At 41.6% G+C, this 518,188-nt stretch overlaps 7 protein-coding genes, 1 long non-coding RNA gene and 1 other non-coding gene across 18 annotated transcripts; 6 read left to right on the top strand and 3 right to left on the bottom strand.

Moving 5' to 3' along the window:
- Window positions 1-21,351: 21,351 nt before the first annotated feature.
- On the top strand, window positions 21,352-79,745 carry GNG4 (G protein subunit gamma 4). Its single transcript, XM_029201085.1, has 4 exons — window positions 21,352-21,433; window positions 45,423-45,533; window positions 51,617-51,725; window positions 79,617-79,745. The coding sequence occupies exons 3-4, from the start codon at window positions 51,627-51,629 to the stop codon at window positions 79,743-79,745; spliced, it is 228 nt and encodes a 75-aa protein (XP_029056918.1). The 5' UTR covers window positions 21,352-21,433; window positions 45,423-45,533; window positions 51,617-51,626.
- Window positions 79,746-113,004: 33,259 nt separating this feature from the next.
- Window positions 113,005-168,696, top strand: B3GALNT2 (beta-1,3-N-acetylgalactosaminyltransferase 2). Of its 2 annotated transcripts, XM_029244662.1 has the most exons (12): window positions 113,005-113,358; window positions 124,825-124,972; window positions 137,902-138,002; window positions 141,827-142,020; window positions 147,031-147,126; window positions 156,235-156,345; window positions 158,701-158,779; window positions 162,851-163,034; window positions 165,451-165,576; window positions 166,188-166,347; window positions 166,991-167,047; window positions 168,286-168,696. In XM_029244662.1, the coding sequence occupies exons 1-12, from the start codon at window positions 113,247-113,249 to the stop codon at window positions 168,424-168,426; spliced, it is 1,509 nt and encodes a 502-aa protein (XP_029100495.1). In that variant the 5' UTR covers window positions 113,005-113,246; the 3' UTR covers window positions 168,427-168,696. The 2 variants fall into 2 exon arrangements, with proteins under 2 accessions (XP_029100495.1, XP_029100496.1); XM_029244663.1 differs by lacking the exons at window positions 166,991-167,047; window positions 168,286-168,696 and having other exon boundaries at window positions 113,048-113,358; window positions 166,091-166,395.
- Window positions 168,697-169,727: 1,031 nt separating this feature from the next.
- TBCE (tubulin folding cofactor E) lies at window positions 169,728-279,480 on the bottom strand. 4 transcript variants are annotated; one of them, XM_029244661.1, is made up of 17 exons: window positions 279,406-279,480; window positions 246,039-246,172; window positions 205,714-205,798; window positions 190,338-190,523; window positions 185,683-185,771; window positions 180,863-180,962; window positions 179,583-179,685; window positions 178,125-178,201; window positions 176,712-176,807; window positions 176,109-176,173; window positions 175,954-176,018; window positions 175,435-175,587; window positions 174,735-174,888; window positions 173,217-173,285; window positions 172,608-172,667; window positions 170,081-170,172; window positions 169,728-169,912 (listed from the first exon to the last, which is right to left on the bottom strand). In XM_029244661.1, the coding sequence occupies exons 2-17, from the start codon at window positions 246,139-246,141 to the stop codon at window positions 169,820-169,822; spliced, it is 1,590 nt and encodes a 529-aa protein (XP_029100494.1). In that variant the 5' UTR covers window positions 246,142-246,172; window positions 279,406-279,480; the 3' UTR covers window positions 169,728-169,819. The 4 variants fall into 4 exon arrangements, with proteins under 4 accessions (XP_029100494.1, XP_029100493.1, XP_029100492.1 ...); XM_029244660.1 differs by lacking the exon at window positions 279,406-279,480 and adding an exon at window positions 260,924-261,190; XM_029244659.1 differs by lacking the exon at window positions 279,406-279,480 and having other exon boundaries at window positions 246,039-247,112.
- A 14,398-nt stretch (window positions 279,481-293,878) lies between these two features.
- On the bottom strand, window positions 293,879-303,967 carry GGPS1 (geranylgeranyl diphosphate synthase 1). The gene is made up of 4 exons (XM_029200933.1): window positions 303,753-303,967; window positions 299,946-300,038; window positions 295,197-295,267; window positions 293,879-294,949 (listed from the first exon to the last, which is right to left on the bottom strand). The coding sequence occupies exons 2-4, from the start codon at window positions 300,013-300,015 to the stop codon at window positions 294,188-294,190; spliced, it is 903 nt and encodes a 300-aa protein (XP_029056766.1). The 5' UTR covers window positions 300,016-300,038; window positions 303,753-303,967; the 3' UTR covers window positions 293,879-294,187.
- A 350-nt stretch (window positions 303,968-304,317) lies between these two features.
- ARID4B (AT-rich interaction domain 4B) lies at window positions 304,318-430,550 on the top strand. 4 transcript variants are annotated; one of them, XM_029244857.1, is made up of 24 exons: window positions 304,351-304,761; window positions 305,592-305,646; window positions 351,910-352,020; window positions 354,798-354,863; window positions 359,269-359,359; window positions 361,757-361,836; window positions 366,731-366,822; window positions 375,953-376,091; window positions 380,072-380,151; window positions 381,876-381,952; window positions 383,342-383,496; window positions 386,678-386,750; window positions 388,429-388,523; window positions 389,548-389,645; window positions 390,430-390,673; window positions 390,978-391,153; window positions 395,065-395,316; window positions 409,668-409,752; window positions 412,585-412,783; window positions 417,675-418,889; window positions 422,149-422,262; window positions 424,722-424,937; window positions 425,925-426,071; window positions 428,784-430,550. In XM_029244857.1, the coding sequence occupies exons 2-24, from the start codon at window positions 305,641-305,643 to the stop codon at window positions 428,909-428,911; spliced, it is 3,939 nt and encodes a 1,312-aa protein (XP_029100690.1). In that variant the 5' UTR covers window positions 304,351-304,761; window positions 305,592-305,640; the 3' UTR covers window positions 428,912-430,550. The 4 variants fall into 4 exon arrangements, with proteins under 4 accessions (XP_029100693.1, XP_029100690.1, XP_029100691.1 ...); XM_029244858.1 differs by having other exon boundaries at window positions 304,403-304,595; XM_029244859.1 differs by having other exon boundaries at window positions 304,650-304,761; window positions 395,065-395,208.
- A 3,131-nt stretch (window positions 430,551-433,681) lies between these two features.
- Window positions 433,682-446,855, top strand: RBM34 (RNA binding motif protein 34). 3 transcript variants are annotated; one of them, XM_029200972.1, is made up of 11 exons: window positions 433,682-433,789; window positions 433,900-434,074; window positions 434,294-434,430; window positions 437,311-437,539; window positions 438,817-438,876; window positions 442,031-442,074; window positions 443,158-443,241; window positions 443,392-443,455; window positions 444,727-444,766; window positions 444,994-445,112; window positions 446,520-446,855. In XM_029200972.1, exons 1-11 carry the CDS (start codon window positions 433,737-433,739, stop codon window positions 446,790-446,792), a joined length of 1,278 nt encoding a protein of 425 aa, XP_029056805.1. In that variant the 5' UTR covers window positions 433,682-433,736; the 3' UTR covers window positions 446,793-446,855. The 3 variants fall into 3 exon arrangements, 1 of the variants encoding a protein (XP_029056805.1); XR_003790530.1 differs by having other exon boundaries at window positions 433,685-433,789; window positions 444,940-445,112; window positions 446,520-446,649; XR_003790529.1 differs by having other exon boundaries at window positions 433,685-433,789; window positions 444,856-445,112; window positions 446,520-446,649.
- On the bottom strand, window positions 443,105-445,096 carry LOC114883307. Its single transcript, XR_003790531.1, has 2 exons — window positions 444,913-445,096; window positions 443,105-443,622 (listed from the first exon to the last, which is right to left on the bottom strand). It is a non-coding gene; the product is annotated as an uncharacterized LOC114883307 (long non-coding RNA).
- Window positions 446,856-451,511: 4,656 nt separating the features above from the next.
- Window positions 451,512-462,985, top strand: TOMM20 (translocase of outer mitochondrial membrane 20). Its single transcript, XM_029200966.1, has 5 exons — window positions 451,512-451,740; window positions 456,137-456,183; window positions 456,756-456,837; window positions 459,856-459,998; window positions 461,762-462,985. Exons 1-5 carry the CDS (start codon window positions 451,620-451,622, stop codon window positions 461,804-461,806), a joined length of 438 nt encoding a protein of 145 aa, XP_029056799.1. The 5' UTR covers window positions 451,512-451,619; the 3' UTR covers window positions 461,807-462,985.
- Window positions 452,184-452,315, top strand: LOC114883515. Its single transcript, XR_003790609.1, has one exon. It is a non-coding gene; the product is annotated as a small nucleolar RNA SNORA14 (small nucleolar RNA).
- Window positions 462,986-518,188: the final 55,203 nt, after the last annotated feature.

The raw sequence follows: 518,188 nt of genomic DNA, 5'->3' as shown, positions 1-518,188 counted from the left end.
ACCCACATCCCGCGGACACCCTGAATCTACAGCTACACACAGAACAATTTCCTCTGAAAGAAATCCAAGAACTAGCAAAGCGACTCTTAGAATCTGGTGAACAAAACCCGCATCGAAAGGGGTAGGAGAGGCCGAGACGCGCTCTCACCTTAAACCCCACTCCTGGCACAGCGACCCACAGTCAGGGGTGGGCTGGGGGGCTGACGGCTCCCAGCTTCTCCCTGAGGAGTGAGGCTTTGACCTCCACATCGGGCACCCCAACTTTTAAGGCCTACCCCTGAGAGATGAACCCCAAAAAACCATCTAACTTGGAAAGCCAGTGCGGCTGCATCCCCAAGACCCACGAGGCTAGAGCATCTGAGAAGCCAACCTTCAAGGGCTCTCCAGGACTCAGCAGGCTAACGCCCCAGGGCCCAGCGCCGAGGCCGGGACTGAACTGTGCCCAGTCTTCCTGTGTAAGAGGCCTGTTGCCTGTCTTGAGAGCTTCAGCCTGAGGGCCGGGCATTTAACACATTTCTGGAGGCCACTGAAATACGCCCCAAGGACGGCCAAAGCGGGAGGCACCATCTTTGTGCGCGCCCTCTCCTTTCCTGGGGTTGCGGGGATCTCCCAGAAAGGGGGGTGTGCACGTCTGGGACTCCGGATTTGGCGCTGCCTACCGGGGGGTGCCCCCTGACCATCTGGCTCTGGTGGCCAACCAGGCTTACATTCCCGGGTCCCACAGAACTGTAACAAGGGGAAAACAGTTCTTAACCAGCTACCACCCAGGCCAGAGCCCAGAGGCAGCAAACTCCCCTATCTTTCCGTGAAAGAGGCTGTGAGCTTATCTTGATGGCTGCGGTGGGGGGGGGGGGGGGGTGTGTGCCGGGGTGCTGCTAATTAAACACACATCCTGAGGCCGATGGCAGCCCTCTCCAGAGATGGGAGCCAGTGGGTGTCACATTCGTGCTCTCCCTCTGCCCCGCCAGGTTTCCAGTGTCTCCGAGAAAGGAGCCTGTGGCATCTCTAGCATTGCTACCCAGAGGCCATATCCCTTGAAAGCCTGGCTCTGGTGGCCAGCAGGGCTTGTGTTCACAGGTTCAATGGGATGGTAGCAAAGAAACAACTAACACCCCAGGGCTCAGTGCAGAGGGAGCAGACAGAAAGGCCCATCCTCCGGTCTTCCCCAAAGAGAGGTCTATTTGTGTACTTTAAAAGCTACTGCCTGAGGGTCCAGCTTCCAATCAGCCTTCAGAAAAAAGTCTTTAGTCTCCTAGGCCTTAGCTGACTTCCAAAGAGCAGACTCAAGCAGTTACTGCTCAGAACAATAGACTCGGGGGTAGCCTAGTTCCTCCTGAAGGGAAATGCACAACAATTTTGATGCAGACCTTTGAGCTGTTCTACAGAAACTACGGCCCCCAACCCGTAGACTCCAGGCTAGTTGGAACCGGAAGGTTGAGATTCCAGAAACATCACCCTATTACTTCACCACCAGTCAGTCCAAAGAAGGTCCACGAGCTGCTCACGCACCCTACGACCCTCTCCCCTAACACTGTCTTTAAAAACCCTGGCCTGAAAGCCATCGGGGAGTTTGGGTCTTCTGAGCCCAAGTTCCCCTTCTCTTTGCTTGGCCCTGCAATAAACCTTTCTCTGCTCGAAACTCTGACATTTTGGTTTGGTCTCCCTGTGCACAGGGCACACGACCTTGGGTTCAGCAGCAATTTCTGACAAGCCAGCCAGGAGCCTGTGCCCGTGGCAGGTCGACCCTGACGGGGGCAGCCCCTTCCCTGGGTCCCCAGGAGCTACTGGGGCTCATTCTGCTCCAGGGAACTCTGAGCCAGATGCATTCTGACCTACCATCAGCCTTCTGTTTCATTTGGGGGTAAGTCGCTTGTGCAGGCTGGGAATTACCCTCCTTCATCTAGGCTTATGCCCTTTTGAGAAATGAGCCAATCTGGGCTGTTCTCTTCTGGGAGCGGGGCCAATCTGGTCTTGAGGTCTGCATCTGGGAGGGGGGATGGAATTGTTTAGGCTACAATTCCATAGTCTGATCTTTTTGTCTGTGCGACTGTGTTTGTTGTTTCTATTTCTGTGTATCAGTACTTGCATTTTCAACAAAATGGGAAATACTAACTTCACCCCCGTCTGCCTGAGTCCTGGAGGCTGATCGGGACCCTGGTCACTAAAGGCTTCAGTGAAATAATCTGCGTCTCTCTTCCTGGTTTTGACCCTCGTTAGGGGGTCCTGGCTTTGACAACCCAAAGGGGCCCTGGTTATGACTTTTGTTAGAGGGTCCTGGTAACTTGAATTATTTGTAGAGGGGCGTCAGTTTGGTGTGCTTGAACAACCCGAGTGTGCACTTTTAAATTATCATTTGGAAGAACTTACTTACCAACTCTCTAGAGAAGGAAATTTTCAGTGGGCTGAGAACAGCCGAATCTGTGTCTCCACCAACACTTATTATAGACCTCTTGGTAGGTGAAGGCACATTCTCAACCCAGATCCAAAGATGTGAGCAACCAGACATCAGTCCCCTCAGACAGCCCATTAGGGTGCATTCTGAGTCATCAGAAACTCTACGGCTCTACTCCAAATGACAAAGATATCCACTTATTTTCTTTTGTAATACTGTCTGGCCGCAATAACAAGTAGGTGACCAGGGAAAATGGCCAGAGAATGGCTCATTAAATCATAGCACCATGCTCCAACTGGACTTACTCTGTGAGAAAAGAGAAATGAGGTAGGACTCCCTATGTACAGTGCTTTCTGGCCCTTTACCAGCGCAGAGGCTGCAGAAGAAATGTAGACTTAAGGCTGCTCAGCAATTTAACTCAGGGGGGAAGACCTCGCTCCCTGTTTTGAAAGGATCCCCTGAAGACCCCTTAGGTTTTCCTTTGCCCCTAGTGCTCCAAATACTCACTGCAAACTTCAAAAGATTGCTGTAGGGACCTATCACCCCCACCTACCAGCTGGTTTTCAATAACTAAGATGTGGCAGAAGAAGAAAAAGAAAATGAAGAAGCAAGGCGCCTTGCTTGCAGTAGCGCTGCAGACCACCCCAGGTACCCGGGAGGAGAGAATAAGAAGACTCCACAGATGAGCGCCCCTGCCCCCAACATGGGACTTGGGACACACAGGCCACCAGCAAAGCTGGTACCTAGTCAGTGCACTTACTGCAAGAAAGTGGGGAGGCCCCGACCAACCACAGAGGGGGAAGGCCTGAGGTAAATCCCCTTCCTTTCAGCTCCTGCTAACTGAAGAAGCAGCCTGGGGGCTCCCCAACTGGCCCTTGACAACACCCCCCCCAAATCCCCCAAGGAGCCCCAGTTACCCTAGAAGTCAGGGGAGAGCCAGGTGAGTTTTTGGTAGATACCAGAGCCACATTCTCAGTGCGGACAACCTGAAGGGGCTCCCTCTCCAAGACATCAAAGGGGTGTCAGGAAAGGAAGACAAAAGGAAATCTTGCCCTGAAAATTCCCCTGAAGAGCCTCATTTGACAAGATAAAACTGGCTTTGCACACAGGCATGCAAACAACAGGAGCTAGGGCAGGGTTGGACAAGGTTTATCTCCTACACATCTGCTCCTTCAGGACTGGGAGAAGTGGCTGTTTTATCTGATGCACAGAAACCAGCACAGGGAGTCCAGGAAAATGAAGAAACAGGAATACGCTCCAAACAAAAGAACAAGATAAAACCTCAGCAAAATACCTTGATGAAACGGAGGTAAGTGTCTTACCTGAAAATAGTCATAAAGACACCAAGGGCAGGAGAACAATGCACTGATGAAATAAAAATTCACATTTTAAGGCAAGACAAGAAAAATTTAAACATAAAACGATTTCTCTGCCCGTCGGGGCTTCCTCCCCGCCCCCCAGCCCCAGTGTGCATTGTACATCTGCATTACGTGTTACCCAGGCCTCCCCCATGGCCTCCTTCTGGCACCAGCCACGTAACTCCTTGGAAGATAACGTTCGTTTCTCTGTCCTGTAAGCGGTCACACCTTTCACGTGCAGACATCTTTGGTGAACTTTATGTATAATTTATCATTTCCCTTAAAGATAGTGACTGGTGCAGAGCAGACTGGTCAGGCGATGTGGAGAGATACTGGGCTGCACCTAACGGAAGTTCTTAGCTTAATTATTTACTTATCATCTCATTAATTGTCACTAGCTATATTACTTGTATTCTGCCTAGTTTACACGCTTGTTGTTTCTTGCATTACCAAATGTGTGACTGAGCCTCAGATAAAATTAATGATGATTAAGCAACTTGCAACAATTGACCAGATATATAGTTCTATAAGAGCAATGACTCTAACAGTGTCCTCTAGATATGGGAAGAAGCAACAAGAGGGAATGATTCCCTGGCTCATAACAGGATAGTGAGACAGCTGGTCCAGAGGCTTGTGGCTACTGTTAACAGAGCCTAGTCCAGTAATAGCACAGCAAGTGGCCTATCCACAGAATCCTTGCCTGACCTGGGAGTGAGCATCCCAAGCACCGTGGAACACATTGGTCATGAAATGCCTCCCAAACCTTGGCCAAAAGTAAGACCAAAAGGGAAGGGACTGTAAAATAAAGAATATTGCTCACCATCAATGTCTACGAGAATCAAGCCATTAGCCACTACAGTCATTGACCTGCAATACACTTTGAAAGGAGTTCAGGGTTAAGATCAGGATGAAGCACTCTGCGCTCTGGGAACACTGACAGAACTGGCCCTGTGATATTTTCGGGAGAAATTTTGTATGAACCTGGATTCCTGTATCTTTCCATACTTAGAAAAGTACTAAAACCATTAACTAAGATGTCTGTTCCTCATGGCTAGCAGCAAGCTTCTACTGAGGCATGTGCTTGGTTTCATGCACCCTTCACCAAAATCACGTATATACTGAAGCTCCCCAACCCTCCACCGCTTTGGAACAGTTCTCAGAGCTCTCTGAGAGACTGTCTCCCAGATTACGATCTGCAGTTTGGCTTGTAAAAAATTTTCCGTTTCTTTCTTAGATTGACTATTGATTTTTTGTTGTTGCTGACATTTACAAGAACGATGCATGAACAAAGTGAGAATTTCAGCAAAAAAAGAGAAAGAAAATATCAGAAAGTACCAAACAGTAATCACAGAGCTGAAGAATATAATAACTGAACTGAAAACTATAATAAAGGGGTTCAACAACAGACTAGATGAAGTACAAGAAAGGATCAGTGAATCAAAGACAGGAAGGGCAGTGGAACTCATCTAATCAGAGCAGCTAAAAGAAAAAACAGAATGAAAAAGAGTAAAGAGAGCTCAAGGGACTTGTGGGAAAGCATTAAGCAGACCAGTATTTGCATCATAGGGATCCCAGAAGGAGAAGAGAGACACAGGCGGGTAAAAGACTTATTTGGAGAAATAATGGCTGAAAACTTCTGTGACCTGGGGAAGAAAACAGAAGTCCAGATCCAGAAGGCCCAGAGAGTTCCAAATAAAATGAACCCAAAGGAACCCACACCAAGATACATTATAATAACATTGCCAAATGTTAAGGGAGGGTTACAAGGCAATATTTAGAAAAGTGAGTAGGGAGGAAAGAAATTCAATAGCTTAACATTTGGAGGTTGAAACTACTGGAGGTTTTGAATTATCCATGTTACCCTTACTTTGCTGATTATCCTTCAACTATTTCCAGTTTGTCCCAAATTGGGGGCAAAATATACCCATTTATTTCCAACCTGTCCAATCCTTGGACAGCTCTGTTATTTTTCAATATACTCCTCAGGATAACACTCCATATACTATGAAGCCAAAGCATTTCAAATGTTAACAGGCTTAAAACCGTGCAGGAGCAGTTGGGGTGGGGAGGGAAGATGGGGGATAAAACAAAGCAAAGAATTGCCGTTTGAAATAACAATTCCAGATTGAGGTCAAAGGGAAACAAAAGAGGTTTTAGGTTCAGCACAAACTGGTAACTTGGAGTATCACACAAAAAGTAGCAACACACACGGTATTTATCAGCTTTTCCCCCCAGGTTATGTCCAATTTTAAAGTCCACAATTTAAAAAGCAGCTACAAAAAAATAAAAATAAAAAGCAGCTACATTTGTTAATACAAAATATACACACTTGACTGTACACTGAGTTGGGAAGGAGGTACCACTAGTTTTACTGTCTTATATAAGCTGAACAGAAAAATACATCCTGCCACTTTGGGGATGCTGGGTTGCAACTCAGCTATTTGAGAGAAACTAAATAATACAATGTGTCCTTTGAGGCCAAAGTGACTAGAATATCATTTGAGTCTGGGCTGCAGTATAGCTCAAGTGCTGAGCTTGTTTTTTTCTCTCATGACCAAAGTTAATGAGAGATGAGTTTAGAAAAGCTGTTTTGTGGCAAAGTTTGGCTGATTTCCAAAGTAAGTTAAACTGGTCTTACCAAATTTTCTGAAGCCTGATCACAATAAGTCATTCGTTCATTCTCAGATCTTAATTTTATTAAAAGAGCTTTAAAAATCATTAGAATTCTGTTTCAAGCATTAAGATAAAAGACCATCTTTTCTGAGATTTTAGGAAAAACCTAAACTGTAATTTTCATACTTGTTGATATGACCTAAACACAAATGGTTACTTAGCTACCTTCATTATGTGCTTTCTACAGATAATATTATACATACAGTTTTATTACAACTAAGTAAAATCAACTTGTGTACTCCTAGTTGGATAAGAATTACACATCTGCTTTATATTTGATGGTGGTCTGGAGAACACTGTTGTGAGGTCTGATGCCTCTCAGCCTGTAGTTGAGACTGAAAGAACAGGTGTCTTCCACACCTTTCTAGCCTGTGCATCTTTATACACAAGCATCGTTCCCTGGTCCTCAGTACAGGCATCATTTTGCATCATTGCAACTTCAGTTCAGCTGCGTTAGATACATGTGCTTTATACCAGTACTCACTTAGTGAGCCATCCTCTTCTGCACTGCTTTATGTTAGACTGGTGGTCTCTTTCCTACTGTATTTTCCTGAATTTTAAATCTTTCAGTTATTACAATTGATTGTGTTGAATATACTCAGTGTTGAGAAATCTTTCTCCTATGAACATATATGAGTTTTGAAAACATCCAAAAGTCATTCCGAACTGAATCTGATAAATAAAATATTTGATAACTCTTTTAGTCAAAAACAAAGTACAATTACAAGGTATAAAAAAAAGCGTGTGATTCTGCAGGTAATTCTGAAAGAGGAATTTTTTAATGTTTTGAGCAATTTACAGTATCATTAGAATAGGGTAGATTAGGTATATACTGGGAAAGAAGGATGGATGGAGGGAGGGAGGGAGGGAGGGAGGGATGGAGGGATGGTGTGGTGGGTGAATGGGTAAGTGGATGGCTGGGTGGACATGTCTCATTTGTTTGTTTCTTTGCTTGTTTTTAAGAAAACGTTCTAACTCAAAAGAAACAACTAAGTCCTAGGTTACCTTTCCTTATCTTTGGATAATGTCTTTTTACAGAACCTGAAGTCCCCACTTGGGTTATCTTCACTTACACACTTTCCTAAGTTTCTTCTTTGCCAAGAAACTCCCTACCTTGCAGTGAACTTATTTGACTTCCCCCAAAGAGTCTCTTACCCTCTTTCTTGTCCTCTGTTTCAGTAGATCCATGTTTATCTCAGGATAATTATTACACAAGTATAAAAATAGGATAAGAATGACAGAGTCGTGTACACATGTCCATTCAGGGATCACAATAGCTCCTTATAGATCCACCAAAAAAGGCTCATTTAGACCCCTGTTTAAGACCAAAAAATTTGGTTATCACTCAGAGATGAATTGGGCCAGAAGCAATCAGTCTCTTTCAATCTGGTAATCCTTGTGTCTTCTTTGTGCAACAGATCACTCCACATAAGACAATATTTTGCAGTCTTTATTTATCACTATCACTGATCCTTGAAAACTTTTTATCCAGGAAAAATGTTCAAAAGGCAAGGCTTTTTGTAATTTTTCTCCTAAGTGGGGCCAGTCATACACCAAACCCCCTTTGCCAGATCCTTAAAAATATTTAAAATTAAGCAGATTAATAAGCACATGGTTTTTCTTGATGCCCCATTAAACATGGAGTCCCATTTAACATTTCTTAAGCCTCTACAACATACCAGACACAAATATTTATAAGATGGGCTCTTAAAGAACTCATAGTATAGTGGAAAGAGGTATGGTTTGGTTTTTTTTTATTTTGATACGATTTAGTACATTTTATAATAGAGGTTTTATAGATCAGACCGACCAAAATGGAAAGTGGGGAAGCAAACAGGTCAGGTTTCCCAAAGATATTAGTGATTTAGCCGAATCATGAAGAAAACAGAAATTTACTAATTTGGGCCAGGGTAGAAGGAAACCAGTGTTGCCCAGACTCAAAGGCGTAAGAAAGCAGGAAGTAGAAGCAGTCCGTGTGTCAGGGACAGAAGGTAAAAGTGAGGGGATGAGGGGAAATGAAACCAAAAAGATGGGCCAAAAACTCCTGCTCCTACCACTCTGGGGAAACTGGCAGCAGACTCACCCTTCCATGATAAACAACTGCAAACTGGAGATACTATGTGAAACAAGGATTTTCAAACAGTGAAAAACACGCAGCACAGGTGTGCGATCCCTGAGAAAAAGGCTGCAGACTAAGTGAACCCTGTCATTGCCTCAGCTTTCTGCCTGGGGGCACTTACCAACCAAGGTGCAAAAGGGGATCCTAAGAAGAATACATCTTGAGACGAGGCTCAGAGATTAGAGTTTGGGGAGGCTGAGAAACAGGAATTTGTGGCACGGAGTGCCACCAGAAGGTTGCTGCCCAGACAAAGAGAACTAGGTTCCTGGTTGTGGAGACCCTGGAGGCTCTGGCTGAATGCTGTCATCTGTACAGAAGATAAAATGCCCTAGGTCTGAGCAAAGAATGTCCAAGGAGCTGTAAGCTGAACAATTCCCAGAGCTCCCGGGGGGTTGGGATACATTTGAGTTCCAACCAATCAGAGAGGAAGAGTTCATTGAACATACAGGCACCCAGTTGAGACCTCAGAAGAGTCATACCATAGTAGGAAGGCTAAACTAGTCCTAGAATAAAGGCTAAAGTCCTTTAAAATAAGTATCCAAACTATCAAACCGATCCATAAGGAACTTAACTGCCTGCCAGGACAAAGTCCCTACTCTTTAAGTCAACAAAATCTAGGCACACAGCAACATATATTTACAATGTCTAGCATCTAATTTAAAAATTACTAGATAGGGGCTTCCCTGGTGGCGCAGTGGTTGGGAGTCCGCCTGCCGGTGCAGGGGACGCGGGTTCGTGCCCCGGTCCGGGAGGGTCCCACATGCTGCAGAGTGGCTGGGCCCGTGAGCCATGGCCGCTGAGCCTGCGCGTCCGGAGCCTGTGCTCCGCAACGGGAGAGGCCACAACAGTGAGAGGCCCGTGTACCAAAAAAAAAAAAAAAAAAAAAATATTACTAGATATAGGAAGAAATAAGAAAATGTGACCCAAAACAGTAGAAAACTTATCTAAAAGAAAGAGACCAAGAAAAGAAAGAATGGAATTCACAGAGAAGCATAATAAAATAGCTATTATAAGTATGCTCAAGGATTTAAAGAAAAACAAATCTAATGAGAAAAAATGGAAGATTAGAAAAACGAAATGCAACTTCTAGAGATAAGCATACAATATCTGAAATTTTAAGAATTTAGATTTTATGTGATTTATCTTTATTTTTTTCCAGTTTTATTGGAATAAAATTGACAACAAACAACCCAGTCAAAAAATGGGCAGAAGAACTAAATAGACGTTTCTCTAAAGAAGACATACAGATGGCCAACAAGCACATGAAAAGATGCTCAACATTGCCAATTATTAGAAGAATGAAAATCAAAACCACAATGAGGTATCATCTCACACCAGTCAGAATGGTCATCATCAAAAAGTCTACAAATAACAAATGCTGGAGAGGGTGAAGAGAAAAGGGAACCCTCCTACACCATTGGTGGGAATGTAAATTGGTGCAGCCACTATGGAGAACAGAATGGAGGCTCCTCAAAGAAATAAAAATAGAACTACCATGTGATCCAGCAATCCTACTCCTGGGCATATATCTGAAGAAAACAAAACCACTAATTTGAAAAGATACAAGCACCCCAGTGTTCACAGCAGCATTGTTTACAATAGCCAAGATATGGAAGCAACCTAAGTGTCAATCAACAGATAAATGGATAAAGAGGATGAGGTATATATATATATATATATATATATATATATACACAATGGAATACTACTCAACCATAAAACATATAACATTTTGCCATTTGTAACAACATGTATAGACCTGGAGGGTATTTAGTGAAGTAAATCAGATAGAGAAAAACAAATACTATGTGTTAACACTTATATGTGGAATCTAAAAAATAAAACGAATGAATATAACAAAACAAACAGACTCACAGATATAGAGAACAAACTAGCGGTTACCAGTGGGGAGAGAAAATGGGAGAGGGGCAAGATAAGGGTATGGGATTAAGAGATACAAACTACTACTTACAAAATAAATCAACTACAAGGATATATTGTACAGCACAGGGAATATAGCCAATATTTATAATAAATTTAAATGGAGTGTAACCTATAAAATTTTTTTTTTTTTTTTTTTTTTGCGGTACGCGGGCCCCTCACTGTTGTGGCCTCTCCCGTTGCAGAGCACAGGCTCCAGACGCGCAGGCTCAGTGGCCATGGCTCACAGGCCCAGCCGCTCCACGGCATGTGGGATCTTCCCAGACCGGGACATGAACCCATGTCCCCTGCATCGGCAGGCGGACTCTCAACCACTGCGCCACCAGGGAAGCCCCTATAAAAATTTTGAATCACTATGTTGTACACCTGAAACTAATATAATATTGTAAATTAACTATATCTCAATTAAAAAAAAAGACAGGATAAAAGGAATGCACAATAATAGGACAAATAAAAAACAAACAAATAGCAAGATTGTAGATTTAAACCCAACCACATGATAATTACATAAGAAGTAAATGACCCAAACACTCCAATTAAAAGGCCCAGTTTGGCAGGCTGAATAAAAAAGCAAGATCCAACTCTATGCTGTCTGCAAGAATAGAGAATCCCCAGTTTAAGAATAAAGATACAGATAAGTTAAATGTAAAAGGATGGAAAAAGATACATCATGCAAAGACCAATCTAAGAAATCTGCAGAGGCTATATCGGTATCAGACAAAGGTATCAGAATGGGGGGCAAAGGAAGGAAAATGGATGTCCAGGGTCTGCAGCCGGTGTCAGGTGATTGCAGCTAATGAAATAAAATTTACATTTTAAGGCAGGACAAGAAAATTTAAACACAAAATTGTCTTGTTCTGTCCCTTTATGCCTCCTTCCTCCCTCCCTAATGTGCAGTGTGCATTTTTGTTACACATTAACCAGACCTTCTCAAAGATGAGAGTGCCTGCTGGGCCACAGGTCATTTTTCCCCCCCTCTTTCTTCTAATTTTATCAATGTAAAAGAATAGCCTTCTTTCCCAACGCTAGGGGGTCATGGTGACTTGCTGCTTTGTATGGGCTTACCTGGACTGTATTATCCTTGGGGAACTTTACGTAAAATATCAATATGCCATTCTGATATACAATCTTTTGTCTCAAAAATGTGTATGACTGTGCCTCTGACTTCTAACAGGTGGAACAGTTCTCAGAGCCTTCTGAGAGTGTGTCTCCTGGGTTATAATCCTCAGTTTGGCTCGAATAAAATTCCCTTTTTTTCTCTTTAGTCTGTTAATTGAATTTTCGTCAACACAGCAGTCTTGGGTGATGGACAGAGATAGACAGAATCAGAATCACCTAGAGGGCTTAAAACACCAATTGCTGGGCCCCAGCCCCAGAGTTTCTGAATCAGTAGGGCTGGGATGGGTCCTGAGAATGTGCATTTCTAGCAAGTTCCCAGCTGATGCTGCTGGTCTAGGGATTCACTCTGGAGCCACGGGCTCAAACTGACCCTCTTCTTCCTCTTTAAAATGGACATAATTCTACTTTAAGGGGTATTGGAATGAATGAGAAAGATAAAGTAAGTGAGTGAGGAATCTGAAAGGGTGGAAACTGATTTCCCTTACAATTGCCTGATTGCGATTGATTGAGATGGGAGTTGGGATAATAAGAACACTGAGGATTCTGCCTCAGTCAACCAACTGGGCAGTGGTGCCTCTGAGTCAGGAAGTACAGGAGAAATAGATTTGGGGGGTGGAAATAATGAGCCCAGTTTTGGATTTGTTGAATTTTAAATGCAGTTCTCATATATCTTTCTCACTTTTTTAAAAAAGGTCAGTGTAGTGGGTATTTACTGGCTGAGCCACTTTACCATGGTTTAACTCTGTGTCTTAGATGGGCACTTCTAAGCTGTGACAAAAACCTGTGTGAGATGTTTGCTAGCCCCAGGTGAGGCTTTCTGAACTCCACATTTGCATTCTATCAGACACCTGGAGTCTCGGAAGATGCACATTTGTCTGGGGCAAATGTCAAGGTAACGGGGATCAGAGATCTCAGAAACAAGTGATCCTCGTACCCTTTACGGCAAGGAATGACTGCTGATGGTAGATGAGGACGGCGAACTCAGGTTTTCAAGAAATATTTCCTAATTGTCAACCACGATTTTCTGCTGTTACTATAAAGGAATTAACATTGGCCTCCTTTTCCTACCAATCTTGCTAACACTGCTGTAAGTGTAACGTAGCTTCCCTATTCCAAATGTTTTGTATTGTTTTACCAGGAGTTGTAACATGGACGGCGCTTAAGCTGTTTTTCCCTAAAGGAAAAGGATTATAATAACGGAGAGGTTTTTAGTATCTCCATCGCAAAACGCTTACAGTTCAGAAGGAATGAGGAGTCGCCAAGGATTTCCCCGTGTAAACAGCTTCTGCTCTCCACGAACACTAGGAATGTGCTCCCGCCTTCCCGGTCGCATCCCGGGAGGAGAGCTCGCGGCTCACTTCCACTCCCAACGACCTGGGCTGGTGTGGCTATCCTTACATTTCCCGTTACTTAGCAACGTCCCGATAAATGGAGACAATGGCCTGTGAATCTTTACGGGTATTAAGCATTTCTCCTTTCACTGCCCCCCTTGGGGGTGGGGTGGGGTGCTGTGCTGTGTATTCTTTGGTGATGGATGGCAACCGGCCGCGCCTAGCCGGGTTGGTCCACGGAGCTAACCCGCTGGCAAGGATGAAGTTGCCAGAGGCCGAGGTCCCCGAAGCCCGCGAGGACCACGGCCCCAACACCCCACCGTCCCCCTCATCTCCCCTCCTCCAGCCCCTGGGCGATGCGCATCCCAGGCGGAGAGCTGGGCCGGGCGGGGTCGCGGGGTCGGGAATGGGAGGCTAGAGGCGCTGGGAGTGCGCGGAGCCCGGGTGCGGGAGCCCTGGTGACGCACCAGTGACGTCGACGGCGGCGGGCGGGATTTCCTGGCCCCTCCCGGCCCTTCCCGGGCGCCGGGCGAGACCCTGCTGCGGAGTGAGCGCGACCAGAGTGGACGCCAGAAGGCGGGGTTCGGCGACACGCGCTCTGCACCCGCCGGACTCGGACGTACGCCTGGAGCCCGGCACGGGGGGTGCCGAGCAAACAAAGTACTCGGCAGCTGGGTGACCGCACTCGCTAGCGGGGCACGGGCTCGCCCACCTGCACCCAGCGCTCGGCCTCACGAGGTCTTTCCCTTGCCCGGGCCTGGAGGCACGGGGCGGGGCGGGGCTGGTGACGCGGCACGGAGACCCCGGGGGCGGCGCGCTGCGCGAGGCGCGCGTTTCCACCGACAGCCCGTCGGCGCCCAGGCGCGGGAGCCCGAGCCCCGAGCCGGAGGCCGCCCAGCCCTGCGCCCGGATTGAGGGGCGATGCCGTTCGGTCTGGCCATCCACTGCGAGCACGGCTCCGGAGACAAAGTCAGCGCGTGAGCGGCGCCCTCGGCCCGGGTAAGTGCCGGCCGGGGCGTGTCGGTGGGGAACGAAAGGCACCGTCCTTGCTCCAGTGAGCTCGGGGCGAGCCAGAGACAAAAGGGAAACTCGGGCGGGACGCTCTCTGGAAGTGGAGAGACGGTTCTGGTGCCTGCGTCTTCCTGCAGCTGTCAGCGGAAGCTCACGAAACGAATACCTGTGATCATCTTGGCCGTCCGCGGCGAACCCGGCCTGCGCGGCGCCCGCACAGGTGGGCATCGTCGGCGGCCCGGCGCCGGCGCGTGCGGGGGCTCCTCGAAGCCAGGATCCTCCGCCGAGCCCTTGGGAAACCCGAGCGCAGGTTTGGACAGAGAGCTCGGAACGTCTCAGGTGTCTCCTGGGGGTCGGGGTCGCCCCATCTTTCCGGCTCGAGGCGGGGGAGGCTTCTGGGGACCCGTTTTTCGTATGTAGGTCACGGCAGTTCGCTCTTGTCTCGGCAGGGGCGTCCCCCGTTGAGGAGCGCCGTAATGGGAGGGACGGAGTGGCTAGTTGGTCATTTTATTTGGAGAAATGCTTTGGGCCTGAAGAAGCCGTCTTGATTCCGCAGCACCCGGGACACCTTCCTCGGGCGGCGACAGTGGACGGAGGGGCGACGGTTTGTCCCCCCCCTTATGGCGTCTGTCCCCGAGTCTGGTGCTGAAATGAGCTGCGCTCGCAGCGCGCGCACCCAACGGCATTCGGGGAGCTTAGGTTTAATTTTTAAAATTACCTTAGAAATAAAAACAAGAGGATGGGATGGGGCGGTGGACAGAGGTGTGACTGGAGAAGACTTCTTAATTTAAAAACAAGGAGGACTTATTTCTGTGTATCTTGAGCTAGGGTGTTAGGAAATGCAGAAATGGTAAAGTTTGATCAAGTGATAAAGTGGATCCTGGACACAGGTTCTCCCGCCCTCTTCCCAGCTCCCCACCGGCGCCTGTTTTCTTCTCTCTCTGTTGCCTCCCAGGACTGTAAAAGGCTGGCGCAGGGCCGGCTGGGCTGCGCTGGTGTTTCCCATTAAACCGTGTCAGTCTCGTCATCTGCTCAGGAGTCCTCACTGTGGTGCTTCCTTCTCATGGTGCGACAGGAAAATTCAGTGGCAAATGCCTCAAAGAGGCAGGGAGGGGACCCGGGCCCCCTGGCTGGCTTCTTGATCCTTTGGGGAAATCCTTTTCTTGGTTTCTGCATGCTGGCGGGGGGGAGGGGGGGGGAAGGAGGCACCCACCATCAGATCTGGCCCAGTTCCCTACTGTGGGAACAAACGAGGTGATAAATGGAAAGCCCTTTTCAATCCTGAGAAACAAGACACGGTACACTGTAAACTGTGAATTATTTTTGAAGTGTGGGGTTGGCAGCATTATCAGTCGTGATGAGACACGGATATAGCTGGGCATAACTAGTAGGCGTTAAGGTAAGTTGTATTGTGATGCTAGTTAATGAGTAGCCACACCATGGGGTTATTAGGCTGAAATGACTATTTAGGACAATGGGCTTCCGGTTTTCTCCTCCGCCCACACGTGGCTCCTGTCCTTCAGCCTCCTTAACGTAAAATGGTTCAGAGGAAGCCTCTAGAAGATGTTTGGGCAGCTGAGAAAAAAAGCGGTGCAAAAGGGTCATTCCCAGTGGTGCTATGATTGGCCGGGCAATCGCCTTTGCCGTTTCTCATGCAAGTTGATGGTGGAGAAACGAGGAAAAAGCTTTTCCTGTATTCATCTTACAGTTTTTAAAGCCAAAATGACAGTCCCTGAAGCCCTCCAAATCTCAGTACGTTCTTCGAAATGGTGGAACATCAGGTGGGAACTGGACACTGTCCTCTTGTCCCCCTGGTTCCCAGGGAAGCTAGAGCCTGGCAGCTGTCTCAGGAGGATGGGGTTGAGCTTACGAGTGACTGAATAATGTCATCTCTCGCGCACACGCACACACTGACTCACCACGTAACTACTCCTTGCTGAGGAAAGCAGCCAAATGGCTGAGAAAAGACTGAAGTCTACTAGACGAATCCTTCTCATTTATTTATAGCCACATATCACTGTCACATTTTTCTTACCTTGTCTGCGGTTTTGTTCTAGTTGAGGAAGGGAGAATGCCTAATAATGCAATGCACGTTAGTAGATTGACCTTTTTTCTTCATGGAATTTTGAAACAGTGTCTTTAAGATATTACCTGATTTGTTCTCAGAACACCTTTATGAGAACTTACTATCAATATTATCTAATCTTGCAGATTATTCCTGTTCTTTTTTTTTTCACTCTAGACATATTCAGGCTTCCAGAGGACTATTATTCAGGTAGAGAAATTGTTCATCAGTTTTCTTAAGCCAGAAACTGAAATTTAACTTCCTTCATGCACCAAAAATACTACCAAAATATCCTTTCAACAGTAGTCAACAAAGGAATTTTAACTGAAAATCGGAGAAGCTGAATGAGTGTCAGAAAAGAAAAACAGGGAGATCAATTACACTATAGAAATTAATGTAATACTACTGAAAGGTTTTAAGTAGCTGGTTGAAGCCACATGAAGAATAAACCAAATATCTTTTAAAAAATGATCAGAAGTGAAAACAAGCAAATGAAATTTCCATTTAGGGAAGGAAGTAGAGGCAAGAAGTACTGCTGGAAGAAGAAAAATTACTGCAGAGAAAACAGTGGGTACTTAAAAAGAGCTCCATTCAACAAGCTAGCCGGAGCATTCCAAATCACTTTAATTGTCAAGGAGCTTTTGTGAGGTCAAATGGCAGCTGGTGTGCAATCAGTTTTTCTGGTGGAACTTGGCAAACAAAATGGCAGGTCCTGGGACTTCCCTGGTGACTCAGTGGTTAAGAATATGCCTGCCGATGCAGGGACACAGGTTCGAACACTGGTCCGGGAAGATCCCACGTGCCGCGGAGCAACTAAGCCTGTGCGCCACAGCTACTGAGCCTGCGCTCCAGAGCTCGTGAGCCACAACTACTGAAGCCTGCACACGTAGAGCCCGTGCTCCGCAACAAGAGAAGCCACCCAATGAGAAGCCCGCGCACCAGAACGAAGAGTAGCCCCCACTCTCCGCAACTAGAGAAAGACCGCACGCAGGAACAAAGACCCAACGCAGCCAAAAATAAAATGTAAATTAATTAATTAATTTAAAAAAAAGTCAGGTCCTGTGCAGATTGGGGAGTGCGGGGTGTGTTGAGGATATGGTGCTTCTGGAATGGGCCCTGGGTGTGGAGAAGCTACTCTGTCCCTGAAGCCCTGAGGTTCCCAGGTATCTGCAAGTGAGTCACCAGTGGCTCAGCCTAGGAGGACCAGACAGCAGAGGGAGCAGCGGGCAACGGCGTGGAGGGAGGACCAGGCTTCACCTGGATGCCCCTCGTAGATGAGCTCATTTAATCCTCCCGGCGTACCTGGAAGGTTTCTCTTCAGCAAAACAAAAAAAGACAACGGTGTCCGTAGTGTCCTTTTTATCCAGGGGTATATCTGGCAGGGTACTTGTGGTGGGTGGTGACTTTTTTAACTAACCAAGGAAACGCATATACCAGTGGGAGGCGAGCGATTGAGATGCGTGGAAGAGACCCACCCCCAGGGACTGCATTTGTGCTCCCTTCCCAAAGAAGATTTGTTCCTCTCACTTCTTAGACTTCTCAAACCATTTCTCCCTGGGCAGCTGGGTTGACTCTCTAGTGGGACATCTGCTGTGAGGCTGAGGAAGTAGATAGAGGAGACAGAAGATAGAAGAAATGGTGCTTTGTGACCACCTAGAGGGGTGGGGTAGGGATGGTGGGAGGGGGACGCAAGAGGGAGGAGATATGGGGATACATGTATATGTATAGCTGATTCACTTTGTTATAAAGCAGAAACTAACACACCATTGTAAAGCAATTATACTCCAATAAAGATGTTAAGAAAAACAAACACACACAAAAAAATAAATAATTTAAAGAAAAATTGAAAAAAATTAAAAAAAAAACATCCCTCTGGGGCCCAAGTCACCCCCTCTGCCCCATCAAACTCGTGCACGACGCGGAGCAGTAGCCCTTCCTCCACCCGGTAACTGGCGCGAGCTGCGCTTTCTGCTTTTCTCATTCGTCCCTGTGCTTCCTCCTGGTGCTCGTGTGTTAACTTGCAGCTCTGGGGCCTTCTCTGCCACGCCCTCCCCAAGGTCGCCACCAAAGGAAGAGGGGCAGGATGATAGCAATAGGAAGAAGGAAAACATTTAAAATTGTTTCCAAAATTCTTATTAGAACACCTTTGCAACTGCAGCTTAAAAGGGGTTACCGTGAAAAATACATGTGCCCCCATAGCCCCACCACCCGAATTCAAGTGTAATTACTCCTTCCGGTGTTGTATCACACAAATATGTAAAATTGAGAGATGTTCGCCAAAACAATACACGAGTATAAAGGTCCAAGTAGGAGAAACGGAATTAGAAAACAGGAAGGAAAGAGCAAGGGAATATTGAGAGGGGGTAGAAAGCAGAGCAAGGTGGGGGATTGCTGAGGACAGTCTGTTACAAGTAGGTTATCTTCCATGATGGCCCCTCGGACTCTGTGGCTCAGGTTCTGGATGCTGTTGGAGAGGCAAAGACAGGGATGGTAGACAGTGGGTGGTGTCAGGACCCTCACATCCTGGAGGGGACCCCCTTTTTATTGGTGGGACCCACTATCACAGTGGCCTCCACCTTCCCATCTTTCCTTACCTGTATGAGGGTCCAGGCACATCCAAGAATTGGAATCCTCCTCCGGCGTGTTTTTCCAGCCTAATTTGGGCAGGCATCTGTCCTGTTGCTCCGTAGTACCTGCTATGCATACCCTTTATGGAAACTGTAGGAGAGGAAGAAAATTTCTCCTCTACCTTCTTATATTCTGTGCCTGGGGCCTGGGAATTAAACTGAGGACAGGCAAGAATAACAAGAGAAAAGAGCCAGATTAACAGGGGAAAAGGTTTATTATGCATGTGCACAGGACCTTCACAGGATAGAAGAGCAAACCCAAAGAATCGGTTAGGCTTGAGAGCGTATGTACCATTTTAACAAAGGGGCGTGAGTTGTGGGAAAGTGACAAGACAAAGATACAGGGCTTTGAGCTTCCAGGGGTGGTAAATTTTGGGAAGGTAAGTATGTGGCGAAAACTAATGGCAGATAAGGGTTATTTTATTTGTGTAGGTTTATTTGTGCAGGCCCATCTTGGTGGTGTCTTTCTCCAGTGATACTGGTTGTTTTCCTCCTGGGCGATGGGAGGGGAAAACACCTTCACAGAGGGAGATTTATAATCCTGCTTTTAGGTAGAAAGGGGGAGGCCAGAGAATTTCTCCTGTGTCTGCTGTTTTCTAATTGCCTTCAGCTCAAAATAATCCTTATGCCAAGGTGGCATATTTTGGGGTGGTCTATTCTGATCCCCTTCAGAATTTCCAGCAAAGTCTAGAGCCCAAAACTGGTGGCCTGCTAAACCAGTGTGAGCTCTTTGCTCTTTGCTTTTAGTCTCTGTTCCTCAATCTTGGGAAAAATCTGTTTTCTCTGTGCCCCGGTTGACTTCACTTACAACCCAGGGTCTCCAACTGGTCTGTAGGTGCTTATTTAGCCCCTGACACCTGTGGGACCACACGGACAAGGGAGGGTCGCATCTTGGTTAAGGAGACAGATTACTTAAGCGTGTAAGTGTATGTTTGATGGTATATATGGGGCAAGCAAATGTTGCAGGGATGTAGAGACACAGTCAGGCTTCTGAAGTTTTAAGGGCTGTGTGGCCAGGAAGGGATGATGGAACTTGAGATTTCCAAAGCGTTGAACCTCGAGGGAAGTAACACAGGGAAGCAGTCACCAAATTCTTTCTGGAGCAAAAAGGTGAGGCGTAGTTACATAAATCGGCCTTCATCAGCATCCCGTATTCTCTTCTTCAGCTGAATTTTAACTAACAGGGACAGGGTCACCGGAGTCTTCTGCTGACTTAGACCTTTGGGTGCCCGGGTGACCCCACTACCCTGTCCCTGTCTCTGAGTGGCTTTGCCTCATCTCCCTTGCAAGCGGGGTTTGGTGTTTCAGCTCCACTCGGCCGGTCTTGTAGAATCGTGTCTTCTTTTGGCTGTTTCCCACAGACCTTTCTGTGCTCCGTCCGTCTGTCCACATTGCAGCGAGCGTGACCACTGCCACCACTCTGCCACGTCTCCATGTCCTCAGAACTGCTAAGAGGAGGTTAGAGAAAAGCACAGTGTGTCCTGCATGGGGCAGGGTGGAGGGGGACCAGCCCTGACATCCCCCGCCCATTACATACTCTAACGGGTCAAAGTCCTCTGAACTGCCCAGTTTCTCTCCAAACCCTCTCCTTGTGGTAGAATCTGTTTTAGTAAATAGCGTCTGAAATAAGCCGATCGTTGGCCTGGACCCAGGTGTGTTTTCTTTGTCATGGGATTTGTCACCACGGACTTCTGCCCATCCTCACCGTGACCAGCCTTCCCAGGGTGGTCAGCCTTTCTCTGCTTCTCCTGTGCGTTAACTGCTGCAAACCACGTTCAGCAAGTTCGGGTCTTCAGCAGGCCCTGGAAAGCCGAGTCCCATTTTTGAATCCAGACAAGCGAGAAAGGGCTCTCTCTAAGCCAGAGTGACCAGCCTGTGTGAAGGCCCAGAGTTAGGAAAGTGCAGTGAGGAGAGTGGAAAGGGCAGATCGGAGCCCGGTTATGAAGGCGCATGAGTGGCATATGGAAGAGTCTTTTTTTTTTTTGCGGCACGCGGGCCTCTCACTGTTGTGGCCTCTCCCGTTGCGGACCACAGGCTCCAGAGGCGCAGGCTCAGCGGCCATGGCTCATGGGCCCAGCCGCTCCGCGGCATGTGGGATCTTCCCAGACCGGGGCACGAACCCGCGTCCCCTGCACCAGCAGGTGGACTCTCAACCACTGCGCCACCAGGGAAGCCCTGGAAGAGTCTTTTGTAGGAGGAATGGGGATCCAGGGCAGGGGTTGAGCAGATCCAGGATTTAGCAGGTCCCAGCCTTGGCGCCCTGTGCCTGCTGTGCAGGGTGAGTCAGAGCGGCTAGCAGGAGATGGAGGGCAGGGGGAGCTGGGAGGTGCATCCAGGTGAGCAGAAATCCGGCTGGAGACGGAGCCAGAGCTGCTAGTACCCAGGTGAAGCCAGGGGGTGGGTGACACTGCCCACTTGCGGGGGGTCCGAGGGAAACCAAGTAGGGAGGCTTCAGAGAACAGATATGAAGTGTGGGCCAAACAAAAATGATTCTGTGGAATGCATACTCTTTCTGCTGCAAGGTCTCATGTTTTGAAGTCCCTTAAAAGGGACCCCCTGCCTAGCAGTCCCTGAGGCTGCTCAGGCCGCCAGTCTCTGCGAAGCAACAGCAAACCGCCACCACCCTGCTTCCCTGGATGACTCATTCTTTCTGCATTCAAGCAGTTGCAGCTCTGCTTCTTGTTTATGACTCCTTTGTCCCCCTAACGTTACGCACTTGATCCGATGCTCTCACCAGTCGCTGACGTCGGGGGTCACGGTTTCTTAGCCTTCCGTGAGAACGTGTCTCTATCCAAGGGTAAGTCTCTGTTTTATGTTTTTCCCGAACCTCCTGGTCCCCCTCTACCCACCCCCAAGGTCTGGTGGCCCGAGGCAGGAGCTCTGGGCCCTGGCCCAGCTTCACGGTAACCATGGCAACTCACCTAAACCACCCACAGATTGACCCAGGGCCCCAGGCTAGCTTGGGCTCCCTCTAGTTGTTAGGTGTTAGCTGTGAAACAGGCCCCGTGGTGGGGTTTGCTCTCTTTCTTTCTTCCTTTCTTTCTTTTTTTTTTTTTTAAACAGTCCTCACTCTATCCTGCTGTTTTTCCTCACTGCACCTTCTACGTGGGAGGGATACAGCAGTGGAAAAGGCAGGCAGTGGACGGGGAAACAAAAAAAAAATGCCTGCCCTCGTATATGTTTTAGTAGAGGCATCACACCATAATAATAAGTCAGAAAATCGAAAGTAATTTAAATAAGCAAATAAATGAGCATTTAACGGTATAATCGGTGCTTGGGAGAAAAATAAAACGAAGAAGGGAGATAGGGAATGCTAGGGAAGGGTGTTATGAATTTAAAATGCGCTGCTCATGGAAGGATTACTATGTTGATCCAAGATGAAGGTCAGGAGGTAAATGAACTTACCTGATCTGTGTGGTGCCAGTGAAAATGGAAGCAGCTGGAAACGTGGTAGACCCACAGGTTATTGATGCTCAGCGGCCTTCCTTGACAGAACAGGGCTTCGTTGCCCTCCTTCCACACTCCCACCGTACAAGGAAGGTGCATTTCCCAAAAGGAGTGTTTGGTAGTGTCGACTGAAAAAAAATGCACAACGTGAGAGTTGAGAATTATGTTTTATTCGATGGATTTACTGAGGACTTAAGCCGAGGACACAGCCTCTCAGATCGCTCTGAGGAACTGCTCTGAAAAGGTCAGGGAGGACCAAGGTTATACAGGAGTTTCTGCAACAAAGACCAGGTAGTCGGAACATCAAAAGCTTACTGAAATTAAAGAAAACCAGATATCTCAGGTTAATGAATTTAGCACTTTTCTTCGTATGGGCAGATGCAAGAGTCTGGGCTCATTGAAATGATTCCTTTGATATGCGCCGTAACTCTCTAGGGTCAGTATCCTGCTTTTCTCCATCCTGAAACCCTTCAGGGTGCACAGCTGGGGGTGACTGCAGTGGCTTCTGGTTTGATGGTCGCAACATCCTTTGTTTACTGATACTGGCAGGTGACATTCTTCATCCCCAGCAGTATAACTCGGGGCAAGAGGCAGAGACTCTCAGCAAAATAACACACAGCACAAAGATGTCTCTCACTCGAGAACAGCCTGTTTTGTGGACACCCCACCCATCCAGGGACCGGACCAATGGCCCAAGCAGCTCCTGATGTAGCAGGCTCCAGATAGAGCCTGGTACTGGGGAGTTTGACCCATCCCGGAGCCCTCCAGAGAGTGCCCTGAGAGGCTGGATCAGAGACCTGCACGTCTGGAAGATCTGGGGGCTCGCTAGAGTAGAGAGACCACCCGCAGGTCCACTCTTCTGCGGGCCTGGATGGGTTAGGGGACACAGCTCTGTAAGAAGGGTTTCATATGTTCTGGATGTGATGTGGGGCCTGCCTCGTTCACAGTAAGTTTGCTTAATGATGAGCTGCCCTGGCTGTTCCTTCCATTTTAACACACCTATTTAGGGAACCATTTATTTGTAGCACAGTCTGTCTGTGAAATTCAGGGTAGATCCATCCGTGGTTTCCAAACCTGGCTGCATAACACAATTGCTTTGGGTAGTTTTCAGAAATACTGCTTTCTTGCCTCACCCCTGGACGTTCTGATTCAGCAGGTCTGGGCTAGAGCCTGGGACTGTGTTTTGAGTTTTACAAACCACGAAACCAGGTGATTTCTGTGGGTCTTTCTTCCTTGTGTCTGATCGCCCCCAACCTGCCCAAGCGTCGTGGAGCCTGTTTCCCATGCTGGTCCCTCCCGCCCACCTGCAGCCCTGAGACGCGACTCCCAGCAAACGCCACCTGGCTGCCATGCGTGCTGGAGCCCAGGTCTCCCTCCCTTCCAGGATGAACGCATGCATCTGTCGTCCCTGCATTTCATGCGAGAGCCTCCTCGATGGGGAAACCAGCTACTCTCCCTGAATAACCGCCCCCGTGCAGAGCACGATGACCTCGGGACACAGACATGCCCTCCACAGCTCGCCTGCCGCAGGGAGCAGCACCCCGTGGTCTGGAGCACCCGGCAGGTTGCCCCCTTGTTTGCTGTGGAGTCAGGAGGGACCCTTGGTGGTTGATGAGACATGTGAAGGCTGCTGTGTGCCATGTGCTGGGGGTCGGGAGCAGAGATGAGAAGAAGGCCTCCCAGCTCTTGAGGAATTCACCATCTAGTGAGACCGGCAGGTGATTGTAACACCACAGGGAACTGAGAACGGGTTCCCCCAATCACAAATCTAGCCTAGGTCATGGAAGGCTTCCAGAAGGGTCTCAGGATTTGGCCCGGTGAAAGGGTTGGGGCAGAGCCAGTGAGTGGTGGAGGCTTTCCAGGCTGAGACTTTCTGCTTGAGCAAATAATAGTAATCATAGTAGCAAACATTTATTGAGTGCTTACTGTTATACGTGGCAGACTCTAAGTGCCTTCTATTATACTACATATTTATTCCTTGATGACTGTTGTGTTAGGAAAAATAATCCCCCCCCAAAGATGGCCACACTCAAATACCTAGAACCTAATGAATCTGTTAGCTTAAGGGTAGAAGAGATTTTGCAGATATGAGTAAGAATCTTGAGGTGGGGGAGTTAGCGTGGATTATTTGTTGGGCCCAATGTAATCACAAGTATCTTTATAAGAGGAGGGTAGGAGTGTCTGAGAGATTGAAGGTGTCATGGTGGCTTTGAAGGTAGAGGAAGGCCACAAGCAGGGAGTGGAGGTGGCCTCTGGAAGCTGGAAAAGGCCAGGAAGTGTTACCAAACTCAGTTCAGCTGTTCACCACTCAAAAACAAATAATCGAGAGGCAAGTGTTGGTGAAAAGGAAAGTTGTTTCAATCAGAAAAGCCAGCGATCTGGGGAGAAGGTGGACTCATGTCCGAGACCAACTCCGAAGATTCTGCTCAGCATGACAATTCTTGGAAAGGGAAAACAATCTCAGTTAATCATTAAGGTAGGAGGTCAGATTCTTCATCGTTTTTTTTTTTTTTTTGGTTTAATTTTATTTATATTTGGCTGTGTTGGGTCTTCGTTGCTGCGCGCAGGCTTTCTCTAGTTGCGGCGAGCGGGGGCTACTCTTCGTTGTGGTGCATGGGCTTCTCATTGCGGAGCACGGACTCTAAGCACGCGGGCTTCGGTAGTTGCGGCACGCGGGCTCAGTAGTTATGGCTCACGGGCTCTAGAGCACAGGCTCAGTAGTTGAGGCGCATGGGCTTAGTTGCTCCGCAGCATGTGGGATCTTCCCGGACCAGGGCTCGAACCCGTGTCCCCTGCATTGGCAGGCGGATTCTTATCCACTGCGCCACCAGGGAAGTTCCCTCGTCATTTTTCCATTGCTAGCAGACTGCTGACTTCTCCTGATCTTCCTTTGGATGCTGTCTTGCCTGCCTGGTTCACTTGCACATTTGCTAAGGGGGAAGCTGGGGGTACAGAGTCAGTCATTCTTTAACTACTTAATCCTTCATTCTCACACCTTTTAATCCAGGAAAGGAATCAACAGGTTAGGCAAGGCATTGTGTATGTTCAGTAGAGCAGAACTCAGGAGGCAGGTTAAATGTTACCGAGTGATCTCATTTCTGTAAGGTTTGAGGGGAACAGAAATGGGCAAACAGGAAAGGGACAAAAGAGCTGCTTATAGAAACTTTCTCCCCCAGAGCCTCCCCCTCCAGCCCTCCTGATGCTGTGGAGTTCCAAACTCCAGCACTATAAAATCATAAGTTTGTGTTGCTTTAAGCCATGAGTTTGTGGTAATTCATTGCAGCAGCGATAGGAAAGGAATACAGCCATTACTTTTTCCATCTTGCCACTGAAGAAACCAAGAGGTTAAGTAACCCGCCCAAAATTGCATAGCAAGTAAGAAGTAAATCCGGGATCCAAAATTCATCTGTCTGGCCTCAGATCCTGCGGTTACTTGTCCACTTTCATTTCTCTCCTGCCTGGCAGAGGTTAAAAAGCATCATGGCCCCTTGGGCTTCCCTGGTGGTGCAGTGGTTGGGAGTCCGCCTGCCGATGCAGGGGACACGGGTTCGTGCCCCGGTCCGGGAGGATCTCACATGCCGCGGAGCGGCTGGGCCCGTGAGCCATGGCCGCTGAGCCTGCGCGTCCGGAGCCTGTGCTCCGCAACGGGAAAGGCCACAGCAGTGAGAGGCCCGCGCACCGCAAAAAAAAAAAAAAAAAGGCATCATGGCCCCTGGAGGTTGTCAGGAAATAGCTTTTCTCCGCTATCTGATGATTTTTACTCCTCCTTGGCTGAGTGGTTAAGGACAGACTCGGGTTAAGCGCAGCATCCTCATGCATTTAAAATTCTCCTATCTTCAAACATCTGTTCCTACCTCATAATTCCTTTGTTCATTCATTCTAACTCATTTTCTCTCTCATAGAAAGCATCCCCTGTCCCTCTGTCTTTGACTGAAATAAGTGGTGAGAGGAATTTGAAGGCAGGGTTATAGGTTTTTGTTTTTTTTAATGTTAAGCACAGTAGGCATTACTTGAAGCCACACCTCCAGATACATCTGCTTCACTTGTACTCCAGGTCTTCTACGGGCTGTGCTTAGATTTCCAGAGGAGCAATGGCTCACGTTTCGGAATTTACTAAAAGCATTCATGTCCCCAGTCCACTTGATCATTTCACAAATGCTGGGGGGATGTTCATCCCCGTGTTTCAGTGAGGAAACTAAGGCTCAAAGAAGTTCAGTGTGGGGACTTCCCTGGCAGTCCAGTGGTTAGCACTCCACACTTCCACCGCTGAGGGTGCGGGTTCAATACCTGGTCAGGGAACTAAGATCCCACAAGCTGTGCGGTGCAACCAAACTAAAAAAAAAAAAAAAAAGTTCAGTGTGGCCGAGGCACACAGCAGAGCCAGGATGGAAGCTCTGGGCCTCCACGCTTTCTCTATTGTGTTCTTTTGCCTCTTAAAGGAAAAAAAAAAAGTTGACCCAAAACATCCTTACAAGGAAATAGGATGCCAGATTCCAGGTCAGATGTGCCTCTTTGAAGTGTAGAAGTAAGATGCTGGGGTATCCACACCATCCCCTCTCGGTGTTTCTGGGACCCCGCCCTGCTGGAGGGGTTGCATCAGATCTCTGGGCCTTTGCCATGAGAGTGTCATGTGGGATAGTTGAGTTGAGACTCACTGGTATCTCAGGGCACAGGCCAGAGTCCTGATAAGGACCCACAGTGACATGCAGGTTGCTGCAGGCCTGGGCTCCCAGTGGGACGAGGACAGAGGCCTCAGGTCTGCTTCTCAGTACTCAGTGCTCTCCTTACACATGGGCCCCCCAGGCCCCTCGGTGGTCCTGTCCTGATCACCGCCCCTCTGCCAACACAGGGGTCCCAGGGACAGGCCAGTCCTGGCCTTTCTCTCTTCTCTTTCTAGGTGCCTTTGGGGGCCTCCCATAGATGAGAGACCCCTTCATACAAATCAAGAGTTTGGCACCCAAAACTTCTTCCTGAGGAGGGCTCTCAGAACTTAACTTTGGAAGTGAAAAGCAGAATACCTGTCTTTCCCTTTCTGCTTTAACAATCCTAGTTCCCCTGGAGGCAACATGGATGCCTCTGGCCGGCTGAGAAGGGCTAGGTACAGGGAAGCGCGGAGAAAAAGCACAGACCAAAGTGGCAGGATATTCTCTCTCTGCACCGAAGTCTGGACTCACCTGTTCAGGGAAAGGAAGGACCCTCAGTGTCCCCCAGATGGAGGTGAAAGAAGAGGTCCCTGGCTTGCTACCTGGGCTGTGTGGTGATGCCGGATGCACACCACTAACTGGCTGGTTAAAGGAAGTTAAGGAGGTTAAGTTACTTGCCTTCTGCCATCCTTCAGCTTTCTCGAGGTGGTACCCAGAATTACTGCAAGAGGTCTCTGAATCCAGGTCTGCACCAGGAACCCTGTGTAGACTTGAATGTAGGGTGCTGTGCTTTTGTATAAAGCTAATTTGCAAGTGTACATAGACGCCTCTGGGATCAGTAAGACAAAAATGAATTTAAGTGTACTGCCGAGTTCTTTAGATCATTTTATATCTTCCGAGTCAATAGATATCAAAAGTCCTGCCATAAGGGAAGCTGCATTTTTATTATTATTATTATTTTAGAAGGGACCTTATGCTTGAAACCGTTGGAACCATGGTCTGCGATATCCCTTCCATTTCTAATACTCTGTGATTCATGAACAATGTCATGTTATGGTAAATTCTCTAAATACACCAGAAATGTAGTTGCTGTCGACTTCTCCCACGTTGCTCGCTGGCTCCAGAGCAGGAAGCCTCTGTAAGCGGCCGTAATCCTTCCACAGGGCATTGAGCGGAGACTTTCCAGGGGATGGGTCTTCCCTGTGAAGGTGTAGAGGGCCACTCTGAGACTGGCTGTTGGTCCTTCACCGTCCCTGGTAAAGTGGAGACTAGTTAGTGGCCAGTGAGACTAACTGTGCCATCATAGGACAACTCCGTCCCCGGCCGCCCTCTCAAGTTTGGCGTCTCCTTCCACCCCCAGGTGATCCTCTTCTTGGACCAGAGCTCCATTTTATCTGCTTCTCAGACGTGGATACTGGTCTTTGCATCCTTTTCTGTTTACTTACAGAGACTTCGGGTGTGAGCCGGACCACGTGTACCTTTTTCTTGCTTTTTATAGCCTTTTCTCATTCGACTTTTCCCATCTCAGGTGCCTCTTCACAACAGCTAGTTGACTGCTGGTTAAAAGGAGAAACAGCCAGAGCCAGCCTCCCTGGCAAGCTGTCTTGCTCAGAGATGGCTCGGAGCTTTCCCAGCGTGGTCCAGCCGTATGGCACAGGAGGAGCTCTTTCTCCACAGGGGTGCTGGCACAGGTCAGATCAGCCCAGCATCTCCTGTGGGCTGTGGCTTCTTTGGCTGCCAGCAAGGGGTGGACTCTATCCCTGCTTTGCTTCCAGCCCCAGCTCCGCCTATCACCACGGCCACCTCTCCTACTTAGGGACAATTCACCGTGAACAACTACTTTCCTGGGATCATCAGTGGGCTGTTGACATGTTAACGAAAAACTGGTGTCAGACGCTGCATCTTTTTTCTTGGAAAATACCCAGATTATTTTTAGGCTCATTTAATGAGTCCTGTTTCTCTGTGTTTGCTTGTTTTTTTCCTCCACTGCTGCTAACGTATGTTCCTCCACGCACAGTTCACGTGAGCCACACAAATCTTTCTGTCTGCAAAGTATGAATAACCACCTTGGAGAAATCCCGTTAATTCGCGTAACAAAGGATCAGCCATGTTAGTGGGTAGCAGCCTTCAACGTCAGTTCTTCCTTCTTCTTTTAAAGACAACTGCCTTTGAGTCATCATTTGGTCTTACGGATTCTTCTCCTCTAGAAGGAAAACTACATTACTGTGTTTTTCTTTCTTTTTTTTTTCCAAGATCAAGCCATTAAGTTGTTAACCTAATCTCAAAAAAATCTAACTAGACAAGGTCCAATATTCTACGAATGTGCTGAGTTGTCCTATGGGTTTTGTTCCCACCTGAGGCATTTTACTCGATTCTCATCTTTTGGGGGTAAGAGCATCATCTTACAAAGGGGAAGACAGATGCAGAGAGACAGAAACTTGCTTGAAGTCATACAAGTCACAAATAGCACGATGAGACTAGGATAGGCTACGCTTCCTGTCGGAAAAAACACTCTTTTTCTGATTGTTTAAGCTTCTCCAGAATAAGCATCGGGAGCATTCTAACTACTTCCCTTGAAGGGGGGATTCTCTAATTTGGTCGTGGCAGCTTGTTCTGCAGCCCAGGTGTTCACACAAAGATGCAAAGTGTATGAACTCGGCCCCGCCGCTGCACAAGATGCTCTCCATCAACACAGCCTGCCGACCCTCTTCATGTGGTCTTCTGCGCCGTCTCAGGGTTTATTTTAAATTCTTACATGATGTGTTCACAAGAAGGAAGTTTTCTTGTCAGTAAAGTGCCTTCTTGGGGTTAACTGAGAATTCATCCACACATCACCACTCTTAGAAGAATTAGAAAAAAGTAAATTACGCCGGATGTGTCAACAGTCATAAGTCAGAAGTCGCTTGGGAGCCCAGCAGCGCCTCCTGGGTGCGTGAACGTCTGTCCCCTCAGGAGTGTTGGTTCCTAGAGGCTTCCAGTGGACAGAGCAGTGGATAAGCGGCTGCCACACTGTTTCAGGATTCCTCTCCCCTAGTGTCCTGGGCCACGCTTCCTAAGTGGTTCTGAGCTACGCCCACACCCCACAGTGTGGTCATCACACAGCCCTTGTCTATGGCACGCAGACCTGCCCTTGAACTGCCGTCCCGGGCTGTGTTGACCCGCAATTTGCAAACCCCTGGCTCTTGCTCGAATTAACAAGGATGAACAAACACCCAGCTTTGGCTGCTCTGCCTTTGACGGGGCTGCCGCTGTGTGATTGCACTGCAGGGGTCGCTGCTGGTCTTGACTGACCATAGGCTGCCGTCCTCAACAGCGAAGCTAAGTACTTACGATACTTTGAAGGTGTGTTTCTGACAGCTTGAAGATGCCGATGATTCGAGGATGTTTCTGAAACAGCGTCGCAGGAGAATTCTTAAATGTCTTGAGTAAAGAGTAACAGTCTCTTTCATGAGCTTGTGTTTGGTGTATGTGAAGTTACAACACATGGAGGCTTCCAATATCTTAGTATTTTTGATAGTAATTAGATTGACGATATATTTGATAGTATGTTATTGTTGTCCTATTTAAAATGAAAGGGAAGAGGGAGTTCCCTGGCGGTCCAGTGGTTAAGACTCCATGCTTCCACTGCAGGGGGCATGGGTTCAATCCCTCATCAGGGAACTAAGATCCCACGTGCCGTGCCACGCGGCCAAAAAAAATTATTTTTAATAAAAATAAAAAAATAAAAAGAAAGAGTGAACATGAAGAATGTATATAATCTATACGACGTTTCTTCCTGGTATGTACCCTAGAGAAAGTCTCTCTCAAGAGATATATTTACGACATTATGGTACAAATATTACAATATTTGTACAGTATGGTACAAAAATAACAAAATATTGTAAATCACCAGCTCTACATCTACAGGAGGAAGGGTAAAGAGAAGGTAAATATACATATATATGTGTATATATATGTATATGTGTATATATATGTATATGTGTATATATATATATATGGCAGTAAACTGGATAAATCTCAGAAAAATAGTTCAAGAGGATACATAAATATTTTTAAATAGGAAAATAATTGTATCGTTTAGAGACACATACACATGTTCATTTTAAACTATAAAGACATGTGTAGGAATAAAAAACCAAATTCAGAAGAGGGGGCACACAATTAGGGAGAAGTACCCAGGGGATTTCGACCATATGTTTTTGATTTATTTCATAGGCTGGGTGGGAAATAGTCCAGGGGGTCCGTTGTATGATTCTCTAAATTGTATTATATGTCTGGAATATCCCATAATAAAAAGCAGGTGGGAAATCTACCCAACGCTTTGCTCAGGAGCAAAGGGGAAAAATAATGAACAGATTATTAGATCCTAGCAGATATTTATGTAAAGCATAGTGTGCGTATTTAGCTTTTGCCTGTTTCCATGCACAGTGGGCCTTAGCTGCTCAGGGACCGTCTCCTGGTCACACAGCCACGAGGAGAGCAGATCACAACTATGCCCTGGCAACCTGGGGACAGAACCCAGGAACCGGCGGCCAGACTGATGTCCATACAGATAGGTGGACGAGTGGAGATGAGTCCCTAATACAGCTGTCAAGCACCCAGTCCGTCCTAGTTTAAGAAAACTCTGGGTCTTTTCCAGACAACAGAAAGCAGCTCTGGAGTCCTAAGCTAAAGGAAGATTTATTGTAAAGTTATGGGCAAGTTCACAGAGTCAACAGGAATGAGCTGGCTCGGAGGCCGGGACTGGGGAACCATTGGCAAGTTCTCCACAACCTGTGAACAAGCCACTACTGCTGGCGGTCACCACCCCTGTGAAGAGCATCTCTGAGCATCCTTTTGTCCACAGGCCTTGTTAGGAGCGTGCTGGGGCCAGATGGTCATTTGGCCAAGCTGTTGCAGGGGCACTGAAACCTGCTCCAACACAGAGCTTTGGGATTCGTTCTGTCCTTAACGATTCCTTGGATTTTTGCAGATGTGGTTGCCACGATCTTAAAGAAGCTAAACAAATATTCCCATTATCTCGTTCCACTCTAGCCTTCTAACAGTCTAAAATTCCTCCACCAAATATTGATTTTTTTTTTTTTTTTTTTGGCCATGCCCTGTGGCTTGTGGGATCTTAGTTCCCCGACCAGGGGTTGAACCCGCACCCTCAGCAGTGGAAGCGCAGAGTCCCAACCGCTGGACTGCCAGGGAATTCCCTAAATACTGTTTTTTAAAGGAGTCATAATACTGGAGCAAATATATACATGTTTTTCATGGAATTAAGTCAAAGAATGTATCTTAATTATCTTACTGAAATAACTTAATTAACTTACAGGTGATTTTAACTTTATATTTTCCTGTGGAGTTTGGATATTTTTGTAATGAGCACATAATTAGGGAAAAAAATGGGTTCGTTCCATTTGGAAACGGATCTGCCCTTCAAAAGAATTATTGAGACCTGGAACCTTTGCAGCTGATGTTATTTCAACCTAGGCCACCATCATGTCGGCTCCCGTGGTATTGCCTCAGAAAAGAGCTGACGCTTGGTATTTTAGTTTGATTGATTTTTGGTTTTGCATTCGATTCAATTAAGTAAATAGCTACTCGGTGGTAATCCCTTTGCCCGGTGTCCTGAGGGTATAAAAATGAATCTAACACACTCCCTGCCCTCAAAAAAAGCTGGCAGTCTAGAAAGGAAAAAATTATTTGAATACAAGATTACACGGACTAATGTGGAAGGCTAGAAGTGTCACAGTAACAGAGGGGAGAGCTTGCTTGGCCCCAGGGGCCGAGATGACAAGCCAGCTCAAGGAGCTTTTTTTTTGAGAGGGTGGTAGCATCTGAATGGTACCTTAAAGATGGGTAGCAGCACCTTGTAACAGGAGGAGTTGGGACGGTGAATAAATAAAACCCCGGAGGCAAAAGCATGACTGGAAAATTTCTAGGCACCTAAGACTAAACTCAGCCAGCCGACTCTGAGGTTGGATTGGAATTATTTAATTTTGAATATTATATGGAGGAAGTTTGGTACCAATTTTTTTGAAGTCTCTCGTATTTGACAGTTCAGAAGACTCAACCCAGCCATGACGTTAAATGTGGTTAAAAAAATAAATGTGGGCTTCCCTGGTGGCGCAGTGGTTGAGAATCTGCCTGCCAGTGCAGGGGACACGGGTTCGATCCCTGGTCAGGGAAGATCCCACAGGCCGCAGAGCAACTAAGCCCGTGCCCCACAACTACGGAGCCTGCACTCTAGAGCCCGCGAGCCACAACTACTGAGCCCATGCGCCTAGAGCCCGTGCTCCGCAACAAGAGAAGCCACTGCAATGAGAAGCCTGTGCACCACAACGAAGAGTAGCCCCCGCTCACTGCAGCTAGAGAAAGCCCACGTGCAGCAGCAAGACCCACTGCAGCCAAAAATAAAAAAATAAGGTTAAAAAGAAATATATATATATAAACGTAATGGCTTTATCTGGGCCTCTGCTTTTTCTTGCCTCACATCAACATCTGCCTCACCTGGTTTCTAATTAACTCCCGGCTTGAAAAACCAAGCAGGTGTTTGACTTCATCACCTCTCCATAGAGCAAGTGCCGGTTGTGTTCAAAAAGGGATTGCACGGCAGCCTCTGGTCCTGCTCGGTTCTGTCGGTTCCATGGAGTCATTACCTCGAGGGACGTCTGGCACAAAGATTCCAAGGAAGTAAGAAGCCTTCAGAGAGGCAGCCTGGTAATAAATGGCTCGTGAGCTACAGAGAGCTGGCTGAAGTGCTGAGGCCAGGTGCCCTTAACCAGCTGGGGCTCGTGCAGAAGCCCCAGAATCAAAGGAGGCTGAGGATACAGAACACAAAAGTGAAGGGAAACAGCGGAAGGGGAGGCTGGGCTTGCAGTGGGGGAGCCATCATTAACCGGGGCCCCGTCTAGTGCCAGGAGTCAGGATGAAGGGGGCTGGGGTGACTCTCAATCCACAAACTCGGCTGTAGGGGGAAAAGGTGGTTCTTCTAATTTTCCTAGAACTCAACTTCCTCTGAAGTGTGTGTCGCATAGCCAGCAGGGAACTTTTGTCCCAGCCTGGACCCTGGGGTTGCCTCAGGGTTCCCCCAGAATTTATGTAGAGCCAGGGTGTTGGGAGAGGTGCCTCTCTGGTCCTCAAGGCATCTGTCCACCGGGTGACCAATGAGACACGGTAGCTGGGATGAGCCCTTGAGACCGGTGGCTTTTGGTGGTCTTGTGTCCCACACTCCTCAGGGCTGCCTGTGACCCTCTCTGCCGCAGGGCATCAGGTGGCCGTTCTGTGCTGGGGTCTTACCAACCCTTCATGCTCCCCCTAAGAAGGCTTTACAGCCCCCTTACCACCCAGCAACCCTGGTCCTGGGGGCAATTCCACTCTTCCTCCTGCTCTGGACAAGACATTTTGACCCCTGCGTGCTGAGTTCTTTATTTCCCACCTCCGAGGCGTAGGCTTTCGGAAGCAAAATCCAGAAGGACTTTCAGCAGCTGTGTCTGCTTTTTTTTTTTTTTGCGGTGCGCGGGCCTCTCACTGCTGTGGCCTCTCCCGTTGCGGAGCAACAGGCTCCGGACGCGCAGGCTCAGCGGCCATGGCTCACGGGCCCAGCCGCTCTGCAGCATGTGGGATCTTCCCGGACCGGGGCACGAACCCGCGTCCCCTGCATCGGCAGGTGGACTCTCAACCACTGTGTCACCAGGGAAGCCCTGTGTCTGCTTTTTAACCGATCATACCCATCCCTCCGTGAAAGGGCAGGTGTAGATTAATGTCTCAAAATGCCTTCCAGTTACATGTGTTTGAAGGTAAGAGATTTGGGTTTTCTTTCAGACTTCACTCTACTATGGGTGGTCTAGCTTTCCTCCCTAAGGATATTAACACATAGAAGGCTTGCAGTGAAAATTTAAGGTGACCCTGGATCTCAGGGTTGTATAAGTGCAGTGTCACTCTTGCAGGATCCTGAGATGGAGTGCCTCCTTAAATTCTGCACTCTGGGGTGCCTTACTAGTCTCCTGAGAGTCCAGGCCCTGCACACAAGCATCGGAAAGGGTGGGAAGGTCAAAAGAATGAGAAGACAAGCCACAGACTGGGAGAAAACATTTGCAAAATATATCTGATAAAGGACTGGTATCCAAAATACATGAAGAACTTTTAAAACTCAACAATAAGAAAACAAACAACCCTATTAAAAATGGGTAAGAGTTCTGACGAGGCATCTCACCAAAAAAAGATACACAGATGACAGATAAGCAGGTGAGAAGATGCTCCCCAACATATGTCTTCAGGGAAATGCAAATTAAAACAACGAGATAAGACGCAAGCGATATGGGAACATATGTATATGTATAACTGATTCACTTTGTTATAAAGCAGAAAAGAACACACCATTGTAAAGCAATTATACTCCCATAAAGATGTTAAAAAACAAAACAAAACAAAAACGAGATGCACACGCCTCTTGGAATGGCCAAAATCCAAAATACTGAAAACACCAAATGCTGGTGAGAATGTGGAACAGCAGGAGCTCTCATCACTGCTGGTGGGAGGGCAAAATGAAGAGACACTTCGGAAGACAGTTCAGCAGCTTCTGACCAAACTAAACTTACTCTTAGTGTACAATCTAGCAACAGTGCTCCTTGGTATTTACCCAAAGGAGTTAAAAACATGTAACCACACAAAAAACCTGCACAGTAATTTTTATAACAGCTTTATTCATAACTCCCAAAACTTGGGAGCAACCAATGTCCTTCAGCAGGTAAATGGATAATCTGGGGTACATCCATACAATGGTATATTATTCAGCACTAAAAAAAAATGAACTATCAAGCCATGAAAAGACATGGAAGAATCTTTTTTTAACTTATTTTATTCAAGTATAGTTGATTTACAATGTTGTGTTAATTTCTGCTCTACAGCAAAGTGATTCCGTTTTTTTATGTAAATATATACACACACACATTCTTTTTCATATTATTTTCTGTTATGGTTTATCACAGGATATTGAATATAGTTCCCTGTGCTATAGAGGAGGACCTTGTTGTTTATCCATCCTATAGATAACAGTTTGCATCTGCTAATCGCAAACTCCCAATCCATCCCTTCCCTACCCATCCCTTCCCTACCCTCCCCACCCCTTGGCAACAAGTCTGCTCTCTCTGTGAGTCAGACTCTGTTTTGTAGATAGGTTCATCTGTGTCATATTTTAGATTCCACATATAAGTGATATCATATGGTATCAATATTTGTTTTTCTCTCTCTGACTTAACTTCGATAATCTCTAGGTCCATCCATGTTGCTGCAAATGGCATTATTTCATTCTTTTTTTATGGCTGAGTAGTATTCCACTGTATATATGTATCACATCTTCTTTATCCATTCATCTGTCGATGGACACTTAGATTGTTTCCATGTCTTGGCTATTGTAAATAGTGCTGCTATGAACATAGGGATGCATGTATCTTTTCAAATTACAGTTTTGTCTGGGTATACGCCCAGAAGTGGGATTGCAGGATCATATGGCAACTCTATTTTTAGTTTTTTGAGGAAACTCCATACTGTTTTCCACAGTGGCTGCACCAGTTTACATTCCCACCAGCAGTGTAGGAGGGTTCCCTTTTCTCCACACCCTCTCCAGCCTTTGTTATTTGTAGACTTTAATGATGGCCATTTTGACTGACGTGAGGTGGTACTTCATTGTAGTTTTGATTTGCATTTCTCTAATAATTAGCAATCTTGAGCATCTTTCCGTGTGCCTGTTGGCCACCTGTAAGACGTGGAGGAATCTTAAATGCATTTTACTAAATAAAAGAAGCCAATGTGAAAGGTTCATATACTGTAGGATTCCAACTATATGACATTCTGAGAAAGGCAAAGTTATGGAGACAGTAAAAAGGTAAGTGGTTGCCAGGGATTAGGTAGAGCACTGAGGATTTTTTTAAATAGACTTTTTAGAGCAGTTTTAGGCTCACAGCAGAATTGGGCGCAAGGTACAGAATTCCCATGTACCCCAACATAACATACAGCCTCCCCACTAATGAGCATCCTCCACAAATGAGGCACAGTTGTTACAAGTGATGCACATACATGGACACATCATCATCACCCAAAGCCCACAGTTGACATTTGGGTTTATTCTTGGTGGTGTACCTTCTATGGGTTTGGACAAATCCTCAGAAGATTTTTAGGGCAGTGAGACTATTCTATATGATACTGTCATGGGGGCTACATGTCATTATACATTTGTCCAAACCCCTCCCGGGAGCTCCTTTCAAGGTCAGTTCTTTCCCAGGTTTAAGAAAGTCAGCAGGGCTTCCCTGGTGGCGCAGTGGTTGAGAGTCCGCTTGCCAATGCAGGGGACACGGGTTCGTGCCCCGGTCCGGGAAGATCCCACATGCCGCGGAGCAGCTGGGCCCGTGAGCCGTGGCCGCTGAGCCTGCGCGTCCGGAGCCTGTTGCTCCGCAACGGGAGAGGCCACGACAGTGAGAGACCCGCATACTGCAAAAAAAAAAAAAGAAAGTCAGCAATGTTTTACAGGTTTTTCCCAAGCGCTGCAATTGACTAACAGTCCTCCTCTTTTGGCGTTCAGGAGCCTGTTTGTAAATAGCACCCTTGACCAAGACAAATAACAAGTTGCTAAAGGTGAGAGGAAAACTGTGATGGAGCCAAAGACAACAAAGAAATCTTATTTGATCTGTTTTACTCCTAAAATCTCATAGGAAGTAAAAATCTGAGAAATAATTGACACACACACACACGCGCGCGTGCATGCCCACACAATGTAAAGTAAAATCCGGATGCTTTGTAACAAAATCATCTTATTTTTTTAAAAAAGATGAATTCTCCAGGAATGTGAAAATTAATGGTTTGCCCTAAGAATGCTAATAGAAAATTCGTTCTTGAATAATGCTAGGAGCGGACATATGACAGCAGTTATCCTTTTCTCGATAAGAAATTACATGGAAAACTCAAAAGTATCACCTTTTCTGTCAGTCACTTCCCACTTTGGAAAAGTAGCTTTTCTGTCGAAATAATGTCATGTCAAAATGAGATTCGACGTAGTCTGACGTATACCACGCTCTCTTTCAAAGGACTTGCCTGGGCCCCATGACCCCGCTCTTCTTTCTGATTTTTCCCTTTTAGAGTGGGAATGTCTACCCTATGCCTGTCCCTGTGGTATTCTGGAAGCAGGTAACTTGTCTGGTTTCACGGGTTCACAGCTGGAGATGAATTTTTGCCTCCAGATGAATCGTAAGTCTTACCCATACCTGATGTAGATGACATTTAGATGAGATTTTGGACTTCAAGTTGATGCTGGAATAGATTAAGACTTTTGGCCTGTTGAGATGGGGTGAATTTATCTTTCATGGAAGAAGGACATCAATTTTGGGCGATCCAGGGGGTGGAATGTTATGGGCTGAATTGTGTCTCCCACCAAATTCAGAATGACTTTATTTGGAGACAGACCTTTAAAGAGGTAATTAATCGGGTCATGTGGCGTTTTTATAAAAAGAAGAAATTAGGGCACTGTCACGCACAGAGGGAAGACCATTTGAGAACACAGCAAGAAGGCAGCCATCTGCAGGCCAAGGAGAGTCTCTTCAGAAGAAACCAGCCCTGCCAGGAGGCTCTAAGCGAAAACCCATTTTCTTGCCTTTTCCAGCCTCTAGAGGCTGCACGCATTCCTTGAGGCATGGCCCCCTCCCATATTCAAAGCCAGCAGTGTAGCATCTTCAGATCTCTGGCTGTGACACCAACTCTTCTGCATCAACTCAGCTTCCTTCAGCATCATGGTCCAGCTTGACTAACTGGAATATGTAAGCCAGCAAGCAGAAAAAAATTGGCTTCATACTCTGTGAGGGCTGATATGAAAGCAGCAGAGCACTATTGGGTGTTTTTTGTTTTTTGTTTTTTTTGAAGATGCTGGGGGTAGGAGTTTTTATTAATTAATTAATTTTTGCTGTGTTGGGCTTCTGTTTCTGTGCAAGGGCTTTCTCTAGTTGTGGCAAGGGGGGGCCACTCTTCATCGCGGTGCGCGGGCCTCTCACTATGGCGGCCTCCCTTGTTGCGGAGCACAGGCTCCAGACGTGCAGGCTCAGTAGTTGTGGCTCACGGGCCTAGTTGCTCCGCGGCATGTGGGATCCTCCCAGACCAGGGCTGGAACCCGTGTCCCCTGCATTAGCAGGCAGATTCTCAACCACTGCGCCACCAGGGGAGCCCCACTATTAGGTTTTTTAATGCTTGCTCCTCTCGATTAAGACTTCGGACTCCATTTGCAATGCCAAAGAAATACTTAGAGAGTGTCTGGAGTGGAGGATCCCAGGGAAGATGGACCTCTTTTTTATTCTGCACCAACTTGTCAAATGCCCTTTAATATCACAGCTGGTCTGCCAACCTTCTCTAATTTTCTTGACCTTAGTAGGGACCAGATAAGGGCAGTCACTGGGTGACTGGCGACCAGCAGAGGCTCCAGCATTGTTCAGACTCAGCGTGCTCTTCCTAAGGATCCTTTGTCTCTCAAGTCCACTCCAGTACCTGCCATGCTGAATGCTTCTTAGCCCCGTACCTGGTTAGCGTCTGTGTGATTAGATGTTATTAGTTCAGGCAGATGCTATCAGGCAATCAAGATGTAAACTGAGTCATTGAGACTCAGATTGTAAAATGCATCAAGCTTGACTGTCACTGTATTTAATTTGCGAAGTGGCTCAAACAGGAGCGGGGATGGCCGTGCCCCTGACCAGGGGACCAAGGGGACCGTGTTCCCACCACAGACACAGAGCCAGAGTGGTCTGTATGGGTGACAGCACGTGATTCTCTGCCACTCCCCTCAGGGGTTGGGACTTTCAGCTCCATCCCAGGATGACTGAGAAAGAGCAGAGTTTGTCAAGTGAGGTTAAGACACCACTTTGTGCTTCCATATGTACATAGAGGAAGTCGGCGCCCTTTGCTGCTGCAGAAGTTAGGACTCTGGGTGAATTAGTATCTCCCTCCCTTTTAGAGCCTTTGTTTCGAAGCGAGTGTGACCTGCATTACTGGGTGGGGTGGAGGGGGACACTCCAAAATGTGAACTCAGTGTGTGAAATCTTTGTCCTAAAGCTGGGGAGGAGGGACCCTAGATGACCACTCTGAATGCCAGGAGAACCTGTCCCCAGTTTTCCTGCCTGAAGCAGTGTCACTTGTGGGATTTTAGGGTGACAAAGTGGCTTCCTGACGTTCTCCGTGTAGCTCCTTTCACCTATGGGGATTGGACCGGAGAGGAAATCTATGTGAAGACACCATGCAGGACCAGAAATTGTGGCTTCAGCCCAAGGCATGGCTCTTAATTCAGGGTTATTGTTGGGCTCGCTCTCCAATGAGGTGATTTTTTCCTGGGGACACGTGGGGCTCAGCAGGCCCACCCCACCAGTCTGTGCCCAGAAATGTTAAACCCAAACGTGAACACAGCTTCCCAAGGTAGAATCCTTGCTATAATTGATGCAAGGATTGTATTGTATTGGGTTTTCCAAATAGAATTTACGTTAGTACTCTTTAAAAGAAATTTTTATCAAAGTATAGTTGATTTACAAGGTTGTGTTAACTTCCACTGTACAGAAAAGTGACTCAGTTATACAGATATATATTCTTTTTCATATTATTTTCCATTATGGTTTATCACAGGATATTGAATATAATTCCCTGTGCTCTACAGTAGGACCATGTTCTTTATCCATTCTATATATAACAGTTTGCACCTGCTAATCCCACACTCCCAATTCTTCCCTCCCCCTTCCCACTTGGCAACCACAAGTCTGTTTTCTATGTCTGTGAGTCTATTTCTGTTTTGTAGATAAGTTCATTTGTGTCATATTTTAGATTCCACATATAAGTGATGTCATATGGTATTTGTCTTTCTCTTTCTGACTTACTTCGCTTAGTATGATAATCTCTACGTTCATCCATGTTGTTGCAAATGGTATGTCATTCTTTTTTGTGGCTGAGTAATATTCCATTGTATATATGTACCACATCTTCTTTATCCATTCATCTGTCGATGGACATTTAGGTTGTTTCCATGTCTTGGCTATTGTGAATAGTGCTGCTATGAACATAGGGGTGCACGTATCTTTTTGAATTGTAGTTTTGTCTGGATATATTCCCAGGAGTGGGATTGCTGGATCATATGGCAACTCTATTTTTCGTTTTTTGAGGAACCTCCATACTGTTTTCCACAGTGGCTGCACCAGTTTACATTCCCACCAACAGTGCAAGAAGGTTCTCTTTTCTCCACACCCTCTCCGACATTTATCATTTGTAGACGTTTTAATGATGGCCATTCTGACTGGTGTGAGGTAGTACCTCATTGTAGTTTTGATTTGCATTTCTCTAATAATTAGTGATGTTGAGCAGCTTTTCACGTGCCTACTGGCCATCTGTATGTCTAGTTTAGAGAAGTGTCTGTTCAGGTCTTCTGCCCATTTTTCGATTAGGTTGTTTGGCTTTTTTGTTATTGAGTTGTATGAGCTGTTTGTGTATTTTGGAAACTAAGCCCTTGTCAGTTGCATCATTTGCAAATATTTTCTCTCATTCCGCAGGTTGTCTTTACATTTTGTTTATGGTTTCCTTTGCTATGCAAAAGCTTGTAAGTTTGATTAGGTCCCATTTGTTTGTTTTTGCTTTTATTTCTATTGCCTTGGGAGACTGACCTAAGAAACCATTGGTACGATTTATGTCAGACAATGTTTTGCCTATGTTCTCTTCTAGGAATTTTATGGTGTCATGTCTCATATTTAAGTCTTTAAGCCATTTTGAGTTTATTTCTGTGCATGGTGTGAGGGTGTGTTCTAACTTCATTAATTTACATGCAGCTGTCCAACTTTTCCAACACCACTTGCTGAAGAGACTGTCTTTTCCCTACTGTACATTCTTGCCTCCTTTGTTAAAGATTAATTGACTGTAGGTGTGTAAGTTCATTTCTGGTCTCTGTATTCTGTTCCGTTGATCCATATGTCTGTTTTTGTGCCAGCACCATGCTGTTTTGATTACTGTAGCTTTGTAGTATTGTCTGAAGTCTGGGAGGGTTATGCCTCCTGCCCCCTGCATTGGAAGTGCTGAGTCTTAACCACTTGACTGCCAGGGAAGTCCCATCCTGCTTTGTTCTTTTTCCTCAGTATTGCTTTGGCAATTCTGGGTCTTTTATGGTTACATATACATTTTAGGATTATTTATTTGTTCTAGTTCTGTGAAAAAATGTCATGGGTAATTTAATAGGGATAGCATTAAATCTGTAGATTGCTCTGGGTAGTATGGCCATGTTGGCAACATGAATTCTTCCGATCCAAGAGCATGGGATATCTTTCCATTTCTTTGAATCATCTTCACTTTCCTTTATTAAAGTTTTATAGTTCTCAGCATTAAGTTAGTACTTTTGTCTCAAGACTTAAAAGTATTTTCAAGGCCACAGTGTTTCCCTAGCAGTCTACAGACCTCTGTTGAAACACTGTATTGGTTAGGGAGATGCACAGCTGCTGTGACAGAGAGCCCCAGAAAGACAGTGACATAAAATGCACAGAAATATTTCTCTCCATCACCTCCGAGCCCAGAGGCAAGCAGTGCAGGTGGACAGGGCAGCTCAGCTGTAAGTGCATTTCAGAGATACAGGCTCCTTACACTTTGCTTCTCGGTCCTGCCCCAGGACTGTAGTTCTTAGTCTCTCCTGAGCATCCCGACCCCCTGAAGGGCTGATTAAGCCACCTCCCACTCCCAGCGTCTTTACTCAGCAGGTCCAAGTGGGGCTTGAGGATTTGCATTCCTGACAAGCTCCCAGGTGCTGCTGGTCCAGGGCCGGCGCTTGGGGAGTCACTGCCCGAGGCCCTGTGCTTGCCTGCCCTGGCTGATCGCAGACATGTCCACGGTCCAGATTATGGGGTGGGGAACGAGTGTGGAGGCATACACACACGGTTTGTTCAGGCCAGGCAGGAAGTGGCACTCTGCATTTCCACTCAGTTTCCACTGGTGAGAAGACTCACAAGGCCCCACCTACCTACAAGGGATGCTGGGGCAAGTCTAGTTCATTGGCCATGTCAATGAAAATAATCAACAGTCTATAATAGGAATAGAAAAGAGTGTGATTGGAGCCAAACTGAAGACTGTAGCCCGGAAGACAGCATCTTAGATAATTCTGAGGAGCTGCTCCAGAGAAACACGGTTTTCAGCACAGTTTTATATCTTGTCAGAACAAAGAACATTAAACAAGTCGGGGATACATTCCTTCAAGCTTTCAGAAAAAACAGACCAGCACATCACGCCAGTGAGTCAGCATGGCCTTGGCACCTGGGAAGGCAGTCTTATCATCGAAGGAGTCCCAGCTTTGGTGTCCCAGGAAGGGAGGCATTTAATCTTTATTTTTAACATGGGCATTCTTTACTTCTGGTCAATGTGCCCTTTTCTTTAAAGCAGATGTGCAGTGTAGGTTTAATAGGTCACAAACAGGCTGTTTCAGTTAATATAAAATTGAAGTGAAGGCATGGGGACTCCTGGTGGAGGACCTGCTGGACCCACCCTTGGCTTCTCCAGTTAGGACCCCAGTGGGCCCCCTCAGTGGGCTAAGACCAACCAGCAGTCGAGATCCTATGCCAGTTGGAAAACCAGATACTTGAAAACAGAGAATGAAGTGGGTTTTGAGAGCATTAATAGGAAAGTGAAAAACAAGGGAATAGGCCAAAAAGGGTTTTCTTTTTTTTTAATTTATTTTATTGAAGTATAGTTGATTTACAACGTTGTGTTAATTTCTGCTGTACAGCAAAGTGATTTACGTATACATATATATATTCTTTTCCGTTATGGTTTATCACAGAATATTGAACATAGTTCCCTGTGCTATACAGTAGGACCTTGTTGTTTATCCATCCTATATATAATAGTTTGTATCTGCTAATCCTAACCTCCCAGTCTATCCCTCCCCCAACCCTCCCCCTTGGCAACCACAGGTCTGTTCTGTATGTCTGTGAGTCTGTTTCTGCTTCATAGAAAAGTTCATTTGTGTCATATTTTAAATACCGCATGTAAGTGATCTCATGGGATTTGTCTTTCTCTTTCTGACTTATTTCACTTAGTATGGTAATCTCTAGGTCCATCCATGTTGCTGCACGTGGCATTATTTCATTCTTTTTTGTGGCTGAGAAGTATTCCATTGTATATGTACCACATCTTTTTTGTTTCGTTTTGGTTTTTTTGGCCACGCTGTGCAGCATGTGGGATCTTAGCTCCCCAACCAGGGATCGAACATGCACCCCCAGCATTGGAAGCTCGGAGTCTTAACCACTGGAAGGCCAGGCAAGCCCTACCAATCTTCTTTATCCATTCATCTGTCGATGGACATTTAGATTGTTTCCATATCTTGGCTGTTGTAAATAGTGCTGCGGTGAACATTGGGGTGTGTGTATCTTCTCAAATTATAGCCCAAAAAGGGTTTTCTAATGGCAGAGGATGAGAAAACAAAACAGGGAAGGAGATGAGAATAAAACTCCATAAAAGTCTAACAATTTGGGGGGATGGGAAGCACCCAGATGCAACAAATTACTGTGACAGGAAGAAACAATCACTTTGGAAACAGCAGGCATGGGTGTTTGTGAAGCCGTACAGCGGGCCCAAACGACCTCAAACCAAAGCGCATTTGGATGCCCCTCTAGCTGGGGGAATAAACAGCGCTGTCAGTCCATTCCTGTCTGGCCTTTGTTTTTGGTCCAAGTTCACTGGGATCCTGAGAGATGGATGCTCTAGGGCAGGATGCTGGGAGCCCTGGGGGAGGGAGCCCATTGTCCCAGAGTCAGCCTTTCTGGGGGAGGGAGTCGGCGGGGCTAATTGTCTCTCCATGGAGAGTCCCCTGCTTTAAAGCCATCTAATCAAATCATCTCTTCTAAATGTCCTCTGGTTGGAATCAGGTTATTCCTAGTATGTGTGAGAATAATAAGCATCAACATGTTAACCACAATTATCTCTGGCAAAATGCATTGTAGGGCTTCCCTAGTGGCGCAGTGGTTAAGAATCCGCCTGCCGATGCAGGGGACATGGGTTCGAGCCCTGGTCCGGGAAGATCCCACACGCCACGGAGCAGCTAAGCCCATGCGCCACAACTACTGAGCCTGCGCTCCAGAGCCCGCGAGCCACAACTCCTGAAGCCCGGGCGCCTAGAGCACGTGCTCCGCAACAAGAGAAGCCACTGCAATGAGAAGCCCGCGCACCACAATGAAGTAGCCCCCCCTCGCCGCAACTAGAGAAAGCCCGTGCGCAGCAGTGAAGACCCAAGCAGCCAAAAATAAATAAATAAAATAAATAAATTTTTAAAAAAATGCATTATAATCTGTCTTTATTTTCTTTGCTGTAATTTTCTCTATACTCACATTTTTCTACAATGGACATATCTTTTCATAAGAAGAAAGAAAACATCTAAACTGTTCCTGTTTGGCAGAGGTCTGGCTGGAGTGGGGAGGGTGAGTGGGGGTGGGGGAGGGCAGCGTGCAGGTACGGGAGTCCCCAGGTGGCCTGTGGCCCCCAGATGTTCCCCTGTGCTCTTTGTCGGATCGGGGCCTTCTCTTTCTGCCTTTAGCTCACTGTCTCCCCTGGGGTCTGATACAGGAGAGACAGCTGCTGAGCTCGAGGGCAGGGCACGGAGGGAGCTGGGGCTGTCTGGGAGACGCCTGGCTTCTGCTGCACCTGGTGACCCATCTCTGGTTGTGCTTCCAGGTGAGCCTCAAAGCAGGAGCCCTGACTCAGCCTCTCACCTGACGACTGTCAGCTGCCACTGCCGCCAGCCCATCCCCTGCCCAGGCCTGTCGCTGTGCCATCTCTCAGCAGGTGAGGAGGTAACGTACCCTGTCCAAGAGCAGGTTCTCTCTGGAGAGCAGGTGTCTCTGCCAGCAGTGCGTGTGTGGGCCTGGGATGAGGCTGGACTGGCAGGCTCCTTGATGGGTGGCCAGGTCCTCACACCATCACTTTCTTCTTCTAGCAGTTGTCATCATCCCAGATGTAGGGCCCTCATGAAGCCTGTTTTACCCCCCTCCTCACATTATCCCTCACGCTAGTGGATGTGCCCCCTCCTGGGGGAGCATCAGGAGGAGAACCAAGCCATGTCCATGGGTTGGTGGCCTGGGCTGGGAATCAAGCTGTGTGCTCTCCCCACTAGGAACAGAGATGTTACTCAGGCAAGCACCCTTGTTCAGCAACTCGCTGTGACAAAGGGGGTGAAGGTCAACCAACACTCCCACCCAGCCCACCTTGCAGTCTAAGCTGCTTGGTCCCTTTAGGCCTAGAGGGCTGTGCTCACTGGCAACAGCTGTTTTTCAGGCATTTCCCAGAGAGACAGACGGCAGCACTCTGCCAGCCGACACATATCAAGGGCTTGTGGAGATAAGTCACGTTAGGGAGGATGGCTGAGAAGGCACGATGACATCCACTCATCCAGAAATTCTACACACTGTATCCCGAGTCAGGTCAGATCGGCAGCACTGGGGATTGAACCACCTTGCACTGCCCTGCCCCTGACTCTGAGTTTACCCACTTATACACCACAGGATGCAGCCCGTTAGAACCTCCCTGGGAAAGCTGTCTGTGTGAGTGTATCCCATGTGCCGGAGGAGAAAGATGTCTGACCACCGAGGTGACAGAGCCAGTCTCCTGAGTAGTTGGCTCGTTTGCCCTTCCTTCTGCCTTGTCTTCTGAAAAGCCAAGGGTCAAGTTAGTGGTCCACCGGTGGCCAGTATTCATGTTCAGCTTCATTGCATCTCCATTCTTCCCTACTTCCACGTTTCTTCTTGGGTCAAGGTGGGTGTACATGCACACATACGTATATGGAGAGAGACATCCATCTGTTCACGTAGAGGTATGGTGTCTGGGTAGTCTTGTTACCAAACCAGACTTAGGTGCACTCTCCCACCCGCGGTAAAGCCAATCTGCTGACACCGGGTGGTGGTGAAGGAAAGTGCAGCGTTTTTTGCAGGGCGTCAACCAAGGAGTCCAGGGCGGCTAGCGCTCAAAACACCCGAACTCCCTGGTAGGTTTCAGGAAAGCATTTTGAAGGCCGAGTGAGAGAGGGGAGTCCCAGGGTCTGTGATCAGCTCGTGCACAATTCTCTGATTGACTGATGGTGAGGTCACAGGACGGTGTCACGTTATCAGTCCTCAGGCCCCAGTAGGTCTGGGGGCTTCATGCTCGTGGTCGTCAGGTAGTTAATTTCTTCCATTTGGTGGGGGTTTTAGGATACAAAACAACTCAGGAAATGTGCATCAGATACTGTTATCTAGGTGCTTCAGAGAGGAGCTAAAGTGGAGGATATGGGGGAGGGGTCTGTCCCGGGAAGGCCCCATAGGGTCCTTCTCAGTTACAGTCTTGAAAGGGCAGAGATGTGGAACCTAAGAGGTGCCTGACCAGGTAGGGGAGGGAGGCCCCTCAGAGACCTTCCCGTGGGGTCCTATCTTTAAAAGGCTCAGTTGCCTTTAGCTCCATTTGACAAAAGCCATTTCCTTCTCCAGGGCCAACTATGTCCCTGGGTTATCTTGACACCACAGCGGGTGGGGGAATCCTCCCTGCCATTGCATGCCCAAGTTAGGCTGGTTTAGGATCACTCGAGGGGTGAGCCTGTCCCGGGAGAGCAGGCTAGCCCAAGTGATGGGTAACGGCCTCTTAGTGCCCTGAAGGCCCCACCAGGCTGAGGAGGGGCGACCAGCCCGGGCAGCATCGGGGAAATGCTTCCTTCCACTTCCATTAAAGATCTCTGCAAAATTAAGTTCTTTAACCTCCTTGAAAATTTGAAAAATAAAGGGGTAGGACCTGGACCTCTGAGGTCCCTTCCAGTATTAATGTTTGGTGATTCAGAGCCTTGCTACTCAAAGTGTGGTCCCCGGACCAGCAGCAGCTGGGGGCTTGTTAGAAATGCAAAATCTTGGACCAAACCCCAACTCATTTAATCAAAACATCTGCATTTTATCCAGATCCCCAGGGATTCATATGCCCATTAAAATTTGTAAAGGACTGATTAAAGAGTCCTGAAGGTACAGGAACACCCACCTTCCAAGGTGATTTGATGGACATACAGGAACAAGGGAGTGGAAACGATTTACTGCCAGCCGTGGTTCTCCACCTCTGGGACGTGCCAGAATCACCTTGGGAGGTTGTGAAATACAGGTTCTGGTCTGTGGCGCCACAGTCTGGGTTCTGGGTATGCATGCTTGAGAAACCTCACTGGCCACTTGGAGACAACAGAAACGTGCACGTTTGAAATGGTTTATAAGTCACTGACAGCAACAAGAGTGACATCCTATAAATGGGGTCAGCGAGCCCAGGGGCAGCAGAGCAGGGGGGTGAGGTGGGCAGGCTTGTCATCCCTGTACTGGGGACAGGGCTTTGCATCCTTATTTTTAGCATCTCCACGTTTAGTTACTTAGGGGGCCCTTCTATGTGCATCTGTAGTTACCTCTCCACCTCCTTCCTGAGCAACAGTGGAAATGGGGGGAAGGGAGGGTTTTCTGTTGTGTTGTTGGTGCTTGTTTTGAGATGATGAAAAAGACATAAACATATTTTTATGTGCTGAGAAAGAAGACACCCAGAGACACTGACGTTACAGGAGAAAGTGGGGTGAGTGGCAGGGCAGAGCCCCAAGAAGGGGACAGATCCACTACAGGTGAGGTATCAGGCCTGGGTAAGGAGATGCTTTCAGCTGCAAGTGACAGATGACCCAAGAAATATGGCCTAGACTGTGAGGAATATAGTCTGTCAGTATCAAGGGTCCGAAGTAGAGTGTCCGCGATCCACGCATCTCAGGGCTCTGGATCTGTTTCTCCATGAGTCTCCTGCCTTTGCCCTGGGTCCATTCCCCAGTGTCACTATGGCAACTCTCAGTGAAGCCAGCCAAAGACTGGGGCTTCTCCTGGTGGGCCTTGACTCGGAAGGAAAACCTTTCCTACAAGTCCCCTGCAGATTTCCCTGCATGTCTCCTTGATTAGGACAGGTTCATGCGCTCTGGTCCTTCTGCAAGGGAGGTGGGAAATGGGCACGTGGCACCATGGGCCCCTGAAGCAGAAGGTGGGCTCTGCTCTCAGGGGCAGCAGGGAAGTGGGCAGCCATGGGGAGGGCCAGCAGCGGGTCCTGATGCAGAGGCACGGATGGAGGGCAGGATGCGTGTGGGCACCAAGCAACCGTAGGAGGTGGAGCTGGAGTCAAGGAGGTTCTGCCCTAACGGCTTTTCCTCTATTCCGTGGAAGCTGAGGTCGCCTTCCAAGGACGAGAGGACAGAGGTGGTGAGGAGGTGATGGAGATTGACATGGTCAGGAGGGCAGAGGGAGGGGTGATGGGAACGGGCTGAGGTCGCCAGGCTGCCTTGAGGACCCGCTCAGGCTGGCCTGTCAAGTCTGTGGGCACCAGTCCCCAGCTTTTGGGGGCGTTTCTCCAGCAGCCCTTCCGAGGGGGCTGGGAGGGGAAGGAGTTAGATTGAAAGTGCTGGGTTTGGAGGACAGAGGGAAGAAGGCAAGTCTTGGGAGAGTGATGACGATGCGGGGCTGTGGTCTGGCAGACACTGTGGAGGCCCCGGGGCTTTGAGGCTGAGGAGGAGGAAGGGGGTGAGGACACCGGGGCCTGGGAGCAGAGCCCTCCTGGCTGGGGGCGGACGCGGTCCGGAGGGGGACCCGGTGGGGAGAGCGGGGAGGCGGAGGGGCCCACGGAGGGGACACAGGAGGGAGAAGACACGCGGCGCCAGGTGCTGGGCCCACCCCACCTGCTTATTTTATCTCTCGGACACGAAACAGAAAAGGCCCTTTGTCCAATATTAAGCATTTGGCCAGACTTCTCGCTCTGTGTTGAGGAGAGGGTTGAAAATGTGCCCTTTCTCTGTGACCAGGGGAAGGATGAGAAAGCAGCAGAGCGGGGTCAGGGCCAGTCCTGGGGCAGCGGGGAAGGAGAGGGCGGTTCCAGGGGGACGGACGGGGATCCGGTTCTGCAGGTAACGTTTTCTATACGCTCACACCCACCCTCACTCACACACTCTCACACACTAACACCCACCCTCACACACACAAACACCCACCCTCACTCGCACACACACACACTAACACCCACCCTCACACACACACACACTCACGCCCACCCTGACTCACACATACACTCGCACACACCCACATGCAATTCAGATTCCTTCCCCCCGCTCCCTTCCCCCGGATCTTCCTTTCTTCACTTCTGCTAATCCCGGGCTCAGCTTCCTCTCACGAAGCCCCCCTGGTCCCTGCCACCCCTCCACTTCCTCAACTCCTGAACCCCCCAAGTCAGTGATGAGGGAAGAGAGGGGTGATTTCAGGAACGGGGCTGGACAATGGGAATCTGAGGACAGTCATCTCAGGGCCCTTTTTCACTTGTCGGTCAGGCTGAGGAGGCTTGGGAAGTAGACTGCATCTTCTCCTTCCTTTTGTGTGGACACAGGGACATGTAAACACACACGTGCACAGAGGGGCCGCCCTGCACACACAGGCTCGCAGAGGGCATGCCCTTCAGGCACGTGGGCACACAGGGACACAGCCCTGAACACACATGCAGAATTGCACGCGCATCTCTGTAGAGTGTGGGGGTAGGTGGCTGCTCCCCCGGGTTGCAAAATCCTCAACTACTCATGCTTCTCCTTCCCTTCCTGGGAAATAAAAGTTCCCAACCAAGACAGGAACACACCCCTGTTACACTGTGGTTTTGGTGGCTGCTCTGTCTTAGAAGAAGAAAGTTTTATTTTTCGAACGTTTCCTGTGGACAGATGAAGTTGCCATCTGGCCTCCTCTGGGCCAGAGGGTCAGTGTGAATGAGAAAAGCCAGAGTGTGGCCTGCCCACCACGGGACCGGCCTAGCCTCCTGCCGCCTCACTGTGCACTGCGGAAAACCGTTGGCGCCGGAAAACCTCCAGCTCTCGGGCTAGCCCGAGTAGACCTCCTCTGGGTACTTTCTCGTTAGATGCGGTAACGGTAACCTACGGCATGTGCTTTGCTGTGGAGCAGTTAGCATCACAGGGGTATTCTGGCAGAATGACATGTTGGGTCAGGAAGAATTTCTTCCCCCTTCTAGAAAAACAAATGTATGCCTGGGATAGGTGTGTATGTGTTTGTATGTGTTCTTGTTTAGAAACGAACTCCCCGCATAAAGTCTGTAAACGTTTTGGAATGACAGCAAATTAAAGCGAATAATAAAGCGGGACTTCCCTGGAGGTCCAGTGGTTAAGACTCCCTGCTTCCACTGCAGGGGGTGCGGGTCGGATCCCTGGTCAGGGAACTAAGATCCAACATGCTGCATGGCGTGGCCAAATAAATAAACTAATTTTAAAAAAAGAATAATGAGGCAGGCTCATTCAGGGGAAACTTGCACTTTGCAGTGTAGCCGGCTAGAGGACACCATGTGAGACAGTGGAAAGAACCCTCAGCTAGGCTTCAACGCTTTGCGTTTGCGTTCTGGGTCCACAGATTTTGGCTGTGGGACCTTTGACTCTTGGCTTCATTTCTCTGAGTTCTGCACTTTCTTTACTTGTAAAACAAAACTCAGTCTATTTTGCCAACTTTCAGCGCTGTTAGAGGAGTGAGTGAATAAATGTGTATGAAAATGATTTTTAACTAACAAAGCACCGTACAAATGTCAAGGTATTACTTATGGCCATGGGGGTGGTAATGTGACTCTGGGACCATCTGTTATCTTCTGTTTCCTCTCGCTGGGGCTGAGAAGGTCTGGCAAACAGGAGCCTGATGGCTTGCTCCCATCACTCGGATGAAGCACTCCTTCCTCTTATCCCAGGAGGGTCTGCTCCCATGGCTCCCTGGCCCGGAAAGGGAAGCTGCAGTGGGTAGGAGGCGAGAAAGCTGAGGGGGGTTCTGCCTTACTTTGGAAAAGCAGCTCTTTCAACCCCTTAACTTTGGTTGTTTCAGGGGCAGCAGAATGAAAGAAGGCATGTCCAGTAACAGCACTGCCAGCATCTCCCAAGCCAGGAAGGCTGTGGAGCAGCTGAAGATGGAGGCCTGCATGGACAGGGTGAAGGTAAGCACGCACAAGCCGGCCTGGCCCTCTGACCAGCGCTCAGCTCCAAACGGTGCCCCCCCATGCTCAAAGCAGCCTCATGAGAGCAAGTGCGTCGCCCCATAGCGCATCCAGCCAACAATGGCGGCTGTAACATTTACAAACGAGCGTTTGCTGCGGAGTTCAGAGCGTGCCTGAGCATCCAGTGGATGCAGAATACACAGTGTGTGGATTCCATGAGGAGTTGCCAAAAATAGACCCATATTCGTCTCAGCTCTCTTTAGCTCCGTTGTCATGCCAGTAAGCGAGAGAGAGTTGAACCGTGAGATCCATCATAGTTTTCCTGCCTGATCCAGTGACTCTGAGGTTAAACAACATCACGTATTTTGACAGGGGCGCTGTCGGGAGTGCAGCATCGAACCGTGCACCGCGTTTGTCATACGCTCCTTTGGGGAGGAAAGGGAAGAAAGGTGCCAGCCGCCTCCCGTCATGTTCATTTCTCTGAGGAGTGTAGTTGTCTTCACGCTGGGCGAGCTGAAGTGAGATGAAGCCAGCTCTTCTCCAGGTGCCACTTTGAAGCAAGCAGGGGGCCAGGCGGAGCAAGTGGCTCTGAGATGCCGCTTAGTTAGGTTCATGGACTGTAATACACCTGGAAGCCCATCGGGAATCTGACAGCAGGAAACACGAGTCCAGTGTGTCTGTGGCCTTTTGGGACACAACACAGGGCTCTCACCCAGACACTGGGATGCAAATAAGACAGAATCCATGGGGCACTGGGGGACTCCTAAAGCCTTCTGTTGGCAGAGCGAGCAGTCCCTTCCCCAGGCTCCCACCCCCGAGAGCCGTGGCCAGATAACACCAGCTTCTGCTTCCGTCAGGATAGTTATCCCCCTTCCCTGGGGACGTCCAGGTACGAGCTGTCCAAGGAGGCAGTAAGCAAGCACGGTAAGTGACACAGTGTACATACCACGCAAGAAGGGGATGCAGGACGACACACATCGGTCTAAGTGGACCAGCTATACCTGCACGTACTGATACCGACTGCAGATTAGACATCAGTCCTTGATCCCCAGGCTAGAAGAGGAAGCAAGAAGAGAAACAGTTCTTAAAGAGGGGGAACCCCAGTGGTGTAGAAATGGGTCTAAGGATGAGCACTGCAGACGGTCAGCAGGCTGCTGGTTCAAGGATAGAATAGACCTTGCTGAGAGGACGAGAATGCAGTGAGATTCGCTCTTTGGACAGAGATGCCTGAGCACGTGCTCTGGCCTCAGCGCAGTCCTGGGATATAAACACGAGTGGAATGTTCCGTCATGTTGCTCAGAGAAGACTCCCGGGAGTCGTGAGCTGGGAGTGGGTTGGGAGGTGACACGGGGGAGAAGGGAAGGCCAGTGTGAGCTGACTGTGGCTCATTGCGAGCACTTGGACTTGACGGAAGAGCTGGTAGTTAGTTGTGCTGGGAGGGCAGCTGGGGGATGCTGTGTGCACACGTACAGTTCATGAAAATGACTGGGTGTGCGCCGAGGCTACATACGGGATGACTAACAACAGTCGATAAAGTCGTCAGAGGCCGAGGGCAGCGGAAGCTGTAGAGGTAGCCGGGAGAGGCCTCGAGGGGAAGAGAGCGGAGGCAGGATGGAGAGGCCAGCGCGCAAGAAACTCAGCAGAACTTAGAGGGTAAGTGTGGGAGCCGCCAGGAAGAGAGAAGCTAGACCCCAACCGTCAAGCCCATGGCCTGAGGACTGGAAATATGGTGGGCACCGGTTTTGGCGATAGGACAATCACCATGCTGGGGAGTTTTACTTCGGCAAGGAAGATGCACTCGGTGATAACAGGTCCTCACCTGTGACCTTCACCACCCAGGAGTCATGGTGGGGACCACAGGTCCCCACGAGGAAGGGCCCTTCAGGAGTCACTAAAGGCACAGGCATAGTCTCCAAAAGAGGCGGGGGAGATCATAAGGCAACTCAGAGTCCAGTTTGTTACTCAGGTGGCATCAAGGGATGGGCAGTCCTGTTCTTGCGGTGAGTGGGTTATGGAAATGCGGCTCCTTGATCCCGGGAAAAGCCGCCTGGGGGGAATCTGCGGCCTCTCTGGTAATTCCAGGGCCAGTGACAGCCGTGTCAGATTTGGTTCAGAGCTGGCAGAGTCGTCACAGCAGAGATGATCCAGGGCTGCCTGAGGACAGAGGTGGCCCTGAGGAACCACATGCTGGCCATAGCTTCACAGTCACGTGTGGTTTTTTGGCTTGGGTTTTGCTCACACAACCTTGAACTTTTTCTTTGTTTGTTTTAAATTGTGGTAAGATACATATAACATGTAACTTACCAGTTTAGCCATTTTTAAGTGTACCGTTAACTAGCATTGCGTACATCCACAGTATTGTGTAGCCACCCATTTCCAGAGCTCTTCCTTATCCCCCAAAACAGAAACTCTACCCATTAAGCTCTAACTCTCCGTTGCCCCCGCCCCCCTTCCTTAGCCCCAGCAACCTCTCCTACTTTCTGTCTCTATGAATTTGACTCTTCAAGGTACCTCATTTGATGTACATGGAATCATGCAATATTTGTCTGAATTTTGTGTATGGCTTATTTCACTTGGCATATGCCTTCAGGGTTTGTCCAGTGTAGCATGTGTCAGGATTTCATTCCTTTGTAAGGCTGAATAGTATTTCATTATGTGCGTGGACCACGTTTTATTTACCCATTCATCTGTTGATGGACATTTGGATTGTTTCCACCTTTTGGCTATTGTGAAGAGCGCTGCTGTGAACATGAGTGTGCAAGTGTTTGGGTCCCTGCTTTCAGTTCTTTGGGGTATATGCCCAGAAGTGGAATTGCTGGATCATGTGGTAATTCTATGTTTAACTTTTTTGAGGAACCACCATACCGGTTTCCACGGTAGCCATACCTTTTTACATCCTCCCCACCCCCACGTCCTCGCCAATACTTGTTATTTTCCTTTTTTTAAAATAGTCGCCATCCTCATGGGTGTTACGCTCACACTTTATTTGATATTGTTGTTTTTAAGATTTTTTTTGTGTGTGTGTGTGTGTGGTATGCGGGCCTCTCACTGTTGTGGCCTCTCCCGTTGCGGAGCACAGGCTCCGGACGCACAGGCTCAGCGGCCATGGCTCACGGGCCCAGCCGCTCCGCGGCATGTGGGATCTTCCCGGACCGGGGCACGAACCCGTGTCCCCTGCATCGGCAGGCGGACTCTCAATCACTGCGCCACCAGGGAAGCCCGATTTTTTTTTTTTTGATGTGGACCATTTTTAAAGTCTTTATTGAAGTTGTTACAATATGGCTTCTGTTTTTTTGTTATTTTTTTATGGCTTCTGTTTTATGTTTTGGTTTTATGGCCGCAAGGCATGTGGGATCCTATTAGCTCCCCGGAATTCGCACCCCCTGGATTGGAAGGCAAAGTCGTAACCACAGGGAGTCCCTCCCACTTGATTTGAATCACTAGACGGATGCCCCTTGCTTCAGGGCACAGGATGGCTTTGGGGAAAAATCTACTTGATGCGACTCTTCGGCGGGGAAAAAAAAAAAAAGTGTGTATTGATATCAATTAAGCCAGACAATAAAAACAGAATATGGAAAGAAAGAGACTCCATCAAGGATACTCCAGATTGACCTTGATAAGGACCTTGAGGAGGGTGGAAATAGGAACGGCGTCACCAGGGAGAAGAAGTGGGCTTTCTAGGGTGGCTGAGAGTTTACTGCAGGAGGGGAAGAAGGAAAAAGGGAGCCTGGGGGTAAATGACCGAGGGAAGCTGTGTGGAAGGAGGAGAGGAACAGTACCTAGAATTCACTGACCTCATACAAACAGTGAGGGCAACGCCAGGTCCAGATGAAGGGGGAAAAGGGCAGTCTGACTGCATGGTGAGGATGTAGAAAAAGCGAGTGTGCCGTGCCTTCCACGGGGCCCGGAGAGAGGGAAGAACAAGGGAAACAGCTGGAGGCCCCATGGAAGAAATAATTGCAGTGACAGGTCCCACAGAGCTGGCTCCCAGGTGGAAGCATGACAGAGGGGGACCCAGAGGACAGCCTGGGCATGAAACCAGAGAGGAGCCCCATGGCTTGTATGGTGTGTCGCCGACTGCAGAGCCCACCTCTGGGCTTCGTAGTTTGCTCTGCTTGGAAGAGCATCTCATGGGGAAGGAAGGATGGAAACGATGGCGTTTGCAGCTCAGGGGAATAAAAGAGGTCTGTTAAGGGGAGAGAAGGGAAAAACTACCACATTAAGCGGTAGTTGTTTGGGTTGCAAATATAAGAAAAAGTATTTGTGTGAACTCAGAGCGGTATGAGGCAGGTCATGGAGGAAAAATGTAGAAATATCCACTACCTTCCTGTCTGTCCCCTGCAAACATCATTTGCATAAAAGCACTAGTGTCAACATAGACTTTGTTCCAGATTTTGCAGGACGTAGAAGAGAGGCTTCACCATATAGCCCACAGCCATCCCTCAAACCCACACACCACTGCGTTAAGGGACCCTCCCCCCACACACCCTCAGCATCCTTCTTGCCTCTCTTTACTGTTACCAAATCGGGTCCAGCTGCTTGCCGCTCATAAATTAATACTGGAGAGAGAGAGAGAGAGAGAGAGAGACAAACGTTGGTAGAAAGGAAAGTTGCTTTTAATCAGAATGCCGGCAGTCTGGGGACACAGTGGATTCAGTGTCCCCCCAAAACTACCTCCAAAGATTCTGCTCAGCCATGAAAGGTTTTAAAGGGAAATAATAATCTCAGTGATCTTTCTTTGGATGCTGTCTTGTTCACACCGTTCGTTGGCGAGATTACTGACGCGGAAGCTAGGGAAGCGATCTGGTCATCTGTTAATTACTTATTCTTCATTTCTACTTCTTTGATCTATGGAAAGAAGCAACGGATTAGGCAAGGTATTGTGTGGTCAAACGATGTGACAGGGGTGCTAGGGCCGGAGATGAGTAGAGCATGCGGGGCACCTGGTGTAAGGTTAGTGACAAGACAAAGGGGGCCGCTGTAGAGAGCTCTTTCCTGCCAGAAACTGCTTATCCTACCTTCATTCCTTTAATGTTTATTGACTGCCTTCCCCAGCTCAGCCCTCTCCCCCAGCATCCATGTGACTCTTCTCCATCTACCTCAAAGCTCACCGAGGCATTTCCCAACAAAGTTGGGTGTTCCTCTTTGTGAACCTGTATCAGCTGCTTAAAAAAAAAGGTAAACGTGTTCCATGCCTCGTAAGCACAGGGAAGATTCAGCATAGAACCTGTATGGCCTCCCCAAAAGCAGAAGTGCTGCCCTTGGGATGAAAGTAATCTTGTCACCACAAGCTTACAGATGAATGGATAAAGAAGATGCGGTACATATATACAATGGAATATTACTCAGCCATAAAAAAAGAATGACATAATGCCATTTGCAGCAACATGGATGGACCTAGAGATGATGATACTAAGTGAAGTAAGTCAGACAAAGGCAAATATCATATGATATCACTTATATGTGGCATCTAAAAAAATGATACAAATGAACAGAAACAGACTCACAGACTTTGAAAACAAACTTATAGTTACCAAAGGGGAAAGCTGCTGGTGGGGGGGGGGGGGGGCGGGATAAATTAGGAGTTTGGGATTAACATACACACACTATTATATGTAAAATAGATAATCAACAAGGACCTACTGTATAGCACAGGGAACTCAATATTCTGTAATAACCTAAATGGGAAAAGAATCTGAAAAAGAATAGATACATGTATATGTATAACTGAAACACTTTGTGGTGCACCTGAAACTAACACAACATTGTAGATCAACTATACTCCAATATAAAATAAAAATTAAAAACATACAGCACAAGCGTGATTTGCTGATTGTTGACAGACAGATGGCCCTGTTCTATGTCAGCCTCCCTTCTGTAGACTGCTGAAAAAATGAGGGCAGGAAAAGAAGAATGGCAGATGACAAATGTGCATAAAGTCACCCAAAGAGATGGCGGCAGTAGTGAAACTAGTGCTGAAAGAAGGAACTGCCATAAAAGAAGAGAGATTCTATCATGAGAAATAATGACAGTTGTTCACAATCCTTCTCCATAAAAGGTATGACAGATTTGGAGAAAACAGTTTGGAAAAGGGGAATAGCTTTAGAGAAAGGAATCTTCCTACTTACTTTTGGTCTTGCAGATTTTCTCATTTGATGCTTAAAAGAAAAGCGAATACATGATCAAAAAATATTTTAGTTAGGAAATACAAGGACACAAAAACTGAATTTACGAGTGTTCAAGATAGAGGTCACATATGCCCTACTTATTCCATTTAGAACTTTTTTTCAAACCATAAATATGTGAGAGTGAACTACACATATTCCAAAGCGTGTAGCATACTTAAGGCTCTTCAAAGAGAAAGGGAGACCTTAAAGTGAGAATGTGAGAAAGTAGTCATCTTTATCTGGGGGCTTTAAACCTCGTCTTGAAAATAGTGCAATTTTTCTGTTTATAAAAATAGTACTACTATATATAAAATAGGTAATGAATAAGGAAGGACCTACTGTATAGCACAGGGAACTCTACTCAGCACTCTGTAATAGCTTATATGGGAAAAGAATCTAAAAAAGAGTGGATACATGTATATGTATAACTGAATCATTTTGCTGTACACCTGAAACTAACATAACGTTGTAAATCAACTATACTCCAATAAAAGTTTTTTTAAAAAGAAACATATAAAATTTAAAATAAAAAAGTACTCATTTATTTTAGGAAGTTTTGGAAAATATAGAAAAGTATGAAGAAAAAATTTAACTAATCTATAAACACTACATTTTCATGTTTTTCCATCCAGCTGTTTATTTTTTTTTATAAAATTATGGTTGTAATATACATTTTGTTGATGAAACTTCAATTAAAAACCAAGTTAAGAAGGAAAAAAGGAGAATTTTATTTGAGCCAAACTGAGGGTTGTAACCAAGGAGACAGACTCTCAGAAGCTCTGAGAACTCTTTCACCTGTTAGAAGTTAAAGGCACAGTCATACATTTTCGAGACAAAGTATCATACGTTAAAATGACATACTGATATCTTACGTTAAGTTCACCAAGGAACATAGTCCAGGTAAACAGGTAGAAAGGGAGCAGCAAGTCACCATGACCCCCTACAGCCCTGGGAAAGAACTCTCTCCTTTTGAGAAGTTACATTGCGAACGTCAGAAGAAAAGGAAAAAAATTGATCTTTACGATTGAGCAGGCATTCCCACCTTTGAGGACCTTTGCTTAAACGTGTAATGAATATGCACACTGCACATTAGGGAGGGAGGGAGGAGGCATAAACGGACAGAGAGAGAGGATTTCATGTTTAATTTCTCTTGTCCTGCCTTAAAATAGAAATTTTATTTCATCAGTTTATTACTTTTTGCAATCTGTCTTCTCACTGAACGGTATATTGTGATTATATATCCAGATCAGTAAATACTCTCCTAAAATGTCATTTTAATATCTTCATCTGATGTGCAGTTATTTAACTGGTCTCCTATCCTTGGGTATTTCCATTCGTTCCAATTTTTTCAGTATAATTTCCTTTTTTTAATTGAAGTACAATTGAGTTATAATATTGTGTTAATTTCAGATGTACAGCAAAGTGATTCAGTTTATCTATATTTAAATATATATAATTATATTTATATATATTTCAGATTATTTTCCATTATAGGTTATTACAAGATATCTAATATAGTTCCCTGTGCTATACAGCAAATCCTTGTTGCTTATCTATTTTATGTACAGTAGTGTGTATTTGTTAATCCCATACTCCTAATTTATCCCTCCCTATCCCTTTACCCTTTGGTAACCATAAGCTTGTTTTCTATGTCTGTGAGTCTGTTTCTGTTTTGCACATAGAGTCATATGTGTTATTTTTTAGATTCCACATATAAGTGATATCATATAATATTTGTCTTTCTCTCTCTGACTTACTAGGTGTGATAATCTCTAAGTGCATCCATGTTGCTGCAAATGACATTATTTCATTCTTCTTAATGGCTGAATAACATTCCATTGTATATATATACCACATATTCTTAAACCAGTCATCTCTTCATGGGCACTTGGGTTGTTTCCATATCTTGGCTATTGTAAATAGTGCTGCTATGAATATTGGGGTGCATGTATCTTTTCTAATCAGAGTTTTCATCTTTTCTGGATACACGCCTAGGAGTGGGATTGCTAGATCATGTGGTAACTCTATTTTTAGTTTTTTAAGGAACCTCCATACTGTTTTCCATAGTGGCTGCACCAATTTACATTCCCACCAACAGTGTAGGGGGGTTCCCATTTATCCACACTCTCTCTAGCATTTATTGTTTGTGAACTTTTTGATGATGGCCATTCTGACTGGTGTGAGGTGATGCCTTATTGTGGTTTCGATTTGCATTTCTCTAATAATTAGCAATGTTGAGCATCTTTTCATGTGCCTCCTGGCCATCTGTATGTCTTCTTTGAAGAAATATCTATTTAGGTCTTCTGCCCATTTTTTGATTGGGTTGTTCATTTTTTTCCATATTGAGTTGTATGAGCTCTTTATATATTTTGGATATTGACCCCTAGTTGGTTGCATTGTTTGCAAATATTTTCTCCCATTCTGTAGGTTGTCTTTTCGTTTTCTTGATGGTTTCCTTTGCTGTGGGAAAGCTTTTAAGTTTTATTAGGTCGCATTTGTTTATTTCTGCTTTTATTTCTTTTGCCTTGGGAGATGTCTAAGAATGTTCTCTTCTAGGAGTTTTATGGTGTCATGTCTTATATTTAGGTCTTTAAACCATTTTGAGTTTATTTTTGTATATGGTGTGAGGGAGTGTTCTAATTTCATTGATTTACATGTAGCTGTCCAGCTTTCCCAACACCACTTGTTGAAGAGACTCTTTTCTCCACTGTATATTCTTGCCCCCTTTGTCATACATTAATTGACCATAGGTGTGTGAGCTTATTTCTGAGCTCTCTATTCTGTTCCATTAATCTGTATGTTTTTGCACCAGCACCATGCTGTTTTGATTACTGTAGCTTTGTAGTAGTTTCTGAAGTCTGGAAGGGTTATGACTCCAGCTTTCTTCTTTTTCCTGAGGATTGCTTTGGCATTTCTGGGTCTTTTGTGCTTGCATATAAATTTTAGAATTATTTGTTCTGGTTCTGCGAAAAATGTCTTGAGTATTTTGATAGGGATTGCATTAAATCTGTAGATTGCTTCAGATAGTATGGCCATTTTAACAATATTAATTCTTCCAATCCATGAGCATGGGGTATCTTTCCATTTCTTTAAATCATCTTCAATTTCCTTTATCAATGTTTTATAGTTTTCGGCATATAGATCTTTCACCTCCTCATTTAAGTTTATTCCTAGGTATTTTTTTATGTGATTTTAAATGGGACTGTTTTTTACTTTCTCTTTCTAATATTTCATTGCTAGTGTAAAGAAATGCAGCAGATTTCTGAATATTGATCTTGTATCGTGCTACCTTGCTGAATTCATTTACTAGTTCTAATTTGTGTGGGACTTTAAGGTTCTCTATATAGAGTATCATGTCATCTGCAAATAGTGGCAGCTTTACTTCTTCCCTTCCAATGTGGATACCTTTAATTTCTTTTTCTTGTCTGATTGCTGTGGCTAGGACTTCCAGTACTATGTTGAATAGAAGTGAGAATTTAATGGGAAGGCTTTCAGCTTTTTACTATTGAGTATTACACTGGTTGTGGGTTTGTCATAAACGGTTTTTATTATGTCGAGATATGTTCCCTCTGTACCCACTTTGGTGAAAGTTTTTATCATGAATGGATGTTGAATTTCATCAAATGCTTTTTCTGAGTCTGTTGAGATGATCATGTGTTTTTTGTCTTTCCTTTTGTTAATGTGGTATATCACATTGATTGCCTTGTTCCTACCCCTGGCCCAACTTTCTGTTGTACTTATCTTTTTTGTATTGATTAGTAAGAGTTTCTTGCATATTATATATTACAAATAGTTTTCCCAGTTTGTTGTTTGTGTTTTAATTTAGGCTTTGATTATTTTGGATGTACCAGTATTTAAAAATTTTACGATGAAAACTATCAGCATTTCCTGTGGACTCCTTTGCTTTATACATAAGCCTTTCCATGATGAAATTAGATCAACACTCACCTATATTTTTTCTATATCCTTTATTATTTCAGTTTTTACATTTAACTGTCTAATCCATCAAAATCTGTCATTTACTTAAGAATCAATGTAAGAATGTTCTCAAAGTTTTTAAAAAAGTTAAACCAGTTCATAATTAACAACCCATAATTCCCCCTCTTGATCTGAAATGTGGTAACTGATTCTGCTCTCCCACTTTTGAGCAGATACTGACTCTTCGGGGTATTTCTGTTCCTACTTCTGGTCGCTCATCTCTGTTTCCATTACTGGATCTCTATCTGCCATATTCATGCTAGTGGTCTCTAGTTTTATCCCTATGCTGCTTTGCTTTTAAGCCTTCAGGGTCTTCTTGGGTATACTCATCTACTCCTGTGACTTTTTAATATATGTGTCTCTAGCCCAACCCCCTGAACTTTTATTCTGTATATCTAGGTGCCTACTGGTCAATCCCCCAAAGCCTTAAAATCAGCACATCCCAAACTGACCTTTTCTTTATTTCATCCTGTTCTTTTTGTGTATTCTCTCCCTCATTTCTTTATACCACCATCTGCCTGGTCTCTCAAACAAGAAACTCTCTTTCATCCCATATAGCTAATATATTTCCATATCCCACCAGTTTAGCTCCCTGAACATTTCTGAGATCTCTCCCCTCACCTCCATCCTCATGGTCACATTTATTGTCTGACCAACTACAGAAGCTGTAGGTGGTTGATCTGCCTCTAGTCTTGCCCCTTCAGATCTATCCTTCCCCTTTCTCTAAATTAGTATAAAAATCTGACTTTGAATCCCTCTATTTAAAACTGGATAAAATAGGAGCTCCTTAGCATGACCTACGAGACTCTTGATTCAGTCCCCACTCACGGTGTCCGAGGAACTATTAATACCCCTCCAGGCTCATCTCTTTGTACTCCCTTCCCCATGTCTACACTCACACTTTCTCCGGCAACTTCTTAAATATGTCCTGCGGTAACAACGCTCTTTTGCCTTTTCACATGATAGTCTCTTCATCTGGAAGTTTTCTTTCACCTCTGCCTGGAAAACATCTATTCATTAATCATACGCCAGAGGGGAAAAACAGACACTGGCCTGTGAGCCGTGGCATCCCACCCGCCTGGCTTTTCACAAAGGTGGTCTGCTTGCCCTAAAGTGGGAATTAGCCAAAAACCGAAGATTTCCACCGTGGGGCTGGACAAACTGGGGAAAGTATGAAACATCTTTAGAGGGAAAGCTCTAAAGAATAACTTACCTGAACTAGGACTTTCCACAGCCTCCGGTGTCATCACCCACTCAAAGAACTGAATGAAGATGTTCCAGCCACACTATAAAGAGAATATTCAAATATTGCTTCAGCAAACAATGAAGGGGGTCAAAGGGAACCTCCCCATACTGTTCTTGCACAAATAGCAGACTTGGATTAGAACTGCCCTCTTTCTAAGTATAAAAGAAAAAAAAAATTGGACCTATGCAAATATTCTGCCAAGGTATCAAGGACCAGACTCTAGCGTATGAAAGGCTAACGGAGCACTCACTTAGGAAGAAGTCTTCTTCCAAAAAACCAAAGAACATTTTAGGTGACTGCTTTATAGTCTCCAAAAAATGTAAAGCAAACATAGAATCTATGAAACAAGAGCTCAAGGGAGAGATAAAATAATGAGTTGAAAGGGAGGTAGAAAAGCTAAGGAAAGAATTTGAGAGGGGGTGGGGAACACCATTAGAAGGAGCAAAGAGTCTTTTTTTGTCTGACTCACTTTACTTAGTGTGATAATCTCTCTAGGTCCGTCCATCTTGCTGCAAATGGCATTATTTCATTCTTTTTTATGGTTGAGTAGTAGTCCATTGTATATATGTGCCACATCTTTAGCCATTCATCTGTCGATGGACATTTAGGTTGCTTCCATTTCTTGGCTATTGTAAGCAGTGCTGCGATGAACATTGGGGTGCGTGTATCTTTTCAAATTATGATATCGCTTATTTGTGGAATCTTAAAAAAATGATACAGGGCTTCCCTGGTGGCGCCAGTGGTTGAGAGTCCGCCTGCCGATGCAGGGGACACGGGTTCATGCCCCACTCCGGGAAGATCCCACGTGCCACGGAGCGGCTGGGCCCGTGAGCCATGGCCGCCGAACCTGTGCGTCCGGAGCCTGTGCTCTGCAACGGGAGAGGCCACAACAGTGAGAGGCCTGCGTACCACAAAAAAAAAAAAAAAAAAAAAAAAAAAAAAGAGCACATCAAGTATACAGGAAGAGGAAGCGATCATTTAGGACAAGTACACCTGACTTAACACGTGCCAGATGCTTGAATCCTCACGCCAGACCTCAGATGTTGGTGCTACTGGTACCCCAGTCCTCAGACAGGAAAACCGAGGCCCACAGTTGTTATGTGATGAACTGAAGATACCAACCCAGATCCTTGATTATCATTACAATACATTGCCACCCCCTGACACACCAAAGGGCGGAAATATCAGTCTGGACAACATTGCACCTCAGTTCAGAAGATGCCAGCCTAAAATTCTGTAAAAATTCTAAAATCCTGCAAAGAATTTGCCACCCAACCAAGTGGTCACATGTGTCCTAGGAGCATAAATATATTCTCAATTAGGCAGAAAGTTAAATATAATGCAAACACATGCTTCTTTTCTTTAGCAAAATTATTTCATTTTGTACAGTTGCATTTCACAAAAGGAGATAACAGATGTGCATATTTTGTGATCATTTACATGTGGTGATATTTATTAGGACTGTAAGAAAGTTTCTGGTGAAGTTCCCACTAGATCAGGAATTCCTTCGAGTGGGGGCTGTCCTCTTGTCTTGGGGTCCCACACACTACTTGGGTCATAGCAGGTCACACTGAAGTGTGGACTGGCTTAGAATAGCCCAAATCAATAGCAGAGAATCAGGGTCAGGTGAGGCCATCTGTGTATCATAGGCTTCATTCCTACCAATAAGGGGTAGGAAATCTGCAACTACACTGGCTCAGACATCACAAAGAAACAACACAACACCCGCAGGCATACTTTTTGATCAGGGCTATGAAACAAAGGCCCTGCCTTGGGGCGGGTGTCCACTCTTGCCTTGTGAGGTCTCTAACTTTGTGCGGAGCTGCTAGGACCACTTCAGTGTCATCTGCCCTACAGATCTTCTGGACAAGGATCCTTCAACTGAAAGCTCAGCCTCTTAAAGGAACTGGCCTTGCAGGGTGAGCCCTCTGAAGAGCCTGTGCCCAGCCCAGTGAAGAGCTCTTCAGGACGTCAAAAGCCCCACGTTCGTTGGTGAGGCAACAGCTAAGGTCCACTCGGCCTCAGTATCCCTTTTGACTGCACTGGTCACTGCTACTGGACGCCCAAATGTCTGGTCATTTGTTTCTTCAAGATACAGAAGCCTTTTTCCACCAAGCTTCAGAGTCTCCTCCATGTAAGCCTTTGGTGGAGTCCTTCCAGCTGTATCTTTGGGCTCCCGCTTGCATTTTATGGGTTCTGACAGTAGCAACAAGCCCTACCACAGGAGAGATGGGACTAACATATCAGCATTTGGTGTTAAAAACCTTTTTCATCACCCCACACCCATCGGGATGGCTACTATCACCGAAACAGAAAAAAACAAGTGTTGATAAGGATATGGAGAAATTGGAACCTTTTGCCACTGTTGCCAGGAATGTAAATGGTGCAGCCACTGTGAAAAGCAGTATGGCAGTTCCTCAAAAAAATTTTTTTTAAAGAATTACTTACAGGATCTATCGACTCCACACTTCTGCGTATACATCCCAAATAACTGAAATCAGGCTCTTTGAGAGAGATTTGTACACCCAGTTCATAGCAGCATTATTCAGAAACGCTAAAAGGCAGAAGCAACCTAAGTATCCATCAGCAGATTAATGGATAAACAAACTGTATACAGGCGTACCTTGGAGACACTGCGGGTTTGATTCAGGTCACCGCAATAAAGCCAATATCACAACAAAGTGAGTCACACACATTTTTTGGTCTCCCAGTGCATATAAAAGCTATGGTTACACTATACTGTAGTCTATCAAGTGTGCAATAATACCACTATGTCTAAAAGAAATGTCACATATCTTAATTTAAAAATACTTTATTGCTAAAAATTGCTAACCATCATCTGACAATGCATGGTTGTCATAAATCTTCAATTTATAAAAAAAAATGCAGTATCTATGAAATGCAATAAAGGGAAGCACAATAAACCAGATATGTCTGTATATCCACACAGCAGAATATTATTCAGCTTGAAAAAGGGAGTAATTCTATCACTGTTTTTGAAGAAAGCAAACTTAAAATTATTGTAAATTTTAATTAGATAAATAAATGTAAGGGTATCCAGGAAGTTTTAAAAAAACAAGTGTATATATTTGAGGAGGAAGATATGTAGAATATTCCTACTAGGTATTAAAGTTTATTACAAAATCATAGTACTTAAAGATTTATGATACTCCTTTAGGAATAGACAAATCAATGGAAGAGAATAGGAAGCCCCTAAATAGACCCAAGTGTATTGGGAATTTGATACAACCCAGATGGCATCCTAAAGCGGTAGAGAACAGAGTATTAATACGTGTTGCTGGAAATGGCTAGCACTTTGGAAGACAAAGCTCTATACACCACTAATTTTATCCAGATAAATATCAGATGGGTTGTGTTCATCTGCTAGGGCTGCCATAACAGAATACCACAGACTGTGTGGCTTAAACGATAGAAATTTGTGTTCTCACAATTGTGGAGGCTCCAAGTCCAAGGTTAAGGTGCCGGCAGGGTTGTCTGGTGAGGCCTCTCTCCTTCGGTTGCAGACAGCTGCCTTCACACTGTGTCCTCACACGGCCTTTCCTCTGTGCTCATGTCAAGAGAGAGCCTTCTAGATTCCCTTCCTCTTCTTATAAACACAATCCTACTGGATTGGGGTCCCGCCCTTATGACCTCAGCTAGCCTGAATTACAGTCATCCCTTGGTATCCCCAGTAAGGAACTGGTTCCAGGACCCTCCTCAGATACCAAAATTCAAGGATGCTCAAGTCTCTTATATAAAATGGTTGTAGTATTTGCATATAACCTACACACCTCCTCCCATACACTTTAAATCATATCTAGATTACTTTTAATAATACAATGGAAATGCTATGTAAACAGTTGTAAATACAACATAAATGCTGTGTAAATAGTTGCTGGTGTGCAGCAAATTCAAGTTTTGCTTGTTGGAACTTTCTGGATTTTTTTTTGTGAACATTTTCCATCCGTGTTTGGTCGAATCCGCTGACACAGAACCCATGAATACATTGGACCGACTGTATCTCTGTGAAGGCCTTCCAAATACAGTTACATCGGGGGTGTTGTCCTTAAAAAGAAAAGTCAGCTATTTTACCAGCAAAGATGGGTTCATTTGGGAATAGTACTTAATAGACTTGAAATTCAGGACAAGCATGCTACAGCAAAAACTATAGGCAAGTACAACAGACAAAGGAGAGGAATGTTATTTTATAGAGAAGAAGGAAGACGCTGGGAGGGTTGTTTTGAATGGACGTCCTTTGGAGAAAAGTGAGAGTTCAGGGTGACAATAGTTTCTCGTTGGCCGAGTTTGCTGGGGTAGTTGATTTCTTGTAGGAGATGTCCTGTTGGGGCTTGAAATTGAGGAGTCTTCTCCTGTTGCTGGTTCTTCTGTTGGGGTTTGAAATTGACAATGCTTCCAGTCATTGACTTGAGTGGTACTTCCTGACTTCATGAGAGCTCCCCCTGCTGGCCTCCTCGCTCCATTTTTTTTTTTTTTTTTTTTTGGCCCCGCTCCATTTTAATGAGGCTTCCCTTTATTAATTTTTACGGGGGTATGGCTTCAACCTCTGAGTTTGGGGAAACACATTTCAGCTCATAACTTCAATCAGAGATTTAAATATAACAAATAGAACCATAAAAATACTAGGAAAATAGGAGCAAGTATTTTTATAATGTGAGTTTGCGAAGGCCAAGCATGTTACAAAATCCACAGTTCATTAAGTAAAAGTTTTGGCTGGATTTTTAAAAAAATTCTATATGGTAAAAATCTCCCAATTAACAAATTAAGAAAAATATTTGCTACCTGAATAACACAAGGTTAATTTCTTTAAATTTAATTTCTCTGAAAAATCAGTAAGATAAAAAAGAGCCCCCTTTTCTTAAAAAAAATGCACAAACAGCATGAATAGGCAATTTAAGAAGGAGAGATGTAAAGGGTCAAATATATGAAGAGACATTTACCTTCAAAAATAATATAAGAATTGTGCCTCCGAAAAACACTGAGATCCACTTGGGAAAAAAAAAAACCCAACAACTGAGATCCAGGCTATTGACGTTTTTAATTTTTGCTGAAATCCAATGTCATCCATCAACTGTTAAAGGACGTGAGCAGTTGTTTTGATAGCCAGAGTGGAAACTGGTACCATCTTCCCAAAGGGTAGTTTGGAATATGTGTCAAAATATTTATTGTTCACACTCTGACCCAGCATTCTCACTTCTAGGAATTTACCCAAAGGAGAATCTCATAAATAATAAAGGACAGTAAGAATTTCATCAGAGCACTGTTATAATGTCAAAAAATTGTATTTTTGTCGATCAATAGGGATTGGTTAAATAGTGTCGATGAAAAATTAATCAGTCGATCTAAGAAAGAAATGGAAATTTTTATTGGAACCAAATTGAGGATTATAACCTGGGAAGAGCATCTCAGAAAGCTCTGAGAACTGTTCCACCCTTTACAAGTCAAAGCAGAGTTATATGTTTTTTGAGACAGAGGGCTGTACCTCAAATGATGGATTATTGACAGTTTGCCTACTACGGATCTGCAGGTACAAAGTGGTGGGTCATGTGACCCCTTACAAGATCAAGAAGGTACGTAATCTTGTAAGGTGTTGTCTTGTTGATGCTAGGAGAATGTTGCAGTTTATGGTTGCGAGGTATTTCTGTGGAAGGGGAGGTTTGCGTGATGCATAATGCACATACACAGTGCACAGTGTGGGGAGAGAGGCGGCCAAATGGCAGAGAAGATTTTTTATGTCTAAGTTTTTCTTGTCTTGCCATAAAATATGAATTTTATTTCACATAAGTTATATATAGGCAGTGTTATAGCATCATTAAATGATGTACATCTGTGTGTACTGAGTGAAAAGCATATTGCAGAACAGCATGTGAGATTGTATGTACAAAGACGGAAAGTAAGATGTCTGCAAAGATGTTCACCAAAATGTTCCCTCCAATGGCAGGGTTTCCGTTGATTTTTATTTCCATCTTTCTACTTTTGGAGTAATTTTACAAACAAATAAGGATTTTTATTGTAATAAAGACAACAAAGTGTCACCACCACCACCACCACCGCCCCCGAGGACTCAATTATTCCCTCCTCTGAAGGGGGCGGGGGGGGTGCCACGTGAGGTGACCACATAGTGCAGGAAACAGAAACAGGGACTCCTGCTCTTTCCACGCAGGATCTCACCACCGCACCATCAGCCTAAGCCACTTGTATTTCAAACCCAGGAGTGGTTTTTTTTTTTTTTTTTTTTTACTACTGTCAGTCAAGTTAAACAGATTCAGTTATCTTCACGTGCATTGTTCATTTCGTGTACAGTCTCTGTCTTCCTCCCTATTCCTTAGGTATTAACAGCCAAATGCAAAATCTGACCATATTTTTAAGTAAACACACGGCACAGAAATCATAAATGATATTCCAAATTTTAGTGTGAGTTCGCTTGGGATTGTCTTTGTACTAATGGTTCTCTCCAACAGCCTGGATAACCCAGAGCTGTTTGGTGGAGCCAAACGGTAAGTGTCCGGAAACTTGCCGACACAGCCCTTTCGGCATCAATGTTGTGACTCTTGCTTCACATTTGGTTGTTTATTTTTAAAATAAATTTATTTATTTATTTATTTTTGGCTGCGTTGGGTCTTCATTGCTGCACGCGAGCTTTCTCTAGTTGCGACGACTACTCTTAGTTGTGGTGTGCGGGCTTCTCATTGCCGTGGTTTCTCTTGTTGCGGAGCACGGGCTCTAGGCACACGGGCTTCAGTAGTTGTGGCACGCAGGCTCAATAGTTGTGGCTCGCGGGCTCTAGAGCGCAGGCTCAGTAGTTGTGGCGCACGGGCTTAGTTGCTCCGCAGCATGTGGGATCTTCCCAGGCCAGGGCTTGAACCCGTGTTCCCTGTGTTGGCAGGTGGGTTCTTAACCACTGCGCCACCAGGGAAGTCCCTCACGCTAGTATTTGAGCCAGGGCTCTTTCCTCATAATTTTTCTAACAGCTGTGTCTTTAACGCATATTATTATTATGTTTTTCTAGCACTTCCTAAGAGGTGTGGCCGTGCTGCCAGTTTGTAAATTCTTTGGAAAGAGCAAAATGTGTTTTTATGGTTTTATTTTTCCAGAAGATAAAACACGCACTATTAAGTTTCTGAAGCCAAAGCACAAAATTCTGAAGCCAAAGCCAGTAGTTGTTCAAAAAAAAGAAGAGTGAGGCTCAAATATTATGGTATTCCCTGTGAACAAGTGAGAAAGAGCAGAATTGGGGAGATCATCATGTTCTGATAGGTCATAGGTGGACGATTGGAAGGGTCTGGCGAGGGCTGCCCTGGTGGCGCAGTGGTTGAGAGTTCGCTCTGCCGATGCAGCGCACGCGGGTTCGTGCCCCGGTCCGGGAAGATCCCACATGCCGCGGAGTGGCTGGGCCCGTGAGCCATGGCCGCTGAGCTTGCGCATCCGGAGCCTGTGCTCCGCAACGGGAGAGGCCGCGGCAGTGAGAGGCCCGCGTACCAAAAAAAAAAAAAAAAAAAAAAAAAGGGTCTGGCGAAATCCAGGAAAGGGATGTAATTAAGATGATAGATGATATTAAGGTGGGAAGAATGGCATTTCTAAAAGAAAATAAATATAAATTATGTCGCATGACCCGCCAAAAGTCTAGAGGCAGTGCTAATAGATTTTTCCTTTTCAATAGGTCTCATCTGAACTCTGTAGCAACCCTTTCTCAATCCAGCTTCTGCTAGTTTAACAATTTAGGTTTAACCCTTTTGTTCATTTTCCCTTCCTCTGCCAGAAGCATTTATAATCCTCACCCAGACCTTTAGAAATTAAATGATTCAGATGATAACTTTCTACAATCAAATTTAGAAATAAAATCCAAAAAGGGGGATACGAATGAGCACTTCTAGAACAGGTATCAGATAAAAGGAAAGGAATCTTTGAATTAAATCAGAGAGTAGAATGTGAGAGTAGAAAAAGGACATGAAGGATTTCCCTGGTGGCGCAGTGGTTAAGAATCCGCCTGCCAATGCAGGGGACACGGGTTCGAGCCCTGGTCCGGGAAGATCCCACATGCCGCGGAGCAGCTAAGCCCGTGTGCCACAACTACTGAGCCCACGTGCCACAGCTACTGAAGCCGGTGTGCCTAGAGCCCGTGCTCCGTAACAAGAGAAGCCACTGCAATGAGAAGCCCACGTGTAGCAACAAGAAGTAGCCCCTGCTCGACGCAACTAGAGAAAAGCCTGCGCGCAGCAATGAAGATGCAATGCAGCCAAAAATAAATTTATTTTTTTAAAAAAAAAGAACGTGAAGAGTGCCTCCCACTTCAAGAGGACGTTTTGGGTGGAGGCACCACAGGCATCAAATTGCCATGATCATTTCTGAGAAACGACTTCATGTCTATGGCTCAAACACCCTTCCCACCCTACCAGAAAGTAGCCAAGTGAGTAATGAAATAATAACACACTGTATGTATAATAGCATCTGTTATTATATCATTTAGCCACAAACCACCAGGTATTGCTATTCCCGTTTACAGGAGTGGAAACTGAGTGCCCAGATGACACAGCTCAGCAATGCTGAGTGCAGCTCTGTCAGGGACATTGCTTTTTGACTCACAACCCCATGCTTCCTCTCTAAGAGATGCTGTTGCTTTCTAGAATCCCTAGAGCTAGAACCCGCTTGTTATGTTCATCTTTCACCCCTACGTCAGCCCCAGAAACCTCTTCAGTGACTCACTAGTTTCTGTCACCAAATAAATTACTCTTTTGGCGAACTTGCAAAATGACTGAATTATGGCTTCCTTTGTGGTAAATTGAGATATATCAAAGCTAAGAGGTGGTCAGAGTCATACAGGACACATAGCAACCTGTTGGAAGTGTTTGGTTAAGTCAAGGTCCAGGGTAAACCTGGGTCAGTCATTCTACACAAGCTGAGAGCTTTGCGGTTCTGGTGGTGAAGACCATGTAATGACAAGCTCTTACACTTAGATTAACTTGGAGATACTAAAACTCTCTTTCAAGCATCTTAGAATTACCTCTTAATGTGCAATCAACTTTTGATGTGGAAAAAACCCTTTATGCTGGTGATAGGAAACAGCAGCTAATCCTCTCTATTCTGGACATTTGACTTTAGAATTCAGAGAGGAACTCTCTGTTATATTATTCATTTATTCACACGTATCTCCCAACCCCTCTGGTTTCCTCTGGGAATAACCTTACTCCCAACTAGATGCTATTTGTGGCCCAGCACCCAATGATTGAGAATTATCTGCATTGATCTGGGTCAATACAAAATAGTTGCTGGGAACCACTGGAAGCCAAATGTCTGCTATAACAGAATACCATAGACTAGGTAGCTTAAATAGCAGAAATTCATTTTGCACAGCTCTGTAGGCAGGGTGGCAGCATGGTCAGGTTCTGGTGAGGGCTCTCTTCCTGACTTACAGATGGCCACCTTCTTGCTATGACCTCACATGGAAGGGAGAGAGAGAGAGAGATTCTCTCTCATGTCTCTCATAAGGGCACTAATCCTGTTACCGACCAGGGTTCTTGGCCTCCTTAATCAATAGAAATTGATCAGAGGCCAGACAAGAAATTCAGGCAAGGCTTTATTGGGGGCCCTGCTGCAGCTGGGGGGGTGGGGGTGAGAGCAAGTAACAGGTTCCCTTGCTTGCTTGCTTGCTTGCTCGCTCCCTGAGGCAGGGGGCGAGCTTGTTACTTACATGGGGTGAGGGTACGGGCAGGTCCAGGGGTCGGGCTGGAGGGGCGGCTTAGGTGGTTTGCCCACCCCTTGGTGGTGCTGTGTGCAGGGGGCATGCGCAGTACCCTGCTTTTGCTCCTGACACCCTTTTTTCTGCTCCCGGCTCTGCAGAAGTGGCAGTTGGGTTTTGGGTCTTTTTGTATCTTTTAGTCCATAATTTTCCCCAACTGCACTTTGTATAGTTATTTTTAGTCCCTTATAGTTTCTCTGTTGCTTGGGGAGACGTTTGTCCAGGTGCAAACATTCAGCAAAGGGTCCCAGGTCCCAGGCCTGTCTCATTCCCATTCATGAGGGTTCAACCCTCATGACCTAATTACCTACCAAAAGCCCCACCTCCAAATATCATCACATTGGAGACTTAGGCTTCAACATGTGAATTTGGGGGGTGGTGGGAGGACAGACACATTCAGCCCATAGCATAATAATTTGGAAGTATCTTGAGAATGCCCTTAAAAACTGGTATGTTGATCTCAAATACTCTCCAGCATTAGAAGAAAGAAAAAATTCACAAGGATTCACCCTGTAGTGTTAGCTCAGGACTTAGAGGTGAGGCATAAACCTGTGATGTCCTCAGGATTCTACTAGGGATAAATGGCGTATGATTTCTTCTGTTGGAGTGTGTACCAAGTTTGACCTTGTGAAAGATACCATTGCACAATGCAGGCTGCAACCTGGCTGTGCTCTTGACTGTAATCCTGCTTTGTTTTCTTGGGGTGGAGGGAGGAACAGGCAGAGCCATCAAGGATGATTGTAATTGATTCCAAGTAGTATTGTTAAATGGAACAGAACTGCTGAGAAATAGGTGTGAGTCGCTCCACTTTAGATGCAAAGGGTAAATGCAGTGGGTGTCACAGCCAGAATAGTAATTATGTCATCTGCCTTGTCCAGGAATGTGATTTAGTAATTGCCACATTTTCTCCCCATCATTGAAGCTTGTAATTATAGTGCAACGAACGGGATTATGTGCTAACTTGGGCTGTTTCAATCACCTCTTTTATTCTACAGTGTAATGGTAAAATTCCACAGTTGTTCCCAGGCTGCTGATTCTTTTCAACATCTGTTATCTTGTAACTTCAGTACTAAGGAGAGGAGGCAAAAATTCTCTGGGCATTTCATAACAGAGGCCTTTAGGCAGAGCAGACTTCAGGCTTGATGAGAAAGCATAAACAGTAAGGGAGTTTCACATTTCCAACCATAATAAAATTTTCCCTTTGAAAGTGAATCGTCTATTTTATGTTTCAAAGATGGCAGATGTTTCTGGGATATGGTGAAGTCTGCAAGCCATATTTTATATGCACTGAAGGAAACTTTCAACCATAAAAATCAATCTAGGGCTGATTAAGGAAACCCTCTCTTTCAATCTAAGGAGCAGATTTAGGTTAATTAATGCCTGGATACTAAACTGTGTGTTAGGATGTCACCTTTCATGTGGAAGGCTCATTAAGATGTTCATTACGGGACTTCCCTGGTGGCTCAGTGGTTAAGAATCCGCCTGCCAATGCAGGGCATACGGGTTCGAACCCTGGTCCGGGAAGATCCCACATACAGCGGAGCGACTAACCCCATGAGCCACAACTACTGACCCTGCGCTCTAGGGACCGCGAGCCACAACTACTGAGCCCGCGAGCCACAACTACTGAAGCCCGTGAGCCTAGAGCCTGTGCTGCGCATCAGGAGAAGCCACTGCAAGGAGAAGCCTGCGCACCGCAATGAAGAGTAGCCCCCGCTCGCCGCAACTAGAGAAAGCCCACGCACAGCAACGAAGACCTAATGCACTCAAAAATAAATAAATAAATAATTTTTAAAAACCTATATATATAAATATAAAAAAAAAACTATAAAGGTGTTCATTACATGTGTGTATCTTTTCAGATCCCATTACAACAAACTTCAGGGGTTATCCAAGATATTTTGGCTATACAGGAATAAAGGGACCTTAGACACTGCATGAAATAAAGCTGATAGCGAAGGTGGAAAAAGGTGGAAGACTCCCTTTTGTTGTAAGATGACTTACACGCTCGTATACCATACTGTCCAGTGTTCCCAATAATCTGAGTGCATCTAGGAAGCTAAAATTGCGTGGAGCTAACCCAGACCCACACATTTGGTCTTAAACTGGGCGCCAATTACTGGGCGCTAATACTGACTTGATTCCAATTTCATTCCTGTTGTACAGGTGCACGGATAGGACTCTGCAATCCAGAGGCATGCAGTTATAACTAAGCAAACACATCTGTGATCCTAAAATAACAACAACAACAAAAGGAGGCAATCTAAGAACAGCTTGTTTTCTTGAAAGAAAAATTGTGGCATCTCAAGTGCAGTGTCACCTTTGGAGGTGACAGAAAAATCCCTAAATTAGACCTGCTTGGAGCTAGCGAGGCCAGACATTAACAACATGGTTTTCAGGGCGTCGTAGACACGGGGCTGGGAGGGGAGCAAATACACACCTGTGAGACCGGAAGGAGACCCAGCCCCATCTCGCCTCCGCGGGCGTCCCCCCACGCCCCATTTTTTTGAACCCTCTCCTCCCATGTCCTGGCCTGATGGTTGGCGATGCAGCGCCCCCTTGCGGTTGCTCCCGGGAAATTACACTCGTCAAATCCACCCACGATGGATGGATCTGAACATGTAAACTGATCAAGGGGAAGGAAGCTGTAATGTTGGGATTGGTTGTTAGCAAGCCAACTTCGGACCAGATGGATCGTGTTGTTAATAGGTAAACTGAGGCGCACTAAAATTTTTGAATAGTTTATTTAGGCATACGTGGAGTCGAATCCGGCAACGCCAAACCAAAGGTAGTTAGCCGTCCACCGACAGGCATAGGGCAAGGTGTTTATAGAGAAGATGCTGAAGCAAAGCAGCTATTAGGTATAGCTTAAGCGGTTGTCTCAGGTGGGAAGACCTACCTGGCTGTTTGTGATTGGTCTTAAGTTTCACTTTCTCAAATTCTAAGGCTTCTTGGTTTTGGTTAGTTTACGAAGGCTACTAAGGAATTAGAGCCAACTCAGTGTAATAGCGTCCTTGTTTAATTCTCTAACAGCGTGTAATGTAGGTCACAGCCTAGAGGGAGGAGTCTCAGGGTGACATTGGCAGCGTCCATCCAGTCACTCCCCAGAGCACCGGGAGAGAAGAAAGCCAGTCCCAGCTGAGGACACTCACCTGTTAGGGTTTCCTTGGCAAGACTGTCCCTGGATTAAACAAATGACCTAAGAAACTTTAGTTGAAAGACTCTTTTCCTACTGGTCACGTGAGTTCCCAGGTAGCTGGTCTACAAGGAGAGTGTGCTGGCCCAGCAGACGAGAACTTTCCAGGCCACCTTACAGTTAAAGTTTTCATAAGCAGTTGACCAGGCAGCTGCTGCAGCATTTAGCTTCTGGGGCCAGACTGCTTAGCTTCAAGTTCTGGTCCTCTCTCTTACTAGTTGTATGACCTTGGGCAAGTTTCTTAACTTTCCTGCATCAGTTTCCTCGTCTGTAAAGTGGCTTTAAGAATAGTACTTAGGGCTTCCCTGGTGGCGCAGTGGTTGAGAGTCCGCCTGCCGATGCAGGGGACACGGGTTCGTGCCCTGGTCCGGGAAGATCCCACATGCCGCGGAGCAGCTGGGCCCGTGAGCCATGGCCACTGAGCCTGTGCGTCTGGAGCCCGTGCTCCACAACAGGAGAGGCCACAACAGTGAGAGGCCCGCGTACCGCAAAAAAAAAAAAAAAAGAATAGTACTTAGAAGAATTAAATGAGGTCATACATAGGATGGTGCATTTAGCACAGGGCCTGGCACATAATAAGCACTCAGTAAATGTTAGCTATTGTTCTTATTAATGGTTTTATACAGCTGTCTCTTGAACTTGTTTAATATGGATCTGCCACACGAGATGAGCCATTCTTGGCATGCCAGAAAATCGTGTTTCTGGGTTCATGTGGCTGGGACCAGCCTCTGGATAAAGGAGGCAGGTTGACCAAGGTAACTGCCCCTGTGTGGAAGTGGATGGGGTATTCAGACACCCCTGTCTCCCTGCCCTTGTTCATGGCCCTGCAGTGGTGTGCAGCTATTCTCCTGTGACGTTTTAGCACATACTGATTATTCTAGTGACTTTATGATTTTTTAGCTCTTCTCAGTTAGATCTTTAGAGGACAAAAATCCTGCCTTATTTTTTCCCCTGTGCCCTCTCAATTAGCTAAAAGATGGACACTCAGTAAATACTCCCCAGATGAGATGATAAAGTTTATAGAGCATTCAGAACAAATGGAAGCATGTCCCAAAAAATGAAATTGATGGGGAAAATGAAAACTGGAGAGGGGATGTTAAGACATCCTTAAATGAACCATCTGGAAGAGCCCACTGAAGTCAGAGCTAAGAGGACAGGTGGCTGTTAGGGGAAGAAAGTCCCAAGACTGCCGCCCTCTTGTGTGTGTGGGCCTGGGCAGCAGTGTAGACCAGTTCGCAGTGGTTGCCAGAGAAGCCACTGGATGACTTCCGTGGTCACCCTAACAAGGTGGCCACGGAGAAGGCCCCATGCCTCTCTGGGCCCTGGGAGAAGCCTGGAATGGAGAGTAGGGGATCGTGACTAAGGCAGTCAGGGGAGAGCACTTGGCTTTGGATCAGAAGGTGGAAGTCAGCGTGCTGTGTGCCGAGCGCCGTCTCTCAGCTCCCTGCCCACGCGCTCACCCTGTGATTCTGCTTCTCTTGTGTGTCCATCACATCTTTGTGGGCTTCGGAGTCAGCTTCCCTGCTCATGTGCTCTAGTCCCTTGTGATGGCTTCACAGGCCCCCTGCAGGCCTATATTTGTGGCCTCACCTGGGAGATTCCTGTATGTTTGTCCTGTAAATCACTGCAAACTCCATTCTCATTCAACCCAACATCCATTTATTTAGGATCTAAAATATTGCCGTGGTGCTATTAGAGCTCAAATTATAGACTGTTTAGAGTAAACAGGATCTTGGAGATTTCTAACTCACCCAGTCTGACAAATGAAGAAACTAAAGCTCAGAGAGTTTGAGTTACTTACCCAAGGTCACAGGCATCTTGGGGGCAGAGATGAATGGGGAAGCCTGATGCTCCATTCCACACTTCCAACAAATGTAGACTTTGTCAGGATTTAGGTTGACTCATCGGCTCAACTTTTAGTTGTTTCATTCAAAGGAAAAATTCATTACATATCTCTACTGGAATTCTTTGTAGGATTCCAGGCACTGCTAAAATAGGTAGGTCTGGGCTGGAAATCAGAAGAAGAATTTCTGTAAAATTTTGGAAGATGGGCCAGTTTTTAAAACCTGATGGAAGGTGTATGGCTTGTACATACTGGGGCTTTCAAACATTTTTCATTCACTTGTGGAGTGTTTTTTCATTCTGGAGAAGATTTAGACATTGAATGTACAAAAAGGATTAACTTTGCCTGCTATATACTTCCCCTGGCCTGTAGCCTCTAATAAGCACAAGCTAATGGGGCAGGATGTTAATTCACAGACCACTCATTTGCCAGACACGTGACACAGACCACGGGCAAAATGAGCTTCCTGTTGGCGAATCCTTCTCGGCACCTGGCCTTCTCCCAGCGACTCCTCCCCTGGAACTCCTGGAGTTGAGCTGGGGGATAGTTTGATCCACAGTTGCCAGGTGTCAGGAGGCTTCAGATAAGCCTGGAAGGAAAATGGAAAGGGTGTTCTGGTCAGGAGCAACTGTCACCTCAGGGGAGTGGCCATTCCAAGTTCAACATGTGCTTATATGTGCATTCTATACAATGTGCTTATGATCTGTGTTCTGTCGAGGAGGAATAAGTGGCTGTGTTGGTCACGAGAGTGGATTGCAATAAAACAATGACAATAATAACTACAGTCACACTGGCTTGGCTTGAGCCAGCACTCGGCTTTATCCTGCTAGAAATGGTTTTGCAGAGTAATGGTGGGGCTCCTGGCCTGGAGCGTCCACTTACCCCTCAGTTGAGAGGAGGACGAGGCTGTCTGGACCTTTCCGCTGGCCCCTCATTCCTCTCTCGCTATTGATCTACTCTACCACCAGGCGACATCTCTTTGTGTTACCTAGCCTACGCTTGTACTGCTCGATGCACAGCGGGCCAATAGATAGAGAGATGAGGTGTTGGGACATGGAAGGTGACTTTATTCAGAAAGCCAGCAGACCAAGAAGATGGTGGACTACTGTCCCAAAGAACCATCTTCCCTGGAGTGAGAATTCAGGCTGCTTTTATACTAAAGGGGCAGGGGGTGTGGCTGGTTGTTGCAGACTTCTTCATGTAGGAATCTTTTGTTTTTGCACCTGTCCCCATAGGGCAGGTCACGGTGTTCCTTTAAACCTCCAACAAGACAACTGTTGTCCTCTGTTCTGCAACTTTTTATCTCTATATGAATGGAAAGGTGTTTTACCTTTAAAGGTCAGAGCTTTGAGAATAGGCTCTCCTCTATATTTCAGGCTACAGGCAACATTCTTTACAGAAGGTGCAGAGCCAGCATGACTAAGCACAGGAAACAGAGCACAAGGGTTAGGAGCTAAAGGAACAGATCCCATATGGAGTCATGTTTGTTCTTCTCTATCACATTTCCTTGGAAGCATGTTTCAAAACCTGTCTCCTCTGGGTTTGCACAAGTCCACTCTCCAGACCACGGAATGGCCTTGTCGTTGGTGGTGCACACGACACAGCCTGTCCTTGCGCTTGTCCACTCTCCAGATGGACACCTCTGCCTCAGACCCACCGTGAACCAGCCTCTAACCCTGCACCTGTGCTGTGTCCCCCTGCCCCCAGGTCTCCCAGGCAGCAGCGGACCTCCTGGCGTACTGTGAAGCTCACGTGCGGGAGGACCCTCTCCTCATTCCAGTGCCTGCGTCAGAAAACCCCTTCCGAGAGAAGAAGTTCTTTTGTACCATCCTCTGACTCCGTTTGCTATGAAAATGTCTCCTTTCCGGTCTGTAAAATCCCTTGTAGAGACCGCGCATGCTCATAGCTTTAGGGAGCTCTGCCCACACCCACCCCCGCCCAACCAGGATTGCCCAGGCCTGTCTCCTCTTTTCACTGGTTTTCTTCACTGCATTCTATTTCACTTTTTCTTTTCATTTTCATGTTATTTTCATTATTAGAAAATGAAATAGACATTTTTGTAGCCAAATAACAAATGTGCCAAGTAAAACTAAGTATGGGTTTAAGGGCTTAAATTTTTTTAACATCAATTCCCAAGGTTACATAGGTCAAGTGTATACATTTCAGTGGATAATTTATTGAGAAGAGATAATTTATTGAGAAGTGGATAGTTTATTGAGAAGAGAAAACAGTCCCCCATTCGTGATCATTCAGTGTCAAATCAGATCATTTTGACCAACTGAAGTATATGGGTAACGTTTCCATCTCTCTTCCTGAAGAGTGCAGTTCTGCAAGTTCTCTATTTCCTGCTTTTCTGTCATCCTATTTAAAGAAGAAATAACCTGCATCATCGGATGGTTTTCTAAACGTGGGTCATCCTGGGGCCTTGTGGCCCAGCCCCTGATGGAGGGTCCAGACCCCTGTTTCCCACTGATTGTCATTGATCCCTTTGGAGGTGGTCCTTCTACAAATGTAGGTGTTGGGTGGATATTGGAGTGAGCTTAACTGTAAATGTCACACCATTACATCTGTTTATGTGCGCCAGCCAGGCGGGCCAGGGGCACATGTCTTCTCTCCAAATGCCACCTTATCCTGCTCCCTCCTATTCTGCCTCCTGCTCTGCATGGGCTGCATTAATAAGGGCCTGTTCTGGGGACTTCCCTGGCAGTCCAGAGGTTAGGACCCTGTGTTTCCACTGCAGGGGGCCCGGGTTCAATCCCTGGTTGGGGGACTAAGATCCCACAAGTTGTGTGGCATGGCCAAAAAATAATAATAATAAAAATAAGGGCCTTTTCTGGGCACAGCACTGGGTCCTGTGGGGTTTCACCAGGGTGGCCCCTGCCCCAGAGGAGTGAGTGAGAGGCAGCAGCTCACCACGTAGCATCCACTGATCAGAGCATTCACACGTATCCACTTATTTAGTCCTCCAACAATAAATAAATGCCGTGAGAGTCTGTTCTAAAGAGGGGGAAACTGAGGCACAAAAAGACCATGTAGTTTCCCCGAGGTTGTAGATGGTGAGCCAGAAGACTGGGACCTGAGCCCCTGAGCTCCACTGCCTTCCAGGCCTACCTGTTTGCAGGCAGGTAGGTAGACCTGCAGACAACCCGAGCCACATGCCACAAAGCACCGTTGCTGGGGTCCACTCAGCAGCACACTTCTCTTCCCATCTTCGCCAGGAGCAGGCGTGTTGGGCCCGTATTCTGGCAGCTCATGGAAGATGAAACGTGGCTGCTGCCATGGAAGGCTAGGTGGCTCTCGATTTTTCTGAGACAAACTTGCAAGCCCCACCTGAAACAAACTCCTACCACCCTGGATGAAGGAAGGGAATAAACCACAGGGGCAGAGAGCATTCTGTCCAAGTATGTCCTGTTCCGTTTGTTTGGAAACTGTCTCCCTTCCTGGCCCTGGCAGTGGCTTCACTGTAGGGCAAGCCATTGTGTGCCTGGAACCTGCAAACTGGGGATAATGGTAGTTACTCCTCCTGCCTTTCTGTCTAGGACAGAGGGAGGTGCTACATAGATGAAAGCTCCGATTATCATTTAAAACAAATGTGCTAAATGCCAGGCTGTAGTATAGGGAAGAACGCATGACTTCAAAGATCCATGGTTCAGTTGGAGGAATCATGTAAAACCGCCTACAAAGAGGCAAATGTAATTTTCAGATCAATTAATGACTTGCTACCCTCATAAATGGTTTTAGTACATTTTTATTCTTTGTTTCTTTTGTTGAAACCCATTCTTTGTTTCATGAAAGCTCCCCGGTAATAACACTGTTGTTAGGAAGCTGTGTGCTTAAACTATAGCAGGATTGTATGCTGTCTGTGATAATAGGACTTCCAATCCTCCTCTGTTTTGGTTTATGACCAGGACCTGTTTATTCTGTGGTCCACAGTCTTCACCAAACTTTCTCCCCTTTGTTTTCATTTCCAACAGCCCTCCGTATTCTGCCTCCACTTTTTCCCTCTTTTTCCTTCTCCTCCTCTCTTCCTTGCATCCCTCCATGAGATGCCTTTTGTCCTTTTACTACACTTTTTCCTTCCAAACCTATGGCGTTTTGTGTGGCTTGCCCCTTGTAACGTATCCCTGAACTCATTGCTGCCCTTAAAGGCAAGTTCGTGAACATGCACTGTGAGACACGCAAACATGTGGATGAGCCCCTCGCCCCCAGCAATCGCCGGGAGCTGATGAAGCTGCCTGTAGCGGGCAGTCGTCATATGGTGTCTCTAGCTTGGCTGTCCAGCACCTGACCCCTTTCCTAAAGGGGGAAATCATGAAATCACCCCTATGTATAAATGTAGGGATGCAGTGCCCCCAGCACAGTGGATGCCAAAGTGGGGAGGTCTTCTCTGTCTCTCAGGTGCATCCCCTTTTCCAGCACCAGACCGGCCAGTGACCCAGGGTGAACTCCTTGGACTCCCATGCTTGGGATTGTGAGCTTGGTGCAAGTGACACAGAAATTAAGGGATGCTGAGATTCGTTTCATGGGAGCTGTGGTGGTCCAGGGGTGGCAGTGGTCCAGCAGGGGAAGTGTCTAGGATTGGCAGGCTGTAGGGGTGGCGTGTCCACTGGTAGTAGTGTCCAGGGATGGCAGAGTGCTGAGCAGACCGTTTCTGCTTCGTTTCTTGGTCCCCACCCATCTTCCCAGGTCTCCTTTCTAGCTTTCTGTCAATTCTGTGAGCCGCCAAGCTCTGTCCAATAAGTTCCTCATTCTTCTGTGAAATAGCTTGGGTTGAATGTACATATCATATGACCTAAAAACTCCACTCCTCTACCCAACAGAAATGTGTATGTATATTCACCAAAAGAAATGTACTAGAATGTTCACAGAAGCACTGTTCATAATAACCCCGAACTGGAAAGTACCCAGATGCCCATGTTGAATGGATAAATTATGGTATATTTGCACAGTGAAGTCCTACACAGCAAGGAGAAGGGGTGCTCCTGCAGCCACCCGCACGGCACCACGTAAGTCTCATGAGAGGAGCCAAGTTTGTACTGTATGGTTCCATTTATATCAAGTGTCAAAGCCGGCAAAGTTCACTTCTGCTGTTGCAAGTAGGGATATGAGTTACTCTTGGGGGGATGGTAACCAGACGGGCACAAGGGAGACTCTCGGATCTTCTGTTCCTTGATCGGGTTGCTGGTCACCTGGGCGTATCTAGTTTGTGAAAATTCTTCGAGCTGTACACTTGTGGTTTGTGCCCTTTTCTGTATGGATGTTGTACTTCAATAAAAAGTTGGTTTTGTGCCTAGCAATGGAGAATCCTATGGTTATTGTTTTTCCTTTTTTTGGGGGGGCACTTTGCTCAACTTTTTACTCCTGTTTAGGTATAACGTCATTAGAGGGGCATTTAAGTGTATTTAACAACATTCTGAAATACAAAATACTTGTAATCCACAGCTCTCTGGACAGAGAATAGCTCTCAGCACAACGCAGACGGTTGCCCGTGAATGGGGCATGTGAGTGCCGTGCGTGGGATCTGTATCTTTGGGGAGAACAGTGAGAAATCCTCCTGGGATTTCCCACTCGGCTCAGCCTCTGTCAGTGAGGCCGGTGACCTACCCTGAGCCTCTCCTGCCTTCCGACCACTGGAATGAATGGCCGGCCACAAAAACCTACTATCAGACACCGCCTCTGGGGGAAGGAGCTGCTACAGGCACCAGCTGGCTTTGTGATGATGCATCTTCTGAATGCAACCCGGTCTCCCAAATACACTGAAGCAAACATGGCTCCCTCAACTCTGCCCCCACCTGCGGGGGCACTGGGCCCCCTTCCAAACTTCTGACTGAGTCCGAGGTCCCCCAGGGCTGTCTCCTTGGCTCTCAGCTCCCAGGTGGCCTCAGCATTCTCCTTCTTGCAGTTCTGAAACGTTGAATCCCAGGGTGATCACAGAGTGGCTTCATGCTGGGACTCCTGCTACATGAATCCACAGGTCTTACCTTTGATTCTGAGCGCCAGGCCCACAGAACTCAACAGTGAGTCTGAATTGTCAGCAGCCTCCCTCCAAGGGAGCTGTGGGAGGGGAGCAAAGCAAAGGTCAGAAGGAATTTTGTTCTGATGACTGTTCCAATTTGACATGAAACTAATGATAACAACTAGTGTTTGGGGAATTGCCTGGAGGTCCAGTGGTTAGGACTCAGCACTGTCACTGGTGTGGCCCTGCTTCAATCCCTGGTCAGGGAACTAAGATCCCACAAGACGAGCAGCAAGGCCAAAACAACAACAACAACAAAAAAAACACAGAACAATTAGTGTTTTGACCTGAGAAGAACATGGTTGTCATAGATTAGACAGAACTGACCTACACCTCCATCTCCTTCACCTCTTCAGGGTGGCAAGAAGACACCAGGTTTTACGGAGGACCCAAGCGAAGCTCTCCACCCCGCCCCATGCTTCAGCTCCATCTCTCGGGGGCACGCCACTCTGCCCTCCCTGGGACACACAGCCAGAGCAGCAAGGGTGGAGGACAAGCTGGCTGTCTGCCCAGTTTCAGTGTTTCTGGAGGTACGTGTGGATGAGCTGGTGATAACTCCCACTGGTCAACACCTGACAACCCATCCAGTTTCTAATAAAACCCTTACACTTGATTCTGCATTAGCTGTAAATAAGTTACTGACTTGTAAGATGTTCAGGCCCGTGCATGGTAGTTAACCAAATGCTGGAGTTATTGTGACCACTTACCTTTAAAATGGATAAACAACAAGGTCCTACTGGATAGCACAGGGAACTGTACTTCAGTAGCCTATGATAAACCATAATGGAAAAGAATATTAAAGTGAATATATATATAGGTACATATATGTATAACTGAGTCACTTTGCTGTACAGCAGAAAGTAACACAACACTGCAAATCAAATATACTTCAGTAAAATAAATTTAAAGGAAAAAGAGATTTCCCCAGTGACACAGTGGCCTCCGAGGCCCCGCCAGCTCTGGCCCTACTTCTCACCAGAGTCACTTTCACACCTCGCTCCCCGCAAAACCCTGTGCTCCATCCACACTGGCCGTTATTCAAGCGTACCTCACTAGCCCTGTTCCCTGCTGCCACAGGATCTTTGCATCTGCTGCTTCCTTGGACTAGCACGTTCCTCATTCCTCTCTTGGCCAGGTCGACTTATTTTTCAGATCTCAACTCCGAAGGTGCAAGCCTTCCCTGAACTCTCTGACCAAGTCAAATCTGTTTATACGTCCTTCCTGTGCTGTGAAGCCATCTGTCATTGCTGCGGTTTTACATGTGTACAAGTGATCGCTCAGTGCCCATCTCCCTCCCTGACTATGCTGTCAACGCCATGAGGGCAGAGGTTTTTATCCCCGGCACCTAACATATCACCTGGCACATGACGGGCACCCGATAAGTATTATCCCAATGAATGAGTGCAAGTCACTACCAGTCCCCTTTGTGACCCTGAGCGCTTCTCCTTAGAGGTTCTCATAAGCTGCAAACCAGTGCAGATGAGCCCTCAGAAAACGCTGACATAGTAACTAAGGGAAGGAGTGAGGGAAACCGTTTATTTGTTGAGTGCTTACACGTGGATCATTTATTGCAAAGAAAAAAATGTACCCAGCCAAGGAGTTCACGTTCTAACCCTCACAACAATTGTGTTGTAAGATTAATTATCCTCATTCTGGAGACGTATATTCCTCAAATGTAAATCAGGAAGCTAAATTCAAATTAAGTAACTCGCCCAAGATCAGACAGGTACTAAGTGACTGGATTTGAATCCCAATCAGTCCTCCTGACTTACCACTGCTACAGCGCCTGTAGTTAAATCAAGGAGTCTAAGAGGCAAAAGGTTTTCATATCCTCCACCCCACATTTTTTTTTTAAAAAGCTACTTGGAAGCCAGGGAGAGTGCTCTTGAGTTTATAGTATGATTGTGCTCTCTGGCCATTTAAAAACCATAAAGTACCTGCATGCTATAAACCCACCTCACGCTGTGCAGCTGAACGCTGGTTTAATTGTAGTAATTCAGGCCAGGGGAGGGCAGCTCCTGGGTAAGTGATGAAAGAACAGCTTGAAGAGGAAAGAAACATTGTCCCCGTGAAGCATGAAGGGAACATTAGCTTAGTTCATGCCTAATGCCCATTGTTTGGAGTTACGGGGTATTGAAGTGTTCCTGTGACAAAAGTGACCTATTAATACCATGGCCAGGTGTGTGCATAAGTACTAGTTCTCTGACTTTTCCTTCCAAAGCATTTGGAAAATTCTTATCATTTACTTGGAGCTTTTACATTTGTTATATTCTGTCTTTTTGTTTTTAAGTTAAATTAAACTTCATTTAACTCAGTTTTACGTAGAAACCAATCCCCAGGCAGAATATAAGAAACCATTGCCCCTGATGAAGTCGGTGCCTTGTAGTTGATGCCACTTGTTTTCTGATCAAATAAGCTATTGTTTCATCTTAGCTCTGCCTGGTCTCTCATACTCAGAAGTACAGATCGGCATCGGCACATCTTGCTGCAGTGAAAATTACATGGGAACAAGAAAATGCAAGAAGAAAGGAGAGGCCCCACTTGGTCAACAAATAATGATTGAGCCAGGAGGTATTTGGGAGACAAACACACACACACACACACACACACACACACACACACACACACACTAAAACAGAGTGCCAAGGAGCCTGGGTCATGGAGTCAGAGGAACTCAGGTTCAAATCCTGGCTCTGCCACTAACTAGCTCTGCCACTGCTCTGAGCTTTCATTTCCTCATCTAGTAAAATGAGCGAGCAACACCTATTTCAGAGGAATTCAATGGAATAACGTTATACTTAACGTTATTGCCTGGGACATAACACATGCTCGATAAATAGGGACTGACTGTATGTATCTTTTATTATTGCGGAAACAAAACCGGCTTCAGAACTTAAAATAAGCCTTTTTCATTTATTGTAGAAACAAGACCAGTTTCAGTATTTAAAATAAGACTTTGTCATTTACCAAAAATGCACCAAAGGAAGGAGAGAAGGTAAAACTTACCAGCCAGTAGCTGAGCACTTAACATACTCCAGTACCTTGATACATCAAAATTCCAGGCTTATTTATACATAAATACAACGTAGGAGGCTCACATTCCAGGAACAGCCTTGTGGAGAAGGGGCCTCATGGCAGACAGGGAAGGTGGACCTTGTGATAATGACCAATGGAGCAGGTGGTCAAGCCTATAGCTGTAAGTTTGCAAACTTCAGAACTGGTATTTAAAAAGGCAATAATAATATTCATCTGAAGGAGGTCAAAATATTTGCTTGGTAAAACATTCAGGGTCTCTGAGGGACCACAGTATTCACCCAAGGAAGTAAACCATTAAGGGTCTCTCTGATGGCCAGAACTTTCTAACTACGACCAGGCAGTGCTGTCTTTGTGTGGTGAGCTGATTTTTCTGTGTTATCTTCTCCTGGTTTTTACCTCTGACAATTTTGAACAAATACACAATGGACCGAGATAGCAGAGGCTGGACTCCTGCTCTGTGATGCCAGGTCACACAGGGCATGGAGGAAGGGCTCTTGTAGGCCAGGCTGGGCTGGTGAGGAAGGTCCCCCTGCTGTCCCGGCCGGATGCTGGAGGAGAGATGGTTGGAGAAAGCAGCCAGGGGTTCTGCCAGGGAGAGTCAGGGGCTTGTCACTGTCCAGGCACAAATCATTTAATTATTGTTACAGACTGAATTGTGTCTCCCTAAAATTCATATGTTGATGTTCTAACCCCCAGTAACTCAGAATGTGACTATATTTGAAGACAGGGTCTTTATAGAGGTAAGTCAAATCAAAATGAGGCCTTTAGGGTGGGACCTGATACAGCATGAGTGGTGTCCTTATAAGAAGAGATTAGGACACAGACACACACAGAGGGAAGACCGTGTGAGGACACAAGGAGACAGCCACATGCAAGCCAAGCGGAGACACCTTAGAAGGAACCACTCCTGCCAACACCTTGATCCTGGACTTCTATCCTGCAGAACTGTGAGAAAATAAATGTCTGTTGTTTAAGCCATCCAATCTGTGGATGGATGCACCGGAACTCAAAGTCTTAACCACTGGATTGCCAGGGAAGTCCCATAACTAATACCATTTTCAATTTTTATTTTTCAGCTTACAAAATGTTTTATTTATTTAAAAATTTTTTTCCATTTTCAAATTTTTATATAGAGCTTACCAGGTGCCAATCCACCTTCTAAGCACTTTGCAAGTATCACTTTCTAGCTCCTCTTAACAAGCCTTAGAGTACTATGATTACGCCCATTTTAAAGATGGCAAAATGAGGTACAAAGAAGTGGAGTGACTGTCTTGTCACCTGAGTAGGAACAGGCAAAGCTGGAACCCAGGAAGTGTAGTGCCAGAGTACATGCTTTAACCACTTTGCTATACTGCCCTTTAGAGTAAGTGGGAAATATTGATAGTCGATAACCAAGGGTTCAAATGAAAATAGTGGGCAGCTGAACAGGGGTCACAGGATGCAAGTGATGCTGAAGAATCCCAGCAGGTGGTCAGTCATCATGGGGGACAGGAGACATGGGGGCAGGGGACACATATGCCTTCAGATAGCTGGGAGGAAGCCACAGGGCAGATCACAGGGCCAAGCCCCAGTTGTTACGGGCCTGGTTAGTGTAAGATCTGGATTCATGTAATGTCTGGAGAACTAAAATTTGCCAGAAAAGAATTCGGGGTAGAGACCACGGTAGAAGCCTAGTCCTGCAAACTGGGACACACCAGAGGCAAGAGAATTCAGGCCTGGGGACCCCAGGGCAGAAGCCTCATGAGCAGAAGAGGTGGTGGACATGTTCAGAAGAATGTCACAGATTTCAGCCAGGTGACAGGTACTATTTTCCAAGTCAGCTTCATCAGGACGGAATGGGGATAAAAGTCTACACATGAGGGCAAGGCTACTTGAGCACAGATTGGAACTGACTGTATGGGACTCAGGAAGCCCAACTCTGGGGACCAGAAAAAGCAGGAGGAGGGAAAAGTAGGAGAAAAACTTTTCCGGGGGCGGCCAACATCCTCTGGGAATGTCCTTTCCTGCCTATGGAGAAGGAGACACCTATTTATATTAATTATCCTGAAACTTATTGCTGAAGCCGGACTCAACTCCACTAACAGAGAAGGGCTTGGGAAAGGTTTACTGCTGCAAGAAAAAGGATTCCCAGAAGCAAGCAAGGTTGACATCAGAGTATCTTGAAAAGGAAACAGGATTCCATGTCCTCCAAATGCCGTTATCTTTCTCCATGTTGACAGCTGGCATTTTGTAAACATCATACAAGCAGGCTCTATATTTTTTTCTGAAGAGGGGCACTGTTTGAAGAGATGAACTTCTAAGCATCTTGGTTGAAGACGTTCTCCAATACAAAGTATCCTGGGTGCAGAATCTATAATGATCTTGTGATGATCGACTCTCCATTAATAACACTTTCTTCCTATGATGCAAATGCTGATAAAGTTAAATTAAAATAAACATATTCCACTAATCATGAAAACTAAGAGAAAATAAGTTCCCCCAAATCTACTGAGGATAAATGAAGGACTCATTTAAGAAAGCATTGAACTTAAGCTTTGCTAGTAGAATATTTATATTTAAATACACATATGTGATTAATTCAGTAGTGATCAGATAGTTATAAGATATATTTTTAGCCCTCAGATAACAGCAATACGTTACCAAGAGTTTATTTGCTCACCAAAGTCTTGACTAACTTGTATATAATTAACGTGAATTATCAGCAGTTTTACTTCAACACAGCTATTTCCATTTTTTAGAACACATTTGTTTACTGAACTACCAAATGCTGTAATAAACTATCTTTAGAGCCTTTGCTTTAATTGGGAGAAGAAGAATAGAAATTCCAAAGAAGAAATTCTTTCTAACAGCTAGCCAAAGGAAATGTATATAACAAAAGTAATCAATGCTAGACTTAGAAGAATTCTAATTTTATTATCATCAGTGTCTGCCTCATAAACATTAGACCACACATTTTCTATCAATTATGAGCTAGTTGTTTTAAGGCACTAATTAATCTAAGTGATTTTTTTTTTTTTTTTGCGGTACGTGGGCCTCTCACTGTTGTGGCCTCTCCCGTTGCGGAGCACAGGCTCCGGACGCGCAGGCTCAGTGGCCATGGCTCACGGGCCCAGCCGCTCTGCGGCATGCGGGATCTTCCCGGACCGGGGCACGAACCTGCGTCCCCTGCGTTGGCAGGCGGACTCCCAACCACTGTGCCACCAGGGAAGCCCTAAGTGATTTTCTTAAAATGTACCAATGTATGTGCTGGATCTGGCCGGTACAGTGTTTGAAGTAATGGCATAAAAGCTCTGGACCATGTAAGATGGGAGAAACACCCAGAGCAGCTCACAATTATTGAGTATTTGCCAGCACAAGTAAGCATATTTAACTCAACTCTCCCAGAATTCTCCATGATGTATTCACTGTTACTACTCCTATTTTATAGATGCAGAAACTGAGCAGGGGTGAGCTGGTAAATGGCGATAAGCAGGTTAGGGAAGGGGGCAGGTACCAATTTGCAGCATTTGCCAATTTCCATGGTGTAAATACTACCCTCAAGGCTGATGTCAAGTTACCAACATGACATCAACAGGTTTGCAATGTTCCTGAAAATTTCACAATTGGCTGTCATTAGCCAATCAAGTCACTTGCTCGAGTTCACGGGACACAATCAGTAAATGGAAGAACTGTGATTTGAACCCAGCAAGTCTGACTTCAGACAATGTTCTCAACCACTATGTTAGCTTTTTTTAGAAAGAATAACTCACAAGGGTAAAAAGAAGACAGGAAAAGGACCCCACTGTCCCCAGAGCTTCACCTGAGCCACGGGCACAATCAGGAGTAAATAAGTGTCTAACGGCTCTAACTGGAGACTTCAGTAAGGAAAAGATTGTATAATGTAATGAACTCTCAGAGGAAGAAAAATTGGCAAATTGGACAGCCCTTAAGTGTGAAGAGATGCTGTATCTTTTGTTTCTATTTTTTCATAAAAAATGCCCCATTCCAGAGAGATCCTTAGATGGTGGGGCAGACAATGAAGCTGCCTTTATTTGTGGAGTTGCCACAAATTCCTTTAACCTCTAAGAAATGGTACACAATCAGCAGCGCTCAGCAGACACCTCCCAGGGCAATGTTCTGGAGCTTTCTTCTTGCTAGTCCCCACTCTTCATTCCTGTCAGAGGTTTTATGGAATACCCTGGGAAGCAGAAAAGGCACTGTTTCCCCAAATCAGCTTATGAAGGGCATATACAGGCACACCTCAGGGATATTGTGGGTTGGGTCCCAGACCACTGCAATAAAGCGAGTCACACGATTTTTTTGGTTTCTCAGTACAAATAAAAGTTATGTTTACACTATACTGTAGTCTATTAAGTGTGCAATAGCATTATGTCTAAAAAAAGTGTACATACCTTAGTAAAAAAAATAATGCTGTTGGAAAAATAGCACGGATAGACTTGCTCGACGCAAGATTGCCCTAAACCTTCAATTTGTAAAAAACACACAAACAAACAAAAATAAGGCAATGCCTGCAAAGCGGAAGAACGCGAAACACAATGACTGAGGTATGCCTATATTCGCCACATTTTTATTTACTATCTACTATGCACTTTGTAGCTTGGCACTCAAACGGCAAAGACAGGTGAGATTCCTTTTCTTTACAGAGTTTCAGGCCAAAATGGTTTGTAGGCTGTCATGGGCAGGGCTGTTGATGGGGGAGGGGAGGGGAGGGGGGAGGGGAGGGGTGGGGTGGGATCAGTGGACTCATGTAGGAGATCAAGATCAAGATCCCCATTTTAAGGAGTTAGGAAGGTGGGATTGTATACCCTGAGATCCAGAAAGAGAGTCGTTTTGTGACGCCTAACTAAGGCTTATACACCTCGGCAGACCCACTTTAAGAAAAGTTATACCAGCTTACAAATTAGGTACAAGGGCTTGGCACAGACCTTGAAGCTTCATTGTCATTAGCTTCATGGTCAATGCTCCATTTCTGCTAAGACTTGAAAAATAAGTAGGAATTAGCCAGGCGAAAGAGCTGTAGGAACAGAGAGCTGGCCGAGGACCCGACAAACGCAGAAACAAAAGTCCGCGGTGGGAGGGCGGTCTGGGAGCTCCAGGCAGTTTGGGAGCCCTGGACGAGGAGTTAGAAGTGGCCAAGGGGGACATGAGAGAGGGTGGTGATGAGGGGTCAGGTAAACCGAGGCAGGGAGTGTGACCTTTTCGTGGGGAGCAACAGAGAGCCACAGAGAGTTTGGGGAAGGGGTGTGACAAAGTCTGATTTGCATTTTTGTTGTTGTTTTTCAGATTTGCATTTTGGACCCTCACGGCCACCACAGTAAGGGGAGAGGACTGAAAATCATGTGATTATTCCCCCCCCCCCCGACCTGACCTCCATTTTCTCTGTCCTCCTCCTAAGTTGATCTTTGTTAACACAGGAGCTGAGTACTCTCGGAGCCGGGAACATGGACCCATGCTGGACCACGTGACCCTCCAGGTGGCCGTGTGCTCACATGTCCTCAAGGAGCTGAGAATACTCTTACCTGGAGGAAGCAGGTGGATGGAAAGTGGAGAGAGAAAGAAGCAAAGTGCCCAGGACCTTCTCCAGGTGTTTCCCATGTTTGGGGAGGGGTGCGGGAGGAGGGCTGCAGCCTGGATACTCGGTAGGGGATGCGCATGCGCAGGGTCTCCGTAATGCCATTTCCTATCTGCCTGGCTTGCGACCTTCTTCCGGGCCTCAGAGGCCGAGGTGGTTTCCGGATGGAGTCGAATTCTTGCAAATCAAAGACAAACCCCGGAGCAAGATGGACAATGAGGGTTGTCTCAAGAGGCTCAGCGGAGATGCCAAAAAAGATCCAAAGGACCTTGAAAGCAGACAAGTGGGAGAAACTGGAAGGTAGGAACTAGTCGTACCCAACATGGGGAACTTTAGAGCCGAGACTCCGTGTGTGTGTGTGTGTGTGTGTGTGTGTGTGTGTGTGTTAAAAAACACATAACGTGGGCTTCCCTGGTGGTGCAGTGGTTAAGAATCCGCCTGCCATTGCAGGGGACACGGGTTCAATACCTGGACCGGGAAGATCCCACAAGCCTCGCGGAGCAACTAAGCCCATGCACCACAGTTACTGAGCCAGTGCTCTGGAGCCCGTGCTCCGCAACAAGAGAAGCCACCGCAATGAGAAGCCTGCGCACCGCAACAAAGAAGAGTAGCCCCCGCTCGCCGCAACTAGAGAAAGCCCACGCGCAGCAACAAAGACCCAACGCAGACAAAAATAAATTAACTTAAAAAAATGTAAATTTACTCTCTTCACAGTTTTTAAGTATTCACTGCAGTATGCTATATGCACATTGTTGTACAACAGATATCTAAAACTTTTTCATCTTGCAAGACTAAAATTCTATACTCCCGTTTTTCCCTGGCTCCAGCCCCTGGCAACCACCATTTTGCTTTGTTTCCATGACTTTGATTAGTTTAGATGCATCACAGAAGTGGAATCATAGAGTATTGTCCTATTGTGCCTGGATTATTTCACTTAGCATCATGTCCTCGAAGTTCATCCACGTTGTAGTATAAGACAGGATTTACTTGTTTTTTAAAATTTATTTTATTTTTGGCTGCGTTGAGTCTTCGTTGCTGCATGCGGACTTTCTCTAGTTGCGCGAGGGGGGCTACTCTTTCGTTGCGGTGCGCGGGCTTCTCATTGCGGTGGCTTCTCTTATTGCGGAGCACGGGCGCTAGGTGCACGGGCTTCAGTAGTTGTGGCTTGCGGGCTCTAGAGCGCAGGCTCAGTAGTTGTGGCGCACGGGCTTAGTTGGTCCGCGGCATGTGGGATCTTCCTGGACCAGAGTTCCAACCTGTGTCCCCTGCGTTGGCAGGCGGATTCTTAACCACTGCGCCACCAGGGAAGCCCTTTACTTCTGTTTTAAGGGTGGATAATATTCCATTATATGGACATATCTCAGTTTGTTTATCCATTCATCCCTCCGTGGACATGAGGTTACTTCTGTCCCCTGGCAATTGTGAATAGTGCTGCAATGACAAGGGTGTCAAGACTCCTCTTATAAAGACTCTAGGCATCTGTCAGTGGAGTGAGCTGTCAAGATTACTATTAGAATCAGAACATTATTCTGTGGGCACCAGTTCACCTACAAGTGCTGGGATCCTCCCTTCAGAAAGGGAATATCCAAGTATCCACCCAATAGGATTGTACCTCTTGTAACCTACTAAGAAATTAAGATTTCCTCTCTAGCATTACATGTACACAAGTACACACATTTATTTCCCTTACTGCGAGCAACTTGAGAATAGGAACTTTGGGAACTCAGTAATTGTTGAATTGATACATGAATTTACTAGTTAGTCAATAAAATGGTGGTATTATCCCCATTTTACAAATTAGGAAATGACAATTTGCAGAGATTAAGGGACTAGGATTGTTACCGACCTGGGTTCTTGGACTCTTTTTTTTTTTTGCGGTATGTGGGCCTCTCACAGTTGCGGCCTCTCCCGTTGCGGAGCACAGGCTCCGGACGCGCAGGCTCAGCGGCCATGGCTCACGGGCCCAGCCGCTCCGTGGCATGTGGGATCTTCCCGGACCGGGGCACGAGCCCGTGTCCCCTACATCGGCAGGCGGACTCTCAACCACTGCACCGCCAGGGAAGCCCTCTTGGACTGTTTAATCAACAGAAATTGATAAGAGGCCAGTCGAGGAATTCAGGCGAGGCCTTATGGGGACTTGCGCTGCAGCACAAGGGAGTGAAAACAAGTAACAGGTGCCTTTGCTTGTGCTCGGAGGGGGGCAGTCTGGTCCCTTATATGGGGTGAGGGTGGGAGCGGGTCCAGGGCTCGGGCCGGAGGGGTGGCTTAAGTGTTTTGCCCACTCCCTTGGTGGTGCTGTGTGCAGGGATCACGCCCAGTGCCCTGCTTTTGCTCCCAACTCCTTAGAAGTGGCAGTGGGTTTTTGGTCTTTTTGTATCTTGTTTTTCAAAATTTGCTCCAACTGCGCATGCATGCAGTTATTTTTAGTCCCTTATAGCGTCTCTGTATTTTGTTGCTCAAGGAGACGTTTGTCCAGGTGCAAGCACTGCAGCGAAGGGTCGCAGGTCCCAGGTTTTAGGTCCCAGCCTGTCTCAGGACCACTGTACTGGTGAGCTGAGAGCCAGCCTTCAAACACAAGCCCATGGAGGCAGGGTGTACCTGAATCAGACGCACGAATCAGTTCTTTCCCACATCCCCCCGAAGCGGCCCAGAAATGGACCAAAGAGGGAGAAAGGGCAAGCATGGACCTCACCGTTTCTGAGGTGCATGTTATGGGCTGTGTGTTTGCTATTTCAGGCTCAGCCAAAGCAAAAAGCCTTCAGAAAGGGTTAACAGAAAGCTCCCAATTCTATTTCCATTTGATGTCTAAGCTCACTGGCGACATCTCATCTGTAAGACAACTTTATTTGTTGAATTTAATGAGTGCCCTTGGTGACAACGGCAACACATGTGTCAGTCCTTTTCAAACAAGGGTGCTATAGTTTGTTCCAGGATGAGAAGAAGAAAATGGGAAGATAGTACCTACACAAATATTCTCAAAGATTTACACCAGTTGTACTGGGCATTTATAAAACCAAAAGCTATTCTGTTCTTACGGTAGCAATATTGCGAAAATGTGTTGAACGTTGTTGGTTTAGGCCAATGTATAGAGGGATATATAGAGTAATACAGAATCCCCTAAGTGGTTTAGCAGGCTAATAAGTGAAATTTACCAGCTGAAATTATACAGAGGAAATGTCCAATTCCTGGATAGAGTGCGCAGCAACATACAGTTGTGTGACAGTGCATTGTGATGAGAGGGAAGGAATTCAGAAGATTTGACGTGGGCCACTGATACGACGTGGGCCAGTCTGTCTTCTCTCAAAGTATTTTCGTAGTCTGTTAACCTCCTCTTGGATGATTACAGTGACAGAACAGAGCCTGTAGTTAAGAGCTGGATAAAACATTGCAGAACTATTTAACTGCTCTGAATTCTGTCAAAGCCTCAGAATTGTTCCTCTGATGCTTTATTCCCCAGTCTAGTTAACGCTGTAAAAACTCATCATGAGGAGAGATCTCATCTGGACCCAGCAATCTCAGTTCTAGCAAAGAACCTCCGCTCACGTGCATAAGACAGTAGGCATAACAGTAAGTACAATAAGACTTTAATAGGGAAACACCTTAAAGAGGCAGCACAGCTCAGCCGTTAGGATGAAGACCCTGATGTGACAGATAATCTGGGTTTGAATCCTAGTTCTACCACTTATCTGCTGTGTGACCTTGAATGGGTTACTTAGCCTCTCTGTGTCTCAGTTTCCTCATCTGTAAAATAAGAATGGTAATAATAGTACCTGCTATGAGGATACATGAACGAGAATTTGTAGAGCCCTTAGAACTGTGCCTAGCAGATTGTAAATATTGTACACATGTCCATCCCATGGGAAAATGCCGAAATAAACTGTGACATAGTCATCCAATATGCAATCTCATAGTAAACAGCAGCCAAAGTGAACAAATTAGGTCCACACATACCACATAAGACAGGTATTAAAAATAGAACGAGCACGTTATAGAACAATAATTAAAATATGCTGTTTTGGTAAGTTTGAAAAGCAAAACAATATTACATATTTTGATGGACACACACAGAGACATAAAGTGTAAAAACACGAGCCAGAGGCTATCCCCCAAATTCACTGTGTTGGATAACTCTGAGAAGGGAACAAAGCTTCAGCTCTACCTGCGACAAAGTTAGCATCCCCCGGGACAGAGGGTTTCAAACGTGTGCAGGTAGATGGGCTGCTTTGGAGGTGGTCCCGAATCAGAGTGGCTCTGCCTTTATCTGCTGTACGTATTTGCATGCCACCTAAGGTCCCCACCCCCAAGAGCGCTGCCTTAGCACCCTGCATTGTGTTTCTCTTTTCACCGTTAGACCCAGGGCCTGCCTCAGTGTCTGACTCTCAGCAGCTCCTTAATTACTTGTTGAATTCAATTTTAAAACAGGATATTTTAATTTTTTTTTGTGGCAAAGTAAGGATTTGTTTGCAGGGCATCAAGCAAGGGAGTGGGAGACAAATCTCAGAGCCACTCCAACTTGGTCTTTGTGCTAGGGGTTTTTTTTTTAAGGGGAGAAACAGGCTGGGACTAATCATCTAGTGACAATTCCTTTGATTAATTTATTTATTTTTATTATTTTTGGCTGTGTTGGGTCTTCGTTGCTGTGCGCAGGCTTTCTCTAGTTGCGGCGAGCGGGGGCTACTCTTCGTTGAGGTGCGCGGGCTTCTCATTGCGGTGGCTTCTCTTGTTGCAGAGCACGGGCTCTAGGCATGTGGGCTTCGCTCTAGGCATGTGGGCTTCAGCAGTTGTGGCACACGGGCCCAGTAGTTGTGGCACACGGGCTTAGTTGCTCTGCGGCATGTGGGATCTTCCCGGACCATGGCTTGAACCCATGTCCCCTGCATTGGCAGGCGTATTCTTAACCACTGCACCACCAGGGAAGCCCATCTAGTGACATTTCTTAGTCATAGTTTCATGAGTCAGGGTGTCTCTGGTTTACGATTCTCAGCCCAGGTGGTCCATGGCTCGGGCATCAAAGCAGGACATTGTATGTTTTTTCAAATTTTCTTTATTGAAGTATAGTTGATTTACAATGTTGTATTAATATCTGCTATACAAAGTGATTCAGTTTTACATATATATATACTCTTTATTTTAATATTCTTTTCCATCATGGTTTATCACAGGATATCGAGTATAATTCCCTGTGCTATACAGCAGGACCTTGTTGTTATCCATCCTCTTTCTCTCTGTTTCTCTGTCTCTGCCTCTCTCTCTCTCTCTCTCTCTCTCTCTCTCTATATATATATATATATATATATAAAACAGGACATTTTAGTAAAATGTTGAAACAGTTTGAATGTCAAGACATTTATAAATGTGTAGTATAATGAAGTAGAAAGATATGAAAACCCATGCTAAAAGCTGTGAGTTAGCTGTGTGATGGGTTAATCACAAAGGAGGGGGTGGTGGGTTCAAAACAATGAAGGATGTCTTAGCACAATGGATTTTCAGCCATTGTACAGACATGGAATGAAGTGCTGAGAACTAAGCGCCAAGATGATGGGCGTGCCGCTAAGGTGATTCTGAACCGCAAATGCGTCATCACTTCAAGGTTGCACAGTAAACAGAAGGCCCACGTTCCACTAGCTCATCCTTCTGGCTTGTCACTCCCTCACAGCCACATTCATCCCTCTTCTTCATCCCCTCGGAGGGGAGGCCTCCAGCACACAGATCCCTTACTTCCTCGCAGTCACACAATCCTTTCTTTTCCTCATTTCTCTGCCTCATCACATTAGGGTCTGCGATCCATCACTTCAACCTCCCTCTTGCCGATTTCCTAGATTCCCTGACCCTGCCTTCTTTGAGCCCACCTGGCAGAATCCCAACCCTGGATAAAGCCAACGATAATCTTTTCGGTGCCCTTCACCCTCAGGCTGCTGATCTGTGGAAGAAACTCACGAAGCACGATGTGATGCAGGAAATAACCGATGCAGTGGTGGCCTCCAGCTCACTGCCATGCAGACCCTCCCAGAGGCCACAGAACAGAAAGCCTCACATACCACGTGAAGGAGCTTGCGTGGGTTATCAGATCCACTTAAAAGACACAGGAAGAAGCAAGGGGAAAGACAGAGGGTAGGTTAGCACCCTGAGAATGGGTTGCAGGCAGGGCAGAAGGAGGACACCACCACAACCCTGTGTTCTGCACATTTGGTTGTCTTTTTTTTTTTTTAACCGTTTTTAAAGTCTTTATTGAATTTGTTACAGTATTGCTTCTGTTTTACGTTTTGGTCTTCTTGGCCTCGAGGCATGTGGGATCTTAGCTCCCTGACCAGGGATCGAACCCGAACCCCTTGCATTGGAAGGCGAAGCCTTAACCACTGGACCTCCAGGGACACCTCCCCACACACATTTGGTTGTCTTGTTTCTCCCTCTGCCACACGATCCTTCCTCGCTGATGATGTGGTTATGAGGGCCAGAGTAGGGGTTGGACAAGAGGAGTCAGCAGGTGAAAGGTGCCTGGAGCCAACATAACCTTCCCTATCAGAGAGACTCGGGACAGTACACCCAGCCAGTGGAGCTTCCCAATAGCTTGATCATCCTCCAGGCCTTTTACCTGCATCTGGGGGGCAGAGCATACATGGGGCAGGGTAGGTGACAACAGGTATGGCCAATGTAGGAATGGCATCACCGTCAACCTAGAGGTGGCAGGACTCATGCCTTATGAATATGTAAGGTCTGTTTTGGTGCTCCCAACCCTTCAGTGTATCATTGACGCTCTCAGTTGCTTCATCTTCTTTATCTATATTTAGCACCCATGTGCTTCATTTATTCTATCTTTAACATGTCTTACAGTTGAGTCCTTAAAACATTTTATACTTTCTGCGTCTGCCTCAAAAGCTAATTGCTTGTTATCTATCCCAGTTGCTTTTCTTGTTTGCTATACAGCAGAATTGAATTTTCTTTTTTTTTTTTACATCTTTATTGGAGTATAATTGCTTTACAGTGGTGTGTTAGTTTCTGCTTTATAACAAAGTGAATCAGTTATACATATACATATGTTCCCATATCTCTTCCCTCTTGCGTCTCCCTCCCTCCCACCCTCCCTAGAATTTTCTTATATAATACTTTAAGCATCTACATTTCTGGGATATTCTTCCCTTGCCCTTGCTTCACCGAGCTCGCTCCTTCTTCCTCTGCCAGCCTTTCCTCATGCTTTACACATGGTCATGCCCCCTTGCTGGAGGCTCACAAACACCTCGTCCTTCCTCCCTGGTGACACTGATCGTCATCTCGTGGACTGGCCGAGCTCCTTGAGGGCAGGAGCCATGTCTGTCTTACACTTTGCTGGATTCAGGCGCGTAATAATTGTTAAATGATTGAAAAGGAGTTAAACCTATGAGAAGTGGCCAGGCATATCAACAGGAGGTATTACAAGTAAGTCCCTGTTCTCTTTCCCTGTTAGAGTTTATATCCTATCACTTTCTCATTTCTGGTGTGCATGGGCTGTACTTGAAAACTCCTAAAACATTTCACCCTTTCTTATGACCTAGAACTTGTACTCAACTCTCATACTGACCCTAGGAGTCGCACCTCCTCTCCGAAGTCTTCCTTAACCTTCCCAAGCTTGGTGTAATTCCAACGGCACCGGGGTTTCCTTTTCCCTGTAGTGCTGATCACATTTTGTGATTGGGTATTAGCCCATCTATCTACTAGTCTTTGCCTCGCTAGCGTTTCCACTCAGTGCTTGCTACACGGCAGATGCTCGGCTCAGCATTTATGGAGGAGTGTGCAGAGGCAGGCCTAGGCATCAATCCTCCTTTCTCTTGGGCTTCCCCATGATCCTGTTTGCCTTCAGAGGTCCAAGCTCTCCTGAGCTGAAAACACCCTAGGCCGGGGACTTCCCTGGTGGTCCAGTGGGTAAAACTCCGCACTCCTGGTGCAGGGGGCCCGGGTTCGATCCCTGGTCGGGGGACTAGATCCCACATGCTGCAGTTAAGACCCGGCACAGCCTAAATAAATAAATATTTTTTTTAAAAAGTTATATTAAAAAAAAAAAAGACACCCCAGCCCAGCCTTGTCCCTCCAAACTTATGGGCGGCTCAAGAGAAGCCCAAGTTGAGGAGGAGAACAATGGCCCTTTCCCTCCTCCCGCCCAAGACTCCGCCACCCCCAAAAGCATCCTGGCACGTGTCCTCCAGAAACTCATGTTTTTCCTTGAATCATATCAGAGGTCCTCCTGGAGAGTAAAATGAGGGGTCAGAGGGAAGCCTTTATGTCCTCCCTGAGGCCAGATCAAAAAGAAGAGAATCTGTGTGTGTCCGTGAATTCAGGAAGTAGATATTCACAGTCAACCTCTTTGTGAATGTCATTCGATAAATGGGTGTTACAGCAGAGAAGTGATTTTCATCATCACCATTTGTCTATCTTTAGACCGAGGAGCTCATCTGACATTGCAGGGGCCCCTGTGCTGTGTCAATCTCACTGTCCCACTGTTCACAGCTTTGCAAATGTGGAGTGGCTGACACTTTCATGCCACCTTGTCCCTTTGGACCGCACGGACCTCCTTCCTGATCCCTTCACTCAGAGGGTACAAGGGCATTTCACTAGCCTGACCTTGACTGGCCCAGTCCCCTTCCCATGAGGTCTGGGGGCTGTTCTTGCTTCTCTAAGAGGTTGCTTGTTTTTCCCAGTTCTCACCCTCCCTGCATCCATGCCCTTAGCATGTGGCTTTCACAGCGCCCCCTGCTGGAGGTGGCATGTATTTCACTGCACACTGACTGGGCACGGCCTGTGGGAGGAAGTGACGTCACACTAGTTCTGAGCCTTGACCTTAAGAGAGCTCGCGTGTTTTTGCTCAACCCTCCTGTGCTTCTGACTCTGCCATAACAGGGACAGGTAGTGGCTGTCCCTTCAGCATGGGCCCCAGAGCAAGACAAGCAAGGCAGAGCTACCCCAACCAACTCACAATCTACAGCTGTCACCCCTGCTGACTTGCAGGTACATGAACAAGAGGGAACACTGAGCTTTGGTGTGGTTTCTTACGCAGCTGTTGCTAACTAATACAGCTCTCTACCCTCTGTGTTCCTCTAGCCTTGTAGAAGAAAGGAAACTAACATTTTCTAAGCACCTGCCAAGTGTTTTCACATACAGTATTATATTTAATTTTTCAAATGTCCTATGAGGTAGGCATTCTTTTTCACGTTCTACAGACAAGGCACCTGAGACTCAGAGAAATTAAGTAACTTATCCGAAGTTATCATTTTAGCAAGTGACAGAATTAGGATTCCAAACCAGGTTTTCACACTTCATGAGAAACACCACTTGCACTGCCGAATCCTTTATAGAAATCAGATGAGGTCAGTGGAGCATCTGATTGCCGTCTCCATGGCAGGTAATTATAGGTTTTGTACCCCAACATGAATTCATCAGGGGAAAGAGATAGTCACCTCATTGTGTATAAACCAGAAGGAAAAACTATTTTAGCATTGTGTAAGATGGGATCTGGCACCGCTGTCACAGAGGAAACTCACCCTAATACTTAGGTCAATACGAATAATGATCCCCATGCATAATTAGCTATTTGGAATTACCTTTTCTCTCTTTTTTTAGATTTTTAAAAATAAATTTACTTATTTAATTTATTTTTGGCTGCATTGGGCCTTTGTTGCTGTGCGCAGGCTTTCTCCAGTTGCGGCGAGTGGGGGCTACTCTTTGTTGTGGTGCGCGGGCTTCTCATTGCAGTGGCTTCTCTTGTTGCGGAGCATGGGCTCTAGGCACGTGGGCTTCAGTAGTTGTGGCTCGTGGGCTCAGTAGTTGTGGCTCGTGGGGTCTAGAATGCAGGCGCTGTAGTTGTGGCACACGGGCCTAGTTGCTCCGTGGCATGTGGGATTTTCCCGGACCAGGGCTCAAACCCATGTCCCCTGCATTGGCAGGCAGATTCTTAACCACTGTGCCACCAGGGAAACCCTGGAATTACCCTTTTACCTTTTAAAATCAACATATCATCCTGTCCTCTGACTCAGAATGGCTCTAAGATATGCTTGCTGGATTAATGTAGTGTCATTTTGGAAACCTAGTACCATCCTCCCTGCTAGCATTTGAAATTCATTTCTTATAAAATTATCACTCTGCAGTTCACCACAAGGCTTCTCTGTACCAATTTTGGTCAGAAAGCTTTGAAGTAATTTTAATGGTGTATCTTGGGCAAATATAAAAACAATGTTGATTTTTAACCTAAACGAAACACAGAAGTGTGGGAGAAAAACTTGTTTTTCTTTGATCTCCTAAAAGCAAGATTCCTAACATATCTCAAGGTACCAAATGAACAAGGAGAAACAAGGTGAGAAAATCAGTGCAGAGAAGAGTACAAATGAATCCCTTCCCGTGTGCATAAACCCAAGTCACTCTAAGAGTATTAAGTTATGGAATTTTGTAATTTGAGAAATGTGTACACTAGTCCCCCCTTATACGCAGGGGATTATGTTCCAAGACCCCCAATTTCAGCAGCCTGAAACCACAGCTAGTACCAAACCCTATATATACTATGTTTATCCCTATCCATACATACTTATGGTAAAGTTCAATTTATAAATTAGGTACAGTAAGAGAGATAGAAAATATAAAATAGAACAATTATACCAATATACTGTCTTAAAAGTTGTGGGAATGTGGTCTCTCCTCTCTCTCTCTCTCTTTCAATATCTTACTGTACTGTATTCACCATTCTTCTGCTTGTGATGATGTCAGATGATAAAATGCCTGCATCATGAGATGAATGAAGTGAGCCAGTAGAATTTCCTAGAATAAGGGCATTTTAGGGAGTCTTACAGAGACAACAGACACTTCCTGTTTGTTGTCAAAGCCATTAGTGACCCTAGCTTTGCCAATTCCAGGCTGGCCGAAGGATCCATCTCAACAACCGTGACCTCTGTAATGTAGCAGGGCATTGGTCTGGGGTAGATCCTCCAGGACTGAGACCACTAGCCATGAAATTTGCTATGGTTGATATTGTGGATGGCTTTTAGCATTTCCATTAAGCTGAAGAGGAAATGGAGGAAGTGACAGAGTAATGCAGCTCATTAAATTAAAAAAAGGCAGAAGACTCAGCCCTCGAAGTTTGAATTCTGGCCCTAGTCCAAACGTTGCAATTTTTTTGTCCCCAAATTCCCTTGTAGGGAAACTTGTCCCTGGGTCAAGATGTACCTGAATAATTGGGATCAAGTTGTAAAGTTGAAGAAATACTGAATTAATGTATGTCCAGTCCTTTTGGGGGTTTTGTTTATTTGCTTGTTTTAAAGCAACTGTTAGAATTAATTTCATTTTCTTAACTTTGTGATATATTTTCCAAGGGTTAAGTTTGCATTAGCCTCATTTTAGTCTAGCTGTCTTCATGTTTAGAGGAGAGCAGGAAACACATTTAACGACTTTATCCATATGTCTTCTTATTTAATGTTCAAAACAACTCACTGAAGTATGCCCTCTGAGTCTCATTTCACAGATTAGGAATTTGAGACAAAGAGGTTAAGTATTTTCCTTGCTTAAGGTCACATAATTCATAAATGCAAATCTGGGTTTTGAACTCAACTTTGTCTAATGGGCCTGCAAAGAATTATTCTAATTCTGTTTTGTTTTTTTTTTTCTTACGAAGTTTTCTGAATTTTAAGTCTTTTGGTAATTAGATTCTGCCAGGATGGCCTGAATAATGTGTGCTCTTTCACTTTACCATTCTCAACTTCTAAAAGTTTTTCTCTTTGGACATCTCTAGCCTTATCTTTGACAACAAGAATTTTGGTATCATATGTAATCATTTAAAAATATTTATAATCTCTCCATAGCAAAGTCCCCCAAGATCTATCAAAATTGGACTTGGCTAAAAATTTATGTATACACATAAGAAGTGTGTTCGTAGAGCAATGCACGTACTGAAACTGAACTGCTGACATTGATAGAAGTTATTCTGTATTAGGAGGAAGAGAGATGTTCATCTTTTAAAGGTAGAATGGCTCAGAAAATACAGCACAACTAACATATTTTATAATTGCTCAAATATTATTTCCTCTTTGAAAACTGATAGAGATGTTTCTTTTCCTAAAAAGGTACAAAATGAATTTTCCCAAAGTAAAATCTAAATTGAAATCTGTTTTCAGCATATGCCTGGGGCTAAACTAACCTTTATCAATACTTAGTTGCCTTTTCAAAAAAAAAAAAAAGGCAAAAAGAGGCAAGCTTTTTACTGCCACCTACCGGTAGAAAGTGCAATAGCCTGCCAAGTGCAAGGAAGGAAAGAGTTGGAGGGAGAACCTGAGCTTTGGATGGGGTGACCCTATGTCCACATTTACAGAAATTCCCCAGTGTCCTGGCATCTATCCAATTTAGCACTTGTTCTGTCCCCTTTTTCTCTCAAAACTCTGATGGGGATGATAAATTATATGGCTATTACTGGCTCTTTCCATACATCATATAAAATACTCAGGTTAGTCTTAGACTCCCACCTAAATGCACATACACTTCTTCATTCTGAGGCCTCCTCCCAGCTCTGATCTTCCTCTTTCCTGTCTTCACAACCAAGCTTCGTGAAAAAGTAATCCGTATACCATTTCCACTTCATTACTTATTATTCTTCCCTCAGCTCACAGTACCTTAACTAGCTTAAAACTGTGAGTTACCTAGCAACATCAAATTAGTACACACCTTTCTGTCTTTGTCTTAGTTAGTTCGGGCTGCTATAACAAAGTGCCATAGACGGGGTGGCTTATAAACAGCACAAATTCATTTCTCATGGTTCTGAAGGCTGGAAGTCTGAGATCAAGGTGCCAGCATGGTTGGGCTCTTGTGAGAACCGTCTTCCTGGTTGCAGATTGCAAACTTCTTGTTGTAGAAACTGGTAAAAGGGAATGACCTAGCTCTCTGGCCTCTTCTTATAAGGGCACTAATCTTGTCATGAGGGCTCCACCCTCATGGCCTTACTACCCCCCAAAAGCCCCACCTCCAAATACCATCACTGTTGGGGGTTAGATTTCAGTATATGGATGTGGGGGACACATTCAGTCTATAAGTGTTTACCTCACTTCATACAATGACAGCACTGTTCACATTCGCTTGTCCTCCCTCCCCACCTCACCCTTGTCTTCTGTGACACTTTCTCCCGTTCTCCTCCTGTGTTCTGACTTCCTCTCAGTGTCCTTTGTAATTTCCTCTTCCTCTGCTTGCACCTATAAGCTTGTGTCTCTGCTACACTATCCCTGGGTAACCACACGCCATGGATTACTACAATTAACTTGGTAAGGATTTCTACATTCATTCACTCAGTCATTCATTCAGAAATATTTATGCAACACCTACAAAGTGCCATGTTTTGGGATATGGCAGTGAACAAAATGGAGGGGGAAAAGCTCCTGCTCTATGTGGGACAATTAAAAAAAAATAAGTAGATCGGACAGTATGTTAGAGGGTGATAGTGATGTAGAATAGAATAATGGAGGTTAGGAGTGGTAGGGGGAGGTTGTAATTTTCAGTGGAAAGGATGGGGAAGGGTTCCTTGAGAAGGTAGCAATTTAGCTGACTTGAAGGAGGAGAAAGAGTGAGTCATGAAGATATCTGGAGAAAGAGCCAAAGGAGCAAACAGTGCAAAGGTCCTGAGGCAGGAATGTACCTGTCATATTCAGAGGGTGGCAAAGAGGCCAATATGGCTCTGGAACAAAGGCAGTGAGGTGGAGGGCAATAGGGGATGAGGTTACAGGACCTGTAGTCTACTTTGAGAACTTTGGTTTCCCTGTGAGTGAACGGATGACCCTTTGCAAGATTTTAGGTTGAGAAATGGGGTGGTCTTATTTACGTTTTAACAGAATCACGGTCTTAGGTCAGGTTTCCTGGGAAACAGACTCAAACTCAGGTAGTGTGCAGGAGGTTTACTGGCAACTGCTCTTGGAGACACGTATAAGGGAGTGAGGGAAGCAGGATTGGGCAGAGGAAGAAGTTGAACTGGGATGCAGTTGCAACAGAGGCCATGGTATGGTTCTTTAGTTACCCCGAATCTTTTCACCCCTATTTAACTCGTCATTGGATGCAGGTTGCCTCAGGGGAGAGAGCTGTACCCTTGGGCAAGGCAGCACCCTTCAGCTAAGAGCAGTTCCCAAAAGGAGATTCAACTGAGAGTCATCGGCAGTCCGCTCTCCGTCCAGAAAGGGGGATCTGGGTGGTACACCACTGCATCCCCTCAGTCTACCCTTTGCACCCCTCAGCTAGACCTGGTCCGTTTAGTTCCCGTCTGGACGCATTCTTCCACTTTCTGGTCGGCCCTTGCTTCCGTAGCTTGTCTCAGAGTGCAGATGGCACTCCTCTTCCTCTCCTGTTCCTGGTAGATACCCCTCCCCATCAGCCAGTCCGTTCTCCACACAGCACCCCGTCAGCCAGTCCGTTCTCCACACAGCAATGTGAGTGATCCTGCTAAAACGTAAGGCAGATCATGCTACTCCCCCACTCAAAGCCATCAAGTTGGTACTCTCCATTTCAGGGTGAAAGTGAGAATCCTTTTCATGATTTATATCATATTCTTGCTGGAGACTACATCTCTAACCTCATCCCCTATTCTTCTCCTCCTTATTCATTCTGCTTCCCTTACACCAGCCTCCATTTTGTAAGACAATTTGGTAGTATCTATTCTCCTATTCTTCTCGGAGAAGCCCTGAACAAGTAGGATAATCAAAATACAAGAGTCAAGATGCCTCAGACTGAGATGTTAAAAGAGTTCCATCTGGTGGTGGGAAAAAGGCTTTCTTCTGCAAAGATTATCTGCCACATCATTTATATTAATCTTAAATTAAAAGAATTCAACTATTGGCTGAAAAAGAAAGAGAAGTAATCATTTAAATAGTACACGTTACTTGGACAGTGTGTGCCCTAGGTCCTAAAACCCTTGAAAAGAATGTGATTGGTTTTAAAGGTTTCCTAACTATTGGCCCAGAGAAGTGAACTTTATTGTTTAAGTGACCGATGAGCCAGATGGTTTCCTTGGGGAAGAAAGTGAATGATTGAAGAGCTGCAGGGAAACATTAATGACAAAGAATTAGGAGAAAAAAATCCACAGAGTTTTGCATACACAAAATCACACATACTATGCTTTTTTGGCTATTTAAGAGATATTCAAGGGTAATTTTTCCTTCGCTGTTGGCAAATAAGAATTGGACCCTGTTTTAAAAAATGGGCAGAGGATCTGAATAGACATTTTTCCAAAGAAGGCATATAGATGGCCAACAGGTACATGGAAAGGTGATCAACATCACTAATCATAAGGGAAATGCAAATCAGAACCACAGTGGGATGTCACCTCACACCTGTTAGAATGGCTGTCATCGTGCAGGAGGGAGGAGATATGGGAACATATGTATATGTATAACTGATTCACTGTGGCATAAAGCAGAAACTAACACACCATTGTAAAGCAATTATACCCCAATAAAGATGTAAAAAAACAAAAGACAAGGAATAACAAGTGTTGGTTGGCAAGGACGTGGAGAAAAGGGAACCCTTTTGCACTGTTGGTGAGAATGTAAATTGATGCAGCCACTATGGAAAACGGTATAGAGGTTCCTCAAAAAATTAAAAATAGAACTATCATATGATCCGGCAATGCCACTTCTGGGTATTTATCCAAACCCTGAGTTGTCAGATGATGGTTAGCATTTTTTAGCAACAAAGTATTTTTTAATTAAGGAATGAATATTTTTTTTTAGAGATAACGCTGTTGCACACTTAACAGGCTACAGTATAGTGTAAACATAACTTTTTTATGCACTGGGAAACAAAAAAATTCGTAGGACTCGCTTTATTGCGATATTTGATTTGCTGCAGTCGTCTGTAACAGAAACCACAACATCTCTGAGATATGCCTGTATTGATCAGATCTCATGGTTAGAAATATCCTAAAATATGGGAAAAATGAAATATTGGTTATTTGAATTCATAAAGATTTTAAATGTTTTATGTCCAAAAAGTCATAAAATTAAAAGACAAGAAAAATGGGGAAAATATTTTCCACAAATATAATGGATTAATATCCTTAATATATAAAGGGCTCTTACAAATAGGTAAGAGGCAAAATACACAGGTAATTTACAGAAGAAGAAACAGAAGCACCTAAGAAACATAAAAATATTTAATTTCACTAATGAAAAAACGTTTCGCCCCTTGAATTAGAAAAGAATTTTTTTTAAGTGCTAAGGTAGGTAGGATGAGATAGAAATGTTAAAGGCAGACATACACATTGATACAATGCCAGTATGTACAAAGAGCCTTAGAAGAATATTTAAAAAGGAAATCAGGGCTTCCCTGGTGGCGCAGTGGCTGAGAGTCCGCCTGCCGATGCAGGGGACACGGGTTCGTGCCCCGGTCCGGGAAGATCCCACATGCCGTGGAGCGGCTGGGCCCGTGAGCCATGGCCGCTGAGCCTGCGCGTCCGGAGCCTGTGCTCCGCAACGGGGGAGGCCGCGGCAGTGAGAGGCCCGCGTACCGCAAAAAAAAAAAAAAAGGAAATCGTCTGAAATGGGAGTAAAGTATTATGCACAGAAGTGCCAGTATTATTTATTATAGTAGAAAAATGGAAACAACTTATACATCCAATAAGAGGAGAACAGGTAAGAAATTACAGTGTGAACAAATGATTGTACAGTTAAGTTATATTTTCTAAGACTACTAATTAAATGCGAAAATGCTTATTTCTATGTTAGGTGAAAATAAATGGATATAAATTTGTATTTACAGTATGATTGCCAATATTTTTAAATGGAAAAAAGCAATATATGATTGGTATTTGGTGTGGTTTAATTTCTTCTTTATATTCTTCTGAATTTTCCAAATTCCTGTTTATAATTATGTATTACTTTTGTAGTCAGAAAAAAAAAAAAATCCTCCTCAGAGCCTGCAGGATAAAATCTAAATTCCTTAGCAAAGCATATGATGATCACCTTCTCACCATTCCCCAGTCCTAACTTTCTTAAGGTCCTACCAGACTGCTTGCATTTCCCTAATTCCCATGTCATCACTGTCTCGGGGTTGTCTTTATTATTTATTTATTTTTGCCTAGGATGCTCTTGAATGCCCTTCCCACCCTCTGGTCCCTTTTATTTCAATCCCACAGCCACTCCGTGGGGTGGGTCAGATAACTCCTCATTTGTGCTGCCATCATTCTCTATGATTCCTTTCTCATAGCCCTTCCCACACTTAATTGCAATCAGAGTGACCAACCATCCTTGGTCTGCCTCTCCCGAATTCTAATTCTCTGTTAACTTGTTCACTCCACAGACTGTTTACATTGTCTCTGGGTTTTAAATTTTTTATTCTTTCCATTATACGGATTGTCTCTCTTACATCTTTACCCACTAAAGTTTTTCAGGTGGTAGGAGATAGCAAGTAGGTGGAATGATGACTGCTGATCCTATCAACAGTTGATACAGGCAGCTCCCACTGTGGTGAGAGATGAAGATGCTAAAAAGGCCTGTCAGGTGCCAGTGAAGTTTCCTTCACAGGTTAAATCATCTTGGTAACTGGAAGGAACATTGTGATTAGTTAATATATTAGGATGGTTTTGTTTATTCCTCCCTTTAGTGCTCCTTGTAATTCTGAACAGTTGTTTAAATACTACTATTTAATACTGTTACCTGCCCCATTTCAGTCCCACATTCCCAATTCCTGTACCCTGCTCTACTTTTCATATTTTCTGTAGCAATTACCATCTTCCGTGTGCCAGTAAAATGTATTTCTTTATTATATCTGTAGTCTACAGTCTGCCCCTGCTGCCACCGTCACAGGACAAGGACCTTTGTTTTGTTCATCAGTTTATCCCAAGCACCTACAAAAATGCCTGGCACATAATAGGAGCTCCATAAGTATCTGATGAATTAATAGATCTGCCTAAATTGGGGATTATTCCTCTTTTGGGGTTAACTCGTTATAAACCTTTAATCACAAAATGAAAATTTTAGGATTTCAAGAGAGGCATTTTAATACTCTTCTTGAGGATAAAAGCAGGACACCCTTAGTGACAACCAATTATTACTTTCTTGACAATTTCTTTACTTGAAATGTAGAAAGCAGGTTAGCATAGTTTCTAAACAAAGAAGAACTTCTAACAGGGAATTTGTAGACATTATGTATTCTCCTTCCTTATTGCAATATGTAAACATTCTGGGAAAAGGGTGCACGGATCTTGGGGACATTTGCTCAGGAGCCACAAAGATCACAGCCTACTAATTCCATGTTTCCCACAAGAAGGACAAATTGTTCTTTGTTGTCTTCAGGGTATTCAGGGGCCATGGAGAATACTAGGGGCCCTGAAGACTCCCAAAACTGTTTACAAACAGTATTGTTTCTCATATTTGTATACTATACTGCGACAGCCGCCAGCTGCCTATGAGATGACCCCCAATCACCCTTGCCTCCTGGTATTCACAACCTTCTGTGGTCCCTCCCACAGTGAATCAGGGCTAGTCTGTGTTGACTGCAGAAGTGACAGTGTGTGTCTTCCAAGCATTCATCATAAAAGGCATTGCACCATCTCCACCGGTCTCTTGGGTCTCCAACTCTCGGGGAAGCAAGTTGCTGTGGTGTGGGGACTCTAAAGCAGCTCATTGGAGGGACTTCCCTAGTGGTCCAGTGGGGAAGCTGCCAATGCAGGGGATCCCTGGTCGGGGAACTAGATCCTGCATGCATGTTGCATCTCAGAGTTCACATGCTGCAACTAAGAAGCCCGAATGCCACAACTAAAGATCCCACATGCTGCAACTAAGACCTGCATGCTGCAGCCAAAATAAATAAATAATATTTTTAAAAATAATAAAGCAGCTCACTGGAGAGAGCTACTTAGAGAGGAACTTAAAGAGGCGGAAAGGCAGTACCAACTTGCCGGCCATGGAAGTGAGCCACCTAGGAAGTGGATTCTCCAGCACCAGTCAAGACTTCAGATGACCACAGCCCCAGCTGACATCTGCCGGCAACTTTATGGGAGACCCTGAACAAAAATTTAGCCCTCCAGTTCCTGGCCCACAGAAATTGTGAGACATAATAAATGATTATTGTCGTTTTAAGAGTTTGGGAGTAATTTGTTAGGTAGCAATAGATAACCAATGAATATACAAATCCCTTTAAAGGGAAAAAATTACTTCTGACCCCATATTAATTAAATTATTTTTATTATTTTACTTGAACAGTACAAACATACAGTATAAACTCTTTAGGCTTATAGCTTTTATACAACTATTATAAGAAATTTTAAAATTAAATATAATACAGGCCATATTACAAAACATCAAATAAAAAGTAATTTTAATTTCTGCTGAAATTAAATTGCCACTCAAGGAGACTATGGTACTGACGGTGCCTAAGACGTCTCCTCCTGGACTGTTCAGTGACTTTGAATCAATTACCCTTTTTTCCTTAAGCCTGTTTGAAGTGGATTTTCTGTGGCTTTCAACCAAGACTTTCCCCAACAATATAGTTAACTTCTGTTTCCACAATTTGGGAAAACTTAAAAAACAAATAAACGGAACACCACAAGCCAGGCGCTCGTTTTCCTCCTCTCCTCCGTCGTCTTAACATCGGTACCTTGACCGTCTCGCCCCTTCACCCACACGGCCTCAACCAGGGCACTCGTGCGTTTGGCCGCGGGCGGGTCCGAGGGGTCAAGTCCTCGGGCCAGTGGGCAGTACTTTATCCTTAAGGAGCGCTGCAGGGGTCCTGCCCACAGGTGCTTCGGAGCCCGCGTCCTCTCGGCCCTCCCGACTCACGTCCTGTGGCAGGTGTGTGTGCGCCTCGTTCTACTCGCAACTTTCCAGCGCTAGTTGGACACCCGGGCACGTGAAATTTTACCCTAGATTGGACCGTCGCTGTCGTACTCCACAGCTTGATCCCCTGGGCGTGGTCTTACTCATCCTGAGTTCCTAGAGGATAGGACCGGGCAAAGAGCCGGGTACACACTGCACCAGAACTAATACTCGACGATTCACAGCTGAAGGCAACTAGGCTGCTTCGCCCCGATCTCCGGCGTCCGCAAGATCCTATCTCCCACACAAGGCTAGCATTCGGCATAAGGAAGCTCCTGCGTGATTTTAAAAAGCCTTCCCTTAGATCTCCCTTTCAATCTTGGGCAATCAGCACTTTCCACCTCAGCTGTGTTTCCCTCCCGGGTGGGGGCGGCCCCGAAGCGCGGGGTCGCCCGGCACTACCTCCCTTCGGCCGCCGGGGGGCGGTAGACGTCGAAAAGGGTTGCGCATGCTCCGTGTGGGGCCTCGCGCTCTGCCTCCGCAACCGCCGAGTGACGGAGGCGAGTGCGTGGGGTTATGGGAAGTGTGGTTTTCCAGTCACTGGATCACTGGGGCACTCCCGGCTTGATCCCAGAGCGGGACTTCAGCTCCCGGCTGGCCGACGAGAGCGGGCGGGGACGCGAGGGAAGGGGGCGGGGCGAACGAAAGAAAAGGTGGGCGGGGCCAGGGGGAGGCCAAGCGGAGGGGGCGGGGCTCCGCCCGGCTGAGCCGCTGCCGCTGGTGGTCTGAGGAAGCTGAGGCGCGGGGCTCGAAGCCGAGAGGAACCTGGACGGCGTCGGGCGCGAGGGCGGGCGTCCCCGGAGTCGTAGCGCGGGAGTCGGCCGTCGGCACTCGGCCTCCCTACTTGCAGGTTCCCTCCCGGGACGCGGGAGAACCCGGAGCGCGGCGGGGGTGCGCGGTGGAGCAGGCGGGGGCGGCCAATGCGAAACTGGCTGGTGCTGCTGTGCCCGTGTGTGCTCGGGGCCGCGCTGCACCTCTGGCTGCGGCTGCGCTCCCCGCCGCCCGCCCGCGCCTCGGGGGCCGGCCGGGCAGGTGAGGTCCTGGGGCCAGGCAGGGCGGGGCGGGCCGGGCGGCCGCTAGCCGGGGGGAAGCCGGCTCCGAACCTCCCGGCGGCTTCCTTCGCGGAGCTCCGCCGCGAGTCCCGGGCGGGGGGCGGCCCGACACGACGGTCCGCCGATGAAACAAACGGCCCTTTTCATCCTCGAGGCGTTAATATCGGGCAAACTTGAGGGCGCTTTTCTCGTTTCGCGTCTCGGCCGCTTCTCACCTCCTCGCGTTTCTTAATGGCCACAAAGCCGGTGCCCGCGACTGCAAGCCCTCCGGCTGTCCCCAGGCCTGGCCTGAGTCGCCCGGCGCCTGCCCGCCTGCCCGGGGAGCAAAGCCCCGCGTGTCCTTCAGCGCTTCAGCGGCAGCTGCTCACGCCCGGGGTCGGGCTACCAGGTTGCTTTCTTCCTCCCCAGGTGTTGGTTATTCGGTCAAGACTTTTGAGGTCTTCGGGCCGTGGATCACGTTTGTGCGTGTTTTAAAAGGTGGCTGTGTTTTGCTTTCAAGGAATAACTTTGCTTTGAGAGTATACTGTACTTTGTGAATCTTTTGAAAACTGTGATGTAAGTCGGTTGAGCAAATCGAGGCATGGCTGCGAGTGGAGTTGTTCCTGGGAACTTGGTTTGCAAAAGCCTGTGAATGAAATGTACACGAAAATATCAGGTTCTTTAATGGTCTTCCCCATTTGCTCTAAAAGTTATTCTCTCGTGGGAAAGAAACCTTTGTTCGTGTTCACTTCACAGCCTGAGAAATAGAATGCTGTGCCCACAGCCCAGGGGGTTTTCTGTTGTTAATGAATTCCACCGCTCTGAAGACGTCTTCAGGTTTCCCTTTTTTTCTTGTTTTCTTTTTTAAGGGCTTGCCCTAGGACATGTAAAGAAGCCTAGAAGGCTGTTTTAAAGATGAGGTAATAGTCGTTTTTGGTTTTTAACTACGTTGGGAGTTTTTTTCTTACCACTTCTCCCCAAAGACAGTTGCTTTCTTATGCAATATTTTAAAGAATAGTTGAATATTTGCAATTCTGAGATGGCTCTGTGCCTTAACTTAGAAGTAGAAAGTACAGAAACTTATTTGGCAGTCCTCAAAGCAATCTCACTGTTATAATTGGAGTTCTTTATTCTGGTAACTGTCTCTTAAAATCCTTTTCTATTAGAGAAGCCACAAGTTCTTTGAGAAGGCTGTTTGTGTGACCTGAATGGAATTAAGATACTATTTAAATGATTTAATGAGAGTGCAGTGTTACAGGGCATTTAACTTAACAGGTTAGGATTTTTTTTGTCTGTTTTGTTTTTTTAGGGTTTTGTAAATGGAGCTGAGGAAAGAGTGCTATAGATATATAGTGCTCTGTAACACCTTTTGGGTTTTGCATTTTACAAATTTCTTTTCTGTATGATGAGTGAGCTCTACTGGAATTTACTTGTAGAGCATACTTAGGATATTTATGACCTAAATATCTTTTAGGGTCCATAAACAAGCGAAAACCGTACGTTCAAGCTGAAAACTTAGTAGGCCTCCCTGACAATTTCTTATTTTTTTAAATTTATTTTTTATGTTTTTATACAATTTTAAAAGGTTACTTTCCATTTACAGTTATTACAAAATATTGGCTCTGTTCCCTGTGTTGTACAACACATCCTTGAGCCTATCTTACACCCAGTAGTTTGTCCCTCTCACTCCTCCACCCCTGTATTGCCCCTCCGCCCTCCACTGGTAACCACTAATTTGTTCTCCACATCTGTGAGCCTGCTGCTTTTTTGTTATGTTCACTGGTTTGTTATATCTTTTAGATTTCACGTGTAAGTGATACCTTGCAGGATTTGTCTTTCTCTGACTTATTTCACTTACCCTAATGCCCTCCAAATCCATCCGTGTTGCTGCAAATGGCAAAACTTTCTTTTTTTAAGGCTGAGTAGTATTTCATCGTGTGTATATATATCACATCTTCTTTATCCATTCATCTGTTGATGGACACTTAGGTTGTTTCCATATCTTGGTAATTGTAAATAATGCTGCTGTGAACATTAGGGTGCATGTATCTTTTTGAATTAGTGTTTCTGGGTTTTTTTCAGTTATATACCCGGGAGTGGAATTGCTGGGCCATATGGTAGTTTTTTGAGGAATCTCCATACTGTTTTCCACAGTGACTGCACCAGTTTACATTCTTACCAGCAGCGTACAAGGGTTCCCTTTTCTGCACATCCTCCCCAGTATTTGTGTTCTTTTTGATGATAGCCATTCTGACAGGTGTGAGGTGACGTCTCATTGTGGTTTTGATTTGCATTTCACTGATGACTAGGGATGTTGAGCATCTTTTCATGTGCCTGTTGGCCATCAGCATTTCCTCTTTGGAAAAGTGTTCATTTCTTCTGCGCATTTTTTAATTGGGTTGTTTGTTTTTCTGATGTTGAGTTGTATGAGCTGTTTATATATGTTGGATGTTAATCACTGATCAGTCATATCATTTGCAAATATTATATCTCATTTGGCAGGTTGTCTTCCTGTTTGTATCAATGGTTTGCTGTGCAAAAGCTTTTAAGTTTAATTAGGTCCCGTTTGTTTATTTCTGCTTTTATTTCCTTTATCTTAGGAGATGGATCCGAAAACGTATTGCTGCGATTTATGTCAAAGAGTGTTCTGCCAATTTTTTCCTCAAGGAGTTTTATAGTATCCAGTCTTACATTTACATCTTTAATCCATTTTGAGTTTATTTTTGTATATGGTGTTAGAGAATGTTCTAATTTTATTCTTTTACATGTAGCAGTGCAGTTTTCCCAGCAGCACTTATTGAAGAGACTGTCTTTTCCCCATTGTCTATTCTTGCTTCCTTTGTCATAGATTAATGGACCATAAGTGTGTGGGTTTATTCCTGGGCTCTCTGTTCTGTTCCATTGATGTATGTGTCTATTTTTGTGCCAGTACCATACCATTTCGATTACTGTAGCTTTGTAGTATAGTCTAAAGTCAGGGGGCCTGATTCCTCCAGCTCTGTTCTTCTTTCTCAAGATTGTTTTGTCTATTTGGGGTCTTTTGTGTTTCCATACACATTTTAAAATTATTTGTTCTAGTTCTGGAAGCTTTGTGGCTTCATATCCAACCCTTTTGCCCTTTGTCTGTGTGCCTGGAGCCAGTCCCACTGTGCTCACATTTTCTTCTGTAGTGATCACAGCTCCCAGCCCCAGTGACATTCCCTTTCCCTGTGTCTGCACTGGGTCTCTTCTGTGCTTCCTTCCCCTCAGGTAGCCAGTCTTCCCCTGGGCCACTCCTGGAGGTGAGGGGGTTACCTTTTCCCAGTGTTTTTTATTTCTGTGGGGCTCACCTAAAAGTATTAAAAGTAACTTTGTAAAAAAATGTTTTTTCTTTTTGAGATAAGTTTTTCCCCCTCTGTCAGTGTTTCAGTGATACCTTATCTGCTGTCCTGTGAGACCAGGCTAGATTAAGGAAACTAGGAAGTAGACCTTGGAAAGGGCAGGGCTGTTGGTGAGGAGATCAGTATTAGTTGTGTAAATTAACTTTGACTTTAGATGGATATTGTGCATCTAGTCAAATAATAAATAGAGTATTTAATCTAAGTGAAACCTTGCAGAGTCCTAACTTTCGTTTTGCACTTTTGGTACTTTCAAAACTAAAAACAGTAGAAGCATCTTGATTGCTGAAATTTCGTACAAATTCTTTTCTCTTTGTGTTGTCACCAGTTCAAACCAAAAAATTGGAGCATTTTTACATTTTAGTCCTTATCCCTTAAGCCTAGAGTGAGAGAGAAAACCCAAGACTTTGTTAAGTATTCTTCCCTTGAATTTACATTTTGAATTTTGTTTTTGTTCTCTTTTCTCTCCTGCCTCTTTGTCTGTCTTCAGTCTCATTAAGTCGTGGCAGGGAGATTTACCTCCCCTGAATGTTAAAAAAGGCCCTCGGCCCTCTGACTTGCAGTTGATTCTACAAATATTTGAGAGCCTCCTCTGTGCCAACTCCTGTTGTAGGTGTGGGATTACAGCAGTAATCAAGATAAAGTCCCTGCCCTTATGCAGTTTACAGTTCAGAAGGGAAAGCAGAATATAAGAAAATAGTTATTAAATATCATAGGGGAGAGTAATGTGTGGTGACAAAAATAAAGCAGTGTAAGAGGATAGAGAATGATGTGCTGCTGTTTTAAATAGAGAGGTCAGGGGCTTCCTTGGTGGTGCAGTGGTTAAGAATCCACCTGCCAGTCCAGGGGACACAGGTTTGAGCCCTGGTCCAGGAAGATCCCACATGCTGCGGAGCAACTAAGCCCGTGCGCCACGACTACTGAGCCTGCGGTCTAGAGTCCGCAAGCCACAGCTACTGAGCCCACACACGTAGAGCCCGAGCTCCGCAACAAGAGAAGCCACCGCAGTGAGAAGCCTGTACACCGCAATGAAAGAGTAGCCCCCCTCGCTGCAGCTGGAGAAAGCCCGCGTGCAGCAACAAAGACCCAACGGAGCCAAAAATAAATAAATTTATAAATAAATCAATAGAGAGGTCAGGGGAGGCCACTCTAAAGAGGTCACAGTTGGGCAGGAACCTGAATGCATGAATGAAGTGTGTCAGTCGTGTTAGTACGTGGTACTATTCTAATGTAGTAGCTCACCTTGAACAGGTGAAACCCAGTCAGGGGGAACAGCTGGTGAAGAGCCAGCAGATCTCCTGTTGTCAAATCCAGCACAACCAGGGGGTGAGGAGAGGAAAATGGAGGTGGAGACAGCCATTTGGGCTAGGGAATAAAGATACAGGATATCTTAATGATAACGTATTGGTTTGGGGTTATGCCTTAGCAGGAATTATTTAACAGTTAATTTAGAAAAATTATGTACCAAAAGAGGCTTCTCTTTCTAGGATATTTTGAAAGAAGGAAACTAAAGAGAAAGGAAAGAAACGGATCCATTCAACAAATGCTTAGAGCAGTCCCTGCTCTCAGGGTGCTCACAGTTAAACGGAAACCGACATGGGGCAAGCAGAAGGTCAAAGACAAATTGGGCTTGCTTTGCAGTTTCGCCTAGGGCTGCCTCGTCCAAAATGATCGCTATATGCTAATCTGGTCTCTGTGCTTCAGTTTCCTTATTTATGAAATGATGACCTCACAGGGTTATTGTGAAGATTCAGTTAATAAAACACCCAGAACAGTGCCTCATTCCTCGTGAGCACTCTGAATTTTAGAGAGGAATGGTAGTGTGGAGGTGGCTGATGTCCTTGCTAGTGAGGTGTTCGGGGAGGTATCTGAAATTGGTGAGAGCACGCTGGTAGTGTGTATAATGATTGTCCTTATCAGTAGATATGTGGTGAACTTGCATGTTTTCTTCATTTTTAAGATTCCTGCCTGTTTGTGGTTGGTGTCATGTGAGACATGCACATGAGAGTGGAAATTTTAGTCTAATTTTTAAGAATCTTTGGGCTTATTTTGAGCAGTCAGTTTTGGAGTCTTTAATAAACTTTTGGATGTCCACTTTCAGTGCAGAGTCTAGCAGGTTGCCAGACTCTCAGGATATACTACATATTAAAGAAGAGAAATGGTCATTGCCTTCAGGGAGCTTGTGTGGGGTTTTAATTATTCTTGACAGTATGAAGATTTGTTTATTGCTATATATTTGCCATCTAAAGCAGTGAACATAGGCAGTGCTCAGTTACTTGAAGGAATGAATCAAGAGGAGAAAACTGGGAAAGTATGAATGAGTTTGTCACCTATAGATTGTTCACATTCCACGATTTACATTTTTTCTTATAAAAGTAAAACAAAGTTTACTTTACAAAGTAAAGTAAAAATTTACAAATTTTACTTTACAAAGAAAAATTTACAAATTTTACTTTACAAAGAAAAATTTTGAAATTATTTTTAAAAAAGGAAAGAAAAATGATCTATACTGGGCAATGTTTGAATGTATCAATACATATAAAACATGGTCGGGGGAATTATTTAGTATTAAAAATTCTTTTTTGATATATAATGTACATTCAGAAAAGTGCACGTAAATGTGAGCTTGATGTAGTTTCACAAACTGAATCACCCAGCTAATCAGCACGCAAATTAAAAACAGGAAAACTACCAACACCTTAGAAGCTTCCTTTATGCTCCCTTCTTATCACTGCCAGGAGTGGTACCCATGATCCTGATCTTCAGTGGCAGAGATTTGCCTGCTTTGTACTTTATATAAGTGGAACCAAATAGTATGTACATAGTTCTTATAGCCTGCTTATCTAACTTAATAAGATGTAGAACAGCATTTAATGAAATGCTTAAAACAATTTTAATGTCTGCATAGTATTCTAGCATATAGATACACCATAATTTATGTAACTGATGCCTTATTTGTGCATTCATGTATTTTGCAGTTTTTCCCTATTAAGAAACGACACTGTGATGAATAGAGATCTTTTAGTGCATCACTGATGATTTCCTTAGCCTATATTCTTAGCCAAGGACAAAAGTTATACAATTCTGAGGTATTTGATGTATATTGGCAAAATTTACTGCAGAATACTATACCAACTTACATTCCTATTAGCAACATAGGAGAGTAGCCATTTCCTTGAAAAAACTACCTCTATCAAAACATCAGTCATTTGGGTATTATCATTTAAGAAAATATTTGTCAGTTTGAATGTAGGAGAAAACTGGTGTCTTATTATTGCTGTAATTCAAACTTGACTTCTAGTGAAGTTGAACCATTTTTTATAGGTTTGTTGGCTATTTGCATTTCTTTTTCTGTGAATTATCTTTATTCTTTGTCTCATGTTCACTTCTTAGTTGTTTTTGTTTTTGTTTTTGTTTCCTGTTTTCAGACACCAGAATCAAACTAGGTACCCTGTACTTGCAACATTGAGCAGAGGATGATGAAAGTTTAGTGGGGGAACTGGAAAGCTGGGCAGCATTCTTACACAGCCTCCACTTTGAGGAGTTTTTGCTTGTTTGTTGGTTGGTTGGTTTGTTTAATCTTGGCTGTGCCACGTGGCTTGCGGGATCATGGTTCCCCAACCAGGGATCGGACCTGGACCACAGCAGTGAAAGCGGTGAATCCTAACCACTAGACCACCAGGGAACTCTCCACTTTGAGTTTTATACTGTGTGACACACTACTCACAGGTCTGTTGGACTGATTCACATTGATGGTATGTGGCAGAAGAAACCAGTATTTAAAAAAATTAAGATATAATTGACAAATTACATTAGTTTCAGGTGTGCAGCATAATGATTTGATACATGTATATATTCTGTAATGATCACCACAGTATGTATAGTTAACATCTGTCACCACACACAGTTACAAATTTTTTTTCCTGTGATGAGAACTTTTAAGACCCACTCTCTTTAGCAACATTTAAATACAGTACAGTTGTTGTTGTTGTTGTTTTGGTGTGTGTGGGGGGTCATGCCGTGTGGCTTGCGGGATCTCAGTTCCCCAAACAGGGATTGAACTCGGGCCACGGCAGGGAAGGCCCAGAATCCTAACCACTGGACCGCCAGGGAATTCCCTGCAATACCGTCTTGTTAACTGTTGTCACCATGCTGTATGTTACATCCCCATGACCTATTTATTTTATAGCTGGAAGTTTGTACCTTTTCACCCCTTTTACCCATTATGCCTACCCTCTACACCCAGCCTCTGGCAAACACCACTCTGTTCTCTGTATTTATGAGTTTGGTGTTTTGTTTGTTTTAGATTCTACATATGAATGAGTTCATATGGTATCAGCCTGTCTTTGTCCAACTTATTTCGCTTGGCGTAATGCCCTCAGGGTCTGTCCACATGGTTGCAAATGGCAAGATTTCCTTCTTTTTTATGGCTGAATAATATTCCATTGTGTATAAGGAACACATTTTCTGTATCCCTTCATCCATCAGTGGACACTTAGGTTACTGCCATGTCTTGGCTATTGTAAATAGTGCTGCAGTGAACATCCCCATGTTCACTATCATGCATATCATCCCCATTCATATGTCTTTTCTAGTGAATGTTTTCATTTCCTTCAGGTAAATACCCAGAAGTGGTTTTGCTGGATCATATGGTAGTTCTGTTTTTAATTTTTTGAGGAACCTCCATACTGTTTTTCATTTTTTAGTGGCTGCATCAATTTACTTTCACACCAACAGTGCATGAGGGTTGCCTTTTCTCCACCTTCTCGCCAACACTTGTTATTTCTTATCTTTTTCATAATAGGCATTCTAAGAGGTGTGGTGATGTTTCATAGTGGTTTTGATTTGCATTTCCCTGATGATTAGTGATTTTGAGCACCTTTTCATGTACCTGATGGCAGTCTGCATGTCTTCTTTGGAAAAATGTCTATTCAGATCCTCTGCCGAATTTTAAATGGGATTCTTTGTTTTTTGGTATTGGGTTGTATGAGTTCTTTGTATATCTTGGTTATTAATCAGATATATGATTTGTAAATATCTTCTCCTATTTGGTAGGTTGTCTTTTCATTTTGCTGATAGTTTTCTTTGCTGTGCAGAAGCTTTTTAGTTTGATGTAGTCTCACTTACTTATTTTTGCTATTGTTGCCTTTGCTTTCAGTGTCAAATCTAAAAAAATTATTGCGAAGACCAATGTCAAGGAACTTACTGCCTATGTTTTCTTATAGGAGTTTTATGGTGTCAGGTCTTACATTCAAGTTTTTAATCCATTTTCAGTTGATTTTTGTGTATGGCATAAGTTAGTTGGTTCAGTTTCATGCTTTTGCACGTGGCTGTCCAGTTTTCCCAACGTCATTTATCTAAGAGATTGTCCTTTCCCCGCTGTATATTCTTGGTTCCTTTGTTGTAAATGGATTGACCATATACGCATGGGTTTACTTCTGGGCTCTCTATTCTGTTCTGTTGATCTGTGTGTCTGTTTTAATGCCAGTACTGTAGCTTCATAATATGGTTTGAAACCAGGAAGCATGGTATTTCCAGCTTTGTTCTTCTTTCTCTAGATTGATTTGGCTTTTCGAGGTCTTTGTGGTTCCATACAAATTTTAGGATTTTTTTTTTCTATTTCTGAAAAATGGCATTGGAATTTTGATAGAGGTTGCACTGTATCTGTAGATTGCTTTAGCTAGTATGGACATTTTAACAATATTATTATTATTAGCAAGCATGGAATATCTTTTGTTTCTGTATTCTTCAATTTATTTCATCAATGTCTTATACTTTTCAGTGTACAGGTCTTTTACCTCCTTGGTTAAATTTATTCCTAGGTATTTATTCTGTTTGATGTGATTGAAATTGGGAGTTTTCATAATTTCTCTTTCTGACAGTTTATTACTCTGTAGAAATACAGCTGATTTTTGTATATTGATTATGTATCCTGTAACTTTACTGAATTTGTTTATTAGTTCTAACAGTTTTTTGGTTGAGGCTTTAAAAACCTATTTTTCAGTATTTCTGGAAGTAGAAGTTCTCTAAAAGGCCAGAATCTGCCATGTACTTCTCTTCTGCAATAAAAAGAGAAGTGCATGTAAAAAGTAACACAGTTCAGTAGAGGCAGCTGAGATGTGGATGAGAAGCAGAGAGGATTGGCAGTGGCAGAGAGAGGTGGAATAAGATGAAAAAGTACTTTTCAGCGATAATCCATGAGGCTTTCGCATACCACATGGTTATCTTCGTGTCTATTGATTTATTTATTTTTAGAAAAATCTCATGGAGAAGTCTGGGAGGAACTATTAGGATAGCCTTGTAGGTCCAGGTGAAAGGTAAGAATTTGAACTGAAGCTGCGACTAGAATTAATGATAAAGAGAGAAATTTGAGAAAAATTTTAAAAAGATTTTGTCATTAAGAAAAGGTTAAATGATGTTTCATGTAATCCATCTCTAAAAGATTTATTTTGATTACCCGTCAAAAATAAGGCATTTAAAGGGATGTTTCAGTTATTTTGAAATTTTACTTTTGTGCAGCAACCTTGTTTTCTCATGAAGTCAGATAAATGAGGCATTTGGGATGCATATAATTTTTGCTCTTCTAATCTTTTAAAGCTTTTTAATCTTTTGAGAAGACATTTTGAAACAGATGAAATAGAGTATCTAAAAGACTGTTTTCGGTATCAACTTTCTCTGATTAGGAAACTGAGGCACAAGGATTTAAGTAACTTCTTACTGATACTGTGCAGCATGTTGGCTGTAGAATCAATGTCAGATATGTCTGGTTACTGCATTTTCCTCACTCCTGTCTATAAAATGGGCTTACTGCTAATATTTCTCTGTGAAAAAGTCGGGGGAGGGACTAGGTTTTCACTGCCAATTTTACATAAGCATTTAAATTATTCTCCCTTGAAGAAATATCAACATGTCTTTGTTGTCTTTTGAATACCTAGATTCTATGGCATATAAAAACATTTCATTTAATACAGTAAAGCTCTGTGGCCTGCAGTAATTTATTTTTGGAAACATTGTGGGATCAGCTTCCACTGCTGAAGAAAGAGATGAAATGGGATCCCTAATGAGAGCTATATATTAGCTTGTAGCTCTCAAGCTTTGAAACTGGTGATGAAAAACAGGGACAAAGTATCTTTCCCTCTATCTTTCTCTAAGGACAGTTTTTTGGGGTGGGGGTGGTGTGCATCTTGTGGGACCTCGGTTCCCTGACCAGGGATTGAACCGGGGCCACAGCAGTGAAAGCCTGGAATTCTAACCACTGGGCCACCAGGGAACTCCCTCTAAGGACATATTTTAAAAATGTAATCCTGTCCATTAAATATGATAGTAAAAAATGACTTGTTCCTTGATTTTTTTTTTTTTTTTTTAACTAGAAATGTTTCCCCTCCTTCATCCTTTGCACTATTCAAGTGATAAATATTTGCTGGCTGTAGAATTTATTGGCATGAATAAGAGTTCTGATTCTTTCCAGCATGGTAGTCCTTTAACTTCATCTCCCAAACTTAATAACTAATATTCATGTAGGACTTCACCTTTGACAGCACATTTGTTGTTGTTGTTGTTAGTTGCCATTGAATGCCCACTCTTTGCCTGCTACCAAACCAGAACCTTTATACACATTATATCATTTAATTTTTACAACTCTATGAGAAGTATTATTACACCCATTTCTACTTAAGGAAACTGAGGCTCAAGGAGTTAAATAACTTTTATAGCTAAAATAAAAAGCCAGCATTTTATAATTGGCTCTTACTGCCTACTATTGTATGGTTTATGCCACATTGACCTTCCAAACTGATTCTTATCAGAAAAGTCTTACTTGTTTTGAAGAATTTACATATGTACTTGGGTGAGCACGAATACATACATAGGTGTGGAAGCAAAAAGACTCTGCACCAAAATGTTAGTAGTGGTTATCTCTGGATGGTGAGTTTTATGAGTGCTTTAGGTTTTTTATTCTTTGTATTTATTTGTATTTTCTGCAAATATGAACATGTATTTATATTACCTTGTAATAAACATTTTTATGTTACATATTGAACTTAACAGTAATTGAGAAATGACATTTCTGATTTACTATTGCTTATTTCTAGATCAGTTGGCCTTACTTCCCCAGTGGAAATCTAGTCATTATGATGTGGTAGTTGGCGTGCTGTCAGCCCGCAATAACCATGAACTTCGCAATGTGATAAGAAGCACCTGGCTGAAGCATTTACTACAACACCCAGCATTAAGTCAACGGTACGTTCCTTTTTTTTTTTTTTTTTGGCTGCATTGGGTCTTTGTTGCTTCACGTGGGCTTTCTCCAGTTGCGGCGAGCGGGGGCTACTCTTCGTTGCAGTGCGCAGGCTTCTCATTGCAGTGGGTTCTCTTGTTGTGGAGCACAGGCTCCAGGTGTGCGGGCTTCAGTAGTTGCAGCGCATGGGCTCAGTAGTTGTGGCACACAGGCTCAGTAGTTGTGGCACACGGGCTTAGTTGCTCCGCGGCGTGTAGGATCTTCCCGGACCAGGGCTTGAACCCATGTCCCCTGCATTGGCAGGCAGATTCTTAACCACTGCGCCACCAGGGAAGCCCCAACGGTAGGTTTCTTGAGTTCACACCTTGCGTGACGTATTGAATAAGTGTTCTGAAAAATCTCCTCTTGGAGAGTCAGAGATGTTAATTCAGATATGTGACCTCTTTTCCTCAGAAATGACTATTTCATTTTGCTTTTCCTCCACGTAGTTGAGCCCAAAAAGTAAATTTAACCAAGATTTTAAGCCAAAAGAGATATACTTAATGTTTTTCAGCTCTGTATCATTTGGTTGTGTGTGATCTGCGGTTTGTATAGTTTGCCATACTCTTTTTGCCAACCACCCTTCCAGGCCTGAGCTTGGGTAGCATGTCACACGTTGACATTAGATGGCTCGGTTGTTGGTTAGGAATGCAAGGCCTTAGTCTTCTCAGGGAAAGCAGCCTCTGAAGATTATATAGTGAGGGACTAGTGGAAGTGAAGCATGGAAGTCTGGACTTCTAGTTATGTGACGATTCTTCTCTGCTTATGCGAAGTCACTGATAAGCAGAGAAGGCCCTCAGGATTGCATTCAGCTGGCATGCTTGTGACTGAGTAGCTATACGGGGGAATCACAATTGTGAATTTCCTTGTCACCAGTAGTGAACATTTATAGATTTCCTATCTTACTCATAGCAGCTTTTTTTTTTTAAACATCTTTATTGGAGTATAATTGCTTTACAATGGTATGTTAGTTTCTGCTTTATAACAAAATGAATCAGTTATACATATACATATATGTTCCCATATCTCTTCCCTCTTGCATCTCCCTCCCTATTCCACCCCTCTGGGTGGTCACAAAGCACCGAGCTGATCTCCCTGTGCTATGCGGCTACTTCCCACTAGCTATACATAGTGTATATATGTCCATGCCACTCTCTCACTTTGTCACAGTTTACCCTTCCCCCTCCCCATATCCTCAAGTCCATTCTCTAGTAGGTCTGTGTCTTTATTCCTGTCTTACCCCTAGGTTCTTCATGACATTTTTTTTTCTTAGATTCCATATATATGTGTTAGCATACGGTATTTGTCTTTCTTTTTCTGACTGACTTCACTCTGTATGACAGACTCTAGGTCCATCCACCTCACTACAAATAACTCAATTTCGTTTCTTTTTATGGCTGAGTAATATTCCATTGTATATATGTGCCACATCTTCTTTATGCATTCATCCGATGATGGACACTTAGGTTGTTTCCGTCTCCTGGCTATTGTAAATAGAGCTGCAATGAACATTTTGGTACATGACTCTTTTTGAGTTATGGTTTTCTCAGGGTGTATGCCCAGTAGTGGGATTGCTGGGTCATATGGTAGTTCTATTTGTAGTTTTTTAAGGAACCTCCATACTGTTCTTCATAGTGGCTGTACCAGTTCACATTCCCACCACCAGTGCAACAGTGTTCCCTTTTCTCCACACCCTCTCCAGCATTTATTGTTTCTAGATTTTTTGATGATGGCCATTCTGACTGGTGTGAGATGATATCTCATTGTAGTTTTGATTTGCATTTCTCTAATGATTAATGATGTTGAGCATTCTTTAATGTGTTTGTTGGCAATCTGTATATCTTCTTTGGAGAAATGTCTATTTAGGTCTTCTGCCCATTTTTGGATTGGGTTGTTTGTTTTTTTATTATTGAGCTGCATGAGCTGCTTGTAAATTTTGGAGATTAATCCTTTGTCAGTTGCTTCATTTGCAAATATTTTCTCCCATTCTGAGGGTTGTCTTTTGGTCTTGTTTATGGTTTCCTTTGCTGTGCAAAAGCTTTGAAGTTTCATTAGGTCCCATTTGTTTATTTTTGTTTTTATTTCCATCTCTCTAGGAGGTGGGTCAAAAAGGATCTTGCTGTGATTTATGACATAGAGTGTTCTGCCTATGTTTTCCTCTAAGAGTTTGATAGTTTCTGGCCTTACATTTAGGCCTTTAATCCATTTTGAGCTTATTTTCATGTACGGTGTTAGGGAGTGTTCTAATCTCATACTTTTACTTGTACCTGTCCAGTTTTCCCAGCACCATTTATTGAAGAGGCTGTCCTTTCTCCACTGTACATTCCTGCCTCCTTTTTCAAAGATAAGGTGACCATATGTGTGTGGGTTTATCTCTGGGCTTTCTATCCTGTTCCATTGATCTATATTTCTGTTTTTGTTCCAGTACCATGCTGTCTTGACTACTGTAGCTTTGTAGTATAGTCTGAAGTTAGGGAGCCTGATTCCTCTAGCTCCATTTTTCGTTCTCAAGATTGCTTTGGCTATTCGGGGTCTTTTGTGTTTCCATACAAATTGTGAAATTTTTTGTACTAGTTCTGTGAAAAATGCCAATGGTAGTTTGATAGGAATTGCATTGAATCTGTAGATTGCTTTGGGTAGTAGAGTCATTTTCACAATGTTGATTCTTCCAATCCAAGAACATGGTATATCTCTCCATCTATTTGTATCATCTTTAATTTCTTTCATCAGTGTCTTATAATTTCCTGCATACAGGTCTTTTGTCTCCTTAGGTAGGTTTATTCCTAGATATTTTATTGTTTTTGTTGCAATGGTAAATGGGAGTGTTTTTTTGATTTCACTTTCAGATTTTTCATCATTAGTGTATAGGAATGCAAGAGATTTCTGTGCATTAATTTTGTATCCTGCTACTTTACCAAATTCATTGATTAGTTCTAGAAGTTTTCTGGTAGCATCTTTAGGATTCTATATGTATAGTGTCATGTCATCTGCAAACAGTGACAGCTTTACTTCTTCTTTTCCCATTTGGATTCCTTTTATTTCCTTTTCTTCTCTGATTGCTGTGGCTAAAACTTCCAAAACTATGTTGGATAAGAGTGGTAAGAGTGGGCAACCTTTTCTTGTTCCTGATCTTAGTGGAAATGCTTTCAGTTTTTCACCATTGAGGACGATGTTAGCTGTGGGTTTGTCATATATGGCCTTTATTATGTTGAGGAAAGTTCCCTCTTTGCCTACTTTCTGGAGGGTTTTTACCATAAGTGGGTGTTGGATTTTGTCGAAAGCTTTCTCTGCATCTATTGAGATGACCATATGGTTTTTCTCCTTCAATTTGTTAATATGGTGTATCACATTGATTGATTTGCATATATTGAAGAATCCTTGCTTTCCTGGAATAAGCCCCACTTGATCATGGTGTATGATCCTTTTAATGTGCTCTTGGATTCTGTTTGCTAGTATTTTGTTGAGGATTTTTGCATCTATGTTCATCTGTGATATTGGCCTGTAGTTTTCTTTCTTTGTGACATCCTTGTCTGGTTTTGGTATCAGGGTGATGGTGCCTCGTAGAATGAGTTTGGGAGTGTTCCTCCATCTGCTGTATTTTGGAAGAGTTTGAGAAGGATAGGTGTTAGCTCTTCTCTAAGTGTTTGATAGAATTCGCCTGTGAAGCCATCTGGTCCTGGGCTTTTGTTTGTTGGAAGATTTTTAATCACAGTTTCAGTTTCAGTGCTTGTGATTGGTCTGTTCATATTTTCTATTTCTTCCTGATTCAGTCTTGGCAGGTTGTGCATTTCTAAGAATTTGTCCATTTCTTCCAGGTTGTTAATTTTATTGGCATAGAGTTGCCTGTAGTAATCTCTCATGATCTTTTGTATTTCTGCAGTGTCAGTTGTTCTCCTTTTTCATTTTTAATTCTATTGATTTGACTCTTCTCCCTTTTTTTCTTGATGAGTCTGGCTAATGGTTTATCAATTTTGTTTATCTTCTCAAAGAACCAGCTTTTAGTTTTACTGATCTTTGCTATCATTTCCTTCATTTCGTTTTCATTTATTTCTGATCTGCTCTTTATGATTTCTTTCCTTCTGCTAACTTTGGGGTTTTTTTGTTCTTCTTTCTCTTAATTGCTTTAGGTGCAAGATTAGGTTGTTTATTCGAGATGTTTTCCTGTTTCTTAAGGTAGGATTGTATTGCTATCAACTTTCTTCTTAGAACTGTTTTTGCTGCCTCCCATAGGTTTTTGGGTCATCGTGTCTCCATTGTCATTTGTTTCTAGGTATTTTTTGATTTCCTCTTTGATTTTTTCAGTGATCACTTGGTTATTAAGTAGTGTATTGTTTAGCCTCCATGTGTTTGTATTTTTTACAGATCTTTTCCTGTAATTGATATCTAGTCTCATAGCGTTGTGGTCGGAAAAGATACTTGACACAATTTCAATTTTCTTAAATTTACCAAGGCTTGATTTATGACCCAAGATATGATCTGTCCTGGAGAATGTTCCATGAGCATTTGAGAAAAATGTGTGTTCTGTTCTTTTTGGATGGAATGTCCTATAAATATCAATTGTTTAATTTATCATTTAAAGCTTGTGTTTCCTTATTTATTTTCATTTTGGATGATCTGTCCATTGGGGAAAGTGGGGTGTTAAAGTCCTCTACTATGAATGTGTTACTGTCGATTTCCCCTTTTATGGCTGTTAGTATTTGCCTTAGGTATTGAGGTGCTCCTATGTTGGGTGCGTAAATATTTACAATTGTTAAATCTTCTTCTTGGATCGATCCCTTGATCATTATGTAGTGGCCTTCTTTGTCTCTTGTAATAGCCTTTATTTTAAAGTCTATTTTGTCTGATATGAGAATTGCTACTCCAGCTTTCTTTTGGTTTCCATTTGCATGGAATATCTTTTTCCATACCCTCACTTTCAGTCTGTATGTGTCTCTAGGTCTGAAGTGGGTCTCTTGTAGACAGCGTATATATGGGTCTTGTTTTTGTATCCATTCAGCCAATCTGTGTCTTTTGTTGGGAGCATTTGATCCATTTACATTTAAGGTAATTATTGATATGTATGTGCCTATTCCCATTTTCTTAATTGTTTTGGGTTTGTTATTGTAGGTCTTTTCCTTCTCTTGTGTTTCTTGCCTAGAGAAGGTTCTTGAGCTTTTGTTGTAAAGCTGGTTTGGTGGTGTTGAACTCTGTCAGCTTTTGCTTGTCTGTAAAGGTTTTAATTTCCCCATCAAATCTGAATGAGATCCTTGCTGGGTAGAGTAATCTTGGTTGTATTTTTCTCCTTCATCACTTTAAATATGTCCTGCCAGTCCCTTCTGGCTTGCAGAGTTTCTGCTGAAAGATCAGCTGTTAACCTTATGGGGATTCCCTTGTGTGTTATTTGTTGTTTTTCTCTTGCTGCTTTTAATATGTTTTCTTTGTATTTAATTTTTGACAGTTTGATTAATATGTGTCTTGGCGTGTTTCTCCTTGGATTTATCCTGTATGCGACTCCCTGTGCTTCCTGGACTTGATTAACTATTTCCTTTCCCATATTAAGGAAGTTTTCAGCTATAATCTCTTCAAATATTTTCTCAGTCCCTTTCTTTTTCTCTTCTTCTTCTAGAACCCTTATAATTCGAATGTTGGTGCGTTTAATGTTGTCCCAGAGGTCTCTGAGACTGTCCTCAGTTCTTTTCATTCTTTTTTCTTTATTCTGCTCTGCAGTAGTTATTTCCACTATTTTATCTTCCAGGTCACTTATCCGTTCTTCTGCCTCAGTTATTCTGCTATTGATCCCTTCTAGAGTTTTTTTTTTTTTTTTTTTTTTTTTCTGTACACAGGCCTCTCACTGTTATGGCCTCTCCCGTTATGGAGCACAGGCTCCAGATGTGCAGGCTCAGCGGCCATGGCTCACAGGCCCAGCTGCTCCGCAGCATGTGGGATCCTCCCGGACCGGGGCACGAACCTGTGTCCCATGCATCGGCAGGCAGACTCTCAACTACTGCACCACCAGGGAAGCCCTAGAGTATTTTTAATTTCATTTATTGTGTTATTCATCGTTGCTTGTTTCATCTTTAGTTCTTCTAGGTCCTTGTTAAATGTTTCTTGCATTTTGTCTATTCTATTTCCAAGATTTTGGATCATCTTTACTATCATTATTCTGAATTCTTTTTCAGGTAGACTGCCTATTTCCTCTTCATTTGTTAGGTCTGGTGGGTTTTTATCTTGCTTCTTCATCTGTTGTGTGTTTTTCTGTCTTCTCATTTTGCTTATCTTACTGTGTTTGGGGTCTCCTTTTTGCAGGCTGCAGGTTCGTAGTTCCCGTTGTTTTTGGTGTCTGTCCCCAGTGGTTAAAGTTGGTTCAGTGGGTTGTGTAGGTTTCTTGGTGGAGGGGACTAGTGCCTGTGTTCTGGTGGATGAGGCTGGATCTTGTCTTTCTGGTGGGCAGGTCCATGTCTGGTGGTGTGTTTTGGGGTGTCGTGGCCTTATTATGATTTTAGGCAGCCTCTCTGCTAATGGGTGGGCTTGTGTTCCTGTCTTGCTAGTTGTTTGGCATAGGGTGTTGAGCACTGTAGTTTGCTGGTCGTTGAGTGAAGCTGGGTGTTGGTGTTGAGATGGAGATCTCTGGGAGATTTTCGCCGTTTGATATTACGTGGAGCTGGGAGGTCTCTTGTGGACCAGTGTCCTGAAGTTGGCTCTCCCACTTCAGAGGCATAGCACTGACTCCTGGCTGCAGCACCAAGAGCCTTTCATCCACACGCTCAGAATAAAAGGGAGAAAAAGTAGAAAGAAAGAAAGAAAGAAGGAAAGAAAGAAAGAAAGAAAGAAAAAAAGAAAGAGGATAAAAGAAAATAAAGTAAGATAAAATAAAGTTTTTAAAAAATAATTATTAAGAAAAAAAAATTTTTAAAGTAAAAAAAAAACAAAAACGGATGAATAGAACCCTAGAACAAATGGTGGAAGCAAAGCTATACAGACAAAATCTCACACAGAAGCATACACATACACACTCACAAAAAGGAAAAGGGGAAAAAATAATAAATCTTGCTCTCAAAGTCCACCTCCTCAATTTGGGATGATTCATTGTCTGTTTAGGTATTCCACAGATGCAGGCACATCAAGTTGATTGTGGAGCTTTAATCTGCTGCTTCTGAAGCTTCTGGGAGAGGTTTCCCTTTCTCTTCTTTGTTCGCACAGCTCCCGGGGCTCAGCTTTGGATTTGGCCCCGCCTCTGCGTGTAGGTCGCGGGAGGGCGTCTGTTCTTTGCTCAGACAGGACGGGTTAAAGGAGCAGCTGCTTTGGGGACTCTGGCTCACTCAGGCCAGGGGGAGGGAGGGGTACGGATGCGGGGCGGGCCTGCGGCGGCAGAGGCCAGCGTGATGTTGCACCAGCCTGAGGCGCGCTGTGCGTTCTCCCGGGGAAGTTGTCCCTGGATCCCGGGACCCTGGCAGTGGCGGGCTGCACAGGCTCCGGGGAGGGGAGGTGTGGACAGTGACCTGTGCGCGCACACAGGCTTCTTCGTGGCGGCAGCAGCAGCCTTAGCGTCTCATGCCCGTCTCTGGGGTGCGCGCTGTTAGCCGTGGCTCGCGCCCGTCTCTGGAGCTCCTTTAAGCAGCGCTCTGAATCCCCTCTCCTCGCACACCAGGAAACAAAGAGGGAAGAAAAAGTCTCTTGCCCCTTCGGCAGGTCCAGACTTTTCCCGGACTCCCTCCCGGCTAGCCGTGGTGCACTAACCCCGTGCAGGCTGTGTTCACAACGCCAACCCCAGTCCTCTCCCTGCGCTCCGACCGAAGCCCGAGCCTCAGCTCCCAGCCCCGCCCATCCCGGCGGGTGAGCAGACAAGCCTCTCGGGCAGGTGAGTGCTGGTCGGCCCAGATCCTCTGTGCGGGAATCTCTCCGCTTTGGCCTCCGCACCCCTGTGGCTGTGCTCTCCTCCGCGGCTCCGAAGCTTCCCCCCTACTCCACCCGCAGTCTCCGCCCGCGAAGGGGCTCCTAGTGTGTGGAAACCTTTCCTCCGTCACGGCTCCCTCCCACTGGTGCAGGTCCCGTCCCTATTCTTTTGTCTCTGTTTATTCTTTTTTCTTTTGCCCTACCCAGGTACGTGGGGAGTTTCTTGCCTTTTGGGAGGTCTGAGGTCTTCTGCCAGAGTCCAGTAGGTGTTCTGTAGGAGTCGTTCCACGTGTAGGTGTATTTCTGATGTATCTGTGGGGAGGAAGGTGATCTCCGCGTTTTACTCTTCCACCATCTTCCCCTTGAGCCACTCATAGCAGCTTTCATTCCTTTTCAAGACAGGTTTCTCTAGTTCAGGATCGCAATGATAATAGAACCTATTACCCAGCAAGTGAAAAAAAGGCCTCGGAGTCATCACTACCATCAGAACCACCTTGAAAACCTGCACTTCCTCTAGCCTTTCCCATCTCAGGAAGTAATGACCCATCTCTTGCAGTTGCTCAGATGAAAACTTTGGTGTCTGAGCTGTGAGTGGAGGAGTGAGTCCCCTTTATTGCATCTGTAAGGGTCGCTCCAGCACGGCAATGGGAATTACACTGGGAGAGGCATTGGAAGTGAAAGGATCTGTCATGCTCACAGGTCCTAGAGACGGAGGCCCGGCACACCACACAGGGGGCCAAATGGGAAGAGGGTCCAAGGAGCGGGCTCACCGAAGCAGGCGGGGAGCCGAGAGAGAGTGAGGACCCGTGGGCAGGGGTCTTTATTTGGGGTCAGGGTGGAGAGGACAAGGAGAAGGTGCGAGGTATTTCACTGTTGGGTTTGAATGTCACAGGGTCACTGTCAGGGGAGGGCAAGAAGGGGAACTTGTGGCAGGGACCAGCCTTGTCACCCGAGTAGACCTGGTCATCGGGGCGGGATGCTTCAGCCTGTTTGTGGGGATGTTGAGGTGTCAGGAAAATATGAGGTTTTTACAATTTACAGTACAGTGTTATCTTGATCTTTCTTTGTCTCATATGCCACATCGGATCCATTAGCATATCTTCTCGGCGCTACCTTAAGTTGTATCCAGAATCCAACTTCTCAACGCCTTCACCACAGCTATCAGAACCACCATCCTGGTCTAGGCCACCATTACCCCTCACCTAGATTATTGCAGAAGCCTCCGTATCTGAACTTCCTGCTTCCGCCTTTGATCCCCTGTGTTTTATTTTCCATACAGTGGCCAGAGTGATCCTTTTAAAATTAGTCAAATTATGTCAGTTTTCTGTTCATATTCCTCCACTGACTTCTCTTCTTGCTCAGAGTGAAATCCCAGGTCTTTACTGTGGTCTTTGACCTTATCTACATCTACTTTCCTGCCCTGGCCACCTCACTGTGCTTCAGTGCCCTAAATGTGCTCCTGCCTCAGGGCCTTTGCACTTGCTGTTCCCCCTGCCTGTACCATTCCTCCACTGCATGTCCTCATGGCTCACTTCCTCACTTTCTTCAGGTCTCTGTTTAGATATCATAGTGCTATTCCAACTCTGTCTTCCCTTACTTGACTTTATTTTTCTTTATAATACATATCACCAGCTAGCATGTTTATTATATTTAGTTGTATATTTATAAATTGTCTTTCCTCACTGGACTGTGTTTTATGATCATAGGGGCTTCAGCTTTTTTCATTGATGTATTTCCAGCACCTTGAACCTAACTTGGCACAGAGTAGGACACTCAAAAACTATTGAGGGAATGACTCAGAGCTAAATATAATGAGTAGAATTAACATTCAGGCATTCACCAGTAATTTATTTGTTATCATAGCATTCTTACTTTAAATTGAGTAAGCTTGTTGATTTGTTTTATAAAAATGATGGGATACCTATATAAAAGTAGATATTAGCCGGAAACTTCTTCCTGGGGCAGAGTAATTTTGTGGCTCTAGTAAAACTATTGAAGATAGCTTAAAAAAACAAATTTGGTAAATATCTGCAATAATTTAACACATTTATTCATTTCTGTTTATACTTTTATTCTAAATGCTAGTTGTTTATAAAAGGTATTCTGCCTTAATTGGCCGTTCGGAAAAGAAACCGTTTTCATTTCTGTGGTTATGGCTTACTTTCAGGTCTTGCATTTCACTGAAGGAGCCAGACTCCACATATATTTCAAGGATGCTATTTAATTAAAAGCCTTTGTAGTGAAGCTGTAAGTTGTCAATTTCACAAGTATTTATTAAGTATCCTCTGTATACAGGTAGTATACTATGTATAGTAGAATACATAGACAAATACCATATAGCCTGAGTCTTTATGGAGGCTTGGAGTTTAGTAGAAGGAAATAGATGTAATAGTGTAATAAAATGTTACATGTGCTGTGAATTAAATAGATACAAAATAGCTTGGAGTGTTTGGGAAATTCCATACAGTTCTGTGTATCTGGAGTGCAGAGATTATGGGGTAGGGAGTATATGTGTTTGTGGGTGAGTGTGAGAGAGAGCACTTAGGGAAGGAAAGAGAAGCAGAGAGAGATTATCATATAAAAAGGAAAGAAGGGAGGGCTTATAACTGTTACAACTGTTAGAGGTAGGCAGTGACCAGATTGTTCAGAGCAACGTGTTGAGAGTTCAGGGAGCCAGTGAGACCTTTTTAGCTCAGCCCCTTAGCAGTCCTTGTCTAAAGTGGTGACCTTTTAAGGAGATAAGGTAATTGAATGTAGAACGAGGAAGAGGACTCTAGGATGGTTGCTAGCTTTCTAACTTGGAGAATAATGAAATCATCAATCAAGACAAAATGTATTGATACTAGATGAGAAGAGCAGGTTTCTTGGGGAAGGAGCTTAGTTGTGATTTGTTGAGTTTGAGGTATCTGCATGTACCTGTGCTGGTAAATGTTTATTCACTGGCTCTCTGAAGAAAAGCATGCTTATACGTATGTATATGTTTATTATAAATTTTATTGATATGAAGAGTGGAGCACATAATTGACAGATAATAGGTATATAATGCTCTCTATTATAACTTCCATATTGATTCTCAGAATGCGTCATTGTTTGCCAGACTTCTGTGTCTATAACCGACCTGTGGCTGCGGTTGACGAGAGTGTAGTTCTGACATGAATATTTCCTTTAAAGATTAAGACTAAAGTGACAACTAAGGTATGTGACAGAACTCTACTCATAGTCAATGAAGTGACGTCTTTGCTGAATCAGATGATAGGTTTTGAACAATGGAAGAGTATTTCCTCAAATTTTTGTACTGTTCACAATGGAATGGCCACAAACATGTCACATTTTTAAGTTTGATCTGCAATACTAACATTTTCTCCATCACTTTAAGTCTAGACAATCAACAGAACAATAAATCAAACCCTTATTTATAGTGCTTGCCAGTTTCCATGCTTCAAGTGTTCCCACCATGGCCAGTTTCAAGCGACTAATGTGATGTCTCTGAACACAGAGTTGGGGAAGATAGGCAGTGGCACACCATTATAATATCCCCATCATACAGATACAGTGGATACATATAACATCAGAGATGATAGAGAAATAAATAAGAAATGATGAATTTGAGCATTTATTTCCTTTGTTTTTAATATAATGTATTTAATTGTAAGTTTATAAATTTAATTTTTAATAAAAGCTGTGCTTAATAACCAGCTCACAAAATTCTTGAAAATTTTGCAGTTGGCCCTCATGACCCAGTAGGAGCAGGCTGTAGTACACAGCTGTCTGTGGGCCGTCTAGGTGAAGATGTACGATGAATTCATGGATCTTTTCCTTAGAAGTTGGGTCTAAACTAGAGATGCTAATTCAGGAATCATTCCCAGGCTGGTTGAAGCTTTGGGGATAGCAATTGTCCAGGGAGAGCAAGTGGAAAGAGTGAGTCGAGTGAGAAGGATCCCAGGGCAAAGCCCTGGGGGAATATCCACTCTAATGGATGAGCTGGGCAGGAAGAGCCAGGGATCCCACTGAGCAGGGCCACGTGGATAAAGAGAGCTTTCTAAGGAGACCTGCATTGTCGAGCCCCAGAGAAGTCAAGTAGGGAAGGGTTGAAGAATGTCTGTTGACTGAACAGCAGATTGCTAGTTGTATTGGTGGTAGACATCTCAGTGGAAGTGGTGGGTACTGAAGCTAAAATTTCCATTTTATAAAATGAGTGGGAAATGAGAAACCAGAGGCTGCAGTTTTAGATGTTCCTTTGTAGGACTTCACTGTAAAGGAAGTGATGGGGACAAGGACGGATGGTAGGTGGATAGAAATTAATGTCAGACTTCATCGTATTTATAATGTGTAGGGAAGGAGCCATGGGTTACAGGTGGCTAGTGAAGCAAGGTCTACGAGAGGAGGGGTCCTCTTCTAGGGTAGAAAGACTGCTCAAGCAAAAGGAACACTTTGTGAAATAGAAGAAAGCGAGTGAAGGAGATTGCAGGTATAGATGTGTTTTTACGTGTGGGCATGAGAAGTTGTCTTTACCGTAGTTTGCTGTTAAATGGCATGAGCATTTGCTGGTGGCCAGGCCGAACGTACTCACTCTTGCTTTAATGTAGTCCTGCAGTAGAGGGCTTACACATAAGTCACTTGGTAGTTAGCAGCTCCTAGTTTGCCTGTTCCCCCTTTTTGCTAGACTAGAAGAATTAAGTTAGGGGATTCCCTGGTGGCGCAGTGGTTGAGAGTCCGCCTGCCGATGCAGGGGACACGGGTCCGTGCCCCGGTCCGGGAAGATCCCACATGCCGCGGGGCGGCTGGGCCCGTGAGCCATGGCCACTGAGCCTGTGCATCCGGAGCCTGTGCTCCGCAATGGGAGAGGCCACAACAGTGAGAGGCCCGCGTACCGCGCGCAAAAAAAAAAAAAAAAAAAATTAAGTTATTATTAATCCTAATAAATACTAGTGTCTCAAAGTAAAAGCTCTGAAATGGGCATGAGGAAACATGCATGTGCAAGGTGAAGATCAGTAACTGATGTTAATACCAACACATCTCTCAGTGTGCTTGTGAAGTTCATAATAGGTGCTCATGGCTGTGAGGTGCCTGTGGAAGACAGGGAAGATCCTTATTCCTGCAAACTACTCAACATCACGAATCCAGGTAAGTCTTCTTTTTCCTCAGCCTTACGACTGCTGTATACACTGGTCTTCCCTTACCCACTAGGGATACATTCCAAGACCCCCCGTGGATGCCTGAAATCCTGCTAGAACCAAGCCCTGTGTATACTGTGTTTTTTCCTGTTCATACATACTGATGATAAAGTTTAATTTATAAATTACGCACAGTAAGAGATTAATAACAGTAAGTAATAGTAAGATAGGACAATTACAACAACATACTATAATAAAATTTATGTGAATATGGTCTCTCTCTCTCAAAATATCTTATTATACAAATTTAATGCCTTTTCCATTTAACTAAGCACTTTTCCTGCACGTAGTCATAACTTTGGCCGTTTGAAGTGTGACAGCAAAATTAGCACAAATTTCTTTTTCCTTGTTTACAACTTCACAGAATATTCTTGTGGTAGATCTTAGCAATCTCAGCATATGATTTTTTTTTTCCTTATTAAGTGGAGAACTTTTACCCATTCACTTGAAGGAAGCACTTCATGGCTTCTCTTTAGCATATCCGAATTGCCAGCGTCACCACTCTTGCGCTTTGCGGCCTTAGTTAAGTAAAATAAGGGTGACGTGAACACAAGCACTGTGATGCCTCGAGGGTTGGTCTGACAACTGAGGTGGCTACTATGTGACTCACCGGTGGGATATGCTGGACAAAGGGATGGGTCACATCCCAGGCAGGGTGGAGATGGATGGCATGAAATTTCATCATGCTGCTCAGGACAGCATGCAGTTTAAAACTTATGAATTATTTCTGGAATTTTCCATTTAATATTTTTGGACCACAGTTAACTGTGGGCAACTGAAAAGCAAAACCACAGATGGCAGGTTGGGGAAGGGGGGATTACTGCACAGGTTTGATGTTGAGGAAGAGTTGTTGAGCTGAATAGTACCGTGGTCTGCTTTTAGCGGACTAAAATCAAACTTGCCTCAAAATGTAGCTTTCATCCTTCCTGACAGACTAACCACTCTGGGCATCTGTGAAGACTCTTCATAGATAGATATGTAATTTTAGGATCCAGGAGAGTTTATTTTTCAGTATGATTCAAACGCATCTGGAAATTCCTTAAGCATAGACAAATCCTGAGTTACTGAAGTTTAAACTTAAGGAAAACTGCTGATTTCACCAGCCTGCTGGTTTATAATAGCCTTGATACAAATATTGTGACTCAGCTTTCTCTAAGAATTATTGCCTAAGCTTCTGCAAGAGAAACAAATAGTAAAAAAAATTGAAAATACAAGTAATATTTTTTTATTCCTACAGTTAAAATTTTGTGATAGTTCTGATGAGGATGAAGAAAGGTGATCCTAATTAGGTTCTCCGTTTTACCAGGGAACCAATTTTAGAAAGTTGATAACTCTATACCTGTATATCTTTATTTATTAGCATTTCCCATTATGTTCAGCTGTGGTTCTAAGGGAGATGAAACTCTCCCAAATCTTAAATGTACTGATTATGACTTCAGGTGGTTTAAGATTTGTCACACCTCTATAATTATATGCACCTTGCCTTTGTAGGCAGCAGTAGTGTAATGGTTAAGAGCGTGGGTTCTGGAGTCAGGCCTCCTGGCTTTAAGTCTAGGCTGCATCATTTTCTAGCTGTATGACCTTCGAACAATTATTTACTACTCTGTGCCTCAGTTTAGTCATCTGTAAACTGGGGGTAAACAGTACTTACCTTATAGGGACTGACTTGAGGATGAAATACGTTGATACATATGAAATATTTAGAATAGTTCCTGGGACATGTTCAGTATTTAATATTGTTATTTTTAAAGGACCTGCCTTTTTATACAATTGGGTTGCAATCATTTTTTAATAAATTGGACCATATTTTCAGGTCTGCATTGTAAAGCAGAGGTTTCTTACTTAGGGTGTCTATGAATTTAGTTAACAGTGTAAGCAAAATTTTGTGTATGATTGTTTTTTTCTGGGGAGAGGGTGCTTTAGCTTTCACTGGGGTCCCAAAGGGACCATGAACCTAATAAAATATTGTATCACTGATGATGTAAGAGTAGCCTAGAACAAATTATGTTTGAAATCCAAAACCAAGCCAAACCAAATTTTAAGAAACCTTACCTTTAGATTAACCAGACTTTTACTATTTTAAGTGCTATTATTCATTAATGGTAAAAGAGTGGAGTTTTTCACTAATAGAAAATTTTCATATATATAATACCTAGGTTACCAGTTTTAAAAATAGATATAACTAAATTACCATTGAACCTAATTTTATCTCTTTGATAATTTAAATGGCATTTAGATTTATTTAAATACCTTAAGGTCGCCGTGAACATTAATCATCATGATACTCTTGGATGTATAGAAGTTTGATTAATAGCATTATCAAAGCAGCAGGCTATCTTGTGTCCAGGTAGCTTGAAGTTCAAGGTGCATTTGTTTTAGGTAGAAAATAGTTGTGTTATAATGTGCTTAACCTACTGCCTTTAACGGACATGCTTCACTTTGGATATCCTATTTACTGAGTATATTAAAGAGAAAACCTTTTGTTATTATCCACTATATTTGGAGTCTAGACTCTCTGGCCAGTGCTTGCCCCAGTCCATGACAAAATCTGTGTCCTCCTTTTTTCCCTCCTGCTCATGTGTGTAATTGGGAAGGAGCCATCAATTCCATTTAGTCACATTTTATTGAGCATCCACTAAGTGTAAAATAGCGTTCTAGGAACTCTAAAGTAGGGATCCAAATGATCTGCTGGAGTATGGGAAGAAAACAGGATTTCTTTTTATCTGAAAATAAAATGTAATCTTTATTAATATTGAATATATTAACTGACATTAATATGTGTATATTTTGTACATAAATATGACATTAATATGTGTACAAATGTTTTTAACTGGGTTGTGTGATCTGTAAAGTTGGAAAACCACAGCTCTAAAAAACACAAAGAACTTTGATAAAATAATCTTTTAAAATAAGTTTTTATGTTATTTCTCAAGGTGACACTGATATTCTCAGCCATATTAGCTGCTTCTTGTAATCTATCCTGATTCATTTATGGTAATTGAGAAATTTTTCCAAAAAGGACTGTTTTTGGCTTTGATAGACAGATCTCTGGGGGGATAGAAAAAGCACTGAGTTAGAAGTCAATAAATCTGGGTTTGATTCCTGGCTCTGCCACTTTCTGTGACCTTAATCAGATGTATCTCTGGGCCTCATTTTCTTAATCTGTAAACTGGAGATAATGTCACAACCACATAGAGTATTTGTAAAGATTAAATATGACGGGAGGTGGCACATAGTAGGTGGTCAGAAATGCTTACTGTGTTTGATGTGCTTGTCTTGTTATTTGAAGTGGTTTCAGTTACTTTCGTACTCTGATAATTGCCTGACATCACAAAAATTGCTCAACAAGACGTGGGATTTTTGGAATTTGCAGAGCAAGACTAAATTTACTCATTATTTATGACTACAATTAGTACTGTTTTTATTATCCCCATTTATCCAACCTTTCCTAATAGATGCCTTTAAATTTAATATTCCCCTGTAGCGTTTATACATACAGATGCACACGTGTATAAAAAAAGTTTATTAAAGTAGTTCTTAAATATTTTACTTAGATGTGGTTGAAAACTTCATTCTTAAATTTCAAAATGAGGTGTTTTTTTTTTCTGGAAGCAGCCATATGTCTGAAGCACTTTAAAAATTTATTGCCATTTGTGAAAGAATTATGTAACATATAATTATCTAGATTTTGCTATCAAGCCCACTTCATATTAGTAAAATAAACGTTTGTTTTCGTTTGATTATGTAAAACTCCTTTTCTCATTACTTCCTTAGTTTTGAATCAGGAAATTGAAGCATTCAGTCTTTTGGAAGACACTTCATCAGGGCTCTCTGAGGACCGAGTTGTCAGCGTGAGCTTCCGAGTTCTCTATCCAATCGTTATTACCAGCCTCGGGGTGTTTTATGATGCCAGTGATGTGGGTTTCCAGAGGAACATCACCGTCAAGCTTTATCAAGCAGAACAGGAGGTATGCACTGCTTCGTACATGCTTTTCCCCACTTTTCTCTTTCAAAATCATCAGCTTTTCCTCATGCCAATGAGTAGGTTGGGAGACTTCCACCTTTCTTCCCTTACTGATTAGACACATTATAGTGTAATGTATTACAGTGCTAGTTTGAGGAGAGAATTCTAATGAATAAATGTGTTATACCTAGGAAAGGAGGAGTTGGACCAGATTAGAAATTTCCAACCTAAAATCCCCTAAATCCTAAGGAATTTCAAAAGTTGATAACGAATATTTAAAGTTTGGGACTTACAGGTGTAAGCAAGTCTTATTGCCTCTTTCTTCCAACCCTAAAAGTCTATCACCATAATACAGGCTAACAGCTGCTTTAAATCTTTTTTGTAATAAGGGTGTAGAGGGAATAAAAGTTTAAAACAGCTAGGGTTACTGTTTCTGATATTTGAGAAAACCTAATTTGTTCACAGTGTATCTGAAGGAGTGTAGCAAGGAATTGTATTTGAAAAGATCTGTCCCTGGGTTTTAAACTGCAGAAATCTTGAAAGAATTATACAATGAGCACCCGTATATCCACCACCTAAATTCTACAATATTTTGCTGTATTTGCTTTATGACATCTATAGTCATTCATTGATCTATCTTTTTTTTAAAATGTATTTTAGATTAACTTACAGGCATCAGAACCCTTCAACCCTAAACATTTTAGTGTGCATATAATTAACTAGACTTTAATATTTGTTTATGGTTTAAAAAAATTTACAGAGTATAAGGTGCATTCAGTTGTTTAAACTGTGTAAACCTGTGTAATCCAAACTCCTATTACCCAACCCCATTACCTAGAGGCAACCACTGTTCTATTTTTTTTTTTTAACATGGACTAGTTTTGCCTGTTGTAGGATTTTATGTATAAATAGAATCATATACTAAGCACTCTCCTGTGTAAGGCTTCTTTCACCCAACATAATGGTTTTGAAACTCATCCATGTCATTGTGTGTATCAGTGAATTTTTCCTTTTCCTTCTTTTAATTGCGAAGTTGTATTCCAACAATATATGATGTTTATGTGTTCTGTTGATGGACATCTGGAATGTTTCCAGGGTTTTTCCTCCTTTATTCTGTTACTGTGATGAATTACATTTATTAACTTTGCAGTGTTAGATCAATTTCCTATTCCTCTTGATCACAACATATTATTCTTTATATATTGCTGGAAATTGTATTTCTTGTGCATGGCATGTAGTTGGGTCTTCCTTTTTATCCAGTCTGGGAGTCTCTGCTTTTTACATGGAGGGTTATTCCATTTATATTTAATGCATTTATTAAAGTGGTTGGATTTCAGTTTTTCATTTTGCTATTTGTTTTCTGTTCTACTTTTTTTATTTGTTTCTCTTTTCCTCTGTTTCATGCCTGCTTTCGGGTTAATAGAGTATTTTTTACAATTCCATTTTAACTTTTCTGTTGTTCTTTTAGCTACAGCTCTTTGTACTATTACTTTGTGGGAGCTTGGTTGACATAAGAATTACAATATATATCCTGAACTTTTCAGTCTTCTTTAAGTTAACGTACCCCTTCATGTAAAATATAAGAACCTTGCCACTATATAATTCCATTTACCATCCCCTGTCTTTGCTCTAATTGTCATATGCCTTATATCTATATGTGCTATAAATCCCACAACACAGTGTCACAATTTTTGCTTTAAACAGCTAACTGTATTAAAGTAATTTAGAGGAAAAAGCCTTTTATATTTGCCCACTTACTTACCATTTCTGGTGTTCTTCATTCCTCCTGAATGTCTCCTTTGGCCCAAATCAAATCCTTTACCAATTTTTGTAGTGCAGGTTGACTGGTGATGATTTTGCTTAGTTTTCATTTTTCTGAAAATGTTTTTAATTTGCATTTATTCTTCCCCTCCTTTATTTTTGTGGGATATTTTCTGGATATTGAAATTCTGGGTTGACTTTTTTATCTTTTCAATATTTTGAAGATGTCATTCCAGTGTTTTCTGGCCTCCATTTTTTCTGGTGAGAAGTCAACCTTCCTTCATGTTGTTCCTGTGTATGATGTATGTAATACGGGTTTTGTTTTTTTCCTGGCTAATTTTAAGATTTTTCTCTTTATATGTATTTGGTTTTAAGCAGTTTGGCTGTGTTGTACCTTGGTGTGGTTTTTCTTTGTTCTGCTCAAGGTTTGCCAAGTTTTTCAATCCATAAATTTATGTCTTTTACCAAATTTGGGAAACTTTCAGCTCTTATTTCTTCAAAAATTTTTTCCCAGCCCCATTTCTCTCTACGCATTCTGGGATTCCAGTTACATGTATGTTAGACCTTTTGGTACTGTCCTGAAGATCACAAAACTGTTTTTTCTTTTTTTCAGTTTTTTCTCTCTTTTTCAAATTTGATAATTTCTGTTAATCAGTATTCAAATTTATTGACTCTTCTGTCATATCAAATCTGTTAAGCCTAGCCAGTGAATTTTTTTTTTTAGATATTGTACTCTCTAGTTCTAGAATTTCCATTTAATTCTCTTTTGTAATTTATATTTCTCTAAAATTTACTATTTTTCTAAATTCATTTTGAGCATATTTTCTCTGTGGGCTTGACCTTACTTGTAATAAGAGTTTTAAAATCCTGTGTCTGCTACTCTAAATTGGAGTCATCTTGGCCTGTCTTCATTGATTATCATTGTTTCTCTTGCACATGGTAACATTTTCCTGTTTTATCTTACATCGAGTAACTTTGGATTATATCCTAGATATTGTGAATAATTCATTATAGAATCTCTGGATCCTATTATATTCTTTGAGGAGTATTGATTTTTTGTTTGTTTCTTTTAGCAGTCAGTTAAATTAGCTGGGCACAGACTCTAAACGCTGTCTTCCTTGTAGTGAGCAGCAGCTGAAATCTCTAGTCTATTCTTTTGGACTTAGATGGGCTGCTTGGATTCTGCTTTGAATATGTACTTCGTGAGTCAGCCACAGATTAGGACAGAATTTATGTGAAGAACTGAGGATTCTGTCTGTGACCCTTTCCTTTCTGGGGTTTTCTTCCTCACTTGTTAGCTGATGTGTTTGTCTCCACCCTGCCTTCTGATTTGCAAACAGAAAGACTGCAGTTTTTATTTCAGAATTTTAGTTGCCCCCTGAGGTATGCCTCAGACAAAGAGCCATTAAAAAACAAAAAGTGGGGGAAGCACACCCAGTGTCTTTCTCATCTCCTTGGTATTGCTTTTCCTCCAGTTTCTGCTGGCTTTGTGTGCATTCCAGTGCCTTCAGCTCTTTCTTTTTTTAAAATGTTTTGTGTACTGTTCATAATTGTTATCTATAGGAGAATTGGTCTTGATATCACTGGAAGCAGAACTCTGTTCGTTTTTTTTAGGCGTCTTTTAAAATGTTTTTATATTATTTCTTGGCTGTGTCGGGTCTTAGTTGTGGCACACGGGGTCTTAGTTGCGGCATGCGGGCTCTTTGTTGTGGCATGCTGGTTCCAGAGCCTGTGGGCTCAGTAGTTGCAGTGTGCGGGCTCCAGGGTGTGTGGGCTCTGTAGTTGTGAACAGGCTCCAGGGCACATGGGCTCTGTAGTTGTGGTGCACAGGCTGTCTACTTGTGGCGCACGGACTCAGTAGTTGCGCCACGTGGGCTTAGTTGCCCCGTGGCATATGGGATCTTAGTTCCCCGACCAGAGGTTGAACCGGCGTCCCCTGCATTACAAGTTGGATTCTTAACCACTGGACCACAGGGAAGTCCCCCTGTATTATTGTTAATGTTGGTTGTTACTAACAGGGTACAATGTTACAGTCAGCAATAAACACACAAATGAAGGTTAAATTTCTTGTTTGCAGTTTATCCTAGTCCTTTGTCCTCTAAAGAATTTATGTAGTTTGTAAATGTGCTTAATGACATAAATATAAATATAAAAGAGGGAACAAATCTTAGTGATGATTCCAGCCATTATGATTCCAGTGAGAAAAGCTTTGTCATGTTACTCAAGTATAGGAGTTCATATATTATTGTGGTTAAAGGTTTCATTGATATTGAAGCTCAAATAGGTAACTGGAATAGCAGTACTCTGAATTCCACTGTCAACCTTATCTAGAAATTAGGATCAGTCTTGAATGTTTTTTGATACTTAATTTTCTTAGTATATATAGTCTTTTTTTAAACTATTCATAATGTTTGAGTTGTCACTCAAGTAGTTTGGTTCAGATGTACAGTATTTTGGTCATGTTGATTTCACTTTTAGTTGCCATGTTTTTACCCAAGGAGAGGTTAATCTTTGTCCTCAAGGAAGGCCTAATCCCAGGTGGATCATAATGGGCTCACAGGGAGTCACGATGTAAAAAAATATTACCCTAGCGTTGCCAAGAGCTGATGTTAATGAAAGAACTACGCTAACTCATTAACCCCCTTCATTCTGAACTTCTGCATGGTCTTGGTGGCTTTAACAGCAGCATCCCCTGTGGCAAATCGGTGTCTAGAACAGGTGTGAGAACAAGGAAGTGTTCTTGCCCAAAACAAGAAGTAAGGGCCCAAAGCAAACAATAGACATAATGAGGATCACTTCTCTTTTATGTTCCCTTTTTTGTTTTTGTTGTTCTTCTAAAGGTTCTTTTTGAAGGGGGATTCCTGAGTACCTTTGTTCTATGTAGAAATCTGTGCTCTTTCAGTTTATTCTTAACCCTTTGCAGCTAAACCTAATAAGTCGGCTTAATTTAACACCTTACACTTCCCCTAATGCTCCTCATTTCAAGGTGTCTTTTTTTTTTTTTAAGGTTATCTGGATTATATTTAGTGTTTTAGAACTTCATGACAACTTGGGTTATCTTCAGTAGCTTTATTTAATAACCATGATTGCACTAGAAAACCCGAATGATGCCTAAACCGCAGTAGAACAATGTTAGTGACTGTGGTCGGGGCCACTGAGAATTTAGCTGACCAACATGTAACTTGAAAACTTGCTGCATGTGCCGTGTCTGACATAGGGTATTTCTTCTTGTCTTTTTCTCCCCGATCTGTAGGAGGCCCTCTTCATTGCTCGCTTCAGTCCTCCGAGCTGTGGGGTGCAGGTGAACAAGCTGTGGTACAAGCCTGTGGAGCAGTTCATCTTACCAGAGGTACAGGCTGTAGTAAAGAGACTCTGGTCCCAGTGCAGGCTGCTGTCGGCCTGAGGATGTGCTTCCAGAGGCAGACACTGCATGTTCTCCTGCCAGGACAGCTCTCCAGAGTGGTGGATGAGGCTACCAGCGGGGATGTACTAAGCTGTAGCACTCTGCATTCCTCCCTCCAGAGAGCTACTTCATACCCCAAAGGTTCCAAACCTCACTTTGAAAAGCGTTGCATGTTACCATGGTTTATTTAGTGGAGTAGAGGACTGCATGAGTGCTCTAGTGACAAAGGATAGTAATAGGTGTGGTTGATAGAAAGACCAGGCACAGGTACCATTTGAGTAAGTCAAATAGTTTGCTTATCTAAAGAATAGGGGGGTGGAGGGAAGTGCAGACAGGATAATGGCAAAGAGATCTGTCACATTTCCAAGATAAATAAAACTTCTCCAAGTAGTGGAAGATGTTTGAAAACATAACTCTTAGGTAGGGACCACCTCAGCTGCCAGGTGCCCTCATCAGCCCTGGAGTTAAGCCCACATGTGTTTGTATTACACAGCTGGACATGAACACATTGTTCATCCATCAGCCTCAGCCTTTCCAGGCTATTGCAGTCTTGTCTGAGTACATTTCTGAACAGCATGCTTTGGAACCACAGTGTAGGGGTCAGTTTCCCTGTCACCTCTGGTGGTCACTTTAGATGAGCTCTAGTTGACAAGTTCCCCCGGCGACATGAACGCTGAATTAAGATGTGGAAGCTGGATGATTGACCAGCCCTGCTGGCTAACCAGGAAACATCTTTCTACCACCAGGCATGTGGGTTGCTGTTCACATTTATGCAACAGCAAAGTCACACATTTTATAAGGTGCTGTGTATCTTTGGAGTTGAGTACAGGTAGTTAAACTTTGCATGTTAATTCTGTGACTGTTAAAGGGAGCTCCTTTGTTTCACCTATGGGTACCTCTGTTTAAAAGCATTTTACAGAAAAGCAAAACTAAAACATACTGGAAAAAATTTTCCAGTTTCTCAGTGTTATAAAAAAGACTGTAGTGAACATCCTTACACTCTGTTTTGTGTACATAACTGGTTATTTTCTTAGGATGAATTGTTGGTTCAAATTTGTGCACATTTTTGAGGCAGATAATTTCTTTCTGGAGGACAGTTTAGCAGTTTGTATCAATTTGAATAATCATCAACATTATATGAGAATGCCTATTTACCTATATATATGACTTTTTAAAATTTCATATATGAACTTTCTTCCTTGTTAAATGAAGTATGTACCATCAAAGGTATATCTTACTCTTAATTAAAAGTAGTGGCTCAACTAAGTAGTATTGGCCAAGTGTTGGATCTCAGTTTTTGAAGGAAGCTACTCTTTGGTTTGTTTACTCATTGACTCAGAAAATATTTATTGAGAACTTAGTATATGCCAAGCATGGGGGCTATTTGAGACGTAGTACAAAGATCCCTGCCCTTAAAGCAGTTTATGTCCAAGTGAGGATAGAAGAGCCAGCACTGATATTCTGCTTAGCTTGCTGTGTCCCAGGCACAGCTGTAAGCAGATTTCCTGCACTGATTGGTCCGCTCCTTTAGGATTGAAGCGAGTCATCAGTGAGAGTCCTGCCTTTCTACTCAGAACCAGCATGGGCAGAACCTCACTCAGACTCTGCGATTCCCAGGGGAGAGGAGTGTGACTCTGAGGGGACCAGGAGCACGAGCGCCGCGTTAGGTGCTCTCCAGAAAGGTCTGGAGCCTGCTGGAGGATTGATTTTCACAGACCACTCATGCGGGTTGGCACGAATAGGAAAGGAAAGGCTGCTGCGCCTGGAAGGCAGCGTGGGCGGCACGTTCGGGTGCAGGTGTCTGAGCAGCCGCCTGTGGGTGAGGTTGAGTCCCTCGCTGCCACTCGGTGGCTCTGTGACCTGGAGCAAGCTCCTTCGCCTCACTGCGTCTCTTCCCTCCTTTGTCAGAGGCACCCAGTTCAGAGGGTTACACTAGGGCATAAATGATTTCCTAGATGGAGAATGTTTAAAACATGCCGCCACATGGTGAGCATTCGGTAAAGAAATGTGCGCTGGCTTCTTCATTGCTGGTCCTCCTCTGGACTTGTGGTTCTTCAAAAGCGGTGTCTCTCCCCCGGGCCGTTTGGCCCTAGGGGACACTTAGCAGTGTCTGGAGACAACCCCGTGTGGAGCAGCGCTGGCATCTTGTGGGCAGAGGCCAGGGATGTTTCGAACATCCCACATCGTACAGGACATGTCCCCACAGCAGAGAATTATCTGGCCCCAGATGTCAGCGGTGTGCAGGTAGAGAAACTCCAAGAGGAAGGAGTCACAGTGTGGGGCAAGGAGAAAGAAGATAAGCTGTAATGTTAACTTCAGGCTAATCACAGTCTTATGGGGCCTGCTCCATTATCTTGGTCAGCCTCGTAGAAGGAATTACAGTGTTTGATGAGTCCACAAAAAAACATTACTTTCCCTTAGAATGTCCTTGTCCTTAGGAAATACATGCTGAAGTCAAGGTGAAATGTATTTTACTTTCAAGTGATTGAACAACAAAGAACAACAGAAAAGAATGTGTGTCTAGAGACAGAGATAAAGCACATATGGCCAGGGACTTCCCTGGCGCTCCAGTGGTTAAGGCGCCACGCTTCCACTGCAGGGGGTGCAGGTTTGATCCCTGGTCAGGGATCTAAGATCCCGCCTGTTGTGCGGTGCGGCCAAAAAGTTAAAAAAAAAAAAAAAAAAGGGCACATGTTGCCAAATGTTAACAGTTGGTGAGTCTAGGGGATTTGGGTGGTAATTTCAACTTCTGTAGGTTTGAAGCTTTTCAGAATAAAAATTAGGTTGGGGCAAGGAGCTGCCTTCCTTGCTAGTGTTCAGGATGGTATATATGGCAGTAGGTACTCAGGACGGGAAGGACTCAGCCAAGTCAGGTAGTGGCCGTTTTAGTTATTAAGACTTCTCCTGGCTAAAGCCTTGTGATCTTTATTTCCCTTGACGCTTTAAGCTAAACTAGCTTTTGGTTTTTCATTACATCTGAATAACGTTTTTTCCTTCTATAAACATGCAGTTATTTAATAGTGTCTGCATCTGGGGGAGTAGGATTATGGATGATTTTTATTTTCTTCTCTCTGTGTATCTATTTTCTAAATGTTCTGAGATAAATATATATTAGCTTTTATTAAAAGAAAAAAAACTTTTAAAGATAACATATTCTTTCCTTTTACACAAAATCCTATTTTTGTTGAAAACCTGTTTAATTTTATATAGATACTCATTTTTGCTGCCTCAAGCCTAATTGGGCTTATTTGCACAGAAAACATGGTAGTGATGAATGGGTTTGCCTGTCTGCCTATCATCAGCAGAGTATGCCCGAAGAAGAACAGACCGTTGATCCCAGTTGCGAGGGAGAAGTGGTTGATTTGTTCATCATCTTATTCCTTCCACACTTCACAGTCGGCTAGAGTAACGTCAGCAGTATGGCTTGTCAGCTAAGCAGGGCTCTTGCACTGTTTTCGTTGTGTGACTCACTAAAGCATAAATCTCACTGGGGGTCACAAATTTAAATGGAGACTGCTGTGTGTTTCTTTTAAAATATTTATTTCTCTAATTTCATATTTCTCTTAGTGCACCTGAAACTAATTTCAATATATTTTCATTCAACTCGAGTCACTAGAGACAGTATTGTTAGTATCACGGGTACTTATATACTTATTTTTTATGAAAGTTGAAATTCTTTAGAGGTAGTCATTTCTCCAGTCCACAAGAAATCGTTAACAGTTACAGGTACAAAAGTACTGTGTATGTTTAAGCTACTCTGTTGGTTTGGATGACGAGTTAGAAATAGGACACAGAAGAATGGACAGCATAGGTTGCACATAGCTCACTTACGTTATGGGTGAGAGGACTTATGAGAGCTCATTTTTCCAACCTATACCGTGCTGTTCTTTCCTGCCTTTTCCTTTGGTTTTATGATTTTAGCAGGGAATTGCCATAAAGAAGCTGTTTCGCATCTGCAGAGATTCCTAGCTTTGTGATTACTTTGTATCATGTGAGAGAAGTGGGGAACAGAAATTTAACTGTGCCATGGAGCAGCTACAGGGGAGGTGGAGAAGGTAGAACCCCTCCCTCCTCTCACAACAAAAACAACTGGTTATCAGTTGAGTGAATAAAAAAGCAGGATCACTTTTTGGGCTAATGGGTTTTTCTGGTAATTACTCAGTTTAGTCAACATTGTTGATGTTATATCACAACCCAGTCAAACAAAATGGAGTTGGGTGCCGGGCAGAGTCAGGTGCCAAGGGTCAGTTGACTGGACTGGACAGAGAATTACTTGATTTGTCATCATATTTGCCAGATTTGTAGTTTCAAGGTGAAGCTTTTCTGAGGTCACTATAGCTTTTACTTTGGTATGGTTCATTTGGAACTATAGTTGCAAAGATTCCCAGTGACCTAACTGCCACCTTCAGGGGACACTTACCTGGAGTCCTTACCCTAGCTGACTGCAGTTTTCTCTTAGCTTATATGATATGCATTCTTCTGGTTCAGCTTAATCTGGCCCAGTCCTTCTTCCCAGTACATAACTTCATTATCTCCTCTTTCGTTTTCCCCTTAAACGTTAATCATTAGGATGTGATACCCAGCCTTCTGTTTATTTTACTCATTCTTCCTAGACAGTTTCATCTATTACCACCTGTTTACTGCAGCCCAGATTTCTTATGAACTCCATACACACTTCAGCCACCTACTGAACTCCTCCACTTGAAATGTCCCCTGGGCGTTCTATGGTGATAGCATCTCCAGCCCACCCATTCTCATCTCCTCCTGTATTTTCAGTCTTGGGTCATAGTATCTCCTTTTTCTCAGGCACCCAAACCAGAATCGTGGGCTTTAATCCTCAATTCTCATATCCAAGCACTCACTAAGTCCTATCATTTCTTTCTCTGAAACTTATTTGGCATCAGTCCTTCCAAACTTTATCACTATTAAAGTTTTAGAAGAAAGTAAAGTATCCCAAGGGGAAGAGGTCGTTGTTGCCAGGAGAAAGACACATGATTAACCCAAAGCAGCCTCACACAGTCGAGGGTCTAGGACTTAGCTTTTGGGTCCTAATGCTGACCTTGCGGAGTGTATAAACCAGAATGTCTGTTGATTCATGTTCGATGGGTGTTAGCTCATTAGAGTGGTTTGAATTCTTGTGGCCACCAGCTAGGAACCTCCTTCCTGATATGTCAAGGCACCTAAAAAACAAACTGAACTGTACTTGGTTCGGGCATTGAATTTGATTACAGCAGTGGGAGGTGGTGGGTGTTTTTGAGAGCTGCCTCATTCAGGTAGGATGTGACCAGAGTGCTTTATATCTTCCAGTTATTCTATCTCTCCTTAGACATTGCTACTTGTTGCCAAAATTCTCTCTTAGGCCAGCTTTCCTATAGTGTTTTAAGGTATTGATTTTACTAATTAAGCTTCAACCTTAGAGCTCTTCCCAGTTATTGGAAACATTGTTTCTTTTACTTGAAGAATTTAATTAGTTCAACTCAGAGGGCAGTCTCTTTAAATTTATTTATTTATTTAATTGAGATATAATTGACATACAACATTATATTAGCTTCAGGTATACAATAAAATGATTCAATATATGTATTTGTTGCAAAATGATCAACACAAGTCTAGTTAATATCCATCACCAGACATAGTTACAAGTTTTTCTTATGATGAGAACTTTTAAGATCTACTCTCTTAGGGGCTTCCCTGATGGCGAAGTGGTTAAGAATCCGCCTGCCAGTGCAGGGACATGGGTTCGAGCCCTGGTCCGGGAAGATCCCACATGCCGCGGAGCAGCTGAGCCCGCGAGCCACAACTACTGATCCTACGTGCCACAACTACTGAAGCCCACGTGCCACAACTACTGAAGTCCGCGAGCCTAGAGCCCATGCTCCGCAACAAGAGAAGCCACTGCAGTGAGAAGCCTGTGCACCGCAAAGAGTAGCCCCAGCTCGCCACAACTAGAGAAAGCCCGCGTGCAGCAATGAAGACCCAATGCAGCCAAAAATATATATATAAATAAATAAATTTATTAAAAAAGAAAAATCTACTCTCTTAGCAACTTTCAAATATACAATACACTATTATTAACTACAGGCACCAGGTTGTACATTACATCCCCAAGACTTATTTTTTTGTAAGCAGAAGTTTGCACCTTTCGATCACCTTCACTCGTTTTAGCCACCTCCCACCACCCACCTCTAGCAACCACCCATCTGTTCTCTGTATCTATGAATTCAGTTCTTTTTGTTTATTTTAGATAAGTGAGATCCTTATGGTATTTGTCTTTTTCTGTCTGACTTATTTCACTTAGTGTAATGCCCTTGGGGTTCATTCGTGTTGTCACAAATGGCAAGATTTCATTCTTTTTAATGGCTAGTAATATTCCATTGTATATAGATACCATATTTTCTTTATCCATTCATTCATTGATGAACACTTAGGTTGCTTACATGTCTTGGCTATTGTAAATAATGCTGCAGGGAGCATGGGGGTGCATATATCTTTTCGAGTTAGTGTTTTCATTTCCTTTGGATGAGTACCCAGAAGTGGAATTGCTGGATCATATGCTAGTTCTATTTTTAATTTTTTGAGGAACCTCCAAACGTTTTTCTGTAGTGGCTGCCTCAGTTTACATGCTCATCAACAGTGCACAAGTGTTCCGTTTTCTACACATCCTTGCCAACACTTATTATTTCTTCTTTTCAGTACTAGCTGTTCTAACATATATGAGGCGATATCTCATTGTGGTTTTGATTTGCATTTCCCTTATGATTAGTGATGTTGAGCATCTTTGCATGTACCTGTTCACCACCCGTATGTCTTCTTTAGGGAAATGTCTATTCAGATACTCTGCCCATTTTTTAAAACTGGCTTCTTTGGCTTTTTGTTATTGAATTGTTTGAGTTCTTTATATATTTTGGATATTAACTCTTTATCAGATACATGATTTTGCAAATATTTTCTCCCTTTCAGTAGGTTGCCTTTTCCTTTTGTTGATAGTTTCCCCTGCTGTGCAGAGCTTTTTAGTTTGCTATAGTACTACTTGTTTATTTTTGTTTTTGTTGCCTTTGCTTTTGGTATCAAATCCAAAAAATCATACCCCGAGACGGATGTCAAGTAGCTTACTGCCTATGTTTTCTTACAGGAGTTTCCTGGTGTCAGGTCTTATGTTCAAGTTTTTTTAACACATTTGAGTTGATTTTTGTGTATGGCATAAGTTGGTGGTCCAGTTTCGTTCATGTTAAGCACGTGGCTGTCCAGTTTTCCCAACACCATTTGTGGAAGAGACTGTCCTTTCCCTGTTGTATATTCTTGGCCCCTTTGTTGTGAATTAATTGACCACATATGCATGGGTTTATTTCGGGGCTCTATTCTGTTCCACTGATCTATGTGTATGTTTTTTTGCCAACACCATATTGTTTTGATTACTGTAGCTTTGTAATATAGTTTGAAATCAGGAAGCATGATGCTTCCCACTTTGTTCTTCTCTCTCTAGATTGCTTTGGCTATTTGGGATCTTTGATTCTATACAAATTTTAGGATTGTTTGTTCTATTTCTGTAAGAAATGGCATTGGTATTTTGATAGGGATTGCACTGAATCTGTAGATTGCTTTGTGTAATATGGACATTTTAACAAGTTTTAATTTTTCCAATCTATGATCATGGAATATCTTTCCATTTATTTGTGAATGGATAAAGAAGATGTGGCACATATATATAATGGAATATTACTCAGCCATAAAAAGAAACAAAATTGAGTTATCTGTAGTGAGGTGGATGGACCTAGAATCTGTCATACAGAGTGAAGTAAGTCAGAAGGAAAAAAACAAATACTGTATGCTAACATATATATATATATATATATATATATAATCTAAAAAAAAAAAGGTTCTGAAGGACCTAGGGGCAGGACAGGAATAAAGATGTAGACGTAGAGAATGGACTTGAGGACACAGGGAGGGGGAAGGGTAAGCTGGGACGAAGTGAGAGAGTGGCATGGACTTATATATACTAACAAATGTAAAATAGATAGCTAGTGGGAAGCAGCCGCATAGCACAGGGAGATCAGCTCGGTGCTTTGTGTCCACCTAGAGGGTGGGATAGGGAGGGTGGGAGGGAGACGCAAGAGGGAGGAGATAGGGTGATACATATATATATGTATAGCTAATTCACTTCGTTATAAAGCAGAAACTAACACACCATTGTAAAGCAATTATACTCCAATAAAGATGTTTAAAAATAAATAATTCTGAAAGAACATTCTTAGTATATAAAATATACAGTATTAATTTATTAAAGCTTACACAGATTAATAAGAAAAATATAACTCAGTAGCTAAATGGCAAAGAAGCACGACAAGGCAATTCCCAGAAGAGACTACAATTCATAAACATCATTAGAAATCAAAAGAAACACCAATTAAATGAACCGTTTCTTTAAATCTACTAAATTAGCTTAACTTCTTTTATTAATATCCCATACTGGGAAGAGGACAATGCAACTGGTATTCTTATAAATTGCTAATGACCCTACAGGTAGAATTTGTTTTTGAAAAGCAGTTTGGCAGTGTGTACCAAAATCCAAAGTATCTCTATTCCTGTCCCAGTAATTTCACCTCTCGGAATTTATTTTAAATAAAAATCAAAGTACTGGGGAAAAATAAACATTTACACCAAAACACGCCTCACATTATTTTAGTAGCTATTTGGTAGTATCCAGATGTCCAACGGTAGGGAGATGTCTGAGTGAATCAGGATGCATTCACTCAGCAGTATTGCTACAAGTACTTGAAAAAGAGCAGTTGTAACAGCGGCAGTCGCATAAGGAAATGCCTTTGATGCAGTGGGAAATGACAGCAGCATGTAAAACTGTCTATAAGGTCTTTGTAACTATTGTTTTAGACGTGCTCTAAGATATACACCAAAATGTTAGCATTGGCGTCTTAGCGCGCAGTAAAAGTCTTAACCAATGTGTCTTAGAAAAAATAAACTCTTCTCTAGAAACTTACTTAAAACCTAAATGACAGCAATAAAGAAACCGACTCACTGTTCATCTTTCCACAAAAGAGCTTTGAAGGTACAATCGTGTGGGAGAGCCAAGACCTCCAAGGCCTTGTGTCAAGAAATCTCCACAAAGTGACAGTCAATGATGGGGGAGGAGTTCTCAGAGTCATCACAGTAAGTCATTCATTTTTAAAGGTTGTTTAGCACACCTTAGCATTTTTTAATATGTAAAAGTGTTTTTAAGTTTATTTTTACATCAACTCATATGGAACAATGAATCTTATGTATTTTAGAACATATACACTAGAAAATGTTGAGGCACCACATAGTAAAGATGAAAAACTCAAATGTTGTATGATTTTGTAACTTCAACCTTAGTAAATATATAGTTTTGCCTTAAGTCTAGTGCATTTTAGAGAGTGCGATGTTTTATTTCTCCATAGTTTTAAAGTTAATGTTCTTTTAAGTTCACTTACTCTATAGTATTCAGAATATTCACTATCTCACCTTGATAGTATGACGTCAGTTACAATACTGTAGATAAAAGTATTAGAAAGTAAGGTTGAGTATTCACTTTCGTTTATGTTGGGATTTGTGACTTTTACTTTTCATTTGCCAAATTTTTTAAAAATTTGAAACAGTTTGAGAATAAATTTCTCAAAGTGTAGGATGAAAAAGAAGGTGTAGGCAAACTTAAAATGGTGAACTTTAAGTAAACAAGTGGTATATGTGCTGATGTCAGACAGAATTGTTCTCCTTGATGCTCTAATCTAATTAGGAAAGCACTTGGCATTTAAGGTCACAAGCTTAGTACATTCCATTAAATATTAACCTTTTTCACGTAAATTAATACCTGAATTTGAAATGAAAATCATGTGGTTTGTTTTTACACATTCAGAAAACATCTACTGCACACTTGTGAGCCAGGCACAGTCATGGGCAAAACAGGCCCATTACTGGCCCACAGTGGAATTTATAGTCCAGTGAGGGGAAAAGACACTAGACAGATAGACCCCACAAATTCATGTGTAATTACAACCTTAGCCTTGTAGGCCATGTATCAGATTTCATTCTTGATTATGAAAAGTCCTTTATTTAAGACACAGTGTTTTACGGATTTATAGTTTTTTTTCTTTCCTTATTTTCAAAGCAAGTGCCTTTAATATCTTGCCTCCTTTTCTGTGTATGAAACTTAAAAATATCCAAAACATGCCAGAATTCTATACTGCTCAGTTCGTTGCACAAAAGGAAATCAGTTTACTTCTGAATTGAGGGCTAGATTTAAACGTAAAGACTCAAATGATCTGCTCTGGGGGTGAATATGGTTGTGGAGGGCAGTGATGGTGTAAACACTCAGCTAACCTAAAAAAAAGTCAGATAACTTAGTAGCCTATTCTAAGAAACCCATGTAGAGCTGAAGTTTTCCTAAGTCTCGCTGCCTTGCCAGCAAGTAATCATGTCAGAAAAAGTTTAAAGACAAAATAAAAGCCAAGCTGTGACCTTTTAGACAGAAGTTGATAAACATAAAGTACTGTTAAGTAAACAAGCCAAAACAGTATAGATTGTACAATTAAAAAAAAAGAGTGTGCAATCTTTTGTAGACGTACAAGGTTGGAATCTGTAGCGCTCACCTTTAGAGATTTCCTCCACATTCAGCTACAAACCATATTCTGAATTGAATGGCAATTTTCCCACAATCACTGCAGAACACTGTCTCTCTACTGGCCTTATTAAAACATTGCTTTGTACAGGGGACAGCTCTGCTAGAAGGATCTGTTCAAAGAGGACTACCCAGGCAGTAAGCCCTCTTGACCACCCGTCAAGAAGAAACGCTGTAAACATGCTGAGGCGTGGCTGTGACAATCCCATCCAGCCCGCAGCAGCTGGATCGCTGGTAGGGTGTTAAGTTGGGGTGGAACACATAGAGGTGAGGCCCCTCACTTTGAGTAAGGGCCTGGGGTAACCTGTGAGGTAAAAGAGGTAAATCTCGTAATAACCAAAGATGCTCCACACCTTAGCGGTAGAGGGGACTGTTGTTGGCTGTTGGTGCAGTGGGCACCTTCAGCATCAGTAATCAGTACGGCTCGGGCTGAACTGTTTGCTTAGAGGGCTTGTCTCTGCGTGGTAGCTGTCACTTTGAAATGTGCTTGGGTGTATTTGAACTCATGGGCATTTTCAATCTCCACGAAATCAGAGGTGGTAATAATTTTTTTTAAGTGGTGGAGTTCGGATGTAAAAGAAAATTGGTCTTGGTAATAGTGTTGGTAGCAAGTTCAAGAATACGTGATTCTGTGTAGGCTGGAATTCTGAACACTAATCCGTAGATTACTGTGTGTACCTGATCTTGGACTAGACGACAAAACTCGAATGCTGATGTCATCCTGACAGCGTAAGTCTAGTGCATCAGCATCTTAGACGGATTTATGTGCTGTGGCGTCACATTATGAATTATGCCAAATCAGTTTTCAAATATAAGAAATGTGCTCTTAGTAATAAAACACCAAGCACTTCTATTCTGGTTTCTTTCAGGCTGGGGAGGGTGCCTTGCCTCATGAATTCATGGAAGGTGTGGAGGGAGTTGCAGGTGGCTTTATTTATACTATTCAGGGTAAGTCAACTGGTTAAAAGTTGAAAAACATACTGAATCTCGCCCACCTCATCTTCATACTTTTGATATCAAAGGTAATCTTTTCTCTTTTTTTTGGTCATTAAAAATAGTAGCTCTATTGCCACATAATTCACATACCATATACTTTACCCTTTTAAAGTATTTGATTCAATGGCTTTCAATGTATTCAGAGCTCTGCAGCCCTCTCCACCACCCCAAAAAGAAGTGGCTGTGTTTGTCTTCTTGAGTAATGCTCCTGAAAATATCCACATCAATGAATTCCTGTATCAGTGATCTCTAAGAAAAGCTATTGTTGATGCGGTTGCTCTTGGTCACTTGTCCTGATCACCACTTACGGAACAAAGGTGCCTAGTAGCGCATCATCTGGCTTCTCAAAGCTCTGCAGATCATGGATTCCTATAAAAGAATTAGGACACAGCTTTCCTGAAGGCACACAGTGACTTGGGGAAAGCAGAGGCCGTATTCTGAGAGGCAGGTCTTCAGGGGTCTCCCTTAATAGTGCAGGGTTGAGGATGGGGCAGACCCTCTGTTTGAGGCCACTACAGGTAGTCTGAAGATGTGAATGGGCTGTGGCTTTTTTCAATTTCTAGCATCTTTATTTATACAGTATTTCCTCATAGAAGTATTTCTAACATCACCCCTAAGGGTAGGCTGGAATAGGTACAGGTTTTACCCACAAACCTGCCATTAAAAATAGAGATTTAAAATTTACGGATCCTTAATTTTAGTCCAGAGATTTTTCATAAAACTGTGAGACCACTCTGCTAGGGAAGGTATGGACTTAGCTCACAGGGGCTAATGGCTCAGCCCTGGGGAGGACTCAGATCGGGAGGTCAGGCCAGTTTCGTAAAACAGCTCACACTGGGGGGCCGGGTACAGATGTTACACACCATCCAACTGCATGTCTAGCGACTTCCTTTCTTTCGCCAGGTAACTCATGTATGTACCATCAAGAGCCTTTAAAAACTTGAGGGGCCCTTGAGACTTCTGGCACTAAACTGTTCTACAAGGAGCAACTACTGTACCCTAAACAACTGTTTGTCTTAAGTTTTCTCTCACTGAGGCTAAAGGATTAAGGTTTGGGTGAGGCAAATTCCTTTCAAACAAGAGAGAAATAACTCGTGTTAGGCTAAAGGAATTAAAATGAATAGATTTTTCTTCTCATGTACTGGATATATCTGAAAATCTGACTATAGTTTTTTAAAATCTGAGGATCTATGTGCTGTTCAGAAGAATCACATGGTACACAAATTCTCAAATTTTGTTGGGCATTAGCATCTCTGGCTGGGCCCTACCTCAAGCCTACAGAGTTAAAAATCTTCAGGATTGGAGCTCAGATACCTGTATTTTAATAAGCTCCCTAGATGGGTTTGATGCTTCCAAAGTTTGAGAGGCCATAAACCACATGATTCTTGTAAATGGCACCTAGACAGATGATCAGATTTAAAACACACACAGAGGGACTTCCCTGGTGGTGCAGTGGTTAAGAATTCGCCTGCCAGCAGAGGGGACATGGGTTCGAGCCCTGGTCTGGGAAGATCCCACATGCTGCAGAGCAACTAAGCCTGTGTGCCACAACTAGTGAGCCTGCGCTCTACAGCCCACGAGCCACAACTACTGAGCCCACGTGCCACAGGTACTGAAGCCCACGCGCCTAGAGCCCGTGCTCTGCAACGAGAGAGGCCACCACAGTGAGAAGCCCGCGCACTGCAACGAAGAGTAGCCCCTGCTCGCCGCAACTAGAGAAAGTCCATGTGCAGCAACAAAGACCCATCGCAGCCAAAAAACACCCAACACGCACACAGATATATTACTTTACTTTATACTCGTGTTTTTCAGATATATGCAGAATAAACCAACATGTACAATTTGTTAATGAAAAATCCTGTATTTCTGCTCGTATCTTATTATCATCCATTCCTATTGCTGCAATTTTATAACACTTTCACTTTCGTTCAAGTGTTAAATCGTGTATATTTATCCTTATCTTTACAGTGAAAGGACGTTAGAGGAGAGTGTAAAAGTTGAAAGGGACCCGAGGTTATTTAGGCCTGTGTTTTTTAAAGGGTTGTTTGTGGTCCACCTGCATCAAAGTTACAGGAAGTCACAGGTTAGAAATACAGATTCCTGGGCTCTACCCAAGACCTGCTGGATCTTTAGGCTTGGGGCCTAGGAATCTGTATTTCAGTAAGCAATCCTGAGAACCACAGACGTAGTCCAGCTCCTCCTTTTACAGATGAGAATGCTGAGGCCCAGAAACGTGTGACTCATCTATTACCTTACCAACAGTGGCAGAGGTAGAAATCAGACACAGGCCCTCAGCCCCCATGCCCAGTCTTGTTCGCAGTCACAGAGCAGAGGGCTGGATTACGTCTCGGTTTCTCTCCCCGACCCCTCAGCCACTCACTCGTTTAGTTTTCAGAAATTTTCTAATTTGAGACAGCTGAGAAAATCCTGCGCTAGTGATAGGATTGCTGCCTTATTTGAGGACAGTCCTGCACAGATGTGACAAACGATCCATTGGCTTGTAAGGTGGTAATTAAAATGTCTTTTAAGCACATTGGTCATAAGTTTTATTATAAAATATCATAAATAAACCAAAAATAGTGCTATAAGAAACACCCATGTACTTGTTGCTCAGAATTAACAGATGTTTGCATTTTGTCATATTTGCTTCCTTTCTTTGTTTTCAGAGAAATAAGGCATTATAGATAACAGTTGAAGCCTCTTCCCTCCCAGTACTTCCTACCCCGTTCCTCTCCCTTCCCCTTGGACAGGAGACCACTGTCCTGAAACTCATGTGTACCCTTCCCATTCTTATTTTTCTATTTTCTACTACATGCATGTGTATACAACTTTTAATAACACAGTTTTGATTAAAGTATTTTATAATTTATACCTGTGGTATCACATTGTATATATCAATTGGCAAGATACTTTTTCTCAGCATTATTTTTTAGTGCCATTCCTCTTAACATCCAAGATCAGGTTAATTTTTTTTAAATTTATTTTACTTAAGTATAGTTGATTTACAATGTTGTTACTTTCTACTGTACAGCAAACCAATTCAGATATATATATATCTGAATATATATATATATATATATATATATATGAATATATATATATATTCTTTTTCCCATTCCTTTCCATTATGGTTCATCACAGGATACTGAATATAGTTCCCTGTGCTCTACAGTAGGACCTTGTTATTTATCCATCCTATAGATAATAGTTCGCATCTGCTAATCCCAAACTCTCAATCCATCCCCTCTTCCCCACCCTGCCAGCCCTGGCAACCACAAGTCTGTTTGTTCTGTGTCTGTGATTCTGTTTCCGTTCTGTAGATGAGTTCATTTGTGTCGTATTTTAGATTCCACATATAAGTGATATCGTATCATATGATATTTGTCTTTCTCTTTCTGACTTACTTAGTATGATAATCTCTAGTTCCACCCATGTTGCTGCAAATGGCATTTCATTCTTTTTTATGGCTGAGTAATATTCCTGTGTGTGTGTGTGTGTGTGTGTGTGTGTGTGTGTATATACACACACACCCCACATCTTTATCCATTCATCTGTTGATGGACATTTAGGTCGTTTCCACGTCTTGGCTGTTGTAAATAGTGCTGCTATGCAGGTTAATTTTTTTAACTGCTGTATTCCATTATGTGAACATACCACAGTTTAACCATTCTCCTATTGGTGGGTATTTAGGCTGGTTCCATTTTTTTCACTGTCACAATGCTGCCATAAATACCCTTGTGAGTGTGTAAAATAATGTCTCTGGGGATATATCTACAAGTGGACTTAGCGAGTCAAACAGTGCACACATCTTCAGCCTAACTAGGTATTGCTGAATTGCTCCCCACAGTGAGTATAGCCCTTTATTCTCCCACCAGCAATGTGTGGGCATTCCCATTTCCCTACTTCAGAGTTCCTAACTGTGTTGTTAGGTTACCTTGGGAGGAGGGTTAATGCAATAACGTTACAAGTTCTGGGTCTTAACTTTGCAATAGTCTTTTTCTTCAGCTCTCTTTTCCTTTTTAGAAGGTGATGCTCTCTTAAAAAATCTTCATTCTCGCCCTCGAAGACTTCTTGATCATATAAGTAATCTCCACGAGGAGGATGCCTTACTGGAGGAGGAAAGCAGCCTCTATGATGATATTGTGTTTGTGGATGTTGTTGACACTTACCGAAACGTTCCTGCAAAATTACTGAACTTCTATAAGTGGTAGGTTATAAAAATGTTGGGTAGGTATTGTTTTATTTTTCTTTTGATGTAGAAACAATTTATCAACATCAAATCACTGAGATTTTTTAAAAAACACACAAACCTAAGAGCACTGTGCACCTGGGATGTGATCTGTTGTATCCTGGTTCTTCGTGAGGACTGATCTTCTAAAATGCTGCCGCTTTACTATTTCGATGAGCTGATCCATAATGTGAACACTATTAATGTATCAAAAACAAGGCAAAAGTTGATTCACTTTGAGTCATTCCTACTGGCATAGTTGTCTTGAGCCAACATTAGGTGAAAATCAGTGAGTTTGAAAATGGCCTATCTTCAGGCATTTTCATACCCACCCACCTATATCCCCCATTTACACCCAGGTTCCTGATCTGAATTCCATTCAGCTGAACATCCACATTATATTTCCGTTCTCTCCTCCAACCCATTTAAGAACTATCTGCCCTAATTCCAGAAGCTTTAATAAGATGAAATTCAGCAACCCTTATAGTCTACCGTATTAACTTCCCAGACCCTCCAGTACTTCTTGGATCTTGGTTGTAACTCCTACTTTTATTATAATAACACCACCAATAATAATATACTATAACAGTGACTCTTCTTAATTGAATACATGTAGTTGTTAATATTATTAAGTTACTCTAGGGTCCCATAATTTGCTGTGAGCCCCCTGATACTGTCTACCCTGACTCTAGAACTGAAACCTTCTCTCTCTCTCTGTCTAGACCAAACCCATAAAGTATATTCACGTCTTTGTCTTTTTCTTTTTTAAAATTTTATCAGGGAACTTGTTGCTCGGTGAGCCCCAGAGTCTGTCCCTTCTTTTCTTCTCTGTTTTGCCCTGAGCAGAATGGGAAATCATCAGTCCTTTATGGATATAGTTCCCTGGTCCTGAGGGGTAGACAGTTTAATTTATGGGTGGTAGTTTCATAGCTGGGGCAAGTCAGTGTAATTCTGGAGTCATCTTGTGGGTAGAGGTCAGATATAAATGCGAGCTGGAAATGTGGGTATGCCTAGAATACCAGGATTAAGTTTGACAGCTGTAGTAAGAGAAAGAGCCTTCTTTTAGCTCAAGGTCACCAGTGGGGTTCCTGTTATGGGTCGGCCAAGGCAAGGGCGAGGCTGTAAAGAGGTGGAGTGGGAATGGGGGTCCAGGCAGTGGGAGATCAGGACTGCTGAGTTCTAGGGCTTTCTATAGGGAGCTGACTCCCAGTTGTGGAAGTTCAATTTGGTCTAATTAATTACCTCCAGTTTAAGTTTTGTCTCTTCTACTACTTGTGTATCTCTGTGATCTTGGCCTCTCTCCGTAGTCTCTCTGCCACTGTCTGTTCTGGGCCATCATGTGCACCTGGAACACTGCGGTGACCTTCTGACAGGCTGTACGTCCGGACCCGCTTCCTAGTAGCCCATCCCCCCATCTACCCTCCACATCGTAAATGACATCTTTATTTTTCATTCATCTTTATTCAGGTGATCCATCAGTGACCTCAGTGTCCTTTATCACCAAAGTTTATTTCTAATTAGCAAATATTATGTATGGCCTATGCTATTAACTAGAAATGAACTTTAGAAACGTAGGGTTATGCTTTTTGTTGTGGACCCATTGTTAAATTCACCATTTTGTGGCCTAATGAAACTTTCTCCAGATTTCTTTAATTCAAATTTCTGTCTTCTGACTGGTTCCCTCGCAAGACTCTGGGTAAAAGAGGTACAGGGATTGGCAGTGTGACATCAAAGAGTCGATTTTGTTTCTAGTTGCCATTATATATTTTTTTAATGTCTAGATAGATGAAATCACCCTCTTGTGCCTTCCAGAAGGTCATTTGTAATAGCTGAATTACTGGCAATCGTTTCCAAGGGAAAATGTACTTCAGTGTTATAACTCAGCTTTTTAAACACTGTAAAATACCTGAGTGTACTATCAGTAGCAGCATGGAACACATTCTGTTGTATGACGGTGTTCTGTGTGAGAGGCCAGGGATGGCATCTATCCCCTCATCTGCGTGGCCCTCATTAAGAATGCCAGGGGCAAGGTTCAGATGCTTAACAGGTATGCTGGCCTGACCTGGGCAAGGCCTGAGAAGCATTTGTTTGCTTATATATTCTACTTAAGCCAGATCTTTTTTTCATTGTATTCTTTCTTCTTCCTTTATACCTTTTAAAATTGGCGTGGCACCTCTCTGTTATACCCCTTTGTTAATATGAAGTGAGGATTGTAGCTGGCAGCAGCGATGCGCTTAGAGCAGATGCTCCCGATATTGGACGGATAAAAGCTGGCCAAGCATACAGACAGTACAGGGCCAGTTTTCATTAAGATGTTAGCAGTGTCACCACACTGGTGTTGCTCTGTTTCCTCGTATGGACGCCCTGACTTCCATATCCCCCCTTCCGCCAACAGGACTGTGGAAACCACCAGCTTTGACCTGCTGCTAAAGACGGATGATGACTGTTACATAGACTTGGAAGCTGCATTTAACAGAATCGCCCTTAAGAATCTGGATGGGCCTAATTTTTGGTGGGGAAAGTAAGTTAAACATTGTTAGGCCATTGGTGTTCATTTCATGAGCATATGTTAATTTAGAATGAAATATACAAGTCACTTATCATAAGAAAAATGTGGTTGAGATAGGAAATTTCCCTCTTAGGCCCCTGGATCATTATATTTTATTAATCTACAATTAAAGGGGAAAAAACTCTTAAATGGAAAACCTCAGGCTAATGTAATGAAGGATGGAAAATGATGTGGCTTTTATCCTCATGCCCTGCATATTAAGTGCTACTCAAATTAGACGCTGCTGTACATTACAATAAATTTGTGACATTTCTGAAACCATTTTCTATGTGTCTTCAGGAATGCAATAGGGATTGGTGATTTATTTTTCATTTATTTTAATATATCTAAACAAGATGATTCAGAAACTCCATAAATACAACTTGGAGAGAATTTAACATATGTCTTTTATATAAAACACCACTAGATAAATCCTGTCCTTAGATGAAAACAATAATCTCTCATTCTTCTTTCCTTGCTTCTACAGCTTATTCCTTTGTAGTGATAATTAAGGACTCAAGCTTAACTAGTGGTAGGATACGTGTCAGAGCAACACAAAGAAGCCGACTCATGTTGCATGTCAGTTTCAGATTGAATTGGGCCGTTGACCGAACCGGGAAGTGGCAGGAACTGGAGTACCCCAGTCCTGCTTATCCCGCCTTTGCGTGCGGCTCAGGGTATGTCATCTCCAGGGACATCGTCCACTGGCTGGCTGGCAACTCGGGGAGATTAAAGACCTATCAGGTAATTAAGGATTTCTGACCTAAGAGTACACTGACCAAACAAGTTTTATCCCACTCAGTATTCCGTCATTAAAAGCACAGCCACCTGATCTTGGGGAAAGGCATCTTATTCATTCTAGATAGGAGTCAGCCCTCAAAGGTTAGGGATACACTCCTATCCCTCAAATCTAAATTTTATTCCCAAATCTTTGAGCCTTCTGTTATGTTTTCAGCCTATATTTAAAGGTATAGTCCCTAAAGGAATGTAGAGGTTTATAATTCATAAGAAGGAAAACTAAGCAAGCTTAAGACTAAGCTTGTTTTTCTGCTGATTCTGAGATGGCAAATCAATGAATCTCGGCCCGGTTCTAAATCCAGTGTATCTTTCATACCGTCAGTGCTGGAAGTTTAAGGTCCACGAGAAGAAGGGCTGGCTGCTTACTTTGTGTATAGTCATACTTCATTGTGGTGTGTGTGCTTCATGTTAATGGCAGGTAGCTTTTACTTCGTGTATCAGTGTTATAATACATCCTCAGCATTGCATGTTAGAATAATCACAAAACAAAGAAGTAGAAAGATTACTTACGGGAATGGGTGTGGCATTGTCTTTACAGACGAAATAGCATTTAAATTTTTACATTTTAAACTTTATGGGACCTGTGTAGGGTGAAGATGTAAGCATGGGCATTTGGATGGCAGCCATAGGACCTAAAAGATACCAGGTAAGCAAGCCTGAGCGGGGCTGGCCTCTCTGTCAAACCTTGGGCAGAACAGTGAACGGAGGTCTTCTGGCATCATAACTGTGCTCTTGATCTAGTTCACAGTAATGTGCCTAGAGCTCACACAATATTTGTCTGAGTCTAAACCAAAAGGAAATGTTTTGAATGGAAGTTCTCCTACTCACGATGAATTGAGTTTTTATACGTTTGATCAGAAATTCTTTGCAGCTTTAAAACACAAAAGAATCAGCTGACTTCAGATTCTGGCAGTGAGGTGGCCCCGCAGAATGTGACTCCAGCTGCACCCACCTAAGTGCGGGCTATGGTGCCAGGTGCTCAGGGGAGACTCTCCGTCCCACCCATCCAGGGCCAGGGCAGAGACAGACAGGCCTTCTGTGTTTCCTTTAATACCCCTGGAGGCTCTCGGCCCCCAGGGGCACAGGGCTCTGTAGGAAGGAGTGGTCAGTCTCCTGTCCCCAGGCGTGGCCTGTACAAGGCACACGCTGACTCCAGGCCCTTCTACTCTCCAGTTTCCTCTCCTTCGCCACCAGTTCAGCCATCCTTTAAAAAGACATTTTTTTATTATATCCCTCCTTTTTATGTTCTCAAGTTGAATGGGATCTGTATTCTGCTATATTGCTGGAAACAGAAGCCAGTCCACAGAGCTGGGAAGTAGGCTGGTGGGTGAAAACTCGGACTCTGAGTCTGACAAGACTCCATTTCGATCCTTCCTACTCAGCCTACCAGCATGAACTTCACCGTGACCTTGAGCAAGTTTCTTCACTCTTAGTTTGTTTCTCATTTGTAAAAAGGAAATAATTCCTACCTCACAGGGTTATTGTGAGAAGTAAATTGGATAATATTTATAAAGCACTTGGTATTGTCCCCCGAATATTGTAACCATTCCCTCAGTACTTGCTGTTGTTCATAATGCTATTTGGCCACCTCTTCTCCAGTAGCAAATACGAAACTCTGCATTTGTGGTTTCCACACCCTCTCTTCATAGAACTCCCTTCGCAAACTCTTAATGCACACACCGCACTGTTTCTTTATTCCACAGCCTCAGGGTCACCGGTGGGTGCTTTTCCTACGCCCCACAAGCTGAGTGGCTTCACACATGCACTTGTCTTTGAAATAACTTCAGCCTCACTGGGATCTGGAAGCTCCTGTATGCACGCTGTCTGTCTTCCAGCAAGGTATGTCACGGCTCCCAAATCAGCTTTTGTTTTGTTTTTCAACAGGACAGCCTGTGGCTGTGTGAGAAGACCTGTGAAACAGGAATGCTGTCTTCCCCTCAGTATTCTCCGCAAGAACTAACACAGCTGTGGAAACTGAAGGAGTTGTGCGGTGATCCTTGTCGGTGTGAAGCAAGAGGAGGATGAGGTCAATTCGCAGTGTTAAGGTCAGGGTGGGCGAAGGATGATCTGAGCGGAAGTCTGAGGAAAGCCCAAGGTTCGGCCGCAGATTATATGGTCTTTCAGGATAGTTCTTGGCTGGCACCTTCACGGGTCACCAATGTGGTATTTCTTAACATTTGCACAAAATTTCCATTTTAAAAATCAACAGATACTGTAGTGTAAGAAAAAAATTACTTATATATTGGAAGATGATTTGAAAAATACCTAATTGTTTATAAAAGAAAAAAGTATTTCCAAGTCCTAGTGCATCATTTCTGTTAGTCATTTATTACCTATCATTTTTGGTTAAAACTTGGCCTAGTTCAGAAATCTTGAGTAGTAACTGGAAGTTTGAATTTCAACCTGGATTGCAGAATAGCTCTGGATAGCATAAGCAGGATAATTAAGGGCCAAAAAGAACTCACAGAAATGCTGTGTGATCACGTATGAGCAGTGGTCACTGATACCAAAGTCAGGGGTTTCTGGAAATCATGTCAGATTTTGTGGATCTCTGAATGAAGTGGGCAACTTGAAAAGGAACCAATGTAACGCTGGGTTTTGGGCCTTGGTTTTAAAGTTCATTTATTAAGTGGACTAATTACACCCAAGTTTCCTTTTGCCCTTTTAACATAAATCCTGAAGATCACAGCTTAGTACTCCTATTTTTTTTAAGTGCTAAAATTTTGTGAATATAAGTAAAATCAAACACCTCTCAGGGTTTTAATGCCATAGGGATGGGTAGTTCTAAATCCTTGGCATTGAAAGCATCTTTTTCCTTTCATTGCCTAATGTTTACCTAATGTAACTGAATTTCAGTCAACGCTAGTAAGCTGCTAGAGAAGAATGTATTCTCAGTTTGGGTATAACTGTAGGGAAAAGCATGTTATTAATTTTTGTAAGTACTCAAAAAACAGTGCAACTGAGAAGAGAAATCATAGCATTTGTACTACATAGAGGACGTGCTTCCTTCAGTTTAAGGGACATTTCCCAAAATGACCAACCAAATCATTTTAGTAACCTTTTAAACCAGTAGTGTCAATAGAGGATTCCATTAAAACTGGTCTTATGAAGACATTAACTGTTCAGATTTTCTTAGGCTAGCGAGGTTCTATTTAGTATCTAAATCTTCTCATAATGAAAGAGTCAGGAACTATGAAATGAACTCTGAAAATCGTTACTAGGTGCAAAGCCTTTATTAGGGCTGTATATACAAGCCTGGAAACGGTCTCTTCCCTGTGAAAAATACAGCTGTTTTACACTTAGGGCAACTTGTAAAACCTCATTTGTTCTGGACCGAATTGTCCCAATAAGTCCCTTAATTTCCAGTGAACCCCAGTCACGATAAGCAGTCTAACCTCTGAATTTTATTAGTTGGCTGTTACCATCGCACTAATAGACAGTCTCCATTTTCCACAGAATAAAACTGTAATGACTGTTGATCATTTTCTAGTTCAATCTCTCTGCCCGGCATCTAAAATCAGACAAAGGGGTGGGGGTGATTAAGACAGATGTGGCAAAACCTCCCCCCAACAAAGATGAATGGTTTCCATTTAGAATCAGACCATGTTACGTAGAGACATAGCTTAGTAGCAAGTCATAGTGTGGGGAACTCGACTTTGTGTTTTGCTGGGCAACTTACTTTGGGACTTTCATAGGACAACAGAAGTTCTGACACAGGAACTCTGAGGAGACGTGACAGCAAGCCTTTCACCTTTTGAATTGTCATGGATTCTATCAAGGAAAAGAAAAACCATCAAGTTCTCTCAAAGGACAGTTACCTGTAAAATGAGCTCACGTGACAAGACGACAACTGTAATGACAGCTGTCACTGTCATTTCATACTATCAATTTACCCAGGTAAACGATCAGGGAACGGCTCACCCACCACGTGGGCCACCAGATCAGTGTCACCACTTAGGGGGTCGTTTGGGAGGCTGGGGGAAACGGGGCCGATGATTGACCTAAGTGCCCTTTGATGATGAGTTTTCATACCATTTCAGCGGTGTTTAATAGTTCCTCCTTAACCTGAATAAACCAGAAATCATATTCTCAGCACAGAAGAATAAACGTGAGTGAAATCATTAACTTTTTAAACCTTTGTGCTTACTTACTTACTTACGAGGTACTGAGAGAACGCTGGCATGGGGCTCGGGCGCCATGATCGGACGCGTCTCAGTCTCTCTGGCTTTAGTTTCCTCCTCTGTAAAGTGAGGTGTAGACTAATGATCCACAAGCCCCCTTCCAGCGCTCCCAGTCTGTAATCATTGTGGTTTATGTGTGTAATGTGATACACATACAGGGGACCACCAGGCATGGCAGTGTAACTTAATGAGGAAAAGCTTTGGTTTGTTCAGAAAACACTATGAACTTCTCTCCAAAGATGGGTGTGGTAAATACTGGATGTCTGATTAAGAGCAATACAGTTTCTTTGAAGCTTTAGCTGGAGGTACAGCAATAGTGTGGTGTTCCTACAACGATCACATGTATTCAAACAAATATTTTTCTATCAAAAATAATTTTTGTAAAAGCTGTTTTTATGCAACTTGTGATAATAAATGTTATCTTTATTTTAGAATAAAAACTGGCCCTTTTCTTGTTTATGTACTGAATATAGACAATAGACTACAGTGTTGATTAACATAATTTGCTCTTTTATTTGTGAATATATGATAATCTTGTCCTTTCAAAAGATTTAGGTGGACTGGCTTTCCTTGTGTAGAGGGTGGCTAGTGCTGGCTTAACTCTGACTGCTGAGTTCAGAGAATATAGGACTCAGATTTGGAATTACTTGAAGCATAATTACGACATATAATTTCTCTAGATTATTCTAATCTCTGCTAGTTCCACCTGAGGATGAATAAAACTCAGACCGTGAACACCGTGGGAGGTCGGGGAGGAGCCATCAGCCTGGGACAGCACTCATTTGCGCTCTCCACAGTGCCTGACCCAGAGGGTTCTGCGTCTTCCCAGGGGAAGCCCAGAAAAGGAAACTTAACACAGCCCTAGCGAGAACATTCTTGAGCACGTTCCCACAAGTTGATTTCACGTAAGAGAAGGAAAAGTGCAAACACGTCCAAAGCTAACTGCTTTTAACAGAAAGTCCTGGCCCTCTCCCACTCGTCTGTCCCCATGCATGCCCTTACTGACAGAAGTCAAGTCTGAAAACAGAATAATGAAGCGGGGACCACTCATTTTAATTCATCATTATGTAACAGTGGCAACATTACACTTCACAGGCATAGAAACTGGATTTCTAGTAAGTAAAAATGGAGCAATACTGGTAATTTGATACTAGATGATGGTTCTGGATCATAAAGGTACTTCTTTGGGCACAACCAAAGCCTTCCATAAGCAATACCATGATCAGCTTGTTTTATTTGATAAAAATGAATTAAAAAATCAATGTGAATTCACTGCACTGACAGGGAAACAGAAGGGTATTTCACTAGAGTCATTTACGGTAATAGACATTTTATTTCTTCTTCAAATCCTCACTGTGCTAAATTTAAGCTGTTTATATTTTAGTATTTAACTGTGAATCAAGTTTAATTTTGAGATTCAGACTGTAATTTTTCTTTTGACTGACAGTTCAAGGTAAGTTACATTGATCTAATTTTGTTGACATAAAAGTATTTTCCAAATAAAACAAAATCAGTTCCAACAGCATCAAGGTTTAAAGTTCTGAAGTAGTTTTTTTTTAAAGAAAACCATTTCAAGTGTGTCCATTAAAACAGCGTCCAAGAGCTGTCTCTGCAGGGGCTCCTGACTGGTAAGGAATAGAAAGCACCCAAGCCCAGTGCCAGAACATCTCTGGCCAAGGAAAGCCCCCGGAGCAGCAGTGTGAGAACTAACCAGCAGAGGGCCTGGGGGAGGCCCCGAAGGGCGAGCACTCCCATGCTACTGCCTCTGGCTGAAGAGGTAACCACGACAAGCAAAGCTGTTCTCTAGATGAGCTGAAAGTTATGCGAGACTTGAACTTTCAGGGGGGAGTGATGTTATTAGCATGGTGTTAGCATTTTAGAACGTAAAAGCTAGTGAAAACCTATAAGCTGTGAGAGCCCACAACTTCAGAAATGAATGAAATGTTTCACCTCCAGCCACCTCGAGTTGAGGGGCCAGCGATTCAGAAGCATAAGGAGGAGAGAGAGAGAGAGACTCATTCTTACCTGGCAGTTGTTTCTCTATGACTTTCTGATCAAGTTGATTAGGATGTTTTATCTTCAGTGCTTGAAAGGAAAAAGGAAAGAGACGAATTGAGCCCTGCTGTAGGAAGGATTTACATCACATGCACATTACCAGCCATGGCCAAAGGATGCAGCTCTTCATACAACTTGGCTCAAATCCCACTAAAGGAATAGGATGCTTACTGATGTTTAAAATTCCTTCTATTAATACTTCACTGAATTACTAACAACAACAAAAAAGAGCTGGACCAACATTCTATTATGGCTTTCCCGTTTCTCCTTAGTACTTCTTTCCTGACGTTTTATCTAGGTTTTCAAGTGTAAGAAAAGCCATGAATTTCCAAATCACAGTTCAGTTCACTACTCAGATACTTCCCACAGGTGTGAAACTGTTAAATGAGTTTAAAGAATGGGAATTGCTAACATGTTCAAAGTCAGAATTTAGAAATGTTTGAGAGTCATCATTTCCTTAAAAATTGAACTACTCCTCTAGGTACTTACTTAAAAGAAACAATCCCTATAAGGTCATCACTATTTCAGCATCTAAGGACTCAAACACAAATAAGCGGTCTTTGAATGTGGGGTTCTTACTTAGTAGCTGGTTTTTGAGCAAAAATGGTTGTTGCACTTTGAGTTCCCCATCTTCAGGTGCGCCATATTCTGTTTAAGGAGAAATGAAAAAGGATCAATGATAAACCAAAAGGCCACTGTAAGGGAAAAAAAAATGTACAGGTTAAGTGTCAGCCTAGCCTTTTCCTTTCCCAGGATGAACCCAGCAGCAGCTGGATGCGAACCTGGGATCTGCTTCCTTTTATTTGGTTACTGGTTTAGTGTATTTTTTGGAGGGATGGACAGACAGCAACGGCTGCCAAGCCTGGAACCCTCCAGTCTTCTGTGTATCCCATCACTGATCCCTAGAGACAAGAAGAGGCTGTGCCTGCAAATACTTAGAACGCTGACGCGAGTTTCACCTTTGGTCATAGTTCCCTTTCTTTCTGGGACCTGAGAGAAACTCGACTCACAAACACCTTCACCAGGTTTCAGCCAGGTCATGCAGTGCTGCTCTGGGCACCCAGAACCACCGCTGCAAACCAGGTCCCCTGCCAGGAAATGCAGCCTCTACGTAAGATGTAAGGAAAGCAGCCCCCTTCTCCTCCTCTCACTTCTGCCAGGGCCACCAGGGATGAAATGTCTATAAATACCCTCCACGCTCTGCTTTGTATTCTACATTCTTAGTGGGGAGATAGTGAGCCATACCTGGAGGGCTGCTTTAGAGCCTTCCCTGCCCTGCCCCCGAGTGATTTAGAATTCACCTCAAGTGGCCAGGAAATCGGGCCAGCTAGTGAAGTCATTTGACAGCAGTTCCCACGGGCAGCGTCTCTTCCTTAAAGATAATGTTCCAGCCTGAAGTGTTTATGCAGTGAGCTTCTCACATTATTAAATATATAAAAAAGAAAACTGCATAAGAGGGAAATTTGGAATAATAATGAAATCGAAATGGAAAGTACATCAGGGATAAAGAGTCCTGAAGTCGGAGCTTCAGTGTCCAAGGAGCCAGGCTGGAGGTCAGGAAGCGCCTTGCACACCAAGCGCCAGGGCTGGTGAGCCCTCCGAACAGAGCACTCAGGAAAGCTACACTCAGCTCTCAGGAACATTAAAATTACCTGAGGAGAGAGCTTAAAAAATACCAACGCCTAAGTTCCACATTAAATGTTCTTCATTTAAAAAATTCCCTAGGGTATAGCCAGGGTTGAGATAACCTGGAGGCCTTCCTGCCCTTCCTAAAGTAGGAAGTGGGACCCACCTCCTGGAATCGAAAGTTCATTGAGTAAATGCTAAGATGAGAAGAACTTCTGTTTAAGAGCTGCCTTCCCCTCCTCCTCCTGCTAAGAGATGCTGCAGATTTATCTCCTCTAAAGACAACTCTTTAATTGATTATCTGCTCCCAACTAGCTGCTGGAGCCCCTACTGCCCATTAGATGAGTGCAGCAAAGACCCAGTGGAGCAGAGCAACAACACTGGGGACCTCCTCTGACACCCAGAGGGAACTGTGTCCTAGTGGACAGTCCCCCCCGCAGCCCCGTGAGGGCCCTGGTGCCCAGGACGTACTGAGGCAGAGTGACTGGTATCTGGGATGGGCTGCAAGAAATTCCTCGTTTGGTCTGTTTTTGTCTGGATCTTGATGTCCACCAGCCTTTTTCCATTCATTTCCGAATGCTTTTCGGTAATCAAGCTCAGCCCCACGCCTTTCCTCTCGTTGAATCTATATGGATGTGAAATAAAAGCAGGTCTGTTAAAGCACTTTTCTAACGAGTGTGTCTGACACTCTCTCCTTTCTCCACCCCCTACCCGTAGAGAATAATTAAACTGAAAGGGACAAGACAATATATTTCTACCTTTCCTTTTTAATGTTAACAGGATCCAGGAGTTTCTTCAAAAAGAAAAGTGGATTTCAGTTTTATCCTTTTCTTCATGGAAGTATCTGGACTATGCCTGGGGCCCAAGGTCACAACATGAGGTCCTCAGCCTGGAGGAGCTGACTTACTGAGAGAGTACCCAGTATTCCTCCCCTGCCTCAAATGACAAAAACTGGGCCTGCCAGGGCAGCTGAGCAGCGGTTTTCCCTGCAGGCATCTGAGTGTAACACCACCTCCCGAGGAGCTGGAAAACACTGCCATTGAGAGGAAATAATACCATTTGGAGGAAACGACATCTGATACCCTTTACGGTCTTCCACTGTAACTTCTCTTTACACTGGACCGTTTGGTTTCTAGTTTAAGAAACACCTTGTCAGGACACCAGTACTCACCGCACACTTGTTCAGGGTCCTCAGCTGACCGATCCTGGCGATGATGAACTGCCGTGTGGTCTGTGCGTCTTTGCTGCTTTCAGTCAGGGGGTTTCTGGTGCAGGACAGCGCATGCAGACTCTGTAACTTATCCAGCTCGTTGATAGATGACCACTGAAACCCGGCAAAAGAAAACATATGAAAATAAACATGTTTCAGGTTAAGTTTTCAGATTATTCGGACTAGCAGCAGAAAAGCCAAGTCCCCAGTTCCATTGGAGGCATGGAATTTCACCATGCAGCGAGCACCCACGAGGAAGGCCACATATTTTACAACTGTGCCTTGTAAACTGACAGACGGGCTGGTTAAGTGTGAATTAATCTCCTTCTTAATATTTTTGGGTTTGTGTGAGGAGTTTCACTCCAAGGAAGCATTTCTCTTTCAATTTAAAATATTCTTTAACAGCAGGAACCTACAAACTGCATCATGAGAATGGAAATAAGTGATAATGTAAATACATACATTCTGAAAAGCTCTCACCTGTGATATGCGATTGTCATTTAGTACAAGGTATTGCAAGGAAGGAAACATTGATGTTTTGCACCCTAGAAGGAGAATTAAGTTACACAGTAGAAGGGAAACAAAGCTAAAGTATGGGGGAGCCGGGGGAGGGGTTACTGAATAATCTCATATACCAATTCCAGCGTCTGGAAAATGTATAGAAGCAAGTCCAATGTCAGAAAGGATTAGTTGTTCTAATCTGAAATGTAAAAATGTTAAGTTTGATTACATAGGACAATATGAAATGCTACGGGCTATATCAACCAGACTAGATTTGTAAATTTTTTCCTACACCCTAGGTTTTGATCCCATGAGAAACGCTTAGAAACCTTAAAGTCCAATTTAGGGCATGCAAAGCGGACTCTCTGTGCTACATTCTGATGCAGTCATCAAACAATTCCTGGGCCTCCTGCTGTGCTAGGTGCTAAATGGGTGTCAGAGAGCAAAGAGACACAGTCTTACTTCCCAAAGTTCAATGAATGAAGACTTTTGATATCAGCACCAGGGCCAAATTATTCATTCTTCAATGATCTAGTACAGACATAGACTACACTGTATGTGGTTCACAAGTCAATTCTCTAAATGAATTCAAATAAAAATTTCCCAAAGGGAACTACTCAATTTGGGAATTCCATCATCATTATCATATTTCCACTGAGAAAGTATATATAGCATAGGATCCATTCACTAAAAATTTACTAAGAACTATTGTAGTAGGCATTTTAGGAGCGGGTTACCTGGGCATATATGCTATGAGAAACAGCTGGTTTTCATCAATTAATTTATTAGAAGAAAGGTCTAACAACTTGACCGTCTGGAGAACATCAGTCGGCCTGTATGGAAGATAAAATTTTTTCAACATAAATTTCATTTCTTAATTGTTTTCAAAGATACAGCCCTCAAATACCTGCATCTGGTGTTAAGGAGAGGTCAGGGGGTGGGAGGCAAGTATATGATATGAGTATGAAAGGGCACCATAAAGGATCCTAGTGGTGATGGGAATGTTCTGTCTCTCGACTGGACCAGTGTCCTGGTTGTGATACTGACCATAGCTTTGAAAGACCCTACCAATGGGGAAACTGGGTGATGGGAACATGTGATCTCTGGGTACTATTTCTTACAACTGCACGTGAATCTAAAATTACCTCAAAATTAAAAGTTTAATTTTTAAAAAACTACATTTGCCTGTATAATAAAATCATTCTGAACAGTAAATTTTCATTAATTTGAATCCTTTGAGAATTTGCTGTAAATGTGTCCATGTTTAAGTTTGTTTTACATACTAATTTAATGACACCAACACAAGAGGAAGATTAGGCAACAACATATTTAATCTACTTAAGACAACAAGCTTTTTTACACACAGTCATCCCTCAGAATCCATGGGGGATTAGTTCCAGGACCCCCGTGGACACCAAAACCTGAGGATGCTCAAGTCCCTTATATAAAGTGACATAGCATCTGCATATAACCTACACACATCCTCCATATATTTTAAATCATCTGTAGAGTACTTGTAACACCTAATACAATGTAAACAGTTCCAGTGCCCGGCAAATTCAAGCTTTGCTTTTCGGAACTTTCTGGAATTTTTTTTTCCCCAAATATTTTCCATCTGTGGTTGGTTGGATCTGTGGATGCAGAACCTAGGGATATGGAGGGCTGTACTTTGGTACATTGACCTTGAAAAGATAATGCTAATTTAAAATCCATTATTTAATCCTTAGAGCATCTCCTACAGAACCCCCACTTAGAAACAGAAGTTAAATATACATTTATGTAAAACTAATACAATTCATGGCTTCAAAAATACTTAATTCAAGGCTTTCACTCTGATGGGGTTTCCTCAATTAGAACCTCTTAGTGAAGTTTGAGTTGACATTCTTATTTGTGAAGGCAATGAATAATAAGCATTTCTCTAATTCTTATTTGCACATCCTCCTAAAACTTAATGTTAGGTATAATTGAGATCATTTATTTATTCAGAGTGACTAAAGGATACGCAGCTACTTGTCAGAGAGAGAATGATTATACCTCTTTACCCTTGAAGTTTGGAAAAACTATAATACATAAAAATGCTTTTGAACTAATAAAAAAAAAAAAAGAATGACTAAATGGTGACCGATGCGTTGATGTAAAACCCTGGTTACCTTTCTGAAATGACGATACCGTTGGACTCAAGGTACAGTTTCTCAAGGACAGGACACCTGGAGGCGCAGTGGAGCACCTGGGGGGAAAGTCAAGGCAGGGTGACGCGGCCTCGCTGGTCATTCTCCCCACGTGCTTATCACTAGAACCTCCACACGGATGCAGTTTAGCTACTGTTGTAGAAATAAGTGCCTTGGGAACTTCGCTGGCAGTCCAGTGGTTAAGACTCCATGCTTACAGTGCCAGGGGCACAGGCTGGATCCCTATTGGGGGAAGTAAGATCCCGCATGCCGCGCGGGGCGGCCAAAACATAAAACAAGATAAGATTAAAAAGGAAAGAAAAATGCCTTTGGACATTTTGTTACAGACTCTATCTCAGGCCAGGAGTGCCAGTGGACGGCTGATAAAATTACGGTGTTAAAGGGCCGTGCTTTAATGACCCAGGAGCACACAACTTCGGGCACCTGGAACCAACCAGGACAGGTATCAGCCCATCATTCACGCATATCCTGACCTGTACAAAGTGGAACTGGAGATGGTGACCTAGCACGTTCTCATTATTGGATACAGTTTGTTTAACCAACGGAAGGAAACATGTGAAACACCTTTCCTTACTTCCCAATGCCAATCTGGGTTTATAAAGAATGTACTAATACGACAAACTTTATCAACAACTATTTCTACATTTTCTCACTGGACCTTTACTGCCATCTCCACCTCCAGAGTCTCTCCGTGCCCTTCCTTCCTGTTCTGGAGGGAGCTGCTCTCAAGGAAGGAGCCCTAGGAAGGAAGTCGGGCGGCTGTAGCCACGGACGGCCCAAGTGAAAGGCCCCTTATCTCTTGGGGAGGTGCCCAGGTGGCACTTCACAGATGAATAGCTTTGCTGGGATGTATTTATCTGCACTTGGTTTGAAAGTGGAGTGTTCTGGGTGTGTGAAGTCAGTTAACCTCTGACAGAACTGAGTAGTACCAGATCTAAGTCCCAAAGGCTGCAGGGCCCAGGACCCACGAGTCCACTTTCGAACCCAGCTGTGTACATGAACAGTGGCTTCTAGGAGCCAAACTGCAAACAAGAAAAGGGTGTGAGAACCTTTCTGAGGCTCGGCCTCGGCCCTAAGAACACTCGTGGGGAAAGTCAGGCAGCTAAAAGCTCAATCCAGAGCTAACTCTAAGGCTTCTCAAAGCTCAGCACGTACTTGGTGCAGACCACCAGGAGAGCCACTGCTCAGGAGACACCAGGACTAATCAGAGACACCAAGAGAAACAGGATGGATTCTGAGATGCCACATTCTACTAACCGTGAGAATTTTGTAACTCCTTTCTGTAAGGCTGTTGAAAGAACCCTGTTATCTGGATAATAGGAGGATTAAAATGAAGCCACCATTGAGCTTCAATCCCCCATTAAACCAAGAATTTAAAACTGTTTATTACTGGGTAACAAACCAAAGAAATATGTTTACCTCCGTCCATGTGATTCCTATCCGGTTAAGGACTAAAACCTTCAATGCAGAAAATGTTCCAGTTGGAGGTGGTGAACCGGAGGGAAATTTTAGTTTGTTTTCACTGTGTAGAAGAAGAGACACGATGAGCTTATGGCGATACAGGAGGCCCAACTGGGACAGTCACTGAAAGCAGTACTCTGGGATTTGATATGAGGAGTCTGGTTTGTTTCAACCTTAAAATGCGATTATACTAAAGACAAAGTGAGTCAAGACTGTCTAATTTTTAATAGTTACAAGATACAACTTGGTATCTAACAGGCAGAGGTGTGTTTATGGGGTTAGGGCCGCGGTGAGGCTGCAGGTTTCCTGAAACACAAGGCTCAGGCACTGATCTGTGAGGTCGGCTTCTGGCCGCACAAGCTGCGGCTGTGGACGCTGTAAAATTCAGTCCCGCTCTCAAGAGTCTTACTGACGTGCTAGGTTGTGGGCTAGAATTCTGCTTCTAAACAGAGCCTGCTAACAGGATGGAGGAAATAAATTACTGCCCTGAAGTTCTCTCTCAAGATCCTAATCTCAGAAGGTACCCCATATCTTTTTTTTTCTCAGAAGGTATCCCATCTTGACAGTCACTGTGAATGAAGATACCATTAAAGCCCTTATTTCCAGAAAAGGTGACGCCATGGGTCGAAGTACACTCTGTGCTCTTATTTGCAAGGATAACTAATTTAGGCCTGTCCAACTGCTCCACTGAACCTGCCTGAGCCAGGAACAACTCACCTGTACGTGTAAAGTTGGCTCAGGTGTGAAAGGGGGTTCCTGGCCGAGCCCTGGGAAAGTTAGGTTCTGAGATTAAAACTAATCAGATACTCAAGAAGGCCTGGAAAATTGTGACATTAGTTAAATACAGAGCTCAGTGAAAATTCCTTATCAGAACGGAATTAAGCAGCATCCCAATGAAATGACTCATTCCTAAAGCAATTAAGTGCTGGAAGGTTAATCACATCTCCTTCTGCCCACTTAAATATCCGAGTCCCCAGATGGGCCATCTTCTACGGTCAGGCCTGTAAGAAGCACAAAGACCTTCCAGCTCAGTGCAGTAGCCACCCTGCCCCGCTGCCCGCGTCAAAAGTAAAACACGTTACCTATTAATGAATCACCTCAGGTGACCATTTGAAAAACTAGAATCATCAAAGAATATTAAGGAATAAGTTAAACTTAGATAAATAAATTCAACTAAGCCGTCCTCCCCAGCTCTTTCCCACAGAGACGCCGACAATTAGGCAACCGCGCGTTCATACCTGAGATTAAGGACTTCCAGGTGCTTGAGCTGATCAGCAATATCTACGACTTCATCCCATGATGACAACAGGTTTTTTGACAAATCTATGCTTCTAACATCTAAATGCACATGTTAAGAAACAGCAATATGGAAAGATTCATAATAGACAGGATGGTAATTACCTCAATTCTAGAACATGGGATTGTTCCCTTTTCACTTTATACCTTCTATTCTGCTTGAAATTTTTTCATGAGCACATATTACTTTCACCCATTTTAATCATCCAGCTGTTCATCCAGAAACTACAAAGTTCATTGTCACATGCTACAAACTTGAGACAGACACAGACAGTCAAATGAGTGAGAAGCAAATGTCGTCAATGCTAAACCATTCTAGCATTATCCAACAAAAAAACCAACAGTGATGGTAACTGTGATCATCGAGCACCTCAGGTGCGCCCAGGGGCCTTGCCCTTGGCACTGAGGACCCCCTGCAGCCTCACATCAAGCAAACGCATCTCCTCCTGGAGGGCACCGCTGAGCTCTGTGCTGCAGGAATCCAAGTAAGGAGAGGCACCTCCGGGGGCCAACCAGGTTAGCTTGGACACATGTTCAAAAGTGCTAAGAAAGGCCTGCAATTCTGAGGGTCTCCTGTGGGTTGGACGGAGTGAGTGTGACACCCACCATCCCTGGTACAGGAATCCAGAGGGGGTAAACCAGTAGAACAGAAAGAGAAAGGCACCTGATGCCAGGGGGGAGTGGTGGCAGTGCCATCAAGAGGCCAACCCCCTGGGCAAGAGACAGAAAGAAGCTTGGAGCAGGACTGGCCCAGCTCAAGGAGAATCTCACACGCTACTCTGATACGTGCAGAAGCTGTGCAGTTCATTCCTCTATTCTGCAAATGATGACTGGGGGCCAGGTGTCTAGCAGTGAACACGCCGATCAGTAAGCACTGCATCTCTGGCGTGCCAGATACAGACACATATCAGAGTACCAGCGCCGGGCCTGCAGCAAAGGGGGTGTGTGAGGAATTTATACACGTTGCTCATGGAAGACCACCTTCTCTAAGGTGATGTGTGAGCAGAGAACTCAAGGAAATGAGGGAATGCCATCCCGGAGAAGAGCACCAGGGCAGAAGGGACAACATAGCAAAGGCCCAGAGGTCGGAACAGGTGTGGCCTACGGACGGCAAGCTCCTGTGTGCCCGGGCAGAGGGGCTGGGGGTCTGGAAGGGAGGTCCCCGAGGCCTCGGGGGCCAGGCCCTATCACAAAGGGCCTTGCGGGACTTTAGTTAGTCTCTGCCTGAAAGGGGAGCTACTGTTGTGAGCGGAGCTAGGCCTTTAAAAGGTCACTCTGCTGCTGTGCTAAGGCAGACTGCAGGGAAATGAAGACGGAGCAGAAAAAGGGGGCGCAGGTTCCTGAGCAATCTGGGCTCAGGCCCGCCTGGGCGCTAGAGGGGATGGGGATGTCAGGTTCGGTGTCCTAGCAGGAAAGCGGAGCTGCTGGGACTTGCCGCTGGATTCAGATGAGAGAGGTGAGAAAAAAGGAAGAGTTAAATTACCTCCAGGGTTTTTGGCCAGTGCCGCTGGAACTTCCCTTTACCGAGACAGGAAAGACTACAGATGAGCAAGTTTCAGGGACTTAATGTCCCAGCGTGTTCGAGATGACCATGAAACACCCAAACAGAGGTATCAGATACACAGCAGACAGACAAGTCTGAGTGGGGACAGGTCTGGGCTAGAGGCCGAAGTGCAGGAGCCCGGCATCTGCAGGCTGGACACATCTCCTCAGGAACAAGTGTGAACAGAGAGGCCAAGGGTCAGGGGTCTGAGCCTGGGGCGCAGCGACCTCTGCAGGAGAGGCTGAGGAGGAGAGCCAAAGCGGGAAAGAGAGCCAGGATCAAAGAACCACCACCGCCTGCATCCTGCGTGGTCCACTGGGTGCCGGAAGCGTTCTCCTTTATCATAGAAGGAAAAGAACGGAGGCGCAGAGCAGTCGGTAACCGTGCGCCTGGTGCAGACCAACAGGTGTGAATTTAAACCCAAATCAGCCTCAATCCAAAGCCCATTTCCTTAAAGCCCACTATGCCACAGGGCGTCTTTATGCATAAAACACGGAGAAAGTAGCTTTTAATAAAAATAGTGGCGTCAATCAACAGGGTTGGTTGAAGAAGAAAGCCTTTTAGGCAGGTACCAGTTAGGAAGCTCCACGAGGTGGCTGGAAGAGGGGAAAGAAGGCAGTGGAAATGCTCAGAAGGGGATGAACCCCACCCGGCCGGCAGAGGCACGCCAGACCCTGTGCCGGCTCCCGCTGGCTGAGGGTGAACTGGGGCCAGAGAGCTAAGCACCGTTCTGACGGTTTTAAATGCTTGTGTTTCAGGCGGTCCTGTAAGCATCCACACAGCCTCCTCCAGTTTGCTGGTGGGTCGCAGGCCTAAGCTATTTACTCTTTGGTTCTTTAGGGAACAGCTTGCCGCCTCCCGACCTAAGGAGACTCTAGAAGAACCCGGGGCGCAGCAGGGACTCGGAAATAACGCCCAGAACCCTGGGGGCGGGATTCTTATGCCCTAAAGATGAGACACAGAGCAGCACGACGCATCCAAGCTCTGGGTCTCACTGCAGACAGAGTGAAGCTCAGTGGCGGAAACGGCAAAGAAAAGCTGGGCTTTTTTTTCCTAGTAGAACAACTACCACCTATAGGTGCTGAATCAAGCAGAAGGAGAGTTGCAAGCACGCGCCTGCTAGACACCAGCTGGACAGAGCATCCTCGGCAGCCACCTGGCTGAAAGCTCCCTGAGGGTCTCAAAGCCGCCACAGGAGCAGAGGGGCTTGACCCCGACGTGGGCGTTCCCTCCGGTCCCCGAAGTGCGGCCCCTCGTGCCGCCTGTGTCCCACAGCCGCTCCACCCTAGCCGCGGGCCCTCATGCGATGGCTGAGCCGGGCACGTCTCAGGGCTGGCGGTCCAACTCCAGCCGCCCGTCATTTCCACCGCCTCTGCTAACTCTGGGCCATTAGGTTGGTGGGAAAGGGTTCGAGGCCAGTCATTCTCCACTCACTCATGCTTTCCATTGTGTAGCCAGAATTATACATATTTCTGCTAGTCTGTACAGATCACAGGCACCACCTGTATTCTGATATCAACTCCAGACAGGCCAACAGTTGTGAATGTCGTCCCCACACGCGTGTGCACACACACACATGCGCACACGCACGCACACACACGCGCGCAGTCCAGGGAGCTCCTGGTGCTCGTTCCTGTGGGCAGAGGATCTTCCCCACGTTCAGAGCCAGCTGGTGAGGCATCTCTTCCCCAGCGGAGCTCGCCAACCTGACACACTCCCACTGCCTTCAGCCCCAGCTGAGCGAATGACCTCAGAGAGGATTCAGCCTAAAAACGGTGACTGGATTAAACACACCAGGCAATCCTTCAACTTCGCGCAATAATTCAATCAGCAAGTGCAAGGCATTCATCACTGAGTCTGCAGATATCAGCGGTGACTTGGTTATCTCACCAAACCTCATTGCCTCACGTCTTAGGGGACGTTCTTCTCCAGCAGAGAGCGCGGTATAAACAAACGAGACGCTGATTCCCCAGCACACTGCTGACAACTCCAATCAACCAAACAATTCACACGCCCAAACCCCTCTGCGGACCAGATCTTTTCTGTGTTGAAGATGAGCCTAGAACCGCCCAATTCCCAGTCTTCCAAAACCACTTAGGAGGAGGCCAGGCAGAGTCCAGAATGCGCCGGGCACCTCTGTGGCACTTTGCTCCTTACAAGCTCCATTCCACACCCCGAAATGCCCTGACCCGGCTGCCTCACCTGCAGAGGGAACGACCTTTCCTGTCACCACAAAGCAGGTACCACCGGGTGGTTAGAAACATTTTGCTAAAGAAAGTTACTTTCATCTGCCATCTCTTCAGTCAAGAAGCCTGATTGTAAGCTGCTACCTTCTGCGTAAACTATTATGCACAGACTAGGCAGACTAAGGGATTGGGGGAAGACCTTTTAAAGTTAGAGAAAGTCTATTTCATTCGCTTCGAGAAAGTCTATTTCATTCGCCACTGGGTTTTTTTTTTTTTTTTTTAAAGGCCAAAAAAATGCGTTTATTTGGGGTTTGTTTAGACTGCAGCCCAGGAGACACAGATCCAAGCAGCACTTGAATTGTGTTCCACCAGACTACAAAATGGAGCAAGTTTACTGGGAATTCTTTTAAACTTACCTCCTGTATTTTTAGTTGTGGGAATAAGAGTAATACAGGGCAAAAAAACACACTCGTAAGAGAAGGTAGAGATAAGAGATGACAAACTTTGGAAAAGCCCGTTTTGAGGTATTATAACAAAACTGCATCCAGCTGCATGAACAGGAACCTTAATAAAGGAAAGAGTTTATCTTCCTCCCTCACAGGAAGGCAGCTGGGGCTGGCGCAGTGGCCCGGGTACCATCCAGGATGCCGGCCCCTCTCCATCCCTTCCCTCCCAGGTCGCCCTGGATAGCGTTCTTCCCACAGGTTGGCTGCTGAGCCCTGGGCGTTCTGTCTGCGCTCAAGGCAGGGGAGGACAGAGAGAAATGGACAGAAGCAGATCCAACCACGTCTGTCCCCCTTGAAGGAGCCCCAACCAGAAACTCCCATGTTACATCTCCCTGGTTGGGGCGAGTCACACTGCCTCACCTGAAAGCAAAGGGTCTAGGAAGGTAACAATTTACCTGGGCGGTGACAACCCCAGGTGAGACCGAGTTCCTGTTAGGAGAATGGACACTGGGTAGGCAACCAGGGTGTCTCACTCAAGTGTCAAAGCCAGTCAGACCCCAGTGACGACTTCTCATTGGGAAGGATACTAGGACAAGCTTTGGCAATTCCTCCTTTGTCACCAAGACCATTTACTGCGCAGTTCCTCAAAGAAACTTCCTGCAACTTGCTCAGCTGACTGCATGAAAAACACATAGTTCACATGTATGCATAAACACGTACGCTATCCATTGGCCCTTTAAAAAATTTAAAAGCATTTCAGACATATAAAAAGGCACCAGAAATAACAAATTCCAGTAGCCACCACCCAACTTAAGAAATAAAGCATTACTGTAAAAAAAAAAAAGAAAGAAAGAAAAAGAAACAAAGCGTTACAAACATGACACACATAAGTGAAGTCCTCTGCGTCCCTTTCCATCACCCCCTCCCCTCCTCCTCTGTTCCACGTAGGGAACCAGGGCACTGCGTTCGACGCTGACTTAATCTTAAGCATTTCTTAATAGCTTTACTACATATTTCTGTGTCCCTAAACAATTACAACATTTCTGTATATTATGAAATTTGACATAAATGGTAGAGTACTGCGTATATCCTCCTGCAACTGACTTTTTCCCTCAATAGTACGTTATTCAGCAGTGAGATGTAGCTATGTGGACACGTGCTCCAGAGCACACACCTTCACACCTTGTAGTTTACTATACGGAAAGACCACAGGTAATTTATTTCCTCCCCTGGGACAGGTAGATTAGTCCCAACAGTGCTGAAGGACACACCACTGTATAGTTTTTGCGCTCACGTGGGAAAGTCTCTCTAGGGATACAGCCTAGAGATCGTGAGTGCGTGTCTTCAGCTTTTCTAGATACTCTCAGAAGCCACTTTTTCAGTGTAGAGAAGCTGTGTTGTTCTATTCATTAGAAGAGCCCATGTGTTACAGTGCCGGAGAGTTAAGAACACAGGGCCTGGAGCCAGACTGCCTGGGTTCCAATCCCGATTCCACCGCTCCTCTGGTCTTGGGTGAGTTAACATCCGTGTGCCTCAGAATCCACATCTATACACCCACATCCACGGCAGCGTTACTCACAACCGTCCTATGTAAGCAAACCAAGTGTCCACTGACCGACGAATAAAGTGTGGTCAATCCTTACAATGGAATATTGTTCAGCCTTGAAAATGAAAGAAATTCTGACACATGCTGCAACATTTGTGAACCTGGAGGACATTATGCTGAGTGAAATAGGCCAGTCACAAAAGGACAAGCACTGTATGACTGCATTTATATGAGGCACCTAAGTGGGCATCGACTTCACAGAGACGTAAGTAGAACGGTGCTTGCCAGGGGCTGGGTGGGGAGAGATGCGCAGCTGTTACTGAAGGGTTACAGGGTTTCAGTTTGGGAAGATGAAAAGGTTCTGAAGATGGAAGGTGATGACGGTTGCACAACAGTGGGAATGTACCGAACGCCGCTGAACTATACGCTTAAAAATGGTTAACGTGGTAAATTACGCATTATGTATACTTTACAATTTTAAAATGCTATGATAATTTTTAAAAATTAATTTATTTTCGGCTGCGCTGGGTCTTCGTTGCTGCATGCGGTCTTTCTCTTGTTGTGGTGAGAGGGGGCTACTCTTTGCGGTGCGCGGGCTTCTCACAGTGGTGGCTTATCTTGTTGCGGAGCACGGACTCTAGGCCCGTGGGCTCAGTAATTGTGGCGCGTGGGCTTAGTTGCTCGGCGGCTTGTGGGATCTTCCCGGACCAGGGCTCGAACCCGTGTCCCCTGCACTGGCAGGAGGATGCTTAACCACTGCGCCACCAGGGAAGTCCATGCTATGATAATTTAGTGAGTCAGTATTTGTGAAACTCTCAGAATATTGTGTGACATACAGTAAGTCACTTTATAAGCATTTATAAAAATAAACGTAAAACTGAAAACCTTTGGGGGGAATACTAAGACCACCATGCAAGGCATCAGCTATTACAATCACCAGAAACTAGGGGGAAAAGACAGCAGCAATGTTCCAAGGCAGAGGCTCCCAAACTTTCTCAGTTCACAGGGCCCTTCACAGTGTTTCAGTAATTTTCCAAGGTGCCCCTAGGCCAAAAGAAACACCTCACAGTTCCATTTAGTAAGCAGTTAGGGCCAAACAACTTAATAATTATTTATGTCCTACCAAACTAGTGTCTGTCTAGTGGGCACTGCACAACTTCCCGAACCCTGGAATCAGACTGGACCCTCACCACCTCCTTTTCCCGTTCCATGATGATTTTCAGGAGATACTGCCTTTTCTTTCAGCACACGAACGGCCAAAAACCCAGCTCTGCAGGGAAATGACACCATGGAAAGGAACAGTAGGACTATCATGAAACTGAACTAGCTCCAACTAGTAGTTTGCACCGTGTCCGACAGATGTCACTGTTTCCCTCTAAAATTCAAAATATCCTGTTGTGCCCCAGTGAGTTTCCTGCAGGCCCGGGAAACCTTGGTACAAAGCTTAGGGATTCAGGTCTGAATTCAGACACCACTCCAGAGCCACAGCCATCTCCAAGGAGAAACCACACATAATGGTCTTTATTTGGTTTTGATTCCTTTATTATGTCTTTTCTCAGTGCTACAAACTCAAAGCTGGTCAGCTGGAATTAATCAGGAGACAATACAATGGCTGAAAGTAGAGGTTTCCATCCCCAGCAGTGATGCCTACAATTCATGGCAGGATCTCAACCGCTATTCCCAACAGCTCTAACAGCTTAGGTATTACTTTGGAAATGAGGAAACTAGGCTTAGAAGCCAGAATTAACTAACTGTAACTGCTGTCAGGGCTAGAAAGTGGCTTAGCTGACACCTGAACCCAGCCTGACTGGCTCCAACATTGGGTCCTTTCCAGGAAAGACACTGGCTAATTACTGAACACACTGATACTCAGGCAGTAGAGTCATTCACCAGAAAACTTCATGCGTTATGCAGCTGCTCATAAACTAGGGCAGGAAAAATCTGTTCGCATCTGTTGTTAATATTCACAGAGCCCATGGTGCTCTCTGAAAGAGATTAACCAATGGGGGGGGGAAGTGCCTCTTTTGGGTAAATGATACTTAAATCTTTGCATTTTAAATGGAAAAAATAGGGACTTCTCTGGTGGTCCAGTGGGTAAGACTCCGCACTCCCAATGCAGGGGGCCAGGGTTCAATCCCTGGTCAGTGAACTAGATCCCACGTGCATGCTGCAACTAAGAAGTCTGTGTGCCGCAACTGAAGGAGCCCGTATGCTGCAACTAAGACTCGAAGCAGCCAAAATTAATTAATTAATTAAAAAATAAATAAATGGAAAAAATAAAGCAAAGAACTCTAACCCTATGAAGCACATAGCTCTATAAATCAACAGCAAAAACCCTTCACGTTAGTAATCTCTCAGTGGTGCATTAGTCACGATTCTTTGTTCAATTTATATATTCTAAATCCTCAACAATGAATATATATTGTTTGTAATTAACTGTCAAGTTATTGCTTTTTCAAAAATCTTGATTTGAGTTTTTTCTTTTCTTTTTTTTTAATGCTGGTCATCTGTGCTAAAAAGCAGAGATATCAAGAAATGAATTTACTGGAAGTTCCTTGATGGTCTAGTGGTTAGGACTTGGCGCCTTCACTGCCATGGCCCGGATTCAATCCCTGGTTGGGAAACTGAGATCCCGCAAGCCGTGCAGTGTGGCCACAATTTCAAAACAAAATTAAAAATTTTTTTAAAAAGAAAGAAATGTATTTACTCTTCAACACTGTCCCCATGTGCACTTAAATTCTGTATCATGTTAAATCTTAATGACAATAATAATAACAAGAGCAACAAAAAGATAGCGAAGAATTTTACTTTGAACAAAACGACAGTTCAATACTTCAGAGACAAAGTAAAAGATCGCAGGCCTATGCCAAGTAGTGGCAAATCTACTCTCCAAAGTGGCCACCAGGGGTCATTACTCGGACGCCTCATCCAGGTCAGGGTCAAACACCACGCACTGACCATCGCTGCTAAACCAGCGTAACCTGGGAGGTTCGTGTGCAGTCGTGTGCGGTTCTGTGTGAATATCAGCTTCCACGCTTTCTGGTTCACGTGGTGCCTCAGAATGAGCAGTGAGCCTGTCTACAGAGCATCACTGCGTTCAGAGAGTTGGAGAGGACAGAGAAAGTTCAAATGCAGCAGTTTCAAAATGCATTATGTAGTGCCCCTCAGACTGCTACACAGTCACTTGTGGGTACTTCTTAAAAGCAAGAGCCCATGCATGGTATTCTGATCTAGTAGGTCTGGGATGGGGCCCAGGATTCTGCAATGTTTCAAAAGGAGTCTAGGTGATGAGGGTGTGCATCCAGAGATGGGAACCACTGGGTTCTAGAAGGTGCCATCATGCTACACGGCACAGGTAACAATGTAGACTTCTGTTTCCATTTTTGACTTATCATCCAGACATCAACCTTAGTTCCTTAATAATTAGTCAATACAATAGAGTATGGTATAAATATTCATAATGGGCAAATCAGTGTTTCATTTCCAATCTAGGAAAGTCCTGTGCTAAAATAAGGACTTTAATTTCCCTGAATACTCAATCCTTGGATTCCTCTGATCTCAATTTACTGTTTTGCAGAAAAGATAAGACCACTTTGGAAGCACAGTTCCGAGCACTGACATGCAGTCGGCTGACCTTAAATCCTGAACTTTGATGAAACTGTGAAAGTCGGCTCTACCATTATCAGTTCCACTTACCTTTGCTGTTTTACAACAGAGTCAAAACCAATGGTTTCCACAGGTTTATTTCCAATTGTAACAATTTGCTCTTTTCCCTCTTCCTCTGGTTCATCCTCTAAAGTATAGCGGTTCTTAATTGCAGTGAGAAAGTCTACTCCAAAATTTACTTTGTTTGGACGAATGAAGGAACCTCCCGTTGGGTGCCTGGGAAAGGAAAGAAACGGAACAGAGAAAATATCATCTATGGGGACCTTTAAATAAGATCACACACACAAAAATCCTTTATAAACTGTCACTCTGCCACAAATGTAAAATGCCTGCATTTACAAATATATTAGCAAATAAAAGCAATTAAACAATTTTTAAAAAGGAAAGTATCATCTACCATAAGGCAATGTTCTGAAGGTTTTCAAAGTTTTCTGTATGCTGAAAAAGTAGAATCAGCATAAAAGGGAGAGTAATATACTAAAAAAAAGGGTAATTCATACAATTGATCATAAAGGGTTGTGTGCTGATGCAAGCATGTAAAATCCCAATAGATAGACAGATGGAACAGATGATTCACAAAAGAGGAAAGAGGAGTATTAAATCCATGGGGGAAAAGTCTTACCTTGCTAATAATTAAGAAATGTAAATTGGGACTTCCCTGGTGGTCCAGTGGTAAAGAATCCACTTTCCAATGCAGGGGACGTGGGTTAGATCCCTGCTCGGGGAACTACATGCTGTGGGGCAACTAAGCCCACACGCCACAACTACTGAGCTCTCACACCTCAACAAGACAGCCTGCGTGCGGCAAACTACAGAGCCCATGCACCCTGGAGCCTGTGTGCCACAGCTAGAGAGAAGCCCGCGCACCACAACAAAGACCCGACGCAGCCAAAAAATTAAATAAATAAAATATTAAAAAAAAAGAAATGTAAATTCAAGCAATGAAACTATTGTCAACAAATCTAGCAAAACATAAAGTCCTAACACTCAAAGACTGAAAGGTTGGGTTCTTGATTGTATAATCATACTCCTGGGAATTTGTCAGTAGGCAATAATTTAAGAATAAAAACAAAATTGCTTTTACAAAGATTCTATATAATAGCATTTTTTCGGTAACTGAGAAACACTGGAAACCATAAAAATGCCAGCTGGACAGGAACTATTAAGTAAACCAGACAGATGCAGTCATTAAAATATTCTGCCTATAATACTTAATAAAATTACTTACAGAATAATGCTGAGATTTCTAAAAATTGAACCAAATTGTACATGACACAACTACAGAGGAATCATATCTATGGCTAGACAAAGATCAAATAAGAACACAAAGAAATGAAAACATCTGTGGGTAACAGGGTTATGTACAAAAATCTTTTAAATGATAACTTGAACTAAATGAGAGTTCAAATATGGGACTAAAATAGAGCATGTGGAAAGAATTGTATAGAAATATAGGATATTTTATCACAATTTATATTCAGGTTTTATAACAATTTTTAGTAATAATCTCTAGACGAATTTAAAAAAATATTAATCATATTGCTGTATGTAATGACTGCTGTCAAGGCTTTCCAAGAGATTCAAAACAGATCTTTAGACACATTAAATTTCAGCATTCAGCACTGCATCCTGGCAATGATACCTTACTTTCTGGGAAATCTAAGTATGCCTATAAAACAGCTGTAGAGCAGAAGCAATAAGAACTACAATCCTGCAGCCTGTGGAACAAAAACCGCATTCACAGAAAGACAGACAAGATGAAACGGCAGAGGGCTATGTACCAGATGAAGGAACAATAAAACACCAGAAAAACAACTAAATGAAGTGGAGATAGGAAACCTTCCAGAAAAAGAATTCAGAAAAATGATAGCGAAGATGATCCAGGACCTCAGAAACAGAAGGGAGGCAAAGATCGAGAAGATGCAAGAAATGTTTAACAAAGACCTAGAAGAATTAAAGAACAAACAAACAGAGATGGACAATACAATAACTGAAATGAAGAATACACTAGAAGGAATCAATGGCAGAAAAACTGAGGCAGAAGAACAGATAAGTGACCTGGAAGATAGAATAGTGGAATTCACTGCGGCTGAACAGAATGAAGAAAAAAGAATGAAAAGAAATGAAGACAGCCTAAGAGACTTCTGGGACAACATTAAATGCAACAACATTCGCATTATAGGGGTCCCAGAAGGAGAAGAGAGAGAGAAAGGACCTGAGAAAATATTTGAAGAGATTATAGTCGAAAACTTCCCTAACATGGGAAAGGAAATAGCCACCTAAGTCCAGGAAGCGCGGTGAGTCCCACACAGGATAAACCCAAGGAGAAACACGCCGAGACACACAGTAATCAAATTGGCAAAAATTAAAGACAAAGAAAAATTATTTAAAGCAGCAAGGGAAAAATGACAAACAACATACAAGGGAACTCCCATAAGGTTAACAGCAGATTTCTCAGCAGAAACTCAACAAGCCAAAAGGGAGTGGCATGATATACTTAAAGTGATGAAAGGGAAGAACCTACAACCAAGATTACTCTAGCCGGCAAGGATCTCGTTCAGAGTTGATGGAGAAGTCAAAAGCTTTATAGAAAAGCAAAAGCTAAGAGAATTCAGCACCACCAAACCAGCTCTACAACAAATGCTAAAGGAACTTCTCTAAGTGGGAAACACAAGAGAAGAAAAGGACCTACAAAAACAAACCCAAAACAATTAAGAAAAAGATTATGGGAACATACATATTGATAACTACCTTAAAAGTGAATGGATTAAATGCTCCAACCAAAAGACACAGGCTTGCTGAATGGATACAAAAACAAAACCCATATATATGCTGTCTACAAGAGACCCACTTCAGACCTAGGGACACATGCAGACTGAAAGTGAGGCGATGGAAAAAGATATTCCATGCAAATGGAAATCAAAAGAAAGCTGGAGTAGTCATACTCGTATCAGATAAAATATACTTTAAAATAAAGAATGTTACAAGAGACAAGGAAGGACACTACATAACGATCAAGGGATCAATCCAAAATGCAGATATAACAATTATAAATATATATGCACCCAACATAGGAGCACCTCAATACATAAGGCAACTGCTAACAGCTATAAAAGAGGAAATCGACAGTAACACAATGATAGTGGGAGACTTTAACACCTCACTCACACCAATGGACAGATCATCCAAAATGAAAATAAAGAAGGAAACAGAAGCTTTAAATGACACAATAGACCAGATAGATTTAATGGATATTTATAGGACATTCCATCCAAAAACAGCAGATTACACTTTCTTCTCAAGTGCGCATGGAACATTCTCCAGGATAGATCACATCTTGGGTCATAAATCAAGCCTCAGTAAATTTAAGAAAATCGAAATCATATCAAGCATCTTTTCGGACCACAACACTATGAGATTAGAAATGAATTACAGGGAAAAAAACGTAAAAAACACAAACACATGGAGGCAATACGCTACTAAATAACCAAGAGATCACAGAAGAAATCAAAGAGGAAATCAAAACATACCTAGAGACAAATGACAATGAAAACACGATGATCCAAAACCTATGGGATTGGGCTTCCCTGGTGGTGCAGTGGTTGAGAGTCCGCCTGCCGATGCAGGGGATGTGGGTTTGTACCCCAGTCCGGGAGGGTCCCACATGCTGCGGAGCGGCTGGGCCCGTGGGCCATGGCTGCTGGGCCTGCGCGTCTGGAGCCTGTGCTCCGCAGCGGGAGAGGCCGCAGAGGTGAGAGGCCCGCGTACCGCAAAAAAAAAAAAAACCTACGGGATGCAGCAAAAGCAGTTCTAAGAGGGAAGTTTGTAGCAATACAAGCCTACGTCAAGAAACAAGAAAAATCTCAAATAAACAATCTAACCTTACACCTAAAAGAACTAGAGAAAGAAGAACAAACAAAACCCAAAGTTAGCAGAAGGAAAGATATCATAAAGATCAGAGCAGAAATAAATGAAATAGAAACTAAGAAAACAATAGCAAAGATCAATAAAACTTAAAGCTGGTTCCTTGAGAAGATAAACAAAATTGATAAACCATTAGCCAGACTCATCAAGAAAAAGAGGGAGAGGACTCAAACCAATAAAATTAGAAATGAAAAAGGAGAAGCTACAGCACATACCACAGACATACAAAGCATCCTAAGAGACTACTACAGGCAACTCTATGCCAATAAAATGGACAACCTGGAAGAAATGGACAAATTCCTAGAAAGGTATAAACTTCCAAGCCTGAACCAGGAATAAATAGAAAATATGAATAGACTAATAATAACAAGTAATGAAATTGAAACTGTGATTTAAAATCTTGCAACAAACAAAAGTCTAGGACCAGATGGCTTCACAGGTGAATTCTATCAAACATTCAGAGAAGACCTAATACCCATCCTTCTCAAACTCTTCCAAAAAACTGCAGAGGAAGGAACACTCCCAAACTCATTCTATGAGGCCACCATCACCCTGATACCAAAACCAGACAAAAACCAGACAAAGATGCTACAAAAAAAGAATATTACAGACCAATATCATTGATGAATATAGATGCAAAAATCCTCAACAAAATACTAGCAAACAGAATCCAACAACATATTAAAAGGATCATACACCATGATAAAGTGGGATTTATCCCAGGGATGCAAGGATTCTTCAATATACATAAATCAATCATTGTGATACACCATATTAACAAACTGAAGAATAAAAACCATATGATCATCTCAATAGATGCAGAAAAAGCTTTTGACAAAATTCAACACCCATTTATGATAAAAACTCTCTAGAAGGTGGACAAAGAGGGAACCTACCTCAACATAATAAAGGCCATATATGACAAACCCACAGCAAACATCATTCTCAATGGTGAAAAACTGGAAGCATTTCCTCTAAGATCAGGAACAAGACAAGGATGTCCACTCTCACCACTACTATTCAACATAGTTTTGGAAGTCCTAGCCACGGCAATCAGAGAAGAAAAAGAAATCAAAGGAATACAAATTGGAAAAGAAGAAGTAAAACTGTCACTGTTTGCAGATGACATGATACTATACATAGAGAATCCTAAAAATGCCATCAGAAAACTACTGGAGCTAATCAATGAGTCTGGTAAAGGTGCAGAATACAAAATTAATACACAGAAATCTCTGGCATTCCTATACACTAATGATGAAAAATCTGAAAGAGAAATGAAGGAAACACTCCCATTTACCATTGAAACAAAAAGAATAAAATACCTAGGAATAAACCTACCTAGGGAGACAAAAGACCTGTATGCAGAAAACTATAAGACACTGATGAAAGAAATTAAAGATGATAGAAACAGATGGAGAGATATACCATGTTCTTGGATTGGAAGAATCAATATTGTGAAAATGACTACTACCCAAAGCAATCTACAGATTCAATGCAATCCCTATCAAATTACCAATGGCATTTTTTACAGAACTAGAACAAATCATCTTAAAATTTGTATTGGAGACACAAAAGACCCCGAATAGCCAAAGCAGTCTTGAGGGAAAAAAACGGAGGTGGAGGAATCAAACTCCCTGACTTCAGACTATATTACAAACCTACAGTAATCAAGACAATATGATACTGGCACAAAAGCAGAAACATAGATCAACGGAACAAGACAGAAAGCCCAGAGATAAACCCACACACCTATGGTCAAGTAATCTATGACAAAGGAGGCAAGGATATACAATGGAGAAGACAGTCTCTTCAATAAGTGGTGCTGGGAAAACTGGACAGCTACATGTAAAAGAATGAAATTAGAACATTCCCTAACACCATACACAAAAATAAACTCAAAATGGATTCGATACCTAAATGTAAGACTGGACACTATAAAACTCTTAGAGGAAAACATAGGAAGAACACTCTTTGGCATAAATCACAGCAAGATCTTTTTTGATCCACCTCCTAGAGTAATGGAAATAAAAACAAAAATAAACAAATGGGACCTAATGAAACTTCAAAGCTTTTGCACAGCAAAGGAAACCATAAACAAGATGAAAAGACAACTCAGAATAGAAAATATTTGCAAACAAATCAACGGATAAAGGATTAATCTCCAAAATATATAAACAGCTCATGCAGCTCAATATTAAAGAGACAAACAACCCAATCCAAAAATGGGCAGAAGACCTAAATAGATATTTCTCCAAAGAAGGCATACAGATGGCCAAGAAGCACATGAAAAGCTGCTCAACATCACTAATTATTAGAGAAATGCAAATCAAAACTACAATGAGGTATCACCTCACACCAGTTAGAACGGGCATCATCAGAAAATCTACAAACAACAAATGCTGGAGAGAGTGTGGAGAAAAGGGAACCCTCTTGCACTGTTGGTGGGAATGTAAATTGATACCACCACTATGGAGAACAGTATGGAGGTTCCTTAAAAAACTAAAAATAGAATTACCATATGATCCAGCAATCTCACTGCTGGGCATATACCCAGAGAAAACCATAATTCAAAAAGACACATGCACCCCAATGTTCACTGCAGCGCTACTTACAATAGCCAGGTCAGGGAAGTGACCTAAATGCCCAACGACAGACGAATGGAAAAAGAAGTTGTGGTACATATACACAATGGAATATTACTCAGCCATAAAAAAGAACGAAATTGAGTCATTTGTTGAGACGTGGGTGGATCTAGAGACTGTCATACAGAGTGAAGTCAGAAATAGAAGAACAAATATCGTATATTAACACATGTATGTGGAACCTAGAAAAATGGTACAGATGAACCAGTTTGCAGGGCAGAAGTTGAGACAGAGATGTAGAGGACAAATGTATGGACACCAAGGGGGGAAAGCCGTGTGGGGCTGGGGATGGTGGTGTGCTGAATTGGGCGATTGGGATTGACATGTATACATGATGTGTATAAAATAGATGACTAATAAGAACCTGCTGTATAAAAAAATAAATACAATAAAATTTTAAAAACCCACAAAAAAAACCAAAAAAAAAAAGCTGTAAATGTTAATATCATCATTTGATCATGTCAGAGAATAAATGATGAAATACATGAATTGCCAAAAATGTATGATAAACACTATTTTGGCTTACGCCCTTTAACTCTTCTAAACAAATGAAACTTTCGGAAAAGTCACCATAATTAAAGAGGATGAAAATAATACTGATGATAAATTTTGTCAATATAAACATATATACATTTTCTTCTGGGAGGTGGGTCTACAGAAATTACCAGATTGTAAAAGGAACTCGGAATCTCGCAAAGTCAGAAGTGATGTCAGGGCAAAAAGAAGGGGCCCGGAGGTCGTGAGAACCCCCCGAGAGGGTGGTGTCCTGGAAAGCAGTGGAGACAGTGGACAACCGTGTCCAGGGCTGTGAATGCCCTGAAGGCGACAGCTGAGTTTGGCCAGTGAATCTAGCAACCAGAAAGTGACCCTGCTAGAAGCAGCTGGGGCGGGGCCGTGGGACAAGCTCCAGAGAGTGAGAGGAGAGTGGGCTCAGACTCCTCTCGTCCACAGGAGATCCAGTGGAAAGGGGAGAGGAGGGATGGAAAGGGCAGATGTTTTAAGATGGGAGAAAGTACCAAACTTACAGGAGACAAAAATAACCTAAGGGAGAGGGGGAAATTGTCGATGCAGGAAGTTAAATTCTCTGTTGCAGCAGAATCAGGTCCTGAGTCTGCCTGCTGTGATATCAGAGGATCACTGACTACCAGAAGCTGCCTAGAAAATATTTCGTTTTCTTTTCACACAGAAAAGGCTCCTAGTGTGAAGAACACAGTTCTGTTTTAACAAACACATTTCTATCACTCAGCTAAAGAGATTAAATGTAGCTAGCCTCGTTTATATATATACATATATATATATATTTTTTTAATTTTTAATTTTCGCTGCATTGGGTCTTTGTTGCTGCGCACGGGCTTTCTCTAGTTGTGGCGAGCGGGGGCTACTCTTCATTGCGGTGCACGGGCTTCTGATTGTGGTGGCTTCTCTTGTTGCGGAGCACGGGCTCTAGGCACATGGGCTTCAGTAGTTGCGGCACACGGGCTCAGTAGTTGCAGTGTGTGGGCTTAGCTGCTCCGTGGCATGTGGGATCTTCCCCGACCAGGGCTCGAACCCGAGTCCCCTGCACTGGCAGGAGGATTCTTAACCACTGTGCCACCAAGGAATTCCCTAGCCTCTTTTTTCTTTTTTTTTTAAGAGTTCAAACGGATCTACCTAAGAGATTACCTAGTCTAGGACTTCTCAAACTCAACCTGAAAAGCAGTCAGTCACCTGGAAAGCTTACTGGAACCCACCCCAGGTTGTGCACGCAGTGGGACTGGGCTGGGGCCCAGGTTCTGCTGTTTAAAACAATGTGCCAGGGGATTCTGATGCAGGGGGGCCTCATGTCCCACTTTAAGAAACTCTGATCTAATCCAATCCCATTTCACTTGGGGATACTGGGGTCACAGTCACAGAGGTAGCACAGCCAAGACTTGGATTCCTGACTACCAGTGCACTACCCTTTCCTGCATTTCTATCTTTATTCTCCTCACTACCACAAATTTTAGTAGTTATTAGATCCATCAGTAGATATTATTATTTAATGTTATTTAGTAAAGAAATATATAGATCTAAAAAAGAGAAATATATATCTAACTAGATCATAATTTTAAAATATTTTTGATTACTTCAATGTGACTAAATTTCCTCTGTAATGCAATGTATTTTTTTTCCCTGCTTTTGAAAAGATTATGTTATGCCTCCAAGAAGGACACACAACATAAAAAAAGTCCTGGTCTAGTGTGTATTCCACAGTAGAAGTAGAATCTGAGTTGGACCTTGAAACCTGAGTAGGAGCTTGATGAAAAAGTGGTGGTACTTGTCCTACAATAAGCATCAAACAGGATCCTACATGAAAATCCCTCTGAGAATAGAGAAAGCACAGCAAAAGCAATACTACTGAAAATAAGACATTTCTAGAACCATAACATTTTAACTAAAATATGTTTTAAACAAAGGTGCTTCACCCACAATGTTCGCCGCAGCACTACATTACAAAAGCTAAGACGTGGAATCAACCTAAATGTCCATCAACAGATGAATGGATAAAGAAGATGTGGTGTGTGTGTGTGTGTGTGTGTGTGTGTACACACACACACAGACTGAAATATTACTCAGCCGTAAAAAAGAATGAAAATAATGCCATTTGCAGCAACATGGATGGACTTAGAGATTATCACACTAAGTGAAGTAAGCCAGACAGAGACAAATATCATATGAGATCACTTACACATAGAATCTAAAAAAAATGATACAATGAACTTATTTACAAAACAGAAATAGACCCACAGACATAGAAGACAAACTTATGGCTGGTTACCAAAGGGGAAAGTGGCGGGGGGGAGGGATAAATTAGGAGTGTGGAATTAACATATACACACTACTATATATAAATAGATAAACAACAAGGTCCTGCTGTATATGGCACAGGGAACTATACCCAATATTTTGAAATAACCTATAAGGGAAAAGAATCTCAAAAAGATTATATATATATATATATATATATATATATATATACACACACTGAATCGCTTTCTGTACGCCTGAAACTAACACGATATTGTAAATCAACTATACTTTAAAAAAAATAAAATAAAAATAAACAAACGTGTTTCTTACAAAGTAAATCACAAAGATGACTTGTAGGCTGTCTCGTTTAATTTTCCATTTTGACAGCACACAGTCCAATCTTGTGTTTACTGACAACGAAACGTTATGAATGTTAAACACTTTACATGTACAAGGCTGAACTAAATCCCAAGGTATGTTGTTAGGTGTCGGAAAAATAATTCCAGACAATTTAGAACACTCGTTTATGTACCTCAATCTATCTAAACGTATACAAACAAATGAGTTTTGCATCTAAGAGACTGTTCCTAGAGTCTCACATTTATGAAACAGCCTTTGGCTTACAAAACAGTGAAATTTGAAATTTTAGTGAAATGAAATTATGAAATTTATGAAATAGTATTAGTTTTCCTTAAAGGAGTAACACTGGGGGGTGGAAAATGTATTGTTCAAATATTATGTGACTGAAATGTAAAAATAAGTATGAGAGCACAACTTTTAAAACCAGCACATTTATAATAAATGAAAAAACAACAATGTAAAACAAATACCATGGTTTTCATTTCTGTCCTAAATTTATAACAGTGGTAATGAACAATTCAAGAAGAGACCTTTATTACTCTTTAGTTTCGCTGCAGGCAGAAGAAAGAAGTCAGAAATGGTGTTAGGGGGGTGCAAAGGAGATGCTGTGCCCTTTGCAGATCAAAGGAAAACATCAAACATCAGTCTCCTCTGCAACATTCCTGGCAGGTTTCTCGGAAAAACAAACAGCCCAGCAAATAAAAACTGCTAGCTGAAGGAGTGCCCATCAATAAACGTAAATCTTCAAAGACAAACTAATAATTCAAAGATTCCACTGAGATCTTAGATTATTATCAAGATGTTGCATCTGAACACTGAAATTCTGAACCCTGCCTAAAAGAGAAAAAACTGGGGGAGGGGAGGGAGTGAAGGGGGAGAGTCCAAAATGTTTTCTCTTGTAAGCATTCGGCTTGTTCAAGTTCCTGCCTCCTTCGGCCCACCAATTACATATGCAGCTAGGAAAGTCCACACATCCCAACCACGGCTCTTGCAGAAATGAAAGACTTTCACGAAGCACTATAATCAAGGTTCAGTCTGCCCAACAGAGTTGTAAGATAAAATTCAGGTGCCCAGTTAAATCTGGATTTCAGATAAACAATCTGAAATTTGTTATATACTTAAAATTTTTCATTATAAGTATATGTATGATGCATGTCCCATACTTATACCAATAAATGATTTACTGCTTATCTGAAATCCAAATTTCACCATGCATTTTGTATTTTTATTTGCCGAATCTGGCAATACTACTCAAAGGTAAAAGGGTCCCCAACAGATTCCAAAACTCCTATCTTTCTTATTGGGGCTTGTTTAGATGCTGGGAAAGACTGGGTCTCTGGGGAGTTTCTAATAAATGTCGTTGACCCTGATATCTTGTTTGTTACAGGCATGCATAGAGCCTTTTCAGCAACACTGCATACCTAACCATTCACCATGAGAGGAGACATATTCACTCTAATTTAATGTATATTGCTGTAATATCTAAAGAATTGACCTGGTGAACTCATTTTCCCAACAGAAAAAAAAAAAAAAAAGCTCAGTTGATAAGCATCTTTTTGCACACTGCTTCTGAATGTCACAATTTCTATTTTGCCCTGATTCATGGGAAGCTTCCCAAAATGAAATATCTCTCTTCACCTCTTACAGAGATCCACCCTGCCTGCATCCTATCAGCACATTTAGTGATTTCTTAAAAAATTATCCTATCACTTTATACCATACCAGAGTAGAGTTCCCTGTGCTATACAGTAGGTTCTCATTAGTTATCTCTTTTATACATAGTAGTGTATATATGTCAATCCCAATCTCCCAATCCATTACACCCCCCAGGAGAATATTTTATACTGATGCATTAATGCTCATTTAAGAACCTCAGAAAGGGTGAGCTGTGACAGAGCGAGAGAGAGGCATGGGCATATATACACTACCAAACGTAAGGTAGATAGCTAGTGGGAAACAGCCGCGTAGCACAGGGATATCAGCTCGGTGCTTTGTGACCGCCTGCAGGGGTGGGATGGGGAGGGTGGGAGGGAGGGAGACGCAAGAGGGAGGAGATATGGAAACATGTGTATATGTATGGCTGATTCACTTTGTTGTAAAGCAGAAACTAACACACCATTGTAAAGTAATTATACGCCAATAAAGATGTTAAAATAAATAATAATAAAATAAAATGAAAAATAAAGTGTATTTTGGATCTGTAAAAAAAAAAAAAAAAAGAACCTCAGAACACTTTCCAACAATCTTATGACGCACACAGGATAAGTAAATCGAGGAGCTTCCATTTGTTAAGTTAGCCAGTGTTGTGGACATGGTCTGGACACCATGTCCCCTCTGATGCCAAGTATTAAACTCCATTCATGGTGCTGAAGAAAAGTAAGATTTTAAGATTTCTTGCTCAAAAGAAAAGAGAAATCATGCAATTATTTAGAAAGGGAATATTTTCAATAAAAGCTGAGGGTAAAATACTGACCCGCACAGTTCAAAGAGTTTACGGTATACCCTTTAGTTTAGGTTGAAAGAAAAGCACTGGAAATCTAGGGATAAGGCAGGGAGAAACTCAAAGTTCATCACCTTAACTGAACCTCTCAACTCCCCAAAAGACAAGAGATGGAGAACAGAAGCACCTGAGAGAGACACATAACTGGTTCACAGGCATAAATTTGGGATAAACCTGTACACTACTACTGTAAATCGACAGTGTCACAAATATTAATTACAGGTAATTAATATATAACCAGGAGACTGCCATATTTACCTTAGGTTATTTAAGAGATCAGATTGAAACTAAAGAGTGACATGAAGTCCTCTGAACATGGGGGCCTTCCAAGGTAATCTGGTCCACTCCCTAAACTTCTGTCGGTGTCACACCAACTATTCAAGAAAAAATTTTACCTCATTTTTAGAGACCTACACTAAAGAGGAGTTCATTCATAGCCAGGATTTGAGCTTGACTCCAGTGTTTCGTGCTCTACTCATAACCCACTTGGTCACCAATACCTGTCATAGCCATCTCAAAGAGTCAGAGTAACGAACAAATGTGGTAACACAGAAACACTGAAAGCTAACTGTGAAGACAGTTCTTCTCTGGGTTAAAGCCCATCTTATATTCTTCTTGAAGGTCGCTGTTAAAACAGAGGTTAGACCTTTGCAAATGTTATTCTATTCTAAACTGAGAAGTCTTATGAGATCAACGTGAGCTGAACTGGTTGGGGGAAAATACACAGGGAAGAATGTATGCCCTGAGCCGGGCCTTGAAAACCACCCTGTCTGTCCCCAGGTTCTGACCTCAAGCGGCAGGACCTAACCCTGACCGGCAGGGTGTCACCCCAGCAACCTGGGACGCTGGGGAGACTCAAGAAAGCAGCTCACCAAACACCTCACTCAACACACCCTAATACCCTGCATACACAGCAGAGGCCAGCAGACTAGCCTTCATAAGACATGTGCGCCAGAGCGCGTAACTACCCTGTTATACTGTGTCTAACAGGCTCAGCCACTTGACAGTAACATGTGCTTCTGAAGAGGTGGGATCCGAATTTTGCTATCAATATGACAGCTTCTGACCCATTTTCCTCCTTTAAAATGGGTATACCACCTTTTTGCCATTTACCTATTTCACAAGTATAAGATGGGAACATTTATGATCTGACAACTTTAAATTGCTTTGGCTTCATGAAAACAGCATCTAAGCATTAAAAAAAATGTGTACTGTGGTAAAATATGTATCACTATTATGACTTTCCAAGTAAAATTTGAAATGTAAAAGAAGGCTCCAATGAAATTACTAAGAGATCTGAATTGGCTTAATAACAAGTACGTGTGGTATATTCTGTTTTGTCTGATTTAGAGATTCTAAGATATTGGTATAATCTTTACTAGTTGAAGCCAAGTCCGAACTAATACCAATATAAGCATTAACAACTATAAAGGATAAGGTAATTCCTTTAGTCTAGACTAGTGGTTCTCCACCACAACAGAGCCAATGCTCCCTTGTATATTGCCCCCAAAACAATGCGAAATGGAATTACTGACCCATACAGGATTTCAAAGTCAACAAAATGTCATTTCATTGAAACAAAAGTGATTTATACTAACATAATATGTATTTCAACATGTAAATGCTCAGGCATGACTGTACCAGGAAACACAACAAAGCAAGGAAATGCTTATTCCAAGGGTAAGAACCTGAACCCTAAGTCTGTGCCCATCAGCACTTCAGGGTAAATCCCAGCTCTGCCAGGACTGACACAAGTCTTCATTTTCCTACTCAGAGTAACCAAGACTGAAAATATCACCATATGCAGAGACCATGAAGGACACGTAACCATGGACGATTTGGGAGGTGCTGGGGCAGGCTCCACAGGGAACGTTCCCTCACTGGAAGTTTTGTGAGGTCATGGTCCAGGAAGGTAAGGGATCAACAGGCCAAGCTAAGAGATTTCTATTTCCACACCTCTCTAAACACATAAATTGCTCCCTTCATCCTCTATGACCTCTTGACAGATTCTGAGCTGGCCTCATGCCATGTCTGTCACCACCGCTGGCCTCTAGGAACATGCCAATTCTTCTTCTATCCTGACTTCCCAAAACTACAGAATGCTCGACTAGGAAACTTATTTTGCTATTATCTGATTTTGACCTTCATTTTAGAGGTTAGTAAATTTAGTCTGATTTAAGGTCATAAAGATTGTTAAAAGCAAAGCTAGAGGCCTCTTGATTACCAGGCCAAGAGTGTGTTCACTGTACCACATTTAAAGAATGATAAGCTTAATAATAACAGATTCTTCTGAGAAACTGAAACTTAGGGAAAACAAACAACAACAAAAATTTAAAAGACAGACTGCCTGAAATTCCCCTCCATCCTTTTCAGAGCTTCACATAGTTTCTCTGAAATCAAGCAGGTAAAAATATTAGTAGATATGCACTATAATGTGTAATTCTTTTCATGATAAGAGCTTTATTTTATTTTATTTTTTAAATAAATTTATTTATTTTATTTATTTATTTTTGGCTGCGTTGGGTCTTCGTTGCTGCGTGCGGGCTTTCTCTAGTTGTGGCAAGCGGGGGTTACTCTTTGTTGTGGTGTGTGGGCTCCTCATTGCGGTGGCTTCTCTTGTTGTGGAGCACGGGCTCTAGGAGCGTGGGCTTCAGTAGTTGTGGCACGCAAGCTCAGTAGTTGTGGCACACAGGCTTAGTTGCTCTACAGCATGTGGGCTCTTCCCAGACCAGGGCTTGAACCCGTGTCCCCTGCATTAGCAGGCAGATTCCTAACCACTGCACCACCCGGGAAGCCCAAGAGCTTTTTTTTAAATAGTGGCCTAGCATGCCACTGTTTGGATGTTCTGTATTTTGCTTAATCAACTGCTTTTATTGGATATCTAGGCTATTCCTCTTCTAGTATTCACTCAGTGGGTAGTAAATAGTTAATGAATCAATGAGAAATGTTTGGATCCATACAATTAAAAAAAAAACTGTCACAAAACAAAAACACAAAAAAGGACAAAGAAAGCAACCCCACCTGCAAGGTTAAGACTGAGAATTTTAAAAACAAGGAAAAAAGCTCTACAAATAGAATTGTCTTTTTAGAATACACCAAATTCTACATTATAACTACCCTAACAGTCAAACATGTCTTCTTCTCCATCCCCCCTTATTCAGCTATTTAACATTCTCCTAGATAACCATGCCAATTCGCAATGGAAAATTACCTGCATTTAAAATACACAGTCCCTTCGTGGCTTCCATCATGCTTTCCCCTCTCAGGATTGTCCCATTCTACTCCTAACCAGAGTCCTGGCAGAACAAGAAAAACAAAATGAGCATTAAATTAGGACACAGGTGATGCTCCATTTTTCTGCAAGGAAATACAGTTTGCAATGGAAACCACAGCACACAGACACCACTGGGGGAGAAAGAAATGTCTTTAGGAAAAGACAAGTCAACCTCAGACTCAGAACTTAATCAGCAAATGCAATAGCAAGTTTGGTTCAAAAAGCCAACAAAAAACACAACTGCAGAAAACAACAGTAGCTAAAATTTACAGACAGAAAGTAGAATGGTGGTTGCCAGGAGCTAAGGGGAGGGGAGAATGGAGAGTTCTTGTTTAATGGGTACAGAGTTTCAGTTTTGCAAAATGAAGAGTCCTGGAGATGGATGGTGGTGATAACTATGACAATGTTACTGTACTTAATATCACTGAACTATACACTTAAAAGTGGTAAAATGGTAAGTTTAGTTATGTATAACTTACCACAATTAAAAAAAAATATATATATATATACACACACACATATATAAGATATCTCTTTCAAAGCACCAGAGAGCTAACAAGGCACTGAAGAATTACAAAATTCTTTTTTGTAATTGAATTTGTAATTGAATTACAAAATTCAATTACAAAATTGTAATTACAAAATTACAAAATCTGAGAGAAAAGGGAAACCCAGAGTTAAACAAAGTCTTAAAGCAAATTTTTCCCCTCAAGGCATCTGCTGATTCTGGTAGAAAAGGCTGAAAAGCTAAAAAGCTGAACAGAGCTTTGGCCAGAGCTTTTGAGGGACTAAGAGGTCAATAATGAAAATTACAGCCTCCCAAGGAAGATGGAGGTTGCAAGAAACTCTCTAGGTTTCGTACTGGAGCTTGAAATGCCTTGATTCTAAGAGTTAGGAAGGAACCAACTCTAAACAGACGAGCCCTTGAAGGGACTGAAGGTTAACTTCAAATAATCTCATTCCCAGATTTGTTTAAGTGATCTGGGATTGCCAGGGACCCTCGTCATCTGCCAGAGTTAATTTCAGTCCTCTCTGGAGGAAGCTAACACCATTGCAAAGCTCAAATTATAACTCTTCATAATCAATACCTGGCACTCAAACAGAAACAACCAAGCATAGAAAAAGATAAGCATCTATGACTGAAAACCAAGAAAAACAACAGCCAACAGCAGTAGATCCACTGGGCATCTGCATAATAGAGTTTTACGTATGTTTAATATTTTCAGGAAAACAAAAGATAAAATTGAGAACTTCAGCAGAAATATTTTTAAACTTTTTTCAAACCCTAAATGGAAATTCTGGAACTGAAAAATTCAATAATTCAAATTATAATTCAATGGATAGTTTTTTTACTATAGATTATACATAATTTTTTTTAAAAACAGGTCAGAAAAAAATATATACAGTACATAGCACAGTAATAAGTGATGAAAAACAGACTAGCATGTAAGAGACGTACAGAATACAACGAAAAGGTCTACCATGTATATAGAACTGGAGCCCCCAAAAAGAGAGTAGGGAGAGATTGTGGAAAGAGCAATCTCTGAAGAAATAATGACTGAGACTATTACAAAACTAAAGAAAGCCATCAAGCCACACATTTAAGAAGGTCTAAGAAAAATAAACAGTACAAATGCAAGACAAACAAAAAACCACAAAAAAAAGAGAAAACAAAACAAAGCAAAACCAAACTCCACCAGTTGCCATATAACAAAGACAAAGAGAAAAATCTTAAAACAGCTCGGGGTGAGGGAGAGGAAACAGATTATCTCCAAAGGAAAACAACCAGAAATAGTTGACTGACTTCTCCATAGAAACAGTAAAAGCCAGAACGATAGATGAATAATATCTTCAAAATACTAGGGAAAAAAAAAAGTTAAAAACAAACAAAAAAACCCTGGTAATCTGGAACACTGTAATTGGTGAAAATATCCTTCAAAAAAGTAAGCAGGGGCCCTGAATACCCAAAACAATCTTGAAAAACAGTAACAAAGTCAGAGGGCTTATACTTTCCAATTTCAAAACTTGCTACAAAGCTACTGTAATCAAAAAAGTGTGGTACTGTCATAAGGCTCAGATCAAAGGAGTAGAGTTGAGAATCCAGAAATAAACCCATACATGGTCAACTGGTTTTTGACAGAAGTGTCAAGTCAACTCAACAGGAAAGGACAGTCTTTTCAACAAATGGTGCTGAGACAACTAGATACCCACATGCAAAAGAATGAATTTGGACACCCAACTCTCAAAATAGAGTAAAAAAAACTCTTAGAAGAAAACTTTATTTCTAAGGATTTATTTCTAATCCTAAAACTTAAGGATAAATCTATAAAACCATGGATTTGGCACTGGATTCTTAGATATGGCACCAAAAGATCAAGCAACACAAGAAAAAAACATAAACTGGACTTCATAAAGTTTAAACACTTTTTTTTTTTTTTTTTTTTTGGGTGTGGGGCTCCCCCAACAGTGGCCTCTCCCATTGCGGAGCACAGGCTCCGGACGTGCAGGCTCAGCGGCCATGGCTCAGAGGCCCAGCCGCTCTGTGGCATGTGGGATCCTCCCGGACCGGGGCACGAACCCATGTCCCCTGCATTGACAGGCAGACTCTCAACCACTGCGCCACCAGGGAAGCCCAAAATTTAAACACTTTTGTACATCAAAGGCCATTAACAGAAATGGGTGAAAAATGTACCACTCTGGTGGGAGATGTTGATAATGGGAGAGGTTATGCATGTGTGGGGGCAGGAGGTATATGGGAAATCTCTGTACCTTCCACTCAACTTCCTTGTGAACCTAAAGCTATTCTAAAAAACAAAGTCTACTTTTAAAAGGTTAAAAGTGTGTAATTGATAAAAATATCAAATCACTATGTTGCACACCTGAAACTAATATAATGTTTTAAGTCAACTATACTTCAATAAAAAGATTAAAATGGTAAATTTTGTTACATATATTTTATAACAATTTTACAATTTTAATGGAAAAAATGGCAAATTTTGTTTTATATATATGTAACCACAAGTAAAAAAAAAAATTTTTTTTAAGGCAACATAATGGCAACTTCAACAAAGAAATATCGACAAGGGTGATCTTCAAGGAAAAAGAAAATTATCCCAGAAGGAAGCCTGAGGATACAGAGGGGAATGAAGGGCAACAAAATGGTAAATATATGGTAAGTCTAAATTAATACTGAAATACTAAGTAACAGTAATATTATCTCTTTGGGTTTAAAATACACATAGATTGGGCTTCCCTGGTGGCGAATCTGGCGAATCTGCCTGCCAATGCAGGGGACACAGGTTCGAGCCCTGGTCTGGGAAGATCCCACATGTCGCAGAGCAACTATGCCCATGTGCCACAACTACTGAGCCTGCGCTCTAGAGACTGCGAGCCACAACTACTGAGCCCGTGTATCAGAACTACTGAAGCCCATGTGCCTACAGCCCGTGTTCCACAACAAGAGAAGCCACTGCAATGAGAAGCCCACGCACCGCAACGAAGAGTAGCCCCTGCTTGCCGCAACTAGAGAAAGCCCATGCACAGTAACAAAGACCCAACACAGCCAAAAATAAAATAAATTTAAAAAATTTTTTTATTAAAATAAAATACACAGATTAAAATATCCAACGTGTGGATAAGGAAGAAGGTAGGTGGAATTAATGTTCAAGAGTTCTAACGTCTTTGCATGAGTCCAGGAAGAGGTAAAATTACTAATTTTTATTAGGCTTTTATAATTCAAAGACGTATGTTTTATTTTAATCTCTACGGTAACCACTAAATAATAAAAATGTATAAATACCAAATTAATAGAGGGAAATTTTAAACTAATCAATCCAGTGAAAGAAAAAAAAAGCAATAAAGAGCACAGGCAAGACAAATTAAAAAGTAAATAATTAGATGGTAGACACAAACCCAAATTACCAACAATTAAATAAAACCATAATGGACTAAATATTCTAGTTAAAAGTGAGCTTGCAAAAACTGTCCTCGGGATTTTGATAGGGATAGCCACTGAATCTGTAGATTGCTACGGGTAGTACTGACATTTTAATAATATTAACTCTTCAAATCCATGAACATGGGATGTCTTTCTGTTTATTTATGTCTTCTTTAATTTCTTTCAACAGTGCATTATAGTTTTCATTGTACAAATCTTTTACCTCCTTGGTTAATTCTTAAGTATATCATTATTTTTGATGTGGTATAAACATACAATGCAGTATTATTCAGCCTTAAAAAGGAAGGAAATTTTAACACATGCTACAGCATGGATGAACCCTGAGGACATTATACTAAGTGAAGTCATCCAGTCACAAAAGGACAAACGCTGTATGATTCCACCTATATGAGGTACTTAGAGTAGTCAAATTCATGGAGACAGAAAGTAGAATGTAGTTGCCAGGGACTGGGGGAGGGGAGAATGGGAAACTAGCGTTTAATGAGTATGAAGGTTCAGTTCGAGAAGATAAAAAAGGTTTTGGAGATGGATGACGATGGTGGTTGCACAATATGAATGTACCTAATGCCACTGAACAGTACACTTAAAAAATGTGAAAAATGTAACTTTTATGTTATGTGTATTTTACCACAACAAAAAATAAATAAAAATTTAAAAACTGAAATCAGAGTAGGTTCTCTCAACACAGTGGAATTCAGCTGGAAGTCAATAACAGAATTCATTAGAAAAGCCTCATAGGGCTTCCCAGGTGGCGCAGCGGATGAGAGTCCGCCTGCCGATGCAGGGGACACGGGTTCGTGCCCTGGTCCGGGAAGATCCCACATGCTGCGGAGCGGCTGGGCCCATGAGCCATGGCCACTGAGCCTGCGCGTCCGGAGCCTGTGCTCCGCAACGGGAGAGACCACAACAGCGAGAGGCCCGCGTACCGCAAAAAAAAAAAAAAAAAAAAAAAAGAAAAGAAAAGCCTCATATATTTAGAAATTAAGGAATATCATTCCAAATTACCTTGCATCAAAAAAGAAAGCACAATGTCAATTAGAAAATACTTTGAACCAAATCATAATGAAAACACTACATGTCAAAACGTGGGGAATGCAGCTAAAGTTGCATTTTGAGAGAAACTTACAGACTTAAATGTATACGTTAGGTTCAAGACGGAAAACAATCATCCGTCTCAAAATGTTAAGGGGAGAAAAACAAGTTAATTAAACCTACAGAAAGTAAAAGGAAGTAAATAATAAGGAGCGAAAATTAATAGGACAGGAAAATAAGTAAGACAGTTCTCTGCCCCAAAACATCTTAAAGTTTTCTAATAGGGACAGATGTGTAAACTAACAGTCATTATATAAAGAATCAGTCTTGGAGTAAAAGTAAATTCAGGTGTTATGGGAGCACAGATAAGAAGACAAGTTAATATTGCTGGGAGTAGTTATGGGAAAGACATACAGAGGTAGTAACACTTGAGGTCAGCCTTGAAGAGAAAATATGCCAGGTGAAGGCATAGTGTGAGATTTCATAATCTGTTTAGAGGACCTCAAAAAATCCTGAGTAGCTAGAGCTAAAAGTGTTGCCCAGAGGTTGCACAGGAGCATGTAGTTCAGGAGAAAAAGACTAAAGGTGTTAAAAGAGATTGCGCCCAACTGTGTCAAAGAGGTTGTAACGTGGTAAAAGCTTTAACTTTATCCTGCTTCTCCAGAGAACCCTATGTAATAAGCATGGAGAAAAGAAGACATACAGATGGCCAATAGCACATAAAAAGATGCTCATCATCTAATTATTAGAGAAATGCAAATCAAAACTACAATGAGGTACCACCTCACACCAGTCACAATGGACATCATTAAAAAGTCTACAAATAATAAATGCTGGAAAGGGTGTGGAGAAAAGGGAATCCTCTTACACTGTTGGTGGGAATGTAAATTGGTTCAGCCACTATGGAGAACATTATGGCGGTTCCTCAAAAAACTAAAAATAGAGTTACCTTATGACCCAGCAATTCCACTCCTGGGCATATACCTAGATAAAACTATAATTCCAAAAGATACATGCACCCCAATGTTCACAGCAGCACTATTTACAAGAGCTAAGACATGGAAGCAACCTAGATGTCCATCAACAGATGAATGGATAAAGAAGATATGGTACATATATACAATGGACTATTACTCAGCCATTAAAAAGAATGAAATAATGCCATTTGCAGCAACATGGATAGACCTAGAAATTATCACACTAAGTGAAGTCAGACAGAGAAAGACAAATACCATATGATATCACTTATATGTGGAATCTAAAACATTGATACGACACAAATGAACATATCTACGAAACAGAAACAGACTCACAAACATAGAGAACAGACTTGTGGTTGCCAAGGGAGTGGGGGTAGGGAAAGACTGGGAGTTTGAGATTAGCAGATGCAAACTATTATATATAGAATGGATAAACAACAAAGTCCTACTATATAATACGGGGAACTATATTCAATATCCTGTGATAAACCATAATGGAAAAGAATATGAAAAAGAATATATATATGTATAACTGAATCACTTTACTGTATAGCAGAAATTAACACAACATTGTAAATAAACTATACTTCAATAAAATTTTTTTTAAAAAGCATGGAGAAACATGACCTCAATTTTAAAGGTAAAAACTGAAGCTTGGGGAAAATATGTGACTTGTTAAAGGGAAAACTCTGTTTCTTCCACTCATCTCACAACACTTCTGACACCAGATGTGTGGGTTTTTCCACACCAAGAGATTCTCCAGTTCTTGGCGGACAGGAGGGGGGGTGCTGCAATTCAACTCAATTCTGACACGGACTGCCTGGAGTTAGTGCAGACCCCTAGGTTAAGGGCTCAGTCCCACAAGACTGCCCCCGCTTGAGACGCCAGTCTCAAGTACCAGGTTGTCACTTGTACTTCTCACCAACAGCCTATAAATCAGGGGTCTCCACATTCCTTCCTAAAAATTCCTAATTTGCTAGAACGGCTCAGAGAACTCAGGGAAACACTTAACACTTACCAGTTTATTATAACGGATATAATAAAGGAGGCAGATGAAGAGGTACATAGGGCAAGGTCCGGAACAGTCCTGCGCGCAGGAGTCTCTCCCTGTGGAGTTTGGGGCACCATCCTCTCAGCATGTAGATGGGCTCACCAACCTGGAAGCTCTCCAAATACATAGCTTAGGGATTTTCATGGAGACTTCGTCATGTAGGCATGATTGATTACTAACTCTATCTCCAATCCTCTTCCCTCCCCAGAAGATAGGAATGGGACTGAAAGTTGCAGCCTCCTAATCATGCTGTGGTCTTTCTGGTGACTAGTCCCCAGTCTGATGCTATCTAGGGGATTTCATCAGTCTGGAGATTCCAAGGGCCTCAGATGCTCTTGTGTCAGGAACTGAGGTCAAAGACCAAATATGAGAACGAAGGAGGCTCCTGGCATCCCCACACTCAGGAAATTACACGGGTTTTAGGAGCTCTGTGTCAGGAACCTGATGCAGAGACCAATATCTATTTCTTATTGTCACAACTGCCAAAATAACATAGCCAAAAAGAACCAGATCCTGTACTAGCACACACACAATTCTTCTGTGTCCTAATCCACTTTTTCTTTTTAAAATTTATTTATTTTTGGCTGCGTTGGGTCTTCGTTGCTGTGCACAGGCTTTCTCTAGTTGCGGTGAGCAGGGGCTTATCTTTGTTGCGGTGCACAGGCTTCTCATTGTGGTGGCTTCTCTTGTTGCAGAGCCCGGGCTCTGGGTGCACAGGCTCAGTAGTTGTAGCTCACGGGCTCTAGAGCGCAGGCTCAGTAGTTGTGGCACAAGGGCTTAGTTGCTCCGCGGCATGTGGGATCTTCCCAGACCAGGGCTCGAACCCGTGTCCCCCGCATTGGCAGGCGGATTCTTAACCACTGCGCCACCAGTGAAGCTCTAATCCACTTTTTATCAAACAAATGCATTTAGATAAGAAGTAAATACAGTAATGTTATTCATCATAAAAGCCATCAGAATGAGTTAAGTTGATGGACATCACCAAGAAGAATGCACAACACAAGGCCATTCTTCCACAATACAAAGAACAAGTCACAACTCAAGCTAACACAGGTGGAAAAAGCAAGGCCAGCATTCAGTTGTGATGAGCTGTAACTCTGAGGAAGAATAACTATTGTTTGCAAGGTATTACCCAGGAGCCAGTGCATTAAAGACAGAGTAGCAAGCAGAGAAATCAGTGTAGTACATTTGAGAGAGCAGAGAGGAGTGGTAGCTGGGCAGGACTTCCTCATCAGTTAGCTCCCAAGAGCGTAAGATCCGGCTCTGCCTTCTACATGCCAGGGGTGATAAGACCTTGATTAGCCACAGTCTAGCAAATTCAAATGCAGAAAAGATTGAAGCAGACACGAGAATATAAGCTTATTAATTTACAATGATAAATGAAACTGTCACACACAAGCCTAAATCTCTTGACTAACATGAGGACTCCATTCTCTTCCAGGACATCAAGACACATGAAAAACCAGTTGTAATCAGACCCAACCTCACTGAAATCACAAGATTTAAAAATAATGACTCCAACAGCCCAGCAGTCACACTCCTTGGTATTTACCTAAACGGGTTGAAACTTATGTCTACACAAAAGCCTGCACACAGATGTTTACAGAAGCTTTATTCATAATGGCCAAAACTTGGACACATGGACAAATATTCCATCTAGACAATGGAATATTATTTACTGCTAAAAAGAAATGAGCTCTCAAGACATGAAAAGACATGGAGGAAAATTCAATGCAGATTACTAAGTGAAAAAAGGCAATGTGAAAAGGCTACATATAGTAGGATTCCAACTATATGAATTTCTGGAAAAGGCAAAACTATGGAGACAGTAAAAAGATCGATGATTACCACAGCTTAGGGGTGGAGAGAGGAATGAATAAGCAGAGCACAGGAGATTTCTAAGCCAGTGAACTATTCCATATGATATTATAATAGTGGACAAATGTCACTGAACACTTGTCAAAACCCAAAGAATGTACAACAGCAAGAGTGAACTCTAATATAAGTGAGGGACTCTGGGTGATGGAGATGTGTCAGTTTAGGCTCATCCACTGTAACACATGTACTGCTCTGGAGCTGGGTGTTGATAGCGGGGAGGCTGTGCTGTTGTGGGCACTCTCTGTACTTTCTGCTCACTTTTTCTGTGAGCCCAAATTGCTCTAAAAAGTGGACTATTTAAAAAAAATAATAACTCCATATATATGACCAATATATTCTACTCCTGTAAACATACTAGCACAAGAAGCCACACCATAACTCAGGAGATTGCTTGGTGAGCATGAAATACAAACTAGACAAATTCGATAAATGGAATATTTAATTGTGTTTGGTAAAAGTATCTAGACCTGTCTATCTCATATGGTCAGTAACCTTAACAGTGAGATAGGAATCATCTCAAGTCCAGTGGCTATAACTCCTGGATCCACCTCCACTCTAGGGCTGTGCCAGGGATACGGTCCCTTTGCCTTCCCTCTTCGAAGTCTAAGATGGGTACTGCCAACATGTGCCTTGGCGATTCTTTTGTCCTGACCTCCTCCTGAGATAACTGACACTTGCTTTTTTGCTTTAAAGATATATGACTACACTCAAGTCATCCAAGTGAGAAATTCAGAGAACCTTCCATCTCCATTGAGTGATGTTGCTAATCTGATTCACTGTTGATCTTCACAAAATTACTCTCAGGGAGAGTACCAGCTTAGTGCCTCCAAATACTGTCCACAGCTCATAGCTGAAACAAAGTCAAAGTTTCAATCCTCCAACAGCTTGAATCACTTTACTACACGGTTAGTCTAAAACCTTGGGGTCTTTGAAATTATGAAGTAGGTTATTTTTAACACTACCCTAGGCAGTCTTAGGAATACTGCAGTGCTTCCTGGAGGTGCTCTTGCTGTTAATCTGTAATCTGTAGCTTGAGAATGTCCTTAAAAGATTTACAATAACATACAATTTAAAAAAACTTAAGGGGAGAGGGCTCCAATCAAGATGGTGGAGTAGCAGGATGTGGAACTCATCTCCTCCCACAAATACATCAAAAATACAACTACAGGGCTTCCCTGGTGGCGCAGTGGTTGGGAGTCCGCCTGCTGATGCAGGGGACGCGGGTTCATGCCCCGGTCCGGGAGGATCCCACGTGCTGCGGAGCGGCTGGGCCCGTGAGCCATGGCCGCTGAGCCTGCGCGTCCGGAGCCTGTGCTCCGCAATGGGAGAGGCCACAACAGTGAGAGGCCTGCGTACCACAAAAATAAAAATTAAAAAAAAAAACAAAACAACTACAAACAGAACAATTCTCACAAAACACCTATTCTCACAAAACAATTCTCACAAAACACCTACAATTCTCACAAAACAGTTTTCACAGAACAAGTAGAAGACCTCAAACACCTGAAAGGACAAGAAAGATCTCCGTGTAACCAGATAAGATGATAGGAAAAAATTAAGAAAGAGGAAGTGGGATGGGACCTGCACCTCTAGGAGGGAGCCGAAAAAAAGGAAAGGTTCCCACACCCTAGGAAGCCCCATCACTGGAGGGGAGATCAGCCGGGACAGAAAAGGAGCTTCAGAGGCTCAGAGGAGAGTGCAACAACCAGTCTGCGGCAGGCAGACAACAGAGAGACCTACACAGATCGTCTATGCCACAACCCTACGTCCCCCAGTCTGAGACACGCATCCGCTGGTACCGGTGGTGGCTGGGTGCTGAAACTCGGGGTGTAGAGGACAAACCTGGGGAGAGGACTGGTGCTTGGAGAGAGCCTGAGGGGCTGGAGTGTGGCACAGCCGCAAACGGGGGTGGTTGCGGAAGAAGCCTGGGCCTGCCATAGAAGCACAGCGCCACTGTTCAGTGTCGCATGAAGAGACAGCCTCTGGCTCCATGCACAGGCCCCCTGCGGGCTTCGGGAGAGCACACGCCATCCACTGCCTTGGCCGGCTCCTGCCTGGGCAAGCTCACTGGTCCCAGTGGCCACCCAGGCGGGCTCCCATGCCAACCACCACCTTGGCAGGCCCCAGGAGCAGATGCCCGCAGGTTGCCCATGCACAGAGGTGGACCTGAACGACAGCGGAGCACCAGGGGTTGCATGACTCAGGAAGCAGAGCTGAAATCTCTCCCTGCAGCTGCATGAGCTGTGGGTTTACGCCTCTGTCTTTGTAAATTCAGCGCCTTTGAGACATCTGAACGGACAATGGGTGCTCCCACAGCTGGGATGGGTATGGCCTTAGCAGCTGTGGGCTTTGTGGGCGCATGAAAAAGGGGACTGGGCCAGGACGGGGTCTGAGCTGCCTCTATAGCTCCCACTGCAGGTCCAGGTGCACAACTGCTGCAGTCCTGGGACCTGATTTCAGTGGGTCTGCGCTGGTGGCTTTGTGAAAACAATGCCTGAGAGGCACCACGGCCAAATGCCAGCATACCCAAGGCTGAGGCAGGGCCAAGGGCAATGGCAACAAAGGTGTACTTTGTGAGCCTGCACAACAGGTGAAAGGTGACATGACAGAGAAAACTCACCAGTGAAAAGCTCTGGGGAATTCCCTGGTGGTGCAGTGGTTAAGAGTCCACCTGCCAGGGGCTTCCCTGGTGGCACACTGTTTAAGGATCTGCCTGCAAATGCAGGGGACACGGGTTTGAGCCCTGGTCCGGGAAGATCCCACATGCTGTGGAGCAACTAGGCCTGTGTGCCACAACTACTGAGCCTGCACTCTAGAGCCCATGCTCCACAACAACAGAAGCCACTGCAATGAGAAGCCCGCACACCGCAACAAAAAGTAGCCCCCACTCGCCACAACTAGAGAAAGCTCGCACACAGCAATGAAGACCCAGCGCAGCCAAAAATAAATAAATAAAATTAAATAATTAATTTTTTTAAAAAAGAAAAGAAAACCTCCAGCAGAGGAACACTCAGCGGCTCCTCTCCCAGTGGGAGCACTCCAATCCCACCTACCTCGCACTGTAGCTCAGAAACACAGCTCAGAAACGGATCTGAGGGCTTCTACTCCAAAAACTAGGGAGTAGACCCTGCCCCTGAAAGGGCAGTGACAGCCACAGAGGAAAGAGAAGGCCCCACTCAATATCCAGGGCAGGCTCTGATCACCACAACACCAGTCATACTACCTATCAATGGGATAATGCCAGCATACACTGAGGAAAGAGGTGACAGACACCCATACTAAAAATAGCCCTCACACCATAAATATCAAGCCCATGCAGGCTACACAGGGATGCTCTCACACAAAAATAGCCTCCATGACTAACAGTCTCCTCTAATAGTCTCCTATTTTTATTATCCACTCGCATCAATGGACAGATCCTCTAGATAAAAAAATCAACAAGGCAACAGAGATTCTAAATGATACAATGAAATAGTTAGACTCAATTGATATTTTGAGGGCATTACATCCAAAAACAAAACGAAAAAAAACAGAATACACATTCTTTTCAAGCACGGAACATTCTCTAGAATTGACCACATAATAGGGCACAAAACAAGCCTCAACAAATACAAGAGTACAGAAATTATCTCAAGCATCTTCTCTGACCACAATGGCATGAAACTAGAAATCAACCACAGGGAAAGAAATGAAAAAAAAAAAGATTACGTGGAAACTAAAAAACATGCTACTAAAAAACCAATGCGTCAACAAGGGAATTTTAAAAATTTAGGACTTCCCTGGTGGTCCAGTGGCTAAGGCTCCATGTTCCCAATGCAGGGGGCCTGGGTTCAACCCCTGGTTGGGGAACTAGAGCTCTTATGCCACAACTAAAGAGTTCGCATGCCGGAACTAAAGGTCCCACATGCAGCAACAAAGACCCCATGTGCTGCAACTAAGACCCAGCACAGCCAAATAAATAAATGTATATTTTTTAAAACATACTAAAAAAATTTAAAATACCTTGAGACAAATGACAATGAAAACAAAATCATATAAAATCTATGGGATGCAGCCAAAGCAGTTCTTAGAGGGAAGTTCATAGCAATAGAGGCCTTTCTGAACAAGAAAAATCTAAAATAAACAACCTAAAATACCACCCAAAAACAATTAGAAAAAGAAAAATAAACAAAACCTAAAGTCAGGAGAAGGAAGGAAATAATAAAGATAAGGGAGGAAATAAATAAAATAGAGATTAAAAAGCAATAGAAAAAAGTCAATAAAACCAAGAGCTTTTTCTTTGAAAAGGTAAACAAAATTGATAAGCCTCTGGCTAGGCTCACCAAAAAGAAAAGAAAGAACCCAAATGAAACAAATAAAGAAATAAAAAAGGAGAAATCTCAACCAATACCACAGAAATACAAAAAAAACATAAGGAATACTATGAACAATTATATGCCAACAAATTTAACAACCTGTAAGAAATGGACAACTTTCTAGAAACATACAGCCCACCAAAACCGAATCAAGAAAAAAATAGATAATTTGAACAGATCGATCACTAGAAGTGAAATATAATCTGTAGTTTAAAAACAACTCCTGGGCTTCCCTGGTGGTGCAGTGGTTGAGAGTTCACCTGCCGATGCGGGGAACACGGGTTCATGCCCCGATCCGGGAGGGTCCCACATGCCGCGGAGTGGTTGCGCCCGTGGGCCATGGCCGATGGGCCTGCGTGTCCGGAGCCTGTGCTCCGTGGCGGGAGAGGCCACAGCGGTGAGAGGCCCGCGTACCACAAAAAAAACAAACAAAAAATCAAACAAAAAATAACTCCCAACAATCAAAAGTCCAGGACCAGATGGCTTCAAAGGAGAATTCTACCAAACATACAAAGAAAAATTTATACTGATCATTCTCAAACTCTTCCAAAAGACTGAAGAGGAGGGAACACTCCCGAAGACATTCTATGAAGCCACCATCACCCTGATACCAAAATCAGACAAAGATACCACCACAAAAGAAAATTACAGGTCAATATCTTTGATGAACATAGATGCAAAAATTCTCAACAAAATATTAGCAAACTGAATCCAACAACACATAAAAAAGATCATACACCATGACCAAGTGGGATTCATCCCAAGTTCACAAGGATGGTTCAACATACACAAATCAATGTAATACACCACATTAACAAAAGTCAAAAACCACATGATCACTTCAATAGGTGCAGAAAAAGCATTTGACAATATTCAACATCGATTTATGATCAAAACTCTTACCAAAGTGGATACAGGGGGACATATCTCTACATAATAAAAGCCATTTATGAAAACCCACCACAGCCATTATAATACTCAATGGTGAAAAGCTGAAAGCCTTCCTGCTAAAATCTGGAACAACACAAGGATGCCCACTCTCACCACTTCTATTCAACATGGTATTGGAAGTCCTAGCCACAGCAATCAGACAAAAAAAAGAAATAAAAGGTATCCATATTGGAAGTGAAGAGGTAAAATTGTCACTATATGGAAAAATGACATATATAAAAATCCTAAGGACTCTACAAAAAAAATACTAGATCTAATAAGTGAATTCAGCAAAGCAGCAGGATACAAGATTAACATACAGAAATCAGTTGCATTTCTTAACACTAACAATGAAATATCAGAAAGGGAATGTAAACAAGGAATCCCTTTTAAAATGGCATCAAAAAAAAAAAAAAAAAAAAAACCTTAGGAATAAACCTCACCAAGGAGGTGAAAGACTTACGTGCTGAGAACTATCAACACAAAACATTAATAAAGGAAGCTACAGATGACTCAAAGAAATGGAAAGATATCCCATGCTCTTGTATTGGAAAAATAAATACTGTTAAAATGGCCATACTACCCAAAGCAACCCACAGATTTAATGCAATACCTATCAAAATACCCATAACATTTTTCACAGAACTAAAACAAATAATCCTTAAATTTATATGGAACCATAAAAGACCCAGAATTACCAAAGTAATCCTGAGGGAAAAGGAACAAAGCAGGAGGCATAACCCTCCCAGACTTCAGACAATACTACAAAGCTACAGTAATCCAAACGGCATGGTACTTGTACAGAAACAGACATACGGATCAATGGAACAGAACAGAGAGTCCAGAAATAAACCAACACACCTATGGATGATTAATCTTCGAAAAGGAGGCAAGAATATACACTGGGGAAAAGACAGCCTTTCCCATCAAATGGTGCTGGAAAAGTTGGACAGCCACATGTAAATCAGTGCAGCTAGAAAACATTCCTACTACCAAACACAAAAGTAAACACAAAATGGCTTAAAGACTTAAATATAAGACAAGACACCATAAAACTCCTAGAAGAAAACACAGGCAAACATTCTCTGACATAAATCATACCAATGTTTTCTTAGGTCAGTCTCCCAAAGTGATAGAAATAAAAGTAAAAATAAAAAAATGGGACCTAATCAAACTTACAAGCTTTTGCACAGCAAAGGAAACCATAAACAAAATGAAAAAACAACCCACAGAATGGGAGAAAATATTGCAAATGATGCAACTAACAAGGGCTTAATTTCCAAAATATACAAACAGCTCCTACAATTCAATAACAAAAAAACAAACAACCCAATAGAAAAATGTACAGAAAACCTAAACAGACATTTATCCAAAGAAGACATATAGATGGCCTATAGGCACATGAAAGGATGCTCATCATCGCTACTTATTAGAGAAATTCAAATCAAAACAGCAATGAGGTACTACCTCACACCAGTCAAAATGGCCATAATTTAAAAGTCTACAAATAATAAATGCTGGAGAAGCTGTGGAGAAAAGGGAAACCTCTTACAGTGTTGGTGGGAATGTAAACTGGTACAGCCACTATGGAAAACAGTATGAAGGTTCCTCAAAAAACTAAACATAGAGTTACCATATGACCCAGCAATCCCACTCCTGGGCATATACCCAGACAAAATTATAATTCAAAAAGATACATGCACCCCCTAGGTTCATAGCAGCACTATTCCAAGACATGAAAACAACCTAAATGTCCATCGACAGATGAATGGATAAAGAAGATGTAGTGTGTGTGTGTGTGTATATATATATATATATATATATATATATAGGAATATTACTCAGCCATTAAAAAGAATGAAATAATGACATCTGCAGCAACATGGATAAACCTAGAGATTATCATACTAAGTGAAGTAAGTCAAAAAAAGAAAAATACTATATATCATTTATATGTGGAAGCTACAATATGATACAAATGAACATATTTACAAAACAAAAACAAATTCACAGATGTAGAGAATAGACTTGTGGTTGCCAAGGGGGAGGGGGCTGGGGAAGGGAAGGACTGGGAGTTAGGGATTAGCAGTTGCAAACTGCTGTATATAGGATGGATAAACAACAAGGTCCTACTGTACAGCACAAGGAATTATGTTCAATATCCTATTATAAACCATAATGGAAAAGAATATATATATACATATGTATAACTGAGTCACTTTGCTATAAAGCAGAAATTAACATTGTAAATCAACTATACTTAAATAAAAAATTTTTTTTAGTTCAGGGGAAAGATAACTGGGTACTGAAAGATCACAAGCCACTAACAACAACAAAAAAAGTGGGGGGTGGAATATAAGAAGCATTAAAAGAGAACAGAAGAGAATAATTGAAAAAGTAGCAGTGAAGTGTAAAATATAGCTTTGAGCATCCTTGCAGCAAGAAGAAAAAGATGCAATTCTCTTTTTTCAATAGTAAAACCACCTCAGTTTTTTCTCTTTCCCTGAGCTAACAGTAATTTGTCAAAAGAATATATAAGGGGCATCAAGTAAGATAATGAAGAACATATCACACTTGATAGCATCTTTATAACACATTCACTGGTATTTCAGAAGTGCCTATTTCTTAATTCAAGCCTCAGCTGAAGCCCAGGACAAAAAGCTTAGTTTTGTAAAGGCAGTTATACTGAGGGCTCAGATGGTTTTATTTTGCTTCCTGGTGACTTCCTGCTGCAACCGAAGTAATAAAAACAGCCTTTCTCAAAATGTGACATCAGAATCATTTAGGGAGCACATTTAAAATGACGAGTCCTGGACCATAACTCCAACCTACTGAATTAGAATCTCTGCATGTCCAACCTGAGAATTCATATTTCTAACAAGCACCCCAGGCACACTTCATCAGACTCCCCTTCCTAGACATGTTACCTCAGCTGGGCTTTCTACCTTTAAATGACAGTAATTCCAAACTGAAGTCACTTATAATAAACTAAACAACAGGTATTCTATTTGGCTATCCATAGTTCTACAGCACATGGTTGATAAGGGTTATGGTTTAATCTGATAATTAAAGACCACATTTTCTGGCCTTGAGGGCCAGGAATTATAGATATTTATATTTACTATATTTATGACTATAAATTATCATGCTCTAACAAAAAACAATATATTATGATGATTTTCCTATAGACGGGAATTAAGTATTCTAAGAAAGGAGTATTTTTTTCTAATTCACAGTAATAACAACAATAGCAAAAACAATAATCTCTAACTTAAAAGGTTCTTACTTCCTGTCAGGCACAGTTCTAAGTGCTTTATATGTATTAATTCACTGAATCCTCCTAACAATCCTTTGAGGTGGAACACTTTGCAAGCTTGTGGGCTACACAAATACCACTAACTTACAGGAGCAAGAATTCTCTCTGAGGAAGCAACCCCACATCTGTTCAAAGCCTCAAACCAGTACACACTTGAGTACCAAATTTTCTGCATCTATAAGGTATGGAAGAGGTGACCTGGAGCCTAAAATACTTTAACTTAGAAACTACCAAACGCCTATTTCTCCTTTAATAAAATCTGCTACAAATTTTAAGAAGGGCTATATCCCAGTAATAAGTTATAAAATACATCTTGAAATAACAAGTGCATTACCTAATTAGTTACACTAGTTACAGTTTTTTTATTTGAATACTATTATGTGTCTGTCAAAGACAATGACTTTGCTTTCGACATAATGTTTAAATGTTCTTCTAGACTGCAGTTAGTCAATAGGTTTAGCTGTTTCTTCCATCCACTCCCAGAACATGAAAACATATGTCATCACATTTAAACACATATTCATCTTTCTATTTCCTCTGGTAGGAAGAAAAAAGCATGATTCGTCCAAAAGCTGTACCAAAATGCTCCAAAAAGAGCACTTTATACATATTTCATGTATCAAATAAATCATGTAAACTCTGATTCTCAATGGTATTATTTCAATAAAGTCTATGAAAAAAAGAACGTTAAAAACTTTGGAATAACAACAGCAACAAAACAACACTGATGAAGTACAACTGTCAAATGTTATTTTTAAAAATACCTTGGGCCATATAACCTAGCTCATAGATAATGTCAACAGCCTACATACAATACTGTCAAAATGTTACAAAAGTCATAAAATGTTAAACAAACTACTTTCCTCTTTGGGGAGAAAAGAAGTGTAACAATAGTAAAGATTAGATATAAATTTTCTTTACATGGGATACCAAGAAACCCATATCTAATGTTCATCAAGAAAAAAGCCAGTGCAGAATTTTTGTGGCATAAACAGAAGATTAAAAGACCTATAACTGCTGTATCAAAACCTCACGGTAATTGCAAACCAAAAATCTACTACTACACACACACATACACACACACACACACAAAGAAAAAGCAATCCAAACACAACACTAAAGACAGTCATCAAATCAAAAGAGAACAAAAGAGAAAGGAAAGAAGAAAGACCTACAAAAACAAATCCAAAACAATTAACAAGCTGGCAATAAGAACATACATATGGGTAATTACCTTAAATGTAAATGGATTAAATGCTCCAACCAAAAGACACAGACTGGCTGAAGGGATATAAAAACAAGACCCATATATATGCTGTCTACAAGAGACCCACTTCAGATCTAGGGACACATACAGACTGAAAGTGAGGGGATGGAAAAGGTTATTCCATGCAAATGGAAATCAAAAGAAAGCTGGAGTAGCAATACTTGTATCAGACAAAATAAACTTTAAAATAAAGACTGTTACAAGAGACAAAGAAGGATACTACATAACGATCAAGGGATCAATCCAAGAAGAAGATATAACAACTGTAAATATGTATGCACCGAACATAGGAGCACCTCAATATAAGGCAAGTGCCACCAGCCATAAAAGGAGAAATCGACAGTAACATGATAATAGTGGTGGAATTTAACACCCCACTTTCATCAATGGACAGACCATCCAGACAGCTAATCAGTAAGAAAACACAGGCCTTAAATGACACATCAGACCAGATGGATTTTTTTGATGTTTACAGAGCATTTCATCAGACAGCAGCAGAATACACATTCTTTTCAAGTGCACATGGAATATTCTCCAGGACAGATCACATGCTGGGCCACAAAGCGAGCCTCGGTATATTTAAGAAAACTGAAATCATTTCAAGCATCTTTTCCGACCACAACAGTAGGAGATTAGAATTCAACTACAAGAAAAAAATTGTAAAAAACAAAAACACATGGAGGCTAAACAATATGCTACTAACCAACCAATGGATCACTGAAGAAATCAAAGGGGAAATCAGAAAATACCTAGAGACAAATGAAAACAAAAACGCAACAATCCAAAACCTATGGGATGCAGAAAACCCAGTTCTAAGAGGGAAGTTTGTAGCAATACAATCTTACTTCAGAAAACAAGAAATATCCCAAATAAACAACCTAACCTTACACCTAAAGCAACTAGAGAAAGAAGAAACAAAACCTCAAGTTAGTAGAAGTAAAGAAATCATAAAGATCAGAGCAGAGGGGTTTCCCTGGTGGTGCAGTGCTTGAGAATCCACCTGCCAGCACAGGGGACACGGGTTCGATCCCTGGTCTGGGAAGATCCCACGTGCCGCGGAGCAATTAAGCCTGTGCACAACTACTGAGCCTGCACTCTAGAGCCCGCGAGCCACAACTACTGAAGCCCACACGACCTAGAGCCCATGCTCTGCAACAAGAGAAGCCACCGCAATGAGAGGCCCGTGCACCACAACGAGGAGTGGCCCCCCACTCACCGCAACGACAGAAAGCCTGTGCACAGCAATGATGACCCAACGCAGCGGGGAAAAAAAAAAAGATCAGAGCAGAAATAAATGAAATAGAGATGAAGAAAGTAGAAAAAAGATCAATAAAACTAAAGGCTGAAAAAAAAAAACCTAAAAGGTGGTTCTTTGAAAAAGATAAACAAAATTGATAAACCTTTAGTGAGACTCATCAAGAAAATAAGGGAGAGGGCTCAAATCAATAAAATTATAAACGAAAAAGGAGAAGTTACAATGGACACCACAGAAATACAAAGGATAGAGACTACTACAAGCAACTATACACCAATAAAATGGAAAACCTAGAAGAAATGGACAAATTCTTACAACAGTACAATCTCCCAAGACTGAACCAGGAAGAAACAGAAAATATGAACAGACCTACCACAAATACTGAAATTGAAACTGTGATTTAAAAAACTCCCAACAGGCTTCCCTGGCAGTCCAGCGGTTAAGACTCCATGCTTCCACTGCAGGGAGCACGGGTTCAATCCCTGGTTGGAGAACTAAGATCCCTTCTGCTTTGCAGTGTGGCAAAGAAAACCAAAAAAAAAAAAAAAAAACCAAACAAAAAAACTCCCAACAAACAAAAGCCCAGGACCAGATGGCTTCATGTGGGAATTTTATCAAAAATTTAGAGAAGAATTAACACCTATGCTTCTGAAACTATTTCAAAAGCCTGTAGAGGAAGGAACACTCCCAAACTCATCCTATGAGGCCACCATCATCCTGCTACAAAAACCAAAGATACCACAAAAAAAGAAAATTACACGCCAATATCACTGATGAACACAAACACAAAATTCCTCAACAAAATACTACCACAATACATTGAAAGGATCACACACCATGATCAAGTGGGATTTATCCCAGGGATGCAAGGATTTTTCAATATCTGCAAGTCAATCAGTGTGATGCACCACATTAACAAACTGAAGAATAAAAACCATATGATCATCTCAGTAGATGCAGAAAAAGGTTTTCACAAAATTCAACACAGATTTATAATAAAAACTCTCCAGAAAGTGGCCACACAGGGAACCTACCTTAACATAATAAAGGCCATGTATGACAAACCCATAGGTAACAACATACTCAATGGTGAAAAGCTGAAAGCATTTCTTCTAACGTCAGGAACAAGACAACAATTTCCATTCTCCCTACTTTTATTCAATGTAGTTTTGGAAGTCCTAGCCATGGCAATGAGAGAATAAAAATAAAAGGAATCCAAATTGGAAAAGAAGAAGTAAAACTGTCATTGTTTGCAGATGACATGATACTATACATAGAAAATCCTAGAGATGCCACCAGAAAACTACTAGAGCTCATCAATGAATTTGGTAAAGTTGAAGGATATAAAACTAATACACAGAAATTTGCTGAAGTTCTATACACTAACAACAAAAGATCACAAAGAGAAATTCAAAAGACAATCCCATTTATCATCGCATCAAAAAGAATAAAATACCTAGGAATAAACCTACCTAAGGAGGCAAAAGACCTGTACTCCAAAAACTTTAAAATGCTGATGAAAGAAATCTAAGATGACACAAACAGATGGAGAGATATACCATGTTCTTGGATTGGAAGAATCAATATTGTCAAAATGACTATATTACCCAAAGTAATCTACAGATTCAATGCAATCCCTATCAAATTACCAATGACACCTTTTGCAGGCCTAGAACAATTTTTTAATTTGTATGGAAGCAAAAAAGACCCCAAATAGCAAAGCCAATCTTGAAAAAGAAAAACGGAGCTGGAAGAATCAGACTTCCTGACTTCAGACTATACTATAAAGCCGTAGGAATCAAAAGAGTACGGTACTGGCACAAAGACGGACTCACAGATCAATGGAACAGGTATGAAATCCCAGAAATAAACCCATGCACCTGTGGTCAACTAATCTACGACAAAGGAGACAAGAATATACAATGGAGAAAAGACAGTCTCTTCAATAAGCAGTGCTGGGAAACTTTAACAGCCACATGTAAAAGAATGAAATTAGAACATTCTCTAACACTATACACAAAAATTACTCAAAATGGATTAAAGACCTAAATGTAAGACGGGATACTATAAAACTCTTAGAGGAAAACATAGGCAGAACACTCTTTGACATAAATTGCAGCAATATATTTTTGGATCCACATCCTAGAGTAATGAAAATAAAAACAAAAATAAACAGGATCTAATTAATCTTAAAAGCTTTTGCACAGCAAAGGAAACCATAAACAAAATGAAAAGGCAACCTACAGAATGGGAGAAAATATATGCAAATGAAGTGACTGACAAGGGATTAATCTCCAAAATATATAAACAGCTCATGCAGCTCAATAAAAAAAAAAAATTAACCCAATCAAAAACTGGGCAGAAGATCTAAATTAGACATTTCTCCAAAGAAGACATACAGAAGGCCAAAAAGCACATGAAAAGATGTGTAACATCGCTGATTCTTGGAGAAATGCAAATCGAAACTACAATGAGGTATCACCTCATGGTGGTCAGAATGGCCACCATCAAAAAGTCTACAAATAATAAATGCTGGAGAGGGTGTGGAGAAAAGGGAACCCTCCTACACTGTCAGTGGGAATGTAAATTGGTACAGCCACTATGGAGAACAGTATAAAGGTTCCTTAAAAAACTAAAAATAGGGAAGTCTCTGGGCAGTCCAGTGGCTAGGCCTTGGCGCTTTCACTGCTGGGGCCCAGGTTCGATCCCTGGTCAGGGAACCAAGATCCTGCAAGCTGCATGGCGCAGCCAAAAAAAAAACTAAAGTGAAAATAGAGCTACTATATGATCCAGCAATCCCACTCCTGGGCACATACACAGAGCAAACCATAATTCAAAAAGATACATGCACCGCAATGTTCACTGCAGCACTATTTACAATAGCTAAGACATGGAAACAGCCTAAATGTCCACTGACAGAGGAATGGATAAAGCAGGTGTGGTACATATATACAAAGGAATATTACTCATCCATAAAAGAGAATGAAATAATGCAATTTGGAGCAACATGGATGGACCTAGAGATTATCACATGAAGTGAAGTCAGACAGAGAAAGACAAATACCATATGATACAACTTATATGTGGAATCTAAAAAATGATACAGATGAACTTACTTACAAAACAGAAACAGACTCACAGTGAAGTAAGTCAGAAAGAGAAAAACAAATACCGTATGCTAACACATATATATGGAATCTAAAAAAAGAGGTTCTTACGAACCTAAGGACAGGACAGGAATAAAGATGCAAACGTACAGAATGGACTTGAGGACACAGGGAGTGGGAAGGGTAAGCTGGGACAAAGTAAGAGAGTAGCACTGACATATATACACTACCAAAGGTAAAATAGATAGCTAGTGGGAAGCAGCCGCATAGCACAGGGAGATCAGCTCAGTGCTTTCTGACCACTTAGAGGGGTGGGATAGGGAGGGTGGGAAGGAGATGCAAGAGGGAGGGTATATGGGGATATATATACACACATAGCTGATTCACTTTGTTATACAGCAGAAACTAACACAACACTGTAAAGCAATTATACTCCAATAAAGATGTTTAAAAAGAAAAAAAAGAAACAGACTCACAGACTCCAAAAACAAAACTGGTTACCAAAGTGGGGACTTCCCTGGTGGTGCAGTGGACAGGACTCCACATTCCCAATGCAGGGGGCCCAGGTTCGATCCCTGGTCAGGGGACTAGATCCCACATGCATGCCACAACTAAGGAGCCTGCATGCCACAACTAAGGAGCCCATGAGCCACAACTAAGTAGCCCACATGCCACAACTAAGGAGCCCATGTGCTGCAACTAAGGAGCCTGCCTGCTGCAACTAAGACCCCACGCAGCCAAATAAATAAATAAATATTTTAAAACAAAACAAAGATGGTTACCAAAGGGGAAAGGTGGGGGGGGATAAATTAGGGGGTTGTGATTAACATATACACACCACTACATATAAAATAGATAACTAACAAGGACTTACTGTTTAGCACAGGGAATTCTACTTAATATTCTGTAAAAACCTATATGGGAAAAGAATCTGAAAAAGAACAGATACATGTATATGTATAACTGAATCACTTTGATGTCAACTATACTCCAATATACGATAAAAAATTTTAAAAAAGGAAAAAATCTAGCATGGAATTCTGATGGCATAAACAGCAGATTAAAAAACCTACATTTTTGAGGGTCAGGGTGCCTGCATCCTGGAAAAAAAAAAAAAAAGACCTGTAACTTTGAAGGGCCATATGATGACCCAAGTTAAAGAATGTACCTACTCTACCTTGTGACTAATTTTCAAGGACTGTAAACCAAGAGGTTAATAAGGACACAGTTTTTCAATAACCTGGTTTATTTATTGGTTTAAAAGAACTGTATTCACCAATATGACAACATGAACCAAAATTTAAGTGTAAAATATACATAATATTTTGTATACGTGTTTTTTTTAATTTTTATTTATTATTTTTTTTTTTTGTGGTACACGGGCCTCTCACTGCCGTGGCCTCTCTCGTTGTGGAGCACAGGCTCTGGATGCGCAGGCTCAGTGGCCATGGCTCACAGGCCCAGCCGCTCCACGGCATGTGGGATCTTCCCGGACCAGGGCACAAACCCGTGTTCCCTGCATCGGCAGGCAGACTCTCAACCACTGCGCCACCAGGGAAGCCCCATGTGTTTATTTTTTAGAGAAGCACAGTGAAGTATTTAGGGATGAAACGCCACTATGTACATCACTTAATTTAAAATGCTTAAGCAAAAAATAAAAGAAATGTAGCAAATATGGCAAAATGTTAACAACTGTTAAACTGACATAACAAGCATACACAGGTGCTTCCTACACTAGTCTGTTTACTTTTCTGTACGTTTGAAACATTTTATAATGAGTACCAAAAAAGTACACATAGCCTCCTTAAATCTATTCTACTTCTAGGAATTAATCCTACAAATATAGCTCTGCCCACTAAAAAAGGCCTAGAAACAATGACCAACCCAGTAGCAATAAGCACCCTTAGAGCTCAGATTGAGGCCTCCAGGGCTTCCCTGGTGGCGCAGTGGTTAAGAATCTACCTGCCAATGCAGGGACACGGGTTTGAGCCCTGGTCCGGGAAGACCCCACATGCCACGGAGCAACTAAGCCCGTGCGCCATAACTACTGAGCCTGCACCCTAGAGCCTGCGAGCCACAACTACTGAGCCCATGTGCCACAACCACTGCAGCCCACGCGCCTAAAGCCCATGCTCCGCAACAAGAGAAGCCACCGCGATGAGAAGCCCGCGCACCACAAGGAAGAGTAGCCCCCACTCGCCGCAACTAGAGCAAGCCCGCACACAGCAACGAAGGCCCAACACAGCCAAAAATAAAAATAAATAATTTATTTTTTTTAAAAATGATTGAGGCCTCCAAATGCTATTTGCCACTTAAAAAAAAAAATCAGGCTCTTGGAGAAATGGCTGACTGTGACGTGAGGCAAAACACATGTATGATAAACCTTGCACATTTGATAGTTTCCTCATCCTATGAGGAATAAGGAAACTATCAAAAATCATTGGGTCACATCAAAAGTACTGAGGAGCCAGTTTGAAAGGGTTTCTACTTGCCAAAGATGGGATAATTTGAGCAATCAACAAGAATAATAACAGCAATGGACTGAAATTTATCAAATATGTTTAAACCCAGGACTTTATAAAGACTGTTTTTAAGTTCACTAGTCTTCTAGTGCATCAACTCATTATCATGAAGACTGATAAACAAGGAAAGAATCAAACATTTATCCTGCCTTTCAGTCACTCAATTATTTTGGAAAGTAAGTAATTAACACGGGGAAGTTTTCCATGATATAATTTGTCCAGCTACTTGTCTCATACGCCAGAAGAAAGATGATAAAAGAAAGAAAATTATCAGAATGTCACCACTTTACAAGCCCAAATGAGATAATGGATGTAAGCCATAGACACCAACAGCTGCTACCATATAGCAAAAAGAGACCCGACCAGACATTATGCGCTTCCTGACTCAACTATACATCACCTATAGAGTATTGAAAAAATAAAATATCATACCTGAATCTAATCAAGCCTATACATAACTACCAACTTACAGGGAATGCAGGGGACAGAAAAACGTATTAATGACATCATGGGAATGCAACCAGAAAAATCCAGAATATGAGAAATTTTACAAGACAAACAGCATAATTTTTTCAACAAATAAATTGTAAGGAAGAAAAAAAAGGAATCAATGCGGGAAATCCTGTATCCAACCAACAGGACTGCCAGAAAAAAAAAAAAAAGGCAGGTAAAATAAAAAGGTCAAATTACCAAAGGTATCTTAGAAGAAAACTTCTCATAACTGAAGAAACACTATGACCTCAGACTGAGCAGGATTAACCACGAATACGGCAAAGACAATGAATGAAGAAACACCCACAGATGGACACAGCTCCTTTCAAAATAAGCCCTTTTGTACTGTATTTTTACTATGGTCACGTTTTATGTTAATAAATACTAAGAGAAAGAAAACACAGCAGCAAGGCTTCCAGAAGATCTGATACTCCCCACGGGGCCCGCATACTCTGCTTTGCAGTGTCTATGGGATGGCCAAGGCGTCAGCCCCTGCTTTCCTGGGGTGAAGCAGATTTGTGGAGTTTCACAGTTTAATGAAGGCTGTCCGCTAGGAAGCCCTCTGAGCCTCAGGACCACCCTGGGGAATGTGCGGAGGGGCTGGGATCAGTGCCGCCCCAAGGGGTTGGTGAGGGAGCTCACCGCTAGCTTAAGTGAAGCGTACAGCCAGCTGTTTACCCTGAGGCGAAGGGAGGCGTTATGGGAGTGATTCTAAGTCCAGCGGCATGAGCGGCCAGAGGAATTGGGCCTCTGGGCCCCCATACAGGGCTGCTTGCCACCCCTATGCTGCACGTGGGGTCTCCCGGGGTCCTCCTTACTCTTCCAGGTTTCAGAGCTCGGGAGAGAGCATGTCCCAGGGCCCTGAGCCGCCTGGTTCCCACCCACCCTTCTCGCTTCTCCATCTGCCCAGCACTGAAGCTGGACTCTCCCAGGAGGAGAAGGCAAAGAAGTCTCCATCTCCCAGCTGCAGACAACTGACTTCCCTCAGCTCCTGCTGAAGGGCAACAGAACAAAACCAGCTCCCCAGAGAAAGCAGCCTGGTGGAGCAGGTGCAGAGGGCGTGGGTGGACTGAGGAACGGGACCCACTGGCTGTGGCTCTGCCTCCATTGGTCTGGGTGCCGCCTGGTCCTCTAAAGTACGGAGGCACACTTGTCAAACGTTCAGATACTGTGACTTTAGAAACAGAAGAACTGAAGTAAAGGAGTGAAGCTTTTTTTTGTGAACAGTGACTATCCCCCAAGTGGCAGCCAGACGCAGGAAGGCCCACCCAGAGATCGTACCTGGAGCCTGCAGACAGCAGTGGGAGCCACCCCCTTGGACTTAACTGGGGGGCCTGAAGGAGAGGCCTGGGAGGAGCTGAGGATCATCCTAGGCAGAGGGGACTAAAGTGCTTTAGCAAACAGCCCAGCCAGCTCTAGAGGCCCTGCCCAGATCCCCTGCAGGAGTGCCCGGCCCTGTGACCACCTGGGGCACCAACTGGTTAGGGCTGGGAAACTGTGCTCAGAGCTCCGTCCACTGCAGCCCTAAAGGAGATAAAACAGAAATCGCTAGCACACAGCAGCAGATCAATCCCCACTACCTTCATTCCTTCCCCTGAACTGACACCTCCCTGAGCACTGTTAACCCTTCACAGCTCCAGATATGCCCTTACTTTGTGTTTCTTCCGCATTTTACTCAGCACAGGGGTGCAGAGGCAGAGCACCTGGATTAAATTCTGCCTCATCAATTCCTAACCAGGTCTACTTAACCTTTCTGTGCCTCCGTGTCCTCATCCAGAAAACAGGGATGATGCTGTCTACCTCACTGGATGAGAGATCATTCAGTCATTCAACAAACATACTGAACACCTACTAGGGACTTCAAGTGCTAGGCGCAGCAGTTCCAGGTGCTCAGCTTACGCCAGTAACTAGTCTAAGTGCCTTTAAGCCTTTAGCTCATTTAGTTGTCACAACAGCCCTGTAACAACATCCAGTGAAGTAACCCCAGGAGTAAGTACTAAATCTGTGTTCAATTTCTCTGCATCTTTGTACCAATCCCACAGGTGATCTCTAAAAGAAATCCAAGAGTAGCACCAACTGAGGTAGAGTAATGGAAAGAATGCCCCATACAATGATATAATTAATGAAGAGTAAATATGCAGTAGTTCCCGCTTTGCAAAATTACGATTTTCAGGGGGAAAAAATGTCTGATGATATATACATGAAGAAAGTATCAAAATCACAGGCAATTTAATAAATGAAAGTAATATATACCACATCAGATTTGCTAAACTATCAATAAATAGTTTCCTTCTAAGTTACTGTATTTGTGAGGTGCCACTCCAATCTGCCTTTAGGAACTGGAACGTATTCCCCCGAGCTGCTGGGCGTACTGGCTTTTGGCAGTTAGCACTCAAGTGTGGGCCCTCTTTTAGAATTGTCTCCACTGAAAAAAGCACCTTGCCCCAGAGCACACCTCCTACCTAAGGCAACCAGAACCCAGTGAAAGATTATCATACCTCAACTATGAAAGACTCTGAAGGGCCTTCCTATCTTCAGCGTTCCCCCATGGGGTCAGCTGAAACCCTTATTTAGAATAATCACAGCCCAACTTCTCCCTCCGCCCAATCCACTCCCTTTCATTAGGATCAATCCTAAGAGTACTCCCTAATACAATTTTTGAACAGTAAACTTCCTAAATGTGACTCTCCATCTAAATCTGCTTCCCAGAACACTGGGGTATTAGAAGTTTCCAAGAACTGGACATTGACCCAATACTTTCAGACAGCAACTTGGCAATATGTGTCAAGAATTTTAAAATATTCATATTCTTGAGAAGCAATGGAACAGAAATGGTATGGGTTCTAAAGCAGAGATTTAAATCCCAGCTCTTTACAAGAAAGCTTTGAGACCTGAGTCTTGGTCTCTTCATCGATAAAAATGGGACAAATAACATCTATATTTTAGAGTTGTTGTTATAATGTTAGAGTTGTAATAATGTTCTTGTTCAAAGTGGAGAGCATATGTAAAAACACATGGTACACAACATTGCTTAATTAACAATTAAGGTTGCTCATCAGCTGACTTTAAATATTCATTGATTGGTTCAAGATGGTGGAGTAGAAGGACGTGCTCTCACTCCCTCTTGCGAGAACATCGAAATCATAATTAACTGAACAATCATCGACAGGAAGGCACTGGAACTCACCAAAAAAGATACCCCACATCCAAAGACAAAGGAGAAGCCACAATGAGCCGGTAGGAGGGGCGCAATCACAGTAAAATCAAATCCCATAACCACTGAGTGGGTGACTCACAAACTGGAGAACAATTATACCACAGAAGTCCACCCACTGGAATGAAGGTTCTGAGCCCCACGTCAGGCTTCCCAACCTGGGGGTCTGCCAACAGGAGGAGGAATTCCTAGAGAATCAGACTTCGAAGGCTAGCGGGACTTGATTGCAGGACTTCGAGAGGACTGATGGAACAGAGACTCCACTCTTGGAGGGAACACACAAAGTAGTGTGTGCATCGGGATGCAGAGGAAGGAGCAGTGACCTCACAGGAGACTGAACCAGACCTACCTGCTACTGTTGGAGGGTCTCCTGCACAGGCGGGGGGTGGCTGTGGCTCACTGTGGGGACAAGGACACTGGCAGCAGAAGTTCTGAGAAATACTCATTGGCGTGAGCCCTCCCAGAGTCTGCCATTAGCCCCACCAAAGAACCTGGGTAGGGTCCAGTGTTGGGTCACCTCAGGCCAAACAACCAACAGGGAGGGAACCCAGCCCCACCCATTAGCAAACAAGCGGATTAAACTTTTACTGAGCTCTGCCCACCAGAGCAACAGTCAGCTCTACCCATCACCAGTCCCTCCTATCAGGAAGCTTGCACAAGCCTCTTAGATAGCCTCATCCACCAGAGGGCAGACAGCAGAAGCAAGAAGAACTACAATCCCACAGCCTGTGGAACAAAAACCACATTCACAGAAAGATAGACAACATGAAAAGGCAGAGGATTATGTACCAGGTGAAGGAACAAGATAAAACGCCAGAAAAACAACTAAATGAAGTGGAGATAGGCAACCTTCCAGAAAAAGAATTCAGAATAATGACAGTGAAGATGATACAGGACCTTGGAAAAAGAATGGAGGCAAAGATCGAGAAGATGCAAGAAATGTTTAACAAAGACCTAGAAGAATTAAAGAACAAACAAACAGAGGTAAACAATACAATAACCAAAATGAAAAATACACTAGAAGGAATCAATAGCAGAATAACTGAGGCAGAAGAACGGATAAGTGACCTGGAAGACAGAATGGTGGAATTCACTGCTGCAGAACAGAATAAAGAAAAAAGAATGAAAAGAAATGAAGACAGCCTAAGAGACCTCTGGGACAACATTAAACGCAACAACATTCGCATTACAGGGGTCCCAGAAGGAGAAGAGAGAGAGAAAGGACGCAAGAAAATATGTGAAGAGACTATAGTCGAAAACTTCCCTAACATGGGAAAGGAAGTGGCCACCCAAGTCCACAGAGAGTTCCACACAGGATTAACCTAAGAAGAAACCCGCCGAGACACAAAGTAATCAAATTGGCAAAAATTAAAAACAAAGAAAAATTACTGAAAGCAGCAAGGGACAACAAGTAACATACAAGGGAACTCCCACGAGGTTAACAGGGGATTTCTCAGCAGAAACTCTACAAGCCAGAAGGGAGTGGCATGCTATACTGAAAGTGATGAAAGGGAAGAACCTAAAGCCAAGATCACTCTAGCCAGCAAGGATCTCATTCAGATTTGACAGACAAATCAAAAGCTTTAGAGACAAACAAAAGCTAAGAGAATTCACCACCACCAAACCAGCTCTACAACAAATGCTAAAGGAACCTCCCTAAGTGGGAAACACAAAAGAAGAAGAGGACCTACAAAAACAAACCCAAAACAATTAAGAAAATGGTAATGGGAACATACATATCAATAATTACCTTAAACGTGAAGGATTAAATGCTCCAACCAAAAGACATGGTTCGCTGAATGGATACAAAAATAAGACCCATATATATGCTGTCTACAAGAGACCCACTTCAGACCTAAGGACACATACAGACTGAAAGTGAGGGGATGGAAAAAGATATTCCATGCAAATGGAAATCAAAAGAAAGCTGGAGTAGCAATACTCGTATCAGATAAAATAGACATTAAAATAAAGAATGTTACAAGAGACAAGGAAGGACACTATATAATGCTCAATGGATCAATCCAAGAAAAAGATAAAACAATTATAAATATACATGCAACCAACATAGGAGCACCTCAATACAGAAGGCAACTGCTAACAGCTATAAAAGAGGAAATCAACAGTAGCACAATAAAGGTGGGAGACTTTACACCTCACTTACACCAATGGACAGATCATCCAAACAGAAAGTTAATAAGAAAAAACAAGCTTTAAATGACACAATAGACCAGAGAGATTTAATTGATATTTACAGGACATTCCATCCAAAAACAGCAGATAACCCTTTCTTCTGAAGTGCGCATGGAACATTCTCCAGGACAGATCACATCTTGGGTCACAAATCAAGCCTCAGTAAATTAAAAAAAATTGAAATCATACGAAGCATTTGTTCTGACCACATGCTATGAGATTAGAAATGAATTACAGGGAAAAAAACGTAAAAAACACAAACACATGGAAGGCTAAACAATATGTTACTAAATAACCAAGAGATCACTGAAGAAATCAAAGAGGAAATCAAAAAATACCTAGAGACAAATGACAGTGAAAACATGATGATCCAAAACATATGGGATGCAGCAAAAGCAATTTTAAGAGGGAAGTCTATAGCAATACAAGCCTACCTCAAGAAACAAGAAAAATCTCAAATAAACAATCTAACCTTACACCTAAAGGAACTAGAGAAAGAAGAACAAACAAAACCCAAAGTCAGCAGAAGGAAAGATATCATAAAGATCAGAGCAGAAATAAATGAAATGGAAAATAAGAAAACAACAGCAAAGATCAATAAAACTAAAAGCTCGTTCTTTGAGAAGATAAACCATTAGCCAGACTCATCAAGAAAAAGGAGAGGACTCAAATCAATAAAATAAGAAACGAGGGCTTCCCTGGTGGCGCAGTGGTTGAGAGTCTGCCTGCCAATGCAGGGGACACGGGTTCGTGCCCCAGTCCAGGAAGATCCCACATGCCACAGAGTGGCTGGGCCTGTGAGCCACAGCCACTGAGCCTGCGCGTCCAGAGCCTGTGCTCCGCAACGGGAGAGGCCACAACAGTGAGAGGACTGCGTAACACACACAAAAAAAAAGAAAGAGGGCTTCCCTGGTGGCGCAGTGGTTGAGAGGCCGCCTGCCATGCAGGAGACATGGGTTCGTGCCCCGGTCCGGGAGGACCCCACATGCCGCGGAGCGACTGGGCCCATGAGCCATGGCTGCTGAGCCTGCGCGTCCAGAGCCTGTGCTCCGCAGTGGGAGAGGCCACAGCGGTGGGAGGCCCGCGTACCACAAAAAAAACAAAAACCAAAAAAAAAAAAAAAAAAAAAAAGAAATGAAAAAGGAGAAGTTGCAACAGACACCACAGAAATACAAAGCATCCTAAGAGACTACTACATGCAAGTCTATGCCAATACAATGGACAACCTGGAAGAAATGGACAAATTCTTAGAAAGGTATAACCTTCCAAGACTGAACCAGGAATAAATAGAAAATATGAACAGACCAATCACAAGTAATGAAATTGAAACTGTGATTAAAAATCTTCCAACAAACAAAGTCCAGGACCAGACGACTTCACAGGTGAATGCTATCAAACATTTAGAGAAGAGCTAACATCCATCCTTCTCAAACTCTTCCAAAAAACTGCAGAGGAAGGAACACTCCCAAACTCATTCTATGAGGCCACCATTACCCTGATACCAAAATCAGACAAAGATACTACAAAAAAAGAAAATTACAGACCAATATCACTGATGAATGTAGATGCAAAAATCCTCAACAAAATATAAGCAAACAGAATCCAAAAAACATTAAAAGGATCATACACCATGATCAAGTGGGATTTATCCCAGGGATGCAAGGATTCTTCAATATATGCAAATCACTCAATGTGATACACCATATTAAAAAACTGAAGAATAAAAACCATATGATCATCTCAATGGATGCAGAAAAAGCTTTTGACAAAATTCAACACCCATTTATGATAAAAACTCTCCAGAAAGTGGACACAGAGGGAACTTACCTCAACATAATAAAGGCCATACACAACATACCCACAGCAAACATCTCAAAGGTGAAAAACTGAAAGCATTTCCTCTAAGATCAGGAACAAGACAAGGATGTCTACTCTCACCACTATTATTCAACACAGTATTGGAAATCCTAGCCATGGCAATCAGAGAAGAAAAAGAAATCAAAAGAAGACGAATTGGAAAAGAAGTCACTGTTTGCAGATGTCACTGTTTGCAGATGACATGATACTATACATAGAGAATCCTAAAGATGCCACTAGAAAACTACTACAGCTAATCAATGAATTTGGTAAAGCTGCAGGATATAAAATTAATACACAAAAATCTCTTGCATTTCTATACACTGATGATGAAAAATCTGAAAGAGAAATTAAGGAAACACTCCCATTTACCATTCCAACGAAAAGAATAAAATACCTAGGAATAAACCTACCTAGGGAGAGAAAAGACATGTATGCAGAAAACTATAAGACACTGATGAAAGAAATTAAAGATGATACAAACAGATGGAGAGATATACCATGTTCTTGGATTGGAAGAATCAATAATGTGAAAATGACTACTACCCAAAGCAATCTACAGATTCCATGCAATCCCTATCAAATTACCAATGACATATTTTACAGAACCAGAACAAAAAAATCTTAAAATTTGTATGGAAACAGAAAAGACCCGGAATAGTAAAAGCAGTCTTGAGGGAAAATAATGGAGCTGGAGGAATGAGACTCCCTGGCTTCAGACTATACTACAAAGCTACAGTAATTAAGACAGTATGGTACTGGCACAAAACCAGAAATATAGATCAATGGAACAGGAAAGAAAGCCCAGAGATAAACCCACGCACCTATGGTCAACTAATCTATGACAAAGGAGGCAAGGATATACAATGGAGAAAAGAGACAGTCTCTTCAATAAGTGGTGCTGGGAAAACTGGACAGCTACATGTAAAAGAATGAAATTAGAATACTCCCTGACACCATACACAAAAAAACACTCAAAATGGAGTCGAGACCTAAATGTAAGACTGGACACTATAAAACTCTTAGAGGAAAACATAGGAAAAACCCTCTTTGACATAAATCCCAGCAAGATATTTTTTGATCCACCTCCTGGAGTAATGGAAATAACAACAAAAATAAACATATGGGACTTAATGAAACTTAAAGGCTTTTGCACAACAAAGGAAACTACAAACAAGACGAAAGGACAACCCTCAGAAAGAAAAGAAAAAAGAAAGGAAGGGAAAGGAAGGGATAGGAAAGGAAAGGAAAGGGGGAGAGACCTTCAAGATGGAGGAGTGAGACGTGGAGATCACCTTCCTCTCCACAAATACATCAGGAATACATCTATATGTGGAACAACTCCTACAGAACACCTACTGAACGCTGGCAGACAATCTCAGACTTCCCAAAAGGCAAGAAACTCCCCCACGTACCTGGGTACAGCAAAAGAAAAAAGGAAAAACAGAGACAAAAGAATAGGGACGGGACCTGCACCAGTGGGAGGGAGCCGTGAAGGAGGAAAAGTTTCCACACACTAGGAAGGACCTTCACTGGCAAGACAGGTAGTGGGGGGGGGGGTAAGATCGGAGCCACAGAGGACAGCGCAGCCACAGGGGTGCAGAGGGCAAAGCAGAGAGATTCCCGCACAGAACATGGGTGCTGACCAGCACTCATCAGCCCGAGAGGCTTGTCTGCTCACCCGCCAGGGAGAGGACTGGGGTTGGCTGTGTGAACACAGCCTGAAGGGCGCTAGTGTGCCACAGCTAGCCGGGAGGGAGTCAAGGAAAAAGTCTGGACCTGCCTAAGAGGCAAGAGACCATTGTTTCAGGGTGTGCGAGGAGAGGGGATTCAGAGCACCGCCTAAACGAGCTCCAGAAACGGGCGCGAGCTGCGGCTATCAGTGCGGACCCCAGAGACGGGCATGAGACGCTAAGGCTGCTGCTGCCGCCACCAAGAAGCCTGTGTGCAAGCACAGGTCACTATCCACACCTCCCCTCCCCGGAGCCTGTGCAGCCCGCCTCTGCCAGAGTCCCAGGATGCAGGGACAAATTCCCCGGGAGAACACACGGCGCACCTCAGGCTGGTGCAACGTCACGCTGGCCTCTGCCGCCGCAGGCTCGCCCCGCATTCCATACACCTCCCTCCCCACGGCCTAAGTGAGCCAGAGCCCCCGAAGCAGCTGCTACTTTAACGCTATCCTGTCTGGGCGGGAACAGATGCCCTCAGGTGACCTACATGCAGAGGCGGGTCAAATCCAAAGCTGAACCCCAGGAGCTGTGTGAACAGAGAAGAGAAAGGGAAATCTCTCCCAGCAGCCTCAGGAGCAGGGGATTAAATCTCCACAGTCAACCTGATGTACCCCGCATCTGTGGAATACCTGAATAGACAACGAATCACCCCAAAATTGAGGCAGTAGACTCTGGGAGCAACTGTAGACTTGGGGTTTGCTTTCTGCATATAATTCGTTTCTGGTTTTATGTTTATCTTAGTTTAGTATTTAGAGCTTATTATCATTCGATTTATTTACTGATTTGGTTGCTCTCTTCCTTCTTTTTAACATATAGATATATATATATTCTTTTCCTTTTTCTCTTTTTGTGAGTATGTATGTGCATGCTTCTTTGTGTGATTTTGTCTGTATAGCTTAGCTTTTACCATTTCTCCTAGCGTTCTGTCTGTCCATTTTTGTTTATTTTTAATATAATTTTTAGCGCTTGTTATCATTGGTGGATTTGCTTTTCTGTTTGGTTACTCCCTCTTTCTTTTTTTAAAATTAAGTTTTAGTTTTTTAATTTTCAATAATTTTTAAAATACCTTTCTTTCAATTATTTTTTCCTCCCCTCCCCTCCCCTCCCTTCCTTCCTTTTCTTTTTTTTTCCCTTTTCTCCTGAGCCATGTGGCTGGCAGGGTCTTGGTGCTCCGGCGGTGTGTCAGGCCTGTGCCTCTGAGGTGGGAGAGCTGAGTTCAAGACACTGGTCCACCAGAGACCCCTCAGCTGCATGTAATATCAAACAGCAAAAGCTCTCCCAGAGACCTCAACACTGAGACCCAGCTCCACTCAACAACCAGCAAGCTACAGTGCTGGACAGCCTATGCCAAACAACTAGCAAGGCAGGAACACAACCCCACCCATTAGCAGAGAGGCTGCCTCAAATATAATAAGGTCACAGACACCCCAAAACACACCACCAGACGTGGTCCTGCCCACCATAAAGACAATATCCAGCCTCATCCACCAAAACACAGGCACTAGTCCCCTCCACCAGGAAGCCTACACACCCACTGAACCAACCTTAGCCACTGGGGGCAGACACCAAAAACAGCGGGAACTATGAGCCTGCAGCCTGCGAAAAGGAGACCCCAAACACAGTAAGATAAGCAAAATGAGAAGACAGAAAAACACACAGCAGATGAAGGAGCAAGATAAAAACCCACCAGACCTAACAAATGAAGAGGAAATAGGCAGTCTACCTGAAAAAGAATTCAGAGTAATGATAGTAAAGATGATCCACAATCTTGGAAATAGAATGGAGAAAACTCAAGAAACGTTTAACAAGGACCTACCAGAACTAAAGAGCAAGCAAACAATGATGGACAACACAATAAATGAAATTAAAAATTCTCTAGAAGGAATCAATAGCAGAATAACTGAGGCAGAAGAATGGATAAGTGACCTGGAAGATAAAATAGTGGAAATAACTATTGCAGAGCAGAATAAAGAAAAAAGAATGAAAAGAATTGAGGACAGTCTCAGAAACCTCTGGGACAACATTAAATGCACCAACATTCGAATTATAGGGGTCGCAGAAGAAGAAGAGAAAAAGAAAGGGACTGAGAAAATATTTGAAGAGAGTATAGTTGAAAACTTCCCTAATTCAGGAAAGGAAATAGTTAATCAAGTCCAGGAAGCGCAGAGAGTCCCATACAGGATAAATCCAAGCAGAAACACGCCAAGACACATATTAATCAAACTATCAAAAATTAAATACAAAGAAAAAATATTAAAAGCAGCAAGGGAAAAACAACAAATAACATACAAGGGAATCCCCATTATGTTGACAGCTGATCTTTCAGCAGAAACTCTACGAGCCAGAAGGGAGTGGCAGGACATATTTAAAGTGATGAAAGGGAAAAACCTACAACCAAGATTACTCTACCCAGCAAGGATCTCATTCAGAGTTGACGCAGAAATTAAATACTTTACAGACAAACAAAAGCTAAGAGAATTCAGCACCACCAAACCAGCTTTACAACAAATGCTAAAGGAACTTCTCTAGGCAGGAAACACAAGAGAAGGAAAAGACCTACAATAACAAACCTAAAACAATTAAGAAAATGGTAACAGGAACATGCATATCGATAATTACCTTAAATGTAAATGGATTAAATGCTCCAACCAAAAGACACAGACTGGCTGAATGGATACAAAAAGGAGGCCCATGAGATGCTAAGGCTGCTGCTGTAGCCACCAAGAAGCCTGTGTAGCTATCAATGGAACAGGATAGAACAGAACAGGATAGAAAGCCCAGAGATAAACCCATGCACATATGGTCACCTTATTTTTGATAAAGGAGGCAAGAATACACAATGGAGAAAAGACAGCCTCTTCAATAAATGGTGCTGTGAAAACTGGACAGCTACATGTAAAAGAATGAAATTAGAACACTTCCTAACACCATACACAAAAATAAACTCAATATGGATTAAAGTCCTAAATGTAAGGCCAGACACTATAAAACTCTTAGAAAACATATAGGCTGAACACTATTACATAAAAAACAGCAAGATCCTTTTTGACCCACCTCCTACAGAAATGGAAATAAAAACAAAAATTAACAAATAGGACCTAATGAAACTTAAAAGCTTTTGCACAGCAAAGGAAACCATAAACAAGACCAAAAGACAACCCTTAGAATGGGAGAAAATATTTGCAAATGAAGCAACTGGCAAAGGATTAATCTCCAAACTTTACAAGCAGCTCATGCAGCTCAATACCAGAAAAACAAACAACCCAATCCAAAAATGGGCAGAAGACCTTAACAGACATTTCTCCAAAGAAGATATACATATAGTCAACAAACAATACATACAGCCAACAAACACATTAAAGAATGCTCAACATCACTAATTATTAGAGAAATGCAAATCAAAACTACAGTGAGGTATCACCTCACACTGGTCAGAATGGCCATCATGAAAAAATCTACAAACAATAAATGCTGGAGAGGGTGTGGAGAAAAGGGAACCCTCTTACACCGTTGGTGGAAATGTAAATTGATACAGCCACTATGGAGAACAGTTTGGAGGTTCCTTAAAAAACTAAAAATAGAACTACCGTATGACCCAGCAATCCCACTACTGGGCATATACCCTGAGAAAACCATAATTCAAAAAGAGTTATGTACCACAACATTCACTGGAGCTCTATTTACAACAGCCAGGACATGGAAGCAACCTAAGTGTCCACTGACAGATGAATGGATAAATAAGATGTGGCACATATATACAATGGAATATTACTCAGTCATAAAAAGAAATGAAACTGAGTTATTTGTAGTGAGGTGGATGGACCTAGAGTCTGTAATACAGAGTGAAGTAAGGCAGAAAGAGAAAAACAAATACCGTATGCTAACACATATATATGGAATCTAAAAAAAAAAAAAAGAAAAGAAAAATGGTTATGAAGAACCAAGGGGCAGGACAGGAATAAAGATGCAGATGTAGAGAATGGACCTGAGGACATGGGGAGGGGGAAGGGTAAGCTGGGACGAAGTGAGAGAGTGTCATGGACATATATACACTACCAAATGTCAAACAGATAGCTAGTGGGAAGCAGCCGCATAGCACAGGGAGATCAACTCAGTGATTTGTGACCACCTAGAGGGGTGGGATAGGGAGGGTGGGAGGGAGATGCAAGAGGGAAGAGATATGGGGATATACGTATAAGTGATTCACTGTTATAAAGCAGAAACTAACCATTGTAAAGCAATTATATTGCAGTAAAGATGTTAAAAATATATATACATAAATGCAAAAATAATAAATACTCAAACTTCACAAAATAAATAAATAAAAGAAACAAAAAAGGAAGGGGAAGGAAAGGCGAAAGGAACGAAGGAAGAAAAGGAGGGAGGGAGGGAGGAGGAAAGAAAAGAACACATAGATACAGAGAACAGATCAGATTGGTGGTGCCAGAGGTGGAGGATGGAGGTGGCTAAAATGGGTGAAAGAGGTCGAAAGGTACAAACTTCCAGCTATAAAATAAGTAAGTCCTGGAGAGATCTTAAAATTCTCAAAAATGTATAAGTATGTGTGGTGATATACGTGAAGTAGACTTATTGTGGTGATAGTTTCACAATGTATACAAACACTGAATCATTATGTTGTATACCTGAAACTAATATTATGTCAATTATATCTCAATAAAAAAGGAAATACAAGTAAAATGATGCTACAGAAACAGATAAATATATACCAAATCATAAGTTAAAAACGGTAACACAAAATTGTATTTATATCAATTTAAACTACAACATACACATGGATTAACGATAAGAGAAATTCCACAAATATTACTTCATTTTTGAGCTTAGGATTATGGGAATTCAAGATTTTTAATTAGTGTTTAAAGTTTACTCAGAAGATATTTTAAGGTTGACTTAATATAAAATAGCAACACTGAATAATTAGATAAGTGTGTAATCAAATAAAGCCATGGATATCACAGGATATTGTCACAGAAAGAAAACAACTGTATATCAGAGGTATATATAACTTGGTTGTTAGTTTCCTCAAAACTGGTGTTATAAAGCACTGCTGAGAAGCCTACCCAGAAACTACAAAATAAATACACACACACAAATCATAAATTACCTGCCATAGGAGGGACAACGCCAGAAAAACGCACTGTTGCATGTTCTCCATTAACTTCGACTCTCCGACCAATGACATCTGATGTCAAAGTGTCATTCATCATAACATTGCCGGAATCCAAAATATGAGGAGATCTAGGAAGAAAACACAACATTGACAAGGACGTAGTAAAACTCTTAAAAAAATATTTTTTTTAACTTTACGTAGCTATTCATGAGGTCAACGCTTCTACCCAATTTAGTCTTCACATTTTGGTGAAGGGAAGAACCTAAAGGTTTAGGTACCAGACTCTCAGAATTTGACTTTACTTTACTCTCTAACTATATTTTGATAATTTAATCCTTTTTTAAGAAAGCTCGCTTAACTCCAGTTAGCTCACATCACATGACTGAAGGGGGTGGGAAGGGAAGGAGAATAGAAGAGAGGGGGATAAAGGTTACAGAGAAAAGGGAAAGGAAACAGGCAGCATGGTTCTCTCTCCAGGAAGGAGAAACACAAATCCACAGATGCAGGAAGGAACGCGTACAATGAAAAATTCAGGGAATTCCCTTGCGATCCAGTGGTTAGGACTCTGCACTTCCACTGCCAAGAGTGCAGGTTTGATCCCTGGTCGGGGAGCTAAGATTCCACAAGCTGCATGGTGCAGCAAAAAAAGAAAATTTCAGAACCCTAAAAACAAGGAGCCTAAGAGAAAAGTATCATCTATCTAGGAATGATCACTAGGTCCAACTCCCACTTCAACAAGTTGGTTTCTTCAACAGATGAAAAAGAGCAAGATGGAAGGAAAACAAAGAGATTAAAAGAAACTTAAGAGAAATGTAAGCCAACTGCAATGTACAGACTTCATTTAGAACCTAAATTCTTAAAAACTGTAAATAACTTTCAAAATAAATTATGAGAAAACTGAAAATTTGAATGCTGACTAAATAGTTGATGATATTCAAGAATAATTGCTTCCCATAAGGCAAAGACAAAATCCATTTATTTTGGGAAAAAAAGGGAAAGCATAATGGTTAAATTTTTAGCTGTGGTAATGGTATAGTGGTTACTTTTTTTTTTTTTTTTTTTTTTGCGATACGCGGACCTCTCACTGCTGTGGCCTCTCCCGTTGCGGAGCACAGGCTCCGGACACGCAGGCTCAGCGGCCATGGCTCACGGGCCTAGCCGCTCCGCGGCATGTGGGATCTTCCTGGACTGGGGCATGAACCCGTGTCCCCTGCATCAGCAGGTGGACTCTCAAACACTGCGCCACCAGGGAAGCCCAAGGTTAGGACTTTTTGTAAGACTTTATATTTCACAGAAATACACATTAAATTATTTACAGATTTTCCTGTATTTTAGACGTATCACACCAGTGGCAGTATAGACAATACACTGAAAGGAAGTTAAAAGCAGAGTGGCCAGTTAGGGAAATATTGCTGTAATTTGGGTGAAAACAATGACCGCTTGAGCCAAGGCACTCGCCTCCATCCATTCATTCAACACATACTAAGCACTGACCACATGCTGGCTAATGCATGGACCTCACACCGCACACAGTAAACCCTACATGTGTGATTCCTGCCTCAGAAGCTTACAGTCCAGTGGCAGTTAGACTTGAGAGAAGGGTATGGATTTTAGAGAAAGTTAAGAGCTAGAACGGGGTCTGGAGATTAAATGGATAGAAATGGTAAAATTGAAGACTAGGAAGACAAGATTTTGTCTAGGGTTTATGGTGGTGCCAGACACCAACATGAGGAATACAATAGGAAGTCTAGGCTTGGGAGGGAAGAGAGTTTGTTTGAGGTGCCTACAGAATGTCATGATGGACTTAGGACTCTAGTTCAAAAGACACGTTTTCACTAGAAGTGTGTTTTTGGGAGTCATCAGCACAATTTATAACTGATAACCATGACAGTGGATGAGACTGAAAGTGTATTAGGTGCAAAGAAAAGAGGGTGGAAAGAAAAAGAGAGTCACTGACAGAACCCTGGGGAAATATAATATTTAAAAGAAAAAGGGAAAAAACCCCTAAGAAAAAGTCAGAGGAAAACCTGGTTTTCTTTTATTCTTTCTGGCTTTTCCTCCTCTGGCTCAGCAAGTGGTACTGGGAAAGCTGGACAGCCCCATGTAATAAATCAATGAAGTTAGAACACACCCTCTCACCATACACAAAAATAAACTCAAAATGGCTTAAAGACTTAAGACATGACACCATAAAACTCCTAGAAGAGATCATAGGCAAAACACTATCTGACATAAATTGTACCAATGTTTTAAGTCAGTCTCCCAATGCAACAGAAATAAAAGCAAAAATAAACAAATGGGATCTAATCAAACTTAGAAGTTTTTGCACAGCAAAGGAAACCATAAACAAAATGAAGACAACCTACAGAATGGGAGAAAATATTTGTAAATGATGCGACTGACAAGGGCTTAATTTCCAAAATATACAAACAGCTCCTACAGCTCAACAACAAAAAAACAAACAACCCAATCGAAAAAATGGGCGGAAGACATAAAGAGACATTTCTCCAAAGAAATACAGATGGCCAATAAGCACATGAAAAGATGCTCAAAGTTGCTAATTATTAGAGAAATGCAAATCAAAACTACAATGGACTATTTAACATGGGTCAGAATGGCCATCATTAAAAAGTCTACAAATGACAAATGCTGGAGAGGGTGTGGAGAAAAAGGAACCCTCCTACACTGTTGGTGGGAATGTAAGTTGGTACAGTCACTGTGGAAAACAGTATGGAGGTTCCTCAGAAAACTAAAAATAGAATTATCATATGATCCAGCAACCCCACTCCTAGGCATATATCCAGACAAAACTATAATTCAAAAAGACATATGCACCCCTATGTTCATAGCAGCACTATTCACAATAGCCAAGACATGGAAACAACCTAAATGTCCATCAACAGAGGAATGGATAAAGAAGATGTGGTACGTATATACAATGGAATACTACTCAGCCATAAAAAAGAACGAAATAATATCATCTGCAGCAACATGGATGCAACTAGGGATTATCATACTAAGTGAAGTCAGAAAGAGAAAGACAAATACCATATGACATCACCTATATGTGGAATCTAAAATATGACACAAATGAACCTATCTATGAAACAGAATCAGGGACACAGAGAACAGACTGGTGGCTGCCAACGTGAAGGGAGTTGAGGGAGGGATGGAGTGGGAGGCTGGGGTTAGCAGATTTAAGGTTTTATATATAGGATGGATAAACAACAAGGTCCTACTTGTATAGTACAGAGAACTATATTCAATATACTATTATAAACTATATAGAAAAGAATATTTAAAAAAATGTATATATATGTATAACTGAATCACTTTGCTGTACAGAAGAAATTAACACAACATTGTAAATCAGCTATGCTTCAATCAAAAAAAATACTGATTGGGACTTCCCTGGTGGTCCAGTGGTTAAGAATCTGCCTTCCAATGCAGGGGATGCAGGTTTGATCTCTGGTCAGGGAACTAAGATCCGACATGCCACAGGGCAACTAAGCCCGTGCACTCTAGTTCCTGCACACCACAACTATAGAGCCCATGCGCTCTAGAGCCCGTGCCCCACAATGAAGAGCCTGTGCGCCACAACTAAGACCTGATGCAGCCAAATAAATAAATATCTTTTTAAATATTGCTTTAAAAAATAAATAAATACAGGCAAACCTCTGAGATGCTGTGTGTTTGGTTCTATAACACCAAAATAAGGTGAATATCGCAATTAAAAAAGGAGGCGGGGGGCTGAATTTTGACGGTTTAAATACCGGAGGACAAAACCACCACCACCAACAAAAAGAAAGAAACAAACAAACAAAGATAAACATGGGAGGACAGGGCAGTCAGGAAGGGGCCAACATCTAGATCTAAACTTGCCTGGTAGTTGAAAAGCAAAAGGGAAATCAGCCCAGAACCTCAAATTGGTGGGAAAAGTCAAAACAGTTCAGACAAGTTGATGATAAAGTCAATAGGAAGGTGAGGCAGGTGTGAGGAAGCCATGTTTTAGTAAGCTTAGACACATGTGGAGTCAGCAGCTAAGAGGTCTGGTCAGTAGGTAGGGCCCAAATCACAAGCCTGTGGTCAGAGGCGAAGTTCTAGCCCTTGAGGAGAAAAACTGGTAAGATCACTGTAGAGCACCATTCCTACAAGAAGTTAGTATCAACAGTAGGCCGAATCTTGGTTCCATGAACCAGAGTGCATGGGTGTTAATCAAACCCAGAAACTCACAAACAGGCCCCACAGTCAGTGTGAAGCTCTGGGCCAGGGCTCGGCCTAAGGGGACCACCTTGCAGATCAGGCTCACAGCGAGAATATCTTGGCGAGAAGAACGGGTCAGTGGTCAACTGGTGATTAGGAAACCAAGTGGCATAAATGGCAGAAGTGAGGAAAGAAGACATTAGGAAGTCGTTCTCATTTTCATTTAACATACATAAGTAATTCATGAATTATAAAGTTCCTTCACCTGCTCGATCCTATTTGATCTCTAGTAACTATTATTTTTTTTTAATAAATTTATTTTCTTTGGCTGTCTTGGGTCTTTGTTGCTGCTTGCAGGCTTTCTCTAGTTGTGGCGAGCGGGGTCTACTCTTCAGTGCAGTGCTCGTGCTTCTCATTGCGGAAGCTTCTCTTGTTGCGGAGCACGGGCTCTAGGGCACGTGGGCTTCAGTAGTTGTGGCTTGTAGGCTCTAGAGCACAGCCTCAGTAGTTGCGGCACATGGGCTTAGTTGCTCCACAGCATGTGAGACCTTCTCGGACCAGGGCTCGAACCCATGTCCCCTGTATTGGCAGGCGAATTCTTAACCACTGCGCCACCAGGGAAGCCCAGTAACAATTCTTTTCATTCCCATCTCTATGTCGTGCCCACAGGACCTGAGATCATTAGGTAGAAGGTATCTAAGGTCAGTAATTAATTGGCTCTGCATCATGTTTTTGTTTTGTTGGGTTTTTGGCCCTGCTGCACGGCTTGTGATTTTAGTTCCCCAAACAGGGACTGAACCTGGGCCCTTGGCAGTGAAAGCATGGAGTCCTAACCACTGGACTGCCAGGGAAGGCCCTGTATCATGTGTTTTTGATGATCCTGTCTAGTCTCTTAACCCTTCTAATAATTGTTTCTTGATATTGTGAGCTTCTGTGAGGGTCCAGAAACGATCCTTGTCTTGGTGACCTATGCCTTGGTTCTCTCTCCCTCTGGCCAGTCACCCAATAAGTCCCTATATTCTTTGTTTTTTTTTGTTTTGTTTTGTTTTTTTTTTTTTGCGGTACGCAGGCCTCTCTCACGGGCCCAGCCGCTCCGCGGCATTTGGGATCTTCCCGGACCAGGGCATGAACCCACGTCCCCTGCATCGGCAGGCGGACTCTCAACCACTGCGCCACCAGGGAAGCCCCCTATATTCTTTGGTTAGACCCACTTGATGCCAGTTACTGGTCCACCCTGGACCTCCATGGCCTGTTGCTAACACCGCCACTTCGATCACCCCTAACCCAAGCCCTCCCTCTCAGTTAGTGTCTAGTCAAACTGTCCTGAAGTCAGGTGCTCACTTAGTTATGAGTGGCATGTCACTGTTCCTTGGTTAGGTGCATCCAGGCGCCAAGTGAGCCTTGGTTAAGCCTTTTATTTAAATATATTGGGTTGGCCAAAAAGTGCCTTCAGTTTTTAAGTAAAAGTAAAAGACAATTCTCATTTTCACCAAGAACTTTATTGAACAACGTATTCACCCTTTTTGTTCCACTACGTTCTGCCATTTTCCAGGCAACTTCATAATTCCATCTTCCCAAAGCTTTTTATCTTTTTGAGAAAAGAACTGTTCCAGGTGCCTTTTACAGTCTTCCAGGGAATTGAAATTTTTTCCATTAACATAATTTTGTAAAGACCTAAATAAATGGAAATCCAAAGGTACAATGACTGGTGAATATGGCGGATGAATCAGAACTTCCCAGCCAAGCTGGAACAGTTTTTGCCTGGTCATCAAAGAAACATGCAGTCTTATGTTATCCTGATGGAAGATGATGCCTTCTCTGTTGACTAATTCTAGATGGTTTTCGTCCAGTGCTGCTTCCAGTTGGTCTAACTGGGAGCAGTACTTGTTGGAATTAATCGCTTGGTTTTCTGGAAAGAACTCATAATAGAGGACTCCCTTCCAATCCCAGCATATACACAACGTCATCTTCTTTGGATGAAGGCCAGTCTTTGGTGTGGTTGGTGGTGGTCAATTTCAATTGCCCCATGATCTCTTCCATTCCACGTTGTTGTACAGTATCCACTTTTCATAGCCTGTCATTATCTGTTTTAAAAGTGGAACGTTTTCGTAACATTTAAGTAGAGAATCGCATGCAGAAATACGGTCAAGGTTTTTTTCGCTTAACTTACGTGGAGCCCAAACATCAAAGAGATTAATGTAACCAAGCTGGTGCAAATGATCTTCAGTGCTTGATTTGGTTTGAGTATGTCGGCTATCTCCCGCATGGTATAATGTTGATTGTTCTCAATTAATGTCTTGATTTGATTGCTATCAACTTCAACTGGTCTACCTGACCGTGGAGCATCGTGCAACCAGAAATCTCCAGCACAAAACTTCGCAAATCACTTTTAACAAATTCAATCAGTCACAGCACCTTCTCCATACACTGCACAAATCTTTTTGTGTGTTTCGGTTGCATTTTTACCTTTCTTGAAATAATAAACCATAATATGCCGAAAATGTTGCTTTTTTCCTTCCATCTTCAATATTAAAATGGACAAACACAAAAATTCACCAATATTTATGTCTTTTTTTAAATGCACACTGATATGACAGCTGTCACATACAATCTAACAAAATTGTTTCGAATGAAGTTAAAAACAACTAAGTGCTACTAGAGCAATCATACCAAAAAAAACCAAACAAACTTTTTGGCCAACCCAATACATGTTCACTAATTAATGAAGACAGCCCATTTAATTTTCAAGTGACTCTGCTTACTGAATAACAGTTCTTTAAAAAGAGAAGAAATATACCACCCTACCTATCATTTCCACCTACTGATTTTGGTACTGCCCTCTGCAGCTATAGAGAATCAAACTATTCCCTTTTCCAGCTGACATTTAAATATTTGAAGGCCACGGGCTTCCCTGGTGGCGCAGTGATTGAGAGTCCGCCTGCCGATGGGGGGGACGTGGGTTCGTGCCCCAGTCTGGGAGGATACCGCGTGCCGCGGAGCAGCTGGGCCCGTGGGCCATGGCTGCTGAGCCTGCGTGTCGGGAGCCTGTGCTCCGCGACGGGAGAGGCCGCAGCGGTGGGAGGCCCGCATACTGCAAAAAATATATATATATATTTGAAGGCCACTATTATGTTATTATTTCTCCTCTCTCCTCTTCCTGTCCCCACCTCCTAAACCCTTTCCCAGGGTAAACATTCCCAGCTCCACCCTCATGTGAATTCCAAGTTCTCCTCCATAATTCATTTACTGATTCTTTTCTTAAAATACAATACCTAAAACTGAAAACCACGTTCCAAATGTGACTTGACCTATGTGTGGGTTCAGTGGTCTGAACATCACACATCTAATAATGTAGCCTAATATTACATTTCACTTTTCCCCCTTTTCATGGGAAAGACTGTTGCTTGCTATTAAGATTACAATGAAATAAACTCTGTACCCATTTCTGAGTTACTATCACTTTCTGATCATAAAATTAAAATGTTGGGCTTCCCTGGTGGCGCAGTGGTTGAGAGTCCGCCTGCCGATGCAGGGGACACGGGTTTGAGCCCCGGTCCAGGAGGATCCCACATGCCACGGAGCGGCTGGGCCCATGAGCCATGGCCGCTCAGCCTGCGCGTCCGGGGCCTGCGCTCCACAGCAGGAGGGGCCACAGCAGTGAGAGGCCCGCGTACCGCAAAAAAACAACAACAACAAAAAAAATTAAAATGTTTAAATTTCACTATAATTACATTACCCTAAAAAAGTTTTCAAAAGTTTTAAATGCCCTTTCAAATCTCATTAACATATAAATAGAATTTTATTACAATAGAGATATATAATTTCTGTTCTACTTCTTTTAACATTCTGTAAACATTTTTCTATACAGCCACAGAATCACATTAATCACTTGAATCTTGACATGTAGATACCACAATTGAATCTTTTCTCTATTGTTATGTTTTCATTGTTTACTATCCCAAAGAAAACAGCTGAAAACATCTTTCATTTTTAAATTATTATGTCTTTGAAGTATTTCCTTAGGAAAAATTCTTGAGACAATTATTCCAAGTAAATAAATATGTTTAAGAGTCTAGAAAGCCATGACCAAATTGTCCATCAAAAAAAGTTAATTACTGACACTGACACCAAGACAAAATCTACTTGTTTAATTCTTTCTACAAAGTCCTAGGAATTCTCATCAAGAGCTTTCAAATCAGGTCTTCTCTATCCTGTACTTGTATATCTAATGTTTGAGGTAGAAGTTAATACATTATATTATTATAAATTTAGGACTTTACATTTATATACATTAAACATTCGATAATCCAACATATTATCTCTCCCAGCTGTGTGCTGTGCAATTTTTGTAAAAACAAAGACAAAAAAAGAATATAAGACACTGACTGAAGACCCACGGGTAAAACTTTTCAGTTACAAGCCTATCCAGCTCACATTCAAGAATGTCATGAACTTTGTGAAATGTTTCGCTGAAATCAAAATACAGTCAGCCAGGAGATATACTCTTGTCAATCAAACAGAGGAGGAATGGGCTAAGATAAGGAATACTTTCACTTATTAGCTTATACACCTCTGAGTTGTATGAATGTTTTCGGAACAAGTGATTTTTGTTTTTTTCTATTAATGAGGAGGAAAAGAAGGATGATTTTGAAAAGAGGGAGGAATAATGCACTGTTCTCATCGAATTCCCCTGGCTTGCCCGCTGGTCACTTAGTAGCCATCTGGTTATCAAATCAACTGTCGAGGTATTGCAGTGCCTGTGTTCAAGTGACCCTTATTTTACTTAAATAAGGTCCTAAAGCACATGAGTAATGATGCTGGCAATTCAGATATGCCAAAGAGAAGCCATAAAGTGCTTCCTTTACGTGAAGAGGTGAAAGTTCTCCACTTAATAAGGAAAGAAAATAAAATCATATGCTGAGGTTGCTAAGATCTACAGTAAGAAAAAAACCTATCCGTGAAAATGTGAAGAAAGAAATAGAAATTCACACTAGTTTTGCTGTCATACCTCAAACTGCAAAAGTTATGGCCACGTGCATAATTGGAAAAGGGACTGAATTTGTACAGTATGATACTTTAAGACAAAAACCACATTCACATAACTTTTATTACTTTTATATGATTATAATTGTTCTATTTTATTATTAGTTATTGTTAATCTCTTACTGTGCCTAATTTATAAGTTATAATTTATAAAGTTTAGGAAAAAAACAGAGAATAATTAGGGTTTGGTACTATCTGCAGTTTCAGGGATCCACCGGGGGTCTTGGAACATAACCCCCAAACATAAGGAAGACTATTTTTCTCTTTTTTATGTTTAAAAATGTTTAGGATTTAAAGTTAAAACAGATATATTACTAAAAGATGAAAAAAAGAAAAGAAAGAGGGGGCTTCCCTGGTGGCACAGTGGTTGGGAATCCACCTGCCAGTGCAGGGGACACGGGTTCCAGCCCTGGTCTGGGAGGGTCCAACGTGCTGTGGAGCAACTAGGCCCATGCACCACAGCTGCTGAGCCTGCGCTCTAGAGCCCACTTGCTGCGACTGCTGAGGCCCGTGCGCCTAGAGCCTGTGCTCTGCAACAGGAGAGGCCACCGTGGGGAAGGGTGGCCTCTGCTCCCCGCAGCTGGAGGGGGCCTGTGCGCGGCAACGAAGACCCAATGCAGCCAAAAATAAATAAATAAAATATATAAATTTATTTAAAAAAAAAAAGAAGGAAGGGAAGGAAAAAAGGAAAGAAAAGAAAGAAATCTATTACTATACCCAAGGAGTAGGCCTTCTTACACTACTTTTTAGTCTAAATCAATCCTAAAGGCTTTTTTCTTGTCTTCACGTTTTTTCACAAGTTGATTTTGAGGTTCCACCTTACTGATATTTTCTTAAGAGGTTTGTTCAAGGGTCTAAAAGTCATTGGTTTGGGACTTTTTCCATTTTTAGTAATCCCCTTTGCATTTTTCTATGCATATCTTTTTCACCTAATTTTTGAATGGATGATACTTAAAAGTACAAAAAGGAACACACTGAAAGTCTCCCTTCCACTCTAGCCAGTCATTCTCCCTTCCCACTGACAACAGCTTTATTTGTATCTTATAGATACTTCCATACATATTTTATGCATATACAAGCAAATACATTCTTTTCTTTCTTTACACAAATGACGGCATACTATATATGTGATTCTACTCCTTATACCTGCATTCAATAATACATGCTAGAAATTTATCCACAGCCATGTCAGGAGCTTTTAAATATTTTATGGCTGCATAGGACTTGTATAGACATAACAATTTATATAACTAGTCCTCAAACTGATTGACATTTAGGTTACTCCCAAGTTTTTTCAACTGCAAAAAATACTGCAAGGATTAATCCTGCACATTTATCTTTTACACTTGTGCAAAAATATCTGTAGTAAACATTCTCAAAATGGGCATTGCTAAGTCAAAGGGTACATGCATTTCTAATTTTGATGAGTAATGACAAATGCCCCTTTCTAGTGGCTGAACCAATTTACAATTCCATTAGCTGTGTATAAGCCCCCGTATCATCACAACCTTTCCCTTCACAGAATATTAACACACTTCTATTTACCTGTCAGTCTGATAAGTGAAATACGTATTTTATTTGCATTTCCTTTTATGAGGGAAGCTAAGCATCTATTCATTTTGATCTCCTTTTCTGTGAACTGCCTGTTCAGAATCTTTTGTCCATTTCCTATTGGTTTATTGATTTTTTTCTTAATTTGTTTTTAAAATCTAAACTGTCTATTTCCTGTATGGTCTTAATGATGAGATACTACATACTTCCTCAAATAAAATAATCTGAAAAGAATTGAAAGGAGGGACTCTAGCAGACATTTGCACACCCACGTTCACAGCAGGATTATTCAGCCAAAAGGTGGGAACAACTCAAATGTCCGTTGATGGATGAATGGATAAACCAAATGCAGTATATACACACAATGGATCATTCAGCCTTAAAAATGAAGGGAATTCTGCCTCATGATATGTGAATGAATCTCAAAAATATTATGCTAAGTGAAATAAGCCAGTCACAAAAGGACAAATATTGGGGAATTCCCTGGTGGCCCAGTGGTTAGGACTCCACGCTTTCAATGCCAAGGGCCCAGGTTCAATCCCCAGTCGGGGAACTAAGATCCCACAAGCCACCTGGCATGGCTCAAAAAAAGAAAAGGACAAATATTGTATGATTCCACTTAAAAGAGGGACCTAGAATAGTCAACTTCAGAGAGAAAGCAGAATGGTGGCTGCCAGTGGCTGCAGCGAGGGGGAAATAAGGAGTTGTTTAATGGTTTTGCAATTTTCAGTTTTGCAAAATTAAGAGAGCTCTGGAGACAGATGGTGCTGATGGTTGACCAATAATATGAATGTACTTAACACTACTAAACTGTACATTTAAAAATGGTTAAGATGGTATATTTTGGACTTCCCTGGTAGCGCAGTGGATAAGACTCCGCACTCCCAATGCAGGGGGCCCAGGTTCCATCTCTGGTCAGGGAACTAGATCCCACATGCATGCCACAACTAAGACCCAGAGCAACCAAAACAAAAAACAAACCAAAAAAAAGATGGTTTTATATTATCTGTATTTTACTACAATTTAAAAAATAATTTGAAATTTAATTCCCCAAATTTTAGGTTTCATATAACTTCGATTCAGCTTTAACTGGGACACTAAATCTTAAAAGTATGGTAATTCTCCATTTTTCAAAATATACTTTCCTGATACCCAAGGAAGCAGTTTGATTATATTCAACATTTTAATTGTTTAGGGAGACTCTCAAAAATACTAGAGTTTCGGGATTCTCTGGTGGCGCAGTGGTTAAGAATCCACCTGCCAATGCAGGGGACCGGGTTTGAGCCCTGGGCCAGGAAGATCCCACATGCCGCGGAGCAACTAAGCCTGTGCACGACAACTACTGAGCCTGTGCTCTAGATCCTGGGAGCCACAACTACTGAGCCCCTGTGCCACAACTACTGAAGCCCGCATGCCTAGAGCCTGTGCTCTGAAACAAAAGACGCCACCACAATGAGAAACATGTGACTGCAACGAAGAGTAGCCTCCACTCGCCGCAACTAGAGAAAGCCCGCGTGCAGCAACGAAGACCCAACACAGCCAAAAATAAATAAATTAATTAAAAAAAATAGTAGTTTCTTTTCCCACAACATTTCAGGATCTTCTACTTCACCTGTTTCTTCCTCCTTGTTAATGAGATTTCAAACCAAAGTAATCTTTTCTCTCATTTTGTTTCTTCCAAGGAATTTAAATGGTCAGGAAAAAAAAAATCAGATCTTGTCCCTAGAAAGGAATGGGCCTCTAGCAGAACTTAAGATAGTTGAAATCTTCGATCACAACTCTTATTTTTGTGCCACTTTTTTGTTTGTTTTAATATTTGTTTATTAGCACAGTAACAAATGCACACTTAAGTAGTCGACGACACAGAACCAATCCAGTGAGCAACTCCTATTCCACGCCTTACAGTTAACAGCTTAAGGTATTTTACTACAGGTTTTCACAAGTCCTGATTCAAACCTCTATCTTTTCACAATAAAGCAGATTTGCATATAAAATAAAATACATTAATACTCATTTCCTATATGGTGTCTTATAGCCACGTGTCCATTTTAATATATGAGATGAGAGTCTCTAAAAGCGGTTAAGTAGTGGGACTTCCCTGGCGGTCCGGTGGTTAATACTCTGCACTTCCACTGCAGGGGGCACAGGTTCGATCCCTGGTCAGGGAACTAAGATCCCACATGCCGCACAGAGCTGGCCAAAAAAAAGCTGTTAAATATCAATATTCCCTTCCAAGAAGGGAAAACTAGTTCCAATTTTTTAAAATAACTGTGTAGTCTTGGAAAGACTTTACGTAAAAGGTCATGTGGGTAACCTATACAAAATTAAGCTGTTTTAAATTTACAGACAAGAAACTGAACCCAAATGTCTATCTTCTCTGTACTGCATTTCAGCTAATATTGCAGAACTAATGATAGTTTTAATAGTTGTTATTACCAATTCTATCTGCTGTAGCAAGATACCTTAAATTACAACAAAATCTTAGGAAATAACACTGAATAATATGTTATAGAAATACTCTACTCTTTACCAACTCCCACCCTCCCCCACCCCTTCAAAATCATAAGCAGCTCTGTGACAGACAAATAACGTAGAGTTGTGAAAACCGGGACTTCCCTCATGGTCCAGTGGGTAAGACTCTATGCTCCCAATGCAGGGGGCCCCAGTTCAAGCCCTGGTCAGGGAACTACATCCTGCATGCATGCCACAACTAAAAGTTCGCATGCCACAACTATGAAGTCCGCATGCTGCAACTAAAAGATCCTGCATGTCACAACTAAGAGTCCACATGCTGCAACTAAAGATCCTGCATGCTGCAACAAAGATCCTAAGTGCCGCAAGTAAGACCCAGCACAGCCTAAATAAATAAATAAATATTTTTTAAAAAAAGAGTTGTGAAAACCCAATTTATGTAGTGTATCTCTTGGCCCACTGTCTGGCCATTCTGTCATGTTCTGCTCTGTTGGTCATATACTGAGAGGCAATACTTCCCACCAAGGGGTCGGCAGGATTACAGTCTGTAAGAAGTGAGCAGATAGAAACGACTTCAGAAACAGCTAGTGCTGGACTCCAATTATCTTTCAATATGTCCAAGCAAATAACTCCTTGGCTGTTAATATTACAGTTCTGTGTCACTTTTGTAATCTGCACTAGGGGAGCAACAACCTTATTCTCCTTCTTACCAAATGATCTATAGCATGATCCATAGATCTCTTCTACTTTTTTCTCCTTTTGTCATTCATGTTTTCCACTCTAATGCCAAAACTCTTGGCTCCCAACAAGTATATGTATATTCCTGATATCCACTATCATTCTCACAAATCTTACACTGGATTGTTTTGAACAAAGACATATATTTCCATTCAAATAATGAGCCTATCCCAGCAAATTTTAGTGATATTCACAGTACTGCATATATCTTCCTAGGAAGGATCACTGAAATCACAAGTTCAGTTACTGTGCTTTTGCCACAATATCTCTTCCTAAATAAAAATTTGGGGCTATTTCTTCCAGGGCTTTCATTATCTATCACACTCTCTCTTCCCAACAGCATCTAATTCAATGTTTCATGGGCAACTTTTTCCCTCTCCATAAAATGTTAGCATCCATTCTTCTCAATCAAGTTTTCTTCATTCTTATTGAAAACTATTTTTCCCAGTGCCTCTGAGAGGCAGAATGAGGTTGATCATTATCTGAGAAGACAAGAAAGGAGAAGAGAGGTCAGGATCTGAGTTACTATACATGTTTATTAGGAATAAAATGTGGGAGGGAATATATCTCAGTGGTTAAGTCATGACCATCAGAAATTCAGATTGGAGGGGGGTCAAGGTTAATTATCTGGCTTCAGTGGATTCAAGAAAGCACAGATGACTCTCCCCCAAAGTGGGGAGAGCACAATAACAGACAGTCCAGGTGGATGATTCTCAGAAACCCTAAGCCTGTCTCCAGGAAGGCTGGTCAAAGAAACATAATACAAGTCATGAGACAGGGGATCAGAGGCAACTAATAAGAGCAAAGTGGGACCAGGAAGTTGGAGTGCTAGGCTGATTACCCATACAGAGCCTAAGCAAGGTGTTCTTTACCTGAGGTCCATAGACTCTCAAGGTATCTCCAAACTGAAGATTTTTCACTAACTTCTAACTGAAATTTAGCATTTCCTAAATTATAAAAATAAGAAAAAAAAATCAGGTGGATTAGCAGCACCGGTGATCAGAATTATTTATGTAACACTACAGCCATTACAGATATCTCAAAATAAATGTTACATTCATCACCACTTCAAAATTACAATATTTATTAGACCTGCCACTAGACTGTTAACATATTAATAAAGAAACACACACCATTTAAAAAAAAAAAAAAAAGGGACTTCCCTGGTAGTCCAATGGTTAAGACTCCGTGCTTCCACTGCAGGGGCATGGGTTCAATCCCTGCTTGGGGAACTAAGATCCTGCATGCCATGCAGTGTGGCCAGAAAAAAAAAAAAGAGAAAAGAAAAAGAAACACACATATTATTATATTACAATTTTAAAAGTATTTTGTTAACTTTATTCCATGTAAATGATTTCATTTGAAATCCTGTTTTTCTGTATTTGAAAACATTCTAAGGAGTTCACAGGCTTCATTAGACTGCTAAGAGGTCTCTATTCTAAATAAAGAATCAATTAAGAAAATTGGAGGACATGAGAGGAATTTAGTGGTGAGTCTCCAGCATCAATAACAAAGCATATGATTGAAAATAAATTACAGCACTGTACAAAGTACTTTCATTTTCCTTATCTTAACTGCACAATATTTATTCAAAATTTTAATAATTTCTCAAATATAACTGTGGGGTATTTTTAAGGGTAAGATTATTTTCTTTTCATAAATTTATTTACTTTATTTCTGGCCGCGTTTGGTCTTCGTTGCTGTGCGTGGGCTTTCTCTAGTTGCAGCGCGTGGGCTTTCTCTAGTTGCAGCGAGCGGGGGCTACTCTTCGTTGCGGTGCACGGGCTTCTCATTGCAGTGGCTTCTCTTGTTGTGGAGCACGGGCTCTAGGTGCGCAGGCTTCAGTAGTTGTGGCTCATGGGCTCTAGCGCGCAGGCTCAGTAGTTGTGGCGCACGGGCTTAGCTGCTCCGTGGCATGTAGGATCTTCCAGGACCAGGGCTTGAACCCATGTCCCCTGTATTGTCAGGCAGATTCTTAACCACTGTGCCATCAGCAAAGCCCCTACTGTGTTATTTTTTAAGAGTGGAAGAATCTTAACTTGGGAAAGGCAAGTAAACAAAGAGCAAGAGTTGCCCCTATGCTGCCAAAATGGTTCTATTTTCTGCGCCTTTCAGCCCAGCATCATCCCCTTTTGGGAAGTGCACTTTCTCTGTCTAGTGGGCTACCATTCCCCCACTACAGGAGTAGACACATGACCCAGGATGGCCAATGTGATGACCCTTCAACCCCGTTTCCTTACATACAGCAAGTGGTCCATGTGTGAAGATCCTAACCCAAACAGAGCCAATCTTTCAGGAAATGACAATGAAAAAAATTAATAAACAGAAACCTCAGTTAAATACTCAGGAGACCAGAAAGGGGGAGCTCTCATGCCCTGCAACCCTAGCAGAGCCCAAAAGGAGGAAAGACTCCTTTTCCTGAAAGTCCACAGCCAAGGGAAAACCATGGACATTTTGTTTACTTAGCCCTCCCAACTTCCTTTTCTCTCTAGAAAAGCCTTCTCCTTCCCTTGCCATGTGGAGACTTGCATGTGGCCCAACATGGCTGTAAACCTGAACTGCAATTCTCTGCTGATCCCAAATAAACCCATCTTTGCTGGAGAGATAACTGGCAGTCCACTTGTTTTAGGTCAACAACATGGACCCTTGAAGAGAGGTCTTTCTCTTTCCCAAAATCTTAAAACAAAAGGACTACTTAAACCTAGAATAGCTGAGGAACACCTTTGCCACTATGTGTGTTTTTTATTTTCAGAAAAAACTTGTCAAGGCCAAACAGAAAAGCAGAGTTAACCCAGCTATGCCTAAAGCCTTTCATTAGCCCAATTAATTGAACCATGAAATTCCTGCTTTTGTTTACATCAGTTTGACCTGGGATTCTTTCTCCTGCAACTGAAAGAATTCTGAAAAATAAGTAAGAATTTAGGTCATTTTTGTTCCTATTTAATGTTATATGGACATTATATGCAGCCAGTGGTCTGGAGAGAAATTCTACCTCTCCAGCTACATGCTAGCTATGGGAGACTGGACAACTTAACCTGTGTCTACATTTCCCCATCTGTAAAATGTAGATAATATTAAGACCACAGGGCTGTTGTAGGAATTAAATGAGTTACTATTCATAGAATTGTTCAACATATAGTAAATATGTTAGTCATTTAAGATCACAACTCCACATTTTTTATGTTGTTTTATTGTGGTAAAAATCACATAACATAAAACATACTACTTTAACCATATTTAACTGTACATTTCAGTGGCACTAGGTACATTCACACTGTTGTGCAACTCTCATCATCGTCCACCTCCCGAATTCTTCACCTTCCTAACTGAAACTCTATCCCCATTAAACACTAATCCCCCATTTCCCCTCCCCACCCCCCGGCCTCTGGCATCTACCAATGTACTTTCTGAGTCTATGAATCTGACTATTCTAGGTACCTTGTATAAGTGGTCAGATTCTATATTTAAATAAAGGAAAAAATTCCACAAATCAAAAGAAATACAAGTTCAAAATAACAGTAGCTGAGGCTGAAAACAAGATGGCGGGGTAAATGAATCTGAACCCACCTCGTCTCATGAAAACACCAAAATGACAACTAACTGCTGAACAACCACTGACAAAAAAAGACTTGAACCTAACAAACAAGATATTCTACACCCAAATACAAAGAAGAAGCCACAATGAGACAGTAGGAGGGGCACTTTCAAAATATAATCAAAATCCCATCCTGCTGGGTGGGCGACCCACAGACTGGAAAATAATATATCACAGAGGTTCTCCTACAGGAGTGAGAGTTCTGAACCCCATGTCAGGCTCTCTAGCCTGGGGGTCGGGCATCAAGAGGAGGAGACCCCAGAGCATTTTGCTTTGAAGGCTAGAGGGGCTTTAGTGCAGGAGCTCCACAGGACTGGGGAAAACAGACTCCACTCTTGTAAGGCACATACAAGTTTTCACATGCACTGGGACCCAGGGCAAAGCAGTGACTCCAGAGAAGCTTAGGCCAGACCTGCCTCTGGGTCTTGCAGGGTCTCCTGGGGAGGTGAGGGCAGCTGTGGTTCACTGTGGGGGCAAGGGCACTGGCCACTGATGCCCAGGGAATACTCACCAGCCAGCATGAGCTCTCCCAGAGGCTGCCGTTTTCGCCCTGAGACCTGGCCCCACCCATAAGTCTGCAGGCTCCATTGCTGGGACACCTCAGGACAAACAACCAACAATGTGGGAACACAGCCCCACACATCAGCAGACAGGCTGCCTAAAGGTGACCTGAGCCAACAGCCACCTATCAACACACTACTTGAGACGGCCCTACCCACCGCAGGGTCAAGACCCAGCTCCACCCACCACTGGGCAAGCACAAGTCCCTCCCACCAGGAAGCCTGCACAAGTCCCTGGACCAACTTCACCCACAAGGAGGCAGACACCAGAACCAAGAAGAATTATGATCCTGAAGCCTGAGGAACAGAGACAACAAACACAGAAAGGCAGACAAAATGAGAGAGCAGAGAAATACGTTCCAGACGAAGGAACAAGATAAAACCCCAGAAGAACAACTAAGTGAAGAGGAGAAAGGCAACCTACATGAAAAAGAATTCAGAGTACTGATAGTAAAGATGATCCAAGATCTTGGAAAAAGACTGCAGGCACAGACTGAGAGGATACAAGAAATGTTTAATAAAGAGTTAAAAACTTTAAAAAACAAACAGAGATGAACAGTAAAATAAACGAAATGAAAAATACACCAGAGAGAATCAATAGCAGAAAAAAAGAGACAGAAGAACAAGTAAGTGACCTGGAAGACAGATCACTGGAAATCACTGACACGGAACAGAATAAAGAAAAAAGAATGAGGGACTCCCTTGGTGGTCCAGTGGTTAAGACTCCATGCTCCCAATGCAGGGGGCCCAGGTTCCATCCCTGGTCAGGGAACTAGATCCTGCATGCTGCAATGAAGAGCTGGCATGCCACAACTAAAGACCCCACATGCAGCAATGAAGATCTCATGTGCTGCAACTGAAATAAAAAAAACACTCCACATGCCACAACTAAAAAGATCCCTCATGCCACAACAAAGATCCCACGTGCTGCAACTAAGAACCCGCATGCCGCAACTAAGACCCAGTGCAGCCAAATAAATAAATAAATATTTTTTAAAAAAAGAAAAGGAAAAAGAATGAAAAGAAATGAGGACAGTCTAAGAGACCTCTAGGACAACATTAAATGCACCAACATTTGCATCATAGGGGTCCCAGGAGGAGAAGAGAGACAGAAAGGGCCTGAGAAAATATTTGAAGAGGTAATAGCTGAAAAATTCCCTAATGTGGGAAAGGAAACATTCACTCAAGTCCAGGAAACGTGAAGAGTCCCATACAGGATTAACCCAAGGAGGAACACACTGAAACACGTATTAATCAAATTAACAAAAATTAAAGACAAAGAGAAAATATTAAAAGCAACAACAGAAAAACAACAAATAACATACAGGGGAATCCCTGTAAGGTTACCAGCTGATTTTTCAGCAGAAACTCTGCAGGCCAGAAGGGAGTTGCACAATATATTTAAAGTGATAAAAGGGAAAAACCTACAACCAAGAATAGTCTACCCAGCAAGGCTCTTGTTCAGGTTTGACAGAGAAATCAAAAGCTTTACAGATAAGCAAAAGCTAGAGAATTCAGCACAACCAAACCAGCTTTACAACAAACACTAAAGGAACTTCTCCAGAAGGAAAACAAAATGCAACAACCAGAAACAAGAAAATTACAAATAGGAAAGTTCACTGGTAAAAGCAAAACTACAGAAAAGGTAGGAAATCATCCACACACAAACATGATATCAAAACCAGCAGCAGTGAGAAAAGAAGAGTACAAATGCAGAATACTGGAAACACATTTGAAATTAAGAGACCCACAACTTAAAACAATCTTGTATATGTATAGACTGCTATATCAAAATCTCATGGTGGGAATTCACTGGTGGTCCAGCAGTTAGTACTATGCGCTTCCACTGCAGAGGGCCCAGGTTTGATCCCTGGTCAGGGAACTAACATCCCACAAGCCATGCGGCATGGCCAAAGAAAACCAAAACCAAAACAAAAAAACCTCATGGTAACCACAATCTGAAATTTTACAATAAATACACACAAAGAAGAAAAAGGAGGACTTCCCTGATGGTCCAGTGGTTAAGACTCTGTGATCCACTGCAGGGGGTGTGGGTTTGATCCCTGGTCTGGGAACTAAGATCCCACATGCTGCGTGGCACAGGCAAAAAAATAAATGAAATAAAGCCATTGCCAAAATTAAAAAAAAAAAAAAGAAGATTAAGAAAAAGGAATCCAAACACAACTCTAAAGTTAGTCATCAAATCACAAGAGAAGAAAAGAGAAAGAGAAGAACAAAGACCTACAAAAACAAATCCAAAACAATGAACAAAATGGCAATAAGAATATACATATCAATAATCAAAGAAGGGCTTCCCTGGTGGCGCAGTAGTTGAGAGTCCGCCTGCCGATGCAGGGGACACAGGTTCGTGCCCTGGTCCAGGAAGATCCCACATGCTACAGAGCGGCTGGGCCCGTGAGTCATGGCCGCTGAGCCTGTGCTCCACAATGGGAGAGGCCACAACAGTGAGAGGCCCGCATACCGCAAAAAATAAAGAAAGAAAACGAAAATGGATTAAATGCTCCAACCAAAAGTCACAGAGTGGCTGAATGAATACAAAAACAAGACCCTTATATATTCTGTCTACAAGACACCCACTTCAGACCCAGGGACACATACAAACAAAGTGAGGAGATGGAAAAAGATTTTCCATGCAAATGGAAATCAAAAGAAAGCTGGAGTAGCAATACTCGTATCAGACAAAATAAACTTTAAAATAAAGACTATTACAAGAGACAAAGAAGGACACTACATAATGATCAACGGGTCAATCCAAGAACAAAATATAACAATTACAAGTATACATACACCCAACACAGGAGCACCTCAATACATAAGGCAAATGCTAACAGCCATAAAAGGAGAAATCAACCATAACACAATAATAGTCGGGGACTTTAACACCCCACTTACATCAATGGACAGATCATCCAGACAGAAAATCAATAAGGAAACACAGGCCTTAAATGACACATCTGACCAGATGGATTTAAATGATATTTACAGAGCATTCCATCCCAAAGCAGCAGAATACACATTCAAGGGCACATGGAACATTCTCTAGGACTGATCACATGCTGGGCCACAACGGAAGCCTCGGTAAATTTAAGAAAATTGAAATCATATCAAGCATCTTTTCCAACCACAATGCTGTGAGATTAGAAATCAACTACAAGAAAGAAAACAACTGTAAAACACACAAACACATTGAAGCTAAACAATATGCTGCTAAACAACCAATGGATCACTGAAGAAATCAAAGAGGAAATCAAAAAATACCTAGAGACAAATGAAAACAAAACCCCAATGATACAAAACCCCAATGATCCAAAACCTATGGGATACACCTAAAGCAACTAGAGAAAGAAGAAACAAAACCTAAAATTAGTAGAAGGAAAGAAACCCTGAAGATCCGAGCAGAAATAAATGAAATAGGGATAAAGGAAACAATAGAAAAGATAAATGACACTAAAAGCTAGTTCTTTGAAACGATAAACAAAATTGAGACCCTTTAGCCAGACTCATCAGGAAAAAAAGAGAGAGGGCTCAAATCAATAAAATTAGAAATGAAAATGGAGAAATAACAGCTGACACCACAGAAATACAAAGGATCATGACAGACTACTACAAGCAACTAGATGCCAATAAAATGGACAGCTAAGAAGAAATGGACAAATTCTTAGGAAGGTACAATCTTCCAAGACTGAACCACTAAAAAATAGAAAATATGAACAGACCTATCACAAGTAGTGAAATTGAAACTGTGATTTAAAAAGTTCCAACAAACAAAAGTCCAGGGCTAGATGGCTTAACAAGCAAATTCTATCAAACATTTAGAGAAGAGTTAACACCTATCTTCTGAAATTCTTTCAAAAAACAGAGGAAGGAATACTGCCAAACTCATTTTATGAGGCCACCATTACCCTGATACCAAAATCAGACAAAGATACCACAAAAAAAGAAAATTAGAGGCCAACATCACTGATGGACGTAGACGCAAACATCCTCAACAAAATACTGCAAACTGAACCCAACAGTTCATTAAAAGGATCATACACCATGATCAAGTGGGATTTATCCCAGGGATGCAAAGATTTTTCAATATCCGTAAATCAATCAGGGTAATACACCACATTAACAAATTGAAGAATAAAAAACATACAATAGTCTCAATAGATGCAGAAAAACGTTTTGACAAAATTCAACACCTATTTATGATGAAAACTCTACAGAAACTGAGCTCAGATGGAAACTACCTCAACATAATAAAGGCCATATATGACAAACCCACAGCAAACATCATTCTCAATGGTGAAAAACTGAAAGCATTTCCTCTAAGATTAGGAACAAGACAAGGATACCCATTCTCTCCACTTTTAGTCAACATAGTTTTCAAAGTACTAGCCATGGCAATCAGAGAAGAAAAAGAATAAAAGGAATCCAAATTGGAAAAGAGAAGTAAAACTGTCACTGTTTGCAGATGACATGATACTATACATAGAGAATCCTAAAGATACTACCAGAAAACTACTAGAGCTCATCAATGAATTTGGTAAAGTTGCAGGATAGAAAATTAATACACAAAGGGACTTCCCTGGTGCTCCAGCGGTTAAGATCCCGCACTTCCACTGCCGAGGGCACGGGTTCAATCCCTGGTCAGGGAAGCTAAGATCCTGCAGGGTGCACACCACGGCCCACCCCCCCCCCCGGCACCAAAAAGAAACTAACTTAATACACAGAAATCTGTTGTACTTCTACACGTTAACAACGAAAGATGAGAAAGAGAAATTAAGGAAACAATCCAATTTACCATTGCATCAAAAAGAATAAAATACCTAGGAATAAGCCTACCTGAGGAGGCAAAAGACCTGTACTCCAAAAACTACAAGATGGTGATGAAAGAAATTGAAGATGGGGGGGGAAGAAATTAAAGATGACACAAACAGATAAAAAAAAATACCATGTTCTTGGATTGGAAGAATCAATATTGTCAAAATGACTACACTACCCAAAGGAATCTACAGATTCAATGCAATTCTTATCAAATTACCAATGGCACCTTTCACAGAACTAGAACAAAAAATTTTGAAATTTGTATGGAAACACAAAAGACTCCGAATAGCCAAAGCAATCCTGAGAAAGAAAAATGGAGCTGGAAGAATCAGGCTCCCTGACTTCAGACTATGCTACAAAGCTACAGTAATCAAAAACAGTATGTAACTGGCACAAAGACAGAAATATAGAACAACAGCAAAGAAAGCCCAGAAATAAACCCATAAACCTATGGTCAATTAATCTATTATAACAATACGACAAAGGAGGCAAGAATATACAATGGAGAAAACAGTCTCTTCAATAAGTGGTGCTGGGAAAACTGTACAGCTACATGTAAAAGAATGAAACTAGAACATTCTCTAACACCATACACAAAAATAAACTCAAAATGGATTAAAGGCCTGAATGTAAGACTGGATACTACAAAACTCTAAGAGGAAAACATAGGCAGAACACCGTGACATAAATCACAGAAGTATCTTTTTGGATCCACCTCCTAGAATAATGAAAATAAAACAAAAAATAAACAAATGGGACCTAATGAAACTTAAAACCTTTTGCACAACAAAGGAAACCATAAACAAAACGAAAAGACAACCCACAGAATGGGAGAAAATATTTGCAAACAAAGCAACCAACAAGGGATTGATCTCCAAAACATATGAACAGCTCATGCAGCTCAGTATCAAAAAAGGGAAGAACCTAATCAAAAACTGGGCAGAAGATCTAAATAGACATTTCTCCAAAGACATACAGATGTCCAAAAAGCACATGACAAGATGCTCAAAATCTCTAATTATTAGAGGAATGTAAATCAAAACTACAATGAGGTTATCACCTCACAGCAATCAGAATGGCCATCATCAAAAAGTCTACAAACAGTAGGGCTTCCCTGGTGGCACAGTGGTTGAGAGTCCACCTGCCAATGCAGGGGACACGGGTTCGTGCCCCGGTCCGGGAAGATCCCACATGCCACGGAGTGGCTAGGCCTGTGAGCCATGGCCGCTGAGCCTGTGCGTCCGGAGCCTGTGCTGCGCAATGGGAGAGGCCACAACAGTGACAGGCCTGCGTACCACAAAAAACAAAACAAAAACAAGTGTACAAACAGTAAATATTGGACAGGGTATGAAGAGAAGGGAATCCCCCTACACTGTTGGTGGGAATGTAAATTGGTACAGCCACTATAGAGAACAGGATGGAGGTTCCTTAAAAAACTAAAAACAGAGGTATCATACAATCCAGCAATCCCACTCCTGGGCATATACCTGGAGAAAACCATAATTCAAAACGATACACGCACCCCAATGTCCACTGCAGCACTATTTACAACAGCCGAGACATGGATGAAATCTAAATATCCATCGACAGAGGAATGGATAAAGGGGATATGGTACATAAAGACAATGTAATATTGCTCAGCCATAAAAAAAAAAGAAATAATGCCATTTGGAGCAACATGGATGGACCTAGATAATAAGTGAAGTCAGAGAGAGAAAGACAAATATCACATGATATCACTTGCATGTGGAATCTAAAAAAAAAAAAAATGATACAAATGAACTTATTTACAAAACAGAAACAGACTTACAGACTCTATAAACAAATGTATGGTTACCAGAGGGGAAGGCAGGGGGAGGGATAAATTGGGAGGTTGGGATTAACATATACACACTACTATATATAAATAGATAATCAACAACGACCTACTCTATAGCACAGGGAACACTACTCAGTATTCTGTAACAGCTACATGGGAAAAGAATCTGAAAAAGAATAGATATATGTATATGTATAACTGAATCACTTTGCTGTACACCTGAAGCTAATACAACATTGTAAATCAACCATAATATAAAACAAAAAATTAAATTAAAAAAAAATAATGGTAGCTGACATGGGGAAGTTTAAACCCAGTGAGCCTAAACCAACAGTAGGTAGAGATTCAGTTACCATGTTTCCTACTTAGTTTATCCACCAAGGGATCCAAGGGATCAAAAAAGATGTTTGATGCACAACAGAAAAGGTGAAAACACTGGCATTTTGTGAATTAATTTTAGAAAAAAGTTTTCCAGCTTTACAGACAAGCAAAAGCTAAGAGAATTCAGCACCACCAAACCAGCTCTACAACAAAAGCTAAAGTAACTTCTCTAAGTTGCAAACACAAGAGAAGAAAAGAACCTACAAACACAAACCCAAAACAATTAAGAAAATGGTAATAGGAATATACATATTGATAATTACCTTAAATGTGAATGGATTACATGCTCCAATCAAAAGACACAGGCTCGCTGAATGGATACAAAAACAAGACCCATATATATGATGTCTACAAGAGGCCCACTTCAGACCTAGGGAAATGTACAGACTGAAAGCGAGGGGCTGGAAAAAGATATTCCATGCAAATGGAAATCAAAAGAAAGCTGGAGTACCAATACTCATATCAGATAAAGTAGACTTTAAAATACAGAATGTTACAAGAGACAAGGAAAGACACTACATAATGATCAAGGGATCAATCCAAGAAGAAGATGTAACAATTATAAATATATATGCACCCAACATAGAAGCACCTCAATACAGAAGGCAACTGCTAACAGCTATAAAAGAGGAAATCAACAGTAACACAATAATAGTGGGGGACTTTAACACCTCACACCAATGGACAGATCACACAAACAATTATTAATAAGGAAATATAAGCTTTAAATGACACAACAGACCAGACAGATTTAATTGATATTTATAGGACATTCCATCCAAAAACAGAAGATTACACTTTCTTCTCAAGTGCGCATGGAACATTCTCCAGAAGAGACCACATCTTGGATCACAAATCAGGCCTCAGTAAATTTAAGAAAGTTGAAATCATATCAAGCATCTCTTCTGACCACAACGCTATGTGATTAAAATTCAAGTACAGGGGAAAAAAACGTAAAAAACACAAACACAGGGAGGCTAAACAATACATTACTAAATAACCAAGAGATCACTGAAGAAATCAAAGATGAAATTTAAAAATACCTACAGACAAATGACAATGAAAACACGACAACCCAAAACCTATGGCATACTGCAAAAGCAGTTCTAAGAGGGAAGTTTATAGCAATACAAGCATACGTCAAGAAACAAGAAAAATTTCAAATAAACAATCTAACCTTACACCTAAAGGAACTAGAGAAATAAGAAGAAACAAAACCCAAAGTTAGCAGAAGGAAAGAAATCATAAAGATCAGAGCAGAAATAAATGAAATGGAAACAAAGAAGACAATAGCAAAGATCAATAAAACTAAAAGCTGGTTCTTTGAGAAGATAAACAAAATTGATGAACCATTAGCCAAACTCAAGAAAAAGAGGGAGAGGACTCAAATCAATAAAATTAGAAATGAAAAAGGAGAAGCTACAACACATACCGCAGACATACAAAGCATCCTAAGAGACTACTACAAGCAACTCTATACCAATAAAATAGACAACCTGGAAGAAATGGACAAATTCTTAGAAAGGTATAAACTTCCAAGCCTGAACCAGGAAGAAAGAGAAAATATGAACAGACCAATAACAAGTAATGAAATTGAAACTGTGATTAAAAATCTTCCAACAAACAAAAGTCCAGGACCAGATGTCTTCACAGGTGAACTCTATGAAACATTTAGAAAGGAGCTAACACCCATCCTTCTCAAACTCTTCCAAAAAATTGCAGAGGAAGAAACATTCCCAAACTCATTCTATGAGGCCACCATCACCCTGATACCTAATCCAGACAGATAGTACAAAAAATGAAAATTACAAACCAATATCACAGATGAATATAGAGGCAAAAAGCCTCAACAAAATGCTAGCAAACCAAATCCAACAACACATTAAAAGGATCATACACCATGATCAAGTGGGATTTATCCCAGGGATGCAAGGATTTTTCAATATACACAAATCAATGTGATACACCATATTAACAAATTGAAGGAGAAAAACCATATGACCATCTCAATAGATGCAGAAAAAGCTTTTGACAAAATTCAACACCCATTTATGATAAAAACTCTCTAGAAGGTGGGCACAGAGGGAACCTACCTCAACATAATAAAGGCCATATACTACAAACCAACAGCAAACATCATTCTCAATGGCGAAAAACTGGAAGCATTTCCTCTAAGATCAGGAACAAGACAAGGATGTCCACTCTCACCACTATTATTCAACATAGTTTTGGAAGTCCTAGCCACGGCAATCAGAGAAGAAAAAGAAACCAAAGGAATATAAATTGGAAAAGAAGAAGTTAAACTGTCATTGTTTGCAGATGACATGATACTATACATAGAGAATCCTAAAAATGCCACCAGAAAACTACTAGAGCTAATCAAAGAATTTGGTAAAGTTGCAGGATACAAAATTAATGCACAGAAATCTCTTGCATTCCTATACACTAATGATGAAAAATCTGACAGGCAAATTAAGGAAACACTCCCATTTACCACTGCAACAAAAAGAATAAAATACCTAGGAATAAACCTACCTAAGGAGACAAAAGACCTGTATGCAGAAAACTATAAAACACTGATGAAAGAAATTAAAGATGATAGAAACATGTGGAGAGATATACCATGTTCTTGGATTGGAAGAATCAATATTGTGAAAATGACTATACTACCCAAAGTAATGTACAGATCCAGTGCAATCCCTATCAAATTACCAATGGCATTTTTTACAAAACTAGAACAAAAAAATCTTAAAATTTGTATGGAGACACAAAGGACCCCAAATAGCCAAAGAATTCCTGAAGGATAAAAACAGAGCTGGAGGAATCAGACTCCATGACTTCAGACTACACTACAAAGCTACAGTCATCAAAACAATGTAGTACTGGCACAAAAACAGAAATACAGATCAATGGAACAGGATAGAAAGCCCAGAGATAAACCCACACTCCTATGGTCAATAGAATCTATGACAAAGGAGGCAAGGATATACAATGGAGAAAAGACAGTCTCTTCAATAAGTGGTGCTGGGAAAACTGGACAGCTACATGTAAAAGAATGAAATCAGAACACTCCCTAACATAATAAAAATACACTTAAAATGGATTAGAGACCTAAATGTAAGACTGGACACTATAAAACTCTTAGAGGAAAACATAGGAAGAACACTTTTTGACATAAATCACAGCAAGGTCTTTTTTGATCCACCTCCTAGAACAATGGAAATAAAAACAAAAATAAACAAATGGGACCTAATGAAACTTAAAAGCTTTTGCAAATCAAAGGCAACTACAAACAAGACGAAAAGATAACCCTAAGAATGGGAGAAAATATTTGTAAACAAATCAACGGACAAAGGATTAATATCTAAAATATATAAACAGCCCATGCAGGTCAATATGAAAAAAACAAACAACCCAATCCAAAAATGGTCAGAAGACCTAAACAGACATTTCTCCAAAGAAGACATACAGATGGCCAACAGGTACATGAAAAGCTGCTCAAAATCACTAATTATTAGGGAAATGGAAATCAAAACTACAATGAGGTATTACCTCACACCAGTTAGAATGGGCATCATCAGAAAACCTACAAACAACAAATGTTGCAGAGGGTGTGGAGAAAAGGGAACTCTCTTGCACTGTTGGTGTGAATGTAAACTGATACAGCCACTATGGAGAACAGTATGGAGGTTCCTTAAAATACTACAAATAAAATTACCATATGACCCAGCACTCCCACTACTGGGCATATACCCAGACGAAACCATAATTCAAAAAGACACATGCACCCCAATGTTCATTGCAGCACTATTTACAATAGCCAGGTCATGGAAGCAACCTAAATGCCTATCAACAGACGAACAGGTAAACAAGATGTGGTACATACATACAATGGAATATTACTCAGCCATAAAAAGGAATGAAACTGGGTCATTTGTAGAGACATGGATGGATACAGAGACTGTCATACAGAGTGAAGTAAGTCAAAAAGAGAAAAACAAATATCGTATATTAACGCATATATGTGGAACCTGGAAAATGGTACAGATGAACTGGTTTGCAGGGCAGAAATAGAGACACAGTTGTAGAGAACAAACATATGGACACCAAAGGGGGAAAGGGGGGTTGGGTTGAATTAGGAGATTGGGATTGACATATATACACTAATATGTATAAAATGGGTAACTAATAAGAACCTGCTGTATTAAAAAAAAAAAATTAAAAAAAAAAGTTTTCCAATATGTATTCTGTTATCTTTCTAAATGTATTTTGCTTAATCTTTCCTGATATTTGTTCTAAATTGTACCAAAATATTGGCATGAGGTCTGAATTATCATTCACAGACTGACAACTATCAAGTAGAAAAGTCAACATCAAGAAGAAACAGGCAAAAAAAAAAAAAAAAGAAGAAACAGGCTTCACTGAGATTAGGAACTGTAGCCAGTAATCCTGGCTCAGGAACTTACAAGCAGTGAATCTGGACATTCATCAACCTTTCTCTGTCATGAAGAACATAAGCAAGTAGAAGACATGCACTTATAAGGAAATTAGAGTTTAATTAGAAGAGGTAACTACCAGCAAACAATTAAGACCTATAATTAGTAATGTAAGGATCCAATTCAGTGATGAAGAAGAAACAGGTGGGTTAAGAGTGAGGAGGACTCCATGTGGAAACCATTCCCTGGTTAAGCTGACAGAAATGAGCAGCAGAAATCAAGAGAACAAGCTTTCCAGGTAGGGAAATGTAAGAGGGTTTCACTGACGTTTTGGAGGTTCATGATGGGAGACTAAAGAAAGTGAAAATGTAAGGGCAAAACATGTCATTTGCTTTTAAATGACCACCTAAAGTGTAACAACTTCTGAGTATTTAATAGCGCAATTTTAAAGAATCCCAGCTGCCATCCTTTTTAAAAAGAAATTTAATTGTCATAAAATACACATTCCATAAAATTTATCACCGTAACCTTTTTTTTTTTTTTTTTTGCGGTACGCAAGCCTCTCACTGTTGTGGCCTCTCCCGTTGCGGAGCACAGGCTCCGGACACACAGGCTCAGCGGCCATGGCTCACGGGCCCAGCCGCTCCACGGCATGTGGGATCTTCCCGGACCGGGGCACGAACCCATGTCCCCTGCATCGGCAGGCGGACTCTCAACCACTGCGCCACCAGGGAAGCCCCACCTTAACCACTTTTAAGTGTACAGTTCAGTGGCATTAGATACATTCACACTGTTGTGCAATCAATCACCAAAACTTTTCCGTCTTGCAAAACGGAAAGTCTCTACCCATGAAACAACTCCCCATAGCCTCCTCTCCCAGACCCCACCTTCCATTTCTATTAACCTGACTGCTCCAAATATCTCACAGAAGTGGAAGCACACAGTATTTCTCTTTGGTGACCGGCTTACTTCACTTAGCCTAATGTCCTGTTGTCCTCCATGCACGTCATAGCTAATGTCAAAGCCTGTGTCCAAGTTCTACTACATCCTCACAGTAATTCCTTGGCCCTCCCACACTGAATTGTCTCATCATTTTAAGCAGCTCCTCCAGAAAGCCTTAGGCTTTCTGAAGAGGCTGTAGACATGTCTTCTGTCTCGAACACCAATGACTGAAATCCACACCAAACGCACAATTTTTATGATACAACTATATGGAACAGAAATAATAAAATTAATGAACCAATCAGTGCCTTTTCTCTACACACTTTCAAATACCACCAAATATTCCCAAATCACTCCTCCACAAATTCATTCCAGCTGCTCCTAATAACCAGCAAACTGTTAAATTCCCTATTTTCTGGTAGCCTCTACCTATTTTATATTCATTTCACACTTAATAATGTCTATCATATTATTTTCTAATGGACTCTTTTGCACATTTCCCAGCAAAATGCTAAGGTAGGGAAAGTATCACATACTTCTTAAAAAATAAACTTTGGAATGCTAAGTATACAGTAAATATTCTATTAAGCTGTATCACAAATTTACTTTAATAAACCAAAAAGGAAAAAAATCAAAACCACCAGAAAATAGTAACAACTACTAGTTTTATGGTTGAACGTTTACATCTTATGAAAATAAGTACTGAGATGATCCAGGAGGCGTGTTAAAATCAGTAGCTCACAGGTAAAGACAATATTGTTCTGCAAGCTTAAGATTCTGATTAGATAAATTAAAAGGTTAACCACTATAAGAACAGAAGTAACGTATATATAGTAACATATCTTCCAAATAAGTAGAAGGGAAAAAGTGAAGAGAGAAAACAAGACAAAACCTCAATTCAAAAAAAGGCAAGAAAGAGAAAGAAAAAGCACAGAAAGTACAAAGTACCAGATGGCAAAAAAAAAAAAAAAAAAAAGCCAAATCCATTTTTTCAACAATTATATTATGGAGAGCCCACTAAAAGCCAAATATCGTTTTAGGCACTAGGGATACAGCTGTACACAAAACACAGAAAAATAGCTGCTCTCATGAAACTTCTATCCTAGTGGGGTAAACAGTAATGAACCAGAAAAATGAATAAATCACATGGCACGTCATATCGTAATAAGTACAAGGACAACGAGTACAACGGAAATATAAGGGAAGGCTATGTCAGGGAAGACCTCACTGAGAAGGTAATATTCAAAAAAAAAAACAGGAGGGAGGTAAGGGATTAAACCATGTGGACATTTTGACAAAGGAACTACAAGTGTAAACATCCTGAGGTTAGGATGTGCCGGAGGCAACAGCATAGAGCAAAGAGGGAGAGTAACCAGAGATGAGATCAGAGGGAAAGCAAGGGCCAGGTCATACAGAAACTTGACGGCCACTCTGAAGAATCTGGCTTTTAATCTGAGTGAAATGGGTAGCCCATGGAGGATTTTTTGAGAGGAGGGAGATAATCTGATTTTAAAAAAAAAAAAGAATCACTCTACATGCGAGGGAAAGACTGAAAAAAGAAAAAGCAGACTATTTTAGTGGCTACTGCAGAAATCCAGGTGAGATATGGCTGTAATTTGAATAAGGGAAGGTGCTGAGGAGGGCTTGGGACTGCATAGATTCTGAAGGCCGAGTTCTTGCATCTGCTGATAGGTTACATGTGTGGTGAGAAAGAAATGGGTCAAGGATGATGCCGAAGGTTTTACAGGCCTCAACAAATATCTCAGTAATGACAGTGAATATAAGTACAATCAGCCTGCCAGTCAAAAGGCAGAGACTGTCCGCTTGGTTTAAAAAAAAAAAAAATTCCCCAACAATATGCTAGTTACAAAAACATACGTAAAGGGACTTCCCTGGTGGCACAGTGGTTAAGAATCCGCCTATCAATGCAGAGGACACGGGTTCGAGCCCGGGTGCAGGAAGATCCCACATGCCGCGGAGCAACTAAGACCTGTGCGCCACAACTACTGAACCTGAGCTCTAGAGCCCGCGAGCCACAATTACTGAGCCCGCGCGCCTAGAGCCCGTGCGCCTAGAGCCCGTGCTCCGCAACAAGAGAAGCCGCCGCAATGAGAAGCCCGCGCACCGCAAAGAGTAGCCCCCGCTCGCAACAACTAGAGAAAGCCCGCGCGCAGCAACAAAGACCCAACGCAGCCAAAAAAAAAAAGAAAAAAATTATTTACATATTTACCAAAAAACCCCTAAAAAGATGAAAACAGTTGAGCCAAGTATCAAATGACAGTGGCCATGGATATATTAACTTCAGACAAAAGAGAAATCTGTTTTCACCCACAACCCAGAATAGTCCCCGGTTGGTAGTGAGTAATATGTAAAACCTGTAAACGTTCTCCACCTACTTAACGTTATTTCTCCTGCATCACAAATGTTAAAGGATTTGGATGGTCAGCGTTGTTTCTCTAACCTGACACCAAGTCGTTGGTCGCCTGTGCCAGTTTCACCTCTTGCAGAGTGACAAGTCAGTATGACTTTTCTGTGAAGTTCAGTGCGGGGCCACCACTCCCGCTCGCCCGCCACGGGCTCCGGCCCGGGACCCCACTCGCCCCCACGAACGCCTCCTCTGCACCCGGCGCAGCTGGGTTCGCTCAAAGCCCCAGGAAGCAGGCAACGCCCGGCCACTTGGGAAGTTTCTAAAGGAAAAACAGACCGAGAGCCTCGCAGGCGTGCACCGGTCACGAGCCAGCCAGGAACGCACGGCACCCCCCGCTCCCCAGACCCCGAAGAAGCTCACCTATCCGCGGTCTGCCAGGGTGGTCTGAGCTGCTGCCCCCACCTCGCGTCTTGCCCCAGAGCAGCTTCCGGCTGTGGGCGGAAGTGCTCCTTTAGGAAGACAGGAAGTCCCGCCCCCTCGGGAAGGAGCGGCGGCAGCTGTAGCTCTGCGGTGATTATCAGCGAGCGTCTGGGGAGCCGAAGGTGTGGTCAGACCGCCCAAACCCAGCGGAGCTCGCCGCTCCTGTGCTGCTCCAGCGAGTCCCCGGAACCCGGGATAACAGAACGACGCATGGGACGCGCAGGTTCCAGTTTACTTGTTATCACGGAAGCGAGTTACAAGTCCTGTATGAGATTCAGTTCCACGTTCATTGACAATCTACCACGGAGGAAGCCTGTGGTGGTCACAGAGAGGAGTGTAGGGTTGATTCCACAAAAACTAGGGGAAGAAAATTAACTCGATGAATCGCAAAGCAGGATGAAAGTAAATGCAGTAATAGAAAAAGCAAATTCCGTAGGCATGTTAATTTCTAAGAGTTTTCTCGTATCTCAAGAGTTGTGAGGATCAAATGTGATGATGCATAAATAAACGTTTAGCCGTGGAGCTTGGTACACGATTAAAGCATGTAATACCCATAGTATTGTTATCGTTGGTGAAAATAAAAGAGGCCTTTAACCCAACCAAAGGGAAATTAAATAACACTTCAGGGAGGTAGCCTTCAAGCTGAATGTTAAATTTAAGAATTTCAGCACATAGAGATACCCATTATGAAGCTGTAAAAACTGCTTTTGTTGATTAATGAAACGGCATAGGCTAAAAAAACTTGTTCCAAAAAACAAACTTTCAGAAGCTTTATTGTTTGAAATCATATGAGTAATAATGGAATATCCCAAGTCTGCCTGGCAGAGCTGAGTCCTGGGGATCATTTTGACACTTTGCCAGCCCAGGCATAGTGCTTCAAATAAGAAATTTTCAGATATAACATTCCACATTTATTTTAACTTTATGGTTTTCAACGCTACATGACCTTGGAGTCGGCTTCACAACTCAGGCCTGAGCCTGCTTAATTCTTATCTATTAATACACTCCACCAAATCCTATGCTATGTCTGCCTCTTCCATTTTGTTTTTTTTTCTTCCAGTTAGACTCCCCCAGTTCCTTTGGTGGGTGGTTTTCCTTGTTTCAGCAACTTAATAAATTTTGTTAGACTACAGGTTTGACTCAGATGGCTTTATCAGATGGGCTTTATCACTATTTATTTTGATCAAGCCTCCTGTATTCATGAAGGTTGGAGGACAACTTTGGCCCCAACTTAGACAAAAACTGAAGCAGAATAAAGGTAGGTTATTTACTGACATTCAGCTGTGTCCTGAGAAGAGCTGTGCACTTTCTAACTGGAGAGTTTTAAATTATCTTTCGGCAGAGAATGGCCACACTTCTTGAAGATTATTGGCATCCACCAAATTCAGACCAGCCCCACAACAGATATAGGAAGCATGCACCTTCCTTTTCTTTGTAAAATATTTTCCTGTCTCCACTGAGTTGTGACGGTACTTGCCTGGTTTTGCCTAGAGTGAAAGAATGATCCCTCTCTGCCTTCTGTCCTCTCGAGACATTGTACTGCTGCCTCAACCATGTTATCTCCTTGAAGTGCTTTCTCTGCTAAAGTTTTTCCCTAAAAGAGATCTATACACCCTGTCTCTCATTCCTCACCCTCCTCTCACTTTAATCTTCTTCAGCCTGGCCTTCTGGCTTCTGTCTTCCCTCCAGTTCTTCCACAATTATCTTTCAAATATCACCACTGACTTCAGATCACCAAGGTGGTTTCTTAGTCCTCATATCCCTTGATTTCTCAATAGCATAGGTTGATAGGGTTACTTATCCCCCTTTGTTGTAAAGATCATATTTAAAGCACTGTCTCAAAAAAGTGCAAACTTAAAATATCAAGTATTTGTAATGCAATTCATTTTAAGTCTCGTCATTCATGCATCAGGTAAATAAGAGCCAGCTCTGCACCAAACACTATTTTTAGGCGCTGGAGACCTAGCAGAGAAAAAGAGATGCAATGTTCCAGTTCTGGATAAATGTATATCTTAATGGTATGAGACAGATGATATATAAATAAAATGAATAAGATAATTTCAGATTATGTGAGGTGCACTAAAGGAAACAGATGGTTCTGTGATAATATGTTACAAACTGAAAGTAGGAAGTAAGGGGAGGATAACTTTCAAGGTGACATTTGAACTGACAGCTGCAAGATAAGAAGGATCAAGCAATGTAAAAAAAAGAAAAAAAAACTGGAGGAAGATCTTTCTAGTTCTATAGGTAAACAGGAGTGGGAAGCAGGGCTAAGGGAGGATTAAGAGGGTCACTTACGGTGAATTCCCTGGCGGTCTGTGGTTAGGACTTGGCGCTTTAACTGCCAAGGGGCCTGGGTTCCATCCCTGGTTGGTGAGCTAAGATCAGCAAGACGAGTGGCCAAAAAAAAAAAAACTACAGTACTTGCCTGGTTTTGCCTAGTGAAAGAATGATCCCTCTCTGCCTCCTGTCCTTTCCTCGAGACATTGTACTGCTGCCTCAACCATGTTATCTCCTTGTAGTCATTTCATCTGGGGCACAAAAGGAAATAGTGGCTTAAACCAGAGAGGTTGGAGCAAAACTGGAAGACTGTGGGGTCACCGCTGCTGAGAAGTCAAGCTAGATGAGAAGACAGAACTATTCGCTAGATTTCACAAAATAAATGTCAGTGTCGCTGACAAGAGCAGTTTTGGTAGAGTAGCAGCCTCAGAAGCCACGCTACAGTGAGCTGAAGTGGAAAGGAGGTTGAGGGAGCACAACTAAATGACTCTTCAAAGAAGAGACCTTCTAATTGCCATACTGATTGAACATTTTTCAGTCAATATCCTATTGGGTATCTCTACTGCATTATACTTGAATGGTTCACTCCTTGAAACCACATGCTTTCTTTCCAGTGATTATTTTTTGGTTTTGTTTTTCTTTTCATTTCTTTTTCTTTTCTTTGTTGTGGTCATTTTCATTGACCGGGAGTTAAAAAATAACTTTGGAAATCTGATGACAGCTATCCACATACATGCAAATTTCACATATAATTTCAGGGAGTTAATTAATCCTTTGAAGACAGTTAATGGGCCCCAGAGAAGTCCATGGGTCACAGATTAAGAACCTCCTGTCTTTTTAAGTAGCTGGTCTCTTCCTTCGTGGTTTCCTTATTCCTTTCATTGTTCCCTCCTTGATAACTGTCCTTGATTACTGCTCTTCTTGGGCTACATCCTCTCTCAGTGACTACATCTAATTTCTTGATTTTTGTCACTGGGACCATGACACCTATTTTACTTTTTTAAAAAAATTTGTTTTATTGAAGTAAGGTTGATTTACAATGTTACGTTCATTTCTGCTGTACAGCAAAGTGATTCAGTTATACATATGCATACATTCTTTTTCATATTCTTTTCCATTATGGTTTATCACAGGATATTTAACATAGTTCCCTGTGCTGTAGGACCTTATTGTTTATCCACTCTCTTTTTTAAAAAATAAATTTATTCATTTATTTATTTATTTTTGGCTGTGTTGGGTCTTCATTGCTGCACGTGGGGTTTTCTTTAGTTGCAGCAAGTGGGGGCTACTCTTCGTTGCGGTGCGAGGGTCTCTCTCTGTGGTGGCTTCTCTTGCTGTGGAGCACGAGGGCTGTGGCACGCAGGCTCAGTAGTTGTGGCTCGTGGGCTCTAGAGCACAGGCTCAGTAGTTGTGGCGCACAGGCTTAGTTGCTCTGTGGCATGTGGGATCTTCCTGGAGCAGGGATCAAACCCGTGTCCCCCGCATTGGCAGGTGGATTCTTAACCACTATGCCACCAGGGAAATCCTGTTTATCCATTCTGTGTATAATAGTTTGCATGTGCTAATCCCAGACTCCCAATCCAGTCCTCCCCCATCCCCCACCTTTGGCAACCACAAGTCTGTTCTCTCTGTCTGTGAATCTGTTTTGTACAGTTCATTTGTGTCATTTTATATTCCACATATAAGTGATATCATATGGTATTTGTCTTTCTCTTTCTGATTTACTTCACTTAGTATGATAGTCTCTAGGTCCATTCATGTTGCTGCAAATCCATGTTTCATTCTTTTTATGGCTGAGTAGTATTCCATTGTGTATATATACCATATCTTCTTTGTTCATTCATCTGTCAATTGACACTTAGGTTGCTTCCATGTCTTGGCTATTGTAAATAGTGCTGCTATGAGCATTGGGTGCACGTATCTTTTTTGTTTTCGGTTTTTTTTGGCAGCACTGCATGGCTTACGGGATCTTAGTTCCCTGACCAGGGATTGAACCTGGGCCAAGGCAGTGAAAGTGCTGAGTCTTAACCACTGTTTGCCAGGGAATTCCCAACTATTTTTAGTTTTTTGAGGAACCTCCATACTGTTCTCCATAGTGGCTGCACCAATTTACATTCCCACCAACAGTGCAGGAGGGTTCCCCTTTCTCCACACCCTCTCCAGCATTTGTTATTTGTAGACTTTAATGATGGCCATCCTGACTGGTGTGAGGTGGTACCTGACTGTAGTTCTGATTTGCATTTCTCTAATAATTAGAGATGTTGAACATCTTTTCATGTGCCTGCTGGCCATCTCTGTGCATGATGCCTACTTTAGTACACAAGCCCTTTGGAGTTGTAGGGTAACGTAAAAGAAAATCAAGATCAGTTAAACCCATTCAATTTCCGGAGATTTATTTGATTTCACAGTGTCTTACTGGACACCATAGGAGTTGAGGCTATGAATAATTGTTCATAAGGACATCCTGAAAAAGATTTATATAAGAAAAAAAATCAAAAGCTAATTCTTTTATTGTAACATTTTACAGTCTTCTTCCTATCTGTCCTCCTCACAGCTCCATCCCAAGGAGGAGTCAGCCTTCCACGGGGGACTTCACAGTGGCAGAGGTTTATCATACCAAGTTCTCTCCAGCCTGTTTCTAAGGAACTTTTGGTACCTTCTGATGTGCAACTTTTCATCTTGGCATGTGGTTGTGAAGGTTAATTTTATGTGTCAACTTGGCTAGGCCATTGTACCCAGAGACTTGGTCAACACCAGTCTCAGTGTTGCTGTGAAGGTATGTTTTAGATGATATCAACATTTAAATCAGCAGACTTTGAGTCAAGCAGATTGCCCTCCATTATGTGGGTGAGCCTTACCCAACTGGCTGAAGGCCTTAAGTGACAAAGACTAAGACCCCCCGAGGAGGAGAGAATTCTGTTTTTTCCTGAAACACATGGCCATGCAACATGGGGATAATATCAAAAATGTTCTTTTCATGAAGTAGAAGTGCGGGATGACTGTTAGGAAGATAAACAACAGCGGCCATAGATTCCATTCCATATCCCCTCAGATCTCTCCAGTGACACTACTTACAGATTGTGGTTTGTCTTATTTTAAGGTGTTCTCTGTTTTTTCTGTTCCCTCTAATTTGAGTTTTTCTATATTTTTCTTGTTTCATTTTGGTTTTGCTTCTTTTTTTTTTACCTTGGTCTTTCTCTGTCATACTGCAGGTATTCTATAAATGTGTGGGAGTTTCTGGTTGTCCATTTGTGTTTCAGACAGAATGAAGCATGAGAAATGCTAAATGGGAGCTAATGGGAGCTCAGCTTATGCAAGCAGGGCTGGCTGGCTGACTGGTAAGTTTCAGTGTCATGTGATTGGGAAGGGAGCAGCCATGATGCTCCAGGAAGGCTCCCTGATGCCAGAACAGAAAAATGTAGCTCTTTGACACCAATACCTTTCCTATTTGCTCAAATTCTTCCCAGAAACTCACTTCTACTTCTCTAAAAAGATGTCTTACTCTTCTGCTTGAGGATAAAATATCTGGCAGTGATGATTTAGTTTGCCCATTGGGGTGTAAGAAAGAGGTAGCGTAGGGAGATGTACCCTTCCATTTACAGACTATCAATTAATTTGTTTTCATCCACATTTATCTCTCCAGTCCTCTTTGTTGACAAGTAGAGAGCTGTTCCAGTTAGTTTCCTATTATCACAAACTTAGTGGCTTAAACAACATATATTTATTATATAGAGTTCTGTAGAAGTCCAACACTTCTCAAGGTATCAGCAGGGCTGTGTTCCCTTCTGGAGACTCCAGGGCAGAATCCGTTTCCTTGTCTTTGTAGTTTCTAGAAGCCACCTGCATTCTGTGGCTTGTGGTCCCCTTCCTCCATGTTTAAAGGCAGAAACGGTGGGTTGAGTCCTTCTCATCACACCACTCTGACTTTGGTTCCAATGTCACATCTCATTCTGACTCTCCCCTTCTGCCTCCTTCTTCTCCTTTGAGGAAGCTTGTAGTTACAGGTGGGTACACCTGGATAATGCAGGATAATCTCCCTATTCTGAGATCATCAATGAGGAACCATAATTTCTCTTCACCCTTAATTCCCCTTTCCCATGTAATCTAATCTGTTCACCAGCTCCGAGGATGAGGACGTGGGCATCGCTGGGGCTCCATTATTCTGCCAAGTACTTTCAGTTCTCCTGAGCCTGCTGGGTCCCGTTTCAGCCACAGCCCCTTCTCTACATAGCCTTAGCTCTGGCCATATCCCCACTGCTTACATCAATCAGTAGTCTTTCTGCTTTCTGTATTCCAGACACTTTTTGGAATTTCTCATCCACTAACAAAGCCCTTCCAATTCTCAAGGTTATTTTGATATTTTAGCCTTTTTATTCTTTTTCTTTCCTTTTAGTATTCTCTCAAGAGGGAGAAAAGATAAACACGTACTCAGTCCAGCATCTTGAAAGGACGAATGTTCTTTTTTCACTCCCTTCCTGCAGGGCTAGCAGAAAATTTAATCTCAGTCAGTGTTAGGGCCTCCTTACCTCTCAACTGCAGGCATCAGACTCCATTGGCAGGTTTATTATTGAAGCCAACAGTGATCCCTCAAAGCCTGGCACTTTTCTGCTTCCCTGTCCCAGGAAGAGAACGGGAAGGTTACTGTCTAGTCCATCCTCCATGAAGTCTTGCTCACCTCCTACAGTACTACCAACAGCCATGGGAACTTCTGGCTTTTGTTCCCTTCCCAGGAATCTCTCCTCTTTCCTCTGTTCTGTTTGCCCTTAAAGTCACTGCTCCTTTTCTCTGTGTCTCCCTTCCAGTACACCTAGCCTGATCTCTTCAACAGGCTCAGGTTGTAGGAAAATTAATTCAGAAAGGAAGTGTTTTACAATAGCCTTCTTTTAGCTTTATCATCATAATACTTCCCTGAGGCAAGAAAGTACAAAATGGACTGGGTACATTTCTGTAACTAAAGATGGAAAAAACAGAGGGAAAAGAACACGAATATCTAAAAATTATCTTGCTACTATATATTGTACGTATAGTATACAGATAGTTTTGCTGCATTAAGTCACTGAACTGTGACTTAATCAATTCATATTGATGAACATTTGTTACTTTTTTTCTATTACAAATAATGCTGCAGGGACTTCCTGATGGCTCAGTGGAGATCCCACATGCCTCCCGGCCAAAAAACCAAAACATAAAACAAAAGCAATATTGTAACAAATTCAATAAAGATTTTAAAAATGGTCCACATCAAAAAAAATCTTAGAAAAAAACAAATACTGCTGCAATGAATATACTTTTATGTACGTTTCTGTACAACTAAGGGAGTATATCTTAAGAATATACTCCCTCTTCAAAATGTAAAACAAAGGTACCATATGACTCATCTAGGTATTTAACTTTCTTAGTTGGCTTGGGCTGCTGTAATAAAATACCACAAATCAAGTGGTTTATACAACAGAAATTTATTTGCTTACAGTACTGGAGGCTGGAAGTCCAAGATTAAGGTGCCAGCTGATTGGATTCCTGGTGAGGGCTGTCTTCCTGGTTTGCAGGTGGCCACCTTCTTACTGTGTCCTCACATGGTGTAAAGAGAGAAAAGGGCTCTCTTGGGTCTTTTTTTTTTTTTTTTGGCCGCATGGCACGTGGGATCCTAATCCCCCAACCAGGGATTGAACCTGCGCCCCCTGCATTGGAAGCGCAGAGTCTCAACCACTGGACCTCCAGGGAAGTTCCCTTGGGTCTCTTCTTGTAAGGAAATTAATCCTATTGGATCAGATTCCCACCCTTATGACCTCATTTAACCTTAATTACTTCCATAAAGATCCATCTCCAAATACAGAGATACTGGAGGTTGAAGCTTCAACATATAAATTTTGGAGGGACACAAACATTCAGTCCATATTACCCAAGAGAAATGAAAATATATAGCCACAGAAAAACCTGGACACAAATGTTCATAGCAGCATTATTCATAAAAGCCAAAAAGTAGGAACAATCCAAATGTCCATCAACCAATGAATGGATAAACAAAATGTGGTGTTTTCATATACTGGACTATTATTCAGACTTAAAAATTATTGAAGTTATAAGTAGTATGGATGAACCTTGAAAACATTATGCTAAGTGAAAGAAGCCAGTCACAAAAGACCACGTAGTATATGATTCCACTTATATGAAACAACCAGAATAGGCAAGTCTATAAATACAGAGAGTAGCTTAGTGACTGCCTCGGGTGGGGGTTAGGGGTGGAGTGGGGGCAATGGGAGTGAGTGCTAATAGTGATGGTGGTTTCTTTCAGGGGAAGCAAAAATGTTATCAAATTAGATTGTGGTGATGATTGCATAACCCCATGAATATACTAAAACCCACTGAATTGTATCCTTTAAAAGAATTATGTGGTGTGTGAGTCAATAAAGCTGTTTCTAAAAAATTATATATAAGTATAAATATATATACATATATATGTGTGTATATATAAGATGAGAAGCAGATTACAGGGAGCTTTGACTGTGAAGCTAAAGTGTTTGTCCTAAAAGGAAACGATTTATGAATAGAGGCATAAAGTGAAAGCAAATTCATTAAGATTAGTTTGGCAGTTCTGTGCAACATGGGCTGAAGGAAGAGAAGGGATTCCAGTAAAACAAGTTAGGTGACATTAATTATCCATATATGCTATGATGGTACTCCAAGGCAGGAGGAAATGATTGGTTTGATCTTTTGTTTGTTGCAGCAGTTACTAGCTAAATGATACTCCTGTCTGAGCCATGATGTAACACAGTAAACTGCAATAAATTCTCCCAACAACTTCCTCATTAAAGCGATAGTCATGGGACTTCCCTGGTGGCCCAGTGGTGAAGACTCCGTGCCTCCAACGCAGGGGGCGCAGGTTCGATCCCTGGTTGGGGAACTAAGATCCCACAGGCCACGCAGCATGGCCAAAAAAAAGTAAAATGAATAAATTGACAGTCATAGGTGACTTGTGGTCTCAATAAATTGAAAATTTCTCCCAATATTAATGACATTCTTTTGCTGAACCCTCTCCTGGTTTCCTCTGAACTACCAGGAATTATATTCAACATTCTTCTAAGCCTTATAATAGTGTCTAAAATTATATATTTTATATCTTTACTGCTAAGTCATTTAGTGAATGCTGTCATTTTATTTTTGTTCTTCTTCGATCCAGAGCTTTACAAACTTAAATTGGCTAGGTTTCAGGATTCAATATATTGAACTTAAAAAAAATTATGCTTTCGTGTCTGTTATCAAACCACAAATGCATTTTCATAAACCATATTAGAAAATCTATTAGTTTGCCTCTTAGGATAGCTACTTTGTTTTGTTTCAAAGGGCTTATCATTATTTGTTTCAATAACCTTCTGCTTCATTTTCAGTTTCCTTTAGTTTAATTGACTTTTTGACTTTATCTGTCAACTTTAATAAATCATTTCTTTCTTGTAAAATATGGACAGCTGTTAGAATATAATTTACTAAAGCTAAATCTTTTTAAATTTTTTACTTTTCAAATATTTAACTATTCTCATTTTGCAATTTCTATTATGCTTTGCCCATTGAGGTCTAAATAGCTTCTGTTATCCACTATACCAATTTTCAATTCTTCAGATATATTTTTCTTTCTGTACAGTAACAAATATAATTCAAAGAAAATAAACGGGTCATTCTCCTAAAGCATAGAGTGCTTTATAAACAACGTGCATGACAAGGCAGGTAGTGCTGCAGATGTTTCCCAGATATCTCTATGACAAGATGCCCATTAAACATTCTACACAATTAACTTTAACTGATGGGTTAATGTGGAAATTTGTATTACTGATTTTTTCTTACTGCACGTACTATTATAATCTTTACCAAGAGTATAGTAAAATTATGCCATACAACTGTAAGGTCCAATATAGTCAATCACATAAAAGCTGAGGTTGCATTATTACAAGATTTAATGAAATAACCAAGTAAGTGTGCAGTTAGCCAACTGGAGGTGGTGGGAGGTTGAGAAGCCAAATGCCAATTGTATTCTGAGTTCATATTATTGTAGGGTTCGTTATCACGAGTCCTTTTCTGTATTCCAGCCACCAAATATCAGCCCTGCATGTATGGCAATAAAGGCTGTTCTAAGTGCCACAGTGAAAATGAAAAGGAAGTGAGAAGGGAAAGTAAGGGACAGATAAGAGATATCTCAAAGGACAAGTCTATAGGACTTAGGAGGACTGGATAGGAGGCAAGGGTAAGAAATAAATCAAAGACACTCCTGGATCACTTTAAGAATGACAATGGTGATAGAAGAGGCGGGGGTAGAAGTGGTTTCATTCCATTTGGCTTGGTAAAGGGACAGGGAGGGAGGTATAAGTTGGTTTTAAATATGATTTCAAGCTGATAACAGAAAACTCAGATGAACAGTTAAAATACAGGACTTCAATATGAGGAGGTCAGGGTTTTGATACAATGGTAACTATGGACAAAACTGAAAGTAAACAGTCTAAGAATGCTTTCAGAAGGGAAAACATTGAGTAAGAATCATTAGGGAAAGAATTAGAGGGAGAAGAACCACATTAACATAAAAGCTAACATTTGAAGTTTATGGTATCTTTTCACATACATTATATTTAATGGAACCCTTGAGAGGTGGGAGATTAGTTTCAAGTAGATTTATCCATTCACAAGTATTTATTAAGTGCTACTGAGAAGAGGAGGGTAAGTCACAGTCCTTGCCCTTAATGAGTTTCTAATCCAATGGGAGAAGCAGACATGTAAACAAGAAATTAGGGGCCCTGATTCCAGCACTAATAATACTGTTTAATAATTGGCTACTTACTTCCCAGTCTCCATTACAAGAAAATCACATAAGGCTAAGAGATAGTGTCTATCACTCTTCTATCTCCAAAGCCTAGCAAAGGATTTAGCTTATAGGCACTCAAGAAGTATTCTAAATGAAATGAATGAAAAACAGAATAGTGTCTCAGCAATGACGAACGTTATTTTCTGGCAGAGTATAACGTGTGTGGGGAGAGTAAAATATTAGGAAATATGGTTGAAGTCGTATGGAGATCAGATTTTGGAAAGCCTTATATACTCTGCCAAGGAATTTACAGGTGGCAGTATTGAGGATTCAGAGAATTTAAAACATGGGAATGACATAATCAGATTTGCGCTTTGGAAAGACAACTTTGGTTGGAGTGTGAAGGATAGACTGGAGTGGGTAGAGATTATAGGAAGGAAGCTGTTTAGTACATTACAATAGACCAGTGCTTTCTAAACTTTTAAACATATTTAAGTGTGCATTTAGAATGGGAGGCCAACAGTACAGAAGAGCAAAGTGCTCTGACCTGTATTCAAGGTCCTGGCTCTGCTCAGTAAATGCTTGAAGAAAAAAACATAAAACAGTGGTACCTAATAGGTCCTTCACAAATATACATTTTCTTCCCTCTTTCCTTCCTCTCAGTGTACTGATTAAAACAGAGCCAATGGATAAATCTTGAGGATATAAGGCAGGGAATAAAATAAGGCCCTCAAGAGGCAGAAAGAGAGGGAATCAAAAACAGGAGAGCTTGTTTGGTCTAGGGCAGGAGGACAAACAACTTTTCTTGAGATGAAAGGCAGACCTAAAGAAGCATAGGGGAGGAAGGTTAGAAGAATTTACATTTAACAGGAGAAGAATGGAGGAGGAGGGAATGCTAGATTGACAAATCTCATTTATTTTTAATTTTTTTGTAAATTTATTTATTTTTGGCTGTGTTGGGTCTTCATTGCTGCGCACGGGCTTTCTCTAGTTGCAGCGAGCGGGGGCTACTCTTCGTTGCGGTGCGCAGGCTTCTCATTGCAGTGGCTTCTCTTGTTGCGGAGCACGGACTCTAAGCGCGCGGGCTTCAGTAGCTGTGGCACACGGGCTTAGCTTCTCCGCAGCATGTGGGATCTTCCAGGATCAGGGATTGAACCCATGTCCCCTGCATTGGCAGGTGGATTCTCAACTGCGCCACCAGGGAAGTCTCCAGATTGACACATTTTAAACCTCCATCAGGATTAGATGAAAAATAAAAGGGCTACTGAGGTTTTAATACATTAATTTGCAATGGCTATAGCAGTTGTGAAAACGTTCCCCAGCAGCACTTAGCAACGTGGGAGGAGTAAAGCACGTGGACCGTTGGATTCACGCAAGATTGGGAACTGGCAGGATGAGAGGGGCCTAAGGAAAGGAGGAAAGTGATCCAAGAAAGCTCTTGAAAGGCTCCCTGAAGTGAATGACTATAGGTTATAGGTTAAGAAGAGAAGGAAGTCAAGTAAGGAAGTTGACAGAGTGGAATAAGAGAAGAGCTGATGTATTTAAAATCTTGCTGAGGTCTGAAAGTCATTTATAGCAACATAACTAGCCTTCATTCTTTTGATTTTTGCCAACAAAGAAAATCAATTTGATTTTCTTCTGTATTAACCATCATGACTATGGTTCAAGTGAAAAGAATAGATTTTTGATGATTTAATACATAACTCTTTTTATAAGTCCCCAATTCAACGCCAAGCATTTCTGTCACTGAAAGGCAAGATAAAAATGACAAAAGAGGACTTCCCTGGTGGCACAGTGGATAAGAATCTGTCTGCCAATGCAGGGAACATGGGTTCAATCCCTGGTCCGGGAAGATCCCACATGCCACCGAGCAACTAAGCCTGTGTGCCACAACTACTGAGCCTGCGCTCTAGAGCCTGCGAGCCACAACTACTGAGCCCACGTGCCACAACTACTGAAGCCCATGTGTGCCTGGAGCCAGAGGCCACTGCAATGAGAAGCCCGCATACTGCAACAAAGAGTAGCCCCCACTCGCCGCAACTAGAGAAAGCCCGCGTGCAGCAACAGGGACCCAACATAGCCAAAAATAAATTTAAAAAATAAAAAAAACGAGAAAAGAATAATGAGTAGCACCAGGCCAAAATTAATTTGATTAGCTAAGGAATAATCTACTTAAGCAATCATTATACTTATAGGTAAATAACTTCATTTCTGTCTATATAGTTAGCATTAGATCTTTTTTAATATCAAGTTTGTTACAGGTTCATAAAAACAAAGTTAAATATCCATAGTATAACACAAATATGTATGATTTTCAGAAGAGGTTTCCTTGGATCAATTAAAATGGAAGATTCAAATTATTCTAAAAGTAAAGGCAATACCGAACTTTTCAAAAAAGATTTAGGTTGAGTATTTTGGTGAGAATTTCTCATACAAAAATACGGTGGTTTGATTTAAGATAACACACTGTACAACCAATCAAGCAAAATGTAATGCTACTGAGAAGTACAAACTTTCATTCTGGGATGTCAGTGACACTTCTCATACAGAAATCAGGGTCTCTTTTTTCATACCTCTTGTGCCATAAGATGGCTCCAGGGGCTGAGGGCCTAAAATGAAACAAAAGGGATAGTCAGGGTTAAGGCACTATAAAGCTAACTGTGCCTCATAGTATAGCCTTTGGCTGATTTTCAGTCAGGCAGTAGCTCTCAGGTTAACACTTTTCTTTCCTTTAATCATAGAGGTTAAAGATGCCTACTTCCTTTTCCATTCAAGCACCAACTGCCTACAGAGGGGTTAACAATGCGGGTGGGAAGGAAAAGGACAGTTCCCCCAGCTTTTGTACTTGTGAGCAAACAGCTTTTATGATTTTTACTACTAATGATAAAGACAGCATAAAATGGTTTAAAGGCTCCTTCCTAAAATACTTTTTCCATGTACCTTTTTTCCCCCCACAAATGGAAAGATACTGCTGTACCCAGATACTAGTTTTGAGGCACAAGTTACATTAGAAGGAAAAAGAACTTGGGCTAGTGTGTAAATTTCATTCAGTGGAGACTCCTTGGTTAAATAAACAGCAGAATTTGCTGGGTTGGGAGAAAGGAAAAGAGGCCCAGCATGCTTACTGCTTGTCACTGTCAGCTTTCTCATGGAAGACTTCACTAAGGGAGTTTCCAGGGAAGAGAATGAGCTATTCTAAGCAACGACATTTAGGAAGAAAGAGGAGTTCCTGTGGTCTTCGGGCCAGCTAGCTATAGAAACTGGTCCCAAGTAGTCAATGGCTTGGAAATGGGGTAGATGAATTGTGAACTGCCCGTACAGTACAGTTAGGAAGTATGTGGATAAAAATTCCTGGAGCTGAAGTCTTCTTTATTGACAGAATCAACAGAACATGCATGGCAGAGTTGGCCACAACGTCCTAACACAGCACATTCTGACATTCAAATTAGACTCATTTAAATGTGGCTCCTTTTGATTCCTTCAACTTGGTACTATGATTATCTGTACACGGGGATTCTATATTGAAACAACCTCACTCACATCACCACTATCACTCAGTTTTTGGATACTAACAGATTGGTCCAAATTTTAAAAAAGGTAATAGGCTAAAAGACAAAAAAAAAGTCAACTAAGCTATCAGGCCTAATCAAGAATGGCTTAATATTCATCCTCTTTGAACATTTTACTTAAGTGTTTTACTAGAGCTACTAGCTCAGGGTTCCCACCACATGCATCGATTTGTTTATAGGCTTTAGATTCAAGCTCTTTAAGAGTATTCCGAGTGTATTCAAAAGAACCTACGTTCTCAAGATAATGTACACAGTATTTTTTAACATCTACATTTTCGGTTCTCTGGCGCAAGATATTCTGCACCTGGGTGCTTTCAGGCCTAGACCAAATAGCATGAATAGTAGGGAATGAGAACTTTCCCTCTGTTAGATCTTCACAAAAGCTTTTGTTTGCACTATATTCTTTGGAGTGTAGATTAGCATAATCATCCCTAATTTGGAAAAAGAGCCCAAGTGTATTCAGTAGTGGCTTTAAATCTTCTTTGTAATCAGAGAACAACTGCATGAGACCTACTGCTAATCCAAATAGTCCACCTGTCTTTTGCAGCACCATTGCTTTATATTCTTCTTCAGTGGGACAAGTGTAATTATCCCTCCAGTAGATATCCAGGCCTTGTCCCTGATGGAGTTCTAAAAGCTGGCGGGTAAAAAGCTTTACTGCATCTGGGTGATCAAGGGTTAAGACTTTCTCTAGGCCAAGAAAATATACATAATTGGCAGAATTGATGACAGATGGAATTCCATAGATGCTGTGTGCCACTGGAAAGCCACGACGGAGTTTTGAGTTGTCTTCAATATCATCGATGAGTAAACTGGCATTATGCAACATTTCCGTCACTTCAATGATAATCTAACAAGAAATACAATTGAAAAATTTCATTTTATTTGAATTATTCAAAAGAGCTTATAAATACTTAATGTATAGTAACAGATTATCAAAGTGTCAGGTGTCTTAGTTTTTACAACTAGTTATTATCTAGCAACATCAATGTAAGATATTGTATGATCATTAAACTGAATTAAGAGCTAGGAGTATTTTTACATGATATCTATTAATTTCTTGGAGATTAAGAATAAGGTTAGAATTGCCTAAATACCTGTAGCTTGTCTTCTGGAACTTTTAGCCAATGATTAAACGCCTGTGAAAGTTTGGTTCTCACTTGTTTACCTGCATTTAAAGAATAAAATTTGGCAATAAATTAATATTTTTAATTACAAGAAACACATTCAGAAACTTCCTGTGAAACTAAGAAAACTTGACAAATCCAGCCCCACCAATCCATTATCTACTGTAGAGCTTGTCTTCCACTGCTGGGCCCTACTACCTCCCTCCACCAAAACTCATATCCTAAAATGCACAACCTTTTAAAATTAGGGCAGGCAAGAGAGTTCCAGGACTCCAGGGACCCATCAGTAAGCTCACTCCTTTCATCTTAACTTATATCAACAGTTTTGGAATGGAATGTTTTTTTTTTTAACATCTTTATTGGAGTGTAATTGCTTTATAATACTGTATTAGTTTCTGCTGTATAACAAAGTGAATCAGCTATATGCATACGTATATCCCCATATTCCCTCCCTCTAGCGTCTCCCTCCCACCCTCCCTTATCCCGTCCCTCTAGGTGGTCACAAAGCACCGAGCTGATCTCCCTGTGCTATGCGGCTGCTTCCCACTAGCTATCTATTTTACATTAGGTAGTGTATATATGTCAATGCCACTCTCACTTCTTCCCATCTTACCCTTCCCCCTCCCCTTGTCCTTTATTCCTGTCCTGCTCCTAGGTTCTTCAAAACTATTTTTTTTTTTAAGAGTCCATATATATGTGTTAGCATACGGCATTTGTTTTCCTGTTTCTGACTTGCTTCACTGTATGACAGACTCTAGGTCCATCCACCTCACTACAAATAACTCAATTTTGTTTCTTTTTATGGCTGAGTAATATGGAATGTGCTTTTAGGGAATTATGATCTAATTCATTCTTTTGAAAAGGGAGCCAGTCTAGTTATTGGCAGTTAATTAGCACCATCCACTTCAGAGGCTATAGGTATTTTTTTATTGACATGTAGTTGATTTTCAATGTTGTGTTAATTTCTGCTGTACAGCAAAGTGATTCAGTTATACATATATACACATTCTCTTTTAAAATATTCTTTTCCATTATGGTTTATCATAGGATACTGAATATGGTTTTCTGTGCTATACGGTAGGACCTTATTGTTTATCCATTCAATATATAACTATAGGTATTTTTTTGTTTTTGTTTTCCTTTTAGTTTTCCTTTTTACTATACTTTCCTCTAACATCAAATGGATGGTTTTGGATAGTTCCTTTTTCTTTTTTCTAACTTACTAGTCCAATATACAATGTAACTGAAAGGAATTTTTTTTTTTTTTTTTTTTTGGTACGCAGGCCTCTCACTGTTGTGGCCTCTCCCGTTGCGGAGCACAGGCTCCGGACGCACAGGCTCAGCGGCCATGGCTCACAGGCCCAGCCGCTCCGCAGCATGTGGGATCTTCCCGGACCGGGGCACGAACCCATGTCCCCTGCATCGGCAGGTGGACTCTCAACCACTGCGCAGGGAAGCCCAAATATAGGTATTTTTAAGTAAATGTACTTTGCTACTGAATTACCTTATAGAATTACCTCTTAAAATTATCTACCATTCCTTTATATTAAGATTTTAGAGACTGGACAGCTCTGCTTCTTTCCTATCAAAAAGTGAATTACCACTCCATGAAGTATTCCCTTTTAACATCCTGAATTTAGTCAAAAGTTAATCTCTTTATTTTGACTAGGGCCATTAGTTTTTCAATATTATCTTTTTCTTACACAGAAAGCTCAAGAGAGGTCTTTGGGTAGTAGTCACCATTAGAAGTCATTTTAGCCCAAATATAAAGGAATGGTAGATAAAAACCACAACCAGTTCATTTAATAAAAATGTTCTTTCTATGAGCTTCCTGCTAAAGCGAATGCACAGTTACACCCTAATTTCAGATTAGGTTTCAGGAAAATAGTTACATAAAGTTTCAGTAAACAAAAACAGTATTTTCTGAGTCCCATCTGTGTTTTCTCTGCACCAATCAGCCAAACAAATGAATACACACACCCTCATCACATACCCAAATGGAACAAAGTTTCACTTTCTGTGAGAAGTCTAAAAGGGAAGGATCTCTTAGGGTTCTGGAAGCAGTATCCTCTGTCTACTAGCCTTTAGAATGTGGTCTGAGTAGCAATTATATCCTTTATCCTTCTGATTTACTTTCCAGTTTGACCAAGGTCAATCTGGGCTATACTGAGAAGGCACAACTGTGCAAAGTAACCCTATCACCTTAAAAAAGAAGAAGATGAAGAACAGAGAATCAATGTGCAGGCACATTTTCCCCTTCACTTCAGAATGTATTTAGAAAACAGTACAATAAATGGCTTAACTTACAGGTACTCAGGTATGTATGTATGTATGTATTTATTTATGGCTGCGTTGGGTCTTCATTTGCTTCATGGTCTTTCTCTAGTTGCGGTGAGCAGGGGCTACTGTTTGTTGCGGCGCGTGGGCTTCTCACTGCGGTGGCTTCTCTTGTTGCAGAGCACAGGCTCTAGAGCGCAGGTGCAAGGTACAAGGACTTCAGTAGTTGTGGCTCACGGGCTCTAGAGCGCAGGCTCAGTAGTTGTGGCGCACGGGCTTAGTTGCTCCGCGGCATGTGGGATCTTCCTGGACCTGGGCTCGAACCCGTGTCCCCTGAATTGGCAGGCGGATTCTTAACCACTGCGCCGCCAGGGAAGTCCCCTCAGGTTTTATTTTAATATTACAGTAATTACTGTTTCTTCTTTAAGACTGTAACGTTACTGACTCCCTTTCTGTAGGCCCTCTTCTTCCTCCATTTCAAAACCCACCCTCCACCTCCCACTGCAAAGGCCTGGGGACCTACACTTCTACACTAGAGTAAATAAAGAAACATAAATAAAAGTCATTCTACTTCACTAATTTCAGAATATCCTAATATCAACAATTATTAATTATTATAACCTCTTTTCAGCAAGATTAACTTTACAATAGAATAAATGGCCCGGCCCATCTTTAAGTCACTTTAGTAACTCTGAAGCTCTCTGTGAAAAATAGTTTATGCATAACACAGTTTCCTCTTTCTTTAGGAAACTCTTTTGAGGTTCTATTCTATCATGGGCTCTATCATGGGTGCAGGAGTATACTTGATTTGAAAAATAAAAAGATGGGATACCTAATGAGAGTCTTAAATATGTTATCTAACGGCCTAAAACATTACTTCCAAATAATGAGGATTAAAAAAAATGTTAACAGAAGTAGTTCATTACACAGGTAAGCATTACTGTTAAAATGTAACTATAGGCAGTCCTTGTTCTGCACAGTAGTGGAGCAGAGACGCTGGGTGGTGCTAGTTGGACACTTGTCATCACTGGTAACTGCCATGTTTTATGGTAGCCCAGTTCCAACCAGTGTTTGCCAGTGTGTAACAAAATAAGTCCACCAATAGGTGGGAAGAGTACAAGAGAAATAGTGCTACCTTTCTCAATATGAGACTCTAAAATAAGTAAAGTTACTGGCTGCTGAATAAATGTCACTCAAAAGTAGTCTCTTGGCTTTTTCTTAAACAGTAGGCAACTTTTCCCTTGCATTCTCTGCTTGTCTCTCCTCCATTCTTTTGAAGCATTGACATTAACAAGTATGTCTCCATGAGAGTCTGCCAGAATAGAAATGACACTAATCATGACGGTTTCCAAGGTGGAGGTAGGGAGCTACCACTCTTCTGGCTTCAGACAACAGTACTTATCCTCCCCAGACTCAAGAAGAATAGAAATGCCATTGAGGAGTGCTCATGAAGAAAAGTGTGCACTTTAGAACAGAAATGACAACTTTTTGTGATTGAGATCATCACTACAGTTGAGCCACACCATGGGCTAAATGGGTTTCTATAGTTGTCAACTTATCACCTTTTTTTTTTTTTTTGAGCCATGCGGTGCAGGTTGTGGAATCTTAGTTCCCTGACCAGGGATTGAACCCGGGCCCTCAGCAGTGAAAGTGCAGAGTCCTTACCACCAGACTGCCAGGGAAGTCCCAACTTATCACCTTTTAGTAACTTTTTTTTTTTTTTTTTTTTTTTGGGGTGCGGGGCTCTTTTTTTTTTTGCCTCTCCCATTGTGGAGCACAGGCTCTGGATGCGCAGGCTCAGTGGCCATGGCTCACAGGCCCAGCCGCTCCGCAGTATGTGGGATCTTCCCGGACCCAGGCACGAACCCGTGTCCCCTGCATCGGCAGGCGGACTCTCAACCACTGCGCCACCAGGGAAGCCCTAGTAACTGGTTTATACATGAAGCTTTATTACAAGAAGCCACGCTTATCACATGCATGAGTTTTTCTTTGCTACTATCATTTCCCAGAAAAGCTTAAAATAGTAGTATAAGAAATGCAGTGTATGTGATAATGGAAAACCTGAACAGGAAAGTTAAGTGAAGCTTCTTCTTGTTTCACAAATTGGCAGATCATCCCCTAATATCTAAAGAGTAGGGAATAGGAATGTGTGGCATTCATAAAGAATAAAACTTCTAATGAGATACTCAAATGTTTTAAGTGTTTTTATGTTTTTAGTTATGTTATAAAATTGGATATTTTTTAAGGGGTGCCTCAAAAACATCCCTTTTAAGAACAAAAAGTTGTAAAAGTTTATTATTATTTTCCTCATGTGTATCTTCTTACAAAATAGACAACAGAAACTCTCAAGAGCTGGCAATTCTAACCTTTTCTGTATGCTAATATTTAAATGACGATTACTTTATATAGATGACCCTATATGTACTGTAACTAAACTGTTACCTGGTAACTGAAGTAAGTACTTGTAAGGTTCTAGAAGAATTCTTTGGGCTGTTTCTTGAGTCTTCTCCATTGTTTTTTAATTTCAAAGCTGATCTGTAAAAAAGGAGAAACATAAAGATGATGTCGTTAACTAAATTATCTGAGTATCAAAGTGCAAAGGAATTTGTATTTGTATTTCAAGGTGTTGTAGTAAAGGTAAACTTTCAGTTTGGTTTTAAATGAAAACTCTACACCTATGAAATCTTGAAAACATTATGCTAAGTGAAGGAAGATGGTCACAAAAGGTCACATATTATATGATTCCATTTATATGAAATGTTCAGAACAGGCAAATCTATAGAGACAGAAAGTAGACTCATGATTGCATAGGGCTGGGGTGGGGGGAAGAGAGAGTGACTGCTAATGGGGCTTTTTTTTTGGGGAGATCAAAATGTTCCAGAATTAGATTGTGGTGCTGGTTGCCCAACCTTGTGAATATAACAAAACACACTGAGTTGAATACTTTGAATGGGTAAACTATATGATATGTAAATTATATCTCTTTAAAAAAAAAAAAAGCAAAGTCTTCATTTAAGTGATTATATTGGTCAAGGTGTTCACCTGGATTTTAAGTGGTTTCCTTAGTTACAAAACTTACACTAAAAGCCGTTCCTATTTTATCAACCATAAAAGGCTTAAATTGTTGACATCAACATCGAAAGAAAACAACAGAATTAGATACTTCTATACTTGACTGATCACGTAAATTAATAAACATACTTTTTTTTCTAAGAGCATTAAAATGAGTATGTTTTGGGGCTTCCCTGGTGGCGCAGTGGTTGAGAGTCCGCCTGCCGATGCAGGGGACACGGGTTCGTGCCCTGGTCCGGGAGGATCCCACATGCTGCAGAGCGGCTGGGCCCGTGAGCCATGGCCACTGGGCCTGCGCATCCAGAGCCTGTGCTCCGCAACAGGAGAGGCCACTGTTGTGAGAGGCCCGTGTACCGCAAAAAAAAAAAAAGAGTAGGTTTTATACATTTGACCCTTAAACAACAGCGGGGTTAGGGGGCACCAACACCCCCCCTCCGCACACACACACACAACTGAAAATCTTCTGCAGCCACAGATTCAACCAAGTGCAAATCATGTAATACTGTAGTATGTATTTATTAAAAAAAAAATCCACGTATAAGTGGAGCCCAGCAGTTCCCACTCATGTTGTTCAGGGTCAACTGTGTATTTAAAATATAAGGAGAAAATCCTATTCTGCATTTTCTTCACAATCAATTTTCGACATTCTGATTAAGACATGCATTTACTTGAGTGCAATTATATTATTAAAAATATTCCCCTGTAGTGACTTATTATTCTGAATTTCATATTTACTTCAATATTTCCTAGAACATCACTCAGTTTTCCTAGAATCCCCCTTTACTATTGAATCTCTACTATTTCTTTGTAAATATCTATTGCTAGTTTTGTTTGTCCTCCTATTAGGAGTCTTCATTTCTGTTTTTGTTGTTTTTGTCTGTTTTGGGGGGATGGGAGGGAGTTTTCATTTCTAATTGGCACACTTTAGAAGGTTTCTCACCTTTGTCTACTTTCTTTTGCTTCTTGGGACAATGATTTGGTCTCTAGGATCATGAGCCTAAAAGATTGAAAAGTGTATTTTCTGTATTTTCTTCTACATTTGCCTTGACCAACAATTAATGTTAAGTATGTTGCAAGGGAAAAAAGTTCAGAAAATATTTCAAAATAATCCAAATACCAGTTTAGTAACCTATTACCTATACTGTTTAAAGTTTGACACAGATTATCTTATTCTTAAGAGATTAAAGAAAGAAAAGAAGATGATGCACAGGAAGAATAATCACTTAGGTTAAAAGATTATTGAACAGAATTAAAAGTAGAATTTTAAAAAAGCATCTCATATACTGTTCTATTTAAACCAGTTAGTAGCCATCTCTTCCCAACTAGGTTGAGAAAATTATGTTTATCTTTTTCACAGCCTCCAGAACACATGTGACTTAACTTAAAAGTCAGTAAGACCAACTTTCAATAATTCTCTTTTGTCTCTGTATCAGTAACAATACGCCACTAGACAGATTTTCAGCGCTAATCTGTTTCAATTCTTAGGGCTTAGCTGGTTGATGTTTTGTTCGACTGAAAATATTAGTTATGAACTTTAAAAAATCGTTCTTTCCTTTGCTCACTCCGGTAAGTTTAAGAATACTCACTTAACAAATAAATCAATTAATGTTCCTTCCCCAGATAACGTTTGTATGCAAGTATTCTCAACAGTGGGAAAACACAGAAGCCTCAATTTTGCTAGGTACTGAAAACTAAAGTTTCCTGTCTTCTAAAGAGTCTGAGGGTTTCTACATTACTGTGGCATATACTCTGATTTGGCTCTTTTTCTTTTCTTCTTTTTTAACCCCAAAGACTCCAATTTATCACACCTAGAAATTTCAGCTATCACATACTGGACCGGAATATAAAGAGGCATTAATGTGTTACATGAACTCTACTAACTTACCTTTTTAAAAGTAATTAATTTTTAAACTATTTTACCTAAGTATAGTTGATTTACAATGTTGTGTCTAATCTACTTTTAGAACGAACCACCACAGGATGCCTCTGTGAGAGTCTGAAACTACTCATTTTCAAAACTGGGAAACTGCTTTACATTTGTTCAAACAACGCACGATGAATATTAATTAACACAAAATCAGATTCTCTCCTCCGTGTGGACTAGTGAAGCAATATCCCCCTGGTCCTCTACTCTTCAGCCAGTGACCTTTTCTAAATTCAAATCTGGTCCTATCTCCCTTCTGACTGGCAACCCTCCGAAGTTATCCCATGGCTCTTAGATAAGAACAAAACTCCCTAACATAGCGTATGAGGTTCGGACAGCCAAGCCCCGCGCCCTCCCACCCCCGGCCCAGCCGCTCCTCATGGTTTAAAAAGCTCCCTCCTGGAAGAAGGCTTTCCAACGTGATGTTCTTTCTCTCTGTAATGTTCTTTCCGTAGTTAACTCCCGCTAACCCTTCCACTCTCGGCTGGATCCTCACTCCCTCGGGAAAGCCTTCCCTCATCTCTCTAAGGCAAACTCCCTATTTCCAATTCTCTTATCACCACGAAACTCTCCTTCGTGGCACTCACACCTGCTGCAATATCACACTGACTTGTGTGGCCATCCTGCCTGTCTCACTAGGCTCAGGCTCATGACGGCAGGGACCACACCAGGCGGTGGCGTTCAAATGTGGGAAAGACGAAATGAACGAAGGGACGTAAGCCGAGTACCTTCTAATGCGTTAGAGGACGAAATCCGGGCACACGCACAGAAAAGGGAAAATATCGTGCAAAGTAATTTTTTAAAAAGGGATGGGTCTGTTTTCAGAATTGCTAAATCGACAAAGTGTAAGCGCGGCTGTGAAGCGTGGAGTGCATCCTTCCACTCGAACTCCGGGAGACGATGGATGGGTGTGAAGTAAATTGCCGGAGGTACATGGAGGGAATTTAAATAACTTCGAGGCATATTTTCCACACAGGCTTGGCAGAAGGGCTTCCAACGCCGACTCCGTCTAGCGGAGCCCGCAGAGTAGGTAAGGTTCCTGCTTCCTCTCCGCCCCGAGGCCCCCTTCCGCTCCGCGGGGTCCCCTACCGCTCCTCCCCTTCTCCAGCGAGAGGATGGAAAATTCAACACAATCCGGTTCAGCATCCGGGTCCTCACCCTCCTTTCTTTCTTTCCTCTCAGCTCCGCCTCCCAACCTCCCCCACCCTCACTCCCCATCCGGGTTCCCCCCAGCCGCCACCACAGCCACTCACGGTTCGAGGATGATATCACAACTTTCACGCCGGGGGTCCGGGAGTAGCAGTACCCAGCATCAACTTGCCACCTTATAGTTCAGAACAAGGCTCCCCCGGAGGCCTACATGAATCCCTCCCCTCACTTCACGATAGCACTCTCCGCCTTCCTCACCCGCCAGCGACACCGCATTGCTCAGTGCAAGAAAATGCGCCATCCCGCTCACACTGCGCAGGCGTCGTTGCCGCCTCCCCTTTGCTTTGTCGCCCCGCCCCCTTTCCCTCACCCCCGCTTCCCTGTCTCACGTAGGCGCGGGGCGTTGCGGGTCTTGCAGTTCTCAGGGGCAAGGCCTCGCGCATTGGCCCCAGAGGCTGGACTACATTTCCCGGGGAGCTATGAGGCGGAGCTTTCTGTTTCCATAGAACTGGTGGGAAAATGGCGTCGTTGTTTGTATCGCGGGGACCAATAGGAACAGGGTATGGGCGGATTCTAAAGAAGTCTAACCAATCCGAGGTCGTCTAAGAGGCCATCCGGGAAAGAGGTAGGGGAGGGGAAAAAAAGTCTAGGGGAGGGGAGAAAGGAGGGAAGGGGGGGCACTTGGGGTGGGGGGGGAGCGATGTTTGCCCGTCAGTCGAGTCCGGAGTGAGGAGCTTAGGCGCCGGAGCGGAGGGAGACTCTTGCGCTTAAGCTTGCAGCCGCCACGGCCACCGCCTGGACCTTTGCCCGGAGGGAGTCGCAGAGGGTCTGTCGCCGCCGTCCTCTGCAGGGCAGCGCGACTGGGGGCTCGGACCTCCAGTCCAGGAGGGATTTTTCGTCGTCCCCCCTCCCCCCAGCGAGGGAGCCCGAGCGGCCGCCAAACAAAGGTACCAGTCGCCGCCGCGGGAGGAGGAGGAGCCGGAGCTTTAGCCTCAGCCACCGCTGGACCCGCCGCCCTTCTTCCCCCATCTCTCCCCCAGGCCTGCTGATTTTGGGGGGGAGCAGGGGAGGGGACTCTGGACGTGCCAGGGTCGGAGCTTGCCTCCGAGGAAGGTAGGGGCATTTTCTGGGGCTTTCGCGGTCTCGTAAGGGGGTCTTCAGGGGAGTCACTGGGCCCGGCCGGGGAGCCGGGGAAGATCGCTGGGATGGTGTCCCCTGGCGCCCCAATTCGGGGCCTCGGCCTCCGAGGAACTCGCGCCGCTCCCCTCCCCCCCGCAGTTGCCGAGTCCGAGTCGCCCCCCACCCTGGCGGCCGCACACTCGGCGCTTTAGTGCCCCTCGGCCGCGGTGGGGGGCCCCGACCGGTGGGGGGGCTCTGACGCCGCCCGGCCCCTCGGCGCTCTCGCCGTCCCCGCGGCCGGCAGACGTGGATCCCGCTCGCACTTGTCGGGTGTCCGCCCCGGAGCGGGACGTGGGCTGAGCCTCTGCGGCGGGTTGGTGTAGCCCGCGGCCCTCCGGCGGGTCCGCCGCCCCCGCCGTGCTCCCCGAGGCCCGGCCCGCGCCCGCTCGGACGCGGGGTGCGCAGCCCTTCCGAGGGGGAGCGGCCGGGCCGGCGAGCAGGCCCGCGGGCAGGAGGGCGGTCGACCCCGCGCCGGCCCCCGGGCTTGTAGTGAGTTTCTTCTCTGACAGAAATGGCGTCATTGTCGGAGACGGGAAACTCCGTCGGGTCCCGACAATGGGGACGGGAAGCTGTCGAGCTGTGTAGGTGGTCGGGTTTGCGGGGATGGCGGGGCCAGAGGGGGCCCCGGCTCGGCGTTTGGTGGTTCGGGGACTGACGCCTCCTTCGGCTCCTTGTCGGGGTGCAGGCTTCGCACGGTTCCCTCCGCCTCCGCCGGTGCAGAGGTGCCCGTGGTGTTGACGGGGTGTCTTTTGTTTCGCCTCCAGGTGCAGGTGAATCTGGTGTTTTAGAGGGGATCGCGGCCCCAGGATCATCATGAAGGTAAGATCGCCTCCAGAAAGCCAGCCTCGGGGGCTAGAGGATCCAGGAAGTGGGGGGTTTGATCGAGGTCGTGTGAGCGACCCCGAGTTTTGCCGAAGAAGGTGTGTGAGGTGGCTTGGGGCCCGAGCTCGTCCCCGGGGACGACGGGGGTCAGCTGCCGTGGATCTCGGTGGGCTTTGCTGTGGACTTGGAGCCGGTTATAGGATATCTCGCTGAGGATGATGTTTTTTCCCTCGTATAGAATCTCTTTTTGCCGGGAATGAATGGTAGGAATAACTGCGTGAATTTAAGTGTTTTAAAAGCAGGTCAAGTAATCTGACTCTAGAAACTGAACCGTGCTGTGGTTCTATCGGTTACGCCGATGAAAGAACATCTCATTTATTGTGTGAACAGTACTGTGAATTTTTAGTAGAAGACCTATTAGATTAGCGAAATCAAATATAATCTTAATCGAAAGATTTTTCAGGAAAATGTTGGTGATGTTTAGACAACTCAGAGATAGCAGTTGTTCCTTGTATTTCCGGGGATTTAGGATTATATGGTGTGTTTTCCTCTACTGATCCGTTTGGTCTCTAAATTATCAGATGCTCTATTGCATTGTGATAAAACCGATGTGGAAAACCGATGGTCAGGTTCCTGTTAAACGTAAACATGTTAACTGAATGTAGGATGTTGTCTAAAAAGTACAGTCTACTTAAATGGTGGAAGAAATTACAGTCATAAAAGGACAGGTTTTTTTTTTCACTTTAGAGAATATGTAATTGAATGCTGTCATATTTTTTAACGCACTTGAGGATGAAAAGCCTTAGATATCTGAAATGTCTAGATTCAACTGGTGGAACTTAGAGACTAGCAGATATTTTTCATCCATTACAAATTCACAAGTGCTTGAAAGGAGTACAGGGTTTTCACAAGGATAGGAACACATCAGTATGTTAAAATGTGGGTGTCATCTACTTTTGATAGTTCCTTTGAATTTTTAAAAAAAAATTTATTTCTCTTCAGAATCAGGACCGCTTTCATAGTACTGCATTCAGATTAAGATTTGCAATACTTGTGTTTATGGTGGAAAGTGAAAGCTGTGGCCACTTAAATATTTATCAGTTATACAAAGTAATTAAATTTCATCCAGTTTTTTGTGTTTTTTGTTTTTTTTTTTCTTTTTTTATTCTTGAGTTTGGGGTGCTGTAAACTCCTACCTGAAACAGTTTATATCTGCTGAATTACTATTTCGCCTTCATGTAAATGAAAAAAACAGTGATGTTTCAGAAATGAATCCCTTTTGTTAATCACAGATGCTAGCTACACCTTCTGTGACCTGTATGAATCAGTGACAAGTAAATTTATCAGGGAAAACTGTACATCTTCTTTGGTGTTGGACAACAATTTCTTAAGAAAAGTGTTGGGTTGAATAATATATAATAAGTTCAGAAGCTGATTAATACAGGATTTAGTTTGGAATAAATGTTGTAATCTGTCACAGTTTCCAGTGTAGTGCCTGGCACATCTCGAGCACTCTGTTAATGTTTGGTTAAAAGAAATGTAGTAAGTTGAAGGTCTTTTAGATTTTAGATTTTCTTACCTTTTCTTTCTTCCTTTCATTTCCTTTTTTTTTTTTTTTCCCCTTCAACTTATCTGTTTAAAAAAATGAAAGTACGTTGGAAGCTTCAGCCCTGAAAGTTTCACGGTATTAGGCAAATGCAAATATTTTGGTATCAGTTTAGAACTACTCATGTTAAGGGCTCAGCATTTCCATTATTACTGGCTTATAAAAAAAGTTACTAGTAATGTTAAAAGGAAAGAATTGTTAAAGTAATCTTCTAATTTTATGAAAGAAGAACTGCTGTTATTGTCAGTATAGTAAGTCCTCTCTTTGGGAATCTGCTAGTAATCAGAAGTCCTAAAAATGTAGCTTATTTCTTTCAACTTAATTTTTTATGTTGTGAAAGTTGAGAGGCTGCCCATGATTGGTATTTTGCTTTAACAAAATTGCAATTCAAAAAGTATGTAGTATTGATTATATTAGGCTTAGATTTTCTTGTTTGTGTGTTCCCAGTTTCTATATTGTAATGACAACTGAGCTGTAGAAGGATTTATGCCAATTATCAGATCTTATCAAACAGATTTGTATTGTGTAACAAGCTTTTAAGTTTGTAGTATGTGTCCTACTAGTCACAGAATTAAATTTTATTAAGTGATAGTGTATTGAGGCAATTCAAAGTGTGTAGGAGTACACTTTTTTGGTTGTTGCTTTAAAGTCCCAAAACAAGGAAAAATATATGTAGCATTTTAAGTGCTATATGTTTTAGAAGCAATTTTCCTGTTAGAATTTACTTAAATAAATAAATAAATAAATAAATAAAGGCCTCTTTACTGACGAATATAGTGTATCTCATGGTATTTTTGCCCAGTGTGTTTTTGAGACATATGACTGTAATATGTAAAAGCAATTTTGTGCTTTAACATAGATCATGATGTTGGTGTTATGTTTAGTTTATTTTTCATCTTTTTGGTAAACCTTTCAATGTCACTGATAGCAAATTATCGGGAAATAATAGATTATTGAAGTTTATAAATAATTCTAAGACTTAATTATGTCAGATACATTTCCTACTTTTTTCTAAAATTTTTTTTTTTTGCTTTTCTATTGCACAGGTTATTAACATTTCTCATTACACTGCAGTAAATTTTGAAGTGGAAATGGACTGGATAGAGTAGACATTTCAGAATCTTTAGGGGATAAGTGATTTAGGTGGTTGTACTTAGGATCTGGGGAGATGGGCTTTTTCAGATGTACCATTCTCTCCTCAGTAATCACTGCCTGAGACCACATAAAAATAATGGATTGATTACAAGTGCCTTTTTTAATGTCCTTTGCTGTGTGAGTATTCTCAGTCCCTTTCCCCTTCCTCCCTCCCCCTTCCTTTTCCCTTTCCTCTCTCTGGATCCCTCCCTCCCTCCCTCTTTCTCTTCTACCTTTCCTTCCTCTCTTCCTCCTTATTCTTTCCTCCCTCCCTCTCCCCATCTCCCTTCATTTCTCCCTCCCCCTTTTATAAATCATTCATTTAACAACATCCCCTTCCATGTGTCAGGCAGTGTGGCATGAAGGTAAATATGCTCTCAGACCTGCTGTCAAGGAGCTCACAATTTAGTTGAAGATGCAGAAAAATAAAGCAAACAGTGCATATTGAATTATAAGAGTATTTTTTGCAATATACAGTATTTGTGATAAGTGCAATGGGAGGACATAAGAGGACACTTAAAGCAGAGAGCCATTGAAAGTTCTCTGGTGGAACTGGCATCTAAGCTGAGGGTTAAAGCTTTTGCTAGGCAAGAAGAGTAGAAGACAGTGTTTCAGATAGGGAACAACATATTGGAAAATAAAGGAAAGAACAAGATGAGGTATCTGGAAACTGTAAGTAGTTCACTATGGCTGGATTAACTTAAAGCATGATGTGTTTAGGGTGGGAATAGGAGGGCAGTGATGGGAGATGAAGTTAAGTTAGGGAGTTGAAAATTTTCTCGAAAGCTACATGGAACCGCTGAAGGTAAAGACACTGGTTTGTACTGTAGAGAGATCACTTTGGTAGTATTGTAGTGAATACGTCAGAAGGGAGATCTGAATGGAAAGTCTGGATATTCCAGGTGATAAGTCAAAGTGAGAAGTGAATAAGGACCTGAACTAATGTGGTGGGAGTGGAACAGAGGGAATAGATCTGAAATACCTAGGACATAGAATTCAGGGCTAATAACTCACCCTGGGGTGGGAGAAGATCGAGGTTTCTCTCTTGGGGCATGAGATAGATGTTATCGTCATTTGAGTCATGCTGTCACTGGAGTAAACATGAATAAGGTTCTGAGTATTTAAGGGATCTGTAGGAGGTCCACATCCAGGTGGACTTACTAATTAAGATGTAAGGGTAAGAGCAGGTCGAGTGAAGAGAAAGCAGTGGCTTGCTTAATCCAGTGTGAATGTTAACCTGTAGTTAATATTCATAATATTTCAAGGGATTTAGACCCATAATATGGCAAATGTATTTTGTGCTATAAATTTGTGGTCTTTTCGATGAACAGGTAATTTTATAAAATACCAACTTGTTTTCTGTCCAAATTTCTAATCCTTTGCTTATTGTAATTTTAAAAAGTATGCTGGACGAGTACATATTACACTGAAGAGTGTGTTTTTGCTAACTTAGCTTGTAAATTCAGTCTCTGAAGAGATATTGCGTGCCTTCTTTGTACCAGACATGGTTGTAAGTATTGAGGATACGGCAGTAAACAAAATAAGAATTCTTGTGGATTTACTGTCTACAGTCGACCCTAGAACTGCACTTATATGTGGATTTTTGATAAATACAAATATGCAGTGTAAATGTATTTTCTCCTTCTTATGATCTTAATATTTTCTTTTCTCTAGCTTACTTTACTGTAAAATACATATAACACTCAAAATATGTGTTAATCGGCTTTTTATGTTACTGGTAAGGCTTTGGTTAACGTTGGATTAGTAATAGTTCAGTTTGGGGGAAGTCAGAAGTTATACATGGATTTTCCACTGCATGGGGGTGGTGGCGCCCCTAACTCTTACATTGTTCAAGGGTCGACTGTATTAGGGTAGACAGACACCAAACCAGAAAAAAATAAGTGATAAGTGGTATGAAGGGAAGTGAAGCAGAATCAGGATAAGAGGGTAGAGTGACCGAGAGTGTTGCTTTAGATTAGATCGTTTGACCCTGAGATGTTTAAGGAACAGGAAGGTGGCCTTTAGGGCTGGAGTGGGAGGAGATGAGGCTTGAGAGGTCACAAGGGCCGGAACAATGTAGGCCACAGCAAGGACTTAGAGTAAAACCTGAGTGTGCTAGGAAGTCACTGCAGAGTCTGGAGCAAGAGAGTGAAGTGGTTGTGTAGAGAATAGAGTGTAGGCAGCAAGAGCGGAAGCAGGAGATGAGTTGCGCGTCAGTTCTGGTGAGAGAGATGGTGGGGCACCAGGTGTGGGAGATGGTTGTATTGAGGGTGGGGACATAGAATTCTGATGGATTGGGTGTGAGGGAAAGGTTCTGCTTGCTGCTGCTTACAGATGACTAACCCTCCCATCCCTGGCCCCTTTAAATAAAAATCTTTTTGCTGTGATTAGTTGGTGGATGGGATTCTTGGAACTGAGTGTAGCCAAGAAGCTGTTCCCAGCTCTTACCCTTCCCTTACTGGTGAGCAGTGAACACTGAGCTGAGCAGTCCTTTGTTTTTGTTTTTGTTTTGAGTTTTAGGAAATGAGGTAAAATTCACCATTTAAAGTATGCAGTTCAGTATTTCTTAGTCTTTTCACAAGATCGTGTATCCATCACTACTGTCTAACTCCAGAACATTCTCACCTTCCCCCCAAAGGGTTCTCTCTTCCCTTTACCCCTCCCCTGGCGATCACTAATCCACTTTCTGTCTCCAAGAATTTGCCTATTCTGGACATTTCCTAGCAGCGGAATCATACAGTATTCCTTTTGTGTCTGACTTCTTTCACTTAGCATAATATTTTTAAGGTTCATTCATTTTTGTAGCATATGTCAGTATTTCATTCCTTTTTATTGATGAATAATATTCCATTTTCTGGATGTACCACATTTTGTTAATCTGTTTATTAGTTGTTGGACATGTGGATTATTTCTACTTTTTGCCTATTATGAATAATGCTGCTGTGAACATTATTTACAAGCTTTTGTGTGGACATGTATTTTCAGTTTTGGGGGGCGTCCTAGGAGTGGACCTTTCAGTTTTCAGGGTGGTGATACTACCTGGGGTAACCCTGTTGAGAGCTGAGTGTTGGACTTCAGATGTTTTGTGTTGCTGTGGCAAATGGCCACCAAGAAGTTGGTCATTTAAAAAATTCACTTGAGGCTTCCCTGGCGGTCCAGTGTTTAAGACTCCGCACTTCCACTGCCAGGGGCACGGGTTCATCCCCACTGCTTCTTAGTGTGGCAAAAGAAAAAATTAGTTCAGCATTTACTGAGCGCTTACGTGCGAGTCTCCGATCTAGCCATTTAGGATATATCAGGGAATGGTACAGGTAGAAAGCCCTGGCCCTGCGGATCTTACCTTTTAAGGTGGGGAGGTGGGCAGACAAATCAGAATAAACATAGTAAGTAGATTATCTCACCTGTTAGGTGGTCAGCAGTAGGGCAGTAAGCGGGGAGCTCAGGAAGGAGGATTGGGACTGTGGAGTGGGCAGGTTGTAGCACTAAGTGAGGTGGTCACGTAGGACTCATTGAGAAGACATTTATGCAAATGAGTGACGGAAGGATGTAAGGGAGCGAGTCATGTGGCTTCAAAGGCATCTGGACATGTTCAGTGAAGTGCACAGAGGCCAGGGTGGCTGGAGTGGAGGAAGGAAGGAAGAGATCGGGAGTGGGTGGGGTCAGACAGGTAAGGGGGATGCAGGCTGGGGGTGGAGCAGATCAGATCACATCACCTGGGACCTTGCAGGCTTTTGTGAGAATTTTGGCTTTCACTCTGATAGAAATGGGGAGCAGTTGTGGGTTTGGAACAGAGGAGTGATGCAGTCTCATTACAGAGTGGCAGATTTTCATTATATTTTTAAAGGATCACTTACAGCTGTGTTACAAACAGGCTGTAGGCAAATCTGCAGGATAGAACCTGACCAGTTAAGAAGGTGTAGTTATAAGGGATGGTGACTGGCTGCCACCGCGAGGGAGGTGCGGAATGGTCAGATTCTAGATGTGGTTTGAGGGTAGAGCCAAAAGGAGTTCTTGTCAGATTGAATGCAGAGGAAAGGCAAGGAGGTTACCAAGATGTTTTGGCTGAATAACTGGAAAATTGGGATTTTATGATGAAGTTAGGGCTGCGTAATTTTTGGAAGTAAACATTTATATTTAATAAATGTATAAGATATATTTTATATTTGTGAAGTATGCTGACTGGTATATTGCTCTGTGAAATGCGGCTGTAAACAAAATGTAGGTATGCTATACAGTGGACCCTTGAACAGCATGGGTTTCAACTGCTTGGGTCCACTTAGACGAGAATTCTTTGCAGTGAATACTACAGTCGTACTACACAGTGTGTGGCTGGCTGAATCCGAGAATATGGAACTGTAGATTCGGAAGGCCAGCTGTAAAGTTATAGCGGGATTTTCAGCTGTGCCCCTAACCCTGGTGTTGTTCAGGAGTCAGCTGGGTTAGCTTTTTAGTAACAGACGTTTAGAAGCGTTGGAGCCTTTCATTCTTGTTGAATTGTTTAAAAACAGGACTGCTGCTGCCGCCTTCATTTTGGTGCCACAGAACATGGATGTTTCTACATTCATGAGACGCATGCACTAGTATTCTGTGTAAGATGACACCCACAGTCATCTGTGGGTCAAAAAGGATCAAAATCTTTTTGATATTTAAATGTTGCAGATTCTAGAAGGCGTGGATTTTGATAAGGCATATACTGAAAGTAGAATTATTTAAAATTTGTGTTGATTACCTAAGTGCAAAGCATCACTTTTAGCTTGTAACTTAATTTGAACATAAAAGACAAAATATTAAAAAAAACAAACGTGTCATTATTTCTTTTAGTTGGGCCTTCTTTAAACCAGTGGACATTGAATGAAACATGAGCTATAATGAACTTTTGTTCCCAAGATGATTGAACTTTTTCATTTATTTAGTTTACATCAAAATAAGACAGTATATTTGTTATCTCTTAAACTACTAATCAGTATGTTTAACAATTTTAAGAAAGAGCTTTTGTTATAAAAATTATTAAATTTCTCTTCTTTTAGGAGTGCAGGAAATCTTGACATTCGAGTTTTCCATGGAAGATAATGTGTTTCTAGAAATCTGATAATTTTCATACTAAGATTGGAGACAGCATTCAAGTTTGGGGAGGAAAAATGAGTTTAAAAAAGTATGTAAACAGTTTACCAGAAGATAAAAAGATCTACTAGGGTCAGTTTACAAAGACAGAGAAACCAAACTTCATGTTCACCTTGTATACTAACAGTCATGTTTTAGGCTGGTTAATAGGACTAAAGGGACAAAATAAAAGCTGCAGAAAAGCAGGTTTTAAAACAACACTTGTCTTACTCTGAGGATAATATCCAACTGTGAATAACTAGATGTACTGAGCTTTAGGACAGTTGGAGATAAGTATACAATTCTACTTACTCTGCCTGGTGTGTCTTCCCAGCTTAACATTGGTGCTGGCAGTCAGGTGGCAGAGAGCCCGATTCTCTGGGCCATTATTATGATTTGAAGGAAGAAAATCTTTACAGAAAGTAATGTATCACCTTTAAGTTATAAATTTAGCTGTTAATTAAGAGAATAATAATTCCGTACATAGTCTTTTACTATTCAAATGTGTCAGATTACAGTCCATATGGGACAATGGGATGGATACTTTACCTAGACTTTCCTTATTTAAGCCATTTTTTTCTAATAGATGAATTTTTGGCAGTGTGACTTAACTCTAGGATATCTAAAGTCCTATGTCAAGGTTTTGGCAAGTAACAGACTGCTGTCTCCTAATTTGCTAATCTTGAAGGGCGTAATTGCTTATGAGAGTATAGTCATTGATAACTGTTTAATAAGTTTCATTTTAAGTCACACTAATTTTTTATCATTTTCTTTAATAGCAGATGAAGATAATAAACTGCCAAACCTTTGATCAAATGGTACTTAAAGAAAAAACTCATACTGATAGTCAAAGTTATACTTGAAAATGGCTATAAAAACCACTTTGTTTAGTTAAAGTACTCAGTAAATAGTTTAGCTTAGTGATTAAGAGCATATGGCTGGGAAAGAGAGAGGTCTTATCGCCACTCCTGTCTTTCTGTGTTCTTTACTTGGCTGATGAAGTTTAGGTAAAGTTATTTATTTTTGAATTGAAAGTAAACATCAGTTTCATTTTTTGCAAAGTGGGGTAATTATAGTTACATCACAGGGCTGTGTAAGTACTAAATGAAATTACATTTGACATACGCTGTGCTCGGCATTTTTCTGAGCAGTCAGTACATGGTAGCTTCATTATTCTGGTAAAAGCCTGTCTAGCTTCATTATTCTGGTAAAAGCCTGTCATTTCTGTTTTAAATGGATAGAGTGAGGACTCTTTCATCAAGACTGCTTGGGATTGAATTGGGACTCTTGTGCTACCAAGTTGTGGGCAGTTTTCTTAAACTCTCTAGGAAGGCTGGTGTCCTTGTCTAAGAAGAGGAATGGTGGTAGCACTTAACCTCACGGGGCTGTTGGGATGACTGAGTGTAACAACAAGACCTACTCCATGATAAGTTATTACTTATGTAAAATTGTAGCTATTATTATTAGTTCATGGAAAGAATGTGTAAACTCTTGTGAATTTAAGTAGACTTTTGGGGTGGTGCAGTGACTCTAGTCTCTTAAAGGTTGATTTGGAAGTTGGGGGAAGAAGTTACAATTTTGCGATTGAGATTAAAGGCTGTTATTGCTGTCTTTATGAAATCCTTAAAAACAGTGTTCAGTGGAAGGTGAAAACCAGATTTCTTTATTCTAAGAACTCTTTGCTCCCATTTCAAACCTTTATTTATTCTAGCACTTCCTGATGCAGAAGCTTCTCTTAGTAAATACAATACTTGTTCTCTCTTCTCATTTGCTACTGGCTTGCCCAGATGGGATTCTTTCAAGGGAAAAGTAAATTTTACTTCCAAGCCTAGAGGGTGGTTATTGCATTAAGTGAGCCACAGGAGATCTTCACCTTCTAAGTGGCCATCCACCTCCAGACTTGCTTATGTGGGGACATTTTTTTTCTTCTCAGGGTCAGATCACTGTTGTGATGTGGCAGTTAGTCACCTGAAGCTGCTGTAGCGTGGCGAGCCTGTGGGGATGGGGTGAACGCGTGCTGGGGCCCCTGCCAAGCCTGCGTCTCTACTTGAGAGAGTAAAGGGAAAACCGAACAGGCTTGACGACAGACAGCTACTGCCGCTGTCAAAGTTTAAATGAGGCAGCTTGGCTTACACCTATTTGGGAGTTTTTAAAACATTTAGCTTTTTATATTTTCAGTTTTATCTTGGTAAGTATAGCTCATCCGAGGTCCCATTTCAATTTTTTATCTGAATATTCTTGTTGAAAGTTGTTCACTGATTTTTCTTTTTTGGCCGCACCCCGGGCTTGTGGGATCTTAGTTCCCCGACCACGGATCGAACCCGGGCCCCCTGCAGTGGAGGCGTGGAGTCCTAGCCACTGGACCACCAGGGAAGTCCCACGTTCAGTGATTTTTTTTAAAAAGTGGTTCAGTGTCGGAGGGCTCTTGAAACTTAGTAAGTCACCTAATTTTGCTTTGCCCCAACTTGGAGAAATACTTTTCTAAACTAGTTCTATTCCTAGCAAAATTAAAGAAGTTTTCTTTTTTTAATCATAAAAGCAATACAGTTTGCTGTAAATATTGAAAATTACAGAAATGTAATATATACAGTGAATAGTAAAAGTCATTACCTTCCCCAGTCTCACTTCCTGTTGGCAATTTGATTTAAAAGTTTGGGGTGTATTCTTCCATACGTTTTTCCTTGCACATATAAATAGACATCTGAGTATTTTTTGATATGCTTGGTTTTACAAAAATGGGCTTATACTATGCATATTGTTCTGTGGCTGTTTTTACATCTTTTTATATCAGTATATAGCAGATCTATGTCATTCTTTTTTGCTGCCTTCAGCAAGGTTTTATTTGCATTCAGTGTGCTATTTTCTCTACCACCAAATGATTTATTTAGGTCACCACTGTGTTTCTTTAGCTTTATGTTATGGCAGATATGTATAGGGCTCTCTTAGCAGTGTTCAGCATTCAGTAGATATTCAGTAAGTATTATTAATGTATTTGAATATTTAGTATACTAGGTGGTGAATAGTCCCAGTCATCTGTAACATTTATGATAGTCTCTCATAACCCTATAGATTATTATTACAGCTACTATTAATGAAATCTGATTGCATGAGATTGCTTTTTTAAAATGTTTATTTTTTATTTATGGCTGCATTGGGTCTTCGTTGCTGTGCGTGGGCTTTCTCTAGTTGGCGGTGCGCGGGAGCTACTCTTTGTTGCGGTGCGCGGGCTTCTCATTGCGGTGGCTTCTTCTGTTGCAGAGCACGGACTCTAGGCTCATGGCCTTCAGTAGTTGTGGCACACGGACTCTAGAGTGCAGGCTCAGTAGTTGTGGCTCGCGGGCTCTAGAGTGCAGGCTCGGTAGTTGTGGCGCACAGCTGTAGTTGCTCCGCGGCATGTGGGATCTTCCCGAACCAGGGCTCGAACCCGTGTCCCCCACATTGGCAGGTGGATTCTTAACCACTGCACCCCCAGGGAAGTCCCGAGATTGCTTTTAAAAGGTAAGCTGTGAGAGGTAGTGAGGGAACATCCCGTGTTATATGGCTGCTTCTAAAGAAGCTAATGTTGCTCTTGGGCTCTTATTAGAAAGTTTAATTTGGGACAGACCACTGTAGGCAATGACCCCAACAGATGTTTAGTCAGAATATGTGGTTTGTAAAGGATTTTGTAACACTACAGTTAGGTTTTTAAATGGCACATTATGTTTGTAAAGTTTCATAATCATTAGTTATTTCTTATAACATCCCTTTGAGGCAGGTCAGCAGCATTTTTCCTCTTTTATGGTTGAAGAAGCAGATGCAAAGATGTTGAGTGATTTGCCCACAGGCACACATTAAACTGATGGCAGAATCTGTTCTCCGGTTAGTAAACTGAACCATGCTGCCTCTGCTAGTTGTAAGAGAGTAATAAAGGTGTTGCCATTTAGTGACCTTTTGATGGCTTTATAGAATAGTTAGTTTAGAAACCTTTTACCTACTTTTATTGAAAGCAACAGTTTTAAAGCTAGAATTTATTTGCATTATAGTATTAAATATTTTAGGGAAATCTGTACTATTATTAAACAGAAAAAATTATATGAAAATATATTAAAATGAACCGCAGTGGACTTAGTTTTCCTGGGAGAGCCTATACTGGCTTGAAAATTAGTATCGTAAATTAGAGGAAAACAGTACAAGGCTTTGAAGATATTTTAAATAGGAGAAAAATGAATCGTCAGGGTATATTTCCGCAAGTAATTTTGAGTTGAAACACTGTGGCTCATAGAGCCAGAAGAGACTTGCAAAGAATATTTGGACCTGTGGATTTAGACCCCAACTGTTCCGCCATGTAACAACATGGAAGGTTATCTAGACTAAAAAACTTTCTACAATCTTGGTGGCATTCCTTAAGTTATAAGTTTAGTTGTGTGAATCATTCTCTATTTACTTGTTAGGACTTGATTCTATTATTCCATAAATTGCTGTCATATTTTAAAAGAATATTTTAAAATTCAGGGTTAATTCCTGTGTAATTGTTTTTTAGAAGTCAAGAAACTATTATGTGAGTATGCAAGTTGAATTTTGAGGCATTAATTGGGACAGAGGTTTTTATAAGCAAATCATGGCAAAATTTTACTGCTTACTACCTATGTTCTTCACAAAACTGTTTAACAAATTCTTGTAGAATGGTGACAGATTTAGGCTTTATTTGTTTCATATTGCTGCTGTAACAAGTTGCCACATATTTAGTGGCTTAAAACAGCACAAACTTTTTATTTTACAGTTCTGGATATCAGAAGTCTGAAGTGGGTCTCACTGAACTGAATTCCTTGTGTGGGCTCTAGGGGCGATTGTTCCTTGCCTTTTCCAGCCTCCGGAGGCTGTGCACATTCCGTTGCTTGTGTTCTTACCTCCGTCTTCAAAGTCAGCAGTTTAGTATCTTCAGATCTCTCTGGCTTTGACACTACCTCTTCTACCTCCCTCTTTCACTTATGTTAGGACCCTTGTGATTTCTTTGGGCCCATCCAAATAATCCAGGATAATCTTCCCATTTCAACGTCAGTTGACTAGTAACCTTAATTCCGTGTACAATCCTAATTCCCCCTTGCTGTTTAACAACAATTTCACAGATTCTGGGGATTAGGATACAGATATCTTTGGGGAGGCCATTATTATGCCTACCACAGACTCTTTAGTTCAGCAAAATCTATTTAACCTTTCAGGCTTTTCTGTAAAATGAGATTAATATTACTGTTTACTACAAAGGAGTTAAAGAAAATGGCAATTATATGCCCATGCAGACAGATCATGCATAGAATACACTCAGAAATATTAACTGATGCTTTCTGAGTTAGGTGGATGCTTGCGGATAGGTAGTCTCCAAGGTAACCAGTGAGTGGGCTTGGTAAACTCCAGTCTGAATATCTGGAGTTAAGCCTGGCCTCTGGAAGCAGAACACGATGTCAGTGAATCAAATGCTTTCCAGAGAATGAGACTTCATTACTGTTGTTTACTCTTCATTTGCCTCTTATAAAGGCAGGTTTTTGTTTTAGTATTCAGCTTTTCCAGACCTTTGTGTGTCGAGGACAGTGATAATTTATAGCATAGTGTTGAAAAAAATAGATCAGTGCTTAACCGTAATTTGTTTTATGGTTGGAATCTGTTTTAGTCTCAAAGATACAACGCATTTTTTAAGCAGTAGGCTTTTCTACTTGCTAGGATTTTTCAAAGAACTACTATGACAATAATTAATGGAGAGGCCTTGAGTAAGTGCAGTTTTAAATCTCAATTGCTTATGATTGATTGTTTTGTATGTGCCAAGTTGGTATTCCTTTTTGAAGTTAAACTTGGAGACTTGCTGTGTTTAATGTGATTTCCTAATTTTTCTTTGTGAGTCTTTCAACTCTCACAATTGTGGTGTTGTGAGGCAAGATTCACAGGGTGAAGTAGTAGATAGTGAAAATGGCTGTTAGAAAATCCTGCCGAAGCGAATTGTAGGGGTAGATATGTCTTCTTTATTATTTCTATATCCAGGTTAAAATTTGAGTTACGTAGCTCTAGAATAAATTTAGCAAAACATTTCCGTGTGATCATTCACTCGTTACCTTGTAGATAGTATAGATGGAAAGAAATCCACTAATTCTGTTTTATTACAGACCTGTTTCAAGTAAGTAAGTGATTGAAATTTTCTCAGTTCTGTGGTTGGAAAAACTTGTTTTTTTCTACGTTGCATTATCATGTATTTCTTGGCACACATAACTGCTGATTGAATATGGTTTAAGTTAGAATGTATCTAAAGATTGAGTTGTAACCAGTCATTTGGTTCTTGTAGAATGACAGGGTCCTCTGACTCTGATTCTAACCCTTCTCTCCTTTGTCCTATCACTATACACATATTTCTAGCAGTGCCCCCATAACACTCTAATGACAGGCAGTAAATGCTGGACAACTGTTTATTTGCATCCATGCATCAGTACACAAAATAAGTTTCACAAAGTTCTGTCTGCCTGAGTTGTAAATTTATGCTCTCAAAGTTTCTGTTTTACATATATCAAATATTTTGTCTAGTGTTTCTTAGAATATAGATATATGAATGATTTGAGTTTGATAGTGCATATGGTACTGTCTTCAAATTATCTAACTTTTTAAAAATTAGATCTCAGTACCTCATTTTAATGGAGGTGATAAATTCAAGCACCACCCTTCATTGTCAGACTTCATCACAGGTGTATTAGTAGCAAAAGAGCCTGTGTTTCAGGATGTGCTGTTGCTTGCCTCATCACCCTGATGGTAGAGAAATAGTGGATTGAAGTTGTTAGGTTTAAATCCTGCTCTGCCGCTTAACTAGTTGCAGGGCCTTAGGCAGTTATGGGAAATGGGGAGAATAATATTTATTCTGGATACGTCATACATTTAAAAAGACTGTCAGGGACTCTAAAGACTGCTGCTGCTCCTAAAAGAAGCATTAGAATCCTTTGCAAACTAATGCTTTAGGCAGCTACCACCCATGGATAAGAACTATGAATTCAAACTGGTGTGGGCCAGCCTCCTCGCTTGGATCTCTTGACTCATAATCCAGTGTTCCTGTCCATCATATCACAGAGAACTGCTCTACTTCTAAACCAGCGCCAGGATTCAGATCTCTTCAGATGGCAAGGTTCAATAGTGATAGGCAAGAAGCGTTTTTGATTTTTTTTTTTGTATGAGAAAATAACTCCTTGATGTATTAGTGTCTGGTGTTAATTTTTTGACCGAGGCTGAACTCTCAGGATTTGTTATTGTAATTAGGATATTAAGCTTTTGGATAATTTTAAAAACACAGTTTATCCCCTAGAAAAACACCAAAAGCTTCTTACGTATATGAGCTTGGATTAGGTTCAGACTTTAAGAGAGACTTATAAGACTGCAGTTTTTAATGAATGAAACGCCTCTGTGTATGGTTCGAAGCCGGCTTTTATGGCAAGCATTAACAATGTGGTTTAGTTCCCCATCTCCATGTCCCTCCAGTTATAACTTAAATTGCCTTGATTGCATATTAGCTGTGATTGTTAATGAAACAAATAGAGGGTCCTAATTAAGCACAATGAAGATCTCAAATGAAGTGAAGCAGTATATTACTAAGCACCAATCTGCTAAACAAATATTTAACCAGTCTAGTGGATAGGCACGGTGACTGTTTATAATGCAGATAGTAATGTATATATGTGTTTAATATGATGTAGTAATTGGCTTTAGATTAATATAAACATATTAATTGAAACAAAGTTTTTTTAATTTTGGGGAAATTCAATGATATTGAAATCTGGGGACTCAAAGTAATAAAAATAGATGGTCAGAGATGAATACACTGGAGGGTAACAAACATGCTGGTGATACACAGCTTTAAAACTTTATTATGGAAATTTAAAACATACTAAAATGAAGTTCAGCTAGTTTTCCCATGCTTATCACCTAGCTTTAGCCGTTGTCGACATTTTGCCATTCTTGTTTTATCAGTGTCACTCGCTGCTCCTTCTCTCTCCTCCCTGCTCACCATGTAGCATTTTAAAGCAAATTCCAAGTATCATTTCATTGATATCTTTATCTAAAACATAAGCGCAATGCTATTGTCTCAGCTAATAATATTAACAATTCCCGAATGCTATCCTATAGTTAGAAGTTTTCAAATTTCTCTGTCTCAGAAATACTGATTGGATTATTTACATCAGGATCCAAATAAAGTCCTCATGTTTCAACTGAAGGATATGTCTCTTAAGCTGAGTCTTTTATTCTGTAAAGTCTCCTCCCTTTTCATGCTATTTATTTGATGAAGGAACCATGTCATTTAACCTGTAGAATTTCCCACATTCTGTGTTTGGCTCATTGCATGTTTTTGATTTTGTTTAACCCCTGAATTTCCTGTAAGCTGGTAATTCTAAAGGCTTTGGTTTTATAATTATATCACTCCTACTACATTTGTTAGCTGAAATTCTTCTATATTTTGTAACTCTACAATACAGAAATGCAGGATAAATGATCGATTATTTTCCCCCTCACTTTGCTGGTTTTTAGATTATGTAATGGGTTGGTGCTCTAGGAACCTCCTAAAACGACCAATGAAGTGTTTTTGCTTTTAGTTTTTTAGTATCATGGATTTTTATGTACTCTTTGTGTCTTAATCCATTGTGGTTGCTGTTTTTGATATTTTAATTGCCTCATCTTTGGCCATTTGGAGTCCCTTCAAATGGATTCCTGTGTTCTTTTGAATATGATCCCCTTAGTTTTTGATAACTTCCTTACTTTCTGGCACAAGAAATCTCAGGTTCATCTTGTACATTTCTTGCCCCAGACCTGGAATCAGATATTTCTTCAAGGGGCCCTGGTTTCCTCAACAGGGAAATGGTTTTTAGAAATCACAATCAGGGTATTAGGGGTATTAATTGCTACTGGTTTTGTTATTGCTTCTAGGTTTTTTTTCAGTGTTTAGACCGAGGAAATAAGATTGTTTTTTGTTTGTTTTTATAGGTCTTTTTTTTTAATTTTTAAATTTATTTTTGGCTACGTTGGGTCTTTGTTGCTGCGTGTGGACTTTCTCTAGTTGCGGCGAGCGGGGGCTACTCTTCGTTGCGGTGTGTGGGCTTCTCATTGCGGTGGCCTCTCGTTACATAGCACGGGCTCTAGGTGCATGGGCTTCAGTAGTTGTGGCACACGGGCTCAGTAGTTGTGGCTCACGGGCTCTAGAGCACAGGCTCAGTAGTTGTGGCGCACGGGCATAGTTGCTCCGCGGCACGTGGGATCTTCCCATACCAGGGCTTGAACCCATGTCCCTTGCATTGGCAGGCGGATTCTTAACCACTGTGCCACCAGGGAAGCCCCCAAATATCTGTTTTTTAATTTAATTTTTCAAATGGTTAAAACACTTACATGGCTGAAAAGATTTTTAAAAAATACATAAAGTAATATAGTAAAAAAACCTTTCATCCCACCTTTTTCCTCCATTTGTTGCATTTCCTTCTTTCTGCACAGATAACACCACTGTTTTTCGTGTATCATTTCTGTGTTACTTATGCATAGAAAAGCAAACACAAATTTTCCTTCTTATTCCTCTTTTTTACCTTCAGTTTTTAAATCATACATACTATTTTGCACTTTTCAGTTTTGTCACTTAGCACATCTGGGAAATGTTTCTCTACCAGTGCATGGAGAGTGCCCTCATTTGTGTGTTCTTGTAACAGCTTTTTTGAGGTGTAATTTTTGACAGCAAAAAATTAAACCATTATAAGTATAAAAGCCAGTGTTTTTAAAATAAATGTGTAGGGTTGCACATTCGTCACCACAATCCAGTTTTGGAAATTTTTATCCCCCCTAGAAAGTTACCTCCTGCCCATCTGCAGTCAATGCTCACTCCCATCTTTAGCTCCACACAACCCTAGATCTCCTCATTTGTTTCTGCAGTTCTGTGCTAGTCAGTTTTATGGATGTAATGTAGTTCATTTAGCTACTCCCCTATTTTTGGATGTTTGTGTTGTTGTTGACCTTTGTCTTTTACCAACAGTTCTGAGATGAGATAACTTTGTACATATATTACTTCATACCTATGCAAGAATATAGGATAAATTTGCCGGAGTAGGGTTACTTGTTTAAAGGGTATATATACCTTTTAGATTTTGGTAATTATTGCCAGTTTTTCCCCATGTAGGTTATACAATTTACATTCTCCCCAGCAGCATGATTGCTTATTTTCCCAAACCTTACCAGCCAAGTATGTTACCAGATTTCTGAACTTATGCCAGTCTGCTATTGGAAAATGGTATCTTGGAGTAGTTTTATTTGCATGTCTCTTATGAGTGAGTTGAACATCTTTTTATATGTTTAAGAGTCACTCGTATTTATTTTTATGTCAACTGTGTCTTCTTATAATATGTTCATTTTTCTGTTAAGTGGTTAGTCTTTTTAAAAGTTATTAATTTCGGGCTTCCCTGGTGGCGCAGTGGTTGAGAGTCTGCCTGACGATGCAGGGGACACGGGTTCGTGCCCTGGTCTGGGAAGATCCCACATGCCGCAGAGCGGCTAGGCCCGTGAGCCATGGACGCTGAGCCTGCGCGTCCGGAGCCTGTGCTCCGCAATGGGAGAGGCCACAACAGTGAGAGGCCCACGTACTGCAAAAGAAAAAAAAAAAATTAATTTCTAGGTGTTCTTTATATATGGGAGGTTAGCTCTTTGTAGCGATATGGATTACAATCCTTTTAGATTACAGTTTGTCATTTGTGTTTCGATTTGCTTGCTTTGTGTAGTTTTTGTTTGCTTTGTAGAGTTCTTTATTGCTAAATTTATCAATATTTCCTTTTATAACTTCTGAACTTTGAGTTTCTTTACTATTTAAAGTAAGGCCTGTGTTGAATATCCTTCCTGAGTTTTTTTACTATTTAAAGTAAGGCCTATGTTAAATATCCTTCCAAGGTCATTAACTCATCATCACTTTGAATTAAGTTAGAGATTTAGCCAGATATACTGACTTGCATCTGTGATGAATACCTTTGAACATATGTTATCTCACACATATACAAGCATATCTGTTGGAAAAATGTTGGTATATATTCTTGGGGCTGTGGATATATGTTTTTAAAAAATTTTGACAGTTACCATCACATTGAATACATGTTTCTTCCAAGACTATTAAGATATTGCATTGTTAATAACTGGTGAGGAAATTAATGATGATTTGTGTTCAAGATGCCAGATTGTTAAACTCCTCCAGTACTACTAGAAAAGCTCTGGTTGAAAATAGAATACTTAGCTGTAAATAAGAATCTTCTTTTTTCATTTTGTGTTGTTCTTCAAGGCACCAGAATTATATTTTAGAAATTCTTGAAAATTTTCCATTATCTCTTAAAGTAAAAAAGTGCCTATTATGCATTCTCCTTCTTGACATCTGCCCTAGAGCAACACTTGTACATGTGCACAAGGAAGCATGTACTAATATGTTTTTTGCAGCCTGTTTGTAATAGTGAAAAACTGGACGCCACTTATATCATTAGTAGAGGAGACGTTAAACCGTGGTAAATTCCTACAGTGATTATATCACAAAAGTAATTTGATAGTGTTTACTGATCAGAAAGATCTCCGAAACATTTTTTCCATGAAAAAGCAAAGTTGAAAGGCAGTGTGTTAAAATAGTATCAACTATGAAAAATGTATTCACAAAAATACTATATCTGGACACATATACATGTATATAAATGGAAAAGTCTGGAAAAAAATCTGGAAGGACATATCCCAAAATGATAAAAGTGATTACCAATGGGAAGTGGTTGGGATTGGGTATGGTAATTTAGGACTAACTTTAATGTTTTATTATTTATACAGGGATAAGATATTCATAGATTGTGTAACTAAAAGCTAATTTTACACATACTTTGGCAGTAAAAGTATTCTGTTTGTGCATATGTCCCTGTAAATGCAGAGAAAGGAGACTGGAAGGATATCCTGAAGAGGTGACAGTAGTTGTATTGATGAAGGATGTGAGAACAGAAGATGAAGAGGGACAACGCATACTTTTGTATACATCTGTATTTCTCTATTTTCATAAAGCAGATGAATTCATTAGTAATGTGTATGATGCAAAAAAGACTAAAATCTTTGAGACCAAGAAATCATATGAGGATATGATCTCATTTTGTCAGGCTCATTTAACAGTTCTTAATGAAAATACTAGCTGCCAGTTGAATCACTAGGTAGAGAATTAAGATATATTTTACTGATTTGCTGATTAATTTACTTGATGTGATGCATTTTCATCACTTTAGGGCAAATACAAGAATAAAAATAAGTAGTTTTTTCCCATATACCATCATGAATACTAGTCGTTTCTAATATCATGCAAGATGGTAAACATAGTCAGAGCTGTTCTCTTCCCCTGTATCCTCATTTGGAATTTTCTCTTGTTCTCCCCTTTGCTTCTACAACCTCTCCTGCAGTCTGGATCTCTCTCTAGTTCAGTTTTCTTAGTTTACCGGCCCAAGATCAGATCTGCTCTTATGAAGTGGGAATTGGCAGTGAGAGAAAAAAAAAGATAAAATTCTTCTTCATCCCTTTATTCAGTGAGTCACTGAACATAAAGATGTTTCCGGTTAGTCCTTCTGTCTCTATCCCTACCTTTTATCTCGTTCTAGATTATGGCAAGAGATTCCTACCTGGTCTCTCTGATTCTGCCTTGTATTCTTCTAGCCTGTTTTCCACATGGCAGCCACAGTGATCTAAGACATACATCAGATTATGTCACTCCTCTGCATAAAATTTTGTAATGGTTCTCCTCTTGCTGTCAGGCCCTGCTTCCCCCTTGGCCATCAGAATGCTTCTCGATATGATCATGAATAATTACAGCCTTCTGTATTGCCACCTTCCCTGTGCACTCCAGTTCTCCAGACTGTATTTCTCATTTCAGGTCGTTAAACATCTTGATTCTTTTTCCTTGACTACCAGGTGTCCTGCCCTGATACCCTGAGACTGATTTATGTCCCCCTTTGTGCTCCCCGTATACGGAACTTGATCACAGTAGTGACCTCTGTGTTGCAATTGCTCACTTGTTTAACTGACTCCTCCACTAGACTTCTTGGAAACAAAGACTAGGCCTTAGGCTATATCCCCAGTTCCTAACTAGTCCCTGTATATTCTAGGCTTTAGGTCAGATGTGCGAATCAGTGAATGGTTAATCTTATCATGCGCCCAACCTCTCAGCTGTTTTCCTCTCTTACCCTTGTTTCTCATGTTCTTTCTCCACCTAGTGATAGAGGGAGTGGAAGAAATAGGGAAAAGGGTAGAGTAAAAAGGAGACTGAAGAAGAATGCAAGGAAAGTTTGCTGCTGGGTTCTTAGTATTCTGTATCTAATTCCTTTTTTTCCCCCCTCATACTCCAAGGATAAAGTAATTTATTATCATTATTACAAAGAATGGACAGATGCTATTTCAATTTCAGATTTTTGGGCAAGTGATACGGTTTTTGGTTTAAAAACTAAAAAGTCAATATGCTGAAGTATTAAGGGAAACTGTACCGATGTCTGCCATTTACTTGAGATTCACTGTCTGAGAGTTCCAACATCTGCCATAGCTGAGGCTGGTTCTGATACATGGTCTCCTTCTTCCAACCGTGTTAGCATGCCTTGTAATTTTTTATTGAAGGCTGGACATGTACTGGGTAGAAGGAACTGAGGCCTTTAATATGAGCGTTTATGTTTAACGTCTAGGAGTTAGGCTGTAGTTACTGTTTGTTGTAGCTGTAGGTGTCAGAGGCTAAAATTTCCTTTGGCGTCCTTGTTTCTGTCTTTGCGTTTTCCTAGAGATTTCTTAAGTAAGGTCTGGTATATGCAGTTCTTTCACTTGTAATCCTCTGTTACTATGCAGGAGTTCTACGGATGTGATGTCAAGGTGTGGGGGGAGGCGAACCACCCTGTAGTCCTATGATCAGGTCTCATTCTTTAGTGCGCTGGTGTCCCTGGGCTGTGACTGTCGCAGATGCTTCTCCTCTTTAGATGAGACAGGAAGGCTTGAGGGGGCTGGCATTGGGTATTGTACTTCCCCAGGTCAGTTAGGCTCTGGTAAAACCCCAGTAGGTTAGGCTCTGATAAGCATAGTTTCTCTTGAGGGCAGGCCTTGTTAAGGAAAACAGAATGCTCTGGGCATGTTTCAAAATGGTGAAAAGGTTCTCTCTCTTGCTGCCAGAGCCTGAGGGGGATTTTGCTTCGATCTTCTCTGTGAGAACCTGTGTTCCCGGTTCACGAGGGTGGAGACTGCCTTACTACTGAGTCCCCTTGGAGTTTTTAACTCTCAAGCTGTCCACGCTGAGGCTCCAGCACGTCATCGCCTACACCTGACCGGCTCCGGCAGCGGTTTCTGCTCCTGCACTGCTGTTTCTCTGATAAACTGTGATTTTCCGTATTTGCCTGTTCCTCTCTCCGGTTTGGGGGGCAGTGGTTTGTTCTGTGACCTTAATTCTCTGCTGGATCTAAGAAGAGTTATTGATGTTCAGTTGTTTTTTTTTTCTTGTTGTGGGGATGGCAGTGATGACTTCCAATCTCCTTACAGGCTAGGTGGGAAGTCTCTGGCCATTTACTTGAAATATGAATGGCTCACAGCTCGATAGAGGGATGGTGCAAAGATGTGAAGTAAGTGGAGTGTGGTAGAATGTGTGTGCTCTGACCAACAAAAGGTAAGACAAACAGAGACGTTGTCTGGAAACTGAGGAAGGGCTTTATATTTAAGCAGAACTTTGGCAAATGGAAAAACTTGGGGGAGGGACAGATAGCACTGTGGCCAAAGGCCCTCTGTGCTGGGAGAATTTAAAGTGGTGAAAGCCTGGCATGGCTGGAGCATAGAGCCTATTCCTGCCCAATTCTTACCTCTGAATATTTGATTAGAATTACACTTTACAATACCCATACCTCTCTAGTTCCTTGCTTCAGGGCCAGTGCTTGGAGTTAGAGTGCTCATCTTTCACTTTGGCCTTAACCCTCGTTAAAAAAAAAAAAAAAAGGCACTCCAGGGGTAATATAATATAGTATAAAAAGTCTTTCTTTCAAACTTTTTTTGAGCACAGATTTTTTATAACAACCCAGTATGTGTATACCCACAAACAACGGAAACACAAATTTCCCAAAATAATAACTCTACCATGTTCATTTCACTCTGATATTTTCTGATCTTTTCTATTTCATTTTTTAAAATGCTGGTCAGGACCCATTAAATTACATTTACAATCCGTTAAGAGGCTGTGACTCACAGTTTGAAAACCACTTGTGTCAGGGAAACTTAGTTTATGAGTTAGTACTCTCAGAATGAGAGTACTTTCATCTTCTGCCAGAATTATGCCCAAGTATTTAGTAATTTTTTATTCTATTGTAAATGGTATTGTTTTAAATTTTCAATTTCTGATCGTTCTGTATATAGGAATACAATTGATTTACCTATGTTGATTATGAATCCTGTGATCTTGCTAAAACCACTTATTATTAGTTCCACAGGTTTTTTTGTAGATTATTATTACTGCTTTAAATGTTTCATAGAATTCACCAGTGAAGCTCTTTGGGCCTCGTTTTCTTTGTGGGAAAGTTTTAAACTGCAGATTCAATTTTTAAAATAGATACAGGTCTGTTTCCAGTTATCGTTTCTTATTGAATGTGCTGTTGTAGTTTCTGTCTTTCAAGAGATTTGTCCATTTTATCTTATTCGTTGAATTTATTGGCATGGAGTTGTTCATAATACTCCCTTGTTATCCTTTTAATATTTGTATACTCTGTAGATATCACTTCCTTCATTCCCGATAATGATAACTTGCACCTTTCCTCTCTTTTTCATGATCTGTCTAGATTAGCAATTTTATTGATCTCAGCAAGTCAGATTTTGTTTATTGATTTTCTCTATTTTTTTCTATTTCATTGATATTCATGTTAATTTTTATTATTTCCTGTCTTCTACTTACTTCAGGTTTCATTTGTTCTTCCTAGTTTCTTTTTTTCTTAATATTTTAAAAATTTAATTATTTAAGATTTTTATTTTGGCTGTGTCGGGTCTTAGTTGCAGCGTGCGGGATCTTTGTTGAGGCATGCAGGATCTTTCCTTGCAGCACACAGGCTCTTTGTTGCAGCGTGCAGACTTCTCTCTAGTTGTGGCCTGCGAGGTTTTTCTCTTCTTTAGTTGTGGCACGCAGGCTCCAGGGTGCTTGGGCTCCGTATTTGTGGTGCGCAGGCTTAGCTGCCCCATGGCATGTGGGAACATAGTTCTCCGACCAGGGATCGAACCTGCGTCCCCCGCATTGGAAGGCAGATTCTTTACCACTGGACCACCACGGAAGCCCTTCTTCTAGTTTCTTAAGGTGCAGGTTGAGGTCATTGATTTGAGAACTTCCTTCTTTTTTTATGTACATGTTTAGTGCAATAAATATACACCTAAGTACTGCTTTAGCAACATCGCACGCATTCCGATATGTTGTATTTTTGTTTTCATTCTTTTCAGAATGCTTTTTAATTTTCCTTCTGATTTTTTCTTTTACCCTTGGGTTATTTTGACATGTGTTACTAAATTTCCAAATATTTGTAGACTTTTCAGAGATCTTTCTGTTATTGAGTTCTACATTAATTCCATTGTGGTTATACTTTGTGTAACTTAAATGCTTTCAAACGTATAGATACTTGATTTGCGGCTCAGAATATGTTCTTGATAAATGTTTTGTGTATTTGAAGAGAATGTATATTCTGTTCGTGTTGGATGGACTGTTATAGATGTAAATCAGGTTGCGTTTGTTGATAGTGTTATTTACCGTCAATGGTTGGGATTTGTTGAACTTCTTGGATCCCTAGGTTTATAGTTTTCATCTAGTTTGGAAACAATTTGGCTATAATTTCTTCAAAAATTTTATAGTTTTTTTTCCTTCTTCTTTGGGGACTCCAACTGCATGTATGTTAGGCTATTGAAAGTTGTGCCGAACCTTCCTCACGCTCTTCTCATTTTTTGCCAGGGGCGGGGGTTCTTTTTCTTCTTGTTTTATTTTGGATAGTTTCTATTACGGTGTCTTCAAGTTCACTAATCTTTTCCTCATCTAGTGGTTTTTCATCCCAGACATCGTTTTTTTTCTTACTGATTTTTTAAAAGTAATTTTATTTATTTATTTATTGGCTGCGTTAGGTCTTCTTTGCTGCATGTGGGCTTTCTCTCTAGTTGTGATAAGTAGGAGCTACTCTTCGTTGCGGTGCGGGGGCTTCTCATTGCGGTGGCTTCTGTTGTTGCAGAGCACAGGCTCTAGGCATTCAGGCTTCAGTAGTTGTGGTGCACGGACTCAGTAGTTGTGGCTCATGGGCTCTAGAGCACAGGCTCGGCAGTTGTGTTGCCCGGGCTTAGCTGCTTCACAGCATGTGGGATCTTCCCGGACCAGGGCTCGAGCCTGTGTCCTCTGCATTGGCAGGTGGTTTCTTAACCACTGCGCCACCAGGCAAGTCCCGTAGTTTTCATATCTAGAAGTTTGAGTCCTTTAAAAATATTTTCCATGTCTCTATTTGACTTTCTGAACATATGGAATACACTTACAAGTAATTGATGTCCTTAGGTGCTAATTCTTTTTTTTTTTTGTGCGGTACGTGGGCCTCTCACTGTTGTGGCCTCTCCCACTGTGGAGCACAGGCTCCGGACGCACAGGCTCAGCGGCCATGGCTCACGGGCCCAGCCGCTCCGTGGCATGTGGGATCTTCCCGGACCGGGGCACGAGCCCGTGTCCCCTGCATCGGCAGGCGGACTCTCAACCACTGCGCCACCAGGGAAGCCCTTTAGGTGCTAATTCTAACATTTGTGACAGTTCTGGATCCGTTTTGAGTGATCGATTATTCTCATTATGGATCATGTTTTCCTACCTCTTTGCATGCCTTTTTAAAAAAATTTTTTCACTTCTTAAAACTTTATTTTGAAAAAAAAAAAAAAGACGATAAAAGTGACCTCAGAAAAGATAATTTTTAAAAAGTGGCAGCAGATCCAGTGCAGCTAAGTGGTTTTATATATGAATTGTTACCCCTCCTCTTCACTCCAACCCCACCAAAAATCTGGAAATAAATTCAGAAGGATAATGGCCTAACACTAAATCATTCAAATCCAGCCCTTTTCACCTAAAAGTCACAAAATTTTAAATCTGTTCATCAATTAATTTAATCTTTGATTGGATGCCAGACATTGTGAATTTTGCCATGTTGGGTGCTGGATATTTCTGTAGTCCTATAAATCTTCCTGGGCTTTTTCTTAGTATGTAGTTAAGTTACTTGGAAACAGTTTGATCTTATCAGGTCTTGCTTTTAAAATTTGTTAGGCAGGTCAGGAGCTTAGACAAGGGCTAATTATTCTCCACTACTAAGACGAGACCTTCCTGAGTACACTACCCAATGTCCCATAAATTATGAGTCTTTCTAGTCTGGCTGGCGGGGACGAACGCTTTTTTTTTTTGGCTCCATGTGAACCCCAGGCACTGTTTCCTCTAATCCTTTCTGGTGGTTCTCTCCATGGCCTTGGTGGTTTTCCTCACAGGCATGTGCTGATAAATTCTCTGCTGAATCCTTGAAGGGGACCCGTTGCCCGTCTCCAGAGTTCTCTTTCTCTGCAGCTTTCTCCTCCCTGGTAGTCTGTTGTATGAATTCTGGCTACTTTGGCCTCTCTAGACTCTTACCCCTGCTTCTTCAAAGGAGTCGTACGGCTTTTGCCTCAGTTCCCTCTTATTGTTCCATGGCCTGATAACGCTCAAGGCAGTAAACTGGGGCAATTATAGGACTCACCTCATTTGTTTTGTTTTTAGAAGAATCTGTCCTTTTTTGCGTGATGTTCAGTGACTTGAAAACCATTGTTTAAAGAATTTTATTTGTTTTTTTGTTTTAGGCTGGATAGTGAGTCTGGTTGCTTGTTACTCCATTTTGGCTGAAGGAGGAGACTAATCATTTCTTTAAAAGAAAATATCTTACACATTAAAAAAAAATCAATAAGTCAGGATTCTAGAAACACAGAAATGGTGCATCAAAATTTATGCCTAGTGTCTGGTGAGCAAATGATCAGTTTAGTTCACTATATTCATGGGATTTGGGCTGATAATATTTAAGTTTGTGAATTAGACAGAAGGTCAGGTTGTCATTAAGAGTTTCATTCCTTTATCAATCTATTTATTCCTCTGCTTACTTGTACCTTCTTTTACATTATCTCACTGAGACTGTGGAAGCATTTTGGTTAGTGTCATAAATGTTACTTTAAGATTTCATGCTGATTATAGTTAGTAGAAAGTTTGCATTTTTTTGGTAATATTTGAATAGTTATATTACTTGAGGATGCTATAAAACTTAGGTTTGGGGGAACCTTCGGGAAATAGTGAGTCACTTCTAGATACTGAGTACAATTTATACCTTTTTCTAACGTTAAGCCTTAAAATTTCTGAATGGAATTCTTACAAAATGTCTTGGTATTTCATATTGTCTAAAAGATTGTTTTAAACTTAATTTAACCCTGTTCTTGATGATAGTGACTGTATTATTGATAAACCTTAGTGCCCCCTTAAATCTGAGGTATAAAATAGAGTAAATACAGTAGTATTTATATGTTGTATTCTCTGGTTAACCAAATATAATATTAACCTTGTGGAAGAAGCATAATTACTTCTTTTTGAAAACCATGGAAATGACAATAGGGCCAGTTATGCAGAAAATAGGGAAATTTTGGCAAAGTTAAAATAAAAACCAAGTTGAGGTGAAAATGTATATCATTTGCAATTAAAACACTTAATATTTAGTTGAAATAATAGGCCATAGTCACATTGTATTTTTAAAGATATGCTTATCATATAAGTACAAACAGATGAAAAAGCCAATGAAATAAATGTAATGAAATTTCTCAATCAGATCAGTTTATCACATTGCATCTTAAGATGATTTTACAGTGTACTTGGAGAGCAGGCAGTGTTAGGCCTTATAGAATTAATGGAGGTTCATTTAAAATACAGGATGGATTTCATTTCCTTAGAGTTTAAGTTAACTTTTTAGAAATAAATTTATTTATTTATTTATTTTTGGCTGTGTTGGGTCTTTGTTGCTGCGCACGGGCTTTCTCTAGTTGCAGCGAGTGGGGGCTACTCTTCATTGCAGTGCGTGGGGGCTTCTCACTGCGGTGGCTTCTCTTGTTGCGGAGCACCGGCTCTAGGCACGCGGGCTTCAGAAGTTGCAGCACACGGGCTCAGTAGGTGTGGCTCTCAGGCTCTAGGGTGCAGGCTCAGTAGTTGTGGCGCACAGGCTCAGTAGTTGTGGCTCGTGGGCTCTAGAGCACAGGCTCAGCAGTTGTGGCTCACAGGCTTAGTTGCTCCGAGGCATGTGGGATCTTCCCGGACCAAGGCTCGGATTCTTAACCACTGCACAACCAGGGAAGTCCCGTGAGTTAATTTCTTTTTTTTAGAAAGAAAAGTACAGTCTTGGCAAGAAACCTCATAACTGACAGCCTTTAAGTAAATATTAAATACTAATGTTTAATATTAATAACTTCATAATAAAAATAAACATTTAATTTGGTTTCTGGTTATAAAAAACTCATTATAGAAAATGTGGAAAAAATAGAAAAGTAGACAGGAAAAAGATTACCCATAATTCAATCATTGCAGAGATAACTGCTGTTAACATTTATTATATCCTTTTACGTATTTACCTTTGTGTCTGAGAGTGTGTGTGTGTGTGTGTGTGTGTGTGTGTGTGTGTATGTGTATTTAGAATAGTTGTTAATAATAATTTTTCTTTTAACCATTTTTAACATTGGCTCCTAAATGGGTAGATCAGTTTAATTTATATATTAGTTATAGATAAATTTTAAAATGTTGATAGGTTGTTACTACCTGATAGGCAGCATGGAATAACATTGAGTAGAAACCTGGGTTTAAGCTCTTTTCCGGCCTCTGATTAGTTGTGACCTTAAAACCACTTAAAGTTCTGTCTCTGTTTGTAAAATAAATTACCAGTGGGCAATAATAGTACCTTTCCTATTGCCTACAGAGGTTTTATTTTTGTTTTTTTTGGATAAAAATGAATGTGCCTTTTTTTCTCTTTCTGACTTAGGACTTCACTCTGTATGACAGTTTCTAGGTCCATCCACGTCTCTACAAATGACCCAAAACAAATATTGTATATTAATGCATATATGTGGAATCTAGAAAAATGGTACAGATGAACTGGTTTGCAAGGCAGAAATAGAGACACAAATGTAGAGAACAAACGTATGGACACCAAGGGGAGAAAGTGCCACGGGGGGTCGTGGTGGGGGGGGATGAATTGGGAGATTGGGATTGACATGTATACACTAATATGTATAAAGTAGATAATAATAACCTGCTGGATAAATAATAAATAAATTAAATTAAATTTTAAAAAATGACTATATTACCCCCAAAAAACCAAAACAAGAGCAGCAACAAAAAAGAAATGAGTGTGCCTTGAAAGATGTGGTGTCAAATGTATTATTTTGTAATAATATTAAAAGATATCTAAGGTAGTAAATATTACCATGTCTGGTTAAATCTGATTAATTTCAAAGCTTTCTTGTTCTCTTCCTTTCTCCCATTTTAATTAGGTAACCTTTATGAAAAGCCATTCCACAGTAGCAATCCTTAAGACTTTTTTGGGTCGGTTGAAAGCACAAGCTTTATTGTATTTGTACATATAATCTCTAAAAATTCTGTCTTTAATTGCTGGGTCTTCAGAGACCTGCAGAAACACTTTTATGACTTCCAGGATGACTATGCCTGTATATAAAGTAGTCTTCATCCATTGTTCACAGCACCTGGGTTCATCTACTTGTGCTTCCAAAGTCTGACACACCCATGGAACTAATTTTTGTATTGACTAAATTTACAAACTGTTATCCCAAAGTCTACCAAACAGAAGGTTGCCTTTAGCTGGTTGTGTTCTCTGGAGTAATCTAGAGGAAAATATTACCTTCTATGAATTAGAGGCAGCAGTGAGGGATAAAATCAGTGCAGTGCTAAAGTAAGGTCTTGGGTTTACTAGACCATGTAACAGACTTCGTCTGTTGAGGATATGAATAGGTAAAGTCAAGGCTGTAAACAGTTTCGTATGATGTCACAGTGTTAAGGGCCGACCATTATTAGGCACCATTATGCTTTACGTAGTGATTGTGTTTTTGATGATTTTAATTCCTCCAAATATGCCACTAAATTCTAGTATTTCAGTATTTGTCTTTATTCCATACTAGATTCCCCCCTTTCCTGAATCATGGTATATATCCCTAGGCCAGTATTTTACCCCAAATAGGAAAGTTTTAAAGACCATTTTGGTACCTGAAAATTATTCCATTATTGATAATATTGATACCTAACACGATTAGTAATACATTACTTTCTCTTCAATTGTCTCTCTCTAATATTTCTAGCATTTCTCCTTGGTCTTTTAAATGGTATAAAGAATAGATTTTTGTTAGATATTACCCAGCCTCCCTAGAGTTGCTGACCACTGAGTTAAATAATAACTGCTGCTCACCTGGCGGCATGCTGTGTGGAGTTGCCTTGGTGAGAAGTAGTATGATGGCAAGTCATCCCTTCAATCTGTAGAGTCTGTGACTTTTTATTTTGGGCTCACGTTTGAAACCACTTTGTTTTTTTCTGTTTTTATGTCTTAACATATAAACCAACAACTAGAAGTTACTCAGGGCTTTTTGTAACTTAGTTTGAACTTTGAGAGGTCATAACTGCCCTCCTTGAGGTGCTTTCCCAATATTCTTGAAGGAAATTTTGTGTTTGCTGAAGAGCGTGATTTTAGTGGTCATCCTTCATTTGGCCACAGCATACCACTTTCCCTTAATGGACTGTCAGTATAGATGCCCTGCCTTTCACTGGCCAAGGACTGAGCATGTAATTCAAGTTACACTTACTAGATATGTTAAAAAGAATAAGAAAATGGAAATTAAATAATATTAAAATCTTTTCTTTTATTAATGGATCAAGTAAGAATAGTATAAATGTCAGATTTGGTGGGCTTGTCGGTGTTTTTAACCCTTTTATGTGACTGTCAAAGAACTCATGTTTGAAGTAAGAGAGTGTGTCAGGAGTTCTCAAGGCCTCCCCCCCAGGTTTGGTAATTGGCCGAGAGAACTCACAGGACTCGGTGTATAGTTGCACTTAGGCTGTGCCTTTTTACAACAAAAAGGATACCACGCGTAATCAGCCAAAGGAAAAGATGCTTGGGGTGAAGTCTTGGGGAAACCAGGTGCAAACTTCCAGAGTCTTTGCTCAGTAGTCACACAGGGCGTGCTTAATTCTTCTAGAAATGAATTGTGACAACGCTTCGCAACTGTTGCCAACAGGCAAGCTTGTTAGAGACACAGCACCCAGGGTTTTTACTGGGGGCTAGTCACATAGAAGCCCCACAACGGGCACATACCCAAATTCTCAACTCTGGGAATCAAAGCGGATGTTCAACATAAACTGTATTATTTGTATATACAGTTTAGGCGCAGTGAGCCACTCTTATCAATTAATTGTGGGAACCCTCCCGAAATTCAAGTTCCCATAACTTCCCAGATGCCATCCAAGGGCCAACCTTGCAAGTAGGCCAAAAATAGCAGTCAGGCCTGCTGTGTTAATAACTCTTTTCTGTAGAGAAGTTTTAGCTTTCACTTTTCTTAGTTTTTACTTTTTGCATTGATAGTTTAATCTCAGATTCTGATTTCTTTGCTAGAACCTTCTTAAGCCACTTTTCTATATTATATTATTTTTACTTATTTATTTATTTTCTATTTTTAAATTTTTTGGCTGCACCACGCGGCATATACAATCTTAGTTCCCTGACCAGGATCGAACCCGCACCCCCTGCATTGGAAGTGTGGAGTCTTAACTTCTGGACCACCAGGGAAGTCCCAATATTATATTATATTATTTTAAATGAGTCTGCTTTCATTGCATTATTTCATTCTGTGTGTATGTTATCTATTTTTTTCATAATCACCATTCTGTCATCTCTCAAGTCTTTAAATGGTAGCCATAATTCCCCAAATTGCTTTTACTTTGGCTGTTCATACCATAATACCCCATACTATATTGGTTAGGAGACCAAGCAGAGAGTCTGTTAGTTGCTGAATATATCTGTTACAGGTTCCTAGAGAAGTAACCTCTAGGTCATTGGTTTTCAAACTGTGGGGTGCATCAGAGTTCTCTGGAAGACTTGTTAAAACACAGATTGCTGATTCCCTCCCCCAGAGTTTATAATTCAGGATACCTGGAGTGGGGCCTGAGAATTTGAATTTCTAACAAGTTCCCAGGTGACGTTGATGCCGTTGTTCCTGGGGACACACTTTAAAAACCTCTTTTCTAGTTTATAATATAATCCACAAATTCATGTAAACAAGCATAATGTAATCTGTAGAATTTACATGTGTGAGCATACCTAACACAATATGCTGAAAGTGAGTGACCAGGTGATGGCACTATTGTCAACTCCTGTGTGTTGTGCACCTGCTGCTTTTCCCTCAGGACGTTCATAGGACACACAGGCTCATGTATATCAACATAAGAAATGGTATTAGAAAAGCCTACTTTATTATTTTTTTAAATTAATTAATTAAATTTGTTTTTGGCTGTGTTGGGTCTTCGTTGCTGCACATGGGCTTTCTCTAGTTGCGGCGAGCGGGGGCTACTCTTCGTTGCAGTGCGCGGGCTTCTCATTGCGGTGGCTTCTCGTTGCGGAGCACGGGCTCTAAGCATGCAGGCTTCTGTAGTTGTGGCACGTGGGCTCAGTAGTTGTGGCTCGCAGGCTCCAGAGCACAGGCTCAGTAGTTGTGGCGCACGGGCTTAGTTGCTCCGTGGCATGTGGGATCTTCCCAAACCAGGGCTCGAACCCATGTCCCCTGCACTGGTAGGCGGATTCTTAACCACTGCACCAGCAGGGAAGTCCATCTTTTTAAGGGAAATAAAAGACTTCTTATGTTTTGTGTGCTCAGTGAATCTTCCCCACACCACTTGGAATTTATCATGTCACTGGGATAATCACAGTCCAGTGGATTCTCTCTTTAATATTTTCTTGGGGAAAATGGATTAGCAAGGGAGATGCTAGAATTTAAGGTCTTTATTGGCTTTTCTTTCCAGCTGGGACTGCTTTATGGAAGGGAATGCCATTGAAATATGTTTCATGACTTCAGTGGAGTCAAAGAATCATAAGTTGGCAGAGTTTATAGCTGGTGGCAAGGTGGGCATGGTCATCATAAAAGATGGCAAGGCGGGTTTGATAATGAAATTCTGAGAGTGTTCTGATCTACCTGGGATCCCTAGGTTGATAAGCAACCTAGTAACTCGCTTGGTATAGATGTTTTAAAAATCCAGGTTTAATAATGAAAATCTGATGTAAGCTATCCTGTTATATATATCCTTGAGATTGAGTCTGTTGAAAGAAGGCAAGAGCCTCAGAGCCCATTGAAAAAAGGCAAGATCGAGTACCCTGGAGGGCCTGTTGTATATATCCCTGTATGTAGTGTGACCCCCTCCTACCTGCCTTCACTAATGGTACCTTGTGTTCATTTACTTTAAATAGCTGTGCTGTGGGGAAGGGGAAATACTCAGTTCTTAAAATGTGGGAGGAACTATTGGATATTGGCTGTAGTGTAATGATAACTTCTGGTGACCCAGAAGACTACCAGTGTGATCTAGTAGTAAGACTAGGTGCATGTGGAGAGGCAGGAGATAGAGTTTTGACCTAAGTATATATCTCTACACCTATTTCTCTACACCTAGAGGAAATTGTTTCTTAGGTGCTAAGTGAATAGATATCCTCAGCAGCTAACAGAATCTCCATTTAGCGTGATAGAGTATGACAGAAGTAGCCAACCAAGTAAAGCCATTTGATGCCGCCATTAAAAACTTGAAAGATGCTGGGATGGTGATCAGGAGAAAGACCCAAAACAAAACAAAAAAAATCCTTAAAATATTCACACATTAAATATAAGGTATTTTAAAAGTCTCACTTATGTTAATATCATTGTTTATCTTGTGTTGTAGACTAATAACCTGTAATAAAAGAATTCTTTTGATGAGATGTATTGGAAAGTTCTTTCCAGTTTTAGTGATACTTAAAATACAAATTGAGACTCCATAGGAGGCAAGGACCATATATTATTATGATTTCATTCTTTAAATTTACTGTTTTCCTAGAGCAGTTTCAAGTATCTAACGTTGTATTATAATGAAATATATATACTATGGTTAACAAGAACTTAGATAAATTATTCAATGAGTATTCAGTTCAGTAAGAAAAGAATAGTTAGTAGATTAATAGACTAGGAGTTAATTTTTTCATATTGCAATCTTTAAGAATTTTGGATCAAATTAGTTTTGTAGTTTCTGAGATTTTAATTATAAAGGCTTTGGCAACTCCCCAGCCCCAATCCAAATCATGCTAGCTGGAATATACAGTATTAAATGTGTCCAATTAAGTGTTCTCAGTGTCACAGACCTTGAAGAATTACTTTAAAAAAAATTCTTTTTGACAATATGGCTGAACTTGGAGGGCATTATGCTCAATCAGAAAAACCAGACAAAGACAAATACTGCATATTATCACTTATAAATGGAATATTAAAAAGCAAGTAAGTGAATAAATACATAGATTAATTTGAACTTCTTGGGGGAAAGTTCTTTTATCTTTAAACATTGATTTGGTTTTGTTTGCTCATTTTCTTCAACTAGATAATGACTTTTTGAAGATAGGAAAATATTTTGTTTTTTTGTATATTCTGGGCACCTAGCCACTTTTGATTTGGTTTGATTGATTGATTCATTTGTTCATTCACTTAGTATTTTATTGAGCAGTTATTATTCCTGCTTTATTTTTTTCTTTTGGGCTGTGCCTCCAGGCTTGCGGGAACTTAGCTCCCCGACCAGGGATCAAACCGGGGCCCTGACAGTGAAAGCGCCCAGTCCTAACTGTTGGACTGGCAGGGAATTTCCTATTCCTGCTTTCTTCCTGGTTAATGCTCTGTTTTTTCCTTCTAATTTGGTAAGATATTTCTAAGTTTTGAAAAATATGAGTGGAAAAAGGAGAAAAGTCTGTTGAAAACAGAAACTTTTTTAAGTATAAATATATTTTTAATAAGCTGATAAGAGTGTAGGGCCAGACCTATGTAGTAAAGGCTTATAAGTTGATTTTTAAAAATTGAGAACCAGAGGTGGTTTTTTTACTGCTGTCTTCTGATGCTACTAATGCTGTAATAGTGACCTGATGACCTTAAATAGCTTTTTTAAAAACCTGGTTTTTCCATGGGAAGGGTAACCAAAATGTACAGAATAATGGTTTCCTCTGTGGAAGAAGCAGGGTCAGTGGTGTTGGGAGTTTTACGGTTGGCAGTAATCTCAAGAATGCTTTATTATGATGTTTCTTTCACATCTTAAACATTCATTACAAATATTTCTGTATTAAATAATAAAGTTTGAATTGCCATAAGAAATCTGTTTTTTTACTTTGTAGGTCCATATTTCATTATTCCTTATTGATCTTCTAGGATTTTGTATATTGTGACAATTTAGATTAAAATTTTAAACTAGAATTGGTTTAATATTTGTATGAATAGGATCTAAGTCCTAAATATCCCAGGACATTGTGGATGTTCAGTAAATGTTTGTAGAATTGCAATTACATTTTATGTCTTCTTAGATACGATTCTGATGGTTTTAATTAAGGCTCTTTTGGTTACAGGTAATAGAAACCACCTCAGATTATTGAAAGCAGAAAAGAGAATTTACTTTATGGATACTGAATACCCACGAGCAGAAAGTCCAGTCAGGTTTGAGGAGAGATTTAAGTTTTGGAAAGCTAACAGGAACTAAGGCTAGCGATTCTCTCAGTCACTCAAAGGACACAGTCTCGCATGTGTCCCCTTTTTTCTCTGCATGTCTGTTCTTTTCTTTTTATCGCTCTTCCTCTCTCTCGTTATAGACTGGTTTTCTCTCCTTCTCACTACGCATGCCAGAAAATGGCTAACAGGCTGATATCACCTTGCTCTACTAACGATTAGCATTTCAGCTTTGAATTTTTAGGAGAAAGAACCGCTTTGGCACAGTTTGGATCAGATAGATGGCTGGTGATCTGTATAGTCCACTTCTTGTCAGCAAAGTGTATTGCCGGAACATAGCTCTTTGTTAAGAGAAATAATCTAGTAGTGGGTGCTTGTCACAACTTATTCTTTATGAAACTATGTGGACTTTCTTTCACTGTAAAAATTTGGTCATCTGAGAAGTTATAAAGTGCATTTTAGGTTTATCAGCATATGACATTTTATGTCTAACAAGGTCACAACTTTATTATATGTTTATATTATATATTTATGATATATGTAAATACATAGTATATGTTTATTATATTACTGTTATCAACCCCACTTTACAAATGTGAAGCTAGGCTCAGAGAAGTTAAAGACCGTGTCCCAAAGGTCACCTAGCTAGTACATTACAGACATGGCGTTTGAACCCAGATACTCTGATTCCAGAGCTCATGCTTTTGAATTCTCAATATATAAGATGCCTCCCAATATAAGGTGTTTTTGAAATATAAATAATTTTTACCTTAAGAGAAATCTCATTTAGCAGGGCTTAACTAATGCCTGACTTTTTTGGTTCAATAAATGATTCCTGAATTCCTCCTATATGTAGGTGCAATTCTAAGACCAGGACATCCAAAGATAAATAAGATGCTATTTCTGCCTTAAGTTGCTCAATCCAGGAGAGAAGACAGATACAAATCACTGAAATGCAGTGTGAAACTTTCACCTTTACAGAATGATTGTATCCATTTGGGACAGGCAAAGCCAGTATATAGCATGGCAATGAGTATTGTAGCATTGGTTACCAAAGGGGTTAATACATGAGGGCTCTGAAATTAGAGTGAATTCTGTGACTTATTACCAAAGGGGTTAATACATGAGGGCTCTGAAATTAGAGTGAATTCTGTGACTTAGAATATTTACTACTTACGTACTCCATGGGTCAATTTCTTTTGGTCACTAGACAAAGAATGGATAGAGTTTCAAACGATTGGAGGTTACTGTTTCCTTTTGATGGCTTCTTTCAAGGTCATTTTCCTTTTTTTTCTTTTTGGCGGCACGGCTTGTGAAAGCATGGAGCCCCAACCACTGGACTGCCAGGGAATTCCCAAGGTCATATTCTTGAGAATATAAAACTGAACAAAAGCTTGGTTGGTGGCCCACACAGCCATCAAGTGGGAAAATAGCCATAGCTACATTAGTGGTATAAGGGGTCCAGATCTCTGTGTGAGGCCTAGTCCTCTGGCCACAGGAGGAAACATACATAGGTGGAGTCCTGTGAGCTACAGAGTGATCGGTGGTGCAGAGCTGTGTCTTGCTTATGGGTGATAGAGCAGGAGCAGAGTCTGAGCAGATTGTGGAACAGGACTTTGATGTTTTCTTGGGTGTTGCTCTGTCGTTTCCCAGCTGCTTTAAAGAAATGGAGAAAATCAGTATGAGATTGAACCGAATATAAAATTGCCAATATTTGACCTTTTTTTGATTTATGAAAAATAGCAATTTCATGTGGTTTAATCTAATGTTTGCCGAGTGTTTACTCAGGACCTGTCAGTCTCCTAAAGATTCTAAATATGCTACCTAATTTAATTTAAAACTTGCAAGCATCCTGCAAGATCGGTCTACAGAGAAGAAGCCAAAAACCAAACTGGTGGGGTGGCATACCCAAAGACAGGTAGTTATTAAGTACATGAATTGCAGTCTCTCTGGTTCCGAAGCCAGAGATTGTGCAAATTTGTACATTGAGCAGTTCAAGTAGACAACAACCATTCTGAAATCATGTAACAAATAGGAGATGGCTTGTATCCGGAGAGCCAGTGAACCAAGACGCAAACCGCAAGTCCACATGGCCAGATATAAATCATAACAATGCCAGTTTATGGTTTTTCTTTGTGCTTCTGATTTTTGAACTGGCTGCACCACTAATTTCCAGATTATTAAAGTTTAAATATTATAAATAAGCAAGGTATGTTCTGAGAACGATGTTACGCTAATGCAGATTCATTTGAATAAAGTTTTTTTTAAAAAATTTTGTTTATTTAATTTTGGCTGTGTTGGGTCTTTGTTGCCGCACGCGGGTTTTCTCTAGTTGTGGCGAGCGGGGGGCACTCTTCATTGCAGTGCGCGGGCTTCTCATTGCAGTGGCTTCTCTTGTTGTGGAGCATGGGCTCTAGGCGTGCGGGCTTCAGTAGTTATGGCACACAGGCTTCAGTAGTTGTGGCACACGGGCTTAGTTGCTCCGTGGCATGTGGGATCTTTCCAGACCAGGGCTCGAACCCGGGTCCCCTGCATTGGCAGGCAGGTTCTTAACCACTGTGCCACCAGGGAAGTCCCTTGAATAAGGTTTTCTGATCTCACTAGCAAGATTACAAATAAGTTTAACCTCTTCTGAGGGCAAAATTAATTGGCTACCTTTGTGTTAAAAGTGCCTTTGCTTTTTTGGCACATAGAATAATGTTTTAAATACAGGAGGCACTTAATAAGTGTCTTTCCCAATATACTTCTCTCTTACCTTTCTGCTGATGATGAACATTCTAGTTAAAATGTCTTTTGTGAGTTATTTAAGTTTCCAGGAATATGCAGACACTCCTCTGTGAATATGTAGGTATCTCTCTGGTTAATAGATGTGGGTCTAAAATTTACTTATAAATAATTTGTAGTTCCATCCCCCAAAGTGACTTAAATTTTAATAAGAAAACTAAGAAATATATGTACCATCCAGAGAAGATTTTTGTGTTTGGGGGAAAGGGTTGATTTCTTTTTTTTTTTAATATGCAAGAACTTTTATAATCCAGTTAAAAAAAAATTAGTAACTCAGACAGGTAAAGAACATAAATGAGCAATTCATAGGAAAAATATGCACATGCCCAATAAATATACACTATTTAAAAATTATTTTCATGTAATTTCAAATATACAGTATAAAGAATTCATATAATCTATGTATGTATACAGATATATGTATCCGTTCTTATTATCTTCAGACTTTTTGAGAGCAAGCTGAAGATATGATGTCCTGTCATCCCTAAATACTCCGGGATGTAATCCCCAACAAAAAAGGACACTATTCTACCTATTCTGCATTCACCCGTCTAAATCAGGAAATCAGCATTGGTATGATACTACCATCCTATTCTCAGGCCCCTTTTAAATTTTCACCAACTCTCCTAATGTCTCTTTTTCCTTTCTGACCTATGCTCAATCCAGGAATACACGTTGCATTTGATTATCACATCTCTTCAGACTGCTTCAGTTTGAAACTCCCAGTTTTCCCTGTATTTCATGTCCTTTAGAGTTTTAAGAAATACACACCTTAAATTCTGTAGACCTAATTTTTCTCATTGCCAAAGTTATTCTTGCCAGGTATACCACAAAAACGATGTGCTTTTGTCCTCAGTGCATCACGTCATTCCACCACTGATAATTGAATAGTATTCCAGGAATATGCCAGTATCCTGTTCTTCATCAAACCTTCACTCATCAGTTTAGGATCTGTTGAGAACTCTGTGAAATCAGTCACCTTCATGATGGTTGCCGAAAGATGATTCTCTGTTTTCATCATTCCTACTATATTTATTAACATTTTACTGTAAGGAAGAGCTTTCTTCCTTCTGCATTTATTTATTTATTCATCATTCATTCATGTGTTTGTCAATATGGACTCAGGGATGCGAGTTTTACTGAATGGGTTATAATTTATTATATAAATTATATAATTTATTATATAAATTACAGTAGAATACACACATCTTGAGTTATTCAGTTTTGACATACACATACATCCCTAACAGGATAACAGGACAACCAATCTTTTTTTTGGTGCTCAAACTTTCCCCCCGTTTGGCCAGTAGTAGCCCTTCAAGGTGACTCTTGTGTCCCTTTGAAGTGTCTGCATTATTTTTTGAGCATTTCCTTACTTTCTGGCACAAGATATTTTACATCTTCTTGTACTTTCCCTGCCCAACTTTGAAATTAACCATTTCTCCAAGGATTCCTGGTTCCTTTTAATGTAGGATGGGCTTTAGAAATCAGGATATACGCCATTGATATGCTTTTTGTTTTTTTTTGTTTTTCAACTTCTGACATTTTCATTTAACACATTGATTCTGTTTCCATGTCAGAGGAATGAAATGCCGCCAGGGAAGTGGTAGAGTGGCTCTTGTTTCCCACTTGGGGAGCCTGAAAATCAAAAAAGTAGGAGTAGTCAGAGTTGAGCTGTCAGTTGTTCTTAGTGGACAGAGTTAGGAAAATATATGGATGTATATATGCACACACACAAACACACAAATATATATGCATATACACATATACATCTATAACTACGTGTTCATTTTTCTGTGTGTATATATATAATACATATGTATATATATAATATCTATGTTGTATATATGTAATACAACCATGAATTCATATTTCTAATTCCATTCCAATACCTTAGACTTCTTTTTAGCCTTGCCCCTTCCTTTTAAATTTCTTTGTCAGTGAGAAAAATGGCCCCAACTATCCTCAGTATATTTACTTACTTGATCATTCAGTTTACTTACTTGGCCACTGTAACAGATCTTCCAACCCTGCTGCTCATTTCCTCTGTCCCTGCTTAGCTCCCAGAATGTTCTCAGCCACAGAGCCTGCCTGTGCTTCCATGTGGCTCCCCCAGCCTCCTCCTCGCCACCTTGCATACTCAGCATCTGTCCCTTACCTCCTGTCCCCAGTACTGACCCCTCACTACCCCATGTCCTTGAAGCGACATGAAAAGGTGGAGAGGGAATGGCTCCAGAGAAGATTTTAAAGTTAGATTGCACAGTTTTCTTTATTTCCTCAATGTACTCGTTTTTTGGTATGTCCTAAAAAATTATGTATTTTAGTTTTAAGCTTAGTTTTAAAATGACGTACGCTTTGGTATATAGATGCGTTTTTCATTCATTCATCTGTTGGAATTATCCGCATTATTTTAATGCCTCCTTGGGATTGTCATAAACAGAAAGATTGTTTTCATAGATTTATTGTCACACTGTGTGTTTAAATACATTTATTTAGTGAGGATTTTAGTATCAGATTTAATATCTTGCGTTCTGATTCTCTTGGCTGCATTGGTACTGCCTTAGTAACCAATTTGAATGCTTACTGTTTTTAAAAACCTACCTCAATAAAATGTCATCTAGCATGTTTTGCTTTTTACAAAATAGATCTTGAATAACTGAATATTTCTTAATCAGTGTCAACATTAGCCATTTGGAGCATTGATTCAACTTATCTTTCTGACACTTGTATATTTGGGTACTTATATATTTCCATGGCATTTTGGCTTCTTGAAGGATTATTATCCACCAATATCTAATTTAAAAATTGCTTATGCTTTTAGTGTTTCCATGGAATTCAATGGTTTTTAGGTGCCAGTTAGGACATTTGGTAGATTGACTAGAAAAATAAATGTTTAAGCAATGCTAGGATAAGTATGAGGTAATTGTTGCCTTGACAACTGGAAAACTGTTACGTTTGCTAAACAAAGGGATGGTAATATAGTAGTTTAATTTCTTTTTTGGCATGGAGGTGCTATATAAAAACATTTTATTTTAGCTTCTGAGATGGTCTGTATTTTTGACCAAAATCAGAAAAGCAGAACAAAAAGAGAAGGTAAGAGTTTTGTTTTTTTTTTCCCCTGGTGATATACATGTACATACACCTAACAGGGTTGGTGTTGGTCAAAGGAATCTTGGTAAACCTGCTGGCATGATTCTTTGTATATCTCTGCATTGGATCAAAGTACAGTAGCCTCAGAATAGGTGTATATAGTCTTGATTTTGTCTTTCTGCCACACTAAAAGACTGTGATAGACTTTATGGAGCATCCCCACAAACACTTTACCTCTCTTGCTACTAGAATTCAACTTGATTACTTTATTTCTGAATTGAATAGGGGGATAATATTTTAAACACCCCTCCCCCCATATACACAATTATACTGGCATCTGTTCTGTTTATGTGGGATCTCTTTGGTGTAGGACTCAATTATTTTTTTTTTGCGGTACGCGGGCCTCTCACTGTTGTGGCCTCTCCCGTTGCGGAGCACAGGCTCCAGATGCGCAGACTCGGTGGCCATGGCTCACGGGCCCAGCCGCTCCACAGCATGTGGGATCTTCCTGGACCGGGGCACGAACCCGTGTCCCCTGCATCGGCAGGCGGACTCTCAACCACTGCACCACCAGGGAAGCCCTCAAATTTTTTTTAAAGTCACAATTGTACCCCAGCACTTTACATGTAGCAAGCATTTCAGTCTTTATCCCTGTGAGATAGTCACTATTTATTATATCTAGAGGCAAGGTCATCTGGCTACTAAGTGGTAGATTTGAACCTAAGCATCTGATTCAAGAGCCTGTGCTCTTAATTACTGTATTATACTGACTCATTAGTATAGTCATTCCAAGTGCACTGGAGAATATAGACAAGTATTAATACGAACGTTCAAAATAACCCATAATCCCAGTCATTACAGATTATAATACTTTGAGTATTATAATTGAGTTGATAACTGTGGGAGTCACATTATGAGTATATAGGGGAGTTACTGTACAGTTTTGTCTTCTTTTTTATAAGTTTGAAATGGTCCTTAGTATACATTTTAGAAAGCAAAGGCTACATGCCAATTGTAAAAAACAAAAAAGGAACTTTTTTTTTAAGAAAAGAAACAGGAAGACATACTTTGGATAAAATGTTTTTATATACATACCCCTCCTTTCCACTCCCTTTCTCATAAGTTAATCCCGCTTTAACAGTTGTTTTTATCTTTAATATGTATGTTTTTTCTATATGTATAGTATAACGTATTTTTATTTCTGCATTTCTAGAAGTAGAAAAAGTGTAATACTTTAAAGACATATACATAGTACCAATTATCCTGTATTATGTTCTCATTAGATTTAATGCTAAAAAATATTGTATTCTGAGGAGTATTGACATTAGTTGAAAAAGTGAGAACAGTGGTTTAACTTTCTCTTTACACTGACTTATGGTGAGCAATCATTTAAAATGAGGTTTTGCCTTTCCCATTTTAAAAAGGAAAAAAGGAGGAGGTGTCAAATCTGAATTTACATTGGTTTAATGACTTGTTTGCCCAACTCAGTGTTTCATAATAGTAATTGTGAATAGTTAAATACTTCTGGCATCATAACTGAGTACTTTCTAATACTGGCCCCATTTTCCTGTAGTGGAAACTGAAGTTTAGGGAGGTTCAGTAGCCTATAAAGACTCATGTAGTTAGCATAGGAATAGAGCTGGGATTAGGACCTTGTCTTTTGCTTTCAAAAACTGTGCTATATTAGTCTCACATTACACTAATGATAGAGTGATAATTTATGGTCTGCTAAAATTACATACACAAATATGACCATGTAGGTTGTGAGTTTCATTTGTTTTTTCTGTAGAAATTCATACTTTGGTTAGCATAGTTTCACTTCTAGACAATTACGTGTCTCAGAGTATCCTATTCTGACCATCTTTGTAATAACCTTAGTCCTTTAACATAGGCATGTTAAACAAATGTATACAGACTTCAGATTATTTTATTCATCTAATGATGAGAAATTAGGGACAGAAAAGTAACTTACCTAAGATGATACAAAAAAAAAAATACAGGCAGAAATTAAGATCAGAACATAGACCTTTGCTTTTCCTATGCTCTTTTAGAGAAATTAACCCTGCTCTAACAATGTATTTAGCAGGTTTTTGTTAGACTTTGGCTTCCCTTTGCAAGTATTTTTGTAACAGACATTTTCTTTACATACCTTGCTGATTCCTCTTCATGTGTTCTAGCTTGAAGGAAGGAAAATATTACCCTTCAAAAATAATAATTTGCCCTCATGATATTTGAGCTAATTATTACTCTTTTCTGTCAACATGGATTTTCATGTTAGTAAGGATGTAGGATGGGCTTAGTTTTGGGGGAAAAGTTCCCTTTCTCAAATTCAAGATGAATAAGTCTGTTCATTAAGCATGTTTATAGTTTGCTGGGGTTGGAATGTTGCCAGTGTTTGATATTGAATATTAATGAAAAGAATACATAAATGGGTTTCTGTATACTAGTAGTCTAAATATATTACTATCCTATTCCCCCCGCCCCTTTTTGGTTCAAAATTCTCTATAATAAAAGTACCTAAAAAGCTTATCACTTCTTAAATATTTATTTGTTCCTGAGTAGGCACAAACATGCACTTTTAGATGATCTCTTTTTCTCTTCTACATTTCAGAATTTCTTGTTCTACATTTCAGAATTTTACTGGCTAATAAGGCAGGAAGTGTTAATGGGAGAGGTTGCAAGTTGTGGAGAGTAATGAACCTTATGGTCATGAAGAGTGCCCCTCCATTTGGGCTTGTCTAGCAGTAACACACAATACCAATTGAACCACAGAGTGGATTGATATCTTTTGGAAATTTTCCTAAAATTTCTGGGTGAAGTGCTGTGAGTCCCTTTCATATTCTTGCTAAAATAAAGCCACTAGCTTGTCTGGAACTTATTCAAAATTTTGACTGGGAAGATGATATTTTAAGAGGGCTAATTTGTAAAGTAGAAATGCATTTATTAACTTTAGGTGCAAGAGCAGTACAAAGTTATCAAATCGTAGTTATATCAACAGATTTTAAAAGTAATAATGCAGAAATGATTATCTTTCTATGAGGTTACACTTCTGTTATGGCATAAATAAATTGAAATATAGGCATTTTCCTAAGTAGATTTAAGAAATCATATACTTGATATGTTTTGAGGGTTTTTTTTTTAATACTGTTCATGAAATACATAGAATGTGAGGCAAATGGCCATTAAGGAGGGTGACCTGATATTTCTAGTTGTAGCACCCTTGTTTTGGTTTACGATACCTCTCCACCTTTCAAAAAGTGATTAAAATTGTTTGACATATTTATGGTCACTTTTGTTATAGCATTAGAATTTTTTTTTGAGATAAATCTCTTCTAGGTGTATTAGCCACAACTATTAGGGATGAATTTATTTTAAGATCCAAATGAAATTGATATATTCATTATTTATTGCTGTATAACAGCATTTTTCCACCTTATGGTCTGTGGAATTTCTGCAGGATGTTAACAGATGTTAATTTAAGAAACGTTCTTTGGGGGCTTCCCTGGTGGCACAGGGGTTAGGAGTCTGCCTGCTGATGCAGGGGACACGGGTTTGATCCCTGGTCCGGGAGGATTCCACATGCCACAGAGCAACTAAACCTGTGCGCCACAACTACTGAGCCTGTGCTCTAGAGCCTGCGAGCCACAACTGCTGAAGCCCACGCGCCTAGAGCCTGTGCTCCGCGACAGGAGAAGCCATCTCAACGAGAGGCCCGCGTACCATAGTGAAGAGTAGACCCCGCTCACGGCAACTAGAGAAAGCCTCCGTGCAGCGACGAAGACCCAATGCAGCCATAAATAAATAAATAAAATAAAATCTATTTAAAAGTTTTAAAAAATAAAAAAGGTTCTTTGGACAAATAGATTGGGAAATGATGAGGCAGAGTAGGAATTCATTCAATGAACTGATTTTCCCAAACTCCCAACTCTTTTTCTTTCTGGTGGAGCATCTTGGAATATTAGTATTTCTTGTAAAACACTTTGGGAAAAGTTACTTACATAATCTTTCTTTGGCTATAGAATTGATTAATATAAGTAGAACTCCTTAGAAATATAGATCCTGTGCAGAAAAGTACCTGATTATAAAAAGAGCAGCTAGATTAGGACTATTAAAAATTAAATCACAAGTGAGGAAACTTAAAATAATATTTATTGTAGACAGGAAGTGAACAGTGAACTCATGCCAAAGCAGTTGAGACATTTTGGCTGAGTTTTTACTTCAGATTTTTCAGACTGGATTTCTTCATGTAGTTTTCACCAGTAGTTTGAATGCATGTGGGTTTCCCCCACCCCTTTTATGCTGTTCTACCTTAGCATTGTCTAGGTAGGGATATAACAAAGCTAATCTGAATTTGGGTGGCTGCCAAGATATAGCCTAAATATTAAAAGAAATTTTCTTAGACTGAGTTTTAAGGATCTGCCTTTTCTTTCAGTGGTCATTTAATAAAAAATTTTGAATGAATGGGTAGATGGAGGGGTGGATGGAATGATATACTTGGATCATATGTATTTTATATAGAGAAAAAAGATGCCTTTATCTTTTATAGATGTACATTTTAGTACATTTAAATAGGCTTTATGATATGTATTTTACTTATTTTTAAGTTAGAGTATTGTATAGATTGTTTTTGTTAACAATACATTCATCTATTACAACTTTTATAGCTGTAACAGGATTAGATCTGCCATTCTGAGGTCTGATTTTGGGAAAGAACTAGAAAGTTTAAATCTAATTATATTTGTTTGCATTTTTAGGCCCTTGATGAACCTCCGTATTTGACAGTGGGCACTGATGTGAGTGCTAAATACAGAGGAGCCTTTTGTGAAGCCAAGATCAAGACAGCGAAAAGACTTGTCAAAGTCAAGGTACAGTATATGTAGATTTTCTAAATTATATGTTTAGTATTTGACGCCTAAACTTTTACTGGTAAGTATATTTAAGAATTTTTTTCTTCTGCAAGATGAGTTTTTAGTTTCTAGGAGTAATGACTGTAAAAATACCTGAAAACAAAGCATTACTTGTGATTTTATTCCAATTGGAATGAAGTTAGATGATCACAGTTGGTATTTTGAATGCCATTTCACTACAGACTTGGTATTGTTTGTATTGTTAGCCTTTCAGAGCTGGAAAGGACCTTAGAAGTCATGTAGTTTAATTCCTTAATTTTATTGTAAGAAAAATGAGGCTCAGTAAAGGGTTAGTGATTTCTCCAAGGCCATTATGGCAAATTAGTGGCAGAATGGGAATTACCATAGTACATCAGTTTTAAGACTCGCCCCCCATTTTAACCATGAAATTGAGATGTGATTTATAATTGATGATGGTAGATCTAGTTGTTGCTTCCTTATCCTCTACTTTTCTTGAAAAATCTTCCTAATAACTGTTAATTATTTATTGAGTGGCAAACTGCAGGAGGGAAGGAGGTTGGGGATATGAGAATAACCCAATCTCTGTTTTCAAGGGGTTTATAATCCACATTAGCAGATACCCCGTAAAATACTGGTTTGAACATCATTGGTTAAACAGGCCGTAGAGATTTTGTATCTCAGGGGAGCGTGTCAGAGTTTTTTCTGGAGCTTCTTCCATGCTTGTATGCTTAGGTTCCTTCCTTATGCATGGATATGTTGAAAAAAGCTTCCTGGGTGATTCTAATTTACACTGCCAGTTAAGAACCATTGTGATAAGGCCTTTAAATTAACCATAAGCCTGTAGGATGCTGTTCTTAGCCCCCCACCCTGTCTTTTTTTTTTTTTTTTTCGGTACGCGGGCCCCTCACTGCTGTGGCCTCTCCCGTTGAGGAGCACAGGCTCCGGACGCGCAGGCTCAGCGGCCATGGCTCACAGGCCCAGCCGCTCCGCGGCACGTGGGATCTTCCCACATCGGGGCACGAACCCGTGCCTCCTGCATCGGCAGGCGGACTCTCAACCACTGCACCACCAGGGAAGCCCCCCCACCCTGTCCTTAGTTTTCACATGCTTGGTGCGCATGAGCTCTTATAGTGGCCTTTCCTGTTCCTGACTTCATATAGCGGTGTTCCCTGAGCACTCATTTTTTGCCATTACTATCTTAGAGATGAAGAGAAAGCTTTTTATCAGTTTTCTCACTCTTTCAGACAGAGCTACTGCTAGCACATGTAACACCTTAACATGAATTAGACAAAAATCTCTCCCTGCTGGCAGAGACCCTCCTTAGCAGAGCTTGGCCTACAGATAACACTTTTGTACTGGTTAGAAACGGTGTTCCTTTGGGCAGGAGCAGTCTTACTCCAGGACCCATGCTTCACTGGATTTTAGCTGTGATTTATAATCTCAGCTGGGTGTCTCTGTAATGAATGAACCAGCAAAATGACACATAGCAGCCCTGCCATTTCTTGCTGTCATTGAAAGGAAGAGAACAGTCTATACTGCTTCTGCTGATGGCACAGAGTGCCAGCCAGTACCTTGTGCCTTGTGTCTTATAAGTAGTGGCTATCTAAAATTTGTTGTTAGTTTTTTGGGCTGCTCTAAAAATCTTTTTATAATTCAAAGCTAATGATTTTCTCAACTGATAAGGTAGTATATTTCTATATCAGTTTAATTAGTTTATGATTCAGAGTTAATACATTTTTCTGGGGAAGAAGAACAACACTCCTTCCCCATCAGTTTTCATTTATTGAGCATTTACTACATGCCAAGCACAATATCAGGTATTGAAACTCTAATATTAAGACTTGGTCTCCGTTCTTAAGTGGCTTACAGCCTAGTGAATGACACAGATATCTAAACACATAATTTAAATAAAGCGTAGTAGTGTGTTGTGTGAGACAGAAATACCTGGGATGCTGTGAGTACAGGACATCTCCTTTCATAGCTGGTTTGTGACCCTGTTACCTAAATTGATTACCACACATATCAGATAAGACCACATTAATGGTTCAATCCCTGTAAGAACTCTTGCTTTGTATAAGGAAAACAACCTTTTCTATACTGAGTACTGGAAGCTGTTTTGTTTTTTACCAACTAATTAAATATTTAAACTCAATCCCTTTATTTTAACTTACCTCACATCTGGTTTCCCATTCTCTGATTTCTATACTGATACAGAGGGAGAGTACAGTAAAGTTCTGGATCTAGTTGGCCTGAGTTTGCATCTCAGGTCCACCATGGTACTAGTTCTGTGATCTTGGACCAGTTACTTACACTTTCTGTTCCTTAGTTTTCTTATCAACAAAATGGGAATAATCATACCTACCTAATATGGTTGTTGTGAAGATTAATATGTTTGATGCTTGAGCCTGATACTTGGCTGTCAGTAAGTGTTTTTTGCTACTGCTTATTACTAAGCGAGGCCTTCGCAAAATGGTAGAGTACCTAATAGCCTAAGATTGCCACCTCTTTTTTCCTCATTTGTAGGAAAAGAAATTATACAATTAAACTCACAACTAATAGTATTGAATAAAATATGATATGTAAATCATCAAGTAAATTAGTCTGGGAAGTTGTCTGTTAAATAATAAATTTTTCAGTTAATCTACTTAGGGATTGAGAGATTGTATAAACTAGGCAGCCGTTTGTTTAGTCATAATAAAAATGAATTCATGCATTAACGAGCTTGTGTTGCTTTTTTTTCTTTTTTGGTGGCTAATTAAATTTATAATCTTTAGGTAACATTTAGACATGATTCTTCAACAGTGGAAGTTCAGGATGACCACATAAAAGGCCCACTAAAGGTAATTCATTTATTTATTCATTATTACTTCTAATGCTTCAGTGGGAAACAATAATTATCTCAGTCTTTTAAAAAATTCATTGGTTACTCTGTTATTGAGTTGATAAATATGTAATTCTCTCTGAATAGACTAATAGAAAAAAAGTAGACTTAGTGTTCAATAAAACCTATATGACAGTAAAACCTGTGTTCAGAAGTGAAATGAACATCAAGGAAAAACTGATTGCTTTTTATTTACTCATCTGTTTTGGTCTCACCATGTTTCATTTATTAAAAGGTACAATTTCCGGAAATAATAGGTGGTGAACTAGGGATCAGGTGATGTAAGTTCCATGATGATGTGAAAATTGAGAAAACAAAACAAAACAAATCCTCAGAGCTTTTAATTCTTTGAAGCAACTACTGGCATATGAAATTGTTAAAGGGTCATCAGGCAGTTATAAGTGATGAATATGTTCATATATACAGATAGTTTCATTTCTTTGCAATAGTTTTCATTGGCCAGTGAAATTAGTGCTGCTTTACTTTCCACTAGTGAGCAAGCTAAAGGGAATGTGCGGGTAGCCACTGTGTGCTGTTTGGTCCTTTAGAATGTCTGAAATGGACATTGACCTAGCTGGGTGAATTTTAAGAAATGCTAACAGAATTGAAGAGACATTTGTAGATGCAAGAAAAATCCTTTCCTAATGAAGCTGTACTTTCCAGAGAACTAGATAGATGTGTGTATCTGCCAGATTTTGTTGGTGGTTGATTTAAAAACTTTTAATTGGATCCCCAGGGCATTAGTACCTTGCATATATAGTAGGCACTATGGAGGACTAAAACTTGTAAGTTTTTTTAATCTTGCCTTGTGAAAATTATTTTCCACCCTTTCTGTTGTATAGGTGCCATTTTTTTCAAATTTATTTATTTTATTTTTGGCTGCGTTGGGTCTTCGTTGCTGTGTGCAGGCTTTCTCTAATTGCGGCAAGCGGGGGCTACTCTTCATTGCAGTGCGTGGGCTTCTCATTGCGGTGGCTTCCTTTGTTGCGGAGCACAGGCTCTAGGCATGTGGGCTTCAGTAGTTGTGGCTCATGAGCTCTAGAGTACGGGCTCAGTAGTTGTGGTGTCCGGGCTTAGTTGCTCTGCAGCATGTGGGATTTTCCCGGACCAGGGCTCGAACCTGTGTCCCCTGCATTGGCAGGCAGATTCTTGACCACTGCGCCACCAGGGAAGTCCCTATAGGTGCCATCTTTAATTTTACATGCCCATGTATATCACTTGTAGGGACAAAAGGACAAAAACATGCACATGTATAATTTGATGTTAACCGCCATTTATTTAGCACTTATTAGTATGTGCTAGTACTGTGCTAAGTCCTCTGCACATATTATCTTATGTAACCTTCATAATAGCTCTTTACAGAAGAGGAAACTGTGAAGGGAGGTGGGAGGTAAAGTACTCTGGCTGAAGTCTTGCAGCCAGTAATGGCAGACCAAGTTCTGATGGATGCACAGCCTGTCATTGAAGCATTGTGCCCCCTGGATGATCAGAACACACACGTCTCCATGCCTTATTTGTGTTTTTGCCTCATAAGCACACCAGCGTAGCTCTTCGCTACCTGACTGCCCTGTTCACCTGGCACAGGCTAGCTGGTACCAACTACAAAAAATATTCAGTGTTGCAAGGGATAGGAAAGACAATTACTTTGTTTCCTCAAGCCATCTCTCTCTCCTATTGCTCCAGCCTCTTTGATTGTGGCATAGTTGGTTTATTTTTCTTGTTTTGTTTTTCTTATTTATTGAAATTTTCTTTGTTTTTGATTAGGGCTTAGGACCATTTTGATTTTGATGTATGCAAGTGTATTAAATTTCAGTCTCAAAACTGTTAAAATATTTCTCTTGCCTATGGAGGTTTTTTTTGTATATAGATTTTGAATTGTTCCCTAATGTACTTTGTGGCTTTCCATCAGCTGATAGAAAGTATTATCATTTATGTTTCTCCTAGAGGAAATAAACTTCCCATAGTGATAGTCATTTAATCTCAATATATTTTCAGTGAGTTCACATGAAAATAATACTAGACCACTTGAGTATTAAATTTAAAAAAATGTACTATGTATTTATTGACAGTAGTCCCTGGTGGTCCAGTTGTTCAGACTCTGTGCTTCCACTGCAGGGGGGTCCTGGGTTCGATCCCTGGTCGGGGAATTAGGATCCCGTGTGCTGCACGGCGTGGCCACAAAAAAAAAAAAAAAAAAAGTTCTTTTAATTCTTCAACATTTCCTTCCCTCTTTTGGGCATTGTGTGGGGCTGACAGTCTCTTCTGGAACAAGTTTATTTTTGTTATCACTGCAAAGACCATATACATTTTATTTTTAATTGAGGTGTAATTGACATATAACATTATTATTAGTTTCAGGTATACAACATAATAGTTCAATATTTGTATGCATTGCAGAAGGATCACCACATTAAATCTAGTTAACATCCATCGCCATACATGGTTGTAAAAAATTTTTTTTCTTGTGACGAGGACTTTAAGACTTACCCTGTACTTTCAGACGTGCAATACAGTGTTCTTGACTGTAGTCACCATGCTGCACATTACATCTCCATGACTTATTTATTTTATAACTGGAAGTTTGTAGCTTTTGACCCCTTCATCCATTTTGTCCACCTGCACTTCCTTCCCAGCTCTGGCAACCACCAATCTGTTCTCTATGTCTATGAGCTTGGTTTTTTGTTTGTTTTGTGTTTTAGACTCCATGTATATGTGATATTGTATGGTATTTGTCTTTTTCTTACTGATTTATTTCACTGAGCATAATGCCCTCAAGGTCCACCCATGTCGTTGCAAATGGCAAGATTTCATTCTTTTTTATGGCTGAATTATACGCACGCGCGCTTGCATGCACACACACACACACACACACACACATATCTTTATCCATTCATCCATCGATGGATACTTAGATTGTTTTCGTATCTTTGCTATTGTAAATAATGCTGCAGTGAACTTGGGGGCGCATATATCCTTTCAAATCAGTGTTTTCATTTCCTTTGGATAAATACCCAGAAGTGAAATTGCTGGATCATACAGTAGTTCTATTTTTAATTTTTTGAAGACCTTCCATACTGTTTTTCATAGTGGCTGCACCAATTTACATTCCCACCAGCAGCGCACGAGGGTTTCCTTTTCTCCAGCATCCTGGCCAACACTTTTAATTCTTGTCTTTTTGATAATAAGCCATTCTCATTAGGTGTCAGGAGATATCTCATTGTGGGTTTGATTTGCATTTCTCTGATGATTAGTGATATTGAGCATTTTCCCATATACCTGTTTGCTATCTGTATGATTTCTTTGGAAAAATGTCTATTCAGGTCTTCTGCCTATTTTTTAAATTGGACTTTTTGCTTTTTTGATATTAATTTTGGAGATGTTAATATATTTTGGATATTAACACCTTGTCAGTTGCATCATTTGCAAATATTTCTTCCATTCGGTAGATTCTCTTTTCGTTTTGTTGATGGTTTCCTTTGCTGTGCAAAAGCTTTTAAGTTTAATTGTTTAAGTCCCATTTGTTTATTTTTGCTTTTGTTTCCTTTGCCTTAGGAGACAAATCCAAAAAAACATTGCTACGATTTATGTCAGAGAGTGTTCTGCTTATGTTTTCTTCTAGGAGTTTTATGGTTTCTGGTTTTTAATCCATTTTGAGTTTATTTTTGTATATGGTGTGAGAACCTCTGTCCATTTCTCAATTGGATTGTTTGATTCCTTTTTAGCTGTTGCATTGTATGAGTTCTTTATATCTTTCGGTTTTTAACCCCTTATCAGATATGTGATTTGCGAATACATTTTCTCCCGTTCAGTAGGTTGCTTTTTCAAATTTTTGATGATTTCCTTTGCTGTACAGAAGCGTTTTAGTTTGATGTACTTATAAAAACCATATAAATTTATAAACCATATAAATTATCAGCATTTTCTTGATGAGATGAAAATATTTCAAATGACTGTCACTATTGGTACATTATAACTCATAAGGAGAGCCTCAAAGTTATTTGTTAATTTTTCCCCAGCCTTATTCAAAGAAGAGTCGTAATATGGGGCAAAGATAGTCAGTTTCACAGACAGGGACCCCCAGACCTGTGAGGGTTCCCAAGACCCTTTCAGGGAGATTGTAAGGGCAAAACTATTTTCATAGTAATACTTAGATATTATTTGCCTTTTTCACTATGTTGACATTTTCACTGATGGTGCAGAAACAGTGGTGAGTAAAATTGCTGGCACCTTAACACAAATCACATCAGTAGTGATTTTATTCTTCACCATCATGCACTCAATTAGTTTAAAAAAAGAAAGCCAGTTTTTAGTTTGTTCATTTATCTTCTTAAAGTTTTCCTAACTTTTTTTTTTTAATACTTTAGGTCGGAGCTATTGTGGAAGTGAAGAATCTTGATGGTGCATATCAAGAAGCTGTAATCAATAAATTAACAGATGCGAGTTGGTACACTGTAGGTAAGGGAATACATCTTTTAAAAATATATTTTCAGTGCTAATACAAATAAAACCGATTTTTCTTGATTTACTTCCTCCCCTAGTTGCCGTACATGTTATTACTGTTAATGTTTTTTTATCTTTCGAGATCTTTAAAAAATTTATTTCATAAATATGTACATAACATATAGTTTGAAATTAGTGTATATATTATACAATTGGATTTCTAGCTTTTTTCACTTTAGAGTATATCTTAGAGAAATTTTTTTTCATCTTAACCATTTTTAAGTGTGCATTTCAGTAGTGTTCATAATATTCATGTTGTGCAACAGATAAAATTTTTTAACTGCAATATTATGTTTCATAGCATTGGATGTTGCCAGTTACTTGCCAGTTACTTACTCATGATGTTGCCAGTTTTCTTGCTGTTGTAATAAATGCTGGATTGAATGTCTTTTGTACATGGACATTATTCTAATATTTCCCTAGTGTGTACATTGAGAACTAGGCATAGATCGAAGGGAAATGTCCTTTTAAAGCTGTAGTAGGTTATGAAAACTGCTTTTCTAAAAGACTGTTAATTTACACTTCCATAAACAGTATATAAGTGTGGTGGTTGTCCTAACCCTTGTCAAATGTGATGTTAGTAATATTTTAAAATTTGTGCCCATCTGGACACAAAATAGTATCTCAGTTTTGCTTTAATATGCTCCTCCCATGATTAGTAGTGAGATTGGACATATTTTCATATGTTTATTGAAAGGAACATTATTTCATTTGTATTTTCTCTCGTTTGAATTGCCAGTTTATAGTGTCTTCCCAGTCCGCTCCTTTTCCTCTTGGGAAGGTTATCGTTTTCTTATTTTCAGGGTATGAGTTTATATATTTAAATGTATAAAGGGAATGTTAACCTTTGCCACTTCAGTTGCCAGTGTTCTTCTATTGCTTTACTCTTATCTCTGCTATCAATTTTCAAATCGTAGTCAATTTTCCTGTGGTCACCTTTTCCTTTGTCATTTTAGTTTGAGTCTTGTTTAAGAAGGCTTTCCTTCCATCAGTGTTGTAAATTTGTTTTCCAATGTATTCTTCAATTTAAAGTTCTATTTTTTGTTTTACAAAGAGCTTTTTATTTCACCCACAGTTTTTTTTGAACATTCTGAAATATGATCAAATACTATTTTTTTCCAAATTGATAACAGAGTAATTATCCCAGTATTTATTGAATGGTAAAAATTCTTACTGTTTAATGATCTCAGAGATGAGAGTAAACATCTAGTAAAATGTCTTTGGTGATGTCAGAATTTGATGGAGCTTTCAAATAGTAATGATAAGTTTTGTGGTATGAGAACAAAAACCTGGTGGAGAGGGAAAATTTGATTTTGAAGCCTAAGGATATATTTGCATTTGTGTAGGTTACAAGACCGTGAGCGGTTCTGTCCTTAAGTCTGTTTGATAATTAGGTGTGATTGACACTTTTATCATTGACTATTTTAGTTACTACATTTTTAAAAAGTACAAAGAGTTATTTATCCAGTCTCTTGTGATGTAAAAGCTCACATTATATATAAGAGCCTAATTTTGTTTTTTTGGCAAAAACCTCTGTTTATAAAATCAAGGCCTGGTAACTTTATTTAAAATAGAGGTACTCTTTTCCTGTGATTTGTGAGGAATGTAGTATATGCTAAGATTATTATATCATAAAGTGTACATCTATCCCGTATATATGTAAACTTACAACAAATTTTCTGGGACATTTTAGTACTTTAAATAAACAGTTTTCAAGTGAGAGCAAATTAGCCACCCAGGGAACATTTGACAATATCTGGAGACATTTTTGGTTGTCACAACTGGGAAGGGGGTGCTACTGGCATCTAGTGGCTGGAGGCCAGGGATGCTGTTAAATATCTCACAGTGCACAGGTCCCCATGACAGTCCCCATCTGGTCCAAAATGTTAGTAGTGCTGAGGTTGAGAAACACTGCTTTAAATAATAAAAATAGGGTAATTTTTAGGGGCAGTCTGAATATATAAACTTGTACTGTTATTTTTTGTTTATTAGGTAAATTTGTCAGTATTTACCAATAGGAAAATTTGCTTTTTCTTTACCATATTGAGAAGGATTAATCAGCATTTAAAAGGTTTCTTTCTGAAATGCTAACTTCTTATTTTCATTTGATGTTTTCTGTTCCAGGAAAGATGTTTTCATTACAGGTATATATATTTTTTTCCCTAGAAATTGGAAAACATACTCTACACTTGAAGTTGTTTGCTACAAAACTTAAAATGTGTACTGAATTTCAGATCTAATCTTTTAAAACAATAGCTCTGTTTGCACTGAGAAAGTTAAATGATAATTTATGTCATTTTGTTAATCTTTGAAAAACCCTTCAGTAGTTGCCATTTCTACCTCTTCTCACAGTTTTTGATGATGGAGATGAGAAGACACTGAGACGGTCTTCACTGTGCCTGAAAGGAGAGAGGCATTTTGCCGAAAGTGAAGTAAGTAATCACTTAACGAATGAACATGTCCTAGTATTTAGTACCGGGGGCAGGAAAGTTTTGCTTTCTCAACTCAAGCAGCTTACTTGTTAATCAGGAAAATTCATTAATACATAACAGCATGAGAGTGTAGTCTGTGAAACCTGTTTAAGGCCTTGTGTTTGAGTACCAGGTTCTCTGTGGGATTTTTTGTCTAAAAAAAATGTATTTTAACATTTGTCCATGAAGAAAAAACAACGGGATTGTTTATTACCATTAGGCAACTTTTTTATAGAGTCCTTTAATTTGTAAATGTAGAAAAGAGATGTCTCATTTGTAATCTACTTGAACCCCATCATCATTAAAGGCTATGTAGATACTGCAAGCCATCCCTAACTACTCCTGCTGCCAACCACTGACATTTACTATAGCCTCTCCTTGAAGAAGGCTTGCCTGACTGCCCTTTCTAAAATAGTCCCTTCCATTCCTCATAGCTCTTTAAGGTTGGTTTAGTTTTCTTTATAGCCCAGATCATTCTCACCACCAAAATATGTATATGTGCTTAATTATGTATTGTCTGCCTTCCTCACTAGAATGTGTCTCAGTGGCAGAGATTTTGTATGTCTTCTTCACCACTTTGTTCCCAGTTCCTAGAACAGTGGCTGGCACAGAGTAGGAACTGAATAAACATTAGCTGGATGAATAAATGAAGTGTTCATATTTGCCAGGGACTTTGCTTAGTGCTTTACATACATCCTTGCATTTACAACATTATGAGGGAGATACAATGCTTATCTACAACTCAGAGTTGATGAAAGTGATGAACAGAACTGGTTCTCAAACCAGCACTTTTTGGCACCAAAATCATGCTCTAAAATTGAAAGATGTTATTAAGTTACTAAGAGTGGAGGGTTCACAAAGTTTTGTAAATCAGTAACTTGCAATTCAGAATTTTAAAAATGGACATATTTGTTGCAAATAGCGTTATATTCTCTAGTCCAGCCTATGAATATTAATTAATGCACAGTGTGGCCAAACCAAGATTTCTTTTTTCTAGTAACTATTTAGAACAGTGTTTTTTTTTGGAATTTTAGTATTTCTTTTAAATTATTGGACTTTATTTTATGTTTTTTTGTTATTTTCCCTTCCCATAAATGAATTCCCATTTCAACTCAGAATTTGGGACAGATTCTCTGTATTATGATTCTGGCCTGTCTTTTCAGTCTCATACTCTGCTATTTCCCTGTACTTCTGACTTATAAGACTACTTGGTGTTTCCAGATTATGGCTCATACTTTCTTTTCTTGGTTTCTGCTGAGCCCTGCTCTTTTCAAGGCCATGAGAAAGGCTTCCTCCTTCATGACTGTCTTTCATGAGCTCTCTAACCACATTTGATCTCTATATCCTTTGATACTTTTCCACTTCTCTTATTTTTATTTTATGGTCTTTTTGGTTACTTTTATCATTTTTTCTATAAAATGTAAGCTGTTTTGGCGGAATAGCCAAGTTTTTGTCATCTTGATGGGCTTTCCTTTTCCCAGTAGTGTTTTCTACACAAAAGCCTTCAGTAAATATTTGATGAATTAATTGTGAAGGTTTAAATATAGGAAATACATATAGCTTTGGACAAGTACAGTGAATTTGGCTTCTTACACTGATGAAGTAACAGAATTCTTTCTGAGTTTATGTAATTCTTAGAAATAATTTCATTTCCCTTAGTTAGAACATGTGATAATTATAGTAGGTTAATGAATATGGGGACTTGAAGACTTGATTTTTTTTCACCTAAGTGAAGGTATATGTCTTATGTATTTAATCCAGAGAAATATCAAAGATACTAATTTTGTATTTGCCAGGAGAATTTTAAGTTGGAATTGTTCATAAGACAGTTGTAGTATAAAGGCTGAAGCAATAAAAGCAAGTAGCTCAATGTATCCTTTTTAACTTCAGGAAGGATCGGTTTTACTGTGTGTGACTATATGTGTTGAACTTCATGTTTTGCTAGAGGGTATTGGAATACTAGTGTATGTTTTGCTAGAGGGTATTGGAATACTGGTGTATTATTCCTTACCCATTGCCATATGCCACGTGCTATGCTAGGTACTGGGAATACATGGGTAAGCTAAGTAGATGTGGAATTTATCCTTGGGTAACTTCTTTTTGCTTTTGAAGGAGACAAAGCATTAATTAATCAAAAATATAAAAATTTAAGGGTACTAGGAGCTGTGGAGACATGGCCAGGAGTACATTTAATCTACCATCTATGTATATTCTTTCCCTTATTTGATATTTCTGCTATTTTCAAAAAACAGTTTTAATTTTTTGGAAGTTTGCTCAGAGAATTGTTATTATTACTAATAACTTTGGCCTTTGAGTGAAAAGCCACATCACACTTGGCAGTATTGGGTGTCACTAATCCCATTAATAAGCTTCATACCTAAACAAAGACTTAAATTCAAAATTTTCACGATAAGAGATGATGATAAGCGGGTCAGTCAGTTTGAATTCCCGCACCAAAATCACTGGTTCTAGCCATAACCAGCTGAGTGAGGATGTTGCCTGTTTCCTGACATCTGTTGGAGTGTTTGGGTATTTCTGTAGAGCATTCATAATTTGAATATTATCCAAAAGTAGATTTATCAGCTGGTATTCTCTCTGTGCATTTACTACATGCAGTTGAAAACTCTGAAGAAAATTTAGATGAAATCCCAGCTCCGTATTTCCTGCAGCCCATTTTAGGTAACAGGGCTATCGGCGTGTTTCCTCCGGCCCTGTGGAATTTTCTTTGAGCCTTTGATATAGCCAGGAGTGTCAGGCTTTGCTCTGTTGGTTTAAGACAGGACAAATCCTACCCTCCCCTTACTCTTTTCTGTCATGTGTAATAAAGGTGTTCCTGCTTTCCAGGATTGGGGCCAGGGACAGAGATATTGCTTCCTATTATTCTAATTCTTTTTGACATACTAGGGAGAGATTGTGGTTTATTTGAGAATTCCTATATGTGATTCCTAGATAACTCTTCAGAAATCCTGGATATTTTCTTTCCTAAATCAAGTGAAATGACTAGCAGATACTTAAAATAGAAATCACAGTACTTAATAGAAACATCTGCTTTCAAGAGAGCAGCCTTAATTTTAGGGGAGGGGCATTTAATTCTTTTGTTAACTTGACAGAAAGTGAAGCCAAATTAATTTATTTTTCCTGTTTACCGAATACAGTACTTTGAAATTTTCACCCTTGGGAAGCATAATTAGGAGTTAATGACAGGTCATTTCTGAAGAGGTTTTGTCTGGCATATTATTGTATTTGGGCCAGCTTTTGCTTCCAAATATTTTTTAAATGCCTGACTTACAAACTAAATTTGAAAGGTTAGGTTTTCAGCCCTATAAAAGTTACGATTTTTGTCTATCATTACTGCTTTTCTCCTATACTGTATCCTTTGTTGTTGGATATCTGTATGTACCTTAAATATATTTACATATATTCTAACAAATTATGCAAAATAGATGAATATGCTTCCCCCTTTCATGTTTTAGTTCATCGTTGTTTCAACAAAATTATCTCAGTTTTAAAAATAAAAGTTAAAACTTTTCTTTTAAATATTAACATTAGTTTGTATTTAGATATCTGATCTTTAAGTTGATGGACACCCTTTCATAACATTCTTGTTTGTAACTTTGAGAAGTCTTTATCCTAAGTAGTTCCTCACCCTCACTTCCACTCTGACAGTTTTTCTGGGCTCTTTAGTTCCCCTTGTGTTCATAAAAGTATCTGCAATAGCAAAGGTTCTGATAGAGGAATAAAAGGAATAGTAACTGTGGAAAATCATTAAGATGCAGAAAAAGTAAGAATATTACCAACATTGATATTCAGAGAATTAGTTGGGACAGCATCTTCAGATTGATAGCTTAACTTTTTAGATATATAAACCTTTTCAGGAAATAATGGCATGAAAAATCCAAGAAGTCTCTGATATGGAGAAACGAAGGGATTTCAGAATCCCTTTTTCTTCATTCTGCTTTTAACCAACAACCAGTTCCTTCCCTGGAAATCATTATTTTTGAATGGGGTGAGGGATAAAAGGGTTGACATAAATTACCAGTTGATAACAAGAAAGAAGTGTTCATTTGTTGATTATTATCTTCATACCAAGCACAGTATTGGATGTTGCAGATTAAAAAGGAAGGGAAAATAGAATATTAACTGTAGAAAAACTGATTTTTACATTTTCTTCAAAAAAGGTTTCTTGCGGGAAATTCCCAGGCCGTCTAGTGGTTAGGTGCTTTCACTGCTGGGGCCCGGGTTTGATTCCTGGTTGGGGAACTAAGATCCCGCAAGCCGCAAGGGACGGGGGTGGTGGGGTCAGGGGTCGGGGGAGAAAGGTTTACTGCAGTAAATGTTTGCAAAGTCATAATATAGGATATCTGAAGCCCTTTTCTCAAGCAGTTGATGCTTATCCTGATAATTTCGTTTCTGTTACTTACTAAGAATTCTATCTTGTGGATTGGGATTCCCTATATGCAAAGAAAAATTTGAGCTGCAGTTGGCCCAACCTAGGGGTTAGGTACTTGCACATAGGTTTCTTACCTCTCAAATCTGTTGTTTCCACTGAGTTTTATTTGTTTTATATTTTAATCATTCTTAGGAGTCTGTCAATCCTCAAATAGATAATGAAATTATCTAGAGAGAAAAACTAAATTTCTTTTCACTTTTTTTTTTCCAGCCATGGGCTCATTCATCTTTATTCTAATATCTTTGAAATGAGAGTTTTCTGTCTTTAGGAAAGTTGTATTTTTGTCTCCCTCAGGGGAAGTTTTAAATCTCAAAATCTAAGCATATTCTTAAACTGATTTGGTTTAAAAAGAAAAAAAAACTTGCAACGTAATAACTTTTGATGGGTTTATGTTCCTACCCACAGACATTAGACCAGCTCCCACTCACCAACCCTGAACATTTTGGCACTCCAGTCATAGGAAAGAAAACAAATAGAGGAAGAAGATCTAATCATATGTAAGTCCATTTTCATAACTGTTAGTTGAAGCTGAATTCATTTCTCCTTCCAGTATTGTTTTAGTAGTTATTAATTTTAAATTGTAACTTGCAAAATGCTAACTGAATGGAAGAGTACTTTCAGACTCTCTGGCATGGGTGCTTGAGGTTCTCCATGCTCAGTCAACTTTAACAGCTATATTATTTATCTGCCTGCCATTTCTCCTTACACGTATCTTGATGTCATTGTCAAAATGGAATTAGTCAATATTTCCTGAATGATACATCCTGTTTTCCTGATGTCATGTTTTTTATTCATGCTGTTTCTGTCTTAAATGCCACCCTTCCATGCCACCGGCTCACTCATTCTTCAGTTCTTAACCAGAAATGCTCCCACATTTATGTGAACCATTTTGTGCCTCCCCACTCTTTCCTTAAAAACAGACATGTTTTTTTCTCCTCTGAGCCCTCTAAATCCTTTGCATTTATCTAATGTCATAGACAGTATTTCACCTATTATTATCACTGTCGTGTTTGTTTTCCCTTCTTAGTAATTTAAATCTTCCTGACAGCCGAACTATCCTACTTATTTTTATGTCTTCTTGCAGTTATGCCACATGTTCTGCATATTTAACAAATTACTTTCAATGAAATGTGCTTAGGCTCCAAAAGGCTTTAAATTTAAAAGGATCACAGGATCAAAGAGTCATGAAATTTCAAGTCATCAGAGAGAAAGAAACAATCTTCAGACAGTTTCAGGAAGAAAAAATAATTTATTGCAAAGGAGTGAGAAGCAGAATGGCATCAGACTTCTCAATAGTAACACTAGATGCTAGTGGTCAGTAGAATGCAGAATGGAGGAATGGAAGTTTCTATTAAAGGGAGGACTTGTTATCTAGTATGATGGAACATTGGGGGGAAATTAAAGATATGATGATAACAGATAGAGAAAAAAATAGTAAAGGCGTTTAGTTTCTCCCCTCAAAATTATATAAGAAAAGAACACTATAGTAATAGGATGGAGGGTAGAGAGGTTGCTTAAATGTAAAAGTTAAGTCCTTAAAACAACGGGAAGTCAATACAATGACGTCTAAAATGTATAAATATAGAAATAGTGGTATAGGACTGTTATTTAGAGATAAGGTATTAACTGTCAGAGCTGAAAGAGTTAAAAGCAGTTGATTCCACAGAGCAGAAGAAAATGGGAGAGGATGGGGCAAGAGAATGTAGTTTTTAATTTATTCTGTTGAAGGTTAAATTGTTTAAAAACAATTTTGAGTATTTTACTCAGATAAAATTTTTAAAAATTTAATGTGCCTGAGCCAGATATTGTCAGAGTAGCTATTAAAAATATTGAATTGAATTATTGAAACTTGTAATGTAAGTGAATGCTTTCATTCAAAGTAATAGAGTTAGGTATTAAATCTAATAGTGGCTAAGTTTTGGAGATAAAAATTGGGTAAGCCCTCTCTCTCATATAGCTTAGTTGCAGCCTTACAGCGAACTCATGAAGGTAGGTATTATTTTTATCCCTATTAAAAATTGGGGAAATTGGCCTCAGAGACAGCAACTAATCCAAGGAACACAGGAAGGAAGGGACCAGGACTTGACCTCACCCATGTTCCATAGGCCTTTTCCCACTCAATTGATTGACTCTTTTTTATTTAGAGTACTACAGTTACTTTCCAAATGAGTTTTAACAGGAAATAAATAATGACTCATTTGAGGGAGGAAATTAAAAGACTAATCCTTGCATTGAAAAAATATTTAATATTACTTATTTTCCTACTAGTGATTTGGGCCATGCATTTCTTTTTCTCACTTAACTCTGAATATTTTAGAAAATGTTTTTCTCAATTAATAGGTGAAAAATGTCTCTCACTTGCAGTGTAACTTGCTGGTCACTTGATTGTTTTTAGGATACTGAGGTTGTAACTATTATTTACTCTTCTTTGTATAACTTTGAAAATATGAGTCTTCTAGTCAGAAAGGAAAATAGATGAAAAATGTGTAATGGCATTATTAGTATGAAAGAGTCCTCTTGTGATTACTAGATGTTATTGTGATCTAATATTGTTTTCAATTTTTTCAGAGGGCTATTATATTGCCATAAAATATTCACTGAAGCACTTATAGGTTAACTCTTTTGACATCTCTGAAAATAACTTCAATTGTGAATTAAAATTTTATCTACCATTGATCATTAGGGTCTTCCCGTAGCTTTATAGTCAACTCTTTTTTTTAATATAAATTTATTTATTTATTTACTGTTTTTGGCTGCATTGGGTCTTTGTCGCTGCGCGTGGGCTTTCTCTAGTTGCGGCGAGCGGGGGCTACTCTTCGTTGTGGTGCGCGGGCTTCTCATTGCGGTGGCCTCTCTTGTTGTGGAGCACAGGCTGTAGGTGTGCGGGCTTCAGTAGTTGTGGCAGGCAGGCTCAGTAGTTGTGGCTCACGGACTCTAGAGCGCAGGCTCAGTAGTTGTGGTGCACGGGCTTAGTTACTCCGTGGCATGTGGGATCTTCCTGTACCAGGGCTTGAACCTGTGTCCCCTGCCTTGGCAGGCGGATTCTTAACCACTGCGCCACCAGGGAAGCCTCTAGTCAACTTAATTAACTATGATTGATGATGTCAGAACAGTGAGGTGTGGGTGTATTTAATGTAAATTTATTTCATTGGCAAAGATTTTCCACTTCTCCAGCTCTTGAGAGTGAAAGTGTGGCTGAGTTAAGAGTGTGAACAGTAGGGACTTCCCTGGTGGTCCAGTGGTTAAGACTCTGTGCTTCCACTATAGGGGGCACAGGTTTGATCCCTGGTCGGGGAACTAAGGTCCAGAATGCCGCACGATCCCCCGCCCCCCGAAATAAAAGAGTATGAACAGTGGAGCAAAATGGCATGGGTTTGACTCCTGCCTCTGCCACTTCTTTGCTGTGTAACCTTGGGCAGGATGCTTAGTCTTTTCATGCTTCAATTTTCTCATCTGTAAAATTGCGATAATAGTATTCCCTGTCTCTCAGAGTTGTTGCAAAGGTGAAATGAATTCTGTCCTTTAAAGGGTTTAAGTAGTAAATAATCACTATGTAAGTACTGGATATCATCATCGTGTATTGAATGAAAAAACTTTAATGAAATACTAGTATGTAACATGATTTCATTTACATGTAAAAATGTGTTTATATGTGAGTATGTAAAAATTCTGCTTACTAGTGCTTATGTCCAACAGGAAGGACTGTTTTGGGCTATATTTTATGAATTTAAAAACAGTATTCCTATATTGTATATTATATAATATTATAGGGAAAACAGTGTTTGAATCAAGAATTCAATTTCGAAAAAAATTGCATCTAATATTTAGACATATTTTACCTTTCTACAGATGTCATCCAGAAGTGTAAAAAAATTTTTTAAATAAGATAATTTATGGAATCTCACATAGAATGGTCTACAAAAAGGACCAAACGGGAATTCCCTGGTGGTCCAGTGGTTAGGACTCCATGCTCTCAATGCCAGGGGCCCAGGTTCAGTTCCTCGTCGGGAAACTAAGATCCCACAAGCCGTGCAGTGCGGCTCCCCCCAAAAAAGACCGAAAATTATAGTCTATTAAAATAATGTCTGCTATGTTTCTTAGCTGAAGTCTCCCTTTCTTGTATATGAGAAGAAAGCATGCAGTTGTCACTGAGCAAGTTTATCTTTGCTTTCTAAAGACTCTAGCAAACATTCTGAGTTAGTGATTTTCCTGTTGAGAATCTGTGTGTAATGAAAGATTTGCTGTTGGGATTGTGTTGTACATGGGCAAAGTATGAAGGCAGGTGAAAGGTTGAGAATTACTAGTGTTGGAAATGAAGCGCAGCCCATCTGCAGTCTTACTTTGCTTGCTGTTCCTTCCGCCTCACTACTGTGCTCTTTCTCACTGCCAACAGACGCCATGATGTTCATGCTTAGTGCTTTAAGCCTTGGTGTGTAAGTGCCACAGGCAAGTACCACAGTTTAAAGTGCTCACCTCCTTAAATTACGCTTCCTCAAAGTTCTTTCTCCCCTTTCTTCACAGTGATTTTCTGCAACAAAATCTGGAACCTGGATCTTAAGGTCATTTATCTGACCTTCATTTCCTCTTCCATTACTCAACTCAAAAAGGTCTTCATTATGGTTCTCTGATTGCCGTTTAAAATTTGTACAAAGATAAATAAGGTTATCTCTTCCCAGGATTCCCCAGACTCCGTTGTTGCAATGGTATATCACTACCTTTGTTTTCTTTTAAGAACTGTTAATCTACATACATACCAGTTAATCTGCCTCCAGCTATTCCAAAATTATTATTTTTTTTTTGTGGTACGCGGGCCTGTCACTGTTGTGGCCTCTCCCGTTGCAGAGCACAGGCTCCAGACACGCAGGCTCAGCGGCCATGGCTCACGGGCCCAGCCGCTCCACGGCATGTGGGATCTTCCCGGACCGGGGCACGAACCTGTATCCCCTGCATCGGCAGGCGGACTCTCAACCACTGCGCCACCAGGGAAGCCCCCCAAATTATTTTTGATACCTTCCTTTAATTGTTTTATTTATATTCTGCTTTTAATCCTAATATATTCAGATATTTTATTTTTTAAAGATTATCATCCTCTAGCTTAATTTTTTTAAAGCAAGTTATTGATCCTTTTGATTATGTATAACCTGAGTGAATTTTGCCCTTATAATTTACATTGTATGCAGAGGTTTTCTTTGATTCTACCTAAAGAATAGAATTTTGAAATTATAGAAGTATTTGTGCCCCTCTCCCTCAAAAGTTTTTTCCAATAACTTGGCAAAAGTATATATGCAACTGCTATTGTAGGAAAGCAGTCCACTTGCTGTTATCCTTCAGAAAAAGGATAAAGCATAATAAGGCTTATAATGATATTTCTTAGAGATTATTTGTGGGTACAGGTTCTACCCAGTGACAGTGCTAAGATTTACCCAATAAACTAGTGATTTGTACCTGGTATACAGGTCTGCAGACCTTTAAAAAAATTTTTTTTATTGAGGTATAGTTCACATGTAAAATTCACCCTTTTAAAGTATTCACTGTTTAGTGTTTTTTAGTATATTCACAACATTTTTACAACCAGCACCACTATCTAAGTCCAGAAGTTCTTTATATTATTCACTGCTTTATTCTGATATGAGAATTGATTCTAGTTTCCTTCTTGATAAAAATTGGGAAAAAATTAAAACACTTTTATTAAGTCTGTACATGTTCTTATGTTCTGTATGTTTTAATCTCTAAGAAGCTACACGTGTTCAGTGTTCCTGATACTAATACAGATGTTTAATCTACTGTACAAAATTTGAAACTGAGTTAGTTGTTTGAAAGAATAAAGATCATTAAGGTCCGAATTTCATTTCAGAGATTGAGCCTCTGCAGTTTCTGGCTCAATTTTATATTTGTACCTCATTATTTGATATTCTTTGGCAAGTGTCTTGTCTAAAGTTCTTCTTACTTGATTTACAATTAATTTACAGTTAATAGTGATGTGTGATCAGCTTTAAGTGTCTAGCTGTTAGTTTGTTTAGTAAACATTCTCATGTAATTAGCTTTGTTTTCAGTGGCATCATCAGACATTATTTCAGAGACAGTACATTATTTTGTTGTGGCTCTATGAACACATACCTGGTACCAGAGAAGCAACAGTGTCAGAGGGGAATAAACACCAAGCAGACTCTCTGCTTGTTCTATCTTTGCTCCCTTAACGTATTTCTGATGCTCATTTATTTTAGTATATCAGTTTACTGAGTACTAGTCTTATGTAAACAATTTCCTGGCTAAACTCCACTAAAAGGTAAAGTTAAAAGGAGCCTTAGGTATAATGGTATGGTTAATACTGGTTGTATACATTATACTGATTGTATACATTTTGTGATTTCAGGAGAAATAGAAATCAGAAGTACCACAGTAAAAAGAAATAAACCTATTCAGTTCACTTAGTCAACAAATATTTATTGAGCATCTGAACTGTGCCAAGCACTGTTCAGGTACTTAGGATATATCAGTGAACAAAACAGGTATTTATAAAATCTCCAGGGCACTTCCCTGGCGGTCTAGGAGTTAAGGCTCTGCGCTTCCACTGCAGGCGGCATGGGTTTGATATCTGGTTGGGGAACTAAGATCCCACATTCCCTGCGGTGTAGCCAAAAAAACCCCTCTGCCTTTAGAGCTTATATTCTCTCGTATGCGGGGAGATAGACAATACAGAAAAAAACAGAAGAATTAAGCAAATTATGTAGTATGATAAATTTGTAAGTGCTGTGGAAATAATAAGAGTAAGGTTGGGCGGGGGAATTGGGATGGGCAGGTTATAAATTTGAATAAGGTGATCAGTGTAACGTAATTGAGGTGACATTTGAACAGACACTTAGAGGAGGTGAAAAAGTTTCCAAATGTCTGGGGATAAAGCATTCTAGGCTGTTTCTCTGCCAAGGGGAGGATTAGTTGGTGGAGAAAGTGAGGCCAGGGGATCTTCTGTTTTTTTAAGTGGGAGAAGTAACAGCGTTTTCTTAGAAATAACACTATACTGGTAGAACTCAATCTAGTAGAGGCAGAAAAATTGATACAGGAGAGAGAAGCGAGCATTGCTGGAATAAAGGCTTGAGTAGGTGAGAGGGAGGAGGAAATCTAGTCCATGAGTGGGGAATGGTTTTGGAGTGGAGTCTGGACATGATGTGAAGTGGATGGATGTTTTATGTAGCCAGTCAGTTTACATTTTTATATATATAACTTTCTCGTGTCTGAAGTCTTCACATTTGTTAAGTCTTCTGAAAGAAATTAGAATTTTCATTACTGTTGCAGATGACATTGTTAGCCAAGTAAGGCCCAGTTTTCTCTTTCTATGTTTTACAAATTTGATTAATGTTATTTGTGACATTGTGACTTTCTGTCTTGCTGATGATAATGGCAGAAAGGGTGTCCATAAAACCCCAGCTGAATGAGTCTTCTGTGACTACTTTGAAAAAAGCAATAATTATGGTTTTAAATTTGGTTGTGTTGTCCTTGAGAAGTTCTTCTAATCAAGTAGAAATCAGACTTGTGAAGTCTGTCATTATTATCCCAAGCTTTGTGCCAATTTGTAAGGTTTTATGCTCTGCTAATATGAAGGTGTGTTGATTTTTCCTGCTACCTACTTTCTAGGTCAGGGTTAAACTGCTTTAAGTGCCATTTGAAGTACAGTAGTTCTACTCAGTAGCAAATTTTGAAGATTTGCTTTTTTAAAAAAAATTATTTATTTTATTTATTGTTTTTGGCTGCGTTGGGTCTTGGTTGCTGCGCGCGGACTGTTCTCTGGTTGCAGCAAGCGGGGGCTACTCTTCGTTGCGGTGCGCAGGCTTCTCATTGTGGTGCGCTTCTCTTGTTGCAGAGCATGGGCTCTAGGCATGCGGGCTTCAGTAGTTGTGGCACGTGGGCTCAGTAGTTGTGGTGCACGGGCTTAGTTGCTCTGCGGCATGTGGGATCTTCCTGGACCAGGGCTCGAACCCGTGTCCCCTGCATTGGAAGGTGGATTTTTAACCACTGCACCACCAGGGAAGCCCTGCTTTGTTTTTTTATCACGGGACAATTTTTAGGTTAATTGAGTGATCACTGAAATCAGATAGTGATATTCCCCCTGTCACTCTAAAATGTTTAATAGTATTATAATAGGTTTTGCTTCCTTTATATTTACGTCGGAATATATAAATATATATTGGAATACATTGGAATATATAAATATAAAAGGATGACATTTATATTGTCATCCTGTTTTATTTTATAAAAATATCATTTTTATTTTATTGTTTTTCTCATTCTCTTGCAGTCTATTTATTCAGCTTTCTTAGTATCATTACTTATTCTGGGCATTTTTTTTTTTTGATTCATAAAGCCCATTTAATTTTTATTGGAGTATAGTTGCTTTACAATGTTGTGTTTCTACTGTACAGCAAAATGAATCAGCTATACGTATACATATGTCCCCTCTTTTTTGGATTTCCTTCCCATTTAGGTCACTACAGTTATTGTGGGCATTTTGATCACAGTTACTAGAATCTGTTTTCTTTACCACTAATTGTGGGCTATCTCGGAACCAGATTCAGAATTTTTTTTTGTTTTTGTTTTCCTTTTAGTTTTCCTTTTTACTATACTTTCCTCTAATATCAAATGGATGGTTTTGTATAGTTCCTTTTTCTTTTTTCTAACTTACTAGTCCAATATACAGTGTAACTGAAAGGAATTTTTTTTTTTTTTGCGGTACGGGGGCCTCTCACTGTTGTGGCCTCTCCCGTTGCGGAGCACAGGCTCCGGACACACAGGCTCAGCGGCCATGGCTTACGGGCCCAGCCGCTCTGCGGCGTGTGGGATCTTCCCGGACCGGGGCACGAACCCGTGTACCCTGCATCGGCAGGCGAACTCCCAACCACTGCGCCACCAGGGAAGCCCAAGGAGTTTTTAACATAATACAAAAGAACCATATTGTGCATCTTATGAATATGTAGTTTGTGTATATTTGATATTAAAGACAACAATGGTGATCTCTTACCAGAGTGTTTCCTCTCCTCAGCCTGATCCCCATTAATAAAGATCTGCCTTCCCCTATTTAAAATTAGCTTTGGAGGAATTCCCTGGCAGTCCAAAGTTTAGGACTCCGTGCTCTCACTGTGGTGGCCCGGGTTCAATTCCCTGGTCGGGCAACTGAAGATCCCGTAAGCCGTGTGGTATGGCCAAAATAAATAAATAAATAAAATTAGCTTTGTCCTGGGAGTGTAAAACTGCCATCTCCAGAATTCCTTTAATCTGAGAGGAGGATCTAGTATATTTTAGTGCAGTACTGGGATGCTTCATATGGAGCCTTTAGCTTTTTGAGAATTTGGGGACCAGTGTTATTCTGTTCTGATCTTTCCCTTAATGTTTTAAAATAGCACTAAATAAATCCAGAAGATTTTTAGGAAAATGGATTGCTTTCCTCTAATGATAACCTTTTAAAAATTATTATTATTCTTTAGAAATTTAGAAAATTATTTAAAAATTTAAATTAGCCATTCTGTAGGTTGTAGGAAATGGGGTAAGATTTCTAGAATACCTGTATTCATCAGCTTGGTGTGCTTATTCTTTGTGAAGATAAATAGAAATATTTCTTTTTTTTTCTTTCTCTAGACCAGAGGAAGAGTCTTCTTCATCCTCCAGTGATGAAGATGAGGATGATAGGAAACAGATTGATGAGCTGCTAGGAAAAGTTGTATGTGTAGATTACGTTAGTTTGGATAAAAAGAAAGCACTATGGTTTCCTGCATTGGTGAGTAACTTCAGTATGAAAGAGTTTAATTTTCAACTATATAAGTTCATGAAGAAAACGGTTGATTTTCTTACTAGTGTTTTTTCATAGGTACAAAATGGGGAAATGGTTTTAGCATCATTCAGTTCACACAAAATTACTTTGAAAGTTATTTCTGAGTACAAAGAACTCCTGAAGTCATCCGAGAAAGGATGAAAATCATGATAATTTTAGAGCCTAGGTATGTTACACTGCTCAATTTTGGGTGAAAAATTCCTCATGCAAACTTTTAAAACTTCTAAATCTACCATGCAAAAGGCTGCAAAAGAAGAACAGAATCTTGTTTTCTACTGTTGTCTACAAATGATATCTATTTTTCATCCTTTTCGGTAAACATTTTGTATTCTTTATCCCAAGTGTTTAGTGTTTTGCACAAAATAAATGCCCAATAATTGTCAACTCTTACAGTTATAATTAAACCTGATGAGGGCAATTATTTTAATAAGTATAAATACTTTATGATACCTTTGTACCTCTGCATATATCCATCTATCCATTACACATTTATTGGATCCCTGTTATGTGTAAGGATTGTGCTAAGGTCTTTATGCTGATTATGAGGTATGTATTATTTATCCTCTTTTAGAGATAAGGAAACTGAGTGTTAGAAGGGTTAAGTAACTTGTCAAGCTTTGGGTTAATGGCAAGCTAAAAACGGAAGTGTCAGTGTATGTGATCATTTCTTTTTTCCTAAAGCACTAAGATTCTTTGAAAGAATTTCTTTTGAATACATGTTTTAAAAGAGCTTTGTGTGTCTTTTTCTAAAACAAAAGGAACATTAAAATTTGCACTTTAGTATTTTCAGTATTAATTTAAGATTCTCTCATCATAATTTCTAAATAGTTTCCTTGATGATGAGAAAAATATTTAAAGATATACAATACTGAAAGGTTAGTAATCTGCTTAGTCAACGATTTTATCATTATTTTAAAAATCTTAGCATTAGTGATACATATTATCCTCCCCACAAATTTGAGATCTTTTGGAAAGTGATAAATAATTTTTATCAACTAGAGTGTGAAATTGTGTTTTTTTTTTTTTTTATTTTTTTTATTTTTTTATTTTTTGCGGTACGCGGGCCTCTCACTGTTGTGGCCTCTCCCGTTGCGGAGCACAGGCTCCGGACGCGCAGGCTCAGCGGCCATGGCTCACGGTCCCAGCCGCTCCGCGGCATGTGGGATCCTCCCGGATCGGGGCACGAACCCGTGCCCCCTGCATCGGCAGGCGGACTCTCAACCACTGCGCCACCAGGGAAGCCCTGAAATTGTGTTTTGAATCAAACAATCTTGACATAATCACATAAGCAGTATTTGTATTTCTATTTTTAAAATTAGTGTTTATAAATTGAGTAAATTTTAACAACTGCTTGGTAACATCATGTTAGAGAACAATTGCATACTTCTAGGAACTATTAATAGCCACCATGTTTTGAGCACTCCTGGCCAGGCACTGTGCTAGCTTGTTCATGTAAGCACATGGTCTCATTTAATCCTAATTGAGGCTGAAACATAAGTGGTATTTACCCCCATTTTAAGGGGAGGAAATCTTAGCTTCCCTGACTCACGCAGTCCTCTTTTTCAGTTTCCTTCACTGTTTCTCCTCTAACCAAGCTTTAAATGTTGTTATTCAAGGTTCAGAATATATCACATTGTATTCTCTTTAGGGTGATCTCATCCCCTTTTATAGCATTGGTTGCAGAGATAATAAACTGAAATGTCTTAGGGACCAAAGAAAATCACATGCATGGGTGAATGGGATAAAATGTGGATTGTAGTTCCTGTAACAGAATGGAGAGTGAACCCACTTACACGCCATCGTCAGCACTGGCCAAAGCTGTCACGTGTGTGGTTTTCAAAATCCAAAGCTCATGAGAAAGAAAAAAATGCGTGATTTTGGCTCACAGTTTTAGAGCCCTGATATTTAGACTGTTTACTCCCAAGTTTATAGCTTAGAGTTCAGACCCCTACTCTGAGCTCTGGACCTGGGTATCTATCTATCATTATCTCCACTTGGCTGCCCTTTAGTCACCTCAAAATTTAATTCACCTCAAAATTTAATAAGCCTAAAGCTAAATTTATTCTCTCCTCCCTTATTCCCAAACATGACCCTTCTCCATTGTTTCCTCTCCCTGTGAATGACACCATTTGCATGAGGCAGAAATGTAAGCATTTCTCTGTCATCTCTCTGTCATCTCTCCACTTCCCTAATTATCTCTAATATTTCTTGTTCCTTTAATTTGCCATCAGCACCACTTTACATCCAGGTCACCATCTCTCACCTGGAAGATTTGCAGTAGCTTCATCTCTTCCAACTCTTGTCCTTCTCTGGTCCATTTTCTTTATGACAGTCAAAGTAATTTTTTAAAAGGCAATTCTATTATGACATTATCTTGCTTTGGATCCTTCCCTTGAAGAGTTTAGATTTTATCCTCAGAATTAACATGGCATACAAGATTGACAAATCTGAACTCTGTTTACCTCACTTATTCAGCCCAGGCAGAAAGTTAGCTACATTGACCTTTTGCTTCCTGGAATGGGCTCCACTGCTTGCTGTGTCAGACCCTTCGCATTTCCTCTGCTTGCAGCGCAGCCCTGTGGTACACACGTGTACACACATACATCCTTCGTCAAGCCAGTTTCTACTCAGCTTTCAAAGCTGAGCTTAAATGTTGTGTCCTCAAGAAAGTGGTCCCTGACCACCTAGATAAAGACTTATCACAATAGCAGTTAAATAAATGTGCACTTACTTGTTTAGTGCTTGTCTTTCCAGCTAGAATACAAGCTCATTGTGGGGAGGAACGGTGACTGACTAGGCCTCTGTGGTCTAGTACGGTACCTTGATGAAATAGTTAATATTTGTAGAGTGACTGGATGAATGAATGAACAGATATTAAGTACTTACTTCTGGACTTTTTTGAAATGATAGGAAAGTTTTCGTAGATGCTAACGCATGTAAAAGACTTTCATGAGTGAATTATTTCATAATGCCATCAACATTTAAGCAATGCTCTTAATGCAGTGCAGTTACAATTATGGAAATTGTTAACCTTTTAAAGACTGAACTAGAACTTACCTGTTTCTCACTCCTCTCAAACCTGTGGTGAGAATACATGCCTTTATGTACTATTGTGTCATTTTTCAGAGCTAATGAGACAGTCCTTAAATCTGTCATACTTACTTAGCCCATTTTTCATTAAAAGCTGTAAATATACTATTGTTCTTGGTATATCTAGTGGGCTATCTTGGGATTAAAATAATAAAAATTTATAGGTGTCTTACATTAGTATTACCTTTGGGAAGGCATGCTTTATCCTTTAAGTAATAGTTGAGATGACTTCAAATAAAATAAATATTTTGTTCATAATAAATCTTATACAGACTCCAGGAAGGTACCCAGTTTAAAATGCTTACTTTTTAGAGTGGGTAGTATTATGGAGAAATTTTAGCATGTGTTAAAGTGTATATTTAAATGTAAGTAATCAGTGGAACGTCATCTCTGTCTTTTTTAAGATAGAGACTGCTCTGATTAAGGTTCTGATATCTGATCCCATTTTGGTCCTGCTGTTCTCATAGCCCTGCTGCAGACCCTTTGTTAGGACTAGCCCTCCCTCTTTTTCCACCCCTGAGCTCCTCTCATTCCAGCTTTCTATTTCTGCCTAGACTTTGTCCACAGCTTCAGTCTAGTCATAGCCACAGTTCTGCTCTCAACACTGTGCCTGTGTCAGAAAACAATGTGGATTAATCCAGAGAGTGGGAAGGATATAAACTTAAAATTACTTGTGTGTGTTCCCACATGTGTGTGTAGCTGTTTACCCTCAAACTAAAATTAGTTTTTAAATTTTAAGCTGAAACTATTTTTGAAAAGGATTTAAGTAATTGATACTTATATAACTATCTATAAATGTGCTTTTAGTTATAATAGTTTCACACTTTTTTTAAAAGGTGGTTTGTCCTGATTGTAGTGATGAAATTGCTGTGAAAAAAGACAATATTCTTGTTCGATCTTTCAAAGATGGCAAATTGTAAGTATAATTCACTTGGTATGAAAAATACGCTGTTTTTCCAGATTGGGATGGTAAATTATAAATTAGTTATTTCCAATGACCTTATGCTTTTCCTTCTCATCATATACGATGTTTCAGAGTATGGTCATTTTTCATATTATCATTAAGTATAGTAGTCTTATGATATGTCTTTTCTTGTTCATTTGGTCTTTTCTAAACCAGACTCTAAGTGCTGTCTAATTTGTCAGTATTTGCCTATGTAATAGCTGATGATTTATTGAGGAAAATTCGATATATCTACCATATCTAATACTTGATTGATATTGATATATTTATTGTTTTTGAATGTCTAATTAGGATTTTCTGTCATTTTTAATTATGTCTAAATGGGTTAGGGTTACCCTGTTGTGTAACATTCGACTTCTGCAGTAGGCTGAGGATTAAAATGAATTACTATAAATGTATGTTAAGTATTAAGAAAGTGACCTTTCATGTAGAACTTTTCTGGAACTGAAAAACTGTGTTTTTTTCTTTCTTGAAGAATTGTGTGACTAGAAAATGCATGTATTTTATATTTTGCCTTATTGGGTGACTATACTTTAAGAGGATCATCATGCTTTAAGATTGGTGTTTGGGTTTTCAAGTTCTGAAATGTGATTTTTAAAAACAGTCTATATGAAACTCAGTTTCACAAAATGGAGATAATCAGAGAAATTTGAACACTGAAATTGAATACTGGTTTGATGATATTAAGAAATTACTGTGCATTTTTAAATGTGTGATAATGATATGGTTATATTTTTAACAGAATTTTCTTTTAAAGCTCCGTAATGAAATATTATAAATTAAACTATATAATGTCTGGGATTTGCTTCAGAATAATCCAGTTGGGGTGGGAGGAGGTAGGTAGGGGTATAAATGAAACAGTGACTCTGAGTTAATGATTATTGTAGTTGGGTAACGGATATGTGGGAGTTCATTGTACTGTTCTGTCTACTTTTGTATATATTTGAAATTTTTAAATAAAAAGTTTCAAAAAAGCAGGCTGAAAAATGTATTTGGAATAGTTTTTAGGCTTTTGTGGGTTGGTTGAGACAAACCAAGTGCAGAAAAGATGAATGATGATTTATTAGTGTAAAATAGGAAATATGTGATGTATATGATAGAATGAACCTCTCCCAGTTGCTTGCATCCAGCCCCTCCTTACGGTTGCTAAGTTCCATGAAAAACCTTAAATTATATGTTAGAAGTTTGCTTGTGAACCTAGAATTCAGTTTAAAAAAAATTTGTTAAAAGAACATTTTACATTATAAAATAGTACATGTTCTTCCAGTCTTAAATTTAGTAATTTCTTGTGCTTATCCTAAGATGATGGCCAATTCTTGCTATTCAACTTATTTTTTATTGGATTGATGCATTCTGCTATCCAGACATTTTAATTTATTATTTTCAGTGTTTCAGTGTTCTTAGTATTGCATTTAGCTAAGTCCTCTGATATTTGAGAATACCTTGTTGTTTATAAAACATCTCTTAAGGTGGGGTCCTTCTGTAGATGATTACATGTTTTAACATCCTGCCTAGCATTTTATTTGGGACTTGCAACCCTGTATGCAATCATTTTCATTGTAAATGTCAGTATTCCCATGTCTTCAGTATCTTTCTGTGGTAGGTAATTGGACTCTTAATTAATCTCTGTTGTATTTTTGTGGGTTTTTTCCTTTAAAATTAAAAAAATAATATAGTACTTCAGTACCAAGAAAGGATGTCCATGAAATTACTAGTGACACTGCACCAAAGCCTGATGCTGTATTAAAACAAGGTAAGGATAATCTTGGAACAAATTATAGTTGATTTAAAAACTGATGGGGAATTCCCTGGCGGTCCAGTGGTTAGGACTCTGGAGCTTTCATTGCTGGGGCCTGGGTTTGATCCCTGGTCGGGGAACTAAGATCCTGCAAGTTGTGTGGCATGGGCAAAAAAGAAAAAAGTAAAAAGTATTTCTGAGGATTAAATATTCTTTTGGTCTTAAAATTTTTTTTAAGTCTTTAAAGTTACATTTGGTTCTATGCGACTTATACTTTTGTAAACCCACGTGCCTTTTGTTATCATAGGTATTCTTTTTTTTTTTAGCTTATAATTGGGACAATAGTCTAAAAATGGGAAAGAACAATATCATCAGCTGTTACTGTAGCCTGGCTTTTGCCTAGTAAATAAAATATTAGTTCCTGAGGATGGTAGAAACAGGGATCAAAGTAATTTTGATTTGGCATTTCTTATAACCGTAGTTATATTTTATTAAGGAATACGTGATAATTGCATCTCTTACTTGATTTTTAGCATTGTAAATAGCTGTTTATTTTTTCTTTGCCCATGTTCACTGAGTCAAATAATATGCTATGTAGACTGGTTAAAAATCATCAAGAATTTATGGTTTAGAATTTATTTCCATTTATTATAAAGTGAGAATAACTGTCTAGCTAATTTTAGTTTAAGCTAATTGTTAATATAATTTTAATTCAGGCTTAACGAAAAATGTAGAGGACATATTTATAGTATATTTTCAGGTATTGTGTGTTATTACAATGACTCTGTGCCTGGTATATAATACTGTTTAATAATCTCTTTTTTTTTGATAAAACGATTAAAGATTTACCTATCTTAAAGTATTTTTTACTAGACACTCTTAATTTTCATTTAAAAGAAGAAAACTGCCCCTTTTGTCTTTGTTTGAACCTAAGTCACCTTCAAATGGCAGCAGTTTTGGGCTTCCCTGGTGGTGCAGCGGTTGAGAGTCTGCCTGCCGAGGCAGGGGACACGGGTTCGTGCCCCGGTCCGGGAAAATCCCACATGCCGCAGAGCGACTGGGCCCGTGAGCCATGGCCGCTGAGCCTGCGTGTCCGGAGCCTGTGCTCCGCAACGGGAGAGGCCACAGCAGTGAGAGGCCTGCGTACCGCAAAAAAAAAAAAAAAAAAAAAAAAAGTAACAGTTTTGCCGTCTATGAAATGGGTGCCTAATGCCTAAAACTGTTAAGATTAAATGAGTTGCTGCATGGAAAAGCAGTTAGCATAGCGCCTAGCTCATAGCAAACACTTCATAAATGTCAGTGGTGGCAGCACAATAGTTTTTTATTTCTTTATCCTATTAGTATTTTTAGACAAATCAGTTGTCTTAATTTCTCCAGTTGATATAGTTTATGGTTTCTTTCCAGCCTTTGATCAGGCACTTGAGTTTCACAAAAGTAGAACTATTCCTGCTAACTGGAAGACTGAGTTGAAAGAAGATAGTTCTAGCAGTGAAGCAGAGGAAGAAGAGGAGGAGGAAGATGATGAAAAAGCAAAGGAGGACAACAGCAGTGAAGAGGAGGTGAGTAAACATAGTTGATGCCTTTTCAAATGAAGGACACGTGTTTCCTTGGTGAGTTGGGATTTGGCTAAAGTCATTAATCACTTAAATATTTTTAACATTAGAAGTATTTCATAATACGGTTGTACTTTTGATATTCATCATAATCAAGTAGTTTGCTTGCTTACCTTAAAACAGAAATATGGTCTTGTGAAATTAAAAATATTAAGTATAGTTATCTTAGTAACCTCAAAAATATTTCTTAATCTTCAGTCCATAATGTATGTATCAAATCAATACGTTGTATACCTGAAATTAATATAATATTGTATGTCATCTATACTTCAATTAAAAAAATAAAAAGGGAAAACGTTTCTTAATCTTGCTGTGCTTTTTGTTTATCAGATGGTTAAGGAAATCCCTACCTAATATAGGAAAACTCTACTTTCATATGCTTTTTACCATCATGTAGACAGCTGTCACCTCATAGTATGTTTACATCTGCATATTTTATTAAAATACCTAGTAAAATATAAAATATGTCTTCCATCTAGTATTAAAGGAATAAATAGCAAAAAAAGTAAAGATTAATATCTCTTTAATTCAGAGAATCTTATATGACTTTAATACAATTGGGTAGATAGTTCTAATTAGATCATAAATAAGACATCTGTCAATTTATATGGATCAAGGAGCTAAATTTATATTTTATTGTAGCTGTTACTTTAGGTCGAGCAATGACAAGTCCCGGGAAAAGATGCTCATAATATTACTAGTGACATTGCACCACTGTGCTCTTTAATGGTTTCTTGGACAACTTTATCAAAGTTATTGGGGTAATGGTGCAGATAGTGAAGCTGCAATACGTGACCATGAAGTGAATTGTATTTAATGTTTTTAGGAAACAAAGATAAGTTAATATGTAATATTTTAGGTAAGTTATAAAATTCTGCCATTTAACTATAGTAAGCAACTAGTAATGAAATAGGATTGTTTTAGAGTTTATGTTTTATAATATAGTGATCTATGACGGTGTGTAGTGTAAAAGTTTTGCAGGCTTCAGTCTCCTTCCCCACTGCCTTCTATTTAAAATGCTCGGAGCCATCAGTTCCTTGCTTAAAACCTCTGCAGTTGCTTCTTATCACTCTGAAAATCAAGCTTCACTTTTAGAACCTCCCTTTGTAGTCCCACCCCTGCCTTTTTTTATATCACTTCTCTTGGTATACCCTCCTACTTTTTTGGGGGCGGGGAGGGGGGGTTGCTGCATGGTGCATCTTGCGGGATCTTAGTTCCCTGATCAGGGATTGAACCCAGGCCACAGAAGTGAATGTGCTGAGTCCTAACCACTGGACCGCCAGGGAACTAACTCCCTACCCTTCTACTTATGAACATTATGTTGCAGCAACATCAAATTACATACCTCGTTTCTACTCACCTCTGCACAAACCAATACCTCTGCCTACAGTGCCCTCCCCCCGTCAGCCTGACACAGTCCTGTTCGGTTTTTTAAATCCTACTGACATGTCCCCTCTGTAAAGGGAAACCCTCTGAGAACTATCACCTTCCTCACCTTAGGAAAAGTTAATCACTCGATTTGCTAATCTAAACTACTACTGTTCCTTGTAGAAATTTTTGCCTACATATATACGTGTACATACATATGTACATATATTTATTTTTCTATTTGTTTTCTCTCCTTCTAATCTGTAAGCTCCTCAATGGTAGGGACTCTGTCTTACTTGTACTCTGTCTGTCATAGTGTGTAACGTGTAACAGATGATCAGTAAGTACTAGTTACCAAAACTTCTGTCACTTAGATTTATGTTTTACAAATGTTTTTGTAAAAGCAGATCTGGTTTCCAGTTTAAACTTTTTTTTTAAAATTAAATACAAACTTCACTTAAATTTTGTTGCAACAGGAATACATTTGGCAGTTTATGTAAGTCAAATATTGTACCTTGGGGGCATTTAAGATAATATCTAGAAAACAGATTTCCTTAGACTTATATGTGACTACCTTACCACAATCCAGTGTATGTGGACCATGTTTAAGTTGAGAAATACAGATTCATCCTGAGCAAACTAATAGTTGTCATTGATTCTTTTCTTCCCAATTAGCAAGCACAATAGTTTATCAACATGAGTTTTTGTTGTTTTAACTTCCTTCCTTTTTTCTGCTAGCTTATAAAATAAAGAGGCAAATCTCACTCAAACAGTGGCTTTAGCCTCATGATTTTTAAAATTAAAATGATTTATTTAGACTACCAGTTGAAAAGTATGCTCCTGACTTTTACTATTAGTAGCACATTTGTTTCAGCGAGAGTAACTGTAAAGCCTAGGTGTATATTTTGAATCACTTCCTCTGCAGTTACTCCTGATCATGTTCTGTAATGGCAGGTGCCATCGCTTTTTTCTCTTTTATTTGACTCAGCACCTTGCATAGTGCCTACACTTACCGGTGCTCATTAAATATTGTTGAATGGCTTGATAGTCACTGAATTGATGAGTTCCTCCATCTCACCTACTACCCTGCTCCTTGCAGGTTGCTTCAGGACCAGCTCCCTACTGCCACAGCCCCTGGCCACAGCAGCAAGAAGCTAGTCCCTCCCTTGTAATTGATAAATCGGGGAACTATTTTATTACTTGAAGATTTCCCTAAGTCTGAATCTTCAGGTATTGTAGATCAAGTTTGTTCCCCACTTTACTGATTTTATAAGCTCGAAGCACTATACAGTGGGGCCATATATAATGAAGGATAATTGTAGTCGCAGTTAATGAGACCCACACTTGTTCAGTTCTTTGAGGAGCAATAATAGAGTTAGTTTTGATGGTAAACCCTGACCCAATTTAATATAAGTGAGAGTAGGTCTTCTTGAGCCTATGACCTAGTCCTATGAAGGACTAGATCTCTGATCTGGTAAAAAGTTCATGAATCATTTTGCTGGTCTCATTTCTTATATGAGCATTTACATTTGGAACTGTCACTATTGAGATAATCTTTTAGGACATATTTCTCTGTAAAGCATGAAATGTCTAGGCTTTCTGGTTTTGAATAGCTTAGTGTTAAGAAATAATTTTAATTTGGTAAAAAGCCTTTGAAATATTCCAGTATTAGTCTTTGCTGTTGGTAGGAAATCTACTTGTGTTAGTAAAATGCTTAACCGAGGAAAATAATATTCTATTCTTCTGTGACTAAAATTAGGAAGAAATAGAACCATTTCCAGAGGAAAGGGAGAACTTTCTTCAACAGTTGTACAAATTTATGGAAGATAGAGGTGAGTGTTTTTTCTTTTATTCATCATTAATGTAGGTATCAGATAATTAATATCTTAAAATAAGAATTCTGTTTATTAAGCTGCATGTCACTGGTAATCATGGCTATCTTTTTGATTTCCAATCACCAGCATCCTAGTACGGTGTCTGTCACATAGGAAGTGGAATGTGGAATTTGACGGTATTTTGATGGATATTATGGCCATGGACCCATAAATTACTGTATTCTGTCCCCCCACCCATTTATGGGACCGCCCCCCCGCCAAAGAACTCTTACACTAGGAAACAGTAGCAGAATGGGTATCAGAGTACCATTTTATTTGAGCCTACATACATGCCTGTAGAAAAGCCTCTTCTCTAAAATCACTGTTTGCTATTCCCTGCATGTGTATGTGTTTGTGTATGTGAGTGAGTGAGAGAGAGAGAGAGAGAGAGCGAGCATACATTCTAAGATGGGCCTTATAAGTCTTCTTATAACCCAGCCACATAGAACTAAGAACAGAATTAAACCATCCATAGAGAAAGGTGACCAAGTCTCAAGGTGAGCCTGGGCTTAACTTATCAAATCTGCTTTTGTGGTTTAAGAAATATGAGCATTGGGGGAAAGAGGAATGGGTACCTAACAATAACTTTTAATTTGCAATGATGACCTAGTCCACCAATAACTATGGCCCTGTTACTCTCTTGCTTATCTGCTGTTCAGAGTATAGTTTCTCCTTTCCTGGGAAGATGCTAGAAAAGGAGTGGTGAGAGGCAGAAAGCTTTCTAGCTTGAGGAGAAGGACAAAATGAATGAATAATACTTGAAAGTGCTACTGTACTCTGTGAATTAATGTTTTTTTAATCCAGTTTTGTATTGTTGATGAGTAGAAGCTGGCTTGGTCTTCTTTTTGCTCTCATAAATCATAGTGGCTACTACAATGTGGGTATCTTTTTATTCTTCAATATAAAATGTCCTTGATTCCTATATTATTTATTTGTATGAATGGAGGCTTGGCCTAAGAAGGCAGGCTATTTCTTAAGCTTTTTTGTGTAAGGTAAATAAAAAAGTGAAGAAAACGAATAAAATCTAATACTAGAAAAGAGTGAAAAATGTGATTATGCCAGTCGTATGTTTTTTGGAAAGGACAGTAAGTTGTGTATCTCTATCCTGTTGTTTTCTCTACCACATCCTAACAGTTTGATAGTTTTAGTGTCCTTCTGCATTTTCACATGTTAGAATAAACAACACTATAGCTTTATTCTAGAATTATTCTTTAGAATAGTAGAAAATTAGTAAAATACAAAGGAAGTATCATAAAGATAACTCTCATTGTGACGCAGTTGCCCATCAATTATCTCAACACTTTTTTCAGTTCTACCAAACCTTGTTACCCTGATTTTTAAAAATTTTTGTTGGTTATTTTATTTTGCTTCATTTAGTATTTATTCTTTTGCTCATCAGGGGAATGAAAGTTGAATGAAATCATATAAATAAGGTTTCAAAAATATGATATAGGAAAAAAAATTTTTAATGAAATGGGTTTAAGTAGTAGGTATCATGTTTTTGATTAACAAGGGATTTTTTTTCTCATATATACACACTTTGCACTATGTATATTTGGGGTAATGTTTGAATCTTTTCAGAGTTTAAGTTAAAAATGTATCATGGTTCTAATAGATTTCGTGTTTCCTTTAATAGGCACACCCATTAACAAGCGACCTGTACTTGGATATCGAAATTTGAATCTCTTTAAGTTATTCAGACTTGTACACAAACTTGGAGGATTTGATAATGTAAGTATTACAATCAAAAGTGAAACATGTTTTTCATACATGTTTTCTCATCTAAAAATTATCTAAAATTGTTTATTAATAAAAACCTAAGAATAAAAGGAAAAGAAAATGGAGGGTACAAGTTAGAAACAGCTAGCTTCCTCAGTCCAAATTTAAATTTAATTAAAAATTTTCAAAAATGAGCTTTCTGATTTACTGTTAAATTTGTCAAACTTTCATAAACTACCTGAGTTATAAAACAGCCATATTAGTGGAAATTCTTTCTTTCTCTGTCTCTTTTCCATTAGACTATAAGGTCATTGAGAGCAGGGATCTGTCTTAATATTCTTTATATCCTTAATCTCTATCACTGTGCCTTATATATGTAGAAAACATATTATTTGCATATATATGCAGAAGATCTTTGTTGAACTGAAGAAATTATCTTAAGGTTGCCATGATGTATGGTGCCCATCCAGTTACGACTCTTCTGGAGGAAAAAAAAGTATTCTGCATTACTAAGATTCATAAAATTGCGTTGATTTATTAGCTTATATATTTTATGGGAAATCATACATCATTAAAACTTTTTATCTCTGTCTTTTCATTAAGATTTTGATTTAGGAATGTGGATGTTTTCTTATTTATTATATATAGCAGGGTTTCTTTAAAAGTCAAATGGGGACTGCTTGGCAGTCCAGTGGTTAAGACTCCGTGCTTCCATTGCAGGGGGCGTGGGTTCGATCCCTGGTTGGGGAAGTGGGATCCTGCATGCCATGCTACGTGGCCAAAAAAAAAAAAAGTCAGATGGCCTATTGTAATTCTCTGAGATTTGTTAGAATACCAAAACTTAACTTGAAAACGTTGTTGTAAACCAGATTTTTGATTTAGAATTTATCAAGATTGATATTTTTCATTCCTTGAGACTGGAACCAAGAAATATAGGAATATTCGTGTGTATACACACACACACACATATATTATTTATCAAACTTTTATCGCATTCCCACCTTTTAATTTGGGAGTTTTCATTTCACTTTGTTAGATTGAAAGTGGAGCTGTTTGGAAACAAGTCTACCAAGATCTTGGAATCCCTGTCTTAAATTCAGCAGCAGGATACAATGTTAAATGTGCTTATAAAAAGTAAGTAGGTGTACTTGATATAGCTATATTCAATATTTTACCTAGAAAGCAGGATGGAATTTACCATATAACTGAGGCTAGTAATTTCTTCTAAGAAGAAATCAAGAAAGTTTTACTAGAGTAATCACTCTATAATAGCGTTTTCTAGAGTGTATTCCATGAATACTAGATCTGTAAGAGTGTCTGTGAAGAAAGTTTTTGTGGCCAAGTAAATTTGGAAAGTATGTGTAGAAGTTAAAATGCCAAAGTTTTTTGTTTTTTTTTTTAATGCCAAAGTTTTAAAGTCAAATAAACCCAGGTTCGAGTCCTGGTTCTGCCGATTATTTGCTTTTTGTGCCCTTGGACCATTTATTTGTTCTCTCAAGCCTCGATTTCCTTTTTTTTAAATGAGATGATACTATTCGCCTCATAGGATTACTCTGATGAGTTAATGAAATTTTACATGCACTCAGAGGTCCAGTGCCTGGCATATAAGAAGTGCTCAACAAATAGATGCTATTACTAATTCTTCTAATAGCTACTGTTGTTACAATTACTACATTTAAGAGGATGACTGTCTTTTCACTTTTAGCATCTTTTTTTAATGAATTTATTTTTCTTTGAAAAATGTTTCTGTTTGAGTAAAAAAGATTGGGAAGAACTAAACTAGACTAAATTTGAATATTAACATAGCTCAATATCTGAGCACTTAAACAGGAGAAATGAACACATGTTTTAAGAACTACAACTCTACAATAACATTTCAAAATGTTTTCCCAAATGTAACATCTTTTCATATTTCCAGATACTTATATGGTTTTGAGGAGTACTGTAGGTCGGCCAATATTGAATTTCAGATGGCATTGCCAGAGAAAGTTGTTAACAAGCCTTGTAAGGAGTGTGAAAATGTAAAAGAAATAAAAGTTAAGGAGGAAAATGAACCAGAAATCAAAGAAATAAAGATTGAAGAGGAGGAGAATGTAATACCAAAAGAAGAAAAGCCTACTGAAGAGGGTACTGAAAGAAAGGAAAATATTCAGCCCTCTCTGGTAAATAGGATACTGTTGATAGTCCTTTGCCTTCTTTGGTGCATTTTCTACATCCTCTGTAAAGATTACATAGTTAATTTATTATATAATTTTATACTTTATTGTTCATGCACTTTCTTCATTAAGTGCTATTTTTGTGTTTAAAATAGCTGTTAGCTGTTTTTGCCTAGTGTTTTAGGAGTTTCTTAAAATAACTTTCTCAATGTTAGTATTCGTTGGTACCTCCTTTTGCTAACAATTAGATAATGGAATGAGGTTGACAATTTTTACTTTTGTTGGTATAGTTCCTCTGATCTTTTTCTAGGGAAGTAAAAAGAATTTATCAGAATCTATACCTACACAGTCTGATCAGGAAAAAGAGGTTAATGTGAAAAAAACAGAAGAAAATGAAAATCTGGAAGATAAAGATGATGAGACAACTGGGGTAGATGAATCCCTCAGCATAAAGGTAGAAGCTGAAGAAGAAAAAGCAAAATCTGGGTAAGAAATTTGTTTTTGGTTAAGATGCATTTTGGCTGAATGAATTCTTATAATTTGCTCTTTGTATGTGTGTGTGTATGTATGAATCTAAATTTGACAAAATAAATGAGTGATTTAAATTTGCATTTATTATGTAAATAGTATTTGCCTCCTTCAGAGACCCTACTAACGCAAATTTGTAGCAAAAGATCATATTTTTGATCCATTATTCTTGCTCTCATCATGGAAATTTATGAAATTTTGAGCTAGAGAAAAGCACTTCTTACTGCCTTAACCTCTGCCGGATAACCAGATAATATAAATTTGGGAAGATGGCCATCTCCAGTGTTTTGTAGATGGTATGTTGGCTCTAGATTTTGAGAATTGTAACCATTTTTTAAGCAAAAAATAAGAATGGAAAAGTGCTAGTAATTAGTTTTTAAAAAGCCAGAATTGTTATGTTGTGTTTTATGTGATAGTAGCATTTACTTGTTTTGGTCAGTTTGGGATAATGAATTATTTAGCAATGTAATCTCTGTACTGACAGTGGACCCCTGGATTTTATAGGTGATCTTTGGCATCTGATTTTGTGTCTGAGGTTTATAAAACCTAAATATTCCCATTGTTAGTGGTTCTTTTAAATAAGTACAACCAAATATTTTTTTGATCATTTTCGTATTTTTCCGAAATTTGGCCACAGCATGCAGACAAGCAGGGAAGAGGAAAAACCATGCTTAGATGAATATAGTAAAAGGTGTTTATTATACTTTGTAATATATATATCTGTGTGTACAAATGTGTATTTCAAGTACTCCTTACTGATATTGGGAATTATTTCAACTATTAAGAAACTTAGTAAGTATTCAGCTCTTTGCCTAAAATCTCTGCTCATTTTAGTGTTCTTCTGAAATTTTGGCCACAACATGCAAATATACATGAAAAAGCGAAACAAAACTGGGTTTAGATGAATATAGTATAAGTGTTTGTTCATTTTACGTGGCTATATTTCCGTGTGTGTTAAATGTATATTTGAAGTACTCTTGCTGCTACTTGGAGACTGTTTTAACTATTAAGAAATTTCGTAAGGATTCAGCTTTTTGCTGAATTTTTAAATATGTAGACATTTCCAGAGCATCTACTGTGTGGAAAGCCCTGTGATTAGCCTGTATTTTCTCTTTGTTACTAATAGTTATCTTAAATTTTCAAGGTGGTACTTCAGCTTCTTTTATGGTATAAACTATATTTTGCAGATTTTTAAAAATCTTTCAACTATATGGCCTTTTTATTTACCACAGATATTTATAAATGTATCATACAACAAACTGAAATTTTCCTGTTGTGACTGCTTTAGAAGCGTTATGGGTTCTTTAGAAGCTTTACGGGTTAGAAATGTCCAAAACTGATCTCTGAATTTTATTAGATAAGTGCAATAGAAACTTTTATAATTATAAAGAATTAATGTATAAGTATCTTTCTAGTATATAAACTTTCTCTAAGTAATTAGCTGCTACCGAGAACTTTCAGTGTCCTTCCCTCGTAGTCCAGGTGTGGGGGAGTAAATCATTTCATTTATGTAAAATGTCTGGTTCAGCGCCTGGCCCATAATAGGTACTAATAAACCGAAGTAGTTTTTTTGTTTTTAATTTGTTCCATTGTAAATAAGGAATATGACATCAAACTTGGGAAATTTGGTATTTCTTTGTGAGTTCGGATGAAAAGTTCCTGGTCGATACATTTGGTTTCCCAAACTGTAGTTCTCTAAAAGCTAACTAATGGGGCGTGCATGCGTGCGTGTGTTTGTGTGTATGTATGTGTGTGTAATATATACATCAACTTAATTTTTTTAACCTGTGTACTGGCTGTATTTTATTCTTTGAAAGGCTCTCTTTCTTGGCATTCTGTATTCTGTTTAGTTTAGTGCATTTACCTCTGATTTTGCCACTAAGAGGAGGAGGAGGAGAGTATTTGCTTTGGCTGATAACCAGTAATTGTGTTGTCTGCTTCTCTATAATTCAGTGTATTAGTTGAGTGATTCCTGTTTGCTTTGCATCTGAGGTTGACATTAAATGAGAATTTTTAATTTTTAATTTTTGACTGCTTTTTAAAATTAATATGGAATATTAGGTTTTTATTCCAGATTAAATAAAAGATTGTCCTGGCTACCACTTTAAGTCAGGTTGTGCTTGCTATCATTGGCATTTACCAGTTGTGCTCAGTGCATTATATAATGTAAGATACAGTTTAGAGTTAGTTTTCGTTTTAAAAATTTTAGACATTTTATCTCTCATATATTTTTTATCTCTTTTATGATGATTCTAAGGTGCATGATAAATCTCTGGTACATAATCAATCTCTGTTGTAGCCACCAGAATACACTTCCTTTTCTCCCTGATGTGCAGGGATATACTTTTATGATTTAAACAAGTAGTGTTCTTTCAAAAAAAAAGTCTTAACTGTTTTAATTTTATATGTGTATACTACTTATATAGTATATATAAATCATTTACTTAAAGTTGTTAATAATAGTTTATCATCCGTAACACCCTTTCTGATAATTTCTTAGATATTTTAGCCTTACTAATAAGTTTTTCTTCATTATAGAAATGTTAATATATTTTCAGTAACAGAGTTCATATTTTTTATCTCAGATTACAGCTAGATTCATTTAATTTTTTAAGTACCTATTTATTTGACTGTAAATGAGTCTTTAAAATAGGATTAATTCTTAAGGATCTTTGTAGACTTTGTGATGTATTTCAGAGAAAATTGGCTCATTTGGTACTTCAGCATATAAGAATATAAAACTAAAGTTATCAGTGGAGGAAGACTTTTTATATAAATATTAATAGCCATTAACTTTTAAAGCTTAATTACTTAAGTTGTCTTGTGGTTCTGTTTTATGACATTTATTCATTTGTCAGCTGTAAAGTGATGGATTCTTTTTGAGAGAAAACTGTTGTAATAAGTATAGACATATTGCAGAGCAAATTAAAACTAAATATAGTCCAGAGTTTCCTATTGAAATTTATTTTTTTTTGGTAAATCTAGTGCCTGGAAGGATTTATGATTTAAGATTTTCTCCAATTTGTTGAATACAGATTTGTGGCTAATATAAAATGAATATGAATGCTCAGCTTTAGAAGGTGCATGGTATTGAAAAGACCAGAATGGTTTGCATTGCTGCTTCTAGAATGCAAATGACTTTTAGTTTCATATTATTTGGAATTGGCCTCTCATATACCTATTTCTTCAGAACTTTAAAGTTGAGAGAATTGGTAGAAGAGGACTTGCAGTAAATATGTGTTAAATAGAGCAGAAATTGTGTTGAAGTTTAGAAGAATAGAAAGAAAAAACCTGATGGGATAGTAATATGAAGTTAGTAGGATATTCCTGTGAAAGGTAAAGTAATATTTCATTTAGTATAACTTTTGAAAATTTAGTTCGGATTATTTTAAAGTTATTAAGACTAGCCATTTGGCTAGTAAAAAGTTTTGTTTAAACATCCTGAGGTTGGAAATATTTGAATGAAAAATAATTTTTAGTCAGAATGGCTATAAGGTGTGATGATTTTTGTTTTTGTCAACTGAGATGTAAAACACTTTTACAATAAAACATGAGAAAAATGTTACATTCGACCTTACTAGTTTCTTGCTATTCAACACAACTTCTATTCTTCTGGCTGTTGGACATTTTCTTTTAATGCACTACTTTTCCATTTTCATTTTCTCTGAATGTATCTTTCTGTAACCATCCATGGTCATCCTGCACAGTTTTAGTTTTTCATATTAAATTGAAACTCAGAGAATATCATACACTTGGAACCTGCTGTTCCCGGAACAATCACAGCCACGATTTTTATCATTTTATGTGGTTTGGAACTGAAAAGCTTATGAAGTGTCTTTTATTAACTGCAATTTTTTAAACCTTTCAAGAGATGAAACGAATAAAGAGGAAGATGAAGATGATGAAGAAGCAGAAGAGGAGGAGGAGGAGGAGGAAGAGGAGGAAGAGGAGGACGACAACAGTGCGGAAGAGGAGTTTGAGTGCTATCCACCAGGCATGAAAGTCCAAGTGCGGTATGGACGAGGGAAAAATCAAAAAATGTATGAAGCTAGTATTAAAGATTCTGATGTCGAAGGTGGAGAGGTCCTTTACTTGGTGCATTACTGCGGATGGAATGTGAGGTAACTTGAGTTTTAGCTAGTGATTACTACCTAAAAACACTTGTAAAATAATTTCCTATTTTAATACTTAACAAATTACAGATTTATTAGTATTCTAATTGAGGGCACAGTATACCACACAAAAAACATGTAGTTTTGGCAAGTAAGTGCCTCGCTCAGTGACTTCCTACTTGTTGGTTTCAGTAGTCCAGAGGTATCCTTAGTGTCTGGAAAACTGAAGTCTATGTAGCTGATTTTTATGTTATGCATGTAGATTAATAGAGGCAACATTATTAGTGAAATGATAGAAAAATTTCTTTAAAAGGTAAAAGGGCTTTGAGCTTCTTGATGTCTACAAGCCAGTTATCAGGCTTCTTGCTCTCTTGCATTTTCAGCCACCTTGCTGCAGTAGCCTCTTCTTTGTAATCTTGTTTCTTTCCTTTAGTAGGCAGGGATTTTAAAGTTGTGATTTCTTAGGAAGCTTTAGCTATTTCAAGAAAGCCTTATCTCCTCATTAACAGCTCTTGCGTTACAGCCTTGTTCACAAGCCTCCGAAATTAATTTTTATGTTTGAAACAGTATCGTTGAAATGTTATGAGCAAGTCTGCTTGACTGAAATAGAGTGCACGATCCGACTGCTACTCACCTAGGGAACTGAAAGGCGAGACTGGATTTTCTTCTTGTACAAGTTTGCTTTGGTTTATCCAAAGAAATTTTATGTTTGAATTTTATCCAAAGTTGGCAAGCCAGTTTTGGGATCTGAGCATTTTGATATCTTTTAAGAAAAACCTTGTTTATTATGGAATGTTTGATATATTTGAAGTAGCCTGTGATAGAGTTGTAGCCCTTGAAAAGGTAACCATCGAAGTTTTCAGTGGTAGTTTCATGGTGTACCTAGTGTCTTCTTCAAGGAGGAATACAGTTCTCATATTTTATATTTAAATTGTATTCTGTGGTTTGGGAAGTTTTTAAGAAAACATCATCGCAAATTCTGTTTCTTAAAAAAAGTACACTCTCTGTTTCTTAAAAGTACAATTTGCGTTGTCCTTCTGCAGCAGTAGGAAGCTCTATCTAGAAGCATGATCTTCTGATTACCTTTCTTAATTTGAGAGAAGTGCAATTCTGATCCATTCTGAAGCTTGGAAGAAAATAGCAACTTAAGTCATAAGGAAATGTTTAGCAGTTTTGTTTGGGACTTTTTCTTTATTATTTCTGCGAAGAAGGTTAACAAAGTTTTGGATTTTAAGAATGCCTATCATCAGTATTGTCCTGATGAAATATAAGCTTTCCAGATACCTCTTTCAACATCGTGTGTAATTTATCCTTTTGGCTGTTGGTTCTTGCGCTGCCCCTGTGGTGCATGATTTTCCTCACCTGAAGGGCTGACTATTAATGATCATGTTCAAAGGAAGACACTTGAGATCTCAGAGCTGTTATCAGAATATTTTCCTGTTTTTGATGTTTAATCGTTTTGATTTTACTAAATGATCTTATTAAATATAAATGTAGAGGGAGTTCCACTTTGGCGTAGGATGTAAATGTAAATGTTGAATATGTTAGTTTAAAGTTAGGAAGGAAAAATTGAATCAGCAAAAATTAATAATTACTAAGTAATGCCCACAAGATAGATAATCTGAGCTGCATCATCTTTTACCTCTTTTTTTCAGTTCTTTTCTTCTGGTTATTTTGCTAGTTTATATAATGAGGCAGTTTTCTTCGTGGCCTTTATAAAATGCTTTAAATTCTGTGACAAATGGATAGAATTTAGGCCTTCTCAAATTTCACTGTAATGAGGGCTTGATTATTTTCTGTTAATTATCTCATTAAACAGAAGGGGCTTAGTAGATATAAGAATTGAGACATTCATAAAATTATTCTGCAATTAAGATGCAACTTTGTTTTGTTAAGAAAAGATTTACTAAAGGAAAGCGTAATCCTGTCCTAGGAGCACTTGGATTTTAGAGGGTAAAAAGAATGTTCAGTTACTTGAGCTTTGAAATTGATAGGGGGTTGGGTAGGGTAAGGAAGGATTTTAAATTGAGGCATTCAAGTTTTTAATAATATAGAAAAGAAAAACAAGACCTAGTTCAACAAGACATGCTTGTGTTAACGAGAAGGATGCCATCTACTTCTGACGACTCACACGTTTGTATGGTATGAACGTTCAAAAGAAGAAAACTTACCGTCTTGATGAAGACCTGTAGGGTGGATCTCTACAGACTCCAGCATCATAGAGAAAACAATTGTCCTTCAGTAGATGAAGCAGTTAATTTTCTTGTAGTCAACATAACAGTATTCCTATTTCTCTCTGGATTAATAACCAAAGAGTCTGTCTTATTGATGAATAAGCAATAATTATGATTTTTGCTCCTCCTTCATGTCTGAAGCTAATCTAATGAGGACCTCAGCAAATCCTCATCAGCTCTACAACTGTTTTCCTATTATTTTGGGGATCTTCAGCTTGATCTCTGAGTTTACACTTGAGATGTGCAATTAGAAATGAAGATATATGCATGAAGTTTCATAAAAATAGTTTTATCTTCATTGGCAGTTGTTTATTACAACAGCATATTGGAAATTTTGTATGGAGATGTTTGAGTTTTGTTTGATCTGAAACATTTTCCATCAAGCAGGTTTTTCTTAAAGAAAATAAGAATATCTTTCTTAGAAAAATACTGTTTTTCTTGTAATTTCTACATTTTTCCTTTTTTTCTAAAGTGCTGTCTAAACCTTTACATTAATTTTCATTTATACCCTTATTTCACAACTGAAAATCTTAATTTTTTTGTTACACAAGATAGCATTTGGGCCAATTTTTTTTTTACTTACTACAATGGGAAAAAAAGACATTTTTACATACTTACATTTATGGGAAATAGCCAGAATTCTGGATCCTAAACCACATAATGACTTATAAATGGTACAGTATTGTTACAGAATTTTTCATATATGGTGGCCATATGTAAAATGATTGTCCAGTGCTATAGCATTTACTAGTTCACCACATGCTTTTTTACAGAATTTTAAAAAACTCATCTAAAAGTAGCATTCAATATAGAAAAATGAGAAAGTACATAAAAGAAAGGATCACTACTAATACTGTTGTGTGTTGTCTTTTAGTCTTTTAAAAAATATATCTCCATACATTTAAAAAATTATAGTCATACTTCAATAATTTTTAATCATAGGCTCTTTGTTATATTTGTTTTAATTTCTCTTAGTGATGTTAATATTTTATAGATGTTTTTAGTATCATTAGCTAATTGATCCTTTTCACTTTCAAGTTTCTAGGTCATGCCATAAAACATGAGATTGACGTTTGAAAATGAAGTTACTTTGAAATTCACTGACCGTAAACTTGAGTGTGTTGGATTTATCCTTGTTCAGTAACAGCTATCCTTGTTCAGTAAAACAACCAAGTGTGTTGGAACTATCTAGGCTACTTGGCATGGGATTTAAAATACATCAGTATTTTATTATGTATCGATGCTGATTTATTTTTCTCCATTCATTTCTACTTTGGCTTTCCATAATCAAGGAGTTGGGAGTTTGATTAGAGAACTTTTTTTAATATTGAAGATTCCCAACTGCATTAAATGACACCCTTAAGTAAAAGAAAAAGAAAAGAGACACTAAAATTTCAACTGTAAAGCTCTTAAATAACAACAGTTAGTTCTAGTCCATGTTACAAGTTATAGAAAACTGAAAGTAAGATGAATTATACTTAAGTATATTATATGAAGTGAAAATGAATTTCATTTTAAAAATACCTTATTTTTCTAAGCAAATTGGCTCCTCCTTGGAGGGAGTGGGTGGAGTGGGAACTAGTAAAAAGCTTTCACAAACAAATGGGTTTCATCCCATTTTTTTGTGAACATTCAGCTGCTTTTTATCAAATATCTTCCTTTTATTTGGCAAACATAAGTTCAACAGCTATAAGCCAGATACTGTGCTTGGCACCAAAGGTACAAAGAAATAGTCCCTAGCAAGGAATTCATTGTCCAGGTGAGGGGAGAGCCTCTCCAGCATGTACAGCCCCCATCTCCCCCCGTCCTCATCCTCTCGTTATGTTGCTCGCATTCTTCAGTCATTTGTTAGAATCTTTTTTTTTTTTTAAACCCCCGTGTTCTTCTGTTGCTCTTGTGTTGTTGCTTTGTAGTACCTGCTTGACAAAACCCCAAGAAGGCTGATGAAATCTAACACTCCTACTACTCCCTGCCTGCACCTGTGCAGCTGATCCTGTCTGGAGGAAAGCAAACCACCACAATGAGTGGTCTTATTTTAAATTCGTGACTGTGAACCTCAAGTGGGCGCTATATGTCCTCCTTCCATGCCCTTTCTACTTTCTCAGACTATTTCTTTTTTTTGAGAGTAATTTTTAATTATTACAGTTTTTATTGGTATAATTAACATGCAGTATTATATTAGTTTCAGGTATGCAACATAATGATTTGATATTTGTATGTATTGCAGAAGGATCACCACAATAAATCTAATTAACATCCATCACCATACATAGTTACAGAAAAAATTTTTTTCATACGGTTTCTTATCTCCTCAAATCCCCAGGAACTCTTCCCCCATCCTCACTTTCAGCTGGTGACCTCATTGAAAAATTGAAATAAGAGAATTTCTACAGAATTCCACTACATTACCTTCTTACCTACATCTGCTGCCATGTTTTCTGCCTTCTCATCTTTAGCCTTAGGTGAACAAGCATGCTACTATCTAAAACCCATCTTCCAACTGCCATACCTTCTTGCCTAAATCAGAGATATGGTCCCAGAAATTCTCCCCTTTTTTCTCATTTTCTCACTCTGTTCTAAACCGTTCCCATCCACATATAGACCTGCAGTTATTTCTCTCATCTCATTTGAGCTTCTCCCTGCTTTCCGTACTGTGCTGTTTCTTTGCTCCACTTCCATCCAGCAAAAACAATTAGAATTATTTACACTTGTTATCCAGTTTGTCTCCTGTTCTTTTTGTGTAAACCCAACCCAGTAAGGCTTTCGCCTCCACCACGCCTCCAGAACGGTCACCAGGGACCCCATCTAGCCGAATTCCATCCCTTATTTCTTGACCTCTTGTTACGTGCCTTACCTTAGTGCCTGAGCCAGCTGACCGCTCCTTTTGTGGTACTTTTCACGTGGGTTCCGGCTGCTGCAGCTGCAACTACTTTTCTGGTTTATTTTCCTTTTTTACTTTTCCCAAATTGAAAACCACCCCTCGGTCATTCTGTCATTTCTTATCTTTATGTGTTTTCTCCCTTCTAACTGTTCCCTTCTTTTATTCTTCTGGTATCCATTTTAACTTATTTTACATTCTGTTCCTGATTTTCCAGTCCTGATTTGAGTCACTTTTTCTGATATTGAATTTTTCTGAATTATTTTTTGGAGCCAAAGGGATTTGACTTCCTAACTTCCATGTAGGACTGTGGGTAAATTTTTTTCCATTGTTTTAAGCTTTTTATATTGGGACCACATTACTTTACATTACGGAAGTGCATTTAATTTTATAACATGAAAAAAAACCCCCAGTTTTCATATTCATTCCATTAATATCCCTTACCACATCTAGAATGTTCTGTACATGCCTGGCATATGGTAACTATTAAACGAATATTGAACTAGATTGGACCTTCTGGCAACAAAATGGATGTAGAGCAGAAATTAAAATCTAAAAAAGGGGACTTGTATATAAAAGTGGTACCTATGGAATATAGAGACAAGTGGGGAATTGGGACAGATGTGGCTTAGTTTTCTCACTGGAACCTCTTCTGTATCATTTTACATATGGTAACTCTTTGCTTAACTTTTTGAGGAACAAACTGTTTTTCACAGAGGCTACACCATTTTACATTCTTACCAGCATTGTATTAGGGTTCCAATTTCTCCATATCCTTGCCAACACTTGTCATTTTCTGTTTTTCAAAAAGTGTTTATTTATAGCTAATCTGCTGGGTATCTCGTTGTTTTGATTTGCATTTCTTTAATGACTAGTGATGTTGAACATCTTTTCATGTACTTAATTTTATATGATCATTTGTATATCTTTTTTGGGGAAATGTCTATTCACACCCTTTGCCCATTTTTGAATTGGTTGTTTTTTGTTGTTAAAGAGTTGTAGGAGTTCTTCATATATTTTGTATACTAATCCCTTATCAGAGATGTCATTTGCAAATATTTTCTCCCATTCTGTGAACCCACAGAATTGTCCTTTCGTCCTTAATAGTGTCTTTTTAATTGTGATAAAGTCCAGTTTATCTATTTTTTCTTTGTTGCTCATGCTTTTTGTGTTGTATCCTAGAAAACATTGCCAAATCCAGTGTTATGAAAATTTCCCCATTATAAGAATTTTGTAGTTTTAACTCTAATGTTTAGGGTTTTGGTCCATCTTGAGTTAATTTTTATGTATGATTATGGTAGTCAATTTTTTAAATGACCTCTTTGGGTAATATACAGAGCCCAACTCCTAATGAGCAGCCAAAATGGGATTGAGAGTAAGAGACTTGAATGAATCTGATTGGAAGTGCTTGTGTCCTGTGACCTTTCTTCCAGTCCCTGTCTCCTTTTGTTCCTTTGAAGAATTTTATGTCACTTTTTCAGCTTAATTTCCCTGTTCCTTCCCTGCCATACTTACATTGTACATGCCTTTGGACTTAGGAATATTGATGAGAGTACAAATTTGTTCTACTCGTATGCTTTGAAATAATTATTCTGGTAATGATAGAAAGGAAAGCAAGGTACTCTATCTAGGAAGTTGTCTTCTTTATTTTTATAGTTGAAAGTTAAAGAACGATAAATGAAGGCCATTTGACAATGGTTTCCAAGGAAGTATCTGTCAGCCTGTTTTAAGGGGAGAAAGGGAACATTGCCCATATCTCTTTCACCAAGTCTTCCTATTCTCTTTGCACACTCCTGCTCCTCCTGTGTGCCATTCTTCTTTTCTTGATACCTCACTGTCATCTCCAAACTCTTGTCTCCATAAACCCTTACATCACAGTCTCCTAGCCTATTTACTTCTCTTTATGCTATAAAGCATTAAAATTAAAAACTACTAGGGAAGTCAAAGGACTGTATGTTACTGCTCATGTGAAAAATTCTTTTACAGCATGCAAATGCTTTGTATCAGACACTCCTACATGTAGAGAAATTTAAACGAAAGCTTATAAGCAATGAACAAGGGGAACATAAAAATGAATTTCGGGGGCTTCCCTGGTGGCGCAGTGGTTGAGAGTCTGCCTGCCGATGCAGGGGACGCGGGTTCGTGCCCTGGTCCGGGAAGATCCCACATGCCGCGGAGCGGCTGGGCCCGTGAGCCATGGCCACTGAGCCTGCGCGTCTGGAGCCTGTGCTCCGCAACGGGAGAGGCCACAACAGTGAGAGGCCCGTGTACCGCAAAAAAAAAAAATTATATATATATATATATATATATATATATATATATATAATTTTACTTAAAAAATGACTTTCGAGTTGGTTAGTTTTTCAGTGCAAGTGAAAATAAAAATTTCATTTGTGAAGAAGATTAATAAACTCATATATTTTTGCACTCAAATGGCCTCTCTCTCTTTCCTTCTTCCTTTTTTCCTTTCTCCCTCTTGTTCTCTCTCTGCGTGTTTACTTAACTGGGCCTGTTCCATTTAGTATTTTTTGTAGATTGACAGGTACATTTAATGTAAAGCATTAACTTGGACCTATTCCATTTCATAGTTTTGTAGATTGGCAAGTTACATCAGTATGTTTGTCTAAATGTGCACAAACAGACTAATCCCCTAAGCTTATCAAATATTAATAAAACAAACTTTGGGGATACTTTTAGAAGTCAGTATCTGCATCACAAAATACAATGAGTGCCAGAGTTGTTAACCATTTGCAGTGGTCTTTATAAGCCTGGTACAATGCTCTGTGATGTGTTCTTAACATTATATATTGATACTACCTCTGCCTGAAGACCTACACCTTTGTTTCATTTTACAAAGTTAAATTCTCTAGGAAAACAGATCTATATAATTACAGTACGTTTCTCTTGGGCTGTTTGTGTCAAATCTTTAATATGATGATGCTATAATATTCATGTTTTTATCATCCTACTATTATATTCTTTATTACAATGAACACCATTCCTGTTTCTTTGATGTGGATTTAACAGTGTTGTATGGAGTGGAAATATGAAATGTTAATAGCATGCTTAGAATTTTAGTTTTTCAATAATATGATGCTTTTATCTTTGTTTTATCCTAAGTACATGACTAAAAGCGTTAAACTGTAGTCAGTAGGTCTCTATAAATTTTGCTTTAGATATTCTCTCACATTAAAAATAAATATGTAAATTGAGATTATTATAGAAAATTCATAAAGTAGGTAAATATTGATTAAATTGCTTATAAAGTTTATAATTGATAATAACTAGTGCGGCTCTTCATCGTGACTTGGTCTTTTTTTCTATTACAATGTCATATTTCTTCCCTCCTATATTCTTACTCAATTAAGGGGGAAAGAATTCCTTTCCATGTTAAAGAGGGCCTAAATTTCCACTTTAGATGTGAGGTTTTTAAAAGCTAAGTTAGTTTTATGACATATTAAGTTTTTTGCCTATAGATAGGCAGGATATAAAATACATATTGTTCAGCAATTATGAAATGAGTCTCTCCATTACAGAAAACAACATACAAATGATGTTAATATTTCACTTATATTAACGGTTAGTTATTAGATTTTGTCTTTTGTAATCTGTATGCATATTTTAAATAATGAGTTTTTAAGTATTTTGTCAGTTCAGTTTTGTTGATAAAATTATTTGTACGGTATCCTTATTCTGCATGTAATTATTGTGTGGGTTTATATTAATACATGGCTGATGATATTTCTTTGAAAGTGGTTTAGTTAGGTTTAAGCAGAACCAAAATCTGAACTGATGTGGGCACAGTAACCATTTTGGTATCTTATGTCTGGTTGACTAATGTTCTTTTCCATTTTTATTGTTGCTAAATGATTTCTTAGATGATTTGCCAACACATCCAAAAAAAAGTCAAAACGTTTTCTTTTTAGAACTCTGTTTTTCTCTGGTGAGAGCAAGTATGCTATGGTCTCTGAATGGTTCCTTTTAGCTTTATATAAATATTTTAATTCGACACATTAAAATTTCAAATATTTATGTAGCTACTTTGTTCGAATGGTTCAGAGGTTTGTATTATTACTTACATAATGACTGATTAGTGTGGTCCTCTCTGTTAAATTGTAAACTCCTCGATAAGGAGCTGTGGTGCATTTATTACCCAGTGCCTAGCACAGAGCCTGTCACATGATAGGTATCTAAGAAGTATTTGTCGAGTGAATAAGCCCTTCTGTAGACTTCTAGTCTGGGAGTTTCATATAATTTTTTAATTTGAGGGATCATCTGTTCTACCTTCTGCATTTTAGGTAGGTCAGGGAACAGAAGGCTAGAAGTTAAATGAGTTGCTCATGCATCTGTTCATTCATGTTTATTCCGTTAGTTGAATGTTAGATGATCTCAATAGACTGTTCTCAAATAAGTCAGTATATTCTTTGAAAATATTTTCCTTAGTACTTTAAATATCAGATAAGATACTTGTCTAGACTTCCACGCATTAATTACAATGAATTTATTGATAACTGAATTGAAAAAGTATGGGCTAATCATTAACAGACTTAGTCTTCATTTTCGAACCCAGTGTTTGTTAATATTTATCCCGATATTTGTTTTTCTTTGTTTTTTGATATTTGTTTTTAAATGGAAGCATTTAGTAATCTTCTTTTCCTTGTGCCCTGGCAAACTGTATTTCCTTTTGTCACAAACAGGCCAATTACTCTCTTCTGTTTGTAATTTCTAAATTTAAAGTCCAACTAAAGGTAGTATAGTTTATATCAATAATCCAAACTTCCTTGTTTTCCTCAGACATTCTCATAAAACTCTATTGCTTGGATTAAAGTTGCAGGTCATTTTGTTTGTAGGCCAACCACTTAGCTTAAATTTCTCTCCTAGTTTTCAAGCTACATTATCACAGAACATGAGAGCTGACAGCAATAGGCCTGCTAGCCTTGGGGAGAAATCTAGGTATTTAACAATAACGTGGTTTCTTTGAATACCTGTTGCCCTAAATAGCTGTTTGTAGTTCCTGCACAGTAGAGAGACCCCATCAGAATATGCGTTCTAATGTCTTGATTCACTTTGTGGTACTTAAAGCCGAATCAAGAATATTGGAGAGCCACTGTGAGGGAAGTATAGCATGTCCATGTATTTGGGAATGTTTGAGAGGATGGAAGCATTTTAAAACCAAAAAATTTATATTTGACTTAGTTTTGTAAATTCTTGTATTCTTTTTTTTTTTTTTTGCGGTACGCGGGCCTCTCACTGTTGTGGCCTCTCCCGTTGCGGAGCACAGGCTCCGGACGCGCAGGCCCAGCGGCCATGGCTCACGGGCCCAGCCGCTCCGCAGCATGTGCGATCTTCCCGGACCAGGGCACGAACCCGTGTCCCCTGCATCGGCAGGTGGACTCTCAACCACTGCGCCACCAGGGAAGCTCCAATTCTTATATTCTATAAGAATGTATTTTGAGGGATGAATGGATACTGTACTTGGTATGGTGCCCCAAGGAGAAATGAGAAATATTTCATGGTCTTCTGTTTCTTAGCTGCAATTTTCTGCTGTTTGCCACTTCCCTGTAATTTCGATTTCTGTGGTGTCCAAGATATTTGAATTTGAACTAAATTTTCCCATTTTCTATCTTCTTTGACTATTTTCTTATGCCTAAAGTAAATGTGCTGTAATCTCTTTTTAATGTATATTAAATAGACTATATAAAAAGTTTAAGTTTATATAGAATAAACAGAATCAGTGGCAGCTTTTTCTGTAGTTCTGAACTAAATTCCCTTCATTCAAGTCTTTATTCTTGGTATTTGGTAGGGAATCAGAGATCTTAACCCACTAATATTACTTAATTTAAGTTAACAAGCACTAGTAAAATAAAAATTAAATTGACCTAACTCTTATATAATTTAGTGTCAGTAGGAAATGTTGCCTTTCGAGGTGTATCGTTTTGCTTTTTTCCCACATGAATTTATGTTTCTCTCCTTCCTGGTCTTTGAAAGTATTCTGTAAAGAAAATAGAACTCATGGACTTCCTTGGTGGTCCAGTGGTCAAGACGCCATGCTTCCAGTGCAGGGGGCGCATGTTTGATCCCTGGTTGGGGAACTAGAATCCCACATGCCTTGCAGCCAAAAACAAAAAAGAAAAGAAAAGAGAATAGAACTCCTGAATAGTACTGTAATCAGTAATTACGTAAAGGGAAAGAACATTTCCTATTTTTAAAATATATACAATGATCAGTTATAGCTATCTCTATTTTCTGATCATCTTTTTTTTTTTTTTTTTTCCTTGTAAGATTAGTCAGGCAACTAAAGTGCTACTTGGAACCTCATTACATTTTGAAATATTTCTGTTAATGTTTACATCACTGGTCTCAACCTCTGTTTGGTTAAAGGCATTTGTAATTTGAAAAAGCTACCTTAACCAGAATTCTCACGCATTGTTTTCATCCGTTCTCCCTCCTCGTGGATTGGTTCATGCTGTGCATTCTTAATGAGGCTTTTTCAGTTGCTGGTCTGGACTCTTCTGTATGCTTACTCTGAACAGGACCTGGCCTGCCTAGTAGTAATCATTCTAGTATTACACTGTTTAACAGGCAGTCCATTTCCCGTTCTTCTCTAACTCCTCACATAGTGGTTTTTGGCAAGCCTGTAGCTTGCAACGTGAGTTTGCTTCCATGGTTTGAGTTTCTCAATCTGTGAAATAAATTCTTGATAGATTTTTAAGGCATGTTCTAGTTCTGAAGGATATTAATTATAATAACAATAACAACGTGTTATTATATTTTATGAAAGGCAGCGTAAATCTAGCTGAAAAAAGATCTAAAAGAATAGTATTAGAACAAGGGAATGCCTGAACAAACAAAAAGCACTGAGAAAGGAGAATAGAAAGAGGCAAATAATAAAGGAGTCACAGTATAAATATTAGCTAATACTTATAGAACCATACATTACCGTGTAATTGCTCTAGTAGGAAACATATCTAAAGAATTTCCCAAGGAATCTCCTAAAACCATACAGAACATTCAGTAGTTTTCAAACAAAATTGTTACGTAGAATAGTAAGACCATCGTGTTTAATTACTGCTGTTCAAGTATTTTAGAAGCATATATAGTTTGTTTCTTCTAATTCCAGAATCTTTCTTTTTTGTTTCCTGCCTGGCTCAACCCTCTTTCCACCCCCAAACTCACTAAAGTTCTTCTGATAACCAGTCCTCTTATATACCATCCTTAGTTTATGTTTGGGTGGAGGAGAAAATAGTTATCATATAGTATCCGTACTCTAGTGGAGCTTAGGCAGTGAGCATCAGCCTGTACCATGTGGAGTAACCGCTGTTTTATTTATGTATATGTTCCTTATACCTTGTTCCTAAGAGAATTTAAGCAAAATACATTACCTCTGACTTGTAAAGAAGTCTTTCTCTGTCACGGTGAACATTGTAACTATGGGGACAGTAAGTATTTTTTGCTTGTTTGATGTGTTTGGTGCTCCATCAGAGCTGCAATATCTTGGTGATATTCTTGCATTGAAAGCCACTGTTTCACCCGAATTTGAAATATAATAATTCATGTCAAAAATCCAAGTGGAATTGACTAGTACTCTTACTGGTAGTCAAAATGTCTGGTATTACAAAATTAATTGTACAACAGGTAGTCTTTGGTTAAGAAAGGTAAAAAACTCTTATATCTTCGTTTAGCTTATGCTGATGTTATGTGTAACCATCATGAACTGTTTTTAGTTTATCTCATAAGAAGATAGAAAGCTTGTTTTGTTTTTTCTTAAAGTACATAGCACTGATTTCCATAACTATATTCAAGTAAGAGCAACTTCTAGAAGTTCACATTCAAATTTGTAGAGGGCAGATATATTTTCTGTTCATTCTTCACCTTCACTCTAATTTTGGAAGGAACTAAATTGCTTTCTTGTCAAGCATCATGCAATTTTGAGTATTAATGGGAAAATTAAAATTACTATAAATGTACAGGTAGGTGCTAGTGTGCCAGTATATATACCAGAGGAGTGTGTTTAGTAGAAGAATAATATTTGACTTAAACTGTTTCAAAGCACTTATCATATATTTGATCCTCAAAGAGCCATATGTGATATGCAATCTTATTTTTTATTTTATCTTTTTAATGTGGTCCTTATACAGAACGAACTAAGTCTGAGGTTGAGAACGTCTTGACCAGGGCCACATAACTAGTCAGCAAGGATATGTAAAGTCTTCTCTAGAACTCATTCCATTCTTTCCTCGTCCTCTCCAGTTACCACTGTGGCCCTCAGCAGCTTCTAGCAGACACTGCCATAACCATTGTAGGGCCCAGCCCTCAGCTTTGCCGCAGCCCGTGGTTTGCACCAGCAGTATAGCTCTGCCTGGGACTTGTTACAGATACAACTAGGCCTATCTAGAGCAAGAATGTAATTTATTAATAAGCTAATGACCCAGGTCATTTGCTTCCTGACTTAAGGTCTTTATTACTTCACTTAATACCTCTGGTAATGAGGACATTTTAATTTAAAAGCTCATTTTCAGTTGTTCATTTTCTTGAGTTAAAAATGTCAGTGAGTTTTCCCATTTTCCAGAATAAATGTAGATAACTTTCAAACATAAAAAGAGGTTAATTTGTTTTTAATGTTTCTTCTTTCTGGCTGAGTTTTTACGAAAATAAACTGTCTTTTATTTTTCCCTTTAAACAAGTAGATTTATTGCAGTCAGTAGTGACTTGCACCCTGTAAAATCATGCAGACTGCCAGCACTGAGTGGAGAGGCCATCACGACTGTTGGCCCTCAGCTGCCTGCACACGTAGGAAGTGTCTCAGCACTGGAGGCTTGGCAGAGCTGTGCTTCCCCTTATAGCTTCCTGACACGGTTAGGAAAAATGGGCTACTTGGTGCTTACGAACACAAGAAAGTATACAGAAAAGTATAGGAAATACTGGGATTTCTTTTCATAGCTGTTGCACAGACTTGGTTTCTCATTGGGGCAGCGGAGCAAGGAGTGCGCGCTAGTCCAGGAGTCCAGAGACCTTGCTGAGTCTTAGCGCAGCCAGTAGCTGACATTGTGTCCTTGGATAGGTCACTTCATCTCTCTCTTTGAGCCGTGGTAACTTTATTTCTTGAACTAGGAAGTTGAACTAGGTGGCCTCCAAGGCCCTTTCCAGTTCTGAAATGTTCTGATTCTATTTACAAGTTTCTCTGTAATATGGCATGGTTCCTTCTGTGGTATGTGTTTTATATTTATGTTAATTTCCTTCAATTTTAGATATGACGAATGGATTAAAGCAGATAAAATAGTACGACCTGCTGATAAAAATGTGCCAAAGATAAAACATCGCAAGAAAATAAAGGTAAGTGCTTATTTTGCTGTATTATAGCTCTTAATTAAGGAACTTTGTCTCCAAAATGAGTATTAAGTGTGTGTGCATTAGTGTTAGTAGAGTGGAAATGCTCTCTTGAAATAGCAAATTTATCAAATGCTAGATTTGCGTACAATTAAGATTGTCAGCTTATGGAAAGGCATTTTGAAAACAGTACTAAATGATCTTTGAGGCTTTTTCAGTTCCAACATTGTATAAGTCCACTCAGCCGGATTTCACTTACCCATTTCAACTGTTTCCTACACCTCTAGTCTCCAACTAGGAGTCATTAAGTATCGTGGCTGGGAGCCCTGGGGTTACTGTAATAGCTGTAAACCGTTAGAGGAAGAGAAGGAGGTGTCTGAAGGCAGAGGAGAGCCTATCTGAAGCTCTTCTTTTTTCTTCATCTTTCTCTGACCATATAGGTAGTGGCTTAGAATGTGCTCACAAGACACTATTAGGCAAACTCTACATAGATACCGTGGGGAATCTATTAATGAGCTTGTATGGAAATTAAGGTTACTTTTATGTATGATAGAATTACGCTTATTCATTCTAAGACTGAATCTTTCTAATGTTTTATTAGAAAGTAGAACCATTAACTAGGTTTTAGAATATTTTTAAATCTTTTTAATGGCTCTTTAATACTTTGAATGGTATATATAGTTGAAGTGTTTAATAGTTCTCCTGAAATTCAATTTTCACATTAAAAATGAGGAGCTATTTACTTTCTGGCTAAATGATACCCTAGTGGCCCTAAATACTGAAAGGTTTCCCCTAGAGTGATTATTCTTTTCTCACTGTGAAATTGGGTCCATATTTTTAAAGTTTTGGTATAGCAACTCAGTAGCTACAACTCAGGACACTCTTGGTCTTTATTGGAAGTCATGCTACATTTAGCATCGCTCTAAGCTACTAGAAGAGCTGTGTGTGTGTGGCACTAACAAGTCAGTTTCCTTACACAGAGCAAGTTTTAGAAGTAGTATTTCTCAGGTAGAAGATAGGGTAGGGGTAGGAGAATCAATGTTAGAATATTACACTTGGGGAATTTTTTCTAAATATTTATTTAATTCTCAATTTAGTTCTCGGCCCCTTCCAGGCATTTAAAATTCTGGGTCATAAGGGAAGAGGCATGTGAATTTTGAAAAAGCTTCCTAGAAAATATTTAATATTGTATACCCATCACTCGATCTCATCTGACTGTGAGAACCACTATTTTCAAGGCTGTCCTCTGATAGGCGTTAAAAGCCATATTTGAAATTTGCGTGGGGTAGACTATTTTTGCCTTCATAATGCATGGTATATTATGATCTGTGGTATAAAGTGATGAAAAGGCTGGCAAGAATAGGAAAATGAGAAGAGCACTAATCATTGAGAGGTTTTGGTAGTCTACCTACACATAAGCCGCCTCAGTGCATCCAGAGAATTCAGCCCACGTGCTCTAAGTCAGTGGATCTCACACTTGAACATGTGTTACAGTCACCTGAAGGACTTGTTGAAACTCAGATTGGCCCATCCCCAGCGTTTCTGATTCACTAGATCTGAGTCTGGTTCGAGGAGTTTTCACTTCTAACAAATTCCCAGAAGATGCTAATGTCGCTGGGCCAGAGTCCACACTTAGAGAACCACTACCCTAAACAGAATAACTTCTCCTCTAGTATCCAGAATGATACTAATTATGTACCGTTTTTGGGAGAATTGTAAAAATAGCCAGTCATGTTCTATATTCTCACTATATAACAGGACTTCAGAATTGTTTACTTCTACGTAGTGCTCTACATTATCATTTAGAAGCTTGTCTAAATTATTTTTCCTATAAATTTTTTTTGTAATTATTTTATTTATTTATCTTTGGCTGCATTGGGTCTTCGTTGCTGAGTGCGGGCTTTCTCTAGTTGCCGTGAGTGGGGGCTACTCTTCGTTGTGGTGCGCGGGCTTCTCATTGTGGTGGCTTCTCTTGTTGCGGAGCACGGGCTCTAGGCACGCGGGCTTCAGTAGTTGTGGCACGTGGGCTCAGTAGTTGTGGCTTGAGGGCTCTAGAGCGCAGGCTCAGTAGTTGTGGCACATGGGTTTAGTTGCCCCGCGGCATGTGGGATCTTCCCGGACCAGGGCTCAAACCCGTGTCCCCTGCATTGGCAGGCGGGTTCTTAACCACTGTGCCACCAGGGAAGTCCTATAAATAATTTTTAAAACAAATTTAAAAAGTACTTTCCAAGAAATATATTAACCTCTGCTCATCTGTTCGTAAATAGAGAATTTCAAAAAATTTCTCATTTTTTCCTGAAACATTATCAGTCATACAGGAGGGTTGCCCCACTGACTTGACTTTATAGCAAGTCATTTGTTTGTTACTCCCAGCTGTCAACTGAATGAAGATATTTGAAGTTGTGTCATTCCTAACTCTCATTTTATATTGAGAATCTTACAGGTTTTAGAACTATCAGCTTGAAATTATGTTTCTGTTTTTTTTAGTGAATATTTAATTTAAGCCTATTGTGATTTAATTTTTACAGACTTTGTAACACCAATTATTAGCAGTAGGGAAGTTTGCTAGTCTTAATTGCCTATCTGATTGCTAATTTATTTCCACTATTAAAATATAAATATTAGACAAAAACTTACTTCTCATCCTGTAGTATTTGTTAAATAACTTTGAAAAAACATTTCTGACTGTTTTGTGGGACTGTTTGTATTCTTTCTTTGTATGTTTTTTAATAATAGTCTGTAACGTTGAGTTAAAAATGAGTTTTAACATTGTTACTAATAAATGCCTCATGATCTATTATGGCTAACATGGGATACCTTTTTTTTTTCTTAACCTAGAATAAATTAGACAAAGAAAAAGACAAAGATGAAAAGTATTCTCCTAAGAACTGTAAACTTCGGCGCTTGTCAAAACCACCATTTCAGACAAATCCATCTCCTGAAATGGTATCCAAATTGGATCTTACTGATGCCAAAAACTCTGATACAGCTCATATTAAATCCATAGAAATCACTTCTATCCTTAATGGACTTCAAGGTAAACATAACAAATATCCTGTTGCATGCAAGTATTTGTTTTAATTTTTATAAATCAAATTCTATAAAGGTAATTCAGTGACATTATCAAATTCTCTGTTTTTAATTGAACCAGAATTTTGTTGACTCTGTTATTACTTGAAATAAAATCAGCCATTGATTGAGGCTTGGAAATATTTCTGTTATTAGTAAAGCTGAGGGCACCATTAGATTTTAGTTAAAATTTAATATTCAACCTCTGGTACTATTACTGTGTTCTTTTCAGGTACCATCCTTTCTGTAGCCATGTAAAACATAGTTTGTATTATGCAATATCAGAGTATAAAATTATACTGAACTTTTTGTAAAGAATACCAAACTTTGCTTATCTTGATTATATTTATTATGATCTCTTTTATGATGTCCTTATTGCTTAATGTTTAAGGCAGAATGAAGTTTAACAAATAATAAAAGTGATGAGTACTGGAGGGGAAGATTTTTGTAAATCTGACTGGCAGGAAAGAGAGAATCTGATCTGTCAAATGAAATAAAAGAATGTATCTCCATAAAGCTGCTTTACATTTCTTAAAAAAAAACACAAACTTTACATTTCTTATAACTTAAGAGAGTTTGAATTTTTATTGATTTTGAATGTAATAGAAATTGTTTTTCTCTCTTATTTCAGATGGATATTTATTATTTGTAAATATCTAAATATTCTAAAGTTCATTTTTCATAATTTTCTACTATATCAGAAATACAGAACAGTATATGGAAATATATATATAATTTAAAGACTAATGATACGAATATTGTATGACTAGCACAGTGGTGAACAAGTAGTATTTACTTAAAATAGTTATGTCTCCCTGAAAAGTAATTAATATTCTGACTTAATCGTTCTTTTACTTTTCTTTAGAATTATATTAAACCTATATATATTCCTAAAGAGGATATTACTTAGTTTTCTGAAAACCGTGGCGAGCGTAAACCTAGCTATGTAAAAAAGGCAGTATTTCCACTTAGATGAAGGCTCCCTGAGAATGTTATCTGAATAGACTCTCTAGGTCATATTAAGCTTCTTTGTGAGTCTACAAAAGCCTCTGGAAGGGAATTCAGTGGGGCAAGGTAATGAGGCCGTTGTAGGAAACATCGGGGCTCCCCACAGGAATATCTGACATAGTCTCAGAGGGTGACCAAAAGGAATATGTTCAGTGGGAGTAGGACGGTCCTGTGCGTTTTCAGACTCCAGGCTTCCCAGACATACGCCTGGCTTTCAGGCGTAGGTCAAAACAAAATGTTTTTGCTGGGTAAAGTGACGTCATTATCCGATTCAGGTGATGGCACACAAGACCTTGAGGGGAGAGCTGGAATTTCATCACCAAATGGTGGAAACAAGCTAAAATACATACAGAGAATCTAGTTGATGGCAGGAGGCATCTTGGGGATGATAGCCCTTCATGTGACTTCCTTTGGAAATACACTGCACGGCCTGCACTGGTTTCCTTCTACATTTGATGCACAGTTCTCTTCCTGGGAACTTTTTAGAGCTCTCTTCAAAGCGGTCCCTAGAATTTCTTTGTTTTGGATATCTGATGTGTTTTTTTAACCTTCTTTGGTATACTCATTGTGGTGGAGCACATTCTCTAGTAAATTTTGAGAACAAGTGAATAAGAGGGAAGATACATTTTTAGAGACTGTCCATATCTGAAAATATCTTTATTCATGGTTTAGCAGGGTTGGACGTTTTTCCTTAATTATTTTACTGACATTGTTCCACTGTTTTTTTTGCTTACAGTGTTATTTCTGTGAAGTCCAGAGCTCTTCTAGTTTCTGATTCTTTGTATGTGACTTGTTTTATTGCTTGTTTTTGCCTTTCCCTTTTTCTGGAATCTTGAATCTTTGTTTCTAATGTCCTAAAATTTCACAGGATTATACCTTGTGAGGATGTATTTTCATCCACTGTGGTGTGTACTTACTAAGTTGTTTCATTCTAGAAACTTGTGTCTTTCTGTTCTGGATAGTTTTCATGAATTATTTTGTTGATTTCCTCCTCTGCATTTCACTGTTTCTCTCTCTCTCTCTCTCTCTCTCTGTCTCTCTCTGTCTCTCAACCTGCCATTATATTGCTATTGAACATTCTGCAGTATACTCTAATATTCTTATCTTTTGGCAGGGACATATTACTTATTCTTTTGTCTTTTTCCTCTAATTTCTTAGAAATTTTCTCAACTTTATCTTTTAGTCCTTTTACTATTTAATTTACTGCTGTAATGCTTATTGACAGCTGTAATGTTTTTAATTTTCAAGAACTTGTTTTCTGCATGCTTTATACAATTCTGTTCTTGTACAATATCTTATGTTTCTGATTTTATTCTTTTTTTTTTTTTTTTTTACTGAAGTATAGTTGATTTACAATGTTGTATTAGTTTCCGAGTACAACAGAGTGGTTCAGTTACACATATATACACATAATTCTTTTCCATTATGGTTTATTACAGGATTTTGAATATAGTTCCCTGTGCTATACAGGACCTTGTTGTCTATTTTATATATAGTAGTTTGTATATGCTAATCCCAAACTCCTAACTTATCCCTCCCCACCCCCTTTACCCTTTGGTAATCATAAGCTTATTTTCTATGTCTGTGAAATCTGTTTCTGTTTCATAAATAAATTTATTTGTGTAATATTTTAGATTCCACATATAAGTGATATCATATGGTATCAATATGTCTTTCTCTTTCTGACTTACTTTGCTTAGTATGATAATCTCTAGGTCTCTACATGTTGCTGCAAATGGCATTCTTTCATTCTTTTTTTTATGGCTGAGTAGCATTCCATTGTATATATGTACCGCATCTTCTTTATCCAGTCATCTGTCAGTGGACATTTAGGTTGCTTCCATGTCTTGGCTGTTATAAATAGTGCTGCTGTGAACATTGGGGTGCATGTATCTTTTCAAATTATAGTTTTCTCTGGATATATATTATCAGCAGTGGGACTGCTGGATCATATGGCAACTCTGTTTTTAGTCTTTTTAAGGAACCTCCATACTGTTTTCCATAGTGGCTGGACCAAGTTACATTCCCACTAACAGTGTAGGAGAGTTCCCTTTTCTCCACACCCTCTCCAGCATTTGTTATTTGTAGACTTTTTAAATGATGGCCATTCTGACTGCTGTGAGGTGGTACCATATTGTAGTTTTGATTTGCATTTCTCTAATAATTAGTGAGGTTGAGCATTTTTTCGTGTGCCTGTTGGCCATCTGTATGTCTTTTTTGGAGAAATGTCTGTTTACGTCTTCTGCCCATTTTTCAGTAGGGTTTTTTTTTTTTATTGAGTTGTAGGAGCTATTTTTACATTTTGGTAATTAAGCCCTTGTCCGTTGCATCATTTGCAGACATTTTCTCCCAGTCCATAGGTTGTCTTTTCGTTTTGTTTGTGGTTTCCTTTGCTGTGCAAAAGCTTGTAAGTTTGCTTAGGTCCATTTGTTTATTTTTGCTTTTATTTCTGTTGCCTTGGAAGATGAACCTAAGAAAACACTGGTACAATTTATGTCAGAGAATGTTTTGCCTATGTTCTCTTCTAGGAGTTTTATGGTGTCATGCCTTATACTTAAGTCTTTAAGCCATTTTGAGTTTATTTTTGTGTATGGAGTGAGGGTGTGTTCTAACTTCATTGATTCACATGCGGCTGTCCAACTTCCCAACACCACTTGCGTAGAAAGTGTGGCAGAAGGGAGTAGAGGTATTAATAAGAGAGAAAATCCTCACTGCTTATACGTATCAACGAATGGCATATTATTAAGAGATAACGATAGTAACTATCAGAGGAAATAGTTACAACATTTTGGAGGCTGGGGAGGGAAGAAGAGAGCTTTTGGTGTTTTATTATGAGTCTAAATTTGTTTTAACCATGTACATGTATTGCTTGAATAATTTTAAAAATTCAGTTATTTAGGAACACGTTGAAAAGATTAAATGTTTTTAACCATCTTAACTGTATCAATTATTTTTTACTTTTAACAAATTTAGCTAAAGAATATACATGGACTTCTCAGTAGAGTGTAGTGTAGTTAAGATTCTAAATTCTGGAGTCAGACAACTTAGATTTAGATTTGATCTTGACATATTTTAGCTCTTTGGGGTGGTTTACTTAGCCTCCCTAACTCCTAGTCTCCTAAACTATAAAATGGGGCTAATAACATGCTCATAGGGTTATGGTGAGATTGAATGAGATGATCTGTGCATTGCATTTCAAGGTACTTGACATATAACAGTTTCTCAATAAATGGTATGTTAAAATCATAATAAAAACTATTATTTTTTAATAGTTAATTGAATTTATTTACTAAAATGAACATTTAAGAAATAAATTCTATAGGTACGTTTATATAAAGTCTAAGTTACTGAATTATGTTGTTCTTTAAAGCATCTACCGTGGAAATACATTGCTCACAAAATCTTTGAATGATCATTGCTACATTAAAAATGAATGCTACGCTTTTATAAGAATATAGACTTTGGAGTTAGAACAACCTTGGACTACATCCTAACTCCCCTATTTTGTGCTCATAAATTTGTGGAAAATTCTTTCTTTTTTATAATCAGCTTTACTGAGGTATAATTTACGAACAATGAAAGTCACGACTTTTATGTTTACAATTTGATGAGTTTTGGCAGAAGTATACAGTAGTGTCACTACCACTATAGTCATGATATGGAACACTTCCATCATTGGGTGAATGTCTTCACTTTCTGAAGCTCAGTTTCCTCACTTGTAAAACGAGGATAAAACCTAGCAACCTGGGGTACTTATAAACATAGGAGCTCGTCCATGTTTATGTTAGCTGGCACAGAGAAGACATTGCTAGTGTTCTGATCGTACTCGTTGTTTTCTCTTTCTTTTCTAGCTTCTGAAAGTTCTGCTGACGACAGTGAGCAAGAGGATGAGACAGGTGTTCAAGACCTAGATAACAATGGCAAAGAAGAGTCTAAGGTTGATCATTTGACCCACACCAGAAATGATCTTATTTCAAAAGAGGAACAGAACAGTTCATCTTTGCTAGAAGAAAACAAAGTCCATGCAGATTTGGTAATAGCCAAATCCGTGTCGAAATCTCCAGAAAGATTAAGAAAAGATATAGAAGGATTATCCGAAGATACTGATTACGAGGAAGAAGATGACGTCACAAAAAAGAGAAAGGATGTCAAGAAGGACGCCGCAGACAAATCTTCAAAGCCACTGGCAAAACGTGGTAAGAGAAGGTATTGCAATACCGAGGAGTGTTTAAAAACCGGATCACCTGGCAAAAAGGAAGAGAAGGCCAAGAGCAAAGAACCCCTCTGCATAGAAAACAGTAGCAACAGCTCTTCAGATGAAGATGAAGAAGAAAAATCAAAAGCAAAGACGACACCAACTAAGAAATACAACGGTTTGGAGGAGAAAAGAAAGTCTCTGCGGACAACTGGTTTCTATTCAGGATTTTCAGAAGTTGCCGAAAAAAGGATAAAACTTTCAAGTAACTCTGATGAAAGACTTCAGAACAGCAGAGCTAAAGATCGAAAAGATGTCTGGTCAAGTATTCAGGGACAGTGGCCTAAAAAAACGCTGAAGGAGCTTTTCTCCGACTCTGACACTGAGGCTGCGGCCTCCCCGCCCCATCCTGCCCCGGAGGAGGGCCCAGTGGAGGGGTCCCTGCAGACCGTGGCCGAGGAGGAGAGCTGCTCCCCCGGCGCGGAGCTGGCCGCCCCGCCGCCGCCCAGTGCCGACGACAAACCCACCGAGGAAAAGCCGGCGGAGGTCAGTGACAAAAAATCGGAATTTCCGAGTAGTGGCAGTAACTCAGTGCTCAACACCCCTCCCACAACACCTGAGTCGCCTTCCTCAGTCACCGTGACGGAAGCCAGTCGGCAGCCGTCTTCTGTAACAGTATCGGAGCCGCTGGCCCCAAACCAAGAAGAAGTCCGCAGTATCAAGAGTGAGACTGATAGCACAATCGAAGTGGACAGTGTGGCCGGGGAGCTCCAGGACCTCCAGTCAGAAGGGAACAGCTCGCCCGCGGGCTTCGATGCCAGCGTGAGCTCCAGCAGCAGTAATCAGCCCGAAGCAGAGCATCCTGAGAAAGGTGAGGCACGCAGGGCTCCGTTGCCTTACGGGTTTATAGTATCTCTCGTAACAAGTGTGAGGTGTTTACATGGAGTACTTGTGTGAACGTGGCAGAAACGGAAATTTGGAAGGTAGTTTGTTGTAAGGAAGAGTGGAGTGTGTTTAAAAGCTTGAGAAGAACTGAATGTCCTCTGCTTCAGCTGCCCCTGCCATTTCACAGCGGACCAGACACGTGCTAGAAACTGCACCCAGGCCCAAATTCAGACCTACTTGAAAACTCACGATGCACTGAGTGACTGTATGGCGTGAGCAGCTTAAATATATTTGTGTAACATTGTGTTTGCCCTTGCCGTGTGCAGTTTCTCACAAACATTTTGATTTACTGACAGACCCCTCCACCCTTAACCAAATACTGTATGTGGGAGGTTGGAGCAACCAGCTTTGCAGGCACTGCTTTCCTCAGACAACCGTGTCAGACTGTTTTTCAAGCCTTTGTAAAGGAATTTGATGCTTTCTTAGATGCAGAGCTTCCAAATTTGAAGGACCAGTGTCTCTGTTAATAACCTATAGTAATACTCTTGATTTTTCCATGAAGTTGAAATTAGTACTTCCCGAAAGTATTAGTGGCTTTTTGATGGTGCTGTAGCTCTACTTCTGTCATCATTTTACTTATAAACCACTTCACTGAGGTGTCTTTAAATTAATATGCTCTAGGCTGACACTTGGCTTTGAAACACACTTTTCCAGTATAAAGATACAGCACTAGGGTATGTATTTTATATAACATACCAGATTTTATTATGCTAACTTCAGGTGTTTAGCTAAACTTAAAAAAGAGATACGATCCAGACCAAATTAGTTAATTCCAAGTTTTCTCACACAAACCTTTTTTTTTCCTTTTTCTAGTTTCCTTGAGATATAATTGACATAACATTATCACAAATCTTGACTTAAAACGTTTAAAGAAATTAAGTAAAAAATATAGTTGCAGGCTTCCCTGGTGGCGCAGTGGTTGAGAGTCCGCCTGCCGATGCAGGGGACACGGGTTCGTGCCCTGGTCCGCGAAGATCCCACATGCCGCGGAGCGGCTGGGCCCGTGAGCCATGGCCACTGAGCCTGCGCGTCTGGAGCCTGTGCTCCGCAATGGGAGAGGCCACAACAGTGAGAGGCCCGCGTACTGCGAAAAACAAACAAACAAACAAACAAAAAAATATATATATATATGTAGTTGCAGTAAATTTTCTTTTTTGTACATTCACACACACAGCTACTGTGATTATGTTTGTGTGCCATACTATCTCATGGAACTGAATTATCCAGGCATAAATAAAGTAATCCTCAAAATGAAAGAAGCATTTATCACAGATGATTAGAGAGGCTTTCAACTATTTCAATAATATGATAAACTGTTTTTTTCCTTATAAATTTATTTATTTTTGGCTGCATTGGGTCTTCTTTGTTGCTGCGCGCAGGCTTTCTCTAGTTGCGGCAAGCGGGGTCTACTCTTCCTTGCGGTGCATGGGCTTCTCATTGCAGTGGCTTCTCTTGTTACGGAGCACAGTCTCCAGGTGTGCAGGCTTCAGTAGTTGTGACATGCAGGCTTCTCTCTACTTGTGGCACGCGGGCTCCAGAGTGCGCAGCCTCATTAGTTGCAACTCACGGGCTCTCTAGTTTGGCACGTGGGCTCCAGAGCACATGGGCTCTTTAGCTGTGGTGCACCAGCTTAGTTGCCCGCGGCATGTGGGATCTCAGTTCCCTTACCAGAGATTGAACCCGCGTCCCCTGCATTGGAAGGCGGATTCTTAACCACTGGACCGCCAGGGAAGTCCCAGAATTCACTTGATTTTAAAAGTAAAAATGTAAGGGACTTCCCTGGCGGTCCAGTGGTTAAGCCTCCGTGCTTCCACTGCAGGGGGCATGGGTTCGATCCCCAGTCAGGGAATTAAGATCCTGCATGCCTCCCGGCACGGCCATTTAAAAAAAAAAAAAAAAAAGTGAAAATGTAAGTTTTACAATTTAGATTTAGGATTGCCTTCCAGTTTAGCCTACAGTAAGCTTTTTATTTCTTGTAGCTGAAAGTTTCAGAAATAAACTCGTGGAGAGAAATCTGGCAATTGTTTTTAAGATTCTGTACTTTAATATAGATAATATCTAAATCACTTTCTTTATGTTTCATTTTGTTATATTAAAAGAGCATTAGGAAAAGTTATCTATTAGATGTAACCCATTAAAAAAACAGAAAACTGAGAACTTACAAACAGAACATTTAATAGCCTGTTCCATTTTTTACCAACGAAGCCATGTCTTGTATATTCATGGTTGATTTTACCATTGTAACAGGACTAAGAAACATTTTTTTTTAAAACAAACATGGCATAATTCTATCATGGTATTAATTATATTGTGTCATTATAGTATCCGACTTTGGAATGGAATAGAGATAAGACTTCATTAATCTCAGGAAAAAGATTACTGTATAGTCTGAGAAACAATGCATATAATTAGGAAGATATAGAAACACAATAGATGCTGAGGATCAGATTAGTGGCTGAGAAACTATAGTTTGGAGTAATGATTGATCATTGAAGGTTGGGCATTGGGGAAGGTAGGACCTGGGCTCGTCCTTGAAGAAAGGGAGACATTTATAATATTTTGGAATAACTTCCTGCCAAGAAGATGCAGCGTTTCTTAGAACTACTATGCTAGATTTGTAAATGGTATACGTGTTAACCATTGCCCTGGGAGCTAAGTTATTGTTGTTGTAAATTTATAATAAATTGTATAATAAATTTGTTATTATAATTGTGAATTACTACTAAAATTTATTCCATTAATATTATGTCATTAAAATTTTCATTAATATCATTATAATACATATAATTACTATTTTAACCTGTAATTAAATCTTAATATTTTGGTTTTATTGAATTTTAACAAATTTCAGCTTTTATTTTCAGCACATACCTTTTTTTGAATTACTAGACTCATAAACTCCCAGTACTATATTGAGAACTATATTCAGTTTATATCTGATTTTTCTAAGAATGATGTGCATACTTTATCTGCTTTTTAAAAAACTCTAATTATGTGTAATAATTCAGCTCATTAATGATGATTTATTTTAAAAATTGTAGTAATTTCTATGACAAATTATAAATCTCATAAAAAACAGGTATAGTCTCAGAATTGGTCTATTCTTCTAGAATGTGGAATTAATTTATACCTGGGGCAAGCTTGATTTTATTTTGTGTTACTTAATAATTTCTTTCCCATCAAAGCCTGTACAGGTCAGAAAAGAGTGAAAGAAGCTCAGGGAGGAGGAAGTTCATCAAAAAAGCAGAAACGAAGCCATAAAGCAACAGTGGTAAACAACAAAAAGAAAGGCAAAGGCAGTAAGTGTGAAATCTCTAAATTTTTAAAATATAAAGATAATGGTGGATATGTCTTTTCCCCATTAAGAAAAGGGTATTCAGGATACGGGACAGTTAATATTTTGATTTCGTCTCTAACCAACCGCCCCCCTCCCCCACCAGTAAAATCACACAGAAGTCTTTTGATCCTAGGTAAATTCTAGGATTGAGCAATTTATTATTCAGCAGTGGTACTGATTGCTGATGAATGATCAGGTAGTCTTTTAAAAAATAGTAGCCAATATAATATAAACATCAACATCTTCGTTAGTTTTATGTTCAACAGTTCTTTTGCCATTTTATATATATTACATATTATGAAATGCTTGAGTTATATATTATTTTTATTACAAGGAAATTGATTGCTTTGTAATTCTTCCAGGCAAAATCTGCCTGGAAGAGAACAATCAAGATAGCTTTAGAGCTGTAAATCCAGTAACTCCCGTGCACTACCTTTATCTTCGGTATCCTAAACTATGTATCTAAGAGCAGCTGTAAGAATACTCTGGTTAAATACGTTGTAACTAATGACTTTAGCAATGATTCTGTTTATCAACCTACAGGAATATATATACTGTATTTCTCCTGAGAGCTGCACATTTTATCTCTCTTTTGTAGACAAAGTAAGAAGCAGAAAATATGTAAAGAATTTCTTTTCAGGTGTCCCACACTGACCTCCTGCTGCTCTTCCAGGAGACTCCTGCCACCTCCACTGCCTGACCTTTGCTATCGGCCGGCTTGGCTGCACTTCAGTGCAGAAAAGGGTTATGCGGCCAGTTCCCCGAGGTTCTGCTGAGCCCATATGACTTCCAGGCGGTGAATATGGCATCCTTTGGGGCCCCGGGCGGCTGTGTTCAGCAAGGCCATGAAAGCCAAGCTGAGGCAGACCACTGCATCAGAGTGGGCCCAAGCCTTGGGTGGCTTAGCTAGGAGTTGCCAGGGGTTCCAGAGCAGCAGTGGGGGGACTGGGAAGGGATTCTTTAAACGTATGTATAAAAGAGTGGTGGAGATTCTTTATTCCCAAAACACCACAGTGGGAGGAGTTGCTGTGTGTCTTTCCTATCTGGAACACTTTTCAGGCTTTTAGAGCTTAACTATACTTTTTTTTTGGTTAAATGAAGAATCAGGAAATGAAAATGGATAAATTTGATGCCAAATTGATCACTTATTTGGAGTAACTGACAGGATATTCAGAGTGTTTTTTATTACACTCTGATGTTTTTATCTTCAAGACTTTTAAATGACGTTCTCTAAGAGGGCTCATCGTCAGCAAGTCAATTAACATATTCATATAGTTGAGAGATAATAGCAGTTGACCGCATATTTTCCCATTTTAATTATTGGGCTTACATCTTGATAAATCAGAATGAGGAAACAGTTCTCTGAGAATAATTTAGTAAAGTGAATTAACTCTCATAGAATCTACAATAATGCTTTGTATCCAGAAAGAGGTAATTTATGGAAATACCAGTCCCATAACCTGTTCACATGTCAAGGTGTTAAGCATTTCCATTCTAGTCCTGAGGCTTTAATCAGCAATGGCAGATGTAACATAATTATTACATAGACTTCTGCATTTATTTATTTATTTATTTATTATTATTTTTTTGTGTGTGTGTGTGGTACGCGGGCCTCTCACTGCCGCGGCCTCTCCCACTGCGGAGCACAGGCTCCGGACGCGCAGGCTCAGCGGCCATGGCTCACGGGCCCAGCCACTCCGCGGCATGCGGGATCTTCCCGGACCAGGGCACGAACCCGTGTCCCCTGCATCGGCAGGCGGACTCTCAACCACTGCGCCACCAGGGAAGCCCTGGTATTTTTTAATAAATTACTGAATATATTTACCAGGGTAAAACTGATGGTTTATTTTAGTCAACAAGCTATGATGTAGGAGTTTCTTAAGGAATCATTGTATGTAACAAAGTTTAGAGTTTATTCCCAAAGAATTCTTTATTAAATATGATGATTGTGCATCACTGTTTGTGGCCAAAGGAGTAGGAAAGTGTGACATGTACGCAATCTGTACACAGTTTAAATTATGAAAGTTAAGAGGTTTCCTTTATGAGTCATTTTAAAAGATGCTGTATTCTACTTTATATATATTAACGTAATAGAGTTAAAAGCCATTTCAATAATTACTGTATATTTGATAGTCTACCAGGTGTAATGAAAGATTAGTTTGAGTGTTTTTTAAAAATAAGTCATTGACAATTCAGGTAAGAAGAGTTTTTGGTTTTGTTTTCCTTAACTGAGATACTGCTGTGTTTATACTTAATGATTTTCCAGGTTTTTAGGCAGGGTCTGTAAAGCAAGTTGTTTACTGTAGTAATAAATTCAAATGGTTAACTTTAAATTGTCCACTAAAATCTGTGACAGATTCTTTGTTACTTTTCTATTTACTAACACTTTTCTTCTTCTTCTTTTTTTTTTTTTTTTTTCAGCAAATAGTAGTGATAGTGAAGAGCTTTCTGCTGGTGAAAGTGTAACTAAGGCTCAGCCCGTCAAATCTGTTTCCAGTGGAATGAAGGCTCATGGTACCAAATCTCCTGCTAGGACGCAGTCTCCAGGAAAATGTGGAAAGAATGGTGATAAGGATCCTGACCTCAAGGAACCTAGTAATCGATTACCCAAAGTTTACAAATGGAGTTTTCAGATGTGTAAGTGACATACATTAAATCAGCAGTTAAGCAGCAGAAACTGCATCCTAGTAATTCTTGATGCTAGTAATTCTGGAAAAGTGGCTGTAACCAGACTGAGAGACATAATAACCATTCACTGCAGTGTAGCTTATTTGGATCTTGATTTGAACAGAAAATTGCTGAAAGATAACTTGTAAGGCATTTGAGGCACACGTCAGCATTGATGAGGTATTTCTGCTGTGTCAGCAGTTTGCTGTAAAAGCCTGGTGTTGAGGTGGGGAGTGGATGGAGGCATAAGTGAGGCAAAGTCTGCCATGAATCACTGGTCACTGCAGCTGAGCGACAGGCGTGAAAAAGAGACTACCGCAGTTTCTCACACAGGGAAAGAGTCTTAGGGGACTGAAAGTGCTTTAGAGCGTGTGAAAGCTTTCCTCCAACCTAAAAGTATTAGAAGAATCTAAAAAAGAACGAAAGGAGGGGACTCCTCTGGCGGTCCAGCGGTTGAGACCCCATGCTTCCCCTGCAGGGGGCGTGGGTTCCATCCCTGGCCGGGGAAGTTCCACACGCCATGCGCTGCGATCAAAAAAAGTTGATGGGACATGCATTAAGAGATAAACTTTAAAAAAAGAACAAAAAGCAGATGAAAGACAAAAATTTATCCACAGTCCTAACATTCAAAAAAATACGCAAATTAATGTTGTACTGTGGTGATACTGTACATGAATGTGGGATTTTTCTTTCTGGTAAATGTGGAATTTTTAACCTCTATGTTTAGGTCCTAAGATCTTTAATTCTACACACTCATTCATTCAAAAAATACCGTGCACGTGTTAGTGCCGAGCATTGCTCTAGGCTAGGGAAAAAAAATCTTCGGCAAACAAATGTTTACAAGCCTAATTTTAGTTTATCTGTCTTCCTCATTCTACAGCCACACTATATGTTCTCTCTCTTATATATTAAAATTGTGTTCACAAATGCATATTAATGAAAGTTTTAAATTCACAGCGGACCTGGAGAATATGACAAGTGCTGAGCGTATCACAATTCTTCAAGAAAAACTGCAAGAAATCAGAAAACATTATCTGTCATTAAAATCTGAAGTAGCTTCCATTGATCGGAGGAGAAAGCGTTTAAAGAAGAAAGAGAGAGAAAGTAAGTGTTTTTACCTTACTTTACTTAAACATAAAGCAGTTTGCGACCGTGCAGTTGGGCTCACGTGAGTTGTGTTTGTGTATCTTCAGGCAGGCTCTTTAATCCCTCTGGCTTATTCTCCTCATCTATCAAGTGGGAAAATTTATCTAAAGAAACAGTTATCTCAAACCATAATATTCACTTTCACGGAGCTTACAGTCTGCTTTTCCGCCAAAACTAATATTTCAGACTGTGAAGAGACTAGGGCAATGTTAAGGCAGTGATTGGGTGGGTTGCATTAGATTACCAATGGCTGGGACATTTTCTTTGAGACCCGAATGACCAGAGGAAGTGAGAGAAGTTAAAATCTGAGGGAAGGGCGTTGTCTTAGTTTTCTGGGGCTGCCGAAACAAAACTCAGGTCTACCTCAGAGATGTTGCGGGTTCTTTTCTAGAATACCACAATAAAGCAAATATCACAATAAAATGAGTCACATGAATTTTTTGGCTTCCCAGCGCATATGAAAGTTATGATTACACTATACTGTAGTCTGTTAAGTGTGCAATAGCATCATGTCGAAGAAAAGAAACGATGTACGTACCTCAGTTAAAAATACTTTATTGTTAAAAATGCTAACCATGATCTGAGCCATCATTGTGATCTTTTTGCTGGTGGAGGGTCCTGCCTCGATGTTGATGCTGCTGACTGATCCGGGTGGTGGTTGCTGAAGCCTGGGGTGGCCGTAGCAGTTTCTTAAAATAAGACTAGGAAGTTTGCTGCATCAAGTGACTCTTCCTTCCATAAACGATTTCTCTCCAATGCTGTTGGAAAGCATTTTACCCACAGTGGAACTTCTTTCCGGATTTGAGTCAGTGCTCTCACACCCTGCTGCTGCTCCATTAACTGAATTTATGTAATATTCGAAATCCTTTGTTGTCATTTCAACAAATAAGTTCACTGTCTTATATGGGCATGGTTCATGGCATCCCAAAGCAATTAACGGTAGTAACATCAAAGATCTGTGCTCACAGATCACCATAACAAATATAACATAATAATAATGAAAAAGTTTGAAATACTGTGAGAATTACCAGAATGTGACACAGAGACACAAAGTGAACAAATGCTGTTGGAAAAAATGCTGCAATAGACTTCTGGATTCAGGGTTGCCACAAACCTTCAATTTGTGAAAAAAACACAGTATCTTTGAAGGGCAATAAAGCAAAGCATACTACAACGAAGTAGCCTGTATCACAGGCACAGTTATCTTGGGAAACTCTTTGACTGTGTGTTTGGAGAACTAGCTACTTTTAGTTCTAAGAATAGGTCCCAAGGAAGAATATGTGGTCACAAAGAAGTTTGTTATGGTAATATTTATAATAGCAGATAGAAATCATTAACTTGTATTCTCCAGTAATATATGGCATTGGTGAAAAATAAGTAGACGTTTAAATTTTTATTTATAATGCTCAAAGTATTCATTTGATGTTGGTAACAGCAAAAGACTAGGAATTATTTAGTTACAATTCATAAATATAGTGGAACACTATTCAGCTTTGAAAAGAAAAAGAGGTAAATCTATATATGTACTGATAAGGAATCATCTCACATTGTTAAGTGTAAAAACCAAGAGTCGGACTCTATACTGTGCTTCCACTTGGGTTTTTAAAAGTGAAGTTACTAGTGTTTTCATTTTAAATGTGCATATCATATCTCTAGATTCTACAGAAAAAATTCCTCTAGAACTGGGGTTGTAGACATTGGGGTTGTAGAGATTTTCTGTAGAGACAGATAGTAAATATTTTGGGTTTTGTGGGCCTTGTAGTCTCTTTAGAACTACTTGACCTTATGAAATTTGCCGTAGGCAAGATGTAAAGAAATGGGCATAGCTGTGTTCCAATAAAATTTTCTTAACAAAAACAGGCAGGCCAGATTTGGCCCTGGGGCAATAATTTGCCAGTCCCTGTTGTGGAGTTTTAAAGATTGTGAAGCAGCTGGTAACAGTGGGGAGGGGAATTTGGAGGGTTAGGAGGGTCCTGGATGAGAGGGAGATTAGCTTTTCCACTTTAATATCCCAGCACTGAATGATTTCGTTTACTTTGTGCATGTATTCATTAAAAAATAAGTTTTCAAACACTGATTTATAGCAATGAGAGAATTTCTGTGAGGAAAATAACTAATGTGTCATTTGCTTTGTAAACCAAGTGGAGGAAAATGCAGTAGTTATGATGTGATGTGTGGTAGTAGTTATTTTTCCCAACTTTAAGAAGCAATTAGCTTTCCCTTCTCATCACCATTTAATTTTATAAGGAACTCCAGAAGCAGAAACATACAGGAATTGGGAGGGGGGAAAAGATGTGGGGATGGATTACAAATTTTTCCTGTTGAATTGGAAGATCTTTTTGACATTTGTTTCATTATTACGGAAGTCTATCTTTTGTTTTATTTCCATGTCTCTGTAGACTGAGAACACTGTTCATTTTCCTCTTTGATCCACGCAAGAGCGTTCCCTGGTCTGTCCTTTGTCATTGCTTCTCCTGTGGTTTGGCAGTGCCTCGTTACTTGAGATGCACTAGGTTTTCATTTCTTTACATAATGGTCTTGTAAGAATTGACTGCTCTCGCAGTAAGCTAAATGATTTTGGAGAACACAGCGGAATTTTAGTTTAGAGGACAAGTGCTTTACTTCCTTGTATATGCGTGTTATTAAGCTGTTGGTTTCCCTTCGCCTTAGGTGCTGCTACATCCTCGTCATCGTCTTCACCTTCGTCCAGCTCCATAACGGCTGCTGTTATGTTAACATTAGCTGAACCGTCAATGTCCAGCACGTCACAGAATGGAATGTCAGTTGAGTGCAGGTGACAGCAGGACTTGCTAAAGCACTTTGCACTTAATGGCTGTTGAGAGCCACGTCTTTTTTTATACTGCACAGTGGCACAAAAAATAAAAAATCAGACAAGCACTATTTTATATTTAAAAATTGTTTCTTGACAAGCTGACTTGGCACTTAAGTGCACTTTTTTTATGAAGAAAAAGTACAATGAACTGCTTTTCCTCAAGCAATAATTGTTTCCAACTTGTCTGGGAATTGTGTGTCTGGTAACTTGAAGGCCTTCCACTGTGGCAAATGGAGGCTTTTCACTGCCTGTAGAGACAATACAGTAAGCGTAGTCATTGGGCAGCCACAACATGTTAAGATAACTTACTGTATATGTATTCCCTTGTATTTTGTTAAAGCTGGAACATTTGATATTTTTCCATTTATTTATGAAAAAATACGAACCTATTTTCATTTGTACAAGCTAATTGTTTTTTAAAGCAAGTCACCTTAGGGTGGCTTTAATTGTATAACTCAAGCACATGTGATAAATTCAGAACCTGCAGTTAACAGGATATTAGACATCAGTCCTGATAACCAAATATTAAAGATTCTCTTTAAAAAAGACTGAACATGTTTACAGGTTTGAATTAGGCTAAAAGGTCTTGCAGTGGCTTTTCACGCCCCTTCAAATTGGAATGGAACTACTGTACTTTGCCATTTTTCTATAAATCAGTATTTTTTTTTAATTTTGATATAATACATTGTGTGAAAAAAGAAAATGGCTAATAAACTGTATTAAATCTTAAACAATGTGTAAAGATTGTACTTAGCCAGTTCAAAGTGTATATTTATTCATAATGAATTATAACAGTTATATTTTTGTGTTTTCTTGTAAATGTTTCTTTTTCCTTAAATACAGATAATTCATTTGTATTGCTTATTTTATTATGAGCTACAACAAGAGGACTTCAGGAACAAGTAAACTTTATCGGTATGGTTCAAGGCTGTTGCTATGAACTGTCTCAAAAGGATGGCTGTTATTTTAAGTATAAATAGCTAATCGGGGTGGTAGGCCTATAAAAATTAAATGCCTTGTATAAAATCCAAAATGAACGCAAAATTGTTTTCACCTGTATTGACTTTATGTTGTATGGTTCCAATCTCTGTTCTGTTTGGCACTTGTATTTAATTCTACACCTTTGTAAGACATTTGTATATTGCGGATGTGTTCATTCAAGCTATTTAATACCTGGCACTGTTAATACACAGTACTTTACTGTACAGACTGTTTTACTGTTTTAATTGTAGTTCTGTGTACTTTTTTTGGACGGGGCTGGCATGTTTTATTTGTTTTCTGGCAATACGACGTGAGAGTTTCGAAGCGTTTTGTTGTAGATGCTAACGTGTCAGAATCCTTTACATTCAACTTTTCTAAGAAAAGCATTTTCAGTCTTGCAGTGTGTGCTTACAGTAACTAATTTTGTTGAAAATGGTTTCAAGTTATTCAGATTTGTACAGGACTGTAAAGATTTGTTGACAGCAAAACATTGAAGAAAAGCTTATAGAATAAAAGCTATAAAGTATATATTAGGATCTGCAAACAATGAAGAATTATGTAATATATTGTACAAATGTAAGCAAAGGCTCTGAAATAAAATGCCATAGTTTGTGAATCCTTGATTTTGTTTCTAAAAGATTAAGTAATTTTAGTTCATTTCTGTCTCTGTTGCCTGACCGAAACATGTATCTCCAGCATGTATTATCAGAAAGGGTAAAATTGACATCCAAAAAAGGGAATATTCTGCCTATAGGAATTAAAAGTCCATTAACCAGATTTATGTACAGGATTTGTTAAGCGTTCTTATATCTTTGCATACTAGCTTGAGTCTGAAGATGAATACTTCTGACTTGGAGGTTTGTCTAAAGAAGAAAACCAAGATTTTTTTCTTTAATGCTTGAAACCATTACTAGCAGCTTTTTTTTTTCCTTTTATTTCTTTTCTCTTTTTTAATTTTTATTTTTGGTCTTTTAATGTAATTGGACCTTTGTGGCTCTCTTACACTTTCAGTGCACTCTACCCCATTGCACTTTGGAATCATCTGGGTATTGTTAAAACACTCATCAATACTCCAGCCCCCACCCTCAGTCATATTTAATTGGTCTGGGATGGTACCTGGATGCTGGTCTTTTTTTAAAGGTGGCCAGTGATTATAATACTCATCTGGGTTGAGAACCACTGCATCACTCCAAACCTTTAAAATCAATAATTAGGTTTTCTGCCCCGTTTAATGAACTTCCCACCAAGAGAAAATTTTTTATTTAAAACAAAAAGGAAACTTTTTTAAGGCCTAAAAAGCCCAAATGTGTATTTTTGATGCACCTTTGTGACGACCCTTTATTTTCACAGAAATCAGTTTAACGTTTAAAGGATGAGTTTTTAAATCTATAGAACAGTGCTTCTCAAAATGAGGTCCTAGAATACTGCTCCCTGGAAATGCTCTGGGAATTTATTACCAAACATATTTTGGAAATGCTATATATAGCACATCCCCTTCTTAGAGATTCAGTGTTCGCATGTTAAAAACTTTAAGAAGTTTTTTTAAGGAAGTTTTTTCATTTAACTTACTGATTTTAGACTTACCTGATCATGAAACCCTTTTTTTCAAGGAACTCGCAATATCACCTACTTGTTGGGTTACAGAAACGGTGCTCTAAAGGAGAGTGATTCCAAACTTTGTTGGAGTTGAGGTTTATACCCTTGGGCTTTTCTGCCTATTTCTCCCTTCCTCCCAGCTTCTCCGGAGAGTTTGAGAATTTCATGGCATTACTAGAATTTGACTTAAGTCTTTCCCTGGTCCCCTAAACAACATTTTATCAAACTAGTTTACAATCTCTGATAAGATGGTACATTTTTTTACAGTGTTCTCCAAAACCTTTTTTTATTCCTACTGAAATAACCTGAGGGTGAGGTCTTGTTAATTTTAATAACCTGGGAAGGTTGGGGATGGTGGACCAGATTCCAGAAACCCCTAACATTTTTTACAAAATGTATTTGTATTTTTTTTAATGAAAAGAGCCCCACTAAGTTTAAGAAACTCTTCAAAGGGGTTAGTGATCTCTAAATGGTTGGAAAGCAGTTCTTAAGAACAGTGGGAATCATTTTTTAACTATCTCCAACCACAGTCTCTTTCATACTTATCACCTTTTCCTCTAGAAGTGTGTGCTGCCTTTCATTCTTTGTGAGTCCATTTCTTCACCTTTTGTCTAATTTTAACCTGCTATTTACGGATTTTTGTCTAACGTCATATGATGGGTTTTGTATGTATAAGATGTAAATCCCCTGGAGGTATAGTTTCATGGTTTAGCTGTGGAAGTAATAGATATATAAGAGATCATAAAATTAAGCACTAAATTGTATGGGCATTAGAGTTTAAAGAGGGCAGTGTATGAGCACGCAAGGAATGTGATGACTGATGTGATGGTGACGTAGAGGAGATGGCAAACCTTAGCATTTAACTGAGATTCATCTGGAAATGGAATGTGTAGGTGGTCTAGAGTGGAGAAAGGCCAGATTCAATGACATTGCGGTGTTCCAGAGAGGAAGTGATTCTTGGAATATGCTAGGGAGAGTGAGGAAGGAATCTGATTGGAAGACATGCTGATAGAAAAATGAGTAGAATGTCTTCATTGGATGGTATAGGATAGATGGAGATGCTAGAGTTGCAAATATGGACAGTTGAGTTTTTCTCATCTTTGTGTGATACCACATGCCAAAATAAGGGACTCAAATCAAAACCAGTGCCAAGCAGTTGAATATTGTTTTTCCATCACATTATCTGATGTGGACTGTAAAAAAGATCACATATATTCCCAGTGACTTCTATTAAGCAGCTCTCCAAAATTAGCAAATCTGTTGCCATAGATTCAAAGTCAAGTTTGATTTTACCACCAAAACTACTGATTCAGTGATTTATCTAATGATAATCTAATATTTTTTATTGCTTAAATGTCAATTTACCACATATTTACTAGGTACGGTGAATGGGGATACAGAGCACAGGCTGAATAAGACAACCATTTACATTTAGAGAAACTGTTATATCTCTACTGTAAATAGCTGGGAAATTGTCCTAAGTGAGCTGGGCCTTGAAGGATGGGTACAATTTTGCAGGTGAAAATGAGGGGTAAAGAGGGGGGCGATTGTGGGGGAAGGAATAACAAGAATAAGAAGGAATGACAAAAGGTGAAGGAATAAAGAGGTGGTGGAAAAAACCGGACTTTGGGAAGGTAGGCCAAGAAGACAGCATAGTTTTGAGAGCCGAGAGCCCCTTTTCTTGGTAGAATAGAGCAGAGCAGCTTAGAGCTGTGGTCTCTATTTATTTGTTTTTAACTTTATTTTAAAATAATGTCAAATTTCAGAAAAGTTGCAAGAGCAGTACAAAGGAGTCCCATGTATCCTTCAACCGATTCACCAGTTGTTAATACCGTGACATACATCCCTGTAACTTAATTTCCCGACAAACCTCCCTCCTTCCTCTTCGACAACTCAGGGGTTTTCCTAAGTGTTTTCCCTTTGCTTGGACTGACACCCCAGTACCAGCCTGGCTGATTCTTATTCGTACTTAAGGCCTCAACTACCCTCGGAAGACTTCCCTCCCAAGACTAGGTCTCAGACAGAGGTACAAACTGGTCCGGAAGCCTGGACCCGGCTCCTTCGCCCGCCGTCTCCGCCCCTATGCCCGCCGTCTCCGCCCCCAGGGCGTCCGCAGAGACTCTCGGGGCGGAAGGGGCGTGGCTCCGAGCATGGACCGGGACCCGGAAGTGCGGGCTCATGTGCTCCCGCCCTCTCGGAGGCCTCGGATAAGAATGGCCCTGGAACAGAAGAACAAACGGAAGAAAAAGAGGAGTGCGCGGGAGGGGTGAGTGGCGCGTGGCTCGTCTGCCTGGGCCGGAGTATGCGTTCGGGACCTCGGGGCGCTAGGGGTGGGGCGTGGCGTCGTGTCGCTGAGTCTCTGATGTCTGTGTCTAGAGAGAACCCGGAGGACGGCGCTTGTGGGAATCTGGCAGGAGACTATGAGGTTGGACAAGTCGCCAGTAGTTTATTCAACGTCAAGCGGCCCTCCAGAGGCAGCACGGGTCGGCTGGCTTCCCTCTTCGGCTCTTTGGAGCCTCAGCTTCAACCCGTGTATGTGCCTGTTCCTGAAGTAAGTCACTGCGTTATACCCCGAATGGCCCATTAGAACAACTTTAGAAGCAAGCAACCCACCTTGCAGGGCATGCTTTCTAAAGTGGGGCAGATAAGGATCAATTTTAAGTAACCTTTCATTACTGGACATATCAGTGAGAGAGAAAAGATGCTACTTTAGAAAGACTAAATTATTAAGAAGGATGAGGTCTGAAACGTAACTTCAAACTTTTAAAAGGAAACCACCAAAAAAAGGAAACGGGATGAGGAGGAAGAAAGTTCATCCCAAATCCAAAGACCGCTTTTGCAAGAACCTGCCAAAAAAATGAAACTGAAGAAGAAACTTTCTGATGCAGACCGAAAGTTGGCAAACAGGTTGGTAAAATTTCTCTCCTAGTTGATGTTAAAGAAATTAGATGGTAAAGAAATTGACATTCTTATACCAGCAATGTTCATCTTAATTTCTTTTCTCACTTCATAGTTATAATTTTAAAATTTTTATTATGGAAAGTCCCATACATTTTCAAAAGTTGAAAAGGATAAGGAACCCCAAGTACCCAGCATCAGCAGTTATTAATACTTGGCAAATCTTGTTTCATCTTTACCCTATTCATTTCCCCCTCATTATTTGGAAGCAAACCTAAGACCTAGGTTTCATCTATAAATATTTCAGCACGTATGGAAAAGATGAGTTTGCTTTTCTTAAACTTATTCAGAGATCAAATTTCCCCCATTAGTTTACTTTTTTTAAAAAAACAGTTTATTTGAATTGAGATCCATATAGCAGTACCATTATAGGTTCCTCATTAACTTTCCTCAGCCTGTCAGGCCACTCTCTTCATGCCCTTTATCTCTCTGTTCTCTCTTGGCAGGTGATCTTGTTACCTAATCTGATAATTTGGGGGGGGGGGCTGCCCCAGGGAGCTTGCAGGATCTTAGTTCCCTGACCAGGGATTGAACCTGGGCCCCCAGCAGTGAAAGCCTGAAATCCTAACCACTGGACCGCCAGGGAATTCCTCTGAGAGTTATTTTTTTTAATTGCTAACAGTTGTGAGCTACTCCTTCTGGTTCTCCTACTGCTTGTAACTATGCACATCTTTAATTTCTTCCCCTTTCAGAGAAGGGTGTCTTCCTCCTCGTCCAAGATTAATTCAGTCACCTGTGCTGTTTATATATAGCACATACCTCTTCTGCCTCCTTAGGGTTTATGTCATCATATATATATATATATCTGTATCTTTGATCTGTCCTCTCAAGATTCTCATTTTAAAAAAAGAAATCCAGCAAAACCCCATCTGCAGTCATGTGTCCCTGTTTGCTCCATCCCCTCAAACCTTCCCTTCATTGCCAAGCTTTTAGAAAAAGATGTTTATACTTGCGCTCTCTTCCTTTTCTTGATCTGTTTTCTTTTCCATGAACTTGCACTCTGGTTGTTTGTTTGTTGTGTTCATTTTTATGTGATATGACCATACTTCTGAAACAGTGCTCAGGGAAGCCATCCTGACGTAGGTAGGTGCCATATTTAGTAGGCAGTACAGCCTTTGTCTGAGTCCTTGCTTTTACATGTCACGTGGTTGCTTTCCTTCTGGAAGCTGTTGGAGTCTTTGATAGCAGTCTCTTCTCTTCCTCCTCTTGTCTTTCTGCTCCTTCTCAGTGGTATTGTGGGCACTTTCCTTCTGACTGTTCCTTAAATGTTGATTTCCCTCGGGATTCTGTTCTTGGTCATCTTCTCATGACTTTTTTCACACCCTTTATTCTGGGCAATCTCCCGGTCCTCGTGGCTCCACAATTCTCATTGCTCTTTCTTGATCTATAAACCTGTATATCTGTTTGTCTACTGGTCTCTAGCTCTATATTCATATACACCTCAAATTCAGGATGCTTCAAACTGAGCATATTATCCTCATCAAACCTGTTCCTCTGCATGAGTGGTACCATCAGCCTTCCTGTTGCCCGAGCCTGTGACTTGGGAGTCAACTTAGACTCTTTCTTTTCCCTGCATATCTAATCAGTTGCCAAGTCCTAATGATGCTGTCTTTTAATTATCTCTTTTAATCTGCTTCCCCTTTCCACCTTCTCCCTTGCTCTGGTGGGTCTGTTGTCTTCTGAGATGCCTGCAGTTGTAACTGTCTCCTTACTGGTCTCCCTTATCCAGCCTTGTCCCTTTCATAATTGTCTTCTGCTCTGCTGCCCAAATGATCTCTTTTAGGCACTTTCAAAGTCTTCAGGGGCTCCCCATCCTCTGTGGGATAAAAATCTAAGCACTTTTGCATAACAGGCATGGTCCTCCTTGACATACTGTCTCATTTCCTTTCACTCCTACTAGGTATTTTATATACCATAGTGAACAAAAAGCTAGACATTGACCCTCTCCTTACTGGAGCTTGTGGTCTAGTGGAGGGATGAAACGGTCAACATTTACTGAGGACTGACCATGTGCTATATACACTGCCTTTCCTCCTCTGAGAGCCTTTCTTGTTTCTTTTATGTTTCTACACCATGTATTATACACGTTAACCATTTTATGGTGAACCTTGCCTATCGCTCCAGAGACTGGACTACTGAAAGGCCTCTAATAGTCTCTTTTATCTTTGTATCCCCAGAGGCTAGAACTGAGTAGTAAATATTTATTGAATGAATGAATGAATGAGTTTTATGACTCCTACTACCCATTCTCTCCCCTCACTCCTAAGTTGCTGTTCCATTTCTCTTTTTCGACCATTTCCATTTTCTCTTTACCCAAGTGCACCAGTACTTCACAATATTGGCGGAATTTGCTTTTGACAAGCAGTCCTTGAAATACTGCAGTAGGAAATCTGATTTCTCCTCTTCGCCAGATTGCTTTTACAAAGCTAAGTACTTTGCCGGCATATTAACCTTCCTAGACCCCCTGGGAGTGCTGCAGTAACCCTGGAATTCTAGACCAGAGAATGGAATTAGGCATTGGTAGAGTGTCAACTAAATCCCCAAAGCTTTACGTGAGCCAGCTTCTGTTTACGTGAACTTTTGTTGCTCTGTTTATTACCTGGCAGTTTTAACCTATCTTCAGAAATTGACCTTAACTTTTTCTAACTCTTGAGTTTCCTAAAGATACCCGTCACTTTTTGATAATGCTGTTTAAATGTAGATGTATTTGTGAAGGGTAAGTTGATATATAGGAGGGCCAGAAGTAGATGGGAAATTTTTCTAATCAATGTGCTTTGTCAAATACGAGACCTGACTTCCATGACTTTTTTTTTTTTTTGACTTAAAAAGAGAAAATGCTTTAGCAAGTGCTGATTTAGAAGAAGAAATTCACCAGAAACAAGGGAAGAAAAGGAAAAATTCTCAATCTGGTATTAAAATTGCCGATAAAGAAGTACTTGATGATGTAGATCACACAGCTGTAAATCAAAGAAAGAAAATTCAAACCAACCAAGAAGAGAGATTAAAGAATGAGAGAACTGTGTTTGTTGGGAATTTGCCTGTCACCTGTAATAAGAAGGTGAGTGTGTAGTCTGTATATTGTTAACATGCAGAGAAATTAATAATTCGTGATTTTGTTTACTGTCACTTTACTAAATAAATCATTAATATATAACTTCATTATAAATGACTACATATATCATTCTATAGATTGATTCCAGTATCCACCTGCTCCTTTCCATTCCCGAAGTCACTGTCCTAATTCAGGCTTTTGCAAGTCTTGTCTGAAATATTGCAGTGGTCTCCTATCTGGTTTTTTCCTCCAGCTCTATCTTCTCTTATATGCCACTAGAACGGAAGCACCATACGTGCAGGGATGTTTATCTCTTTTCTTCACTGCTCTATCCCTTAGCACTTGAAACAGTGCCTGGTGTGTAGTAGAGGCTTGTTGAATATTTGTCGTGTAAATGAATGCATACATCCTAAGTTTCTTCCGTTATGTGGGGTTCACTAAACCAAGACGTGCCCTTTACTTTCTGTGTGTTTATGTGATAGTCACCCTGGTGGCAATCCCTTCGGTTAAAATCCTGCTTATCTTTTGAAGAACAATTTCAATTCCACTTTCTTAAAAACAAAACAGTACTAGAAAGTTACTTCCTGGTTTTTCCCTTTCCCCCTTGCCCTTTTGTCCCCTAGCATTTGATGTGTGATTATTTTGTAGTACGTAACCCATTTGACTTTCTAGGGTAGTTTTGGTTACTTATCTTCCTCAAGGGAAGGGAGTGTTTGTGGTGCTTTACACATTTAATAAGTTATTTTTGGATTAAAATTGCTTATAGAAATTATTGTGCAAGCTGTAAAACATATACCTTCTTCACATCCTGAGCCAGTCATAAGAATAATGTATAAAATTCATCCTAAGACTTTTCTTCAATCTGATGGTCTTAATTCCAGACAGTTGGGGAATTTCCCATGGTGACATAAAGGATCCTTAAAATCCATTTCTGGTTTAAATAAGCCAGTGTGAAAAGATGAGAGAATTTATGGAATATATAATCTTAGTTTACCTGTAGTAAAGATTATAAAAGATTGAAAGAAAAAATGTTGTGTACCTTATAGATACTAACATGAACTTGAATTGTGTTTTCTTTTTATCTAAGTTTCAGTAAAAGTTTTTTGTCTTCTAACTGAATAGTTACCTACTTTTCCTGAAATATTCTGAAAACATGGCAGGAAAAGGTTATCAGACCGCTTTACCTAATTCCTTTTTGTGGTATTTATTTGATGTTCTGAAAGTGGACTGAAATATATATATATATGTGTGTGTGTATATATATATGTTTTTTTTTATTTTAGAAGCTGAAGTCATTTTTTAAAGAGTACGGACAGATAGAATCTGTACGATTTCGTTCTCTGGTATGTGTTCCGCCCCCTTAAAATTGCATAATCTTAAAATGTTTTGCATTTAAATCCGACTTATTCATATGTCGGTTTTAGTGAGTTGGAGGAGCCCTTGACTTTAACCTTTAGAACCGACAGGCTCAAATCTAGCCCCAAAGAAGAATCACACTAGTATCGATTGCTGACTCTTGGACTTTGTTAGCTAATTTAATGAGTTCAAATACAAAATGCTGTCCTTACTAAGTGTACTTTGGAGGGTGGATGGGTGACATTTGTTTGTGTGTTAATTGAGTAGGTGGAAACGTTCACACCTGTTGAGTAGCATTTCTGGAATCATAGGTGTTCATATGAGGGGTTTGCATGACGCTGCAGAGCAGTACTTATGGTCTGACATAGAAAGATAAAGTATGTTTTAATCAATTTAATGTTAAAACTTTATGGAAATAAATGGTATCTGATTTCACCAGCTGAGCACTCTGTAGACCAGTTATAGCCATGTTCCTTGGAGCATGAATAAGCATCACTCATATGTTTTTTAATGTAATTAATATGTATTAGTATAGTGTAGGAGATGTTTGTTCCTTGTTTCCAACTGCGTTTTCTCGACGTGATTGTCTAAAATGGGGTTTCTCAGCCTTGATACTATTGACATTTGCTGCTGGTTAGCTCTTAGTTGTTGGAGGCTGCCCTGTGCGATGCAGGACCCCTGGCCTCCACCTGCTAGGTGCTGGTAGCATCCTCCCCACCCCAGTTGTAACAGCCAAATATATTCCCAGACATTGCCAGATGTCCCCAGCGGGCAAAACCGCCCATTTCTCTGAAAGGAGACATTTCCCAAGGTTTTGGTGCAGTCTCTATAATTCCTGTCATGGTGTTTGTTCCTCACACTTATCACATGTGTATTTTGTCTGCCCTTCTGAGTCCTGTTGCTTCATATCAGATCCTTGCCTGACACATCCACTTGGGTGTCCTGCCCGTTTTCAGCGCGTCTGTGCTTTACCTCCGTCAGTCCCCCACCCCAGCCTATGCCACCTGCTGTTTTTCAGCTGTGGTTTCTTCCCAAGAGGAGTTCTTTCTTTCTTTTTCCATTGTTCCACCTTAGTGTTCACAGCTCTTGCCAGAAGAGTTGCAGAGGCCTTTTACGGGTCCTGCTTTCAGTCTGCCTCAGATGCATGCATCGTACCACCGTCAGCTTAATCTTCCTAAAGTACTTCCTCCTGGACCTCCTGCCCTCCACCTCCCCTCCCGTGAATATTATACACACCACCACCCCTGCCTTGGCCTGGAGTTCCCTTTGGGGGGCCTGCCCTGATTCTTCCTTGTCCCTGGATTATTGGTAAGTCAGGTGACCCTGCTGTGCGCCCTGCAGCACCCTGTGCTTCACTATAGTCCTTATGACACCGCTCTGTCATTGTTAGAGCTCCTGTCCCACCAGACTGTGAGCTGACTACAAACACCCTGTTTGTGTGGCTCCTCCTTGGGTCACTAGCACCTGCACCTGGTGCACATCAAATATGTATGGCGTTCCCTAAAAGCTTTTCTTTTTTCTCGCTGTCAGTGTCCTTGGTTCTTTGCCTGACAGCCTGCACAGGGTGGCCCTGGGGCCCTGCGTTCTTCTACATGGGACTGTCCTGCAACCCGGGAGCTGCCCTCGTTGCCAGTCATGTGCTTGGGCTTTCCCACCCTTGTCCTTTTGCTCAGTTCGTTTTTTTCTTTTTTTAATTGACGTCAAATTGGTATATAACATTATGTTAGTTTCAGGTGTTCAACATAACAGTTCAGTCTTTGTTTACGATGCAGTTGACTCCCTTCACCCATTTCACCCACTTTCACCCCCCTTCTCCTCTGGTAACCGCCAGTCTGTTCTCCGTATCTCTGAGTTTTGTTTTGTTTGTTTTCGGCTGCGCCGCTTGCGGGATCTTAGTTCCCCGACCAGGGATTGAACCCAGGGCCTCGGCGGTGAGAGCTCAGAGTCCTAACCACTGGACCGCCAGGGAATTCCCTGTTGTGTTTTTTTGATTGCACATATAAGTGACATCATACAGCATCTGTTGTTGACTTAGTTCACTTAGCATAATACCCTCAGCATCTATCCATGTTGTCTCAAATGGCAAGATTCCCTTCTTTTTTATGGCTGAGTAGTATTTCACTGTATATATATTCTTTTTGTACTTTATTGCCTTATATTTATTCATTCGTATCTTTAATAACAGAACACAGGTCCTTGAGAGCTCCTAGAAGGCATCCAATAGACGTGTTTTGATGACCAGCATTCCCATGTCAGTTATTCACGTGGGCATTTCTCATGTGTCATACTGTTTTCCTGTCTACATTTTGAGAGTTTGACCATATGTTAGTTTGAGCAGAACAGACTGAGAAGAAATAGTTCAAGTTTCTTAGTTTTACTATATAAACTATTGAATGACTAAAAGAAAAAACTCTTCCAGAGATTTATAGTAACTGCCCTAAATGGGGTTGGCATTTATAGACACCCCTGGACTTGTGAACTTGCAGTCTGTATCCTTTTACCTTTGTGTTCTCTGTACCTGGTGGTATTTGGCACACATTTGCTGCTGACAGTCACAGTTGCTGACTTGAATTTCCACCTCTCTGTAAAGTTTTCCCTACCTGCCCCCTTCACTCTTAGGTATGACCCTTATATGACTGACAGTAACATGACTCTGAATATAAAGGAGATTCCCTTATTTGTCCAATTACAGATACTGAAGTAGTATCTTCTTATATTATTTATCAAATGATATATTTAAAATCATATAGCATACACAGTATTAATTTAGAAGTGTCCCTTTTTTCCATGCTGATTTTATAAAACGATTTTCCTTAACACTCTTCACATGTGTCTTCAACATCATTGCCCCCCTCACGACCAGAGATCCCTTCAAGTCATTTGTAACTTACGCCTGGTTTGAGAGTCACTGCCTCTGAAATCTAAATGTGGCACTATCATTGGAAATGTTTGTCCTCAGCCACCAGGTCCTGTTCATACAACACTAGGACAGCTGTTTCTGATTCATTATTTCCTTAGAATGTTTTTAATCACATCATATCAGACTTAGATATTTAGAATTCAATTAATAAAAATATAATTATTTTGAAATAACATTTTAAACAATGATTTTTCTTTAATACTTTTTTTTTCTCTTAAAAGATTCCAGCAGAGGGAATTTTGTCCAAAAAGTTGGCAGCAATAAAGTAAGTTTATAATTAGAGAAAGGGAGTAGTCATAAATTCTCTTCCATTTTGGTTAAAATAGAGATCATTTCTTAACCTCATAGATGTTTGTATTTGGATAAAACATCATGTTTTATTGTTTTCTTATGTCTGTAATAACATATAAATTTGTCAGATGTTCGTCTTCAAGCCTCAACATAAATTGTAGAGTCAAGGATAAGAATTGCAAAATAACTTAAAATGTGTCATGAGAAATGAGAAATTTCAAGGACGTTTAATCAGGCATAGTGTTTGAAGAGAATAAGAAAGTTTTGCACCTAAAAATTCTATTGTAAATCATAAGTATCATATTTCATCAATTCTAAGGCGACATTTCCCATACCTTAACATTTTTAAAATCAAAATGCATCTTAAAATCAGAGGGGCCTCATGGTTGCTATTGGCTGGCCAGGTTCTTCCAGGGAAATTCTATAGGTCACACTATAAGATGGAGAGATAAATGGGGAATCCTACAGTTTAAACAGGAGTCAGAAGACTTTTCAAGTTGAAAACTGGACAAGACCAAAGTATGTCTAGGAGTAGACACTTGGGTGATAAAACCACATAAACACGCAGGGAAGTTGTTCCTATAATAATTCCCTAAGCTGTACATGTCTGTGTAGTTTTTATTTTACAGTAAAAAGGAAAAAGCACGTTGTCTTTCCCATCTGTGTGTGCCTTAGATACAGAGCTGCAGCTAAGGTGATGCTGGGTTAGCCAAAAAGTTCATTCGAGTTTTCCCGTAAGGTATCACTCGAACGAACTGTGTGGCCAGCCCAGTAGTTGTAGTGTGGTGGGTTGCCCGGGGGCGCTTGCTGGTCTCTCACAGTGATGGCTAGTAAGGAGGCCTGGGTCACGTGTATCAGCCCGTATCTGTGTAAGTTGTGTGTTATTTTTTTGAGTTATTACTAAATATTTATTAAAAGAGATGAAAACCCCCCCCAGAAATTCTTGTCATATGTGTTGAGAGTGGAAAACAAGCTATATTTATTTCAGTGACTTTGAGATTAACAAATTTTACATTGTCTTTTTTTTCTTTTCTTTGTTTTTTTTTTTTTGGTGTAGACGTAAAATTCATCCTGATCAGAAAAATATTAACGCTTATGTTGTGTTTAAGGACAAGAGTGCTGCTACAAAAGCACTGGAAAGGTAATTTCATCTCTTTGAGGTTTGGACAGAATTATTGTAATTTAAGTGTGTATGAGTCCACGCTTTATTCTTTGGTTTCACTTCAGAGCAAATATCCCAGTAACTCAGCACTTGTTTTTAACAACAATTTTCCCTTCGTATTTATACCAGAAATGGGGCCCAAATTGCAGATGGATTTCGTGTTAGAGTGGATCTTGCATCTGAGACCTCATCTGTGAGTAGTTCTTCTGAGCTTGTGCTGGGAGAGCAGTGGGGTCAGCAGGGAGCATGCGGGAAGCACAGAGGAGACAGCCTTTGCCCTCTGTGGTCTCAGCTAATGCCCTGTAAGTCAGCATCAGCTTCAAGAAAGTGGTTCCCACCCGTACGTTAGATCCAGTAGTCCTAAAGAGAGAGGCCAGAAGTTACGTTAGAGAACATCGGGGCCAGCACCTTATTTTATAGACTGAGGTCTAAAGTTAAATCAGTCATTAAACAGTTTTTGAGTCCGTCCTCTGTGTCAGGCATTCAGTGCTGAGATACAGACTCAGTTCTCTAGGAGTTCACAGGATAAAGGTAAAGATGAGCAGACGATTTTATGATAAATACTGTCATAAATGCCCAGGATGCTTTGTCAGCTCAGGAATGGAGCACTTGATTTGGGGGGTTGCCAGCAAGAAGGGACAAAGGAGGGTTTCCAGGAGAACAGGTGTTCTATCAGTCTTGCAAGATGAGTCTGTTATCCAGGCAAAAAAATTTTGAACAGTATGAATGGTGGGGACCAAAACCTAATTTGCTCAGGGAATGGCACAGCCTGATGCAGTTAGTAGTGGCTGGCGTGTGAGGAGGGGCGGGATAAGAGTAGCTGTTGGAGAAATAGGTGGAGGCCAATCATGAAGACCCTGGCCTGCCATGGGGAGGAGTCTGGGTTTTGTCCAAAGCTGTTCCTCAAGGTCTCTTGAAACGGATGAAGCGTGAGTTGCAAGAACTCACCGCAGAAACAGAGTGCGTTACGGTCGGCGTCAGGGTGACTAGTTGAGAAATGACAGAGGCCTGGCTGACAGCCCTGGCTTTGATTGTGGACCTGGCACGGGGTCCGCAAACTGGCTTGAGGGCCCAATCTGTTTGCGGCCCGTTTCTGTTAATAAAGTTTTACTGTCACCCAACCAGGCAGGTAGGTACAGCAGAGACCACGTGGCCCACAAAGCCTAAAATATTTGCTTTCTGGCCCTTTCCAGAAAAAGTTTGCCCACCCCCAATAGAGCAGGCCTTCCTTGAGCACTGCCGTGGGTCAGTGCCAGCTGTGAACAGAAGCACTCCCCGCTCTGGGGCTCGCTCACACTCCAGTGGGGAAGGCGGAAGAAAGGGAATCAAACAGGAGCCTGGAGGGCGGGGAAATCAGGAGATGGAGCCCCGTCAGGTGTGTGGGGTGAGGACAAGGGTGGACTTTAGGGTGACTTCTGTTTTCTGCTCCATGAGTGATTTTTATTAACCCTCTTTGTGTTTCAGAGGGACAAGAGATCTGTATTTGTGGGGAATCTCCCATACAGTAAGTTTGTTTAAACAAATAAAGTACCTGTTTATCACTGAAGTAATGCAAATAACATCTGAGTTGGTAACATAACGTTTCGCTTTAAGACTACCTTTAAGAAGCGCGTGGTGTAACTTGACTGGTTACCTTGAGGCTGTGCTCACCTTTGGTGTATTATGAAACATCTCCAGCTTCCTGAGGCGATTCCAAGCCCTCACTTCCACTGGGGTTGAATCTGTTTTTAGAAGCTGAAGAATCTGCGGTTGAGAAACACTTTCTGGACTGTGGGAACACTGTGGCTGTAAGGATCGTGCGGGATCAAGTTACAGGAGCCAGCAGAGGCTTTGGCTACGTGCTCTTTGAGGTAGGGAGGCTGATGTATCCTCACTGTCCTTGAAGTGTGCCTGGAGAGGCTGTCACTGCTGCCCCATCCTTCAGACGTAACTCTCACTGTCATCCTCAAAATTCCACCTTAAGAAAACTACATTCATAACCCGCCACAGTATAATAGGCTCCTGTTCGTATAATTGCATCCAACCAGGAGATGTTCTAGTTATTTCTCCACATTAATGTTGTTAAATAATGTTTTAGATACTGGATACTAAAGGTATTAAATCTCTGAATCTCTACCTTCTGTAAAATGGAGAGAAGAACTGATCGTTCACTCAGGTAGAAGAGAACGTTAGTCTCTGTACAAAATTGGTTATATTTAGTTCACTAAATATTAGCCAGTGTCTCATGCCTAAAATTATTAGAATACACATGTGGCCTTCCCTTCACAACAGCCCATCCATGTACTTCCTTTCAGTTTTTATCTGCGCCGCCTTTTTTATGGTCAAACTTAATATTTGTGAACATAAGATTCTGCAAGCTGCTTTATGTTGTTTTCTGTCGTGTAAGTATGTTCCACTGAGCGTGTATACTGTCTTTTCCCTAGTGTGTGCCAAATGTTGCATGTTTGCAGTGTTCTCTCTTTTTCTCTGTAATAATGAGATCAGAGTGGTTATGTTTTTTCCTTCAAATGTTTGCCTCCATTTTTGGATTACTTCTTTAGGAAAGCTCCCCAATGGGTTACCACTAACCAGGTCAAGACATCTGACCATCTTTAAGGCTCTTAGTACGTATGACCAGGCGGCTTTGAAGAAACGTGGTCACAGCCTGCCATCATGACTGTGATGTAGTTATCTCACTGTTTCTCTGCTCTGTCTTCTGACTGTTGATAAGTTTGTAAAGTCCTTTAACAGACATGTCATGAATATTCAGGGTGGTTAGCATTTAGTGGCTCTCTATTAGAATAAAAGAATAATAGAATTTTGGACCTAAAGGGAACCCTACAAGGCATCTAGTCTGACTGATCCATCTCAAGGACTGTAATAGAGAGTTCTCTGCTCTCAAATCAACTAATACAGCAGGGCTTTTTCAGGAAGAGCCTTGTGAAGAGGAGGCTTATTGGTTTAAAAGACACTATAGGACTGACCTCGTTAATTGAATTTACATTGGGAAAAATGAAGCCTCTTGGATTGTGACTTATTATTTGACAGGGCAGCTTGAGTGCTTCCTGGGGAGAAACTCATGACAGGGAGCATGATTAAAACTACAAGAACAGCTGCTTGTAGTTCAGTACTTTGGATTGGACTTCTTGGCTGTGGAAATGAGAGGGGTTTCTATATGCAAGCTTGAAAGTTGTTCTAATCCAGAAAAGTCACCATTTTACTTGTTTCTTTGCACATGAGTTTCTGGTGAAAATTTAATATTTTGATTTTTATTGCAGAATACAGATGCTGTTCATCTTGCTCTGAAATTAAATAACTCTGAACTGATGGGAAGAAAACTCAGAGTCATGCGTTCTGTCCATAAAGAAAAATTAAAACAAAATTCAAATCCTAGTTTGAAGAATGTCAGTAAACCTAAGCAGGGACCTAATTTTTCTTCAAAAAATGCACAACATTCTAAAACTTTGTTTATCGGAGAAAAAGCTGTTCTCATGAAGAAGAGAAAGAAAGGACAGAAGAAAAGTGCTAAGAAACAGAAAAAACAGAAGTAGCTATCCGAAGCCTTTTCTTTGTTTTCCCCACTGACTACTGGTAATAAAATTGTGGTAAATCCATGTATTGAATTTCAGGATTTTTTTACATATTGTGAAACATGGACACTTTTTCAGTTATTCACATTGCAATAGTACCTTTGAATCATTTGTTTCAAGGTGTAGGCAGATCAGTCACCATGTTAATACTGCTGATGGTATGAGATGATTTTAGATGTAGGGTGAACATTTAGAATTTTAGTGTTTATGTATTATTTTACCATATGTTGGAAATAATTAACACTTCAGAGAGTTATTTTAAGAATTACTTGGGATGAGACTAAAAGTGAGTAAATTTAAAGAAAGTGAAGTAACCTTAATACTGATTGTATCTAGACAAAGTAAATAATTAAAGTGGGAATACTGATTGATCTAAGGTCAAATCATAATCCCTAAGAAGTAAAGTTTTGAGGTTTGGTATATAATAGCCACTCATTTTTCTTCCTTCCTCTTGCACTTAGGATAAGTGGAGTTCTGGGTTTTAATTTTATTTCATCAACCTAATAACTAACCAACAGGGATTCTGTATCAACTGTTGCTCTGATTTTTTATTCTTAATTGGTGATTAGACTGGTTATTAAAGTTCTTGGTAAATTGGCTATAAAGCAGATTTTTACTTCTATTTTTAATTTGAAAAATATTCTCCCAGGAAAACTTGTGATTCTTCTTTTTTTAATATAAATTTATTTATTTTTATTTATTAATTTTGGCTGCATTGGGTCTTCATTGCTGTGCACGGGATTTCTCTAGTTGCGGCAAGCAGGGGCTACTCTTGTGATGTGCGGGCTTCTTACTGCGGTGGCTTCTCTTGTTGCGGAGCACGGGCTCTAGGTGTGCGGGCTTCAGTAGTTGTGGCTCGTGGGCTCTAGAGCGCAGGCTCAGTAGTTGTGGGGCACGGGCTTAGTTGCTCTGCAGCATGTGGGATCTTCCTGGACCAGGGCTCAAATCCGTGTCCCTTGAATTGGCAGGCGGATTCTTAACCACTGCGCCACCAGGGAAACCCAAAACTTGTGATTCTTAACATCACTCAGTAGAATGAAACAATATTTTTTAAAAAATCGTGTTTAGGGCTTCCCTGGTGGCGCAGTGGTTGAGAGTCCACCTGCCGATCAGGGGACGTGGGTTCGTGCCCCGGTCCGGGAAGATCCCACATGCCGCGGAGCGGCTGGGCCTGTGAGCCACGGCTGCCTGTGCTCCGCAACGGGAGAGGCCACAACAGTGAGAGGCCCGCGTACCGCAAAAAAAAAAAAAAAGTCGTGTTTAAAGGAAACATTTGCTGAAAAAGTATGGTAATGAAGTCACAAGGTGTAAAGTTCAACAAAGAGAAGGAATACCCCTGCATTTCCTTGGGACTTAACTTCGTGGTATATAGCCGGTGCCCCCTCCCACAAACCTTGCTGAGCTGGGCCTGTATCCAGGAGGGAGGAGTGGCGGTAAACCAGGGGCCTGATCTGAGGTAGGCGGATCTGTTATACACGCATCTTATTACTTAAGTAAGAGAACTGGGGGACACTGAGTTATTGGTGATTATTTTGAAAATCCTGTCTTTTGGGCGTAGCACAGGGAAAACCTAATGGATCTTTAATATGTAGCTCTGTGGAAAGCAGAAAGAGCTCCATTTTCCTGTATCCAAGGACTGGATATTTTATGCTTAGTATCTTCTACGGTGCTTAGAATCTTGTTTTTCATAAGTAGGGTTCAGTAAATACTTGTCACTTGATAGCTCTTGAACGTTTTTTCATATATTTCCAGTTAAATTTATATAAAGATGCTTTATCTGTAGACTACATAGACTATAGACTATAATTTCATTGTGTATTTTCTTTATAGTGTATATTTTATTTATATGCTTTTTAGTGTATATAAATAGATATAATTTTAGTGTCCTTAACATAGAGTGTTGGTCTTTAGGTTTTCATGTAAAGAGCCGTGGAGTGGGGTGTAAGGACATCTGATTCTTGACCCATCTCTCTGGCTGTGCATGCATGACCTTGGACAAGCCTCTCAACCTCTTTATCTAAATATCCTGATTGGTGAAATAAGGGGCTTGGACTAGATCAGTGGTTTCCCTCTTTTTTGACTGTGATTTGCAATAGCTTTAATTTTACACTGTGATCAGTACAAACATTGGTATATTTAACTGACACAGAAGTTCACAAGACAGTACCGGTCCTTACTACACATGTTGCCATCTGATATTGCGGTACATGGGCCTCTCACTGCTGTGGCCTCTCCCGCTGCGGAGCACAGGCTCCGGACGCGCAGGCTCAGCGGCCATGGCTCACAGGCCCAGCCGCTCCGCGGCATGTGGGAGCCTCCCGGACCGGGGCACGAACCCGTGTACCCTGCGTCGGCAGGCGGACTCTCAACCACTGCGCCACCAGGGAAGCCCCTATCCTATTTTATTTAAAACACTGGTGATGGTCCACTAAGGTCATTCCACAACCGATTAATGATTCCACTCACAAGCAACATGCCTCAGGGATTTCCAGGCTGTTTCTGTTTCAGGATTCTATGCTTATAGGTATTTTACAAATGTAAAAAAAAAGAAGTATTAAAAACTGTAGTGTGGTTGAGAGATTCAAAGGCACGGGTGTTGCACTAACTGTGCTTTGTATAAATGTGTTGCCTGGTTTATTGGACTCATAGCAGTGACCTCACATTTACATGGCATTTACTCTGTACAACACAGGGATACAGAAGAACAGCATGTTCTTTGTTCAGAGTCATAATCTAATGGACACAGTCTCAGATTTCCAAGAGGCCTCATGTCATCTGTGTGGCCTTGTGAGTCTTCTGTCCCAACACCCCTGAGGCTCAGGACCTACCTGTATCAGTTGAGGTGCACTTTTTGGGATAGGAAGAATCTGTATGTGTGCAGGATGTAAGGAAAAGTTTTTTTTTCCTGTTGTGTGCAATCCTCTGATCTCAATCATTTGCTTTGCTTTGGTGCATATGCCCCTTCACACCCCACTGCAGTCCTGTCAATGCACATGTACCTTTGATCTAATTTCCAGTCTTTTATAGGGTCTCAGGTCCAGGCAGAAGGGCTTTCCTAGGCTTTTGGACTAGGTTAGGAGCTCCAGCTAAATGTTTCCATAGGTACCCTTGCAATAACTAATGACACCAACTACCACAGAGTTGAGCCAAACTAAATAGGTTAAGTGGACAGTCCCCTACAAGACTGCCCTCATGCACCAGTCACAGATGTGGGGGAGGGGTGGTGTCTCCAGGCCACTCTTCTGACCAGCCAGCTACTAATTTGGAGGTTCCTACTACCCTCTCAGGTTCAATAACTCACTGCAAGGACTCAGAACTCAAGAACATAAGTATGATTACAGTTTTATTGTAGCAAAAGAATATAAATCAAAACCAGCCAGGGAGCTTCCCGGGTGGCGCAGTGGTTAAGAATCCGCCTGCCAATGCAGGGGACACGGTTCAAGCCCTGGTCCGGGAAGATCCCACATGCTGCGGAGCAACGAAGCCCGTGTGCCACAACTACTGAGCCCGCACTGGAGCCCCCGAGCCACAACTACTGAAGCCTGCACGCCTAGAGCCCGTGCTCCCCAACAAGAGAAGCCGCCGCAGTGAGAAGCCCGCTCACCGCAACTAGAGAAAGCCTGCGCACAGCAACGAAGACCCAACACAGCCAAAAATAGAAACAACCCAGCCAGGGACTTCCTTGGCGGTCCAGTGGTTAGGACTCAGTGCGTTCACTGCCAAGGGCCTGGGTTCCATCCCTGGTCAGAGAACCGAGATCTTTCAAGTCCCGTGGGGCAAAAAACAAAAAACAACCAGCCAAAGGGAAAGACGAGGGGCACAGGGACAGGTCTGGGAGAGTCCCAAATTCAGAGCTTCTGTTCCCTCCCTGTGGAGACCGATACTTACCCTTCCTAGCACACGGCACACTGACGTGTAACTACACAGAGTAGTGCCAACCGGCCAGACCCCATCAGGAACCAATCTCCTTAGCCTAAACTGTCAGGATCCACTATGAATAAAACACATGCCTATCACTCCAAGGTTTTAAAGAGGATCCCGCCTCTGCCTCTTTAAATTTAAACTACATACATAATGTTTTCAGTGGCTATGACAACTTGACAACTCAACGTTTTCTATTTTTTTCCTTCAATCTCTTACCCGTTACACTTTTCCAGGAATCACTCCATTTAATTTTCTTCCACTCCTGAGGCTATACTGTAACATCATTTGAAATCGTATGGTTTCACTCTTCTGACCAGCCAGCTACTAATCGTATGATTATGGTCCTTGGGGCACAACGGATTGTGACTGAACTTGAAAAGCAAATTCCATTAAATTCAAACAAGAGTCACGGGTTACCTGCATTCTATAAAAAGATGAAGCATTTGTGGTCAGCGACCTTCCTTCTTTGACACAAGTAGGGAGGTCGGCTACACACGCTTTGCAGTGTGCGCACGACCGCCACGTGCCGCCCTGGTTACATCACGCTCAGCGGCTTTTACGGGAGTGCGCGGCCTCCAGCAAAATCCCGACTCCTATGCGAACAGCGGCTGCGGCGTCGGCGGCGTCGGCGGCGCCCAAGCCCCTGCGCAGGCGCAGAAGCAGCGCGGGCGCCTCCGCTCAGGCACTGCCGCGGACATCCCAGAGGACCTCGGCCACAGGGGCCGGAAGTGACGCATTTCCGCCTTTCCGCGTCCCTCGCGGCGGGCGTCGGGGCTCAGCGGCGCAGTCCGCTCCGAGAGTTCTGAGCCAACGGCTTCTTTGCGGGCCCCGCCGCCGCCGACCCCACTCCTCGTTGGAGAGAAGATGGTGGGCCGGAACAGCGCCATCGCCGCCGGCGTGTGCGGGGCCCTTTTCATCGGGTACTGCATTTACTTCGACCGCAAGAGACGGAGTGACCCCAACTTCAAGAACATGCTGCGGGAACGTGAGTGGGTCCCCTGTCTCCTGGGCCTGCTGCCTCCCCACCCCACCCCGGCGTCCCCATCCCCTCCTGCCCCTCGCCGGGCCGCCGCGTGCTGGGCGGCCGCGTGGTGCTGCCGGGTCTGGGGCGGCGAGCGAACAAGCCAGAGAAAGGTGATGGCGCTGGCCGCGCGCTCCCAGGGCTGCTCCCGGCCCTTGTGCCCCGCACGAGTCCCTCCATTTTGGAGGAGGGAGCTTTCCCATTTTGTTTTCCCCAAACACTTTTCGGCGTGTAGATGCATATTTGTTTGTATTATGATTTAGGGCGGGGGTTGTGGTCCTTTTTCCTGTTGATCTTTCTAAACCTCTATTTCTAGCTCGAAAGTTGCGGGGTTTTTTGTATTTTACGAATTTGTGCTTGAGACCAAATCTGCAAATCCAGCTCGGTATCGTTCTCAAACGATAAGGTTGCATTCTTAAACCCTCTTGGTAGCTTCGTTCTAAAGGCTTCCAAGATATGAGTGAATGCTATAGAGATTGCAGGGGAGTCCAAAGGGCTTTGCTTCTGTGGCTCAGTCTTATTTCATACCTGCGACATCTTTTAAGAGAGATTTACAAGAGGGGAATCGTGTCACCAAAACCTTTGTGATCTTTGAATTTCGGAGGTATGCTCGTTTGCAGCAATAGAAGGGCAAATTTGTTGCATTAAAAAATGACTTTGGTAACTTACCTAGGTTGCTCAGTCAAAACAGTTCCTAAAATTAGAATTTATATGTAAGTTATTAAAGCCCAGGAAGTACGAAGAAGTGATTATCCTATTTAATGATTTACTGCTTAATTAAGCTAAAATAAGGCATTTCACATGTTCTATAGTCACACGTGGCTAGTGACTGCCTTACTGGAAAAGGTGCTCTTATACCATCTACAATATGATATCTGATTATAGCTCTCCTGTGTCTCAGGAAGAAAGGGATATGGAGATAATTTATTTTATTTATGGTTAGGTGGAGTAATGGAAATAGTGCTGTTTTGGATTCAGACACTGAGTTTTCTGGCCCAGGTTAGTCACAGATTAGCATAATCTTGGGCTGAGTCTTAATTTTCTTAGCTTGCAAAATCAGGTAATGCCTCTAGTTGGTTTTTTGAAGATTAAAATATTTGAGGTGCCTGCCACCATTCCTGACATGGAGAAGGCCCTGTAAATGCTGGCTGTGTGTAACTGTTGGAATTTAGATAATTTTCCTGTAGTTTCAGAAATAGCTGGGGGGTGATGGCGTGGATGCAGAGCTCTGTAAAGAATGGATTAACCTTTTTTTCCTTTGGAAACACTACAATCCTATTGTTAAACCTTGAGAAAATGAATTTTTGGTTGAAGAAATCATGAAACTAGCATTTCGGACAAATTGAGAAATCTGTCATTTTCAGAATTTCTTTTCCATCATCCTCAATCCATAAATTTTTTTTCTAGTTTCAGCAGTATCCTGATGACTTAAGTGGTCAGGCTTGAATTAGTAGCTGAATAACCCTTGAGCAACGGATTTCAACCTTTAGTTTTCCTCTGTTGTAAAATAGTATAATGTAGAGTTTAGTACACTACCTCTGGCACATGGTAATGGATGAACGCTAAATATTGTTTATGAATATAATTATTTGATATTTTCTTTACCAGGTAAACCTTATTCAGAGTAAGTTTGCAGTCTGTTTAAAGTCTGTATGGTTGACCGATTTTAAGAACTTGATGGCGTTTTGTATTTGTGGAGCGAAATTGATTTCAGTTTAGTTTAATTTCGTGTTTTTCTAGCCTAATTCCTAATAGAATATTTACATCTATAATAAAAGGGCAGCGTTCTTCAAATCAGTGTTTCTGGGGTTTTGTTTTGTGTGTGTGTGTGTGTTTGTTTTTTTTTTAAGGAAAAGAGTTAAGATGTTTAAAATAGGTTTGAGGTTAGATCTGGGATTCTAATTTATTCAGTTTTTTTTAAACCTTCCATTAATAAGAGCAGATTACCAGAACTCCTACAGCATAATTTATATCTAAATAATCACTAATAAATGAAAATTAATCTACAAATTATAGTGCCAACTACAGATGTTTTTCATTATACAGCACTGTGTTAAAATGATTCATCATTTTAAGATATATTGAGTAATCTTCTCATTTAAATGAATGCTTTAAGAATGATTTAGATTTGGGGCTTTTTGTAAGTTCATATTTTATGTGGTTTTTTTTAGTCTGTTTTAACTTGTTAGGTTTACACAGTAGCACTTTGGACTGATTTCTAGCAAATCTTGAGTCGATTTGCTGATTGAATGTGTAACTCCTTGGTTTTTCAGTGTGTTCTGTGTCCTTTTGTCACAGAGATCGTATTTGATACTGTCCCTGAAAATAAGTTAATGTAACAAGTTAATTGTCTTATAAAAGTAAAGCCAGAATTTTAATCTTATAGCTATAAATTTATACAAGTTAATTGTCTTATAAATTAAACCACAATTTTAATCTTAACAGCTATAAATTTAAAGCAACTAAGCGATCTTAAAATTTGGTAACTATCAAAACATTCAACAACAATCATGCGTTCTTCTCCACTCCATTTAAAAAAAAGAAACCTGTAAGATTGGAAACTAAGTTTCCTTATACTGTTGCATTATCATTTTTGTCATTTTCCATAATTCTGACTTAGCATATTGTATTTCTCTGTTTATTCCACAAACTTTCCAGGTTTACTTCTGAGGTGCTGTAACATGGCGATGATAATAGGGTTACTATGAGGATAAAATAATAACATTTAGAATAGTGTCTGGCATGTAACATCTAAAACAGGTGCTTACCCTTAACATCCAAGTGTTCCATGTCCAATTCCTCTGTGAAGTCTTTCTCTTCTAGTTGTAGTACCCTCCCAGCACTAGGCTGTACCGTGATACGTAGTAATTAGTTAATATAGTCTGGTTATCAGTCATTATTTTCTGCCTAAAGAGGGCTGAACGAAACCCTTAGTTAAGCAAATTGGGGGTAGAATATATTATGCGTTCTGTTTCCCCACAGTTGCCCAGTGATGAACACCTAGCAAAGGTAGCTGGTGGGGAAAATAGGCAGTCTTCAAAATAATATGTAAGATAGCTTTAACCTGTATTTTTTTGTTGAAAGTGCTAAGACAGTTTTTAAGCCTTAGAGTTGTAGCACTTTATGTAATCTGGGGGCTAGAGTTGGCCAGAGACACTGGTGTGGTTAAACCTAGTTTGTAAGTGTAGATAAGAAAAGGTTCCCTGACTGTAGTAAATTAACCATCTGTCTCTGCACTTAGGCAAACAGGTCACTGCCTCTTTAGTCATGTATTGAAATTTGGATTTATAGAATGCTTAAGGTTTTAAGAGGACATTTGCACTGTCTCAATACACTGAATGTTTATATCTCACGATACCAACCAGGCACTGTTTAAAAATACATTAACTCATTTAATCCTCATATCAACTCTATGAAGCAGGTATTGTTCGTAAACCAGTTGTTACATACAGAGAAGGAGAGACACCGGTTAACTGTAACTTGCCCAAGGTCACACTGCTAGTCAGTGGAAGATCTGGGATATAAATGAAGCCCGAGCTTCCTTGTGCCAACACTCTTTCACACAGGGTGTACAATTAAACAACAACTTAAAATACTGTTAGTGTCCTATTATTGATTTGGTTTTAAGGGTTGACCAACAGATTTAAACAACATCACTTACTCCTAAGATTTGTAGTATTGCTATTTCATATCAAAAAACAAACAAAAAACCAAAACAACTTACAGACTTCAGGCAGAGGATTTTTTTTTTCTTAACTAGCTGGCAGTAGTTGAATTAAGAATCATTTCTGAGTGCTACCCTTCTTCCCTCTTATTTTTGCCAAATGCATAAAAACTATCCTTTTTTTCCTTTTTTTTTTTTTTAAGAAAACTGTCAAATGCTGGGGGTTTTGTTGGTTTTGTTTTGTTTTTGTTGTTGTTTTGTTTTTTTCCCTATTTAAGAATGCCAGGTAGTTTTCAAAAGTCAGTAAAGACAGAGTCTGTTATATTTCAGCAATAAAGCTCCGAAACAACAATGGCTTGAGTTTTGTTCGTGTTTCATGTCCTGGGTAGGTTGAAGGTGGGAGGAGAGGCTTGCTTTGCTTATGATAATTACTCAAGAGACCCAGCTGGGGGAGTGTGTCCATCTTGTAAACTGCTCATCCTGGTGCCTGAGAGGGAAGGAAAGCGCTTCTGCCCAGAAATGTCCTAGTGTCCATAGCTCATTGACCAGAACTATCTTTATGACCCTGACAAATCACAAGAAGAGAGCTTGAGTCAGGCATGTTTTGCAAATAGAATGAATGACTGCCACAGCATTTAGACTTCCTTTGATTCCCATTTTAATAATGATGAAATGAAAATATTACCTTTCTTGCAGGAAGAAAGAAACAGAAGCTTGCTAAGGAGAGAGCTGGACTTTCCAAGGTAATAATCTCTTTTAGAGAAACAATTATTTTACAGTCTACTTGAAATGTGTATTTTGAGAATGCTAATTGGTATCAGACATTGATTTTCTGTTTTAAAATACATATATATTTTTTTTGTGGTATGCGGGCCTCTCACCGCTGTGACCTCTCCCGTTGCGGAGCACAGGCTCCAGACGCGCAGGCCCAGCAGCCATGGCTCACGGGCCCAGCCACTCGGCGGCATGTGGGATCTTCCCGGACCGGGGCACGAACCCGTGTCCCCTGCATCGGCAGGCGGACTCTCAACCACTGTGCCACCGGGGAAGCCCTGTACTCTTTACCTTTTACTTTAGGTTTGATTCACAGTTTTCTAAGAACAAATACCACTTTGATCAAAAAGTATTTTTTCTTGCATTTATTTGAATGTAGATACCAACCTCTAATCCTTGCGAGTATTGTTGAAGAGTGAATTTCTTTTTGTCAGTTTTCATAATGAGCTATTCAGTTTTTTTTAGTGGCATGATTTTTTGTATTGTTTATATCCCTGGAGTAATTTTGGTATCAGTTACTAAATATTCTATTTCTAAACAGTTACCTGACCTTAAAGATGCTGAAGCCGTTCAGAAATTCTTCCTTGAAGAAATACAGCTTGGTGAAGAGTTACTAGCTCAAGGTAATTAATATTCATTGAAAGACTAGGAAACAAGGTAAAATTCTTCACACTAATATAAACTTGTGGTGATGAGGGGCTTTTTTAATGTAGTGTGGGCTATTTTTTAAAAAGATACTGTAAATACTTCAAGACAAGTTTTTAGGCATTTAATAATATGAGACATTTAATTTAATAATATGAGGACAAGTAATCTTTACAAATGAGGTTGCTTTTAAGTACTTTAGAGAATACAGTCATAGTGTAATATATAAATAGTGACTGAAAGAATATCTGGGAGTATAATTCCCTCAACTCCTTCATCTAACCTTCAGGTCTTTTCTAGTACTTATAGGAAGGAATGGCTAATATAATAAGTCCCAGAGAAGGTTGAAGGTTAATTTACCTGATCAGAAGTATTTATAACTATTTTTACTGTCAAATTAGCTTTTATCTCAAAGTAGCTTTGAAGTAGTTTCTGTCATTAATAAAAATAGTATCAAGTGTCAACTTGTTTTTCTTATTCTCACTGTTATAATAGATTTAGATAGTATTGAACTACATGATGCAGGTCATTTGTGGGTTTTTTTTCCCCCTTTTTTTTTTTACGGGGAGAGATTAAAGGTTTACAATGGTTATATTACTTTTTATCATGTCTCGTGTTTCATAAGAAATAATTCTTGAGAGAGGTAAGGGAGGCAGTAATTGTTTTTTATTTGATTGGTATAGTAAGCTGCTAATATTTATAAATTAAAATGGAAATGTCTTGCTAGGAAATAATTGACTTTTTTCACGGTATAAGAAAAATATGAAGTTTAATCATAGGGCAAGGTAAAGCACTTAAATCCTCATAAGGATCGTTCGAGAGGCTATGGCTGTATTACTTTAATATCTAAAAAGAAAAGCGTGTATAATGATATGTGTCTAAGGATAGAGCATATATTTGGGTTATATTGGAGATCCATGTACTGTGGGCATCTGTCTGTTTGTCTTTAGCCTTTAGATCCAGATGGAAAAGAAAAGTTAACTCATGGTGGTGGGGGGATGGGGGGGTCAAGGAAGGGTAGGGAAGAGTTGTTCTTTTTCCCAGGCATATGTTGGTCCCGTTTCAGCCCAGCACACCCAGAGGGGTACTTAACTCAGCTGCCAAGCTGCCTTTTCTTCTGGTGGAATCTACCAACCCAGCCTGAGGTAGAAGACTCAGGTGGTTAGAATTTGGGAAAAGTAAGCCATGAGAAAGCATAAGCAGCTTAGGCAGTAAGCGTCATTGCTTGGCAAGGCCTCCTGCGTCTAGGGGTCTTCCATAAGCATACTCGCTTAGCTGAGCAGGAGCTCGTCTCAGGATATGTGAATGCGATTGGAGCTGCAAGGGCAGAGGGGAAACGGTTTGTTTCACTGCGGTGAATTGCTGTGGTTGTTCATGAGTGGTTTCCAATGTGTTTAGAAGTTTTAGGAGGTGTCTCAGAGGATCCCCTGTGTTCTACACATAGCCCTCTGGTATAGTCACTCTATTTCCGTTTAATAATCGGAATTCATATCCTCAGACAACAGTGTGATCCCGTCTGTTGCCTGTAAGTTCAGTGGCATGAGGATTCACTGGCCATGTGGCATCTTAATTTCCAAGTCAGTGGAGCCATTGTGTCCCCGTCTTATGTGGAAGACCTAAGTCTTATATTTTCTGTTTTTAATGCTTCTTTGTAGAGTTAATGGTTTCTTCAGTTTGAATACTTGAAGTGAAAATGCTAGGTGGAGGCAGTTCCTCCTTATTTACCAGAGTCTTCACTCCCTTGTTTGGTCATATTCTTACTCAGCGCTGGAAAACTTTGTTTACTGGTTTATTATATTTGTTTTTTTTTTTAAGTTTAATTTTTATTTTTTTGGTTTATTTTAGATGATAGTACTGAGGAGCAGCCAGACAGAAGAGAGGCGTAGGGTTAGGGGGTGGGGACTTCCACGCCTTCTCTGGAGGTGCCGCCCTCCTAGTACTTCGATGTATTCACCAACCCAGAAGCTCAGGAAATAATTTCTTGACATAATCAGAATTTGTTCAGTTTCACGGAAAGAGTTACAAATGGCACAGTCCCTACATTAAATTGCCAACAAGCTAAGATTAAAAATCAGTGAGTAGGAGAACCAATGAAAAAGTCTACAACAGAAAATGAGTTAGCTACCAATCAGGGAAACATTTTCACGTCTCCTTCAGGCTGCACCTTGAATTCCCTGAGAGGGAGGGCCTAGGCATTGGGGCAAGGAGAGCATTCTGCTCAACACAGCAGTGTTTCATACCAAATGGTGACTTCCATCTTGTAACACTTGGTTTGTTCTTCCTCTGCTCTGTCATAAAAGGATTATATGATGCTTTCAATGCTGTTGGTATTATAAAACATACCACTTGATATCTGGCTATCAGGTCAGCAAAAGTTGTAGCAACATCATGTGTGAAGGTAGCTCAAGATGACAAGTTGACTGCGATTGAGGTCCTGTAAATGTGTAAATGTATCCAGGATTGTTTGGCATTGTTTGCTGTTGGATCTGCAGAGAGGATAACTGCCAGTGATGACTAGGTTCAGAAGAGATTAAAGGCCTTTAGGGTGTCTACTTACATGTGGTGATATTCATACAGTATAAGGGATTAGTTTAAAGTGAAATTGGGCCTGTCTACCTCAGTCCCCCAATCTTCCAGTTCTCTTTTCTCATAGAAAATATTGTTTCATTGTTAGCAATTTCTTATGTATTCTTAGTATATAAATAGTAATAAACTTGGACATTTCTTTTTTTTTAAAACTTGGACATTTCTGTACCTTATTTTCCCCCTTTTGTATGTGTGTTGGAGTCCCTTCAATATCTACATATAATCTGACTCATTCTTGTTCATGGCTTTTTAATCAGTTATATGAGTGTACTTACTATGTTTTCTAGGTTTTACTTGCACAATGTTTTTGGTCATTTTCACTTGGAGATACAGTGAAGACTTTAGGGTTGAATTTTGAACAAAGGCAAGGGCTTTTCCAGTCTCATGTTATGTTTATGTAAATCTTCCAGGTGAATATGAGAAGGGTGTGGACCATCTGACAAATGCGATTGCTGTGTGTGGACAGCCACAGCAGTTACTGCAAGTGTTGCAGCAAACTCTTCCACCACCAGTGTTCCAGATGCTTCTGACTAAGCTCCCAACAATTAGTCAGGTAAAGATTTGAAATGTTATGAAATAAGTGAGGAGAATCTGAGAGTTAAATGTTTAGGGACATTGGCATTTTAAAAAGGAGCCTAGTGGACATGGTGACATCATGAAACTCTCCTCCATGTAATGAAAATAGTACAGGAGATGTCAGTGCTTGACCTTTTCTTCCCTAAGAGAAAAGCATCCAAATGAGGGGGCATAAAATCTAGTGATTGTGCCCAGGAAGTCGATTAGGAATTATGTCTCTTAGTGTTAAATCTCAGGTCTTAGTATTCAAATCATCAAATTCAGGCCACTCCCAGCTACTTTCTGAACCTAGCTTTCTGCCTCTTGTGTGAAACCACGCATGCAGTTAAGGGGCCTGGCAGAGGCCAGAGGAGCCAAGGTGGCATAGCTTGGAAGTCAGGTCATAAAGGGCTCTGGGTTCCCTCTGACCTCCCTTGTCTGAAGGCCCCAGTGTCTCTGCTGCTGCTGAGGTGGGCTTCAAGTTTGGAGCTATTCGACTACACCCCATTTAAATAAGAGGTTAAGCATAACTTAGGAGTTAATTAAAATGCATTCCACTCATTTTAAATCCTTCTCAAGGAGCCCGAATGAATCTACTTTTTGGAATATCGTGTCTATTAAATGAATTTTCATCTTTGATATAATTAAAAATTAGTAAAATGACTGGTTAATTCTTTAAACTCATCTTTACAATTCTTTAAACTAATCTTTACTCATCTAGATTGGAAAGGGACTGAAAAGAAAAGGGTCCTAAAGATTTAAGGGAATGGACCTAGAGTCTGTCATACAGAGTGTAGTAAGTCAGAAAGAGAAAAACAAATAACCATATGCTAACACATATAGATGGAATCTTAAAAAAAAAATGGTTCTGATGAACCTAGAGGCAGGACAGGAATAAAGACACAGACGTAGAGAATGGACTTGAGGACACGGGAGGGGGAAGGGTAAGCTGGGACGAAGTGAGAGAGTAGCATGGACATATATACACTACCAAACGTAAAATAGCTAGCGGGAAGCAGCCGCATAGCACAGGGAGATCAGCTCGGTGCTTTGTGACCACCTAGAGGGGTGGGATAGGGAGGGTGAGAGGGAGATGCAAGAGGGAGAGGATATGGGGATACAAATATACGTATAGCTGACTCAGTTTGTTATAGAGCAGAAACTAACACAACCATGTAAAGCAGTTATACTCCAATAAAGATGTTTTTTTAAAAAAAAAAAGGATTTAAGGGAAAGAGTTGGAAAACCAAGGAGTTTCAATCTTTTTTATTTTAGACTAATGTGGTTCCCAGTCAGTTGTCAGAATCCTCTGTCTAAGATTATCTGTCTTTTGAAAGACAGCATAGCATAGTGCTTTTGGGAAATTGACCTGAGGATGATGTCTTTGTATAATGACTGTGACCATTTACAGGCAGAAAAGGGAAATGTTTGGAGGATAGAATGATGAGTATAGCACTAATTGGTATTTCTTCCTGTGGGAGTGAAAAGAGATCTTAAATTCTTTTTGGTTTTAGTTACAAAATTGACTAACATGTAACACGATACAATGTTATGGTTCCTTTGTTGACTTGAATTTTGAGATGGGACTGACAATGATCATTATTTTCTCAGATAAAAACAATGTATGAAGTGTTAAATGTTGCTATCTCAGTATGGGTAAACCTCAGCAGGATTTGATTCAGGGCATTTTATGTTGAACTTAGAATCCTGATTAAATGCTTATCATACTTGTAAAAAATTAAAAATTCTTTTCTCTTTCAGAGAATTGTAAGTGCTCAGAGCTTGGCTGAAGATGATGTGGAATGAGAAATATGTCAACATAATCTCAATTTAAAAATATTTTTAAAATCTGAACTTGGAAGATGATCAGCTCTGGGGGAGTAAGGGCAAATACGCTTGTTATGGACTGTCCTACACTGAGATCTACCAAAGTTAATTTTTACTTTGTGTAGATCCATTTGTCTGTTTTATTTATTTTTCTCAGTGAAAAGTGTATTTTGATAGGTTTTGATTTTATAAATACACTATCAGTTACCAAGATATAGATTTTGTTTATTCCTAAAGTGTGCAATTAGAATGTACATGTATAACATCACATTACTTACATTAAAAATACCCAATGCTCAGTTTTGATAGGCCAAAAAAAGTGTAGAAGAAAACTGAAGAATGCACTTTTTTCCTTTAAGCTAGTACAGTTCGCTGTACATCAGATGATTGGATGGAAACTTGATTGTGTATTAAAACTGAGCATTAAAATCTTTAAGAGATTCTTTCCATTTAATCTCTTAAATATGTCTAATGTGCTGCTGTGCTATAGTAACTTCACTCCCACCGTTGATTATATCAGTGGGCCTAATGTGTTCCGGATATTTATCTCCTTGTATTTTAGATATGTGTAGTTGCAAATAGCACCAGGAATTAGATCTGTGTACACCCTTAATCTAGCTGAGTAAGCTTCGCCAGTTAATGTCTGCCCGCATTTATAAAATGAGGGAATTTGGTCTGCTGATTCAGCTTCTAATTCCTTTGGTTCTGTTCAGCATTTTCAAATCCCTTTTTCTGAGGGATATATCTGTTTGGGCAACCAGCCCTTGCATTTTTTAATACTCTGAATTTTGCATGCTTGCCTGACATAGTATTTCTGAATTGATTTTTTTTTTAAGGTATAACTTGTGTTGATTTTCAGTGAAATCATGGTTCTGTCACTACTTTTGTAAATTAATCTGAAATTTAACCTTCAAGGTAGCTGGGACAATATGCTTGTAAAAGTTTGTGTTCCCCTTTGCTTTTATCGTCAGTGTACCTCCTGAATCCCCTTCCAGCCTGATTCACTTATCTTGTTATGGGAATAAGGTATAACTTTGTGGCTGCAAAGAATGACTTGCAAAGAATGAAGATAATGGGACCTTTTATTCTCAAAATAGTGACATTATCTGCAGCCACAGATTCAGTATCAGACCTGAGAATAAAGATCCTTGGTACTTAGTGGTGTTTGTTGAGCATTTCTCGTTGTACCGGTTGCCTTTATTCTGTCTGAATGTAGAGAGACCTTTTCTGTGTATTAGACATTTTGTTTTTCTTAAAAACTTTAACTGCAGGGTTTTGTGGTGGTTGGGATGTAGTGGGATGAGTTTGGAGTGTGGTTCTAGTTTCTCCCTCTGGATAGCTGCCAGCCTTGGGCAAGTCCACATGACATCTCAACTCCAGTATTCTCATCTGTAAAATAAGAACATCAGACTAGGTCCCTTGCACATTAAAGGACTCTTCCTCAGGAACCTTCCAGGTTTGTGATTCTGAACCATAAACAGTGTGCTTTTTTCAGTGACAAGCCTGCATGCTTTTTGAGGGGTGAGGTGGAGTGGGGTGACTAGTTCAAACATGTGTTGGTAGGTTCATTTTCCTAGTAGGATCCCAAATCCAAAACAGTATAGTGGTGATTCGTCAGTAATTGACCATGCAGCTAGGAAACACTCTTCTGTCCTGCATCTTCCCAGACGGGGGATGGACTTGGGCAGTCAGAGGGATTGTAGGTGGGGAAAGAGCAAGGGGCAGACAGCTTGGCAAGAGAGGAATGGACCCAGGAAAACTTAAGGACTGGCTGGAGGAGTGTGAGGGGTCAACTTAGGTTTATTTTAGGAGGGAATGAAGACTATGTGCCCTTGTGAACTGTAGTGCAGCCCAAGCTGGGTATCACTTGGCTTTCTCAGAAATAATCAGCATTAATGCTTACTGAAGGTAGTGATATCCTTACTTGAGAGCTGGTTATGCCAAGTACATCTTATTTGAGTGACAGCTTTGGTGCTTTAAAATTAGGTACCACTTTTGAAAGTTAGCTATGTTGTGTTAAAAACAACCACCAATACCAAAAAAGTTTTTTCCGTCTAGACAAGTAATTGCTGAACACTGTTTACTATCTAAAGTTTTACACAGTGATGGAACCAGGCGGTGGGGATGCTGGGTGAATGGTGCTCAACCCAAGATTTAAGTAGAGTGATAATAGCTTGGTTGTTCCCATGTGGTAATGTTGCAGCACACTTAGGTCTTTGGAAATGGAAATGTTAGTGCACATTGGCATGCTTCCTTGGGCAGAGATCTATTGTTTTGGTTCCACAATTTGTGCTTAAATTCTTCAACTCTTATTTCATTGGTCTTTATGTTTTCTAACTCTGCTAAAAACTTATTGGAACTTCTTGCACTGTGCATCCATTCTTTTCCTGAGTTCTTGGATCATCTTTACAGTCATTACTTGAGCTCTTTCCAGTAGATTGGCTGCTCCACTTTACTACTAAATTTATATCGAAATTCACCATATCTGTATAAATTCACCAGTTCCACATCTGAAAACTCCAGGCCTTGCCTTCGTTTCTGCTGATTCTCGGAGTCGCTGGCACCCTCATGGCCCCTCGTGCCTCTGGCTTCCGCGTCCGCGTGTGCTGTCTTTGCATCAGCCTCTGTCAACCCATACGTAGTAGCTTAGTTACATTTCTCGACCTGGGAGAAGTGGCTCTCTGTGGGATATGTCCTGTGTGTCCCAGTGCAGGACCAGGGTAGGTAGTGAGCTGTGTTTGCAGACTCAGTAGTTTCCCGGCCGCTGCCGTCTGCCCCCTAGTGGCCGAGGCTGGTCTAGAGGTTTGCGCGCGCTTCCTGCCGGTGCCCGGAAGGGGAGGGGCTGGTGCCCGCCCGCTGGTGGGCGGGGCTGGGTCTAGGCCTAGTGGCCTGTGGGGAGGTGGCCCTGGGCTCTAGTTGAGGCGGCCTGTCTGCTCATGGGTGGGGCTGGGTGTCCGCCCTGTGGGTGCTTTGGCCTGAGGCGCCCCGGCGCTGGAGCCTGCAGGCTGTTGGTTGGACCAGGTCTCCGGGACCAAGGACCCAAAATGTCTGCCAGCAGCATTTATGACCCCAGAGAGAGCCGCAGACGCCCGCTACCTCCCGAGGAGACCCTCCAAGACCCGCAGGTAGGTCGGGCACAGGCTGCTGTGCAGTCGTGCTGTTGTCACGTGAGGGAGCTTGCGTGCGCCCTCCCGGAGCGGAGTCTCCTCTTCCTTGCACCCCGTCCTGTGGGTTTCCTGCGATCGAGCCGCACCGGCCTTCACAGCCAAATGCCCTCCCGATGCCAGACCCCCCCGGCTGCGGAGCCTGCCATGGGGCTCCGCGCTTACGCGGGGGCGAGGCTCTGCGATGTTAAGTGTCCTCTAGCTGGGGTCGCCCGCTCAGGTGGTGTGGGACTTGATGGTGGCGAGAGGGCGCCTCTCCAACCTTCTCGTGCTTTCTTTATGTCCTTGGGTGTAGAATGCCTTCTTCTGGTAGCTGCCAGTCGTTTTAATCAACGGTTGTTCAGCAGTTGGTTGTCATTTTGTTGTGCTCCTCCGCTGTCGTCTCCACAGTTTGTACTTCAAGAGCACTTAAAACGGGGGCTTACCTGGCAGTATCAGCGCTGTTCTGTTAGATAAATAGAACTTAGGTTCACACCTCACTTCTGTAAAGTGTGTATAACCTGGTACAGTGTGTGGTGGGCAGTCGGTAAACATTGGAGTCCTCTTCTTAGTAAACTTGACGGTTTCTCATCTTGCCTGCATTTCTGACCTTGTTGACTCAGCCTATGGACCAGAGCGTGTGTGAATGTCAACGCAGAAGAGATTTTTCAGAAAAATTGGTATATCATGCAGATACACAAAATTTCCTTTCTTGTAACGTAAAAAATGCAGTTTTATTATTGCTTGTGCCTCAGCTGCGTAAGTGATATTAAAAGGCTTGGAGAAAATTTTGGCTTGGTGTATGTCTGCAGAAGAGAATTCTGCTGAATTTGATGATTCAACGTAGAATCAAGTTTCTTGGTTACCATCCCTTTGAGAAAGTTGACGGTTCTGCAGCTTCTCCCCAGGAAAATGCACACTTGCCTTTGACTTAAGGGGGATCACAGATCCCAGGTTTAGAACCCCTGCTTTAGTGTCAACAGGTGAGGATTCTGTAGTAGTGTTTTCCCAGCCTTAGATGTATCAGAATCATCTGATTCTGATGGAAGCCTTGTTAAAGCAGATTGCTGGGCCCGACACTGGCCAGCAGGTCTGGGCCAGGAACACATATCAGTCAGCATTTCTAGCAAGTTCCCTGGTTTTGGTGATGTTGCTGGTCTCAGGTCATGAACGTGACGCAGATGGTGACGCTCAGTGGTGAAGTGGAAAATGTGAATAGGAAATCCTTATTGGAGAACACCAGCTGTGATAAGGTCACAGATGATGTACTGTATGTAGCACTCTGAAAGTGAGACATGTGCTTTAAAAAACCTGCCGACTGTAGCAGAATGTAATTATTTGGGAGCTCCCAGTACAGACCATCAGTTATCAGACTTTATGTTCAAGATAGGCCAGGCCATTTAAAAATGCATTTTAGGAATTTTTTTTCAGAAAATAACCCATTGACTAGACAGGTCAACTAAACAGAAATCACGCTCCCTAAGCATGTAAGTTGTGAGTTTTTAAGTTTTTACTCCATATTTATGTCTTTGAGTGAATCAAATGGATTTTTTCCCTTTTTAGATTCAGGTTTTCTGGAGCATTATATATATATGTATATATATATATATATAAAATGTTTACATATATATAAAATGTTTATATATATAGATTGTTTAAATTCTAATTATACTATGTATTTAAATTACATAATAAATTGTATAATTTTGGAGGTACTAAATCCTTGTTTAATTTCCGCTAATATTGATAAGGGAGTCAAGTACTTTGGCATAATACTGACAAAGAAGCTAGAGGTGGGGAGTGAAGGGGAGAAAACGGGGACGAGAGGCTGTGGTGAAGCAGGAGCTTGATCTGAGAAATGGAGTGGTGCCTGGCACTCAGCATGTGTCTCCGTGTGTCGTGTGCCCGCGTGTGCTCTGCACATTCAGAGAGAGAGAGCCAGAACAACTGCATCCCCCTGGAAGTTCACCGAAGTCCTCAAATCCAGGTATCCCTGCCTTTTATCACATGAGAAAGTAGACTGAGCTGGCCTTTCAGTTTGTTCCTTGGTTGAGTGGGCATCTTTGAAGTTATAAAACCAGAGGCTGTCTCAGTTTACCCAGAGTAGTACACCAGACTAGTCCCCGGAGAGGCTGAACATACTCAGTGACCTCTCGACAGCGTTCACGTCACACATGCAATCGCTCAACCTACTCACCATTTGAAGAGGACAACTTTGGTTGTCAGCAGAGACTGATTCTTTTCTAGACCTCTTTTTTTTTTTTTTCTTTTGGGCCCCAGTGCTTGGCTTGTGGGATCTTAGTTTCCTGACCAGGGATTGAACTTGCACCCTCGGCAGTGAAAGTGCGGAATCCTAACCACTGGACTGCTATGGAATTCCTTATAGACCAATTTTATCCATACCCCATTCCCAGAGAGCACTGCAGTGGTTTATAAAAGCTTCCTTTACAATTCCCTGTATTAATTAGGACCCTAGTAGCAAGTATAAAAACCCACCTTGAAAAAGCTTGAGAAATAGTGGCGTTTGTTAGCTCCTCACGAAGAGCTTTACGATTAGCACAAGGATCTCCACACCAGGACAGCTCCTTCCGTCTCTGCTTCTCACTGGGCTTGTGTCACTTTTACAAGCAGACTTAAAGAGGGGGCTGGAGCTCTGGGCCCTGGCCGCTCCAGGCACGTGTGCACGGTGCCAGTCACACTCCCTGAGCTCTAGAACGTATTAACTCGCCATTCCTTACAGCCTTACAGGGTGTGCCCAGTGTTGCATGGTAAGTGGAAGATTCAGGATTTATTGAAGTAAAAATTGTGTATGTATATTACATTAAATATATAAGATGTATGGTGTGACATTTGATGTCTGTAGCCCTTGTGAAATAGTTACCACCGTCCAGCTAGTTAATATCTCCATCACCTCGCATAGTTCCCTTTTCTTGTGTGAGTGGTGAGAATACTTAACGACCTACCCCCTGCAAATTTCAGGTAAATATTAACTACAGTCACCATGAGATATGTTAGATCTCTGGAACTTATTCATCTTATAACTGAAAGTTTGTACCCTTTGACCAACACCTCCCCTTATCCCCTGTCCCCCAGCCCCTGGTAACCACCATTCTATTTTGTGTTTCTATGAGTCTTGATATTTTTCAGATTTCACATATAAGTGAGATCATGCAGTATTTGTCTTTCTGTGTCTGGCTTATTTCTCTTAGTCTAATGTTCCAAGTTCATCCATGTTGTTGGAAATGGCAGAATTTCCTCTTATAAAGTGTGTATCACATTTATCCATCCATCCACTGACAGACATTTATCTTGGCTCTTGTGAATAATGCTGCAATGAACATGAGGGTGCAGATACCTTTTTGATAGTGATTTCATTTCCTTTGGGCTTAATACCTAGAAGTGGGATTGCTTGATCATGCAGTACTATTTTTAATTTTTTGAGGCATTTCCGTACCGTTTTCCATGTGGCTCCACCAGTTTACATTCCTGCTAGTGGTGCACAAGGGTTCCCCTTTCTTCATGTACTCACCAGCACTTGTTATCTCTTGTCTTCTTGATGAAAGCCATTCTAACAGGTGTGATACTCATTGTGGCTTTGATTCACATTTCCCAGATAACTAGTGATGTTGAGTGCTTTTTCATACACTTGTTGGCCATTTGGTTATCTTTTTTAGAAAAAAAGTCTGTCTAAGCCCTTTGCCTATTTTTAAGCTGGGTTATTGTTATTTTGCTGTTGAATTGTATGAATTCCCTTATATTTGGGGGGTATTAACCCCATATGAGATATATGGATTGCAAATATTTTCTTCCATTCCGTTGGTTGCCTTTTTCATTTTGTTCCGTTGCTATGCAGAAGCTTTTGGTTTGATGTAGTCCCATTTATTTATTTTTTTATTTTGTTGTTTGTACATTTGGTTCAAATTAAAAAAAAAAAATCATCACCAAGACTGATGCTGAGGGGCTTCTCCCCTAATTTACTTCTAGGAGTTTTACAGTTTCCAGTCTACATTTAAGTCTTTAATCCATTTTGAGTTGATTTTTGCATATGGTATAAGGTAAGGGTCCAATTTCATTCTTTACATGTAGATATCCAGTTTTCCTAACACCATTTATTGAAGAGACTGTTACTGTGTATTTTCAGCACCTTTGTTGAAGATTAGTTCACTGTAAGATTCTGGACTTGAATTAAGGGTAACTTGCACTGTACTTGGCTACCTTACCTATTTGATAGGATAAAGGAGGAGGACTGGAGTGTTTTGGGGTTTTTTTATGTTTTTAAAGAATGGGGGTACTTTTCACCAAAGATGAGAGACATGATGAGCAAACAGGACCAAGTGGCCACTATATCATTGAAGTTGCGCATGGAATGGATGCCTATTTCTTGTGAGAATACAGAGCCTGAGGAATTGAAAGCAGAAAACATCATTGAAATCTTAACATCTTTTTTAAAAAATGAGAGGTTTTTTGGTGTGCTTTCTGCTTTATAATTTTGCAATGTCTAAGATAAAAATCTCTGCCATCTCTCAAGTTACTGACATAAAGGTAATGCTTCGGGAAGGTTGCCATGACTTCTGAGCTCCTATCACAGACTGGACCAGATAAGTGGGAGCAGTTTGGAGAGCAGATCATCTTGGGGGTCTGGGATGAAGTTGGGCGAGAGCCAGAGGCCATGGGAGCTGGGGCTCAGGGCTGGGAGTGAACCTCTGCCAGAACTTGCTCCTCTCTTGGCGTCTCTTTCCTGGAGATTCTCCCCAGTTTCTCCCTCCTTCCTGGGTGACTTCATTCTCTGTGGCCGAGTGGCGCCTGTACCCGATGACCCCTCCTGAGTGCAGGCGGGTATGGCTGCCTGCTTGCTCAGCACCATGTGGATGTCCACAGTCACCTCAGATGACATGTTCAGACTTGACTTCATTCCACTGAACCTGCTCCTCTGAACTGCCCTCTGCCCCGCTGTTTCCTGCTCAGCACATTCCAACAGTGCCCAAACCTGCCCTCCTCTTCTTTTTTCCTTTTTTAAACTTATTTATTTATTTTTGGCTGTGTTGGGTCTTGGTTGCTGCACGTGGGCTTTCTCTAGTTGCAGTGAGCAGGGGCTACGGCTACTCTTCCTTGTGGTGCACGGGCTTCTCACTGCGGTGGCTTCTCTTGTTGTGGAACACAGGCTCTGGGCACGCGGGCTCAGTAGTTGTGGCTCGCAGGCTCTAGAGCGCAGGCTCAGTGGTTGTGGCGCACGGGCTTAGTTGCTCCGCGGCATGTCGGATCTTCCCGGACCAGGGCTCGAACCCGTGTCCCCTGCATTGGCAGGCGCATTCTTATCCACTGCGCCACCAGGGAAGTCTCACCCCTCCTCTTCTTACTATGTCCCTAATCCATTCACTTCTCTTGACCTCACTGTCACTCTCTTGAGTCATTTATCTATATAGTTACTGTACAGCCTCATCCCCTCTGATCCATCCTGCTGCCTAAGGAATTGTTGGGAAACATTTTGTCCCTCTTGTAGCATCCGAGCCCCTTATTATCTGACCTGAGTAATTAACTCTCTAACGTCATCCATCACACGTCCTCCTCCCCTCCCAAACACACAGAAACAGAAGTTCTGGTCAAACTGAACTGACTTCCCCCAGAAGTACCTTCCTCTCTGCAGCTAGGATCCTATCTGTTGCCTCAGGACTTTTGCACATGATATGTGCCCTGTGCTAACCGCCAAGGATCTCTGGATAAACAAAATAGTCCCTGCCCTCACTGACTTTACCATCAGGTTGAGAGAGAATTAGTGAAGGCTTCCTAAGTGCAGGGGTTAGGTGCCCTTTGTTGGAGACTCTGTAGAACCCTGGGATATTCTTAACCATGGCATTTACCAAGATTACTGTAATTTCTTGGTAACTTGGCCCTCTTTCTCACTAGACCACTCCTAATCCTAAGGACGTATGTCTTACAGACCATTGGATTTCCCAGCATAAAGCATACTTAAATGCTTAGTAAATATTTAATGGATGAATGGAGATTCAAATGGGCAGAAGTTAGTTGGGGATTTTTCACAATGAAATTAAGATAAAAGATTATTTGACATTACACATGCAGGGTTAAGTGGAAGGAAAAAAGCACATGATTGTGAGGGGTGATGAGGTCTATTTTATATATATATATATTTATTTATTTATTTTTGCAGTACGCGGGCCTCTCACTGCTGTGGCCTCTCCCGTTGCGGAGCACAGGCTCTGGACGCGCAGGCCTAGCAGCCATGGCTCACAGGCCCAGCCGCTCCGCAGCACGTGGGATCCTCCCGGACCGGGGCACGAACCCGTGTCCCTTGCACCGGCAGGCGGACTCCCAACCACTGCGCCACCAGGGAAGCCCCAATGAGGTCTATTTTAAAAGCTGCTTACTAAGTCACTGGGTTAGAAGTAACACAGTTTGAGAATAGAAGGGAACGTATCTATTTAGTTTTCCTCATATGTCTTGACAGCCTCCTGGCTTAACAAAAGGCCAAAAAAATTTTTTTAAGCAAATCTGGCAGCCATGGAAGTGGCATTTATAAGATTTAAAAAAGCAACTCAGAGTCATTCCAAACTGTTCATCCTTTCATTGAAAGGTTGTCAAATGTGGGGTGAATTATGTGTAGTTACCACTTAAATCTGTAATTCTGTGGACAGTCCATACTCTGCCCAATGCCTTTGAAAGGACAGGATTGTTTTGTTTTGTTTTTTACCTATCCTTTGAGCAAGAAGAACTTTACACAGCAGTCCAGGGAACTTGGAAGACTGGGAATCTAACCTACGTACTTTCACAGATGACTCATTCTGAAATTCACTTTATATTCAGGAAAAACGCTAGCTAAGATGACCATGCCCTCACTAAACATTTGTGATGAAAGACAAGACTTTCCAAATTTTCTTTAACTTCCTAGGTACTACATTAGACCTTCAGCAAACTCCATTTAAATAATATTACTACTTATAATAATATTTTGAGTGACTGTAGTCTCAGTCGTAGGTATTGTGGTTTGTCATGTACTGGCTGGCTGATGGTAGGTCCTTTAATTTCTTGGGTACTTCATTACTTAGGAATACTTTCTGAGTCTTGGGTCCTCATCAGTAAAATGGACGAAAAGTGAAATGACATAATCATTTGCTTACATGCTTTCTTCCCTGATAGACCAGGAGTTTTCTTGACATAAGAGCTAGATCTCATTTTTATTTGGATCCTGAGTATCTTCTCTGGCTTGTCAATATCAGATAGTAAATATTTATTGAACTGAAATCAAAGAGGACGGACTCGTTTATTTGACCTGAATTAAAATATTCCAGCACCTGACAAAATTAGAGATGGCTTTCCTTTCTGGGCTAGGCCTTGCACTGATTGTTTTAATTAAATAGAAGTTTCAGGATGGGATGAGAGGTCAGCCTAAATGTTTTTACTACACTTTTATTTTATGAAAGACAATGCCAAGCAAAATTCAGATATTTCTGTTAATGCTTTCAGGTCTCGGTTAAACTTGAGATTTCTTCCTAATGGTCTTGCACCCAAGTATTCTTTGTTTTTGAGAATAGGCACAGGTATTTATCTGAGGCTCACACTAAATTTGCATGGAGTGGAAGAGGTGGAAGGGAAGGTGTCCTGACGCTTAATTTCCTCGCAGAGAAATCGTTGGCCCATAGTCCTTACATTTGGGCCTCTGAGAGGGGGTGTATTTCTCTTGTTGGTCAGTAGAAACACAAATTGGCCAGCCAGTATGCTTTCTAAAGACTTTGAACTGGAAATTTGCAGGATTTACAGGCCCTTTCTTCTGCCACATGCAACTTCTCTCCTGCAGAAGGTCATACAGATCTTACTGTACTTAAGAAAAATAGAATTAATATTCGACCTCTTTACTATGAAAAAGGAAAAATCATTCCCTGTGAAGCCTCGAGGTGATGGGGTTAACAGTCAGGACGCACGCAGGGAGGTGGGGAAGCTGAGAGCACCAAGGCATCTCAAGGGGCGGGGGGCAGGGAGTTGCGCGGCGGGGTCGTCACTCAGTTCCATTGATCCCTCGTTTGGGATGATGCACCACAGGCCTCGGCAGCCTAGACAGCGCATCTTCAGGATGTGTCTTATGTCTCGTCTTCTCTGTGCCTCTCACATTCATCATACCTCCTGAGAGAGGCTCTGGATTGTCCTGTATTGGAGGGTCACACAGAGACACCTCAGAGGCCGCTGACCTCTCATGTCACCTCATCCACGGTGGCCTTGAGCTTGGTCAAATCAGAACAGCTTGGGCTGGCAAGGCTGGTTTCCATTCTACATTTTTATGCAGAAGATCTGCCTGAAGCTGCTCTCCAAGGGAGGCTATCTGCTAGGAGGACACCTAACGCTCCTGGGCTCCTTTTCAGGGCTGACAACGTGCCTCAAGTCTGATCTCTTTTAAGAGATATTTAGAATATTCTGCCTTCCTAAGATTTTGCTTCAGAGAAGTAAATAATGGCTGAAAGTAAACGGTACTCCAACCTCTGTTGGAGTTCTGGCCTCATCTTAGATTTTGACTGATTTTAAGAATCATCAGTAATCAAGTGTTCCTTTATTTTAGCTTATCTAATGCTCTCTTTAAATACTAAGTTTTGTAACATAAAAAATGTAAACCTGCATTTGTGTAACGTTCTTAACGCTCTAGATGTTTTATCATTGAATTCTCAAAGCTATGAGGAAGGTAGGATATTACCAGAGGATATTAACTGAGGCATGGAACTGTGACAGGAGTTGTTCTGAATCACCTGAATTAATGATAGAAATGAGTTCAGGCTCATCTTCCTGGTTTGTACCCGAGCCATCTCAACCACAGGTCATGCTACATCATGATGCTTTGAGGACAGTAAGTTAATAAATATCCTGTCTTAACAGGATGCACAGTTAAAAACTTACTTGGTGGTTTCCTCTGGTAGGATGTAAGCTTTAGGACAGCAGTGTTTTTGTTTTGTTTGTTTTTTACAATTTTTGTTCATTGCTGTATCCCCAGTGCCTAGAATGGTTTCTGGCACAAGATGGACACCTCATTAAAAGCTCAATGAATTAATTAAAAAGACAGTTTCCACATACAAAAAAATTTATGGAGTCTGACAGAAAAGGCTGTTATTAGTATTAAAAAAAAAAAAGAGTGAAAGAGAAAAGGACATGGGTTCCCAGGGGTACTAACCAATGTGAAATAGTTCTCATAGTCAAGGTGACATCTCCTCAATTATACTTTACCCTGTTACCTCAGCTATCATCTCCCAAAGCCGAGTTATTCAAGTTAACTTCAGCATGAGTTAAGATATGTGATAAAAATCATTCAGCATGAGGTAAGATAAGTGATAAAAATGATTCCAGGAAGGACTTCCCTGGTGGTGCATTGGTTAAGAATCCGCCTGCCAATGCAGGGGACATGGGTGTGAGCCCTGGTCCGGGAAGGTCCCACATGCCACGGAGCAACTAAGCCCGTGCACCACAACTACTGAGCCTGCGCTCGAGAGCCCGCGAGCCACAACTAGTGAAGCCCACGTGCCTAGAGACCGTGCTCCGCAACAAGAGAAGCCACCCCTCACCACAACTAGAGAAAGCCTGCGCGCAGCAACAAAGACCCAACTACAGCCAAAAGTAAATAAATAAATTTATTTTTTTTAAAAAATGATTCCAGGAAACATCTAAGCCAGCCCTGCAAACATCAGCTCTAGAGCCACAGTATGCCTGGAAGTCTCCTATTATAAACAATATTTACTCTGACTTGTTTAAAATAGTTTATGATTAAAAGTTTTTAGTTTATTCCATGCTGAATAGCATTTTCCAGATACCCTACAGTGAAAAGAATGAGCTCTCAAGTCTAGAAAAAGCATCTCCCTTGACCAATTGTCAAAGGGGTCTGGGGTGCTTTAATTATAGATAACATTCTTCATATACGGAGCTAGTGCACCTTGCTGCCCCGGCGGCACGCACGAGTTTTTCTCGAGGGTGGACTTGTCAACCACAGATTACTCTTTCCAGCATCTGTAAGCTGGTCATATTTTGTGCCATGGTGGTGTGTCACCATGCAACAGAAGAAGTAACAGGTGAACTCATCTGAAGATGATTTAACGCCACCAGCTGCTCCACAGGGGAAATTCCATCTCCATCGCATAGGGGTCAAGGCAGCTGAGTTACTGGACACTGGACCAGTCTTTGTGAGAAGCAAATATCAGCAAAGTATGTGTCCAGTAGTATTTTTACAAAAACCTCTTCCTGCCTTCTCCCTACACCCACCGAGTCCTGCGCTGCCATTGGCTGAGTGATCCCGGCCGCTCACGGGCTCATCTGTCAGGCAGAGGAAGACGCCCGCTCCATCAAGTCAGGAGGAGGACCGAGAGGACCACGGGCGGCGTGCTCTCCACGCTGCCCAGCTTCCCAGCTGGGGCGGGGGCGTTGCACACGTGAAAGAACGCATCCTGTGAGACGTGCGGGTGCTGAGCGATGCTCGCTGCTGAGCCACGCTGGACGGGACCGCAGCCCCGTGAGAATCCCGCCAGGTTAGAAGCGGAGGCGAAGGAGAGCTCTGGTGCCACCTGGTGGCCGCGTCCCCACTAGCGGCCCGAGCGCCTGGCCGCGCCCTGTCCCCGGGCTCCGTGGTCCTTGGGGGGCACTCGCCACCCGCTAGCCGGCGACCTGGAGCAAACAGCCCGCAGCCTCCGGGCTCCGGCCCTCGGTTTTCCCTTGCCGGGAAGTGTGATTCTGTAATGTATACCGGTCACTAATAGCGAAGTGAAAATGCTAGGACACGGGAAAAAAATGTTCTGCCAGGAAAATGTACCAGCATGGCATTTTGTCAAGTCTTGTTTTAGGTCCCCATAAGTTAAAATTTTATATGGGAACATGCCAAGTGAGAGAATGTAATTCAGAAAAATAGTTGGAAGGACTGCTGACTTGTCAAAGAAGAGGCATAATTCCAGGTTACTCTTGCTTCAAAGCAGCATATGGAACTTTTATATAATAAAGACAAAGAATAAAATTAATGCATATATGGGGAATCTAGAAAAATGGTACAGATGAACCTATTTGCAGGGCAGGAATAGAATCTCAGATGTAGAGAATGGATGTGTGGTCACGGGGGGAAGGGGAGGGTGGGATGAATTGGGAGATTAGGTTTGACATAAATACACTACCATGTGTAAAATAGATGGCTAGTGGGAACCAGCTGTATAGCACAGGGAGCTCAGCTCGGTGCTGTGTGATGACCAAGATGGGGGTGGTGGGAAGGAGGTCCAAGAGGGAGGGGATATATGTACACATATAGGTGATTCACTTCATTGTACAGCAGAAACTAACACAACATTGTACAGCAGTTATACTCCAATTTTAAAAAAAAAGGAAAAAAATGAGGCAGAGGGTTTCTTTAACTCCTTAACCTTCCAATTCTGTATGATCACCATGCAAAAAACAAACAAAAACTTTAGAATCAGAGTCCTGGGCTTGAGTCTCAGATCTGCCACTTACCAGGGACCTTACCTTCTTTGAGGCTTAGTTGCAAAGAGGAGATAGTATCTTCTCAAAAGGAGAATTAAAACTCTGGCCACGCCTACCGTCTACTGTGCCCATACTGTTACCTTTCCTCCTATTCCTATGGATTAGCTGTCCATGCTCCTCTCTGATATCCATCCCCTTTGGACCACTCATGGACATTGCCCAGCAGTTCTTCCTCCCTTCTGCATCCTCAGTTTCCCCCTCTCTACCGGTAACTTGATTGGCACACAGACATGGTATAATTTCTCCCATGTTAAAAAAAATCTACTGGCTCCTCACCCCTGCAGCTAGCTCCCCATTTCTCTTCTCACATTTATGTCCTAGAAAAATGTCTCTGAAGTGCTGTCCATACTCACTGTCTCTGCTTCTTCCACTCTGTCGTGACCCACCCTATCAGACTTTTTGCTGCTTTTGCCAAGGAAACCAGTGGCCTCCTCATGCTGAATTCTGGTGTCAGTTCTCAGTCTTTATCTTCTGTGGTTTATCAGCAGTATTTGACATGATCATTCCCTTCTCCTGGAAACCTTTTGTCCTCTTCGCTTCAGGACACTACACTCTCTTAAGATTTTTCCTGCACTGGCCATTTCCCAGTCTCTGGGGCTCAGTCCTTGTGTGTCTTTTCCAGCTATGCTCACCCCTAACTGATCTCATCCAGTCGCAAGGCTGAAAATACTATCTGTATATTCTGAATGCTCCCAGGTAGCATCACCAGCCTGGACCTGACACCTGAACTTCTAGCTTCCGACTTGACATCGATGCTTGCTTGTCTTAGAGACCTCTCAAGCGTAACATGTCCAAATGGAACTTCTGACCCTCCCTTACAGGCCTGTTCTCTTTGGGGTCATCTCCATCCTGGTCAGTAGTTTCTTCAGGCTTCTGGATGCTCAGGCCAAACACCTTGGAGCCATGCTTGACCCCTCTGTTTCTCTCACACCTCACATCCTGTCTCTTTCTTCCTAGTGTATCCTGAATCCATCATTTCTCACCCCGTCTGCTATCACTGTGGTCCTGCCCTACTGTATTTTTCTCCAAAGCCCATATGTATATTATATATTTTGTTCTTGTTTATCTATTTAATGCCAGTCTCCTCCACAAAAATGTAAGCTCCATGAGGGCTGCTTCCCCTCTCACCCTAGTTTTGTTCATTGCTGTATCCCCAGGGCTTCAAACTGTGTCCTAATTGGTCCTCAATAAATACTGGCAAATTGAATGAATGAATGAATGAAGCAATTGGCAAATAGCAGGTGTTTAATAAATGGATAAATGGTAGCTGTCATTTTACATTATCCTTCTTAGGTATCTAATATGAATAGGAAATTAAAAGAACAAAATGCACTGTGAAGGAGCCATCAGACACATCCAGAGATGGGATATTGTACTGGACCAGTTTCTTTCAAATAGTCAGTATCTTTAAGAAGGAGGCTGGTGGGGCAGGGGACTGTCCTGGATGAAAATACATTTAAGAGATGGAATACCCTGGCAGTCCAGTGGTTAGGACTCTGTGCTTTCACTGCCGAGGACCCAGGTTCGATCCCTGGTCGGGGAACTAGGATCCCACAAGCCTTGCATTTGTAGCACAACTAAAAAAAAAAAAAAGAAAAGAAAGAAAAAATACATTTAAGAGATAAAACACCAAATATATTGTGTGGTCCTTGATTGAGCAAAAGAACTTTAAAAGAAAATTTTGTACTATTTGGGGACAATGTTGAAAATTATATTAATTGTATTAGCTGTTTTAATACATAGTTGTGATTATGTATTATGATAACATTTCATTTTTATACAAATATATCCATATATATGAAATTTAGTTTTTAGGGGTGAAATGTGATGTTTATAATTTACTTTAAAAAAGAAGAAGAGAAATACATGAAGCAAAGCTGGCAAAATGTTAATTGTGAAATTGAAGCAACGCACACATGGGTGTTTGTTATACTATTCTTTCTGTATGTTTGAAAATTTTAATAGAAAAGTTACACAAAGCATGCTATGAGCTTTAGTGGGAAACTGGTTGCAGCAGACTTTGATGGCGCTATTGCTTCAAAGCGATCCGGGGGCCAGGAACTGCTTGCGAGAGCCCTGCAGCTCTGGAGGACTCGTCTTACCTCCCAGGGCGGTGCAAAGGAGCATCCCAGCAGCTTGGCAGGCTCCGCCCCGCTTCCACACGTCTTCCAAAGTCGAAGGGCCGGCCTGAAAAGCCAGCTGCTGCTCGGAGACAGGCAGCTCTCAATCAGCTCAGCTGTTGTAGCAAAAGGCCTTTGGTGCCCGGCCAAGCCCAGAGTCGGGAGCAACTCCGACACCGTGTCTCTGGTTTCTAGTAGCGCAGATGTATGGCTTTTGGATTTGGAAGGGGAAAAGATTCCTTAAATCCAAGCCAAAAGCTTGCTAGAACCACCCTCCTAAGCTAAACAGAAACAGACGAAAAACTTTCCCTCCGTGCAGTTTTGTTTTTGTTTGCTTTTGTTTTTAGCCCCAAGGCTTGAGGGATCTCAGTGCCCCCAGCAGGGATAGAACCCACGACCCCTGCAGTGGAAGCGCAGAGCCCTAACCACTGGACCGCCAGGGAATTTCGAGCCATCTGTGCAGCTTGAATGGGATAACTCCAGGTGGTGTCAGGCTTTGTGTGACCGTACATGTGAAGGTGCTCAGGGATGGCGCTCTTCCCTTCTTCAAAGTAAACTTGGGAAATAGTCCATTTTCTCATCATCTCTAGGTTATGGGATTTGGGGGTCATATTTTTTTCGTATTTATACTTTGCTGTACTTTTCAAAATTTCTGCCATCACCACGTACTCTTCTCCCAGTAAGCTTTTTGGTCTCTACCTGCAGTATCAGCTGGACCCGTTCTGCTGTGACTAACAAATCCAGATGAAACTGAAGCACACTGGGAATTTGTGGCTTCACGGGCAGGGGCGGGTCTTGGGTACCGCTGGGCCTGGGGGTCTTTCTCTCTCTTCATCCCGCAGGTCTCCCTCTTGAGTTGGCTCCACTCTCAGGCAGATGCTTCCCTTGTGGTCACAACACAGCTTTAGACGTGCCTCTTTCCAGCGTCAAGTCTAGTGGGAAAAATTTCTGGCCCATGATTCCTGGCAAAATGTTCTTTGCGTCTCCTTGGCTCATGTACCCACCTAAAAACCAATGCTGGGGCAAGAAGGATAGAGCAACTGATCAGTTCCTGTCCCCTGAGATGGAGGTGGGACCACGCACATGGGCTAGGAGAAGGAAGGGTCATTTCCCAGAGGCAGTGTGGTGTCCAGTTCGCAAAATGAGGGAATACATGAAACATAACCAGAAAATCACACATACTTTGTCTTCCTGCTCCCAGAAAGGATTTGCAATGATGCAGGAAGGAGGACACTTAGGCTAAGGAAAGCTGCTTTAAGTGAACCCAGAATTTAGCTCTGAGGTTCCTGGCAACCAAGGCAAAAGGGAAAGGCTAACTCATCAGAATGAAAGAGTAAGTTAGGATCGACAACCCTGATGATAAAACTTGCCTAAGAGTCCAATGCTCAGTTAAGCTGTCCTCTTCCGCTGTCTTCTCTCTCCATTTCCAATGTTTCTTACTGTTTCACTTTTTGTCTCTCTTGGGCAATCTCTGCCTTTTTTCTCATGCCGCTGAGATGAGTCCTTGTCCCCTGTCTCTGCCTAGAGCCACCATATTGTCTCTTGACCTTTCTTCATATGTTTGTTGAGTTGGAAACCATAAGGACCTCCAGGGACTTAGACTAGTGCTGTGATAACATTTCCTTATGCTCCTGAAGGGAAGGGTTAACCTTAAAACTAAAGGCTAAAAATCCACTGCCCTCGGAGGGCCAGCCCGGAGTTTAGTCCAGTTTCCCTTTTCGAGTCATCTACCCTCCCTGGACCCTTGGAAAAGGGATACACTGGATCGGATGCCAACATCCCCGTGTAACTCTGCAAAGTGCTTTATGTGGTGGGAAAGTAGAATTCTCCCACAGAACCCCATTTCACAATGTCTTTTGCATCAAAATGGTTTTCAGAGATTTTCTGCCCAGACCACGCAGTTTCTCACAGATCCTAAGCAGTTCACACTCCATTCTTCTTCCTGTGTTGACAGCCGGAGGAAGCACATCTGCTCCGGGGCAGGCGTGGTGCTGGCGTCCCCTGCCCTGTTCTCCCAGGGCAGGCAGCAGCTACAAATGTGCAGAGGGGCCGGCTCTGTGGGAGCCTTGCTGACAAACCACGGGTGCTCTGGGGAAAAAAAGGTTGACCCCTGTTTCCTACTCCTAGACTTCAAGTTTACAAAGTAGCTACAGGCAACTGTGGGATCCCAAATATGGGGGAGAGAGGGGCACCTTTTGGCCTTACTCCTGCTTGGGGTCTTTTCTTTCCTAGATTTGTTCTATTTTCACCTTTTTAAGTGCCAGCATTTTTTTCTCCCCCCTGGAAGAGGCAGACAGGAGAACAATTTGACTGCGGCAAGGGAATGATTTGTAACTGTTCCTCTATAATCTGTCAAGTCTCTCTTTTGTGTTATTCTTTTTTTTTAATTAATTAATTTATTTATTTATTATTTATTTATTTTTGGCTTGTTGGGTCTTCATTGCTGCGCACGGGCTTTCTCTAGCTGCAGCGAGCGAGGGCTACTCTTCGTTGCGGTGCGCGGGCTTCTCATTGCAGTGGCTTCTCTTGCTGCGGAGCACGGGCTCTAGGCGCGTGGGCTTCAGTAGTTGTGGCCCGTGGGCTCAGTGGTTGTGGCTTGTGGGCTCTAGAGCGCAGGCTCAGTAGTTGTGGTGCACGAGCTTAGTTGCTCCGCGGCATGTGGGATCTTCCCGGACCAGGGCTCACACCCATGTCCCCTGCATTGGCAGGCGGATTCTCAACCACTGTGCCACCAGGGAAGTCCCTGATTTATAGTCTGGATTTAGTACTTAACTTGGAGTTGTATGGTCTGTGGAGCATCTGTTTGTTTTACTTCACAGAACATATGTGACGGGGCAACAGCCACGTTCATCTCCAAGGGGAGAACCATTGCTCAGAATTGGTCGTAATTATTTCAGCTTTTTTTGTGTGTTTTTCAACCCCAAACTCCCAATCCATCCCTCTCCCTCCCGCCCCCTTTGGCAACCACAAGTCTGTTCTCTGTGTCTGTGAGTCTGTTTCTGTTTTGTATATAAGTTCATTTGTGCCATATTTTAGATTCCACATGGAAGTGATATCATATGGTATTTGTCTTTCTCTTTCTGACTTCACTTAGTATGATAATCTCTAGTTGTATCCATGTTGCTGCAAATGGCATTATTTCATTCTTTTTTATGGCTAAGTAGTATTCCACTGTATATATGTACCACATCTTCTTTATCCATTCATCTGTCAATGAATATTTATGTTGCTTCCATGTCTTGGCTATTGTGAATAGTGCTGCTATGAACACTTGGGTGCATGTACCTTTCTGAATCATAGTTTTGTCCAGGTATATGCCCAGGGGTGGGATTGCTGGATTATATGGGAACTTTATTTTTAGTTTTCTGAGGAACCTCCATACTGTTTTCTGCAGTGTATTTCAGCCTTTTGTTGGGGACAGGGTATGACCTAATAAGGCTGTGCCTAGGTTGTGTGTTGTGGTAGAAAGACATCCCTACCATACAGAACTTTTTCTCTGCTGCCCTGTCCCTTCATTCTCTCCCAGGTGGACCAAGGGGCAGGCCACAATGGCTTTCTTTCAAGACAGAAGCCCCACTAAGTCACTAATGTTATCTAGTTAGAAGCCTTATTTTAAAAATTGGATTGCAAAGTAGAGTGTATCTCGTATGATTAAACATGAGATTAACATTTAAATTGGTGAACTTTGAGTAAAGCAGATTGCCCTCCCTAATGTGAGTTTTTTCCTCCCAGTGGTTTTTATGAGTCTATTACAAATGGACAGATTTCGCTTTAAACAAAAGGTCTTTTATCACACTGACTATGTATAAACACCGATTAAACGTTTTTTCCTGAGAAAGGGTTGTTTAGAAACACCAACACGGAAGAATCCTGAGTGATTTTACTGATGGCGGAACCATTGGCAGTTTTATGGTGAAAGAAAATAATTTAGCAGCTAAAGCAAGTTTGTGCCTCACCTAACAAAGGGTCGTTTACGAAACTGCTGCGTCTGTGCCTCCACTCTGGACTTTCTGTCAGTAGAGAGGTTGGAACAATTACACTGAACTCAGGAGACTTCCTTTAAACAAGCAAAGGTTTCTAGTTGACAACAGGAGTGTAAACGTGACTCCAGTTAGTGAATTTGCTAATAGAGCTTTCCTAGCTGTGATTTTAGCTGTGAGCAGCTGAGAGAGTGAAATTTCTCCTTTGTCTTCCCACTTACTCATCTCCAATTAAATTTCTTACAATCAATTCACAGGCTTTTAGGGATTTTCAGCTAATTTTTAAACCTTGACTAAAATTCTTCAAACAGTATACTTAAGCCCCGCAGGTTAGGATGGTGCCCCAGAAAGTTAGTTTATAACCACGATCATGGGTCATATTCCCTGCACCGCCTTCTGGGGGTGGTGCATGTGGGGAAAACACACTCATAGTCTAAACTTTGGACTTTTGAGGGGAGGAAACAGGGTTTTGTTCTAGCACTTTGCATTCATTACAGGGCTACTAGGAGAGGACAAGAGAGAGGCAGGTCTCTATGCAAGGTCACGACCACTCTGGACCAACAGCTCAAAGGGTGTGTGTGGTGATTAATTTTATGTGTCAGTTGGAAGGTGTTTTTGGATGAGATTAACATTTAAATTGGTGAACTTTGAGTAAAGCAGATTACCCTCCCTAATGTGAGTGGGCCTCATCCAATCAGTTGAAGGCCTGGATAGAACAAAAAGACCTGACTCCCTAAGCTGGAGGAAGTGTCCAGCTGATGGCGCAGATTTGGGACTTGGCAGCCTCCGTAATTGCAGGAGCCAATTTCTTATAATAAATTTATTTCTATACATAGCCTATTGGTTCTGTTTCTCTGGAGAACCCTGATTAACACAGTCGGTCCTGCTGAGGCTGGCTCATTTGTGCAAGATTGCAGACTTCCGGTCAATGGGATCTGCTGCAATCTTCCTTAAAACCCCCAGACCAAAAAGACACACACCTCCTGCCCGGCTCAGAAGCGTCTTCTTGGTGTGCTTGGGTGCCATCTAGTGCCAAATTTAGGTACTGCAAAGTCTAGCCATCCCTCTACTTACTGTTTTCATCCCCATCATCACAGATTTAATTCCCTGAGCACATGTTAGTAGACCTCCATACTCATGTACATCTTTCCCTCTTTTATTCACTCAACAAACGTTTAGTGAAGGCTTCCTTGTGCGCAAGGCTTTGCAGCAGGCGGTCTCTCTCCTTCACGGAGCTCACAGCTAAGCTGGAGACACGGAATAAAAGTAGATGATTGTAATCACGTATGCTCAGGGCAAAGCAAGAAATGTGAACAAGGAGCTAAGGGATGAACAAGGAAGATTTGTGGGTGAGCACTGTGGGATGGAGTGTTTTCCTCTGCTCCAGGCACAGTGTTGGCTCTGGACAGAGGGGGTCATGGCCGCTTCCCTCCAGCAGCTTTGGGCCTCCTGGGCCCGTTCACCTCCCCTGCTTGCTTCCTTCCCAATGCATTCATCCTACAGTGAGCATAGCTGTGGCGGCCAACGGCAGGAACTCAGCTACACTGTCTCCTTCAGTCTCCTTACTTTATGCTTGAGGCGTGGCGGCTGCAGAGAGGCACGTAGCCCCGAAGTGAGGACAGTGGGCTTTGGAGGTAGACTGTCTAGGAGCAGATCCAAGCTCTGGAGAGCTTGCCTTCATTTGCTTGTGGGTTAAATGCAAAGAATAGTATTGCCTGTGTAGAGTTATGTTAGGGAAATTCAATGTGATAACATGCATGACTGGTCTGAGTTTTTCATTGCGAACACCAAAAATCAAACCTGGCCAACTTAAGTAGAAAATGCGGTTTCTTGGGGAAATGTCAGATAGCTCACAGAAATGCAAGTGGACTTAGAAGTGTTTCTATTAAGTTCTATTCTTTCTCTCTCGACTTTTTCTTTCTTTTATCTTTTTTTTTAATTGAAGTATAGTTGATTTACAATGTTGTGTTAGGTGCACAATAAAGGTGATTCAGTTATACATATATACATACACGCACACATATATGTGTATATATATGTGTGTGCATGTATATATATATTCTTTTTCAGATTCTTTTCCATTAGAGGTTTTTACGAGACACTGAGTAGAGCTCCCGGTACTCTACACTAGGTCCTTGTTGGTTACCTATTTTAAATATAGTAGTGTGGATATGCTATAATCCCAAACTCCTAATTTACTGACCCCCCTCCCTGCCCCCTCCCTTGCTATCCCCTTTGGTAACCATAAGTTTGCTTTCTGTGTCTGAGTCTATTTCTGGTTTGTAAATAAGTTCATTTGTATCATTTTTTTAGATCCCACTTGTAAGTGATGTCATATGGTATTTGTCCTTCTCTGTCTGACTCACTTCACTTAGTATGATCATCTCCAGGTCCATCCGTGTTGCTGCAAACGGCATTATGTCATTCTTATTTATGGCTGAGTAATATTCCATCTCTCAGCTCTTACTCTTGTACCAGCTTTGTTCTGGCCTCTCTCTGCAGAAAGACTGTCTGTTCCACAGTCTCCGTGGAGGATGGCAGGGCGGCTCACAACTCCAAGTTCACACACTGTACGTTGGTCCTCTAGGGAGAGACTGCACCTCTCAGCAAATCAGATCCGTGGGCAGAGATCCTGAGCAGCCGAGCCCAGATCAGGTGCGGGTTCTGGGCGCACCCAGACGCCCCCTCCTGTGAGGCTGGGCAGAAGGCAGGGCCGGGGAGGAGAGTCCACAGGGGCTGCCCTGGTGCCGGTCAGTGCCGCAAGAGTGTGGAGCCCCCCTCGGGGCCGGTGCCTGTCCCCTTGGACTGGCGCTGGGAGTCCATCCGAGATGAGGGAGCCGAGAGTCGCAGAGGGTCCACTCTGCTTCCCGGGGTGGGTGGTGGGGAATCAGTGGACCTGAGTCTTCCTGCAAGTCCCCTCTTTGCCCGTCAGGAACTTCTGCTGGGCCACACGGTCCTGGCCTCAGAGCCCTGGCCCCCCAGGGAGCTGCTCTGCCTCACCCCTCACAGTGACCTTCCTGCTGATGTGCGACTCTTGTCACAGGCAGGCCTGGCCTCAGCCCTGTTTGGATTTGGTGTCTCAGAAACAGAGGACACTTGGATGCTGTCCTTCAGGCACCGGGGTGATTTCCTTGCATCTGCCAGAGTGTGGCAGTGGTTCTTTAAAGACCAGGGCCCTGCTCTCCTAAGCACCCTGCAGTGCCAGTGCGGGAGCTCTTGGGAAGGGGCGGGACGTCCCTCAGGAGCCAGGCTGTGGGGCTGGGGTGAGGGCTGGACCCAGGGTAGGCGACCCCTCCCTCCTCTCCCTGGCGGCGTCTCTGCCTCCTGCCCCTACTCAGACCCCCCGAGGCCACCCTCCCTCCCTCACACGACCCCGTCCCGCTCCCCTGTGGAGCTCACATGTGCTGAGTGAGCATCCTGAGGCTGGAGGGGTGCTCCTTCAGGCCAGACATGTAGGCACTGCTTTATTGGAGAAGCCACCTTAAGCCCATGGTAAGGACCACGTATTGAGCACCTACTATATGCTGGGCGCTGTGCTGGGTGCTTTCCTTACGATTACATTCTCTCCAATATCCTGGGCACTTGGTGGGTGCTTTTGTCTCCATTTTACAGATGGGACAATTGTCGCAGGGTCTGGGGGTCGTTGAGCCCAGACAAGCGTGAGCAGCAGATCGAGGTCCACCCAGCCCCGGGTTCTTCCCACTTCTCGACCTGCTGCTGGAGAATCCCAGATAAATTCAGGCATCATTGGACGGCCCCCCGCAGGGGCTTATGGTGGGTGGGGTATGGTCACCTCTTCTGAGATCCGCCTCCCACCCCACGGGTGGGAGGGCTTGCCTGCCGCCTCCAGAGTCTCAGGCCCAACGAGGGGCCGGTACCCTCCTCACCCATCCCTTCCCTACGCAGTCTGCTCTGTGCTAGACGCTGAGGCTCCCGCCAGGAAGGTGCTGCCGTGTGATGGCCTCCGGTCGGGGGCGGCCGGGGGACGCGGTCAATGTCCACACACTCAGGGTTGTCCTGGGGATGGGCCCATCTCTCGCAGGCAGCTGAGAGCTGGAGCTGACTGCCAGCCTGCCGGCCGCTAATGACTGCTAGAAACCAGATGCTTTAGAGTGGGATATATTTTTGTCTCACTCTTCATTTTATTCCATGATAAGATGACTTTTCAGTGAATTCATTGGGAACCCTGACTTTGGGAGAGCCAGGTGCCTGGACAGGATCTGGGCTTGGCCCCGGGTGGGTCTGGGCCACGGAGAGAAGGGCCACTACGCCTCACCCAGGGCAGGCAGCTGAACCAAGCTCTGCTTATACGCAGCAAAAAGAGCGAGCGCTCAACCCCTCTTCTGTTTAAACCAGCCCCCGGGCCACATGCACTGGAATGCTTCGGTTACCACATTGCTCTTCCTAGACGGGGACCCTGATTTCACAAGAGCCAGGAGGAGGTGGCCCTGCTCACTGCAGCTTTGCTCCAGAGCGTCTGCCCTGCTGCACGTGGTTGCTTCTGTGTGGGAGGATTGGGGCTGTGTGGTCTCCCTCTGCACATTCCCCTTGGGAAGGTCAGGGTGCCTCAGTTGGCCCGCCCTGCTGGCCTCTGGTCAAGGAGGAGCCGTGTGGCCATGGTGACAACCACAGCCAGTGGGACTGGTTCTTCTGCTGAGCTCCGCCCCCCGCTCTGCTCAGCTGAGCGGAAGTGATGCACCAGTCGCCCAGGGTCACTACCATCATGGCTGCTGTAGGCATTTGGACCAGTGGGCTGATTCCCTGCAGGGGCGCAAGCCCGCACCGTGTGAGGGAGTTGAAGGCGGCTGCGGGTTTTGCCTACAAGTCATGGATCATTTGGGAGCCTCAGATGAGAATCCCAGCCGGGCTGCCTGGTGATACAGCCTGCCTTACACTCCCCTTCCTGCTGCGAGGCAGGGGCTGCGGTGGGATCAGGACAGAGTGTGACCTTGTCCTGCTCTCTGCTTGGAGGGACCTTGGTCTCACTGTTCTGGGGGCTGGGGGTGGGCGGCGGTTATGAGGGAGTGGAGGATTTTTTTTGTCTGTTTTTAATGGCAGATGACCAAGCGAAGGTGCTTTCCCATTGAGAGGCTGGGTCGTTGGGGGGTGGGGGGTGGAGTGGAGGCCTTGGGGTGCATTCTCAGAGCTCAGCCGCTGTTCCTGGTTATCTGAGTGGTGCGTGTGAGTGAGGGGTGGAGGCAGAGAGAGGCAGGGTGACAGCATCAGGGACCTGGGCCCTGGTCTCCATAGCAACTGCTTCTGAGGGGGTGAGCCTGCTGTGTCCTGGTTCCCAGTCTTGACCTGGAAACCTCGCTGTGCTTTGGTGACATGTGACAGAGGGTGAGGGGCCCCAAGGGTCTGTTCTCCCTTCTGCTCCCTGTCTTCATCAAGGTGGGCACCTGGGCTCTGGGTGAGGTGTGGGGGTGATCCGTGGGGGTGGTGGGGGAGTCCCAGTCCCAACAGGGGTGAAGCTGGCCACCAGCTCTGGGACCAGGGTGGGAATGAGCTGGGACCGGGCAGGGTTTGTGGGAACGGCAGGAATTAGGATAGGAATCCTGATGGAAGGGCCAGGCATGGAACATTGGGTGAGGGGATGTGTTCCAGATTTTTATCAACACTAAACCAGTTCCTTTCCTCTTGGGGCTCACAGGTCAGTAAAGCTGAGGGACATTCCCAGAGGGCAAAGGGGAGATTTTGCAGGGGAGCGTAGTTGAGCTCGGAGGCATGGGAAAGCTGCCCTACAAGGAAGTGGCCAGATGCCCACTGCTTATACGGTCCTCAGCCCTGGCTGGGGCCACCCGTGTGGACCTCCTACCTGGACAACATTTCCTACGGGCAGCAAAAGTTAGAGAGGGAGCTGTGAACGGCTCTGAAGACCTTGGTTCTCTGGAACCTTGTATCTCACTCTTGACCTCAGTTTCCTCATGTGTAAAACGGGACTTCCTAATTCGCAGGATTGTTATGAGGTTTCAACAATGTATATTAGGGACTTCCCTGGTGGTCCAGTGGTTAAGACTCTACGTTGCACTGTAGGGGGCAGGGGTTCAATCCCTGGTCGGGGAACTAAGATCCCGCAAGCCGTGCGGCCCCCCAAAAAACAAACAAACCAACAAACAAAAAACCAAACAATGTATATGAAAGTACTCCAGATGTTGGAGCACACTGTGGAAATATAAGGGCTGACTTCCCATTCAGCAGGTTAAACTTTACACTTTTTTTTTTTTGATCTCCCCGTCCAAGGGGGACGTCACCACGCCCCAGCCCAGGCCTGTTACCCGCAGATGACAAGACTGAGGTCAGGGAGGTGGCTGTCCTCCCCGAGAGCCCCCAGCGGCAGGCAGAGTGGGGCTGGAGCCCTGGCTTCCTGCCTGTGGTGCACCGGGCATCTCCACCCAGGTGATGATGGGCTTTGAGAGGCCAGAGTATCCCTTGTCCTGTCAAGGGGCCAGCGTGGGCGGTGGAATCGAATGACAAATCCGGCCTTCGATGTGGGAAACGTCTGGGTCATGGGACCCCCCCCCCCCCCGCCGTTAGCGAGGTTGCGTGTGTCCTCAGATCCAGAGCCCGGGTCTGGGGCGGCTTGGGGTGACAGTTCTGCCACCTCCTCGTGCACATCAGAGGCTTGCTCCCTCAGACAGCAGATCCTCTGTAAATGAATGCCACGCACCCAGCTTTCCCCGCCGGGACCACATAAATCTTCTCATTCTTGCCGTATCACTGGCTCTCGTGACAGCTCAAGATGTTTCTCTGCTTCTGAGTATCCCTTTTGTTAAAAGACGTCGGAGCCCTACAGACATGTTAACCGGTGGCCCCGCTGGCGCCCCCGGCCTCTCCGTTTCCCCAGCTCAGCTTCTGCCTCTTCGCTGCTCCCACAAGTCTTTCCACATCATTCATTTTGACATTTAAAAGTTTCCAAGCTTGTTCTGAAATGGCACAAACACTGCCTTTGTTATTTGCCAGGCTCTGGAATGCTGAGAATCCCAGGACTGGGGGAAGGGCGGGCCTGCCGGCCAGGTCAGGACGCAGGGGGCCCGGAGCCTTTGCTGGGAGGTGGGCTTCGGGGTCCAAGAATGTGGGGCAGGGTCGTGGCTGCTGCCGCCTTCTGCAGGCTCCCACCAGCCGGATGCTGCTTGCCTTTCAGGTTTCCTTCCTTCTCACCATGCCAGGCCCTTGCTTTTTTCTTCCCGAGGATCCCAGAATCACTCCCAGTGTTCCATTTCTTCAGGAAGGTCACTCCTATTTACCGAGTGGCATGATGTCCTCACCTTCTACCTGGTTCCTGCTCATAACAGGCCCTCCAGTTTTCAGGAGAGGATGTCAGAGAAAACAAACCCAGGCATGTTTGGGTTTCCAGTCATGTAGGTGTTTTCTGATGGTTCTTAAGCGGGTCTGAATGCGAGGGCTATGTTTATAAGACTTTATGTCCAGTTTGCTTTGGCCAGAGGGGCTCATTTCCCAAGCACATGGCCTCTTACACTGATCGGCTAGTTTGTGGACGTGCGGGGGGTCCCGGGGTGCACGAGGGGGTGGGCGAGCCTGGGCTCCGGTGGGATCTGGAATCTGGAAGGCCACGTGCAAGCCGGCCTGCTGCCTTCCCGGGTCTATGTGCGGGCAGCGCACGATGCTCCTTACAGAGGGGGCACTCCTTGGAGTTTCCAAGACTATGAACGAAAGGCAAGCACTGCTGTACCTCTCATCTTCACGTGGAACAAATAGTGCTTTCCAGTTCTGCTTTAGACGGCGCAGAAATCAGCAAGACACACTTCTGACTTCTACTAGTTGTTCCCAGGCTTTCGGGTCCCTGGGCTAGAAAAAATGATGACAACGTGGAAGGCATAGGTAACCAAGTTTTATTTTTGACTGCTGAACACATGAAACAAAACAAGACAGAACTACATCCACAGTCACAATCAGTCTCACTTCCTCAAGCACACTTTATGCCTAAAAGGTAGTAGGAAGGGACTACAATCAGAGTGGAAGATGGCTCTTGCCAAGAAAGGACAAATTTCACACTGACATTTTCATGTGGACCAGTGAAAACTCTACCGAAGCTGCGTGTCAGTTAGTGGACCCGCATTTCTGAATCGGAGCTCCTCAAACTTTAAATGCATGCACCAATCTCTGGGCCCGTGTTTAAATGCAGATTCTTATTCATTAAGTCGGGATGGGGCTTGGAAGTCTCCTTTTAATAAGTTCCCAGGTGAGGCCAAGCTCCCAGTTCCAGGCTTTGAGTAGCAAGATTCTGCCCTGTACTGTGCCCCAAATAATCCTGAGCTTCTGTCAAGCCTGCAAAGGACAAAATCAGGTAAAATGGTTATTTTGTGTCATGTAAATAAAAACATCACTTAATCAACTAGATTCTCTGCTATTGCGTGGCCGTGGCCATGGCTGTCAGAGACCACCGACCGCTGTCCTGCCAGGGGTTCAGTGCGGTGATGGGCGAGGACCTTTGTAGCCCTCACACGTGTAAGAATAACGGCTACTGGACTGTGCGCATCGTCCAGGCCCAGCGCCAGCGCCACCAAAAGTGACCGGGGGTTTCAAGCCTGGCTTCCTGGACTCTGCTCATCCCACCAGCCACCTGCCCCTCGCCACCCCCCAACCCACAGTGAGACATGCATTTGACATTGTCACCCTGCACATCCATTTATATGGCTGAAATCAGGTTTTACATAACAATACTTAGCCTTGTTGCATGTGACACACACTAATTAAAAAAACAAAATCTAATCGGTAATATGTGGAATCTAAAAAGAGGATACAAATGAACTTATTTACAAAAACATAGAAAACAAACTTATGGTTACCAAAGGGGAGGCGGGGGAGGGATAAATTAGGAATTTGGAATTAACATATACACACTACTCTATATAAAATAGATAACCAACAAGGACCTACTGTATAGCACAGGGAGCCATACTCAGTATCTTGTAATAACCTATAATGGAAAAGAATCTAAAAAAAGAATAGATATATGTATAGCTAAATCATTTTGCTGTACACCTGAAACTAATACAACATTGTAAATCAACTGTATTTCAAATTTATTTATTTGTTTATTTTTGGCTGTGTTGGGTCTTGGTTGCTGCGTGTGGGCTTTCTCTAGTTGCGGCGAGCCGGGGCTATTCTTCATTGAGGTGCGCGGGCTTCTCATTGCGGTGGTTTCTCTTGTTGAGGAGCATAGGCTCTAGGCACGCGGGCTTCAGTAGTTGTGGCACGTGGGCTCAGTAGTTGTGGCTCGCGGGCTCTAGAGCGCAGGCTCAGTAGTTGTAGCGCACGGGCTTAGTTGCTCCACGGCATGTGAGATCTTCCCCGACCAGGGCTCGACCCCGTGTCCCCTGCATTGGCAGGTGGATTCTTAACCACTGTGCCACCAGGGAAGCCCAAATCAACTGTATTTCAATAAAAATTTTTTAAAAATCTAAAATGCTGGTTCTGATCCACTAAATTGATTTCAGGGTCCACCATTAGGTCGTGGCCCAGGGTTTGACAAATACACTGGCGCCTTGAAAGCCTTTTCTCAAATTGACAATATGTGACTCTTTGATCTGTTGTGGAGTAAGGCACAGGTCTTCTCTAATGTAAGAAAACCTAATTTAGGAAATACCCACTTAAAATTATGATTTCTTCAAATTCTACCCTGTAAGCTCTTTTAAAAAGATTTTTCTTATTCCATTTTTAAATTTAATTTTTATTTTATATTGGAGTATAGTTGATTTACAGTGTTGTGTTAGTTTCAGGCGTACAGCAAAGTGATTCAATTATACTTATACACATATCCATTATTTTTCAGATCCTTTTCCCATACAGGTTATTGCAGAGTATTGAGTGGAGCTCCCTGTGCTCTACAGCAGGTCCTTGTGATTGTCTATGTCATGTATAGTAGTGTGTGTATGTTAATCCCAATCTCCTAATTTATCACCCACTCCCCCACTGCTGCATTTCCCCTTTGGTAACCATAAATTTGTTTTCAAAGTCTCCCAGTCTGTTTCTGTTTTGTAAATAAGTTCACTTGTATCTTTTTTTCTTTAGATTCCCCATATAAGTGATGTCATGTGATATTTGTCTTTCTCTGTCTGACTTACTTTGCTTAATATGAGGATAATCTCTAGGTCCATCCATGTTACTGCAAATGGCGTTATTTCATTCCTACCCTGTAAGCTCTTAGTGAAGGGATTTTTGCCATCTATTTCTTTGGTAGATCTCAGAGCATCTAAGAAAATAGATGAATGAAAGAACTAGTATATTTACAGATACTTAAGTCCTCGGATGGAAGATTTCAGGATTAATAGATTTTAAAAAGTGTTATCGGTAGGTGTGGTTCAAGGAGCTATGAACAACAAAATGTTTTTGAAATTAAAATGTATAGCAACGGAACAGTATGACCGATTTATAAAGGACTTTTGAATATATCAATAATAGAGGTAATGATAATGTTGATACTTACTGAGTCATTATATGCCTGCTCTGGTAAACATTTTTGTTCATAAGATTACATAGTCTATTTAGAAACTGCCCTTAAAAAACGAAACAAAACAGAATGTGGCTCTGGGGAGATGAGGTGTATCGCACTGGGCTGGGTGATCTTGCTGTTTCCTAGGGATGGGAAGAAGCTTTCACAGGGTGTTGTCTAGAGATTTGGAAGCTTTTAACCGGGGAAGTTTATGCAGGGGAACGTAGGGCGGGGCACCGTGGGGAGTGGAGAGCTGGGGCTGCTGTCAGGCCTCCTCCATCCCATGGTCCCAGACGGCCACCCCCAGTGGCCACTTCAGCTCTAACGGAGACTGACTTGGACCCAGTCTGACCCAGTTTCAAATTCTGGGGAGGGGAATCAGGTTGGCTCACCAGGAGCAGGTGTCCGTCTCTGTGCAGTCAGTCCTCATCCGGGTCTGCAGTCATGAAGTACAGAGTGTTAGGGCCTCAGCTCTGCCGGCGGGGTGGACCATCATGAGAGCCGTGGTCTGGGCAGGTGCCCCCAAAGTGTCTATGACGGGGACTTCCCTGGCGGGCCAGTGGCTAAGACTCCGTGCTGCCGATGGAAGGGGCGCGGGTTCGATCCCTGGTCAGGGAACTAAGATCCCACAGGCTGTGTGGCGTGGCTAAAAGATAAAAAAAAAAGGAAAAAGTGGTTATGACACTGTGGAACCCTTTGTTCACATAAGGTCTTACCTAACAGCCAACTATGAAAGATGGATAAAGGCTGAGTTGTTCTGGTAAAGGAGATGGTGGCCAAAGTCCCACCAAACTGGCATCCCTCCCCTGGGGCTGAGGAGTGTTTTGAAAACCGTGGCTCTAGCTGTGTCCCCTGTTTTTACAGAAGAGTGAGGCTAGAGCCTGAGGTTACCTCCTCAGAGGTACACAGCAGCTTAGTGTTAGGGCTTGACGAGCATCAGGCGCCTGGACTCCTGGGGGGATGCTCTCCCTGAGCCTTGCCCCATCGGCTGCTCGGTTCCGGGCACCAAATACACAACTGCTGGCAAAGTCTTCTGTTTCAGTAAAATGTCTCTCTTTAGAAAGAAAAACAACTTGTGGAGTTCCAAGGCGAATTGATTTTGATTTGCAGAGTTAAAAAAAGAATGCAACTACAGTTAAGTGAAATGCCAGAAGACTTGTGTCCCTGGCTGGAAGTTTAGCTTGAGGGATGCTGGCCAGGCTTCCCCAGGTGTGCTCACCTTGCCTAGTCTCGCCCAGCACCCTTCAGCCCTCAGCTCTCCTTTGAACATAGACAAGGGTCTGATGGCCCAGACAGGCTTGCTCTGGTCACTGACCACTCCTCTGGTTGGAAATGTACTTCTGTGCCTCTCGTGGGACCATGACTTCTGTCCTAATGCCTCCCAGTGATGCAAGTGTGTGTGGGCAGAGGCTAAATGAATCAGGAACCTGGTGAACTTGGTCGCCGTATGCATTGGAGTGACTAAGGGTACACTTGGGTAGCTACCTCCCCCACCTCCTTGCCGGCCGATCTAGGGAAAGGTGTTTGGCTATGTGGCTGAGAGGCGAGAGGCTGGCCCCTGGCAATCAGCAGGGTGCCCTTTGCAAAGCCCCATTGCTCCTCTCTCCACTGGGTCAGCGCGGGCTGTCCTGAGGCTCTGCCCTGCACCTGCTTGCACAAGCCACTTGATGGCACTGTTAGAACTGGAGAAAAGAGGCTGCTTCCCCTGAAACCGTTTTCCCTCATTCTAATCCTCTCCAAACTGTCATTTCCACCCACCTCCTTCAAAACAGAACAGAAGAAGATCATTTCATAGCCTGTTCCCTCTGCTCTGCACCGCCCCCCCTGCACCCCATCCATTCCTGACTGCCTGCAAAGATGAGTAGCCCCTCTGCCCTCTTTCCCGCCCTCAGGGTCCCATCCTTCCATCCTCTTTTTGGATCTTTGTCATTCTGTGTGTTGTGGAGGCCTCTAGGGTTCCAGGCGGCCTACGGAAGGAGAAAGGGCCATGAAAAATTTACAGGGACCTGGGGAACTAAAAGAGAAAGCAGAAGTGCCTGCAATCCTTCTGGCCGCATGACCTGTGTTCTAGAAGAAAGAAGAAACTAGTGCTGCGTGCACAGAGGCTGCGAGGAGAGGGGTCACTGGGAGAAGGTGCTGGGAGGGAGAGAGGGAGGGGGGAGGAATGTGTGGAGCGCGGGAAGCGGGGGCTCTGGGCGCGGAATCTTGGCATCGGGTCGCGCTGCTTAAAGGCTTTCTGTTCTTGGCTTCCCAGCTGCCGCCGTGTCAGAATCCCCCTCCACCGTGTGGTCCCGAGCGACCCTCACCTTCACCCACTGGTTTTGGCCTCTGGTTCCCAGTTCTTGCTGCCACTTCCTCTTCCTGGGAGATGTGAGCGGGGAGCAGACTGGGCAGACCAGGGGCTGGAGACGAGACAGCATAGCCGTCACTGGTCCTGGCACCCTGACCTCAGGTCTCCCAGGCTGCCCAACACCACCCCAGCCCGCCTTCCTCCAGAGGAAGGAGAAAAACGGCATCGCTTGGGAGGAATTTGCTGTGAGAAGAGCATTTTCCCCTAACAATGACCAGGAAATACTGTCTCGACTGATATTCTGGAGGTAACGCTGCCCTTTTGGCGGAGTCATTTGGAGGCTTATTCAACCACGCAAACGCCCATGACACACGGTTCCCAAACTCCGGGCCCACATGGCACAGGCCATGGAGGCGTGCTGGCCACACCCCTCCCCTTGGCCAGCCCTGACCTTGAGCAGGGACTCGGGCCAGCGCGCCCAGTCTGCCTGCAGGAGGGAGGTATCTCTGCTGACTCAGGCCCAGACTGGGGCAGGTGCCTGCCTTCAAGCCCATGAGTAATACCCTGCTTGCCACCTTCAAAGGGCCTTCCCAGGATTAACCAGTTAGTCACCCCCAGGAAAGCCACAGAGCTAGGTATTATCATCCTCATTAAGGCCGGGGGCGGGGGGGTGCGGAGGGAGGCAAGTGGACGCCCCGCCCCCGGGCCAGTGAGAGTCTGGATTTGGGCGCAGGCGGGCAGTGGCTCAGGGTGTCCCAGGGTGATGTCCCTCCATGGTGCAGGGGAGGCTGGAGCTTCTCACTGGGCAGCTTTGCCCACCCAGGGGCTAGGGGAGGGGATTGGAGTCTCAGGCCAACGCGTGTAGATGCAGACGGTTTGACACAGGCTCAGCCACGCGGCTCCACCATCTGCTCTGGACGGTTCAGAAATTGAAGCTGATGGGCCTTCCCATCGCTGCGCCGCCCACCCCTGAGCCACCCAGACGTTTGTGAGATGCGCCTCCGAACACTTTCCTTTTTGTGTCTGCGTGGGGATTTCGAATGACTAAAAATGATAAAGCACAGGTCACTAAAGCACCTTGCAAATCAAAAGTGGGATGTGAACACCTAGAACGGCAGGGGCCCCATGTCCCTCCAGGTCACACCGCCCCGTGGCTTTGTCCTCTTTCAGGTGCACGACACAGAAGGTGAGTTTTAGGCGGTAAGTCTGTGTCCTGGTGACAGGCTGAGGACCTAAGCACCTTCTGGAAGCCAGACAGCAGAGCAATCCTTTCGGTCAACCCTGTCTGCAGCTGCTTTTTATAAACTTGGCATAAATATGTGCTTGGGAAAGCCAGGGCAGCGTATCTGGAAAATATTTTCTACCATTTGAAAACACACACACACACACACACACACACACACACACATGCTTGGAAAGGAAGAAAAAACACAACAGAAATTGTGCATAATACAGAGTGGCTTCACTTGTGGTTTTTTCCATTACTTCCTCAGTTCATTTTTCTGCTGCCAATTTTAGAAGGCCATAAGTCATAGTTGTTGTTAAACTTTGTCAGTTAAAATGTAACTCTAAGAACAAGTCATATGATACATTGGAGCCAAATGGCCCTTTGGAGAGCATGGTGGTGGGATACAGCCCACACGAGCCGGTCCTGGCATCTCGGGTCTTCTCTGCTGTGTTATGCTTCGTCATGCCCACAAGGCAGCAGAGTAACTTCTGCCTCGGCTCCAAAGGGCCACCTATAAGGGGGAAGGAGGCTTTTCAACAGTTACTTTGTGTGACCCGGGAACAGAATGTGGTCATATTGAAGGGGGATTTCGATATCAGCTCCTCACTTTTCTTTCCCCTAGAAATGGCTGGATCCATTTTCTCATAAACTTCAACCCAGCAGAATCAGAAAGTTAGAGGCAAAGGAGAGGAATTGGCCATTGGAGGCTGGGACTGCCCAGTGCCCCCTCCCATCTCCTTGAAGGAGCTGCAGACCCCCGGGGTGGTGACAGTCCGGTGGGTTCCTCTGTGCCACACAGAGGTGGGTTGCGCTGGGGTTTCCCCACCTGGCATCATTGGTGGGCTGGGAGCCTTCAAGGGCTGGGCCCTGTGTTTCCCCAGAAGTCCTGGTTTGAAGGCAAAGCCAGGGGTGCAAACAGCGCTTACAGATGCTTGTGTGTAGAACCAGGATAAAAGACACAGCAGTGGACCAGCCTTCAGAGGTCCCCTGCCTCACGGGGTCCCCATTTTTTACATGTCTTTCTGTCCTGTCCCTTTTTCTTTCCCTCAGTCAGTCTCACTGTCACTGAATCCGCCTTGGGGTCTCGGAGGAGAGCAGGGGAAGCTGGGCTGCAGAGCGGGGAGGCTTTCTCAGTAGCCAGGCCCTGAAACTTTGAGCCTGCGGGTCATCTTTGTGCGGCTCAACTGGAACTGGGACCATTGCTCTGAAAACCAGATCATTGCTTCAATCCATGAGCCCATCAGGGACTTTACGGGCAGGACTGACAGATCTGATTCCAGGCTCTGCCCCTGAATTGCCAGGATGCCTTTAGGATAAAGTGCAGCTCTCCCGGGTCCTGAGTGTCCATCCGTCCCAAGGGTGTTGGCCCCCATCTGCCGCCCGGGGGTCCATGCCTTGCCCACGCTGCACAGAACCTTGACAGGAAGGGCAGAGCTGCCCCAGGCCCAGCAGCTGGGCCCCCTGGCCGTGGAGGCTCAGTGTGGGCTGGCTGCTGCCGCTGGTTTCAAAATGAACCCAGCTGTGTCACAGCTGGCACGCTCGGAGTTGCCATGCGTCTCTCCTGGGCCTTCTCTCCTCCTTTCAGGCGGAAGTTTTTGGTTCATTCATTCATTCCTTCACTCATCCGACAAATACACACGGCAGGGCTGCTGTGTTCGCGGCTCTGTGCTGGTCCCACACACGCCGGTGAGAAGGCGCGTCCTTGTCCTCGTGGAGTTTTTATCCTAGTGGGGCAGAGAAACAGACGCAGGCCAGCTCACCCCACAGTGCCATTTGCACATGATGCCAGCTACAGCCCTGAAGGAAAGGGACAGAGGGCTCAGAGAGCCACCCGGGGAAGATGGCTTAGTCTGGGGCAGAGGGTAGGATGCCCTCGGATCCGCTGCGTACCCGCCAGAGCCTCCCCTGTGGAACGGGCACAGTGCCACTGCTCGTGGGGTAAAATAGCATGTGTGAAAAGCACTCCGACAAGCGTTGGCTGCGCCCGTAACTCCCTCCTGGCTCCCTGATTTATCAGTCACCGGGTCCATTTTCTGCCTCCGCCTTCAGATAAACTGAGTTAATCCTCCAACTTTGCCTGGACAAACAGGGAGACCCATTCCAAGAACAGCTTGCCTTAATGACATTTCTGGGGACCTGCCCCCCCAGGTCCTTCCACACCCCCTGTCGCTGAATCTGGTTTCCCCGCCGACGGCCTGTTAAGAGCATGGGTGGGGACCAAGTTCCGCTCTGCACCTCAGGTGTGCTGCCGCCCGGAGCTCGCCTTGCCCTCTGGTCCTGGCTTCTCAGTGCTCTGTCTACGGAGAAATATTTAAAAGACTCAGGAAATGAACTCACATTTTTTTCTTTTTTTTTGTCCTCCCCCTCCTTTTCCAAAACAGTGCAGCCTTCCTGGAAGAAAGCAAACAAAACAAGTGTGACTATTTTAAAAATTATTGGAAAACCCGTTCTGAATGCTATGGCTTTGAACGGCTCCCCTGGGCGGATGTGTCGCCTTGGGTCCCCTTTGTTCCTCACTCCACGGTGTACGTGTGGTGAGAAGGCAGGGCAGCCGAGCGCCTTAAAGTCGGAGGAGCTGATGGGGCCCAAGGAACACCCCTGCCCCAAACGCCCGTGTGCACCTCACACACACGGACACGGAGGGGAGTGCACACGTGTGTGTGGCCCACGTCCGCTGGTCAGACAGCCCAGCGCTCTGACCGCCTCCATAGTGTGGCCAGCTTCTGCCAGGCATGGGGGTGACTATCTTGGGTTTCTAGGTGTTCACGGTGTTGTTAGAAATAACATCGTGGGCTGTGTGGGGATTGAAATTGAAGTCTTTTCATTTCGGCCATCTGGGCAGAATGCTTTTCCTTTGATGAGGAAAAAAGTCTTTCCTGTGTTTCAGCTGGAACGCTGCCTCCCAGTTGAGGTGACAGCAGACGCTTGCATGGCCCCGTCTTTGCAGGAGGGAGGAGGCCCAGCCAGCGGTCGGGCTCTCCGGCGGAGAGAAGCCCTTTCAGCTGCTCAGGCGCCCACTTGAGGGGCCCCGGGGCGAGGAGAGCCGTCGCGCCGTGTTCAGCAGTGTAGCTGGCTCAGCTCAGGTTTTCCGTTGTCAGGCGGTGACAGCCACGTGTTACAGACACCCTTGGGAGACATGGCTCTGCTTTCATAACACCGAAGGGTTTTTTTTCTGACTCATCTTCAGAAGATCCCCCTCCCCGCCGCCCCCCTCATTTGAAAATAAATATAATTAGTAACAGGCAGACATACTGTATATAGCCAGCCCTTCCTATCCGGGAGAGTTATAATTAAATGTACATGCTGTCTGTTGTTCACCGTCTGCTAAACGCCTTGCCACCCGCTGTAGGGAAGCAGCAGCCCCTGGGTGGAGGCTGCGGGGAGAGAGTTCTGGGGGCGCTGAGTCCAACATCCAGTCGGGAGTGAAGGCCGGACTGTTGGCTGAATGGCAGGTGTGTTCCTTGTCCCCTCATACTGCCCAGCCCTTGGCCTTTCTCCATCATCAACCTCAAGCTGCTCCGGGAAATGCCTGGTCAGTGCTGGGGGTCGTCCCCTCCGTGGGGGGTGGGGGGTGGGCAGAGAGATGGTTGCCAAGTATGGTTGTCATGGCAACGTGGTGGCCGCTGCATCTGCAGCCGATGAGGGGCACCTGAGTGCCTGCAGGCTGCGCTCTGTCCTCCCCAGGCCCGGGCCAAGACCGAGTTCCTCTGCTCCCGGCTCCTGGCCTGAGAGGCTGGCACCGAGGCCTCAGCCCCACCCCACGTGGCCAGAGCCCGGGCAGGTTATCCCCAGGTAACCCTTAGCTCTCCTTCCTGACAACAGGGCAGGCTGGGCACTCGGTGGCCAATGTCCAGGCCCACGGAGAGCTCATATTCTGCTGAAATCAGTGGGTCAGGCGGCCCCAGGAATGCACACGTACCTCCTGGGCTTATTCTGGGACCACAGTGTGGCCAGTAGGCTTGGTGACACAGGCCTGGTGACACAGGAGAGGCTGCGCACCTCCCATCCCTCAGGCAGGCAAGGCGGTGACCGGATGATGAGTTGGAGGGCCTCGGGCCTGGACCGAATACAGCAACGTCATCTGAACCACAGGCACCTTTACCCAAGTTGCTCAGAGTGTTTTCCAAGCAAACTGTAGTTTCACAAGACCGTGAGAAGTAGGTGGGATGACAAAGCATTCTTTGTCCCTGTCTTATAGATGGGGAAATGGCAAGGATTGCCCGGCTGGGTGGTGAGGCCAAGAAGGGGAGAAGGGTGCTCTCCTCCCTAGGGCTCTGGGGCGTGGGCGGCCTGACTCCTGGAGGGAGGGGCCGCCCCGCAGAGAAGGAGGCCGGGGGTGGGGGAGGCTCAGGGCTTCTCCTCAGCACTGACGGGCCTTGGCGGCCACCCCGGGAACTCGGTCGCAGCCCTGTGGTCTGAGGTGTTGACACTGGCTGTTGGTGACCCCAGGAAGTGTCAGTGTACTGTACCAAGCCCAGTCTGCTGGAAGTTACTGGGCTCTCAGAGGTGGTGATTAAGTACTTTCTGAGCAGCCCGTGCTGGCCCAGGAATGGCTCCAGGTGCCAGGGATACGGTGGTGAATGAGGCAGTCATGGGCCCTGGCTTATGGGGCTCACAGGAGACAGATAATCAACACATCAAATGAAAAGGAAAATAAAAATGCATGATGTAACAGAGATGGGCTGGAGGGGAGGCTGCAAGGGGAGGACCGACTTTAGTTAGGGGAGCAGAGCAGTCTACATGAGCTCATCCCAAATGATGGGGAAGGGCCAGACCTGGGACGAGCATTCCAGAGGGAGGGGGCAGCCGGGCAGAGGCCCCAACAGGGAAATGAGGGTGGCCTGTTCACGGGTTAGGGAGAAAGACACTGCAAGAGGCGACGCTGGGAGTAAGCCGGTCGTTGGCCAGGGGACCGGGCGAGGGGAAGGAGTACGTGAGCCCGGATTTCTTGGAGAGGCAGTACTGACATACGATTGTGATGGACAGGACACGGGGCACGAAGGAGGGAGGAATTAAGGATGACTTCTGGGTGTTTGCTGGAGCTGGAGCATGGAGCCATGGATTGAGATGGGGAGGACTTAGGAAGAGCACATGGAGAGGGGAAATGAAGAGGATGGTCTTGGACGTGGGGCATTTGAGATGCCACCTTCTAGCTGGCTGCAAGTGGGGCTTGGGTATTGGTGTTTCTAAACTCTCCCTCTGAGATCATGGAGAAGAAAGATGGACGGTTCTACTGCAGTTGGTTTTGAATTTACTGGAGCCTTCCAGTGCTCACTCCCCATATATATATACACACACACACATATATATACATATTGTTTTTTTGTGGGGGGCACACTGCACGTGGCATGCGGGGTCTTAGCTCTCTGACCAGGGATCAAACCCGGGCCCCCTGCAGTGGAAGCACGGAGTCTTAACCACTGGACCACCAGGGAAGTCCCTCACACCCCGTATTTTTCAAGGAGGATCAGATTCCTACTTTCTGATGTGGGGGAGGTCTCTCCTACTGCTGGGGCAGGAGACTAGCCAAGACTGGTGTGTGTGATGTGGTGAACAGCCTTCTGCAGACCCAGCCTGCTTGTCCCTTCCTGTCCAGCCCACCTCTGTTCACAGCCACATCCTTGGTCATTTGTCCTTGGACATCATAATTAGGCTGATGTTATTACCTGTGGGTGAGGAAGGACCTGAGTCTTGCCTCTCTTGTGGTTGATAAAATGGAATGGTGAAAGTTTAGCAATTTCTTCTAAGAAGAGGCATTTGAGGAACATGGACCCATGTGAGCAGCAAGGGTCATTGACCAGGAGGGCAGGATTCTTTGTGCAACTCCAAAGCATGTAGCTTCGAAGAACTTGTTCATTCTTCTCTCATAGTATAAATTGTAAGCTACAAAAAGACTTGTTTCAGAGAAAACAGCCTAAGGCCCTATTGGGCCCCAATACTGTATCTCATTGCAGAGTCAACTCATAGCCGGTAGTGCCATGGAAGTTCCAATTCTGGGTCTGCAAGGAATTATTTTGGAGCAAAGAATATATTATGATGTTTACGTCTATGGGGATCTCCTGACATCTTATCATAATGCTCTACAATGTGGCATGGAGTTTATATTTTGGATTTTACCCCGGAAATTTACTTGCTGATATACTAAAAACATTGAAGTGGATTCAGGGATATCATTTCTCATAACCCAAGAGCTCCTTGGATAAAAACTCAAAAGTTCACCCATTAGGATCAATTTTTCAACCGGACAGAAGGACTGTCACTGGTGTGGTGCATTCAAACTAACAAAGTGCTTTCACGGCCATTTTCTCACTCGATTCTCCCCACAACTCACATGCGGATACAGATGCAGCAGCTCAGAGAGGTTGAGTTATTCGTCTAAAGTCACACAGCAAAGGGAGAGCTGGGAATCGGCCCCAGTCCTCCAGCCTCTACCTCCCCAAGGCCCTGCCATTGCACCTTTTGTGGCAGCGGGCCAGGGCGGTTCTGGCACGTGGACCGATCGTTTGACAGTGAGTGTGGTAAGCCCAGACTGGGAGGTGTTTGAAATTCCCTGAGCTGGCCCTGGGAACTAGTTCTTCTTTCCAGAGGGCTGTGTTGCAATGTGACCAAGAAGGTTGAGACTGAAGGCCATTATTTCACCCACATGAGTCAAGGTCACTCATCACCTCAGGAAGCACGTGGACCTGCGATGTTCAGGAGGGAGATGCCCTGCTCCCAAGCGAAGGCACGGTGTGGCCTGGCACCTTTCCACATGGCGGGGAGAAGGGGAACTTCCAGAAGGTAGTGTGTGCAAGGCAGCCAGGCCCAGGAGCCCAGAGCCCCGAGGACCCTGGCCATACCTGAACCAGCCCCTCTTCCGAGAAAGGGACCAAATACTAAGTGGGGTTCACACCCAAGAACTGAGGCAAGGGTGCCAGTTACAGGAGCTGTCTGACTGCCTCCATTGGCTGAGGTCTTTTGGATCCTGTGATGGATGTGACTGGAGGGTCACCTGGGGAAATCGGACCAACTGTGAGCTACCGGAGTGTCCTCACAGGGATGACCTCTCTTCCCAGTTGAGCAGGCCGTGCTTGCTTTCCTTTTGTGAGGGAGTCCACGGCATGCCACCTATGCCGGCGTCCATGAAAGCCCTGTGCCTCAGGGGTCGGGGGGTGGGGACAGAGGCCCGTACACTGTCGCAAATGTTCCGGGCATTGGGCGTCTGTATCTTTTTCTGGCCAAGGGATCTTAGTTCCCCGACCAGGAATCGAAACCATGCCCCCTGCCATGGAAGCTCGGAGTCCTAACCACTGGACCGCCAGGGCAGTCCCAGGCACCTGTATTTGATGAGCTGGGACAGTGCTGGGGCCTTCTGCCTCACACCTGCGACCTGGCCCTCCGTCATGGCTTCCTTTTGGGCTCTCCTGCTCAGGGACCAGAGCTGAAATATCCTTGCAGGTCATCACTCAGGCCTCAGCTCAGTGTCCCTTCTTCAGAGAGCTTCCCTGGTATTAACACCCATGCCCCCAACAATCTCGATGCTCTCCATGGCACTCACCACCACCAGAACCTGGTTTCTTTGCTTGTTTGCTTCTGACATCTCTTCTCACCAAAAGGTGAGCTCCATCAGGGATGGGATTGTGCCTGGTTTACCTCCCATCACATCCCCGACACCTGGCAAAGCCTGGCACTGGGGACGTACGGTACCTATCCCCCCAAATGAATGAATGAATGAATGAATGCAACCAGGTCGCTGACACGGAGGTAGGTGGGCGGGGGTGGGGTGGGTTCATATGAGCAGGCGCCCAGCAAGCGCACTCGAGGATGCTCTGGGCACCAGCATCGGGCAACTTGTGTGCCCCTGGACCCCTGCAAGGCTGCCCCTGGGGCTGAGCTGGAGGCGCCTCCCAAGGGCACGGCCACTCCCTGATGGATGAGTGGATTGTGCAGAGGAGTAAACAGGGACTGGCCAGAGGTCAGGGGTCATTCAGCCTCAGAAACTGCATATGTCAAAGAATCAAGGCGCCCAGGAATGTGATTTTCGTTGATGTAAACCTGCCGCAATGGACCACACCTGCTTCTCAGCCGAGGGACGTGGGAAGGAGAAAGACACGGTACTGGAGGAGCTGGTCATAGTAGAAGCATGCCCTTCCTCTGACTCAGAGTGGGTGCCCTGCTATTGCCTCAGGACTTTAGGGACGTCGGTCCAGGACTCCTTGCCCTTCCCCGTCGGCACTCGGCAAATCACACGTTCCGACAAGTACCCGCTTTGGGGATGGGACAGCCTCTCTTTTGCCCAAAACCCTCCTTTGAACTCAAGATGTACAAAAAAACCTTTCCAAGAGGAAAATAATGCGATCAGGAAGAGGAGACTGTCTCATTTGGATGCCCAAGTCCTCAGCTTTGCGCTGAGGGTTTCTGCCATCTGCTCCTCTGGTGCCTGCATCACACCCAGCCTTTGGGCTCCCAGCCCGGTGCAGCATCCAGGGTCTCCTCCTTCCCAGGAGGCAAGCACATTTCCCGAATCTTCTTCCTTTCCTCTCCTGCCCCCAGTTATCCTGCTAAGAGGATGTGGCAGTTGAACAGTGAGCTTCTGGAGCCAGAAGCCTGCGTGAAGACCCTGATTTGATCCCCCAAACTCTTGAGGCAGAGAAAGCAGGACTCCTGAGAAGCACAGCCAAAGAGTGACTCGCTGAAGGGCTGGGATTCGCCTGGTGCCAGGGGACACGCTCAGCCCCCTGCCTTCAAGTCCTTTCTCTTGCCCAAGTGCTGCTGGTGGGGAGGTATGAGCTCCTCTTCTCAGGCAGTGGGAGGGGCCACCTTGCTCCACTCTGGACCACATCCCTTATCTCTCACAGCGCCCCTGTGTGGCAGATGCTGTAATTGCCTTGCAGTTTGATCTGCAGGGTGACCCCAGGGTGGTGGGACCTGCGTCTGTATAGCGCCTGCACTGTGCTCTGCAGGGGCGGGTGTTTGATGGATGGGGCCCAAATGTGGACCCGACACCCACTCCTGTCCTCAGCGAGTGATGGTTTAAAAGCGCGTAGCCATGGCGATCCACTTTGGATTCAACCTGCATACCAAGGCTTTTGTAAGTCTCCCTTTGGTCAAATGAGCAGTTTGATGCCTTGGTTCTTTAAGATACTGGAAATGTTTATTTCGTCTTGCTTCTTGTTCTTTCAAGCTTCAGATTTCTCTGAACATCAAAATCTTCCAAATGCCCTCAAATTTGTCTCCAAAGGCATTTTTACTTTGCACGATGGGAGATGCTTCTCCTTTGGGAGGTTGAAGCTTGTGTTCTGCTCTCGAGTTTGGTGATGTTTGGAAGAACAGATACCGAGACAGAGAGCCCTTTTCTCAGATGAGCAGAAATTTATGTTATATTTTCATGGATTTTGGTTATTCTAAGTAGGGGTAGCCAAAGTCTACATGGTGTTCGATAGGCAGTGGTTTTAAAACCCACTGGAACCTATTGTCCTTATGGTTTTAAAGAATCTTAGTAAAATAATTCAGTGTTGTCAGATCCAAGAGGAGTTTTACCCTATGGCGTTTGGTGTATCATGAATGTATGTGCATATGCTACGGAGAGGTATGAGCATATTATACTTAGAATTAGTTTATCTTTCTAAAGACTCTCTTACCTGGTCACTTTAAAGTGTAACCTAATTACCTAGATAACTTTTTCATTAAGCCCATTTTTTATAAAGAAGAACAACATATAGTTCTCGATTTCTTGTCCCCCTTTGTTTCAGCTTTTTACCAAGTGATGTCTGCCCTCATGCATCTGTCTCTTGTTCTCTCCAGGAACTGAGAACAAGCTGCCCTTTCCTATTCCTGGCCGCCCATCTGCACGTATGCCTGCATCCTGGCCCCAAGGCCACCTCTCACTCCCTCCGGCTCTCTCGTGTCGCAGGGAAGTCAGTTCCGTGGCCCTGCAGGACTTTGATTTTCCTTCTCTTCACACTTAGCTTCACTAACTCAGGACTCGTCTACACTCTTGTTTTCACTTTCTCACAACTCCCCTACCAGCCCACAGAAAACACGCTTGCTAAGGTCACTCATCTGTGCTCTCTTCCACACTCACATTTCCAGGTGCACGAGGGGCACCTGGACAGGACGGTCCCACGGACATCTCAAATCCAAGATGGCCAGGAATGAACACACCATCCTCCTAAGTCTGCTCATCTCGCGGTATTTCCCACGTCAGTCAGGGACGCTACAGCTCATCCAGGTGCACGAGGCAGGAAACCTGGACATCATCCTCGACTCTGCCGCACCTCCCCTATTCTAGTCTACTGATCGAGTTTACTTTCTAACTCTTGTCACCTGAGGCAGTCCTCCCTTCAGTAGCTCGGCAGCCCCACCTGGGTCCACATCTCTTTTGCCTGGACTATGGCAATAGCTGATCTGTTAGTCTCTTTGCTTCTCCTTTGAAACTCTCTCCAGACTGTGAGTGGAGTGACCATCGACAGTGGGAATCTGACCATGAGCTCCTGGTTATTTTTCCCCCCATTATAGTTTATTACAGGATATTGAATTTAGTTCCCTGTGGCTATACAGTAGGACCTTGTTGTTTATTCATCCTATATACAACAGTTTGCATCTGCTAACCCCAAACTCCCAATCCAACCCTCCCCTAACCCCCCTCCTCCTTGGTAGCCACGAGTCTGTTCTTTATGTCTGTGAGTCTGTTTCTGTTGCATGGATGAGTTCATTTGTGTCATATTTTAGATTCCACATATAGGTGATAGCATATGGTATTTGTCTTTCTCTTTCTGACTTACTTTGCTTAGTATGGTAATCTCTAGGTCTATCCACGTTGCTGCAAGTGGCGGTATTTCATCCTTTTTATGGCTGAGTAATATTCCATTGTACATATGTACCACATCTTCTTTATGCACTCCTGTTGAAATGCTTCCATGACTGCTGATTAGTTGTGGGTCACATCCAAGCTCTTAGCCTAGCATGCCAAGCTGGTGCCATGACCTGGACCCTGTTTATATCTCTGGCCTCATTTCCTGTCACTCTGGGATCTAGAAGTACTGAGCAACTTGTGTTCCCCAGCATCTGTGTGCTGGTCATGCCCATGGCCTTGATAGGTATGGTTGCCTTTGCCAGGGATAACTCCCAATTTCTCAACTGCCTGGCAAACTCCTATTCATCCTGCAAAATCCTCACTCAGTGTCACCACAGCTTCCTCCAAATACAGCTTCCTCCCTAAGGCAGAATCAGTCACACTCCTCTGAACTGCACAGAGACCTCTCTCATTTTCCCCGTGACTCTATTGCCATTATCTCCTTTCTTGCTGCTCTCATCTCTGGGACTGTGGCCATCCTGAGGGCAGGAACTGTTTCTGTACAACCCAGTTTCTAGCACGACGTATAGCATGTAGATTCTCAGTAAATGTGTTGAATTGAGACCTCAAATATTCTAGGAAATTACAAAGAAAAGTCCTTGGTCCTGGTCCTTAGGCCTCTTTACGGCTAATAATATTCAAAGAGAAACACGTTGCAGGGCCCCAAGAGACATTACAGGGCTCTTCTCCCCCTTTCTGGGGTGGTTGACTGCTCTCACATTTCCTTTTTCGGTCAGAAGACCTGAGCTTGATTTGGCTTTGTCATTTTCTGACTCTGAACCTCTCTGAGCTTCAGTTTGCTGAAGGAGACAAGGATTTGATAGGATAACGCAGCCAAGAGCCTTCTGTGAACCTCGGGGGCCGCTGCAGAGTTCTCTTCCTGCCATCAGCACCTGGGCCCACATCTCAGCGGGGAGCACAGGGGTGTTGTGCGCCCCTGGCCTGTGGGCAGGCCTGGTTATAAAGGCCGATGCACTGACAGGATGTGGCTTCAGCTGGCAATGGTTAAGGACATTAGCAGCTGTGTTTCTCTATAGGGGCGATGGCTGAGGAAGGTAATAGCGCTGTTTTGGGTCATCTAAGGTTAGACAGTATGATGGAGCCGCAAAGTGGAGGCTGTGGAGTGGACTCTGTTTTGACTCAGTGCATTTGTCAGCAACTCCTGGATGAGAGTGGAAGGTGGGGCTTGGGTGGGAGTGGCCAGGGGGGATTTGGTGGGAGTAGGAGGGAGTGGGGGTTGGAGGATGGGTGGGAGGTAGGGATTGGGTGAGGCCCCTGTAGGCAGGCAGGTCTCCTTTCCACGCTGCTGCAGGTGCAGGCAGGCGTCACACATGTGGGGAAGCCCAGTCACCGGTCACGGCCGTCAGCCATGACACAAGCCCACCCTGAGATGGCATGGCGCCTAGGTGTGCAGCTCCGATTGTACCTGGGCAGCATTTGAAGGACATGCCCATCGGTGAGGGGACTTGGGCCCAGCTGTTGGCCTCCGTAGTACCTGTCAGGGCTGGGGGGGTGGTCCTGAGTAGCACCTGGATGGGCTCGATCTTGATCAGTGTGTGTAATCCTGGCATTAGCCACCAGGTCGGCCATTGCTACACTTCCTTAGTCCTCCATATTTTGCCCCCCAGGAAGATCCCTAGAAACTAGTCATACAAGATGCCATGTGTTTTGTGCCAAGCTCCTCGGCAGATGCTTGCCTCTTGCACATTAGGCAACCACAGGCAGCAGCCCCCTTCTGCCTCTCACGCTCACCTAGTGGGGTTTCTCTGGTGGCCACAGCCTTCCTCCCCGACCGGCTCGCTCTCTACGAAGTAGACTTTGCTTTTCTGTCCATCCCTACACACCTTCACCCACTCATTCCTGCCCCAGTGCTACTGAGCACCCGCTAAGCCAGCTGCCCTCCTCAGCCCAGGTAGAGAAACAGGATGGGCTCAGTCCTGCCCTCCAGAGCTTGTGAGAACCAGCCACAGGGAGTGAGCTAAGCGCTCTGAGAACAGCTCCTGGGGCCCACGGTTATCAGTACAGGGTTGCTCAGCGCCTTTCAGGGAGAAAATGCAGCAGTGTCTATAAATATGAAATACTTGTTATACATAGGAACATACTTAGCACCATTGAGAATCTTCCAGGACAGGTGCTATCTTGATGTGAAACTCTTGGTGCCCTTAGGTGCCTCATCACCTAATGACAGTCCACACGTACGAATGCAAACATATTAGTTTTTTTTGTTGAAACGTGGCTCAGTGAAAGATTTTTGTAGATGAGCTGTGTGTACAAGCAGAACTTCCTTTCGAAACCCTCTTTGGGCAGCCGTGTGACACAGGAATCCCAGGATAAAGGTGAAATGCAGAATGGGAACCTACCTCAGGTGCATCTCTCACAATGCACCTCACCTTTGCATATCAATGTATGGATTACAGACGCTTCCTTTTCTCAGAACTAGTCGGTGCCCTGTTACACACACAGGTGGACAAACAGCCAGTGAGCTTTCAAATTCCCTGCAATATGAGAGCAGAGGACTCAGGCCTTTAGAACCCCAGAGGCCAGTCCTATATAGCGATTTCTTTACGCTTTCCCTGAACGCACGTGATTCTGTTTGGTAACCGGCCCTGCCTTCAGAAGTGGGCCTGGCCTGCACTAGCCAGCCAAATTTTGAAATTCTGCTGGGAGCCAGTCATTATAAAAAGCCTGGAACTTGGAGAGGAAGAAAGATGGCTTTGATGGTTATTGATGAGCTCACCAGGTATGGATGGAACTTTCAAACAGGCCAAATGAAATACCAGGCCAAATTGAGCTTAGGGCCTCAGGCTGTTGCCACGAGGAGCAGGTGGGAAAGCTCCGGGAGTATCAGATGTGTCAAGCACAGGTGAGGAGGTAACCACATCGCCGCAGGCGGCAGGGGCACTGTGTGTGATTTGTCGAGGGAAGCGGTGCTGTGGGTCAAAGCTGCATCCCTCTTACCTGTAAGCAGTGGGGCTCATAGGTTAACCCAAGCCTGTTCATGCAGGACTGACATTGCCTCGTTCCAGTAGATGGAAGTTGATGCAAATCACTGCCATTTCCTCTGCAGCAATAATTAACGCGCAGGAACCTTGCAGGAGTAGGTAGTTTCAGGAGAATGGTGTGGAGATGTTGGAGGGAGATTAGCATTTTTCAGCTCTCGCAGTGGTTTGCGCTACATTTCAGTGTGTATGTGCGCACGCGGTTCCAACTCATTACCATAAAAGAACCTCATAAATTAAATTGCTAGGCAGGGAAAATCGACTCTGTTTACACAGAAGGCCTGGGGTGCTAGTCTGTTTTGAGGAAGTGTGGGAGGCTTGGTCCCCACCTGGGTGTCCTCAGTTTCCGGATCTGTTAGGGGAGAGCTTTGGCCTCACTGACCTCTAGAATTTGTCCAGCCCAGGGACCTACGATCCTATTCACTTTAATGAATCAGAGGCCTGTCCGGAGCCTGAGGAAGCATCTAGCTCATCTGCCTGAGCTGCAGCCAACGGATGACCTGTGACCTTCATTTCCTATTGCTTGGAGGACAGCACTGCTTCCTCAGGCCCTGTGCACATGAGCAAGCTGCCCCATGATTACAGGTGTTGGGATTATTTTGGGGGGATTGTGTGGCCCAGTGAACCGATTACTTGCAGGGAGTGGACCCTCTATTTTGGTCACTTTGATCACAGCACTTAGCACAAGGTACTCAAGACCCAAGAACCACTTGTGGAAAGAGGGAGGAAAGAACAGAGGGAAGAAAACTTCCCCAGAAATCCTGCCGCCTTCAGCTCAAGTCACATTCTCTGTAGCTTACTCTTATTTCGGTCAAGCATTTAGACACATCTTTAATTGGTACTTAACACTTCTCAAGAATTTCAATGAGAGAAATCAAGTCCGTTATCCGCATTTCATTGATCAGGCCGTGCAGGCACAGAACAGGGACGGCTGGTCTCCCGTGGCAGTGGTGTCTGGATGAGAGCTTGGTTTGCCCACGTGCCCTTCCCCTTCCTGGAGGGTGTGCTTGGAAGGGGTCAGTTAGGCCAATCCTGAGTGCCCAGAGTCCCTGGTCAGGCTTCTAGAAACCTAACACTTACTCTGGTTTCCAGAATGATAAAGTATGCATTTCCTTTTGGGGGTCCTCTTGGTGTGAGTGTGGTGAGCATACATCAAAGTGCCTAAAAACACAAAGACAGATGCCAGGCATAATTATTATCTTTTAGCTACTTTGAAGTTGAGTTTCATAGGAAAAGAGTATTAAGCTATTTCGTTTGCATTTAAGCCTATGTTTAACCATGGAATGAAGGGCTGGCTTCCCTTTACAGGGATTTCAAGTCGTAGAGGTCACCTGGTGCTATGGACTGCATGTATGTGTCCTCCAAAATTCATGTATTGAAACCTAACCGCCCAATGTGAGGGTAGTAGGATGTGTGGCCTTTGGGAGGTGATTAGGTCAAGAGGTGGAGCCCCTGTGAATGACATTAGTGCCCTTATAAAAGAGACCCCGGAAGCTCCCTCATCCCTTCTCACTGTGAGGACACAGTGAGAAGGTTGCTCTCTGTGAACACAGAAGCAGGCCTTTACCAGACACTGAGCTTGCTGGTGCCTTGATCTTGGACTTCCAGCCTCTAGTACTGTGAGAAATAAATGTTTGTTGTTAATAAACCACAGAGTTTATGGTGCTTTTGTTATAGTAGCATGAATAGACTAAGACACACCCCTAGGAAACTGATACAGTATTCCCAAGGGACGTAGTTTAAACAGATTCTCACAGAGACCTTTAATGTGTGTGTGTGTGTGTGCGTGTGTGTGTGTGTGTGTGTATCAGATAAGTGTGTGGCAGTGGCATCTCTGTGTTTAAGTGAAGACATCCTTTGTCATCCTCTAAGCGGTCTGAGGAAGGAATCAGAGAACTTCAAGCTCCTGGTTCTATTTTGTGCCTCAGAATGCTTGAAGGCCTTCCCAGCTGTTCTGTGTTTGGGTTTGGCTCTCAGGCCTGAACATGGAGGTAGGGAGGGTGGCTGGAGCTAGTCCTGGGTTTCTTTGAGCCTCTCAAGAAACATTCTGAGTGCATAAGAGACCATCTCTGTACTACCTACAAGGGTAGCCATGCTGCTGAAAAACAGTGGCAGACCATGAATTGAGAAGAATTCTGAGCTCAAAATTACACCCCCCACCAGCATATACAGTTAACCAATATTTGACAAGAAAACCAAGAACACCAATGGAGAAAGGATAGTCTCTTCCACAGTGATGTTGAGAAAACTGGATAAACACATGTAGAAAAACGAAATCGGACCCCTGTCTTATACCACTTACAAACATTTACTCAAAATGGATCAAGAAGACTTAAATGTAACCTGATACTATAAAACTCCTAAAAGAAAACGTAGAGAAGAAGCTCCTTGAACTTGGCATTGGCAGTGATTGTTTTTGGATATATGACACCAAAGCACAAAAAACAAAAGCAAAAATCAACAAGTGGGACTACATCAAACTTAAAAGCATCTGCACAGCAAAAGAAAAAAAATCAACAAAATGAAAAGGCAACATATAGAATGGGAGAAACATTTGCAAACCCTGTACCTGATAAAAGGTTAATATCCAAAATAACAAAAACTCCCAAACAATTCGATTAAAAATGGGCAGAGGAACTAAATAGACAGTTTTCCAAAGAAGACATTCAAATGGCCAACACGTACCCGAAAAGATGCTCAACTTCACTAATCATTGGGGAAATGCAAATCAAAACCACGGTGAGCTATCACCTCACACTGTTAGAAATGGCTTTCATCAAGAAGACAAGAGATAACAAGTGTGGAGAAAAGGGAACCCCTGTGCACTGTTGGTGGGGATGTAAATTGCTTTAGCCACAATGGAAAACAATATAGAAGTTCCTCAAAAAGTTAAAAAATAGAACTACCATATGACCCAGCAAATTCATTTCTGGGTATATACCCAAGGGAAATGAAATGAAAACAGGATATTGAAGAGAGATGTGCACTGCCATGGGTATTGCAGCGTTATTCGCAGTAGTTAAGATATGGAAACAACCTAAGTGTCCACCAACAGATGAATGGGTGAGAAGATGTGGTGTATATATACAGAATGGAATATTATTCAGCTGTGAGGAAGAAGGACATCCTGCCATTTGGGACAACATGGATGGACCTTGAGGACATTATTAGGCTGAGTGAGTCAGACAGAGAGAAACAAATATTATGTATCACTTATATGTGGAATCTAAAAAATCCAAATGCATACAAATAGTAAAACGGTGGTTTCCAGGGGTTGGGGTGTGGGGAATTGCAGAGTTATTTAAGGGTACAAACTTGCAACTAGCAGATAAATGAGTTCTGGGGATCTAACGCACAGTATAGTGAATATAGACAGCAACATCCAGTGTATTATATTCATCAAACTTGCTAAGAGACTAGATCTTAATTATTCCCACCACAAAAAAGCAATGATAATTATGGGACAAGACAGAAGTTCTAACTATCGGTACAGTGGCAATCATGTTACAATATATAAACGCCTCAAGTCAACATATTTTACACCTTTTGTATCAATCTTTTTCAGATTCAGCACATAAGCGAGACTTCGTGATATTTGTCTTTCTCTATCTGATTTACTTAGAATGATAATCTCCAGGTCCATCCATGTTGCTGCAAATGGCATTAAAAAATGTTACAGATGAACTTATTTACAAGACAGAAACAGACTCACAGATTTAGAGAATGAATTTGCGGGTGACCAGAGGAGAAGGGTCGGGGGGAGGGATAGACTGGGAGTTTGGGATTGACATGTACACACTGCTATATTTAAAATAGAAAACCAACAAGGACCCACTGTAAAAAAACCCAAAACAAAACATGTTGTACACCTTAAACTTATAGTATTATATTTCAAATATATTTCAAACAAACAAATAAATGGAGGCTTCTGCACTCTTGACTTCCAGCCTTGAAAGTGTAGGAAGCCAGGGTCTCATTCTCCCCCTGAACTGTTATCCTGGTGGTTCACCAGGAGCTCAGCTCCCTGGCTGTTCCCCGTCCCCAGAGATGTCACCTGCCATGGTGGGCTTCTCATATTGCCCTGCCTCATCCTTCTGGGACCCTCAGTAGACAGGTCTTGGCTTGGTGACGGGAGCAGTAGGAAGACAGTCATTCTGAGGTGGAAGAATTTTACTGAACACACAACAGATGTTTGTTCTGCGTCTGCCCGGTGCCAGACACAGTGTGATAATGCTTTTACATCTATTCCATTTCATCCTTTTGACAATCCTGTGGGATTGGAGTTCCCTTCTCCATTTATGAGATGAGGAAACCGAGGCTCAGAGGGCCAAAGGACACACAACTGGAGAGGTGAGATGGCTCCAGAACATCCATCCTTTGATGCCAAGGGTAGCTAATACAGATCACCTGAAGTTATGGCCATGTTCAGGTCCTCAAACGTGTGATCTGCTTCCCTTTCCTTTGAAATCTGCATCGTGGACTATATCCCTGTGTCCTCGAGGGTGGAGTCTGCTGCTCTGAGAGGAGCTGGGAGGGTGTGACCCCATTGGAGCCTGGGGTGGGGTTCCAGGGACAGATGCCAGGTTTAGCAAATAAAAATGCAAGATGCTCGGTTACATTTGAATTGAATTTCAGATAAACTGAATACTTTTTAGTCTATGTCCCATGCAATATTTGGGATATACTTATGCTAAAAAAGTATTCTGGTTATCTAAAATTCAAATTTAACTGGGGGTCCTGTAAGTAGCTAATCCTAGTTTCAGGTGAAGCTCGTAGCTGATCTAATGCTGAAGGAGGCCTCCGTCTGCAGAGGCTGGGACTGGATTCAGCGTCGCTCTTTGGCTTTGCTGGTTGTCCAGAGCTCATTCTGAAATCAGCCTCACCATATACAGCTGAAGTTTCAAACTGGCAACTTGGGCAGAATCTAACCAGCCATGTTTTGTTTGGCTGGCATGATGTTAATAAAAACAATTAAGTCAATTTTTAAAAATCAGGAGCTCTCACATACAAACCTAAATTTCCAACATTCTTAAAAAAAAATCAGATTAACCATGCTGAGCCATGAAGACCACATGGCGGCAGTCATTCATCTGGATCTAAGTGCCAGAACCTCTCCTAGGCAGGGCTTGCACTCGCCAGTCTGTCCTGTTCTTATGCTTCCCTGTGGTTATATCCGTCCCACATACTCACTCCTACCTGTCTAGCCCCTGAAGGTACTGCGTTTTTGATTCCTGATCTATACTATACACCAGAAAGTCTCCTTCTTCTTGCAATGACAGCAGAAAACACCAAGAGTCTTCAATGCACTGGCTCCACCCGTTTCTCCCATTTTATTGCATCTCCCTCCCTGAACCCTTTCTCAATGAAGGAAGGCTCATACACTGGTTGCCAGTTACCTCCTCTCCCCATGGCTCATGCTGTCCCTTCCCCCAAAGAATGCCAGCCTGACCCCTCAAGGCCAACCCATGGGCATGGCTTCCTTCAAGGTGGCGCCAGAAATCCCTCCCCCACCCCTGAAGCCCTCTGAAGCAAACTCAGAATCACATTGCCATTTGGCTGAATTTCTTTTTTTTTTTCTCTTCCATTATGGTTTATTACAGGATACTGAATATGGTTCCCTGTGCTATACAGTAGGACCTTGTTGTTTATCCATCCTATATATAATAGTTTGCATCTGCTAATCCCAAACTCCCAGTCTTTCCCTATGCCACCCCCCCACCCTTGGCAACCACGAGTCTGTTCTCTATGTCTGCGAGTCTGTTTCTGTTTCGTAGGTAATGAACTTTCGTAGGTAATGAACACTTGTGTCATATGTTAGATTCCACATATAAATGATATCATATGGTGTTTGTCTGACTTACTTCACTTGGTATGATAAGCTCTAGGTCCATCCATGTTGCTGCAAATGGCATTATGTCATTCTTTTTTCTTATGGCTGAGTAGTATTCCATTGTATATATGTACCACATCTTTTTTTTAAACATTTTTTTAACATCTTTATTGGAATATAATTGCTTTACAGTGGTGTGTTAGTTTCTGCTGTATAACAAAGTGAATCGGCTATACATATACATATATCCCCATATCTCCTCCCTCTTGCATCTCCCTCCCACCCTCCCTATCCCACCCCTCTAGGTGGTCACAAAGCACCAAGCTGATCTCCCTGTGCTATGTGGCTGCTTCCCACTAGCTATCTGTTTTACATTTGGTAGTGTATATATGTCCATGCCACTCTCTCACTTCGTCCCAGCTTACCCTTCCCCCTCCCCGTGTCCTCAAGTCCATTCTCTATGTCTGCGTCTTTATTCCTGTCCTGCCCCTAGTACGTTCTTCAGAAGCTTTTTTTTTTTTTTTAGATTCCATATATATGTGTTAGTGTATGGTATTTGTTTTTCTCTTTCTGACTTACTTCACGCTGTATGACAGACTCTAGGTCCCTCCACCTCACTACAAATAACTCAATTTTGTTTCTTTTTATGGCTGAGTAATATTCCATTGTATATATGTGCCACATCTTCTTTATCAATTCATCTGTCGATGGACACTTAGGTTGCTTCCATGTCCTGGCTACTGTAAATAGAGCTGCAGTGAACATTGTGGTACATGACTCTTTTTGCATTATGGTTTTCTCAGGGTATATGCCCAGTAGTAGGATTGCTGGGTCGTACGGTAGTTCTATTTTTAGCTTTTTAAGGAACCTCCATACTGTTCTCCATAGTAGCTGAACCAATTCACATTCCCACCGGCAGTGCAAGAGAGTTCCCTTTTCTCCTCACCCTCTCCAGCATTTATTGTTTGTAGATTTTTTGATGATGGCCATTTTGACTGGTGTGAGGTGATACCTCATTGTAGTTTTGATTTGCATTTCTCTAATGATTAATGATGTTGAGCATTCTCTCATGTGTTTGTTGGCAATCTGTATATCTTCTTTGGAGGAATGTCTGTTTAGGTCTTCTGCCCATTTTTGGATTGGGTTGTTTGTTTTTTTGATATTGAGCTGCATGAGCTGCTTGTAAATTTTGGAGCTTAATCCTTTGTCAGTTGCTTCATTTGCAGATATTTTCTCCCATTCTGAAGGTTGTCGTTTTGTCTTGTTTATGTTTTCCTTTGCTGTGCAGAAGCTTTTAAGTTTCATTTGGTCCCATTTGTTTATTTTTGTTTTTATTTCCAATTCTCTAGGAGGTGGGTCAGAAGGGATCTTCCTGTGATTTATGTCATAGAGTGTTCTGCCTATGTGTTCCTCTAAGAGTTTGATAGTTTCTGGCCTTACATTTAGGTCTTTAATTCATTTTGAGTTTATTTTTGTGTATGGTGTTAGGAAGTGTTCTAATTTCATTCTTTTACATGTAGCTGTCCAGTTTTCCCAGCACCAATTATTGAAGAGGCTGTCTTTTCTCCATTGTATACTCTTGCCTCCTTTATCAAAAATAAGGTGACCATATGTGCGTGGGTTTACCTCTGGGTTTTCTATCCTGTTCCATTGATCTATATTTCTGTTTTTGTGCCAGTACCATACTGTCTTGATTACTGTAGCTTTGTAGTATAGTGTGAAGTCAGGGAGCCTGATTCCTCCAGCTCCATTTTTCTTTCTCACGATTGCTTTGGCTATTCGGGGTCTTTTGTGTTTCCATACACATTGTGAAATTTTTTGTTCTAGTTCTGTGAAAAATGCCATTGGTAGTTTGATAGGGATTGCATTGAATCTGTAGATTGCTTTGGGTAGTATAGTTATTTTCACAATGTTGATTCTTCCAGCCCAAGACCGTGGTATATCTCTCCATCTGTTTGTATCATCTTTAATTTCTTTCA

This window comes from Monodon monoceros, unplaced genomic scaffold (assembly GCF_005190385.1).
Source record: "Monodon monoceros isolate NGI ecotype Baffin Bay Population unplaced genomic scaffold, NGI_Narwhal_1 Super_Scaffold_4, whole genome shotgun sequence".
In the NCBI taxonomy this organism is placed as follows: Eukaryota; Metazoa; Chordata; class Mammalia; order Artiodactyla; family Monodontidae; genus Monodon; species Monodon monoceros.
Note: the sequence above shows the minus strand (reverse complement) of the source record. Positions and strands in the feature narration are given on the sequence as shown.

What these genes read in the sequence shown, in the direction of transcription:
- GNG4 (XM_029201085.1), top strand. Translation starts at nt 51,627, where the DNA reads ATGAAAGAAGGCATGTCCAGTAACAGCACTGCCAGCATCTCCCAAGCC. An exon ending in CCTGCATGGACAGGGTGAAG is followed by an intron (nt 51,726 to 79,616) that starts GTAAGCACGCAC and finishes CCCTGCCCCCAG; the next exon opens with GTCTCCCAGGCAGCAGCGGA.
- B3GALNT2 (XM_029244662.1), top strand. Translation starts at nt 113,247, where the DNA reads ATGCGAAACTGGCTGGTGCTGCTGTGCCCGTGTGTGCTCGGGGCCGCG. An exon ending in ACTCAACATCACGAATCCAG is followed by an intron (nt 138,003 to 141,826) that starts GTAAGTCTTCTT and finishes TTACTTCCTTAG; the next exon opens with TTTTGAATCAGGAAATTGAA. An exon ending in AGCAGTTCATCTTACCAGAG is followed by an intron (nt 147,127 to 156,234) that starts GTACAGGCTGTA and finishes TTTCCACAAAAG; the next exon opens with AGCTTTGAAGGTACAATCGT.
- TBCE (XM_029244659.1), bottom strand. Translation starts at nt 246,192, where the DNA reads ATGTTGTGTTTTCTTCCTAGATCTCCTCATATTTTGGATTCCGGCAAT. An exon ending in TAGGAATCACATGGACGGAG is followed by an intron (nt 178,202 to 179,582) that starts GTAAACATATTT and finishes CTTTCCCCCCAG; the next exon opens with GTGCTCCACTGCGCCTCCAG. An exon ending in TGTCCTATGAAAGTCCCAAA is followed by an intron (nt 169,913 to 170,080) that starts GTAAGTTGCCCA and finishes GTCTGATTTTAG; the next exon opens with ATGCCGGGCAGAGAGATTGA.
- GGPS1 (XM_029200933.1), bottom strand. Translation starts at nt 300,015, where the DNA reads ATGGAGAAGACTCAAGAAACAGCCCAAAGAATTCTTCTAGAACCTTAC. An exon ending in GTACTTACTTCAGTTACCAG is followed by an intron (nt 295,268 to 299,945) that starts GTAACAGTTTAG and finishes CTTTAAATGCAG; the next exon opens with GTAAACAAGTGAGAACCAAA. An exon ending in TTCCAGAAGACAAGCTACAG is followed by an intron (nt 294,950 to 295,196) that starts GTATTTAGGCAA and finishes ATTTCTTGTTAG; the next exon opens with ATTATCATTGAAGTGACGGA.
- ARID4B (XM_029244857.1), top strand. An exon ending in AACATCGCAAGAAAATAAAG is followed by an intron (nt 409,753 to 412,584) that starts GTAAGTGCTTAT and finishes TTCTTAACCTAG; the next exon opens with AATAAATTAGACAAAGAAAA. An exon ending in AGCAGAGCATCCTGAGAAAG is followed by an intron (nt 418,890 to 422,148) that starts GTGAGGCACGCA and finishes TTCCCATCAAAG; the next exon opens with CCTGTACAGGTCAGAAAAGA.
- RBM34 (XM_029200972.1), top strand. Translation starts at nt 433,737, where the DNA reads ATGGCCCTGGAACAGAAGAACAAACGGAAGAAAAAGAGGAGTGCGCGG. An exon ending in GACCGAAAGTTGGCAAACAG is followed by an intron (nt 434,431 to 437,310) that starts GTTGGTAAAATT and finishes TGACTTAAAAAG; the next exon opens with AGAAAATGCTTTAGCAAGTG. An exon ending in TTGCATCTGAGACCTCATCT is followed by an intron (nt 443,456 to 444,726) that starts GTGAGTAGTTCT and finishes TTTGTGTTTCAG; the next exon opens with AGGGACAAGAGATCTGTATT.
- TOMM20 (XM_029200966.1), top strand. Translation starts at nt 451,620, where the DNA reads ATGGTGGGCCGGAACAGCGCCATCGCCGCCGGCGTGTGCGGGGCCCTT. An exon ending in CAAGAACATGCTGCGGGAAC is followed by an intron (nt 451,741 to 456,136) that starts GTGAGTGGGTCC and finishes CCTTTCTTGCAG; the next exon opens with GAAGAAAGAAACAGAAGCTT. An exon ending in TGAAGAGTTACTAGCTCAAG is followed by an intron (nt 456,838 to 459,855) that starts GTAATTAATATT and finishes TAAATCTTCCAG; the next exon opens with GTGAATATGAGAAGGGTGTG.